Genomic DNA, 566,294 nt, shown 5'->3' on the forward strand with positions numbered 1-566,294 from the left:
GTTTTCAGCCAAGAGTTTTACCCACAGAGCCCCAGCAGTACTGTCTCTTTAAGTGCATGTGGTTTTAAGGACTGGTTTGGCCATAACCCCTAAGCAATATACTTTTTCCTGTAGACTTCAAGATACCATTCCCAAATCTCCAAGAGAAAGAGAGTAATGCTTGCGATTCAATAAGTAAAGTCAGAAATTGGAATCAGAATAGAAAATTGCTTTAGTTCTTTTGTTCTGTAATACATCACTCAAAAATAGCTTCTAAAATTAATAGCTGAGAAACCTATTGCATATGTTTGCCACAAAAAAGTAGGCAACTTTCGGAAGCAATTTGAATGAGAGCCACAAGATTGCTTGATACGATGTGGATGTTAATTATTAATCTGAATTTATTGCCCTCTGTTAGCACCTCGGTGTCACAGTGCAAAGAATGGTCTTTATTGTACTGGAAACTGTATTAAAGATGAAGTAATGCCCCCCTCTCGCTTCCCCTGGGTCTTCTCCACCACCACCACCCCCCACCACCCCCAAAGAAAAATAAAAAGTAGGAGGAAAGCAAACATCTTCCTTTTAAAACTGAGAAATTAAGCCACAATAAAAGTGCTGTGTGTGAGAGCATACAGGGAGTGTGTGCATGAGCCGAGGAGCTTTTTATTTTCATCAGTTTGTAGCGAACTTGGAAAAAAATAATGAATTGCATTGCTGGGAAAAGTCAAGCAGTAAAATTAAGTATGAAATAAGCAGAGTTGATATTTTTTTCCATGGGAAAGGAGCCTGCTTTGTAGCTGAGAAGGGAGTAGCATACGACCAAGAATAAGCAATTGGTTTAGCCTAAGAAAATAGACATTCATAAACACAAACTGGGGAGTGTGAGATGTTCTGGTTTGCTGCGGGTTTCCAGTTGAATGCTTGAGCTTTCGAATAATTTGAAGTCAGAGGATGCAGGTTTACCTGGGCTGTTCAGCCAGTGCTGTCCTCAGAGGACTTCCCTGTGATCTATTTTCTGCTGTGGCTGCATCTACGCTTTGGGTTAGTCACAGCCACTCTCTGTCCCCACCTCTAGCTGCTGCCTTTTCTTTCCTTTATCTCCCTTCTTGTCTCTTCCCCTGGAGCACTGCAGCCTGAATTGCAACTGAGATCCAGCAAACGACTGGTGGCCATTCAACACTGTGAAGTATCTCAGCCTTTCCAGCCTGGGATCATGCATGTTTGATAAGCCATACAGGCACCAAAACATCTGAGGTCTGTAGGTACCACCAGAGATTAAAGGGATTTGTAGCTGTTATTCCATACATCATATATTTTTTGTGTAGCATTGATAGCAACTTCTTCATCTAGATCACGTTGTGTTAAAAAATAAAGCTGTTATTTAATTTATCCAGCAGGAATAGGTGATGGGTTTTATACAGCGTGTTCCTTCTGGCATCTGTAATTCCCTAGGCTCTTGCAAACACAAGCTTAAAAGTTCTGCTGCCTTGGAAACTAGGTGCCATCATTTTTCAAAAAAGTCTTTTATTACGAGCTTAGGAGGCGACTAGTGAGCTTACAAGGGGATAACATATAAAACTGGAGGGCCTTGTTCCTCTAAACACAGGTCCCTGGCAAAGAGCTTAGTGCACCTGTCTCTTATTGAGTAGGAGCTTAAGTAAAGCAAGGAACATAATAGGAAAAATGTTCTGCCTTTGCAACTCGTATTTCAAAGCACTTACAAAGGTCTGGGTTGTCCCTGGAGGCGCAGGATGGAAGATGTAGTGAGCTGGGGTTTTTTTGGCGTGTTGCTAGCCCAAGGAGCATGCAAAGGGAAAGGCTGTGGGTCAGGGTTTTCTCCATCACGTGAGGTGGGTGAACCGAGACTTTGGGCAACCGCTTGGGAGTCAAGGATCCTGCTGCTTGCTTGGCCATGGAGACAGGCGTGATATATCTGTGCTGCACCTCCCTGGGGTGTAGGACATGATGTGCTCTCAGAGGTGTCTCTTGCTGACATGAGGGATCGTTGAAGGGGCCAGTTTGCATTCTGCCAGCGAGCTTGATGATGCTGGGGTTGTGAAGAAGGGCCAGGAGAGTGGATTTTTCTGGATGTCTCACACTGAAAAACCACCTGGTTCCGTAGCCATACCCCAGAGCGCCAGTGTTCCTCTCATCCTGGAGGGCTCGGTGGAGGAGCTTTCCTGCAAGGGACAGTGGCTGTGACAGCACTTAGAGCTGGACAACTGTTCCCAAACAGGGACCTGGTTGCAACTGAGTTGCACCACAGACCTATGAGTCCAGGAAAGCGAGACACAGGACCTCTGCTGGGCAAGCCTGGGGAGATGTTGCACAGGGCTTCCTTGCCAATGGGTGTTCGGTTTTCCTCGGATTAAAACATGTGAAAGAGCTCTGGGTGGCTCTTCGTGGCAAGCCCAGGGACTTAGGTTTGCCTTGTGGCTCCGGTGCTGGCTTCCAGCTCACGCTGACCCCCAGGAGGGATGGCTGCACCAGCTGGGCTGTGCTGACCAGTCTGTTTAGCCTTGTGGTCCGTTGCTGAGCTATTTTGCCAGTTAATGTTAACTACCGGATCTATGGGAGGTTTGCTGCCTACTTCAAGGCTAAGTGAAGGGGATTTGTCGGCAGTCGGGTCTGTTAGACTTTGATATACCACCAGCACGTTCATCAAGCCCAAGCGTGGTACATGGAGGAGGAGGAGCAGAGCAGAATTAGAAGGTATAAAGTTCAAATCTAATTTGAAGAATTTTCCCTCTATCACTTAAATGTGGGAAATGTTCCTGTGGTTTCAGGTATAAAATGTCATACTTCATAAGGAGCGTGCGTTTTAAATCTCAGCCAGATATTAAATGCCATACCACACTCCACTTCTCTTTGTTAAAAAGTAAAACCCCAAATCATCTCTCCTGAAATAATGTTGTTCAATAAATCTAGAGCTTTCAAAAGAAGCTGGTTCAAATAGTGTCAGCTCTCTATCATTAGAAAACATCAGGGAGTATATTGATTTTATTCTGTATTGACAATTGTTCGTCGGCATTCAGCTATTTAATTATCTAGGATGCTGTTCTTGAAGATGCCTACCAGCATAAATTAGCAGTCAATACAGATTGATAATTAACATAGACCAGATGTTATTTTTTTTGGTGAGAAAGAAACAGAAAGGGATCAGATTCTGGCAATTATCCAAGTAATTTGTTAGCAGAGGTTTTAGAAAACTGGTTGGCTTGAAGACTGGGCTTCAGCTAGCAAGTTTTTAATAAATTAACAGAAACACTGTGTCAAGCTTTAGTCACTTAGGGGTGCAAAGGTCACTTCTATTTTGTGCTGCAAAACAAATATTGGAAAGAAGTAGCATTTCTTTTGGTTGTGTAATGTGAAGATGTATGCAGTCTCCTGTGTGAAATGGCACTGCTGGACACACCCGTTTCAGTTCTTTTAGGATATACAGATCCTCTAGCCATGTTGTCACTTTATAGGCTCCCCAGTCAGCAATTTGAAATGCTGTATATGCTTCTCTCATAATTATGATGGAAAAATGACAAAAAGTTTAACTGTTAATATTGGCTGTGGGTGCACATCAATCCCGGAAAGCTTTAAAAATCCTCATGTTTTCAAGCAAATGAGCAAACACTGCACAACTTAAGCTTCTATCTGCTTCTTCCAGTTGCAGTGGGATTTGAACTGACCTGGACCCCCATGTCTCATGCTGTGGTAAACAGGCAGGAGGTCTGGTGGGACCAACCTGTGGGGAGGCTCTGGGATGGTAAGAACTTGGAACAGCAACGTGCCGCTTGCTTTCCATAGCAGGAGGGGCATGAAGATACTGGTCTCCGATGTGGTCAGTTTATATGTGCACTGTTTGGTCTTCCTGTTTGTGGAAAAAAGTAGCTGTGAAACATTGTCATCAAAGTATGGGGTAGCCTGGCTTCAGCTGTCCTACTCAATGTGTAAGACATAGAGGCTTTTGGAAAGTCCTTTGCGGTCCAGCTGGAAAGCTGCTGTTTCAGAGGATGCCCAGGGTAGAGAAGACCATGAGTAAGAGGCAGGGGAGACAGCTTAACCCTTCAGGCATCAAGCATGGATCAGGAAAATCCCCTTCTAGACCCACTGTCTGATTAAAGGGAAGTGTTTGAGCTCTGGGACTTGATATCTTTAAAGCCAGCAACGGGGAGTGACTTGGGTCTAACGGAGAAGGGGTTGTTAGCAAACTGTTTTAGCAGTCCCTTGCCCAGAAGAGGAGGAATTCATCTGCTATTTGTGCACGTAGGCTGTTGTTTCATTGTGTTTTGTTTTGTTTTCCCTCCCACTCTCCAGTGAAGCACCTGTTGAGTTAATCTGCTTTCGTTCAACTCAAAAGCAAGAAAGTCAAACTCCTTGAGAGGCTGAGAAGCTCAGCGCTCACTTCCCCAGGTTTCTGGGGCAGGGGGGAGGCTGTAGCTGGCATGTTTTGAAGGCTTCCAGAAGCAAAACTATTAAAGCAGGGGAGGGAGGATATGAAGGGAGGGAATACTTAATTTTCCTGGATATAAGGATGACCCAAGCCGTGAAACATTAGTCTGGAAGGGGGAGATTACTTGGAGCTTCCCAAGATGTTCTTGAGGATGGTAATGTTCTAAACACTCCGTTTTTGTGCATCTTCAGTGAAAACTAATTTGGTTTAAGCAAACAAGCAAAGTCTCTTACTAAATTGGATGCATCCTGCTTCATTTGTGCTGAAAAGTTAAAAGGAAGCAGAACAAAACGTCAGCAGAAAGTAACCCCAGAATACAGTGATTTTGTGGGGAGCCAGAAGCCATCAGCAGCTGAAATTTGGTGGCAACTTTTGGTTCTGCAGATGTGCTTTTGATGCATTGTGCAGGGAAAGAGGTTCCTCTAGAGGATGTCTTGGGAGGGGACCCTCTGTGTCCTCTCTGAGCTCTGGAAGAGCCTGTCTTACTCTGTTGGCCATCAGGATCCAGCCTTAAGTGCTGAAGGCTGAGACAGATGAGCAGTTTCCATGATCCCTCCCCCATAATTGCTCATCCTTGTGTTTAGGCTCTAGGAACATTACGTCCAGTATGTGGTGACTCAGTTTCCATCTGGAGTGTCCCAGAATGAGTTAGGTTTAATTGACGGGGTTGCATCAATGAAGCAACAACTTATGCACAACGAATTAATTTAGTTACAGCAAGAGCTCAGGGGTTAATCGTGGCCCACCTAGAGCTGAAGGAACAATACAAGCCAAGCGCCTGCTTGTCCATGCCTTCCACATTGCATGTGCGTCACTTCTGCGTGGAAGTGAGTGTGAAACTTCTTTTTTTTTTTTTTCTCTCCTCCTGGTTCAGCTTCTCGTGCTATAAATAGACCGGTGAAGTGTGAGAGAAAAATGAATAACAAGAGGCTGTAGTTTTTTAGGTGCCTGTGGCAGGATGTTTTCTTGATTATCCTGTTTCTTGTAAACACGGAGATGGCTTTTGTAGCCCAGATGTAGAGGCAGCCTGGGTTCATTGTTCGAACACCTGCTGCCCTTTCAAATGGACCTAATGCAGCCCATTGATAAAATTCAGACTCAGTAAACCTGCAGCACCAGGCTGAGCTCCTGTAGATAGCTCAAAAAAAAAAAAAAATCCTTGAGGATCTGACATCCGCCCTGTTTTTTATTTTTTTTCTCTCCTCTATTATATTTGATTGGGAGGGGAAGGGAAGCTTAGGATTATTTTTTTCCCCTGCTCTTGTTCTCACAATAGCAATAAAAACAATACTCCCTGGCTTCAAGGTGGTGAATGGTGAGAAATAACAACAAATCGCTTTGCAAACATGCAGCCAAATTTATGAATGAAACTGGTGGCTGCAATTTAATTTCCAGGCCTGCCTCTGCTTTTGGTATGGTGAAATGAAGTAAAAAGGCCAGAGGAGAAGTAGCTCAGAATTATTGTGGGGTTGTAGCTGGGAGTGAGCACAGGGAAAAATTTTGTCTGAGTTGGAGAGGGGTCGTGTGGGGGTTTTCTGCTTCCTGCATCAAGATTAAAGCGGGAAGCAGGTGAATTTGCTCAGTTAAACAGGCTTTGCAGAATTTCCTTTATCTGACACTAGTGTATGGTGGTGTAGCACCTTTGAGACTGCAGTTACAGCTCTTCCCAAGTTGGCTATGTGGGGTAAATGAAGTCAGGTAGACCCTTGCTGGAACAAAACTGCTTTACAAAGTGTACAATAATGCCACCGGCCCTTGGAGGAAAGGAGTAAGATTTAGACCAAAGGCACTGAGTACACTTGTTTCTGCAAGCACAGGCCAGTTATGCGCTTTCTATGCACCTGAGTGTTTCTTTGGTTGGAACTTGAGGTCTAAACCCTGCTTTTTGGGGAAAGGAGACCTCCCAGGCTCTGGAGCAAGACATCAGATTGTTGAGGTAGTCAGTCAGGGCAATGGGTGATTTAGCAGCCTCTTCTCAGGTAGGAGAATTGTTTTCCATGGTGTTGTTCAGAGCAGGAGAGATTTTTTTTTGTGTTGAGGTCTCTTGCATACTTCCCTGCCCCTCACGCGTCCCCCACCTGTGCCGTTGGCTGCATGAGCAGAGGAGACATGCTGTGATTTATTTACTGCTGCTTTGAGCAGGACCAAGTGGCCTCCAAAGGTCCCTTCCAACCTAAACGACTGTATATTTATCTTGCCGAGAGAGTCAGATGCCAACAGCGAGTCCTTTACAAAGACACTTAATAGATCGAAGGCTTTCTCCCCCCGCCTCTGAAAATGAGATCTGCGACTATAAAGGAAGCAGTCCAGCCCCAATATAATCGTTTTGTCTGAGACAGGTGAAATCGGGTGGCCTGCGTATGCCGTGGCTTCAGCCTGCTTGCCCAGATGTGAACAGCCCCTTGGCAGCCCCAGATGTTGTGCAGAGCAGAGGGCAGGGTTTGAAGGACTCCTTGCTCCAAGCTGCCTACATGTCCTCCTGCACACCCCACGAGTGGGTACCAGGGAGGGAAGCACCTAAGGATAAACATTCATGCAAACCGTCCTCTGCATCTGCCTTTAATTAAGCCACACGCACAAATTGCAGAGCAGGGTGTTGGCGTGTGTCGATGTCTGCCTGCGAGAGGAGCATGCGCTGTCTCTGGACTGCAGAGTGAGCAGCACGTGGCGTGTGTGCCGTTATCTGGCTGCAGGAGGGTGCCACCAAGTAGGCACCGTGGGCAGGAGAGCTGGCAGAAGCCAGCCTTTGCTGGAGCACAGGATGCACGGGGACACTCCAGGGCTGAAGGTGGGAGGAATTTGGCTCTTAAATCCGATTATATTTGCACACTGAAGTCTTTTGTACTCGCTTCAGAACATGTCTTGGTCAGTGCAAAGCCCTGCGTGTGCAGCCTTTCCTTTTTATCCAGTGTTTTCAACTTTCTGTTTAATGGCTGTGTTTAAGAGCAAGATAGCAAGGAATTGGAAAGTAGTTAATGTCCTCAGCTTTCTTATGCATGTGCTTTCTGAGAAAGATGCCTGTTTGCTGATATCATCTCATATGGCTCAATGTCAGAGCTTTGCTACGTTTACCAAAAAAGCTGAACTAGCCACGTGAAATGCTTACAGGAACTTTTCTAGCTTGCATAGGGAGGTGTCCTTGATGACCTTTCACAGTAATTACAGCAGTTAGGAGATGTTTGCCTCAGGCTAAACCTCTCTCTAGGTCTTCAGCATTGTGTTCGTAGTAGTTTTGGATTTTCCCTTCCACATTATTCTGCAAAACAGCATTGTGGCCACGAATACTTTCCTTTTCCCCCGAAATCTATCAGTTGCTGTTGGGAGACAGTGAAAGCTGCTGATAATTTCACAAACAAACAATATGCTTTTGAGGAAGTGTTTATATTTTCTATTTATGTTTTGCTTTTAGACCCTGCCTTCTAGAAACTCTTTTTGCCTAAGAAAAACAAGACATAATCAGACTAGTATTTCTTTTAAAACGGGTCAAAGATGAAGGATGAACATGCGTGAGCGGCAAGTTTCCTTTCAAGCTATTCTGAGCAAAACTGAAGCCTTTTTGAAGTGGTTGACTGCAATTGTAGTTTGCCTTGCTTCCTGCTCATGCTTTCGGCAGTTCATTTCTTGGGCCCACCTCCTGGCATGTTGTGTGTGGTTACAAGCAGTGGGGGAAGTCGGAGGACCAACAAAATGTGAGGGGGCTTTAAAATCTTACTTCTGTATTTTTCTGTTTAGAATGCGCTTAATGAGACATTGCATTTTGTTCTGTCCTATCATCAAGGCACAAAAAATCCCCCAGCATCAGCACCGATGGAGGCAGGGAGGGGTGTGAAAGAATTGCAGATAGGAGATTTCATGCTGGATGAGTGTCCAGTTAGGGGTCCAGGCTGCAGGCAGTGTAAAAATAGCTTTGTTTAGTCTGCAGATGGTAGCTGGTGGTTGCTTTTAGCATGGGCCCTGGGCGCTGAGCTGGGAAGCAGGGTGTCCTCCTTCTCAAACTGGTGTGATTTACAGTGTTGGGATATAGCTTTAGCACAGTTACAGGATCAATGGAGCCAAAGCAGAGGGAAACGTGTACTGGAGAACTTGTCTCAGTGCCAGAGGGTGACATGCAGAGCTGCTCCTTCCCCTCACCCATGCTTGCAGGGACGTTTCTCTTGACGTCCTTCCTTCCTGCCAGGTCCTTCCTTCCTGCCACCCTCTGTGATACCTGGACCGTTTGCCACCCCATGGTTGTGTTGATGGAGCTGTCTGCAGGACATTGGGTGAGGATGAAGGAAAATTAAGATGGCTTTGAAGCCACCGGGGCACTGCTGGATGGTTAGAACGTAGTGAGTGATGAAGGCTGAAGACATAGCTGCCCCACCAGCTGTTTGGCTGCATCTGTGAGAGCAGGAAGCACCTATGGAGCCCCTCCTGGCATAATTTCTTTAATAAATAAGATGTGTTGTCAGAGCAGGACTCTGCCAGCTCAGTGAAAAGCTGTGACTTGCAGCAAGGCTGTGGCTTTGTGTCACCACGGTCAGTCACCTCTTCCGGTGGTGCAGACTAATTCGTTGCCTTTGGTGCCATCAGTTTACACCAGCAAAGGAGATGAATGCCTGAATTTTGCTTGGTGACTGTTTTGGAGCGAGATGCCATTGTCTCTGCTCAGTCAGTGTGCGTGTTAACGTATCTGTTAATTATGTTACTGTAATCTGGCACTAGGCTCTTGCAAAGGCCACCTCCTGCTGTTGAAGGTGGTGATGGACCATGCAAAACTCACTGGATGGTGAAGATCTATCAGCTCTCTGATGTCCTCATGTGTGTGCGTAGTCACGTTTGTGCTGGTGGTCTCATACTAGGCTCACATTGCCTTGCTGCATGGCTGCAGCTGGGAAATGTACCTTCTGACAAGGCTCCTTGTGCAGGTCCTCACCCTCCCACAGCAGAGTGCCTTGGTCCTTGGCTTGTGTAGCATGTGGACAGGCTGTGGACCATCTCATTCCTGCACTGCTGGGGAGGAGGCCCCATAACAAGAGAAGAGGATACCACAAATGGCAAATGTGTAAATCTTGGGTGCTGCATCACAGAGAAGGGAGACTGGGCTGAGGTGGTTGTGCCTCCCTCTTGATGTGTGAAATGCGGGTTTGTCTCAGCAGCATGGGTTTCTGGCTCTTTTGAGCTATAGCTCGGTTAGATGTGGTTCCTTCACTGAATCACCTGTCTTCTGAGCAAGGTCCTGGGTTTAGTTAGAGCCTTAGTTCAGCTTTGAACCATTTAAACGCACTGATAAAGAGCAGCCTTGATGCTAGTTTTCCCATTGGTTTGTGGTGTTGTGTGCTGTTTCCATGCGGATGGTACCTCCAGGCTCCAGTGTTGGTGTGAGGGTCTCTCCCATCCCAGCACGAAAGGACCACTTGTGTCCTGAAAGCCTCACGCATTAAGCGAACAGGCTTTGGCTCCAAAGTCGCAGGTAAATGAAGAGCATACGGTCCCTAAGGGGTGCAGCTTGTATTGCTAAAAATGCCTGGAAAACTGGATAGCAGTCTTTCACTTTTACTAGTGCCTGGCCTGAGGAGGAGCAGGATTTAAGCACGTACTTAAATTTCAGCGTGTGTTTGAGTGTTGTCCTGAATGGAGACCCTCTCGAGCTTTTGCTGAAGTGCTGTTCTGAACAGTGGCCAGCAAGCTATGAAAGTCGCCTCTTGGTTGTTTCTACCCCATGAGCATATATGCTCATTGTGTATGCTGGCTGTTTACCGCAAGGAGAAAACCACTTTATTTAGTTGTAGCTGAGTAACTGAGAGCAGGCAGGTTAGGAGAGCTGCACATGAGCTGGGAGCGAGACATCTGACCTTGTCTCTTGTCCGCCTGGTTTCTATGATCCTGATTCTGCTCTAAATTAATTCTTTTGTTTAGCTGCTGGTTTTTTTTTTTTTTTCTTCCTTTTTGTTTTCGCATGAATGCTTGTCTCTATATTTAGGTCTGCTGGGGCGGGATGTTATGAATAATTGTTGATTGATATTATTAAACACTAACACGCTTGGCTGTGTTGCACTAATGATGGGGCTTTGGGGATATGCAAATCAATTAATTGCAGTGATTGCTGTAATAGCTGTTTTGGAGGATGCTGTTGAAGAACTCTCGAGAGGGCGGACAAAGAGGGAGACATTTGGAAGCGGGAAGGAAAAAGGGTGCTTGAGAGCCACTGGAGGTGGCTCATTGAAGCTGTTGATTTGTAAAGTTGGGTTTGTTTTGCTCTCCAAAAACCACTCAAGCCAAATCCTCTCTTGCTTTGTTTCAGAGTTACCCCAGGGTGGCTACTCCTGGACTTTTCCCAGGTCCCTTTCTGCTGAGATGGACCTGAAGAAGCTCACAAATGAGATAGAGCCTTTTCCAGGTAACCTTTTGGCTGAGAAATCTGGGAGACCTCTTTGGAAAACACCTGGGGAAAAAAAGGTATTTCCAATACCAGACCTCTGTATCACCTCGCACTGAACGGTTTTGGTTTGCCAGCTGATTCTCACTCATGAAAAAGCACTTTTTTCCCCTTCTGCAGCAACATTGTGGGGCCTCACAGTGGGCACAGAGGTGACGTGAGATGTCTCAGGAACCATTGTGGGGAGGTTGTGAAGGGAATGGGTTTTCGGCTATTGTGAGGATGGGGAGGAAAAAGGCTCTTCTGGCTTCTTCCCCATCCTATACGTGCTCTCCCTGCCTTTGTGTATGATTGTGTATTCTTTTGTCTGGGTTTCCATATGCAATGTGCTTTAGTCTCCACGCTCTGGGCTGAGTGTTCAATGTGGTGCACAGATGGTGCTCCCAGAAATCCCGTTATTTGCTAATGGGATTTCGTGCAAAGCGTTTCCACTGTTCTTTTCAAAAGTCTGCATGTTTGTGTAAACATACCCAGACCCTCATCTTGCTGAGACTCCCTCTCCTGTGCAGCGAAGAACGTGGCTTTATTTTTTATTTATCTGGTTTTTTAATCCCCGAGAAGGATGTCAGGCCAACTTCTGTGGGATGTAGCCGTTGCAGGATCCAGGCAGTGCCGAGGTTGGTACCTTCGCGTTGCATGGTGAAAGAGGGTCAGTCCCTGCCGGCTCTGCCAGATGTCACAGCCCTGCTAGATGGCCTGGCCAGATCGGTTGGGGCACTCCGCTCTCATGTCCTTGCCTCCTTGCTGGTGGTCTTGTCCTTACGTTTTGCACTGAGGTATGGCTGAGATCTGCTTATCTATTTGGCAGCTTCCCCTCAGGTGCTGCAACATTTCTGTAATGAAATGTTCAGCTATTATGCAGCTATTCCCCTCTGTGCCCTCCATTCTCCAAGTACTGCTCAAAATCACGACATATATAGCAAAAGCCTAGAATATGCTGCTTTTATTACCGGAGGCCTTTCAGAATAGGTTAGACGTGCGCCTGATGGGGATCATACAGCGCTGACTTTTCCATGTTGTGCAGAGCTGGACTAGGTGACCTCCCGAGGTCTTTTCCAACCCTTATTTTTCCATTGCTTGGTGACGTTTTGCTGCTGGTGTTGAAATCTGTAAGTGGAGCTTTGTTTTGCGTCATGCTCACTGGAGGGAGGTCAGGGCTCAGCAGCCACCGTGACTAACAGACAGTTACAGGCTGTGTGTCAGGAAGTTCCCTGGTCGTCTGCGTGCTTGTGTGCTCCTCATCCTGCAAAATGCGCTTCTCCTAAATGCTTCTCAGGCTCTCCTGCGATGGGAAGGTGAGTCATATGAGGGCAGAGGTTCTCCTTTAGCTGGCCAAGGGCTCCAGGTGGTTCCTCTGGAGCTGACCTTAACTAGAAAAATCTTATCGCAACTGCGGTTCAGAGAGTACAGGCAGCCCGAGGCAGGCAACCTGCCAAGGGCTGTTCCCGTTGTGGTGCGGTGCCGCTGAGCTGGCTGGTTCAGGACTGGGGCTGGCGATGGCTTGCTGGCCAGGCAAAGGAGAACCAGCTGCGGGATACCGCTACACGCAGATAGAGGGTTGACACTTCCAGCCCTATTGTGCTTCTCTGAACATCCAAGACTGTATTGTCCTCTAGAGTGGGGTCCCAGCCTCAGAAAACCCTCACCTCCAGCTGAACGCCTGTGCCAGGGTCCTGGGGGAGGTGTGCAAGCAAAATAAGACTTGCGGTCACCTCCCCAGCACCAGCATCTGTCTCTGTTTTTTAATCTGGACATCACTGCACCTGTTAAGCATGGCCGGCTTGGTATCAGTCTATCTGTAGTCGGTTTGTGACCACTTTGCCCAAAATGTAGGAGCCACAGGGCATTCTGGAACACAGCCCTCTGTGTCTTGTACCCCTCTTCCAGCAGCAGAGTATGGGAAATAACATTTTTTTAGAACCGCAAAAGACGGCAGAGAACCTGCACAGATGCTTGATTTTCAGCAGTGCCCCACTGTGATCTGATGCTCTCTGTGGGGCAAGATCGCTATGGGAAAACAGCTCTTCAGAGGTGTTGACTTTCTGTACCTATGGTGAAATACCTCCCTGGTGGCTTGTGTTTTTGTAGCCCCTCAGTGTTGCTGATTTTATCGCCCTTGTGATAAGGGTGATTAGATCTGATTTGTTTGAATTGCAGCCTGACGGCTTTCAGCTCTACAGACACAACACCGCGCAGTGCAGCGCTGGGTCCGCACCTTGGGGGAAGTGAGGAGGGGAGAGCCTTTCTCCTCCTCTGATAATAGTTAGCAGATGTGATACGGTTACCAGGTCAAGGATCTGAAAGCATCAAGCAGCGGGAAAAAAGCTGTGCTCGAATGGCTCTTTAAAGCTGTAAAGGGGAGGATGTGGCAGAGGCTGAATCATCCCGCGCTCAGCAGCAGGTCTGAGCGCTGCTCGGTGAGGTTTCACAAGCTCTGGCATAGTTAAGTAGTCCTGGTTTGGTGGTTTGGCCCCAGGAGCTATTTCTTTAGGTCTGCATTACCCATTTCTTCCTAAAAATCAAGTCTGCCCATGGCTTGTTTATGTTTTGGGAGCCGTGTGCAGTCACTTTGCTAATGTGCCTTGTTTTTCTGGAGGTGTGGTGGGCCCCCCCCCTTTTTTTTTTCCTTTCCCTTTTTAGAGGCTCCTGGGCCACTACAAAGACTTTCCCCCTCTAACCAGGTTTTGTCCGAGGTTGGTGACCTGCTGTGAGCCAGACCATGATGCACGCAATATTAAAACCTGGCTCTTCAATGTTATTGGGAGTGTTGTTTTTTTTCCCTAAAGCCCTTGCAGTAGCTTTCCAGGGTAGTTAAAAAAATCTGGGGCAGGTCAGGCTGCAGGTTATTACTGTATCCTTGTGCCTTCGTCCTTTGATCTAGTGGCTGAAAATCTGAAATAAGACACGATTCAGCTGTGGGTTTGGTGCCGTTTCAGGCTCTGGGAGGAGGCTGAGTTCTGCCTGTAGGTGCATCTTTTCTGCAGGGCCTGACCAGGTGCATCCCCGGGTCTTGCCCTCCTCATTCCCCCAGTGCCCTCTGCCAGGTGATTTAGATCACAGTAGCAGATCCTTGTAGGATTGCTATTTAGCAAACAGACTGCTTTAACTTTGGCTAGTGGTCTCAGGGAAAGCAGTATGCTTTAAAAGCTGTGTTGCAGTCCTGATCTCTATACAGCCCTTGGAAAAAGAGCTTCTCAGGTTTTGGCCAAACGTGGTTGTCAGAAGGTAAGTGGTCACTCCTAGCATGAGGCTGGAGAGCTGCAGGAGTTTTAAGGAGAGAACTGAGTGTGCCTACAGCATCCCAACAAAGAACAAAATATTTAAAAGTGGAGGGAAGGGTCTTGAGGAGCTGCTGTGGGTAAGAGAGGGCTGAGCTTTACCTGAAGGTGGATGGGTTGCATCTTTGAGGGTTTCTGTGGAGAGGAGGTATGGGACTGCAAGGGAGGATGTGGCAGCTTCATCTTAGGATGGAGGTGTGTGTTGGGGAGGAGCAGCTCAACCTAGGCTGTCTTTTCATTACTGCAGTGAGTGGCTCTTGCATGCTCTAGTGGTAGCTTCATTGCAAAAATTTTGTTCCTTTCTCATTCCTCTCCTTCCCCCACCTACTCCTCTCACCTTCAACAAGGTGTCCTCCAAGTTAACTTTAGGACAAGAGAAGGAAATTCTGTGTGTTTAACTTAATGGCTGGTTTCAGTACATGCTGTGTGAATGCAAAACCAGGGGTTGCAAGTGCAGCCAAGAAAATACCGTGGGGACACAAGTGTGTGTATGCGTGGGAGAGGCTATAAATAGCATATAGATATCCATTATATTACGTTGTAGTTTGCTTTTCTCTTATGCTGGTGGATATTTTCTGGAAGTGTGGATGGCAAGCCCTTCTGTGTGATATTTGCCAATATTGAGAGCACTTGTGAACTTTTATGCCACTGCTATTTGCTGCCCAATGGACATGGGAAGAAAACTGCAACGCTTCCAGTGCGCTTGCTCTCTCCCACCTCCCCCTACATCTTCTTCCCCAGCTGATTTGACCAGGTCACTCCCTATCTTTGATTCTTTCCTCTTATTTAAAGACCTCCTGTGGCTGCATTGTCTGGAAAAGCTCTAGTAGAGGCTTCAGAGCCGTACTTCCACCTAACTAGAGAACACGCTCTCATTAACAGCCCTCGAGGAGGGTGAATATCACTGCTACCTTCAAAGGAGAGCCGGAGGTGCAGAGCAAACTCCTGGCCCTCAGACGGATGGAGCTCTGCTGAAGACATCAGCAAGATCAAAACGTCAGCTGGTGAGAACAGAAGTGATGCAGGTATTCCTCTATGATGCAGGAGCTGCGGTGGCTTTGTGGTTCGTGGAGACATGAGGTGAACTGGCTTTAACTAGCTTTGGTACCGATAAAAGTGCAGCAGCCACCTGGGCAAATGGCCCAACTACTTGCTTAGCCTCTCGGGAGGGTTTCAACGCACGTTCTGAACTCTGCTGCCGCTGTCAGCAGTGACTGCTAGTTATCTCAAAGTCAGCTTAGGACTGCCTGCACCATCTGCAGAAGAGATGTACCCTCAGTTGCTGTCGAGTGAAACTGCACTGAAGCTCGGGAGCCAAAACCCTCTTCCCAGCTGCTCTCTGAACACCTTTGCCAGGCGCTCAGTCTCCTTCCTCAAAGTTGCACCTTGATGGATGAGCTCCAGATGGTTGAGTGGGAACCTTGCCAGGCATGGAGGGCTATCAGCAGCGTCATGGATGACTGTAGGCTTCCTGCTGGGAAGAATGTAAAGTTCTGTTGGCTTCTTATTTTAGTTCCCTAAAAGAGCACTCTCATAACTACTTTTGGCTTTCATTTTAGCCTAATGAGTTCTTCTCCCTTTTCCAGAAAGTCTGAGGCGAGTCAGTCCTAAGCTATCCACAGCATCTATTTGTCTGGTTCCCCCTGCTCTGGAAGCATATCAGATGAGTGGGGTGGGGTGGAGGTAGGTTGGACTTCAGCCATCCTTTGGCTCCTGCCATGAGCACGTAGACTTTTATCTTTTCAATGTTACCATTAAGGAGGAGGAAAAAAAAAAAAAAAAAAGGAAACAAACCGCAAACAACTGGATTAAAATAATAATCAAAGCCTCATGAAAGCACACAAAACCCCAGTAAATGCTCTGTTCTTTGAAACCTGAATCTTATCTCCCCCTGTCAAGGTTAATTGTTGCTGGGTTCAAACCATGGACAAGCTTTCATTATGACGGAAGATCTGAGCCATGGCTGGGCCAGGTTCATCTGCCGGGTGGTTTGTAAGCAGGGTTGATTTTGGTCCAGTCTGTTAAGGAGGGAGTTTCATCAGTAACTGTGCATTTCATTATATTTGTGGATTTAAATCTGACCGTTAATGTTTTTTGAATGTTTTCTCCCAGGGTTATAATCTGTGGAGCTATTTTAAAGGTGGTCAATTTTCTTTCCATATTGTGTTGAAGGCTACAACACGGCAGCGTGGTCAGATCTGGAGAGCTTAGGAACAACAGATAGAAAGTTCCCTAACATAAAAGACCCCTTATAGTTTGTGTGATGGGGAGCAGTCAGTCTGCTCTTGGACAGAAGTCCTCCTTATTTCTCAGTCAATTAATCTAGTAGGAGCCAAAGAGTGCTTTTATTTAGTTTTTTTTTTTTCCTTTTGGACCATTGCAGAGTTGCTGTTGCAGCCTAACCTGTGTGTTCAGAATCCCAGCTCTTCTAGTCATGTGTTTTGCTCCTGCAGCTCATGTGCTTTTGAAGGGGTGCTTGGAGAAGGGCTATTTAGTATTTTTTCATTGTTAATGCTCTTAACTACATCACAGTATTAAAAATGCATTAATGAAATGGGCTTAATGAGTATTGGAAATAGTTTTATACCCCCTTGAGCCAGGAAATATAAATATATGTATACTAAATGACAGTACCCTCCTGCCCCTCCCCAGAGTCATATTTTCAACTGGCAAAGTTAATTTGGGAGACAGTATTTCACATGCAAATAAGTTGGGATTATGGTTCTGCTTGGGTAAATCACAGAAACTATTCAATGCCTCATTTGACTCAACCTTAAAAGGGGGTTATCGATGTTCTCGTCACCTCTGTGCTGTCTCCTGAGATCCTCAAGCACAAAAGGAGGCTGAGGAGATATAAGAAGAAAAGAAAATGAACTTATTTTCTCATTTTCAGCCATTTTTATGAGGTGGGTAAGAGAATTGCTGGAATCTTTCCTGGTGTTTGTTAATGGGGAAAAGCTTGTTTTGGAAACAACAGGTGGTGTTTTCTTTTTTTTTTTTTTTTTTTTTTGGTTTTTTGTTTGTTTGTTTGTTTAGGAATTTTCATGACTTTCATTAAACTTCGCAAGTCTTTAATTCCAGACAAAAGTCACTAATTCCTATCTGAACTCCTTTCCCAGAATTGCATAGTAACTTTGCAAAGCATCTTCGAAAGCACTGAGTTTACAGAGCCAAGCCTTTGGTGGTTCATGGGTTCGGCTAGTGCAAAGCAATGGAGCCACGGAGCTATGGGACGTGTAGCTGCCGATGCTGATGCCTCAAAGAAGCCTGTGTGGGGCAAAAGAGCCCAGGGTGATGCAGGACTGGGCAGGCAGGATTCTTCCTTTGCTACAGAGGTGTTGTTTTGACACAAGGAACCCTCAAACATGGCTAATGTGGCCAGTTGTGACTTGACACGGTTGCTCAGCATTACATCTCTGTCTTTTCCTCCAGCCCACTTCTTCCCTGGGGCCTGTTTTCATTTCTTTGCTAATTCAAGCATGTCTAATGTTAGCATGAGGAATTTTTGTAGGGTGCAAATAGGTCAGGGAGATCTGACTGAGACTGTATTTTACAGGTGACATTCATATATACAGGTGAGTGAGTAGGACAACCGAAAGGTCATGGAGATGGGACCTGTGAGAAATGTTGTATACGATGGGGAGGTCTGGGAAAGCAAAATGCCTAAGAATAACTTGCAGCAGTGGGTGAAATGAGGTTAAACCGCTTGCAGATGGGTGCAGTCCATGGGAATTTGTATTACTTTTTGCTGTCAGAGAACTAGAAGCGCCGGCTCCCTGTCTGCAGGCACCAGCCTTTGGCACCAGGCACCATCACCTGCTGTCCTTGACCAGGACAGAAGTGCTTGCGATAAGCAGGCATCCCTCACTGGCATGTGGAAAGAAGAGTGAACTTGCCTTGCAAATGCTTTCCTCAAAGACAACTTCAGTCGGTGCAATGGGGCTTAGCCTATTTGCTCTTGGTGTGAATTACAGAAACCAGACCTCTTGTTTTCATATGGACTATATCCACTAGCAACCAGCTGGTGCTGGTATGTGATATCAGCTGGGAACTTGGTCAGGAAGCTTTGATTTATTTTTTTATTTTTATTTTTAAAATTTCCACCACCTTCTCAGGCTTGCTCCCCACACCCTGCTTCGTCTGTCTGGTTCACCCACTTACATGTGCCCCAGCAGTATGCTGTGGGTAGGTGTGAGCTTGCTTGGCACGGGTACCTATGCAGTGCCAAGCTATAGGAACTTCCCTGATGTGTCTCACTTTGGGCAGTTTGAACTCAGCATCATTTCTATGAAGCTGAAGAAAAAGGCTGCATATCTCTGGAACAGCTGTTTTTTTGTTTTTCCTTTTTTTTTTTTTTTTTTTCTTTTTCCCCCCAGTCCAATGCATTTGCATGGCTGAAAACGGATAGATGTACAATTTATTAAAAATGATGCTTAGAAAGTTAAGTGCTGTAGCTTTTAAGTTTCTAGTGTGTGTATGAAAACATAAATGCCATGTTACCTCCGTTAATGGATAGTATTTACTTTAGGTACAGCAGAAATCTGATGTTGACCTTCAAATTAAGTAAACCTCCATTTATGCAAACCCTAAGGGCCTTTGTTTCTAGGTCTCTTCACGGTACGTTTAGACTCCGTGTCTGTGTTGGAGACTTAAAGCTCAGCAGCCTGAGCCTGGATCTAGCAGGAAGGGATCTAAACGCTAGTTTGACTTTTAGGATGTATTGAAGGCTGGTGCCATAGAGGGGTGTGAAAAGCCTTTCATGTGGCCAGAGGAGGACCCTCCAGAGACAGTCAGAGGCCAGCCTTGGTGAAGGAAACTGCAGGAGCGAGGTGAAGACAGGAATCCAGACCGTTAGAGGCACAAGATAAGGTTTCACTTCTGGGGGCTGGTTCCTTTGCTCTAAAGCAAACAAAAACTTGGTTTTGACTTTGCTCATTTGTTTTTTCATTTTGTGGAAATGCACTGCTTTATCAAGTGGTGCAAGAAGCCTCCAAAAACTTGGTTTGCAATAGGACACTCGAGCAATTTCTTCTCTTTTCAAAAGATTTCGGATCTGTCAGCTGAGGATGGACGGCTGGATCCTCTTACAGCTTGAGTGTCACCAACGGCATCACCCTTGCAATATGTTTTGCATGGTGCTATCACTTTACCCAGCAGCGGTGGCATGAGAAAGCTGTTTCACATGTATGTTTGCTGGATCAAAACCACAGTACTTGGCATTTTGCAGGATGGGGATGCTGCTCTCCCTGGTCTTTAGTTTATTAGCAGTCTCCGAGTAATGCAGTTTAAAGGAGAGGTGGCACCTATCTCTGGCACCAGGACCGTTTTGCTTTCTAAGCTTTGTATCCAGCTCAGTGTGACTGCCTTACAGCAAGGATCATTAGCAGATAATTGCCCCCTTCCGAAATCAGGTGAAGCCTTTGGACTTGCCTTTGATTTCTCCAGTGTCAAATGAGTACTGTAAGGCTCTCCCTCCTGTCCAGAGGTGATTAGTTCCCAAGGATCTCTAGATGAGATAATTTTCACAGTTGCTTTTAACCTGTCTTTTTTTTTTTTTTTTTTCTTTTTCCCCCTAGCACTTGATGCTGTATTAGGGTGGATGCACCATTTTCAGAAGAGAGGAAAGCAATTGCTCTCTACTTGCACAAGCAGATCTGCTCTGTCTTACCCTTTTGCAGTATTCTAGTGCTGGTATTTGCTGGTATTATATTAACTATTAAATTACATTAACTAGAACTGGTAATAATAAAACCAAATAAACAGCCAAAAGCTAGCCCAGCCCAAGAAAAGAGGAAAAAAAACCCAACCCGAACCAAAAGTTCCAGAAGACATTCACATCTCCCCACCCCTCCCAGTGTTCAAAACGTCACAAAAACCTTCTGTGTATTGTGAGCTCTGGAAAAGCACGTTAGCAAATAAGCACTGCTGCTGTCAGAACATGCCTGGACTTGCATCCAGATGCCACAGGTGATGGTCCCGAGGAGTCTGCCGTCGGTTCTCCTGTGTGGAAGCCTCCCTGCAGCCATCTTCCCTTCCTGGAATCAAGAGGCACATTCCTGCCTAAGCACATCGCATTAATACCACACCTCATCCCCATCTTCTCTGCCAGGCAAAACCCACCCCGAAGTGATAGGCATTAGCATAAGCAAAGCTAAATCACTAACTTATCTCCAGCATAGGTATAATTGATTTCATCAAATAAAATTTGTGTAATGTAGCTTTCCCTGAACTTCCAGAGCTTTAACTTAATTATAGTTCAGCCAAGAATCAGTTTCTTATTTTCTTTCTTGTTTTATGACAATTTCTGCTTGTTTGTGAGGGCCAGAAAGAATGGAGATTTTATTAATGTTGATATCCTCTGGCATTTCATAACCAGACTAAAAACGAAAGGAGAAATTTGCAGATATTTTTTGGATCAGCTACAGTAGGGAAATGTCTGGGTCAAAATAGTTGTACAGTAATGAAGAGCTTTACCCCTGCATAAAGCTAAATACAGTTTTTATCTGTAAATGTTTGTTTTAGTTCTTTATGTAGTTTCCCCTGAACACAGTTAGGGAAGAAATGGGTTAAGACTAGCTTTTTTTATGATGTCTCCATTTCAGAGACACAATAAAAATTTAAAGCACAGTAAGAAGTTAAAACCTCAGCCCTCTTTTGCTGAGTGAAGATGTTTAGGAAATGTTTTGGATAAAACCTCTGCAGTATTTGAAGCTGAAAGATATTTAGCTTTTCTTTGTTTTCAGTTTAGAATAAATGCTGTATCCAAGAGGAAAAAAGAAGGATTGGACCACATTTTCTGGGATGCCTGGGTAGCTGGAGCAGTGATGGATGGATGGTCCAGGTGAACAGCTGTTGCATAGGCATATTCCCCGTGAAAATATATGCTGTAGGACTCCAGCCCATCTAAAATGCAACGTCTAACTTTTTCTCTAGGTGGAACTGTTCTCTTTCTGGGTGTTTTTTTTAGGAGCGGCTTGGATCTGTCCAGTGGGTATGTCAGCTGCAACTTTGGAAAGCTTTATGAGGCTGATTCTCTCAGAAAACCTCTATTCTACTCCATCTCTCAATTTGTTGCTGCTTTTCATGACTGGAGCAAATACAAGATATGTTTTGGCCAGATAATAAATCTTAGGCTTTTCAGAGGAAGATGCTAAGGGGAGTGGTGAAATGAGAACTAGCATCTCCTCTCCCTAATCTTGTCAGCCTTGGGATTTTGGCACTGGCTGAGTAAGTGGTGGCTGCTTAAATGGAAGCATTATCTCCATTCAGATGGTAAGTCTTGCTGGGGCACCAGTTCCTATCCAGGTAGGCTGGACATGCTAGGTGCAGCAGCCTGGGCTCAGTAGGGTTTATTTAAAGCAGTCGTAGCATTGCAGGCTTTTTATTTTGGGGATGTCTGATGCTTGTACTGCAAGCTGAAAGATTGCACAGATCAGGGATGGTCAAAAACAGAAGGAGCAGGAAAATTGAGGGCACTATCCAGAGCCTCAGATTTTCCTTATACACCATCCACCTTGTTCTTGAGCTGACCTCCAGCCTGCATGCTGCAGAACTTTACCAGAGATGCTTCTCCTTACCCACTTTGCTTACACAGCTGTTTTTTAAGTATGCTCTTGAAAAACATACATTCAGTACAAATATTATCCCTATACATCCTCCCCTTGTTATTTCTTGCACGCAGTATCAGCAGTTTGCAGTGTGTGCCTCGAATCCCATAAGACACTAGAGCTACCCTGAGAAATATTGCCTACACACACACACACACACACACAAAAAAAAATTATATATATATATATATATATAAAAATATCCTTCACCAGGCCAGCTCCGAGGAAAAAGCACATGTTGACTGAAAGGTACGGTGTCCCTGGGATGGGCTGTGTTTAGCTGGGTTGTAAAAAGGCGATGGATCCTGAGAGACGTGTTGGACTGTGGGGAGAAATGGCGAGGTGTGAGCTGCTGGCTTTGTGCAGCTCGTTACGCTCCTGGTGCCGATTTCTAAACGGAGTCCTGTCGCTGAGAGAGACCAGGTTTGCTTTTACTAAAAACATAGGGGTGGGTTTTTTATTTTTCTTGTGCTGAGGCATGTAACTTTAGATGGCCATCTCTGTGCCTGGTCACCTCTGAGATTTTTTTTCCACTGACATTCACCTTGGCGAGCTACAAAGAGGTAAAAACTACAGTGGCTTGCCGTGTCTTGACTAGCGTCTTGCTTTGATATAAATCCTCAGGGTAAAAAAATCCCACCTTGTGCAGTGAAAGCAAAGGTTGAAATAGCTTTCATGAGGCAGGCTTAGTTCCTCTGGAGGACTGACATCCCCATTTTTGAGGCCTAATTGCACGAAGTCTCCTGTGATAATTTCTTAGACAGGGATGAAAAGTGGCTTGAGCCAGCCTCCAGCATTGAGGGGTACAAGCCCAGCAGGGTGGCATAGCGTCTTGATGGGGCAACAAAGAGATCCAAAGACCTGGACAAGAGTGATCCTGTCGGATGTGGTTAAAGCCTTTTTTTTGTCCATTGCTAACGCAGATTCCTCAGGTTGATCAATGTTAAAATGCTTCACTTAAAGGTGCATTTCCCTTGCAACTTGTAATGATGTTTTCATGATAAAGCAATGCTCTTCTATTGAGTTGTGGGGTCTGAGTGGAGGCAGTGCTTGTAAGAGTCATCAGTCTGACACCAGGCTGATGTTGTCAGCTCAGCCACGCAGGGCTATTGCAAATACCCATCAGCAGCACCTGCCTTTGTGCTAGCCTGGAGGGACGGGAGTCCAGGCTCCCTGATGCTACCCAGATCTGCAGCAGTAACCTGGAGGAGATGTGCTGTTGGCTCCCCTCCTTCGCTCCATATTGCAGCATCAACCGGTGCTGTGCTTCCTGACCTGCACGTTATCCCATGCCGAGGGAGAACCATCTATGCCCGGGGCTGCTGACGTATCCCTTCATTCTTCGCTTTGCTGGTGATATAATGTCACGACCCCCTGGCTCAGCTTGTGGCAGTGTGTGGGGTATTGATTTCTGTTTCACAAAACGATAGCCTTCAAAGGATGGCTGGGCATAATGAGTTGGGCAGCTGCCAATAGCTCCGTGTGACCAAAAGCCTGTAACTCTCCATGTGTTAAAGCTTTCCTGTTCCTCAGTAGTTCAGATGGCTTTGTGTCTGTAAGAGCAGGCACGATTTCTCAGGTTCTTGGGGTGTGCCTACATCTTCTGAACCTTTTTTGAAGCTATTTCTGCATTTGATTTGACAGCCTAAAGCCTGCAGAAGGGAAGAACGTAGCTGGTTTGTAGGCTTGCAACCCCCACGTTTAACTTGGACATCATAGCCTGCTTATAAACCTTAAGTAAAAGCACTTTTGAAAGCCCTCTGCAGTATTGATTTATATTTTTCTGTAGCATCAGCATCACTGTAAAGGACAAGGGATTTTATAATGCAGTTGTAAATTATTCCTATAAGTATCTTAACTGCCTCATGGGAGTGCATGATCACTCAAGATGCTTCATAATTTGTTTCTTTTCATGGTTTTCAGCTGTGCAATAAAACATTTGTAAATACCCAGGAATTAGGGTCCTTACAGATGGCACTGATGTGCACCAGGCTCACATGAAAACCCTTGTATCATCTACAGGAGGGAGAAAAGGAAGATGGGAATGAGTCTGAAAGTTTCCTGAACCTATGTGCCAAATGTGTGCCACTGAAGCTCCTGAAAAGGTTATAAAGGTGGTAATTTTGTTTCAGGGACCCTCACTGGAATGTCCTCTTGCTGTGTTGTGGCTCATGCTCTGAAGCTAGCTGCTACCGTGGCTGGGTGAAAGTCTAGGCAAGTGCAAGCCAAGCTGTTAAGATTGCAAGCGTCAGTGCTCACATCCCCCAATTTGTGCTAATACGTGTCCTGGTGATGTGGTACAGCTGAAAGATTTGATGGCCCTGCTGTCCTTCTGAAAAGCAGAGGGCTTTGTGGAGAAGACTGTCTTTGCTGAGTCCAACTGCTGCTGGTGGGACTCCTAGCTGGGGAAGCAAAGAGCAGCTCTGGTTTTACTGTGCAAGGCTCAGTGAGCAATTCCTTGTCTCTGTGGGTGCGATCAGTTGTATTTTCAAACTATAGAGCTTTACAGCTGGTGATGAGTGTGTTTGTCCAAGTCTAACCTTGGGTGGCTTGGACAGACATAACTTGTATTCTCTTCAGCAGAGCCATGTTTTGACCCTTAGTAGTGTTTTGCCCTCTTTCTGATGGAGTATTTGATAGGCTGTCTCATGTTGAGCTGGTAGCATCAGATCCTAAGGATGTCAAAGGCAACTGTCCCAAAATGCGAGGTGTCAGGTGTAACTCAGAGAGGACCTCAATGACCAAGTGTATGCAGGGGATGAAAAGCCTCAGTTGCCTCTTGCTAGTCAGAGCAGGCATATGTCATCCCAAATAATTTTTGAGAGTGAGTAGATGGCTTTGTTTTACATTATTTGGGAGAAGCCCAGCAGGAAATTTGCTGGAAGAGTGCTCTGTTGACTTCTAAAATGACAGGTGCCTGAAGCAACTTTACTGTGCAAGAGCCTCAAAGCTCAACAGCTCTGTGTAACAGCTCCCCAAGATATGACCATCTGAGGCTTTGAATGAGAGCATCTGATGTGCTGTTTTGTCTTCAGTTGTTTTTCTGGATTCCTACTTTGCTTTCCCAGTGTTCCTTATCATCTGTGTTGTGTAACTTGTAACCATAATGACCTTGAAAACACTTGTAGCCACTTAATGTGGCTGCATTCCCCTGCTAAAGTACTGTGTTAATCTGTGTGGATTTGTTATGGGGATGTAAATGCTGGTCGAAATCTTACAAGGGTGTGTTTTTCTTGAGTGGAAAGGCCAAGAGATTCCTGTTTAGTAAGTAAACACAGGGAAATAGTCTTTAGTTCTGCCTTGGTGTCAGGATGTCTAGCTAACTGTTCCTTCAGGCGCACTTAATGAACGCCAGCAAATTCTTGTAGGTAAGGCAGGGCATGGTGGTCCTTTGACAAAACAAATCTTGAGGGGTTGAGATATCATCAGCGTACCCCGTCTGCTTATATTAGCTGGTGCAGAACTAGTAGTGGTTGTATCGCTCAGGGCATAAAGTAAATACCAGTCACGGCAGAACATTGATCTCTGTAGCAAAGGAATTGTTCATGGCATGTTGACCTGCCCTGAACTCCTGGGCAATCACAAAGCGTTATTGATAGTTACAGCACAAAATGCAGCGAGCGGTACCTTTTGCTCTGTGCAAACATATTGTGCACACTTGGGAGACCAATTATGAGTCCCAATGACTGCCCTAAATTCATTCTTGTTTTGCTTATGACCTCCCAGCACATCCTCGCTCGCACCAGAAGTTGTTCTGAAGTGACTGGTCATGGGCTCCAGATGTTTGACCCACTGTGGCTGGCTGTCCCAGCTACCCAAACACGTGCCTGTGCTAATAAATACTTCGTGCTCAAATCTTGAAGAATAAAACGTCTGTCTTGAAAAACCAGGAAAGCTCCCAAAGTGCATGTAATGCCTGCTTTGTAAGACCGATCATCCTTGATGTGTGGGCCTCTTGCCTTGAACAGTTAACGGCTCGGTGAAGATCTTGCAGACCTATTGGAAGTGCCTTTTGACCTTGCTTTCATCCATCTGACCATTAATAGCTCATTCGGGGATGCAGGGGATTTAGGCCAACGGGCAGAAATTGCAGCTGGCCTGGTGGCAGTCCTGCTGCTCTCAGCTTGGTCTCTTGGTGTCACGTAGTAATTCCTAAGGAACCCTCCCTTGCTGCTGGAGCCAGCTGTGGGTGTATGCTGATTACACCGCTGCGGTTGACATCAGCATCTTGACTCTCATCACTGCAGCCTGGCTCAAAAAAACAAATGTATCTTTGCTTTTTCGTGTCAAGAACATGATTAACTCCTCCTGTTTCTGTGAAAGAAACACGACGGGTCTGTGCAAGAAAAAAGCAATCTGCCTGGAGCAGCTGCCTCCGTTCTCCTCTGGCCGGACTGTGTTTCTCAAGATACAGGAGAGATGCCAACGAAGCAATGTCTCTCCTGGGAGAGAGCTGGATGAATCATGTTAACAGAGCTCCAGCAGAAAACTTCACCCACAAAGGGTGGGGAGTAATCGTTGATCTAGACCAAATGATCATTTAACCTTGCCTGAAAATGAAGACGTCCTTCCTTCAATTTTTTGGCCTTCTGAAAAACGGAAATATTTCCATGAAACCCAACTTTTTTTTTTTTTTTTTTTCTGCAGAAAACTTCTTTTCCTATCCAGGGCCTGCCCGCTGGAAAGCTTCCCTCCATCTCTATTGGTGGGCCAGGGAATTTTCCAGGGCTACCCTGAAGTTTCCGTAAGGCAGCACAAGGCATTGTTGGGGTTTTTGTTTGTTTATTTGTTTGCTTTTTTAAGAAAGCCAAGCAAAACAACTGTTGGCAATAACTTTGGTACCTGATTCATCCTTGTAAAATGCTCTATAAAGTGAGAAGGCATTTTCCAGAGCTATCTGCAACTTGCTTTTAAAACTGAATTTCCTCTTATACCACAAGCAGGAGTTAATAAATGGCTTCAGTCTTTGCTTCATTTTGGGTGCCTAATCAGTTCTCAATTTGTTTCAGATGAGACATTAAACTTATCCCATGACCCTGTAAATACAATCTGTCTTTCCATCCCTTAAATAGCCACCTTCTCCTTTCAAATGTGTTTTTTTTTTTTTGTTCACCTTCCTGGCATCCAGTTTGAAGTAAGTATTTCAAACCTGGAGGAGCATGGTTCTCTGCTTTCCGCTCTCCTGGCTTCCATGAGGACAGTGAGAGCTCCACTGATTTATGCTGATAGACTTGAGATGAGTTCCAAATTTCTTTCTGGATTTTCACTTGGAAGCTGTTCCGGTGAACATCTTTTTGCCTGTTTAGAGAATGGAAAGGAGCGTTAGCAATCTGCTTTTTCTCTTTAACAAATGCCAGTAACGTCATGCTTGGGAAATAATTTTCTTTTTCTTTTCCACCTTGTGAACTCGGTGCAGCTGAAAGGTGATGGAGCAGACCCTGGAAATGAAAGATCCGGCAGAGGAGGACAGGATGGGCCGTGCTGCTTCAAAGGGTGGAGCAGGGTGGCCTCTGGCTCCCCAGTAAATCACATGAAACACCACCCATCAAGTTCTGTCGATGACTTCACACTGGCTTGGGGATGGAACACCCTGCAAGGCATGATATTTTACTTGCATTTTTAAAGTTCTAGACAGAGTCTCTGCTCCAGATCTGGTTGGTAGCATGTCAGCATGTACTGGGAAGGCTTGTAACCGAGCTCATAACTTTTTATGTTTTTGAGAAGGAATGCTTGGCTTTCACTGCTTCACTAGGGGTTTCTTTGTATGCTTTGAAATGTGACTATCTATGAGGCAGTACTGGGGTTTTTTCCACCCCTTTCTCCTTAGTGACTTCCCTTCCTTGTATTTCTTGTCCTGCTTCAGGTTTAATTGCACCACTGGTCAGGGGAGATGGAGTTGAAATGGCCACAACTTTAAGCTGAAGACTGTTTGCTGTATTAAAAGAACTGCTTAACTTCTCCGTCAGGGTTATGATATTAAACCAAATAATTCTCCCCCTCTTCCAATTAGTTTTATTGGTGCTAGCTGCCACACTGTGCAGAAAGGGCTTGGATACTTTGACCACAATGCACTGGATATCTGAGCAGAGAAGGGGCAGGAAAATGGATAAAAGACACCGCAGGTTTCATCATCACGGAGACCTTGGCTGATCAGTGGAAAATCTCCAGAACTGGTTTTCCTCATGTTTTTGTTGTTCTAGGTGGAACTGACTTTTAAAAAGAAGGGTTAAGTTGATCCTTACAATATGTGTCCCAAGGAGGACGGGGGTTGAGAAATACAGCTACTGTGATGATGGGTACTTTTTGTGAAGGGAAAATGTGTCCATTAAAAAATACTTGCACTTCCACCTGTATAACCCCTAGATCTGTCCTCTGCAGAGCATCCCCACTGTGCTGCAGGTTAGATGAGATGTGGTTGTCCCAGAGCTCTCTGAGATAAACGGTGCTTGGACACCTACCACTGCAGGGAGACTGATCTATGTCTGTCTTCTCTCATTCCTGATCTGGAGGAGAGACATGGGCTGGGGATGTCTTTACTAGAAAGTTCCTGTTAGATGGCATTGGTTGGCTGTAAATATTCATGTGTGACTTGTTTTTTGAGCAAAAGTGTGAGCAGGGCTGTGGTACTGCTAATTGCAATTGAAAGTGTTAATTTTCACACGGTGGTGAAAGAAATCCCAATTTACGAAGATTTCACTTGAGCCAGGGGTGACGTTCCTGACAGTTTTAAAGGGTGCAGATGTGAAATGCTGAGTTTGAATATTGAGTCCCTCTTAAAATACTTTATTTCGTCTGAAAGATTCCCAGGCTCTCCTCAGCATGTTACTTTGTCAAACTCACCTTTTTTTTTCTTGGAGAGGTTGGAGTCTTGACTTATTATTCAACTTTCTATTGCAGCTTTGTTTAGTGGAGTTTATACATTCTTAGATCAAACATCCTACAATCTGACCAGGAATCATGCAACCACAGCGGGAAATGGGAAGAAGCAGCATAATTTATTCTATAAACAAAGGGACTATCTACATTAGAGCGCAAGTTGGTTAATAAAATGGGTTTTAGTGAAATAAAAAAAAATAAATATGCAGCTTTCCCTGAGCTGTGTTTAGAAATAGTTGCACTCATATGGGGAATGTGGCACTTATGTCTTATGGCAGAGACTTCTTTCATCTCCTGAAAGCAGCTACCCTGGTCAGTCATGTCTGGGTTGATGTGTCCGTGGTGAAGCTCCCACACTGTCCATGTTGTCGGGGCTCCAGGGTACAGCCCCATGCATCTCTGTGCTGCAATGAGCTGAGCTGCTCTGCTTCATCCCTGGCAAAGTGTAGAAGGTGTCTGTCCCTTTGCATGTTTGGGAGAAGGGGATGGTGGAAAGACTAGAGGGATTTGACCAGATACTTACTGCAAAATGGGGAGATAATGAATGCAAGCTGAAGGACTGAACTACATTTAATATTTATCGTGAGACAAACCAGCTGTTTCAGGCTGGAAACACGGGCAGGCTTGAGCTGAGGGTAGCCCTGAGGACACTTACAGGCATCTTAAAAGCTGATGTTCAAGGATCATGAGATCTTGTTATTATCCACAGCTTGTTCTGGGGGTGCGTGCATTAGATCCTTGTAGGACAGTTTTGCACTCTTAAAGTTTTAACTTTGGTAGAATTATCAAATTACTGTGATTTGGCCACTGGGTGGACAGAGGATCCTCCTGAGCATTTGCTGGACAACCAGCAGCTCCAGCCACGTTGAGAAGCTGGAAAATTTATTAAAATGGGTATGTTATGGGTCTGGGCAAAGGGCTGGTGAGTCAAACTGCTGCTTCTGGATCTGAGGTCTGGGAAAGAGGATAGTTGGGGGAGAGCGATTTTCTACTTTTTTCTGAGGATATATTGCAGCATGGGTAGGGAGCATCTCTCAGCCCCCCTGCAGTACAGACCTGGGAAGTTTCAGCTGGTTGAAAAATTGCTTTATTCAGCAAACATTTTTTTTTCTTTTTTAAAAAAAAAGCTCCTGGAAGAAGAGAAAGGCTAGCTTCAGTGAAGTTAATCATACAACTCCCCTTAGCACAAGCCAGGAGCAGGGTTTCATCTTGGAGCTGCAGCAAGTACAATGAGCATTTCTCCTGGACCATAAACTGAAAGTTGCTGAGAGTTACTACGTACACGTGCACACAATAGCGCTCAGAGCCCGTCCACTGAGATCTTTCCTTGGGGATCCATATAAAATACTTCTCACAAAAGCTTCCCTGTGTGCGAGCAGAGGAACTCCATCTAGTGACGTTAAAAAAGAAAAAAAAAAAAAGAAAAGCCCACAAAACCTTTTTCACACACATATACGGTCGCGTACCTCTTATCTTACTGCCAGTCTGCTGAAGATATCAGCACAGCTAAACAGCACACACTTACCATATGGGATGCTAAAAATGCTGCCTGGGAAGCGCTTTCAAGCTCTGAATTCTGCCAATGCAAAAAATGTCCCCTTTGTCATGGTGGTGAATGAATTTTCTTGTTCCCCTTTCTCCTTGGATTTATGTTAACCCTGGGTTTCAGCTGAGTTTGATCTCCTCGCTTTATTGTATTGCAAACAGTAGTCAATAGCTCTTCAGCTTGAGATCGCCTGGATTTATTTTCAGGTCAAGTCAACTCTCCTTGACCTAAGTTTGAACCAAAATACATTCCCAGAAGATTCCCCCACAGGATATCGGATCCAAAGACAGAGTGACATTGTAATGAGTTCAAGGTTTCAACTCAGTACAACGGGATCCCTGTTGGTGTGGAGAAGGCAACCAAGCCATCCTTTTTATTTCTCAGCTGGGTCCTCTCCTGGGGCAACTCACAGCAGATTTTGTCATCCACCAGTCACTTCTTTTCATGAACAATGTCGTACCATAATTATAGAATGGCTTGGGTTGGAAGGGACCTTAAAAATCATCTAATTCCAACCCCTCTGCCATGGGCTGGGACATTTTTCACTCAATTTAGGTTGCTCAAAGCCCACTGCATTCCTGGTGTTTGTGGTCTGAAGGGAAGCCGCTCCTAGCTTCTTGTACATGCGTTTGCATGGCTGTAATGTGCGTGCATGGAATTTGGTGTGCAGGCTTTAAGCAACTGATGAGATGATCCGCATTTGTGCATGCACTCTTTGTCTCCCCTGCCCCTCTCTCTGGATCTCTTGAGGACTGCCTGGCACAGAGGCAGAACCAACTGATATTGCATCACGAAGTAAAAGCTGCGCTTTGAAGACTTGGGACAAAAATGGAATGAACTCATTAATTTATCCTGGATGATAAATCTTCTTTCAAAAGAAGGCAGCCTTATGTTTAGTACAAAAGACTGTTTATTTCTTCTATGGAAAAAAAAGAAGTAGTGTAATCGGATAGGATTAACTTTCCAGGGGCCCTGGACAGAAGCTAAAGCACAAGCTGCCTCCTTCTTGTGCTCGCATTGGATAATTTGAGTAGTCCAAGACCTCTCTTGCTTCATACAGTATTGAGCTGTGAGCTGCCGCCAATGTGCCTTGCACCTAAAGCCAATATTAAGGACCCCAGCAACAGAGGTTTCTACAGAAACAAAAATTGTCCAAGTGTTTGGCTAGCATAAACTGCTTGTCTCGACTGGGAACCTGGCCCAGGTATGGAGAAAAATACAGCCTTATTAGTGTTTTTCACCTTAAGCAGGTAGTTGAATACACATATGACAAACACATAAATAACGTACGATTGACTTAATGTTGCAATAAGAGTCTTTGTGGTTTGTGTGCACTGACTTTGTTGTTTTGGCTGTTTGTGGCTGATGTTTCATCAGCCCTTTTTTATTTTACCTGGTTATTTCATTATCTAGGAACAATCCTGTCTGCAGTTTTGCCAGTGGGAGCAACGATGCCTCAGATTTAATGCCTCATTGGGATGGATGGGAAGGTTTTCAGCGAGATAGCTGGGTTGGCAAAAAGAAGGAGGAAAGTGAGAAGTCTGGCAGGAGTTTGCATGCATGTGCTCTCTTGTGCAGTGTCCTGCAATTCAGGTGATAAGTGAATCCTGTCTTCTTTGATGGGCCCAGTAGAGTTACTTGTGCCTGAGTTTGTTCAGAGTGCGACGTGGTCAAACTGGCACGAAGTGTATTATGGTGCAAGAGCTGCCCAGCAGCCACTGTTACTTGGTGTGGCAAACTTAAGCTGTCTTCTTCCCTTGTTCCTCTGCAGTAAGCTACTTTGGATGGTGAGTTATCACAGAGGAAAGACACAGCCGTGAACAGTAACTTGTATGTTTGCTGAAGACCTTCCCGTAGCTATTAGAAGAGCAGCCATATGGCAGAACAACACTGCTTGGGATGACTGGGATTGGGATTGTGGTGCGGTGTGAAGCTGGGCTGAGCTCAGGTCTGCACGTGTTTTTGTCTGTGATCCGCAGCTTTCTCACGAGGGGAGATCTGCTACAGGAGGCAGTGGGGCTCGATGGGTACTTGTGCACGGGGTGGGTGTCTGGAGAATCTGCACAGTGGGCAGGAGTCCGTCCCAGTGTCCTCCATGCATGGAGCCAAGCTGGAGGAGATTCGAACACTCACCTCCCGTGGGGCTGCGCTGACTGCTATGCTACAGGTATGGATGGAGAAAGCGGGGAGGGATGCTCTCATTTCAAAGGAATACGAAGCTTGTGGGGTCGGGAGAGAGGTGGGAAGCCAAGGGTGACGTGTGACCACAGCTGTGAAAGGGGGCCGTGAGACCAGTGCCACCCCAGCATTGTGCCGAAGCTGTCTGTGTGCAGAGACCTCCCTCACCTGTGCGCTGTGGCTGGCTGTGTGCAGGGTGCTCCTCAAACGCCAGTCAGATATGGTCCCTCACCGGAGTGAGGAATGCATTGGCCTCGCTCTGATTGAATTTGGGCAGGAGATAGATGTCGATCTGCTGCAGACGCTTCTGGGTGTGTGCCACAGTAGGGCTGGAGCCTCCTGGAGAACGGAGACCAGGCACGCACGGAGTCCAGATTGGGCAGTGGCCAAGGGAGGGTGCGGGTGAGCCCATGTTTTGCAGCTGGCCATCTAGTTCTGCCCAAATCCTGAGCGTCTGGCTGGACTGAGAGCCAGGAGAGCTTGGCAATTTCCACCGCTGAGCCAGAAGCAATCCAGAAGGAGATGGACAAATAGCTCCCAACTAATGAACATCAAACTGAATGCAGCTATGATGTCTTTGTCTTCTCACCTTTTGCCTGCTAGCACACAGTGACTGTTCACAATGGGCCTGGTAAAAAATTACCCTTTCTGTTCATTTACTTAACATTTTCAAGGAGCTGTGGCTAAGTGGAGGTGACCTTCGTTCTCAGCTCCCATGCATGGGCTTAGCTCCAACAACTCTAGTCAAGCTACGCTGACTTTCGGCAGCTGGGTCTTGGGCCTTGCTTTTAATGTCCCTTACTCAGTGCTCATGCAGTTGGTTTTCCTTGCCAAGATTATATTTGCTTTCCTTCCTAAAGGACTGCTCTAAATATCATACTTTAAAACAATATGTCTTTTTCCCCCGCAGAGAACAATATGATATGCCACCGTTGAATTAATATGTCCATGAAAAGCGAATATAATCTCCCCAGTAGATCCCCTTTCCAAAAGATTTATGATTTAATGAATTTTTTATTTCTTACCGGCATGTAGTATTCAGTCTATTACACCTAGCAGGACTCTTTCCCATGGAAGCAAGTGAAGGCGGGGGGGATCCCATCATCCTAATTCAAACTCCTTTCTTTCCTCTCTGTCCTCGGCATGCCACTTGCCAAGTTAGAGTCCAGCTTTCTGCAGCATGGCTTCTGTCAAAGCCTACCCCCGACACGTTAATGTCACCTTGCTAGTTTGAGACAGCAGTGTGCGGAGGGGAGAAGTTTATGGATAGTGTTTATGTAAAAATCAATGTCTCTGAAAAATCCTCGCTGCTGGCTGCTTAGCTGCTTCAGGCAGGATTTCTGGCTCAGGGTCCTATTTTATCTTCCTCGTGGTCACGCTCCAGCACTCTCTCAAATAAATGGCAATAATGCCTATGACAGTAGATTATGAAGCCGCAAATAACATCCATAAGTAACACCTTTATTTAGTGGAAGGGTAAGATGGAAATGAACTGTGAAGGAGAGAGCCATCTTTGATAATTATTAGCTACATGGGTAATATTCCTAATTACACCACCAATTGATTTCTCCTAAAAGCTCTCATCGCCTTGAAAATAGTAAATTGATTGCTCTGCCAGCCCTTTCTTCAGCAGATCCTGCTGGGATGCACGCAGTACTGGCGCTTGGCTTTTGGGCAGCTCGCTGGTATTGACGGAGAGTGCCCTGCCACATGGCTGATGGGAGCATTAACTTCTCTCCTGCTGCATCTTGCGGGGGAAAAAGACAAAAGAACAGTTAAAATCCTGGGTGGCCCAGCTGATCGAGACCCATGTAAAGTGCTGCGTGCTTTGTGTTGTCTCTCTGAATCAGTGCTGCTCACCATCACTTGTCAAGAGGTCAACACTGATGGCAGCATCCCCAGGCTGGACAGTCAGCCTGGAAAACAGATTTCTACCAGCCAGTTTTTACAAGGCTTGCAGCGCGTGGCGCTTCAGACTGCAGATGCTGGAGGCCTGTGATATCCCAAGGAGCTCAGCTTTCATGCTCTAAAATCTTCCTCCTAAATGTGGTCCTTAATTGTTATGGTGGTGAAGTTGAAAATACAGCTTTGGAGCTACAGCATAGATGGAAACCGGCCCATAAGGGGCTTTCTGCAAAAAATAAAAATATAAATCTCGTGAACCTTTAAACTAACGGGTGGGTGGTATGGAGTGGAAAGGGAAGTCCTGTACTGCAATTTCTCTTCTATTGCTTGATGTAGTGGTTTAGGTTAGGCTAGGGGAAGCAGGAGCCTTGCCCTAGGATGGGTTGTGGTCACTCTGGTAGCCTCTGCCTGCGCATGTCTTCCTTTTCTCTGTAGTTCTAAGAAGTCAACTTCTTTCTGCCAATTTTCCTAGCTGTAAAATAGGGTAACACCGTGTGTTTGCAAGTGTGAGCACAGCATGCCGGGTCATGCTGAGTGTCCCACCCAGCATCGCCACCATGCCCTGTGCCTCGGCTTTCCCACCATCTCCTCCTTCAGTTTGGGGCAGCTCTGGCTCGCTCCATCTTTCCGCAGGGGAGGACATGGGTCTCCTTGGAGCTGCCTATGAGTATGAGTGCCTTTCCTGTGCTGCGGCAAATGCAAGTAGTGCTTTTCTGCAGTGCAGCAGTGAGGAGGGTACTTCTGCTCTCTTCCCCTTGGTTTCCTCATCTTGCATCTCTTCCAAACTGGACAGGATGGAGCTGGACAGGAGACCAGCCCTGTGGCTTTCCTGACGGCTGCTGGGGGCTGCTGACGCTGCTTTAGGCATGGTTTGGCGTTACATGACTTGATTGTTTTCTGTTGGTAGGGGAAGTGAAGCTGGGCAGTACCACAGTTGCTGCCTGCTGGAAATTCGCTGCTTGTTTCCTTTCTGCCTGAGATTTCAGAGGTGACTCCTGATGTAGTCATCTATTTATTCCTTTTGTTAGTCCAGTGGCTTGTTCCTCCATCCATCATCCAACCAATGCAGCGAGGAACGTGACCGAGAGAGGACAGAGAACTAGCTGTCTTGGAAGAGGGAGGAAATGAGAGCTGTGTTTTCATCCAGCAGCCGGCTGGCGCTGGCTCCCAGGACTCCAGGAAGCTCTTTTTTACCTTTGTACACTTCACGGATCACAGCCTGATTTCCTCCAGGGCTCTGCCTGGCTTTATCGACTCAATGTGGGTGTTTGCACCCCTGGCCAGCACGTTGTTCTCTGCCTGCGCGTGAGGTTGCTGCTTTTGGACACCCGCTTGGTGATGCTGCTCCTGCCTTGCTCTTGCTACACGCCAATCCTCTCTTGTGCAATGCAGAAATGTTTCCCTTTGTCCCTTTTTGATATTTGTTATGCTATTGAAATGCTCCCCCACCCAACACATATATGCACTTTGCCTTATTGGCTTTCTCTCTCACCCCTCAAAAAATCTTTCCAGCACTTGAAGCTGCCAACTCACTTTTTTTTTTTTTTTTTTCCTTTTAGATTTCTCTGTTGACTTGAGTAGGCAGGGCTGGGTGTTAGCTTCCATCTGCCTCTCAGCTGGAAAGGGAAGCCTTAAGAGAAAATGAGGATGCTTTCAGTTCACATTCCCAATGCCAGCAAGGAGACGCTGTGGGGACTGTGAGAAATTTCTGATTTTTCTTTTCCCCCTATGTTAGTAATAACTTGTGCTTTGGAAGAAAAAAAAAAAAGAAATACTGTTGTAGTTCAGGCAGTTAAACAAAATGTAAGTGCAAAACAATTGGATAAGTAGTTAAAACAATAATCTGACTTCCAGTGCTGCATTTTGCCCAACACCCTGTGCCTGCCCCTCCTGCTGTACCTATCTCCATGGGTCAGAGCTCACCCTTAGGTGTGTTTATCTGCAGCGCTGAGCACAGTGGAGTGAGCCTTGATCTCGTGCAGAGCCCCCCGCGGTCTGGGGAAAGCAGAGACTCATTGCAGAAGCACCCCAAGAAAAACCCTTCAAGAAAAAAGCGTATCTGCTGCCCTGTGAAGGTGACCGGTCCCTCCCTGGCACGTTGCTACAGACTCACCTGTAGCAGGGTGAATAGCTGTGGAGCTTTGCTTTCCCCCTTTCCTGAATTACAGAATGCTTTGGGCTGGAAGGAACCTTAAAGATGACCTAGTTCCACCCCCATGCCACGGGCAGGGCCACCTTCCACCAGCCCAGGCTGCTCACAGCCCCATCCAGCCTGGCCTTGAACACTGCCAGGGATGGGGCAGCCACAGCTGCTCTGGGCAACTTGTTCCAGTGCCTTCACAGGAAAGAATTCCTCCCTAATACCTATATCTAAATCTACCCTCTGTCAGTTTAAAGCCATTGTCCCTTGCCCTATCCCCACACGTCCTTGTAAAAAGCCCCCTCCAGCTTCCTTGCGGCCCCTTCAGGCCCTGGCAGGCTGCCGTAAGGTCTCCCCGGAGCCGTCTCATCCCCAGGCTGAACAACCTCAACACTTTCAGCCTGTCTCGTTTCAATGCGCAATGGATCACCTTGCCTGGATAGCTGCATCTACAAGGAGTTTCTGGTCACAGGACTATCAGAGATCACATCTCTTGGGACAGCTGCTTGGACCAGCAGCAGATACCAATTAATCATGGCAAACAGGTAGCATCTCAACCCTCTCCTGAACTTATCTGGGGTGCCCAGCTCTGCTTGCTGTGCTTTAGGGAAGTGGTTTCTTATCATGTGGGTTTTCCATCTCTGAATGCTGAGCAAAATCTGGCTTTCATAACAAGGGGAATGGGCTCTGTCTGTCCTGCGTGAGGAACGTGCTTGCTCTAAAAAGATAGCAGCAGGGAGGAACCTGGAAAGGGCGACGGGGGCTCTGCTCTCGGCAAATGCCGTAAAGGGGAGGTTGCCTACAACTCCTGGACAATCAGCAGCTTTGCAGTTGCAGATACTGGCCGGTATTTTTGGAGAGCTGTGGAAGACATCGTACTACTTGATGTTATTTTCTGGCATACCGAGTAAGGAAAAACTGCTCTGCTTGCTTTTTTTGTGAAGTGACTCTGGAGTTCTGCTAGAGTGCCCCCCTTTTTTTTTTTTAATTTTATTTTTATTTCTCTAGGATTTTCAGACCCCGATTTAGCCAAGTGCTTCAGTACATGCTTATTTTTAAACCTAACCCTGTCGTTGTCTGAACTCATCGTGCTTCAATTCCACTGACGTCCACAGACTTGGGTGAGCACTCAGAATTTAAGCGGATGCCGAAACGCTTTGCTCACCAACAGCTGTGAAGCTTGGAGGACCTCCTCCAGGGAGAGCGGGGCTCAGGGCAAGGTACTTTACATCTCAACCTCTTTATTCGTGGGATGGACAGAGAATCCTGTTCCTCTGTTCTCCTCTTTCCCTGGCACCTAAACCCCCAGCAGTGTTGTGAGCATGGTGGTGGATGGGATAGTCCAGGTGGCCTGCTTGGTGGCCTCTTGTGCTCTTCCTGCAGGGTGGCACTTGGAGCTGGTGGCAGCCCAGATCTCGGTGAGGACAGAGGCACCACCGCATGCCCGACAGGTCGGGCCTTTCTCCAGCACGTTTTTTTGCCACGTGCTCCCCAGGACACCCCAGTGTGATGTCAAGCTGGGAGATGCTGGAGATCTCTGGGGATGCACAGGGGCCCAGCTGGGAGGCAATACAGGGTGAGCACCGGGCAAGCTTCACTGCGGGCTTGGAGCTGTGTGAGGTGTAGCATCTGCAGCTTCATCTTCTCTTTGCTGGCAGCAGAGCTGTGGCTAATTGTGCCTTTACTTGCAGGGGTGTAAATTTGACTCTGCTCCTTGATGGGGGGCAGAATTAAGGGCTGAGAAACAGAGCAGTTAAAATAGCAATCTCTTCACCCCCTCCAAGAATTAAGACTTCTCTGCTGGCAGCTAGGAGTCCTTTTAACCCCGCACCCTTGCTCTGCCACGGAATAAAATGTCTTGTTTTGCCACGTCCCTGACTTGTTTTAAGCTTGAGAACTTGCGCTAGGCACTTTTGTGGGAAAACATGTTGTCTTTTTAAGCATGCGTTTGCCAGCAGGTTTTAATGCAAGCTTTTAATTGCCTGTTGAAATAGGATTAAGCATCCTTGGGAAAACAAAATATGTGCTTTCCAGGGGTGTTGAAGCCCTCAGGTTGCTAGTGCTGAAATGCTGCGTATCTTTGAAAAAGTGCTGGATAAAACGTGTTAGCTAACCGGTTCCTCCTGGCTGGACACTGGCTTGGTAATGACAAGGTGATTTAGGCTCTTGGAGCCGTACACGTGGGTGTGTGTTCAGCGGCTGGGTTTGGGTGGGGGGAGCCAGGCCCCCGCCCCGGGTTATCTGGTGTTTCCGGAGCAACCCGATGGTATGTGTGTCAGATCCCTCAGAGCTGTCAGCACCGTTGTCAGGCTTCAGCAAATTATACTACTGGCAGGTAGATTATAATCTAATCCCAGCATTTTCCCGAGGACAGGCTGACCCTGCTGGAGCTGAACGCAGACCTGCCCCTCTCCACCGGCCGGTTTCCTCACCTGCCCCTCCTGTGCGGAGCCGCGGTGTGAAGCAGTGGATTTTCAGCTTTAGTTAGTGAGTTTCTGGCTTCTTGTCACTTTTCCTTGCCGTTAATTGTTCTCGCCCTGGCTGAGGGAGTAGAGGTGAGAATCTGCTGCCTCCCCTTGCCTTGTCTTCTCAATATTTTACAGTGGTGGGGGGAAAAAATCAAAACAGAAAACAGCTAGAAACCTGCTTGTATTTTGTAATCCCCTCCCCCCTTTTCTTCCCCCTGCCTTTTCTTCCCCCCGCCTTTTCTCCCCCCCCTTTTTCTTCTCCCCCCTTTTTCTCCCACCCCTTTTCTCCCCCGCTTTTTCTTCCTCTCTCTTCCCCCCCCTCCTTTTCTTCCTTTTTCTTTTTTTTCTCTCTCTATCCCCCTCCTTTTTTTTCTTCCTTTTCCTTTTTTCTGCCCACCTTCCCCCCCCCAAACCCTCGGCTGCGTGACGCTCCCGTACCCCCCAGCCCTGCAGCCGCCCCCCCGTGAGCGCTCAGAGCCGCCCCGGGGCCGTGCCGTGCCGTGCCGGGCGGGGCCGTGCCCGCCCCCGAGAGGCGGTCCCCCGCCGCGGATATAGGGGCCGGCGGCGGCGGGCAGCGCTCAGTCGCTCCGCCAGCGCCCGGCGCCCAGGCTGCGGGAGGTAAGGGCGGGGGAAGCCGAGCGGCAGCCGGGCCGGGGGCTGCGGGGCGGGGGTGCGCGGCGCCCCCCGGGCCGGGCGGGACGCAGCAGCGGAGGGGCCGGAGCGGCACGGCCGCCGCAGCTCGGGCCACGCTGCCCCGCCTCGCCTCGCAGCCCCCCTCGGCTGCTTCCCACCCGCTGCGGGGGTCGCGCCCGGGGAGGGGGGGCTCCTCTGGTCGCCCGCCGGCCGTGTTTCCCGAGGCCGCGGTAGGGGCTGGCACAGGCCGCCGTGGCGGGGGTTGTGCCGCGCCGGGGCCGGGAGCCACCTGCTGCGGGGCGCCGAGCGCGGCGGGCCGGGGAGCCCTGCCGCACGCCCTTTCCCGCAGCTGCTGCTTTTTATTTCTCCGCTCAGAACTGCGGGAGAGAGTTTAAATGTGCCCCCTGAGGGCACGGGGTCCTGCGGCGGCCAAACAGCCTGCCAGGGGCCGTGCTGCCCACTGCCCCGTGCTGGAGAACTGGGCTGCTCCTTTTGCCACGGGAAGGGCGAAGGTGTGTAGGTGACAACCCGACCAGCTGTCCCAGCTTCTCCTGGTGTAGCTTGTTTCTTTCCCCACTCGGGAAAGGCAGCGCCCCGTTTGCCCGCACCCCTGAGCTGCCCCAAGGCAGGCCTGAGTGCAGGCAGGATCTGGCTGCAAGATGCTGTGGGTGGAAGAGGGGGTGCTGAGAAGTTCCCCAAAGTGTCAAGGGCTTGAACGCTGTCGTGCGGTACTGGGCTGGCCTCCTAGGCTGGGATGCTCATGCCTATTTACCTTTTCACAGCCTGCAGCGGGTCCTTGGCGGGAGGTGGGATGGGGAGGGTGCAGTCCTGAAGGCTGCCTTGGCGGCAGGGCCATCTCGGGGTGTCCCGGAGCAGGATTTCGGGTGCATCTCCTTTCCTTCACACGGTAACTCCTGCGAACTAGCAGGGACTGGCTGCAGTACGCGTGCCTGCTGGGTGAAGAGGTGATGGCCTGGAAGAGTTTTGCAGTGTAGCGAACACAAAATGCAGTTGCAGCTGCCTTCCAGCTGCCTTCGCAAGTTTTAAGGATATTGTGCTGTCTGCAGAGAGCGCTAAAGGTATTTTTTTTAGGAGCGCAGAGTGGCTTTATTGAGTTTGTCTGGTGGGTTCCCCCTATACCTCCCAGCTAATCTGGCTGGGGATCGGAGCTCGGGTTACAGCAGCTAATCCCAGACTATGGAGAGCCTGGTTTCCTAAAGCTGTAATCTCTGAATGTAGCCACCCTCCCCAGCAGGGCTTTGAGTGGGGGTGGGGGTGGGCTGGGGGGGTTGGTTTCAGATTTTTATTGTGCTGCTGGGGATGCAAAAGTGCACGGGCGTGTGGGCGGCCCCAGATAGATGGATGGATGCACGTGCATGCAGCGGACCTGTTCTTGGAGCGGAGGCAGGCTGAGGTTCAGGCTGTGTTCGATAACATCCCCAGGGTGGTTGAGGGAGCAGCTGGCATGGTGGTGCCCTCTCTTAGCTGCTGTCCTAGGCTAGTGACAGTGGTGTCCCCAGCACTGGTGTAAGCCCCTGCTTCAAGGGCTTCTTATTGCCCTGTTGCTGCCTTTCTGTCAGCACTGGTGATCTGACACCCCACAGCCAGGTCTGAGTTTTTTTTCTCCGACTCTGCTGGAGGCTTGGTGCTGGGTGGTCACCAAGGGTGAGCAACAGGGGTTGGCTTGAGTTGGGGTCTTGAGATGTGGAATGAGCCCACTCTCCTTGGTGGACCGTGTGCCTTCCCAGAAGATGCCCAGGCCCACCCATAGTACTTTTGTGTGGTGGTGTGGGGTAGCCTGATGTTCTTCCTGCTCTGCTTGCCTTGCTGTCCACAAATACCAGCAGGAGACGGTGGCCCCTGCCAAGGGGCTGGGAGTTTTGTGGCTTTTAGGGAGTTTGCTTTAGTTGCTGTGGGGTTTTGAGATACAGAGACTTGGGGATGGTGCTGCTTCTCCCCACGCTTGAGAGACCTTGAAATGCATTTGTGCTGGGGATGCAGCAGTAGTGGTGGGACTCTGGGTGAGGCCTAGCAGGAGAGCCATACCTCTGTGCCACTTGCAGCCCTGGGCTGAAGCAAGCGTCCTGGGGAGCTGCACCTGGGCAGTGTGCATCCCTGCCGCCTGCACCAGCCAGGTGGTACAGGCAGCTTGCGGGTGGCCCACATCCCTGCAAGGGAGCAGGATCAGCCCTTCTGCCCTGTACATACATAGGTAAATCACCCTCTGCTGTCCTGAGCTGGAGGCGGGGGACCGTCTATCCCAGGACAGAAAGCTGCCACTGTCTCTGCTCCCTTAACCAGCGTTATAACAAAATCCATGCTTAATTTGGTTTGAATCTGAACTCTGTCTTTCAGCAGGCCAGCAAGATGAAAGCCTGGAAGGCTCTATAGGTTTGAGGTGGTAGGCTAGATCTCTTTGCAGGGCCAGTTTAGGCCCTGTTTGTGGAGAGATTTGATCTCCCCTGGATGTGTGTATGGCCCCCCTCATTGTTAGTGCCACCAGCTTCCCCTCAGCTGGGACAATAGTGCCTTGAGTCCTTCCTGGTAATCTCCCCTCTTATCTCCCTTCTCTTCAGTAGCCTGTATCCCTGGCAGGCAAGGAGGGTGGGAGGTTTGGGAAGAGCCAATTATGCAGATGAAGGGGTGAGAGGTGCTGTGTCAACCAACATCCCCTTTCGGGGGAGCTGGGACGAGAGAAGGATGCTCAGCACAGGAGTGTGTCCGAGCTCTTCCCTGCTAGCTGTCCCCTCTGTGCTTCCGTAAGCCCCACCAAGAGGTCCTGTGGTGGGTTCAAGGACGTTTAGAGATACAGGTGGTCACAGGAGTTGTTTCCCCCTGTTGCTCTCTCTGGCTGCTTGCTTGTGCTGGCATTGCCCCCAGTGCTGGAGCAGCGTCAGGTGCTACCTCTCACTGTGGGGGCTGCGAGTGTGGGGGAGAATAAGCTGGCCACCGTTCAGGATACTAGAAGTGTCCACAGTGGGGAGTACGGGTGGGCTGGCTGACCCAATGCTCCAGCTCCAGTGAAGCCTTGTGGGAACAAGATGGGGTCCATCCCTTGGAAACCCACCTCTCCATCTTTATTTTCATGTGCCCCAAGCCAGAGCTTGCGGACACAGGGCTCCAAAAGTTGCTTGGCTGAAGTGTGGTGGTCATGGGCCAAGGTGGCCGGCTGCTGCTGTGGGTGGTAGTTGGCCCTGTGGGGTGGGAGAGCCCCAGCAGGAGAGGCAGCGTAAAAATGCTGCCCCAAAAGCAAAAGGGTAATTAGCAGCCCAGCTTTGGATTTTGAGTAAGCCATGTGGGTCTACTGGGGCCTTTCCTTCTGCTGGCGAGGAAGTTAACAAGCAAGGAGCCCCTTGCTTTGCCTGCTGCTTGTGGATAGAAGGCAGCACTGGAGAGGCAAGGAAAGTAGATGTAGAAAAGCAAAAGGGTGGGAGGAAGCATGTGTTGTGGAGCCAGCTGTGATGGGGGAGTGTTTTGTAAGTCAAAGTGCTCTCCTAAAAAGAAAACTTAAACCCAGCAAAACTACTCGGTGGTCAAGCTCTGACTTTTTTTTTTTTTTTTCTTTTGTCAAAGCTACGTGATAATCGTTAAACACAGGGGATGATTTGTAAAATAGAATTCAAGGGAAGGGGGGGAGGATGAAGCCAGATTTAAGTTTGAGATTGGATGAGGGCACAAAGCCCCTTAGTTCCCCATTTCTGCTTAATGCAGCTGGAGCTGGGCTTGACAAGATGCTGACCAGAGCTTGTGGTAAATGTTTTACGGTACCGTGTATCAGCCAGATCAATTCTACTACGCTTGAGGGAATGCAGATAAAATGGCTTAAAGATTCCCCTGCTGAAAGTGATAGTATCATCATTTATGCTGGAGAAGACAGATTTAGTTGCCTGACATTTATTTGGCCACGGTGTACTTTGCGGATTTCACACCCGGGGATGATAGCCAACCTGATGATGTCAGATGTGAGCTAAAAGAAAAAAAAAAATCCCACAAAAAGCTAGTGCTGTTCCTCTTTTGTCGACCAGATGAGTTTGGCTATGTGTCTGTTTTGGTTGGTTTACTCTATGGATCTCTTTCATGGAAAGTGCCTTACGAGAGCAGGGCACTACTAAGGCAACGCATCCTGCACGTGCTTTGTGGTGCAAAGACGAAAGCAGAAATACCTCTGTTAACTTAGGTCATTTCTTTTGATCCTATTTTGCCTGTAGGTCACTCAAACTCCAAACTGAGCGAACATGAGTGCGCTTGATTTTACTTCCATCCTTGATTTTCTGGAGACAGCCAACTTGACAGAGATCAACTGGACGTGCAACAACGGTGACTGCATCACAGTTGATGCGACAACATGCCCTGGCACGCTCAACAAAAGCGCCCTGCTATACACCCTGTCCTTCTTCTACATTTTCATCTTTGTCATAGGGCTGGTGGCCAACTCGGTTGTAGTGTGGGTCAACCTCCAAGCCAAAATGACTGGCTATGAAACCCACCTCTACATCTTCAATTTGGCTATCGCTGATCTGTGCGTCGTCATCACCCTTCCAGTGTGGGTCGTCTCCCTCGTCCAGCATAACCAGTGGCACATGGGAGAAATCACGTGCAAGATAACTCACCTTATATTTTCCATCAACTTGTACAGCAGCATCTTCTTCCTGGCTTGCATGAGTGTGGACCGCTACCTCTCAGTTGCCTATTTCACCAATTCCAGCAATCGCAAGAAGAAGATAATACGTCGCTGCATCTGCATCTTAGTGTGGCTGCTTGCCTTCTCCGCATCTCTCCCAGACACCTATTATCTCAAGACTGTTTCTTCCAACAACGAAACCTATTGCCGTCCTGTCTATCCAGAGGAGAGCTTCAAAGAGTGGTTGATTGGCATGGAGCTCATCTCCGTCGTGCTGGGCTTTCTTATCCCTTTTCCCATCATTGCTCTCTTTTATTTCCTTCTTGCGAAGACCATCTCCACCTCCAGTGACCAAGAGAGGAAGAGCAATGGGAAGATCATTTTCTCCTACGTTGTTGTGTTTCTTGTCTGCTGGCTACCCTACCATGTCGCTGTCCTGCTTGACATCTTCTACAGCCTTCATTTCATACCTTTCAGTTGTCAGATGGAGAACTTCTTGTACGCCACTCTGCACATCACTCAGTGTTTCTCTCTAGTCCATTGTTGCGTCAACCCCATCCTGTACAGCTTCATTAACCGCAACTACAGATACGAGCTCATGAAAGCCTTTATTTTCAAGTACTCTGCCAAAACTGGTCTCACTAAACTTATCGATGCTTCCAGAGTGTCAGAAGCAGAATACTCTGCTCTGGAGCAAAATGCCAAATGACTGCAACTCTGTAAAGAAACCTCCTTGACTCTCCGACCTTTGTTTTTTGTGTGTTGTGTTTCATTTTTTGTTTTTAGTTTGTTTTGGTTTTGTTTTTTTACCATCTCCCCTTCCCCCTACCCTTTCCCAGTGCTTTTTATGAACGGGGCATGAATTCCAGCCTACAAAAGAGAAATAGCAAACTGTAATTTAAGAGTAGAATCAGGTGCAGAATGGATGTGGTACCAAAATTAAGCCTTTTCTCCTCCTAGCCCAATCTGGATTTCTTGACAATGCTATGCAAATGGAAATTACTTTCTAGCAGACAAAGCCATTGTGTACCATAGATAAGATGCATTTGCAGGATAAGCTTTTTCTTCCACATGTAGAATCCCTCTTGTCTCTGTATATATGTTATAAATATAGTGTGTTGTATTTAAAAGCTCAAGACTTTATTTTCTGGCTCTTGGTGTACCTTATACAATTGTATTTGAAAGTGAAATATATTTTTATCATGTATTTGAAGTATATTGCTGATGAGTGTATCCAGAGTGCTGTAGTCTGAGTGTTAGATTGCCGTTTGGTTTCAACTGTCATAGGTGAGAGGATGCCGATAAATAGCAGAATGAAAATGATCTCCTAGGTGCATCCTCCCTGGCTGGCACGCTTTTTTTTGGACCGTAGCTTTATGTGGTGGTCATACCCACATGTCTGGAGCATGAAATGTATGTAGTGTAATATAGATACCATCATGTTAAAATTAACAGTGTTGTAAGAGTTGTTAACTCCTACACCCATACTTCACAAAGCTGTATCCTTATGCACAGAATGAATGATCTTACTTCTGAGAGTTGTCTGTATTTGTAAGTTATTTTTGTAAAATAAAGACCTGGGGAAAAAATTTCCATGCCTACCAGTGGTTTGATTTGCCATCTTCCTCCTCCTCGGGGTGGGGGGAAGGAGAGGAAAAAAAAAGCCCCAAAGAAGAAATCCCAAAGCCACCTTCTCTGGTGCAGGAGCAAACAGGTCAGTCCCTGTTTTCCTGATGTTTGTTGGGTGGGCAAAAAACATTGACCGGAGGAATGTGAGGCCGAAGGAGTTGGTGGGAGGGGAAGGGGTGGGAGGAGTGAGCCTGCGGAAGGCTGCGCTGTTTGGGAAGGTAAAGCTGATGGATTTATAAAGTGAAGGCTGCTGGGAGTGATGAAAGGCTGTGTTTGTAGCTTAGAAATAAACACACGGAATAAAAATATGGAAGTACACAGATGGAGCGGATATTTGGACTAATCCAGGTTCAGTCCTCTGTGTTTTTTTGCCTGTGATGGAATTTGGGGGTTAGTAGTCCTGACAGCATTAAATCCTTTTTTATCTCTTCTTCTCTTTGTTATGGTTTGCATTGAATTTGCAATGCTGTATCGTCAGAGTGTGAGGAGAGATTCAGCCATGGCGGGATGTATGAAGTGAATCTTTAAGCCGGTGAAGCACCTGAATTGTGGTTGTCTTTGTCTCAGAACAAGGTAACTAATGTTAAATCAGTGATGCCTCACAGCCATCCCTGACTTGCTGTTGTTGGTTCTTGTGTTTCGCAACTCCGGTGTTGTGTTAACACAGCTTTTCTGTGAAGGCTGCACTTCAATTCTTGTTAAATCAAAGCATGCCCTCATTCCTTTGAGAGCCCAACTGCTAAATAATTTTATAACCACTGTAGTTTGTTTCTAGGTGTTACGTTACTGCCTTTTCAAAGCTGGTCCTACAAAAATAGATGTTTGCCAGCTCTGCGAAGTCTTACCATCCCTTTTTTGTGCTTGGTGTTTCTAAAGAAGCACTGATTTCTCCCTAAATGGAGGAGCTGGTTGCAGAGAAGGGCTGCCGGTGTAATTGTCACAACATCGCTGCGCAGGTACAGCCTTTTGTGCTGCCATCTCACAAGAGATGGGTGTTTTGAGCTTCCCATAAGCCTTGTCTAGGGTACTGTACTGCTGAACTGCAAGGAGAGTGCTCCCCCATGCCGATAGTTAAAATTGGAGGTGATGGTTTAGTATTGAGAAATTCAAGTTCCTCATTTAGCTGGGCATTGCTTCCCCAGCCCTAGCATCTGTACCGCACGTATGTTCTTGCCAAAGGTGCTGGGTGCAGCTCCGGCATCCCGCTCCTGTGTGCCTGCAGCGTGTTCTCAGTTTGTAGCAGCGTAACTATTCCAGTTCAGGTTGTGCCTTGGGCAGTATGTTGTTTTCATGATGCTGTAGCTGGTTTGGAGGTTTGAGTTGGCAGAAGCTCACAAATGTGTTTTTCTTCTCTCTCTGCAGTTCAGTACTTGCAGTGTGGCGTCAGCCCTGGAGATACTGTGGGTGGTGCTGAGTGTCGGGGAGGTCCTGTGGACCCGCTGCGTAGATCAAATGGATAAAAGCCTCCAGGCCTCTCTTCCTTGGGGAGGTGAATCGTGACAGGATGATGCCTGTTCCAATAGCAGGGTCAGACTGAGGGAGCAGGTAAAGGTCAGGACCCTGACCCTCACTGTCAACAGCTGTAGCATCACATGTGCGGGTCCTTTCCAGCTCCTCGGATGGGAAGACCTGTGGCTGAGCACCCACCTTGTCTCCTTGGTCCCTGGAAGGACGGGTGGGGCTGGGGAGGCAGCACCCCCCTCGCCAGCAGCTCTGGGGCTTGGGAAGGGTGCACGAAGTGCTGTGCGGGGATCAGCACTGTCTGTCTGGAGGCAGGTGGCCCCAAGGTGGCCGTGACTGTGCGAAAGGTGGTGGTGGACAGACGATTGGAAATCAGTGTAGGGCAGAACAGTACAGAGAGACAGGAGGATAGAGTTTGTCTCTTGGTGTTGCATATTTCTCATTAGGGCTTTTTTTTTTTTTTTGTGCAGAAGATTCTCAAAAATCAAACTTTGGCAGAGGTATAATAAGAAAAAATCTGTATGTATTATGTTCTAGGAGGCTTTCCTCATGGCTTTCCATGACACAGTACCCCAGCTGGTATTTTCACTGAGACCAAAGAAGCAGATTTGGACCCCTCGGAGTGTGACATGAAGGAATTTGTCAGCAGATAACAAGTGAGTGAAAATAGGTGTCTTCAGGTAGATGTGGCTGTGACTTACAGTGATGGATGCGATGGCTGGTGTCCCCTTGTTTGGCCAAAGGTCCTGACCCTGGAGATGAGGGTGTTATGAAGGGTCCCTGCTTCTTCCCGCTGCAGGGCTGTAGCTTGGGGCAGGGCTGGTGGCCTGGCTGCCCGTGCCCAGGGATCTCCCTGGCTCCTCTGACAGCTATGGGTGTACACAGGGTTCAGGTCTTGCCTTTGCAAGGAGGTTGAATTCACTATGTTAAGGCTAAGGTGGAAACATGAGTGAAAATCAAGCATAATCCATGCTAGAGCAAGTCTTCTTGCTTAACTCTTGGGCTTTACAGCTGAAAGCATCCCAGCACTGTCAGACTCCACGTGCCTCGGAGGCAGACACTGAGCAAATAAAAATACATCTGCTCTGTGAGAAAGGAATTATTTATTTATTTATTTTATATATAGGAAGTGCAGTCCTGCTTTATTGTTACTTAAACACAGATTTCCTTTTACGAGTCATAAACGACATTCAGGTGTAGCACGGTGACTTTAAATCGGCTCCTCTGGCAACCATCTAGGTAATGCATTGCAAGAAACATCTAACTGGCCTGTTTCTCCTTTGGCTAATTCATCGTTTCAGTGCTGCTGACTTTAGACACTAGCCTTTCCTGAGTTCGCTGAGCATAAAAGCCATTTAAAGTTCCTAAGAAGCAAGAAATAACTCGGCTGTGAGCAATATCCAAGCACGTGGTGGTGGCAGTGCTGCCAAGGCTTGCTCTTAATCTGTTTCATAGAGCCTCTGGATGAGAAGAGTTGGGCCAGCACTGTGAGAAGTGGGGTTCTGTGTTGGGTTCTGGTGCTGAGCAGGGCATGCTGCAGCGGGGATGGGTTTGGGGGGAACTGGTGTGTATGGAGCCCAGGGTTTGCTTTTACCTTTCCTGCTCCATTATGATGTGTGGCTGAAGAGCATCTGAGCCAGAGTCTGCTCTGATTTACACCCCGGATTTACAGTAGGATAATGCTGCTGATTTAAAGGGGGCTATCCAGGATTTACAGGGCTTTTTGTAAGTAGGATCAGGAATTTTAGCCATAATCCTGTGCAAATGTATGGGTGTGAGTGCAGACGTGTGCATCTGCATCACTAATGCAATGTAGTACCCACGTACGGCCATAATGCAAAGATGTAATAACAGCAACACAACAGATAATAACAATGTGAGTTTGCTTTTGCAAAAGTACTTGCTTTATAAGGTTATAATGTGATTCAAACCAGGCTCACAAACATCCTGTGATGGATAATCCAGCTGTAACCCTAAAGCACGTGGCTGACTTTTCTAACACCCGCTGTCATGAGAAAAATCAGTCTCTTTCCATTTTGGTAGTCACTGTCTGAAAGCAATTTAGTTTTTGCATGTAAGTTTTGATCTATTTGGTTTTCTGGGTTTATGTAGAATATAAGCAAGGCCTTAGATAAAGGTCTGTGTCCTGGAAATGTTATAACTTCATAGCACCAAAGAGATACCAACATGCCAGTGATGCTGTAAATCCAGGGAGACCACTCAATCCTGAAATATTGAGTCGGATGCTCTTTAGCACTGGTGTGAGAACATAAGAATACGACCTTTCTGGTTATTTACCTTACCAAGCAGGTATAGAGCTTTACGAGAAAGTGCTGGGAAACCAGCTGGAGCCTCTGCAGATGCTGGTGGGCTTAGCTCTGATGTGAAGTATGAAATCAGTGCAACTCAACACGTCCACTTCAACAGAGGTTCTGGGCTGCTGCGCGTCGTACGCTTTTTGACATCATCTGGTTTTAAGCCAGCTCTGATGATGGATGTTTTTGCCTCTCGCCTCTAGGTTAGTGGGGGGAAAACCCAAACCCCTCTCGTGTTTGCTGCCTGTACAGTGCTATTTCCAGACTAAAGAAAAAGAATTAAATTACATTTTAACAGAACAATACCGGCAACAGCAAGGGTCAGGAAACTTTTAAGTAAGGTCACCCTATCAATTGCAGCAGTGAAAGGATAGACATCAAATAGTTTGCTGTGAAAGGCTGAAAAGAAGTAAATTCAGCATGATATATTGAAACCCAAGTCTCTTTCATATGTTGCAGAGCCTCTGACGTAGCAGGTTTACTGTTCAAGCTGAGATAAGTTGCCTTGCCAACATATATTCTGAGTTACCCAAGCAGATTTAATGTTTTTGCAGTAGTGACTTTTCCCTTTTTTGGGGGACACTTTTCTTTTTCTTTTCAAAAAATTGTTGCAGAAGATTTCAGACCTACCTAGGAAATGACCATAATCAATTTAGTTCCACCGATGAGTATGAAAACTCAGATCTTTTTTTTTCCTTTTTCTAAACATTGTCTTCCTTGCATTGAGTAGGGTGACCGAGTCACAGCTTGATAGAAAAGTGCGTTTTGTTTGTTGTTGTTTTTTTTTTTATTCCATCCAAGTGGCAGCTCTGTTTTGTCCAGAAGGATTGACGTGACTGACAAGCGTTTTGAATTTCTAGGCTCTGAGGGCTCAAAATGCATGAAAAGCGAATGACATGCACACAAAAATGTAAATCTTTGGAAAACAAGCACCAACTACACACACACACACAAACAACCCCACCCCCCACCCCCCACTCCCCCCAGTTCTGCAAAGGAGTGACAGACGCTGCATTCATTCTTTTCTTCCCTTCCTTTTTCATTTTAGTAAGTCAGTGTTTCTGGGCCACCGACAGGCACATTTATGTCTTCTGCAGCAGGGAATCAGGATGCACAATAAGCCAAAGTCACCGCTGTCCTGCGTCAGGGTGGGTCTATAAGCATCTCAGGGTTACAGCTCGCCATCGCCACCAGCTTGTGAGGATCTGTTCCCATCAGCTCCATATCCATCCGGGTGACACTGTGGGTCTTAGTCTGGTGGACGCACGACACTTGAATATCATCGTTATTTAGGGCTTGGGTTGCAGGAGTCCCAGGAGAGTGAAACAGTCGAGCTGGGCTGTGCAAAGACGGCCGGAGGCGCTGCCTGACTCACGGAGCTCACATCCCAACCCTGTTGAAGGTGGGTAAGGTGGGCTTGGAAATGAGGCAGCCCTACTGCTCCCAGCACTTGCCTGATGTGGTTGGGTTGGTGGGGCATCCCAGACTGGGGCTAAGACGTGCCCTGGGCTGTGTCCAAAAAGGCTTTGCTGGAGGCTGCTTTGTTTTAGGTCTGTGAGATGCTGTTTCCAGAGAGCAGAAGGTGTGAGAGGGAAGGCAAGTCAGATTTCTGGTCTCTGCGAGCTGGCATCTTCCTTCCTCCAGGCACCCCATTGCAACCTTGTTGTCGCGCGCTGTCCTGGGTAATGACTGGTGCAAAGTGGATTTTCTCAGTTTGGGATTATCCACGAGAGCCACATGAACCTCCTCTGGAGGACGTTTTAATCATTTTTGCCTCCTTTCATCTGAGACTGGTAAAATATCTGAGACCACACCACCTGCATGCAGTGCGTGACTTCACAGAGCAGCCCGTGAGCCCTCTGCGGCACGGCCATGCTCCCTCCTGGCTCGTTTTCCACGTGGCCTCACTCTAAAACCGGTGCAGGATGAAAGGTATGGGAATCCCGCGCTGTGCAGAGGATGCTGAGCCCTTGAAGATGTGGTCCGATGCTCTTGTCTCTAACCCAGCCGACTTGTTCCAATGGCTGGCTTGAATTTCAGAGTCGCCCTGTTGCTTTGGGTGGGAGGCGGGGGTGGCAGTTTTATAAAGAAGAGTGGTGATGGAGAGAAAGTTTTTCTTCCCATTTCCCGTCCTGTCTGGCCCGGTGAATGCGGTGTTTTTGGTTGAGGGGTTCGAAGGAGCGAGGGAGGCAGTCAGTTGGAAATGCCGATTCTGCAGGCTCCCGAGAGCCACTGGCTGCTGCTTCCTCTTGGTTCAGCTCGACCGGTTCATCATGGGCCCGAGGTGGCCGCTTTAATGGGAAGTTGGCCAGCGGAGGAGAATCTATACTTTCCCTTTGCAGTGAATCAATAAAAAGCTGGAGTGTTTTGGATTCCTCCTTCCAGGAGAGAATAGCCCTTATTGTAAGCCTGGAGAATGAAATAGCAAAGAGAAAGAGAGGAGGCTCTTCCCCCTGCACGCTCCAACTCTCTTGGCCGAGAGGCAGCTTTGCTCGCTCTGCATATCTCGGCCACGTTTGATTTTGGCATGACTTGAGGCTGTCTAAACCTAGCTTGAGAGTTATGTCTGTGGAGGCGAATGCCAGGCATTGTTTGTTCAATCTAATTATGGGATGAGGGTGATGGAGCGAGCCTAGGAGATCCCTGGGAAAGGATGAAAAGTGGCTGTTTAGCGAGGAAAGCATCAGCAGCCCCCATTGCTTGCTATCATGAGCTGTTCTCTGGGCACCATCTCAGCTCTGCCTGTCAGCTCCATCACTCCTTTGCACCCGGTGATATGTTGGTCCTGCTTCTGCAAAAGATGCTTCAGGATGAAAGCCTGTATTTCAGGTTGGAAACTCTGACAGGTGAACATCCTGAGTGTCTGAGAGGGGTGGCTGCTTGGCTCAGCCCCTGAAAGTCTGGATGCAAACCTGAAGTGCATTAAACCTTCTCTAGGGAGTCCGGGTATGTGTGTGTGTGTTTCACACTTGGAAAGCTTTGTGAGGTTTCCAGCGTTTTCTGCTTCCAGTCAGGCTGAAATCCAAAAGTGCAAAGGCCCATGAAAATGATTAATAAAGAACAAAAACCAGACCCTGAGACAGGTTCAACTCCGCAGCTCCTCTGAAATTGTCGGCTTGCAGAAGTCTCATGTTTTACTCTGGTAGATTTGCTCTTGTGTAGCCAAAATCCCATTCTTCAAACTGGATTCCTCCCCGAGTGCTGTTTGTATAAAGGTTAAGAGCATCTCTAGGTATTAACTGCCAGTCTCCATCAGCATCGGTAGTTTATGCTCCTTTATGTAGCTGGAAAGTCTGGTCCAGGTAGTTTGGTAGAAGTAAATGGGATTTACTTGCATGGGTAATGCTTCTGTACGTGTAGCCTTCTCCCCACAATTTGTTGTTGTTCTTGATGGCAACCTCTTTTATCTTATGTCAGCAAGAAAGTCCCAGATACCTTTTGGCCTGGATTGCTTTATACAAGACTTCTTGATTTCTCACTGCAAGACCAGCTGCTTGTTCCCTGTGGTGTGTGTTGGACCTGGAAGGTGTCTGGGAGAAAGACAGACTGTTTGCCATTTGGGCCATGTGTGTTGCGTGTAAGAAAATTCTACACAGGCAAAGACACCTTTGGAGATGATACAGCCCCAAAAATGAGTTATTGTCATGCGGAATGTAAAAAGAAGCAAATGCTTGGGATGAGTTAAGCTTTGGTAATGATTTAGCATTGGCTGGAAAGCAGCCTTGGCTTGAAGGGTCCTTCTCTTTGGCCATGCATCTTCTGATCCGCTTCCATGTGTTAAGTATTATTCCAAAGCAGAAATGGCTTGTGTGAATAACGGGACGTCCCGTACATCAGCGGCTCATCTTCTCTGCCAAGGAATGCCCACTCCAGGGTTGCAGGTGGTACTCCTGCGCTCATGGCTGATATTCAGGGCAAGAATTCTTGCCCCGGCTGAAGCCAGCAGGATGTCAATGTGATCTGATCTCTGCTCTGCTAATTCTGACTTGTAAGAGCAGACCCTGGGGCCTTCAGGAGGCTCCCTCTCATAATCTTCAGCTGTTCAGAAAGTTGGGGCGTCCAGCAAAGGTACAGTGAGCTCTCTTGAGGTTTGTTGTGTGGTTGGCGTAATGAGGTCTCAGTCTGGTGTACTAGGGTAGCAGCAATCATGAATAAGAATTGTATGGTCATCCATAAAGGACACTGCTGGCACTTACGGAAATTGGCTTCATACTGTTTGTACTATATATATATACACACACATACATATTATGCTATATATTTATCTTAATATTGAGCTAGTCCTGGGGGTGGAGAACATGGCAACATGAAATACTACTTGGGATCTCATAAATCCCTTCTTTCCTTAGGTGAGTGACCAGCTGCTTCACTTCACAAGGCACTGGATCACATCCGTGTCGCTTAAGAGCTAAAACTGTTTCAGCTTGCATGGTGATGGAAAAGGGAACTTTCAATGAACTGCAAGTTGTCAGATATGTGTTAGACAAATAGTTTCTCCCTGCATCAAGTCATCGTTAGCTGATTTAGTTGCTTTCCTCCCCTTCCATTGACAGCTGAGGTTAGGCATTGGAGGGAGACAGGTTCAAAACAAGACTCTGAAGTAACCCATCATCCCATGCCTCATAGGAGAAGGCGGCTGGAGACAGCTGATGGGGGAAGAGCAAGGCCATTGCCTGTTGTGGGGACCTGTGGTGCACAGGTGAGGAAAGGTTGGTTTTGTCCTTTGCTGCTGTATGATGTAAGTTAAGCTGCCATCTTAACCAGAAACACCTTCAGTTCTGATTTTGAGTCAGCTGAGGTGGTGTTTGAAGTTTTCCACAGTGCACAGCCTCTCTGTTTTGTTGCTCTTGTTGTTTATTTGCAGGGGGTGAAGATGAGAGTGTGGGTTTGGGAGAACCAACTTGAAGTGGCAGCATTTTGCACCATTTTTAGCAGCAGCATCTGCTCGATAACCAGCACTGTGTTTGTCAGGATAGATAAAACTCATCCAGGTTGTTTTGTTGGGTTGGCTTGATGGTATATTTCCTCTGCCTCATGTGGTTGTCTTCTTCTTCTGCAAACCTGGAGCTGATTCCTGTGTTTCCTTCGGTCCCAGCTCCCTGTCTTACAGCCAGGAGCAGGACTCTGTCCTATCTCTAGCGCTGCAGGCACAGCTCCACACAAGCCGGCATGTGAAATCCTTACAGCAGGGCTGGTAGCGAGCACCAGGTTCTCCAGTCATCTCTGGCCTTACCCTTGCAGGTCCCTTCCTGTTGAGGTCATTTCTCTGGGCCCCTTCAAAAACATGCACAAGTGATGATGCTGTGTCAAAGCTGTTTTGTAGCCATGTGGCTGCGGAAGCAAAAGCGATGTGTGTTTCAAGCCAAGCTCCCTCCCTTATGCACTTGATGGTCTTGCTGCCTGCAGCGCTCTCACAGCCGAGGCTAGGAAGTAATATCTCTTGTTAAATTAATGGATACACTTGGGAAAAAACAGACAAAAGCCGTTCTTCTGTTTTCCTCCAGTTGTATCAGTGCTGTTTTTTCCAATGGTATCTGTGCATCACATGTAGCCAGCTGATGAAAGACATGTGCCGTGGTCCCCGTGCTATCAAACGCTGCGAGACATTGCAGGAGTTGTATGCCTGCTGTTGGCAGCAACCTGCGGTGTGGTGAAGTCCAATTCTTTGCACACCTCTGTCTGAAAGCCCCTTGGTAGATGATCCCTGCTCGGATGAGGTTCCGTACTCTGTAATTCAGTTGCTTACAAAGATGCGAGGATCTCTTCTCTTGGTAGAAAGCATCCCTGGAAGCACATTCCCCAGGCAGCTTGTGAGAGCCGGGATTGCAGGCAGCCCCCTTCCAATCCACATTTTACAGAACTGTCTTGTTATGAAACTCTTCCAAGATAATACCACAGCTATTTGAAGTCTCTTTTACTTTATAGTGTAATCCACTTACTTCCCCCCGCCTCCCCAGCTGCAACAGCAGCCAGTTTCTTCTATACAAGTCTAATATGGGTTGGTAATATATCATGGGGTAAAATTATGGGTTCTTCTCTAGTGCCAGACATTTGGAAGCATCTGGTTAGTTAGAGAAGTACCCAGCATGGATAAATCATGTTTAAAAAGCTTGTAATTTTTTTTTTTTACTGCTTTTATTTTTTTTTTTGTGTGTGCTTCCACCTCCTGGGGCATCTCCCCAGCTGGCTGTGAAGGAGTGACTGTCAGTGAAAGCCCAGCCCAGTGGATGTTCTGCTGGAAAGACAAGAAAGTAGTGGAAATGCTCTGAATTCAGTTTCATACCTCATTAATAGGGATTGCCTTTAAAAGTTAATTCTTCAGCTAAAGCGGGTTTCCTTTTACTCTCTTGGCAAAGGAAACATTTCGCACAGGGCTCTTGTCAGAGCATCTGTTCCTCTCATTTAAAACCTGGCTTTTTAAGCTATGCTTTGTAAGTGTGTAGTATAGCAGTATTTATATAGTAATTCCCTGCTCCTCCTTACGACAGAATGCCCTTCTCAGTTGCACATACCTTTGCCTGTTGGGACTGGAGTTTTCCAGCTGAGGTGTCTGCCTTGGACTGAGTTCAGGGGTAATACCAGCTCAGAGTGAAACAGTCACTTCTGAGAATAAGACTCTGGAAAACCAAATAATTTGGTCCACGTTGAAGCAAGCCTGGCTCTCCATTGTGGAAAAGGCAAGGGGAGAAGAACAGAAGACATATTAGAGCTTTTTAGTTAATTCCCTCCGTATACCTATGCATGGGGCGTGGTTTATCTTCCCGATGTCTTCCTCTGCACCCAGGCATACAGGGCAGAACCATCCTTATATTTGTGTGAGCCTGAGGGCTTTGACCTGAAAGAGATGGATGACTTGTTGGGGGAACTTGGTCTCCATTTGGTGGTTTCCAGTAGCATGGAAAGCAGCAGTGAACTGGCTGGAAGCATGATCAGTTTGCAGTTTCTGCTTTTATCATGTTTGAGACATTTTTGGTTTTGTGTTTTGTTTTGTGTGTGTGTGTGTTTTAAAAAAAAAAAACACAAAACAACCAACAAAACAACAGAACATATAAAAAAATGGAAGGAGTTATATGTTTCCCAGAACACATAAAAATCTGGGACAGTCCATCATCCTAAAACCACTGGGGATGTAAAGTTGCCTACTAGAAGGATGGAGCTGGTTTCATTGAGTCAGCAGTGATCCAGCAGCTCATTACTGGCAAGGAGCAGCACCAGTGAGGAACTAGTGTGGCTGCTGGGGAAGGAGCATCCAAGAGTAATAGATGATGGGCAGCTTGGACTGCTGGGCCACCTCCAGCCTGGGACTTGCAGTTTAGGAAGGAGAGGATGGTTCTTCTGTCCATGTCCCCTTTGCTAGTTGCTGCTGAGCCAGGCCATCCAGCGTTTGCGGGAAGAAGATCCTCTCTGTCAGCGTCTGTGTTTTGGGTGCATTTTCCTTGGTATTGTAGAAGGAGGGGTCCAACAGCTGATTGTGAGAGACACCATCTCAAACTTCAGTGATCCCGCAGCACACATGTGTCTTTGCATGCAAAATGACCATGGATTGGTCAAACGCAAGGTCAGAGATGAATGTGGTGAGACTCAGAGTATATTTCCTGGTTTAATGTGTTTGGCCAGAGTGGAGTCCAGATGCAAACCACAAGCTTGCCCAGCAGTAAACTTGTCTCTGAATTGTAGGTGAGCAGCCAGGCAGAACCCAGCCATGCTTCTCTCCTTTTGCATTTGGAGAAGATGCAAAAGGGCAAGTGGCCATGGGAATAGTCCCTCAAGGACCCATGTCACCCTGCAAATGGGTGCAAGCTAGAATCATGTGCCACGTTTTCCAGCCTCTGATAGCAGCGACAAGGTGGGGCCAACAGCCTGCGGTGCAGTGAGCTGGCTGGCTGCTATCCCAAAAAAGAGACTGTGGCATTTTTCTCTCCAGGGTAGCCCTGAAAGTGAAGATATTCAAAGCTAAAAAAAAAACCCCAAAACCAAAAAAACCACCAAAAAAGTCAGTCATGTTTACATGAGCTAGAGCCCTGGACCGTTGTCTGTCGGCTGACGGGCAATTAAACTCTCCCAACAGGTGGTCTGCCTGTATGTGATAAGATAGGAGTGTGCGAGCGGGTATTAGCGATAGTTTCTGGATGCACTGTCCTGGGGATTTAGGCTGGGGAGTGATGCAAGGGGACATCTCCCCTGGAACACCCTTTATGTTCAATTCACAACCGATTTGCTTTGAACAAATGAAGACGTGTGTAATCTGCATGAGAAAAGCTTGCAGAGGGGCAGGGGCTCGTCTGGCTTCAGCTGTAAGATCCGATTCGATACCCTATGTGTGCATAGGGTAACTGGGTGGGCTCGCAAAGGCCACCTTGGCAGCAGCCCAGCTTCCAGGGAGAGTGTGAGAGGCAGCTGACTCCCAGAGTAGGTTTGGTAGCTGAGGGTTGAAAAGCAGAGGGTTAGTGGGTCCTGCAAGCCTGACTCGCTAGGCAAAATTTGTCTGAGCTGATTTCTGCAGGGCTTGATCTCAGAGTTTATATATCTTGGTAGAAAGAATGGCCAAAGCCTGCAAAAGCCATCATTGTCACTAGTCATACAGAGCAAAAATGAGGTTCTGCAATGCTGCCCTTCCTGGAACAAAGGCAGGGGTGCTGTTTTGGTGATGCAGAGGATGCCGGGGCAAGGAGGAGATTCCTAAAGTTTATAGGCATATCTGTAGAAAGGCAAAGAAAATGCCAGAGCTTGTAGAGGCCCTATAGTGAGAGATGTTTTTTGAGCAGTGATGTGATGTATGCACCTGGGCCATGAGGACACGGCCATCTCTTTGTTGTGCACTTCGCTTTGGTGGGACGAGTTTGTGTGCTGAGCTGCCCACAGTGCTTCACGGATTGAGTCAGTCTTAGGGAGAGAGGTTTGGCCTTTCTTGCCTTGGAAACAGTGATGGAGAGGAGCAAGCCAGGGAGGAGGATGAGGGAAGGTTGCGGAGGGTCTTTTGAAAGGAGACAGACAGAGGATGGGGGCCTTGGCCACTCTCCCCAGATTTTGCTGTTCTGTCCCTTTCCATCACAGTGCCAGATGGGTGCTGATGCTGGCAGGAGAGGCTGGTACCCCAGCTGCCGTTGCCTATGGCAACCCATTGCCCTTGACAACATCCTCTCCTGCCTGTAGGCTTGTGCCCTTCTGAACAAAGTTTGGTGTGATAGCAGAGCAAAAGAAAGGTGTTCCGCTGGGGTTACTTCACTTCTGTTTCAGCTGACCTTTCCCGGTTCACTCATCTGTTAATTAATCCATTCCCTGCTTCTTTTCAGTCCTGGAAATCTTTGTGTTCAAGGGCGTTACTCAGCAGAGTGTTTAGCCCAAGTAGATTAGGGAAAGGCAGGAAGAGCTTCTGATTGTGCTGTATCTGTATCATAGGTGTTAAAGATGTATTTGTGAGCCAGTCAGAGAAGAATGCTGAGGAAATCCTGTTTGGGTTAATCTTGTTTAATTTTATAATAAAAAACAGATGGCTGGCCATCTGGTGCTTCTTGCAATCAAATATCTCACAATTAACAGTAATTTACTTGCCCTGAGACTTCCAGATCTTCATGTGCTTTTTTTTCCCCCTTCACCCTGAGTATGTGTGGTCCCTTCCTAGAGCAGTGCTGAGCATCAGCCCAGCCCTGGAGCTGCCTGTAGAAAGTCATGATGGAGAGCGGTGTGGGGCTCCCGGGAGGCATCTGCTTTCCTGCTGGTCTTCCACTTACGCCCCCGAAAATAGAGGTAGGCAACATATCTTCTGCTTTTCTAACCCTGTAGGACCCATGTTCAGGTTAAGCTAAGTGAATGACTGTACGTACTGACATATTCATCGTTGTAGGGCGTGGAAGGCGACACTTAAGGGGAATATACAAATTAGATCTACATTTTCCACCAGGCTATGGGATTTCTTCAGAGCTCAAAATGATTACGGCTAAAGCAGGTTTTCTCCAACAGTTTAAGTTACTGAATGTAATTGAACGAGATACAGGCGATTCTCTGCGCTAGGAAAGCTTTCCGAGGGGATTAGCAGTAAAATGGGATGCAGAATAAAACCCACAGGGCAAATATGCTGTTCTTCTGTGCAGTCTTTCCTCCAGGAAGTTGAGACACCCCCAGGATTCATCCCACATAAGCTGTTTAGTGGTAATGCCAAGTGTGATGGGCAATTCCCAGCTGCAGAACCAGACACCGCCTTGCTAGCTCATCTTGGTCGATCCCAAGGATGAATTTGGACCTTTGTGACTTGCGGTGTAATAGAGGTGCCTTCTATTTCTGATAACACTAATGAATTTGTAGACAGGAGGCAGAAGTATCCTGTCTTTCAGGCTGATGGGAGCCATATCTGTTTGATAAACCTGGATTTTTAAGTGGTGCTGGTTTGGTTACATTATTTCCAGAGATGTCATTGGCAGTGGAGACTGGCCCCTTCAGTAACTTCAGGTCTCGTTTGAATATGTACTTCCCCACCACCTCTGTAGTTTAATAGCATCAACAGTGAACATGAATAAATGAATTCCAGATGAGAGATCTGCATGCCAGTAGGTAAGAGCTCTCCCAGGCATTCCTATGTGATTGCTAGCTGTTTACTATCCTAATATTATTTTTTTTTTTTGCTAGCAGATGAAGAAAAATAATTGAGCTCTTCCCTTCCTCCTCCACAAAATCACTGGCTCTGTATGCACTCAGTGTGCTGTTGCTAGCTTCATCGGGGAATCAGGTCATGGAGCTAAAAGATATATTCAGATACCAGGGTACGTTAGGAGTGCTGCTATGCTCCATCCTCCAAGTTGATTATTTAAATTGTAGAAAGGAATCATAGAATTGTTTAGGTTGGAATAGACTTAAGTTCCAGTCCAGCCATCAACCCAGCAATGCCAAGTCTGCTACTAAACCCTGTCCGTAAGTGCCGCATCTACACGTCTTTTAAATACCTCCAGGGATGGGGACTCAGCTACTTCCCTGGGCAGCCTGTTCCAATGCTTGACAACCCTTTTGCTGAAGAAATGTTTCCTAATACCCAATCTAAACCTCCCCTGGTGCAGCTTGAGGCTGTTTCCTCTTCTCCTGTCACTGGTTCCTTGGGAGAAGAGACAATCCCCTTGCAGGCAGTTGTAGAGAGTGAAAAGGTCCCCCCTCAGCCTCTGCTTCTCCAGGCTAAACACCCCCAGTTCCCTCAGCCGCTCCCCATCAGACTTGTGCTCCAGACCCTTCCCCAGCTCCGTTGCCCATCTCTGGACACGCTCCAGCACTTCAATGTCTGTCTTGTAGTCAGGGGCACAAAACCAAACACAGTATTTGAAGTGGAGCTATCTGAAGGGCAAGAGCTCATTTTAACAGAGCTCCCAAAGGGGGCTTCAGGCCCCGTTGGTGGGATCTGCAGAGCTAGCAGCTATAGGGTTTCGTGCTGCCCCAGTTGCCAAATGATCTGATCTCAGAGCTGCAGCCTGGGAATGGATCTGACATCCATCTGACATCCATCCAGAGCAGCTCACCATCCAGTCTAGATAACGGCGGTTAGAAAAACAAAGCCATTAGTGGAACAGCATGAACACACAGGTCAATAAAATGGTTGTTATTATTAGAGCAGTGGAAAAATGCTGCGTATGACGATCCAGGACCTGTGTGCATGAACGCTTCTAGACGAGTGCTGCTCAGCTCAGCCCAGAACACATTTTGGAACCTCTCCACCATGGTTCCCCACTTCTCTTTCTCCCTTTTTCCTGGTGGGACCAGAGCAGATTCTTTTGTCCTTCAATGCTTATTTCCCCCCACCTAGTGCAGCCTGTGTCTACAATGTCTTTTCCAGAAGAAGGATAAGAATGGATGATTCAACGATTAGGACCTGTATCTGGCAGGTAATCCCACAGAAGGTACTTTCTTTTTTTCTAGTGTATGTACCACTTTGAGATGTCACTAAGGATGCAATTACTTTGGTAATTTTTTTTTGCCAAAAAAACTTTGGTCCAAACTCTGCTTCAGTTCAGGTTTTCCCACCCTCCTGATTATTTATGTTGAATGGATGGAGGCCTTGGGGCTCTCTGGGTGGGATTGCTCCCACCTCAACATCCTCCATCCTTGCTGCTGCCGCTGGCATGGCACGGTCCCACAGCGCTGGTGGAGCTTGGCTCCGTCTCCTCGGTGTGCATGCTGCCCCCAGGGGTGTGCAGGCCATGGGGCTTGGTCATGCCTGCCTCTTCACCCTACCCCTTGGACTCCTGGAGTCATTGACCCTGCAGGGCTCATCGCCCCATTGCTGCTGCTCCCCAGGCTGGGAGAAAGCCTGAACGTCCAGCGGACCCCGATGCTGCTTTGAAGGGTCTGCGCTATCCCAGCTAGGCAGGGGAAACTCGAGAGGCACTGGGGACAAATAAAGGATGATGAATCGGCCATGCCAGGAAGAAAACCTTGTTCTTTATGAAAGCTGGATCTTGCCAGCACAATAGCTAGATTACAGAGCCATTTCCTCTAATTACCTTCTCTGTCAAATCTCTGTGTTGTCTGGCGCTAGGAAAGCTTGGATCCAAATTCATTGTGAATTGGGGCAACGACACCAGAGATTTCTACATTAATATCCTGCCAAAAGGAGTTGAGCTTGTTTTTTCCAATCATGTCAGTTCTGATTCCTTTGCTTGTCAAAGAAAACTTTGGCTTGCCATCTGGTTTCAAGGGCACGAGTTAGGGAAATCGTAGGTTGCTCAGCCTGGCATGTTGAGCTTGCTGTGCAGCAGCTGCAAGGAGCTTTGGGGGGTGGGGACGGGGAAGAGAAAAAGAAAGTAAAGGAAAAACAAAGCTTTTGTGAGCCCTTCTTGGCACCTGGCAAAGAGCAGAAGGGGAGACCAGAGGCACAGGGTGTTGGTGAGAAGGAAAGAGAGAGCACAACCTCTTCCTTGAAACAGCGGGAATGTGCACAGGTTGTGCACAGCAGAGTGGACTGGGATGAACTGCTTCCCTCTTCACATCTTCCCAGTAGAAAACCATCAGCCATTCTGGATGCATTTAAAGACCATGGTGTGTTTGCTCCACATGCTGGATTAGAGATATTCAACTGAACATCAAAGGACTCCTTTGCACTGCAAAACCCATGGACCTTAGAATTGGCTATTGGCCAGCCACTGTGCCACCTAACTGGGGTCTGGTAGCTGCATTATGCATTATCTGAAACGCATGCTTTTACAGGCTGGGATGGCTCTGGAACAGAGGTCTCCACAGGTAATGATGGGAATGCTGTGGACCCAGAATGTGAGCTGTGGTGGAGTGGGAGGGAACTGGGAGGGTCTGCGTGTCCTTGCCCCATTGCGGACAGACTGGGACAGCCTTCAGAAAGGGGAGGCACAGGTCACTGGTGGGGACCATGCAGTGGCAAGGGACAGCTCTGTGCCTGGCACACTTCTTTCTCTAGGAACGGATCTGGGGTGCTGGTGAGCCAGCTGGCTCCGTTGTCAGAGTGTGCTGGGAAGGGTCAGAGCTGGGGACACAGACCCCAAGTGCCAGCTGCGCTGCTGTGAAGGGGACTGGTGTGTGTGGCTGGGGGAGAGAAGTCCCCAGAGAAGAAATCCTGTAGGAGCCACTAACTTGAGCAACATGTGAAGGGCTTTATAGGGTTGTGAAGCTGATTGCCGTGTAGGTGATGGTTTATGTCCCTTCTGTTAGCTTTCTTAATGGGTGAAGGAGCCTCGTGGGATGCACCGGAGCTGAGCCCCCCTTGGCCAGTGCTGCTGGGGATGCACGGCTCCTTTGTCAGGGCATCAGACGTTGGCTGTGGGCACCCAGCCAGCGGGTCGCATCTCTGCAAAGGCACCGTCAGCCCTGGGTGCCAGTTCCTGCCCAGCCGTTGGGAAGGGGGCACCTGCTTCCCCTGGGCATCCCTGCTGTCAGCTGCAGCTGCCAGCATGGGGACCGTCCCCATGCCCGGGGCTGTGTCCCTCCCCTCCCAGCCCCTTGCAGCTGCAGGCAAAAGCTCTCAGTGCATGCACCGTCTCAGGGCACACGACACTGTCGGTGCCAATTGCCAGCCGGGCGGGGGGAGGCTGCTGCTGTGCTGGCGGGGGATTTGGAGAGATTTCCAGACCTCTCCCCCATGAGCTATTTGTACAAAGCCATCTGCCTGCCCTGGGTACCGAGCTGGGGTCCAGCACAGCCGTGGTGGAGCTGGAAAAAGGCAGCAGTAGCCAATATCCCTCTTCCCTTGATATTAAACCCACGTCCTGCCTGTGGCTGCCTGCACTGCTTGGCTCCTTGCAAAAGGACGAAAAGATGGGCAGCCTCACGCTCTCCAGATGAGCCAGCAGCTGCAGAGGTGTTGGTGGTCAGTACTGGGAGCGCGGGGGCTGCGTGACCCAGCAGCCCATTTATCACCTCCTGCACAGCCAGCAGCACGGCTCCTTATCTCTCTTCCCAGCACTGGCAGGGTCCGTGGCGAAGGCTGGAGCGGAAGAAATTGGTCTCTGTGTCAGCTCCGCAGCCCTCTGAGCTGGTGGATCACGCTCTGCGTGCCTGCCATGCCGTGCTGTGGGGTGCTGGTGCCTCCCATGCTGTGCCTGGGTGCTGGGTGGGTTTGGATGCTGTGCTGGGAAATGCTGCTCACGGCGCCTTCAGCAAGGGACTGCTGGGGGCTTTCTCAACCCCGGCTTTATAAATTTGAACGGATGTGTTTTTGAAAACTTTGACTTCGAGGCATGCTCTCTTTTTAAATGGTTTAGGGGAAAATCTGCACTTCAGTGGATGTGTGGAAAAACGGTGTTTTCAAAGTGAAAATGAAATGAAAACACCAGTCTTACCCCCTCCTCCACTGAAACATTATTTGGAAAGTGAGGCCTCTGTTCTGAAATATTTGAAGCACTGAGGCGTCCTTCTTTTTACTTCCGCCACTTTGCTGTTGCTTTCTTTGCTTCTATTTCCCTTATTTTCTTTATGTCTCAAGTGCATTCCCAGCCAGCTCACAGCTCCCCTCGCCCCCCTCGTCACTCACAGGGTGTACGGTGCCTCGAAAGCTCTGCTGAAGGGTTGTCTAGTGCATTAAGTCCCTATTTCTTCCTTTTTTTTTTTGGTGGGGGGGAGGGTAAAATATGCTCAGAACTGAAACTCTCTGTCGAAACTTTGTACCTTTCACAGAAATCAGGCTTTATAATTTATGCCTGCTTCCCTGGGATGGTGTCTGTGAGCCAGCTGCCTCTGGTCCTGCCTGTGCATGGGAAGGAAAGCGGATGGTTTCCCAGGAGCTGCTGGTTTACCTGTGGATGGGGAGCCTCTTTGCACTGGCAGTTTGCTAAAATCCTCGCGTTCCTGCTGCACGTCCTTCCCTCTCTGGCTGGGGAGATGATGCCGTGTGCTGCGGTCCCCTGTCCGCAGGGCAGCTTTACCACAGAGGGGCCGTGCTGCATAAGCTTGTGAGTGTGTCAGCTTGGATGTGGTGTCCTGAGCATCATGTCTGAGAAACCCTTCGTATTCAGAGGTTGTCCCCTTTGCTGGGGCAAGTCTGTGAATGGAAACAGCTGGTACCGGTGTCTAGTTCTTCCAGCTCACTGCTGCGTGGCCGTGCAAGAGGAACAGGCAAGACCTCCAAGGAGGGATGCAGTTGGGGTGATGGAGGCTGCGGTGGATGATGCAGTGTCAGCGCTTTCATAGCCATCTAGACAGAGAGGTGTGAAGGGCACGCGGACACTGGCTGCACATCATGGAGCTGGGCTGGCGGGGCTGAGATCAGAGGGATGCTGCGGGGGAGGATGGACCCGGCGCTGCGGATCGGTGGTGATGAGACGCTGCGGCTGTGCATTGTACAAGGAGCTGCTCACGTGGTTTCAGGCGAGCCAAAATATTCTTTCAGAAAGAGAACGGACCAGATGTCTTATTATTGCTGCTCACAATGCTGTCCTCCAAGTACAACGATCCATCAGGGGGCTCGGCACAGCCCTACAGAAAAGTCCCTGACACATTTTTACAGCAGGGCCAGGTTCTCACCACTTGTGTGCATTTGTACCCCTTGACAAATAGCTGTTTGACTTCGGTTTTGTTCAAAGTCACGGCAGTGTCAAGCACAGGGCTCCTATTCAAGTGCCCACCAACGGTGGTCCACAACTTGCTGTTTCCTCTTCTTTTCTTGCTTTGTTTTCCTATGACAGTCACTTGGGAACTTTTTCTTTTTTTATCTCATAGGAGTTTTGAAAGACAATTTTAAAGGATTTATCCACAGCAAACAGCCCTCTAATAAGGACTGTAAAAATGGCTTGGGAGTATATGGTGTGAGGAATTCCCATTTGCTGACATGACACTTAATTGCCTTTTTTTTTTTTTTTTTTTTTTTTTTTTGTAATTTTTCCAGCAAGTTGATTTATAGGATTGGCTGGCAAAGCTTTGCATACAGCTTTTTCTACAGTGGACCAACCAGCTCATCCTTAATGAATGGTTGCTCTTAAAGCTGAGAGATGTGTTCCCAACTGCTCTGAGCACCTTGGGCACGGATGAGAATTAGTACCAGGTAATGAACTGCAGTTCTTATCCTGCTGTATAAACTGGTATAGGTAGGGTGTTGACTTTAAACTGCTTTCTAAGTCATGTGTGTGCCCAGAGTTGTCTGTAAAGAACAGACTCCAGGTGTGTCATGGGCTGTAAAACCACGTAGTGCAAGGATGTCCCAGGCTGCAGCAGCTGGCAGTGCGAGCTCCCTGGGTGCTGGTAAAACCCGTGCAGATCAGTCCACACAACTCCAGCTGCACAGTGCCGATATGACGTTTCTGTCTACATCCCCTAGTTATTAAAACCTTGGTTTTATAAATGAGGAGTCCTGTGTATTCTCCAGACTATGACTTTCTCCTGTACTTCTCTAGCTGAAGTTCCCCTTTGACTTCAGTGAGTATTTTGTGTGCTCAGAGAGCATTTTCCATCACTTGAGCCTGAAAGGGAAGAGGATTTATGGAATGGGGAGCATGAGGCACCAGCTCAGCAAATACCAAAGAGTGTATGTAAGTGTTTGTAGGTTGGAGATGTAAGTGCGCAGTGGTCTTGATCTTCTTAAGCCACGCCGTATTGCTGGGTCCAAAGGGTGAGCTGAGAATGTACATCAGTTTGCATATTAGTGTTTTCAGATGTCTTGCCGAAGCAGAGCTTTCCCTCTGCTGTGACCTTGCATCTTCTTCCAATTGCTCCCAGTCTCAGCCTGGTTGATAGACTTAACAGCTACTCAGCACATGCTGAATGTCATGTTGTCAGTGTAGTAGATTCATTATTTTCTTACGGTCTTAGTCTCCATTCTCTTTAGAGTTTGGTAAGTACGTTATGATGTATCTGACCTATTATTTTTTCTCTCTGCTTCTGACCTGTTGATAATACCCAGCTATGGGTCATCGTTGTGGAGGTCCTTGGTGGCCCTTCCTATGCTCTTTGCCTAGAGATTCAGCTTTCATTCCAGTCTTTGGGGCCATGTCTCAGCACATGGCAAGTTTCTTTCTAGCCAGGTAAAGCCTGGGGAGGTCTTATGGCAGATAATGTGAGCATCTCAACTGGTAATTGTAAAGTCAGGATCTGTAATTAATTTTTCTATAGAACTCTCAACCTTAAGGTAAGCCTTTATCCATCTATTAATTAGCACAGGGAAGAGATGCTCTTGTCTAGAGGCAGAAGACAAAAATGGGAGCAGGGAGGAAAGAGAACTGGCTCCTTTGTTGGAGTGATAAATATTGTTCCCTTCATGCCTTGAATAAAATGAGAGTTTGGCTAAAACCAGTGAGGTTTTAACTTTCGGAAACAAAGACTTACAAAGGACTGGAGAAAATAGCACTGGAATAGGCACCAGAGACCCCATCCAGCAGATTCCTCTCATTCCAAGGCAAGCTCAGTGATACCTGTGTGATGCTTCATCAATGTTTGTTTAACCTGTTTCTGGGACCGTTGAAATATTCTTTTTTGCAAATGCAAGGCTCAGGAGCACACACAATTACTTGAGTTCTGCTGTTTACCCCCATGAGCTGTGGCTTTGGGAAAAGCACCAAATATTGCAAGAGCTGTTAACACTTCATCATTTGCATAAATTATTTTTTGCCCTTTTTTTTTAATAGCAACTTGGAGGCAGTTTAAAAAAATCCTTCTGTGGAAGGCTCTGTCGGAGAATAGATTTTTTTCACAGATCTTCATGTGGAAGTGATTATACAGTCCTATGTACTGGAACCCTTCATGGAAGGAGAACTTGATGTACCTCCATATAAATCTATGGGCAGTAGGACTTGTTCTGCTGGATTCAAAGGGAAGAGAGAAGTCCCCTAGGGATGAGAGTAATAGCTAACAAAAGCAGATAGTGTCTGACAGATTTTATTAACATTGAGGATGCAAAGTCTACTGAGCTGGAGAACATGGCAATACGCCCCTATACTAATTAGTAAGGATACCTGCTTGAGGACTGTGCAGCTTTGCCAAAGAAGAAATGTGGATTAAAGAAATGTTGAAGCAGATAGTTGAAGTGTTTGTTGGTTGGCTGGACTAACTGAACAAACACAGCAATCAATAACCAAAAGCTATTTCAGTTGACCCTGTTGAAGGCTTTTGGGAGACTCTTAGCAGAAAAGTTTTAAATGCTTTTGATTCAATAGCTTTCATTTGCCCTGGAGTGAAGAACTGTATTTTTTTAAGACTAACATGTAAAAAAACCCCTCACAACGGGTGTTGTTTTGGGTTTTTTTTTAGGCAGAAAGTAGCCCATAGCTGTATTTGGGGTGACATCTATTGCTAAGCACTGCCTGGGGTGGTAGGCTGCCAGCAGCCCCTAGAAATGCCATCTCTAGAAGTGATGGCAAGCTGACTTTTCACCTTCTGATGTGGGTGGATGGCTACCTTTTGAAGACCCTTGGGGCAACTAAGGGATGCACTGTGATTACATTTCCAAGCCTCAGATACTCATGTATCCTATTAGAAAGCCAAGGGGAGAGTGCCGTGTTGTAATACCATGAACTGCTTTGGAGACATTTCAGTGTAAGTGCCTTAAGACATGATTTATATTCACCACTGAGCCTTGAAATTTCTTCCAGGAGATCCCAACATGCTTGTATGTCTTGAATCTGTAGGTTACAGGGACGTCGAGAGATAGCTGAGCTATCGTGGGCAGTTGTGATTTGTGGGGTACCTCCAGGCAGGCAGCTTCCCCGGTGGGTATGATTCTTTTTGTTTGTTTGTTTTGCTCATTACACAGTTCCTTGGCACATCGCCTTTTACCTTGTCTCCAAATGACTGTTTTTTCCTCTGCATCCCACTCGGTGACTCAGATTGAGGCCGTCTTATTCAGTACGGTCTGTTTCTTGGTTTGGGGTTTTTTGTTTTTTTTTTTTCCTTCTTCTTCTTTTCCAGATGTATGTGAGCTCTAGGATGATAACTTGAATAGAAACAAGTATTACAAGTGGCTTTGGTGCTGTGCTCAGCTCTAGTTCTCCCAGAAGATGAAAGGGGACAAGGCTTCAACGCACTACAGAGGACCCTCACTTTCCATCCAGCGACAGTGGATGACTGTACCCTTTGGAGCAGGTAATCATTAAGATATTTTATTCTCTAGCAGTGCCAGCGAGCACTTCAGATGAAACCACCACCAAAGCAGCGGCTTCGGTGTATGTTCTGCAAGACACAGTGATTCAGCACAGACCCTCTCTAGAGACAGCCTTATGAAATGAGGGTCTAAAGTCCAAAACTGGAAACTGCCCAGGCCTCCCTACTTATCTCCCAGCTGATGCTGTGAGTACCTCTACTCATCCTGGTTCGTCTTGGAGTCTCTAGGGTGGCTTAAGGTCCTACCTCTGCATTGGTCTTAACATCCTGGAGTCTATCTGCTGACCGAGGCTGAACAGGACAGAGAAATCAGGCTCCTGCATGTCTCCGTTTGAAGGCTAAGCTTCCCCAGTATAAACTCATAGGATGAGACCTCCTTGTAAATCCAGCTGTGGCTCCATCCATAGGCCGTGGAGCTGCAGGACGTGATGTGCCCTCACTCTCCCCGCTCTTGCCCAAGGGAACAGGCAACATAGGCTGCTTGCCTTTTGTTCCCCAGCCTGAAAGATCCCCACCACAACACCTCTGAAACTAGGCTACTGTGGAAAAAAAAATAGTATGTGGTGAGACTGATGGGCAAGAAAAGCAACCAGCACCTCCTCCTCATCCCACCACCTGGAGCACTTGCCTCTCCCAGGGCATTACAAGGGGGCTGCCCGCTGGGTCATGATTCCCCTTTGGAGAGCCCAGCACCATTCATGAACCCCTAGAAGGAGTGTCCAGAATCAAGCCACAGAGATTTCTGGCTTGGACTCTCCACATCCAAAGCAAACCAAACTCTTAAATGCTATTGAACCCATGAAAGACCCTCAAAAATCATCAGCTCCTCTGATGATGAGCCCGGGAATACTTGGCTTACTAGCTGCTAATAACCGTGGAGGTGTGCCAGTGGGGGGAACGGCTCCTGCTGTCATCACAGTGTGGGGAAAAAGGCTGGCTGAGCAGCCCATGTGGGTGCTTCTGAGGAGCTATTCTGCTCAAAACGGGGCTTTGGCCACATGGCTTTTGTGCAGATCCTACTAATTTCTGATCCAGCTCTTGAAACCCTGGCCCATATGCAAGTCAAGCTGGCTTTATTTGCTTTACTCTTTCCTATATGGCTGGCAATGCCTTACTCTGAAGTGGGAAGGAATGTGCCTCTGGTATGCCGAGACTATGGATTTCTGATGATATCTTGTGAAAATGTTTCTGACTGGGGTTCTGGCCTCTTGCTTCCTGGGATACGTTTCACTTTGCAGCGAGAAATATGCGATAGCAGTGTGAAGAATTGTGCTTTCCACCCTGCTACCAAACCAGATGCTTTTTCCCTAGGCAGATCTTTCTTTTTGTATTTTTCGCTCCAAGCTAAGGTTTTTAGCTGCATTCCTACTGGTAGAGTTTCCTCCCTTTCATGTTGTGGAAAGACCTGGCAGCGGGGTCAGGACTTGTAATCTGCAGCTGGCCTGAGGTCTTGTGATCCAAAGCACCATCAAAGAAGCTGGAAACGGGCAGGGGGAATTTCTGTGTGTTTCAGAGGGAGCAGTGTCTGATGTGGAAGCACATATGCTTTTGTCTAAACTGAATTCCATGCAGCCAACCCCCTTCATATTGGAATTATAATGTTAACTAGACCTGAGCAGGGATTTTCTGATGTTGATATATATTGATTTTTTCAGATTGAAATTTCCAGCTGACAATGCATTGCAAAACTGGAGAGCTTTTGCCAAAGTATGTCTTAAACAAACAAACCCCAAACCCCCTTTTAGCACACATCTGACTTGGCCACATTCTCCTTTTAGTGACGTGCCCAAGGTCCCACAAGAAGTCTGTGGCAGAGCAAGGAGCGGGAGTAATGCTTTTCTTTTCCTCATACGTGCACCTGGTGTTACAGGATCACTTGTTCCAGCTGGGAATGACCTCAGCCAGAGCCTGGCTTCACTGAAGCAGGGTTAGTGGTGTCCTCACCAGCAGGGCTTCCACCAGCAGAAACAGAGGGGGGGAAACGGAGCTGAGATCGTGCAAAGTGATCACTGCAGGAAAAAGAGACTGAAACCACATCCATTTCTGTCCCTTGTCTGTGACTTTTCAGCTGTTGGTGAGTAACTGGATGGCTGTTGGGAACAGCAGGAACCCGACTGTCATCTCTGCTGCTCTCTATCAAGACAAGGCAGCTCTGAAAGGAATTAGAAGTATATTTTTTTTATCTTGTTGCTGTAAGAACTTATACAAGGGCTTCTTCTGCGTTCTGACTCCTGACTGTTGGTGAGGAGGTCACCATCTCACTGCTCGTCTGGCATATCATTATGGTACAGCTTCGCATGGGTGAGAAGAAACATCCTGGTGACACCTCTTATGGAGGTGAGCCTTAAGGGAACCAAAACATTAAGAAGCCTGAAGGGCTTCCTCAGCTGATCAGCATTTCTAGCTCATTTTACCAAACACCCTGCACCATCTCCCCTCATCCGAGCGTAGACAAGGCTTAATGGGCCTTGCAAATAGCAAGGTGTTATTTGTGTGCTGCAGCATATCTTTAGTGCCAGACACTGGTACTGATGGGTGCTATAAATTGTGTATAACACCGTTGCTGTAGTTCTTGCTTGTTTCTTAACCATAAGGAGAGCTTTAGATGTTGCATGCAGTTTGATTATAACTGCTGCAGATGTTCATAACCTACAAAACTGACATTTTTGCAACTCTCTGACCTTTAACACATGAATATCAAAGCAATCTTGGCAGCACCTTGCTTTTCTTAGCACTTTGGATGTAATAAAATCACAGAGCAGCCCAGGCATCTCAAGAAAATCTATGTCTTAATTTATTCCATCCTTGAGAGTATTCTTGGGCTGTTTTGCTAATCAGCCCTTCAAAGGACGTCCATGAACCCTCATCCACCCCCTCCCACCGTCTCTAAACCTTGGCTTGGTGAAGGGTGCTTGTCCAATATTCAGCTGTCCTGAGCCTTGAGTTGAATCAATGTTCCTTATCCTCTGTGGATGATGATAATATCTTTGCAGACCATGTCCTCCTAATGTTTCTCACATAGAAAAAAAAAAAAAAGTCACTGAAGTCTGGAAAGAGTCTCCTTAATGTTTCTATTTATAAGCCCAAATGAATAAGGGCTTTGCAGGGATCATTGCCTCCTGCTGCTTCTCCCAGCTCCAGCCTGTGTGTTCCTCGTCTGTCTTTGGCTTTCCTTCCACTTTCTAGAGCAGTTGTCATGCTTCCCTGAAAGTCCTCAGGATCCTGTGTTCAGCCCAACGCAGGTTCTCCTTGAAAGTGTTTGTGCACTTGTGCATTGTTGGTGTTTGTCTTCCCAAGTACCCATAAAGTGTGATGGAGCCCGGCTTTCCTGGGGTTGGCTGGACACCTGCCTGCCGGTGGGAAGTGGTGAGGGGATGCTGCCTTTGGCTTTGCTTGTGTGCGTGGCTTTTGCTTTGCCTGTTAAACTGTCTTTACCTCGACCCTCGAATTATCTCTTTTACTCTTCTGATTCTCCTGCCATCCCACCAGGGGGGTAGTGAGAGAGCGGCTGTCTTGATTAAATTAAGCTAAGCATTGTGCATGATGAGCAAATGCAAAATTCATGCTGTCAACTTCCCTCAGTGCCTTTTTAGGTCTTTTAATTGTTTTTCACCCTTTTCTGCATGTTGTGTTAAGTGTGCCTAACATCAGGAACTTTGTCTTCCTTTGTACAATAGCTGGTGGTGGGTTTTGGCCGGCGGAGTCTCAGCACCAGTCTTCTGCTTGGGGAAATATATCAGACCATCTCCATGAATGAGCCAGAAGAAGTTGGTGATACTGCTTTGCCCAGAGGCTGCTGCAGCAGACGAAGTCTAGGCACAGACTGCAACAGGCTTTGGATCAAGTCTACAACAAAGCTGTTCTAAGACGACAGTGTCAGCATACTGCTGTTTCCTGCAAAGTCAGCCTAGCCTGGAGCAGGAATCACAAGATTTCTCATTCAGAGGGCTCTAACCAGCCCTTCTTCTGGCCTGGTAAGTGGGATGCAACCCAGAAGCTCTATGATTTCAGCCCTTACATGGGTCTTTGATATCTGCTGTGTAACTCCTTTAATTTATTTTAAGCATTGTTTCAAGTACAAGGTTGGTCAAAGTACTGCTGGTGGTGGAAGAGCAAAGAACTTATGCCTTTCCACATGGAATGTTGCTTCAGTTTCCAGCTGCTTCCTACTCAGGGAAATATTGTTTGCAGCTGGTGCAGTCACAACACAGTTGTATGCTGCTCCTTTACTAGCAAGATGGATTTATAACTGCAGAGAAGACTTTCTGCTATGTTTTTTCCCTTCATCCCTCTTCTGAGGTTCACTTTCCCCACCAACATGTGGAATGGTTCTGCTCAAAATCCATCCAGTGGCAAGACATGAAAACTCAACATCTATAAACCCGAAAGACTGGTTTGCTGCTGTTTAAATCCCAGCCTAGGCTTGGCATGCTGGACAGAAATGCCTGAAGCTCTTTAGTCCTTTTGAGGCCAGATATGGAGATTTCATTCCTTGCAGGAATAGCAGTTGCCATGGTAGATAGCAACCTTGATGTGAGGTGTGTCGACCTTTGTCACACCACACCTCTCGGAGGAGATGGAAAAGGAAAAATGCTCAGCTTTTTGGAAGGAAGGGAGGTTGAGCTGCAGCAGGTCCCTGACTCTGATTTCTTTGCTCACCTGCTGGCATGAGTTGGTTCATCTGCTTGCCCAGACCTGCTGGTAGAGGACAATACCAGAGGTAATTGAGGAATTTTTGAGAAATAATAAAGTATATGGATGTTATGGCATGAGGTAGACCAGAGCCAGCAAGAGCTACCTGGAAATCCTAGGGAAGGGCCCTTTCCATCTCATAGTGTGGCCATGCCCAAATGGTGTAAACATCTGGCTATGGTTTCCCTTGAGGCCACCTATGAGGACACCCAGTTTTAGGCTCCTATCAGCCTGCCTTTGAAAGCTGGGGCAGGTCCAAAAGACTGTTCTACATTCAAGCCAGCTGGGACGTCTCACAGGTGAGGTGAATTTCTTTTTGGCCACCGTAGTGGGGAAAAGCAAAATTATCCCAGAATGCCATGACCCTGAAAGAGCAGTTCTCTTCTTTTTCGCCCAAAGCAGAGATCAGACAAGCAACAGTTACGTAGGGTTAGAGCTCCAGGCTGGGTCATGTAACTCCAGCAGGTTATTTCTGAGCGTGTGCAGGTCTCCATGCCCTGGTTACGCTCTCTTATGTTTCCAAACTTTCTTGGCTAGCAGCAGTATTTTTGAAACAGCATCCACGGAAATTAGGTTCTTGCTTCACTGCACACACTTGGATGATAGCTGGTTACGGCTCTTTCTTAGCTGTAGCTCTTTAAATCTATTAGCCTGCAATTAAGTAAGTTTCATTTATTAAAATTAGTTGAAACATAACTCTTTCCATAAACAATCACTGTTTCTCTTAAGACCTGCTCAGTGATTTCATCTTTTTCTTTAATTTAACATTTCAATTCATTTTTTTTTTTTTTTAAAAAAAGGGGAATATGTACTAGTTATTTATATGTGTACAGACCATATTTGTGTGGGTTTGGTGCTGATTGGCAGCATGTGTGTTTACAATAGCCCTTGTATTATCCCAGCCGGCAGCCTAAAAACACTTCCAAATTATTCCACATCAGAAGCAAAGAGGGTTTGGATAGACTCCTAGGGGAAAGTCTTGAAGTGGTGCCCAAACCTCAGTCCCAGTGCTGTAAGTCAGGCACGTGGCTGATACTTTATCCACCCCAACTTGGACTTTCACAAGCTGTTCTGTTTGTGGAGGAAACGGGAACTTGGGAGCAATTTTAATCAGTGATTTCTTGGAGATGGGCTTCCTCCATGCCTTTGTCCTCTTTTCCTCTCTTGACACATGTGTGTGTGCTCTGCGCATGTTTTCTAAGAAATAATGGGGAAAATGCACACATAAGTGCAAGGGCTAGGCTGTGGTAAAAGAAACCCCTTGGTGGATAGGGACTGACCTGGTTATAATTTGTGCCTTTGGAGTGACACCAATTTTATGTGTAAAGAACTGGAATGACTGTATGTGGATGAGCACTAGGGATTTCAAGTCCAGCCCTGTCACCAAGGTTTGGTGTTTGCTGCTAACCTCAGAGTAGGCTGGGAAGTTCATACCTAAACGGTGCTGTAATAAAAAACTGGAAATGCTCTGGTAAATGTTCCAGGCTTTGTCCTCGTTAAGTGTCATGAAGGTAATGATCAAAGTTTTTAGACTGCAACTTGTGTGAAGGAGAAATCGGAGAACTGCTGGTCTTCAGCTGTCAGGTGGCTTTGTTGCATGGCTACCCTGGGATGGAGCACTGATGGACTTCATAGGTCTGAACTTCCCAGGCAATGTCCTAGGATGTGGCGGCCTAGGTCAGGCGTCTCCCAGCCAAGCTGAGCTCTGCAGCCTGGAAAAACAGCTGCCTTTGGGACCAGACAGCCCCGGAAATCAGCTAACCTGAAAACTTTGAAGCCGCCTTCCAGTAGGACAGGTTGTAAGGTAGGAATGTAGGACTGCCTTGATGTTTAGGACCTTAAACTGTAATCCCCAAAGTGCAATGCATGGACTAGCCACAGCCAGTGAGGCTTTGGATGCAGCCTTATGCTCTCCTACCATGCAGCTATTTCACTGCAAATGCATTAGTCCCCCTGAACCAGGAACAACCCAAAATCTGCAGTGGCCATTCACGAGAACATGAGGCATCAGTTTCGTAGCTGTTTCTTAGGCTGGGTCAGCAATGGGCAAGGATGTTGAGGGGGGAAGATCCTACATCATCTGGAAAAAAGCAGTTTTGTCTCAAAACCAAACTTCTACAGTATGATTTCAGTGCTAGAGTTCATTACTTTTGAGCTGGACTAAGGATGACATTGTTTTCCAAAAATGTTGGCATTACTGTGGTTTGGAATCTCGGTAACTGAGCCAGCTCTGGTCGTGGACCTTCAGTTACTAATATAATAGCCCACTTTAATATTGGAGTAAAGATCACTTTTAAAAAATGTAATTTAAAACCAGCACATGCATTGGTTTGGGAATGCAAAATGATTTTATTACTATCTCATCTCAAAACCTTTTCCTTTACTGTCTGCAATTCTGAATTGCAAAATGTATTACAGAAACACATCTGTCATACTTTATAATGTGAGGTAAGGCATTCTATGGTTGTTTGTCTCAATTTTTTTTTTAAATCCAAAGCAATGCAAGAATAATATATGCAGTATGAAAGCTAAAATCAGATGCATAACATTTTGCCCATCTGAGTGTTGGCTAAAAGCTTGGGAGGAGGATGAGCTTTGGATGGAATGGACGAAGAGGTGTCTTTCTTACTGAAATTATTAAGTCCTTCAGTTGAATTGCCTTACATAGGTCATGCTCCGAGGCCAAAAGACCTAAACTCCTCCTTCCTAGGTGGTGCAGCAGTTCAGAAGAGTATGCATGATGCATGCGATCACTTGCCTCCAGGATCTGGAACTTTCAAACTCTCATCTTTTCCTCGGCAACTTTATAAGAGAAATTCAGTAATCTGGCGACACTGAATGACCTTACAGAGAAAAGCATTAACCACTCTGGAACTTGGGCCAATCCTTTTCCTCATTAGGGCAATGAAGCTTTTATCGCTCCTGCAGTAATGATGCATTTTTAAAGCATTTCACACCTACTTTAAATCTCAGTAAAGACCATGAAACTTCTTTGGTCATGGCCACATGGTATCTATTGTTAAGCAGACTGTTAAAATGAATCAATCCAGATTAAGCAGCCAAAATTACCACTTGCTATTGCTCGTCTGAATCTGTTCCCTCAGAGACAGCCCCGTAAAGAGGCTGAATGCTGATTAAACACTTCTCCGCCAAGTGGAGTCCGAAAAATTCTGGCAAGAATTGCCTGTAGGAAGCATGGGGAAAAAAAATGTATGAGACGTAAAAGGCTCAATCCATCGGTCTGCTTGAATCCAAACCGTCCCCTGCTGCAAAGCTCTTCGTTAGTGAGCCTTCCATCTGCCTGATGAGAGCTTCTGTATCCTGGCCCTGCATTTCCTTGCGCTCTCCCCAGGGGCGTTATCTTGTGAGTTCATTATTGCTGCTGGCTGTAATTCACAGTGCTATTAGCAAAAAAGATTTTAAAAAAATAAAATTGGTAAATGGCCTTGATTTGCCTTGGAGCTCAGACAGGAGGCTTAAACTCTTCCTTGGAGGCACCCATCCAGGGCCGGACTATGAGAAGGAAGCTCAGCCTATGTACCTTCAAATACATTTGTTGGCAGTGGAGGACAGGAGGATAAGGAGCAACTTGCTTGTGACCTTTCCCACCGAGCTGCTTAAACAAAAGCATCTGCTCCACTTCCAAAAGGTCTGTTTGACCCCCGGGCAGGCTGGATCCTTGAGTGAAAGGGCACTGCTTTGTGCTAGCTGAGTATGTGGCTCCACAGCCTCCAAATAAAGCTTGTCTCTTGTGGAAAGCTGAATGGAGAGTAGCTGTCTTGCTTGCTGGAGAACATGGCTTTAATTTCACCTTCCACCACTGGGCTGGTTGATCTTGAGCCAAGGGATATACCAAATTCCGACAGTCTGCTGGGTTACTGCAACCCAGTTCCAAAAAGAAAATCAATGCTTTGTTTAGATTTTCCTTTTCAACCTCTTTCCTTCTCTCCTTTCCCCTGGTCTTCCCTCTCTGAAAGCATGCGCATCAGTGCGTCTTAAAGGAGCAATCATGCTTGTTCACAATGAAGGAATTTAATCTCCTGGTAATTATAGGTGGAAAATCACAACACTGAGAATGTTTTGACTTGAGCAGAAGGGCATTCCTGCCCAGGCTTGGATTGTCTTGGGAGAAGCAGAGCGCTGTAAGGATCACAGGATGCTGAGCTGGAAGATTTCGGGGCCAGATCCTGTGACTGGAGAAGGTGGGTGCAGTGCCACCGACTTCAGCAGAGCTCTGGTTTGTGTCAGCTGGGGATGCAGCTCCTGTGCAGCTGTGCTGGGATCCTGAGAAACGCTGCTGGGTGAAGGAGGCCTGCCTTTCAAAACACAGCAGACGATGTCTGAAACCTAGTGGTCTGTTTAATATCCCGTACAGTTCCTCTCCACCAGCTCTGTGTAGTCTGGCCCTTCAGCTGAAATGACAGCTAGTGTCAATAGCCGCCTTTGACTTTTTTGTAGTTTAGTTAAATGCAAATAACTGTCATGCAGGGCTAGTGGAGGAGCTGCCATCTCAGCGGATGGATGTGTCACGCAGCCCGAAGCTGAAGAAATTGAGTGAAACACAAAAGTGATCACGGACTATAGATCTGCACCTCTAACAAGACCTGCCATATTGCAACTCTCAGTAATGTTCTTTTTTTATTTATTATTATTATTATTTTATTTCCTCTCCCTAGCAAAAACTCATCCAGAAGCTGCCTTGGGATGGTTGTAAAACCATCTGGTGCCCAGTATGTCGGTCCATGAGATCCACGCTGGCTGCTTCTACCCAGGTGGCTGCCACCAGCTCTGCCCAGCTGCAGCACTTGCACCAGCTTGCCCAGCGGCAGGGACTGGACGGCCCTGATGCCAAAGTCTGTGGTAGTTCTTTGCTTGTGCTTATGCCGGAGTCATTTATTTCGGTGGGTTATGCTTTTTACTGAAAACACGCTCTATTGAAATAGGGACTGCAAGCAACCGTGCCATGGGGGCTGCTGTAGCAGATGTGCAACTGCATGGGTTGCTGTGGGTAAGGTTGTACCTCCTCATGTAGCCGAAGCGGTGCAGTTTGTGTGCTGAGGTGTGCCCGAGCTGAGAATTTATCTGTTTGCCTGGCTTCGTCTGTCCACTCCAGTAACCGCCGGGAAGGCAACAGCGGGTGAAGGGCACTGCAGCTGTGCAGTGGCTCTCCCCTCCCCGATGAGCCAGCAGCGCTCCTCTCCAGCCTTTGATTGGGATTGCTTAGCTTTCCAAATGAAGTTGAAAAAGCAATTTGAGTGTCTCTTTGGGAGCCATCTCAAATAAAATTGGGATGACTTGGCATGAAAGTGGGTGATGGGTTTCACATGGGGCTTTGCCTCCTTTCAGCTGCTCTGGTACTGCTGCCCTTTCAGTAAAGCTGCTGTGGTTGTGGGGGGAAGGCTTAAAGGAAAAGGGGAAGAAAACCAAAAAAAGGAAAAGAAAAGGATGGAAACTGCTCTTCTCTAGCATGTTACCCAGCAGAGGAGGACTGAAAAGCTCTGCTCCTGGCAGCCAGTACAGGCCCTGGCTAATAGGTGGGAGCAGGACACCTATCTGAAGACAGAAGGCTTGAGGAGCTTGGTAGTGTTTGAGATATTTTTAATTCCTTTCAACAATTTGCCTCTCCTTTGTTGGCAAAAGCAAGTTGGAGTCTGGAAAGAAAAATATCTCACCACTTGGCAAATTCCCTGAGAGAGCCAGTCCTAGCTTTTTGTCCAAGAACATCTGAAGGCTCCCTTCTTGCTTGCCATCATCTTTTGGCAGGAAAAAGCAGCGATGGAGCCCCAGGAGACAGTGTATTAGCTCCATCGGCGGGGCCAGCAGCAGGTCCCTGCAGCTGGAAGCCAGGGCAGCGCTCGGGTCTGTGCCTGCTTTGCATTGCCCTCCCCGAACCTCGGGCTCATTGTTGGCCCTGCAGGGGGGCTGGGGGGCTTCCCCAGCCTGCACGCCAATCCGGAGCGCCTGGTGAGCCATTTCTGGCACTCTCTAGGGCTAATTTGCATTTCTTTTTGTTGCACCAGCCCACCTTAATGAGCAGTTCTGCCTTGCATTTGACTTTTTTCCAGGATGCCAGATTTTGGAGGTTGCAAAGAGGCAGAATATCTGCAAACTTTAATAAAGAGGAAAACATTCAATAAGACCCTAAACCAGCGCATGTTCTGTGGTGCTCTGGGAATGCTCCTGGGATGTCCCGGTGTGATCAAGCGAGGATGGGCTAGCGAACTCTGCTGCACCTGCCAGATGCCATGTTGTCTTCTAACTCCAGATTTTACTAACACAACTTTGCTCCAGGCTGAATATCCCATCAGAGCTATTACCTTATAAATAGAGAGGTAATTCGTATGTTCCAGCTCTCTGCAGCTGAGCTTAGGGAATTATTCAGGGGTGACTCTGGTCTGCGGTCCCACGACATGGCAGTGACCTGTAGTGAGGAAAACCAGAGCAACACTGCAGTTGGGTAACTCTCCCTAAAAGAGGAAAACAGAGATAAACAGGTGCCCGGTAACAGATATCATTATTTTCCAGATAAATGCCAGTTCTGGCTTTGTTTCTTCCAAGCTCTGCCTCGGTATTTTATAACCTTTGGAACTCACTCTGCTGGTTGTGTGTCATTACATCTTTTTTGTAGTGTTGTTTTTATCTGGTAAAAATAGATTTTTTTAAAAGCAGATTCTTCTTTGCCTGTGCTTCGCCGCATAAAAGGCTCATTGCAAAATGTTTGAAACTCTGTGTCAATCACCAGGATTTTCTACATATGGAAAGGAGGATAATTTGAATTCAAACGTGACTTCGAAACTTAGAGGTTTGGGTTTTTCCCCCAGGGAAATAGGTATAATTTTAGGAGTATTTCTTATATGTATAAATGTCAAAGTGAATTGTAACTACCATTTTTTTTTTTAAGTAGAAAGTTGAAATTATTGGTAGTGACACTTTTGAACAACTTCACTTGAAATGTTGATACTTTGAAAGATGTGAAAAATCTGAGAAATGCTGTCAACTATTTTTAGATGCTTAGTTAAAAAATAATCGTGATTCTGAAAGGGCTTACTTATCCCTGCTTCGCATCAGTTCTCTCCTCTAATGCCCTGTATTGTCACTGATGATGAAAACCCATCCCAGGCTCTTCTCCTGGACCTTGCTCAGGACAGGACTTGCTTCTAGAAGTGCTGTCACACGTAACTGAAGCTTGTGGCTCTTATGACTTAGATGGAGCGAGCCAGCCTTGCATTTTTGTCAGCAGGCTAATGCCATACTAGTTATAAAAGCTGCAATGCTGAAAGGCAAACAAAGAAGAGGATTAGATCAAACTAGTTGCAGAGCACACATTGTACATACTAATGTCTTGTTGAAACAGGAGAAGGCTGAAAAAAATACTGCCCATGCTTTAATGGGAATGCAAGCTCGCTTTCTGGAACCTGCCTCCTTTTGCCAATCAGATAGGGGGTGTTCTGCATCACTAAAGGAGCCAAGCTAATGAGATTATGATTTATCACTTTGCAAAATAAAGCTGTATCCCTGGAAGAGTACAATTTATATAGGAATTGTGCTAAACTCTCAGTCTGATCGCTGGAATCTCCTCCTGAGGTTGCTTAGAGGAAAGCACTGAGCTTTGCAAATGTTTCCACATAGATGGCTCTGCATCTCCAAGCAAAAAACCTTGAGCTGCTTTACGTCCTGAGTTTCATCTCAGCTAAGCAATGGCCCGAGCAAAGCTGGGCTTGGTGAGAAACAAGTGTGCAGATACGGTATTTCAAATGTGGCATGTCACAGGTCATCTTGTATTGACCTAGCTGCATACACTGTGCCTGCTGCATGACAGAAAATGTACAGTCCTCAGGATTTTCCCCAAATGCTGCCACCTAATTGCACCGCCAGATGTGGGGCAGCAGGAGCAGACTGTCTGCAAGCAGAAGAGGAAAACCGCTGCAGCAGTCATCTTTAGGAAGAAAACCTCTGCAGCAGTCATCTTGACTGATGCTATGCGCATCTGTAAGAAGAGCTGTAGCATCCACTCGTGTTTCTCCACCTCTGTAGCTCTGTGGTCTCCCTCCTTCCTCCGGGCAGTGACTGCCCTGCCATGCGGCAGCAGCACTGGGACCCCAAAAGGTGTTAAGGGATAGGAAGCTTTTCCCAGCTCCGTGCCTGTTTCTGGCAGGTTTTAAAAGTAGTTTTACAGTTGTATTTCTGTATCTTTGTTCCCTGCAAAATCCCCTGCTATGCAGAGCAGACAGTGGTGCCGGAGAGAGCTATCTCTGGAAAGAAAGAGTATTCACCCACTGCAGTCGCTGCAAGGTAGTAGAGGGGCTATCTCAGCAACCCTTAAACTACTACTAGCTCAGTAGCAGTTCAAGTGGGAAGAGCAGCTGTCAGCCTAACGCATCTCTGTGGTGGGCTTGATGGGTGAGGATTTAACGCTCTCCGCTTGGTTTCCCCATTGGTATGCTAAAGGTCTGGCTTACAGGGTCAGGGGATACAGCAGCAAGCTGAACTTAGCCTTTAGCTCCTTTCAACCCTTCTCCCTCCTGTTTTGCTTTTCACCAGCAGGAAAATATTTGCAAGAGGGCATCGGGCAAAAGGTGGCTTGCTTTAGCTGTGACACAGGCCACGTAAACATCTCCTTGGGGCTGGCTTCCAGGACCACCAGAGTCAGTGGCACAAGTCCCACCATCACTTCGGGCTTTGCCAGGGTTGCTCCTAGCTGGTTGTTGGAGAACACGTGGGCTGTAGTTTCTGTGCTAGAAATTCCTTACGTTTATGGACTTCTGACTTAGTTATTTTTGGAAAATGTTAGTGATGGCTTGGCATCCTGCCTAATCACTCCTCCTGGAGTATCGGTAATTTGCTCTGTTTGGGGAATTCAGAGGCTTCCCCCTCCTGTATCCGATTTTTATTTACAGAACCTTGTACCGATCTAAAAGCTAACTGCGGTGCCAGTTTTCCATTAGAAAGCTAATGGTAATCCCCCCTTCTCACTTTATCCAAACAAACCTGGTGTGCCACATTCCTCCTGTCTGCTGTTACAGTGGAGAAGCAGCCCCAGGAAAGCCTAAGTGTGATGTGAAAAGAAGCGAGATATGAGAGAGGGGGAAAAGATGGAGGTCTTCTGCTTGGGGAAAAGCTGGTGTTCTGGTACAAATACCTGGCGGTGTTTGGTCCTGCTGCTCCCTTGGGTGGCAGTTTGAGTGCAAATCCTCCAGTGAAGCTCTTGGAAATTCCGTTTGGGGTTCAGGGTTATTTCAAATCAGTTTTGCTTGTTGGTTTGTGGTTGTTTTTTTTTTTTATTTGCGGTGTGCTAAAGCTGAGCCATGAAGCCCTGGGAGTCAGCTTCCCCTTGAGGACTCTCCCCACTTTTAGCTCAGGACCAGTGTTTAAATATCCCAGAGTTTTAAATACAAATACATGTGGGTTCTTCATTTTCAGTTCACAGCTTTCAAAGAGGCAGTTTAGAAAGATTCTCCGCTGCCACTTTAACAGAGAAAGCCAGGCTTCTCACCTGCAAGTCAAGAACAGAAAATTTTAATATACAAGTATTGAAGCAGAGTTTGGGATTTAAAGGCTCGGTGCTCTGCTCTTAGCTTTTCTCCCCCTAACCCCCATCCTCACTAGGTCTCAGACAAGGCACTTGGGATTTCTCAGTGTCTTCCTAAAGTCTGATGCTCTCAGTGGTTTATCCTTGCCAACCTCACTACAAGCACCACTGTCCTGCTTGAGCTCTCCTGGTGCTTGAATCCCCGGGATCTATGAGGTGGGGATGGGATTGGAGGTGATTAAGTAGTGGGTAGCTGCTAAAACTGAATTTCAGCTAGCAGGAAGCAGATAGGGCTGAGGCATCTTCCCATGTGACCCACAGGCGCCTGCATCAGTTGGACCTGCCATCAGTGAAACCTGCGTCCCGAGGGCTGGTGTTCGCCTTGACATGCACCCCTTCCATCTCCCCCCTAATGAATGGGAGGTTGCAGGGTGCCTGTCAGGGCAGGATTTTCCCTTGAAAGTCAATAACTTTTCTGACGGCCTATTTATGCTTTCATCTCCCGGCTATTAGTGCTGATTTATGCAATTTGTGACACTGAGCGATGCGGCAGCTGCAGGGAGGAGGAGATGAGAACCAGAAACCCCGTTGGCTTCCTAGGAGACATCTTCTCCAGTAATAAATCTGGGATGGAGGAAAGCCTGCTTTGATCCTCTGTGTGTGCTCCAGTGTGTCAGGAAAGGACCGAGCACCCGGATGATGCTCTCCAAAAGGAGATGTTGCCTCTTTGTTTCTTTCATCTGCAGCTTTTTGGGATGCTGGAGTCTTACAGCCACGTTGGCTGGAAGATGCCATTGACTCAATGATCTCCTAACGCATTCAGCTGTCAGCGGCTCGCAACATTCTCCCTCCGTCACGCATGAGCACTTGCATGTAGAGCTCCCCAGGCACGGGCTGGAGCCCATGGGGATTACAAAAGGAACGGGGATTATAAAGAAATGTAATATCTGTCAAGCTGGAGACCGTGTGGCTCTGATCAGTGATTAGAGCCACACAGTGCAAGGGGCCGTACAAATTGCTACTGATGGAGATGTTCTTTGCCCTACAGATCTCGTGGTGCTCGGCTATTAATCTCACCGTGGGGGCTCCGGGTCGTTTCTGCTGCCGTTGTTGAATGCAAGAGATGTTTACTGACTTATTCCTTGTGTTGCAGGAGTGAGGGTGATGGAAATGGTGGGCAGGATGAATTTAGGGTTGATTGCCTGGTGCCTCCTGACGCAGTGCCTAATAAAGGTGAGCTGCTGTCACTTGAGGTGCACCCCAGGTAGATTGACAAGGTGGTGGGACGGTGACCACCTCGCGTTCTCCTCCTACAGCATGGAAGGGGATGAGGTGCTGTGCCACACAGGCCTTGACAGCTCATCTGTTTTCATTATGTAAATGAAACAGGAGGACAGCAATAATGTCCTTTAATGGAGAAGCACACTGACAGGGCACAGCAGAACTGACACCAAACAAATCAATTGTCACTGTGACAATTCCCTTTCCCATTTTATCTGAAATACCTACTGAGAACTCACTAAATTTGCTTGCATGCTGAAATAACCGAGTAATGAACCTTTTTTTTTGCAAGGAAATGTTCTTTTTCACTAAATTGGAAGGCCTTCTTCCATTTGTGGCTTTCTCTATCAGATTACCAATTTACTTTCCCAAAGGAATTACAAGCTATATAGCAAAACCTCTACTTAGTGCAGCAAATAAACAAATGAAACAGGCAAGTTATGTGAATTTTCTATGGGTTATAATATGCTGTAGTCAAAAAAAAAAAAAAGGAAAAAAAAAGGAAGGTAGTTTTTTTCAGGTTTTTGGTTTTGGGTTTTTTTTTTTGCAAGCTTCTTACTGAGGTCACAATCTGGTTTCTGGCATGTGAACAGTTAATGTGAAAGGTAAAACCTGCAGCTGTTAGCCCACAGCCTGGCGAAGGGCTTGCTTTCTCTGCTTTCCAGTGTTGTAGGTCTCTAATCTCCCAGGGTGAGAGGCTCAGCTCCTCACCCTGTCTCTTCCCCATGGCATTCTCCAATTCTTTCATACAAATGATGAGATTTTTCTCTGAGTGAAAAAGCAGCTTTTTCCAGATGCCAGGTGGACATTTAGATGTTTTAAGCAGGACCGCTCTGGTGAGGTTCGTGGGGAGGGTTTGCTTTCCTCCGACAAGGAACAGCCAAGAGGTTTGACTTCATCTGAAACTGCCTGAAACCATCCAGTGAAGTATGCTGGATTTGGAGTGTGTCTTTGGCAGTTCTGGTGATGGTTTTGTGTTGCACGGTGGTCCCAAGGAGACTAGGATAAAACCTGCATCCTAGCCACAAACTGCCTACCTGCAGCTGAACCAGGCAGGGCATTGGTACGCATGTCTGTGGATGGGGTGGAGATAGGCGGCGTGGTGCCCTCGCCTGCTGTCTGGTGAAAACCAGAAGACATTCATTGGGACTGAGACTGAACACCTGCCTTTTGCTCAGGATTGCTCAACCCATGAGCTTTAGACATGGTTACTTGTGGTCTGTCCCCCAGCAAACCGTTCCTGTGCACAAGATGTAGACCTCTGTCAGAGCAAGTCTGAAGACCTTGAGGACGCCCTGCTGAGGCGTAGGGCATCCTTCAGGGCGAAAAACCTTCTGCTTGGGCAAAGGCAGGGAAATACATCTTCTGACCCCTGCACGGGTGCTTTGGAGGTTTGGCAGTAAGTTGATAACGTGTTCAACTATAGTCTGTCTCTGCTTTTTGTGAGAAAACCGCTGGCGTGGCTTCAGCGCGTGAGTTGAAGTTTAGAGTGAAGCAACCAAGAGGAGTTAGTGCCCTGCTGACTGCTGGTTCCTGAATGCCTGCGGTCCATTAATTTCTGAGGGCGGGAGGGGCAGGAAGAGAAGTGAATTGAAATGAAGAAAGCTGGCGCAATCCTGCCTGAGCCCCATGCCTGGAGAGCCATGTCCCATCTCTTCATGCGATGCCATGAGGCAGATACAGCTCATCCATCACTCTGAGGCATGCGTCCAAGCCTTCTAATTAGTGAATATAACCGGAGGTTTGGAGCTTAAACTAGTTCTGACCTGTATTTTTTAATTAAGGCATTTTTTAATACAACCCCTGCTTCAGGTCATCTGATAATACTAATCTGAATGTAATGCCTAACTTCTTAACCCTGGATGGTTACCTCTGCGCTTTAATGCCAGTCTTAAAGAAACATTGTCCCATAAATTAGACGCCAGGTACTAAACAGGAACAGAACCGGCTGCGAATTAAAAGCTCTCAAGGAATAATTAGATGGACCCTGAAGACTGGCTCCCAGCTGACATTCTTTGGCCTCTCATAAAAACACAACATGCTTATGTTCCCCTTGTTAATGCTGCCTTGCTCTCCTTTGGTCTGCTTCTCTGTAGGATCCAAGGGGGTGTCCCATATTCCTATTGCCAACACCACGCCTGATAGTGACTCAGACCAAGCCGGGATCGTGTCTCCCGATACTTTTTGGGATCGTTGTTTTTAGCCGGCTGATGGCCACCTATTCCCCTTGTCTCTTGGAGAGCAGAGATTTTTGGTAAGTGCACGAGCACTGTGGAGGAGACCCTTGTTCCCATCAGTAGATGGAACAACTGATGAAGTCAAGAGATTAAGGAAAGAAACCCAAGCACTGCGCAGTTTTATGAGAGCCTTTTTTATGGGTTTTTACTTATCCTGTATTGTTCTGCACACAGCAATATTACACTGAGAATCACAGGGAGAAATGCTAATTCAGTGTTTTTATATAGGGGAAACAGCATGGTAAGTGCATTCCTTCAGGCAGTCCAGAAACCGCCTTCTGCAAAAATTCATGAAAAGCACATGTAATGCCTTGTCAAGCTTGGCTCCTTTATCTAGGATAGTTAAAATATTTTCACTAGGGGAAGAAAGGTTGCTGAGTCGTTTGTTTGTTTGCCTGTTTATGGATAAAGATCTTCCAAAGGTGGGAAAACACCCGTCTTCCATCTGACAGGCAGAAAGGTGCTCTCCAGGGGAGCCCCTGGGCATGTTCAGGCCGGGATTTCCTAGGGGAGCCATTGTAGAGCCGATGACAAAATAGGTATAGCCACAATTTTTTTCTTGCTTACTGATTGTGGTAGCCACCTTGTGAGTAACCACTACAGCATACCAGGAGAGTAAGGCAGAGGAAAAGCTCACTCGTCATCTGAAATACAACAAAAAGAAATTGAGGAACGGAAAGAACAAACAATTTGACTGAAGAGCCTCAGAACTCCAAGTCATTCCCACCAGTTCTCCAAAGTACAGTGTTTCAAACATTCATGGCTCAATTTACCACCTATTTGATGGGGGGAGTGTTTACAACACATTCTCTGCATTCCTTCACCAGAAGTGCTGTAAAATTGGACTTTTCCCCCCATATGTGATGCAGAGAATGACTCACATCTGGAAAACTTACCATACAGCTCAGCACTGAGCTCTTCCAACAGCAGCTTACCTAAAAGGAAAATCAGACATGACCCTGTGCTATTGCTGCCCTGCAAGCATGAGCGTGCAAATGTACCTTTGTATGCTTAGGGTTCAGTCGAGTCACGGTAATAGCAGAAAAGGAGAGATACGGGCTTATGGGGAGGATCTATAGGCTCTAAGGGGGACAACTGGTTAAATCAACAGTAGGTCATGCTGAAGGGCATGTTTCCCATGGTCATGGTTATCTATACTCAGCGTGACAAGAGTGGGAAGGAGAAACTGAATGTTACAGTTGATGAGTTTATCTGGAGGCACGGAAAAAGTTGGAAATGTGGTGATAAGACAAGGAAAGACCACCAAACATGAAATGTTTGGTACCTGGGCTCTGAAGGCATCCAGGGGAAGAGCAGGAAAGCGTGGTTGGTGGCAGTCCTTGAACTACCACTTGGAGGTGGAAAGATCTCAGAGGAGGATGTTGTAGGAGGGAACGGTGCTACTTCTATATTCACGGGGCACTTAGAAAGTATCTCTGGATGTCCCTGCACTCATGGCCCCACAAATCTGCTGCCTGGATCAGCGACTTGCATGTCACCGAGTTTTGGCTGTGGTGTCCTCAACCAAGCAGTGGACGTGGCCAGGTACACCGACTGCAAGGTGAAGTCAGAAAACTGGCATTAGGTTAATGCTTTCTAAAGATGAGAGGGGTTTAACCATTGGAATACATGCCCAAAGGATCTTGTGCCTTTTTTTCTCAGCTTTGTCTTGAGCTTCTATCTGTCATGCAGTGGCAGATTCCTCCTCAGCCCTGGGTTATTGGACTTGACGAGGAATTTCTGTGTGAAAAGTACAACCTGCTCTAACACAGGAGGCCAGGCTGGGTGTTTCTAATGATTTCTTCCTGCTTTCAAAGCTTCTGATTAAATCTGTGTCTTTTCCCACAAGTTGGGAGCTGAGCCCAGAGGGTGAAATTCCATACGATTCACCGATTAATTCCACCTCCTTCGTTCCTGCATGATGCTTGATTGCAAGGTCTTAATTGCTACAGAAAGGAGAATCTCTCCTTTCCCAAATACCTTCACGACAGTAGCCCCAGCTTCCCATCAAACCTGCTGCTACGACACGACAGTGCTATAGCTGCTCTTCTCAGCTCTGGCGGAGTTGCTACCATCTCTCCTGATGATATACGAGGGTGTCATGACTCGTTATGTCACGTCAGACGATGCAGTGGGATAATAAGAGCTGATCGGATGTGGCAGTAGTCATTTTGAAATTGAAGAAAAAAGGTTCTCTGTGCACCAAAGAACACATCTGTTTTGTGGCATAATTCAAATTAACTTGGGGGAATTCACTACATCTCGTGTGTCTTCCATGGTGACACGCAACATAGAAATGCAGTCTTGGAAAGCTTTTATGAAAGCTCAGCAGCCAAAGCGGTTTTAAATTGCCTTTCTTTTTTTAAATGAAAAAAAAAAAAAAAACCCTAAAAACTTCTGACGGCCATTTCCTACTCTTGACTGATTCTACCTAATTTGCGCTTGCACTGATTGCAGTTTTATAAACAGGAATTCCAGGGCTATGTATCTCTATACATGGGGAGATGTTTAGCTTTTCACCTTTCTCCCAGATGAGATGTGAATCGCCAGTGTTAAACCTCTGCATAGAGCGATGCTGGGAGACCAGGGAGCAGCCATGCCTGCTGTGCCCAGCTCACATGGAAGCACTCTGGTCCTTTCGCAGGGACCTCCTAGAAAATCCCATCTGTTCACTCCCCGTGCTCAGCTCGCGCCCAGGGGAATGTGATCCAGGGGCCAATGTGCGCAAATGGACCTCAGGACCCTCCGGAGGGAGGTGAGCATGCTCTGGTGCAAACTGAACTACATGAACCGGCAGCCAGGCAAGAGTCATCTCCTGGGTGATTAAAACTTTACTCCCTAAGGATGCAGCAAAGAGAGTATTTCCAGGGTGAGGAAACATGAGGTGGCTGCCATTTGGGCTGCAGTGGTATCTTCAAGCCCGGTCCAGATGACACCCATGCTTGCAAAGCTCAGCATCTTCCTCTCAAAGACAAAGACGGATGGAATAAGGTTTCAGTGGGGACCTAAAGGAGAGGGTGTTGCTCTCCAAAAATATGTCCCTCTGCTTGCTGAATACGTGGTTGCCCTACCTGTCAGTGGGTACTTTGCTGTTGGGAGCCAAAATTGTTCTGATACATCCCCTATGTCAAGTGTTGATAAAGAGCTCTCTAAGTACTAACCCACCCACTCCCACCTCCCAGTCTTAACTGAAATATCTGACTTCTGGATATAATCTGGAATAAAAGTTTTGAGCTCTCTGAGCTTTGTAGATTGCAAAATCCGACCAATCTTCCTTGCAGGAACATTTGGCAAAGAGGAATCCTCATGGCTTGATCAGGGGCAGTCTGCTCAGAGTGGGTCTCCACCATGGGCTGTTCACTACAGGGAGCTGCAGAAAATGATGTTTTTTTTGTCTTGTGGATCTCAGGTTGGACCGTAACTCTGGGAAGATGGATTCTCTGCCATGGGTCAGCTGGATGAGCAGGAATGGTCACATCACCTCCCTGCCTCAGTTTCCCCCGTTGCTGAAACGGCAACAGTGATGTTCTTGCTTATGCGGCACTTCAAGACCCCTGAGGAAAGGCTGGGAGTTACAACCGTACTCTGCCTCTAGGCTTTCAAGGGGCCTTGCAATTCAATTAAGCGCTGAATCTTGCTAACAGCAGTACAAAACGTGTGACTTCTTGTTGCAATTAATCTCAGACTTTGGTACTACCCAGGGGACTGTGTGGGCATTACTTACTGGAAACTTACCCCGTCTTAACTCAAAACACATGTGGCTGACAGAGCTGACCCAAGGGAAGGGACATTGCCTGTGCTTTTACCTGGCCTGCACACTAGCTGCGTGGGGCTGGGGGAGCCCCATAGTGACCACCCAGAGCTGCCCCTTCAAGGGGAGTGACGGGGCTGAGCAAGGTGGGACTTCATCCTGACGATGGGGTGGAGCTGCCTCGGGAGAGGATATAGGGCAGGAGCTGAGCCAGCAGTAAGTCTGGGAATGGGGGTAGCAAAGGAGGATTTTTATGGCTGTTTGCATTAGCATGGGGCTACTGAGGACATCAGCTGAGCTTGCTTCTTGCTCCTCCTATCTCTGCCTGTGCTGTCTCAGCTAGGCTATGCCTTGTTTTTTCCTGTCTAGCTTAACAAGCCTAGAGTTGGGAAAGATAGCAGTAATCTTCAATAGAAGTGAAGCTATGCTAATTAGCTATGGAAAGCAAACCTCCACGGCTCAGGAGGCAGGCAGAAATCCCTGGCACAGTGGGGACCACCCCATTTATTGCCCAGCCCACCGTGTGTCTGATTGCTTGCGTTTAGGAAGGCCCTGTGTATGCATGCAAGGGAAGCCTGAGCTTGGTGTAGGGGCCCTGGGGATCTATATCACTGCGTTAGAAACCAGGGATCTTTTAGAAATGAGAGGAACCTGTACAGTCCTACACCCACAAGAAAAGGTAACTTTATGGATTGAGTCCTGGTGATATCCAAGCTCCAAGTCAGGAGGTGTTGGTCCAAGAGATGCTCAGTAGTAGCAAATGCAATGGGGCCCCAGGTGCTGGGAGCAGGTGCTTTAAGACCTTTAGCCTGCAGGAGGAGGGTGATGAGAACAAGGCAGGGTGCCTTTTGCCAATAAATAAAGCTTTGGTGCTCCTTGGTCTTGAGCACTGGGGGCACTTCTTGCCTCTGCAGCTGAGGAGGAGCATGGTGAAGGTAGGTACAGGTGAAATGGTGGGAGGCAGGGAGTTAGAGACTGGAAATGTTGGATTTTCTTGCTCTGGAGAAGGGAAGAGGGGGTTTTACAAAATCACAAAGTTGTAAGGAAAAGCAGTTACGGGCCTGTCCTTCACCAGCCCCTGTGTGTGTTAAGTGGGTAGACATGGTGAAACCAGAGGGAGCCAGGTAAGAGACACAGCTTGCTCCATCTGCTCCAAGAACATTTTTCTTCTGCTTCTCCTACTTAATTTTTCAAGTTATTTCACCATTTCTCAATCATTTTTATTTTGTTCTCTCCTGCTTTACCCATTTCAAATGTCACAGCGAATGCTGTGAATACAGCCCAGCAATTTTTGCTCACAGGAAGAAGCGCTACGTGAGAGCATCTTGTCGATGCTCCCCCTGGGAAGACTTATCTATGCAGGTGCCAGCACCTGGAAGAGGAGTAACTGTTGGATTCCTCATTCCCTCCTTGTTCCGGGAGCCTGTGCAAGACCATCTCCATCATGATCATCGGATACCAGCTCTCTGTAACATGTGAGTAGGTGCCTGAGGATGTTTCAAGAAGGTTATTTTAGGGTTTCCTATGTTCTGTCTTTGAGGATCAACCTGAGAAGTGGAAAGAGCCTTGCACCTTCTGCTTCTGAGTGGCTGCTTTCTTCCTCTCCCATGCAGAGTCTAGGCTGGAATTTGGACCTTGATGACAAATGCAATGGTTCCAGATAGCCCCTTTTTTTTTGTGAATGCATCTGCATGGGCAATCTCTTCTGGCTGGCTTTATCAAGCTCTTAGGCTGCCCAACCCAGAACTTGACTCTTGGGCAGGTTGTGTTTTGCTTCCTTCCCTTTCTTTCTTAAATCTCTGCATTTACTGGCTGGTGGTTTTGGTAGCAGCTGGCTGTCTTTTGCTATCCTGGCTCCTTCTTGCCATCCTAGCTCCCAGGGTTTGAGTTTAGGAAGGCAGGTGGAGGCAATCTTACCATCTAAAAAAAGAAGTGAGGTTTCCCTTTTTTATCATCTTTGCTCTAGTCCTGCACGTTTACTCTTTACATTGTGCTGGCTTCAGTGCTTGTTGGGCCCTGATTTAAGTCAGTAACCTGGCAAAAAAAGGGATCCAACAAAAACAAACACTGAATTATTTCTTTTTTTTTTTTTTTTTTCCCTTCTGATGGGTTTGTGACTTAAAACACCTCTGAGTGTCTGGATGAGAAGCCCATTCTGGAGCCTGCTGCATTGTTGGCAAATGTCTTGCTGGCTTCAAGAGGGCCAGGACCCAGGGCAGGACCTGCTGTGCGTGTCCTTTGGCTGCCCCGAATTTACGGTGGGTGGCACTGAGCAAAATGATGCTTGAGCAGAGTCCTAGTGCGTTTGCTGTGTAGGAGCTTCAGTGTGGTGAACCCTTCTGGGTTCATGGCAGTCCCTGCTCCTTTCCCTTGCTCTGTTCCCTCCCTCACATTGCACCCGCTCTTCTCTTCCTGGTTTTTGTGGATTAGGGGGTGAGAGGTCTGACTGCCTTGGATGCCTGTTTAGCCCTAGGGCATTTGCCATGTGCAGACAAGAGATTTATGTTAACAGCATCTGTGTGGTGCTCAGCTTCACACAAAAGCTGGGCTTTTCTGCAACATCCTTTGCCTCAACTGGGAGAGAAATGTCTTCAGCTTCACCTTGAGCTGGTCTGGAAAGAGATTTCTGTTGACTTATTTATTTTTAACTAACATGTATCTGAGTGGTGCTCTTTGTTTTGTACCATGGAAAAATATCCCTTAATCTTGCACCTATTTCTCAAAATGTGGGCATGTCTCCAGTGGCTGGGTATCTCAATGGTCTGCAGCTCCTGACCCCCACCAAGGGCTTTTCTCAAGCACAAGGAATTTAGTCAAGTTTTTCCAGCTCTTTTCCCCTTTCTGCTGTTACTGCAGCATGGTCAGAGGGATTGAATGAGGGGGGTTAATTAAACTGGGAAAGGTTGCCTTGCAAGGCTTGAGGTCTCCACTGGGCAGCTGGACTTGGAGGCAAGGAAAGGGGTGTGGATGGGTGCAGCTCATGTCTGCAGGGAAAGGATTTTGTGTGTGGGTGTGTAAACTGGTGGCATGTGGAGCAGAGTGAAGAAAGGACTCTGATCCTTATGTGGATGACTGTGTAGAGGGCCCCCTCCTCTCAATAAAGAAAGAGGAGGAAAATCTGCAACAAATAGGTTTTATTTTCTTGAGGGCCTTTCCTGGATGGAGTACTTCATAGGACGGGTTGGGTTGGAAAGGATCTAGTTCCTATTGCCCTGCCACGGGCAGGGCCACCTTCCACCAGCCCAGGCTGCTCACAGCCCCATCCAGCCTGGCCTTGAACGCTGCCAGGGATGGGGCAGCCACAGCTTCCCTGGGCAGCCTGGGCCAGACCCTCACAGAAAAGAATTCCTTCCTAATATCTATATCTAGACCTACCCTCTGTCAGTTTAAAGCCATTGCCCCTTGCCCTATCCCCACACGTCCTTGTAAAAAGCCCCCTCCAGCTTCCTTGCGGCCCCTTCAGGCCCTGGCAGGCTGCCGTAAGGTCTCCCCGGAGCCGTCTCATCCCCAGGCTGAACAACCCCAGCTCCCAGCCCGCCCTCACAGGAGAGCGGCTCCAGCCCTCTGATCATCACTTCAGATTCACCTTCCTCCTGATGGCTGTGAAAAGTGAAGTCAACAGTCTCCCAAGGCTTGGCCATTCAAGTCTTCCCAAAGAAAAACTTTGCTTTTTCAGGACTACTTTCCCCGTTAAACAAAAGGGATGTTGTCCAGGGAAGGATTTTGATTTTATGCTTTATAAGTCAGAAAACTTATTCTGCAGAAGCTTTCTAGCTGTCTTTCACAGCAAGTTTGCTCTTGCCACCTCACTAGGGGTGCTTGGCAGTGCACCAAGCACAGCTCACTGCAGCGAGCTATACCCCTGATCCTTCACATTAGTCTAGCTAGCTTGTGAGAGCAAACTGACTGCAAAATAATCCTCAGACTGTAGCATCCACCCTGTCCCTGGTGCATATATCTGATGCCAAGGACTCATGGCACATCCCAGCGTATTGTGGGATAATTTGTCTGCCCTTTCTGGGCCTTTGTGAAGAGCTATCCAAAGGCACGGAAGAAGAACCAGCCTTGTAGACAAAACGACTATAACAGCATCTGTCATGTTTGTTCAGCTCATCTTCAGGTCTGTGCTCTTAATAGACCACCCAATATGACTTCATTGTGATGGTTACTTTAGTCCAAAGGAAGAGGGGCGTTGGGCCAGAATCAAGAGTCAGCTGCAAAGAATGAGTATCCTAAGTAGAGGTAGTGTTTTGTGGGTGTTTTTTTTTTTTTTTTTATCCCCACATTTTTGCCCCATCATATGCCTCTAGGCAGCCTGAAAAGAAAGCCCAAACTTCCCTCAAACGGATAACAGAAGAAAGGAGATCCTGCTTTGTTTTATTCCTAGGAAAATGGCACACATTTTTCATTCTGCAGAAGCCCAGTATAAGTTAAGCTGCCAGACATTTATGATGGGAACTTGCAAAGCATGTATGATTCATGGTTTGGAATGCCACTTAGCCCCGGCAGGGATTTCTGAGCATGGCTTGATGCGAAGGAAGGGTGTGCTTCTATGTGGCTTGGCACCACCTCCAGAGCAAGAGAAGATGTATGGTATCAATCTTTTCCTGCCATCATGAGAATCTGATCTCCCAAACGAAGTGGTTAGGCTTGAAGTCAAGCTGTGATAGCTCTCCCCTTCTTTGGGTGCAGCACGTACTTGCCTTTGCTAATGTAAGCTCTGTTTCTGGTGGTAGCCCTCTCCCTGGGGCTGATGGCCATCCACTTAACCTGTCATGCAGCACTGGATGCTGAGATGTTTTCTGAACATATTGAGCTTTATTAAGCTTGATGATCTCCAACTCCCTCCGTAGGAGTATTAAAAAAACAGATTAAAAGAGTGAGGTGTCTCCACCTATATTCAGATACAGTCAGGAAATGGTGAGGATGGGGGGAGAGAGATCCAGTGTTGGTGATGAAGCTTACCTTTGGCCAGTTTTGGCCGAGGGGTGTCCCCAACCCTTTAAATCAACATGGCAAAGGAGCAGCACCCTGCCAGACCTTTGCAGCCCTGGCAGACAGAAGCTGCAGGGGATGAGCACAGTTAGCTCTCCTCATCCATCCAAAATCAAGTGAGCACCCTACCAAAGCTCAGCCTTTCTGTGTGGTGCCTGTTTGTACTCGTGAGCCCTTTAGCTTTGCTGGAAGGTCATGGGTGACAGATGTTAGAGATCTTGTCTTGGAGGGAGAAAGGGGGAAACTGTACTCTAAACAAAATCCTCCCTTGTGTCCTGCAGTTTCCTAAAACTGCTCGTTTGTGAACTACAGATATTTATCTATCCCCTCCTGTGTGTCTGAGTGTACATCTATAAATATGAGTGTGTGTAAACATATGTATGTATAGAATGCTTTATTCCGTTACCAGTACATTCATGTTATTTCAACAATAACAGCAGTGCTGGGGCCAGAAAATGCATCATTATCAGAGCTCAGCCTCACAAGTATCATAAATTTCTTGATGTCAAAACATTAGTGACTTCTCTAGTGTCTTGTAAGGACACTTGATGCTAACCATCCTTCTTACATCATCCATATGCTTGCCAGCTATCAAATCATTTTACTTTGATTTCGTGCTTTTTAGCCCACGAACAGAAACCACATGCCTACGTCCATTAGAATCACAGGGTGATGTTGCAGGTACTGAAGGCTGGGCCAGCAGGCGGGTGGGAGAAGGTAGACCCAGCCTAGCAGTCTGTCTCCAGTGACTCTTGGGACTAGCCTGTGGTCCTGTGGGGCAGCAAACATGGGATGGGGCACAGAAAGGCAGGAGAAGAGTCAAGGGAAGGAAGCTTGGAATATGGATGAGCAACAACGAGCTGGAGAGAAACCAGAAAAACCTTTGTAGACCTGTGGGCTTATGGTTTGTGACACTCTGGCCCTCCTCTTTTAGCAAAGAAAATTTGAGGGTTGGCTCAGGGATGTCAAAGCAGATGTCAAATCAAGGTGTTGCCAAGGGCATTTTTCATGTCTGAGCAGCCTCCCTTCTGCTGGGGAAGATGAGAGTATTTTTCCCTGACTTTCCCTCTGGATCTGAGGTTTGTTCTTGTGGATATTGAGGCCAGTTTGTTTATTGCAAGTAATCTAAATATTGTGTTGTATGTGTATTCAAATCTATATGCAAAGTGACAATTGCTTGCCTAGTCTATTTTTTTTCCTGCAGACAATTTGCTTGCTCACTTCAGTGTAAATCAGGAGTACGTTCTCGAACATAGATAAATTCTGGTCTCGTATAACCCCAGTGGGGGAAGAACTGGGCTCTGTGTTTATAAACAGCGAAAGAAAATATATATCTCTGCGTACAGCGTTTACATTCCACATGGGCTTTCTTGCCAGAGTGTCCAATAAAAGAAAAGATGCATTTCTTTCCAATGTTGGAAACATCTGGCTGGGTGGCACCATCACTGAGTCCCCTGCATGGAATCCAAAGGAAATCAAGCATGATGCAGCAGCCCCATTAATGTGGGTGCTTGCTAGGGACTAACAAGCTCTGTGATTAAGTAAAAATCAATCAAAAGCAGGAAAACTGGGCCCTGGGGCTCTCAGGAGAAGGCTTGGTGGTGGAGGAACTTTATTAATTAATTCAGAAGGTGTTGAGAGACCTTTTTTGTCATGGTTGCCTATACACAGTTGTCACCCTATGCAACTCTTAGCTCACTTGGAATAATTTTTGGCAGGTTCCTAATAGTCTGAGATTCAAAGAAATTACTTTAATCATTAAATATTACCACTGTCTGCTTTCCCATCCCAACATTTTACTGTTCCTTCAGAAGGTGTCAAGGCTGCTGCTTAGCAGTGGTCAGAAACTGACTGGAGATGGGGAAAGGGAGCTATTATGTATGAGAATAACAAAACAAACAAAAACCATAATTGGTGCATGCATTAGCTTCTGCATCTTAGGCTAAAGGTTCTGCAAGATCTTGCTGTGTTTCTGATGTGACAAGTCGTTGTTTTGTTGTTTTTTTTAATGTAGCATAAAGGTGGTGTCCACATTCCACTGTAAAATTAGCCAAGTAACCTCTGATTAGATTTGAAGGGCGAAAGGCAGCCAAAAAATCCAATTCTGTGCATAAAGTACCAAGTCCTCTGTAGTCCAGTGTTGAAATGCTCTTTCCAGCAAAAACAGGTATAAGGCCATATAACAGACTTTCCTGAATTATTTTGAGAAAGGGTTGGAAAGGGTTGGAAAATGGACATAATATTTAAGCCCCACAAGGAATTTTAAACAGTTGATGATCGGCCGTCTAGAGTACAAACCTCTTGGTGCTCACCCCGAATCATTCCTCTGGCAGGATCATTAAAGCCACAAACATCAGAACAACTGACTCTTTTGAATACTTTCTCTAAACAGGCTGGAATCCACTGTCCTTGATTTTGAGATACCTGAGGAACAGAAGCATTGTTAACAGATTTCTAAATATTCAAAGCTAGCAAGCGTATTGGGTCTTTCACTCAGCTTTTTAGGCAATGGGTGAGAGAACCTCTCTGGGTCCTACAGCACTCTCTCTCCATCAGCACAGTGACAGGTTAATTCACTTGTACCTAACAAGTCTCAAGTCTGTTATTCCTTTCTTTACATTTCCGCAAAATAAAAATAACTGAAGGGGGTGGGTGTACATGTCAGTATTCATCTTTCACCTCTGGGGAATCTTGTTCTCCGTACTCCATCATTTGGCTCGTGCCTCTTCTTGGTTCTTCATTCTACGATGATGTGTGGCAAGTTGGGGTGGCTAGTGATGGACCCATCCCTGGAGGTGCTCAGTGGAAGTCTGTTTGACAAACAAATTAGGTGATTGTTCCTCCTTCTCTAATATCCTTGGTTTGGTTTGGTTTTAACAACAAACGGACAGGAGGCAAAGATGATGCTTCGGCTGGTACACCCTTCCTGCCACCAGCTCCCCCTATAATATCTTTGATAAACGAGCCTCAGGGCCGGCTGCCTACTGTTTTGCCGGGATTGCTGACCTGACCATGCTCTCCCTTTTAGGAATGAGGACAAAAGCAAGATTTAGGGGAAGTCACCAGTCTTGTAATTCTTCCCACGTTTTCCCCATAGCTGTTAAACGTACGTGGGGCATGCTGTCGGTCATGAACCCTACAGGCCAGTCCTTGGCTGCAAAGCTCCCTAAAGGAGGAGTTTTCCCACTGCTAATCTTTTTGGCAAGGAGCATAGCCTCACTTAATGCAATTGTTATTTTTATCCATCACTGAATGCTCTGCAGCTCAAGCTGGGTGGTCTTTAAAATGTTATGCACAATTAGCGTGGGCCGAGTCAGGGAGTGGAGAGGTATTCTCAGGGGGAAACGTGTGAGTGTGGGACCAGCCAAATTCCTCTGACGCTGCTGGGACGGTGGTGATGGCTGACAGTGAACTGAAGCTGCTCCTCACATGGTTCAGCAGAGGTGAACTGGAAGGGGCTGTCTTGTTCAGAGGTCTGCATCTACCCGCTGCTCACGTCTTTGAGGAAGAGCTATGTGGATCTCAGTCCTGGCACGACTGCATCAGGGCAGCATGTCTCATTGGACCGATCTTGTCAGAAATGGGGCTGATGGATTTGTCCCCAAAAAGCCCATCCAAGGAGTGCTGACTAAACCCATCTGTCATGGGCGGAGCTGACCAGAGAGAACTTCTGAACCTGTGGGGAACCAAGGGAAGGCTGAAAGGACTGACTGAAGTCAGGGCACGGTCTCTGATGCAAATAACACCATGTCTGGCTGAGAGCCCACCACAGCTCATGCTTCGCTGCTGGGCAAAGCCAAAGGGAGATCTTCTGGTCCTCAAGGGTGGCTCTTTTGCCTGCAGTGGGGTTGTATGTGGCCGGAAGAACAGTGATCCCATAGTCTGGTGACCAGTGGGAAGGGCCAGCAGCAATGGCATTGCTGGAAGGAGTTTGGGAGCCTTCTCTAGCAGAAAACCTAAAGCTGTCATCCATGGGACACACTTTGAGGACTTCCACTTCCCCAGGCATTTCTTCAAAAGATAATTGAGAGGGAGATGGGGTGGAAATTATCTTCAGCAAGGGATTGCTTTTTTCCCAGCTTTTTTCCCCTGCTAGTGAAGGTATTTTACAAACAACTGATTAAGTTTTGCATCATCCCGTGGCAGCTGTAAATGGTAATAGATTATTGCTTTATTTCCCTCTTCATTAATTCAGTCTGGAAACCTCAGCTAGCCATCAGCAAATCGGGAGGTGCAGACAGTTAATGAAACATGTAATTGAAAAAGAAGGGAAAAATAAAATCTCCATATGCATGAAAAGTTACGGAAATCCCCATACACTGAGAAATAGATTTGTGGCAGGTAGGAAAAATCACTCTGTTTGTTTGGTGGTGCCTTGTGGATGGGTGCATTTGCTGCCACCGACCTGGCCCAAGAGCCGTAGGTAGCACTAACTTGTCTGCTGGTGGTGTGGTCTTGGGAGTGTTGCCTTGCCTGAGGTGGGACAGCCCACCCCACTGATGTGCTGGGGTTCAGCTTGATTGAGTTGCGCATCCCATTTTAGGATGAAGGCCTAATTGGATGTGACATAGGAATTTAAGCTGGGCTGATTAGATCTTGCCTGGTCTTGGACTCAGTCCTTCATTTCTTTTGCATGGTCTTCTTTTGGGAAGCTCCCTTACTCTTTAAGGAAAACAAGGGAACATCTGGCACGCACCCAGGGCACTGTCTTCACCATGCTGTGGGCTACCGTGCATTGCAAAAGAGGGCTGGCCACCTCTGCCCTTCCTCAGGGATGGTGAGGGCTTGTGCATGTGTCCCATCTCTGGATGCTCTCTCTGCCCAGCAGATGCTGCTAGGACATTCAACAGCTGCCAGCATTTTGGAACAGAGGGTCTGAAGGTTGGATGTTTGCCCATCGTTGGGTGGAGACCACCAGCTCATTTGCTCTGGAGCAATGAGCTGCAAGAGGCTTACAGCCATCCCAGTTTCCAGGAGACAGTATTTATCTTTGGAGGGATCCGATTTGCTCTTTCCTCCCCTTCTTCTGTCTGCAATCTCTGCCTTTTCGGTTTAAATTGTCATACTGCAGGAAAGCCCAAAGGCTGCAGCATAAGCAGGCGTGCAAATATCTGGATCACTGCAGGGTGAGAGGCTTAGAGGGATGAGGTGACCCCAGGAGAAGCATGGCAATTCAGCTCTTTTTGATTAATTTTTTTTTTTTTTTTTTTTAGTTTTTCATGCAGAAAAGTATTCTAAATAACACTTTCTCCTTATTTTTCTTCTGCCTCCCATATAATTTTCCATCTCCTCACCAGGGAAAGGGGAAGGGGGGTTTGTGAGAAAAGCAAAATAATTTTGCTTTTGGTTTCATTTCATTCTTTAAAAACTGGTTTGTTTTCTTAGTAGAAAACCAGAGAAAATTAGCATGGAAGAGGAAAATATTCTTCTCCCTCAGCTACAGGGATGCTGCATGGCAAAATACTTTTCTCAGAGCAGCCACCGGAGACTGGAGGGTTGCCAAATCCATCCTTTTTGTGAAAATGAAGTCCCTAAACATCCCCATGTGCCAGGAGCTGCCAGGACTGCCCAGAGGCTGCCAAGTGCGTTGGTGCTGTGCTGTTGACCTTCCAGAGGTGACATTTCAATTCCAGCTGTAGGGCTGTGATGAGTGCCGTTAACATGTCCTAAGGACACCCAAAATGGGGGAAACTGGGATCCTTGGTATCTGTGTCTGAGGGCTTGAGGGAGATGGTCATTTCCTTGTCAACCTTTAACTCTAAACCTGAAAATGCTGATCCTGGAGGCAAGTTTTAACTTTTTCACCTCTTCCTCCCATGGCAGAAATGTCCAGCTTTACACTCTAAGTAGAACTGGTTATTCCCAGATGCTGCACTGGGCGGTGGTGCCTGGCTACTGTTGCAGGATGTATTTGACTGCATTAAGTGCTGGAGAGAAATCCTGAGGGTATCTGAATGACATCCTATAAACTGACAGGAGCATTGTCACCTTGGGGAGCTCTGCTGTGCCCAAGCCAGAGGGTAATGTGATTGGAGTGGGGCTGGCAAAGGCAGGCAGAAATGATGAGGAGCTTGGAAAGTCTTCCACAGGTAGAGGAGGAGGTTAAAAAGATTAGGGCTGTTCAATTTACTGAGGAGCAGAGTAAGAGGTGCCTTGATGGTGTTTATGAAATAGAGATCAGTGCAGAAAAGGTCAAGAAATCACTGTTATCTGCCAGCTTGTATGTTTTATGGGATACCTCATGCTGCTTGAAGGGAGGGGTGGAATATTAAATAATACTTATATTAACACATAACATTAAATCAAGTGTTTAAAGTAAAAAAAAAAAAAAAAAAAAAGCAATGTTTTACAAGTATATGTCAGTGCTCTAGCTGTTCTTGAGTGATGATGTTTAGGTGATGGTTGCCAGACTTTGGTAGGAGCACTTCTCTGGTCCACAAGAGGCTGCAGGATAGCCTCCTGCCTGCTCCGTGAGGCAGCTGGAATTATTTCTGGTGGATATGGGAAGTCAGCCTCTACTTGGCAAGAGTTTTAGGATTTAAGCCTGTCCAAAGGCTGATCCTTGAAAAGATGGTTTAGATGTTTTTTTTTTTATGCCAACCTGGTAGTGTCGGGACAGGGTGAATGACATATTGAAAAAATGGGGCTCGGGAGTGAGCACCAAGGGTGGCTGGGCACTGAGGGGCTGCTCCCAGGGGACCTGTCCTGGCTGGGGGTTGCCCAAGGGCTCTGGCAGATGAGCCCCCAGGTCAAAGGCAGCAGGTGTCTGCTGCTGTAAAACTGTCATCGTCTTCTGGCCATCGGGAGCTGAAGCAGTGGTTTGCTCTGTAGGCTAAGTAGCATGATTTGCTGTGTGATGCTGATGTTTCAAAGAGACAAATGAGGTTAGGACAAGCTGTGTCACCAGATCAGAAGCAAAAAAGTGTGGTTTCACTCACACTTACAAGCTGCACTTATTTACCCCACTGAAGAGCTAGCCACAAGTATTTGCTGCTTTGGGATGTTTCATGAAAGTGTTTCTGTTGCTGCAGAGTGGTGACTGGGATGTTGCAGATGGTGTAGGGGCTGCTGGCATTGTGAGGATCCTGCAGCTCTGGGGTGGAGCTCAGACCTCTGCGGACTCCTCTTGGAGGGGATGGATGGAGGCTTCTTGGAGAGGGAAGATGGAAGGAGAGGGGCTTCTTGGGCTGGGCTCCTTTGCTTCAGATGTGGGAGCCAGCGTGTGGCGCGTTGCTTTGCTAATGATGCTGCTTTGACCTCTTCCATTTCCCTGCTGACACCGGCGACCCTCTGCCGTTCTCCTGGCTTTGTCTTGATCTTCAGTAATAACAAAAGAAAACAAACTGATGCTTCGCGTTCACCCCGGTCCAAAGATGCTTGTTAGATTGGGGATGAGGGACAGATTTTCTCCAGCCTGTCTCAAATGCCCACGTGCCAAAACTTGTGAAGACTTTGCTGGGTGTTGCTCTAAGATTCGTATCTAATGAGTGCTCCCTGGGGAGGGTTGTTTAAAGTGAATAACCAGGAGCTTCTTGAAAGAGGTTGTTCAGGCAATGAGTTGGAGCAGCAGGGCTAGGAGAGGAGCACGGGGAAGAGGGATGAGATGGAGGTGGTGGGAACTGCTTGGGAAGGGCAAGCCACCGTGCCATGCCATCCCGTGTCTCTTCCATGCAGCCACCATGCCATCACTGCCTGTCACAGCACCGTGCTGGCATCACTGCGTTTTCCCCCTCTGGGAAATCACCATCTCAGCTGAACCGGGTGTTTTACAGATTACCGAGGCTTAGTGCGAAGCTGTGTAAAACCAGGATGGGATCAGAGGGCTGGGGCTGCTCTCTGAAAGGGTGGAGGTTGCCATGCTTGGGGGCCTGAAGACCCCAGGGAGGGTCTGGCTGGTACGGCCCTTGAGCTGTAGAGGGAAACTTTACCCCACAAGGTGGGACTTCACATTGCTCCCCTCTGCCTTGCTGTTTCGAGGGGTCACTCTCCATTCAGTCATTCTCATGCCAGGGCAAATATTAAAAAAAGGGATAGATAAGATTTAGTGGCTTCTCTGCAGCCCCTGACATTGAAATCTCTCCCTCTTGCTCCTTCCTTCCACAGTATGGCTGGCATCTGCTGGCCTGGCAAGAAGGGATTTCCTTGTGGTCACTGTGCTGCTGTCATTCTCCCAAATACAAGTGACAACAAGGCATCCCGCTGGAGCCCCAAATGTGCAGGAACTTTTTTGTAGAGGAGCCAGCTGTGGAGAGCACCTCAGCCACGAGCCAGCCTACTCCGGGTAGCTGCACCCCCCATCAACCCTGGCCATCCTGCACAGCATGGGCCTTAATACCGTGATAAACACGGAACTGAGTTTTTGTTTTATAGAGGAACACTAAAGGACCATTACCAATGCCACAGCGTTGGTTAAGCTGTGAGATGGGGGATCTTCTCCCACAGGACTGGGATGCTCAGACCACATTCCTCTCCTTAGAAAGGACAAGGCAGCAGCAGTGTCAAAGGTTTTGGGTGTATATATTCAACATAGGACAGCTGCAAAAGCTTAAGCCAGGGAAGTTGATCAGAAAGTTGGAGAGGTACTCTCTCCTGTTCTGCTGGGCCAGCCAGGAGCTGGCAGAGCTGGCTGTGCCCCAGCAGCTCGCAGTGAGAGTGGTACCTTGCTTTTAAAGGGAGTCATGGTATGTGACAGAGAATTTCGTGCCCTATGCATGGAAAAGTGATCATGTCGCCAGGAATTTCAGGTAATTTAATGTTTTTTCACCAGTGTTGTGCCCAGCCTCCGTAAGAGAGGTTTCCATTTTGGGGGGTAAAAGCATCCTCTTTGCCAGCTGCGCATCAGGAGTTAAGTCCTGTGATGTGACGGTGCATGTACAGCCCTGGATGTAAACAGGGCTATGGTATTCAAACCATTAGTGCTGGGAGGGAAGGGTCGGAAGGCAAACATCATAGTTTTTTGTTATTGAATTGAACAGAATTATATTGAGCTCTGATCCCCTGCTGAATACGAGGGGGTGCTGTGTGTGCGCCTCGCTGTGTTGCCAGCTCCGGCAGGTCCCCTCATCTGCAGCCAGCCTCGCGTGTGCCCCCCTTGACTGCGTGTTGTCAGACGAGACTGATCTGATTATCTCTGTAAGGAAGACTTATTCCAGTGCCAGCTCAGTGCTGACGGCTTGCCCTCATTTCACTTTCTGCAGGGCACTTCTCCTGCCTCTCTGTGATTTCAGCCCCAAAACCTGGGGCCAGGCTTGCCTCTGCCGCAAGAATTTGGGTGGCATGGGCCTGTGGGGGCAATGGCTTGCAAATCATTGCAGCTGGGTGATGGAGAGCTGAAAGATCCTCTTTGCAAAAGCACACAGTTAACTTGCTTTTTCACCACATTGGTCCAAGAGAAAAATCACATATACGTGTAAGCTGCAGGGAATCGGCAGTGCTAAGACCATTCGGGTTGAGTTAAACTGAGCATGGCATAGCCTGTCATATAATATCTTCTTACAAAAGCCAGACATAAATCATTTTGATGAACGTATTTTAACCACCTGGCCCTGTTGTTCCCATAGTGCGGTTAATCTAACACTGGAAGTAAATAATTCAGCTGTGTTTCATCTCCATCCCTCGGAAAGCTCTGCTCTTTCCCTCTTCCCCATGGAGTTTTGTCAGGAGCAGAGGTGAAACAACAGGTTTGTCCATAGTAACTGACCAATGATTGATTGATTGTAGAATCATAGATCCTGTGTTTAGGCACAATGTGTTCCATGGCAATGTCTCTTTTTCCTACTTTATTACCCAGAAGGGCTTACCTTTGCTCAGAGGATGCTCAGCCTGCTTGCCTTTCAGCTTAGAAAAACCAAAGGTCACACACTACAGTGGCAAATGTGTGTTTCTGTAGGTCAGTTGTTCATCAAAAAGCATTAGGGATAAACTTCTGCTCTAAAAGTAAAAAAATTCTTCCCTTTGGTCATAAATACACAGAGCCAGGTTAGTCCTCTCAATAGTACTCAAGATCTACTGTAGATCGTGGGGCAGATGTTGGCTTTTGGTGGCTCCGTCGTCAGTATCCATCTGTCTTCAATAGTAAAACTTAAAGTTGGAAGAAAAGATGCACGTTCTTATAGCGACCCATGTTTTGTTTAAAAACAAGAAGCATGTGCAAAGTGCTATTTGTTACGTTAAAACTTAAAAAAAAAAAAAAAAATGTAACTGAGCCTTTGAAACCTCGAAAAAGTTTTGGGATTGTTTTTGGCAGGAATTTAAAAAATTTCCTTTTCCTTGATATTCTTGTCTTGTCTTTAATTTTTTTTGTGTTTTTCCAAAGACGATGTAATTTCCTGACTACCCCTAATCTGAGCTGTATAACCAAAAGGAGGGGAAGACAAACTGGGATAGCTCCTTCCTTTAAGGAAATGATTTTCAGTCTTTATTTGAATGTGCTATAGCTTTGTATGCCTTATCCTTCAGATATAGCTAGAAGTAGTATTTGGCAGAGGCCCTTGTTGCAGAGATAGGGGCTGGGGATGGACGATAGGGAGGTAACGGGGTTATATGCAGGCAGCCTTGAGGGTATGTAAGACCCAAAGTTAGAGGGAAGGCTCCAAAGTCAATTTTCCTTTGTTTTATGACACGTTTGTATAATCCAAACAGTGCTTTAGGTTTATTTTTTGAGATCATACCCTGGTTTGTGTATCGGAGCAACTGCTCTCATTATCTGATTAATACGGTTGGCTTTTCCCTTCTAGGCAAAATTATGGGAGTAATTAAAACTTGCTCAGTTTGCAAATGGAAAACGTTTTGTAGCTTGCAAAACAGACTGGAACATTTACAGCAGTTACTGGAAGGAAAGCCAAGTATACGAAGAAAATGTTTGCCTCCAAAACCATCTTTCCAAAAGGATACAAAACTTTGGGCTTGAGCTAGCCTCCAAGAAAGCTATGGAAAGCTGTCGTGGGGCAGTTTGGTTGGGAATTAGGTTTCAGAAAGGCTTGTAACCTCATTGAAAATGTGGTCCTAGACTTGACGCTGACAGATTTTGCTAGCAATGCTCATGCTCCTTGGCTCAAACTAGGACTTGCAGCCATTTTGCAAGCAGGAAAACATTGGAAGCTCCGTTGCTCACATGAATTTTTCAGCCACATCTGAAGCAGTATTATGAAACCAATCTGGTTTGGGTTCTCACATCAAAATGGGAGTCAACTGATCCAGATTCAGGGTGTCTCATCCAAACCGCAGCTCAGTTTTTAAAAGGGTTGAATTTGCAGCTCTAGTTCTGGTTTGCTTGTAATAGGAAAATTACTTTTTATTTTGGATGATCCCCAGGAATTTCTCTATCTTGCAAACTGCCGATTTCCAGATTTGTGCATAGCATAGACCTGGGGCGAGGGAAACCTGACAACTTTTCAATTCCTATATATGTTCTGCATAATCCAATTGCTTCTGATTTCGGCAGAGTCAAGTTTACTGCTAGAGAAAATCAGGAAAAGTTGCATGTGTTGTTTGGAAATACAAAGAATTTTGCATATGAACAAAGCCCATCTCTTATGAACTCCCCAAACAGCCCTCCATTCCCAAGCAGAGGGTCCACAGCATCTATCCAAGGTGTAAGGACCATTTCTTCAAACCCTGGTTCTCATAATCACTTTTAGCCACAGAAATTTCCCCCTGCTGCAAGAGTTATGGCCTGATCTAAAGGAAAGAAAATGTAATGCTTACTCAACTTCTTAACAACATGGTTTTTTGGTCATTTACTTGGTGTTCTGTAGGATAAAAATGAGCAAACACTCGGGAAATGTTTGCTTTAATGCCCTTGTGGAACCGTGTTCCTGTCCCTGGAAAAAGCCAGCAGCAATTAATACGTGTTGCTTACTTATGAGCATGGGCAGGCTTATTTGAACAGCATGTTCCATATCGGTAGATGCTGTAGAAATATTGTATTTCAGACTAGAATGATTTGACTTGTAAAACTTCAAGAAAATGCTGAAAACCATTCTGAGGTTTGCTTGAGGGGAAAATGGAGTCTTTGAGCAGGTATTGGGATTTTTTTTTTCTTTGTTTTTACAACAAATGGCAGCTTCTAATGCAAATATTCATGATTCCTTGGTACTTATCACTGCCTATTGAAAGATCATTTTCAGGTCCTTCGAAAAAGCAGAGAAAAAAACTCCACCAACAGTTTCTGGTTTAAATCAGGGCCTCGGAGTGGCAGCTTTGCACAGGAAGATGTGACGATCTTTTTCCAGCAGAGAAAAGCAGGTCAGTTATCAGTCCTGGGCCCTTTTGCTCCAATGTGGCACAAAGAGGTACTGTGAGCAGGATTCTCCTGAAAAAAAGCAGATGATGGATAAGCCTGCATCCTTGCTGATGTGAATTCCTGACCTAGTTTCCGTAGCAGACTAGCTCAGGAGCATAAAAGAGCTGCTGGGGATGGAGAAAATGCCTTGCAGGCAAGCTGGCCCTTTGGTGCCTGTGAGCGTAAGGCAAGCATTGCCATGTTGGAAGGAGCTGCTGGGCACATCACATTGCAGACTAGCCGGCTCAGACCCAGTCCGCCGTGGATCCTGCCCCAAGGCATTGCCACACGGTTTGAGGATGAGTCGATGAAGAAAAACACCAGCTAATGGGATAGATGGCAAAGGAAGTCTTATAGTCACTGGCTGTGGAAGGAAGTGGGGTGGTGTTTTGTAATACTTTCCACCAATTCCACTTTGTTGTTGTTGTTTTGGTGTTTGTTTTCTTTTGTTTTCCCACTATTTTCTAACTGCCAGCCTATCTTCTGCTCTCTCCCTGGCCTCTTTCCCTTGTGACAGTCTCCGTATACACCCGTTTGTCCCCACGGCTTGCAAAGAGCTGGCACATCCTTCCGCCCATCCCATTTTGGGTTCAGAAAACAGGAGATTGGTGAGATCCCTGCCCTTGCAAAAGGCAGCATATGGCTGCTGGCATCCCCATCCCACCAAAAAAATATCTTGCAGGGTATCAGGCTCCCAGTGTATTCTGTTGCACAGCAGTGGGGAAAAGTGAGCTTGTGTGGATGCCTTAGCTATCCCTGAAGGCTGGGGTGAGGATTCATGGCATCCATAGGAGCTACTACCTCCACAGGAGGGCTGACAGTCTGCTCCAAGCCATGGCATGTGGTGAACTAGGGGATGAGATGAAATGTTTGTGATAGTGTGAGTGTAAATAGCTCCTGAGTCAGCTGCCCTGGGGGCTCAAGGCTGCTCTATCACTTGAGATCACTTGGCTCGATGCTTGATGTGCTCTTCCAAACCTAATTGCTAGCTCAGGGCTGGGTTGTTGGGTTTTGCTGTGTGTGTTTGCGTGGCAGGGAGGATTAATTTTCTCTGCCGCAGGGGTCACTGGATGGGGCCATGCAGAAGGTCTTCTGAGGATGGGGGTTCAGAAAGATGCAGGGGCATCAGACACCTATCTCAAACATGAAAGCAAAAAGGGAAATAAGTGTTTAACGCCCCCCCCCCCCCCCCCCCCGAGCTGCCACAGAAATTCTGATTTACAGTAACATGTGGATGCCTTTTGGATCTGCAGTGAAAAAATCTATGGTCTCACCAAGGGGAAATACTCCTTCAAGTGCCTGTTTCGTGCTTCGGTTTATCCCATCCAAGTGTATTTCAGTCCCAGCAGCAATCTCTCCCCTGACAAGGATTTAATATTAGGAGGCAGTTGGCCCTAATTCAGCAAAGCACCAGGTCATCGGCAGTGCTCGCACAGTTGTGGCTTGCTCCCTTCTTAGTACTGTATTTAGCCTGGGTTCCTTGGGAGACAAATGTTTGGAGCAAGGACACAAGTTGTTTTTTTTCCTGTTTGTTTGCTGTCCAAATTAATAATAGGTTAAAGATGCCCTGCTGATTAGCCGTAACATCCCAGCGGTGTTATTTGTACTGTCACAGTTGAGGTCGGGGTCCTGGGGTGCTAAGGGAAGAAGACACCAACTCTGCCGTGGAGATGGAGAAAGGGGAGGCTTCTGGTCTTAAGGAAAGAAGTGTCGGTGTTCAAGTGGCCTTAAAAAAATGGATTCACAGCTGGTGGTGTGGATTTCCCTGGCTGATGAGAGCGAGATGGCTGAAAAGCAAATATGGGGAAAATTGTGAGTGAATTAGAGGTCTGGAGTTAAAGAAGGAGGTGCGTAAATGCTAATGGTGTTTTTGAAACTAAGCAGAGGCATCCCCAGGCACCCCCTTTCCATCCAAGTGGAGCAGGACAGACTTTGCTGGCCAGAGAGCAGCACTGGCTCTGCTTTGTGGGCATCGGGGCATGGGCTGGTGGATCTGGCTGCATGGCAAAGCGTTTGTCTCGCCCATCCCCAGGACCTGCGCTCTGCGTGCAGCTTAGAAAGTTCACATAAACTTATTCAACACTTCACACCAGTCCTTCTGCTTTCTGTCCCAGGTCCTTCCCTGCCAGACTCAGGGGTATCTGGGGTTCCCCTCTGCTCCCCAGCCTCTCGCCATCCAGCAGCATGCAAGGAATAGCACTCCACAATAAATCACTGCTGCCCAGTGGGGCCAAATGAGCTTTGCAAGCTTCAGAAAAGAAAATATTGAAAGCTTTCTTGCTCAATGTCTATCTGCGTGTATATATTTACACATATCTATAAAATGGATGTGTGTGTGTATATATATAACATATCTATAAAAGAAGGTTGTCTAGAACCACAGCATGCAGCTTTTCTCTGTCAGCAGGCTTTCCGCGAGGCTGGGCTTACACATGGGGACCAGATGTGACCATCCAAAAAGGTCTGTTCACTTCTATACCCACTCTTATTTTTCCATCCTACTTAAGTACAGCATGAGACATATGGGCCAACCATCCATCTGAGGTTAAGCGGAAACCAAGAGTGATCTCTTACAATGCCATAAATAGCTAAATAGCCGTTTTCAATAGTAAATAGGGATATGTGAATTAAGAACGAACTCTGAGCAGTTTAGGCATTCCAGTTTCTTGTTTTAATATCTTCATGTGGCTTTTTCCCCCCCTCCCTTCTTCGCTTCTCTTGGTGGGAGGTGACACGTTTAACAATGCTTCCCATGAGCAAGAGGCCCACTCTGGTTATCTAAAGCAGAATAAAAAAAAAAAATAAAAATAAAAAAAGGCTAGGACTCTTCAAAAGGAGCCTAGCAAAACTGGAGACCTCAGGCGCCTTGGGAACCATATATTCAGTTCTTTGAGGGGACCCTGAAAAATCCCATCCACACGCTATTGGCAGTCAGTGCAAGGGTTGGGGGACACATTGCCAGCTTAGAGCCTTTGTATGAACTTTCAAAGCTTTCATGAGCTGTCTCAGCCAGCCACCCTTCTTGACAGCAACAAAAGCTGTCCAGAAAGTCTAATTTCTGTCACATGGAATGAAATTTTCTGATGGTTTTCTATTTGCTTTTGTTCCAGAACAGGAAGAAAAGTTGAATTTTTTCCAGTGAGCGGAAGTTCTTGTGAAACATAGTCAGAAACACGGGGTGACCTTATTGAAGTGGACCATTGAGTTTCAGTCTAAATGCTAGGTAAAATGATATCAGAATGAACGGAAAGGGTAGAGTAACCAGCGTGAAAAAGATGAAATAAAGCTTTTGGTTTCAAACTTAAATGTTTCTGAGGTTTTGCTGTCCAACTCCTTCAAAATCAAAATTTTCCCACAAGTCAAATTATTTTGGATGAATCAGGACTTACTGTTGAAAAGCTGCTCTGGGAATTTCAGTGGTCTGCCCAGAACACAGCCTGCTGTCACATCTGTGCTCATCTTTATAGCACACGGTTCATATCCACATGCAAAACTTGGGATCCAGCTTTGAGGTGGCCCTGCTTTGAGCAGGAGGTTGGGCTAGAGACCTCCCGAGGTCCCTTCTGACCTTGGTGATGCCCAAGGTCTTTGTCATGGAAAGTAGTAACCTTGCTAAGAGGTAATGGGGCAGGAAGAAGTGGGGAGGAAAGCAAAACAGAAGAAAAACAGAGGTACAGGAATGTGCTTTTCAAAGCCATTCCTAGAAGGGAAAAAACTGGAGGAATATTTGTATGTTTCCAGGCTGCAAATTTTAAATTTCTTCCCTACTTTTCTTCCAGAACATCCCCGAAGTAATCTCCTCCAGCCACTCTACAGACCTGATCTCAGTTCAGTGGTGGAGAAGGGAATTTCCTAGATGTGTGAAGCGTCTTTGGGAAGGTAACATCTCCCAACTGCAGGGAGCAGCCATGAATGGGGAAGGCACAGGAGAGCTGGCTACTTAAGCGATAAACAAGTGTCTTTAACTTTACCCACTTTTCTTTATAGACAGGGGAGAAAATGACAAGCAGAAATATAAAATCATACAGCAGGAGCCATTGCACGAATCAAGAGAGAGGAGTGGTCCTGGTGGCTGAGGCTCAGCACCCTGTGGCAGGGGAAGCACTTGCAGACCAAGAGGTTTAGTAAGGTAAGGAGCACTTTGTTTATCTGGTACTGATGTTCTCTGCAAACCTAGGAACTGCATGAAGTCACTTGGTAATTCTTGCTCGTGCTGCTAGCTGTACTGGTCTTCCTGGAACCTGGTCTGCTAAGGAAATTAGAGCCTACAGCCACCCCTGACCCGGTGGGACAGTGGTACAGGAGGGATAGAGTGACTAGTTCAGCCACTGCACCTGAACACCTGGTGTAGTTAGGCTAAGTAATTTTGGTACTAACACGGTGCGAGGTTGACAGCAGAAGTCCTGCTGCAGAGAGCTGCCCCCGAGCCCCGCAGTGGGCTCAATAAATAGGTTGGATATTTGGTGTCGTAATTCCAACAGTGCATGGTATTGGCTCAGCTCCGCTGTATTCAAAGTCAGTGGGAAGCGCTGACGGCGAGCCAGCATGGCTCTTACAATCCCTTTCTCTCACTAATTACTTCTGGCTGCCGTGGAAGCCCTGAGGACTTCAAAGGGATGACACTGGATTTGCACGAGGCTGTCTCTCTGGATCTTCCATCCCAGTTTCTCAGCCCATGGTGGTCCATAAGGCTTCAGAAGGGGACTCACTAAACAACTGCAGAAAACATTAAAATATATTGTGCGTTCCCACAGATGCACATTCCCACACAGACAAAGGCAAGTTAAATGGAGAGAAATCAAAGTGCTAAATGAACAATTGAAATGCAGCTTTTTTTTTTCTCTCTTTGGCTGTAAATGAAAAAGTATGCACACAAGATGGAGTTGGCTTCTCCAAAAGGTGAAATGGTTCTTAAATAAAACGTGCAGAAGTGAGTACTCTGCCCCACATCAAGAGCACCATGGGATGCTGCAGAGGTGGTCCAAGGCCCTGGACACCATCCTTCGGGGCAAGTCCAAGCTTGAGGCCTTGGTGCTTTAGACATTGTTCTTAACTAGCTGCACATCTTCCCTTATGCCAAACACTGCGTACACCCTTCTGGTTGTGTCTTAGGACCTTGTAGCCTTCCTACCTCTCTGTTAATACAAGTCCAGGGATAGACTGCTCCAAGGAGATTTGTTTCTCAAAATTATTAATGAGTCTCCAAGGAGCTTCATGCACCTCCTACCTAAGCAACTGCATCCCTGTCATTTTGCTACTCCATTCTCAGGGACCAGGTTTTGAAGCACAGCACTGATGCATCAACTTTGCTGCAGTAATTCTGCCTTGCCTTGGGTGGGCATGTGCTCTGCTTCTCTGTGAGGGAGCAGAGAAACGCTGAAGCAATCTGTAACATCCACAGCCGTGCCAGGACACCCACCAAATCAGTGCAGTCCTTCTCCCTCTCTCAGAGGCTGCATCAAAGAGGAGAAACTTTGGTCCAGGCTGAGCAGAAAAGGCATTTTTGGTCTTGGTGGAGGTTTGAAGGAGGTGCTTGTGCCAGGGACGGTGATGCCAGCTCAGGGGGACAGGGGAAAGTAGGTGGGGAAGTGATGGTCTCTGTGCCTTATGAAGGGGCAGCAGAACATGGCACTGAAACCGCAGCAGTGAGTGTGTCTTTTCTCTTCTAGAGAGCACTGCCCACCTTCTCAGGCTCTTTTGGGAAAAGTGGTATAATAATAAGGGCTTCTGTAACAAAGGTTGTTGGAGCTATCTCCAGCACCACTGCATATCCTAAAAGAAAAGGAGAAATTGATTATTTCCCCCACACACACACTAGAAACAATCAACCCACAGCTCTTCTGGGCAGTTTCCTGCAGGGGGGGAGCAAAGGGAGTGCGGGGCTATTTTTCCCCAGAACCTCCATCAGCCCTACTCCCAGGAGGCACCCCCCCTTGCCACAAGGAGATTCAGCCCTTGGGACACAGGGCTTTTTCCACCCAACAAGGGGGCCCCAAGCCCTGGAGGGTTTTCCAGTCACAACACTTAAAAAACACATCCCAGGGCTGGATTAACCCTGTCCAACGTGGAGATGAAATATAAGCAGTTTTCATAACACAGGGAAGTTTTATAACTAGTCAGTGAGCTGATGGGACAGCTCTGGACGAAGCAAATAAATAGAATCATCAGACAAACTTAAGTGATTTTGGCCAGGCTCTTCTCCTGGATGAAACCATGTTGGCTCCATTTGCTCCACTCCTGATTTTCGCCCGTTTCAATGAGTGGAGAAACAGAGGTTTCCACTAAACCGTTAAGAAAGAGGTGATTTCAAAATAGCCAGGCAGATCTGACCATACTTATTTGAACGGGCTTTTAGTAACCTTCAGAGACTGGCAATTCGGGTGGTAAACCCACTTTATGATCTGTTATTACCTGTGCTCTGCTCAGAGGCAGCAAAACTCATTACAGGCGTAAATGGCTGGAGCGCTCCTGCATACCCGTGCAGGCAACCTTTAATGCTCTCCCTTTTCCGGCTTCTCAGCGATAAAAATTCATTACTGGTAAAAAACAAAAGCCACGTAGTTAGCTGCCGGCTTGCTTAGTGGTCAGGCTTCTGTGCTTGGGGTTTTATTTCGCTGCTGACGTCCCATGGATGACTGTAGAAAATGCACTTCGTTTTTAGGAAGTTGGCCAGTACGGTATGCTTTCTGTTTTTTATTTAACTGCACATTAAATGTTCCCCTTTGCCCCAAGTTTTATTAAGGAGAAATTAAAGAGAGCCTTGTTAAGCCAGAAACACGGAAGGAAAACAGTCCATCCTGCTGGGCCAAAGAAACAGCCTCAGGATCAACCCTACATTAGCCCAGTTCTCCAGACATGATATAATTATGAACATCGCAGTCTGCAAAGGGCATGGGAACTGCAGACATTCCTCTTATAGAAAACTGGGGAGAAATGAAGGCTGAAAGGAACCTCAGAGTTCAGAAAAAATCACAGCTGGTGGATGTCGGTGCAAGCTGACCATGTTGGGGGTGATGGAGATTCCTCAACAGCTCTGCACAACCTCTCCCTGCTATTACAGCATTTGCCCTAAAGTAGAAAATGTTTCATATCTCTAGCAAGCAGAAATTGCAAAGTCCACTGGTATCCCAGCCAGTTCTCTTGGTTGTGGGGAAATAAATAAAGTTCAAGAAACTGGTCTGTGGAGAAGGTGTTCAAGAAATGATGCACCAGAGGGTTTCCAATGAGCTCACAGGTCCATTGGCATGTGGAATCATGTCCTGAGTGGTGGGGCATGCTCACGTTCCCCACCACCTTTGCTTCCCTCATCTTTCCCAGTGCTTTGGCTCAACATTGTGCTACTGGTAAAGGCCCATATATTGCATTTGGGCTTGAAGGCACGTTCTAGTGCTCTTAACCCACCATCGCCTCCAGATGCTTCAAAAACATGTTTCTGGTTTTTGAACCATGTTCTACCTGGGATGAAGCTATGCATTCTGGCTGGTGCTCTAGGAAAGTGCAGGAATCTGTTGCTTTTGGTGGTGTTTCTCCACACCCCACCTGTGCTGGAGTTTCTCAGTGGAAGGCAAAGGTGTGGATTAACTCGGTATTAACTAATACCGAGAGCACCATCTGGTGGGCTGCGGGGCTGGATAATGCAGGCAGTAGGAGCCGGGGATGGGCTTGGGGCTTGAAAGCAACCCAGAAATGCATCTGGTCGGGGCTGTCAAATGGTTGTGGTCCACCTGGTCTGGCTTCCCACAGCCACCAACTGGAAGCTTGAAGGAGATGGAAATAATCCCCATGGCGGTGATGAACAAATGACATTTCTTATTGCCTTTGGATGGATGGAGCTTGACGTGCTCCTTGAAGAGTGGAGAAATCCCTAGCTGGGATGACTAAGTTCCTACCATAAATATCCATAATTTCTTCGAATATGGATAAAATCTTTAAATTGGTTATATTATGGCAATGAGTTCCGCAGGTCTGTGATCTTTAAATTTACATATGAGTACATATATATTTCTGTTTTGTGCATATATATAAATATATATCTGTTGTAAGTTGGGTGATATTCGATGTTACCATCTGCAGCTTTTGCTTCTCTGAGCTGAACTCCTATCCCCAGGCTCAGGCCATGTGATTTCCCTTAAAATATCCTCTGAGCAAAGGTGAAAGCCGTTTTAGCCCAGCCTCAGCTTTCTGCTTCCCTTGCCTGTGGGGTGCCTTGTTGGGCTGGCAGTCATGGCTGGGTGATGTTAGGTAGTTTGTTTTTTGTTTTTTTGGTGTTTTTTTTTGTTTGCTATAGTCTGCTCTGCTCCTGCACCTGCAAGAAGTGAAGGAAATGTTGACAGAAGTCTGACTGGAGATGTGACTATAACCCACAAATTTGTTGCTTCTTAATGTGATGGCATTGCTGAGCATGTGCTGTGACTGTCTCTGGGGCTCTGCAGGACAAGTTGGTTGATGTTCTGTAACATGCTTACAGTGAATTTTATTCTCATTACTTATGTTTCTATACAGCCATCAGATACCTCATAGAATCATAATTAATGTGAATTATTTAATAATGAGGGTAGCTCATGGTATTTTATCCTCAGCATCGGCACTGGTTTTTGTTGTGATGAGATTAGATCAAACATATAGAGAAAAATTAGTACCAGGGGAGTTTGAGTTTGCAGCTGCAGCTCTCTGGGATGCTTTTCTGTTGGTTCTTGGTGCTGGTTGGTTCCCAGGGCTTGCTGCTTCATGGTCTGTTTGTCCTCCTCGTTGCTTACCCTCCATACACTCTTCTTTCATCTGAAGCAGCAGATGAGGACCGGTTCCCACGTTTTCTCAGAAGGAAAAATCTCATAAGAAAACACATGAGATTTTCCTCTAAGTTTTCATGTTGTAGCAGGTGGAAACATGCAAACAATGTGGAAAAAAGGCCAGCTGGGTGGACCCAACTCTGTTGTCAAAGTGTCAAAAGGTAGTTAATAGAAACTCCTACTGTTGCTCTTTTTGAGTAAATACTCCCAAAGGCTCTGCTGCCAATAGCAAACAAGTCCCGCTTGAGAAACACTTGCTAGTGTGAGCCTTGGGCAGGTTTCCCAACCAGGAGGTAGATGTGGGCTTTCCCCTTAGGGCTGAGAGTCATGGGAAGCACTAAAAGTGCCTCGTGGAGATTTTCATGTCTTTCCCCTCTTGCAAGTGAGAACTTGGTGGAGTTCCAACCACTTGCACAACACGCCCCTCCCTGGGTTTGCTTTTTCAAGTGTGAGCCAGTATGTAAACTTTTTCTTGGAGGTATGCCAAGGTCCTCCTTAGGACAGGGGCAAATCTCCTCCTTTTCCCCAAACCCATGCTGGTGTTCTTGGGCTGGCATCGCTGTCATTGTCATTCTGGCCTCAACAGCCATGCAAAAGCTCCATGTGCATAGAGCGCCAGCACCATATTTTCCCAGGATTATGACCCTGTTAAGGTGAACCACCCCTATGCAGCCCTGCTGCTGCAGGTGCTGCTCACCAGCAATCAGGTTTGCTTGCTGCAGCAGGGTGTTGACCCTGCTGTGTTTTGCAACAAATGGAAAAAATCAGAGTTGTGCCCCACACCAGTAATCTCGGCCACAACCCCTTATTTTCTTCCACGCCAACAGTTTGGTATCATCGGCGATGTACGTGGGAAAATGGATGCCTTGGTTAAACCCACTGGCTGTTGATGCCAGCCTGTTGCAGTTGAAACGGGCATTGATTTCTGGTGGTGTGCCCATGCAGTGCTTCCCCAGCAGCTACTTCCCATCGTCACGGAGGAAACTAGGAGCGTGGGCACAGCACTGCTGTGCTGCAATTTAACAAACCAAAATAGTAAAAATCCCTCATGCAGATGAGTTTTTCCTCATGACATTTCCCTTCCCCCTCATCTCCTGCCCTTTTCTGTGGGCTCTGAATTGCAGCACCTGCTTGCTTCAGCTGCTGTGACTAAAACTGGAAAATAAAATGATCAGTGAGGCTTGCTTTCTTCTCCCCAAACAATACCCAAAATCTCCCAAAACTGGCATGCTCTGTGCAAAAACCTCTGCATTAATAAGTGCGCCTTTGGACTCTAAGAAATATCTTTTGTGTGGGGTTCCCCCTGCATTTTAATAAGCCTGGCTTTTTACAAAGATGCCCCCACAAAAAGAAAAGAGACAAACAGACACATACACAAAGACAAATTTCATTAGGCTCTAATCTCCTTTCTGACAAATACACTCCTGCCGATCTCTAAGCCCTTTCAGGCCAGCAATGCTTTTTTTTTTTTTTTTTTTTTTTTAAATCTTGTTGTTGTTTTGTTCCCCACCAAAATAAAACTCCTCTCAGGAGGGGACCCTGGTGCAAAACACCGGGTACTAGCATTAAGCTCAGCAATGCTGAAATGGATAACACCACTTTTTTTCTTCTTAAAGGTGTGAAGTTGTTAATGAGGTGCCCCACACGGTAGAAACCCAGCAAATCCTTTGATTAAAACCAGTCCAAGTGGTAGAGGCTGAATTATTTGTACTTGGTCCCTTTGAGGGATGGTAGTGGCAGTGGTTGGGGGGAGACGAGAAAAAGATGAGAAATAACATATGCTGGGCAGTGGGGTTTGCTTAATTTGGCAGTGCAGCTTAAGATAATGTCAGGAAAAGGGAGGGGGTTGTTAAATGGCATCGGTACTTGATACTGTATAAATAGAGATGCTGGCAGGAGGATTTGCTTTGAATTGCAGCATTTTTGGCTGTGGGGGAACTTTTAGCAGAAGATCTCGTGTCTGTGTTACAGCAGCAGGACTGTGCTGCTCTCTAGCAGGTCAGTTTTTCTATTGGGATGGAGGGAGATCAGTGTGTTAATCCTCACATCTGTACATTTTCTTGAAGTGCTATCTCCTCCCTCGCTGCGGGGTGAGATGTACAGCAAGGGCTCAGTCGTACGCGGTGCCGTGATGGGGCTGACGTGAATTCCCTCAGATTTCTCCCGGTGGCACTCAGGCACTCCCACCTTTGAGCTTGGATCCTCAGAGCTAAGGGTTTGGGGTTCTACTGTCATCTTCTATTTCAGTTGGGTCCCCAAATCCTGTGTTTTCCCAGGCTCTCAAGACTTTGGCTGTAAGGTGCTGTACCTATAGTCATGCCGAGGAGCAAAAGAGGGCTGAGCTTTCCCTTGCTCTCTGCTTCGCATCTACTCACCTGCACAATACAAGCTCTTTAACTCTGTTTTATTCCACTTTGATGACTGAAAATATGGCTCCATCATGTGCATATGGGAAGTGCAAAGAAGGGGTAAGCACGCTTGGATTACTGAGGTGCAGAACCAAGGCAAAACCAGCACAAAAATAGAGAAATTGCAACGGAAGGAGCAAAACACCCAATGCAAACTACCTAGCGCTGCATTGCAGGAGGAGTTGACGTTTTTGGCTGGTGGCCCAGCAGAGCATTCCTGGCATAGCTGCTCTGGTCCCGCGGGTATTTAGTTGCTTTGGGGTCCAGGCATATTGGCTGGCTGTGCCAGAGTCCCCGGCTTGCAGCACCAGGGCATGGTAAGAAGCCAGGTTGTGGGTGTCTGAGCACTTTCGTGGGAGGCAAGATGCTGTGGCTTTGGGATATTGAAGTCTGACGAAGAGTCAGTACCCTGTCTTTAAAGAAATGCCACGCAGGCACCCCGGAACAGGCAGGGCACTGCCTGCCCTGTGGCAGCTGCCAGCCTGAGGCCATCCATGGGGATGGAGTGAGGGGAAAGACTAGCAATGACCGGCTGTCCAACGGGAGCAGCTAGGAAAGAAAAACATCTCCTATTTTTCTCGCGTTGGGCTGTTGAGGCTCAAACACACTTAGCAAGTTTCCTAGCCTGCCTGGAGCCGTGGCGGGTGCCAGCAGCTGCCTGCGCTCGTGTGTGTCGTCCCATTCCCCCCCTGCTACATGTCAGGCTGACAAAAGCTTTTGCAGGGAGCAGCAAAGGGCACGCAGGCAGACGGCTGGCAGGCGGCAACTCATCCGGCTGCCGCAGCTCCGTCATCCCCGTGGGCTCTTGGGTGTAGCACCGCGATCCCCCTGGCTTGATCCCCAGCAGCTCAGCACCATGTAGTTAATGTGGTATGTAAAGGCTTTCCCATCAGCCCTCTCTGGAGCCCAGCCATCAAAACAAGCAGCCCCCCCCCCCCCCCCCCCCCCCCCCCCCCGGCCAGGGGAGGACAGGAAACATTGCAACTTCAGCCCCCCCGGCAGGGCTGGCGTCTGTGGTCCCCAGGGTTTGACAGAAAATGGTCTTTGTGCCCTGCAAAAATGTTGTAATTGCAGACAGTCTGTCCAGCCCGCAAGGAATTCACGGTCTGAAAAATACCCTCTCCCACCCAAAACGTGAGGAAAGGCATGTCGGGGATGCATGCTCCAGCAGCTGCATTGGTGCCAAGGCTGCGCGCTGGTACGGCTGTGAAGAGCCTGAGTGATGCCAGGGATGGTAACAGGTTGCTTGAAAAGCCAGGCAGCTGGGATGGGTGCTCAGTGCCTTCACTGTGGAGGTTAAAGCACATCCACGGCCCCACAGGACCTTTCAGTAGAGCCAAGAGCTGTGCAGAGGCAGTTGCAGGTCACTCCTCACTCTGACAGTGTTGTTCTGATCAGAGAGCTGGGGGGCATAAAAACAACCGGCTTTTTTCAACATTTGAGAAAACAACCCTCATCAGTTCACATGCTGAAAAGAAACCCCATGCACGGGGGGAGCAGATGGCCAGGCTCCCCACCAACGCTGCTCTGCACTGCTGCTTTGCACTCCCTCCAGCCCCGATGAAAAGCTGCAACAAGGCTCTGACTCTGAGTTACTTTTAGAATTGATTTATTTACAGTTTTTAAAAATAAAAATTTAAAACCCCAGCTAGGGCTGTGAGATTTCCCTTTTCTCAGGGGACAGGTTCAGAGCAGAAGCATGGGGTCCTGCTCCCGGTCCATGTCCAGAGGATGCTCCCGGCTGTTCAGCAGAAGGGGAACACAGCTGCAGCTCTGCGCTCTGCGAGGTCTTCCCAGAGGAAACTTCTTGACTACTCACACAGAGAAACATTAGGAAGAAGTCTGATAATTTCAAGTATTTGTGAGTGGGAACTTTTTTTGGGAGAGTTTCATCGGTGCAGTAAATATTTGGTCACCTAAGAGATTTCCTGCACATCATTTGTCTTCTGATTGAATGCTCTGGCTTCATTCCGTAGCTGTTAGTGCACGCAGCCAGTTTTCCCTTCTGGGTCAAAAAGGAGTAAAACCAGCCATGCAACTTAATCTTTCTGTGCCACTTTAGGGGTGGGCTTCTGTACAAATCAAATAAATCAGGGGATGCAGCAAGTGGGGAGGTCTTAAAATTTGCCACATTCGCCATAACAGTGACTCCTTCAAACGTGACAACTGACTGCTAAGCAAAAATCTCGGCTGAAATCACTTAATCACTGCAAGCAGCTTAAAGCTTGAAGCCGGGGAAAAACCCCAAGCAAATAATCCTGTGGTCTTTGGGCAAACAGTCAGATACAAGACTTGCAGCAGCACTGTTGCACTTGGAAGTGCATCTGCTTATTTTACCCAGTGTTATCATTTGGGCTAGTGAAAGCTGTACCCAGCTCTGTAAGCGCTCAGTGCTCAGCTATTCAGACTACTATAATGCTGCTTTAAATGTAGAAGATAGCAAAGACTTCCAAGGAGATCATAGTGAATGCATTTGAAAAATTGCCTACTGCTTACAAAAACAAAAACTCCTCTTGATTCATCTTTAAAAAGAGGAGGAAAGCTGCTGGCTACCTTCTTCACCTCCCTGCAACCCAATAGCATGCTCTCCTTCATACAGGGAAACAGCAAGTCTGTAAAATGTGAATTAAACATCAGAGATATTTTGGGAGAAAAATCCCAACACCAAACATCTGTTCCTGGGTTTCCCGTGGCCAGAAGGGATAGGTCAAGCTTAGTTGGAGTCGAAGTGCCTTTTGCATCCTGGTCCTCCACGCGGCTCTGCACAAGCTCAGCTCTGAGCGGGCGGATAGCCTGTGCTCTTCAAACTAGACACACGCAGGAGCTCTGCCAGGATCCGTGCACAGGGTTTTGAGCTAAAGCAAATGATGGGTTCTGGACCAGACCTCAAAAACTGAATAAGTAAGCTTCTGCTGCAGTGGCTGCCTTTATATTTAAGGTGAAGACAACGTGCAGAAATGGCACATTACTGTGCACAACCATTGCCATCATGAGAAAATAACTACCTGTCCTTACCCAGCTACCAGGCTCACTTTTAATGGAGCCTGTGTGGGGAGGTCAAAGGCTCCCCGTCAGAGAGATTATTACGGAATAAATCAGAGCAGCTCCAAGCGAGCAGCTTTTTTTCATTAGCCAGGGCACAGCAGAGAGATCAGGTATCAGGCGCTCCATCCTGGCTCATCCGCAAGGGAGGGTGGAGGAAGAGCACACCAAAACATGTATCTGCTCTGGAAAACTGTAGTGGACACAGTTAAAAAAAAATATAGATTTTTTCAGCTAGATAGAATGGAATGATTTACTGAAAGTGGACATTGGATGTAGACTTCTCTCCCGTCTGCCCTGCCTGTAAAGTGATCTTTCACACGCTTGTCTTTGGGAAGGTTTTATGAGAGTATGTTGCAGCCTGGGCTTTGCTTGCAAGTCCTTTACTGCCGGGATCATCAGCTTCCCTTCCTCCCCAGGAGGTGTGGTGCAAGGAAGAGAAACAATAATTCCATGGTCCCTGGAGAAGCCAGGGCTGTGCTGTGCCTTGGTCCCTGCCCTGCAACATCACGGGCATTGGGACCCCCTTTTTGGGGGGGAGCGAGGGCAGGCTGGGGGCTCCTAGACAAAGTACCATCCTCAAGTGGATAGATGCCTTTATCGTGGGGTGAATTATCCACTTTAAGGTCTCATTTGGGCTGTGATTCAGGAAAGAGTGATTTGTACTGTCTCTGCCTGGCTGATCCCTGGCAATACAACTTCTGCTGCAAGGATGCACGTTGCTTTAGGCAGGACCGAGGTGGTCTGGATGGAGCCGCAGAACCAGTCGCTGCTGCTGAGAGGTGCTGGTTTCCCTGGGAAATCTGAGGTTATGCTGTGGTCCTCGGGAAACTTAACCTAAATTGGAAAAGGAATAAACTGGAAGAACAATAAAAGCGAGGGAATGGAGCAAAGGGTAAACAGAGCAAGAATCATGCGTAATGTTTCCCTAAATCTGGGTCTGAAAGGCATCTAAATATAACAAATATTGAAAACTTTAATTCTGTCCAGTATAAACAACAACAAAGTGTTGTGTTTTCTTTTTTCCCCCTGCCTGGCAGAGAAATAGGAAAAAATTCCTTTCCAATCCCACAGGCAAATCGAGGACAGGATGAAACCCTGCCCCACGCTGTGGCATAGCCTTTCTTAACCTTTCAGGATGCTCGGGGCAGCGTCTGGACATGGCCCCATTGAGCCCAGCTTCCCAGTTCACACTGGTTGGGCTGGGAATATCTGAGCATCTGCAGACTGCTCTCGCCAGCACAGCCTTGAAGGAGCACAGAACCAAACCCACCCTATATCATTAGCAGACCCTTTTACGGCTGCAGCTCAAGCCAGAGTTTTCCCCTTAGTGAAGGAGCACAGGGCTGAGGAAATTTGCGGCAATAACATCTGGCTGCTCTGACCAGCTGTGAGATTTTTAACTGTGTGTGGTTGTCCAAGAGAGCTGGAAAGACCCTGTCCCAAACTGTGTCAGCTCAGAGTTGTAATAAGGGTGGGGGTTTTTTTCATTATCTTGAGGAGGGCAGTGGAGGTAGAGCAGATATCAGGAAGGGCAGCCAAAACCACGGAGAGGACAGAGCCCTTCCAGGATGGACTGGAAATGCTGGGGCTACTCAGGCTGGAGGTGGATGATGGAGATCTGCAAAATCGTAATGGCAGTGGGAAAAGCAAATCGGGGAATATTGCTTCCTCGGTGGATGCAGGCAGGAGCTGGAGCTGCTGGAGGCATCTGAGGGGGAGGGCAGCAGTGCTCATGGATCACCCAAACAAGCATCCCCTATTGCTGTAGAAGACCGAGTGCTGGGCTAGGTGGGCCCTCGGGCTGTCAGGGGCTGGCAGGGTATTTCCCATATTGTTAAGTCCTCAGGCTTGAGATGGCATCTATCTTTTTGAATACTGAAGGTCAGAGATCTTTGCACTCGTTTTCCAAACCTTGCTGGTTCTTCTTGTTTTAAAAGCTCACCACGAACCCCTGCAATGTATTCATAGTGCCGTGCTGTGGCCAGTTAATCTCCCTGTATTGTATATGGGGGGACAGAGGTAGCGGCTTCCCCAGGCACTCATTCCCCTGAACAAAGCCCTTCTCTGCATATCTCCACTGAGCCAGCTCACTCATTTTAGTAGGTCATCGGCTGGCAAAATGCCTTCCAACCTTCGTAGAATATTTCAGGTTGGAAGGGACCATAAGGATCGCCAAGTCCAACTCCATTAAAGGAAAACAAACCTACCTTCTCTTTAACCTCAACCCTTTGTTCTAAAACCATTTGGTTTTGTCTTAGCTCATCCTCTTCCTCATCCCACCACCCCTGAGGCATTGAACTGAACTCTCTGCGCTGGGGCTGGGCTCTGTGACCCCAGTCGATGACTGGGTGTAGGTCCTCTTCACACTGCCGATGACTTCGGGTACTGATGGGTGACACGCTGCCCACCTGCAGAGGGTCCTGCTGGGCAGATCCCCGGGGCTGAGCCTGGCTGACTCGTGGTGAATGCAGAGGAGAGGGGCTGATTTGCAGGGTGGAATTCAGCGTACAGCTAACCCACAGCAAATGTTAAACTCCTCATGCTGTGTGGTTAATACAAACTCCCCTGACAGAGGCAGTGCTTAAAACTGTATCGGATTAGGTTGCAAAGACCAAGAGCTAATGCGATACAGCAGAAAAGTGGGGGTGCAGAAGGAGATCCTTAACTGGTAAAAATGGGGGTGGAGTAGTAAGAGTTTACACCCGAAATCTTTTTCTCCTCTCAGCTCAGAAGTTTTGGCTTTTGCAATAGCCTTCCTCCTCTAAGGCCAAGGGTATGCGAAAAAAGGAGATGCCAGCAGAAGCTGGTGACCGGCTGTGGACTCAGCTGGGTAAAGAAATCCCTCAAACACGAAAGCCGGAATTTGAGGGTCTTTTCGTGTCATCTATTTCTGATGTCCCAGAGCTGATGGTGGGAACGCTACCTTGATGTTTCCAGCATATCTGGAGGCAGGAAGAAAGTTTTTAGGAGCAGATGAATTGCTGCTGTAAAATACAGAATGTTGTGAATGAATCATGTTTACAGTAGTGCAGATGTTGGCGTGTTAATAACATTGGAAGAAACTTAGAATGCGTGCAAACTCCTCATTTTGGTAGATTTAATTCAGGCTTAGAATAAACTGCCAGGTAGAGATAAACAGCCAACAACCAAACATAAGCTGGTCTTTGCTGTGCTATGTAGAGTTAGGCTGCAGATTTGTCCCGCGGTGGGCTGCATCGCAGCAGGTTTGGTGCTTAAAATAGATGTGGCTTCTTGGTAGGAGAGAAATTCCCACCTGCAGGTAAAAGCTAATAGCAAGCTCCTAGGCATCAGAAAGAAACCTTCCTGGAAGGGCGGAGTAAGTGGGTTTGTACCCCAGGAATGCACATCGCCCTTAGGTTTGGGTTTGAAGGAGCTTATACTGCTGATGGTTAGAGGCAAGGGACTCGCTGTCGCATGGTTTTGGGGGGACAGGAGTGGTTGACGGGTGGTGAAGTGAGAGTTTTTCCAAATATGTGGCCAAGACACTGAAGATAAACAGTGTTAACAAAGCAGTGAATAAACAAAGGATGTCAATATGACCTGATTTCTATCAGTATTCACCAGTATTGAGTCAGTTCCCTGCCATGTGGCCATGGTTTCCTGTTTATACACCGCTTGCAGAGGAGATAGTCACAACAAAAACTGTACCAATCGGTGTCTGTAATTTTCTTATTTCTAGAGCTAAAACCAGCCCCCATTTCTGCAGACATGATGGAGTGGTGAAACTCTTGCTGCCTGCTGTGATCAAGCATGGGTGACTGGGCATCAGTTCTGATTCCCAGGTCCTGTAATCTAGCCACATCTTGTTAAAATCTGAAATAATTCAGTTAATTTAAATAGGGGAGAAAGTGTCATATGCTTGCAAGAAAAAAGACAATAAATTAATTCTCTGTAATTTTTGTTGTTTCTTGTTTGACATCTGATGACAGGCGTCTCTGGAGTCAATCTTAGGAACATATGTACAAAGCTGTTTAAGGGAAAATTCTGCCTTATCATCTGTAATAATTTATACTCCCAAGGCTGCTTATCTTGTGCTGACTGGTGGGACCTCTGTGTGCAAGCTGAGCTTCTGTAATTAACCTTATTCCAGAAGATGGATACTTCTGGTACCTCCTTTGGTGCTCTTGATGGGAGAAACCTAGATCGATCAGTCATCGCTTCCCTCTCCCGCACGGCATGAGGGAATCTGCACAGGTCTTCAAATTTCCCTGCCAAAAGAAAGTGAAAACCTCACGCAGTTTTGACAGAGGATACTTGAAAGAAAGAAAGAAGAGAGTCTTTGTGGGATTATGGTAATGCAAGGTCTCTCAGAAACACCCAGCCCCAGTCTACACTACCCATGCCAGGCTTGATAGGACTTGTGGGGATGACTGTGAAGGGGTGATGTTACTTTTAAGGCATTATCCCACAGAAACATCTGCTCTGGGTCTGGTAGTTGCTCTGTATTTACTAACCCTCGGTGGAGCCCTCATTGCATGAACCTGTGCAGACCTCACAGCATGACCACCATGGGCTGGAACTGTTTAGTGCTGAGAGACGTAATGGGACATGTGGAGTTAGATGCTCCCCAGGCTCCTCCCAGCTCTGCAGCTGATCCGTCTCCTCCATCTGCTCACGAGCTGTTGTGCAGTCCCTCCCAGTCACACCTTCCCAGGGCAGGAATCGCCAGAAGAGAGTTATGTGCTTACAGCTCCTCTTTTTGGCTTCTGCTGTCTTGGAAACTGAATGACATAGGTGATGAACCAAAGATGTTACAGAAAGGGAGTGATCACAGAGCTTGCTTTTTCAAAAAATAAGAGATTGTCATATGGGTCCCTTTCTTGGAGATCAGAACTGCCACAAAGTTTGGCAAAGCTTTCATTGGAGCAACGAAGGGCAAAATAAGGAAAGATGAATCTATTTTACTTTTTAAAAAAATAAAAAATTGAGTTACTTGGTGAGGTCTGCAGTAATTTTATTTTTTTTTTTTACATTGTCCAAGTTTTGTTTACCTTTGTGTCAATCTTGTGAGGATTTTGACTCTATTTTAGTGGCATATGAAGAATTTCCTGTTTGTTTGTATTTTAAGGAACTTGATGAGTATTTCCATATAAAGAAGCAGGTCTGAAAGAGAGGGTTTGTCTCAGGGAGGAGAATATTTTCCATTTTCCAGGATACCCTGAGACGATGCTACATACTCAGCCACAGAGATGCTGGCTTGCAGAAGCACTGGTGGCCAGATATGGAGGCAGGCTAAGTGATGCTCTCTTTCTGCTCAAGCATCCATGCTGCTGTTCATCTGCACACAGAAAGTCAAGCCTTATCCTTGCCAAGTGGCTTTAATACGATATCATCAATCCATACCGCAAACAATTAGCACTGTGGCAGTGCGAGGCACAGCTTTGACAGGGTCATTTATGAAAGTCTAAATACAGGGAGAGGAAAGCAGCAAAACTGTCAAGCCACCCCATTTCCTCTTTGTTCCACAACAAGAGCCAAGGTTATGGCTTGAACAATGGATTAACTAAAAAATTACAGGCACAGAAAACCCTGGAAAAATGAGGGAGGAAGAAGTTTCACTCCCACCTTAAGAACATCTGATGTGGGGCTGCTGGGCGAGGCAGAAGATAGGCAGAAGCCACCTTCACCAAGGAAGGCTTTAAAAAATTGAGGAGTTCTTGTTGGAAGGCTCAAGGAGAGAAAAGAAGAGCCAGAAGAATGCTCATCCTCCGCCTTGGTGGCTTTAGGAGCCACCGGTCCGTGCAGCCAGTAGGTCAGGCCAAGTTCAGCAGTTAATGCCTGAACTCTCCCCAAAGTGACTCCTTTCTCTTGCATATGCGTTGGCTTACGATAATCATTTCAGTTTGTTTTTATACACCATAATTACTTTGCTCTGCGGAAACACGCCTGAAACAACTGCAAAAATGCTGGAGTTAAGGCATTTCTGGAGTGGGGGTTTCCTAATCCCTGAATCCCAAGAGATGCGCTTAGTTTTTGAGGCTCACTCTGCTTTTGGCCCCAGGTGAGGATAACACTCAAATCCATCCCTGCTCCTCGCCTCTCAGCCAGCGTTGCTGCTGCATTTCACCTCGCTGAGACCAGATGCAGTGGGGAGGACAAGTCAAAAAGCCAGAGCACCGCTATGAGTTAAGCTGGGGCTCAGCATCCTTGCAGCCACACGGTTGAATTCCAAAGATCCCTTTTCTTTCTTCGGCGTATGCTGTGTTAATTTGTCAAGTTTTATCTATTTCTGCTACCCTAGCAGCTGCAGCGTGTGTAAAATACTCCCGGCTCCACCAGCCTTGGGCTGGAAAAGCAACAAAAGCGGAGGCCTTCAGCCTTTTTCATGTAAATGGTTTTTTCAGGGTGTAATTGTCTCGCAAACCCAACTGAAGGCACTTAAATTGGTTTAAAGGTTTGCAGTTACATGATTTTGACAGCTCCAGCCATACCCAGCTTGTTCTGGTATTCGTGGGCTCGTCACATGGATTTTTACTGTCAAACGGAGCTTTTTTTTCTATCGCCTAACATCAGTTAATAGGCACTTAAGATGAAGTAATTTCCTTTTTATTTTCTTACTCGGTCTCTGCTGATCAATGTGGGATGAGATCACCTGAATTTTATTTGAGGGGTCAAAGGAAAAATTGGCAACATCTACCTAGGGCTTTCCCGCTCCCCACACCACCACCAACCCCCCCCCCCCCCCTTCTCTTTGAACAGGGTGGGATTTCTGCAGAACAATTAACATTCATTTGCTAAGTGGTTTTGCAAGCATATTTACAAGAAATGCAAAACTTCCAGGACTATGGTGGCTTTGTTTTCTACCCTTCACCTAACTTTAGCCCCTTGATTCTGCAGTTTTTATGTACGTGCCTAAGTCTCAGCTCATGCCAAGGCAACTGAGAGATTGCATGCCTAAAGCGGAACATATCTGCAAACCTCCCTAAGGTGGAAGTGCTAAGATAAAAGAGATCTTAAGCTTTTTGAAAATGCTGATGTATCACAGCTTAAAAGTAGAGGCTGTTTAGACCTCTCAAGGTGTTGTGCAAGGGAATTTCAGTTGGAGGTGAGGAGCTTGAGAATACCACTGCCCCAGCGGATAAAGTGGGTCTCTGATGTTAGCCTTCCACTAAGATAACCCAAGGAAGCTGACGCCTCCAGGACTGTATTGTTTCACATCAACCCGTCTGCTGGCAGAGCAAAGGCGATAGCAGGGGTGTTGATTTATGAAGTGGTGGCTGAGTTCCCAACCAGAAGCAGCAGAGATGTTTCGTGTGTGAAATATGATGGCTCGGAGGCGTGCGGTCTGCCTTGAGTCCAGATGCGTGTTGAGTTTCTCCAGCCCGGTGAAAGTCACTCACTGATTTGGGAACATCAAAAAAAAAAAAAAAAAAGCCTCTTCCCAGCTGCCTGTTTTTCATGTAACTCATAGGCACAGAGTGACAACAAGATCTCTTTCTTTCTGTTGGGTTTTGCATGAAGTTGGCCAATACATTCAGTAATGATTAAGGGAGCACAGGCAAATACACGTATACTCTCCCTAGGAAATGAATAAAAATGGAATTACTCCTTCCCAACCAATTCATGGACTTCAAAGAAGAAACCCAGCTGAGGGTTGTGGCTGTGGAAAAGATTGGCAAGGGATGGTGAGAAGGGATAAATTTAGCAGGATGGGACAAGCCAACCTGAAGACCCCCTCCCACATCATGAATATAGCCCCTTGAGAGCATTCACTGGGAGAGTCTCCACTTAATTACAGCCTAATTGCTGCTCTGGGTGCAGTTCTCATGCCTTTTGAAGATGTCTTGAGACTGGCCAGTGGAAAACTGCTCTAAAACATGTTTTTTTTAAGATATCAGGCCAAGTTAAAGGAAATGTGCCAAGGAGTCATGGGTAGGATTGGAGCCTATCAAGATGCAGAGATGAGAAAACGTATTATCTTGCTCCCTCAAGTGGGAATAATTAACTGCATTTGAACACGGGTATTGTGAGTCCTGGAAATAGTCATAGGGACAGAAGTAGCAGAAGCAAACTCAGGTATAATTTAACGCTTCTTCTCCTTTTATCCATCATACTTCAGAGCAAAGGGATTTCTGCTGCAGGAGTAACCAAGTCATAGGCGTAATACTAGGGTGGTTTAGGAATGACCTTTCATAATATTAAAAAAAAACATGTTTGAAAATTAAATATCAGAAGAATTATGATGCAGAAATTAGAATTTAATGCAGAGTTTTAAACCTGATAGAAATAAAGAACTCATCCAAAGGACCTGGAAGAAATGATAGCTAATAAGAATTATGGTGGATAACTGCTTTAGTAAATCAGCGTGTTCAAGGAGAACATACAGGAGGTGGGCAAAAGCTTCTTTAGTCTGTAGCTGACCACCTAGCGTGTGGAGAAAGAGATCCAAAGGGGAGGAATGGTCAGGGCTGCCCAAGGTCAGGGGCAAGAGGATCCTACCATGACCACCCAAAGCACCACGTGGCCCCGACCAGGGCTGAGGATACTGCAGGTGCCACCCGCGAGGCAGCGGCTTGGGCTCCAGAGTTGGTGCATTAATAAAATCACCCTTGTTCAAGGTTACGGCATGAGTTGATTGCTTCTGATTAGGGATTTGTATTCAGTTGTGACATCCTGCAATTTTTATTACCTTTATGGTAATAATTGCAAATAATAAAATGACAAACTATTGTAATTAAACTTTAATTAATTACAAATCCATTACTTTTAAGTTTATTCATGGTAAGGACAATGATACTGAAAACAATTCATTAAAGCACTTGATATGTAAATTGTGAAGTAAGGCATTAATATCAGGCAGCTCATGTATTCACTTTCTGCATAGCAGTAGAGGATTTGTTTAAGGAAAGACAGCTCCCCTGGCTGATTTTAAGTGCTTGCTTTAGGGAGCAGAGAAATAACCGGATACTCACGAGCTGAAATTATTCCCAAAGTCAGGGTCTGCATCCTCTAAAGCAAAACGCTAAGCAAGCAGAAAAGATATCCCTGCCCAGGCTTGCTACTGTGCATGGCTAATCACTTTAACAGCCGCAGGGAGACGTGGCAATGCTCTAGTGAGGTGGGATGGAGGGCAGTTCTCTCAGTCTGCATGCTTCAGTCCCAACGGGTAACCCTACGTAGGCAGTGCTCAGGGAGAGGGTCAGCATTGCTCTTGTAACACCAGGCAAGCAAAGCACCCTTTGCTTCAGCTATAAACACCTCCCCACCTCCCCCCAAACCACTACATTTTTATCCTACAGAACTGGTGCTTTTCTGGCAGGGCAGCAAACCTTTTATCCTGGCACTCTAAACTGAAATAATCTCATTTGTGATGGTCTATTTGTCTTCAGCTTTTGCTGACTTAATTCAGTGTAACAAGCTGAGCTGGACTCTGCTTCCCCCAGATAAGCTGAGCACAGACCGCTGTGTGTCACCACAGTAAGTGGTCCGTGTCAGGTACAGGATGCTAATGGTATGATGCAAGTCCGTATCATACTATTCACATTCAGAAAGTCTCGTCCTTGGCCCTAAAGGAGTATCTTCTGCAGCAGAAGTGCCCTGTGTACCATCTCCACTGTGGTTCCTTCTCCCCAGGCAGCAGAGACGAGTCATTGCTGCTGGGTCAGGCCATGTGCTGCAGGTAAACGGCACATGGGTATTTTATTTGCCTCCTCTACTCCGTGGGAATGGGCTGCAGTCTTCACACAGAAAAGCAAAAGGATTGAGAAATGCACAGCAAAATGCTCAGGGATGCTCAGCCCTGGAAGGCGCAGGCTGCACGATACAAAGAGTGCTGGAGGGATGCGCTGCTGCTGAGCACAGCCTTCCTCGGAAAAGCTGGTTCGGCACCATCTCTCACAGTTAGCAGCTTTGTCCACCTCCTTCCAACAGCCTGTGGCACGCTGGCCTGGTGGAGGTCACTGTAAAGCTCTTTTCTTTCCTCTATTGCTATTTTCAGGTGGAGGCATCAGCACCGTGCTGGGAAGCACAAGATAATATTAGAATTCTGCTAAAGGGGTCTGGCATTTTACAGCAGCACCCTCTGTGCTCCTAGTTGTCTGCAGCCCATGTGTAATTCTATCGAACTTTTGCAAGCTAGTGGAAGAAGAAGCTTTTCTGTCAAGGGGGAAGGCAGGAATAAAGGGGAGACGCGATCAGACAGAAAGGCACCTCCAGCTCGGACAAGGAGAGCCTAAAGCAGGGAGGCACACCCAAGGTTAATAACATGTTGCTCCACCAGCTTCTATCTAATCTTGGAAAACGTCCTCTGCTGCAAAGAAAAATGGGAAAGTGATTATGTGACTTGAAATAAGGTCCTGCTCTACTGTCTAGACAGCTTTAAAAAACATCAAGCTAGGGTGTTCCTATTTATGAAAAATGCAGCTGTATTTCTGCCTTCCTCGAGCGAGAGAAGAAAGTGGTGCACTTGAGGTCATTTGGCTGCAGTGCGCTTGCTGAGCCTGTCCATGGGAATTTATTCCTCTCTCTTTCTTTATTTGTTTTATTCCTTGTGCTGCACAGCTTGTGCTTCCAACCTGCCATCTCCAGCCCTCTCGGCCGCTGAGCTCGGTCCTCAGGGAGGCAGAGGGGGGGGCTGCCTGCACCCCGCTGCCAGCCCAGTGGGGCTGCCTGCACGGGGACAACCTGTCAGACCAGCGTCCCTGCGAGGGTCCACAAGCCAGGGTGGCTGCTGGGTGCTAACCCAGGCTTTTTCCTTGTTGTACTATTGCAGTAGGGATGGCTGCCCAGAGCAAAATTGAAGGCAGCCTCCAGGTCCTTAATAGAGTCTCTTACAGACTCTCTCTTAAATTGGAAGGATTTCATTTGCCCTAAATGCAACCTCGGCAATTCCCTTCTGCTTTTTTTTTTTTTTTTTTCCTTTTTTTCCCCCTAGTAAATTATGTGCATAGGGTTTGACCTTTTCTTTTTCTGATGGGATCTAGGCAGGTGGAATCTGATGCCCAAATTGGCTGGGCAGGATTTTCAGCAGTGCCCAGCACCAGCAGGAGGCCTGCTGCTCAGCATCCTCTGTTAATGGGACTCAGCACCACATCACTGCTAAGGCTCAACCTTGGATGGTCTGAAAAAAACCTCTATTGATCATGGGGCTGTGTCCTACAAAAGGGGGAAATGGGTCAGCAGATATGTTAATCCCAGCTTGATCTAAAGTCTTCGGGACAGGTGGCAACCTTCATTTAATGGAACAATGAGATCATTAGGAATTTGTAATGAACTGTACCCGCAGCCATGAAAGTAGGTCACCCTTACCCCAGGAACACTTCAAAATGAGTCTGTCCCCATTCATGTGCAGCAGCAGAGATGGCCGGGGGCAGACTGACAGCTCTATCTTGGGATTTGCTAACCAGACAATTTTAGGAACAAAACGGGGCAAATGCTAGAGCTGTAAAATGAGTTATAAGATGACTTAAAAAGTGGGCTGATTCAGTTTTAGGCGTCAAGTCTCACTGGTCACAGGCTGTAGCCCTGCTGCCCTGGAGGGTGGCCAGTTTGGGAAGAGCCAGAGTCCCAGGTCAGGGACGGTAATCACCCAGGAAGAAAAGGGAAGAGATCCTTCCTTGGTCCCCAGGCGAAGCTTCATTCACCTCTGGGCATCATGTAGGTAACCCTATTTCCATGCCCCGAGAGCCTCCCAAAAGGTGCCTCCTCCCTGCAGCACTCTTCAGCTAGAGGTGATGCCTTCACTGGTGAGCTTGAGGCTTTTGGATACTTTCTCCGCTGCCTTCAGGGCTGAAGTTTGGATGCTTCTGGGATTGATGTGGTACTGCTCCCATGTCAGGACACCTGAGTAGCTAGCTGAGACCCAAAGAAAAGAAGAAATGACCCCTTGACCCTTCTGTTATGACGTCCAGCCCATTCCCAACACAGAACTGGCTGGTAACTGACAGTTACAAACAATGGAGGTCTCCTGTGCCCAGGACTCTTGGAGCAGCCCTTCAGCCCTGCCCAAGGTCACGAGACTTGCAAGTCAAATATGCTGCATGTCAGTAAACCATCTATGAACTTTTCCCTTCTCTTACTGACACTTGTGGATGTAAAACCAAGTGCTTGTGATAGGACTACCAATCTAAAAAGCTTCTTTTCTTCCCTCCACCTTCTTTTGCCCCCAGATCTTGACATTCCTACAGTCCTATGTAACTCATTAACCACCAAGCAAGCAGCCTGCTGCCCTGCAGGAGAACAGGCAGGCTGGGGTACGGGGAGGAGAGAAGTTTGCTCAGCTAGCAGAAGTCCCAAGGCTGAAGGTAGGAAAGGTTAAGAAAATATTTTGCTAAAGATGCAATAAGCAGTAGTGGGGTTTGGAGGGTTATTTCATTTTATTTTTTTTTTTTTAAGAAAGGTATTTAAAGCAAGCATTTTACAAATATTTATACACAAGAAACTGTGCTAGAATAATATTTTGAGGCTGGTTTGAGCTCCTCCAGGAAATTGAGGTGGAGCACAGACACCACATGGACCTTGTGTGTTGCTACCAAGGATCCTTATCTTGCACCAAGTTTCCAGGAACAGGGTTCAGCTGTTGCCCATATTAACTACAGCTTTTGCCATTGCACCACCATGGCTGTGTGATGCCAGGTGGTGGTGGGTGCTTGAGTCACCAGCCTCTCCCAGCGCTGCTTAATGTGCCCTGGGCACCCAGTAGGCTGCTCGCCCCACCCACCCCACCAGTGCTTCCCAGCACAGACCTTTAGGCCGGGCTCTGTGCAATGTGCTGGGACACCCTGAAAATGCAACAAAGCTCCCTCTTTTCATGCACACCAGCACTGCCAGCTCACACCAAAGCCACAGAGCAGAGCAGGGAGGGGAGCTGGCAAGCGCCTGTGTTAGTAAGCATTGCTTCCATGGGAGAGGGGAGCTAATGATCCTCACACTCCCCCTAATTAAGGAAAGAGCAGCCCATTTCCCTTCCTAATTGTTTTTTCAGATTCACCGTTTCCACTCCAGCTTGTCTGCATCTGAGATGTTAGTCCCATAAATTTAGCAGAAGGCCCTGTAGTCTTGACTCACAGCCCCATAAGAGGCTATTTAAAACCCAGACCCTACCACTGAGACTGTCATCACTCCCTGTGAGCACATCAGAGGACCAGGTGTGCCATCTCCTTTTGTCCTCCTTTGCTGGGAAATGCTCTACAAACCCTCCCTTCCCTCTGCAGCTGGAGGCAGTTGTTCGTGTCCTTTCCTTCTGGACACAGGTGTCCATAGTCTTTACCAATGCACAGAGCTTCAGCAGTCAGGAGGGGAGGGCTCCTTCACCTCCCCTCCTGGTTTTCTATTTTCACTTACATTTTCCATGCCTCTTCTGCACACAGCTCCAGGCCTCCTTTCCATACGTGCTCCAGCGCTGTCTGAGTTGCTTCACAAGGACTTTCTGCTCACGCTCTGCCAGACAGTCTGGAGACAGTTTGCTGGAGGAGTGGGAAAGAAACCAGGAAACACTTCAGGTCATCTCCTTCCTCTGCCACCTCCCTGCAAAAAGCTAGAGGATGACCTTGCGGAGAACTGCAAAGATCTGTGGTCCTGGTGGAGCTTGATGAGAAGGTAAGCAGAGGGGTTGAACCAGTCCACTGGTGGCCCACTCAGCACAGTGAGCCAGGGTCCCCCATCTCAAGCATCTGGCTTTGGAGGCAAAAGGGGCACTAGCTGGGGAAATATTTGGGGGAGACACATAGGGATGAAAAGGAAAATAAGTTTGGGAATTCTTGAAGAGAAAAGGATATGATTCCCCTTGTTAGAATGGCAGATTTCTTTGTATTATTTGGGAAAAGGCAGCCTCCTGAATCGGTACCCAGTACAGCCGTGGTTCCTTCGTGGCTGAGGTAGTTTTGGGGAAGACTGGAGAAGCTCCTGTGTGTGTGTCCTTGGCTGTGACCAACGCAGGAAGACTGCCCTGTGATAATGCAAGTCCGTGGACCCAGCCCTTCCTCTCCACTCTTAAAGTTTTGAGGACTTACATAAAATATAATAACCCTCTTGCTATGTAATGCAAACATTACACCATGCCAGGCAGCTGATAAGAAATATGAGGAAACTTGACATAGCTTTAAAGAGTGTGCAGGAAAAAGGAAAACATTTCAAAGGGTGTCTGCAATGGAACATTTCTGGTACTTGAAAAGGCACAAAGCAAGTATGGTTCATGTCAGTAAACATTTTCAGCTTCCTTTTAATGAAAATGTAATGACTGTAAAACTTAAATCAAAAGATAAAGGCTTTCTGTAAATGTACAATGACTTAAAGAGCAATTTGGTCTGGAAAAGGAAAACAGTTTTCACCTGCTTTGCCATGTAGGCTGCAAGAGTAAGCAAGCCCTTGGTGGTGTTTCACCTGTTCCAAGGAGAGCCAGTGACATTACCATGGTTCTTCAAGCTCCAGCCAGAAATGCAGGTCCTGATGTTTGTCAGCTGGACACTAGCCATGCTTCAAGGCAACCATTGTATTGTTGGGTTCCTTCCCACTGTTCTTAACAAACTGTGTGCCCAGCTGGCAGGATGGTATTGTTGGATTACTTAGAGATGTCCTTTTGAAATTCTAATGCCTAAATGGAGGTTTTTATTGAGATAATTAAAATGCCAGCTCGAGCACTGGGGTGCCATGGTTTTGTGGGAGCTCTCCAAGGTCTGTCTGGAACAATGGGGTCCAAACTTCGATCAGCTCTTGACCATGAAGCCCAAGACCCTCACTGGTGCCCCTCATACGCATGAAGAGCTTATACCTAAAAGCAGTAGAATGATGTCAGTCTGCTATTAGCTTTAATTTTTTTTTAATTAGAAAAGGAAATAAAACTGAAGGATATTTTCACAAATACGATAAATACGCAGCATTGATTCCTTGTGCGTTTCTGCTAGAGTCTTCGGTAGCATCTGATTTTTGTCCTATCCTGGTAAAATAGTTACTCATGGGTAACATAGCTAAGTAATAAAGCTTACACCTTCAGGAGGCAAACAATTTGTGATGGCCTTGTTGGTGGGTCAGGTCTGGATTTGAATCACACCCTGCTAGAAACCTCCTGTGTGGTCCTCAGGAGAAATCTCTTACTTTTCTCTTGATTTTCCACTTGGACAGCCAAATTCTTGTTGCTTCATTTTCAGTGGGGATCCTTGGGACACACAGTGGAGACAAGCTGTTGTTCCACAGCTTTGTCACTCATGGTGGTTGGAAAGATGATAAAACCCCAGTCATACAAAGCTTGAGCAAGATGGGAAGAGTTCTGTAACAGGCAATGCAGTTGCTGTATGTATGTACCACCACTGTATATAGTGCTAAAGCTACTTCCAGAACACACACGTACGGGAGAGTAACTCTAGTTATTTATCTCATGTGAAATTGCCAGGTTCTTAATATTCTTGCTAAAGTGTGTTTCCTCTTTGCATGCACACAGAAATTTTGAGCGATGCTATCTTACCTTCTTTTGCATTCTGGCAGGCCTCTTGCTAAGTCAGCCCCTTTATAAAGATAAAAATTGGCAGCAGACTCCAACAGCTAGTGTGGTGGGAGTGGGGGTTCAGGGCTGTGTTTTCTCATTTCTGTTTGGTTGCCTCAAAGAGTCTAATCTCCTGCAATCACTTAGACTCTCCTCTGACTCGAGAGGGTGTTGGGTTATGCCCATTTTCCTTCATCTAAATGGCTTTCTATCGTTCATCTCGGTCATTTATTCTAATGTTAATCATGAGTAAAAAACCCTTCTTGATGGGTAAAACTGTAGGAGGTGTTGGCAGAGCTGGAGTTACCATTCACTGGGAAGATGGATGTAGTGGACTACCTCGGTAGGTGGCCAAGCCAAACTGGAAATTCCTTAGTTTCTTTGCAAGAAAAGGAGAAAGACAAAACCCTTTCCTTTAAGTAAGTCACTCCAGATTTTCTGTGCAACCTGGAAAAAACCCTTTTCTTTTGATGTTAAGATTAGTCAGTCATCTTCAGTTTTATTTTAATAGGATGTTGGTTTGGGCAGAAAAATGTCCTTTAGAAAAAAACAACCAACAAAAAAACCCAGCAGTGTTTCCACTTCCTCAAGAATGTCTTTCCCTTTATAACAAACAACTGGTTGACAATTTCAACTCAAATTCATAAACAGATTCCATCTCCAAAGCAGACTTTTCCAGCAAAGTTACCATTTTCTGAAAATAGCTTGCCTTATGCCTTGTATTTTGCATATGCTATACATTTCAGAAGCTAGCTTCTCCAATAGCCTCTAGATTTCATCAGATATTGAACAGTGTACTATACACTCTGGCAGTAGAGCCTGGTTGTATTTCCACAGATAGTGGTAACATTTTCTATAAATTAATAATTTATAGGACTGACAAATAGGACATTTTGTGGTTCTGTTCAATGCTTTTTATGTCAATGGGATTTCTTCCTCCTTGGGCATACTGGTTGAAAGCCTTAAAGCATTAAAAAGAAATATATTTTTAAATGTTTACATCTGGGGATGTGTAGTCAAATCTTAGATGTGCGTTTTATTAACCAGATGGTAATGTCTTATTTACATTTCCCATATAAAACCATCTGTGATTGAACTGGGGAGATGCTGTCTCTTGCTACAGTTGGGAGTCTGGCTGCAGGGGGTGTAGTGTTGCTTTTGTTAGCATCCAATTTTCCTCTCTCAGAACAGAATATGTAACACTAGTTTTATTTAACCTTGTTTTAATTAAAGGGTTACAAAACTGCAGTTGGCTCTTTCTGCCTCAGTTAGCTGGCACTCTGGATTTTGCTGCCTTTAAACAAAGCTGAAATTTCTTGCCTGTTTTCCCTTGATACTGAACTTGCAGTTTGCCTCCTCTGTTTTCATCCCATGGTTCCTGCATCTAGACTTTTCCACCACTAAAAAATTCCACTTCCTCCTCAGTGTGAAATCCTGGCTCTGCTGAAGTCAATGAAAGACTTGACATTGGCTTCAAAAAGGTCAGGATTTCTCCCTGGGTGTTTATTTTCTTTAAACACTCACAGCCTGTTACTCTGTCTAACCTTTCCTTGAGCCAAGTTCAACAGCTCCATCTCCACCATCTCTGTCGCTCTTCTATGAATTCCCTCGAAATTATAGTGTTGGGTGCCCAGAAGGGACCATGCTATTTCAGGTGTTGTCTAACCTTATGGAAATACTACATTTTTGTGATCTTCCTCACTAGGTTTTGGGGTTTTTGCTCTTTTTTTTTTCCCCCTTGTTTTACTGGCATATCATGTTGCATTTTCATGTCATTAGTAAAGATGTTAAAAAAAAAAAAAAGTCAGACCTAACACTGACCTCCCAATGGAATCCACCAGCTCTGCCAACAGTATACTCTCTTGGTTGCCTTTTTGCTTTTTCTCCCATCTAGCTCTGAGCCTTCATGGACTGTTCCAATCCAAGCCAATTTGAGTTAATCTTGTGTGATGTGAAGAGACACCATACCGAAGGCTTCATCATGGTAAAAATCAGATACATGTGGGAACCAGATGTTGTCTTCTATGAAAAATTTCATAATTTGAAAAGGAATTTGAAGGAAAATTTGTTTCCCTTCCATGTCAAAGTGGACTGTGAAATTTGCCCACAAAGCAATCTTTTTATCAATGAGGAAAAATAATTCACTGATAAAAATTGTCTAAATTACATTTTTATGTTAATTCGGATTATCTAAGCTTATGCAAAACGTAAATGAGAAAGGCAAAATACTTGGATAAAATTAAGCCTGTAAACTCTGGTAAAATCAAGCTGTATTGACACAGTGATCTCAAAAAGCAAGGTAACTCCACAGAACATCATTTCCCAGTAGAAAACTTTCTAACAAGGACAGTATTGACTAGCATCGGTAGCCTACCTTACGTAATTTCTTCCCCCAACCCAGCGAGTACCTCTCATTTCCTGGAAAAAAACACATTTGCAGAATTGTGTGGCGTTTTGCATACTAAGGATCTTTTCTACTACAGAAAATATGAGTGTCTTCAGGAAGGAGGGGGTACAAGCCAGGCTGTGGTTGTCCAGTGTTCAGCACGGAGCACAGTTTCTTGGGGCTTTCCCATCTCATTGACTTTATTTGTATTTCAGGATGATTCAAGTTTCGCTGCGGCTTGCTTGTAGAGGGTTGTGCTGAGAATCTCAGCTAGGGTCAAAGCAGCCCGTTTGCTTTGGCAAGCGTGGCGTGAGTGTAGTTAGACAAGCAGCTGAACACCGCCTTCACACCACGTATGGATGGTCCTGGCCATTTACCTTGGGTGATGGCCAGCAGTTCCTGCTAGACTCGTGTTACAGGGCTGTGTTTGAACTCATCTCTGTCATCCCAGGTATCCAGATGTATGACAGACACACACACCATGCTACAGATGCTGTATATTGGCTGCAGCTGAGATAAATATTGTTTCTATATCATGATAAGGATGAAATTCTATCTCTGGAGGATTTGGAAGACAGGCAGAGGAGACTCCATTTGTCGTGGTCTGCCCTTGGGCTCCTTTTTTCTTTCCTGAAAACCAGAGGAGAAAACCCAGCCTGCTAATGAAAGGGATTTCAACTCTTGCTCGGACCCCAGTCAGGAAGACACAGCACATTGTTTGTGATGGCAGTCTCCACCAAAATGGCTCAGGGGCCAAGTCAAGGCTGAGGAGGAAATTCAGCCTCGCAAAAGATAAAAGGTCTGCACACTTTCTTCCCTTGCCTCTGCTTGTTCCCATGCATGCCTTGCTCAGCTTGCTGTGGCCACATTTTCTGCGAAGCAAGGAGAGGCTCCAGGGCTGGTCGCCATCAGTGGTTCAGTGCCAAGCTGTTCATTACCAATGGCAAAATGTCCTTTAGTGGGCATACAGGCTGGGTGCATGTTTGGGTGAGCGCTCCTGAGGAGAGAGCCCAGCACTGGGTGTGACAAGGTTGGGTGGGATGTGAGCCCAGAGAGATGCAATGAAGCCGGTCAGTTGTGCTGGTGAACACAGGGCTGCTCCTCAGAATGTTTTCCCAGGCTGGGTGGCATGGGGCAGATGGATGGAGAATGAGGAGATGAATTGGAGCCACCACAGTGGACCTTGGGCAAGCTGGGCAGGACTGGCATTGCAGCCCAGGCATCTTTGCAGATCTTGAGCCTTATTCAACACAGCAAAGTGACAGCGGCACAGCTGTGATGCTGTAATTCAGCCAACACGGCAAAGCCCTGCTGTAGTGACCAAAAAGCCCATGAGGTACACGATGCAAACAGTTATTCTCTGTCTCTCTCTGCTGTGGTGGGCCCTTCGGGACAGCATGGTTTCCAATCAGCTAAAGCTGTGGGGAAGAGGGAGGGAAGCAGGCAGGGATGATGTTTCTCAGCAGCCAGTTTAAGACACTCCTCCAGCACTTGAAGCCTGCATAGCCCTGTATCAGCTCAGGCCAATGGCCCTGTGTGTTACTGGAATTACTTGTCTCCCTAGCCTGCAAGCTTTGAAGAGCACCCCAGCATTATCCCCTTGGGAGGACATGGGACTGTAGACACGCCAGGCGCTTACAGGACAGGCAAGTAGCTTCTTGCGCACCGAAGCTTGTTCTTGAATCCCACCAAGCTGCTACCCCCCCCAGTTCCAAACCAGGATAACATTTCTCTTCTCTCACCCTTTACTTGTCTTTGCCATTAGACAGCTGCCTTCCCCCTCCAAAGAGTTTACAGCTGCTCAGCCGTGGTTTACAGAGAGCCTGACACAGGAGGTCCTCAGCCTTGAGGGAAGAGCAGGAAAATACAGACTAATTTAATTGGTAAAAAGCTTTCCATGAATTAAAAGTTCAGGCACCCAGCTCAAGTTTTTAAACTCCAAGCACATCTGGTTTCTCTGCTAAAGATTCTCACTCTAGTAGGAGATCTATAATATGTCAAAATCCCATTTAATAGGGAAAAAGAGAACACATGGTGAGAGCATGAGGTTGGTTTTGGTCCTGTTTCTTTCCCCATACCTGGTACTGCTCCCCATCACTGCTGTGGGATTGCCTGTCACCACCCGGGCTCCGTGTACCCCCAGCTCTGCTCCGTGCATGGTGTGCACAGCCTGAGGCATCCCAGCCCTGTGCACGTGGGCAAGATGGTGTGTTGTAGCACAGATGGTGAGGGCTTGATACCCGCTGCAATGACAATGTGCCGGCAGGTCCCTTTCCACTGTCCTTCCTTTGTGTAAACATAATAAATTACGTGTGACATCCCACACTAGGTTTGTAAATAAGGTTTTCTGAAAAAGAGAGGGAGGCTTACTGTGCAGGAATGGCAGCCAGGGTAGACGGGTGGGTGTTTTGTTGTTCCCCCAGCCAGATGCGCTCTTCTCCTCTTTCCAGTGCATCCCTTCTGTGTTAAGTTACCCAGGGTGAGTAATACTACTCCTCACCCACATCTTTCCAAAAAAACCCCCCACAAACCCAAAAAACCTGAAACCTTCCTAGGCTGCTTTAGACATGCTTGTCCTTTAAATAAAGCAGGAGTAAGTCAACTTGCTGTGCTTTCACTCCGTGCTCCTATTTGCATCCATGCTACTGGAGCTGGGACTTTTAGTGCCAAAGGTCTCTCCCAATCCAGGCTGTAAAGCATCCTTGTTTGCACCCTCTCTTTCCTGCTTCCCTGAACCTCTAACGCACAAGACAGGCATTTCCACACCATTTCCCAGGAGTGACATCTTTGTGCTGTGGGGAGGAAGCATTTCTTTAGAGACTTTCCCTTCCAGCGAGATGTTTTTGTGATGAGCTGGCAAGACTCAACAAGCTGTGTGCTTGCGCAGGTGGGCAAGCAATGCTCGACGGGACCCTCTCCTAGCTCCTCTCATTTGATGGCTTGATGTACATTGTTTTATTTGAAAATATTGCATTTTGGGGAAGTTTTCAATTCTTTTATTTGAAAGCTTGCACAGATTGTGGAAGAGCTCAAACATCGGTTTCAAAACTGAGCTGGAAATCCTGCTTTGGGGCAGATCTGGTTCCCACCTTGTTTACTACAGTTAATCTGTCCTTTGTTAACCTTAATCTTAAAGTCTCGGGCAATTTGAGATACCACATTTCTGCATGAACCCAAACTGGAAATAGAAGTAGCCAGACACTTCCCATCATAATGATTGCTGCTGGACTAAATTCACTGTCAAAATTTTCTGCCTGTAAATTTTGTTTTTCCCTTTTTAGGTCCCATAGCCCCTTCTGTTTCAAAGGGGTTGGTAGTGCAGTCTGATCCTCAAAGAGCTCAAGAACTCAGGAGCTGGAAGGCTGAAAATTTCTTCCCTGATCTGTGAGAGCATCTTATCCAGCTTAGGAATTGCTCACAGGCAAAGTGATTTTCACCATGCCCATCAGATGACATTGAAAATCAAGCGCAGAAAAGACATAAGACAGCAACAGGCAGAAATCAGTGTCCCAAAATCCAGCGCCCTCCAGTCTGTGTTTGATCCTGTTACTCACGTGGCTCTTGTGACTGTGGGTTTTATGTCCCTGGAAGCCGTGGCCACAGCTTTGGTGGGCAGGGTCCTGGGCAGCTGCCACGACATCCCGCCCCGGAGAAACCAGCAGAGCCACCCCCATGAGGTCCCCTCCAGCTCTGAGATCATTTGTTTTGCTGGCGTCCAAAGCTGACTCAGTGCTAACACGTGCTGCTTCTTGGCCTTATTTATTACTATTACATGACATCCAAAATAAACAACGCCTGAGGTCCTTCTACCCCTTACCCTGCACGGGGCTTCACAGGAGAGTTGTGCTTGTTCTGGAAGGACCCGTATTCCCTGGGCTCCATAGATGACCATAAATCACCTGGCACAGCAATGTCTTTCAGCTGAGCCCTAACCTATTTAGTCTAATGGGCAAAGCGAGCCGAAACGAAAGGCTGGTTGGCAGCTCTGGTTTAAGCACCACGACTGAGGCATCCCCCATTCTCCTCCACAAATAAATCACAGTTCAAAGCAGATGGTGTTGTGGCATCTGGGATATTTGACTAAATGACGACATGTGTTTCCAACCTATCCCTCACCACTCTTAAAACGCAGAGGGAGAGCACAGAAGCCACTAGAAATGGGTCTCAGCTCTGGGTGGATGTAAGGGCAGGGCTGAGCTGGCAGTGGTGGGTGCAGGGGGGTGGAGGGGAGGCAGGAATAAGGGAAGAGTGGTACCACGACTCCAGTTTGCTGTTCTTTAAGTTGCAAATCCATCCCAAAGGGCAGCTTGATAGGTTTCATTTACAGCTATTCCTGCACTACATAATCTCTGAGAAGTGCCACTTTCAGTTTGTATATCTTTCACTGACATGTATATTTAGCACTTATTAACCACTTACCTTGGGCTAATAATTCAACTGTTGTTCCAAACTCCAAATGTCTTCGTTTGCCTAAGTTCTTGGAGCCAAAGAGACCATTTCTGAAGGATTCATTTCAACTTTGTTTGAAGGTTTGCTGTAGTCTTTTAGTTTATTTGAACAACATTTTTCATGGTATTTTTTAGATTAGTCATAGTGAAACCATCTCATTGCTTTAAACCTGTAAATGATTCTTATCCATTTCAGGTAAAAGCAAATTCAGAACACTGGTTGCTTTTTACAAGGAAAAAATAGTAATTTGTCATGTCTAGGTGCTTTAGCCAAGCTGATTGCAATTAACAGTGCTGTTTCTGTCCAGATTTTCTCCTGCTCCAGTTTCTGGGTGCTTTCATTATTTTGTTCTAGATTCAATGGCCCCATGGTTTATTTTCCATCTATTGACCCTTTGTCAGCCCATAAACTCCTAAATGACAGGACCTGGAGTCCATAGTTCTTGCACAGTATTTTTTTTCTGCTCATTTTAACTCAAGTACACCTAAGCACGTACTTAAACCTGACTTCAGTGTGATCTAAGCCTCTGTGTCAAATAAATGCAAGCAGGATTACAGCTGTTCCCTGCAAAAGCACCTGAGGCAGGAGGGGTTATGACCGTGGTGCAGTCGTGGTGGGGAATACCCAAGCATCCATGTTCAACTCTGCATCACCGTGATTTCCTGCCTATGCAGAAAGTAAAATCGATGCAGTGAGTCAAAGCAAATGCAGACTGCAACGCTGGGTTTTCCCCCCCGTAAGTGGAAACTGAACCCAGAGAGGATCACAGCCAAACGACCCAGTCTGCAGCTGAACCCAAACCAGAACCAACCTTTGAAGCACAGTAGTTAAGAGTTTAAGTTGCCTGGTGGTACCCAGATTGGGTGCAGTCCACAGATCTCTTCAGATGGGGAGCTGCAGAGCTCTTGAACATGCAGGGTCCCCAGCGGGGGAGCTGGCATCTCCCCTTCCTGGCTGCTGGGCACGTGCCACCAGACCATTTGGCCAGGAACCTGCCTGGGCTCTCTCAAAATTCCTTCATCCCACCTTGGAGGACTCTTTATTTCAGCAGATCAGCAAATTTCTGCAAGAAGTGCTTTGCTGTTGGGTTTAGTGTTTGTTTGTTTTTTACTATTATTATTATTATCTCCACTGCTTAGCTGTAGGATGAGGCATGTTGCACATGCACAAGAAATCCTCCACGGGCTGCAGGAAAACATTAAGCAGCCCAGGCTGAGTAGGAAGCGGATGGAAAACCAACCCAGAAAAATGAGAAATGAAGCATTCAACTTTGGCTTGACTCTGCACCCAGTGATGCTGACAGCTAGGCTGCCACTGATTGCAGCAGGCTTAGACTAGTCCTGGGGGCTTCTGAAAAACCCAGTCCTAGAGCAATGTAGGGCTTATTCAAGCCCTTTCCAAGCTTCCCCCCCCCCCCCAGTTTTTTTTTCCATTACCCCCCCCCCCCTTTTTTTTTCCAGGCAAATTCCATATGTCTCCTTTCACATAATTCCCATTGTAAATAGCTGTGCCAGTGCCTCCAACGAAGGACTTCTAATTCAGGTCGAAGGTTTTGTCCTCCTTTCCCAGGAGCTCAGTGGCAGGCACTAACATCCTAAAGGCACAGGATGAAGATCTTTTCAAAGTCCTCAGATACAATACAAACAACAAAAATATTGATTTCACTTTTTTGACTTGTCTATCCGACGGTGGAACAAAACAGAGCACCAGAGCAAGTGAAGGAGGAGGGAAGATTTCTCCCTCTGGTTCAGGTTACGCCTTGGGCAGAGCTGGCACAGGGGAGGAGAAAAGCTGGAAGCAAAACTCCCTGAGCTCTGAGGGTGGAGACACTAAAAATCAGCCTGCTGGGCTGCTCCACTCCAGCTTCTAGTGAAGATCTCGCCCCCAGGCTCCACAAACACGAGTACCAGTGGGATCCTGTCTGTGGAGCGTGTTTTCAAGCAATGTGCTAATTTGTGTTTTTCAGGAGAAACTGTTGGATAAGAGAGTAACAGCATGAATCAAAGCCAAACTTGCTAATTTTAGCTGGTCTTCCTTTTTCTGGATTCCAGTTGCTGTTACATTTTTTGTATTTTTGCTTAAAACCATGGAAACTTGGGAATAAGAAAAAACTGAATTAGTTTATGAAGATTTCCATTCACTACTATGACTACATATAACTCAGTTTTGTGTAGCTCTGCAAGGACAGGATATCCCCCTACTCCTTGCTTTTTTTCTGATACTGAATGATGTTCCGTAGTGATGCTGGATTGTAGGGTAAAAATCAAACCTGAGTATTGGACACCTCAAAATATGAGTTTAGTCACATTAAGCCTAAGACGAGTTTCATATTTTGCATGTTTAAAACCAACCTCTACCTCAGGTCAGCTGCCTCTTTATAGGAGAAACCCCAGCATTTTTAAACTCACTTTACATTGACAGGGGGCAGGAAAATATTATTTGTGATTTTAGATGCTGACAAAAGCCCCTATTAAATATAATAATGGCAATCCTCGTAAGTTTTGAGGTGTTTATGGGAGCTGGGGAACTCATGCTCGATGCATCCTTATTTTGGCTATAAGTTACTGATTCTGGTGCAGACTCAGATGCAAAGCTTCCCTTGCCTGAAGCATGGGCTGCTGGATGGATGGTCTAGGCAGTGGGCACCTCAGCCGAGCTGTGGTGGGTAGAGGTCCATGGTGTGGTGCCTGGCAGTGTGGTGCAGCCACTGAGACACAAATTCCACTGCAAAAACACAGCAGCTGAGCATGGCGTTTGTTGGACTGAGGTTAAGGCTGCATCTGCTCATTGAAAACAGATTTAAGAAGCAGACGAAGGATGCAGTGAGATGGCAGGAATATCAAATCTGTTTGCTCAGGGAAGGGTCATTTTCCATAACACCTGCTTGTTATTGTCTTCTGCTCAGTGTGGAGTCCTTTTACAACCTTGCGTTTAGGGAGCTTGGCTAGGCTGCCAAAAAAAACAGAGGGAATCACTCTTTTATGAGCCATCCCTTCCTCCCTTTTATGTTGTTAGGAATTTCCCCGTGTGTCTCTCTTTCACAAATTCCTTTTAATTATGTTGCATCCAAGCGAAAGTAATCCATCCCGGTTTGGCTTCTCTAACACTAGCAAATGAAGCTCTTGGTCTCTTCTCTGTCATCTTTTTTTAAGGTTTCCGATACATCAGCCCAATGGCCTGCAGAAGAAAAATTATCTCAGGTGAGAACAAATTATCACCGCTGCCCATTCTGGCTGGAAGGTGATGTTCACCCTGAATTCCACTTAGCTGTGAGGTTTCAGTTAGGAAGCAGCAGCACATCTGTTGAACATACACACATGAAAACGTGGGTGAAGTGTTATTGCACCCAGCCTAGGTTAGAGCCTGTCTTCACAGCTAGGAAAGCAGAGACATGGCTTTATGGATGACATAAGGAGTTGACACAGCAGTGATTTGGCAGTATAATCCTGGCATCTCAGCACTGTGTTGCTGCCGCATCTGAGATTGCAGTAAACACAGAGCTGAGGAAACAAGAAGCGGTTGAATGCTTTCCAAGGGAATGATTATTTTTGGGTTTTCCGCCCTGTGGTAACCTCCTCTTTGTTAAAATGAAAACTTTCCAGGAGAAAAATCAGCTTACAAAGATTTTGTCAAGTCTTTCATTTGTTTGTTTCTAAATGTCTTTTTAACAAAGTCAAAGAGCCATATCAGATTTTATAAAAGTCAGAATGAAAACAAGATGTATCCATTTCACCATTAAAAACAGAACTGGAAAGGAAGATTATACAGCCCATTCCCCTGCCCCTTCATGAGTTTGAATATTTTCAGGATACAGGTAAAATCCCAAGAAATGTTGGCAGAATGTTCCTTTCACTTTCATCCCTTTCCCCAAACTGCAGTCTTCCTTTTCACATCATTTCGCTACTGCACATTAAACACCCTCTGCTCCCTCTGGATTGTAGCTGACCTGAATTAGAAACTCACAATTATAAATCTGCATTAGAGTATCCCCTCCCGGAGCACAGCCCCTTGCACAAGATGCTGTCCGGCAGTGTTGCCCTGGTCCCTGTCCCAGGCTCTGGTCCTGACACCACACAAGATCCTGCCATGACCTTTCCGTGGCATCTTTATCACCCCCTTTCTCACCAGATTTTTACCAGTCGATCTGAGAAGTGATTTATAGCGATGCTAGAGAAACACTTTTATATCTATTAGACATTTAAAACAAGCCCACACTGCTGCTACTATTGGACCTGGCCATTTAATGAAATCCAAACATTTGGGGAAAATGTATCAATTTCACCTACAGTTTCAACAGGAAATTATGGAAATGTTTCCATCCCGTATAGTCAAAATGTTTCCGTTTGACCACCACATCGGCTGTTTTTGTATCACAACTATAACATGCAGAGCACTTGATGTTCATATTTCTATCTGACTTTTTTTAGTGTAAAAGACAAACTAAACCAAACATTTCAGCTTCATTGGTAACTTGCTGTCATTTGTATTTGGAAAAAAAAGAAAGTCACATATTCGTACGCTTGCTTCCCTCAAGACAAATGCTTTTGAGAGTGCTCTTTTCTAACTTTATTGCTCAAAAGTGTCAAGGAAATCTGAGTCACTTGCCTGCTTTGAATTGTAAAGAATAAATGGGCTTCTCAACCCCTTGGGCTGTTTCGAAATCTCAGCCAGAGGCCTCTATTAATAACCCAGTGAGTTCTTGTATGACACTTTCTTATCCACATCTTGCAGATGGGAACGCAGCATGGTAGTGCTTCTCCAAGGTCACTCAGCAGCAGTCACGGCCAGAGCCCAGTCTTTCTCCTGCTGCCCGCTGACCTACTTGAACTGGATAAAATGCATCATCACCTTACACAACAGCTTTTCCCTTAATGCACACCAGAAAACTAGGGATTTTCTCTTGGAAATTTCCAGGGGAAACTCTTACTTTCCTGGTCAGAAATGTCTGTCTGAGGAAATTCAGCTTTTTCTGTAAGGAAGCTTGAAAATGCAGGGAAGTGGGGGTTACCTTCCAGTCTCCCCCACATTTCCCAGTTAGAGAGGAAATCTGTACAACCGTGCAGCTGCCGGAATTTGATAATAGATGGTTTCTGCAAATACATGATCCAAGGCTACAAGACTTACTCGCAAGCCAGCAGCACTGACTAATGCTAGCTGTGCCAAATGAGTGCTAGTAAAACCTTCAGGCTACACCCAGTTGTCATGTGTTGTTGCAAATGCTGTGGCATGTCCTGCAAATCTTCATGGTTTGAGAATCACAGAAAGCACAGTGAAGTCACCCTTTCAAACTCCCTTGCCCAAGAAGTCTGCTTGTTATTGTCTTCTGCTCAGCAAGTTTGCTGGTGATACAAAACTGGGAGGAGTGGCCGATACACCAGAAGGCTGCAGTGCTGTTCAGCGAGACGTGGACAGGCTGGAGAGTTGTGTGGAGAGGAACCTAATAAAGTTCAACCAAGGCAACTGTAAGGTCCTGCACCTGGGGAGGAACAACCCCGGGCGCCAGCACAGACGAGGGCTTGACCTGCTGGAGGGCAGCTCTGCGGAGAAGGACCTGGGGGTGCTGGTGCCCAGCACATGGTGCAGTGCCCGGGGGGCCAGCAGTGTGCCCTGTGGCCAAGAAGGCCGATGGCATCCCGGGGGGCATGAGGAGGAGCGCGGCCAGCAGGGGAGGGAGGTGATCTCCCCCTCTGCTCTGCCCTGGTGAGGCTCATCTGGAGCGCTGTGCCCGGTGCTGGGCTCCCCGGTTCGGGAGAGACAGGGAACTGCTGCAGAGGGGCCGGCGGAGGCTACAGAGATGGTGGGGGGAGTGGGGCATCTCCCTGGTGAGGAAAGGCTGAGGGAGCCGGGCCTGTTCAGCCTGGAGAAGAGAAGGCTGAGAGGGATCTTATCAGTGCACACAAATCCCTTAAGGGCAGTGGCAGGAGGATGGGGACAGGCTCTTTTCAGCGGTGCCCAGCGGCAGGACAAGGGGCAACTGGCACAAACTGCAACACAAGAAGTTCCATCTGAACGTGAGGAAGAACTTCTTTACCCTGAGGGTGACAGCACACTGGCACAGGCTGCCCTGAGAGGCTGTGGGGTCTCCTTCTCTGGAGACGTTCAAAACCTGCCTGGATGCAACTCTGTGCAACGCACTATAGGACAACCTGCTTTAGCAGGGGGTTGAACTGAATGGTTTCCAGAGGTCCCTTCCAACTCTGACCATCCTGTGGTTCTGCGATTGCTCCAGTGTGTGCATTTCACAGTGACAGTAGATAAAACCAATCTACTGTGGGTCATCAACACTGGTGTGACTGTGACCTCTGAGCATGGTGGGTCTCTCTTATGAACGGGAACATCCTTGCTTCATGTCTCCAGCTGACCAGTCTCTTGGTGGCCACGAAGAGACTTTGTTTCACAGAGCAGAATGCAGTGTCAAAAGCCCCAAAAGGACCATTGTGAGTGTGTTCAAACATAAGATTGCCAAACAAGCCCCTGGGACACCGGCAATGGTAGCCCTATAGAAACTGTGGAATGAGCAGGGCTCTGAGATAGCGGTTTGACTCAGAAAACCTTAATACAGCAGCAAGGGAAGAGGTGGCTACACCTCACCAGGTGTTCTGCATGAGGGCAGGGCTGGGCAGAGCCAATTCGGCAGCTGCAGCTGCCTATGAAAGCCTGGCTGGGCAGGTAGGCTGGCTGTTTGGATGGGTGGGTGGGCAAGCAAGCAAGCATGCATGCATGTATGTATGTATGCATACATGAACAGACAGACGGACGCGCAGATGGACGGATGGAAGTAGGTGGGTAAAGTGAGCTTGGAGCAGTAATTTTCTACTCTATTTTCTCCCATTTGCTTTAGCAAAAAATGCTAGGCAGAATGTGGCCTGATCTGGGGCTTGACCAGCTAAGGGTAATTCTCCACTGGCAGAGCTTTTAGGGAACTTGTAACATGTGCTAAAGGTGATGGGACTGCTGGGGGCAGGTGGTGGCTATTTAATGTATAGACTGCTTACTGCTAGTTAGTACTGAGCAGGCAGTGCTGTGGGCTAGTAGCTGATGAGATTTCTTTTGGCGTGGATAGAAAAAGCTGCTCTTGATGCAGAAGTGCTCTCTGATCACTTCTTCAGCAAATGCTGTTAATGGAGCAGTTTTTTCCAGAGAGCCTGCAGGACTTCTGCCTCTTGGATTAGGAATATAAACTAGAAGAGAGGGCACTTTTTCTGTGTTGTAGAAAGTTAAACCTGAGTGACTGATGGGTCAGGTGCTGACCCGCTCCTTGTTTCACAGAGGGTAATAGGGAAACAAGTGGCAATTAGAATAGCCGTGTAACCTTATATTGGTACTGGGCACCCAGGGATGCCCCCTGGGCTATAAATCAGCGTAACATATATTCCTCACCAAAAGCAGACCTCTCTTCTCTGTTATGCTGGTACCTCGTGTGAGTGGAGTCCCAGGATAGGAATAGAGATTTATTTTAAATAATCTCTATTCTGAGATCAAACTGAGATCATCTGCATGGAAATAGTTATTTGTATGCCAGGATAAAAGTGTCCGTGTGGGAAGTTACACCACTACATCCAGATCACAAAGAACCATATCCACTGAGCTAACCCAACATAAAACTCCTGTCCTATATCCAGTGAGCTAATAGACAAGTACACAGCGATGACATCCCATGCACTCTGTTGTACACTGAACAAGGCTACCCATACCTGAACAAGCGTCTTATGACTCTTCTTCTTGTTCTTGTTTTTTATATCTTTTAAAACAACGGTTGTTTCCTACTTGGTAGCCAGTGGTCCTGTTGGACTAGTGTGTGATTCCTACAGTGTTGCCATCAACTGATCTAGATAGCCTTTGCAAGGCTGTGGGTCTGGTTAAATACAACAAAATAAGTAAAAACTACCACCAGTCCCATGGGTTGTAGCTTTTTACATCACATCTTCTCATTCTATATCATTTAGCAATTAGGAAATTGGGAGCCTCAGTTTTAAGGGCTCTTTGTATCCCCAGGCTGTAGCAGACAAAGGCTTCCAAACCTGACTAAATATCCCCTATACCTCAGATCAGTGGGATATGCTATGTTTGTCATATTTCACAAGGGCCCCAGAGCTGTGGAAATTATCATGGGAAATGAACCCAGCCTGAATAACAGCTCATGAATGGCACCACAGCAAAATTTTTGCAGATTCTGGTTAATGCCAAACGGGTGAAAGTTAGCATCTCTGTTCTTTACTAACTGCAGGGCATTCATCCCAAGGAAACTGAACTGAAATTAAATATTGCTTGGCTTGTGGAGTTGTTGTTTGTTCCCAAGGGAAAATGAATTCTCCAGAATGCTTTCCTACAGAAAACTCAAAGCTTGCAGAATTTGCATTTGCCTACCCAAAAGAGTTATTTCAGTGAAGAACTCTCAGCCGGCTCTGAAGCTTGGTTATTTAGGGCTGAGCCTATGTAGGGATGTCAGCGATGCAGCCAACTATTAGCTAAGTTAGCTGTAGAATTTGATCTCTTACATATTTCTCTTTAATAGAAACAGAGCCATCGACAGACTTCATGGTGATTTATGTTTCAGATAGCTCCCTGCCCTTGGTTTGGGGAAACTTTTGTTGTTACCTTATGCCCACGGAATGATTTCTTTAATATAATAGTCTCTCCATCTGATAACTACTGTGAAATAGTATGCTGAGGTGGCAGGGACCATATCCATGTCTTAGAAGCCCTCTCCTTGCTGTGCTGTGGGACAGCGTGTGGGCAGCCACCCACCTACCCATCCGTGTGGTCCAGGCTGCTTTCCTGCCCCAGTGCTGCCTCTCCTCAAATTCCCCAGTGATGACCTTACTGCAGCTATTTCCATGCCTGTAAATCACCTTGCCCATGGGCGGCTATGCTGTTAATTATGTCATGTGAAGACAAATTTACAATGTGGACCAACAGTAAGAAATACTCCTACTTGAAATGATGCAAGATCTATACTCAGCAGGCTCTCTGTAAATCACAGCCAGCTCCACGCACCAGGCGGATGGGCTTTTCCCACCCACTGGCAAAGGTTGTCATTATTGGTTCTGATGGGCCAAAAGAAGGGAGTGCTCCATGACTGTGAGCCAGAGCCTGAAAACTAACCTACGTCACTCCAAGTGGATGGAAAAAGCCTGTTTGTAGATGCCCATGTTCTGAGCGACCTGATTTTCTGTGTGGTTCTGGTGAAAAAAAGAATAATCTTCTATTAGCACCTGAAAACATTACTTATCTGGGAAGAAATTTGCCCCAGATGTGCTGGCTGGGGATGGAGCAATGACTTAAGTGCTTGGTGGTCTCTGGTGCACTGTCCATGTCCCTCTGCACCTCCAGTTACTCATCTGCCTTCAGTCACCCCTTGTCTGGAGAGGACCAGGACAAGTGATGGTGCTGTGGTTTGGACACTGGAGGACCACCTCATAGCCTGGGGACAGAGCTCTCACCTTTTGCAGGTGACCTAGAAAGTTCAGAGGGGAGATAAGAGACATGGAGTGACACTGGCATTTGCTTAAAGAAGCCAGTAGCTATGCTCAGACCTTTAACTTCCTGAAGATCAAATGTGCAGGTGAAAGCAGCTGTTTAACACAGAGCTGGAGTATTTCAGCATGCATTTCCCATACCAATCTCATTTCTTTCCATAGAAAAGGCAAACTGACCTGAGAGATCTCCTAGGACATCACCAGAGCTGGGCTGGGTTATCCCTGTCCCCGACTGGTGGCTTTCCCCTCCCAGTTCCTGCCTCTGTTGACCTTTGCAGTTCAGCTAGAAGAAAAGCCAAAGCAAAGTTTCCAGCTGACGGGATGTCAGCCAGATGCAGGGGCATCCTGGTGGGACGTGCCCAATAGTTGGGCTACTCTTGCCAAGAGGAGGGAAGTCCAAGTTCAGCTGTCTAGGAGCAGCTGTTTATGTCTAAGAGACACTCAGTGTGGGCTCCAAAATTTGGGAACATCTTCCATCCTTTCTGTAAAACTCTTTTGCAATTAATGTTCTCAGTAAGCACTAAGTCTGGGTTGGGTGCCAGGGAAGTGCTGCTAAAGGAAAAACCAACAGTTCATGAATGATCAGTTTAAACAACAAAAATGAAATGCCCACCTTGGCATATAGTCATTTTTCCATTTCCTGGCTTTCCAGTAATTTCCAAGGCCGTTGCCATGTAAATCCACTGAACAAACATCTCACATTACCGCCCACTTGCTCCCTGCATGGCGTCCCAGAGTCTGGACATCCATCCAGGCACCCCCGTCTTCCTTTCAGGTCCAGCTTTGCTGGCTAACCACCCTATGTGGGTTTTCAGTGCAAACTAAGCATCCCTCACAAAAAAAAAAAAAAATTATGGCAATTAATCTCTCTGCTGTATCCAGTGTAGTCCTAGGCTTTTCTCACAACAGGAAAGGGCATCTGTGACACTCGCAGGCAGCACACCAGTGGGCAAAAAGCATGCCAGAGTGGGGTGATCCTTTTTCTCTCCTTCGTCTCACTGAGAAATGGTGGCAGTCCAAAGTAACGTGGGCCTCCTTCCACCTCTCTTGCTAAAACTGTGTTTCTATAGCTGACCCTGACTTTTAGCACAATAATTTCACTGCTTTTTCCAGGTGACAAAAAAAAGCTGGGTCTGCTTCAGCGGGGCTGTCTGCCTTACTGTTCAGTGCTGCTGAGTGGGCGCTCTCTTGGCAAAATGCTGTGTCCCTGACGCAGAGCAAGGGTGGGTTTCAGGGCCTTGAGGTGGTGGGGACAGGTGGGTCACTGCCACTTCCAGGTCAGAGGAGCCCAGAGGACCTGCGTGGATGCAGCAGTTGCTCCTGGAACCACGTTTTAGGTGGAAGCCTTCAGCTTTGCAGGGCTCCCATGGCTTCTCCAAGGAAGGGCAAGTCCAGAGAGTGGTTGCAACTCTCTGCTTGTCATCATGGTAAAACTTGCCTTGACAGCTCCAGGGCAGCCAGCAAACACCTGCAAGTGTGGTCCCACAGGTGGTGGGAGGACCTGGCATGTCCTGAGTCCTCCTGTGCACCCCATCTCACTGCTTTGCCAGGGCATGGCATCCCCAAAACCAGAGCTGTCTTGCATCATATTGGCTGTGGTGGGCTCATGTGACTGTCTCCCTTCTCGTGCTCCTCCGCATGCCTGACAAGACAGCCCCGGTTAAAATTACGCTGGTGTAATGCCTCAGGGCTTTTATTTTTTGACAGTGCATATGGAAGGCAGCTGTCAATTAGCAGCTGAAAAAATAGCCTGCAGGGCTAATGAGAGCAAACCTAATAGAGACCTCTTCCAAATTGTTTCCATCCATTTTTCAGGGCTTTTAATTGCTGTCATATTAGAAGGATGCCAGAAGGAAAACACAGGAGGGAAAGCCCCGTTTGGAGGTAGATTTCTCTGTGCCAGGACTGACTCAGAGGTAACCGCCTTCCCTGAACTTCATTTACAGGAGTTTCTCAAGTTGTTTCCAAAGCTACGTTTGGAGCTGGGCCCCAGCCAGCTCCTGCAATCCCTTTTTCCCTGCAGTGAGGATGGAACCAGGATGTGATACCATCCGCCACAGCCGGATCGAAGGCTGGGGACAGATGCTGTCTCCCATGCACCTGCAGCACTTGATTATTTTTTTAAAGGAATATAGTCAAGAAGGGAATAATATGTACTAAAACAGCAATGGTAAAATATTTCATATTTCTAAATTCTTACCAAATAAAAGGCTTCCTATTTATTGTTGGTGAGGGCTGTGATGGAGCCCCACTGCATTAGGTGCTGCAGCAGAAAGTGAGGGGGAAACAAGGCAATGAATGAAACATGGAGAGGGCAGCAAGGACAAGAAAACAAAGTGATTTATGAAACTATTATATATAGACAGAAAGACTTACCTTTAATCCCTACATGGATTTAGATGAATTCATTTCTGACAGTGGATATATTCACCTGAGGGGCTTTTCTTAGGCTCAGCCTTTGAAATGAGGGGTGAATGGCTGCTGTCTCATGGTTACAGATACATGTTTTTTTTTGTGGTGAGATCAGCCCTCCATGCATGATGTGGGTATCCTAAGAGGTGTTATGTTGCCCAGCATTCATTCTTTTCCTCTCAACAGCTTGTTGCTCTGTAAATACTATCTATCTGCTTGTCTGCCTGGACCGCATCCTGGTTCAAAGGTATCCATCATCCAAGGATCTGCTGCTGCACTGTCTGGTGTTGTACAGCTGTTTGCTTCTGGATCCCAGCTGTGGTGGATGTGCTTTGTCCAGCCCTTAGCTAGTACAAAAGCTGCAGAATCGTGGAGGGCAGGAGAACACATGCACTTGAAGATAATTGAGAAATAAGGATTGAAAGCGTGTGCTAAATGGAAATAAGGGGTTGTACTTACTTGTGGTGTTACCCAAGAGCAGGCTGTAGGAGGTGCTTGACTTGGTAAATAGGCTGATGAAAACACAGATAATACAGGGGTCATCAGAGAAGGCATGTGGCTGGCCTTTTGGATTGATACCTGCTCTTTGTTATTAATCTTTTTCACAGTTAATAAGGTACCCAAGGGTTTGTACAAGCATGTTTGAAGAGAGAACCAAGGGTTCCTCTGGATGAAGGCACTATCAGCCCTATGCACAGGGTTTATAAATTAATATATGCCAGTACCAAAATCTTGAATCAAACCGGTAGATTTTGCAAAAGGTTGGGCTAAGGGTGAGCCAGTCCAGCATGTCCTAACGCGGCCATTAAAAGCACATAAAAAATGAGCTGGGAGGCTTGTGACGGCAGCCACAAGACCATGCGCTGCAGGGCGGCCCCACCATCGGAGCTTCCTGCTGCCTGCAGCAGATAAGGAAGCCCCAAGCAAACAAATTCATCTCCTTGCCAGTGCCACGAGTGCAACGCCTCTGCGAGGCCTCAGCCACTGCCAGGGTCAGCTGCGAGCCCTAAGGGATGCTGCAGTCCGTAAAGGGGTTTCCCAGGGTGGATTGTGTTTTGCTCAGCCCCACTCACTGTAAATCACTCGGCAGGAAAGGGACTGGAAGGGAGGGGATGCCATTTCCTGATGTGCCGGAGCCTGCTGGGATCGAGTTACATTAATTAAAGCCTGATGCATGATTTCAACCCGTGGGCCAGTGCACGCTGGTGTCAAAGGGCTGAAGTCCCACCCGGGGAGGCTGCTGCCATGAATTTCCCGGTGCAGCGCTTGTGGTGCTGCCCCTTCCTGGGGACGGGGGCCCAAGCCATCCACACAGCGGGGCACAGCCCCTGCGGGCAGCTGCTCAGGATGCTGGGATGGGGGCCAGCTGCAAGGCTGTGGGTGATGGGTCAGAGATGCAGCCCTTGTGGCAATGGGGCAGTGCAACTTTTTTGAGGCTTACTAGGCAAAAAAAAAAAAAAAAAAAAAAAAGCAAGCATTTCTTCCTGGCTTTGCCGTGATGTTTGACCCATCCTGTGTTTCACCAGCATGGCTTAAATAGGGGCTAATGCACCAAGTGTGCCTCTAATAACCCTGGGACAGTAGCAGCTTAGCAAAATAAACTTTCCCCAGCTGCACTGGTCTGGAAACAAGCCCACTCAGCTGCTTCCCATGCTGGCTCTTCTTTCTGGACCCGCCTTGCAAATCTGGGCCAGACCGGGACAAACCAGGGATGAGCCTGACCCAGGGAACATGCTGTTTGGGGAACACAGTGTCCTGCCTGGGGGCACTGCAGGGACAGTGTAGGATCAGTGGTTTTGTTCTAGCTCACCTGCCCCGGAGCCAGCACGGGGAGTTGCTCGGCACAGCCAAGTGTCAGGCTGGGAAGCCCTGGACATCTGGCCTAAGGATGGATCTTTGCCCAGCTGCAGTTGGATATGCTTGTTACGGGAGAACAAGCTCAACAGTAAAGGCAGAAGGGAGGAGAAAAGCGGAGAAGGTGCCATCCATGACCCTGATGCTCTCCAGGACCACCGTAAGTACCTTCACCACCTCCTCTTCCCTCTTTGGAGACTCTTCCTGTGTTCGGACACTGACAACTTTCAGTGCGGGTGTGAAACATACTGGCTAAAACTCTTGCCTTCACATAAAATAAAGATGCAGCATGATGGCTGGTTGCTCACCTATAAGTCCTAGTGAGATGAAGCCCTTTTTGCCCCTCAGATTCATGGAGTGCTGAATGCCTGGCTACCACGTGCAAGGCAGGAAGGACCTGGAGCATCTACCCCATCTATCTATCCATCCATCCTGCTTCCCCAGACCATCTGTGAGGTCATGAACCCCCAGCACTGCTGCAAGCTCATGTGTGGCGGGGTACAGCAGGGACGCAGTGGTCCGAGCACCGAGCCAGCCATCTGTTTCGTTAAATGCCACGTGTGCACTGTGTTTTTAAAAGGGAACAAGGCAAAACAACCCCTCATGAGATAATGGATTGCAAAGTCCTACAGGGTCAGCTCCTTCTCTGCAGTGTGTCTGATGGCTGGGTCTGAAAGTCAGCTCTGAAGAGAGCTGGGCACACAAAAAGGGGCTCTGTTTGTCTTTCCAGGACAGGCAAGGCCCTGCACTAGAAGGGAAACAGCAGGAGGAGGCTCCAGGCTTTATTTATGTTCAATAAGTGCTGAGAAGCAGGGAACAGAAACCCAGGGATGGGGGCAGTTCAGGTAGGCAGCGCTTAGGGACAGGGAACCTTAGGAGACAGCTGGGAGCAGAGAAAGGCTTCAGGTATGTGCTGATGTTTTGGGTTTTTTTTTTGCATATGATTGTGAAGGTGTTTTTGTAATTGTATTTCCAGTTTTATACTCAGCTGTCTTCTTTCTGAGGTTTTACACCTATGTGTGGTTGGTGTTTAATGTGGTCTTAGGTGGTACCAATGAGCTAGAGGAGGGGAGACATTGTCCCTTAGTGCCAGTAAGCAACAGGACAGGTCCTGGTGCAAAAAGGGGTTGCCCAGGACATTGCATCCCAAAGGGCATTCCTTACCAGGACTTGAGCACTACGTGGGTATGGCCAGTTGCCCGCATTTGCAGGGAGAACCAAAACTAGCAGGAGGATGCATAGTAGATGGTTAAGGTCCATCCATCCATCCCCAAAAGGAGCTGGTGTGTCAGCCCTGTTAAGGACTCACCATGGGACTATGTTTCCTCTCTCTTCCCTGATGAAGAAGCTGCTGGATTTAGGTGTGAGGTGAGGGCTTCTCACTCCTATTGAGCACAGAGTCTAAATCCCTTGTTTTCTCAAACTGAAAGGAAACGTTTTCTTCAGCCAAGCTCTTGGCGGCTTTCCTGGGGGCAGGTGGTCAGAAGCATGGTGTCAGCTCTCACAGTCCTCCTTTGCACGCAGTCTCCTTGCCTGCAGAGATCGAAAACAAGGCAATTATTTCCCTCAGTTGGCTGCCTCACCTTCAGTTGACAGGATGCAAGCGAGCTCATCCCCCTGGCCACGCTCTGCCTCGACACCAGGGACTGACATCAGGGTCGAAACATCTCAGGCTCTGTGCAAGCTAAGGCATTCCTGTGATGCCTGGGGCCTGATGCAGTCCGGAGGGGACTGAGACTCACAACAACACAGAGAAGCAGCATCAACTACCCTTTTTCATTGATATGTAAATGCAAACCCATCTTCTCACTTTCCCTCCTGGGGATTTCTGACCTGTGTCTAAATCAGCCTTGGGCTTGGACTAAGCCTAACCCAGCACTCATCTGCAGGCTGAGCTCCCGAGGACTTAGTAAACCCTTAACCTTCCTGGCAAACACGGAGGAATGGGCTACCGTGCCAACCCTATGGAGGAGTCAACAGGAGCACTGCTGGTCCCCTGCAGAAACAACCACCTTGGTGGGCTTGTTTGAAGCAAATGAGGTTTTAGTACATAAAGAACCTGGGCTAGGTGAGCTGCCCCTCAAATTTATATCAGGACTGTCACTGGTCCCATTGGAATAGGTTTGGGGCTTCCATGATTGCCACCACCCACAAAAGCAGACTCCTCTAGAAGTGCTGGAGGGGGCATCTGCCCAGCTTTTTTTCTTCTTTTTTTTTTTTTTTTTTTTTGGACAGGCATTATCCAGCAGGTGATGATCTCCCATCATCTGAGAGACCTTTCTCTGCCTTTTAAGATTATTCTTGAAAGAGGACTGCTCAATATCAGTCACAGGTAGTTTCAGAGGTGATGGAGAAGACTGTAAAAAGACCTGCCCATGGCTTAAGCCCATGGCAAAAATTATGATGTGATGGAGAGACACCTGCATGGGGAGCAGGACTTGTTGGGAGATGGCTGTGCTGTGATCTCAGGTACGCTCCGTCCTCCCCTCTGCCCGGCAATGGTGCAAGGTGTTCATCCCTCCACCCACCCTCCAGACTGAAGCCTCTGCAGGTGTTAAAGACATCAAGTGACCACCCTCCTGCTGGCGTTTTTCCATCTGCCTGTGCTCAACAGCTCATAATTTTTGAGCTGTAGGCTGGGTGCAAAGAGTAACGGGGCATTTCTGGGGCACCTGGAGATGAGAATAACCCACAGGTGAGATAGAGCTGGGTCTGGGACTGCACAGCGCTGGGATCTTCCAAGGCATGGGCTTGGAAGTGACAACTCCAATAATGTTAAGTGGGGGGGAAAAAACACAGCAAGCCCTCTAGGCTTATGTCAGCTGAGCAGCAGGAGAAAAAGTGATTTCTTCCAAGAAACATCCCTTAAACCTCCAGTCCAAAATACTTTCCGTGCTTTTGTTGCTCAACAGCACACCAGCGCTCTCCTGGGGAATGGTTTTCTTTAAAAGAAATGCAGTGGTTTCGCAGGGAAGGGAGAGGCATGGGTGACAGCCAGGTTCACTGAGGGGTGGGGGTCTCTGTCCAACCTGAAATCTAGAAACCTCTTTACCTCATCCCACACAAAATAGCCTCCCTTCAATTACCCAGGTGCCCTCAAGCTTGTCAGGCCACTGATGAAATAAAGTCAGGGAGACGACAGTTTCTTCCACCATCTCCAGGCTCCTGGGCACCGTCACCTCAACCCTACCCATGCAGCAACAGTGCCTCTGCAACCCTTCTGAGCCTGGGTCCAGGCTTGCATGAGTGCCCCTGCATTCAAAAGCACATGGGCAGAGGTCTAAACCCCTGCACTTCATTAAGGGTCAGGCTCATGCTTAAAACTAAGTGATTCTGGATGTTGTCCACCTCCTGCTGTGCCCTTTCACGGCAGGAGAAGGCTCCTTGCATCAACAAGTCCTTCTGGAAACACGTTGGGGTTATGTCATCTCCCTTGCCTCCTCTGCGGGTGTAAACTGGCATGACCTCATCGACTTCGAGAGAGCCCTTGGCTCTGGATGCGCTTCTATAATCAGCTCTGTAAATAAAAGAAGAGGGAAAATGATGAATGACACCCAAAGTTATCCAGCCAGCCAGGGCAGATTACTCACAGGCACTGCGTGTAAGTGACCTTGAAAATAAATTCCAGCTAAATTCTTTAAAAAACTTCAAGGGGAGGGTGGGGAGGTGAAGTAAACTGAACTTAAAATTCACACTTTCTGACTTTTTAAGTCCTATCCAGCAGAAAAAGGAGAGATTAGTTCTGTGTGTGTCCTGGGAAAGAGCAGGACATGATGTCAATCAATATACATCACCTGTGAGGGCTTCCAAAGGTGATGGGTGCTAGCCAGCCCTCTGAGGGTGTCTTCCAGCCATTTGGGGAGGGATGCTGCAGCAGACGTAAGGGCTTTGAAAATCCAGCTCTAGAAATGTGCTTCATCAGGACAAAGCAGAACTTAATTAGGGCTGGCTGGAAGGTTTTTTTCTTTGTGAGGCTGCTCTCCTGCAAAACAGATCTTTTGTCAGAATGGGAATATTATTAGGAATTTTAGAAACAAGGCGGATGCTGTCATCTAAAATGCATTCTTCAAAAAAAAAAATGCTCCTTCGAGGGCTTTGATGTGATTCAGTTATTTGTTCATTTGACTGTCAATGACACATTTTATAACAGAAAACTGCTCTAGAAATGGAGCCTTTCCAGGTGGGGTGATGTATGAATATTTTGGATGAAAACAATTTAAAATTTTTGCAGTCTCCCATTTGAATGGGAAACTTCAATTGCTGGCACAGCAGCTGATCAATTCACCCTTGTGCTCTAAACTCAACAACCTCCAGTAACCTAATAAAGATAAATTTTAAATATAAGTTGCTGGTTAAATGTCAGTAACAAATATATTCCTCCTGGTCCTTTCCCTTACTTCCCACAGAAGACATTTTAACAGCTTGAGTGATGCTGCTTTTATGATGCACAAGTCATTTTGCTAAACAGCATGATAAAAGTTTGTTCAGGCAGGAATTTCATTAACTTCAGGGTGCTTGTTGCACTTAGCGGCATTGGGCTTGGCACACAGGAATAATGGGTTCCAGGGCCTGAAATTTCCATTATTTCCCATCCAGATTATTTAAAAATCATTGGATGGATTATAAAAGGCTGCTGAACAATGAATGTACTGTTGTTTCTTATTATTCGTTGCTGTGCCCAGATGTTTGGTGTTTCAGGGTTCCCTAAGAGCACTTCAGGATGCCATAGAGGGAAATACATCCTGTAAAACAATTCCTAAATCTTAGTTTTGTCCTCATAAAGCAAAATTATGAGTGTTTGCGAGTGGGGTGAAGCAGCAGTAAGTTCCTGCCAGAGCCAATGGTGCTGCTGAGTGTTTCCATCGCATCTTTTCCTCTATGAGGCTCTGTGCAAAGCAGGACCATCCTGCTTCACAGAGGGGGAAACTGAGGCACGGCAAGGAAAACTGGCATCCTGCAGTGCCATACAAACCTGAACACGGGATCGACCCTTCTTTTCCACCCCAAGCCAGGGTTTCCCATGTGCCTATGACCAGATCCCTCCTGAGTGATACCCATCATGGAGATGTGCCTGCATCTTTTCTCCCCCAGGTTTGCACACCCTGTGGGAAGAAGGTGATGGGGACCGGCGGTACGCAGTTACTGGCTTTATGCCTCCCAGCTAGCTCCCACTTGTGGGATGTACATTGAAAAAAGACCCACCTAAATCCAATTTGCTCCCAGGCCACATCTGTCTGGGCCATCCGGAGCACAGGTTTATGGGTGAGGGATGCACAGGACCTTATAATGGCCATTGTCAGAGCCCATGGGCTGGCTCTGCTCCGCTCACCAGCCGTTTTATGGGTGCCAGCTCCGTGATTAATGCAAATTGGACAAGGCTCCAAAATAAATATCCTGCCTCTGTGCTCACGAGCAGGTTGTGTGCATGGGGAATGCCACTACTGTAACTAAATTGCTAATAAAAACACCGTGTTCTCACAGAATAAATAGCCCTGTGGCTTAAATTAAATAGTTAAGTGAAATATGGAGATGCTGGGTGCATCCCAAAATATCCCCTCTGAGAAGAATTCCTGGAGGGTCCCATCCTGAGCAGTGGTGGGCCTGGTCCTCCCTGCCATGTGAGGTTCCCCCCTGCTCTCCGCCCCTGCAGCCATTTGGAAAGGATGGATGAGCTCATAGGGCAGTTTCAGCCGAGTTTTGCATAGTTTTGCGAAAGAAATTCCCGGTTCAGAGCATTTAAGTGTCAGTAACTGTGACGGGAAGGGTGTGAAGAGGGAGGAGAGTGGGATGGGAGGTGCAGAAAGCAATCCCCATCAGGGGAGTACTCACATCTTTCATGGTGGCAGCTTCATTGCCATCTCCACAGGCTTGGTCAGAATTAAGGTGTGATGGGTATGACGTTACTAGGCTAAACCACGTCAGTGGCAAAACACAGGCTAAGAGAAGCCTTTCCCAGCACTAGTGACATTCAAAGAAGCTGAGGATGTGAGGATTTAACAATAATTTGCAAAGCTTATACAAAGGAAGGGAAACAGAACAACTTTCAGTTTCATTTTGAGTGGCTATTTTTCCGCTGGCATTGCTCTCCGGAAGATCTTACAAGTCAAAAAAAAACCCCCACACCCCAAGGCCTCAGTAGAAATGCTTGCATCAAAAGGTAATTCTGTTTGCAATGTTTGGCAGGTGAAGAAAGGTTTTCATGTCTCAGTTGTCTCTGCTGACGACTGGGAGATGTCTCCTGTGACAACTCAGAGGCTCGGATGGAGTTAGCTGGTTTTTCCAAGGGCAGATGGACTTTTGCATTGAGCTTTTCTGGAGGTTAGGCCTCTCTACAGGGCTCCTGTGGTGTTATGTGCCAGTCCAGAGGTAGAAATGAAAGCTGAATTTAGGGATCTCTTTACTGGTGTCCTGCCTCAGCCATTAGTCTGGAAACCATGTGAGGAAAATGGACTAAATTATATTCTTGATGCTGTTATTGTCATACAGTCTTCCAGTTCTTAATTTATGGAGTGTGGACGTCTCTTTTTTTTAGAAAATTATTTCAAAGCTGGCTTCAGTCTTTTAAACAGCCAACTTTCCTTTACTGTTTATTGTTATATTCCTTTTAAATTTTATGGCCCAGTCTGTGCTAAAAGCCATTCTCCCTATGCTGATGTCACATTGCTGATGTAAAAAGGGCTGTTTCCAGCAAGAAGCGGAGAGCAGGACTGTGGTCTGTATTCCCCAAATCCTGTACACATGTTCTCCCATCAGGCCAATTAGGAAATTATTAAGAAAAGCAAATTCCTGACTTTGGACCAAGGTGAGCCAGCGGCCGTGCCTCAGTTTCCCCTCTGTCAAAGGGCAGTGATGGCAGCAGCCTATTTCACCCCGAGGCAGTGCCATGCACCCAGACTGGGCTGTGTCAGTGTGGGTGATGTGTATGAGTGATGCTAATTGCATGGTGAGCTTTTACTCAGTGCTCTGGGGATTTTTTCCAGCTGGCTATTTCCAGCCTTACTCTTTCCAACACAGAGGCAGATTTACAAGGGGAATTACACCGGCTGCGGCTCACTGCTTCCCTTGCCAGCTCTCTCCTAAAAGCTCCTGTGGGGTATCTCACAGCACTAGCGGGCTCACGTCTGTCTAGTGATGGAAACCCACCCTTAAAGACCTATGTTTAACCTCCTTTTTAATGCCTTTGCTTCTCACCCGCATCTAATGGTGCTTAGTCCATAGATGCATCTGATGATGCTTAGTCCACGTATGAATTGCACTTTTTCCAGCTCAGCCTCCTCTTTAAGGCTCAGGTTTTACTCTCCTCAGGTGACTCGTTTTAGAGATTGTTTTTTGCCTGCTTCAGAGCCCTGTGCCATGATGGCCAGCAGCAGGGAGCTGCTGTAGCGGATGGCAGCAGTTGCCTCCCCACTGCACAGACGGCAGGTGAGATCCTCTGCACCCTTGAACATCCCTCCCACATCCCACTGCACCCTGGACAGGTCCTCAGTGTTGGCCACCTTGGCAGCAGCACTGTTATTTTGGGACATGGGGAATTTGCTCAGACTGGTGCTCACTGGCACAGCAGTGCAAAATGGAGTGGCTGTGGAGACTACCCAGCTTGGTCAGGGTTCCTTTGATTATTTCTTTTTGGCACATTCAATGTCACAATGAAAATCCTGCAAAAGCCTAAGAGAAAATGTCAGGAGGAATTGGAAGGAAGGTCCCGCATTGCCAGCATCAAGGATGCTCCTGCATCAAGGGATGCTCCCATGGTGCTGGCAGTGACTTGTAGAGGCACATCTCCAGCCCTGCTGAGGTGGCTTTGGTTCTCGTGCACATCCGCCAGTGCAGGGTCTGCCCAGCTTGTGGTCTCTGTGTCTGCACCTTTTCCTTTCACTCTCCTTCATCTTTTATTCCCTGAGAAAACATCATTTTACATAAAAGTTTGATCTTACCCAGGACCAACTGGCCAGCCTGTCCTTCCCAAGAGAAATGAATAAAGAATAAAACCTGACTGTGTGGCAGATAAAGGTACATCCACAACGTTTTCAGCTTTGAGGGGGAGATTTGCACTTGCCTGGGATATTGCAGAGAGCAAGGAAAAATGCCCAGCTCAGCACACAAAACACGACCCCGAAGAGCAGGGCAGCTCGGGGAGATTTCTGGCTCACACCTCCATCCCTCGTAACGGGCAAAGATCCCTGTGGTTTATGGAAGACTTGCTTTTCAGCTAAACAGAATGTCTCCCAGGGCGTATTTGCCCTCCTTGAGATCCAAAATATTTATAAAAACGTATGAAGTTTGTTATACATCCCAAACTTCTGTAATGAAAAACTTTTGCTCTCCTCCTGCAGCCAGTGAGGAGCATCACTCCGGGTTAAGGGTGGGCTGCTGGGATGTGTGGGGAGGAGATCCCACCCTTCCTCTGTCCGGGTGCCCAGTGAAAATCATGTTTGATCATGGTAAGAAACATGTTTTTTCCCATGAGTGGAAGGTGTCTTTGTCTTTTCTTCTTGGATTCCCTTTCTTCTGCGTTTTTACATGAAAATAAAAGGGGGAAAAAAGAGAACGGGGTTTGGGTTTTTACCCAGGAAGCAAACTTTAGGGACAATCTGAGCAAACCATGAGCCTTGTGAAAGGGTGCTGGGGAGCTGCGAGGGTCTGGTGGCCACAACCTTTCCCCTGACACTTATCCCTTTGGAGATGTGCAGCATATCAGGTCTGATCCCCATCCCCACACCCCCATGGAGGTGACAGACTCCCAGTAGCAAGGAAATGGGGCAGGACCCTCTCCAGACCAACACAGGCGCTGAGGAACAGAAGGAGGACCTCCCACCACATATGTCCAGGCTTAAAGCAAAGATGCTGCAAAATTGTGGTCTTCAAAGTGTGTGGGCTCTTCAGGACCTTGCCTTTGGAGGCAAGAGGGGTCACTGAGGACATCCTCTCCTCCCAGCACAGGAAGCCACCGAGTGATGGGAAGCAACCTCTTCACAGGGGCTCAGACTGAAAGCCTGGGGCGTGCCTGCCTGCACCGTGAAATATTTATTCCGTGTGGCATGCTCGATTTCTTTTCCAAGTTCCCCCCCTCCCCCCCTTGTTTTTTATCCATCTCTCTTCCTTTTCAGACATGCCTTATTCCAGTATTTATGGGCAATACATGGCAAAAGACCAGAAGGGGTTTTTTTCCCCTGGACCCTGTTTTAAGAATTACTTCCCCTCGCCATCCTGCCCAGAAAGACCCATGGAAATTAGGAATGGAAAGGACCTGCAACGTTGGGTTTTGTGCTGCTGCCAAGGCGAGACTTCCCAGAGCGATGCAATCTCTAGAGCTTCGGTTATTTGATGTTTAACAGACCCAGGTGTATTGCTGATGCAGAGATGAAAGCTCACACTTTCCAGGACAGGCACAGGGCAGTCTGGTGGCCTGGGCTTGGCTTTGGGCTGCCGTTCCCTGGTTCCTCAGGGAACACAGTGGCCACCAAAGGGGTTGGCTCAGGCTGAAAGCCACCACGGGAAGCCACAACCTTCCCCCAAAGCGAAATTCTGCTTTACTGATGCTGACATAAAGCCAGAGAAAGTCTCTTTGGATGAAAAATCAAACGTCTTGTCCCGCCATATCCCTCTCTGGCTCTCAGCTTGCAAAACAGAAGTTGGCCACCAGTACCCCAACTCTACTGCTAAACGTGCTAAATATGACTTTAATTTCTGCTCTGCTTTCTTGCCACAGGTTTTGAAAGAGCAACTGCTTGCAGCCCAGGCCAGTGCATTCTTGGATGCAAAGTTGGTATAGTTAATAGGGGAACAAGAAGTCTTTGGCATGACGCACTGTCCCCATGGTAGCCCAGCTGCAAGGCAGGGTTTGCCTCTGGGCCCTGTGATGAAAGCCTGGGGTGCTTGGGGGAGCTAAGAGCCCAGGGGGCTGTGATATAACTATATAACCTTGGAAAGGCTTAGAGGGAAAAGCTAGTATCGAAAATGGACAGCAAACTGCTGGTTGCAACAAGGTGTCAGCATCTCACTCTTGCTCCTTCCATACCCAGAGATACCCAGGCTTTGATCTAATCATTTCTACAGCCCCTGGAAGTCAAGGTACCATTTTCTGGCTTTTTGGTCCTGCTCATAGGACACAGATTTCAGCTGATCCTTGGAAATCAAAGAGCAAACAAGCATTTCCTCTTTCAGTCTCACAAAAGCATCTCTCATCAGAAGCTTTAATACTCAATTTCTTCTAGGTCACCACTTTTGCTGACAGGATCCTTGTGCAGGATGCAGATCAAATGGAGAGGGGCTCTTCTGCCCAAGCAGAATGGGAAGCACCCCTCCCTCAGGGTCCCCAGAGATGCATATAGGGGGTCCTGTGTGGCGACCCACATCCCGGCTGCCTCCCCGCTCCCTCGCCTGCATCCCAGCACAGCTGGATGGAGAACCCAGCTGTTGGCAGGCGAGGCTGCGGGAACAAAGAGGCCATTGCAACACGGGCTTTGAGTAATCGAGAGCAAAGCCCGGCAGCTCTCAGCAAGCGTCGGGGCCGTGAAATCCGATTCGCGCCCCTCCACTAGCAGCGGTGGGGAAGGGACCCCGAAGGCAGCGCGCTTGGGCGGTGGGGAAGGACAGGTGGCCGCGCACTGGGAAGAAGGACTGTAATGAGGCGTCACGGACACAAGATCTTCTTTGTTAGGATGTTACCAAAGTAGAAGAGTGACTGCGGGAGAGGTTTCGGCACAGCTGCCTGAACTCCTTACCTCCTGGAGATCAAAGCCTGCCTTTCTAATTGCATCTTTTATTACAGTCACCCAAACACTCACCCGGTATCCCGGTGGCTTTGCAGGGGGAACAGGTGTTTTTTAACACGCGTGCGATTACGGGAGATTAACAGATTTAAAAGCGTGCCCCGGGAGACACAGCCATGCATCATGTTCCTGTTAAGATGGGGGATGCTGAGCCGGGCAGGGAGGTTTCTGCAGGAGCACCTCCCTGCCTGGCACCTCGCAGGCAGCCGATGCCATGGAGCAGATTGGGGCAGAGGTGTGTCCCCAGCCAGCCCCAGCACAAGCTGGGAGGCCAAAGGAGGATGGAGGACAGGGTGCCTGAGGAAACCCCCAGGCTCACAGTGCATGCAGCCCCCCTGGGATACCTTGTGCATCCCATCGTGCTGACAGGGGCATCGGTTGGAGATGGGCTGCAGCCTGCTGAGGGCTCCTGCACAGGGATGCTTCATCCCTCAAATGTCCCAGCTGGACCAGGGACCCCCTATTTTGTTCCCCAAATGCTTCCTACTGCACCAGGGATCACTCGCCCCGCAATTCATACCCTCCAACACCCTGTGTTGGACCAGAGACCCCCCTTCTCCATCCTCCAAATGCTCCATATTAGACCTAGGACCCTCAATTCTATCCCCCACCCACCCTGTGCTTGACCTGGGATCCTCCCACTCCATCCTCCGAAATGTTCCACAATGGATGCTCGAATCCCCCAAACACCCTACACTAGACCAGGGATCCCCTGCCTTTGTTGCCCTAAATCTGGGGGATTTCAGGGATTTTCAAGCAAGGGAGCAGTGCGGTAAAAGACACAGTGAGGAGAAGAGCTGTTACATTGCTCAAAGGTACCAAAGGTCTTTGCTCTAGAGGATTAAAAATTGCAGAGACCAAGAACTGCTGGCCCAGGAGCCAGGGAGGGGACAGAAACTTGGCTGAGGATCCTGTAGAACAAAGCAAAAACAGGAAAATGCACAGACATGCCTAGAAAGCCATAAAAACAACGTTTAGGTTAAATACACACAGGGTCTCTTTTTCCCCTTGGCCAGTTAAGAAAGGGCAATCTTTGCCTTCAGAGCTGCTGGCAGAAGCCATCGCTCTTGCTTGCTCCCGGGGAGGTGGGTAGAGGTGTTCAGGGTGGGCAGGAAGGGGCTCAGTCAACCCCCAAATCTCAGCACGGGGGGGGGGGTTGGGGATTTCCTCTGGAGCAGCAGCAGAAGGACACACAGCCCGATGGGCAAGGACAGCTGGGTGAACAACCCTCAGCACCTCATACCACAGCGGTCACTTTGCCATGGCCCCTGTGGTCTCCTACGCATCCTCCAAGCTCCCCAGCCTCCCTGATTTCAGGATTTTTCCTTTGATTATACCACCATGCTGTAGTAAAATCCTGTATAACCAAGACCTCAGGTTTGAGTTGATAAAACAAGGATGAGGAAGACGAAATAAAAAGCAATATCTCAGAGAGCTTCTTGTTTATTGGAGTTTAAACCAACGCCCCTAACAAAGTGAAATGATTATTAAAAAAAAAATTGTTTGGGATAAAGATATGATGATTTCCCATCATCTGCTCACGTTTCCTTTCCGCTGGGCACAGCTCCTGAAAACGAGGCATTTGCCCCCTTTGATGGCTGGTGTAAAACGAGCTTTGATGTCATGGAAGGAAATAATGTATTTAGAAATGGCCTTTGCTCATATCAGGCACAGCTAATATAAATCAGGGCACTGAGGGGATCGGGAAGGGTGTGGAGAGCTTCAACTTGACCCTGTAGCACCGTTTTCTTTAACTTTCACATTAAATTAACTTTCCTGTTGTTCCGTATCACCACTTAACATCTTATTTTCCCCAACATGATTCTTTTGTTCCCCTGCAAAGCTTTTGAAGCAGATGACAAAGGGAAACTTCTTGCAATCATCTTTCCAGAGGGTACCTCCAGATCACAGGCAGCGCATGGAAACAACTGGGAAAATAAAGCCCTGCCACAACAGCTTTGCTAATCTTTCTTGGAAATGCCTTGGTATTGCTTTGAAAACTACTTTGAAAACAACCGATGGCTCCTTGGGACTGTCCAGGATGGCAGAACTGGAATCCATTTCCATCACTGCATTAAAATTCATGGAAGGCACAAACGAGTTGCTGAGATTTTCATGCCACTGCCACCAGGAGCTGAATAAAAATCATATTAAATTTACTTTACATTCTGCAACAGCTGGCAGCCATGTCTTGAAGTGTTTTTCAAGCCAGTGGGCTAAAGAATAATCAGGATCCTTTCAAGTCAAGGCGTTTTCCTGTTAATTTCATGTGGTTGGCTTTGCCAGTGGGACAGATTTTCCAACATGCTCAGCTGTTTTCTGAGTCTGGCCTCTTCTTTTGGTGCCTGAGCTGAAGAGAAGTTCCTTAATAAAATAAATGACCCCATGATTTCCTGGGATGCCATCTCAGGCAGTCTCAGTCACTGTCTGGAGGTGCTGGATGATGCCACCATACAAGGACCAAGCTCATCCTGCACCAGCCCAGCACAACCCCAGGAACAGCACCCAAAACTCCCAGATTTGTAATAATCCTGGAAATATGACAGATTTGCTGTATTTTATTTTGGTGATGCAAAAAGTGTAAAGCATGCAAAAAGAAGAGTATTCCTCTCTCTCTGTTTTTCCCCTTTCTTTCCTCCCTGAAAATGTTATCACAGCCTAAAAAAGCTTTGGAAAAGGGGGAAAAGAGAGAGGGAGGATGCAGCACATGCATGCAAAAGGGCAGGTTTGGGCTGAATTAATCATTTTTTCAAGAAACGTTTCACTTCAACAGAAGCCACGGGGTAAGAACAGTGCCGACAGGGCAATGAGACATCAGCCTGAGCCATGTGATTTGACAAATTCTGCTTGCAGAGGGCTGTTGCTCTTATCTGCAGGAAAACTGTTCAGCAGGGGGTGATGCAATGATGTCAGGGTGCTGGTGTAGTGTTTTAATGTATGCTTTCTGGTCCTGAAGCCTGCCATGCTCTGGGCTTTGCAAATCCACACAAGGGTGACCACAGGGATGGATGGAGCCACTCTGTGCCATCTTTGGGATGGGACGGGAGCTGGTCTCTGTGGGAACAAGCAGCCACAGTTTGCCCATGTACCCAGGAGTTTCCTTGTTTGCAAAGGGCTGGTTTTGTTGTAGGTTGGCTGTTTACTATTTTAATCTGTCAGAATTAAAATATACTCAGACTTCTTGGCCCATGACCAGAACAGAAATCTCCACAGTGAAATTTGTCTCTATGAAATTAGGTCCTCATGCTGAAACCAACCCGCCGGTGACAGCTCTCCAGGTACAGCTGTGCTGCCTCGCTTTCTGCTGCCTGGGGACCCAGGTCTGGGCTTCCTTATTAACCAGACCCAGCCCCTCTCAAAGTAAATATTTGGGCTCTTTGAACATCCCTGGCAGATGACATCTCCTGGCCCACGAGACACTGGTTAAAGCCCTTTGCAACCAGCCTCTGCCCCAGGACTGAGCGAAACCCTATTGGTGGTGGTGTGGAAATTGCTCTTGCTCAAGACAGGAAGGCAAGAGAGGCTGTTACAGCACCTTGCTCAAAGGGTTGACCTCCCAGCCGTGATGCCAGGTTTCCTCTTTGCTTATGGGGCAAGGAAGGGTCCTAAAGACCCTGCCGAGCTGCTCTGGCAGCATCCCCAGCTCTTGCAATAGGGTTTGCAGCTGATGCACATGGAGGAAACAATATACCAATAAGCCAACACGGAGCACTGAAATTGGTGACACAGAGGAAGTTTCCACCAGTGGAGGAGTTTTTCAGTAGGAAACCCCACAGGGAAGCACATGCCTCTCAGCAGCTGAAGTGTGCAGCTCAGCTCGGTGCATTGCTCTGGCTGAGCCAGGGCAGGCGCGGAGCATGATGAGGACAGCACCTGGGGCTTGCAGGGAGATGGCCTCTGGGGCATTGCAGAAAGGCGAGCGGAGAGGGATGGAGGGAAGAATAAAAAAAGAGAGAGGAAACAACTTTTCCGGCTGCCCCCATGCCGAGGCGTTGCTTCCAGAGACGTCCTGGTGGCTTTGGGAGGCTCAGCTAACCAAACTGGAAAGCAACACTTCCTTTGTTGTCCCCAAAGTTTAATGAAATCCTGCAAAAAGAAATATAAAAAAGAGCCTGACTGCCCCAAAATGGAAAGAGTTTCTTGCACAAAAGGGATAGTGGGATGTTTGGAGGTGGCCACAGACCCGCTCCAGTTGCCTTGGCCTTTTAAGGTTGTTTCTCTTGCAGCTAGTGCCCTCTCGCGGAAAGCTCTCATCCGCTCCATTTTTACTGGGTTTTTTTCCCCAAAAAATGAAATTGCGTCCCTGCAGAGAGCAGGAGCACACACAGAGGCACTGGCTCTGTGCCCATGGCCAGCAGTGCCAGCGACCCGCTTGTGCCTTCCCACCTGGCACCGGGAAGGAGGATCACATCGGGGTGGAGGATTGCCACCCCATGACATCCCACCACGGTGAAGCTGTCCCGAATCAACGTGCTCCATGGTGGCAATCCAGGATGCTCTGACCCCAGCCCTGCCAGTGCGAAGGGAAGGTCTCCCACTGGCACCATCACAAGCTGCCACCCGCTTTGCTCCTTTCCTTGCCTCCCGAAAAGCACGGGATAATTGGGAATGGGAGCAAAAGGTGAGGCCAGTGTTCCTCTCAGATGTCCGAACGTCAAAGTGACACCAGCGTGGAGCTGGGGGCAACGAAGAGCCGTCGGGATTGCTGCGGCTGGTGGGGACGGGAGCGGGATGCGAGGTCAGTGGCTGGGAAAAGCGATGCCTGAGCCGGCGGAGCAGCAGTGCCATCACCTGGAGCCCTCTGCCAACGTGCTCTTCCCCGGGAAAATCTCAAAGTGAACACAAACACACATTATTTTTGTTTTTCCATAGCCAAGACCTCTCCTGGAGCACAAAGCCTCCCCAGCAAAGGGGTCAGGCTTTATGCCAGCCTTCCTTTATGCCACAGCGTCAAGAGGCTAAGCATCCATATGCTTTTCGTTTTTCAACCCGAAAGCATGGGTGTTGTGGGGAACACCTCCAGTGGGGTCAGGCTGGCATAGGGCACCCTAATTTTGCATCGGGGTGGTGCAGCTCTTGAGCAGAGTTTGGGGAAACTCTCTTGTAAAGGGCTGGAGGGGTCCCTGGCTGAATGTGAAGAATAAATGGTTTGGGGGATGGTGTTTGGGGCAGTGCTGGGGTCAGGCTTTGTTCAAGGGATATGGGGCTGTGGGGGGTGGTGGTGGAAAGCAAATTAGTTGTATAAGAAGCCTGGCCGGCAGGTGGAGGGAGGGGATTCTGCCCCTCTGCTCCACTCTGGTGAGACCCCCCCAGCAGCGCTGCGTTCAGCCCTGGGGCCCCCAGCATAAGAAGGTCCATGGACCTGTTGGAGCGGGTCCAGAGGAGGCCACGACGACCATCAGAGGGCTGGAGCCGCTCTCCTGTGAGGGCGGGCTGGGAGCTGGGGTTGTTCAGCCTGGGGATGAGACGGCTCCGGGGAGACCTTACGGCAGCCTGCCAGGGCCTGAAGGGGCCGCAAGGAAGCTGGAGGGGGCTTTTTACAAGGACGTGTGGGGATAGGGCAAGGGGCAATGGCTTTAAACTGAGAGAAGGTGGGTTTGGATTAGGTATTAGGGAGGAATTCTTTCCTGTGAAGGCACTGGAACAAGTTGCCCAGAGCAGCTGTGGCTGCCCCATCCCTGGCAGTGTTCAAGGCCAGGCTGGATGGGGCTGTGAGCAGCCTGGGCTGGTGGAAGGTGGCCCTGCCCGTGGCGGGGGGGTGGAACTAGGTCATCTTCAAGGCCCCTTCCAGCCCAAACTGTTCCATCAGTCTGTGATTCCATGCAGGGTATGTCCCTTACGCGTCACACAGCACAAGCACGCAGAAATTTTATTACACACAAGCACGCAGAAATAATGCGGAAAAGCGGCATAACCGACCTGTTCCCTAAAAGACGCGGGTGCCGCACGTGCTGGCCAGCCACGCCCCCACCGCCGGCCCGGCGCGCCGCGGTCTTGGCCACGCCCTCCGCCCGCCCTGGAACCCGGCCCCGCAGTCCTCCAGAGCATCAAAAAGGTGGTGCTAGATCGGCTTAGCGTGCTCTATGCTGCGGGCGGAAGTGCGTCATGCTCGCGACGGAAGTGATGTCAAGGCGCGGCCGCCTCCTAAGGGGAGGCGGTTCTGGCTGGCGGTGGGGTGCCGTGAGGGGAAGATGCCCGTGGCGGTGATGGCAGAGAACTCCTTCAGCTTCAAGAAGCTCCTGGAGCAGTGCGAGACCCAGGAGCTTGAGGTACTGTGGTGCGGGGGGGCGCAGCACTGGGAGGGGCCCGGGGGCGCCGGGGCCTGGCTGAGGCCCCGAGTGCCCCGGCGGAGCTTCGGGGCTCGGTGTCGCTCCGCCGCGCTGGTGGCTGCGGGCCCGAGGGTTTCTGGCGGCGTGGGTCAGGGTTAGTAGTAATTCTGGTCGCGGTAAATGCGGGCTTTTGTCTGAAAGCGCTGTTTTGAGAGGCTAACGTGATCCTGCAAGGACAGGTATTCATGACTCTGTCTTTGTGAGGTTGATAAGAGTTCAGTGTTTGAACTGGCTGCTCGTGTGAAAGCCCGCCAGAAAGCTTTTTAGAAACTTGCAAGTTGCAGACAAAACGAGTCCGTCTTAGTACAATTACGAGGGTATTTTTGGAGGGTGTGTGTGAGAGAGAAGTTCATGGGTCTCTGTATCTCACGTTGTTAAGAAAAAGAAGATATTGAACAGGTAAGTGGAGCACTGACCCAGGCTTGGAGAATTGCTATTAGATTGATGGTGCGTTTATTATGGGAGCTCACACCAGAGGCTTCCTCTGCGCTGTTTTGAATTTTATCACTTGATGAGTTTTTAAGTCAGACTGCATGCAACGTTAGTGTACCAGACTGCACCCTGGAGTAAATCCAAGTGGCACCATGTTAATGCTAAAAGCTCTTCCCAAGTGATACCCAAAGAGCCTTTCTCATCTTGCAGCGTTTCCAGGGCTTTTCTAAAGGAAAAATTTAGGGCTCATGCGTCCTACTGTAGTGATTTGAAAGAAGGGAAAACTTTGGAGTTTTCCTCTTTCAAGCGCTCTTTAATGATTCTGGCTTTTAGATCTTGCCGCCCTAGCAATTGAAGGGAGACAGTTGATCCTGTACGTGATCACTGGCACAGCAGAACTTTGGTGTTAACAAACCACACAGCTTTGCAGTGAAAAATCCAATCCCTAAATGGAAGGGGTCCCTACACATATGAGTGTGCATCATCAAGCATCAGCTGGTGTTTCTCTGCCCTGTTTCTATGCTGAGCCCACATGCCTCTCATATTCTCAGCATGGTGCTGTAGCTTCTTGTTATGCCCTGAGTTCTGTAGAAGAACATTAAGGAAGCTGGAGGGAGATCGTTGCGCTGAAAATGAGCTATGTGCTTCCTCAAGTAATGGGCACATAAGCATAGAGAAGCAGAGGAGTGCCCTTGTACCATGTGCGAGAGTTGAGTGTGTCTACCCCTTCCTGGTGGGAATGGTTCAGTACTCCCTTTGGAGGAGCATGTGCACAGCACTTACTGCTAAGGCATGTATTAGATAAGTGTGGGTAGAGGGATACGTAGGGTTATGAGATGCTGTGGTCAGAGGACTAACACCATGTATTAACAGTCACTGAATGGCTTGCTGTGAGGAAATGTTGGTTCTTATACATTGTATTTCTGTAAATGGAGTTACCTTTTTGCTCCCCTTCACATGCTAAAAGCTTCAAAACATGGGTTGATACTTGATTTGGGTAATGGTTTGAACCTACCTTGCAGTGGCTTTGCCTGGCCTTTTGGCCTCTGGAGTGGTGGGAGAGTTGTGTCAGGGTGAGTTCTGAATGGTGTGGGTAGAGCTTAGTAGGCTTTGGACTTTGTTTCTGCAGCCACCCGAGGAAGTGTAACATATCCTTCTCACCTCCCTGCTGCAGAGCGTGTGGCGTTGGACCTCGATGGGTCACTGGACTTCAGCTGTGCTCTGCTCAAAGTTTCTGCTGTGTGTGCGAGCAGAGTCTTAGAGTAAATGGTAACAGATACACCCCTGGAAAACTGTTCCCAAATGCTTTGTAAAGGCTGATAACTGATTTGCTGTGCATGTCTGCATCCATATGAAGATTCTTATTGGCACAATAATATATGCTGACAGGCTTCATGTTTTAGATCATGAGTTGATACATAAACAGTGTTTTTTGTTGCAGGATAGGTGGAGCCACAGAGCTTCCTTCAGTAAGACTAGATTATAAGTCTAGTTGCTTTGGTGGTAGTTAACTTTCCCTTCTGTTCTGCTAGTCTTCTGGCAGAGAAAATAACGAGTTTTCTCTTTAGTGTGGAGACACTAAAGGTGAACTTACACAGTTAAAACAGGTGGTGTGAATTAATTTGCTTTGTTTCACTGGGCATAATCCAAGGAACAGCTGCAGAAACCGTTGTATTTTTATGTAGGTGATGAGCCCTGGGAAGTGTGAGAATGGCTGGGGACAATGATATCTGCTCCATGACATGGCTAATCACCTGCTTTTGGCTTAGATGAGCCTATAAATCACACATGTAATAAAATCAAATAGCTGCATAACTGGCTTCCTGTAAGTGCTTGCTACACTATCCTTTGATAAATGAGTAAAATCTTACTGGAAATCTTTTTAGCTTTTAAATGATTATAGACTTTCAAAATTTTATAATTTTATTATAACTCAATTTTTTCTGCTTGTATGATTTGTGAGGTCTGAAGTGTGTCAAGTGTCAAAGCTTAGTTTTGACTTTTAAGAAGGGCAGCTCAAGTGAGTAGAGAAGCTGTGCTCTGGTGGAGCATCCTGAATTGAAATGAAGTTTAACTCAAATGAAATCATGAGTGCCTAAAAACAGCTGTTTGTGAGGAACTGTAAAGTGAGATGGTTACTGCTTTCATGAGCATAAGCTAGAACGTTAGAGTAATGAAAGATACAAGCTTACTTTATTCATTCAAAAGAACAAACTTAAGTTTTCTAAGTAAAACTTCTAGCATGTGCAAGTTAACTCTTCATTGTAAGATAAACTGCATTGATACAACATAGCAACTGTGACAATTTGTCCAGACTTATTATGGGTGGTTGTGGGTGTGGAAATTGTCTTGAAGTGTTCAGTTTTCATTAAACTTGGCTTCCGGCTGTATTTTGTGAGATACTTCTCTTAAAATATGTAACCATATTATTTGTACTTGTTTTTTAGGCCCCTGGAGGAATTGCAACACCCCTTGTTTATGGCCAACTTCTAGCTTTATACCTGTTGCATAATGACATGTAAGTGGCTTGTCTTAATCTTTAGCTTCAGATACTGAATTTGTCATTGTCAGCTTGAGCTGCAGTTGCCAGAATATTAGCAATTGGTTGTGTGACTGACAAAATAGGCATTATCAATCCTAGGCAGTACTGTGGTTTGGTTTGTGGTTTATTGTTTTGGGGTTTTTTTTAATATTAATGAAATTAAGTCTTTCACCCCTTGCTCTGTTGGGAAAGTTATTCTCTGCTGTTTGCTGTTGCCCACTCTTTTGAGCTGTAGGAAAACAGATCTGCTTTAGGGAGAAAGTTCCTTAAATAGTGAAGTTGGCTCTTTAGAAAGTGTTGAACATGTCAGTGTTTTGATTTGTAGCTTTTCAAGACCGCATTTGCTTTGAATAGGATTGCGAGATGCTCCTTGTGTTTACATTACAGCAGGATAACTCTGAACTGTATGTGTTAGAAATGAGGGGTGCTCTTGGCTTGAATGAGCTAAAGCTGCATTAAACTGTAATCCTTTGAATGCAATCTGATGGGTTATTACAGTGTCCCTGTGTGAACTTGATTCACTGTGTTTAGGGTTTTATGTAGTAATTGCCAATTACTTATTCAGGCAGAATATTGAGCCATGTTTGATTATCAAGCCAAAGTAAGCATTGGTGTGGGGATTTGAAGTTCGGAGTGTGTTATTGCATTGTAGATGTATATTCTTCCAGGGCAAGTTCCCTGAATGCTGATACAGAGTATTAAGTTTAATGCAGATAGCCTTGGTTCAAATGATGGTGAAGTTTTAAATTGTGCTTTAGTGAAAAGCAGTGAGTCTTTTTCTCTATTTTGCATTTTAAACCTTTTGGGGAATTTGTAACCATTTCAGTTTGACTGCTATGCTCTGAAGATCAATGAGTAAATATTTCAATATGTCCACATCTCTAGAATGTATGTGACAAAGCTGGGTTGGGAGGAACATGCACAAAACAGTTTAAATCTTCGGTATGCAAAGTGAGGTGTGGGCACATGAAGAAAGTATTCTTGTACTGTTAATAAGTTAAATTAAAATATCTTTAAATGGTGTTTATTTAATTCTTTTTAATTTCTGTATTTGTTTGCTTTATAATGTGCATAATATATTAACACAGTTGTACATGTATGTAACTTATAAATGTACGGGGGGGTGCATGCTCAAAAATGTTTTTCTGCTGGAAGTGCATGATTGAGATTTGGAGACCACTGATCTAAATGACAATTGATGCTATGAAAAGTTACTGTTTGTATGTGTGTTCATCAGAGGCAGCTATTCCAAAGATAAAACTGCAAAACTAACTTTTGTGAAATGCTGCCTAGGGTAGATAAATGAAAAACCTTTTCTAAACTTGGGTTAAATGAGGCAGTTAATGAATTATTTGTTGTTTTGTGGCAGTCGTGTTATCTACTCTAAGAGTAACTTTGGTTTTTTACTTCAGTAGATGAAGAATGAATCTTTTAAAGCACTGAGATGAGACTGTGTTAATTACAGCATCTGAACAAATCTTTTGGTGTCTGTGTAGCAAACATTTGGTTATTGAGAAGTATTTTTAACTTAAATTTTTTTAGGAATAACGCACGGTATCTTTGGAAAAGAATCCCTCCTGCTATCAAATCTGTAAGTACTTCATGAAATGCTGTTTCATACTAAAAAAAAGTTTCATAAAGCTCACAAATAATGACTTTTCCCCCAAGGACTCTGTTGGGTGAGTAGCCTCGGGTTTGGTTCTGTGCTGTGAACTACATGCTCAGCAGATGTGACCTGTCATCAAGATTGCAAGACTTTCAAATTGAAAATTTGCTTCACTGTGCAAACCGCCTCTACTTTATAAAGCCTCTACTGAAGAGGGAAGTATCTTTAAGCAGAAAATAAGTTGTGCCTGTCTCTTTGCAATTCCAGTCAGTAGCCTAAGTGTGGATTATCCTACATGATTGGTTTAGCTGGTATGTGAGCCTGGATTGGTATAACTGATGGGAGCAGGCTTTGCTGATGTGGGCGATAAAATTTTGGTAGAGGATGGACCAGGGAGCTTGCAGCAGTGATACCTGCTAGAACAAGATTTGCCAGTGCTTGTCTGTTCATCTTTACAGGTGTTGTAGTGTTACTTTTGCAATGGGAAAGGGAAGGGAACAGAAGTAGGTTTATACAGTATGGTCACTATAGAGAATATGCTGTTCTGGATTAATTGGTGGGTTGTTTTTTTTTGTCACAACAGGCAAATGCTGAACTTGGTGCAGTTTGGTCAGTAGGACAAAGGATCTGGCAGAGAGACTTTCCAGGAATCTATACAACAATCAGTGCACATCAGTGGTCCGAGACTATTCAACCAATCATGGAAGCACTTAGAGGTACAGAGTGAACTTCTGTAGGTAGCATGGAATTACATGTTACCATAAATTATTTCTCTGTGCTCAAACACAAATAGGCAACTAGACAAATGACTGTTATGAAAAATCGAAGTGCTGAGGAAGATTGTTGCCAAGTTTTCATAGGTTTTACTTAAAGGATTTTAGGTATTGGGTGTAAATAAAAAGCTCATTACAAAACCTTGTAGAAACGAACTGAATTGTTTTTATTAAGATTGTGTATGTGATTGTATATGTTCTTTCATAGTGGAATTTTGTACACTATACATTTTGTTCTATAATAGCAAAAGAGACCATTAGTTTACCCAGTTTTAACCAGTAATCTAGGGGACTTGGCTTGGCAGTCCAGCACTTTGCAACACTTACGGAAAGATTTCTCTTTAAATGTGGCTGTAGACAAATGTTTTGTAGACTATGTAACAGTAATATGCAAAGTCTTGCTACCAGAGGGCAGTACAGACTGCTGAAAAGCCTTCCAAGTTACTTTGCAATAACAAATCCTCTGTAACTTCAGAAACAACTGATTTTTAGAGGCCTTGTTATCAAAGTAGATGTGGAAAAAAAGACGTGAATAGTTTAGTTGTTTTCTCTTTTTTTCTGATTCTGAATTGTCTGATGCAAGTTTACTGCAAATGGAGAATGCCATCAGAAGCAGTTTCCTTAACTGGTTTACATACTGGTGGTTGTACCCAAGATGCTGCAAACTGCATTTGGAAGTTAAATGTGCTCTCTGAGGGGTTTTGTCCTGGCATAGAGCAAGCTGTTGTCTCTGGCTACTGACTATAGTATTTCAGTGCGTTATGGGAAGGGAGGGGGAACTTTTAAAGTGCTAGCTTTAAGGGTGCTAGTGGTTTTACAAATGTGTTAAATGTTTTCAGATCTCCTAGTTATGGAGATTAGTCTACTGTCTGCTCACAGTGTTCATCTCTTCTTAGATGCAACTAGGAGACGAGCCTTTGGACTGGTTTCTCAGGCATATACCTCAATAGTTGCAGATGATTTTGCAGCCTTTGTTGGGCTTCCTGTAGAAGAAGCTGTGAAAGGTACTTTGTATTTATTTACTCAGTAGTTTTTCTACAGATGATTGAGATCAGAGGGCTGTAAGTGATGGTAAATAGAAACGTGTAGAAATTCTGAAACTGCTGTAAAGAGAAGTGATGGGGCAGTGAATAGAGACAAATGTCGTCTTTTGTTCTGGATAAGTGTTCATTTTTATTGCCACTAGTTGCCATTGGTTATCCTCCCCTTTCTCTGTGTGGAAATGTTAAGGCAATTCAATGGTGAAGGAAGAGTGAAGGTAGTGGATTAAGCTAGTCCCATGTGCTATTACTTTCATGATGTTATTTGTTGAACTACATGTTTAAATAAAAGCATTTTTATATGAAATACATGTCTTGGAGTTGTGGTGTACAGGCAGTGAACTGAGATACTTTTCTACTGGTCTTAATGTGCATCTTTATTGTGCAATTCTAGCAGTCATTAAGGTGTTTGTTCTTACAAATGTAAAAATGCCTTTTCAGGTGTGTTAGAGCAGGGCTGGCAAGCAGACTTTTCAACTCGTATGGTAATGCCTAAAAAAACAGGTAGGTGGAGCTGTTATTTCATTAGACATAGAGTTTAGCATTATCTAGTAATTAGGTGTTAGTTTTTAATTAAGAGGTTTTGCACAATACTTCAGATATTTTTTGTGGAGGCTTATGGCACTTATCAACATAGAATATTTAGAAAATGTAGGAAGTACAAAGTAGTGAGTTTGGTTTGGGGTTACAAGTAGTTTGGATAAACTACATCCTCAAATTAACTGTTTTTTAAACAAAAGCAGACAGGATATGCTATGATTTCTCCTTCTCCTCCTCTGCTGCTGGCTCTGACTCAGTGGAACATAAGTTGGATGACCTCAAATGACATGTCTTAATCTAATAAAGATGAGTTAAAATATACCATTTTGAACTTGAGGATTTTTTCAGGAGAAGTAGAAGGTCTTTTGGCAGGGATCTAGTGAATCTTTGTGTTTTGAGGAGCTCCAGTTGTTGGTATAATTTCCTTTGCTTTCTGAAATTTATTCTACTCAATCTTTTCTTTGTCATGGTGTTGATAACAGAATATCTGTTCCTGCAGAGCTCAGCCTGCAGAAATACTTGGCTTTTTTTTTGCTGAAGGTATGGCTGTGGCAAAAATAAATGTTAAGCTGTGAAGACAAGATGAAATGATTGCTCTTAAACTGCACAGTGCAGCTCTAGAAGAAGGAGCCAAATTATGGCATATCCAAAAGGGCAGCATCTAATAGGCTAAGAAAATACACTGTTTGTATGGGCAGAATTTTTAGGCGTTCAGAGCCCAGAACATCATAATAAACATGTGCCAGGCAAGGTGTTGAAATTTATCCCTGAGGGCACATAACCAACCGGAGCCCTGAGCTTTTTATGTGATTGGGTTTTTTTATTAACTGGTTGCAAAATACGCAGTGCTTATGAGTACTGGAAACTAGATACGTGTGGGTTTTTTCCAAAAGTGTGTGCAAGAACTACTATTGAGGCAAAAGAAAGAGGCAGGAGTCTGTGATCTGTTTGAAGCTGCATGTCTAACCGCCTAAACCTTGGGTATTGTGCTTTTTAGCTATGAAGTAAAACATGATGGCTGAACAGGTTTAACCTTTTCATCCAGTTTTGGCTTGCTGTATAGAACTGTTTAAAATTGATCTATTGGTCTAAATTCTATGTGTTTTTCTTCAGGTGTGCTGGAAGCTTCCTTTAACAGATTTATTCCTTCATCAGGTACTTTCTGTTTATATATAATCTACTTGCATATGTCTAAATATGATTAATTAAATATGTCTAAATGTTATTAATAGAAACACAATTTTACCAGCATCGCAAAATGGGAATTGGGTCCTAGAGTCTAAATGTCCTTAATAGGAACACAATTTTACCAGCATGGCAAAATGGGAATTGGGTCCTAGAGTCTAAATGTCCTTAATAGGAACACAATTTTACCAGCATGGCAAAATGGGAATAGGGTCCTAGAGTCTAAATGTCCTTAATAGGAACACAATTTTACCAGCATGGCAAAATGGGAATAGGGTCCTAGAGTCTAAATGTCCTTAACAGGAACACAATTTTACCAGCATGGCAAAATGGGAATAGGGTCCTAGAGTCTAAATGTCCTTAACAGGAACACAATTTTACCAGCATGGCAAAATGGGAATTGGGTCCTAGAGTCTAAATGTCCTTAATAGGAACACAATTTTACCAGCATGGCAAAATGGGAATTGGGTCCTAGAGTCTAAATGTCCTTAATAGGAACACAATTTTACCAGCATGGCAAAATGGGAATTGGGTCCTAGAGTCTAAATGTCCTTAATAGGAACACAATTTTACCAGCATGGCAAAATGGGAATAGGGTCCTAGAGTCTAAATGTCCTTAATAGGAACACAATTTTACCAGCATGGCAAAATGGGAATAGGGTCCTAGAGTCTAAATGTCCTTAATAGGAACACAATTTTACCAGCATGGCAAAATGGGAATTGGGTCCTAGAGTCTAAATGTCCTTAATAGGAACACAATTTTACCAGCATGGCAAAATGGGAATAGGGTCCTAGAGTCTAAATGTCCTTAACAGGAACACAATTTTACCAGCATGGCAAAATGGGAATAGGGTCCTAGAGTCTAAATGTCCTTAACAGGAACACAATTTTACCAGCATGGCAAAATGGGAATTGGGTCCTAGAGTCTAAATGTCCTTAATAGGAACACAATTTTACCAGCATGGCAAAATGGGAATAGGGTCCTAGAGTCTAAATGTCCTTAATAGGAACACAATTTTACCAGCATGGCAAAATGGGAATAGGGTCCTAGAGTCTAAATGTCCTTAGCAGGAACACAATTTTACCAGCATGGCAAAATGGGAATAGGGTCCTAGAGAAGTGAATATTGTTACTCCCCACCTCAAAAAAAAAAAAAAAAAAAACAAAAAAAAACAAAGAAAAAAACAAACAAAAAAACCCCCCAACCAACCAAAACTGCACCCCACATGTGAACATGTTTCTTACTCTGTCTTCTCTGTCCCTCACATCTTAATGAGTGCCTGAGATTCCCCCTCCTATAGCTGAAGTAGGGAGCAGATTCCAAGAAGGGGTAGATGGCACCTGTAAAACAGTAAGATTATGGCTAAAACATCTGACTCTAGAGGCAATTATTTCACAAAGCAACTCTTAAGTAGGTTTCATTGCTTTTGTGTGATGTGGGAGTTCTGAAGTCTCCCATGCAGAAGAAAGCAATCCTCTGGTTTTACTCAGAGCTCAACTATAGATTGAGGTGTAGTATGTTGTGTCATGCTGACTCTCAAAATGCTGTTGTCTCTGTCATTCACAACATGGTGACCGCAGATCTGAATTGGTGACTTGCTGTGTCTTAACAGTTTTCAAAAGTGTCTTAAATTGAGAGGTTTAATTCTAAGCCAATTTCAAGAGCTGGGGTCTTGGTTTTTGAAAATATTCTCTTGATTGTCAGCCTCTTCTGTCACATACTTGCAGCCCAAAGCAGTATGTCTACTTTAACTGTATTGTGAATGCTACTGTTAACCCCTTCAGGAAGGGTAAATGCCAATTTCCCTGCTACTTTTTATTTCTGATTTTTAAATCCTAACTTATCTCCCTGGCTTCAGTCACTTGTGTTCCAACCTATTGTTAAAATGTAGTCTCAGATTAGCTGGCATTTATAGAAGGGTCTGCATGTGCACTGTGTTCTCCTGCAACCCGTGCAGCACTTTGCTGCGCTTTGTCAGATGACCCAGTAGATTTATTTGGCATCTTCTGTATGGCAACTTGTAAGGAAAGGAGCAACTGAAGAGCTCCAGGAGCATTCTTGTCAAGAAGTCTTTGTTATCCAGACTCCAATGTATGCATAAAAAATTCTGGAGACTGCTGACAACTGGAACTTAATACAGATATCTCTGCTGTTACTGACTTTTGGACTACTTAATGTTGCAGATAACAAAAGTAATGTCAGCTAAAGCTGTGTAGGTAGGAGGTACAGTTAAAGATATAGCCCCCGTAAGACTGTTTAACAGTCTGATGCATTTAATTTTTTTCCTTACTGTTGTGATGGGTGGTATTGCAGATGGATTTACTTTATTTTCGTTAATGATGCATTTGTTTTATCTTTGTAGAACCTGCTCCGGTTCCACCAATTCCAAATGAACAGCAGTTGGCCAGATTGACTGACTATGTGGCTTTCCTTGAAAATTGATTACCCTGCTCCTGTATTCAGAACAACTTGGGAATCCTGTGTACTGACAGTTTTAGAAATCTAAGATTTACTTCATTTTATATCTGTTAAACGTTGCAGCATCCCTGACTCAAATGTGTGAAGTATACAGTGTATGTTAGCCCAATTCATGTTTTGCCAAAGCCAAGCTAGCAATTGAAACAGTCCTTAACTCTTGTAATATTTATTCAGTAGGTACACAGCAGTATTATATAGTAAGGTTTTTTTATTATTGACTCATAGCAGAGAGACAGAACATTTTTCAGGTATGTTAGGAATGGAGAAGAAAAAGTGAATAATGAAGCAGGTTGGGTGTGTTGAGAAATTTAGGCTAGTAGGTTGTGTGCTTCTATGGGGAGTACTGGTTTGCTTATCACAGATCAGTTGCCTATTGAACTGAAGTACAAAGCGTGGAAGACTGCCCCACCCCTATCTGCATAGAGAAAATATTCTGATGAAATAGTAACTTAAAGAAGAAAACAATTCACAGTAACTCTTTTGCAAGTATATTTGTGGCATATTTACAATGTTTTCTCATTGGTCTTCCTAGACTGTTAAATCTTCTGTTTTGATGGGAGAGATTTCACATTGGGCATATTTTTATAACAGAATAATTGGAGCATTTAAAAAAGGCAAATCTTCACTTTGAGGAAAAATTTCTACTTTTGGAAGGTTTTATTTGAGCTATGTAGAACACCAGATAATTTGCTGGGTAACCATACACCTTCTTGAGGTCTGTCATGTCTTGGTTCTGTAGTACAGTGTGCCAGGATCTACAAGAAACAACAGCTCTTCCCTGTCTTTAAGCTTTCTGGATTACACCTGCAGTTATTGGAGAGGAATTTAAAAAGTAAGAGGTGTCCCTGAGTAGAGACCAATTGAGATGGGGATGATATGTTATCCTGCAATGTCAGTTTGAGATATACATTTTCTATATCGGAGCACTGCTGTGTGAATCTTTGAGTTAAGAGTGGATTTTTAGAAGCAGAAAGATGACTTGTATTCCCAGGCTTCTTATTTCTATTATGCTGGTAAAAAGACTATGGGAAAATAGTGGTGCTTTAAAAGGCAGTACATGCCTTCATTTGCTTCTCCCTCCTTTTCAGCGTCATATTCAGTGGTATCATCAAAGATGGCAAGTGTGCCCTGTGTTGTGATTGTTTTTGTTCCAGTGTGCACTACCTACTGTACATTCTCTTGTTGGAGGGATGTGTTAGCAGGGAGGAATTATAAACTGTGCACTGCTGCTTTGAGAGCTCCCTTTATATGTAAACACTTACTCAAAATGATTATTTATTTGAAACCCACCTGACTTGGATTTCTAAATTTATCTTCAGTGATATTAAAGAACATGTTTACACTGACCTTGTGTACTTGATTTTTCTTAATTTTCCTTGGGCTACAGTTGTTCTCGTTTGGCTGTTTTTTTAATGAATTCTTATGGGGCTTATTTGGGTAGGGCTAGTTAAAGATTAGTTCAACACATTACGCTTAGACAGGTATTTTGAACAGCTTTGTGTGCAGTATTTGTATCATTTTATATCTTAAAAAAGGTACCCTTCAGATGTCTTCCAATATTCAAAGGTGTAAGGTACTTGAAGAGCTAAGTGAAAATTTCCCCTTGTGTGTATGTATTGTGCAGCTTTGCAGTTGTTTGTAGCACACAAGGGCACCCCTGCTTGCAGCCATGAAAATTAGACATGATTAAAGGATTACTAACCACTTGTACTTAATAAATGGTAGTAGGAGAGGAGCAACATGGACACTGGTAGTTGTGGCTGTCTCAAATCTGGTATCGACTCTATATCAAATATAGTAAGTTTGACTCCTCTCTGCTCAGTTCTAACAAGCTCATAATTTTGAGTTCTCTGGTCTGCTGTAAAATTTAAGCTGGCTTTTAGCTTTGGGTATGGCATTAACTTGTAACTTGTCTTGAGTACCGTGCTCCTAGCCACATTTCTTTGTTTGTACTTGTTTGGAATCCAAACGATCTCAGATCTTTCATCCTCATTGCCCTTTATCATGGTTTCTGGTTCACAAATACCCTTTTTCAGATGGGCTGCTTGTTGCCACTCTTACTAGTCATGTTGTAGCTATAGCATGGCTCATAACAGCAGCAGAATATTTTCTGTTTGTTTCTGATCCTTTCCATGATTGGCACTTTTCTAACATCTCTTGAGTGCCTGTGTTCTCGGTGTTGTAATGACTGTGACTTGAGTATCTTTCGTCAGCAGTGGTAACTGGGTTGGTGTGCATTGTTGAACATTCTTATTCAGGGTTTTTCTCTCTGGTTAGTGCAGTGCATGCATGGAAAACAAATGGGCAGTGAACAGTAGGTGAAATTTCAGCATTGTACGACACTTCCAGTCTTTGTCACCAGACTTGCTTTTGACTTCTTGAATAACTTTATAATCTTGGCTTTGTTGCTTTGCTAACCTGAAGAACTTTATCAATGTTGAACATAACAGGTATTACAGTAATTTATGGTAGCTTCCTCCACTCAGAAAACAGACTACCAACTACTTACCCTTAGCCAGTCCTTTTCCTTCTAGTCTACTAGTTTGTGTAGTTTTGTAAAAATCTGTTGTGTATGAAGTAGATCACTTAATCCATATTTGTTGATTTTTTTGTAGAAAAAAATCAGTAAGATTTGAAGCTGCCTACAAAACCAAACCACACTTCCTCAAATACTCTTCGATGTATTTATAGTATTTCTCCTTTCTACTAAGGAAAACACTGCCTGATTCCCCTGTGTAGATACTATTCTTGGGGTTTTTTATGGGCATTTTTTAAATGGGCAGGTGAAGAGCAGGCTGAATTTAAGACTTTGTAAAGTAGCTAGAAGTATTAAGTGTTGGAGAAGTAGGGATATTACAGCCAAATGGAATGCTGTGCTTTGTGTCTGGGAAAGACAAATGGGACAAGGTGCTTTGTATAGGTCTTAATCTACTGCCAGATACAGCTTAATACAAACGGTTGAGGGATGTTTTTGTTGACTGTCAAGAGATCTTTAATGGACTTGCTTGGCATGTATTAAACTAATAAAGACAAATTTTAGTTTTCCAACATGTTTTTAAAATTAGTGAATGATTTGATCTGGCAGCAGCTGGTTCACAGCACCTATAAATAGGAAACATACCTAGTGGCAAGTTTGTTGTAGTTCTTTGTGGAGGTTGTTTGATAGGTTGTCAGGATTGATTTGGTTACGGAACTGCACTGTGCCATGGATTCTCAAAATGGGGATGAGGGCCATCTCAAAGTGTTATGAAATGATGTGCTTTGTTTTAAAAATACTGGATCAGTTACAGTAGGTCAGTAACGGAATTTCCAATTGGATTTAACGGTTACATACAAATGTAGCTTTTCCATATCAGCAGAGGGTCACTAGGTAGAAAGGCAGATGTTATCGTAAAGCATAGTTTAGTTAGATGAAGAAGACTTAATCAGTCTCTGAAACGTAGGTAGAGGTGTTCATAGAGGTGTAGTTAACTTAGTAAGCAAAGATGCAAGATAAGCTTGATAGAAAAGCTAGGAGAGTTCAGTTATCTTGCAGGCAGTGAGTAGTTTCAGTGCAGTAGCAATTTTTAGGCTTGCTCTAACTCATATTATAGTCTTCAGTTAAGTGTACTTTGATACTGTGGAGAGGTGTAAACAGCTTTGTGACACATGGCATTAAAAAGCCAAAATCAGCCATATTTGTAGAAAAGTTTTTCTCTTTTGGCTTGAGCCTGTCTTGTGCTAAAATATTGCTGTCTCAAAGGGGACAATAACAAAAATTCTGCTGAGCGGAAATGTTAGTCCATTTGTTAGACATGATCTGTGCTAAAGGATTTCAGTTTACACTTTACTGCTCTGGCAAGCCTAGCATAGCTTTGTGTTTCCCTGTCCAGAGCCCTGTCTTGGTAAACAGGCTGTGTAAATTGGCTCCTAAAGCAAGATCTTTCAACATTTGAATACTTACCTGGGCTGCTTTAACTCTGTGCTTTCAACTCAACAAAGGGGAAGTATTTTTGTGGTCATATTTGCTTTTTTAATTGAAGTAACTGGTGTGGGTTTTGGAGTTCTTCCAAATGCTTTTCCATCCACGGTGCTGGAACAGTGCTGGAGTGGGAGGAACTTCGAGTTAAGAAACCATTAAGAATACAGTTGGGAGCAGAGGTTTATGAAGGATTTGGAAAAAAAAAATCCATTTCAATTTTGTGTGTTCCATTTTCATCTGCATCCCACATGTAGTTGGACATTGTTTCTTTGTGGTTTATTAGCTTCTCCTATATAGGTCAGTGATGCTCATTTACCTGCAGTTCCAGTCTCTGTAGAGAAAGCTGTTTCACCACCTCAAAGGTGATTAAAAAAGGAGTAACTGGGTATGGCAGCAAAACGGTAGAGTATGCCTTCCCTGCTGAAGATCCTCATGGAAACCTTCCATAGGCTTTAATAACAAAGCCTAGCAGATTTTCCAGAAGCTGACCAGAGCTGTTAGTAACTCAGTTAAGAAAACGAAAGCAGAATGCACATGTAGAAAAACATCTTTTATTGGGCATTGCAGGAGGACAGTAACTGACGTTGCCATAATGCATTTTGATCAATCCTGCTGCAGATACCATGCTTAGGTAACTTTCTTTGCTGTTTTAGTGATCTGTATTCACTCTGAAACCCAGCGGAGGTTTTTCTGCATTACTGAAGTACGTGGAGAAACTGGCCAGTCCAGTTTCTCAGCATTTGAGAAGCTCCTTTTAAGGGTGAAAAGGGCATCAGCTCAGTCTGGTAATTATTCTTCTGGTGGCTTGAGTTTATTCAGGTGACTGACTACAGTAGTAGCAGGCAGGAGATAAAAACCTCTGTGCTTTGTACATCTCATTAGCTTCTTTCCTCTCACCATAAATATCCTGTGGGGCTTCCAAAACGAATGCTGCAGATCAGTTATTCAAGTTAGTCATAGAGCTCTGCCTAGGCAAGGAGAGAGCTAATAGTGCTGTCATTAAGTCTGTATTTCAGCAACCTGGTGTATGTGTAATAAAACCCTGTGTAAGACAGCATGGGAAATCTGGAAAAAGATCTTGGGTGGGTGGTTTGTTCTGCTTGTGTCCTCTCCTACCCTGCTGGAGCTGGCTGGGCCATCATCCAGTGTGTTGGTGGTTTTTTACTTCTAGGAAGCACTATCTGGGCGGGCTGGCTTGGCCCTTCAAGTTCCAGAGCCACAAGCATTTTGAAGCATCAGCTGCCCAGAGCCTGGCTTCCTTAATTGAGAGGAGCAATCCTGAAGCCTTTGTAAGGTGTCTGAAAGTACTTATTAATGTGTTGATGAAGTCCAAGAGTCACTAAAATATAAGAATAAAAAGAAAGCATTAATAAGATTATACTCTAAATAGGCTTAGCCTTGTGAAGACTAGGGCTTGTAAGTCACTGTGGAAGTCCACCGTGAAGCTTTCCTCTTCAGGTCACAGCTGACATCACTAATCTGTTCCAATGCACTTAAATGCTTATCTTCTCATATGTAATCTATTGGAACTTTTTTGTAATGTAGTAAATGATTGGCAAGCTTCCTGCAGTCCGCTTGGAAAAGCTAAAATCAAAGCCTAGTTTTATTTGTTATAATTAAGAATATTTTTCTGTTGGAAGTAATGGAAACAAAGTAAATGGTTATGCTACCAAGATACCTTGAAGTACCTAAATATTGAATTAATAGTCTACTGTACTTTGACTGCAGCTGTTTTAAATCTGAGAAATACTACCGAATGGTGGTGGTGGGCCTTGTGATTTTGTATTTTGGAGCAGCTGCACTGGGAAATGATGTGAGTTGCTGGCCACCTTTGGCAATTCAGTGCATTGAGGTTTTGTAATTTCACCTGGCTAGCTGTGAACACTTATTTAAAACAAAAAAACCAAACAACTCAAACCCACCCAGAACTCCACAAACCTTTGCCTCTGTCTAGTGTCACAGTCAAACAGGGTTTTGCAATTGACTCTCAATGGACTGTGACAAGTGAAAGACAAATGTGTTGCTGGTTTGCCATGGGAAGCAAACTTAAAAATATTTTACATTCTCAGATCGTACCACTTAACTTGGCAAGCTTGCAACTTTTTTAAACTAGTTGTGTTGAGCAGCACAATATAATGTGCATTCCTGGTTTCCTAAACTTAGAATGGATTATTAAATGCTAGATTCTTTCGTGCTTTCACAAAGAACTTCAGGTGGGATGCTAGGGCTGGCACTCACAGGTGGCACAACTCGATGTAAGTAAAGTCAGAGAACATGTTAAGCATTAGGAATTAGGATGCTTACAATCAGTTCTGAAGCATTGCAGTAAATGTGGATATCTTTCTTTTGAACAGGTTCTTATGTAGTAAAAGTACGAGACTGAGAAGGAATGAAGATTTCACAAGTAGCAGCCCAATTTGTTTCTTCCACGTGAGCCTTCTGTTATGCTAGGATAAGCGATAGAACCAAGTGCTGCATCATGACTAGCATCTTGCTTTTTGTATTGTAACAGCCCATCAAAGCTGTGATTGGTGTAAAAGTATGTGATGAGAATCCATCTGAGGTGATGAGACTTGTAGATCACTGACTTCACTTGGAACAGGACTTGGCCTCTGGTTCACAGGGTAGGGCACACTCTTGTAGGCATTCAAAATCTTGGGTTTGAGGTATGAAACCAGTTTTATTGCTCTGCCTTTTTATGTGGACTTGAGCCTGTCTGAGGTAGAGCATATCAGCTCTGACCAGTCCTGATCTTTACAGACTCAGGATGGGAAGAAGAGGCTGTGCTTTCCTATGCTAATTGAGATCTGCTTTTAGGCTGAGTTTATGAGTAGACATGTGGGATATGTACTATACGCAATGGAAGTCTCACTGTAGAAGTTAATCATAAAGCAAAGGGAACTGTATTTAATTCCAACACTTTACTTCCAACTTGTGTGTTGCATTATTCAGCCTGTCAGTATGGTGCAGCTGGTAGAAGGTAAATAGTATTCAGCTTACCTTGCCCTTAAAAGACCTACTATTTGGAAATAACTGATACCTTTGGTATTTATTGTTTTTTACCAACTGCGTAATTACTAACTGCTCCCAGGTATCTAATGCTTAATGTTGTTTCTGTGGTAAATCACAAAAGCAAATGGGTTCAGCATTGATCTGATGCATCAAGAGTGCTTAATCTTTCAGAGATGGGCTCTTGGGACTTAGCTGACTGGGATCCTAAGTTGCTGCTTACATATTTGGCCTCCCAGGCTGGTATGTGCTAAACTTTGGGAATGTGGAAAACACTGGAGATTGACTTCTCTCCTAATGTGTGGAAAAGCACCTGCTTGTGAGTAACGGTCCACACAAAGCAGTATGTGTGGATGGGATAAAGTGTAACAGTGTACAAACACTGGGTGTGTTTTGGGGTTGGACTTGCTATGAAATCTCCATAGCTGGAAGTCCTGTACTGCATTTTTATTACTGGGGCATTACAATTGTGTCCTTCTCGAGATCAGAAAGGTAAGTGATTGGAACATGTAATAACAGTGGTAGACTTTAGATACCTTATGTAGACAGACCCAAAACCCTGACTGGGGTGAGATGCAGGGAGAACTGAAATGCAGTGGTGGTGACTGACTAGAACAACAAATAACTGACAAGAGAAGACTCTTGATTTATTTTTTCAGTGCTGCTTGGGAGAAATGTTGGCTGGAGAAGTACTCTGGCTGTCACAATATGATTAGATTTCAAATGTGAGAGACCAGGCTAAATAAATTCTCTACATGGACATTTTATTTTAGGAAAGGGACCCATGCAAAAAATGAAGCAGTTACTTTAAAAACAAAAAACTGCAAAAGGAACAAGCAAATCTAGATTCCTACATTGCCTGTGTACAAGCTGGAGACTTACACCTACTGTTGTAGAATTCTGGGTAAAACATGCCTCACTGCAAGTAAAAGCTAACACCCCTGCAGTGGCTCCATGCGAGAACTGAGGAGGTGTTTGGGGGAAAAGATTGGCATTTAAAGCAGAAAGCTTGTGCAAGCAAGGGGAACAGAAAAGCCTGTAAAACATGGGAGATGAAACAAAAAGGGGCAAAACCAGAATCAAGCAGTATTTTGCCAAAGGATGCTCAAACTGTTGGGTTGTAGTTTCTTAAATGTATGGCAAATGGGAAGTCAGGAAGAGAATTGGTAGGATTTGTTCTTGACAATGGGGGAAATGGCAGATGCACAATGATTTTTGCATCAGTCTTTGCTGTTGCAGATGCTGGGTGGATTCCCACCCCAACATGTTCTTTTCAATGGATAGACCAGGATACATACGTCAGTAAATACTCAGGAAACATTTGTATGTGCAAGTAAGAAATCAGGAAGCTACCAAGACAACAGTATTTATCAGAGTCCTGAAAAGCTCTGATATTAAACTGGAAAGTTGCAGGCAAATGGTGTCTAACTTTCTATTGCAAGGAGTTACTGTGCCAGAGCCCTGGTGGGTTGTCAATGTAGTTCTTTCACATAAAGGTCTCTAGGGAAAGCCTGGGAACTAGAAACTGTTGGACATCTTGCTAGGAAAAAATATTAGTGGTAAAGATGATGAACCACTGAACATATAGATAAAAGAGTCTTTTTGGTAAGAACCACTATGGTTTCTGGGGAAAAAACCCAACAACACAAAACCCCCAAAAAACTTGCTTTGGCTGGAACTTTTACCAGTGTGTGTTCAGACGGGTGGACAGAGGTGATCTAGTGAACATAATGCTTTGTGATGCCCCGCACCAGACACTGAGAAAATAATATTACTGCAGGATCAGTAAGTTTGCCATTTCAGTGAAGTCTTTGAGGTGTGCTACTCCAGCAGATGTGCTCTGGAGTGGACGATCACACTAAGGGACTGTGGGAAGCTTTTTGTGAACTGGCATTTTGTGAACAGCTCTAGAAGGAGACTGGTGAGTATCAATAGCTTTCCAAAATCATTATCAATGTGTGAGTGAAAAAAACCAACAGTGCTAAGCATCCTCAGGGAGGGTACTGAGCTCAAGAGGGAGTCATTTTCTTGTTATATAAAACTTCGGTGCACTTGCACAAAAATTTCCTTTGAGTGTTACTGTTCTGACTTCCACCTCACAAGAAAGAGAGTGGAGTTGGAGAAGATGCAGAAAAGGATCTGTAAAATGAGGAAAGGGATAGAGCAACTGCCTTCTACGCAGAGAATGGAAATTCTGGGACCCTCCAGTTTAGAGAGAGTGTATAGCAGAGGTATGTCTAAGGCTTGTGAAATTATGAAGGCAGTGGATAAGCTGAATGTGAAGATTATATGGTAAATGCCACAATTCTAGAGGTAGCGGATGCTTGGACATTGGTTTAAAGCAGATGAAGGAGCGTAATTCTGCATATAGTACAGTGAGCTTCTGGAACTTGCTGTTGCAGAATGAGACAGAGGCAGAGTATATCTGTATACTCACCAAGGGATTGCAAATTCACAGGTAACAGGTCTGTAAATAGATAATAAAAAAATATAAGTGAAGATGTGCCTTCTGCCATCCTTGTTCTAGTGGATGCTGGAGGGGTCTCGAGGAAAGAAAGGATTATTGAGAAGAGCCAGGCCTAAATAACGTCTCCAGTTGCCACCATGCTGGGCAGGCTGTTGGGCTACGCTGACGGGCTACGCTGACTTTTCTGACCCAGTGTAGTACTTTGTATGTTCCTAACTTTGAGTCCCTTTCTCATGAGGTAGTATGTTTGTTTTCTCATCTTTTACTATGCTCCAAGTGTTGGTTGACACTTTACTTGGGCAGCATGGGTAAGGGTTTTTTCAGTGTAATTATGAAATAAGTGATGGTGAAATGAGAGTTGTGAATTTCTGATGTCCTTGGGAATGTTTTAGGTATTGAAGTATGCACTTATATCCTGCTAGATCTGAGAAGCTCCTTTGTCTGCTATTAAGAATGGGGTTTTTTTCTATATTTTAGGCAAAAAGCATCATCTTGCTTTATGTCCAAGCAGTCAGTGGATGAAAACTTGGTTTAGAACATTCAGACCCAAAGGGCACAAATGCTTCCTGATTTGCATGGTGCATCTTAGCTCAGCATTTTGTTTGCCTCCCACGGCCCTTACATGTTCATAGCTGTTTAACATCTGGTGAGTAAGCTCAGGATTAGTAAATGCTCCCATGAGGTCCTGGAGATCAAATCCTGCTTTCATGTTAAAATACTAGCTGATTTGATTACAAGAAAAATGTCTAATTATGAGGGAAAATCCTACGTCTATTAATGGGTTGGATCCATGCTGAAGGTCTTGTCTTGGTATACATTTCCAGCCCAGTCTCGTTAGTGCTGACTACTTTGTGCAACTTTTAAGTACAATCAGTGTGAGAACCTTTTGTATGCTCCTTTGGATGTTTGGAGAGGAAAATTTAGGTTAAAGGGAACTGATTGGATACTATCCAAAGGTTTGGAGCATCTCTGTTAAGTCCAAGCATAGGGGAAAACTCTGACCACAGGAAAGTATTTAACCTTTTAACACACAAGTTTTATAGGCTGTTTGTCAGGGGTTACCAGTTCCTTCTTTCTCTTGCTTTTCCTCACTCATTTTTTTTTTTTTTTAACCATATCTCTCCTGGGAACGGGCCATCTTAAATGTACAGCATCTAGCATGATGTAGTTGACTCCTGGGCTGCTTAGGTTCCAGTTAACGTTTTGTAAAAAGTGAGAAAGCACGTGGGAGTAGAATTGAGAGTGGGAAGAACTGTCTGATACGCCAAAAATTTTGGTCATCCATTCCCCCCATGCCCCCCCCTGTGGCTTAGTGACTCATCAAAACCATGTGTTGCATATCCAGTTGTTGCTTGATTTTGCAATAGTTCCACGGGACAGCTTTAAATGCTATTTATCTGAGGGGGGGGGGGGGGGGGGTTATCTAGACTCATTCTTTGATGCTTTTTGGCTGCCTGTCCAGGTCTCAGCTGGTTTAAGGATTTAAGAGAGCACAGCTGAACTGTTAAATTGATTGTAATGAGATTTCTTTGGATGCTGGAGGTGAGCACACCTCTGGGAACACAAGAGTTTTACTTTTTTAATGTACAAAGGCTAGCTTGGAGATTGCAGTAGGAATGACCTGAAAGCCAGGTAGATGATGCATAATTTTGAGACTAAACTATCAACTAGTTGATGGACTGAGGTTGCATAAATTAGGATGAAGTGGGGAGGTGATTTTCTGTTCTTCAGAACTCTGAGGGAAAACTTGTTTCTCATTCAAGAAGAATGGGATTTATCTTACTGCCTTTAGGTATGTGCCAGACAGCTGCTAAGACCACCAGCAGTACTAGAACTGAGTGAAAGTTTTAGGAGTCTCATTTGGAGAATAAATCTTGTGGGGTTATTAACATGGATAAGCCTGTTTGCAGGTACTTTTGATCTGTCTCTCGGTTCAGATAAATCCTTACTAGAGAGGGAGGGATGCATTTACCTTATGTGATTAGTGGATGGTTTAATTTTCCCCAAAGTTTAGTCACAGTGATGTTTGTCTACCTTAAGGCATATCCATCATTATCGTAGTATCTCTTAACTAGCACCTTGGCCCCAACTTAAGTTGAGTGTCTTTTAAGACACTGAAATCAGCCACCAGCAGGGAAGAAGAGGCTGACAGTAGAGATAATTTGCTACTGTCAGCTCTTGAGCAGTTTGTAGGAAGTCTGTGACCTGGGGAAGCAGATGTGCTTTACCGGTCTCTGGGAGGTGAGAGGCATAGACTGAAATTTGATTCAGCTGAAAGTTTTGCACAGCTTTGGTTATGGAGTGCCAAAAGAGTATTTATGACTTTCCTTCGGTTAACTGTATCGATTCTCAGCCAGGGAAGAAGAGGGGGGGAGCTGTACTTTATTGGCCAGTCAGATATCTTTGTACCAGAGGGAGAATTATTGTTTTTGCAATATACTTATTTCAGTTTGGGATGCTTTTGTAACACTAAGTGAACTTTGATCCCTTGAGAGCTTTTTCCCTTAATAGAATTTGTGATTGAAAACAGTTTGCAAACCAAACACTGCCAAGTTGCGCCTGATTTGGGTGATAAAATAATGCAAAGCAGGTAGCTCTTCCTATCTTCGTGACCTGCCCAAGTACCATAATTCAGCCAAGGCATAATTGAGCCAAAGCTCAGCAAACTTCAGTCTGAATTTGTGATTCTGAAAGACAGATGAGCTTCAGTGCTTGTTGCAAAAGACTGAGAAAGCTGAAGTTCTTGGCTAACAAGTAAACCTGGTAGTGTTACACTAAGTGGTATCCTTTCAGTTGCCCCGTGGAAGGGTCAGTGCCTGTGACGGCAAAGCCAGGGGAAGGGAAAAAATTAGCACTCTTCTAGTAGCCTGTGAGCCTGTATGGTCTGCAAATAAATACACAGGCCCCAGAGAAGTTACAGGTAATGTTACCAACAGCTTTCTGAGTATACCCTCTTGAGATTTTCACCCTTGCCTATTTTTTTAGATGGTGAGAACATGTGTTTCCCCTTCAAAAAAGGGCTAACTGTAGAGTGAGTGGTTAACCACTTTTCTTGATGGATCACTCCCAGTTGGCCTTGGAGAGGGTGGCTGTGTCCATGAAGCAAATGGACAATGAGTTATGTGCCTTAACTGCTCTCCTGTGCCTTTCTGTGGCACGCTACCCCTTGTGCAGAGGATTTTCCCTTCCTTGATCTGTGGGAGGTTGTAGATGTGCCAGCTAAGCACTATAAGTAATATCAACTAGTCTGCTGCTCTTTCAAGGGAACTTTAGGATTTCTCTTGAATCACCTTTAAACAGCATTGCCTTGAATTTGCAGAGTACATATGCAGACATCTCAGGGTGGGGACGGGTTATTTTTAAGCTATGATGAGGCAAGACGTGCGCAGCATGGTGTGGTGGAGTGATGCAAACCATGGCTTGCAAAGTTTATTTATTACTGCCCGCTTCCTTTTCAAAGGAGTAAGAGCTGAAGGGTGGGGAAAGGAGAGGTGGAATAAGTTTAGGCTTTCTGCAGCTGATGATACAACAGAAGGTCCTACCCTCCTGAGTGTTACAGAGATGCTGTTGTATGTTCTTCCTGGGAGGCAACAGAATAAAGGAAGCGGAACTTGGCCAACAGCACTATTTCTGTTGGAAGGCATCTAGTAACCTGAAGATGTGAGATCTACAGTCACACCAAGTTTGGTGTAGGTAGTTGATTCATGAGTAAGGTGCCCTTTAAAACAAAAAAACATGATGTTTTCAGTGCTTACCTGAAGATGACGATGGTGAATGTTTGGCTTAGCCTAGTAGCCAAGGGAACAACCAGATCTAATTGCTGGAGGCAGGCTTGAGATCAAATGTGGCTTATGGGGCTTTTTCCCCTTAGGCAGTGAAGTCTACTGAGATCTTATTTTAGTGGTAGAGCTGTAAGTGTGTGTTGTTCTGTAGATGTGCTGTGACACAGCCAGTGTTGCTGGACTTGGTGTGGAAAATGGTGCGTGCCAGAAACAGAGAGGCTTTTAGCTGTGTGTTGTTTGGTTTTTGGGTTTTAGGGGGTGGGGGGTGGGGGTGGGGGGGTGTGTGTGGCTCTGGAGCAGTTTATACCTCCTCAGGATACAGCATAACTCTTTTCTTACCTTTGAGATCTGAGTGAGTATAGGTGTTTGCATAATCAGAAACCACAAATGACTGGCAAGAGCCACAGTATCACCTCTGTAAATGAATATTGCTCCAATATAAAGAAAAATATTTTTGGATGGTAATGTGATCACACCACTGTATCACTAAAACTATTCATAGAATCATAGAATGCTTTGGGTTGGAAGGGACCTTAAAGATCACTTGGTTCCAACCCTCCTTCCACAGGCAGGGACACCTTCCACCAGGTTGCTCAGGTCACACTAAATTTGGTTTCCTCAAGTACTGGCTTATACTGAACGTTTCTGAGTGTAGTCTTAGCAGATGTTTGTCCATGTGTTTGTGGAAATGAGAACATACGCTCACTGTTCATTTTCCCCTTCCTGGTAATATCAAAGTTGTTTTGTTGTTGTTTTTTTTTACTGTTGCTGTCAGTACTTTTATAGTTAAGGCTCTGGTTTTTGCCATCAAGTCTAGTACTTATTCCTGCTTGATGCACTAGCAGGACATAAGAGTAAGTTCTGTGGTGGCTCTGTCACATAATCAATGATTTTAGTGTGGACTGAGAGGATTGCTATCAGCAGCCAAATTCTCTCTTGCTAGATATCTGTGAAGACAAGCTGTCAGGGAGCATTGTTCTCCCTTTTTGGACTCTTTCTTTCCTGACAGAACACGCTGGGTGATCATAATGAGAAAGTAAGCACCACAGCAGACCCTTTTGTAATCTCGTTAGTTCCTAGATGTGCAGACATGGATGGAAAGGATGTGCAGAAAAGGCAGGGGTAGGAGTTGCAAGCTGACAAGACTTTTTCTGGAGCAGCTCCGATGTAAAAGAGCCAAGACAGCAAGATTAGAATCTGAAGGCATTTCATAGTGGTAAAGAGTTCATTGTTTCCATCTGGATGCTACTAAAGGAGAAAAGTCATGGTACAGTTGATGAACCTGAAAAGGAAAAAAACATGACAAGAGAGTCTGTATGTGTAGTCATGAACAGGGAGGGAGTGAATTGAATCTATTGTCTTCAAAATTCTGCCTGTTCCACCAAGCAGCCCTTTTTGGAGTAGTTGTATTCAGCTCGGCAGAGAACAGGTACCCAGATATTTGTCTAGCCAAGAAGTCGGTTCTGAACTCCTTGTTGGACAATCGTGACTTTACTGCAAGGACCTGATTTATTCTTCCCTGTGAGAAATCTTAAGGGCAGCCAGATCTTTGAGTCCTCATCCATCCTGCAGCCTGTGCAGTCACACTGCAAAAAGAGAATGGTGCAAAAGAAAACCATGCCCAGCTTGAGGAAACAGAGGGAGATTTGGCCTTGAATGAGAAGTGAAAACACGTACTTGAACAGAAAAAGACTGAAGAGCAAATCAGTGGATTATAGTGTGGTTCTGGGGAGGCAGTTAACTTACAGAAACAAGACCTAGCTTGGCTCTATTCAGAGTGACCTAGTTCTATGTAGAGTTTTTTTCCCTCTGTGTTAGAACAGGGAAATGCCATTTGCTCAGATTCTCCCTGTTCCTGTGCAGATAGGAAGGCAGGGTCCTGTGAGAATTTATTATATGCTTTGTGATATTCAGATCTGTAGAGTTAGTGTGCAGTCTTTCTGGACTGCTTTGGAGAGCAGCTTCACATGTTTGTCTTTTCAGAGTTAGTATGTTGAACATGTGTTTTTCTTGAGAAATGGGGAGGATTTGTGTTCTCAGATCTGCCTGCTCGCGTGGCTTTTACTTCCATTTTGAAAGATCCCTTAATATTTCCTTGGAGATTTTTGTTGTCACTGTGTTGATGGAAGCCCTCCTCCTTCTTATAAACTTAGATATCTTTCAATTTTTCTGAAGTGAAGATAATCCCCCACAATGTAACACAAGTGCTGAGTGGCTGTTTGAGACGTTTGAAACCTTTTTTTTTTGTGAAGAACTGACTCACATAGAGCATTAGGGATTTCCATTCCCAGGCATGCTGCAAAATAAAAATTTTCATTTCTTCTGTACTTCTAGCTAAAGCTGGAAATACTCTGCAGTGATAGCAAAAAGTCAGTAGTATGTTTCAACTGAGCTAATGTCTGGGGGAGGAATGGAAGTCTTTTCCTTGCTGTCTTAGATCCATGTTTGTTTTAAATCTTTTGGCCTCGCAAAGGCTGAAAAAGAACAATGTGTTTCTGTAGTTTCCTAGGACTGTCTCGCCTTGGGGGCAAGAGGTCTCTCTTTAAAAACCATTTCCCATTCATTTTATCTCTTAATAGTTTCATCCAGTTCCCACTGTAGTCATACAAGTCTTCTGACTTCAGTGCAAGTTGATTTGGGTCAAGATATGCAATTGTAACAATGTGGAGGAGGTTAGTAGAACTGATTAATTAACACTTCAAGGGCCCTGTGGGCTCTGCTGTGGCAACTAAAATGGATTTTAATTTTTTTTTTTCATTCCAGCTGCAGCAAAGATGGGCAGTATTACTGACTCTGAAAGCTTCACTCTTGGTGTGATTCTCATTAGAAGTGACAGATGATCAGATTCTCAATACTTGGTATAGTCCACTGGAAAATTATTAAATTTCCCTGTTTTTTCCATAGAAGGGTATAAGTTGTTACCACAGTGCTGCACTTTTTTTTTTTTTTTTTTTTTTTAAATAAGCTATTTCACTGTCTTTCATTAGGAAAAACACATTTCAGGGTGAGTTGACAGAGCTGACAAGCTAGGAAGAATGTGAGACTCTGGTCAAGCTGAGAAGGATTTTCCATCTTAGAAGATTCTTACTGGAAGTTGTACTTACCCAATTTTCAGGTCTTTGTTGGTATCTGAGGAGCTTTTAAAGAAGATGTATCTGGTTCTTCACTAGAACGTGACTCTCAGTGCAGTATTTTCAACATTTTCTTACAGTCTCAAGAAAAAGTAGTTTAGAAAGGATTTCCAGTTTATTTTAAATCTGTCCATCTTCCGTACTTAGTACTCAGAATACCAGACTGTAGAAAGGTCACTGCAGTAGCTGATCTGTCTGAAGAAGGTGGAAAAGCCTTAGGAAGTGTTGTAGGATGTCTGGTGAATTCCTTTGAGGGCAAGGTGTTTCCCTCTTAACATTATCCCCAAAGAAGGTCTTGAAGACCAGCTGTTCCACAGTTGCTGTGCCTGTGTCTTGAGGCCAGAAAGACAAACTTACGGTGGGAGTACACTGCATCTAGCAAGGTGTTATGTTTAAAAGAGTCTGGGGAAGGCCTCCTTGTAAGCTGGACCCCAAGTGCACCCTAGTGCCTTTCCTGGAAGGCACTGAGGTACCTTGGTTGCAATGCTTGTACCAGATGGGTGGGCATTCCTCACCTCACAGAGTGACCCAAGGCTGCTTCGATTTCACAGTACCACCCTGGTAAAGAAAAGGAATGACAGTGGCACTGGTCTTGGCAATGCAGCATGTCTGCAAGCAGAGAAGTGCGCTTACGTGTATGCTGAGGTCTACACAAAGTGAGATAGAGCAGATGGGAATCTACGAAAGAGAAGGAAAATACATTGAAGTGATTAGTTTCTGTTACCCAGTTTCTTCCAACAACCTTGCAAATACTGACAATGAGTCATTCTGAAGCCTTGTCATTTTTCCTGTGGTTAAGGGTTCCCAGACTTTTATAAGATGCGTCCTGTTAGAAGCATGGATCTACTCCAGACTTGTACAGTGATCTAGGCTATTATAAACACAAGTCAAGAAACCTTAGTGCAAAGCTTTTTTTTTTTTTTTTTTTTTAAAAAAAAAAAAGGCAGTGTAAGTGTAAGGGGCTCTGTCCTGATTTAGGCATGGGTATAAACCAAATTCTGTTCTTCCTAGGCAGGAATTAAGGGATATATATTTAGCTATTGGGATACCCAGCATTAACGCTTCAGAGAAACAATCCAATGTTTACTTATGCTAAGTTTGTAACATATGTGCTTTGTTGTGTCCCTCTTTTTAAGAAAAGAATAGAAACTGGGAGTTGGCTTCACCATTTATTTTTCAAGACCTAATCAGATAGTAGACACAATATATCTTTGAGAGCATGTGAGACAAAATATGGGGTCCTGTTTCCACTGAAGCCCATGTGAGATCACCCACTGACTTCAGAGGACAAGGGTCCCACCTTGATTTTAGCACAACATCTAGAGAACAGATCCAGCCAAATGGCAAGAGGAGAACTGTGGTAGGGAACTTTGCAGGCTCTGCCTAGAAGCCACTGAGAACAAGACTGCCTAAAGCATAGAAAACAGCAGAGAGGGGAAGGAAAAATAAACATATGGATGTGTTTAACCTTTGAGTCGAATGTATTTTTCTATTTTTCGGTATCTTTTGTATGAGGACAAGGTAGTCCTGCTTTCCCCTGTGCCTCTAAATTTCATGCTGTTTTTAGGCACCTAGTACAGAGCTTGTATTCTACTAAATAAGTAAATTTCCCAGATATAGGCACCAAAAATACTGGCATATCTAGAGTCTGATCAATTTAACAGTACACCACAAGACCACTTTCTTTCCTGTTGTATGGTATCCAACACAGTGGTAAATGTTTTTCCCAGTAATAGCCTTCCTGGGCAGCAGTCATGCAGTGGGAGGGATGACTTAAAAAAAAAAAAAAAAAAGCTCCTGACTCCAAGAAAAGTCTTTGTACTCAGTTACTGGGGGACTCTCCTTGTATGTCACAGATGCAGTTGGCAAACCTAAACAACTCTTAGTTTCTCATCCCTGTAGCATTTGTAATGGAATCGGACATGCTGCTCTGACATCATCAACATGGATGTTTGAAATCTCACGGTTTTTTAGCTGCTTGTATTCTACATTTGTTGGTGGAGCTGATATCAGCCCATGCCAGTGCGTCGCTTGTGTTGTCATGTGTGATCAGCTCTAGTAGCAGAATCAGTCAGTAGGAATAACAGGGGAAATCCAAGTAATCACGTTTAAAGCATTATAGGTTTAGTATTTTTGCCTGGCAAACTGTTTATTCAGGTAGACCAAATTAATTAAAATTCATAAAATGTAGTAATAGTTGCAGACAAAGCAAAGAGATTGGGACTTTGAGGGTGAGCTATGATATTTATTAGTGTATTCACAACATAAATATGCCATTGGGGGAAAGAAGAGGTGTAGAAGGAAATGTTAAGAAGTCCTATAGTTTGCAGCACCTCCCTCATATTTCCCTGCACGCTCCCCTCCTCCCCATCCACTTTTTTAAATGATACATCACATTTTTGTGTGCCTATTTGCTCTGGGACCCTATGGAAGAATACACCTGAGATGACAGTAAGATGGATTTAGCCAAAAGATCCTGGGAAAGGAGCTTAGAATTGAAAAGAAGATAAGATGGTATGGACCAAGAATTCCCTTAGCAAGTTGAACTCCTCAGCAAAGGAGGTTGAAATTTAGTCTAGAACTGGTTCCTTTGATTGATTTATTGAAATTAGGTCATGAGCATTTTTGGAGTTTTGCAGCCCTCTGAGATGCGCACTGGGGACCAAATAGAAGGCCTCCGTTTGGTAGCTCAACGATACTTTCCTATGTTTGCAACTATGTAGAAACATGAAAGGCAATGTTTTGTTTAAAACTCTAGAGGTGCTTGTGTTCAGGTGGAGAGAGAAGCGTGCTGAGTGAGTTTGATTAGCTGTAGCATCTTTCTGTCTGCGTACCATGCTGGGGAGTGAATCAGTGGGGCGAAAAGCTGTAACAGTTAGTGATGATGATTTTTACCCAGTGCAAAAGGGAATAGCTCTTTCATCTGTTTTGGAGCTGTGTTGACTCATGCCAGGAGGAGACCCTTCTTTGTGGTTTCCCTTGACTGCCTCTTGGGCTCATTTGTTTTTCTTACAGTAGTGGTTTATGCTGCAGGGACTGCAGTCTTCCTCTGACACATCTCTGCCTTGCACCCGTCCTGCTCCTGGAGACCGCCACTGGCACAAACCCCTCCTTGAAGAGATTAATGAAATGGCTGTATTGGATTCATTGCAGGATGGGGCTGGTAGGAAATTGAGTGGTGTGCAGTGCCAAACCCATGATGTGTGTGCTCTTTCCATTGGGAACACTGAGTCATAAAACGAAATAAAGCTGTTACATTTCTGCATGATGAAAAAAACGGGCCCCAGTCTAGCATCTTGTGCACTCACACAGTCTCTGTCCAGTGAACGCTTTCCCTGTGATAGGTTATGAAACCTGGCTCCCCCTGGTAGAAATTCAATTTATTTCAGCTGAAAAGAATTGGGTGTCACCTTGGATGGGTCTTTTCCCTCACCCCCAGTCAGGGCCAAGCATTAGTCTTGTGACTTTCTAAATAAAATCCACGTTACTAATTTGCTGCTGTTTTAACTCAGCTGAGAAGAGCTTGGCAATGTCTGCATTTGGTTGTGCTGTCAGCTGGTTGCATGGCTGATCAGTTGTCCAAGGTATGCTCGTTAGAAAATAGAGAAGGAAGCGCTTCTAATAGCCATGGTTTCCACTTCTGATTCCTCTTTCAAGTGCAGAGTAAGGATGTTAGTTATCGACAGGAGAAATAGCTCAGATAATTAGAGGCAAAGCAGCTTAGGAGAGGATGTGAGAATTCTCCCTGTGTCTGGTGTAAGGTGCAATAACACCAGGTTTGTTGCATCATCAGTTACAAAGTGACTGTGATGAGAGGTTAATCTGAGCGGTTTTCTTCATAAGTAGGTAAAGCTTAGGGAAAAAAAAAAACCAACCACAAACAAACCAATTATTGCAATTAAGAACTGAGATGCACAGTTATGTTACAGTTTATATTACTGTGACCATTGATGAGCCATGGTATCAAACTGAGTTTTCTGCAAATGCCTCTTTATATTGCCTGGGATATGAAATTGCCTGGAATATGAACAAATCAGTATAATTCGAGTTGTGTGACAGAGCTTGAACTGCCTTTGTTAGAAGCATCATAGTTATGATTAAAAGGTAAGTAGAATCTGACAAGAGTAAGGAATATTTTGCTTTGTTAGGGCTCAGACGCAGCTTAAGGAACGGCTGCTGTGCCTGCACACTGTAACAGTTGAGAATTGTGTGAGTTGTCCTGTGCCTTAGCTGAAACTTGTTTCTTGTGTTTTGTGCAGTCTGGGCATGGATGCTTCTTGGCCACTGTGGTTTTGCTAGTGGGGAGGTAAGTTGTTGAGACAGTGTAACTTGATTGTTTGATCACTGGATAGTAGGATAACCCAAGTTATGCCATTTTGATGAGGTGGAAGCGTGGCCTAGTCATGCAGTAACTAACCAGCTGGAATACTTAATTGCAGCTACTGTCTGTCAGGAGTTTTCATGTTGGGAACAACTTCACAGATGCAGACTTGCAAAGGCTTTCATGCTTCACAGGTTGCTGGTTCTGCTTAGGCCAACCTGATGAAGCTTGTGGGTGAGCAGGAGTGCCCACTTCACAACCCTGTCTCCTTGGCCCATGCAGAAAGTCAAAAGAACAGCCAGCTGCAGAGCTGAGAAAATCATCTGGGGAGCCTGGGTGGTAGCACTGTACTCTGGCTACTGGCTCATAGGTAGGTATTATGCTTGCACATTTGCGATCTACTTGTAATAGCCACGTGATATGGATGAGAGGCATGGCAAAGTCCTTTCTCGTCTGAAACCAAAGTATCTGTGGCAGTCGGATGCTTCATTTTGTGCAGTTGGCTCTCATCATAAGGCACAACTGCCTGCGTGCATTTTGGATATATTTGAGTTAATGGGAATGAAATCTAGGTGATGTAAAGACGCATTGCTTTTTGGCAAGGCTGATTCTTTCAAGCAATGTTTCCTGTGATGTGTATGCTGAAGGGGATTTCTGCTGTTCTCCCCTCCAGTGGGATGTATAAGCAAGAGTACAGTTCCCTGGTGACCACTGGATTTTTCTCCAATGTCCTGCTTGGGCTACTAAATTCAATTCTAGCTAGCTTAAGTTGCACTTGTGAAAAAATTCTTGTTGCTTTGTTTGGACTTGATGCACTTTAACCAGCGTGTTTTTCATGTGCTCTGGAAAAGCATCCTCGCTTTTCAATTCAGTGCTCTGGATAAAACACTGAAGTTATCAGTGCATGTGAATTTCTGGAGGCAGAGTGTTTTTCTGCTCACAATGGGAACAGAGTTAAGAGCCAGGGACTCTGTTTAAATCCCTTTGTTATTAGCAGAGTGCACAGTGCCCTTTGGCATGCCCTAATTGTGCTTCTCTGCCTGCAAACCGAAGGTAATTATGGTACCTACCATTTGCAGGAATGTGGAGGATTAGTTGAGTCGTATGCAGCCTCTTTAAAAATGTGAAGCAATAAATCTGTTTAATATTAATAGTTTGTTAAATTTATTGAGCACTTTGGGACTGTTGAATGAAAGACCTTACATAAATGGCACTTAATTATTGTTATTACTAGAGAAGGACTAGCACAAAAGCAGCAGTTATCTGGGAATCCATGAAACAAAGGTCTGGTGCATACTGCCAACATCTGCTACCACTTAAAACTTCAACCCACTTACAACATGAGGCACTCTTAACTTGGAGACACACACGGAAGAGTAGTTTTGCAACCACTGAGCTGTGGCAATCCTTCTGTCAGGCTATTCATATGATGAATATATTCTGTACACCTTACCCCGTGGGAAGTACTCTGCCCTGGTAAGGTTGTGACAGGGATCGTGTGATACTGTTATCACAAACCTGCTTTAAACATTGCTGTTTTTTCCTCACAGAATCAAACAGAAATGTGCACTGATGTTTTTCATTCATGACCTTAAGTGTCCTACAGTCGTGGGCAGGACTGTACTGCAGAGCACAGAGCAAAGTTTTCCAATGCAGGTAATGGAGCTTCTTATTTCTAGGAGTCCTAACAGCCCTTTCAAACTGTCTTGGATTTCAGCACGTGGAAAAATCCATTAGTGTGTGGTGTTTGGCTCTAGGTGCACAATCTGCTTTGCTTCTGGAGCACTGGGAAGCTCTAGCCCTCAGACTGAAGAGAAACTGATAACCTTGCAACACCAGCCTACTGTGAGATACCTGCCTCGCGGCTTCAGAAGAAAGAATGAAACCACCTACCCCTAATCTTGATTGCCAATTATTATGGCAGTCTTATTAGGCCCATTTCCTAACAATTTCACTGATACTATGATGAATGCACTGACAAGCTTGCTTTTTTCTAGCCCTTTCTGTGGGCTAAGAACAGCAGAGGAAATAATTGGGGCAGGGCGAAGAGTTTTATTTTAATGGTCCTATGTATGTTCATATTGGGAACCAATAAACCATCAACTGGCTTATGACTATGAGTAAAGCTGTTGGTCATGAGGAACAGGTAGTGTAAATGACTGGTGGAGAAGTTTTGTCTGGTGACTGAACTGAAATAAATTCTTCCTGTAACAGCTAAAACGAATAGATCACTTAGACATTTTGAGACTATAGACTTTGGTTTTAGCTGAATATAATTATGAAAGAAGGTGCTGCTGCTCTTTTTAACCTACTAGTTAAATATAATCCTGGGGTATGGGAGCTTCCAAATCTTTTTCTGATAGCTACTTACGGATTTTTATATTGTATAGGACCAGGAGCTGTAGAAAGAGGCCTAGACCAGACTATCAGGTGTGTGAGCAGCCCTTCTGGGACACAAAAGATCCAGCTTGAAGTTTAGTTTTATCTTAGGTGAAGGAGGAGTTTGCGTTTCAGAGGTCTCCCATGTCACATGGACTTCCTAATCACAAGATAAGGAGAAGGGAGGACTCCACCTCCATCCCCTCTCTGGTCTGTCAACCAGCCACAGATTCCCTAGGATGCTTCATTTAGATCAGTCTGCTGTACTTTTTCTGGCAATGGTTATAATGGCATTTTAACTATTTTATACATAAATGCTTTGTTATTCTTCTGGTTTTAGCAGCTTGACTATGAATGGAAGGAAAAAATAGAAGCAATGAATAATCCAAATACTTTTACTCCTGTTTGATCTTCCCTGCTTTTACATCATTTTTATTGCTCTTTCCACCCTGCATAGATGTAGACAAATGTTTCCTCCAGCATCTGCCCACCCAGGAACCGATACCAACAAAGGCTTGTGGTTGCTCCACACACTTGTATTAGTAATATTTTGGCTAAGAGTAGTGCCAGTCGCAGGAGCGTCTTGTGCTCAGGACACATCTGTGATTGCTCTTGCACTTGCTTTGCCAGAATGCTAGGAAGGAAGATTGCCTCAATAGTTCATAGCTTCATGGCTTAGGAAAGCGTGCTACCGCTCCTTTTTTTAGACCCATCTTTTGTGCACCAGAGCTGAGCAGCCTCATTCACTCTGTATAAGAGAGAGTCCTGCAGGAGTACAGTATGCCAAAGATTAATTGGCTCCCAGATAATTTCATGGTGACGGCACATGGAATTTCCACGGATAAATCTGTGGGTTCTGGTTTTGACCGTGAGTCTGTGGCTTTCCCATTTGTGTACTGGACTGTAAGAGTGCACAGTAGGGGAAATGTTAATTTGGGCATGGAAGGTTATTCCTTTTGCCAGTGGCTCAGAAGAATGGAACTTAGTATTTGTGCATCAATGTAAACTCTCGTTTTGCAAAAGTCTTGTTTCTTTATATAGAGCAGTGGATACGCCTTTCCTTCCAAAAGGCAAGTGAGAGAACATTGCACTTATGACTTGTCTGTTTTTGACTAGACTTTGAGAATTCGGTACATTTCAAACTGTGCCAAGTAGTGTGTGTCATGTATCATTCCCAATTCAAACTGCTTGGTTTCACAGCTTCATCATTTGCTCTATACAGTTATTGATGTTTAGTGGGTTGATTCCCTCGGGATAAGGGAGCAAATTTTTTTGCTTCCTAGTCTTAAAGTTTCCTCTTAGGAACGATAAAAGCTGACTCCTGATACTTTGACATTGCCTTTGATACTTTTCAAATCAGACAAGGTCTTAAGTAAGTATTGTTTGTCCCTAGTGGTTTAGAAACCCTAAGTCAGAACCTCAAAGACTAAAACATTAAAACAAAATTCCTTTTTCTACATCATCTCTTTCTAAATCTTTTAGGGCTTGTTCGTTCTCTTTCCCAAGGCCTTACTGAACTGTAACTTCTAAACTGTTCTTTCTCACAAGATCACTGCCAGAGCAGTATCTTGAATAAAATATTAGATATTGCAAAAGTTGACAATGTTGATTGTGTGGGGTGTTGTTATTGTTCCCTGTGCTGATTCTAAACATAAGTGGTGTTGAACATTGCTCAGAGTCTGATTAAAATATGGATATGCTCATCCTCAAGGTGTCTATGCAAGAGGAAACTGCCTAGGCTGAAGTTCAGGCAGATGGGATGGCCTTGCTGTGAGTTTTCCAGCTATCAAGATCTAGGCTGTACGTAGAGCACGTTGAGCTTCTCCCTTGCATACGCATTCTCTAGCAGGGGTAAGGTCAGGACAAGCATCAGCATGCTTGAGAAAGATCGTTTCCAGTCTTATGCTGAAGGTATGTACAGTTACGGTAGCCCATGATGTCAGGGAAAAATAAATCCTGTGCTGCTGTAGCTCAGTTTGCACTTTAGTTTTCTAATGGTTGCGATCTCTCAGGCCCAGCTGCTGCTGGATTTGTTCCTCTGGACCATTCAATGTATCTATATTGGGGATTTTATTTGGAACTGGAGAGAAAACGTGATCCCTGCATTTTCACCCCCTTGGATCGAGGGCTGGATGAATTTTCTATATTCCTTTGCAGTAGTTTCAGGAAACTGTTTTGTTCCTGGTATCGCTCCATCAGAGTTGCTCTGAAAAGGCGCTCTGGCTGACACGCAGCTCGAGTCTTGGCACTTGCGCCATAAACCCTCCTGCCAAATGCCTGGCCACTGAGTTACTGCTCCTGAGTGCCAGCTGTTTGCTCTTTGCAAGGTGGGGAACTTCTGGGGAAGGGAAGCACTTCATGAATCAACTCCCACGGCTCTGCATACCCACTAAGTCCTAGCCAAAATACTTTCACCCTTACTCACACCAGATACCACCTTTACTCCAGAATCTTTTCCAGCCATCCTGTAGGCTGTTGTGCATAAAGGAGATGAGACTCCAGGGCTTCTCTGAAAAGACAGATGGCTGACCTGAAGCGATAGATGCGTGTGTCTGCATCAGACACTTGAGTTACCTTAGTGACTTCTGTTCTCTTCTGTTCCTGCTGTCAGCTGCCATCCCCGACACAGGGGTGACAGCAGAAAGAGGACTGAGTTACCCATCAGTTTGACTGCAGGACTGTCTTGCAGCTTGACAAGAAACGGCAGCAATTCTCTAAGTGGGTGCTTGGAAAAGCTTTCTCAGCTCTGCTAGCTTTCAGTGGGACCATGCTAATCTTTCATCAGATGTATATTTGGTAGTAAACCAGAAAGGGTATTTCCTTTGGGTCTTTAGGTAGTGGTGGGGATTTGTTGCAGTATGGCCTATTTTAAACACCTTAAAGCATGTATTAACCGGTGTAGGACACTCTAAAATGGCTTGATTTTAAGATTCATGTGTGATGCTGGACAGGACCCATTCAATCATTTGTCTGAACACTTAGACACTAGAAAAATCATACTCAGTGGAACAGGCTGTGTTGTGTTTGTGCTACTGGCATGAGTGGTTAAAATCTGGGTTTCTTAAAGATAGGACAGGTCTGAGAGGAAAGCGATTCCTCGGTCTGCACAGAACTGACTATCAGAAATGAGACTGTATAGCATGCGGTAAGCACATGAGCTTCTGCTGTGGCCCCTGGGCAAGTGAAGGGAGTGAGGTGGGTGCTGTTTGTACCACTGAGATTTGAGGGAGCAGTACAAGATCCCAGGTGGAGTGAACACGTGTGGAGACCCACAATCCGGAAACACCAAGCCTGAAGCTATGAAGATTGATCTGAACCTTTCTGCTGGGCCAGACATGAAACATGTTCTGGCACACGGTCAATGCCAGAACATGGCACCAGTCTGAATCCATGATATTTCATGGGCTGGAAGCTCAGCCTCAGACAATAGGGAGCACAGAGTCAGATCAGATATTCTCTTCTCTCCATAACTATTGATGAGAAACATCAGGTAATGGTGGTCTTACTTGCACAGAGCATTTGAAGGACCTGGCTGTGAGTGTCAGGCAATCCTTGAAGTTCTTGTGCTCTTAGGACATAAGCAGTTTAAGCGGTGCCTGGAAAGGAAAAGATTGTGGTTTTCTTGCTGGTGTGAAGTGCTGAGAACTAACCACCCTATTGTTGCAACACTAATTGTGAAGGTGTAGGTATCGATAGCCCTTTCTACCATATGTCCCGATAGTAAGAGTGGTGTTCTTGCCACAGTCCTTTTCTTTCTTTTCTCATCTCCATGAAATAAGAGTGGTCTGCTTGCTTGTTAATTTTCCTAGATGTATTGGAAGGATATTTGTCCTGTCCTTTGAGTTGGTATTTGGATACCCAGTGAAAGGGATGGGCATTAACGAGCCAAATCCCACTAGGCATATCTTGTCTTCAAAGAGAATCCCAGGGCTGCATCTGCTAGCTAAAAGAAGTATTGCTCAAATATGAATAGGGACGCTTCAGTTGGTTGGTGATGTTGAAGGCTGGTAGGAGTGACTGCAGCTGGCTCATGCTTTGAGGAGGCAATGCCAGGCAGGAATTTGTCACTAAATAAGTGACTGATACTATTACCTCCACCCTGCTCCCCTCCCTCAAGCTAAAGCTTTCCATGGAAACTTTAGCTGCGTTGGCTCTGGCTGAGGCTTCAGGCATAGAAATATCCTTGCACTTCGGCTTATATTCAGGTCTTTAATAAAACGCAGCAGTGAGCCAACCCCTGTGAGCTTACTGTCTGCTTAGCATGGCCTTCCAGTGATTGATGGAAAAAAAAGTTGGCCTTGGCCCCTAAGATCGTGGTAATTATTTTCTTTATGGTCATGCTTAGTAGTCTCCAGGGTGTTCAGGTTACAGAAAGGGGGTGACTCAGCTATATCAACATCTGAACTGCCTTACAATGTTGTCTGTCTCCTTCGTTAACCATGTAAAGAGCTTGAGCAAACTGGGAGTGGAGCTTAGTGCCTGTGGTTAGCTGGGTTAAATCTTGGCCATGGTGAGAGGCAGCTTCTTCTCCCTAACTCTATGATAAAGCATTCACAAGTTTGAGTGGTACGAAGGGTTAGGAACCTTTGTTTTGGAAGGAAATTTGGCATTAGAAAACAGAAAGAGACAAGATGCTTGTTTTGTTCAGGACTGAGATACAGATAATTTCGGGATGTGGTTCTGACTTTCTCTCAACCACAGAGTAGCATTGTATTTTACTCACAGCTTTAATGTGATGGCTACTTGGACTTTAAAGAGTTGATTCAGACAGAGACAGATCTTCAAGAATCTGCAGAAATTCACACTGGGTATCTGTGTCAGAGCTAGAAATAAAACCCATGTCTCCAGGGACTTGGTTGTCATCACTGCAAGGCAGTTCTAGAGGTGCTTGCTTATCCTTGTGTTACAAAAAGAAAGCTAGACTAGAGTGTCTGCCTTGACAGTTTTTCCTTTCCCAGGGAATGAAGGGAGATTCAGTCCTTCCAGTGGCGATGAGAATCGCCTCTGTGTTAAAGTCCATAAACTGCCAGAGATTAAGCTGAACATTATGTACAGATTAGAAATGTCACTTTGCCCAAGAACTGAAGATGCAGGAAAAACTGAGTCGTGGCCTTGGCAGCAGCCTGGAACATACAGCAAGTACTTAATGCTGGGTGTGGGATGCAATGCCATTACTTATTACCATTGCAGGAAAAGCTTCAAGTCTGTCTTGCAAGAATTGGTGGAGGCTTCCTGGGAGCAAAGAACTCAACAAGGCCGTGGGGAATGCTACGGCATTTGTCTAAACCAAACTAGCCACTTGCTAGCCATCACCTTAAATCTCTAAACTTGCTTTGCTCCCCAAGCCAAACATGCTCCACTGCTCCAGGTGAAGTCATGCAGCTTAGGCACTTGAATTAGAAAGTAGGAGACACTCTGTTTTCTGTTTGGGAGATAGAGGTAGAACACACCTAGTAAAAACTTTTTTCATTTCACTGTGTCTGGGTAGGGAAGAATTTTTTTAATAGGCATGACAAAAGATGAGCTGTAATTCTTTTCCCACTTGGAATCTGAGGGGGTAGAAATCACACCTCAGATAAAAAAGGAAAAAAGTGTGTTATTGGACCTGTTGAGGACGTGAAATACTTCTTTCATTTCAGTTCAGCTTCAATGGCTGAGCTTGGAAAAAAAAAAAAAATCTGTAGAAGAAAGAAACATTGTTTTAAATGAAGCCATTCGGGCTCTAAATTTGGAACTTTTCCCTTGAAAAATGTTACAGCGAAACATCTTGAGAAATATGAAACTTAAGACTCATCTGGAATAACTCTTTCCTATGATTTTTTTCATTTTTAATGAGGTCTCTATGTGCTCTGATGGTTTAGTGAAATATTCCTAAACTCTTACGCACCTAAAAAGGTGTCTCTTCCCTGCATTCAAACCAACTTATTCAAAGAATGTTTTTGATGAGGAGAGAAGATATGTGGAGGTATATTTGCATCAGGGAGCACTTAAAGTACAAAGCCCCATCCAGTCATTCTGATCAGCTGGGTGATACAATATAATTTGGCTGAAGAGACCAGCGTGCTGAAGGCTCAGTGCTTTGTGTTTTTCCTTCTGTTTTCAGATTTCTAGCTATGAACATCCCAGAAATTGCTGCCATACTTTGAATGCTCCTGTATCAGAACCTGATCAAACTTTCCCATCACTTATATCCAGGTACCCAAAGTACTTCAGGCCTGTGTGGGGAAAGGTTCTTGGCCAGGGCAATTTGGAGCATCTAGAGTAGGTTTCTGCTGTGCCTTGCCCTCTGCAGCGATCTTCTCTGTCGAGTGATTGGAGAGAGATTCTGACTGGCTGCATTAGATCTCTAGATGAGTGTGATGTGATAACATCCCTGTGAAATCCAGGCTTGAAGAAGTGAAGCTGACATCCGTGCACCCAGGGTTTCACCTCCAGTGAATGAGCATGACATATATATTTTTTTTTTTCTATCCAGTTGTTTTGAGGCCTCTATTTGTTAAAAGCACAGCCACAAGGAGGACATCTGGCACCATGCCTCCAGGGTGACATCATGGACTGTGATTCTTAAAAGGCTGCTACGTGCATGGCAAGGAATTTTATCATGTACAAACGAGACAGTCACACACAGTTACGGTCAACTTATGTGTTCTGTTTCCCAGTGAATATATGCTGTTCAGCTGAGATGCATCCCTCTTGGTTTCATTTGCCAGCAGTTTTCAGCTGACATCACGGTCGCACGAAGGCAACACCAAATAGGAACTGTATTAACCAGTTCATTTTTTTCCCCCTGTGATCCTCAATTGTATCCTCTTCTGTTCCTCTCTGTGTGCTGTTTTATATAAAAAACACCTTAGGCAGAAGCATACTGGGGGTTTGGTTTTACTTTCCATTGGTTGAAGATGGTGTAAGACTGTAAGCATGCAGGCAGAGAGAATGGACTCAAAGGTGGTGCAGGGGATGACGCGACTTGTCATGATTCTTGTAAGGTTTTAGGCCAACCAGGTTGCCATTGTATGTCTAACTTCTCCCAAGATTGCCATCGGGCAAGAGTTAGAAGCAGGACCCTGTGTAACACTTGATGTATATATGAAACCAATCTGATCACACAGTTAAGAAAGTGACTGAAAAGTCCCTGATGAAATGCCTCTGCTGCAGAAGGGCCTGTGTGTGTCCCAGCAGCCAGAGAGGAGCAGTGCTCCAACAGCCAGGAATACTTGGTGTCCCCTGGTTTCCTGGTGAGCTGGTAACACAGTCCTGTCTGGGTACCAGCAGCGGAATATTGATGGAAGCTTTGCGGATCACAGCCTGGGCAGGGCTAGACTGAAGTATTAACTTGCAAAGGCTGTGTATGAATTCCATTAGTCAGACTCAGCAAAGCAAAATTAGCGTGAAACAATAACGGGAGAAAGCAGAAACGCTTCTACATTAAAGAACATAAGAATGGCTCTGCTGGGTCAGATCGCAGATCAACCTGACTTGGCATCTTGTTCCTACCATGGTCCAGGAATAGAGGTCTGGAGAGGGCATGAAAGTAAAGCTTGTACATAGCAACACTTTTCCCAGATACTCTCCAAATCTCCAGCAGTTGTGGCTGGGAGGCTTCCTGAGCTAGAGGTGGTGTCTTTGTGCCAGAGGTGGTTCTGTGGGGGTGGTGAGACACTGGAACAGGTTTCTGGGGGAAGCTGTGGATGCCCCATCCCTGGAAGTGTTCAAGGCTAGGTTGAATGGAGCTTTGAGTAACCTGGTTTAGTGGAAGATATCCCTGCCCATGGCAGGGGGGATGATCTTTAAGGTCACTTCCAACTCAAACCATTCTATGATTCTGTGACTAATTCTCATTTGTATTTCAGAAAACATTTATGCTCTCCTCTAGCACAGGGAACTGTGGAGGACTTTGGTTGTGGAAGGAGTGTGGTGTAAGTAGCCTTCCTGGTGAAGTTGTCATTTGCCAGGCAGCTTGTGATCATGGAGTGCAGGAGGTGCCAGGCTGCTTTCAGTTCCTGCCTGTGGTGCCAGTGCAGGTCTGAAGGGTCAGCGAGTGGGCTGGAGAGGAGATGCTTCAGCCTTATTCAGGATTATCAGGCAGGGAGAGGGCAGCACTCAACCCTTAAACTGGTAAGTAAGGAAACCCAGGCTGTGGTGTATCTATTACCGCAATTGAAAAGACTGCTCTTTGCAGAGGCTGAATTAGCCCTTGAATTAAGAAATCCAGTTTACTGCTGCCACAAGCAGCCTTGTGTGTGCTGTCTTGTCATGAAGTTACCTCGGATGCCCTGGCTTTCCATGTCTGTAAGATGGAACATAACTAGGCTTTGGCTTTCACCAGGACAGCGATGTCCCCAGGGCTTTTACAGGTACTTTGCTGTTCAGACCAAGTCTTGCATTAGGCATCACAGGCTGATGAAGTCAAACACATGTAGGGATAATGCCAAGCAATAACTCTTGCCATATCCCTGAACTGCGCTAGAAGTCACTCTTGTTCTGTGTGGAGGTTTTTCCAGTAACTAACTGGCAGTTAGTAAAGAAATATGTCACCACTAAAGATGCCATTAAACCTAGCCCATTTGTCTGCTGATGGAGACATTCCTTGTCTGGCTTCCTTGTGAATCGCAGCGAGAGTGAAAACTTACTTGCCAGACCTCCTACTCATTTTTTTTCCTGAGAATATTACTCTGTGGTCCTGATGCTGTTCTCCAGAAGCCTCCGAGATGGCCAAGCCAAGAGATCACGAGGGACTTCAGGAGCTGATCCAAAGTCCTACAGTGTCCAGCCTTGTCTGCACCATGAAACTTCCACTGTGGTTTTGGAAGTCCAGAGAGAGTCCAAGCACCAAAGTGACTAGTGTGTAAGGTGCAGTTCACTAGTTTCAGTGGATCACAGTGAGGTCAACGGGATCCAGCTAGAAAGGCACACGTTGCCCCTCTATGAAAATAGTGATATGATGCAAAGAGCTTCAGATATGATTCCCAGAAGCACTGCATACTTCTCTTTTCCATTTTAATCACCGTGAAATCAGCTCTATTTATTACCCTGTTTATCTGCCTCTTTTAGAGGTACTGTAATATTTACTTCCCAGCATGAATTTAGTTGTTTCAGTGCTTAGGACTCTTTGATGGAAGAGTGGATAAGGCAGCAGATCTGAACGGACAGAAAGGTCTTGGGATCAGAGTTTGATTCCAGTATTCAAGAGGGTGACATGCATTTTCCAGGGTGGTTCCAGGAAGATTAGAGTAAGTACTTTGCAAAATAGGTGACTTAATCTTTTAGGATTTTTCTGTGTCTTGGTGAGCTACCATGCTAATAGCAATACTCTTATTTGAAGATTGATGCCCTGCTTTCCTTTTTGTACACTGAACTAAATGCTAGAGCCTCAACCACAAGTCTTGCTTTAATTAGGTCTGCTTCAAGCAGCAGACATAACACACATGCTATGAAGAATTATGGGCTGTCACTGCCAAGGATGCCATCAAATGACTGAGTGAAAGGGAACATTTACAAACAAATAAAACCTGTAATTAAGGGGATTATTAATGAAAAGCCTTCAAACAAAATAACTCACTCCCCCTCAACGTTTGAAGTTATTTTTTTGTAAGCTACTCTTATTATTATTTTTTTTTCAGTAAGCTTCATGGGAAGATAAATATCATGCAGTTCCTCTAAAAAGTGGCTGAAGAAGTCAGCTTCATATGGGTCAGTTCTTTGGGACCTGGAGGTTTCACAACAGCTCATGTCATGTGTCTGTCCACTCCTGCCATTTTGCACAGATGTAGTGAAACTTCAGTCTGCTCTAATTAGCACCAGGCCTGATGAGGAGCTGTGGAGTGGGCCTTCAGGAGTAAGGGGGTGGAGAAAAATAATTCATACAGTTATTTGGTTTTGGTTAGCTAGGGAAAATGTTTGCAGGGCTGGAAAATATGACTTGGCATTTAGTTTCATCTAGCAAACGAGGGTGAATAGCTGGGAGAAAGGGGAACTGGTCTGTTTTCCTGGGTTTTGGATCACGCAGGCAAGAGTTTGCCTGTCATGTCGTCTTTGCTTGCCTTGTTAGGTATTAAGGCCTTGCTGTCCTGAGCACTGAGCTGACAAGGTGAGAACAGTGGTTGCTTACTTTGTTTTGCTGCTGGGAGGTCACTACTTCCTAGCAGAGCTGCAGCAGCGTGTGCCCTTCCCGAGCAGCTCCAGTTCCTTATCCAAAGTAATTGGTGCTATTTCCTAGAGAATCTAGGAACCTAACATCACCAGGCTGTGGACACCTAGTCTGTGTGCCAGAGAGAGCTCTACGTATGCTGGGTTGCATATATCGGTGCCTGAGGAGCAGATGTTTTCTCTTTTGTGCCATCTTGTTGTGGAAAGTGCTGGGCAGACAGCACTCTGCAGTCACTGGAGATCTTCCTTCCTGTGAGAACCAGGTCCTGGCTCAAGGATGGCTAAACAGGTGAGAAATGCCAACAAAAGAGAGGAGGAAAGAGAAGCCCTGAGAAAGGAGCTGATTTCTCTGTAAGCCCTTTCATTGGGCAAGTGGCAATGTTGAGAAAAGAGCCCCCACCTCCTGAGGGTCTGTCTACCCTTACGTTTGCTCTGCCAGCTGCTTGTAGCCCAAGTTACAAGGTGACTACATCCCTTGTCCCTGTTATACAGACCAGGAATGTATTGCTGTCATCTATGTTGAAACCAAGCAGGGCTGAGGGACCCAGTTCAAAGACAATTTTGCTTGTGATAGCACCTGGTTTACCCAAGTGCCTACAGTAGCGTATGTTGCTGCTGAGGAAAAGGGCAGGTCCTGCTGTGCAATTCTGACTGTTCGAGGGTGAGGTGATGCTCCCCTGTGCTGGTGTGCTTATAGGCAGGGCAAGGGAAGCGTATTTCTGAGCTGGAGACAGGCTGGGGCTTTGCTGGGAAACTCAGAGCAGTTTGGCAGATGCTTGGGGGCTGGAAGAGGTACCCAAGAGAGAAAGGCAGAAGTTGATCAGTGTGGAGAAGAGGGAGGGCAAGGCCAAAGTACCTGAGATGGTGGAGGTAGCCTGTGCTCCATCAAGGGACCTAACCTTGCTTTGCGGCAAAGGGAGTCAGGGTCCTGCAGCTCTCCAGTATTGCTCCTGGTCTGATTCTGGTCATGAGCTCAAACAGCTGGTAGAAAATGGATGATGCAGAGGAAGCATCTTTGGCGTTGGAAACAGCAAAAGGCTTGGCTTTTTCCACAGCAAATATTTCCGGGAATCAGGATGGAAAATTTCAGCTGGATTAGGTATGTGCAGCTGGGAGCAGGGACCCTGCCAGTTCCTCCCTCCTTTCTGTCAATGCAAAGGAAAGCAAGGGAATGTGTTTAATGGGATTTCACATGATGCAATTGCATCTTTCTTGAGGTTTGGGAGGCAGAGACCTTGCTGATGACTGTCTTGCATCCAATGCAGATTGCCCCTGAGGGCCACATGCTGCTTCCTCTCTGCCTATGCACTCCAGCTGCAGTTTGCTCCAGATGAAAACCTCTGGCCTAAGGAAACCAGGAAGCTGGGCTGCTGCTTTGATTAGTGAAGCACCTATCTCATGTGTGGCACTGGACAGCTTAGAGGGAACCTGTGAAAGGGAATAAATGGGATTTGCTCTCAGTTAGGGCTCACCGCTCTCTTCCTGCCATCTCTGTAACCTGGTAGTGCCCCCATAAGGTCTAACTCAATGCATAGTCCTCTCAGTACTTCTGAGTACAGATGTCCTGTGTTACCTACCCTGTGCAGCTCCCAAAATGCCTGGAAAACGCACCTCCCGAGTGTGGCTGAGCTGGCCTTCGTAGGAGCGCTGTGTTCACCATTGAGCAGCTTGCAGTATTTAGACCACGGTCTTCAGTGAGTGAATACAAAACTGAGATCCTCATCAAGTCCTCCTGGTCAGGAGCTGTCTCACGTCAGAAGCATGGGCTGATTGTGATACCTTCCATGTTGTACTGTTATAACTCTTGCTTCTGGTGTGGCGTGTGCCCAGCATGGCTGCTGCTAGGAAAGGAGGTCAGTGTTTAAGAGTTTGGATGAAGCTGTGGCAGAAGAGGTCCCAAACCTCTGCAGCCTGGCTCCATCCCTCACTGTACCCAATAAGGCAAGCCCAGAGCACAGGATTTACCTTACGGCTGAGGTCCACCACCAAGTCTGCTTAAGAGAAGGCAGCATCCTCCCACTATTAGGTGGTTAGCTTATTCGGAGATGGAGACAGGCCTTTTGCCTTTGCTGTTCAAACACTTCCATTGCTGGGAGTGTGCCCAGACAGACTGCAGACCAGCTTTAGCTTTTCCAGCCCAACATTTGTGTGGGAGGCAGGGAGAGCTCGGCCTTGCACCTTGAACACCTGCCTGGTCTGAAGGAGGGTTCAGTCCCAGCTTCTGCTCCAGCAAATGGACTTTGTATAAAGTCTGTACGTTTGAATGAGTGCTCCTACCATGTGTTTAAACCCCTTCTAGTGAACAAGAGGATCTTAAGGAAGATAGCAAAGCAAGCACTACGTAAGCATCTTCACCTGGTAGGGCTTTTGACTTGCACAGGAAGTAGGGAGTAGGTGTATCAGGGGTATGATCAGTGGAAAATGTGGACAGAAAGATCTGTGAGTAGCTAGCTTCTTGTTTGGAAATGGTTTCCTGGTTGCTTGCTCTTGACTGTTGGCTTAACTGGAGGGGTTGCTGTCTTCTGTGCTGAGTAGGAGGGGAGGATCGTCAGCGCAGCCTGCTTCCTCTGAGTGATGAGAAGGAGCAATACTCCAACAGACATCTTTCCTTTTTCTCTTAATAGTGTAAGATGATCAGGGCAGCTGTGCTTTATAGTTTCTGGTCTAAACCCATGCCACATTAATTTTGAAAGCTTTCCTATGTCAAATGCTTGTGGTCCCGCCTGTAAAACTCTTGCTTCCTGAGATCCTTGCTTCTAATAGTCCTCTGCACTTTTTTCCTTGGTGGTTGATACTCTCCAGTTTTGCTTCTAGGTTTGCTTTCGCTCTTTCCCCCTGCTTTCTGCATACCCTCTTTGATAGCCTTATGTTTGCTTGAACCTTTCCCACCTGTTAGTATGACCGATGTCCGAGCAGCATGCAGTTTCACGTGTGACTTTGACATACAGTCAACTGAGGTCCATATGCCTACAGCACCGTGTGATTGAGGCTCCTTGTAATTCCACTACTGAGTACTCCATAGCAGGCTGTAAAAGAAAGCAAGCCTTAATGAGAGGCCATAGAGAAAACACTGCAATTAGATACTATTTTTTTTTTCCACCCCCGCCTCAAGTTCAGCCTGTCCACTATTTCTTCTAGTCTGCATGTGCAGGAAAGCTCTCCGTGGCAGCGGGTGCATACAGCAGCTCTCTCAAACAGATTTAAGTTAGTACACGGGAGGTCTGTGGGTTCCCCTTACTTCTGGGCTTGGTTCTGCCACCTCGGAGGACATCACGGTGGGTGCATAGCTGAGCAGTATCCATGGACTTATCTGTGTAAGGGTGGCAGAAGGATGGAGGCATAGTAGGCAGTAACTGTGCTATTAAAGGCTGTGATAGACATATCCGTAGGAATACACAGCTTTGTATTGTAGTCAGATGCGTGAAGAGGGAAAGTACTGAGACAGAATGTAGGATTTGGGTGATTCCCCCCTCCCCACCCCCCAATATGGTTTCTTAAGAACTGTTATTTAAAACCTTTTGGATTTAACAAATCAAAACACAAAAAGAAAGGAAATAGATTTTTTTTTAATTGCATCTAAGCATCTAATAATCTGGCTGCTTTGGAGAAAAATAAGTCTTAATGTGAAAATATCTATTTTGCTCAGAATAAACATTTTCCAGTGCAGTAAAGACAGATGGAATGTTTTGACCCATTCCTGCAGCAATGTCTCGCTCCTGACTACATGGAGTTAGGTTGAAAGAATAAGCTTATTTAAGGGTTCAGACTATTAAAAACATCTGCTTTCCCATGTAGCCTGAAACACTGCAGTATTTGAAAATGGAGAACATGTATCATGCTTGTCCTAGCCACCATAAAACATCGGCTCCACCGTTTAAATTGTGGGATTTTAATTATGGTTTGGATATATTATTCAGTCCTATGTAACGCACTTTTGGTTATGGTGCTGTGATCTCTTTTCCTTGATTGGAACTGGGCCAGCTGACCATATTTGCAGTGTGTGGCCAAACATCAAATGCATCCGAATAAGCAAAGTAATCACTTCCAGACTAAACACGTTTCAAATTTGTTTAAAATACTGAACAGTCTTCATCACTGGGAGATGTCTCTTCTGTGAGATCAAGCAACGCTGATGTGTAATTGCTGATGCCAATCTTTTTCTCATGTTTAGGTCTAAAAACACTGAATCCTCTGAAATCTTACTTTGAATGTGGTGACTCTTGGCTGAGGGCCAATCTCTGTCTTGCGTTTGAGCATCTCAAGTATTAATAGCTACGTCTTCAGTGGCCCCTGTGGAGCAAAAAGTTGTAGCAGTTATCCTCTTTCAGATGGGAAAAGTGGATCACGAACAGACAGTAATCCTCATCTGTTTAGCTTGGAATGACTTGGGGGAAGCTGGTGACAGTGCTAGAGGAAAGCAGAGATTTGGCATTGGTTGAGTTCACTACAAGACCTTTACTTTTTTAGCAAAACTGGCGGTTATGGAGAAAGGGAAGCAAAGATGCTTCAGAACTCAGCTACCCTGGAAGAGCAAGTAGGGCCCATACACATGTGACTTCTATCCGTTTCTACTGGTACACAATTTCATGGTTATGATTTATTTATTTTTTAGGCTTCTTTCTGTTTTGATGTTTAGTCCTGGTGTTATCCTGACAGCATGCTCTTCACTGCTTACTTTCTTTGCCTTTGTATTTAATTCCTCAAAGCACTGAGGTAGGATTTTCTATGTTTATATTGTGTTTTGCAACAGAGCAGTGAGCAGCGAGAGCTTCAGCCGAACAGCACATATTCTACATCCTTTCAGGTGCTGCCCTGGTCACGTCTTATATTGGTATGTCTGGCACCGAAGGCAGTGAGGGTGTCCAGTGCTCACAGGGTCTTGTAAGTGGTCCCAAGGGAGAGGGCATCAGTGCCACTGTAGATGCTGGCTGGGAGATGTGATGCTTGGCTAAAGGCGTGCTTACTTTACAGAACAGGGGTACAATAGCATGGCCCTCCTGCCTGCATATATGCTTTTTTGCTAATTCGGCTGTCATCTTGCTGGGTACATTTCTGTAGTTGTGGGAAGAGTTTATAATGCATCTGTGGTCTTTAAAAATTCTCTGGCTCCCTGTTTCTCTGAAGCGAAGGGTGCTATTAAATATAGCCTCCCACCAAATTCCATCCAGTGATTAATCACACGCAGACCATAGTTCCAAACCAGCCATGACTCAGACACCAACGACCCTCTGAGTAATGCTGCAGAAAGATCTAACACGCTTCTTCCCTGGCCTAGAACAGGCAATGGGAATGCTGAATAAGAGCAGACCAAACAACAAGGCTGGTTCCTGAGCCGGGGAAAAAAAAAAAAAAAAAAAAAAAGGTGCCTGTAGCCACTAGGCATTGTCCAGTGTTAAGGCTGAGCTTTCGCATGGCCACAGCTGAAGCACAGTGGAGGGGCTGAACATGGATGCTGTAAAGGTCTGGGGCAGAGTCAAGAGTCAGCTGGCTGGCAGTGCGATAGAAGAAGTTTCCCATCGTGAAGCTTTTATTTAACAAGACATTTAAGCACATATCTCAGGGCAAAGTGGAGTGGCTCAGTGATACTGTGCTTAAGGTTAGGTGTAAGTTTGAGCATCCTACTGGAATAGTGCTTTGAATGAAAGTTAAAGGATGAATTCCTGATTGAGCTTTTTTCCAGCCAGAGATAAATTTTTTATCTTAGACTTCTTAAGTTCTTAACAAGTGAACCCTGCCTTCCCCTTTTAAAGTAATTTATCTTGAACAGCAGTGTAAGTTGGTCATTTCATCCTGCTTCTGTAATATTTGTGCTTGCTGCAGTTATTCTTGTGCACTCAAAAGAGTGATTATTTTTTCCCTCTGGTAGTATCTAAATAGTGAAGGACACATTGAAAAGGATAGCATACAGGGTTTTCGTCAAAGTTATTTGAATACAAGAATGAGGATGGAGAGTTCATGGCAAGTTGCTGTGTTTAAGAACAGATGGGCTTAAAGGAATTAGCTTCCCAAAGCAACTAAAGCTGTTAAAAACTCTTTCTAAATGTTTCTGGCTTTTCTGAGCACATTCTTATCAGTATGTTTAGTTAGAAAAATACTTTTTAATCTACTAAGAAATGTCTATTCTGTCTTTTCAGAACCTGAAGTTTTGAAACTTAAAACAAGAGAAAGCCTCCGTTTAGATTCCGAAAAGAATCAGGATGTTCTTTAAGATGGTTTCGTCAAGGTTTTTAGTTTAAGAACAGGGCATTCGGAGATGAGGCTGGATGTATAGTTCTGCTATGTTTATGAAGTCATGAAAGCATCTGGATACAGTATGGAAACCCTCAACCAAAAACTTTTTGAAGTCTCTTTTTAATATAATCATCCGGGCTTACTCCACTTCAATATGTACTTAATGGATTTTGATGGAAGAGGAGATAAGAAACAAATATTGTTGAATTTAAGTGTAATGTTAAGATTGCATCTCTTTAGGGATATTAAATTGTGAATGTTAATTGTATGCACTTTTCAATCCCAATTGCTGCTTCTACGGTTGATTCACAACCGTCATGCGCATCAAACAAATTAACTAGAGAGCCATGTCTATTCAATGTGCACTTAAAGCAACATTGTGGCACGCCCTTTTCGTTAAGGCAAGCAAAGAAACAGGGTAAACTCTGCATGGCTCTGAATCTGCAACACATCGCTCAAGCTTGACTTCATTGAAATCGGTTCCTTAATTACAAAGTGGGCATATGTTTGTAAAATAAAATACAAAGTTCTTGTTTCTGTTGGAAATTTAAAAGATTGCTACTTTTCTCACATACCCTCATCTTTTTAACACCCTCCTTTATCTCATTATAGTCTTCAACTATAAAAATTGTAATCCCTTGAGAGTTAATTTAAAGAAGAGCTCCCCCTCTGCTTTCACAGACATCAGAATATTTGGAAAGACACTGGACAGCACATCTGTACAGGCCTGACTGATTAATTTGTCGCTAACTCTTCAGTGTTTTGAATTGCTTCTGAATAGCACTACAAGTATTTCCAGAGAAGCCCCTTGAAGTAAACTACTTGAAATGATAGAACAAGAAAGGATTGTGATGGCTATAACATTTATTTCTTCTTGTTTGCAAGGCCTAAAGGAGGAATGTGAGCATAAATATACAGGAGTGTGACCATTGGTGATAGTGACTTTGTTCTTCACGTCGGGAAGTTTTCTGCTGTCAGCACTCTCCAGGATACCTGGCAACACCTCATGTTCCCTGCATACGTAAGCCCTTCACTGGATGCAACACAGGGTGAGACCCTCGGTAACCATTAGAGAAATGCTGATGGCAATGAAATGGTGCCGGTTTGCACCAACTCACCTTTGGTTCTAGGGTTAGTCTCTGCTTTTGTTTCTTTTGAGCCAGTGCTGAAACTGTCAATCAGTGAAGGAGCTAAATAGTAGGATGGGACACTTCGGAGCTATTATTTCCCCTCTTTACAACACTGTTGATAGTGAGAACACCCCTGTTTTCTGTGTTACACAAGCAGTGCACAGGTCTGGAGTGTCTGAAGTGTTTCAGTTTCTTGCAGTCCAGATATACAATGGCGTAACTTTCTTCATTGGTGCTCTGCAGGGAAAAGAGATGGTCAAAGAGTAGAAATGCATTCCTTACTACAAGATGGGAAGTAACCTGGGATGCTTTCCAACGATCTGTGACTGAAACTGAAGCCAGCCAATGATTAGAGGAGAGTTCCCTGTCTTACTCTTGAAATCCCTCATCTTACTCTAGGTTTGGGGAAGTGCCGAACTGTAACAGGTAAAAGAGACCAGAGCAAAGGTAACGGCTACCTGCAAAGCTGCTGTGGGAGAATGGCTTGTTTCTGAGCTGAGAACTGGCAGATCAGTGCTCAGCAGCAGCCATGCAGATGGCCTGGAGAAAGCAGTTGAAAGCAAACAAACATTTCCAAGAGCTGGCTACATCATCTCCTTATCTGTGGTTTATATATCTTGTGAATAGGCTGCTCAGCTATCTGGATGAGAGGACTCATCACCTTGGAATTAAAGCTGGGAAATGCTTTTGGAAAAACAGGAGATGTGCTGGATGAGGATGCTGTTGTCCCTCTAGCCTGGCGGGTTCGTATAGGGTTTTTTTTCCATTAAGAGGAGAAACTGATTGTATTATTTGGAGAGAGGTATTCCTTGGAAAAATCATTATTCACTTACATGCCATGTATGTGATGTCCTGTTGCTATGATCTCAAAAGAAACAGTTTTCTTGTAAGAAATCGCTAACTCTCCTCAGCAGGCTGTGTGCCCCAAAAGTTCTCTCTGTCTTCCTCCTGGTACAGGCGTGCCTCCTGCTTCTTCCTTTAGGCTTTCTCCTTTGCTTAGGTACCTGAAAGACGCATTACCTCACCTTTATTCAGGTCTGTGATTGTCTGTGGATCTCAAAGTCAGTCGTTACCAGCTTCCAAAGTAATTGTGTGTTCATAATATTCTGGAAGGACAGAGATTTGGCTCTGGAGTAAAGCAAAATGACATTTCTGCTGAGTTTTGTGTTTTAGCTTTTTGGACAGTGTATAGCTTTTTTTACTTTTCACTAAATGGCAGATTCTCTACCCCTTGTGGACTCAAGACGATCAAAAGATAGGCATGATGAAGGATAATTGGATTAAAACTGGTGTTTGGTTGAGGTAATGTGATGCTTCCTTCTGGATTTGGTCTCTGAATTTATAACTGAAGGACATGCAGTGCCTAGAGTCACAGCGGCAAGTAGCGAAGTGTGGAGGGCAACAAGAATGTAGCACTGAATTGGAGAGGAAAGACTATGCTGTAGCCCGGTGGGATGATCTGGTCCAGGTGGGAGCACATGTGCTATCAGCAGTGTCTCAGAGCACTGTTACTGCATGAATGACATTCCATTAATTATTGCATGAGCAAACCATGCTCATTCATTTCACCTCTTGTTTTTAGCTGACAGCAGGGAGAAATTTTGTGCCAGCTGCACCTCCCTGGGGATTTCTTGGCTGTTAGTGTGATCCCTTATGTTTTGGATCAGAGGATCTCCAGCAAGGTGAGGCCTCCCCTTCCTGGGGCATCTGTTGTTTGCGCTGGGTATTTCCTAGCATATTCAGTTAGCAGTGAGTCTACTGCCTGCATGGAAGGCTCAGACCTACTCTGGATGCACAAACTGATTGTACGGCGTATGCACAGCCCTCAGAGCTGGATTTCATTGAGCTGCCGTTCACTATTGTTCAGGTCTGTCAGATACTTGCTGAAATCCTTGACGAATGGAGAAGAACCTTAAATACCTTTTGCACTCAGTCTGTGGCCAGGAAAAAAGCACAAATGCAAGGCAATGTGACCACATCTGTCAGAATGCAAAATGTGACTGATTTCTGTTCCGTAGCGCAACCTGGCCCTGCCTGAGCTGCAACAGAAGGGAACCTGCCTCTCAATCAGAGAGTTGTTGTATGTGTATCTATTCGTGTCAAACCAAGTGGGAAAACCTTTTGGATCCTATTCAACAGGTTGAGAGAGAAAGAGATGGCTCAGTTACCAAAATTTGACTCCCAGCTGAGTCGGTCGCCCTGCCCCAGTACATACAGCATTTGACACAAAGATTGATTTCTGGTGGCTCACTTACTGGCAATTTTTTTGTTGCATGTTGCAAAATCGTGTCCTCTTAATGCCCTCACAGCTTCTAGTCTCTGCTGTTCACTGTGATTGCAAGTTAGACCTTCATTACTCTCAATCTGTGATGAGGAATGGACAGTTTCTGACCTAATTGTGTGGTCTCAGTCGTCTTGTTATTATCATTGCCAGGTTCCATGGGACATTTTTCAAAATGTCTCATCTCTGATGCATGACCTGCAATGGGAGACAAGATTTTCATAAACCCTTAGCAGATGTGAGATATAAAATGAGATTTTCCCAAAGGACTTGCCCTATGAACTCCACTTCTCCTGACATAAGTGGTCAATGATCTTGATTTCCGCTGTCAGGGTTAGAGCAACAATAGGAAATTTTTAAAATCCCACAGATGAAGCCAAGATTTCAGCATTCACCATCCTGAATTCTCTTTAAAGACAAGAAAGAAGATCCCAACAAGAGACCCTAAATGAAAGTAAAAGTTCCCCCATTCATTTTGGCCCACAACATGGGAGCAGAGAGCTCTTGTGAACTTGCCTGAATGTTCCTGCCTCTGTTTATCCTGTAAAACAGATATAAAAGAAATGATCTGAACAAAAGATAATGGACTTTTCAGATATGTGCATGTGTCGTCTTGAGTTAAATGAAACTTGGCCTTGAAGTATCAAGACTTTTTGTGAATGGCCTCTGCTCTCAAGTAGAGAAAGTGACGTTGGTCTTAGGGGAAACAGGCATCTGCTAAAATTATCATCAGTAACAATCCTGGCCCTGAAATCTCTGTCATTAGGCTGTAGATTTAACACCCAATCAAAATGAACTGGGTGGATTGTATTTCTCTTCTTTTAATCAAGAGATTGGGATTTTTCATGTGAGACTGAGACTTGCTGTAATAAGCCCTGAACAGGCAGATAAAGGGAGTGATTCCTGCCCGGAGAGTTCGTAATGCAAATACATCAAGCGGATGGTGGTGAGGAGGGAGGCATAAAACGATGTGGTTGTTTGAAAGGTAAGACTGCAAATGGTTACTGGGTTAGAATTCCCACCAGAATTCACCCCAGGCTGACTTGTCTGCCTATGGTTGTCTTCTCCACTGGCTTGAGGAGTGACAGACAGCACGGTATGATGCTACATCACTTCCTTGCTGCTAGCTAGCCCAGAAGGCCAACAAGCGTGTATAACTGGGCCCAGTTCTTGGAGAAAGACTGAACTTCCATTCCACTGCTCCTGGGGCCCATTCCTCAAGTCCCAACTAGAAAATGTGTCCCCTCTAAAAGAGGTAATACAACTTTTTCCTGTAGCTGATTAAAATACTTCGGTATCCTAAATATCACCTGGCTTGGCAAAACAGTGAAGTTAGAGTGAAAACTCCATTAAAGCCATTTTTTAAGTTCTCCATCTCCCAGATGTACCACTGTAAAGACTCCAGCTGTCTAAGTACACAGAATAGAGCTGCCGCTCCCTGTCTGTGTTCAGTGTGTGTTCCTGGCTCTGCATGTTGGTGTGGTAAAAATAGCCATATTTTAAATCTATTGGAAATATTAAAGGCTTAATTATCATCTGCTTTGGAGCTTTTTTCAGCCGAGACTGAGATATGAAGAATTTGGCTGCTGTTCGCTGCTCCTGCACCACCCAGCCATAACAAGAGCTAAAGCAACTGGGTGGCTACTGTATTTTTAGTGGCCCCTCTGGCAGGAGGAGATTAGAGGGAATGCAACTGCTTCAATACCCCCTTGTTCCCGGCATGTATGTTTGTCCCCAACAGACCTCTTGGCTGTGTAGTTGCTGAGGGAGCTAGCTTTATGTGAAAGAGGGAGAGTAAAATCTATTTATAGGCAGTCTGAGCGGCACATTATTCAAGGCAAGGTTGTTGACTCATGCCCATCTGATATCATTTAAAGGGTTAGATATTGCCAGCAAACAAAAATAAGTGCTATTCCTCCCTTCTAGTCAATAGAGTTAACTGCTCTTAAGCTGACATTTGCTTTTACACCAGAAGAAGCAATGTGTCTCAAGGGTCCTGTTACAAATGTGTATGTTGCTGGAAAGGTGCTAATCTGGATTTCCTTGAGATTATGGTGATGGGAACAGAAATACGAGGGCAGCAAAATTGGCAGTGCGCCTTCACCTCTGTTGTCTGTTGCTTATGTTCATCTCTATTTAAAGGACTTGTGGAAATTAAGACAAAAGGCAGCCCTGTTAACACCGAGGTTTCCTCCTTTTCCACGGTAGAGTCTTGGAAAGGCTCTTCCCTCCTCCTCCTCATCCCAGCCTGTCTCGGGAGTATTTTCTTTGTTAAACAGAAACCGTTCTGTTTCCTGTCTGTCTTGCGCTATTGGCTTTTGGCGTCAGTTTTCAAGCCCTGAATTACCCTCCTGGGATGTGCGCTGGAAAGCTGATGGGAACTGATTGCCTATCAGCAGCTGAGATGCAATTCTTGGCTTTGCTCTTCTTGGGAATCACAGTGTGCAGACCTGGAGAGCATCGTGCGTATAGTGTAAGAGACCAAGCACCTCTCGTGGGCTGACTGCATGGAATCCTGAGGCAAGTGCTTATTGCAAACTTCAGGGCACGAGGGAGGTGGGAAGGGAAAATATCAGCTCATAAAGCTTTGCCTGCTGGCCCGGGAGTGGAGTAAGCAATACAAAAAGAATGAATGTAGTTCCTCTTCTTTTTTAGGTCACAGCTGAAATTAACCATGAGATATTTAACACTGAAGTGGAGGAGAAAGCTGAAAAATCAAAGTAACTGCTTGAAAACTGGTGAGCTAAATCTGTCTTTCCAAAGAGAAAGTGCAGAATTTGCTTGGTGTAAGGTCCCGGTTATCAACAAGATCCCTTTTTCCCACAGCTGGGATAAAGAAACCGAGGCCAAGGCTCCAAGATCCCACTTGAAACGTGACATAAAAGGGATGTGCAAGAGGCAAGTGGGGAAACCTGGCTGTGGAACAGGCCTCCCAAATATACCTTACACTGCTTCTACTGTGGCTGCTCTGGGCCGGGCTGACCCTGTGAAACCAGAGTAGCAGCCATAGATGATGGAATGAGGAGACAGAGCTGAACTACTCCTTGCAGCTATTTTAATTCCCTTTGCTGCCCAAGTCCCAGCAGGATGGCCATCTTCTGCCATTGAAGGAATGCGAGTAGCTGCTCTGCAGGGTGGGTGCACCCTTTGGCTCAGAGCAGTGGCAATGGTAACTTGATTGCACTGTTATAATCAAGGCCAATCAATGCCAAATGGTGTTTTGCCTGTAGAACAGTTTTTCTGTATCATGACAATAATAGCCATTTCAGAAATATTCCTGGAAAGGTCTTGGTTTTCTCCCAAATGAGAACAGGGGCAGAGAATGTCACTCATAAGAGCCAATAGGCTAGTCATTGGTCAATCCCAACCCTTCCTGGGGTCTGGAAAGCCTTCTTTAAAGGGCTGTTCTGTCTCATTGTATGCATAAAGCAAAATTCAGGCTGCTGCTTTCCAGGTTAGCGCTGCATATGCTGGGCTGTTCTTCTGTCTAACTAGGGAACTTATCCTGGACCTGAAAAAACAACAACCCTTCCCTGATACAGATAAACTCCCTTCTAATAAAAACGCGTTCTTTTTTTCCTGACAAAACAAGATCTTTCATGAAGTGAGTGGAAGAAAACTGCATCCAAAAACATGCAGCAAGAAAGCACATCACAAGAATGTAGGCAAAGTAGTCATCAGCAATTAGAACAGCCTCTTGGAGAGGGACCTGAAACAGCAAAGAAGCTGCTGTATTTGTGATGTGTTGATTAATAATGTGGAATAGCTGAGATGTGTCTGTAATAACTAATTGGTTTTAAAAAAACCTAAGCAGAGCCAGGTTCCTCTTTGGGCTGAAAGGGCATTTACAGTTTGCCAGCAAGACAGACATTAGGACTGTACCCAGCAGATCCAGGAAATCACAGCCATGTTCAGCAAAGCCCAGAAAGTACTTGCCTAACCCTACCCTTCCTCCAAAAAACTTGTGGTATATATTGACAAGACAAAGCAAAAGAAATATTGCTGCCATTGGAGAAAGGGGGAAAGTCTGAGTCATCCAAGTCAGGCAGGAGGCCCATGTCAGAGCCAGGAGCTGAAATCACCTCTCCTGAGGACGGTCTTTAATGTCATTGCCAAAGGCAGGCTCCTCTCTAATCGACAGCTGACCTCCCCGCGGCTCCTTGTCAGAGATCCCATGCTCCACAAGACCTGCCACTTGGAGCCAGCTTCTTACTTTTATCTTTTTCGCTCGTCTGCCCTTGGTTGGCTTTCTGAGGGGACCACTCTAGAGTAAGCATCACTACTGCAAGGCTGTGAGAGGGCTCTTCTTATTGGAGAAGAACAAACAACCCGCCCCAACACACACACGTACACACACAAACCCCAAACATGCAAACAAAAGGATCAAACTGCTACCAAAAACCTTCTCTGAGGTTCTTTTTAACCCAAATTCCCAGAGAAGTTTAGTACCCCGATGGAGGACTAGGTTGTGTAGTGTTGTCCGAAAGGTGGGGGGGGAGAAGGAAAACCTGAATTAACCCTGTGGCATGTGGTGGGCAAAGACCCCAGTGTGAGGCAGGGACTGCCAGGATCTGCTCTGCAAAGCCTGGGAGAAGCAGACAAAAGCTCAGCCCTGGCTGCAGGCAGGAGGCATGGAGTTACTCAAACCCAGAATTTTATCTCTTTGCTCTTCTGCTCCTCCTTGGTGTTGAAGAAGCGAGCCGGTTCACAGAAACAGAGGTGACCCTAGGAGTTGGGGGGACTACTGGAACAGTCTGCCTGCTGCAGCAGAAGCTGCTCCCTGGAGTAAAGTTGGTGAGTGAGCAAGTTGAGTCAACACTGCTGTATCTGATGGTGGTGAGGAGCATGTCAGCTGCAGATGGGGTGACCACTCCTGCCAGCTCAGCTGTGTTCAATAGGAGGGGTGGGTTCAGGCCACTGGTGGTGAAACATGTGCAGGTCTGCACCCTGTACAAGCAAGCAGGTTTTGGTGCGTTGGTAACAGACTATTCACAGACCACTTGGCAAGAACAAGAAGCAGAAGGAGCAGCGTGAGAGGAACTAATTTAAAAGGGAACATTTTCAGAGGAGCTAGCCCAGTCCACCCTGCCCCAAGATGTTCACCTTGAAGACTGATGCTTTTCAGCAGTGAGCGGGGATGCAGTCCCTGCCTAGTTGTGTTTGCCCAATCCCCGACCTTTTAGGTCAGTAGGAAGAGTCCCAGGCAGTCAGCAGGCTTGGGAAAAAGCCCCAAATGACAGAGAAAATTAGACTTTGGGTTCTTTGAATTGTTATTGCTGTTTGACTCATGGCTGTGGGTATTTTCTTCTCTGTGCAGCTGTTGGGAGAACTGGGGGTGGCTACTGGGAGATGATTGAATACATGTGACATCCCTGAGGTAAAAGAGCTCTGTGGTGAAGCCTTAAAATGGTAATGGCAATCCTAACCACCAGCAACTCTGACAGGCACTGCTCTCTTGCAGGACTATCTGGGGGAGTAGGCATTGGCTCTGTTGTGAAATTCCTTGAGTTATTTGCACAGTGATAGCATTCACTGCCCCCAGTGTTATATGAGCAAGGTCAAAGGGATGGTCTGTTGCCCCCAAGAAAACTACTGCTTACAAAAGAAATGAGAAACAGAAATAGAGGGTCTGTTGCAAATCTGAAGTCCTAACAGAAACAGGAGGATTGGTCAAATGTGGGTGCTGAAGGCCAGGCTCCTCTAGCTGCTTTTAGGCGCCTTCTCAAATGGAGCTGGCCCTCTGAGGAGGGTTTTAATGAGATCAAAAGGAGCTCATCTGCTCCAGAAGATAGGAGTCAGGGTTACTTGTCAGTCAGGTCCTTTATCCGTCATACAGAGAGAGAGGCACCTAGCCTCTGACTGCTGTCGGGCTGCAGCGAAGGAAGCTGCATGGCCATGCTGCTCGTAGCTGCTAGCTCCTCTCTCTTCCCAATTCTGCTTCTGAGAGGGGTCAGAGTCAGGGCAACAGTCAAAGTGCCAGGGAAAATGTTCAGTTGTGATAGCTAGAGTTTCTCCTCCATCTGCAAAGCTGAAAATGGAGAGAAACCAAAAAAAAGTCTGAAACACCACAATGATAATAATAATCCCCAATTCCCTCATCGTCAGTCTCATCTTACCCCACCCTTTACTTTCTTCTCCAGCAGGAAAATGTTTCCCCGGCATTGCTGGCACCCTTAGCGGGACAGATCCGGTGCAGGAGTTATGCTGGGGGTCAGGCAGAGAGATAACGTGAAGGGCTGGGCTGGGATGCTGGGTTTCTTTCAGGACAGTGAATTCAAATCATTGCTCTGCCAGAGGTTTTTCCATGTGACCTTAAGCCTGCCTTTTAAGCCCCTCTGTGCCTCAATTTTCCAGCAATTAAATGGGATAGTTCTTTTCTCTTTACTGTTTGGATTGAGAGTTCTCTAAAGCAGAGAGGCTGTTCCCTTTTATCCTTCTGTGCATCAACTAGTATGCCTGCTCCTGGCTGTAGGTGCTCCTGTGATATTGCTTTTAATGAGAGAGAATAAGCGTGTCCCCCTCTCTCTGCTCAGGATCAGCCAGATCTTCCCCTTTAGGTTTCCTACAACAGCAGTTGTGTGCATGTCAAGAAGACAGGATTGGACTCTAAATTGTCCAAGTGTGAAAGCACAGCGTGTGTTGTACCAAGGTGTGAGGGAACCCTGAACTTCATGCAAACCCATTGCCTGAGCCAGAGAGGAACACAGCAGCTTCTCCAACATATATCTAAATAGCATCGCTGCGCAGCACAAATGAGCCAGGCCCCTTTGCAAAAAACATGGGGCAGCCTCTGCTCAGAGGCGGAGGTCCCTGAAGGTTGCATGTCAGCCCACAGCATGCCTTGGGACAGGCTGTGCGTATGCTGAGCAGCTGGGTCCCTCTGGACTGCTGGGCTCTCACTAGCAGAGCTGGCCATAGGACCCTGAACAGGTGTTGCAAATTTTGCTTTTTTTTTTTAACAAGCAGGGCAAGACCATCTGTTATGCTCTGAGGTCATTAATGATTTCCAGGATTGCCAGGAAATAGAAAATACTTCTGCAGCTTACGATGTGTAGGGCAAACAAATTATATGCATCCATATGCAAGAAAACAGACCAGGGTGTAGTATTTTATGAAATATTACTGTGGAGTGGCTTCCAGCAGTTTTGCCTTAGGAAGCTGCACAGCTGTTTCAAGCTGTTGAGCACTTGGGGAGATGAACTCTATTTGCATGACAAAGGCAAAAACAACATAGTTGTCTATATTACCTCTTTCTTGGTGTGCCACGCTGGGGTGCCTTCCAGCTCCTTGCTCAGGTAGGGGATAGGACTGCCTCCGCCTGCAGCCGAAGATCTCCAAGGCGTTATCTTGTCACTCAAACCTACCTCTTATCTGGAGACCTTGGCGTTTTGGGCTGTAGCCCAAAATTTCAAATGAAAGCCTGCTGAAGCCAATAGGAATCTTTCCATAAAATGCTCCAGGGTTCGCCTTGGATTTCATTTGCTTTCTGCAAGTCTGACCCAAAGCCAGTGGAATGACTCCGTTTTGGAATACTCATGCTGTCAGTTTCAGGAGTGTTTCAGAGGTTAGGAAGAGCTCGCCTCCAGGCGCGAAGCAGGGCCCCACCAGGAGTGCGTGGGGTCCCATGGACCTAATCACCCCTGAAGCCTTAATGAAGTGTTTCTATGGGGCAAGGCCACTTTGTGCTGGTGTCGGTGCTTGTCTCCAAATCATCTGGTGCCCTCGAGGCAGCTGTGCGTGCTCAGAGGCCGACTGTGATGTGCTCTGCTTGCACGGTTTTGCAACTGGCCGTCAACATCTGTCTCGAGAAAGCCATTGACTTCTCTGGGACAGGCAGGATCAGGCTGTACTCCTGAATCCGTTATCAGGAGTCTGACTCAAGTGGGAGGCAAAAAGACTTGTGATAAAAACATCTAGATGTTTTACTAGCAGCCAGGAAAGGGAACTTGGTTTTCCTAGGCTGGCGTAGGTTTCCTACGCTTTGACAGCACAGTTTTTGTTTTGATACTATCAAAAGCATTTTTATGTGCCGCTTTGCCTTTTTGATGGAGAGCCTTTTATTAGAATATGACATCAGTATGCTATATACTGTGTTACTTTTATAGTATATTGGTAGTCTGTTGTATTTTTTTACTGTTATTGCCACAAACTATTTCCACATCATTGAAAAGGGAAGAGGTTTTATGTGATCAGAAAAAAACATCAGCATTACTTAAGCAAACTATACTGATATTTCGGGGGGTACTGGGGTGGTTAAGCAATTCATTGATGAATCTCTACAATAGAATTTTTATTTGATTTGCCCTATTCTATCTAGGAGGTTATACAAAAATATTGGGGCTTTCCAGAGAACAAAAATTCACCTGCCAGCCCACCTAATTGTGATTCTTTCTGCAGAGGTAAGGTTGCATTCATTTCGCTAGTATGCAAGAGTCCCTTTATAAACTTCTTCCATGATCCATGTGGTCTGGCAATAAGAACCTGCCGTAATTTAACATTACCGCTTTTGTATCAGTTTTTAAATGTGCATGAATTACAACAGCACCCAGGGGCTTTAACTGACCCTGAGGCTGGATACCATACAGGCAGAATCAGAGAGTCACTGCCTAGTGTAATGGTATGAAATAGCCAAGAGAGATATTGTTAATCCTCCTGTTTTATGTCTGGGGAATTTGTGAACAAAGAAGGGAATTATTTTCCAAAGGTTGTTCAGGGAATCAGAGGGAGATGAAATCATGAATACTGGTCCCAGCACTCCTACACAGCAACAGGACCTTCAGCAGGTGCTACCTGTGTTTTCCATTCTGTCTTGCCGATGGTTTCTCCAGATCCCAACCTTCTGTAGTGAGAAACTTTGTGAAGCTCTTTCAGGAGCAACCATTCTGTCCTGTTGTTTAAAATTTTGCAGTATCCTGGAAGAAACAGGGGTTTTCCTCCCTCTCTTGAAACTTGTGGTATCTTCAGCTCTAGCATCACAGGAAATCAATAACATCCCGCATAAAATTGTTTTCTCAACAGCATCATTCCATGCAAAATTCTTATCTTGTGAAGGTTAACCGAGGAATGATGGCTAATATATGCATCTCTTTGAATTTGCCTAGAGTTAGTGGCTTACCAAGATTGTTCCAAACTTAAAAGCCAGACTTAGGAGTAATAAAGTGCTTAAACAGGTTATTGTGGTTTGATGGTCCTACTCAGGTAGGTAGGTGCATCTTTGCACTGTACGTATGGCTTCTACTCCTGTTTATCGAAAGAATAGCCTGATTTCACTGCCAACAAATGTTTTACTCCATCTGGGTAAAACTGGATGAAATAGTGAGGACTGGCCAGTCAGATTGCAACATGAGGGTGGGGGTTGCGATATTCATGGTATGCCAAAGTAGAAATCTGGTTCGGTGTAGCCTGGCTTGAAGCAGAGGCTGCAACTCCTGCCTGCTCTGGAGATGTGCCTGCAGTCCATGCAAGGAATTAAAGCGTGCGTTACCCAGTAGATGCACAACACTGCTGGTGCTTTAGGACAGACCTACACATAGGGTGACCGGAGACAGACTACTCTGCAGCATGATTTGTTTGGGTTTACAGATTTCAAAGTGTTCTAATTGCCTATTAAACAACTATTCCTTTATTCAAGGAAACCTGCCTCAGGCTTTCCCAGTTAAAATTCCAGATTCCCATGGAAATGCAGGAGTCTGGGAACATTTCAGACTGACATTTATGCTTTGTGATGTCTTGCCTTTGTTCAGAAGCGTCATATGCTACATGTAGAGCAAATAAAGATCCTAGCAAAGGGTTTGCATTTAATTTTGTTTACAAAATGTGAAATACAGTCCAGCCAGCCATCCTGTTGCAGTTACCCAGGCTTAGAATAAACAGTCTGTTAAGATAACGTGATGGCATGCAGCTTGCCAGGGGTCTGGTTCAATCAAGTCTCACCTACGAAAAGTTTGGGGCAGGACAGCTCCATTCTTCATGTGCCTTTTTTTTTTTTTTTTTTTTTTTTTTTTTTAAGCATTCCGGGAGCTTTCTAGGAAAAAAAAGTTTCCTGTTACAAGGTCCTGCAACTAAATATAGTTCTAACTCCTACACTAACAACACTTTTGATGTGCTGTTCAAAGCAAATCCATTGAAGCAGGATACTGTTAATAAAACTTGGGAGATACAAGAGGTCAAGTGACATGAGTAAATAGATCTTTCAGTCTCTCTGGAGCTCCTATTCAAAGCCAAGAAGAATTTATCCTGACAAAAACACTAGTTTTAACTTTGGAGATTGCTCTTTGAACCAGAAAGGACTACTTCATGCTAGTGGATTGCATGAAGACACTTATCCACATCTTTTCAGTGTTCCCGAATGTATCCAGGGACAACTCCTGTCTTTTTTTATATACTCTTCCGTCAAAAAAAAAAACAAAAAACCCAACACCCAAACCCACATATTTAAACCTTTGGTGTCCTCTAGACTTGTGACAGCATTTTAGTGGGTCGGTAGCAGAATTATCTGTAACATGAGCTCAATTATCATTGTTTATATTTATCACATAATAAAAACTTACACTGGAGAGTTCTTGCAGTAATACAAGCTCTATTATTTGGGCAGTGGGAAAATTCAGTGAATTTAAAAGAACTTCAGCGGGTAAAAGCTGATTCTTCCTGAAGTCTGTCCAGTTTCACCTGGCAGCCTTTTGAGAGAGTATGCAGATATCTTATGTGGACTTGTGGCTTCATACAGAGGTGAGTGTCAGTTGATACCCAAGTCCTAGACCTTTTTTGTTTTTTCTTAGATTCATGTGTCACTTCTGAATGTTGTCTGAAGTATTTAATCTGAGGAAGAGGTGCTGGTGATATGCAAGTGTTTACATGGGATGGCAGCTGGCCAGGGCAATCTTTACTGAAGGAACCTCTACTTCTGAAGTCTGCTAGGGTTTTTGGTTTTTTCCCTCCCCAGAGAGAAATCCATGATCTCACTTTCTTTTGCACATGGCCCAGTGCTTTTAGCTGACTTTCCACCCTCCCCTGCACAGAACTGAGATAATGCCAACGTCTCAAAATACTGCATGTCTTGCAGAAAACCTATGCCCCAGACATTTTATATGGGAGTTACACATGTGAGGTTCTGATCTGGAGCAGCTGCTGCCTGCCTTTGGAATGTCTGCCCTGTATATTTGGCAGCGGGTAGGACTTGACCCACTGGGCTGGCTTCTCCTTTTCTGCAAGGTTTTCACCAGCTGTGTCTCTGTCCTGGTTTCAGATCGGTGCCACCAAGATACACATCTTCCTTAGCTGATGAGGAGAGCTGCACACAAGGGAACCTGACTGTACCCAACAGCAACGACCCGTCCCACTCCCTCTTAATGTAACGTGTTGGGAAACAGTTTACTGATGCTGTTACACCTCTTTTTTCACCAGGATGGGAACCCAGAGGTAAGGAAGATGACTGTGGCTAAAAATTTCATTTCACATGGCCCACCCGGCCCTGTGGTTTGTCTCTCCACCTCTTGTCATTCAGTAGCCTTGTCCTGCTCATCAGTGTGGGGGCCACCAGCGGTGACGGAAAGTTGTGCTCATCTCTTGGCAAAGATGTTTTCACATAACCACAAACGCAGAGCACTCCCGTAATGCTCGCTGCTCCCTGCCGCTTCCTGCCTGATCCCAATGTCCAGAAGTGACCTTGCAGAGGCCACTCACAGATTTTTCAGGCCTCTGGTAAGGTTATCCAGAAATAGGAGCACTTTAGCAAAAAAAAAAAAAAAGCATGCCTCACCAAATTTGACTTTCTCTCAGAGTCTTCTATCTAATTGAAATACCTCGTTACAGGCACTGTGTCAGCTTTGTGGGCTGTCATCCTGGCAAAATACGTATTGTGTGCAAGCCTCTGCGTGCCCTGAAACCTCAGCCCCACTATTTCCATGTAACCTGAACTTTTAATTTCTGCCAAGGGAGATTTGAATTAAGAGAAACCTGTGGTATTCTTCAGGAATGAAAAGGAGCATATCGGAAAACCTGAGCTGGACCCAGCCTGTTGAATGTCCAGTGAGTACTTGCTGGCGGGAAGATAGTATGTGGAATATACTCTGTGGGGACCGTCTCCCTTCACTTCTTTGGCTCTGTGCCTTTTTCTAGCAATTTCCATGGCCCTCATCCTGGTGACATTCTTGTCAAATTTCTCCCTCAGCTAATGGACATGGTCATCAGACTCACTGAGTAAAAATCTTCTCCTGGTTTGGCTCCAGACCTAACTGGTCACTGTTCCCAGCCCTCCCCCAGCTCCTGCGTGGATTTCTGTGCCCATGGACGCCTACAGCTTTTTCAGACTTACGAGCAGCCCTGTGAACCAGTTACATCCTCAGGTCCAAGGGGCTTCCCTTTCCTCCAAATGACTCATGGTGTATGTGGATAGAGGCCCTTTCTTCCAGAAGACTCCCAAAGACATTGGACATGTTGCAAAAAAGGGAAAAAGTCATTTGGAAATTACTATGTTGTTGGGATAAAATGTAAAAAAAAATAAATTACAAAGTGGGGTTTGCCTTCCCAAGGGAATGGCAAACTGGCTCCAACATGCATCCCTCCCACCTATCTTTGGACAGACTAACTCACCCTGTGTGACTGCTTCTTTCTTTCCATCAGCTACGGAGTCCTGCATGCCTAGCTTAGATGGACATTTAACTTACAGCATCCTGCAAAGAGCCTAGATTAATTTGTCTTTTCAAACGAGTTTGCACTCAGTAAGTCACTAGACAGCGTGTCAAATGAGTGTTCAGAAATACTGCTGAACCGTAGACTGAGCTGAGTCTAACACAATGCACAGAGAAGTAAAGAGCATTAAAAGCTTGCCCAGGCTCTTTTTACACTCCTGATCATAGTGAGTGAGGATGGAAAGAAAACAGCTGCTGCAGGGGTGGATGCATGAAAAATAGACATCTAGGTAGGGACGCTGGACATCCCCAGTCCCATTCTGGGGGGGAGGCACAGGTAGAGGCTCCCGTGGTTTGTGAAACTCCAGGCTTAGTAGTCTTCAGTTACACTGAAAAAGCTGTTATATCTGTGAGAAGTCCCAGAAGCGCAAATATATTCTCATTTTGTGGGTCTGGTCACTGTCAAGGCAGGCTAAAGTGACACTGCTTCCCTGGTACCTCTGTGGGTTGGTAGTAGCTACCCCAGCTGCTGAGCAGCTGGCTCCTGCTTTAATGCAGTACAAGAATAGAGTAAAACATGTAAAACTTACTGTTTTAAGCCAGCACAATTTTCTGGGCACCTTCAACTGATGCTTGCAAATTTTGGTTAATGTGTGTACCTGAAGGCAGAGTTTGGTTTTAAAGATCAATTCTCTACAATTCTGAGTGAGAGGAGGCTAATTTTAACAACAATACTTTTCCCATAATGTTTTCATATTTCTGTGCCTGCACATCCCTATTTACTTAAAAGTACAGTCCTCACCGCAGTTATTACATCATGAACTTAGGATCTCTCCCTGGGAAAAGAAACACTTTTTAGGAATTAAAAAAAAAGGGAGTTTATAAAAAAAGAAGGAAGTGTTCAAAGAAGTTCAGAAAGCCTCAGATTCCTCTAGGGTCCCCAGCTGTGCTGTATGTTGTCCCAGCTGAACGCCAGATATTTCCGTTCTGCACATTAATGCATTCAAGAAGAGATCAAAGCGGCTGTCTTGAGCGTGCTTTGGGCCAAGTGTGTATGTCCTACCTCAAAACAGCCTGGATCCCTAAGGTTACAGCCCTTTATACTTCCCTTCTTATAGGCCTGGGGCTGAACATAAGCTCTCTGGAGCTCGTTATGGCTACCTGCCCGTCAGCGTGTAAAGTGATAGTCAAGTCTTCAGATGCTTTGTGGTCCCCATGGCCTGGAAGCCACATCCTCTGCTGGACTATTTCTTGTGATGCGCAGTCTTTCCTTCCCCGCTGAGGGGGAAGAAGGGAAGTACTTCTCTAATGGTCTTATTGCATCAGGTGTCCTGTTGTTACCATTCTTCACAAGAAGTGTCTCCTTTGAGGGATGTGCTGGTGGGTGGCCAAGCGCTGATGATGTTGGGACATCCCTGGGTGGCAGTTAATCCAGTGTGGTAGGATAGCTCTGCCAGAAATGTTGCCCCATGGGGTTGGTTTATTGGTCTTATAACAGGTGGGCCCAGCTGTTAGCATAAAGCCAAGCTTTGGTGAGACATACCTGCAAGAAGAAACCCTTGTCACATTCCCCTTTCCTCATGCCCCCGATGAAACTCTGTGTGGGGTTGTGAGCATGGAGCAGAGCAGAGCTATGTGCTGCAGCATCCTTGGTCAGGAAAGGTGGCAGGAGGCTCTGCAAGGCGGCAAGTTCTGTCCAGCCCCATGGTAGCATCGCTGCAGAAGTGTTGCAAAGCAAAACAGAAGTGCAACAAACTCAATAGCTGACAAAAACTATCTGGTTGCCTCCTTGGTGAAGTGGAGATGCTGGGGGCTGGGCTGACCTGGACTGATCATGCACATGCTTTACCTGGTTCACAGATCTTTGAGTTCAGAGCTGCTGTGGCTGTCATTCGTTCAAACACACCCCTGCCATTGTGTTATTTACTGTCCCTCAGCCTTCAGTGGGTTGGGGGGGAGTTTTTGTGTCTTTGTTGAGGGACCATTTCTCTGTACGCTGTGTCTTGCGATTGCTCGCTTAGATGGCATGTTACGCAGCTCAGATGAAAGCCATGTCACCACCTAGTAAATGATTCAAAGCAGTACTTTGTACCTTCACAGTAATAGTTCACTCTATAAGAAGATTGCTCTGAAGTCAGTCCTTGCATCTGCCTTTCTGTTTTTAACTCCTCTAAGCAACCATCATGGAGTGTAAAGGAGCCAGGGAGATCTGCGGAAAATTGAAAGTACTGTAGACAGCAGAGTGTGTTGTGCAAGGGCTCTGTCCCTCACCAGTGCCAAATTGCATAAATCAGCGTTGGCCAGAAGTTAAGTAACAGCTCACTTCCTAAAATGGAAATATCCCCATGTCGGTCCTGGCCAAGGACTGCTCTTGGGGGCAAGATCAGCAAGCAGACGGTAGTGACTGCAGCGTGCCCCTCGCTGCTGCTGGCCCCCATGGTGCTTGAGAGGAGAAACAGCACTATTTGCCATCAATCTGATAAGCACTGGGGGACTTTGCACCCTGTACAATCCTCTTAATGTAACTGTAACTCCCAATAAGTCAACTTTAACCTAAATGATGTATGTTTCTTGAAAAGAAGCTACTGTTTTCTGGGATCTAACCTCCACTGGTTAGTCTGTTACTGCTCATGTTGCTTCAGTATTTCCTAGGGCTTAAACGTTGTGGGCATGTTGTTAGCACAAAAAATTAAAATAGGAACATGGAAAATCCTGTACTGGGAGTTTATTTGCACAGTTTAGCAGCAAAAGACTATTCTTCAATGGCGGAGAGAAGTCAAGGGCCCATCTCTGCAGTGTGGGGAAAACGACTGGTAGGTGGCAGTGAAGGAAACTCAAGCGTACCATGGGACTCCTCACCCTGAGGATGATCCATCAAGGCCAGAGGAATTCATTAGCTGTGGACTGGGATTCTCTCTGCATGGCATCCCAAGATTGCAAGGGTTTCTTGATTTTGGTTGTAACTACTCTCACCATTTTTAGTCCTACCCCGAAGCTTTGGGCAATCTGACCTACCGGAAGGCTAAGATGCTGGTCATCTTCTGCTGTCACAATTTTTACATCTTGTTTTTTCCTTGGAAATGGCTGCAGAGGTATTGACAGGTAAGTTATTTAGCCAGATAACGTATTTGTTTAGCAGTAGCTCTAGACTAGTTCCTTCCAAATGTCCTTGAAGCTGGCAGAGTGTCTTGTCCACAGCTGTCTATCAATTGTGCAGTCTCTGCTTTGCCAGAGCTTGTGAATGCCGTTTATCCTGATGTTGCTTCCGATGTATCTGAGCATTTGCATCCATTGAACGAGGGGATTGAATTGCTTGTCCTTCCATGATTTAATATGTCCTTCCCCATAATTTAGCCATTTGACTAATGCAAGCTCTTTTGTAGTAAACTTCTCTCCACATCCATTCCCCCGTTGCGATTTTTCCCAGCTCCTCACCTCTCCGGAATTTTCTCTCCCCCATGCATCTTCTTCCCAAAAGCTCTTTGAGTATCTGCAGACCTGTTGTCTTGGCTTTCTGGAGCCCTTTGGCAAAACTTATCTCTTGCTCGTGTGGAGTTTCACTGGGTACCCCTGCAGTCTAGCTCAGCTTGGCATTTCATGTGTGTTTGTCACCCCAGCTCTCAGCCCTGCCCTGCCTGCTTTGTATCACCTACCTCTTACATCTCCTGGAGTCTGACCCTCCACAGAACTCAATGGAGATTTTCAGGGCCTTCAAAGAAGGTCTTCAAAAATCAGTTTTTCTACAGAATCAATGAAAATTGCATCCAGTCCCATAGCTTCCTTCCATAGCTTAGTTTCAGAACCAAACCTGGCACCAGCACAACCAAGGTTATGTGTCACATATGTGTGGGAACATCGCTTCCATGCAGATGTTCCCACTGGCGTGTCAGGCGTGGCTGTGCAATTACACCAGAGCTAGTTAGCAAGTCACCAAGCTTCATTGTTCTCTTACATGGTGCACAGTCCTCATTTGCTCCTGTCCTGAATGCGTAAGCAAAATACAATTAAATCAGAAGAGATGCATATCTCATCCAGGTTGGGCTGCTGCTAGCAGGGTGCAGGCAAGCAGCAGCAGCAGGGATGTCAGGATCAAATAGGCTGCTTTCACATTATTGTTCCACTTATTTTAAGATCAGGAGCAGGAATATTTATTCCAGAAAAAAAATTAGTGGAGTCATTCATGCACATCCGACCCTGCTTACTGAAGTTGGTCTATGAATTAATATATTATGTGTCTCTAAGTGTAGATATGTACACATGCATTATATAAAGTCAGAGTGGGTCTTCAGCAGAAAAAAGGGCCAAAGTTTTGCCCTGGTTTATGCAATGGATGTTTGCAGCCGTGTCTTCCAGCACAGTGACCTGGCCAAGCTGGGCATGGAGCCAGAGGGTGGAGGAGTGACGTTACTGTTGGGAGACCTGAATTTCGGCTGCCCTTGCTCCATGGCAGACTTCAACACCCTCCGAGTACTGCAGCAGAGACTAGTTTGGCTGGTGTCAGCAGTCAAACTAGGAATTTCGGTTTTAAAATCAAGGGAAGCATTTAATGGGTTTTTCTTTCAGACATAAGAAAACTGAGAGTGAAAGCTGTAGCCGCCACTGGGATTGTGGAGCTGTCCGCTTCTAATATACAGCTCACAGGACTGGGGTCTGCTCTCAAATCCTAGCTCATGGGGAGTCTCCAGTCTTCCTGGGAAAGGATTCACGGGTAAGCTTCAGTGTGAACCCCCTAAAACCCACAGGAGTAAGTGAAACAAAGATGGCACCAATTTTTCTTTAAGAACCCTGATTTTGAAGGTAACATCAGGGTTTTCCTGAGGTTTGACTCAGTTTGGAAGGGCTGCAGCCAGAGATGGAAGCGCACCTTCCTGAGGGGCGGTTGCAAGGCTGAGGTGGGAGAGCAGAGGGAAACGAGGTCTCCAGCATCAGCTGCTGCAGGGAGGGAGGATGATTTCTGTGTCCTTGAGGCAGAGCTCAGCTCTCTCGTGCTTGGGAAATACTCGATAACACGTACTTCTTTTCAAAGTCCTCACCTTATGGGTTTTTCCTGTTCTCTCATTGGCCTGAAGGAGGTTAAGTTTTTTTGGAATTGGAGGCTTCTTTTACATAACTGTGGCTGTGTGGCTAATGCTCTCGTGCCTAGGGTAAATGTCTCTCTAGCTCATTAGCTCTGGGCTAGGGTTAGTCTATCAGCTGGCTTCAAATGTGGTTGTTTTCTGTCTTCCTTGGCACAGGGGGGACAATAGGCCATGACTAAAAATTTTCTGGCTTTGGTGCCAGTGCAGTCATGTAAGAGGTTTAGGGGCTGAAAAAAATGCTGAAGAATCACATCTGAAATAGGAGAGCTTTTTGCATGTCAGGCTGCAGATGGAAATGAGTAACCTTGGGCAAAATACAGTCAAAAGCTGTTTCTCTTCGGCAGGCCAAAACCCATCCAGTGCTTTCCAGTACTGGTCAGGAGTAGCAGCAAGAACAAAGGGCAAATGCAAAAGCCATTTGCAGCCTTTCTCCTGGGCTAGCCCAGAAACCTCTACCCTGATTCACCAGCCCGACTGGCCCATCACTGGAGGGTGGGAGCCCCGAGAGATGCAGGTGGGTGGGTGTTTAAGGACTGAGGAAAGGTCTGTTGTTCTCAAGCTGCCCAGGTCAGCTGGGTGTTATCTCAGAGCCACTTGGTCAACAAACTCTGTGAGCTGGGTCCAACAGGAACTGCTAGTCCAGGAACTCCCAGCTGGTGTTTAGCACAGTGCAGGCTTGGGAGGCTTCAGCAGCAACTTGAAAATTAAGAAAAGGCTGATATTGGTAGTGAAATCACAGAGATAAGAGTGGACACCTCACTTCTGCATTACTTAGCTAAAATAGTTAACCAAGACACTTGTGCATGGGTGTGTATGTGTATATATATATTAAAAATACAGCACTTATACACACGCTTTTCAGAAACCACGGTGCCTGCTAGAGCCAGTGGCAGTAGTCACTCACTCTCCCTTATAGTAATTAGCAAAGGCATGTCTCAAAGCTGTCATTGAAGCTGGTTTCTTCGTTGTGCTTCTGTTAATGAGGCTGGTTTTGATCTTGGAGGGAAATGGGGAGTTGCTGTTTCATGTGCGGTACGGGAGCACCCCAAAGCCAGTGCAGAAACCCACCTGCAGGACGAAGAAACAGTCCTGCTCCAAAACCCTGCAGTCGTAAGTCAGTGATTGCACCCTCGTGATAGACTTAGCCTAGCTGCAAAATAACAATTTAAAATGCCCTGCTGTCTTTCCTCCCTGGTGATGCAGGTTAGGTTTGCCTGAGAGAAGCAGAACTGTTGTCCTTTCTGTGCCCTGAGAGGCATGCTGAGGATTGCCAAAGCATTAAGACAAGCGTGTCCTCACTTTAGTGTACTACCCTGACAGCCTCCCTAGGGCTGACTTCCCCTGAGCTCCCTTAGTCCTTTTGGATGTGGCTGGAGGAACGTGTGGTGCATGCTAGCAGTCCTCCACGCTGGCCCAGGACCTGCTGTAACTCCTCTCTTTTGTTCATGTTTTCCTAATAACCGGGAAGGCTTGTAAAAACACTGTCCTGAGACTTTCATATTAAACCAGGTCACACCTCTGCTTCTTCCAGTGGCTTGGCTCCAGCTGAGCTCAGCTCAGGCCACTGCAAACACTGTAGAAAGCACCCCAGCTTTGCCAAAAGAAAAGGCAAAACTGGCTGGTGAGGGGCCAAGCATCACCTCTTCACGTCTTAGTCCAGCAAGCTGGTCCTGAACAGGGACCCAGAAAATCCATGTCACTCCAGCGCTAGCTCATGCCCTGCCTCACTGGACAGCTTACTCTCTGCTACCAATTGATTAGACTGTGGAAGCTGACCTGGGGGAAGGTTTCTTGCCTTGCTTAGATGGTCATTGCACCAGCAGCAGCACCATGCTCCTGCTCTGGATGCAGGCACATCGTGCCTTGCACCTTCCACCTCCTACACTTTGGTTTCCCCTTTTGGTATCTACCTGGCTGTCCTTCATCTGAAGGAGTTATGTAGCTGTCTGATATTTCCTTGTCCTCACCGTGGTCAAGCCATGTCACCTCTGCCACCTCGCTGACCGAGCTCAGGCTTGCTCCTGTGGCTCTGCCAGTCACTGGGCAGGATGTCCCTGTGCGTGCTCGGGATATAACAGCAAGTAGTCCCCACCCAAGTTGTCTCAAACTGTTATTTTGCAAGACTAGAAGTACCTGGCCAAAAAGTTAATGTATAAATGGAAGAATTGTTTTTCTTTTGGGTTTTGGGTTTTTTTGCATGTGTGTGAATATTTTGTACTACTCAATAATATGAAGAGAAAATGAAGTGGAAAATGCTACAAGGTGCTATAAAAGCAGCTATTACATAAGGTACTAGTGCTTTAAAGCAAGGACCTGGCATTGCTACACCGCACTGGGACAGTGGAGGGTGGCAAAGCATGAGGCGGGGATTTTTGCACCTCTCCAAAAATCTCAGGATAGACAAGGAGAGAAGAGCATCGTGTTCTGCTGAGGGTGCAGAGGCTGCTTGTGGAGGTACTGAGCCGTGTGGAGGAGATGCCATATGCTTAGATCACCGTGGACTTAGAAATCTTGCCTTTTTGCTCTTTTCCTTCTCTTTTTGTTCCCTGTTTAAGCACGAGAGACTGATCTTTCACCATCAGTGCGAACAAGGTCTGTGGTGTCCTGTGATAGGGGGAAGGAGAAGGGAAACACAAACCCCCCAACATGTAAGCACTATTGTTGCCTTCCCTTGGTGAGACAAACTGTTAAAAGCCCTAAATGAAAGGCATCTCTAGGGAGAGGCTTTCAGCCAGCATATAAATCAAAAAGTTCACCTAACTTTTCCCCTCCCGTTTGTGCCAGCGTTTTAATTCTGTTTGATTTGGCAGCCCATGTTCATTTTCAGAATATTAAAGACCTGAATTAAATAATTGAATCTTTTCCTTTGCAAGCTTAATTCCCTGGCTCATCACCAGGTTTCTACCAGATGGGGACCAGCTACTTCTTTCAGCAACAAAAATACACAGCAAACAGCAGGCTGGCTTCTCAGTGATCTGCCTGGCCAGCCAGCACGTTTCCCTGTTGTTAGTGTGCCTGAGGGGAATGTAACCTGGGTTTGGAGGTTCCAGATCCTGGTGGAGGGGTGTGTGGACAACCAAGCAAGCTTTGGCATCGCTGGGGCAGTGTGTGTGGGCTGGTTGCAGGGTGCATGCATGTACAAGGAGTAAACTCCCCAGAGCATCTAGCAACCTGACATTTATTTAATTGTAACTTTTTTTTTTTTAATGGACCACTTACCCCCTGGTGTATTTCTGCCCCATAATGGAGCTGTTCTTGGGCATCAAGGAGATTCCTCTGTGCTTTGTTCAAAGGCTTCTCTGACAGGTAGGTGGGTGCTCCATACCACATTGCTGTCCCCTCCGCCGGCACGGGGAGTCCACACACCATGCCCATGCCCACCCCCTGCTCGGGCAGCACACACAGTCCGCTCCAGCTGTCCACCTCGGTGACCATCACCACCTCTTTGTTAGTCTTTATTTTTTATCCTAGTGATTTTCCTCTTGCCAAAATAACATCAGGCTCTTGCCCACAGAAATATTTCTTCATATTGTTGCTGCTGTTTGATGATCATGTAAGTGAAGATGAAAGGGCAGCTGCTGGATATATAGGAAAGCAGGATGGTAAAAAGAGGAGTCAGGAGAGAGACTTCAGTTCTCACACAGGATTTTGGGTCAAAGACCCATATGTTCCAGCCACACTTACCAGCCCTGGTTTAGTAAGTGCCCAGTGAGTGTGGAACTGAGCAGTGCCCACATGGCTCCGAGGAGGATTTTAATGGATTTGAAAGAGCTTTGCAGGACTGTGGTGCTCTGTTGCACACCTGATAACATTGAAGCTGGGCTCAGCAAGCTTAAGTCTATCCCAGAAAACAGAGAATGCAAACGCAGTTTTGCAGCGGTATGAAACAGGATCTTCTGTATTGGTGGAAAGGGAGGTCTGTAGTGATATTTAGACCTACAGCGATGGTTTCCAAACCGTGCTTTCTGAAGTCCTCCCGCCATCCCCCAGCACCGCACGTTATTGTAGATGCTCTTTCTTGAAGAAGCTGCTTCTCCCCACCAGCTATGTAAGCTGTAGGAAACCCAGCTGCTCCAAGGGGTACAGATCTCTCCGCTTCCCAACCACGCTTATTTTATTGCCCTTTACCCACATGCCAGCTCTCAGCTTTTTTCTCCCTCCTTGGGAGACAGGAGAGTCAGCCTGAGGTCGAGTTTTCACATTGTAAAAACATGTTCCTTCACCCATCAGCCGGGCCTCGGTGCCACATCCTTGCACGCTGTGTACTGGGGTTTACCTGCTGCTTATCTGTGGCCATGGAGGGGAAGGGACTTGGAAACCTTGCTGCCAGCCAGCTCGGCATCGTGCCTCTCTCCTCAGGGTTTGGGCTTTTTCCTCCCCCTGTGAGAACTAAGTCGGGTATTTAGGATTATTTTTTTTTTTCTTTTAAGCTGTTTCATAGAAAACCTTGTTTTCTCCTATCTGGAGGGTTAGGGGAGGGAGGATGAAGTTTTTCAGCTTTGAATCGGTTCAGAACTAAGTGGGACAGGGACATTTTTTCCAGTGCAGCCCAGCAGTGTGTGATTACCTGCCAGCTTCACGCCCCAAGTGGCTGCCAGGAAAGTCAAGCTCTCACGCCTGGCTTTTATTTGCTGTGAAATATCGCCTGGATGTTTCTTGTGAAAAATGACAGGGAAAAGAGCCAAACAGCAAAGCTTTTGAGGACACGTTTTCAGCCCAGCAGTCAACCCTGTGCCGCTGGGAGGTGGTGGAGGGATTTTGGACAAGCAAAGGGCTCTGCCGTGTCTTTTCATACAGCAGAGTCCCCAGGAAATCAGAGAGGGCAAAGTTAAAGCTCAAAGTTTTTCCTGTATTAAGGTATTACTAGTTTAAGGTATTACTAGAAAGTGCTGAGTTTCTTTAAGTCCAGTTTGGGCAGTCGGTTGCTGTTTCACAAAGGTGTTTTGGCTGTCCCCGTAAAACATGAGAAACTGCACCCTGTGGTAAAGCTTTCTGCAGAAAATTGTGTAAATGAAGTAAAGGAAAAAGATACTAATTGGAGGAAATTACTAGAAATTCTGCCTTGGATCAGCTGTTAGCAACCCCTGAGTTTCTGGAAAATGTGAAAGCCAAGGTCTCAGCGTGCTGGATGGGTTATTGGCTAATTTTTACCCTTTCCTGAGGATTAGCCACGTTGGTAAGGCTTTAACGGACATCCAGTGTCGGACTGTATCAAAGCTAATTTAGTGGCTTGGTTAAGGACTGGGATAGTATGAGCACACTAGGTTAAAAATATATAAAAAAAAGACTTTACATCGTTTTTGCATATAGCTTCCCAAAAGTAGCTTGTGGCCAGGAAAATGAGACTAGTAGGTAAAGTAAGTGGTAGCCATCTGAATTTCTCAGATTCCAACTGAGTATGTTTTTCATTTTTCAGCTTGGGACTGCCCTGGAAAAGGTGCATCTCCAGGGTGTCCTTGGGGTGCTGGGCAGGGAGGGTCTTGCCACTCATGATTTATGGGGATCCAAATTCATCTCGGGCTGCATCGGCTGCACTTGGGCTGTGAGGAGGTTTCCTCCCTCTTGAGCACTCTCCCTTCACCAGCAGCGGACACCTGAAAGCTTCCTCAGGTGCCAAGAGCCCTACAAGGACCAGACCATGACTGGGGTAGAAATGGGCTGGGGCATTGTTGCTGTCCTCGCCTTGTGAAAAGTCAGTCTGTAAAAGCTGTAAGGTCACAGCAGGGGGTTGCGTAGTGGGCCTCCAGCAGGACCGGGCCTGAAAGAGTCATAACCTATTTTCCATTTTGAACCTAGAGTTCCTTCTCTTGCTCCCATCCTACCAAGGCTTCACTCTCCCCACTCTGTGGGGCAATGCTGATAGAGTTTCAGCTCTGCCTTGTGAGCCCTAGAACCTCTCCAGAGAGTCACTCAGCCTCTCTGTATCAAAAAAAAAAATAATACAAAGGTACCACCAGCTACAAATAAAAGCCCTTAAAATGTTCTACCACCAGCCAGGCCTATTGGCCAGAGGTGGTTGTGGCACGGTGGTTCTGCTCCAAAACACCTTACCCCCCCCCTCCATTTTACAGCTCTTCTTTTTTTTCCCTTGTGGATGGGTCCAAAATCAGAGCAGCCACTGTCGTCTTCTCCTGCCAGGAGCTTGAGGACCACCATCACCAAGTGGTGTTACCTTAAGGCAGATGCTGGCTGGACACAATGGATGGCTTTGCCTTGGACGTAGATGAGGTGAGCTCAGCAGAGGTGGGATTAATGTATAGATGATGCTACATAATCTCCAGTGTCAGCAGGTGGCACTCCTACTACTTGCTCTCTGCACGTATATGACTGCATGAGAGCTGAAACCGACAGGATTTCTGGCCCCAGAGCAGGGCAGGTATCTGGGGGTGGGAAGATCTCAGTCCCTGAAGCTGCAGCACTCACTGGAACCTGAACTGCTGAACTCTTTTTGCCTTCTGTTTCCTAGCAAGGTTGTTAAATAAGTCCAAAAATAAAAAAAGGTATTCATCCTAGGTCGAGGATAGTGTCAGCAAGAGTTGGATGAATTTTGCCCTCCAACTTTTCAACACCAATTTATAACCCTAAACAGTAACATACTTCTTTTCCAAAGCTCTCCCAACCCCAGGACAGAAATAAACCAGCAGCAGAAGGGAAGCTGAGAAAGGGCAGCCGGCCCCATCAGCGAAGCGGTGCAGCTGGCATGGCAACTTGCAGTGCAAATGTCCTGCCACTGGCCTGAAGCCTGCTAATTACAGCTAATTGCATTACATGGTGGCTGGTTCATAAGGGAAAGGGCCCTTCACCAAGGGAAGGAGGTTCCCTGTCCATCACAGCCCTGTGGGCTGTGTGAGACGTTGCTCTTCTGCTTCCTATCAAATAGAGAAACATTATTTTAGGCTCACAGGCTGATTTTGTTCTGATGGACTTTGAAGCTGGATGCATAAAACTCTGGCCGACTCGCACACCCTTGACTGCAGCCGGAGCCTGAGGGATGTGCCTGCCCTTACACTTCATCCTGCTGCAGGCTGCGAAAGGTTTAGGAGATGCTAATGCAGCCCTCAGCATCTCCCAGACATCTGGTTTGGCTGGCTCCTTATTTCCAGCAAGCTGGTAAGAGGCCTGGTCCTGGTCTATGAACACAGCCCAACCGACAGCCAAGCCCTGAGTTTCTTCAGTAGATCTATGTAGTCCTGAGGAGGGAAACACCGCATTCGTGGAGCCCAACGGGGTAATGCGGGACCACCTGCTCATACCTAAAACTCCCCCACTGTAATTTAATTGCAGTCTAGTTAATCTCCACTCCTATGCAGAGAGTAATTTACTGGTTTTACATGTGGACTGGGAATACACAGGAGGAAAAGTATCAGGGTTTGTCCTTGATTTGGAGGCAGAAGAAGCATTTTTTAAAATCCAGTGAGCTTAAGGTGAGTGCAGGAGTGAACATGATGCTTCCCTGGGTCACGGTACCTGCTGCTCATCATTTGGAGGATTAGGTTCACCTTTTTAATAGGAAATGTGTGCTGGTGCCACAAAACCTTGAGGTGATCACATCTTTTTCTGTATCAGCATGAGGCTTTCCCTGCAGCCCTTTTCCAGCAGGCTTCCAGCTCGCTGTGCGTGTCCATGGCAGCTGGGCTGCTACCACCTCTCAGCTGATTGCAAACAGGCCGATGCACTCAGTCATGCGTCTCCCTTCCTCAGTAGCTGGCCTATGCTCTCACATCATGCTTCTCATTCCTCCTTTTTACTCTTCCAAAACATCTCTGCTCCACTCCCTTCTCTGTGTTCCCACCCTCCCATCTCTTCTCATGGGTGTCCTGCCCTGACCCTTTGCCACACACAGGGTTTGTCTCTGGCACATCACAGGGGCTTCAAACAGCGATGACAAGCTGCCTATGAACCTGGTTTTTTACCTCCAGCCCTGGGTGACGAGGTGTGAGATAGGGCTGTCCCTGCTGGACCCTCAGGCCTGGGGAGAGAGCTGCAATGAGAAGAGTTGCTATTGCAGAAGGATGGAAAAGCCCTGTGCCAGCAGGGCTTGGTGTGCCATCACCCCGTTTTAGGGTAGGGTAGCATCCCTGCAGCTGATGCACAGAGAAGCAGCCCCCCTGCTCCACTCCCCATGGCACACCTCTGGTTCCCACGCTAATGACAAACAGCTTAAAACATGCTCGAACCTCACTTGCTTTTGGCACATTTTCAAGAGATTGGTGGGGCTGGGTTCACCGTCAAGAGGAAAGTCTCCTTATCTGCCTTGCCTCGCTTATAAAATCACTTCCAGGAGATCACAGCACAGCTGGGGCAGCCGTAGCTACGCAAGGGCTGGGTTTTTCTCCGTTGCTCTGTGTTGGCAGCATCAATTTTGTTTGCATGGTTTGCTGGGTCTGGGGGTACAAGCCATCTCCATCACCATGCTCTGCCTGAGGACAAGCCAGCCCATGGATGTCCTCTGAGTTGGCTCCCACAGGGACAGTACAAATAAAATCTGGTCTTGCAGATGCTTTTGCAATTCCCGGAGGGTGGTTAAGAGGCTTTATCAGTGGCTTATTGCAAGCGAGGTGAGGAGTACTGGGGTACCCAAGGTACAGGTGAGGTACCAAAATAGATGATGCTTCAGGCCATGTTGTAGCTGACCTGGGGAAGCAGGTCATGAATGGGGGCACAAAACATGGCCATCGTACAAAGCAACGAGAGGAACAGCTGTTTTGCACAAATAGAGCAATGAGGCATATGTGGGGTTTTGGTAACAGGGTTCATCTGTGACTGAAGCACGTTTCTGTACAATTTGTGCAGTTTTTCTGGCAAAACGTGACGGTATTTTTCACTGGATGGACCAGATGTGATGTGGAGAGGTAGGGGACAAGCCACCCCACAGGCTTTCCCATGGGACTCCATCCCCGCAGTATGGTCCTGGTCATGTTGCAACCAGAGCAGACAATAGCTATGGCACAAGTATTAAAGCTGTTGGGCTATTAACCAAATTCTCCTTTCTTTTTTTTTCCACCAGCCTGGAGAGCCCTTAAAGTAAGAGACAGCAGCTGTAATATCAGCAAGGGACCTTTTCCAAATCTCACATGGGGATTCATGGCTGCAAATCATCCTTCTGCCTTAAGCAGCTCCGAGAGCAGACTGGCCAAGCAAGGTCTTTCAACCATTTGCATCTTCAAACGGTGGGTTATTTACTTGCATCCATCATTGTCTGAGTACATGCTGCTGTTGTTCCCCACCACGAGCCGCACAGTTAGCAGAGGCAGAGTTACCTGCTCGTACTTGTATTATTTACATGCAGGGTTCAAAAGATGTTTAAATTAATATGATTTTCCCCCTCATTTCTGGGTTTGGCAGGGAGGCTGTTTTCAGCAAAGGGGCTCCCTTGGCTCCGTGGCCTGCCCTGGTCCCCAGCCCACCCCTTGTCCCTTCTGTGAGTTGTTGTAGACCCATGGGCACTTGGCCTCAAAAGGTTTTCTTTCTTTTTGCTTTTTTCTTTCTTTTCCCTTTTTTTTTCTGTTTTCTTTTTCCTTTTTCCTTTCTTTTTCCTTTTTCCTTTCTTTTTCTTTCTTTTCTTTGCTCTTTTCTCTTTTCCTGTTTATTTATTTATATATTTTTTTTCTTTTTCCCCTTTTCCTTTTATCTTTTTTGTTCTTCCTTTTTCTTTTTAGCCCTCCTTTTTCTTGTGCTGCCTTTTCTCCCTTCCCTCCTCAGTCAGGCTGGCAGCACCCCAGTGATGAGCTAATGCAGCTCGCCGCTGGGTCCCGGATCTGTGTGGGAGGCAGTGAGACGATGCTTAGCTGTGGCTCAGCCGCGGTCAGGGTCCAGCCCCAGCCCGGCGAGCGTGGGGCTACCGTGTGCCGTCAGAGCCGGGGCAGCCGAGGAGCAGATCCAGGCAGCCAAGTGCTGGTTTTACTGGTGGGGCTAGGAAGGGATTGCAAAAGTCAGACAGTATCTGAGCTTGGGGTTGGTCCCAGCTGCTGGATGAAGGAGAGCAAGGGAAAAGCGTCACTGTGCCCTGCAGAGGGGAGAGGGGTGGAGTGGGTTGACTGGCCACCCTGAGGCTGGGGTGGTGGGTCCTGAAGTCTGGCTCAAACCCACCCCATTGCAAGGAGGTAGAGCCTGGGGGAGGGTGTTGAGGTGATTGTGTTCTCCTCCATTTCCATCCTATTGCTCATATCCATCATCCTCCAGCTGCTCAGCAGGCTGGACAAACATAATGTACATTTTAATGTTAGATTTCTTTTTTCCTGTTTTCAGCCTCCAAAATAGCACAGTTGGATGTTATTCCTAGGGGATGCCATCAGTAACAAGTTTGGGACCGTACTATCTCCCTTGCAATAACCATATTAATCAATTTACAAGTGGCTTTCCAACATATCCATAAATTTTCAGCAACAATTCTTGGAATAAGTGTGTGCTTGCTTTAAAAAATGCAAATATGTATCTTCTTAAACCAGCTTTATGCCTTGCCTGAAATCAGGTGTCCAGCAGTGCCGGCTGTATCATACAGCAAAAGCTTCTGCCGGGGCTCTCCGCTGAGGCCTAAGCTGGGTGAAATTGCGGTGGCCTGTGCTCGGAATGGTGGCGGTCACCAGATTTCCCTGCCAAGGCATTTTATTGCAACATATATCCCCGTTGTGCTCCTTTGAGCAAGAGAGGCATTGCATTACATTGGGCATAGATGTGGCGATGCACAGAAATGTACATAGAAAAGGTAAAGAAAGTACCTCCTCAGCCCCTTTTCCACTAGACCATCTCTCTCCTGCATCTCTTGCTCCACATCTGCATGACCTCCCCGCCACCCGCATCTCTGTGCAATACAAACCGGCTCTGGTTTTATTTCAAAACACCTTAAGAAATATAATTCTAATTCCCTGTTGTCCCCAGGCACTGGGAGCAATTTGAAGCAAAGAAATGATCAGGAGTCCTGTAAGATGCCTTCTCCTCTGTCCAGCCTGTGCATGTTCAACTTCCAGGTGTTGATGTTCAGGGCAAGCTGATGACTGATGAAGAATTATTTTGTGCTCTGCAATACTGAGCTGCCAGAGTCTTGCAATGGCATTCAATGGGAAGTATGCTGCAAGATGCAGCTTGGGCACTGTAGCGTCATCTTTCCAGCTCTTCCAAAGTCCACCACGGGCCGCTAGTGATGTTCCCAGGGCTTTGCAGCTGGGAAATAGCAGCGGCCTCCTGAGAGGGCCTGATGTCACAAGATTTTTCAGCTTGATTTCCAGAGTAGTGGTCTGGATGTGCTTCAAACTTCTGACTGCTTTTTCCGAGTGTGGAGTTGTTGCTCAGGGTTTTAATCCTTTTTTTTTTTTTTTTTTTTTCCTTCTGGACTCTCCCCAGTGCTCAGACCATCTTGTGCAATTGGTGTCCCTTTCTAGACACATCTGTGAAAAATGCAGAGAACTGAGAGTGGTGCAGTGGAAATTCCTGAGATTTCCGGTGCGACAGACACATAAGGAGCTGGGACTGGGGCAGAGGAGAAGGCAGGAGTTTGGGAGATACCTCTTCTGCAGAAACAAATCCTTTCTACTCATCCTCTCCAGCCTGCACCTGCAAGAGGGTTATTCAACCCATGGTAAACCAGAACTGCAGGTAGACTCACACACTATTTGTAGCTACACTGAGTTTTTGTAACTACTTTTGTGCCTCTGGCAGGCTGGGGGCTTGCAAATGGATCTTGGACCTCTCCCTGCCATGCACAGCACAGTCAGCTGGAGCCAACCCTGCCCATGCATGCAACTCCCTGCCATGCAGGAGATGCTCTCCCCTGCTTCCAAACATCCAGGTAATTTCCATGCGTGGCTGGAAAATGCCAAGGGAGCAAAGACGTGATGAAAGCTCATTGGGAGGCAGTGGATTTTGGCGATGCCCAGGAGGCACAGCTGCCACCCCCACCCCTTGTGCCAGCTACTCCCATGCTGCTGCTGAGGCAAGGAAACTCATCACATGCAGCCTGTCTCATGGCTGGAGGAGCTCGGTGGGATGCGCGGTTGTGGGGCATGCAGCACCCCAGGGTAGCGAGGGAGGTTTTGCAAACCAGGTCAGGATGAAGCCCTGACCCAGGAGCTGCCCCTGCACAGGGAAACCCATCTGAGAAAATGTTTGAGCCCACGCCTGCAAGGAGGGGAGCCAGGGGCATGGGTGCCCGGGGATCAGCACGGCACTGGTTTGCTAAATCCTCAAGCCCTCATGGAAGAGGGCTGAGCTTACCACTTACAGGCACAGGCTATCAAAGAAAATTTGCAAGGGGGATGTTCTCCTCCCCATCTTTACGTGACCACCAGCATTAGATGGCCCTGCGATGGAACACAGCTGCAGGGACAATGCACAGGGCTGACCAGAGTACAGCCTGCTCTTTTGCAATGAGTTTGGCTCCGGACCACAAACAAAAATGCCTTTTTAGTCCCAAAAATAAAATTAAAAAAAGAAAGAACGGAGGCAGCATTCCAGCAGCTGCCTGTTGCAGCGGCAGAAGAAAAGGCGTGGAAACGAGGTGCCGTTTTCAGTGTGCTGCTTCCTAATAGAACTGGGATCTCAGACTGGGGGCTTTGAATGAAAGGGGGGGGGGGTCAGATGGAGGAGGGATTGAAAAAGCTATTGAATGGCACCTAAGGGGGGGGGGGGGGGGGGGGAGGGGGGTGGCGCAGATGTGCAGGTGATGGCTGCTGGTTCCCGAAGCCGTGGGGTGCTGCAAGCCCAGCATGGGAAGGGTCACTATCCAGTTCCCCATGCTCACACCCCTTCCCAAGGCAGCTGGAGCTGGCCTGTGTGGGAGGCAGAAAAACTGGTCAGATTGGGGAAAAAGTACAAAAAATGAGAGGTAATCTCCAGTCAAGCTCTTTAATCTGGGGTTAACCCCATTCCCTGAATCCACACAGGCACGGTGCCTGGCTTCCTTGCTTGCCTCCCACTTTCAGGATTAAGCTGGCTTTAGTACCAAATACTTCAGAGCTCATTAAGCTCTTCCAAACAGCAGATATTTTTCTAACACTAACAAGGCTTTTGCACTTGGCTGCTGAACCTGGCTAATCTGCCCTGTCCTGCTGGGAAGTGGGTGAAAAGGGGCTGTTCGGGCTGTGTTGTGAGGGTGCTGTGACTGGGCCTGTTTCAAGAAATAGACTCCCTTGGGAGGAGGATTATAATTCTTGCTATGAGAATTAGCGCATTTCCTAAGATTAGAAGCAATATGCAGATATCACCTAACGCAGCTACCATGAGCTCTGAGGTTCCCAAGCTGCATTTAGTCTGTTGTACCGCTGTGTAATGAGCTGTTACTGTTCTCAGAGGCCTGTGGGCTTCTCCGCTGAAGTTTTTTCAGGATAACATTTGCATTTTTATGTTTCCTGTTGGACAGCTTGCTGCTTTAAGTCCCAGATTGGCACCTACAACCTGCTTTGCATCTGCAGGCTTTTAGGTATGAAGATGGAGTGCAGCTTCCAGGCTGCTCTGGAGGTGCCACTCTGCCTTTCTCCCATGACTGATCCATCCTAGGGGAGAAACAGAATTAAATAAAATATCTAAGCTTAGTAAGCAGCCAGCCTGGGACCACCTGCATCCATTGCTGAGGTGGCATAGAGGGTGATGCAGAGCTGCTGTGCTTTTGCCCATGGTCTGCATCCCAAGGGAAAGGCCTGGGGGATGAGAAAGCATGGAGGAAACGAAGGAATCTTACAACGCAACCAAGGTCGGTGGGGATTTTGAGTAATTCTTTTGGAAACAGCTACAGAATCTGGCAACTTTTTGCTGTGTGTCAAACTGTCAGCCAGTCTGTTCAAAATCCACCCCTGCATTTCTCCGAGCACCGCCAGCCCAGGAGTCCAGGGAGCTGGATGTTTCACCCAGCGAGCCGTGCAGGGACCCCAGCACCCAGGGCAGGAGCAGGTGCTGGAGCTCGTTGGTTTTTCCAAAATAATTTCTTGTTTCTAGCAGCCTTAAAAAAATGGACTGAGTCAAAATGCAATGCCCTGAGAGCAGCAGAGGTGGGGGTTAATGGGAAATGTCAGGCTCACTGTATTTAATCTTCCTGCTGCAAAACATCTCTTGTAAACCATTGATCACCATTCGCTTAGAAAACCATTCTTGCCACAAAAAACTGCCAGATTTCCGGGGGGAAAAGTGTGAGCAGTGTGTGAGCGTATTTAGCTTTCCTTTCCAAATGGCATTTGTTTAAACTTTTAGTTGCTAGACAGTAAGTGGTAATGCTTCCATCTGAGATTCATGTGTGCTGTAGTTAATCCATCAGTAAATACAAGGATGCTCTAAGGGCTGGAGTAGGGAAGCAGCGGCGAGCTGGGCAGGGGAGACTGAAACACGTATGCTGTAGAAAAGTGGCCACAGCGGGCCAGTTATTTCCAAAGCAGGCTGTGTCATGCCCTTTGCAATATTCCCGTCAATCTAAGGTTCATTTTTTTTCATTAACCTCCAACACAATCTTCCCGTCTGCAGAATTAATCACTGCTGGAAAGCTAGACAAGTATTTTAGAAATAACAAACTACTTCTTTCATCCGTAGCAACTTTTTTGCGGGCCTTTCAGTTCCATTTCAGTTTATTGACCATGCTCCCACTCTTGCAGATCCCATTTATAAGCTTTATATAGTGCTTACACTCTTAAATAGTTTCTGCCTTTTATTAAGAGTGACAGCTTATTTGGCCTTTGCCCACCAGGATATCCTAAAATTGAGACACTCGCATCTCAGGTGAGATTCCCAGCAGCACACTGGGGTGCTTTCATCCCAGGTTTGGAAACTAATTTTTGGTAGGTTCAAGAGGTGGATGTTATTCCTAGGGTATTTCCCTGCTTGTCTAGGCACTGAGCTAGAAGGGTGAGCTAGGTCTGGAAATCCCCACTGCTCACAGTGGGCTTTTGAAGCCGTGCTGTGTGGTCCCCTCTTGCCAGAGCCTTCCCAAAAGCTTTTCGTCACAGGTGGAAGAAGTTGCCCCATCCCTGGGAACACAAGGCAGCACCCGCCTCCCTCTCCCATGTCTCTCTCCCAATGCGTCTTACTTGCTCTCTGGGTGGGAAAAATCCCAAAAGATGGGTGCCTTGACCTGCCGCTCTCATTCCCCCTATACCTGCCCTTCCCAGCCCCGCTTTCCTGAAGACCACTGCAAAAGCTGTGCCTATGTGCAAATCTTCAATCACCCGCCTGGGTTATAGCTTTATAATATCAGATTTTAATAGAGTAATGCGGTGAGGTCATCGCAGCCGGCTGCACTTTTATTTCGGTGTGGTCGCTATAGCAGCGAAGGTCAAAACAAAACATATAGTTCACCAAAGCAAAGTTTCCTGGCTGATGGTGTTCATTTTTCTTTATGAGCAGACTTTGGAAGACAGTGGAGTGGCAGCTAATGGAAACTCGAACGTCTTTCTCCTGTCGGCTCCTCCGTCTCCGCAGCAATCGAGATAAAGGTTAGACATCTGGTTCGGATCTGCTCTGTTTAACAAGAAACAACAAAAAAAACCCACTCCTGCCGTCTTGTAAATCATCCTGCAGCTGGAGGGCAGGCCCAGCTATTCGCTGGGGCTGTTTACCCCGCCATGTCCAATTTAGCCCTGGGTTTTGCTTTTGGAAAGGCTGCGCTTCCAGCGAGCTGCCTGCTGCCATTTTGTGAGCGGTCCCCGGCTGCTGGGCTGGGGCTCCTTGTGGGTGGCAAGGGCTGAGGAACTACCATGGGTTTAGGATTATCTCAGGATTTAAACCATCTGGGAAGCTGGTGCCAGTGGCAGGCACGCAGCGGCTGAGCGGTCACCTCAGCTTCTGGGAATGGTGCTTGCTTGCGGGGAGCTCCCTGCGAGATGCTGCTCCCCAGGAGCGACCAGCCCGCCCCAAAGAGCTTGTGGGCACCCAGGGACTGTGACACGTAGGCAGAAAGCAGATAAGCACCTACAAAATCTGGCATCTTCCAGATCCCTTTATCTCATTTTATAATCTCCCTGTGACTCAGAGGTTTAATGATTTTAAGGTTGAGTGATGTATTATTTCCATCTCACAAGCAGGAGGCTGAAGCAAGACAGGACGAAGGGTAGGGTGATGGCCACACAGAAGCCCTGTGGCCAAGGAAATGCCCACACTTATGTCTCAGCTATCTGAGGATCCTTTTCTCCAGGCTCAGCTGCTTCAAGTTTATCTGCATCTGTGCTGAGGTACTTGGATACACTCCTAATTTCCAGGAATGCCCGGCATGGAAGACAGCCTTAAACTCTTGACCTTGCAATGTCAACACTCGTGGTGTAGGGCATTGCTTTGGTGTGGCGGCTGGAAAACCCGCTTTAACTGAAAGGAGTGAGGCAGGTACATGTGTACATCTATATACTTTTAGATTGGCTTCTTTTACTGATGTAATAAATTTAATACTGGCCAGTAAAACGTGTCAGAGCCACTTTGCCTCTCCTTGTAAAGATTTCCGAAGAAGGCTATGCAAAGCTACAGCATTAAGAGAACCTAACCGAGCATTAAATGCTGGTGCTATCCTAAATTTAAGGGTCTTGCTACAATGCTTAACTCTGCTCCATGTTCTACACTTAATTTTTATTATACCGTCAGTATTATAAGAGGTTATGTCTCTGCTCTGGTGTTAAACCCTGTGGTTTTCACCAGTGGACTCGTAGCTCGCTTGCATCCAAGGGCAGCATGTTTATCCAAAACCCCTGGATTTCAATAAGAGCAAGTGAGATTTGGGACTGGCTATTGCAAAAGCGGTGCTTGTTTGTCCTAGGGACTGTCCACTCACACTTTAGGGCAATTATAGAATTGTTGTGAATTTCTGGAGTTTTCTGGGAACTTTTGCAGGGCTGACATAGGTTGGGCTGACCCTGCCTTGGAGATCCCCATGAAGTACAAGTGAGTGTTGGCTTTAATGCTTTGTCTTCAAGTCCTAATGCTAATTCTGTCCCTGTCAGCAGAGCCACCGGCCCTTGTTTTACTAGGGACCCTTCTCATGGAGTATTTCACAGTGGGGTTGCCCAGGGGAAGGCACAAAGTCCTACGTCGCCTCCTACATCCACACCTCCATTTAGGAGCGCATCCTGGTTGCCTAAAATGCATGCCCTTACTGCAAGCGGAGACGCTCATTGGTGGCTGACATTATCTGCGTGGGGTTGGAAGGTGCAGTAAAGGTTAAGGTGATCCCACGTACATCGTGTAACTGGTGCCCAAGCGTTTCTGAAATGACACATCATGCCTAGATGCAGGCAACCATATCCCACCCATACTGTCTACATCAATGGTCAGACCTGCCTAGCGTCACTTCAGGGTGCCTCAGGGTGTTAGTCTCACAGGCAAGTTTTGCTAAAACGTGTGGCCAAGCCTATCCAAAAGAAGATGCAAGTAGGTCAGAGTAGGAGGCGGCTGCCAGGTTACCATCTCCACCGACACTGAACCTTTTCACAAGATATCTTGGCCATTAGTAGAAGTGGTGTAGCTGTGGTGGTCTGGCAATGAAAGATGCAGTTTATAGGCAGTGATAGTATCTGGTATTAGCTGATGTGCCTCAAGAAAGCAGACTTCCAGGCACACAAGCCCTTTTTGGGCCACAGGCCAAGGATTTGAGAGTATCAGCCAGACCATGGGACATGTCCTCCAGCAGCTCACTCAGGACTCATAATGAAAGATGGAGAAACTTTCAAAACAGCATTAAACCACAGAACCGGTCTTCACCAGGAGACTTTTTGCTTCCAGTAAAGTTTTTTTTTTGTTTCACAGCGTGCCTTCAGCTTATAGGAAATCGTTGTTCTTGAGTCCAGCTTTTATATCTTTGCTGTCTCACTTTCAGGCAGGGGTGGAAGACTGATGCTGTACTTTTTAAAGCAAAGTTGTGGGCATTTTTGATGCAGCAGATTCAGATGGGAATTCTGCTTAAAAGACTGTGTCCTCTAGACTACAGCAGATACCTCCATCACATCTGCCTTGAGTTCACCAACACTGTCTTTATTTCTTCTAGGATGCTGCAAAGAAATAGTTTCACAAAGGGATGCAAACTGTTTAGCCAGAAGTAATTTGTCTGCAGAAAAAAAACACCTCAGGGGAGCATCCCCCTCTCCTAACATGGGGGGACTTGGTGACTGGTGGGATGGCAGCCAGATCCACAGCACAGGGATGCTAACAAATGGTGAAGGCCACCCCAAAAGCAGCAGGGCACAGCTGTCGGGGCTAACCATCAGCAGCCAGGAGTGAAGCACGCTGCTTGGGGCTCTGCTGGGCAAGGCTGAGCTATTTTTACTCCTGGCCTGATCCCGCAGCCACGCTGGCAGATGCGCTCCCAGCTGCAGATGACTTCCATGTGTAACCCCGCGCAGCCGCTGGCTGGGGGCCCGGGGTGTAACGTGCTTCCTTTTCCTTAAAAGGCTTGGGAGAGGCAACTGCAACACCCCGCAGCCCCGGGATGGAAGGGGATGTGGTGAGCCTTCCCAAGCTGCCTGCTCCCCCCAGCAAGCTGTGGAAGGCTGCACCTTTGCATCCCAGAGCACTGCCCGGTCCATTGAAAGCAGCTTTCCTGGGAAATGGGGGCGGCACTGGTGTTGGGAAAACCTTTCCCATGGTGCAGAGGGAGAGGTGGGAGGCTGGAGGGAAGGATTTGTGAGTCACTTTGACCTAGCTGCAACTTTCATACCCTGTGAGAGCAAAAAAACGGGGGCCTTGGCCATGCCCCCGTGCACTGGGAAATGCAGGGCAGGCTGCTCTGTCCTCTGGTGCAGCCACAGCTGGCTGCAGCCATTGCAAAAGGCAATTATAATAATAATTTTTTAAAAAATTACCCATTCCCCTCTTTTTTAATGAAGCCCTTGTGATAGGCTTGGAGAGGGTGCCAAATAAACAGCGCAGCTTCCCTAGCACGGCTGTCAGGGCTGGGCTTACCCTGAGTCAAGCAGCGTCCCTGCTGTCCCCTAACCCTGTGCAAGTGGCTTGGTATTGACGGGAAATTTTGGGATCTGGGCTGCTCTGCATGCCAAGAATGGTATAAAAGCTGGGACACCCAAAAATGTAGATCCCCACGGGGACAAAGGCCAGAGCAGCCCTATGCACTTCCTTGCCATGATGAATCCACAGCCTCGCCTGCTTGGGCAAGTCACAGTGGGGCTCTCGGGCCCCTGCGAATTGTCTCCAGCATCGATCGTGGAACCTGAGGTGTCTGGCCAGCTTAATTTAGTCTCATAAATGGTGTAATGGAAGGCCAGTTGTCCTGCTGGGAGGACTGCTTTCAAAGAGATCGTGTACAACACATGCAGCTTGTCTTGTGGCACGGTCCTTGAAGATCTGCCTAAAGTGCTTCAGAAAGGAGCACCTCAAAGTTTGGGGCACCAGGTTGCCTTCTCCTTGTGGCAGTCCCACCCTGACCCATGGAAGATGACACTGGGTAAGTCCTAAATTGTAGCCTTGGTCTGCTTTTTAGGATTTAGCCAGTGCCCTCTCCCTTGTGGACCTGCTCTGGCTGTGGCATTTGGCCGCCCTGTTGGTGGGGTGTGCCTGCAAGGCTCACTTCTTCCTTCTGAGCATCCCCACCGGGCTGTGGGCAGCGTCATCAACCCCTGCCTGCAGAGCACGGCTGAGGCTCGGGGAAATCTAGGACACCAGCCCCACAGCCCAGAGCTGCCCTGTGCCCAGGGGTCGAGTTCAGCTGCCTCTTGCTTTTGGGAGGGATTTCTGGAGGGGCGGGGGAATGTGCGTTGTTGCTATGAATGCAGCTGCCTTGGGTGAGCTCAGAGGACAGGCATAGCCTCGGGTAAAATAGTCATGGCTACGGGCAGCAAAGGAGACACCTGAAAATGCCCATAGGGTCATTGAGTCACGCAGGTTGGAAGGGACATCCAGGATGGCTCTGATCAACACCTTGCTGGAAGCAGGGCCAGCTGAGGCTGGGTTACTCAGAGCTATATTCAGTTGAGCTTAAAATTCCTCCAGGATGGAGATTTCACAACCAAGACATCTTGGTTTCCAATTTTTTCCAAGATGGAAAACTCTGGGTTACCAGCAGCATCTCAGTGATGTCTCCCTGAATATCCACACTACAGACATCCTCCCTTTAAGGGTCGGTGGGATTTCTCTCCAGATACATGCTTTCCAGGCCCTGGAAAATTACTCCACTGATGCCCAACATGGCTTTTACAAAGACAAAAACATGAGTTTCTCAAAACCTCCATTTAGACTTTATTTAAAAGTTCTTTGTATAGACTTCCTGACACAGAATTCACAATAAAAATAAAATCCCCCTCCCACCCACTGCTCCCTCTCCCCAAATTGCTTTGCTTTGTATTTTATAAAACATACAACATCAGAAGAATGCCAGAGGCATCCTACACCACAATTTAAAAATTTGTTAACTGAGGCCTTGGTCCCAGCAGTGCATTTGCATTTGGAAACTTTGCTTCCTTTTCCTTGCTAGTTCGGTTGGCCACATATGTTACAAATGCATACAAGAGATCTAGTTTAAAATCTAATCCAGCAAAGGGTGAAAACAAAAAAATAAAAAAAAGGAAGAATGAAAAATTGAACCGCTTGTTTGTCAGAATTAGCTACTCTCTTACATGAAGGCTTCCCCTGTAAAGTTATGCTCAGTTACGAAAACAATGAAAGCAAGCATGTAACAGTTGCAGTGAAGTTATTATGATTTTTTTTTTGGTCTCATTTTTATGGTGCCTTAGATAGGCAGACTGCCGGAATCAGAAAGAAAGGGTAATTTAGAGACATGTTGAGAGACAGTAACAATCTGCAATTAGGTAAATATTTGGTAATGTTGAAGCTATACAATATAACCCGGACACATGTAGCACTCAGTCCACAAACAGTTTAGCACCATATTGATAGGTCATGCAGCAAAACTCTTTCTTCAAGGTTTGCTTGGAAGTTAAAAGCATGAAATAGTACAGTGCAAGGTAGTCTATACCCTTAGCTTCTATAGGGGTAAGGTGGCAATGGCTGATGCTCCTGGCTGTCTCAGAGGTATGTGTTGACAGGTCGCTGGCTCTATGTTCCTATCGTTGTCAACACGCCAGGGTTGATGTTACCTGAAAAGGTTTGATGGAGAAAGAGAAAATAAATGAAGTTATTCTGTGCATGGGAAGCCATGCAGGATATTGAGGGAAGGTAAATGACTTAATTGCCAGGACTTGCTGTGGAGTCCAGAGGGCCACAAGCAAGCTCATAAAGCCATGCACCAGACTGGAAATGACAGGGACCTGGCTGCCCCCCCCCACCCCCACCCCCCCCACCTGCACATACGCTGCTTACCAGACACGCAAACTTTTTCACATTCTTTCTGCGTGTTAAATCTGTTCTCGTTGCCTCCACAGCCACCATACCAGAACCGGGCACAGCTCTTGGTCTCAGGGTCGTAGTACCATTTTAGCACAAAGTTCCTGCAGGTCCCCTCATCTTTTTGCAGCTGGCAGATATCCATGACTGCAGATAAAAGCAGGAGCAAAAAGAGTCAGCAGCCGCATTCCTGGGTGAAACACAACTTCTCTGAATGTATTTGCATGGCAGAGAAGTGCCCGCAAGCAGGGCTGGCATGCAAGCTCAGAAAGGGCGACCGCAGCATAGACATTGCACAACTGTGACTAAATCCCCCTGTTTGCAAAGAGAAGATCTTTCTTTGGAGATCACCAGCCCTGATCCACAAGCCCTGGGCCATGTTGCTGTAAGACATCCACAGAGCGATGCTGAGATGAGGGATAAGTGCTGCATGGCAGCAATTGCCTGCAAATCCCCTGGATTTGGCAGATTCTCAGTGCCAACCTGAGTTGGCAGGTCTCAGAACTGGGACGGGACAGGCTGAGCTGCAAGGGAAAAAGTATTTGCACCATCATTTTCCCATCAAAAACACTGGCTTCCTCTGAAAAGAGAAATCTATGTGAAGATGCTCCTGGACCTACCACACACTGCACCCTGGCACCCTGCATCCCTTGCTCGGTGAGTGGGGAACAAATAAACAAAGTACAATGTGTTAAAATGAAATTGCCAAATAAATTTTGGAAAAAAAAAAAAAAAAGAAACAAAATCCTGTATTAGCCACTAATTTACCATGAAGTCATCAAGAAACAAGGCATCCCTTGTACACAGGGATGTGAAAGCACCTCTGCTCAGCACGGCGTAACCATCAGCCATCACAGTTTGTCCTGCAAAAGCCTTGTTACCATAGCCCTGAGTCAGGCAGATCCCAAAAATTTCTGGTATCTCGCTCATCAGTGCCACTTATCTGTACAGCTCCTTGGGCATGAATGAAAAACGTAAGTCATCAATCAAACAAGTAAATCAGCCAGCACTGAAAAATGAATGGGGGCGAGAGGGAATCAGACAGGCAAAGTGTGGAGTTTCTCTTACTAGAGGAGTATTTGCAACCAGGACCCCTTTTTTAATTAAGGGGGGGAAAAGTCCTTTACCTTCCTTTTTTTTCCAAAAGCAAAGGTAAATCAATGTATTCAGAGTACACCAGCAATGACTGCTGAGGAAATTCAGAGCTTGATGTTATCGTCTGATAATTGTGTCTTAGAATCATGCCTTTTGTAAACTAGGTGCCCGAAATCAAGCTACTTCTAAAGGACTTGTCTGCAATGGTGGTTAACAGCCCCAAGTTTTCTGCAGTCCCCTTGTAATCACATAGGGCCCCCAGAAATAGCCCTTGGTAACAGCAAAGGTGCCTGAACTAATTGAATCCTTGGACCACTCGTGTGAAGGCAGGAGTTTGTGAGATCAAGAGCTCAATGCTGGTAAAAAAAAACCCTAATATTATATTCACGTTTTAATGATTCTGCTTCTCCCAAGCATTAAGAAAAGGCAATCAGCCAGTATTTGTAAGAAGCCGAGAGAGAACTTACCAGGTCTCCGTCCTACCAGAAATAGAGCCCCAACATACCCATGAATTATTACAGGAAAGAATATATAGAGATAGGGTGAGTATATAAAAAGGTGCATTTGCCAGCAGTTTTCTTTGGAGCCTGATGAAAGTAAATGTATGCTAAACCCTTCTAAAGTTTTCATGAGAATAAGGGCGCAGAAGATTATCCCTGAAATCCCAACTAGAAAGCAGGTCTGGCAATGGACCCTAGGCAATACAAAAGCCCTGGCAGTGGGTTTACTTTGAAGCAAATTGCAGCTGGTGCTGGTGGCTGCCCAGAGCCCAGGAATGCTGCAGCAAGGCTGGGATGCTCCCAGGATGGACATCCTGCGGCACTCTCCTGTGTGCAGGAGTCCCTCTGTGCTGTGAGCAGCTGAAGAGCTCTCTGCCAGAACAGCATTGTGGCCAAAGGGGTCAGGCTCAAGTGGTCCGTGCTGCAGCCGTGATGGACACTGCGTGGTTGGTTTGAGCAGTGGGTTTACTCTTTAGATAGGAGAAGCTGGGAATACGTTCTTTCTGAGAGAGGAGATATATGTGAAGGGACGCTGCTGCCCATCGTCCCATTCTAAATGCAGCTTTTTGAATCAGGATTTCTTTTTTAATCTCCATTTTTCCTTGGAATTTGAAATCAATATTGATATTCCAATTCAGCTTTGCTTTTGGCTGTAGGAGGCCTCCTACAGCCAAAAGCTTCCCCATGCCTTTGGCAGGCTTTTTCCCATTTTATATTTGGATATTTTTTTTCAGAGTCCATCTCCCTTCTTCCCTGCCTTCCAAAACACTGAAAGCCAGCAGATGTGAATACAAGAATGACTCTACCCCAAACCGTGTGCACCCTTTCAGGATTCCAACCAGTAATCAAAACATTCAGCTGATGGGAGGTATGATACATTTTTCCTCTGCTGCACAGGGTCCAGACAGCCCAGCTTTCCCTCCCTCCATCCCCTTTGGCAGTGGAAGCAGCCTTCAGGATCAGCAGGCACAGGGAAATTCAACCACCGCTTTAGAGGCAGATCTGATAGAGGCAGATCTGACTTCAGGAAAGCTGCTGAAATTTCACTTGAGCTGTAATCCTCAGTTTGCCTGCCCTGATAGTCACACTGCATGGGCTTGTGCCGCCCTTCGCTTTCAGACCACCGTCAAACACCACCGAGTAACCCCTCTGGGTGAACCATTGCCTGGCATTTTAACTGAAACCTCCTCCCCCACCAGAAACCTCAAGCCCAAAACACAATAAATAAACCAAAAGCTTATCCACACATTTCAAAGAATTGATGGAGAGCAAGAGCTAGGGAGCTGAAGTGTGCTTTAAGCTGTGGCTGCCTCTGGCAGGTTCAAAAGAGGGGACAGATACTGTAAGCCAGAATTTTAATTCATCCCATGGAGAAAATGTGCCTGGGCTCCTCAGTTGCACTTACAGTTAATTTTGCCATGGTAAAAATTATTAATAATAATATATTAAAAAATTCAATAAGTAAAGGTTATAAAAAAATATAAAAGGCTTCAAAGGGGTGGTGGGTTGGGTCTGGTGCACATTTTTGCACCCAAAGAGCCCTTAGGTTTGAGAGACTAATTCATTCCTCAGCGCTGCACCTGGCTGCGGTACCTGGTACGGGCTGAACCAAGAGCCCGACCCAATGCCCAGAGTTTTAAAAGCTGATCTGCACACGAACCTCCCATGTCTCTTTTTCCATGGTGGAGTCAAGCTCTGGTTTTGCAGAAAATGAAAAGAGAATAAAGTGGTGAATAAAGCAGGGCGGGCAGAGACGTGAGCGTCCTTCCAGGGCCCCTCAGTTGCTTTTCTTGACTATCTGCCCAGGGCAGAACGGCGCCAAGTTCATGAAATATCACTTTAGCCTGAACCACAGTTGCTGGAAACATCATCAAGGCATGTGACGATGATCAGAAGGGGCTGGTCTATGGGATGGGGCTAGCAGAAACACGCACCCTCAAGAAAAGCACATCAGGGAGGCTTTCTTGCTCTGTGAGGATGAAACCCTGCTCTAGATTGAAGCTACAGGTTTCTGCACAAGCCACAGGCTGCTTCCCCTGGCTGAAAAGTCCTCAAACTGCAACCAGTGGGTCTTTGTCCATGATGCCAGTTTGCAGCCCAGAAGCACCTTGCAATCTCCTTTTGCAAGCAACTGCCACCCCAGGCTGGTGGTGACCTCCTCCTCGCTTGCCTGCAGGGGCACCCACAGCTGGACTTGGGCTGCACCACCACCAGTGACAAAAATTCCCAAGTCTGATTTAAGGAGCCTAAAACAGACCTGAGGAAATCAAATGGGTGGGAGGCATCCTTAATTTGCCTTTTCAAACCCTGTTAAGACCCTGTGAGAATTAAAGCCCTGCAATTAGGTACCACAGCTCACTCCTAAGTTTCCCTCCCATCTCTGCAAAGTGCCCTGAAACACCACGAGGAGGGGCAGGCTGCTATGGTAGCACGGCTTTGCTGCAGCCAGGTTCTCATCTCAACCCCTTGCTGAACTAACACAGGTGATTGCAAGGCTCTACTTCCTTTCCCGGTCTCGAAGAGGTTTGCAAACACAACCCATTAATCACAGAAAGTCCTTGAGAAGAGGACGTCATTGCCATTTTCCTGTGGGCTCCTCCCTCAACTTTGATTTTTATCTTCTGGTGCAAAACGAAAACACCTGCACGCAAGACCTGAGCCTCGTGGAGTTATTTTCCATCAAGTGTTTTGGTTACAGGCAATGAAACATTTGCAATTCGTTGCATCTCATAAAAGGCACACCACTGAGCGGTGGCATTGGTTAGTCATGCAATGATAAGAGAAACTGCTTTGGGACCGTGCCACGCTCCCGTTCAGCACCCCACACCTCTTATGAAATCCAGTGCGTGGCTTTGCCATATAGCTGTGGTTTGCACTCAGGTTGTGCAAACACAGTGTGTCCTGATGTGACAACATGCATGCAAGGTGACTTGCTCATGCAAAGCAGATGGTAGGGCATGGTCATGTCAAGGAGTAAATGAAAACCAAGTCTATACTACTGGTGATCTTGTATTGGACAAGCTTGGATGCATGCTATGAAATGGTCAAGGTGAAATAATGGATTTGCTTTGATTTGTGATTATTATTGGGTTTGGGTGTTACCTGATGATAATTTTTTCTCAAGGGGTGGCTGCTGCATGGCTTTCTCAGCTGCTGCTGGAGGAAAAAGTGCGTGGGTTTGGATTTTAAATGATGCATTCTCAGCAATCCAAACATTGTTTGACAATATGACAAAATACAAAAGGATTAATCCCCATGTGGTACTTACATGGTTTTAAGCATTTGCTAATGCACTCAGCTTCGGCCTCAAATCTATTGGCATTACCACCGCAGCCACCATACCAACCCTGGCTGCAGATCTTGTTTTTGTAGTCAAAGAACCACACAATCTGATAGTCCTTGCACTGCATGCCCATGTCAAAGTCCAGCAAGCAAGGGTCTGGCCAATCTGCATGTCAAAAGGTGCAAAGGTTAAGTGAATCTGAAAGCGTTAAAAGCTGAAAAAGCACAGAGATTGAAAAGAAAAAAAAAAAAAGCCCGGTACAGGACTGGTGGCATTTCTTTATGGTGTGATTTCTCTTGCTGAATGCAAATCTTCCCCAGCCTCCAGCTTGCCTCTTCCCACTCTTGATTACATCATGCATCCAAGCTCCAAGTCCCTGGACCATGGTGGTGGGAGCCCCTTACTCCCTGCTGGTGCACACCGGATCAGGCCCTCACACAGCTTCCCCAGTCTATTTTCAAAGCCATTTGTGTTGGCAGCAACTTTTAGTCCTTAAGTGTATTTATTCTATCTCTAAAGGCAAGCCACACCTGGTAGACTTTAAGGCTCGATGAGAATTTAAACATATGTTCCTTTCCTGCCCAGAAATGATAATTTAGGTCCAAATCCCAGAGCTTTTATTAGCAAGGATAGGCCATCCCTGCTAGCAGCTGCTTTGCCTATATAAGGAGGGCAAAATCTGGGGCTTCCTTGGAGGTCTGTCCGAAGATTTACAGATGGGTCTCTCCCGCTGCACAGAGAACCAGAGAAGACTCAGCTAAACAACCCATCCCAAATCCCCTGCCCTGTTTAACCTCTTTAGTCCTGTTGAAAAACTTCAGATTAGCATCCTTGGGGAATGTTTCCCCCAAATTGCTGGCTGCCATGAATCCTCGGGCAGAAACATTTGCTACAAGTGGGTCAACAAGAGTAGCTGAGATTGCGAGGTCTGCGTTGAAGCGCAGAGTGAGCACACAGCACATCCATTTTCCTTCGGGCAGACCTACGCAAGCCTGCACACCTTGTTTCCAAAGGGGTGGCATACAAGGGGTTAAACAAAGCCATAGGGGATGCATGTCACCTGGTGGGGACAAGCCAGGTGAAGGCTTCAGAGGGGATGTCAGTGTCAGGGAGAGGGAACAAATGAGTGGGAACACATAGGAAGTGTGGGATGATGGGACATGCAGCAAGGCAGCAATGAGATGGTCCTGCACGGCCAGGGTGGTACCACCAGCCAGGCATGAGGTCTGTGCTCATCCCTTTCAACGTGAGCAGCCAGACCCCAGCAGTAGCTTTGCAACTCTTGTTGGCTGAATGCACTGAGCAGCAGCATCTCCCCATGCTCTTACATCACCTCAGGAAGAAAATGAGCCACAGTGCAAGTGAAATGCTTAAAGCAAAACATGGGAGTGATGATAGAGGGATGAGCTCTGGATGCCAGATCCATAGCTGGTGCCTGTGAGGGTGTTGTGCTGCTTTATGAAGGTTGAAAGCCCTTGCAGACCCTTGGAGAAAGGGTTGCCACCTGGCCTTTACAGTACAACTGAGTCTAATGGCACTGATATAATGAGCTTGATGTCAACAAAAGCAATGAGATGGCATATTAACAGCTACAGTGATTATGGATTATTAACAGAGGTTAATGAGATTAACAACAACGTAGGGGCTGACAGCTTGCTCATTGAGAGGTTTACTACATACACCACTGGTGGCAGAGAAATAGGGGGTGGGCAGATGGGTGAAACTGGAGGGAGGCAACCAATTAGCCACATCTATGGAAATGTTTGACACTAACTCCCCTGCAGTCCTTGGCTTTTGGTCAAGCCCTTGTTGACAGTTGTGCCTTTGCCCCAGATGGGGAGAGAGGGAGCAAGCAAGTATCAGGCAAAGTTCTGCATCCACACCTGCATCTATGCCTGCCAGGGAGGCCATGGGGCACAGCGTGTCCCTAGAGAGCAACCAGCGCCTGGGCCCTGGCTCATCTCCCATCCTTGCAATGGAAACAGGACCTGTTTTGAATCCCCCATGAAGATCACAGCAACTTCAGGGGACTCTGGATCCAGCATGGGGCAGAGACCCCAATACAGGGCTGAGACCCACATGGCCAAGGATGTCATCAGGGTCATGATCTGTTGGCTCTGCAAAGGAAATGACTCGCAGATCTTTCGGTCCCAGCACAGTTCAGAGAAGGAATGGGTTTAGGAACAGGCAAAGTGAAGCTCAGTGCAAATGGCCAGGCTCTTGATGGGGGTCTAGGCAGAGCCCCCAGCTCAGCACTCTCACCGTCACCCATACTCACCACTGTTGGGCCCTTCCAGCGGCTCGGTGTTGAGCATCATGTTGGCCAGGGACACCTTGGGCTGAGCCACGGTCTCTGGGGAGAAGAAAGAGGGGGTCAGCCAAGGGGAAGGGGATCTGCGGCAGCAGTCATAAACAAACTCACTGGCCCCATCACCAGCATGAGGGAGACACACAAGTTGCAGGAGTCAGGTCTGGGTCTGTTTACCCTAGCACATACATTTCAGAAATGTTTATTGAAGGCAGCTGACAGGATGAGTAATCCACAACCACCCAGCTGTGCTGGGATGGGTTTGCCTGGCTCTCCCCAGCCGCCGGCAGCTCTGCTGCGCGGTCAGGCTCATCCTTGGGGGTGACTGCAAAGGAGCATCCTCAGGGCCCCATGTGACTGCTTTGGGTGGCCCCCACTCACCCCACAGCATGCGACTGGGCAGGGATGGATCATCCTTTGTTCCCCTGCAGCCTTTAAGGCCTGTCTGTACATCGCATGCCTCTCTTCGACCGCACTCCTCCCATCTCAGCCTCACATCACTCTAGGAACTGTGTTGTTGAGGACTGTCACTGGGGGAGGCAATCCCTTGTGATGGAGAGGAGAACATGGTGCATACTGCATCACGCTCTGCATGACTGCACCCTATTGCATCAAGCCCTTTCTCAGGGCAACCCATGGCTCATTTTCCATGGGGCTGGAGGGGGCTGCAGCCACAGGAAGGGTTGGATTTGCTTTTCTCTGGTGGAGGGTATGGGTGTGGGTAGGGGAGACAGGGAGCAGTCCTACACAGTGTCCAGGTCACAGCTTGTGGATAAACATGGTGTCACCAGTGCCTACCCGGTTTGTTCCCATTCAGGATTTACTCTGTGGGAAATGCAGCTTCCGTGGGCATCGAGAGCTCCAACTCGGCGCATGCAAATATTACTTCTACACATTGATGTCTTTTCTCAACATTTTTGTGGGCATGTTTATTGCTTCTGAAGGTAAGAGACTTCAGACCTGATCCAAACCCGCTGAAGCCAATGGGAAGGCTCTCCATGGGCACTGAAATTGGCTCCAAAGTGCCAGAAGCAGCCAAATGCGGCACTGGCAGGACCAGCACAAACTTCTTCTACACACTGCCAAGCCAAGTCACCTCTACGCCAAACTATATTTAAAAAATTGGCTCTCTTACACAGCAACTCTTGGCTATGCCAAAGGGTTTGGTGAGGTTTACATGTGATCTGTACACATGGAGCTTGGATCTCCAAAGGACTAAACCCTTTGTTTAATCTCTTATTTGTGGGGTTTTTTTGGATAATATAATATGCAAACCAGATAGGTGCTATGGAAATGGCCATCGGAGAAGCTTGTCTTACTTATTTTGCCACCAGGCTGGACTCAATTTACTCTGTTAATCCAGTTTGACTCTTACCATTAATTACAGCAATGCTGGCTGGACCCCACCACGATCCACTGTGCAAAGGCTCCTGCATGCACAATAAAATAACCCCCCCTCTGGGACTGCTCTAATTCTCCCGCAATCTGTGTCAATTTAACACCACTGAGGTGTCAACTTGCTTTTTTCAAAGAAACACATTTCAGTGTTTCATAACCGGGTCCTGCTGCTGGTCTGGAGGATGCCAGACATGCAGTGACACAGCTGAGCATTGCCAAGGCTGGTGCTGTTGACACCAACTGATGATCTGTCCCTTACACATGTTTTTTTTCCCCAGTTCTTTGTGTCTGCTTTATGAAGAAATAAATGTTTATGTATTTTCATCAAGAGGTACTTACTTGTGGTGAATGTCCCTGTGTAGGTTACTTTGGGTTGGGATTTCTGGTAGCCGGTAATGACGACAACGTATTTCTGCCCACTTCTGAGTCCTCGGATGGTGTGCTCAGTGCCAGTCATGTTCTGCTTCTGCACGAGAGACTGGTCATGTGCTAAGGTGACGGTGATATCAAAAGTGTAGGTGTTGTGTGGCTCGGGGCTGGCCCAGCGCAGCCTGGCACTGTTCTCAGTGACATCTGCAATCTGGATGTCGTGGGTCTTTGCTGCAACACAAAATTGGAAGAAACATTAAGCAAGGACTGGAAGAGGAAAGGTCTCAAGGAAAAAATGTCTCGGTGCTGCAGGATGTCCCTCGCAGTCCACAGCAAATAAATTTGCCTCCAGCCAGCTGTGGCATGTACAAACCAGGTTATGACTTTGCTATTTTAGACACCCAACCCAGCACATTGCAGGGAGGCTTTTTTTTTTTCCAGAGTCTAGATGATTTACCAAGTGGTTTATTTATTTTTAATAATCTGCTGCAATTTAGCAAAGCAAAGCAATTTTTTTAATGAGGTTTACTCAGCCTGAAATGTGATTCCCAACACAACCTTCCCAACTACTGCAAACATCTCCGGTCAGATCCTTCTCTAGGGTGCAATGGATTCATTGAACTGCTGAAGATCTTCAAGCAAAACCTGCTTAATATCGAACATAATCTTAGAAAGGTCAAAGAAGCTATTAGGGAAAGGTTTTCTGGCTATGGCAGAGTATTGGATGAGACCTTTATAAATGCTGCTTGGAAGAAACAGTGGAGCAAGAAACACCAAGAAATGTTTGTTCCCCACAAGCTGATTAAAGCATTAACCTTGCAAAATCTGACTGCTTCTATTTATCGCTTTTTATTTATTATTTACAAAGGGTCATGCATTCATTCACTGGTTAAGCGTCCCTGTGCTTTGACACATGTTCTTTATTACTTGTTCACCTAGTGCAGATCTGCCTGCACCCCCTTGTAAGAACATGTGGGAAAACTCCTTTACATGAGCTGTGCTCACATGAAAGAGCTTTAGCATTCCCAGATAGGTCTCCACACTGATTCAGTGATGAACTAACTGAACTATTTATATTAGTTGATGGAGAATTCAGACAATGCCATTGTATGAATCACCATAAGTAGCAAAACTTAGCCAAGGGGTAACCATGCTACAAGGAAAACATAGAAAGCAAATGGGCCACGCTAGAAAGAGAAGTGCTCTGTCACTGTGCTACTGGCAGTAGATGATGAATTGTCCCATGTTACATCCTGCTTGTATTTTTGTATTTTATATACAGGTGTCCCCCACCCGGTTTTACGCATCGTTGTCCACACAAGTCAACAAAGCTTTAAACCCTCCGTGCAGACTTCCAGTTTTGCACCTAAAAACTTGTTTTGTGCCAGCAAGAAATTTGGCCTCTTAGTGACATTTCCCATAGGAATAGTCCTCTCAGGGAGGAAGAAAAGCCACAACCCACTGTGGTACAGACAAGCATGGGGAAAGCATGGCAAACATGGCACTGCCTACATGGGGAAAGCCTTTCACGTACTACCTTGTCTCCTCCTGCCGCCTGCCCCGCTAGCCGTGGTGTTCGCGGTGGTGCGGCTGGTGGCTTTGGCATGGGCAGTGATGCTTGCTGTGCTCTGCGTGGTGGTGTTCAGCTGGACCACGGTGCTGGATGTGGTCTGGTTGGTGGCTCTGGTCTGGGCTGTGGTGCTGGCAGTGGTGGTCCTGGCTTGGGCACTAGTGCTTGCAACAGGCTTGATGCTCGCAGTGACTGTGGTGCTGGCACTGAGGGTCTGGCTTATGGTCACATTGGGTGCCACATACCTGTCAAAGGAAAAGCAGCTGTTATGGCTTTTTTCCCCCTATATAAGCAGAATTTTGGAAGTGGAGGGGAGTTGATATAGAAGCCATTGGCAAGAACCCCCCAGAGGTCAATGTTCTTTGTCAGCTTTAGATATGCCCACAGCCAAGCAGTGAGAAGTGCTGCAGAGCATTGCCTGTCCCTTGGGGCACAAATCTGTCTATACATCAGCTTTACACACTTAAAGAGTGAATTCAGCAGACAGGTTTGTAGCATGCCTGATTTCATGGGGCTCAATATTCTAAAGCTAGGACAGCTCCATGCCAGCAACGCATGAGTCCTGGTGACACAACTTTACCTTCTGTTCAGAAAATATTAGGATATATTCTATGATGGGATTCTGATTATCAGATAGTCCAGGGCAGCCCAGCCTCTGAAAAGTCTGTTGAGTGGAAAACCCAAAATTAACAGTAATTTCTGGATTTTCTGACCCGCATGATGACAGTAGCATGTATCTCCTTCATATTCTTTATACACACATACATATGAAATTGAACCCAAATTTAAAATTACATGTGAACTTTTCTACCCCTCTCTAGCAGATATATCCGTTGCTCTTTTGACACAGCACTAAAGGAGCTAGTGAAATACTGATAACCCTGGTTGTTAGCATCGAAGTTGCTTTTTCTTTCTCTTTCGAAAAAGGAAGTGAAGGCTTCTTTCCCAGACAGGCTGTTAGCAAAGCTCATTCTGCTGCAGACAAACTGCTACTTACACTGCTTTGTGTCCGGTGTGCCCGGGGCTCTGATTCTTGGCTTGCTGGTTGCTCTGGAACCACTCGCACTGTCTCTTTATCTCTGGAGACAGGTGGAAAGCAAAGTCGCCTAGAGAGAGAGAGACCCTGGCATTAAACACGTGCTGAGGATGGTGATTACCTACCAACAGTACATTACATATATTTCTTTTTGATTAAAAAAAAACCACCACCACCTCTCATCTTCTTGTTTGCTCTAAAAAAAGCTACAGAATATCTCTTGACGTTTGCTGTGGTTACTGCAGCATCCCGGGCTGGGAGACTTCTTATTCCAATTTACAAACATGAGAGCAGTAACTACAAGATACCAGAGGGCTGTATGTCTTACTCTGTCACATGTAAACAGCTTGCTTATAACAAGGCACTTCCAAACACATGGTTAATATCTTTTCAAGAGTTAGAAGTTTCCAGGACCCCTGTAAGTGGTAAATGGAAAAAGCAAACTGAGAAAACCTAAACATTTATTTCCAGGGAAAGATGTACTCATGTTAGCTTCCTACTTAGCGCAAGACATTCCTGAATCAGTGGTTTATTAGCCCAGTAGACTGATTTTCAACACTTTTTTTATAAAGCAAGCTTTCCTAGAAAAAGCCCGTTTCTTGTCCTTGCTGGCCAGGTCCGTTTAGGATCTCTGGCATCTGGCTCTAGCTAGATGGAGATCCAGCCTGAGGTCTTGCTAAACTGAGATGCAAATTTTCTAGGCACAACCTGCACATCCCAAATGCAACAGTATTATTTATCCCTGAGCAAAGAATCCTCTTCATCTGGTCCTTAAATCTGCATACAGCAACTCCAGAGCTCAGCCTGAGCCATCCAAATGCCTGCTAGATGCTGAAACTGGGAAGAAAGGTTGCTGGGTGTTAAGGGAGCTTATGGGGGTGCTAGCAGGCTGTTGGGCTGCAGAGGACCAAGAGTCCCAGCAAGAGCCCTTATGGGAGACGTTGCTGATGTGACCAGTAAGCCAGGCAGGATTAAGTCAGATCCCACAGGTGAATCCATGGAGACCAAGTCAAACCAGACAGAAGTGAAAACTCTACTTGGCAGATCAGCAGACTGCATGGGATGGGATGGAGAGACTGAAGTGAACATAGCACAGATATATTCAACTAGGTGGACCTACAAGCAGCAACAAACAGACCAAAATGTACAGAATGTATAAAAAGAGCCTGACTTCAGGGTGCTCCGCTACCCAAAGAGGTGGTCAAGTTGCAGCCCACCCAGCCAACAGGCAGGTAGACCAAACCTGGCAGATTAACCCCTCTGAGGTCAAATGTTGTCCCTTCCATAACGCTTTGGCTGCAGGATGTTATACTTACTTCTGATAAAGGATGGCAGCAGTCTCCCAAAGCGTAGCAAGGGCTCTTCATGAAGCTCTCCTGGTTTATCAACCAATTTGAAGAACACATCATTTGGCTCACTAGCTAAGCTATAGATATTCTTGGCATTCACCTTCCTACCAATGCCCAAAACAACAAAGAAGTACCCTTTGCATTTTGCATTGGTAACAACCTTCTGCAAGTTCTCAAGTTCTTGTTTATTCACTTTTCCAGTTATCATCAAAACTATGACTTTTAGATCCCGAGGGTTTGGTGCACTTTCAAAAATATGAGCTATTGTGTGTTCAATGGCACTTCCCGTAGCCCTTGTGCCGTGGAGCTGGGTCATTTGGTTGTGAAGGTAATTAATGATCTTCTGTTTGGATCCATAATCAGTTAGTGAAAACTCAGTTTTTACTGGTGGGAAGCTTGAGTTGGTTTCGTATTCGTAAGGAGCTTGCTGAAGAACTGCCACTCTCGCGTGGTGCTGAGATACTTTTGGCTCAGAGCTGATTTCCAGGTTACTGACGAGGTAGGAAATGTACTTCTTCATCTCACTGAACTGCAGAGGGGTGGTGGACTCTGAGCTGTCCATGATGAAGGCTATGTCAGTGTCTACATCTGTTGGGGCTGCCCTTCTGTCTCTGAATACAGGTCTCTGACTACCAAGACCACAGGTGAGATCAGGGTCACACACATCTAGGGAAGAAATACATTAGGTTTCACCTAATCTTGTGTCATATGAAATAGTATCACGCCATGGACGTTCACTGCTCCATTACATGATACCAAATTCATTTCATCCCACAACACATTTAGTTATGCACTTAGTATTTTTACACACTCCTTTGTTGAAAGGGATCCCTGAAGCGCTCTGTCATAAATGGCAGAAGGCCATATTTCAGAGTGTTTAGTTACCGGTATTTGGGCTGTAAAAGTGGGAACCAGCCAAGAAAGCAGCTTCTCTTTACGAAGAGGAGAACGCCCAGCAAGCCTCATTCACAATGTCAGTGTTTTCTGCTCAACCCAAGAACATGAATCCCTTGTCTTTAGCAGCAAAAGGGCTGACTCCCAACTGGCCTCCCCTTCTGCACCACTGACAACTGACTGCTGCGTGACCAGAAGGATTTGGCACTGTTTAGAGTAGAAATTGGATGCTTTACCCAGACAAATGTGACAAGTCAAGAGCCTCCGGATAGTTTCGTTCAGCTGACTGCCGCTGGTTGGAAGAACAATTGCGTGTCCAACCGCTGTGTTGTTGATCTGGTTAGAGGCAAACAGAAAAATATGGTGTTAGTAATGCTGTTATTTTCAGCTCAGAGTAGGGGGGGGGCAATCCACAACTCTAAGGGAGTCTCTACTCAGCACGCTGCTTTTGGTGGATCCTATTTGGAGGAGCCTAATGCCCCCAACATTCGTTAGTGGGACTAGTTTAGAGACATAAACTCCAAGAAAAGGGTCAAGAGCTTGAACCAGTGCTCAGCATACTCGTCAGGGGCTTTTTTTTATTGCTATGAATCTTTGTACATCCACTCTCCCTCTGCCAACAAAGCTAATGCACTTCCACCTTCCCACCCTTAACCTTTCTGTCAGACCTTTCTCACGATGGGACCTGTCTTGTCTTCTGTTTTGTACCACACCTGGCACCCTGAAGCCATTGTCTGGGAAACAAATGACTCGTCATAACCTCACTAGCATTTCACAGCATCCACTGCTTTCCTAGTGGATATGCTGGATGAGTTTGGCCAGCAACGTTTTCTCAGCGTTAAGCATTTGAAAGGCATGTGGAAGCCAACTACTGCCTGTGGGAGCAGCTGCCATCCATCTCCCCAGCAAACCAGGCTGAGGCCACAAGCAGAAAATGAAAGGGTGAACGACCCCAACCTCCAGAGCTCTGGTGAGAACCGGGTCTGGCCTGCTGGTGAGGAACACGGGCATGACCCCAGCGTCGTAGAGTTTCAGCACGGCATCGTTGAGCTGCGAGGAGGCTCTCGTGTCCCCGTTGCTGAAAAAGACAGCCACCTTCCTCATAAGGAAACCGCTTCGGGCACGCTTGAAGGTATTCCTGGCCACAAAGGACATGGCAGTCTCCAGGCTGCGTGGCTTCGTGGTCAGGGTTGCCTGGAAGTTTTGGATCTGCTGGAGAAGGCTCGATTTCTTCCTGGCATCAGCAAAGCGGATCTCTGTGGTGACCTCGTTGTTGTAGGTGACCAGAGCCACCCGGGCACCCCGAGGACAGTTGCTCTCAGCGATGGTTAAGTTGTTGACCACTCTGAGCACAGTTTGCTTCATCCTGTTGAAAACATCCCTCACGACGCCTGAGGAGGTGTCAATAGCGAAGGCCAGCTCAGTCGGAAAGACAGGGCACTCCTTGGGACCTGCCAGAAATGTGTGTTGGGAACAAATCGTACCCCAGATAGTTGTCAGGGAGCCAGGACCATGTCCTTGGCAGGGGTAAATAGTTCCTACCCACATATGTGGGGAGAGCAACAATTCTTGCACACAGTCACACTGGGGTTTAAAGGACTGAAGGTGACTTACCGTAGCAGCAAGCTGGGGAAAAAATGGGGGAAAAAAGGCATTTTGGTTAGTGCCATTTGTAACATGATGGGCATATAAGGGTAGAGACAGGGAATTAGCAAAGCACTGATGTACTCACGGCATTTGTCTTTGATGTTCCGCACAAGCGCACATTGCTTTAAAAAAATAAAAGAGAAAGTGAAAAAAGAGATATGTGACATAGCTAACAAAAGAGTATTTGAAAACAAGAGACAAATCATGCCACACTTACATCTCTGGATTCTCCTTTATCACCTTTAAGTCCCTGTTTAAAAAATAAAGACAAATTGAGTGCAGTATGTATTTTCAGGGTGCCCCATGAACCCACCTGGAATAATTATTTAACCACAGGTCATGCAGAAGCCAAGGGAAAACCTGCCTGGTTTCAGTTGTGTTTCCAACAACAGGAGGAAATGTTTTTCCATGGGAGGAGTAAACCTAGCTGAAGCCAGACCCAGAAGGGACAGTTAGGATGCTCTAGGTTCATGTGCAACGCAAACCGAGTCTCCTTGGCCTTTCTAGGGTGTTCTGTGCCAGTCAGATTTGGTCATGGACCAAATTCTGTGTGGGATGATAAAGAGCTGAGAACTTCCTAGAAGGAGCTTTAAGTGTCATATTGCTGTGGGGAAATTCTAGTGCCTGATAAGAGCCTGTCTCTTGATTTTTTCCTTCTGCTGTACATTGCAGTTTGATGACAGGTAAATATTTATCAGTGATAAACAGCTAGTTAGGAATTTATAGAGACACGTTCAAGGCAAATAAAAAGGAATTTTCCCAACTTTAAATCAGCAGGAGATGGTGATGGGCCCATTTTTCAACCCCGGCACTAACAGGGACCACCACATTTCTCAGAGAAGCAATCAGGAGTCTCTCAAGGTGAGAAGCCAGTAATACAATGAACACTTACAGATGGTCCGGGGTATCCAACCTCTCCTTTCTGACCAGGTGTCCCAGGACCTCCTGCATTTCCCTAGAGAGAGAGAGAGAGCTCAGAGAAGTCCTCTCCATGAACATGTGTAGGAGGACTCTAAAGAGCATGGGTCAACACTTGGGGGGAAAAGATGTGTACATCTTTCAGGCCATTCATGCAGCAGGGAAAAATTGTGTCATGGTCCAACTTACTCTGCGGCCTCTGTTTCCTTTAGGGCCAGGACCTCCAGCACCACCGCGGTCACCAGGTCCACCCTGGTGGGGGAAAACATAAACATTAGCTCTATATCTGCACAGGACCATAGGTAACACCTACGCTGTTTGGAAAATGAATGCATAGCTCATGGGCTGCACCATACCTTGGGCCCGGGGTAGCCTATGAAGCCACGTTCTCCCTGAAACAATATAGAAGTTTATTTCAGTATGTTTTAGAAAGTGAACCTGATTTTGCAGGCAGATCTGTCACAACTGAAGGAATGAGACAATGGAAGGAGAAGAGAGAGAGGCTGTAAATTAATTTTGTAATTTTGTTCCTTATATGATTAATAAAAAGCAAATAGCCACTCTTTTTCAGGTCTGGTTTCTCCTTTAAGGCTAATTTCAACTGCAGAGGAGATGTCAGAGATGCTGGTGCATCCTTTTCCAAGTCCCACAGACACTGATGGGGCTCTCTGGCTAAATGGTACAAAAACGTCCTGCTTCCTCCTTGAAGAGGCTGATTTACGTAGCCAAAACCAAGACAAAGGCAGAGGGGAAAGGTCTGAAGAGTCTTGCCTGATTTTCTCACCAGAGTACACATTGGGCTGATTTTTGTCCGTGTACGTATCTGACTTCACCTAGGCTCTGCCCTTGCCATCTGCACTGGAGACCTTGGCTACTTCCTTGCCCTCGGTACCTCATGTCGGTCGATGGGCATGCTGCGCATACACCTACCTTTCTGCCTTTAGGACCTGGGCCACCAATTCCATCTCGTCCATCATCACCCTAAAATTGGAAAGCCAAAGTCATTAGTATGCGGTCATATGTGAACAACTTAAACCTCACTAGAGCCGGTGGCATCCGTAGAACCCACTGATGCCACAGGCCTGTGAGAATTCCTTTTATGGATGAAATTATTGCAAGAAATTAAAGCACAAAAAAGCGGTGCCAAAACTACAAATCTGAATTAAAACCTGCTCAGTATACACATATAATGTGTAAAACCCAGGTGGGAGTTAGCAACAGGGAGCAGGTTAGGAGGTCAGTCAATGCTAGGCGTGTACTTATAGCTTTGTCTGACCCAAGCTTGTTCTCCCTTGCTTTGTGCAACCCATTTTTTCCTCATTTGGCTCCTCATTTTACAGAGTAATGAGAATCAGGCCCCACAGAAGTGCTCACTTAGTCCATACATCCTTTTTATAGGTTACTTTGGACTCACACATGGGGTCAGCTGAGGGCGTCTACTCATGCCTCGTGAAATGAGTCACTTTTCAAGTGAGTATGATTCATCTTATTGAAGGAATTACCGTTACCAACTATGCTCGTACCAGCTGAATACATAAAACTGATTTCCCTCTCTCATATTGTACTACAGAGGATGCAAAATCCATAGGGGAGCTAAACAGTCTGCTGCAAAGGGCTGTGGCCCGTTTGCCACAGGAGAAGGTTCAGCCCAGTGTCCTTAAAGGTGTGAGCACATGGCCACGCTTACCATCTCTCCTCGTGGGCCCTGCTGTCCATTTGGCCCTTTGGATCCGGGGTTTCCAGGCTCACCCTGCAAACAGGAGCATCTGTTAAAGCGTGTGCTGAAACCCCAGGCAACTCTGAGCCGTTCCCACCCCATCAGCACTGGTTTCTTTATATAAACCAGCCTGCAGCGGTCCTTGCAGCAGAAAGGTCTCATGACTGGACCTACACAACCAGCAATGCTACAAAATGCTTGTTCTTTAGCGGGACCTTTAGTGGTTTCAGGAAAGCTGAGCAATGGGACATGGGAAACCAGCCAGCTCCTACCACAGGATGGTGCTTGCTTTTTATAATTGCCGGAAAAATAAAAGTTCCCAAGCTGTGAGGATTTTGCCAGTGCAAACGGATGGTGGAGGAGCCATGGAAATGAACCAGCATGTGTGAATCTGGAGAGAGAAAACCATACAGAGGGCATGGAGAGATCCAGCACAACCACCTTCCCATGTGGACAGTGGCTGAGCATCTGCCCTGGAAAATCACTTGGGAATCTCGGTTACTCAATTAATTTTGCCTCTCTGTCCAATGAAATGGGAGCCTAATAAAACCACCAGAGCACAGACCTTGCTCTACTCCACACCATGCAAGCCAGTGAAAACAAGCTGACTTTGCTCCAAGAGATTCATCTCGAGTATTTTTTTAAGCTCACTCCTATCCAGAAGCTTTTCATGGCTCTTTTTGTTGCTGATGCCCAATGCTTGTTGAAGACATACCTTTCGCCCCATGGGACCAATCCTGCCCCGCTCTCCTGGGGTTCCTGGTGATCCACTACCAGCCTGGAATAGAAACAGGAGAGGCATGTTTGCAATGTGTCAAGAAAACTAGGTGCCAGAAACTAGAGGATTGGGTTGCCTAGAAATCGGGCTGGTCTTCTCGAAGCACCTTAGGAAATTCAGAAGTCTAATTCATGGTCAGGAAGAGCTGAAGGACCAGGTCAGTTCAATGCACATGTCAACAGCAACTTAAATTGTCCCTGGAGACCCCCCCAGGACAGGGGTAAGCAGGAAGGGCAAAGTCCTTCTCAGGATGGGGAAATGGAAGATGTGTCTGGCTTTATGGCCACAAATCTGGCTGGGGTGTAAAGCAGGAGGGAGAAATAACTGCACGGGGAGGGGCCCAGCAAGCATGTAACATGGTCATGCTCAGGCTTCAGAGGTTGAAACATCTTGGAGGATGCCCTGCCAGTCTCTCAGGGCTGTTCTTTAATTAAGATTGCAAACCATGATGGGCCAAAAGCCCTTTGCGGCTGCTTTTAACTCTTTCTTTTCTGTAACTCTTGATCAAGAAATCTTTAGCATAAGTTGAGAGGAGAATCATACTGGAAGACTGTGTTGTAAGAGAATGAAACAGAGTTGGAGCCCTAGAGGGGCAGAATGGAAAGACACATCGGCTACATCTTATTAACTCAGTGAGATGCTCTTGCTGAGCATAGTTGGGGCAGTGGCTGAGAAGCAGCAGAGGTTTTACCCTGGGTCCAGGAATGCCCTGCTCTCCTCTTATGCCTGGTGTGCCAATCTGGCCGGGTGGACCCTGTGCAGGGGGAAAAGAGAGACTGTGTCAACACACATGAGCAGAAACACACCAGTGCTACACAAGAAGGCAAGAGAAAGCAAATGCTACAGTGCCTGAACGGTGAGTTTCAAACACATCACACCTTGGGTGGTGTGAATCCAGTGGCAAGCTTGATGTCCCAGGGCAGGACAGCCAAGCCACAGCACACCCAAAAATACCCAAATCCCAACAGTCCTCACTGCTGGGACTCTGAAGAAGTGGCTGTGATGAAATAAAACGACAGCATCATGAGGTAAGACACTGACTTTGCTGTAAGCTCACTGACCTGTGGCCCTCTCATGCCTTGTTCTCCAGCTGGCCCTGGCTGACCGACCGAGCCCTTGGTGCCCTTGAAGTGCAAAACAAGACAATGCAGGTTAGCATGGGGGGACATGGTCAACACTATGGGGAGGGAAAAGAGATCTCAGGGCATTTACAACTGCATAAAGAGCAGGAGAACAGTTGTTTGGGTGTTGGTGGTTTGGTTTTTTTCCCCAGAATATGGTTATAGCAGAGAATAAGCACAGAAGTGACGGTAATTTTCTTTCTCCAGTCAATGGGCATCAAGCTCCTTTATGCTTTGGCCCTGTTACACTGCCCCAGCGGCACACGGAGATGAAGCATCTGACCAGGGAATGCTGCAGAGGATGGGAAGCTCCAGGCATGTGGACGGCTGATTTTGCACAGAGTCCAGAAAGGAGCATACAGGGAGATGAGCCTGAGGAGAAGGAAGGAAATTCGGAGGAAAGAAGAAGAAGAGAGGAAGAAGCAAAGCCTGCATGTCTCTCCTCTTGGCACATCCCTCTGGATGCTGTGGCTGCCTGGCCGGTGGCGTGGCAGGAGCCCCAGGGGTTGTTCCCCTCACCACTTACCTTAATTCCTATCTGTCCCCTTCGTCCTGTCATACCCTGTGAATAGAGAAATTATGAGACTTGTTACTCAAATATGTAAGGACACGTTTTCTGTTGCTGTTAGATCCATGTATCACCACTTCTTTTAGTCCAAAATTAGGCTTGAATAGCTTAAACTACTGAGGAGAGAGGGAGAGAGAAATCCGTATGGCCAGCTCTCTCAAATAAAATTTTGGCATGTTTCCTCCTTCCTCACTTCTCCCAACCCTCTACCGCATAGGTGAGTTGCTCCCTCCCATGTGCAGGAGCATGCCACAAACCCTGGGCCACGTGCCCCGAGGGACAGACAGCAGCAGAGCAGCAGGGAGTGTATCCCCAGGCATCCCAGCTACTCCAGCTCCAGTTTGGTTTTTGCCTTTCAAAAACCAGCAGCCAAATGCAGATGCATATACCAGAGTGAATCAGGTGTAACTCCACTGATCCAAGCACCAAGTTACTTGCATGTGAATAATTTGGGGATTAGACCTTTAAAGTCTATACAGCAAGCCAGGAAACCACCAGGTATTGTCCTTTTGAGTTTTTTGAGGGGGTTGGTTGGAGTTTTTTAGGTTGAACTCCTGGCACTTATGAAACAAGATACATGGGAAGGCAAGAGGGGAAAAGTCATTGTCAATCTAAGCTCAGCCCCTGCTGACTGCAGGTCTGGCAGCTCACCTTCCTTCCAACTCCACCGTCTTGGCCATCCAGCCCCACCAGTCCTGGCTCTCCCTGAGGGAAAAGCAAAATTCAAGTGAGAACCCTGACATGAGCAGGCTCTGGGAAAATAGGTTCCGTTCTCAAGAAAGGGGTCCTGCCATGCTCTCACACGAGTTCCTTGATATTCCTGCATCGGTGGAAACTCTTCTAACAACTCACGGAGACTTTCCATCAAGTTTCTGAGCTAGCACAAGCTGACATTCCCATTCTTTGGGAAATGCCATCAGACATTTTAAGACACATATTTATTCTGAGCTGATATGAAAACAAATGGGGTTTTAAATTTTCCAAAATGTGTGGGGGTTTTTTTTCCAAAGGTTTTCAGGTTAATCGGGAAACTCAGACTTGATATAATCTAAACAGTCCTCTGCTTTTGTATACGACCCCCAAGAACATATGATGTTAATTTCCAAGTACAAAGTTATTTTCAGTGACAGTATCCCAAAAGGCACTATAAAATAGTACATTTTTTAAAAAGCACTTTTTACACAAAACATTAAACTCACTTCTTCCCAGAGAAGGTTTTGGGTGCAAACCAACAACATTTTCTAGTGGAAAAATACTCCAGCTGACAAGGCACAATGAGTTTAAGAAACCTGCACCTTTTTGGCAGCATCCTTTTTTCTTACTTTCTCTGTCTCATCTTATTGTAAAAAAACAAAAAAACAACAGAAGACAGCACAGAAACTTTACCATTGGTCCAATTTCACCCTTTGGGCCTCTGGATCCCCGTTGAGTATTATCAGCTCCTGAATCTCCCTGAAAGCAATAGAGCAATGAGAAACATCTGTGCAAGTGGGACATGAAAGTCAGACATCATAAACTGCTTTGCTAGAGTGCAGAACCAAGTTTGGGTTTTTTTCTGGGTTTTTTTTTTTGACTGAATTAGATAACGTATTATTGGTGTTTTCAGACAGACACAGCTTTTCAACTGAAAAATAATACTATTGACGAAAAAGAGGAAGGGGAATTTTAATATAATGAAGCAGTGATTGACAGGTTGGTATCAAGAGGCGTGTGTTTCTCACACGTCATCTCCGAGTTGCTGGACCTGCCACTACCAAGCAGCATTTAGTAAGCCTGAGTGCATGCTAATGACATCCAGGACTGGTGGAAAGTGAGTGGGAAATCAAGAAGATGCCTTAGCAATATTTACCGGGTCTCCGCGGAGCCCACGGTCGCCTCGTTCTCCTCGTTCACCTTTAATTCCCTTATCACCCTGCAGGAAGAGACGGAGAGTTAGTGAGAGCAGCCCTTGCCTGCCGAAAGCACCTTTGCTGCCACCCAGCTCTGCCTGGCCCCTCAGCCCCAAGGGGAGTGTGGTGGCTTCTCACCCTCCCCTGGATCAAATCCACCTTTTCACCATCCTTTAGCCCCATCATAAATCAGATAAAAGCCTACCCTCCTGCCAGAGTATCCCTTCTCTCCAGAGGAGCCAGGCAAGCCCTTGTCTCCCTAAGAAAGAAAAATATTTTAGAATATTTGCTGCTTTCAAGGTGTTTCGCAGGTGCTTCACTGAAGCATCTCATTATAATAACAATTAAAATGACTGACCTCTTCTCCATCAATGCCATCCAGACCCATTTCTCCCAGTTCACCCTGTGGAAGAGAGGCGAAGGGCAAATGCTCACCAAGGGAAAGGGGAACAAGGAGGGGGGATACCACATATAGATGTGTCTGTATGCTCACGCTCAGCACCGTGACATGAGGAAATAGTTCCATACCTTTTCTCCTGGGAATCCCCGAGAACCCTAAAGAGATCAGAAAAGGGAGTTACTCTTCTTTTGCCCAGTTCATCACCGTGGGAAGCGGGGCGGGGGGGCGGGGGGGTGTCTGTGCTTGGTGGCAGACCCAGAGCCAGGACTGGGGAAGGACAGCCAGGGCTTGCTGCACCAGGGTTCGACAGTCCATTGTTTGCCTTACGCCAACCTTCTTCAGCTGCCTCCTCAACACTCATGCCAAGATAAAATATGTGCATCATGGGGTTTATCCAGCTGATCCAAAAAAATAGCTTACTTCTTAACCACAACTCTTTCTCCATTGACTTCCTTCTCTCCCTGCACCCTCTTTTATATGAACCCAGAGGAAGTTTCGGTGCCTTTGTCCAAAGCTGGACAGCTTTTTAAAGAGGTTCAGTAACTCAGCTGCAGCTAAGGGGCTTGGTTCATGCACTGCTGTGCTCCCTGCCAGAGGATTCAGTTGGTCAGAGCAAATGGTAGGAAATATCCCCTGAATATCGCTGAATATTTCCCATAAATATCATACATTTCATCACCTTTTCTGGCTTGTGGCGTGGCTCCTATTTTGAACCATTTGCTCAAGGTTCTTTAAAACAGCAGCCATGGCTCACTTTTCAGCCTTGTCCCCACAGACTTCCATCCACACACTGTCCCAGCCCTGGGGCCAAGACACGCACATGCCGCTGCTTGGTGTTAAGAACAAATTCAACTCTTCTCACATCTTGCCCCTAGAGCAAGGCTGCAGAAAATAAATCAGCCTTGTCTGCAGATTGAGCCTGGGTCACTGGGCTGCCCTTTTGCTCTTCATAGCAACACTAAAGCCATGACACCTGCTGAAAGCCTTGGTGCTTGGCCAAGTGGACGTCACCACCCGAGTGGACTTGGTGGCTGTTGCATGACATCCTAAAGCAGCAGGGGTTGCCCCCAGTGGACTCCCAGCAACTGGACTCTAGGTCTGCTCTGTGCAGGCTCCTTCCACACGTACCTTGGTTCCTCTGTGCCCAGGGCATCCCTGGAAACCCTGTGTCCCGTTCACACCCGGTGGTCCACGTTCGCCCTGTTGCATGGAGGGGAAAATGCAATGGTCAGGGTTTGCCTGCTAAGCATGTTTCTTCAGCTAACTGTATGCATCTGTAAGTGCAGGAGGTGGTTTGGAAGCACAGGAGCAAAGAGAGTATCAAGTTTTGAAAGGTCAACACCCTGCTACCCCATCTCCCTACAACCTTCCTCACGCAGAGACCGACTTCAAGTCTTCATCACTGAGAAACATCCTTCCCAAACTCTCAGCTATGAAAGAGCTTTATAAAACTTCTTCAAAAATAAAATGACAAGATGAAACCCTCAGAGCTCTGCAGAGATGGGTAATCCCATCTTGACCTTAACGCTCCAGGAAAACATTGCATCGCGTGCGATAACTGACAGCAGCATTTGGCCCCTGCCTGTGCTATTGGAAAAGCGATGAGCACCACCAGCCCCTTGGCCTCGGCTTCACCTCCTGGGCGTGATGTGTGGGGAGTTGTTTATTCCAGGGGTGACGTGGGATTCATGAAGTAAGAGTTTGGATGAAACAGTGCTAGTAAGAAGTCATGGGATTCATGTTGTCTGTCACTGTGATGGATAGAAACACCCCTTCTGGGTCCCATTCTTGGACTAATTCAAACCTTTCAGCTGCATTTTGTATGGATAACTTTGGCATAGGCTGCACCTTTAATGAAGTTGGAGCTTTTAGTGTGTTCATAATCACCCTATGCTGCTCACAGGTGTTTGGAACCAGCTGCAAACATTCCCACCTGCCTTACAGGAATTGCACAGAGCTGGGTCGTATCAAAGAATGTGAGTTATTCCACCCATCATGCCTTCTTCAGGTCTCAAGGAGCTTCCTACTGACCTTCTCCCAGGAGCAGCTGGGCCTCATGACTCGGGCCTTCACACGGGGGAAACACAAAGTTCTGCTTGCTCTCTCATCTGATTCACACCCAAATACCCAGCAGAAAATATTTAGTGAAAAAGCCTCCAAGTACTTCACTGTAGTGAGATCCCTTATCTAAGCATTACCATGCAGAGCAGGGGCAATCACTCACCGGTCCTCCTTCATCACCAGGATAACCTCCATAGCCAAGATCACCTGTGGCACCCTAGAAGACAGAGAGGATTTTGCATTTCTTGCATAGTTCTGTGATCTCCCTCTAAATTGATGTTCAAGATTTCCCTCGATTTGCACAAAGCAGCTCGGTCATCTGTGTAAACAAGTCAATGAGAAAAAAAGCCTCCCTTTGACATCCCTAAATCGTTTCACAAGACACTTCACCTCCTCCTTCCAGCCACTCATCCCTGCCCTCTTGGTTGTTTTACACAGAGGCTGTGAGGAAAGGGAAGAAAAGCAGCTCTAACTGCTGCGTGTGGCCCAGGGCCAGTTTTAAAATGGGGATAAGTGGGGATGACCTCCCCGTTAGCATGACCCATTGCAGTGTGAACAGCCTGCACATCACCTCCCATCACCACCATGGTGGACACTGACCTTGCACAGGGACCCTTCATCCACAGGCGAAGGGACCTACCTTTGGTCCTATGGGGCCCGGCACACCTCTGTCCCCTCTCTGCCCCGAGCACTTGCATGGCACCTTGCAGCATGTCCTCTCTGCGATGTTGTCCTGCAGCAAGACACACGTGGCACAACGGGAAGGTGTTAGAGAGCTGGCAGAGCCCCAGCGCCATAACTCCTGCAAGCCCTCACGTCTGTGCAATCGCTCCTGTGCCAGGCATAACGTCGGGCCGGCAGCTCTTTAGGGTCTCTCTGCCTTGAAACACCCACGGGAGCAGGTGGAGGAGGTGTGTGTTGGCAGACTGGTTAGGTTGCATAGTTAAGAAGCAGCAGGCAATGTTATCTTTTGGGCATCAGAGGCAAGGGTTTAAATGGGAACTGCATGGGGCAGAATTCAGAGGGCATTTAATAGATCTGTCCCCAGAGCGCTGTCACTGAGGAGGGCAATCTCATCTCTAAAGAAACACATCCAGGATGTGGAGTAGGCCATGAGAAAGTCATTGCAACGAGTAGCTCACAGCCCGCAGGCTGAGAACAATTTGTGAGCACACAGCAAAAGAAGGAAAAGAAAAAGAAAAAAAAAGGTATGGATTCAGAGAAATCACAGCTTGGTTTTGCATCATCCAACAGAAAGAATAAAAAAATCACTTTCTTTGAAAAAAACTATAAATCATCTTCTTTGCCAAGTACATTCAAGTACATTGCTGGCTGCAAACGTTTCCTGCGAGCTTTGCACATTTACATTTTGAAAGGATTTTCCTAGGCAACCCAATTACTTGGGGATGGGCTGTAGACTAGCCCTTATCCCAAAACCCAAGGTTTGCTCCCAAGCGGTTGCCCTTTGATTTGTGGAGAATGGCCCAGTGAGGTTACGACAGGGATCAGTGGTTAAGCCCAATCTTATTAAATATACTGGAAAAGGAGCTCAGCAATGTTGGTAGCAGATGTGAAGTCGGGAGGATGTGGACATGCCGAGGCTGATAGCAAATTATCTGAATGAACTTGAGAGGAAAGTAAATCTATGAAGAAGAAAGGATAACTCCTCCATCTGTTAAAAGCATGTCTGAAATACAGGCAGTGTGTCAACTCGGGGAAAGAAACCTAGAAAGCAGTGCTTCTGCAAGAGATTTAGCACTGACAAGGCATGACAGTGCATTACCCATAAGGTTAAAAAAACCAGCAGTATAAATATGGGCAGAGAGCAGGCTTTTTAGCACGGCAGCTTTTGATGGCATCTTATCCCATCCCATTCGACCTAATCCCCTGCACTGTCGCCTCAGCTGGAGTAGGACTTCTCCAGAAGTGGTACGAGACCAGACAGCACCATCATCTGCTCTTAACCTTATTTGCTGTGGCATATGTAAAAAGAGCTGACGTGAGGTAGGGAGGGGAGAGAACCAGAGCCAAGAGGGTGTAATTCAGCCGCGGTTCAGCCCCGCAGGAGATCCAGCTGTCGGCTTTCCTCCAGCATTACAAGGCAGTGCTGCCTGTGCCAAGTTACTTACGAGCTGCTCTGCCAGCTCGAAATCCAAGTCCAGCAGATTAACTCTGAGTGGTCTGTTGTAGGTGAACCCACGACCAAACTCCAGCTTCATCACTCTGTCAAAATTGCTCACTCGGTCCAGCCCAATGAAGATGAGCGCGTTGACACCTGAGATATGGGGGGGAAGCAGAAGGGGCTGTGTGATGGGGTGAGATGCTCTGCAGAACCTGTACACCCTCCCCTGTAAGGATGGGTCATTATCCATCTCTTTGATTGCAAACAGAGATTATTCAATCAAGAACAAGCAACTTCAAGCACATTCAGTGCAAGCTACCCGCAGCTCAGGTGCCAGCAGGCGACTAATTATCACAGGAAGGCCACGAAGGACAGCAAGTGCATGTGAAATCATGAAATCCAAATTCATTACTATCAAAAGCTGGTGGCTTGGTGAGAAATGGAGGTAAAATGTGCCACATGTTAACATGGGCTGTAATCACTGCCTTGAAGAGTAAAAAAGTTACCTTCTGTATGCAAAGCAGATGAAGCAGCCTCCAGCTGATCTATTGAGTCATCTGCACCATCAGTAAAATGGATTATGACCTGGAAGAGAAACGAATTTCTGTCAGGACCCAAGTTTCAAGTATGAAACACAATCAATGTGCAACCTGAAGGGACACTCGGTCTGGGAGGAGATGGGCAGTTGCTGAATCCTCTCCAGGATGTGAAGCTTTGCGTTTTTGTGCCAGGTGTTTGTTGCTAAAGCCCAAACAGGGAAGTACCTGGGAAGCAGTAGTTTGCAGCCAAGCAGTGCTCATGGATACTGGCTGCAGCGATGCTCACCACTTGTCAGGACAGGACCCTGACAATGCAGGGAGAGCACAGGAAACATGTTGGGTTTAAGTGACCACATTTATAGTGAATAAATGTATTTTATGGGTTTTTAAATTATTATTGATTTACAGTTGCTTTACCACCTAAAATACATCAGAAATCAGCTTGCCTGGCCAACACCATCCCAGTGGCCTTGGTTTTGACTTACCTTGGTGCTGCTGGGGGACGCAGATCTGAATTTTTTCAAGTAGGACCTCAGAGTATCTGCCGTGAGGAAATAGGGCCCTCGGGAGCGCATGCCCTGAAACTTCTCAAAGAGCTCAGGCTGGTACTCTGAGAAGTCCAGTCCCTCCACAGGTCCCCCCCGAGCCTGGGCCATGATGGCTACCCTGACGTTGGGTGCCTGGTTGCCAGTGCAGCTGATCTTCTGCATCTGTGTTATTCTGTTCAGCACGGACTCGACTCTGGACTCCAGACCTCTCTGGGAACTGAATATATTTTGGCCGGGCCCAACATCGGTGACATCAAAGCCAAGTATCACATCTAAGTCACAATCTGAAAAGGAAATGCAGAAAGAGAGGAGAGTGTCACTGCTGAACAGTACAACTGCTTTTCAAGTAATGACTTTCCTAATTATTCTGTTAGTCATTAGAGAAGGCACTCTCTATGTCAAGAACTGCCACCATTTGATACACAAATGCCTTCTACTTCTTTTCATCATAGCAATGATAACCTTGGAAAACCTGCATTCTATTAATTTTAGATTTTTCTCCTGTGCAATTGTTGCTTAGCGCTGGGAGGAGTTGACTAAATCAAGTCCAACAGACATTTGCATTTTTCTTAGGCAGCCAAGACTGCTCCATTCCCTCCACTGTGTGAAAACCCATCAGTGCTTGCACAGCCTGCATGAACCTTCTGCCTGTGCTTGAAGTGACCATCCTCCAGTCATGGGGATTTTGAGGGAGGTGACAACCAGGTGACAGATCTCAAGTCCCTGAAAGAGGTAGCTAGGATTATACGGGATAGCTGGGAATTAGGGCAGAAAGAGGCACTGAAGTTCTCAGCCTGAGCTAACAAAGTGATGCACGGTCTGCATTTCTGCAGGAATATTTAGCATGGGCTTGGAGCCACCCTGCAGCCATCGAGCTGGTCTGGAGCACAGGGAAATCAGGATGCTGGGGGCCTTTTGTCTGGATTTAACATCTCCTGTGCCTACACAGGCTTTCTTAGAGGGAGATGTTTGAGTTTTCTTTGATGTTAATCACACTGGTGCTGAACTCGGGAATCACTCACACTTACCACCAGCAGTAGTTCAGGTTCACTTTTCCCTTCATTCAGTTTTTTATCTCGGGTGGAGCTGCTGCTCAGCTCAGGGCTGCTGTGGCTCTCCTTCAGCTTCTCCAGAGGTTTGGGAGACGCCTCCGCTCAAAAGCCAGAGAGCTGAGCTGCAGTTAATTGTGCTGGGAGTAGGACTGGCTGTGCTGTAGTAAGTTAAACCAGCTGCTGGGAGTCTGGTCCGACAGCAATACCAGCTCGCTTACTCACCCCAATTCCCCGCGCTTGGCTTCTGAAGTAGCCAAAGCATGGGATTCCTTCTTAAGGCAATTTTACCTTAAACTACAGCCACTCATGCCCTAGCTTTTTCTTATATACTTGTCATGAGGTCAAGTGGGCACCCTGGATGATCCGGCAAGAGAAATACTGATTTCCAGCATGCCAGGGACTGAACAGCCAAGAAGTTCAATTGGCTTGTTATAAACACAGTGGGCAAAACAAGGACCATCGCTTTTGGCTTTAGCACTAAATCAGTTGGTGTGCCAACATGAAACTGGCATCATGTCCCTGTGCACCTGGGGAGGAAGGCAGTGAGACTTAGTCCAAAGGCAGCTAAATAAGGGAGCCACTCCAGTGTGGTGGTAGGAGGCCAATGACTCAGTGCCTAATTGTCATATCAGAAATCATTCCACCATGATGGTACCTCTGCAGTGATGGTACACCAGCCATACATGTGCTGAAGCACACCAACAGGCACGTCTTGTACCAAAGGTTTTCAGCCTACCACCACACTCATAGAGGAGGTCTGAGCCCATGCTGCGCCTCAGGCTATAGGCAATACAGTCTGCCAAAACACATCGGATATTAAAAGCCACCTTCAGGAATGACCTGAGCACATTATGAAATGATCACTCTTACCTCTCATAACATCTGTTGGTCCCAGGCACAATTTCTCCTCCATAGCAGCCTCCAGCGTAACCAGGACCTGCTCATTCAGCTCAGACAGCTCCTGGGCTGTGGACACTCTGAAACTCGTAGCACTCTCGCTGGCCAGCCTGCTGACTTCCTTCAGGTCGATGTTCTTCACGCCAACTGCGAATACCTTGACGCCTTTCTGGGCGATTTCTGAGGAGGCGCTCGGCCCGTCATCTGAGGACTTCCCACCCGTGACGATGAAGGCGATCTGGGGCACCCTCTGGTCGATTCGGCTGCCGGCCTCTTTCACAAAGTGCTTTGCCTGGATATGCCTAATAGCTGTGCCAGTGTTTGCCACGCGGCCGCCTTTGTAGATGACTTTGTTGATGGCATCTAAAATCTGAGGTTTGGTGGAGTAGTCCTTGAGGAAAAACTCATCGGTGACATCTGAGTTGTACTGGGCCAGTCCTACCTGGATAGAGTCACCATCTCTATAAATGGCATCCACCACAGAGTAGACAAACTGAAGAACTTCTTGGAAGTTATCTCGCCCCAGATTGATGGAGCCATCCAGCAAAAACACAATGTCAGCCTGCTTTTTACCTCCTGAAAAGATTACAGAGAAAAGACAGTTGTTAATTGCTTGTGGCATCTATAATATTTAAGATACTTAGTGCTTTGTGAAGTAGCGTTGTGCTTCCCTCTGCTTCCTACCTTTATAGTTTCCTCGGTCTTTGGCATGATTTTACATCCGTACAAGAAGAAAGGGTTTGTGCAACGCTTACTACACTTCATACAACATTACTTCCTTTTGTGATAGACACTCTCATCTCATTTCAAGTCTAATTCTATTCTTTCCTACGCTCAACAAAACCTTCTTCAAAGTGTTAAATCGATGTGACCAAAGGGCTGGACATCAGAAGGTGTTATTACCGAATCATTTTCACATTATACAAATTCTATCTGTGTTCTGTCCAGAAAAGTCTACAGGATGAATAGCAGCCTTACCAGGTCCTGGGTATACAGGGGCTTCTGTTGTTGGTATCGGAAGCTCTTCAAGAATACTCTGCACCTTCTTTTCTAAAGTCGGGAGTCCTGTGAAGTCTTGTACCACAAGCACACGTTCGGGATCATTGGTGATGACCTGCAGCTGGTCCCTGTCCACGTTTCTGGCTCCGACACCCAGGGGTTTAATGCTTGTTGAAGTGATCACATTAGCAGGCCTGTTCACATCATCCTGGGAGCGGTCTCCAAGAATGACGACTAGGTGTTGGGGCACTCCATCTTCTATCCTGCTCCCTGCAGACTTGATGAAGTAGTTCTTCACCACGTAGTCTAGGGCTTTGCCAGCATTCACGGGGGAACCCCCTCTAAGCCTCAAGCGGCGGATGGCTTGCAGGACAGCGTTTTTGGACTTGTGGGTCTTCAGGTAGAACTCAGGGAAGACGTTATTGCTGAACTGCACCACGCCAATTCGCACTTTGTTTGGCCCAACATCCAGCTGCTGGACAATTCTGCTGATGAAATCCCGAATGTGAGCAAGCCCATCGGGTCTAACGCTGTCGGAGCTGTCAATGAGGAAGACTACATCCTTTTCATCACCAGAAGTATCTGCAGGGAAGCAAGAAGAGAGGATATTTTGTGCCAAGCCTTTGCTTAAGCTTTGCTGGAGGATTTCTGTGCTATCTCCTCTCGTGTGATGTAAAACTGTGTGGCATATTTTATCCAACTTCAGGCATGGTGCTGCAGGGAGCCTCTCAAAAGGGCTTGTGTGTAAGTGTGCATCTGCGTGTTAACAGCCTGCCTAATATCTGAAGCATGCATTACTCAGAGCCTTATCGGTTTCATTCATTACCACTCTACTCTGGATTTGTCAATGTTTCCAGCTTCATTTTGCCCCAGATTTATGTCTCTCCTAGAAAGCTGCTAAATTTGGAATAGGTAATTATACACATTGCAGTATTTGACTTGAAAATCAAAATAGGTAATGTATTTAGGTACTTGACCTGAAAATCATGTTATAATGTATTTAGGTACATAAGTAGAAATTCCACATACCTAAAAGTTTCCTTCTAAAACTGTACATGCGCTACATCTTTGCTTTTAACTAAGGAAAACCTTGGTTTACAAAGGTGGGATGGAAAGTTATTTACACATTTGGGCAACATTTACTTGAACAGCAAACCAAAGACAGCTGGTATTGACAGAGTCTTACCTACGGGGGGTTGCACATCTCCCAGCAGCCGTCTGATTTGGTCCCCAGTCAGGGTTTCAATAGGAGTCAGCAGCTTCTGCTCGAGGCTGGGCAGTTCCTGGAAGCTGGAGACTTGGAATACATAATCAGGACTAAGAGCAATCTGCACCATCTCCTCAGGCTCCACATTCTTTGCTACCACCATAGGTGCCACCCCCACTTGTTTGACTTGGAGTGATGGATACTCTAAGTCATCATCGGACTTGCGGGAGGAAAGGATGACCAAAAACTGAGGGACACCTTCCTCTATGCGGCTCCCAGAGGGTCGGGTGAAGATGGTCTTTGCCACAAACTCAAGGGCCTCCCCCACGTTCACCTGCTGGCCACCCTGTGGCCGCAGCCGTCTCACGGCACTCTGCACCTCATCCTTGGTGGAGTGGGCATTGAGCAGGAACTCCACATGGGGATGCTCACTGAATTGGATCACCGAAATCCTGGTGGTGTCAAAGCCCACATCCAAGTTGTTCACTATCCTCTCAATGAGATCACGGATGAGGTAGAACTCCTGGGCGGCATAGCGGGAGCCATCAACCATGAACACGACGTCCCTCTTCACACCCGCTGCAGGAAAGAAGGCAGCGGTCAGAAGATGCATTGGGCATTGCTTATGGAGAGCAGCTAAGCTCATCATCTACATCACTGGCCCATGCCTTTAGCCATGGGGAGGATGCTCGTCATTTTGTTCCCTGTGATACCTATTGGGAGCTCCAGCAGGCAGCTCTGGGTTCAACCCAGAGACAGGACCACTCTGCTAGGCACTTCGCCAGGCAGTGCAAGAAGAGCAACTTCCAGAGCGAAGGAAGGAAGAGGGAGAAGGAGAAACCTGAAACAATAATTCCTTGTGGGATCTCTACCCAAGGAAACGTAGCCTGGTGATGCTCCTTACTCAGGGCAGGTTGCCAGGCAGCCTGGGGTTATTTTACACTCAGAACCACCCCTCTTTCTTTGGCTTTGTCCTCTAGAAAAGCTTCTGTTCTATTATTCTCTCAGCTTCTGCCTTTCCAGGATGACTTTTTGCTTCCTAATAAAATGTTTTCTGCAGTGGTAATTCAGGCCAGAGCCTGAATTATCGCTGAGTATCACGCTGATAAATGAGGATAGAGGAAAGCAGTCTGGCTCTGAAGGGAATTAATAGATTAGGATGGTGGACTTCAAAGATCTGGGGTGGGTACCCTTCATCCCAGACATACACTGGCTGGATTTCATTTCAAGTGAGACCGATCCTTTTCCCGATGCCCACTTCCAGTTTCCCTTCCCCCAGCGAATAAGCGTGGCAAATGTAAGATGCATCAGCAGGTCTTACATTTAGCAGAAAGCTGACCTTGATTTATAATGGTGTGAAGGCATCCCTGTAGCATCTAAATGACGCAAGTTCCATTCCAGGAGGAATAGCACGGACTTAAAATCCTTCAACTTAAAATAAGATTAAGGACATAGCATTCAGTTTGTGGGTCTTCCATGTGGATACAACATGGACCACCTTGAGGGACTGGGCTTAAAGGTGGCTCAGCTTGATTACACAGCTCTTACCAACCCTAAGTACATCAACAATGAGACCAAGACAGACTTGGAGTCTTAGCCATGACCATCTTTGCTTTTCTTAGTTTGTGTTGCAACCATGATGTTACTAAACATCATATTTTGCCGCTGGCTCTGGGTGCAGACACAAACTTCTTCTCACCTGGGCTGGGTGATGTAAAAACCAGATCAGGGGCAAGTGACTCTATCTCTTTCTTGGTCAGCCGGATGACTCTGTTCGAGACGACCTGCTGCACTGTATCCAGCTGGCTGAAGTCAGGCACAGAGATAGCAAAATCTGGGAGGAAGGAGATCGTCTGCAGCTCTGTGAGGTCGGCATTCCCAATCCCAATGCCAAAGGGCACCGTGCCACTCGTCTTCAGGACCACTGAGGGCCTCCTCACATCATCCTGGGACCGGTCAGCGGTCAGCAGAATCAGGAACTGCGGGACACCCTCCGCTATCCTGCTGCCGCTAGACACCGTGAACACATTCTTGATGAGATAGTCGAGGGCTGCTCCAGTGTTCAGAGGAGATCCTCCCATAACCTTCAGCTCCTGGATGGCGCTGATGAGATCTGCTTTGTCTTCATGGGTGTCGAGTAAGAACTCGGGTTGTATGACATTGCTGTACTGTGCGACGGCGACACGGACCTTGTCACGACCGATATCCAGGCTTTCAACAACTCTTTGGACAAAGGTCTTCAGTAGTGGGAAGCCTCTTCTGACACCATCCGAGCCATCGATTAGAAACACCACATCCTTCTTCTCACCTCTCTCAACTACTGTTTGAGACAAGTAAGGGAAGGGGGGAATAAGTGAGATTCTCTTTTGCAGTGATTATTAGGCTCCGCATACATTGAACCGAAGGAGTACAAAAGCTCGGGGAGGGGAAAGCGAGGTGTCAGGATGGGTGGCTCGGCTCCTTTGCCATCAGATGCAATCCCTGGCGAAGAGGCAGATGGGTGGAAGTCGGTGGAAACCGCAGTGCAACGTGTGCCGTGCCTTACCCACCAAGTCATAGAATCATAGACCCATAGGAAATAGGGTGCCAAGCACTCCAGGTGCCATCTCCTACCTGAGGCTGGGAGAAGCCATGTGCTCCCAAGGTGGCTGGGAGCTGGCACATGGCTTTGCAATATGAACAGGAGTCTGGGGCATCAGGGATCTTTTTCTCCCAGAGAAAACTGAGTTTCTGAATGAAATAGCATACTGCAGAGAGGGTGCTTAGAAGGAGTTGGTGAAGAGAGAGAAAAACTTCTCTGAGGCATCACTGAACTTAGAAATAAATAATCCTGCACACGCTCATACAAAATAAGAATTTATTAGAAAGGTCATCCCACTGAAAACTCTGAAATGCTTTTCTAAGATGCTAGACATTGATTATTTTTTTTACTAACTTCAAGCACAAAAAAATGCTAATTGTGACCAAACATTCTTTTTTAAAAAGAACAAGACCATGAAATGTCAAAGATCAGCGAACTGTTGACGTGTTCTGCTTTTGACTAACAGAATTGCAAAGGTTTGGCTCAGCTAAGCAGAAAACATCACTGCCTCTCAAACACAGAAACTGATGGACAACATCCTCAAAAGTGCTGTTGGCTTGTTTATAGCAGGGTCAAGTGTGACAAGCAACAATATGATCGGTCCCTCTGAAAAAAAATCTTAAATACCTGCTTATGAATGCTAGACATATAAAGAGTTAACAAGGGCAGTTGAAGTCTTAACGCAGACTTCAGATCAAGTTTATTATTTAAGAGGAATGTTGGAAACTTGGTGGGTTAATGCACAGGACTGGAATATTAATATAGTTTGTGTTGAGCAATACGGGTAGGAAGAGGGAGCGGACATTGCCTGGTGTATCCCAGTTTCATACACCTCCTCTTAAGTGAAGAAGCAGGGGAACAGTCCTGTCAAAAGTTTCTGGGTAGCAGATAAAGAGGAAATAAATAGGACACTGTTATGAGGAGGTTCTCTTTTAGCCAAGAATTTCTTGAAAAGTAGGTGGATGCAGCTATTTGTGAGCAATTAGCACAATTATTCACAGTGCTCGATGGTCAAAGGGATTGAAAATGGTCTTGACAAGACAGAAATGGTTTGAAAAGGGAGGATGCAGTTCAAGAGCACTAGTTGCACTAGTCTATGTTGAGGTAGAAGCTGCACAAATATGGGAAGGGCAATGACTCCACGTGAAAATGATGGAGTAAAAGATGATCGGGTGACACCATTGTTACACTCTGGTCATTTGGAGCAGGCTGATGTCAGAGAGACAAGGGTGAAAAGGTAGAAAATCTACAAGACCTACAAGGAAAAATGGGAATGAGCTGCATAGGCAGCTGGTGGCAAGAGGAACGAGACAAGACATACATAGCAAACAAAGAAAATGAAAGGGTGTCACACAAAACATGGGAATGAACTGACATCTGTGTCCTTGAGTTAAAGGAGATGTGAAAGGCATAAACTATGACTAGGAAGGCAGAGGTCTGACATTCAGGAAAAATATCTATTGATACAGGTAAAAGCAACTGAACAGATTGATTATGGAGGCTGGGAAATCTCCTCCATCAGAGGGTTTTCAGAACAGAGTAGACAAATTTCAGCTGTTCTAGACAAGAAGATCCTGTTGGGGACAAAGGTATGTAGTAGATGGCACCCTGAGATCCCTTCCAGCCCTATTTCTTTTTTATGTTTCTATGATTCTAAGTCCATCTGCCCAGGACTTTTACAAAGAGATGGCACGGATGTTATTATACTTTTCCTAGCCCCCACCTGCTGTTGGGAGACACATTAATTCTCAGATTAGGTCTGCCTCAGGAAATCACACAGCTGGACAAATATCATTTCCAGTATCGCAGTGTGAATTTGTAATTGTGGTTGTGTGATTCTTTTTATGATTTTTTTATTATTCTTCAATTAATCCGTACACATCTACTGAGCTTGTAACTGTAACCGAGTCAAAAGCATCTAATTTGTTGGTGCACAGGTACAAAATGTATAAACTGCCATCATATCCTGTAAGAAATAATGGAGCAAAAGCGAATCCAGTGCGCTGCAGTTCTCCTTACTCCCTACCACTCCTCCAGAAAAAGGAGGATGGAAAGAGAAATCAAGACAAGCTTTGATTTTCTTCTAGCCCTTGCCCAGCATTGCACATCAATTTATGCAAGATCTCTGGGGCAACGACTCTCTGTTATTTCAGGTTTGTACCATGTTTTACACACTGGTAACAGCACCTACTGCAGCCCTTGCAGCTGAACAAAAGGCTTTTTCCTTACTCATCTTTAAAATTCAGTTTGGACCTTAATGCTTTGCTGGATCAGGGTCTGATCAGAGGAAAATCCAAGTACAATAGCAATTTCTACATAATCACTTTAAACATCACCAGACCCAATTGCCCCAGTTACCAAATGGAGGGGGGCATGTAAGTGATGTCTTTCAGCCTCTTGGAAACCCCAGGGGTCCCTGTACCTGTTGGCTGAAGCTGGATAGTTTTCAACAGGTTGACTATGTTTGGCTGAAGCTCTGAAATCCGAGGGAGGGAGTCGACGTTCAGAATGAATTGTGGGGCGTAAACGATCCTTTCCAGCTCTGCAGAGTCGGCATTTTTTGCTTTGATAGCAAAGGTCACAACTCCAGCTTGCTTCAGAGCATCTGAGGGTTGCTCCGCATCATCCGTTGATCTCCCAGCAACAAGGAGGACCAAAAACTGAGGAACCCCTTCTTCGATCCTGCTTCCAGCTTCCTTCACAAACAACCTCCTTATAGCTTCATCTAGTGCAGCTCCAATGTTCAGTTGCTTCCCGGTTTTTATCTTCATCCTTTTCACTTTGAGAAGCATGTCTTGCTTAGACTGCAGTTCAGCAAAGTCAAATTCAACTTGGATGGTGTCACTGAACTGAGCTACAGCTACTCGTGTGGCATCGGGACCCACGTTCAGGTCAGAAATGACTTTGTGTACAAAGTCCCGGACAGCAGGAAAGCTACCCAAGAGGTTAGCTGAGCCATCAATCAGGAATAAAATATCTTTCTTGCTTTCTAGAATAAATTCACAAATGAAAAGAGGGGAAAAAAAAGATATGAAGACATTTTTCTTCTTAAACATCATCCTAGAAACTTCTTTGCAAATTAGCTGGGTTTCAATATGCAAAGCAAGTGATTTTCATTTACCAAAGTATTCAAAGGCTACAGGACTAAACAGTACCTTTGACTTATTTATCTGAGGAAGAAGGGGAAGCAAGGACACTTTTATCCTAAGAGTCAATGAATTCAGGCACCAGGTAGTCGTGTCATATACTGCACAGCATTATCAGTCAAATCATAACTTGGTTCTTTCAGATTAGGACGGTGATGGCCTAGCAATATGCCAGATAATACAGGCATGAAGTACAAAAGCATTGGAGGGTTGGGTTGTTGTGGGTTTTTTTCCTATTCAAAGGCTCAGCAGATACCAAATAGACATTAGTTTATATATACATACACACATAAAGCATTTTCTGTATTCTTTTAAAATACTTCTCCCAGCTGCATCACAAGGAACATTTAAATCCATAGGCAAGTTACAACTTTGGGAGGAGAAAAAGCCTTTTACCTGTTTCCATTTGATGCCCTTTCAATCTCATTGAATATCCAAGGCAAAACCAAGCATCTCATGTCTGTGTGTCTTAACACCTTTCACATTAATCTTAACGGTCTCCTTTCCACACTAAGCAATCCTGGTTATTCTTACGTCTTCATATGCACATAGCCACAATAAGGAAATTAGTGAGCAAATACCTGTTTAAAAGGGGTTAACCGTGCCAACGGCTTTTGGGTTTAATGTTGGTAGATAACTTTGAATATCTGGAGTCAAACTCAGCACCTGTGACAGCCTGGTAACAGCACTTCGACAAAGTGGCTCGGAGGAAGGATCCAGCCACCTGTACTTGCCTAGATCTCTGCTCCTCTGTGCTCTTGGGCATGACTTTAACCTTTCCACACCATTCCTTGTGGTCAAAGGTGCACGCTACCATTGCCTGAGCTAGCGCAGACAATGCATTTGCAGGTTGCGACATTAGAGCAACAGAAAGGGAACACCTGAGTAAGTGACTGGTGGGCACAGACTCACTGGGAGCCTCCTTTGGTCCTGACCTGCCAAAAGACTTCAAATGGGGCTGTCTTTGACGTGTGCTAGCAATGACTTGAAATTCAGAGCTGCCAGTGTCAAGCCACGTGTTGATGGTTAAGCATAGCCCTAACCGTTTTGATGACTTGGGGCCATAGGCAGATGTGAAGGTATACATTTGGAACAAACAGTCAAAAGAAACAAGATTAACTTAATGCAGTCAACATGAAGGAAGTATATATTACCTGTTGGGGCGAGTGGAACCTCTTCCACACCTCCACTAACATATGTGGTTATAGGCTTATTTAACTCCTGGGGTAAAGCTGTCAGAGCACTGAAATCATCCATAAAATATACCATTCTTGGATTAAAGGCAATCTGTTCAAGTTCTGCCTTATCCGCACTCCTAACTCCAACAGCAAAAGTCAGCACTCCAGCCCGAGCTAATTCATTGGAAACTTGCAAGAAGGGATCGGCAGACCTCCCTGCCGTCACCAGGACTAGGACCTGCGGCACTTGTTCATTTATTCTGCTCCCACCAGCTTCCGTGAAGTGATTTGAAAGCACAAAGTTCAGTGCAGAGCCAGTGTTCAGCACTGATCCCCCCTTGGGCCTCAGCTGCCCCAAACGTTGAATTATGTCTGATTTGGTTTGGTACGAGTACAGATAGAACTCTGTTTTAGGAGTGTCACTAAATTGCACTAAGCCAACTCGGATTTTGTCACTGCCGACATCAAGGTAGTTAACTAGGGTGGCAACAAAGTCACGGACAAAGGGGAAGTTGGCATTTCCGACGTTGAGTGATCCATCCAAAAGAAAGATGATATCCCTTTTGGTTACTTGAACTGCAGTAGAGCACAGAAAATAACATGAGACATCACAGAAAACAAAAATGGAATTTTTTTTTCATGTGTGCATACAGCATACGCTGTACACGCATGTAAACCTTGTTAGAAGGAAGAAGGGAGAAAAAGAGACAGAGTGTGATCAGCACAGAAGTAACAAGGACCTTGCTGGAAATTACTAAATTTGGCAGGGGAGGTTCCTGACTTGCACTGAAAAGTCTTTTAAAAGAAGTCAGGCTTACCAATGGGGCTCAGCCTCTGCCATGGCAGATGCTTTCAATGGCTGCCAAATAGAGTTGCATGCTCTGGGCCTGATCCTTAGCCAGAAAAAGGCGGCTTCATTGATTCTGGTGGAGCAACACAATTACGCCTACAGCCACCTGGCTTATCTGCAAGTCACCACACATTTACTTGGGACTTTCCATCAAAGCAATAGGGAAAGTTTCTGCTTTCTGGCACCTAAAGTGTGCTTTGACACCCAGCACGATCAGCCCCTTATTAAGCAGTCCCCTATTCCATGGGGATGCTCCCATGCATCCCTAGATGCAGAGAACCACGTCCTGCCCTGCAGTGACTTCCACGCTCACGCTGTGCAGCCAGCTACAGCTCTGCCCACAGTGCAGACTTCGGCTCCACTTGCATGGGAAAACACTTCTGCCAAGTAACCAATTTGGTCGGTATTTTCTGTGGGTATTGGAAACAACTTTTACTAATAGGCTTCGAAAAGCTGGTCCAGACGAGGCTGCAACGGCTGCCTACGACACCTGCCTTTTTGGCACCTGCATTTGATTCAGAAAACTGCATTTTGATATCTGCAGTTATAGACATCAGTTTTGTGGGCTTTTGAAGGGAGGGAAATTTCCCACTTCTGGCAGTAACCAGGCAGTTCTCAGCTCCTTTTATAAGGATAAATCCTTCGTGGGCGGTCTCCCAGCATTTGAGCCCCAAGGCACAGAGCTGCAATGTCACTCCAAAGACACCACAGGAGCACCCCCCCGTGCTTTTTTCTCTAGCTGTGTCATGTCCAGATGGCAGACAAAAATGCCAAAACTTAAAATAAGATCTCAGAGAACTGATGAGTGGGTTCATCTAATGCATCCCACCTGGACGCCTTCTTCCAAATAAGTTATTTGAGAATATATTTATGCCCATTGCTAATTCTGTTCATTATCTTTCCGTCTGAGGCATTTACCTATGGGTATATGGCTATATTCATCCATCTGTCTAGCTTGCCTTGTCCCTGTAAGCTTGCTGTCCGATATATGAAATACATAAATACTGAGATATCAAAAGCAAAAGGGAGAAAAGGGCTCTTTGGAGTACAGGCATTGCTCTCAGATTTTACAGATTGTCTTGGCTTTCTGCATTTTTAATTTTTCCCAGAGAAGTGCCATTCAAGGCCCAAGGTGAGACAATACCTAGCTGAAATGTAACAGACTGCTCAGTGTCAAAATCAGTTATATTACTACTAATACTTATTTTACAGAGTAGGATATGATTATTTGATTCTTGCCTATGTGAATAGCTGTGAGTACAGTAAAGCAAAAGGACTGGAAAAAAATAGAAGCTGCATGAATGAGCTTTAAAGAACATGGAAGTATAAGAACATTTTTAATTTACATTGAAAAATAAAAATGTCAAGTTTTGGTGTATAGCCATGCAAAACTGTATTAGCAAGAAACACATTATGAAAAAAAGCTTTTTAAATGATAAGCCCCGTGATATTCATCTTAATTAAGGACAAGTATTGGCAAACTGATTTCAAAATGTCTGCTCTTCATGTAAATCAGCTATCGGCTTTAATTCTTTAAGGACCCTTTCCAAAATCTCAGTTTCTTTTGCACTGTGATTTATAATTTTAAATTACTAAAAGGAACAAGAAAAAATACGGACATGGTTGGACACCCACTTAAGCCAATGGGAACCTCACTACTGGCCTTACTGGGAGCTGGAACAAGTCCTGTTTTTCTAATGTTTATATACCATGAGACAGAAATGCAAGGTTCAAATACAGTCTAGTGCACCATTAATTCAACCTCAAGCATCTCTATTGGGAAGAAATCCTGAGAAATCTGGTATAAACTCTCTGTGCAGCTAGAACACCTCTTGAAATGCAGGGGAAACTGCCTCAAAAGACATGACTCTAGCAGCTGGATTACTTCCAAAGTCTACTGATGTCAATGGCAAGACCAAATAAAAAGAATCCACTGGCTTCATGGGGCTTTGGATCATCTCCTAAAAAGATTAAATTAAAATCAACAATTTGCAATAGTCTTGTACGCCTCTTAGGGCCTGAGCTGAATAAATGATATTAAAACTGTAAATATGTTCTTAAAGGGTGAGTTTCAGTCCAACAGTGTCAGGCTAGCTTTCCCTGAATGTCTCCATGAACAAACTTGCTTATTTTCTTCACACTCAGAAGAAACTTCTAAGCTTTCTTGAGCAAATATCCACTACAGATAATTTTCAAACTGGGAAAGAGATTGTAACGCTCACAGTGTGCCCTGTTCATAGGTTACACAAATCCTAAGGGAGTGAAAAAGCCTCCACTGAATGATTTCAGTACCTACTAGTAAAGCACATCTTCCACATCCAGGCCTTTAAGTGTTGGTGACAAATATGGAATGGGACAAAAATCTCCAGGAAGGAATAGCAAAGCTGTAACAACCACCATGCTACCAGATTCACCGATCTGTTCATGCACATTTTGCAAATCCTTGAGACAACATTTAGCTATGCTGAAACAGGTGCTTGATGCCTTTTTGCCCCCTTATCTCTACATGTCGTAGAATAAGAGTTAACAAATATATAAACCACATGTCCTTAACTAGGAAAAGGTAATTAATTACCTGATGGTGGTTCTTGGACAATCAGTCCTCCAGAGAGTGTCCGGATAGGTGACAGCACTTCAGGAAGAATGGCTTGCATGAACTGGACACGGAAGTCATTTGGGTTGAACACAAAATCTCTCTCATGGGCTATTTCTTGAAGTTCTGCCAGGTCGGCATTTCTCGACCCAATGGCAAGGATCACTATCCGGTTCCTTTTCATCTCTGCCGCAGCTTGGTCAACAGCATCCCTGGACTTACCACCAGTGATGAGCACCAGCATGGGGAGCACCCCTTCCTCCATCCTGCACCCAGCAGCACTGGTGAAGAAGTTGCTCCTCACAAAGTCCAGTGCCGAGCCAGTGTTGAGCGCCGTACCACCCATGAGCTTCATTCTCTTCACGTTAGCCATCACATCCCTTCTGCTCTGGTGGGTGTTAAAATAAAACTCTGGCTTCACAGTGTCTGCGTACTGTGCCACCGCGACTTGAATCAGGTCAGGTCCAACCTCCAGCCTTTGGACAATTTTGGCAACAAAATCACGAATCGAGTTAAAGGGGCCAGTCCCCAAAGCAGTTGAGCCATCTATCAGGAAGACTATATCCTTCTTGTTCACTTCAATAACTGCAAGTAACACATGAACATAATGTTAGCAGAAACCTTCATCACACTCTGCCTGTCAATTCTACGTCAACAGTTCAGCAATGTTCAGGACTTCTTATTTGCTTGAAGCGCTGTTACTCTCAACAGCTTTAAAGGGTCTCACTTTCAAAACAGAATTATTTTTTAGCAGGGGGATAATAAGATATCTGGTTGAATGTTCCCCCTTTCTAAAACACAGAAGAGTTGAAGAGTTCCAAGAATTGCATTTTTTATAAAACTTAATATTAAAATGCATAAACATATCAAAACAAGAAAGGCCAACAGTCAGGAGAAATCTTGGCACTCAGCCGGCACATGAGATAAAACAAGCAGGTGATGCTCCCTCTGTCTGCAGCGGAGCCATCTGAATCATGCCAGAGCATGGCTTGGTCTCAGAAGGATTAGGTTCCCAAGAGCAATGACACAAGTAAAAGGACAGTTCTCCACTTACTCGACGTACCTGGACTCTTGGTCTTCCCATCCTACATCTTATTCCTGATTAACAAAAATAAGTTATGATTTTTGCGGCACAGCTAGACCAATCATGGAAGAGCTTAATTATATTCCAGTTGCCATGTCTTTAACAAATGGCCCCCCTAGGTTGTCATCTCTGAAACTTTATTATTGATGATGGCATAGGACACAGAAGGAGCACAGTGAGCTTTCCAGTTCCCTGGCTAAGTTTGAAGGAAGATAGTTAGGGAGGGGAAAAAATGGTTGTGCAGCATTGGAACCAAAGCACCATCATATTTAATACAGCAAATGTATGTGAATAAAACAGTAACTATTAACAAGACCAATACCATTATGATAAAAGCATTACACATGATCATCATGGAAGATAATTCTAATGCCACCTTTGAGACCACCCCACTCCCACTCCCACCTCCCTGATTTCATGTCATTGAAGTGAAAAAGGAAACCTTGTGTTGCTGCCAAGTTATGCTGGAGCATTATGCATCATTGCATTATGTTGGACTTGGGGTGTCTTTAAATCGCCTACCCATCAAGGAGCTCCTGACATGGGGTTCATACTCGAGATGGCAGGTCCATCACCTCCCTAGCTCACCGCTATGCCCAGAACACAGCCTGGGGGAAGAGGAGATCCAGAATCGCTGGGATCCCACACCCCTCAGGGCAAGTGGTAGCAAAGAATCTCCTGTCCTGCCTGGATGGAAAAGGGCAGCCCCTCGGCCCATCAAGGCTCCTCTGCATGGAGGCTATTTACTTTGGATCTGGACAAAGAACAAAGCTTTGGCTACAGTCCTCCTTGGCTGGACAGCAGCTGGCCATGGAAAACAGTGCTCCCAAAGGCTGGGCTCCGTCAGGCTCCTCAGTATGGGTGGGTGCCATGAGACCAGGCTACCCAAGGAGTGATTTAGAGCTGGAGGTGACATCCACGACTCAGCTGCTCTCCCTGCCCTCAGACCCTGAGAGACCTGCCTCTGCCAACAAGTGCAAGCCTTTGCAAAAGCATCTTGCAGAGTCTTGCTGGAAATTGCTTGAGGACTGTCAAATCTGAAGCTTAAAATAGCCCGCCATGGTGCTGTCACACAAAATGTTGAGAACCTCCATAAAGTAAATGTGGTGGTACCCTATACCCTACCTGAGCCACAGCCTCACACTTTTTGCAAGGATGTGTAGTGACAGGACAAAGTGGAAGAGTTTTAAGCCAAGAGGGTAGATCTAGATTAGATATTAGGAAGAATTTCTTTGCTGTGAGGGTGCCAAGACACTGGAGCATGTTGCCCAGAGAAGTTGTGAATGTCCCATCCCTGGAAGTGTTCAAGGCCAGTTGGGATGGGGCTTTGAGAAACCTGGTCTGGTGGAAGGTGCCATCCATGACAGGGCAATAGGAACTAGGTGATCTTCAAGGTCCCTTCCAGCCCAAACCATTCCATGATTCCATGAGCTGCCAGTAGCTTGCAGTTGATTGCCCAGGCTGTCAGAACAGAGCCTCACAAAGCAACAAGGATTTGTTTAAATGATCCCTTTCCCAGAGCCATGATTTCCAGCATTCATCCCCCCGGACAGGTTTTTTTTCCCATCAGTTGCTCCAAGGAGGAGAGGGCTGAAAACAGGAAACTTTCTAAATGGATAACAAGGGCAAAATCTCTGCTTTGTATCACCCAGGAGAGATGCCTTAAGTGCTTCCTTAGCTTGTCAGCAGCTAGATACCCAAAAATGGAGATCCTGGAAACTTATATGACTTTATATAGAAGTTTGAGGGAAACATCAAAGGGGCTTTGCAAAAATGAGGGAGGCTGGAAAGGAATAGCTCCCTCCACAACTCATTCCTCTTGCAGCTCTCAGATCCTGCAGTGTGTTTCCTTAGAGAAGAGGAATGCAAGAACCAAAAAAAAAAAAAACCACTAGAAGAAACAACTCAAAGTGCTAATTTCAATGGACACAATTAAACCAAAGACATTTAAGCAAGGCCATACGTATCTCATAGGGTCTCATTCAGAGCCAAATAAAAGCTGGCGGCAAGCCTCCAGGTATTTCAAATGATTTGGGATCAAAGCATTATATCTTCAACTCTAAAAATTGGGAATGTTGGAGGGTGTCAATGCTGAACCCAGCCTTGCATAGTTCCCTCCTCATTGCCATCTCAGCTGTCTTTGGTGAAGAACCTCACCTAACTCAATCATTCAGGCTCTCCCAGTAGCTAAAGCAGAGGGGAAAAGAAAGGCAGAAAGGCACTTTGAGACATCCATTCGTCCCAGGAGTGCCAGCATACAGGCAGCGAGCTAAAGTGAAGCAAGGTGACTTCAGTATTTTGCAGGAATGCTTGGCACCTCCCTGGGCTTGGCATCCCTTTCAGGCTGCAGCGTGTCTCCCGAACCAGTGCTTTATGCTGCAGACTTCCAAGGAACTGATATGAATCAAGCAGACCAGTCAAAATTAATTTCCATGGATGCTAGGGAAAGGAAATTCCCTAAAGTTCCTTTGAAAACACCCGCTTCTCCATTTAGCATATCCATCTACATGCAATTACATAGCTGATGCTACTGTAGTACCTTCTACAAATGAGCTGGCATTTTAAGTGAAAAATATGCAAGTGCAGATGAAACCAAATGTACCAATATTTTAAACCTTGCCATTCAAACTGTTAAAAATCAGAGGGGCAGGAAGAGAGGTTTTCCATTGGCTTGCATGGGTCCTGGCATGCACATTTTAGCTAGACATGCAGACTTCAACTTATTTAGCTAAATATGGTTCTCATGGGGTGCTACAAGCAAAAGTTCTTTATGTTCTTTCCTGGAATAATCATAAAATGATCTTTTAGGCGAATTCCTCCCTTTGATTTGCTATCCACAGGATAGCAACCATGTTTAGACATAGATCAGCGAAGACATCTGCAATGCAGTTTTATATGTCAACATACATCATGAGTTGAACAGTGCATACAGAACTCCAGATTGGCACTTGGATCTCAGAAGTGTTGTTTGCATTAAGTGTGCTGGTAATCCAGTGCAGCAACTCCAGGCTGGCCCTTTCCAGGGGCCTCTGAAATGCAACATGTTGTGTCTTTCACAAAGCCTCTCTATCAGTAAATTTAGTCATAAAACCATAGGGTGAGAAATTCTTAATCATCTACTTGCTCCATAAATCCAGATGTTCATTATTCTACTGCACCCAAGCTAACGCTAGTCCAGAAATACTGTCAATGGAGACTTAAGAGTAAGAAAGTGACCTGAGTGGGATATTGACACATTTTCATTTCCCATGGCCTCATGGAAAGCTGTTAACTTTCTCAGCTTACGAATTGAAGGGAAATATATGTTAGCAACGTAGGGATTTAATTTTAGGGAACTAAGTTGTTTTGCTTTTAAGTTAAGTTTAAGTCACCCTTTTCTCAAGGATAGTGCACAGTTTCAATGAGGTATGGAATGTTACAGTTCTAGCAAGATGACAGCTTCAACTCTGTGAAACAGGGATCCCTGTAACATCCCTGTTAGCTTCCCCAGTCACATTGCTTTCTCATGACGCTTTCAACTGGCATACAATTTAAGATTACATGACACAGATGTTTTCAGAACTGACAATGCTGCAGTATTTACTCCCAGGGGGCTTAGATACACCAGTAAGGATTATATAAACTTTTTTTATAGTCTGCTTGTGGCCTTTAAAACCCCATGCCATGCCAGTTATTGACACAAAACCTCATGGTTTCCAGAAGATAACCCACTGGGCAAATGAGTTTCTGCACATTAGCTGCAGGACTATTTGTCTTTCCCATTGTTTCTCCATAAGTAGCCCAGAGAGATGCATTGAAAAAATATTATAAAAATTAAATTAAAAAAAATAAATACGTTTTTAAAGCGTGCAAAAGCTCATTCATTCATTGATTCATTGAAATGCAACAGTCTAGAAAGGCATACATACCTTCAGTCACAATGGTTGGGGCCTCTAACAAAATGAGTCTTTGGGCCACTCCAACAATGTTGGGCAGTATTAATTCTCGAAGAGCATCGAGGTTACGGATATCCAGGGCAGTAAATGCGAAGCTTCCATCAGTAGCAATCTGCTGCAGCTCTGCACTGTCAGCATTCTGGACCCCAATGCTAAATGAAAATATACTAGCTTGCTTCACCGCTAACAAGCCCTCTCGGATATCATCACTAGACTCTCCACCACTTATCAGCACTAAAATCTGAGGCACCGCTTCCTCTATCCTGCTGCCTCCCGCCTGGGTGAAGAGGTTCTCCACCACAAACTCCAGTGCTGCACCAGTGTTCGCTTCCTCGCCCCCGCGGAAGCTAAGTGCCTTCACGGCATCCAGAACATCCACTTTTGTGGAGTAGCTGTTCAAAGCGAACTCGGTTCTGGGTTCATCACTATACTGCACCACCCCAATATGTATTTGCTGAGCTCCAACTCTGAGGCTTTCAATCAAATTTACAAGGAAATCACGTATGGCTGGAAAATTGACACTTCCGATGTTGTTTGATCCGTCAATAAGGAAAATAAGGTCAGCAGACTCTTGAGCTTTAAAAAAAGAAATGCAAAAGGTGAAAGCATTAAAATGAGTGATTACATGCGGTTGGTTGTACAGTGTTCTGACATGTTTCTTGGAAAACCAGTAAGAAACACGAAAATGAGAAACAAAACACATGTTCACTGAGGTGGTGATGTTTGCCTCTTAGTTCTGCATTCTGATTGAATACCAGCGCCCAGCCCCAGCCCAGCAGCATCCGCTACCCATCAAGAGACGCTCGGGCAGACACAGCCTGAACCGATAGCTGCAGTTACACAGGGGTCGACATTATTGGCATGTGAGGAGAAAACGTGGCAAAATATGATTTTTGGAAATATCTATATCCATTCCATCAGTGGTCAGTACTGCCCAAATATTTAGAGAGAGCCAAAAGAAAAAGGTGGATTTTGATGGTAATTCACCCTGAAGGTAGCAGGTGAGGATGGTAAAGTTCGTAGGAGATTTTCCCCATTGCAGACTCTCTTGAGTTGGTTTTTTTTTTTTCCCCTGAAGAAAAAAAGCCACTGTTTACTGGATGCATGGAAAGTTTCAGCCTCTCTGTTGCGATTCCGCTTTTTTTTTTTTCTGCTTAAAAACAGAGGCTGAACATATCGGCTTCTCCCACCATGAAGGATTATTAATTGAAATGTATTTGTTAGAAACAATTGAAAAGGCTTTGGTTATTATTTTTGCACTGTAACTCTTTTACCAGCTGCCAACATACACACAATGGTATTTGTCCAGCAAGCTGACCCTCACAACTGTCAACCCATGCCGTACAAAAAATTGTCTTGCTTTAGTTATTTTGCACAAAGATGCATTGATTATCAATAAACGGGTCTGGTCTGAATTTTTCATACAGACTCTGAATATTCAATCAAGGAATGCAGAATCAGGTTAAAACAGGGCGATGAAATCAGTCATGACACAATTATCCAACTCTATTTGTTGTGACCATACCCAAATGGTCACAAGCATCTGCTGAGAATATGCACACATCCAACAAAACTTTTATCTGGCATGAACATGGTTGTTGAGGGGGAAGCATTTTTGCTGTGAGACTTACCAAAGCAGACCCAAAATGCCCTGGTGTCTGCTCTCACTCCTTTTGCTCAAGTAATTTTACCATCAATGTCACCAAGAGCTGTATGCATGCAAAAGGAGGGTGGGGGTAAGAAGACCTCAAAACATGCTCAGATGTTTCCAAGCTATTACTCCCCAATCTTGTTAAGGAATCAAATTTCAGACTATGGATGACAAGCAACATTTGGAAATCCCACCCAGCTCTCAACTTTTGAAAGCCGAAGGTGAAACCAGTAGCAAAACTGTCATGCAGTTTAGGAAGGGCAGGAATAAACCTGAGGCTTTTGCTATTAACCAGCAGGGTCACTTCTTTTTCCCCCTGCCTATTTAGTTGTTCTTCTAGTAGATGTTTTCATACATCGCGATGCCACCAAGACAGTCAAATAGCACCACAATTCCAATGACAAAGGAGAAGGTCTCCAGGGCATCATCGCTTCCCTGGGCCAACTCAATTGCCAGTGTTGGCTTGGAGAACATCAGCATGGTTCAGAATTGCAAAAGGCTCCAGGATTTATTTTTCCATCATTGAGTTGAAATTTAGGGGTCCTTAGGGTTGTCTTTACTGCGTCATTTTCACTTGAGATATACATGTTCTACTTCATCATATAAATGAAAGGGAAATCTCAAAGTGGTTGTACCCAGCGCTGCTTTAGAAACCCTGGACATCTTTTTGAGGAACAATATTTCAGACGCCAATTGGTGTTATCACGGCAGCACAGGTCACTCCCTCAGGAGAGAAAATAGATATGAAACAGATGCGTTGGATAATTTGTCATCACTGCAAAAAAAAAACCCCTTGTACTTCAGTGCACATTTATGGAACAAGCTGGTGCTGGAGAACAAATAAAAGCATGCTTGTTACACAACTAAGCAAGGGCGGTCAGATGAGACAGACAGCTAAGGTTTAATGAATACATCAGGGCAAACTTGGGGCTGACTTTCATACTTACACTAGTCAGCTCTGGGGACTGCCACAGACCAGCAGCTTTGGTACTCTACACTGCAGTATATATACACACTATATACTCTATACTGTGGGACTGGGTTGTTGGTTTGGGGTTTTTTTTACATTTCTCTCTCATATTAGGGCTCATTTCTAGGATAAACATCCATGGCATTTTTATACATTTCAATGCTACGTGGAGTTATCAGCTGAACAAATGACGACTTAAACTCCTGTGCAAACAGTTATTTGTACCAGGCTTTGTACACTATTGTCATCCAACATTTAGGACCTGTAACATCTTTTCCCATGTTTAATGATACTCCGTAGATTGCCCATGCAAGTCACACAGGGACAAAACTACAATAGTAGCATTAGCTTATATTTGTGTTATGGGGGGGGGAAGGAAATGTTTGCAAAGAACATCTTTGAGCAGAAATTAACTTGGAGATGCATTATATACATGAAGTAGGAATTTACCTTTAAAGCTTTTAAAGAAACGTCTGTGACTTCAGATATTTGCGTACTATGAGGTTACCTGCTGGCGTGCCCCAGGGGAGTCCAGCCAGCTGACAAAGGCCAGTTTCCCTATGGATTCCAATAGCGAAGCACTGGGGTCCTTTATGACGCTGCAGTGCTGTCAGCAGACTCGGTACAACATTCATTTTCCGCACATATTGACATGATTTTCTTAGAACTGGCAAACCTTATGTCATCTTTCTGGGGCAGCTGCTTTCCTTCCCCTGTGGCTTTCACATGATCTGGATATTTGCCCTGTCAAGCACTTTGCACAATAAAAACACAAGTGAGCACGGCCTTTTGGTGTTGCTCGGTGTCATGCAGTGATGGAGAGCACCCAGTGGGGCTGGCGTGAGGGTTAATCAGGCAAGACAACACAGGGGGATTAATGTTACACTGCCTCATCACACTGCCGTTGCCTTACATCACCCCACAAGCTATTGACCTTCAGATGGAGTCTCAGGAATAAAAAGAAAGGTTTGATCTCTGGGACTTCTGTTTTGAAACACAACAAAGTTGCTCAGAAGGCCCTTTCCACGCTGAAATTTCATAAACAGAGAAGGGATGGAGGAAGATGTTTTATTTTTTTCAGGCAGATTGGGCCCCCGGCTTGTGGTCAGCACAGATCCATTTGAAGCCGACAGTTTGCAGAGGGCTTTCGGTTACAGGAAGGGTCCGGCGCTCTGGCAGGTGGAAGCCATTGGCTTGTAAAGAAGGCATTTGGGTGGCAGCACAAAAAAAGTCTCTCCAACCACACATCTCCAAGCAGATGAGGAGAGAGGCTAAGGCCCAGCTCGGGGATGGGGTTTCAGCAGAGACGTTCTCTGCTGAACTGCTTTTGCTGTCTTCAGCCCAGAATATGACTTTCTGGAGTAACACATTGCCTATCTCCTCCGCTAGCTGCAAGGAGACATCCCACACGGTGTCCCCACAGCCAGCAGTGACCTTCTCAGTCTTCAGAGGGGTTTTGGCCTCAAAGAGTCACCGTCACGGCTGGCATGTTCATCCCTTATTTTCCCTGCCTTGGGAGTGGATAGGATGGGGCAATTTAACAGCTCTGCAGAGCTCCCTATGTTTGTATTTCTGTGCCATGGGTGCAAAGTGATGGCCACAGTGGGCTGCTGCCCATCCAAGGGCTCCTGTACTACCTCCTGGCAGCTCTGGTAGGGCTTCCAGCTTGGTCTGCAAACAATGGCATGCTCGGTAGCTACAAACACGGGGCCACACACTTCAAACCTTTGTTTTTAAACCTCTGAACGTCCATCTCAGTCTTGCCCCTACAAAGGCTTTAAACAGCACAACGCCAGCAGATACCATGCCGATGGGAGCCATCAGCATTCAGCCATTACCTGTGATGTCTTTAACCAGTCCTTTGGCCCCAGCCTTTTCTGGAGTCATGGATGAACGGACACTTGCCACTAAATCTCCAACTATGCCGTGGAGAGCAGTAAAATTCTCTAGGTTGAAAAGGTGCATATCGAAGGGTTCGCTCGCTATTTCCTTTAACTCCCCTTCCACTGCATCCTGCACGCCGACCGCAAACATGTTTACATGGGCCGATTTAAGGACAGATGATGGCAGAGCCACATCATCCTGGGATCGTCCGTCCGTTAACACTATAATAACCTGGGGGACGCCTTCACTGGCTCTGCTTCCAGCAGCTTTAGTGAGATGGTTCTCGATTAGGTACTCTAATCCTTTTCCAGTCTTGGTGCCTCCCCCCATGTAAGGCATGTTGGCAATATGGGACAGGACGTCTCGGGTAGAGGGGTAGGTATTTAACTGGAACTCTGTGTGGGGGTTTCCGCTGAACTGGACCAGGGCAAAGCGAAAATCATTTCCTCCCACATCTAAAGCTTTTACAACATCATACAGAAACTCTCGAACGAGTTGGAAATGTTCCTTCCCAATGCTCCAAGAGGAATCCACTAGAAATATTATATCAGCCACAGCAACGGTTTTGACAGCTTTAAAAAAACAGATGGGGGTTTAGGATTTTCTATCGGTCAGCACAAGCATGCCTCCTCCTCCTCCTCCTCGCCCAAATGACCGACAGCCTCTTTCGCACAGTGGAAGTGAAGCTTAGCTTCCCCTTATCGCCCACAGCAAAACAAGAAGCACTGGAGAAACGCCAGGCAGCCATCAGTGCCCTGTCACCGCAGGTGCTGGGGTACAGGACAGGACAGCATGCGACCTACCCTTCCCAGGGAGGGGGAGGTGAGATGCTTCTCCCCTCCCAGACCCTCGCCACACCAGTTTGGACACCAGCCCTGAGCCAAAGACTCCTGCAGCTCCATGTGTGAATTTAGGTTTGCTCAGCTTCTAACTGCCAGTGGTCTCCTGAGGATTTTTTTGCTGATTCAGGGTTATGCTGGCTCCGTGGCGGTGCTCAAGGAAGGAAGGGCTGCTCAGTTTAAGCAGCCTGGGTGCTATTATGAGTTTTCCATATTTTTTTCTGCTACTAACAACCCGCCTCAAGACACCAGCTCTGGTCTCAAAGGCACCAGTGCCCCCCCCCCCCCCCCCCCTTAAAAAAACCAAACAGTCTTTCTGCAGGTCAATGGCAGTGCTATTCTCACTGCAAAAAGCCCTCCTACACATGCAAGGAGAGCAAAACAGCTCTGCCCGGGAGAAAACCTGCTCATGGCCACCCTGGGTGCACATCACGCACCCCCATCCCTGGCAGAGCATCCTCAAGGGCACACCACCGACAGTGACATGCTTGGGAAGGCACCGTGCATTGGCTAAGGTCTGGGTTCAAAAGGACCCTCACCAAGTGGGAGCTGAGGAGCAGAAGGTAAACCACAACGTACCATTGACATGCATTTTTGAAACCAAACGGTGCAAACTAGCAACACGTTTGTATGGGGGCGAAGTCGGGTCTAGCGTTCCGGTCTTACCTGCTTGCTGCTGGGCGCGAACCAAGCAAAAGCCTGAGAGTAGGAGGCAAAACATTGCCACAAAAGGCAAATGTCGGTGTTTCCTCATTTTGGTCTTTTCTCTGAGTTCTCCTTTTAGTGTCTTTGTTCCAAAGCACCCAATGTGAGACCTATGGGACAAAAACAGTGAGACTGAGCAACAGCGGCAGTGCTGGCCAGGCACAGGTCAGGCGTGAGATAGAAAAGCCAAACCATGTGGTTTTGCAATGCTGTTGTGGCATTCTGGCACAATTTAATGCTGGACAGTGTCTGCTTTGTAGCAGGGATTTCATTGGGAGAGGAATCATAGCTCATATAATTGGCATTTAATCACCCCTGTGGGCTTAGATGGCTTTCTTCTTGCCTATGCTGCCCCAGGTAAAACCTAATATATAGGAAAATGGTCAGCCTAGGTTTCTAACACCAACCCTTAAAATATATGATGGCCTCTCACCTGTCCTCCTCACCCACAGATGACCAGCTGAAATATCTTAGCCAATGCATGCCCTCTTGCTGTTGCCCCCCCTTTTTTTTCTTTAACAAATGCCATAATACTAATTGCCCTGAACATCCCTCTTTGCCTCAGCTCACCTTTTCAGCTGTCCCAAACGTACAAATGGAAATTTAATTACTCCAGACCCAAGTGAGCCACATGATCTGGCTGTACAGCAAAAAGCCCTTGGACTCCCCCAGGCTCACAGCCCCAGCATTGGAATAGCCTGGGCTGGCTGATCACATTTGGGAAAGGCACCAAGAATAATATTTTATATGTTGGAGCCAAAAATATAATTTATGCAAGTTTCTTATCTGTAATCCACCTGGCAAGCCTTCTGAAACAATGTCTCCTTCAGGAAAGCTGTGTTCTTGTTGTCATAGAGATGACCAATTTATTATTTAATCTCCATTCCCAAGCCTACAGAGCAGAAACCAGGCAAGGCTTGCTTAACCGATAAAGTATCCTCCCAAAGATGAATGCAGTGATTTAATAGTTCTCATTCCCCAAAAGGAGATCAATTACTCAAATGAGCCAAAAGCGACTCAAATACATCAAGCTATTAACCAAGTCATTAAAAAAAAAATAATCTCAATTTTCTTATTACCATCTTTGCCAACTCCATCAATCCGGAGAGTTAGGACCAACACAAGAGCCTAAAAGGGCTAGAGGGAAGACTAACCTCCCCTCTAAGGAAAGCCATGCTTGTTACACAGATGGCCACCATTAGCACAGCCAAAACCAGAACTGAGTGCTGGGAATTAGGGATAAGTTGGAAATAAACATTTGAACAGCTGATTCCTGAATTAAGGAAAAATTGGAAATAAACATCTGAACAGCTGATCCCTCTTCCATTGACACCTCAGGACTATCAGAGCCGGGGCTTGAGAAAAAGAGGGGACAACATCCACCTTGTTTCCCAAAACCCGATGCAATCCTGACACCCCCAATGGCTCCCTGCGTGTCAAAGCTGGGTTGGGGTCTGGTCCCTCTTGGGAGAAGGGGTTTGCAGCGTTCAGTCTTCCATGTGCTTCAGATGACATTCATGAATGCCATATAGCATGAGTCAGGCAAAAGCTATCTTCCACCTTTCCCCCCACATTTACATATAATAATAATGGCAATAATGCCAGGTGGAGAGACATTTAATAGGCACCCAGCTCCAGCAGCTAGCACGCAGCATTAATTAAGGCATGACAAGACTTCCCAGTTATTGGCAACGCCTCAATTCATAGAGGCGGCTGCTATCATTCACAAAAAGACTAAAAAGTCATCCTTGTTAGCTGGCACCCATCCACCCCCCTGGCTGTTTCAGTCCAAGCCAAACCTCCCAGTGCCTCCAGTGGGAGCGAGCCTGCTCTGTTGGACTGTGTCCCTGGCTTACAGCTTGCTCCTAGAAAACCTAGTTTCACCCAATGGACACATCGGCAGGGGAAAGCTGGGCTCTGCTTCCCCATGGGTGCAGAATTAGACATAGATGTCATTGCAGGGTTTGCCCCCAGAACAAACACAGAAAGGTCTGTAGGTCCCAGAGCTGAGGTTTGCAAAAAAACATTGAGCTTGTGACAACCACCCTCTGACCCCACCAGAGCATCTCCCTTCTGGGCAGAAGAGGCTTATGGAAGAGCTGCAAGTTTGCTTTGCCGCATCCATTGGGAGTAAAAATGCTGCTAGCAATGAACAAAAAATACAAAATAAAATGCATGCTATGGAAAAACAGCCTATTAAAACAATGAATGCCATAGAAAAGCTAGTATTTCTTTCTTGAAATGCAGGAAGTTATGTTATCATTCTGTTTATTAGCTGCTGGCATCCTATCCCTCTGCAGTCACAACAGCTGGGGCAAACAGAGCATCAAGATAAACCAGTGAAAATTAATGTCTTGCTAGCTAATACATGACAGGACTGAAGCAATCATTTGTGGTGGTTTTTTTTTTTTGTTTTAACATTGAACAGCTGCAGAAAGCCTTACAGGGCTGTTTACAGTCATGAAGTACAGCAGAAGGGAAAAGCAAGTCTCCCTGGTGCTACAAGATCTCCCCTGCCCGCAACCCTCCCTGCAGTGGTGGGCAACCAAGGTTCACATTGAATGGGATTTCCAAACTCAACAGTGGGCTTCTATCCACATCCTTACAGCTGCTTCAGCTTGAAACCCTTGAAGAACTGCCTTACCCGGGTTCAAACAAGGAGCCTGGGGGAAAGCCAGGGTTGAGCCTACCTCCAAGATGTCCTGTGGCATCATGGTTCAACCCCAGAGCCTTGTAGCAGAGAAACCACCAGCTATGATTTACATGCCTCCATCCTGGTGAACCCAAACAGCTGGAAATCATAATCCAGCCCTTGGGGCACCATGAGATAAGCCTGGATATCACAGTGTATTAAAACAATACTCAATCTCAGCTTTGGTGTGTTTTTTTTTCCCCTGGCTAGCTGGAAAATACAATACATTTTCCAAGCAATAACAAGTTGGCTGATCTTTTTAGTCACCTTGTTTTCTATTTTAGCCTCTAAAGACCTCCAGCTTTATTTACAGCTTTCCCTGTGACCCTCACAACAGCATTTTTAGCTGCACAAAAGGAAAGCTCACCAACAAGAGACAAACCTTAGCATCACACTTCCTCAAAACCATCCTAAAATTGCAGCAACAAAGCAACAGCACTCCCCCCCAGAAAGACATCTTAGAGACTGACTTTTATGGAGAAGTGCCTTTAAGAACAGGTGTTCCTAATAGGGGTTTTCCTTTATATCCACCACCACAACACCTCTTACTGCTTTTGTTAGCAAAGGAGTAACAGCTGGGTGCTGCAGAGGTGGGTGAGGAAGCAGCCTCTCTGTAGGTGATGGCCCTCAAGAAGGAGCAGCAGCAACAGCAGCAAGGACAGCAGTCTCTTTTATAGAGGTACTATATTCCTCAGTAGGGTTTTGGGGGAGGTTGAACAAAAACTTTGTTTAGATCTGGTTTGACAATGACAACAATAAGTCTCTGGCTCAGCAAGTAATGTGGGTTTAAGGTAAATTATGTGATTTTTATTGCTTGGAGGTAAGTCTTACTTGGCTTGCTTTGCTGAGGCACAAGAAGAAATGTGCTTTGTTCAATGTGCTCTTGCTTTGCATCCTGAGTCACCACCAGCCAAAGAAGATGGAAGTGGCACTAGGTTGCAGGGGGTGGAGGGTAAAGCCAGGAATGTGAACTTGTGCCAATTCATTTTAATTCTTGATTACAGTGAGTATCTGTTCTGCAGATTTGTTCTCCTGGATTGCTGTTACTTTAAATAATGCATTTTCAATAAGGCAATTTCATCCTGGATTATTTAAATTTTTTTAAAATTAAAAGTTCCATGCAGTCCTGGGGGATGGGTGGAGCTTTTGATATAACCACTGCAAGCTGGAAAAAAAACCTCTGAAAACACTGACTACTGAGTGCCTTTAGAAAAGTAAAGCTTTTTCCTGAACTGTTATGGATTAGCACCAAAACCTGGGGAGCCAGTCCCTTAATCATTCATGTGCTAAAAGATTAACTCATGTATTCTTCAATAATCTGAAGGTTTTATGTCTGTCTGGAGTTTATATAGTGTGTGGTGACCTTTTAATATTACAGTATGTACTCCATTTCATCAGAAGATATACATCTGTTACTAATAATGCTTTCAAAAGGCAATCATTTCTACCACTAACACAATGAAGTGATTTCCTTAAATATTTTCCCCAGCAGCTATTTTTTACTTATGGCATACTTCTCTGTGCATGAAGTTTGACATTTTACATAATTTTTTTTATTTGAGTGGATGTTTCAAATTCACTTTCTAAGCAACCATTTGCTTGTGTGTTTTTTTCACTAGTGTAGTTAAAAACTGTATAAAGTGCAAAGCAGATGAGTAGACTTAAAAAGCAAAACATAAAAGACAGGAAAAAAGCTACTGCAGCTGTTATATATCACTTTGCTTCATTGTATATGCCTCTCAGCTGAGCTGGCTGCCTTTGAGAGGGAGGGAAAGTATCTATGGCTTTGGTGGGACTAGAAATGTGATGTGTGTCATGTGGATGGGTGCAGTGGCAGGTAGAGGGAATAATGTCGCAAAATACTTAAATCTGAATTCCCAGCTGGGCAGTGCTTCAGGCACTGATGCAGCTGTTGCGCTGGACTGTAAAAGGCAGCAGTCCGTGCAGCTCAAGCTGCCAGAGGGGGGTTCTGTACTAGTGTGTTGTACTTGCTTGATGTTGTTCTTCAAGGCTAAAGGACTGAGCTGGGCTGAACTGACTCTTGGGGTATGATAACGGGAGATCTAAAGTTAGTCATTTATTTGTGAAATCTGTTACCATCAGCTCTCCCTCCCCATGATCTGTTGCTGCGGTGGGGAGGAGAGCAGCCTCTGGGAAAGGACAGAAGACCCAAAGCGAGTGCAGCAGGCAGAGCCATGGCTTGCATGCCCTTTTGATTTTTTTGTCAGGACAAATGGCTTGGCCTTGGGCAGCCTGTGCAGCTTTGTTAGCTGGCATATCCAAGGACCTTTGAGATGCCTCACTGCCCCAGTGAGCGGTCCAATTTTTCTGCCCAGCCCTGGGGCATCCCCCCAAAATACTTTGAATAAGAACCTGAAAAGCAATTGCAGCCTTTGAATTCCCATGTGCATGTGGGGTAGGTCATCTTGTACTGGAAGAAAGAGGTGGAGTTGCACCTAAGTCCCAACAGCTGTTCTGAAAGGCAGGATGTGAGACAGGGCAAAGCATCATCCCACAGATTGTGCAGGAGATGAGATGTGGTGAGCATCTTCCAGACCTCTCTGTCTGCCCCATGGCGATGCTGGGGTCAAAATCAAGGGGCCTTTGCCTTCATCTGCATCTGCTTTGTGGGCATTGCCCTGTGCCTCACCACCACACTGTTCCCCAACAAAACTGCTCAGCCTGAAATCCCCTTGACTTTGCTGTTCTCTGCTATATGCACATCCCTGGGAGGCAGCAGTGAAGCTGAGGCTGCTGTAAGCCTTGCCAGTGGCTTGAAAGTGAGTTCTGCCTGCCCAGAACAACTACTTGCAGACCCAGCAGTGGGATATACATCCAGTCGTGGTTATGGAGCAAACAGGGAGGAGAAACAGCTCTTGAAATCCTGATGTGAAGTGATGGTGGCACAGATTGTGTTCTGGAGGTGATGCATGCTCCTCTCTTGGCTGGATGAATCTCCCTTAAATTTCTCTGCACTGTTCAGAGCTCTGAGTTGGGAAAAATCCTAGCCAAAATCTACTTCCAGAAGTTATTTGGGCATCTATGAGGCTAAATGCCATGATTTCTCTATGTGAAATAGCTCAGCCACCTTTGAAAAGGATCATAAGTGTCCCAAGCCTCTACCTTGGCCACCTCTTCATCGTGGAGCACTAAATCTCACTTGACCCCACAGCCTCCAGGAGAAGCAAGACTATTTTTAGAGACTCAAGATCATCTGTATAGGACAGATTCTGAATTTATTTATGGCTCCAGATGGAGCCATTTCAATTTGTACCAGCTCCTTTGAAGGGTTTCTGTTAATAAATATATATATGTTTATATGTTACATATATACAAATAAATGTTCTGCTGCCACCTAGCATTGATGGCACTGGGAAGATGCGGGTTGCTCCTGAAAACATTTCTTTCTACAGAGGTAGGCCTGAGCATTAAAAGCAAACAAGGCTAAAAGGGTGGAAAATCTTCCAGCTTTTTGCAAATGACTTGAGCTTTGACTTTTTGAAAACCAGCATTCAGCAAAGCAATAGTTATGTTGCATTTATATCCTACCTGGGCAAGTTCCCTGGGTGTTAGCATTTAATATGAATCACATACCCATTTCTGTTCTTATAAGCATGCTGTTGGCTTAAAATCTGGTTGTTTTCCTCATGTGGCTGAGACTAAAATAGAGTAGTTAATAAGAGGAAAGGGAGTATTTGCTTAAAAAAAAAGGAAACTCCCTCAAAGATCAATGACTCTTTATGTATAGTAACATAAGCCTCCCAGAACCTCCCCACCCAAACAAATCGGGTCCTTAATGTGGAACACAGGTCACTTAAAAAAGGTGGAAAAAGTGATGGGCATGCAGAGTGGTAAGGCTGGCTGTGATTCACAGCGGGGAGCAGGCATGCAATGCCACCCATGGCCAGCCCTGCTGCCATGCACGCCCAGCACGGGGGCAGGTTCATCCCTTTGCTGCAAAAAGCATCCAGGCTGGGAGAATACAGTCCAAGGCTGGCAAGGCTGTGCAGTTACTAGAGCTTGCACTGATGGAAGGAATAAGATGTTCCCTTCCCTCCTGTTCCCAGACAGTCACGTAGCAAAAGTTAGGAGAGGAACAACTTTTTTTTTTTTTTCCCTTCTTGGACATATGGGAATACAGCAGGGGCTGGTTTAGCTAACCCTGAAATTTGGGAAAGTTAATGCATGCAAACGGAAACTTGTAAAAATTCTTGAAAAAAACAGAAAGGGAACTGGAGAAACTGCTGAAAAATGGCAAGGGAATGAATGAAGGTGCAGCAGCAGCAAACATGCAGCCCTGCATCCTGCCTTAGAAATGCCATTGCACCCCTGGTCATGGCCAATGTCTCTGCAAAGACCAGGGTGGAATGAGGGTATAATTGTTTGGGGATGGAAAGCCTGTTTCCCTTAGCTCTGGTACTGGTGAGTCAAGGGATAGTGCTGGGGAGAGGCAGTTAGGTCTTTTGCTCTGCCACCGCATTCCTATGTGACTTTGGAGGAGTCCCCCCAGTTCTCTGCAACAACCTCTGTCTGGAGACATCTCTCTGACCTCCACAAAGTTCCTAAACTAGGTGGTTGTGCCCCAGAAACAGCACTATATAAACACAGTAATTACCCAATCATAAAAATACTTCTCTTGGAAAAAAAAAAACAACCACAGTAAGTAATGGGGTAAAGCCAGAAGCTTGAAAAATGCAGCATTCCTCCCCCGAGAGCACACATGAATCATTGCAGCAACCAGAAATGAGCTGAGAGTTTCCCATTGCACCCGCTGGAACTGGAGTGGCTTTGGCCACCTCCGCTCCAGCCAGTTTTGGCCCCTGTGCCTGGTCAGGAAACCAATTTGGCTGCAACCGTTTCTCGCCCCAGGCTCCAGTTGGGAAGGGAGGGCTTTGCTGAGCCAAAAGGGATGGTGACTGGGTGTCTCCATGATTAGTCATAGCTGCCCCCTCAGCAAAAGCATTGCTGTGTGCAAAGCCCCAGGGAGCAGAGGGTGACTGGGGCTACGGGACGAAAGGCAGGAGGGAGGGTGGAGGGGAAGTAGCTCCATGCAAGGCCAGAGAGCCCTTTGGGGAAAAATCTGATGTTTAGCTGATTTCTGCTGTGGGTGACTGCAAGAGGATGAGGATTGTCCCTGAAGCCACGACAGTGCTGGCCTGCCCCGGAGCAGGGGGGACATGCCTGGCAGCAGGACCTGCGTGGGGTGGAGGGACTGACAAGCATCTCTGGCCAGTTCATCCTACCCTGCTTGGGGCAGGAGGGGTGAGGGCTGCTATAAAATAACCCCCAGCCCTTGGGGGTGTCTATCGGGAGCAGGAAAGGGGCAGAGAGACACCCCCTTAGCCAGCCACTTTGCAGGGTCCCATTCATGCACCCACCTCCTTGTGCCCGAGCAGCTTCCCAAACACCTACATGCCTTTCTCGAGGCACCCACCCTGCTGCTTCCCAGGGCATCGTGCTCCCATCCCACCAAGCTGCTGCTGCTGTGATTTCAAGGCATTAAAGACAAACACTGTCCTGCGGCAGCAGGGGAAACTACTGGGGGGTTTTGCATGAATTTAATTCCCCTGCATTGGTGGGGCCAGGAGTGTCCCTGTGCACCTGTGGTGCATCGGCTTGGGGAGGAGGCTCCTGGTGTGAGCAAGCCAGCTACACTGCTTTGCTTTTCCAAGCACAAAGCAAGCCTGGGGGTAGCTTTCCTCTGAGGACACCGTTCTGCACATGGGATGAGTTTTGTGCAAAATTCCTTTAAAACTCCCCAAAGACTAACACCCTGCCAAGGAAGGGAAATGCAACAGAGCAGCTGCTGAGCCCAAGCGAAGGACTCCTGCACGGAAAGCGACACTTACCCCTGAGTGAACCCCCAAAAAAGTTGCTTATTCCAGGATTTTCCACTCCGAAGCACCTCTCACCCTTGCTTCATGGTGTGCCGGTGGTGCTCAGCCTCCCTGGTCCCCGCTTGCCTTGCACAGTGGGGTGTGAGCACCGGTGGGGCGAGGGAAATGGGGGCGCGCTGGTCCCCGGGAGACGGCTGCCTCGCATCTGAGCGAGGTCGGAGGAGGCAGCTGGCGCAGGAGGGCCGGGGGGCCGGGCGATCCGCCGTCGCAAATGGGATCCAGATGGGTTGGTGCTGGTGTTCCTGGGGCTGAGGTCAGAGCTGCTCATCACACACAGTTCCCCCCCCGCCACGGGGGACGCCTCCATGCTGTGTGGCTTCCCCTTCCCGCACTGGCCCCGCCATCTCCAAAATGTTTCTCCCTGTTATCAGCGAGAAGAAATATATTATAAAAAAAAAATAAATAAAAAGGCCCTGCAGAGTTGCAGGAGCCGATTTAACTATGCCTTTTGGTTAGGAAGGGCTGGGCTTGGATGTTTGCAGGAGTCAGGATGTGCCAAGGACCATACCAAGTTACGCAGAGCTCTGGCAAAGCACCGTTTGGAGATGCTCGAGGCTGCAGAAATCTCAGCCTTTCCCCCAGAACAGTTACAAGCGTCAGTGCAGGGGGAGAGAGCTGCCTCTTAATGCAGTTTCCTATTTATGTGTAACAGCTGGGGTTTTTATCTGCCCAAATGGGGAGGAAAATCTGGGGGGGGGGTTAATGTTATAGCATAACTCATACATAAAAGTTAGCACCTTAGCAAAAGGATAAATATTTTAAAATACGTATAGCCTGCTGAAAGACTTAAAGTAAAAGTTTGAAAGGCAACAAATCAACTCAGCAAGCTCCTGACCAGCAATTTATTTAAAAAAAAAAAAAAAACAACTATGCTGTGAAAAAATGCCTTTAACCTTTTATCAGGCAGGCTTAGGGACTAGTTTTATTCCTCTGCCTCAACCAACAGCATGGCACTGGTCAAAGTTAAACATTTCAGTCTGGACTGGGTTGTGTTTTGCAAGAAACGGTGGTATGGAAACATTAATTCTTATCTCTTGCCCAATTTGGTTCCATATAAGGCTGGAACTGAGATGGTGTCTCTGGAATCAAATGGTCGGATTCTCTCCATTTCAAATGGGGATTTATTATGTTTGCTCTAGGGTTTGTGCTGTTTGAAAGACTAGCCACATAAAGAAATAGCTGGAATGCTTCAGGAAAGTGCTGAGCCCTTCAACTGATGCAATAGCTCATTTTAGAAAGGGTACTTGGCTTGACGCTTCAGACTGAATGCCAGCCTCGCAGAGGGATCCAGCACAAACGTCCCTAGCCACGTGCCGACAGCAAGCAGGGTGCCGTGTCCCCCCTAGATAAGGCAAGCTGGAGCTCAAAGGCAGGGTGTTCCCAAATAATAAACGTGCCTGGCAAGAGGGAGCTGCAGCTCCTCGCTGGGTGTCAGCGGGCAGGGGATGGAGGAAATGGGGTCTGATGGAAAGCAATGACCAACATGTAACAGCAGCCAGGATGGGTGAGGTACAGCTGTTAAAGGATAAAATATGTATGATGGAGGTGCGCTATGTCGGCAGAAGCATCCAAACCAAAGGATTTTTCTTCTGAATTCAGTTGTCAGGGAGAGAGCCCAACTGCGATGCTGTGGTGGCACCAGCATCCCAGTAAAGCAGCAGCTTGTGGCCATATGGGTGCCCTTGCCCCGTTGCCAGCCTCCTACTGAACAGGCAGGTGACGTGCTATCCTGCATCATCTCCTGCCTTTGGGCTTTCAGGCTATCGCCCCTCTTATGAATCTCAGCCCTGCTGTTACTTGTATGATGCATCCAGCAAGAATTACATCCACTGAGTGGAGTCCAGTGGTTCTAGTTTGCTGCCACCAGTGGAAACCAGTGTGGTCTCATATGAATTCAACAGCCGCTGGGATCTCTATTGCCTTTACTTCAGATATGCCTTTGAAAAACAGTTTTCTGTGTGGCAAGGAGAAGCGCAGGAAGTCATTTTTAATTGACTAGCAAAACCAGAAGAACAAAACAGAGGAAAGCTCCAGGCACCCCCAGAACAGTAGTGAAAAACAGCCAAGATAGAGGATTGTAGATAAATAATGTAACAATACTGGCAAAATGCGTATGACCTGCATTGTATGCCTATCACAGCTTGATTGAGAACATATTTAACTTGGAAGTCAGAATTTATTCTTTTTGCGATGTTAGAATTTTTTTGTCTTAATAAGGTTTGAATGCTACAGTGACTTTTACCGAGTGCTCCAATAATTAAATGAGACTACAGGAGGTTTTAAATTCCCATCTGATTGCCTTTATAACTGTAACAATCAAGCTGAAATGTTTTCCCTTTCCAAAAACAAGCTTTGTAACTGGTGCACGGGGGAGAGCAGCCAGCCGGGATGCTGAGGGTGTTTCAGGGTGTGGTTATATTTTTTTTTTGTTCTTTTTTTCCCCCTTCTACTTAGGGGAGTCCTTTCCAATCCTGCCTTTAGCTGTTTGTGTTAGTGACCCCCTGCAACGTGGTCCCCATCTACCACAGCAACAACAGGGAACCTAGGCAGGTCCTGCCGTGGCTGCTGTGATGTTCCAGGGGTGACATCTGCAGGGACAAACTTTTTTCTATCCCCAGACTGAACAAACCCTCTCTGATAATTAGCAAAAGACCGAATCACATTGCATTGGTAACTTCTAGAGGCAGCTGGGACTCAGTTTAGCAAGATTTCCTCCCTGGTGTATTAATAACTAATGTGATTAAAGCTATGAGTCAGGAAAAGGGTTTTGAGGAATTCTCTTTCCACCCCCGACAAAAAGCCCTGTGTGCTACATCCTCACCTGAATGCAAAAGGGATGTTGATGTCCTCCCATCCCCAGAAAAAGGGTCTCAGCTTAGGACCCTTAAAAAGCAATTCAGTGAAACAGGCAGAGGGGTGACATTTTGCAGTTCTTTTCTGTGCGCGAATGTGTTTCAGCTGGGCCAAGTCTACCCTCAAGTTAAGAAATGCTCTGTGGGTTTTCCCCGTGTCATTCGCACAAGCACAGGGTGGCTGGCTCTGGGGTCACGTCTGCGGGGACACTCGGAGGCATCCTGCCATGGCTCCATCCTTGAGCACCATCTGCTGGCTTCTCCTCCAGGGACTCCTCGGGCATCCACCAAACCCCCAAGATCACCTTCTTTCCCCCTAATAAAACCTGCTTCTGCAAGATGGGGCTGCTGCTTACTCTGAAATCAGTGAGTACTGCCGAAACCAAGGGTTGTACCACTATTTTTTCCATCACCTGCCTGAGCATCTGCACAGCGGACTGGAGGTGTGGGGTCTGGCCATGGCCTTTGCACCCCTATTGCAAAGCAAAGCCAAGAGCTGCTCTGCTTGAACAAGGGCAGAGTTGCCGACTGCATTTTCATTTTGCTTGCAGTAGATTGTTTTCAAGCTGCCCCTTTTGCCCAGATAGTTCCCCTGCCATCAGCAGCCTGCTTAGGAAGTGGTCCAGGAGTTATTTTCTGAAGCTTTTCTTGGTTCTGCTTTTCTCCTATGCTTTCTGTTTACCTGTCTGGCTCTGTACAAATTTGTCATGTATTTATATACATTTATTGATGTATTTGTCATGTTCGATACCACCCTTGACTGAAACAGCTGGGGGAAAGGGCAGGATCATCTCTAGAGCAAGGAGAGAAAGTAGAGAGAAAGCAAACTGGGTGGGTCAGGGTGGGAATTAAGGCAAGAGAAGAGCCACTGGGCTCTACACTTCTCATCCCACAGCCCTAAAAAAGACATTAAAACACTGCTGAAAAATCTCCCTCCCCTCCTGAAGGATTAAATTGTGATAGCAGATTCAAGGCAGACTGCACTAGGAAGGGAGCCTTGGGGGTGCTATGGCCACCCCAACAGCCTGGGTCCAAATTGTGCTTAATCGCGATCAAGGGCACATTCCCTAATTGGCATCAGGGGAGGGAGGTTTGTGCCCCAGCACAGGTTGGTGGCATGGATATTAGTGTGTTCCCAGGGCTCCTTGGGGTGGTGCTGAGGAAACCGTAGTCTTGGGATCTCTCTGCCACCAGCTGTGTGCTTACAGGTAATTTGCCTGCTCTGTCTCACCTTCATGTCTGTAAGACAGCAGGGATTGCCTCCCTAGCTTATGTCGAGGGCAAAAAACAGGGATCAGTGCGACTGCTGCAGAGGAAGGAGTAGTCTTATGAAGCTGAGCATGGATTGGAGTCTTTTGATCTTGATTTCCAGAACTTTTATTCCCCCAAATCAAAGCTCTTAAAAATCTCTGCATATGCTAGAAGATACTGTGCTTTTGATAAATCAGTGATTTCTTAAAACGGTGCCTGTTTTGTTGGGAGATTTTTGAGGCTAATGCTACTAATAAATCATGGCAACAGGCTAATCCCAGAGAGAAGCAATAAAAGCAAACCTACACCAGGGCTGCGCATATTATCTGAGTGTATATATACACTTAATCCATGGTCTATTGGAGAGAGCGTAATTCAAAAGAAGCAGCTTGGAGCCCTGACCAACAGCATCCATCCTGCAGAAAGCCCTTCTGCTGGAAGAGCTTTTCAGCTTCTGAGATGACAAGGAACAAACTACTCTCAAATATGTAAATAATGTGAATATTTTCCCCTCTAGCACAATGTGCAGCTTGTCAGTCCACAAACTGTAATGTGAACCATGATGCTCGGCTTCTGGGAAAGATGGTAGCTGAGCTCTTTCAGAACAAAAGATAACTAGAGAGGCATGTGTGAGATGCATTTTGGCCAACACAGACCTTGCCAGCTGTTGCTTTGGGTTGCTCCTGTTTTCTTGCATTAGGTACTTCCAAGTGATGCCTTGCACAAGAGGATCAAAAATACCTTCCAGAGTTTTCTCTCCATGTCCTGTGCCACTTCAAAGTCCTGCTGCATAAAAAGCCATTTGAAATGAGCTGAATTTCAGTGGTTCAATGAAACTTCCTATTGTGTGATGGAAACAACCGTTACTAAACACTGGGGAGAGCAGTGAGGTGCCTTGAAAGGAGCTGGAGGAGAAGCCAGAAATAGTCACTGCCCACACGGACAGGATGATGTAGTGACAGACGAGCCAAAGAGGAATTGTAGGGAGTTAATCATAGCCATGAATGAATGTTATGTTAGTTGGGAAGATACAGGGAAGGAAGACCTGAGGGTTTGCTGTAGCCAGTTCATTGGAAACCTGTTGTCATTGTGCACAGTGGTGAAGGGAAAAAAATGGTGGGTTATGGTAAAAGGGAGAGGACAGCACTGGAAAAGTAAAGCTCTGTATTGCTGTACAATACATCCCAGTCCCCAGCCGGTATGTTCTTGTTAGGGTTCCCTATTAAAGGACTAAGAAAATGTCTTTTTATTTTGCCCGTGTGGGTTTTTCCCCAATAAATGGAGTTTTCCATGAGCAGCCGTTGCTTGCAGTTAAGATAAGAAGAAAGCTAAGGGAGCAGCAATGCTGGAGTCTGAAACAGCCCGTGAGGATCGTGACCCACACCCCAACCTCGCCAGGGCTGCTGCTTCTCCCCTGGGGCACCAGGTGCTCAGCCAGCCCTTGCCGTGCTTTCCTGCCAGGTGATCAGCCTGAAATTTCTGCTTTTTAATGTTTGGAGCCCATACCAAGTTGAACAGGCTTAATTCAGCTGTGAAAATTGGGCCACTTTCCTGAATTGAAAAGAGCTGTGAATTAAAGGGAGAAAGCTAAAGGCAGATTTTGCTCAAGGCGATCACGTGGATTTGAGCAGGGTTGGATGCCCCCTCACCTCTCCATCTCTCCCATCATGCAGCTTCTTGCTTTCCCCTCTGGGCTTAATTGCTTTGGCTTCATCCAACACCTAATTGTCCCTTTCTAGTCTCTTGGGCCTTAATACAGGGCATGAATTTTCTTTCCTGAGGGTGTAAGTGACCACAGGAGCTGGCAGGGTGCTGGCAGCAAAGCTTAGGGAGGGTCGTGGTGGGCAGAGGTGGCTGCTGCTCCCCAGGGCACCACAAATCTGCAATGCAGAGGGTGATGCCATGTTTTGCAGTGACAGCAGAAAGTAGCATTAGTTACTGAGCATCCTCGTGTTGTATTGCATCCTGAAATTGCTGTTGCTAAAGGTAACCCAGGGTGGGATGCACTTGTTTCTCCTCTGGGGAGGGGTCCTTGCTGTCCCCAGCTGGGTGTACGGGGCACCTTATGCCAGGGGGTCCTGCTGGGTGGGCACAGGTGTCCAGGCTGTGTAATCTTGTGCTCTCCCTTATAAACATCCCATCATTTGATGGGGAGCTGATATAAACATCATCTACACACTGTAGCTGTTTTGTTTGGAGTTAGCATTAAAAAAAATAATAATAAATCCACCAGGAAAGATCATGTACACAGGCAGTACGTATTTATTGCTCAGAGGCTTGTCTGTGATTTTCACTGATCCTGTGGAATGACTCCTGCTTGAGGTACTTGTGTCTGAGGCATCTGGAGATGCTGAGTTTCTAACAGGGAGGTAGAACTGATTTCCACTGTGTCATTTTCTGTTTTGGATAGAGCTGATGAGGCATCATTTGGGAGGTGATGAATTTTCCCATGTAAATGGCTGGAGCTCCTTTGGAAACCAAAAAAGCTGAGGCTTTTTCCCAAATCCACCTAGAAACTCACTCAAAGCCCGGGTACATTTCCGGCTGGTCTAGGCAATTTTCAGAGCAATGTATTTTTCTGTGTGAGGGCAGAAGAGAGGTTGTGGAGAGTTTTTCTTTAAAGAAATACCAGTTCCTCAACACTGCCAGGTTATTCACACAATCAAATGCAAACTAGTAAGAAAGTGAAATCAACTTCAATACCAAATTAAGGTCTTGCAGTTAGGTGTGGAAAAAACAAAATTAATCTGGGAAAGCTGCACAAATGACCAGATGTAAGCTCTTACTTAAAATCTGGGTACAAAGGGGAAAAAGAAAAGGGCATTATTAAGTTATTTGCCTGGGGAAAAGAATGCTGTTTTGCTGAAGCTTGTACGTTTGGCAAGTGGATTTGTTGTTTGTTGGTTTTGTAGGAGTTGTGGGGTTTTTTGGTGTGTGTTTTTGGTGTTTTTTTTTTTCTGAGGAAGCCAGCCTGCTTTTACCAAGCCAAAGGAGAAGTTGAGGGTTTTTTGTCCTGTAGCTCAATTTTGGGGAGCAAATATGGGCTGCAGAGGCTCAGGGGGGTATTATCCTCCTTGCTGCAGCTGGAAACATCTCCCAATTACTGGGAAACCTCTGTGGCAATGAACCTTTCCCCAAATTTAAGCATCAATTTGGGCAATGGCATCTTCCCACTGGCACCTGCAGTCCCGGGGCCCTACTTCAGCCCCTGGCCTGGGAACGTTCCTGGATGTGAAAGATCAACCTATGTTGGGGCAGGAAGAGGTGGAGACGGCTTTGCATGGTTACCGTTGCTGTTTATCGCCCTTTCCGACCGCTCATGGCAGAAACAAGTGGAAAAAAAGCTTTCAGTGCTCTTTATAAAACCCGGAGCCAGCAGGCTTGCCAACCTTACAAATGTGTCCTCTGTCAAATGCTTCATTCATTCATTCTGCACGGGGACACGTGAAAATCGCATCATTTCCCCAAGGCAGAACAACAGCGCACTTGTCCCTAAAAAAAATCCCTGTGCTACCTAGCAGCACCTGTCAACTGCAATCAAGCTGGAACAGGAGTGATCTGTATGGGACTGAGCACCTATGCCAGTAAAACTCAGGAGGAGCGAGCCTGAGTGCCAGCAAAGCCTGATGGAGTTGTTCTGGCTCCCTGCGGTCCGTAAGTAATGTGGACAGGTGTGCTGTCCCCTTCCCTCTGGGATGGCACATCACTGCTTCTAGGGAGGAGGCACACGGAGGGGGCAAGTCCATGGTGGATGATGCTCTGTCCTAATTTCTTGCTCCTGAACCCGCTGCGAACAGGCACTCTACACCACCACCTTTCACCTGAACCTGCTCTCCAGAGCTCAGACACCAGGGCTTTTGAGTGTATCAAGCCTGACCCGCGTTCACAAGGGCTATTCATCTTCTTGTGAGCAAGTACATCTAAAGCATGCCTAATTCAACCACCCTCAAATATATGTAACCTCCACCAGTCTGTCCCAGTTTCAGGCTGTCTGGAGGCTGAAATGGTTTTAGTGTGAATTTTGCAAGTGGGGATGATTTGGAGCTGGATTAAAGGTGAATATGCTAGCAGCTATCCACCATTCCACCAGGTAAGGAGTTTTTTCAGCAAAAAGATGGAGCAGTTAAAACTGCTTTTTCAGTCTGATAAACGAGGTGGGTTAGCAAATGTTCCTAATCTTAAATACCCATTCTCCATCAAACCTTCTTGTAAATGCTGGATCATCAGAGGCTTGCTGGGCACAAAAAGCCACTATTTCAGTTAGTTTCTGAGCTTTGTAAAGGTGCAAAAAACTGCAGCGGAGCAGCCTTGACAGATTGCTTGTGGCTCAGCCAGGCAGCCACGTGCCAGGACAAGGTCTTGTATCAGAGATGGCTGGTGCTCCAGCTCAAAGCCCAGCTTTACCTCCATGGGATGCACCAGTGTGCATCAGCTCTCATGAGACTGGAGGCTGCCTACCATCCAGCTTCTCTTCCTCTCTGGGGGTGTGTCCCAAAGCTTGGATTTCCTTGCTTTATTCTCTGTGTGCTCCTGCTTTATTTGACAGTCAGGGGTCTCTGGTCCTCCAAGCAGAGAGGAGGCAGATGCCAAGTGGCCAACGAGCACCATCCACAAACACCAGCATTTCTTTCATTGGTTTCCTTTCCCAAATTGCAGTTAACCTGCATTAGGCTTCCTCCCTGCCTTTGGAGAAATCTAATACTTTGAATATTTATTTTCTTTTGTCCTCTGGCACTGGCAGCTTTGATTCCTCAGTCCATTGAACTTACTGTTCTTGAATTAGGAGGACTCACATCCAGCCTGGCCGCTGTTGACATGTGGTTTTGCTTTTTGTTGCTTCATGCCAGCAGCGTCTCGCACGGAGGATGGGTTTTCTCCTGCTGCCTGCTATCAGCACCGGAGCAGCTTTGGCAGTGATGCAGTGGCAGGAACCACAGGGAGATGCACCCCCCCAGCTTTCACTTCATTTGCAAGGAAAAGGTAGAGGTATTGGCAATGAGGGCTAGTGTTTGGTGAGTTACTGTTTTGCTCAGTCCTCCCAGGAAAATTAAATACTGGTAGGTTGCCAGCTGTCCCAAAATCACTCCTAATGTGAGCCAGATATGAAGGTAAAAGCTAAATAAGTTCATTGCCCTCAAATGCACAGCTCCAGAGGTGCATTACCCTCCCTGGGATGGAAACCCAGAAATACAAGAGGAAAGTGCCTCTTACAGCAGCACAGACTTGCCCCTAGCTCCAAGAAGCTCTCTCTGTGGCACTGTTGGCTGTGACCTCGTCCTCTGGTGAACGTTGTCCCAGCCTATGCCCTCAGAAATGGCTTTGGAGATGAGCAGAGCTTGTCCTTATGCCCAGCTCTGAGGAAGCCTCATGGTAGGGTCACCTGTGGTACTCACTCAAGGTGCTTATTTTCAGTGCCTACCCCAAAGCTTTCTGGCTGTGCTGATTGGAGGTGAAGGTATCACCAGCCAGAAAATAATCATGCTATATATTGGGTGATTCTGGTCCTTTTTTGCTTGCAAGGAAAGTATTATCCACTGTGAACAAAATGCTGCTGGGAGGCTGGGGCTTAAGCCTTAATGCATGACCCTTTCTAACCCAAAATCACATTGAGCACAAACATGGAGAAGACAAAAGCAACTTGCAGTCCTCTCTGGGAGGAGGTGGGACAAGCACCCTGCCACTGGGCTGCCAGGGTAGGGGGGTAAATTCCCCCGCACACCCCATCTGCTCCAGCTCATGGTGATGGTCTCGGTGCAACCCCCACCAGGCTGCCCCTAAACATCTGCCTCAGCGTGGGCACCTTCGCTGGGGACAGCAGCATTTTGGGTGCTGAGGATGTAAGGACTGACCTAGTGATGGCTGGCCATGCCAGCACCCTCCCGGGATGGATATATTTATGAGATTGCAGCTCAAACCTGTCTCCTGCTGGAGACACTTCCAGTGCAGGGCACGCACCTTGACAGCTTGAGCATGGTGGGAAAGGTCATCTCCTGCAAAGGCACAGCCCAGGCTGCAGCATCAGGGGCCAAGGCAGTCCCTCAGCTCTTCCAAACTGCCATTGCAGGTAGCACGCACTGGAAGAGGAGCTCTGGCAGGGCGTTTACATGATGTCCAGACCAAGAAGGGGATGCTGCTACGTGGCAGCTCACGGTCCAGTCTTCGGGCCATGGTGAACCAGGGTGCTGCAATAGCCTTGCAGAGCACCCTGCTCCCTCTTCATCTCCCAGGCCTGGCACCTGCTGCGCATAGAAATACCAGCTGGTACTCCCGGTTCAAGGGAAACTGCTTGGGTAGAGAACAACCTGCTGCAGGGTTAAGTCTGAAGGATCTTTTTTTTTTTTTTTTTTTTGTGGAACCAAAGCACCCGTTCAGTAATTTGACCTCTCCGCTGCTCTGCAGCAGGGAGGCTTTGGCGGAATGGGAACGTGCAGCGATGTACAGAGTACAGCATGTACATCGCTCATGCTGACAGCAGCATGTTCTCACTAATTTCTCCGTTGATCTATATTCTTGAGCAAGACTGCCACTGACATCCTCCTTGCTATGCCACAGAGGAGTGCAAACCTTCTCAGAAAACATCTGGTCATCTAGTTTCGCCAGCTCTCTTCTCTGCAAGTCCCTGGATCAAATTAGGCACTCGTGGGCTGAATGAACAAGCATTGTACGTGAAGCAATCCCCCACAGAGCCTCACGTCTCGCAGCTGGCAGCAGGGATGTCTGCAGGGCACTGACACTTCACTTCGTTTCCTGGAAGGGATGATCTGGCTGGTGCCTGAACAGGGGGAGGACAGTTTCAAGCAAGACAGTGCAGTAACTGGATACCTGGGGGGGCGGTGGTGGTGGTGGGTGCTTTCCCTATGGCATCCTGGCAGCTGGATAAATCCCCCACTGAAGGGATCAAGTTCAGCTGGTGTTCAGGGACCACTTCTGTGTCTAACATCTCCCAAGGGCTGCTGACTGTCGTGATGGTTTGGGGGCTTGGGGTGCATTATGTGGCTTTAAGCTGACCTATATGACGACACAGATGAGGTCTGGTATCGAGGAGTGCATCAGGGACAATGGTTTCTTCCAGTTGTGCTTTGGTGGAACCCAAGAATACTGTATTGGGTCAAGGCTGAGCAAGGTGTTGTACAAACATAGGGTGGGAAATGTCCCCTGGTCCCCTGCAAAGGACAACACCAGAGGTCAATGGCATAAACAGAAAGGGAAAACACTCCTTCCCTGCCGCCCCCTCCCGCCCCCCCCCCCCAACTCAGTGCTTCCGTATCACAAACTGGTGACTCAAATGTGACTCACAGGCATCACAAAGCTGGCCATCAGCTTTTTAACTGGGGTGGGTATGGGGTATTTGAAGGAGGATGCTGCAGGGGGGGTCTAGGTGTACAGCAAACAAGGGTCAAATCTTCTTTAGTATTTAACAGCAGAAGCAATTTTTATGTAAATGATCTGAAACTCTTCACAGAAATGCCAATTTGGCCTTTATTCAACTAGGATGAGGAATACCAGAGAGAGGAAGAGATTTGTTTTTTTTCCCCCTGTAAGAGGCCAGCCCTGGCTGGACTTCACTGGTCATGGGATAACAGTTGGGATTTTCCTTTTCTACCAAGAGAAGGAACAGGGAGGAGAAAAAGGCAATTGTAAGTGCTCCCCAGACACCGGCAGAGCTTTCCAAAGGTTAAAAATATGAGGGACTCTTAGAAATGATGTTTGTTTCTTTTCCATGGTTTAAGCTTTTGGGAGGGTGGGAAGGACACATCTCCCTTGAGAGTACCTGGCAAGAGAGCTGTGAAAAACTTATTTAAGAAAGAGAAGTACGCAGTGTCTTCAGCTATGGACAAAAATCCCAGTGTTTTGTCTCCATGCCCAGCCCCAAGCCAGGGTGATGGAGTATACAGAATGTGCCCAAGCTCAGCAGGCTGGGCTGAGCTCCCCTGAACGTCATGTTGCCAGAGGTCATGGTTGCCTGAAGTTGCAAAGTGAGTTTTCTAGAAAGATCCTCTAGAAAGGAGGTCCTGGGTCTGGTTGATAAGAAGGCAGCGGGCAGAACTGTTTGGTGGTGTCTGGTTTGGGGCATGGATGCTGTGCTCATGGCCCACAGCTTGTTTGAGTGATGCTTTGGATGCTTCCACCTATGGGTCATGGCCCAGATTTGCTTTCTCTGAACAAAGTAAGGCGGGTGGCTTCAGCATCCGGAGCTGAGGTACATACCTCTGGCCTTGAGAGGTATCGTTTGAGGTGATGGGGGTTAATATCCTTGACAGGTAGCTGTTCTTGCTGCTGGGCTGGCAACCAGGAGAGAGTGAATGGGAAGGCATCAAGATGTGCCTTAGGGATGGAGATTTCTCTCGAGGTTAACTGGCAGATTAGAAATCAGAGTGCTTGGCTTGGGAGCAGCAAAAAGAGAGCTGCTTCTGCAAAGCAACAACTCTTTCTATATTAAGAAGGTCCTTTTCATGTGCTGGCTTCCCATGCTTGCTGCCTGTATTTTTTGCTTGACTCCACGAGGTGGCACAAGGAAACTGCTCTCTCCAGAAGAGCATCTCTGGGCTGCTCGGGCTCTCCAAACTGCATCTTTTGGCACTGGGTCTGCACCAGCACAGGCTGGGAGGCTTCAGCTCTAGCCTCCAGGCGAACTGGAAAAATCCTACGTGGGGATTATTTTTTTTCTTAACTCAAGCAATGCTTTGCTGGGCGCCTAGAAAGGAGATGCTGAGTAGAGCAATGTGCAGCACGATGCTTTTGTTGTTGAGAGCTTGCAAAACAAGCAAGGACAGGAGGCTGGTCATATTTTGACTGGTGCACCCATGTGGGGTTACCTCCCTTTATCCAGAGCTGGTCAGAGGGGCCCTTCTGACCCTGGGTACCCGTGATGCCCCTGGACCTGGGTGCACCCCAGGGTGAAATCTGAATTACACCGGAAAAAGTTGCAAGGAAGTGAGCATGGCTCTGGCTGGGGCTTTATCAGAAATGCCAGCTAGGGGAAGCCACAGCTACAGATGCACGGAAAGTGATTTTTCTTTTATGAAGTGGAACACACTTTCTGGCTGGGGTAAGCTAAAAAGTTTCCCTTTTCCTACCACTCCAAGGACCCTGGCAAGACAGCTTTGCCTCTCCTGCTGCTCACTGCCTTAGTAGTGCTTCTCAAGTCCGGAGTTATCCGTGTTGTAGTCTGCCAACTCCATCGTGTCCCACAGACCATCCTTTACCTCTCCAGCCAAAGTACTTCTCAAAGTATAAAAGCTGCCCTCTTCAGACAGAACAAGTCACGCCTGTTTCAAGCCACCAGAAGTTAGATACTTCAGTTTTGCCACCTCTCTCTGAAAGAAAATCCCCAGGCTGCCATTTCGAACCATGCCACAAACGCCTTTCCCGCGCCAGCCCGCTTTCATCATCACTGTTATTCCCAGGGCAAAGTGGCCTTGGCAGCTCAGATGCAGAGGGACAGGACTCATATGACTTGCCCAAAACCACACAAAAACACAGCCAGGCTTCTGGTTTCCCCTCCAGCTTGCTCGCCTAGCCTGCCTCAACAGCTGGAGGAAAAGAAAAGCAGCTTATGTGCATTTATTACTGGGTGTAACAAGAGGATATTGATAAGCAGATGACTTATCCGAGCATCTCCAGTGGCCAAGAGAGATGAGCTGTATCCTGCAGAGCCAGTGTGTCACGGGTAGTTTGTGTGGTTTAGAGAGCTTTGCTGCGGGGGTGTTTCATACCAGCTCACTTCCATCGGCTGCCTGGTGCTGTGCAGGTCACCAGCTCTGTCATACCTCTGCCGAGCTGGGGATGGGGAAGGGGTGGGGAATGCGGAAGGGTAGCCGGTGGTTAGGCAGGGAGAGGTGACAAACCTTGCAGAGGCTTTGGAGATGTGGCTGGCATTTCACAGGCTAGGAGGCACCTAAAATGTGGCAGAAACAAAAGCATCTTGTCCTGCCCACCTGGCTGGGATGGTAGAGGTGCTAAGAGGATCTAAGCTGGGATCTGAGCTTGGGGACCTAGGTGCAAAGCTGCTGCTGAGCTTCACGGGCAATGCTTAGATGAAGGATTTCATCCCTCAACATTTCCACTACCAAGCCTGTGCTGCAGCAGGCTGGCAATCTCGAGTGCAAGCTTGCAGATACAGGAGGGGCAGGCAGAACCCAGCGTTGCCTCTCAGCATCGCTTGCATCCCCCTGTGCCCCAGGGAGGTCTGTTCAAGCACAGCCACCCCTGCCCCAGCCAAAAAGCCCTGCCCCAGCCAAAAAGCCCTGCCCCATAGCGTGGAGCCTCAGGGGTGGGTAAATCTCCAAGGACACTAAGTTGTACTACTACTGCATCATACATATATATATGTGTGCATCCCACGGTGACACCAGTGGCTCTGGCGCTCCACCCGGACAAGCAGTACCCCAGCATGGTTGCCCACAGCGATAGGCTGTGAGCGATGGAAAAAGGACAAGGGCTGGTGTTGGCTCCGTGGCCTGGAGCAGCAGACGAGCAGGAACTGTGACGAGAAGCACAGCAGGCCAGATCCTAGCTTGAACCTGCTCATCAGACGCTTGTTAGATCAGCAGGGAGCAGCCCTCCCGGCTGTCGCATCCCCAGGGATGGCGGGTGCCTGGGCTGTGAAATGCACCCTGCCTTCCCCCCACCACCCCAGGCAATGGTGCCAAACCCAGGTAATGCAAGGAGCTTTCTGGATTCAGGGAACAGATAATTGCAAGAAGGATTCTATCCTCGCCCTTCCCTTCTGCAGCCTCTTTGTATTTGGAAGCACAACTCTGCCTTCCCTCCCCCTGCCTGCTCCAAACCCCGGCGAGTGGCCCCCCTGTCCCAGCAAGGCGATGGGAGCCAGCAGCCAGCATGTTCAAAAGAGGATGGGAATAATGGTGCTCCCTGGCAGTACGGGGCAGGGATGGATGCGTGGAAACTCATTAGAGAGCGGATCGACCAGCGAGGCTCTCCTCAGGCGACCTTGCTGGGAGCGCTTGCACGGTGCTGAGGCTGCTGGCTGCCTCCCACCAGTCCTTCCCACCCCTCCAGGGTCATGTCTGGTGGGGAGAAAAGCAACATGCTCTGTCTTTTCCAGCTGGAAGGCGTCTCGCATTTTGAACGAGGGCAATGAAGCACTGGGACAACTTCAGCAGGGACTAGGAAGCCCCCTGGAAGCTGGAGCTTCAAAATAGACCCTAGGGCAGGTCAGTGGGCTAGAAGCAAGCTGCAGCTCAAAGTAAAACCCGTGTCTCGTGTTCAAGCCACTAAGCTTGAGAGCAAAGAAGGGTGCTGCCTAAGAGCAGGGGAAGACCAGCGTGGGTATGGCTGCCAGGGCACCTGCGGCCAGGAGGTGCCCAGGGCTGGATGGCAAGCATTGAGCAGGTCTCCTGTGAGGGCAAACCATCACAGGGAGCTTCTTCAGGGTCTCTGCTGGTCAGTCCAAACCCAAGCCACAGCAGGTCACATGGACAGTGGTAAAAAAAGCCACGGTATCATGGAGAGGATGGGTTTTGGCTGGACATCCATGAAGCTGCAGGCCATGGAGCTAAGCCAAAAGCATTGCCCATCTGTTTGTCCTTAGCCTTGGTGTCCATCTCCTGGGATCTGCACCTTCATTTCCATGCCTGCATCTGCCTAGTTGTATGCCTACCCAAACTTTCTGCAGCCCGAGATGTGCCTTCCTGCTTCGCACCCTTGCTCGGAGTGAAGGCAGAGGCACCCCCAAGCAGGGCACACCTGGGCAGGTCTGGAAGTGCTGAAGTGCTGCCTCACATTGCAGCAGGTTACTGGGAGCTAACAGAGGAAAAGATAATTGTTTCAGTGTTTATTGAAATTAAAGATAGCAATAGTCTGGAAACATCCCACAACATGGGCATATACCTGCAGCCAATGACTTAGGCACGATGAGCCTGCACAGGCTTAACGAATTAGCTCAGAACAACTTGCAGCTGCTACAAAGAAAAAAGAAAACAACAAAAAAAAAAAAACCAAAAAAACCAAAAAAACCACACCAAGGCTAATAGGGTGAGGGAAGGAGAGTTTTTTATTGGAGCATCTCGAGATGGTTGGCAGAGGGGTGCTAAGCTGCTCTTCGGCAGCAGTGATGGGCCCTCTGCCTTCTCTGGGGGTGTCATGAGTAGCCAAGCTCTGGCCCCACTCCCCAGCACTGGCTTTAGGGGTAAAATACATTTATTTTCTGCTTAATAGTTCAGAAAGTCATGTCTTCCTCCTGGTCAGGTGCCAAAGATAGCTTATCTCTACCCCTCTGCCACATGACATGATGCTCCTCAAGGGGCTGAAAAATGCATAGCGTACAAGGTTTTAGGGTAAAAAGGATTTAGACTTTTAGGATTTTCATGTTAGATAGCTCTTTCTGTGGACTTGAAACCGCTTGGTTACTGTTTCCAGTGTTTAAATATTGAAGGCAAAAGGAGATCAACTCCTGGTGCCCAGGAGCAACCCTTGGGAAGCAGAACCCAAGCCAGCTGCAGTCCTGGGTCCTGTGCACCCCAAACCCCCGTTCTGTGAGGTAAGGGCACTCTGGGTACATGGGTATTTCCAGAGTGGAAACCATCCCACCTAGCCTTGGGGAGGCTGTGATCTAGTCTGTGGGGTCTGCGTTGGGGTCCTCTACCTTGGGGGCTTTCATCGCAGAAGTTGTTGAGCCTTTTCCTGGTTCTTTGTCCTGATCGCTGTCTTGGGTGAGTTAAAAAGCAAAAGCCAGCTGTGATTGCTTGTGTGGGCAGTCAACAAGACCTCGAGGAGAGTTTCTGGTTTGGCGTTTCCCTCGGGTGGGAATGGCCTGCTTTCCCTATTCCCAGCTATGAAGCCTTTTCCAAACTTCTTTTATGCTCAATTTTTCCTCTTTTTGATACCTGTGGATCTCTGCTGATCTCTGGGATCTTGCCTTCGGTGGCCTTTAGACACGTTGAGTCTTCAGTTATCATCTGTTTCGTTACACTGTCCCCCGAAAATCATCTCTCAGCAGACAGACAGTAGCAAAGGACAGATTTTTGGGGTCTGTTTCCTCTTTGCAGTGATATCAGTTTCTTACCAGGATAGAGACCCCTCTGGGCTTTAGCAAAGCAGGAATGAGTTCAGCAATGACAGCCTGTGCCTTCAGACAGCCTGGAGCAAGTACCCTAGACATGCACAAGCTGCTTCATTTCTCAGGCAGTTAGCTCTCTAAAACTGTGTGTGTCTCATTTTTGACCCTGCTAATTGTCTGAACAGGAACAGCCAGTTAGTGCCTTTACCCAATAACTCTGATCTTCACATCTTCGTAGATGCTGTTTCCAGTGTAACTGGTGAAGCCTCCAGCCCCTTTCACAGCATTGTTTTCCATATGGATAGTGTTAATCCAAGTCCTGCCTGCAGGCTGAAATCCCAGGCACAGCGTAATTAAAGATTTAAAGGGGGGAGGAAAAATTAAATTGTCAGGATGACCCTCTTGGACATTTGCTAGGATTGCTTGAGTTTGTTGTCTGCAGCAAAACTTCCACTTCATTGTCAGAACGGTGTGAAAAGCTCTACGTTTTACTGCAAACTAGATGGGACTATCCCAGAATGGTGCAGCTGGTTCATCCTCTGCCTTGAGAGAAGATTACTGTGGCTTACGCTGTGTTTAAGCTGTTTGCAAACACCTCCACCTCTGCCAGTGACAACCGAGGAGTCCTCAAGCTACTCTAGGTTATTGCAATGGGGGGTGTTTGAACAGTGGGTTACAGCCCAGCCCTCCGAGATTGACTAGGACGTAGCCTCCAGAGGGAAGGAAGGGGCAGAAACCTGACCTTCGTGATCTGGTCTGGCCTTCTTGTGGAGCACTGGGAAGGACAGGGGATCACTGTTCTCACCATCAGCTGCAGAGAAGCGGGAATGGCCTGGCCTCTCTAATGATCACTTTCCTCTACCCTAGATCTCAATCTTTGAAGTGTCAAAGTACTCTTGACCCGATCCATCAGCATTTTGTATTTAAGATGCATTGAACTGTTGGTCTCTGACATAACTCCTACATCGGTGTTCAAGTCAGTGATGAACTTTAGCGGGAGCCAGGTGCTGACCCTGAAAGTGTTTTTCAAATCTCATTTCCCACAGACTGTTAGTAGGATTTGCGTGGTCTCCGCAGTCATTGTAGCCCAAAATGGTCTTTCTTTTCATCCATTGCTGCTGGGTTGCAATAGGACATAATCCATTAAGACGCCTGTATCAGAAGTGACCTTGAATTCATGTTGGCTCTGTAAGAATTTACTTGCGTTCAGCTACTGTTTACCTTGGTAATTCCTGCAAGCTGTAGAGGGTGATGGCCTTTGCCAAGTGTTTTACCACCTGCCCAAAGGCAGATGCTTTAATTATATTTTTGATAACTGCAAATTATGTATTCCCATAGGACCAAGCTCACCTAGCTTGCTAGGGAAAACGCAGTTCCTGTGAAAAACCTTAATTTCTGGTGAAAACTCTCCCCGTTAGCTTTTTGTTAGGCAGGTGTCTGGGTTTCTCCTCACATGAAGGCACTAATCAGTGAATAGAGGTGGTGGCATTCACTCCTTTGCGAAAGCAAGCTGGAAACAGGATAGGAATGGTTCAGTCTCGCTTGTGTTGGGAAAACAGGTTGGGAAAGTGGAAATAATACCTGATACATGGGAATATAGGGCTGTGAGCAATATGAGGGCAGTACAGTGAACTTGGATCAGGTTTTGGTGTATAGTCCTCTGTAAACAATGCAAAGATGCATGCTTCTCATTTCAGATTGACAGTAGGCCTGTGGCATAATCCATCAAAACTGTGATTAGATCCATATTAGAAAAACTGGGGTAGATAAGAGAAGGGAGAGATCACATACCCTACCGCATCATCATCCAGACTAAAGCTCCATGATGTCCACATGGTAGGAAAAATGTCCTTACAGCTTCCACCCTGCAACTGATACTCCACAAACTTTATTTTCAAGTCTTCCATGACGGTAGTTTCCTAATTGCAACAGATGTCAGAGCATTGTTGTCCATGATAATTAATGTTGAATGGCCATTTTCTTTAAAAGAGGCCATTGGGGTGATTCCAAATGAGATGTGGTCATGCCGTAACATAATTAAACAGTCATATTAATAGATAAACCCCCTAACAATCCCTTGTGAGTCACATACAGAAATAGCAGTAGCATTGTACACCCCTTCCCTGTCCTGCTTGTTCTGCTTCGGCATGATGGGGATGATAAAAGGTCTTTGTAAAACTGCCATGAAGCTGAAGGGAGAAGGAATGCCATCCCAGTCCTAAGACATCTCATGACTCAGATATGACTGCAAGGGGATGGTGGGAGAGGCAGAGGCACCCGTGAAATCACCTCTGCCAGCAGCAAAGGCTTCTTTAGGGTCAGCAGCAGTATGTTTGCTGCCGCCTTGTTTGTTTGGAGCTGCCCTGCTTTTGCTATGCTCCTGTGAATAAGGCTCTTGTGTCTTCTCTGCCTGTGGCTAGAGATGGGCTGGAGCTGTTAGTGGATGTTCCTCGTCTGACTCCATCTGGCTTTGGGAAACTCCCCTAGCTCGGCTGGGTGCTTGGGATGACCCTATGCTGATGGGAGCCAAAATACCCATCAGAGTCATCCATGGAGTGAGGAGCAAAGCTGGAGCTGGTGCCATTGTAAACCAACCCACCCCCCCAGGCATCATTTCAGCAGCTTATCCCAACGAGCCTGCTGGTTCTTGCCTGCAAAGCCCTATTTCCCACCTCTGATGCTGTGGGTGCACCCACTGTGTCATGCTGCAGTCACCCCAGCATGACAATCCACCAGCACAAAGCACCGCTTGTGCAAGGTAGAAGCAGTACAGCATGTCCTTCTCCTGCATCCCCAAGTGCCATTTGACCGTCTGTTTCAGTTGCAGCTGCCTGCATGCACCAGCACTGGCTTTACATGCAGGGTGATGGGAATCACGTTAAGGCACGTCTTCCCTCTGCAGCACTGGGAACAGCTGTTTGGAAAATCAGGTATAGTTGTAAGTTATCAGAAAAAACACTGTAAAATGAATGACTGGAGAACGTCCAGGCCACTTGTTATGTATATCAGTTCAGTTTGACAAAAGATTATCAAGAACTGCAAAGATAACAGCTTATGTGAGTATTATTTTAAAAGAGAGGCCCTGCATCTAGAAGGGTGTGTTTCTCTTAAACAAGATTCCCCAGAAATTCCTCTTAAAGGAGATACCCTGCAGCCCATTCTTTTATCATCTGGCAAGGCAGAAAATCAGAAATCCAGCCCGAGCTCCATCCATACCTGGTTTCCCAGGAGAGGCTTAGCTTGTAACACTTCTCTCACATTTTGGCACCCAGGTGCCTGGACCCCCAACTCAACTGGGCTTGAGGTCCAGCTGAGCCTCCAGCTAGTAGGAAACACATAACTCACCTTGTCCTTTGAGTCCCTGCTCCTAACTTCCACTTCACACACGCACACGTGGTCAGCACAGGAGAACTTCACGTGCTGAACTTCATATAGCATCATCTGGCCCTACAACACGCGACAGTGTCTGTGTGAGTGGCTCTGAGTTGGGCTTTTTTTCTTCTGCATGAGTTCATAAGATCTGGAGGCCTTTATTCGTGGTTGGATGATGGGGGGAAATGCTGAGGGCAGGCAGGTGTAACTGTCCTTATCAAAGCAGAGGACTGCTGGAAGCTGGTGGGTGCTGGTTCTGAACTGCTACAGAATTCAATAAACTGCTTTGAAAGAGAAGTGGGGAGAAAGTTTGTCTTTGCTGGTGCATGCACCACCAAGCTGGGGGGGGGGGGGGGGGGGGCGGGGGGAGGAGAGTTTCTCTAAAGAGACACAGTTCCCAGGCCAACATAATACTTCATATTTATTCTGTGGACCTGCGCTGGGCTGTTTCCCAGGTGGTGGATCTCTGGCTAAGCCAGCGCTTTTTGGGGGTGTCGGCACTGCTGAGCACTTGCACGCTTCATGTTTTCCTTGCATAGCAGGCCATATGTCCCCGGTGTTATTCAACCTCCTTATCCTTTCAGGGAAGAAAGTATTCGGATCTGGGCAGCACAAACCCCAGCGTTAGCGCTCCTGGCAATGGTTGTACCCACAGGCCCTGGAACAGGCTCTCGTTGTGATGTTAATCAGTATCTATTGACCCGCTCTGCTGTTCAGATGCAGTGGGGCGCTCTCAAATACACTTACGTAAGGGTCAGCCCAACTGATGTCTGGCTCCTGCCAATAAATTAATTGCTTTTGCCAGGACCACATCTCCACTGGAAGAGGAGTTAGAAATCAATTTCTGGCTGCCGGTGAAGATCATGCGTTCCTGATATCCCGGCTCAGCCTTGCATCTGTAATCATCACCTTTTCTGCACAAAATTAATCCAAGTTTGGATTCAAAATCCTTTTCTGGCTTTGTTCATAGACTTTGATCTGATCTTTGTTTCTAGTGTGTTACTGGGGTGGATAATTCCCTGCACCTGTGGGCAAGCACAGTGTCTGAGCAGCAGAGATGCTAGTCCCACCAGGCAGAATAGTTTTTCTCTCCGGTCTTGTCTCCCTGTTTAGATACCTCTCAGGGGAAAAAAAATGTGGTTAGCATTCATATTTGCTCTGATGAAGATGAGAAACAGGTTTCTTTTAATATCCAAGGTCTGGGGAATTCCTGCTTAGACACACAGGGAGTGTTTTACTGAGCAAGAGAAGAGCTTTGGTAGTTGGATTATTGCAATATAAATCCCTTTGGGTATGTGATGTTTTTAGCATTTTTCTTGAAATTCTGTCAAACCATCTTTTCTTGCTAACTGTAAATGAGGGGAGCACTGAGTCCTAATTAAGCTGTTTGCTATGAGCAAAGCTGAGCTTCCCGAATTGCTGTGAGAGTGGTTAGCAAATGCGGGAGGCCGGTCTCTGGTGTGGTTGTACCGGTGAGGGGAAGCCAGACGCTATTGATTTTTTTCCTTACAAAGCTGTTAGCGGGGAGGGGGGGAAGAGGTTTAACAAGATCAGACACAGAGGAGAGTGGGGGAGCGAGCAGCAGGGGAGCAGGGGGTCACGGTGGGACGGGACCCACCGCGATGGAGCCGGTTGCCCTGGGTGTGCAGGCACAGCTCCGCCCGGGGATGCTCAGCCCCCTCCCAAACCCGTGGCCTGCCTTCCCCGGGGAGACGCTCGAAGGTTTCATTTGATCCACACACCCTGCATAAAGCAGGCAGCTCCGCCGAGGGTAAAGATCTCCTTTAAGCCCAGCCGGGCGGAGGAGGTCTGGAGCTGCCTGCAGCCCTGGGCAGGACCCCGGGGGAAGGCAGGGCTGCCCGCCCGCATGGCGGGGTGTCCCGGCAGCCGATAGGCACCGCGCCAGCCCTGCTCGCCGGCCGCCTCGGCGGGCAAGCTCTCCCGGCAGACCGGCTGCGGTGCTGCCAGGAGCCGGCTGGCCTGCCCGCAGCTCTGCCTCTGCCCGGTTACATGGGCAGCACGGAGGTGGGGCTGAGCTCTTCCCCCTCCGTCAGCATCCCAGGGTACGGGAGAGCGAGCGTGCGGGGTGGCGAGTAACGGGATCGGCTCCAGCCCTCGCCAGGACAAGATGGGGAGGAAGCTGGACCTCTCCAAGCTAACCGATGAAGAGGCCAAGCATGTTTGGGAAGTCGTTCAACGGGACTTTGATCTGCGGAAAAAAGAGGAGGAACGGCTGGAGTGAGTATCTACTCTCTGCTCCGTGGGGCTGGGAGCAAGCAAGCCACAGCTGCAGGTCCCCGTACGCCCTGCTGCGTATGGGTTTGAGCAATAAAGCAACGCATCGAGTCTGTGGGTGAGGAGGAACAGCCGGGATCTGGCTGTGAAAATCAAATGCAGTAGTTAATAGATTACGTTATCGGTGGCAAGGTGACGTGTCCGGGCTGCAAAGGTACAAACCGGCACTGTGCCATCAGCGGTGATGCGGATCAGTGTCACTAGGGAGGTTTATGGGGACAAATACCTGGCCCCCACTCAGGAAATGCCTTTGTGGGGCTTGACGCTGGCGTGGCTCTCACAGGGAGACCTTGCCTGGGAGCAAAGGATGGAATTTGGCTGCCTTGCTTTTGTTTCATGTGATAGTTCTTGTGCGTTTAGGACAGGAGAGGTATTCAGTGAGTCCTAGGAGACTACAGACTCCTGAAGGATCCTGGAAAAACAACTGAGAGGAGTAGTAAACTTACTGTAGTAGCCTTACATATGCTTTACCAGGGGGTTGTGCCGTGCTGGGAAAGTTTTAGGGGGCCACAGATTGGGAAAAGATTGAAAATCACTGGAGCAGCAAATGACTGTGTCTTCTAGGCTCGTATAAACAGGTCATTTGACAAAAGTGCAGTTTAAAAAATGTTCGGTCAGATAAGATTAAGTTCTGAGCATGATAAATTGTGGGGAGTTAGGCCTTGGTTGCTAACTATGTCAGGTGCTGAGCTAAGTATTTTCTTAACTTTATTTCAAAAAGCTGCAGTGTCCCTGTTCAGGGTCTGGCCAAGTTCTCAGTATTATCCCAGTGGGATGGCCTGTGCACCCAGGCTGAGTCTGGGCTGTGCTGCACTCCCACCGAGGCCTCGTACCCTCGTAGTTCTGAATTTTGGAGCCAGGGCTGGTGCTGATGGCATGGCAATGCCTGGGGACCAGGAGCTCATTGGTTCTGCTATCAGACCCAAAGAGAAGGGTGAGGGGTGAGAGTCATCCTTCTTCATGTGGGATTATCTGCATCTGAGCTGTTGAAGCATCCCCCAAAAGCTTGCCATTGTGGATTTCCACAGAAGGCTGTGTGGGAGCATCTCCATTTACACCACCAGCCATGAGAAGCTCTCAGTCATATATTTTTTTAAACCTCCTGATTGCTTTTTTTGCCTAAGAAAACCCAGCCTGTGTAGGAGGCAGAGATAATTCAGTATCATCATCTACTGCCTTCCTCTGCTGGTAGCTCTGAAGTACAGGACAGAGATCAGACAAGGGTGTTTAAAAAAATTATCACCCTGGAAAGGGTGAATGTCTGCCTTGTGATGGATCTGAGCTCTGCCTGGAGGAAGGAGGTGGGGATCCACATTGCTGTGCCCTGCAGAAAAGAAGTGGGCGAGGTGAATTCCTTACCTACAAGACCTTGGCGCCAGACTGGCTTATCTGGGTCCGCTCTGATGCCCAGGAGGCTCCCAGATCAAGTGCCATGGTATGGGAGGTGTAAGACAGGCGGAAGGTCTTAGGTTGCTTGGACCCTGCTGCTGTCTCTTCTCCTAAGTAGCATTCCCTCTGTCCCAGCAGCCATGGGTTTTCTATTTTTCCCCCCATTTTATCATTGATTCCTACCCCACAGAGGGCTGGCATTTAACAAGAAACACCTGGCACTGCCCAGGTCTCTGGGGTAGAGCAAGTTACCCAGTCCAAGGCTTGGTTGCCTCTCTCCACAGGCTCAGCTAGGGCCATACATCAGATATTTCTGCAATACCTGGCACAGACCAGACCACCGATCTGGGAAAGTCTGCCACACTCCTGCACGCTGGACACAGAGCTATGTGAGCATTTTCCGCCTGTAACAAGCTGGGACTTGATGTGAAGTTACGGGAGACCCTGCAGCCATTCACCCTGCTCCTTGTGCCCTGACCATCCCCATTTGTTTGGCTATTCATTTGCTTTCCTATTCACTGGGCTTGTCTCAACCTGCAGGCCTTGAAGAAATGTTCCCCTCCAGCTTGGTCTTTTTCTTCCTTTTCTGCTGCTTCTCTGCATTTTCTTTTTGGCAGAAGCTATTCACCGACAACGGACAAAGGCTTTAGCTGGCCAGAAACTGCACAACCATGCAAGGGTAATGCTTTGCCCAAGAAATTAAATAATGGCCACTTTGTGGGGGCTCTCCCTGCTTCACTCCATAAACATCCCTGCCAGCAACCTTGTTTGGGGGGGATGGTTCCCTGCATCTCTCCTGGAGCTCAGCTGGACCAACCCTGCTGCAGTTTGGCATCCCACCGCTGCTCATTTATTCTGCAATGAGCAGGGCAGGGAAAGGGCTGGCCTGTGCTCCTGCCAGCAAGAGGAGACGAGAGGCATGCGGTTCCTGTGGGTTTTAAACTGGTTTGGCCGAGACTCGTCCTTCCTTTGGTAGGTCTTGTGGGTGAGGGAAGGGAGGTGAAGGGATCCGACCGGTCTCTGAGAACCAGAAAAAGCAGTCCAGTGAAAGATTGGATCCTGCTGGAAACAGCCTTAGCATGGGAGTAGAAAAGGAGCAACCCAAGGGTTTTCAGCTTGGGGGTTTTTTTGTTCTTTTTTTAGTAGCCATGTATAGATTTGCTGCTGCATATTTGCACTAGGTCATTCAAAACAGCTCTAGGATGGTGAACAGCTGAATATAAAAGCTAGGTGCCTGGTCCAGTCTTCATGCTGATTTTCACATGTCCCAGATCCTTAGTTAATGCCAGTCAGTAACACTTCTGTGTAACAGCGAACACAGGTGTGCTGGCAGCGAGCTGGTGAGAAAAGTCACCCCCGGAAAAAAAACATGAGAGCTTATCCCTAATGTACAAACTGATTTGGTTAAATAGAGATTAGCTTGATTTACGTTCATGTCATTCCCATGGACACCCCGGCACCACACTGCCATGCCAATAAGGCTCCTGCTGCGGCCACCCTGGCATCAGCCCATCTCCCTGGCAGCTGGGGGGCACTGGGAGCATCACCAGAAGCCTTGTGGTCCACGCTGCGCTTCTGAATCAGCCTCCAGACCCAACTGCTTGAGGTTTTTGGCCCAGGCTGACTTCTGCTCTGAAAAATGCAGCTTCCTTACCCTGCCTAGATAGAAAACAGTCTTCTAGGACCTTCCCTACAAGTCAAACATTGCTTCTCAGCCATAGCCCCAAAGGCAAACATACCTGAGGTGGTGCGTGGTGCTGGGAGCAAACAGAAAGCCTTTGGGTAACGCACTGGGCCCCCACCAGCTCAGCAGGCATCATAGCTGGCCCTGGCTGTCGCTGGGGTTCAGCCTTACCTGGGCACCTTCTTGCACGGGGACCTGCTTTAGCAGCCAGGACTGGATAGCAGAGGAAGCCTGCAGTGACTGACTCCCAGCAGAAGGTGGTCTTGGAAAGCGTTCATGTTGGTCGGGCTTTCATGGGACAGTCACGAGCATCTCCTCCTGCTGGTGTCCTCTGAAGAGTCAGAACCTCGTTGCACATCACTTCTGCTCTAAATAAAAGGCTCTGCCGAGTTTAGCATTGAAAGACTAGATTAAAACCCCTTTTAACCCTTTTTCATCTCAGATTGCTTTTTTTTGTTGGTGATTTTTGTTTTTTTTTTTTTAACTGAGAACTCCAGAAAGCTTTTCATTCCCAGCTGGACTTCAGGCTCAAAGATTGGGTTTGGTTGGGATGCAGCCAGGGACTTTGGGAAAACCCGTTCTCCTGAGATTCATGATCAATACCCTGTGAAAAAAACTGGACAGGTTTTGGCACAGCTGGATCTGATCTTTCATTTAACAGTGGCAGATCTTAATGTACAGTAACCTGCCCTGAATCTGGAGCCCAATTCTTTTTTCAGCTTATTTAACTCGTGATATGTTGTTTGTTAGATTTGCCCTACAGCTGTTTCCACAAGCTGCAGGACTTGGGATGTTCCCTGGAAAATCATTCCTGAAATGATTGAGGCGTGACGGGTTTGCCATATGAGAGTTCACAGTGAAATGATAACAAAAACAAGTTCCTGTGTTTTGGGATGTTTTCTGCAGGGAGCTGAAATGTAAGATCAATCAGGAGAGCAGCAAGAGAGAGTTCCTGACGAATCAGTCCCACCTCAACGAAACCCACTGCGTCCACTGCCTCCAGCCCTTCAAGTTCCTGCTGAACAGCAAGCGGCAGTGCCTGGACTGCAGCTTCTACATCTGCAAGAACTGCAGCCGCTACAACAAGAAGGAGCAAGGCTGGGTCTGCGATCCCTGCCGCCTCTCCAGGTACCGCTCCTGCCATGGAGGGCAAGGGGAAAGGCCAGCCTCGGGGCTGAGGCTCAAGAAGAGTCACCTGAACTCAGCTTACCTTTACTTTACTTTACCTCTTTAGAAAAGAGGCTGTGTTTTTGTTAAGAGAAGGTTTCTGGGTGAGGGTCTGGTCACCATGAGCATGGCTAGACTGGCTCACCTGTGTGTGCATCCTCTCTTTGGGCAGGATTGTGAAGATCGGTTCCCTGGAGTGGTACTACGAGCACGTGCGATCCCGTTTCAAGAGGTTTGGAAGTGCCAAGGTGCTGCAGTCCCTGTACGGCAGGCTGCAGCCAGGGCAGGGGGTGAACTCCACATTTCTAGGTGAGGAGGAACACCAGGGTTTCTGCTGCCCTGCTGCACACGGGGCATCCATGTGGCACGGTGCTGGGATGCACCACAGGAGGAACATCAGCATTGATGCTGCTCTGAGTGCCATGTGGTTTCGAGACCGTTCAAAACATCTTTGGGAGGGAGCGGAGGCTGAGAGTCATGTGTTCATACTGACAGCAGCAGAGCAGATGTTCTCGGTGGATTTTTTTGTCGTCTGCAAAGGTTCAAGTTTTTACCACAGACTTGAGAATATCTTGCACTTAGTTTTAAAAGTCTCATGTCCTGCGCTTTGTAACTTATATCTCTTTTTTTTTTTTTTTTTTTCTTTTAGTGCTTTTCATCACAGGGGAGATCTTGTGAAATTAACCCAAATTTAACCTGCAGGTCCAAAACATCCAGCTGGCTGGATAAAGCCAGTGCTGTTTTTTCCCCCATGATTTTCACAGCTAATCTGATGATGCTCTGGCACTGACAAAACTGTACCAAAATTAGCAAGTTACCTGTCACCATAGCTGTTTTCTTCAGAGCCTTATGGATCTTCAGTATTTCTGATATTGGCCCAACAGTGCATAAACATATGCTGAAAGCTGTTGTTGGTACTGAGTAGCTCCTAGCTGCCATTCATTCAGGTCCTGCACTGCTTTGCCTACTGCCTTTGAAAACCAACATGGTTTTTATTTCCATCTTGAGGAAACACAGAAAAATTTACACAAATACTATAGACATGTGCTGATTCAACTGGTCCAATCACTCTTTTATCTAGACCACTCATGGCGGAAATATCAGAAAGTGGAGGGTAGCAGCATCGAATATAAAATTAATGGACTGAGAGGCAATTTATGCAGCATTCAGTCTGGAAATGCAGCAGACCCCACAGAAAGGACAATCCAAGAGGAAACCAAGCCAAGCATGAGGATAACTGTGCTTTAGGCTTCTTCAAATTGAGATTCTGATGGCTTTTTAAAAAAGAAATTATTTTGTTGTTATTACTTCATTAACACTAGCGGATTGGCTTGACCTTTGAGCAAGCAAGAATCTCCTCCTGGATTGTGTCCCTGGTTGCGGGAGGTACAGCAGAATGACATGAAACCATTGCATTTTGTGCAGCCATCTGCTGTTGGCTCTGCCTTCCCCTGCTGCTGCACTCCCATGCATGTTGCATGAGGACTGTGGAAGTGGTGGCAATAAGCTCTTTGACTTTTAAAAGTCAAGTCCTGCCTCCAAGTGCTTGTTTTGTTCTCCCTAAAGAGCTTTTTTGATGATAGTGCTTTGTGATGTCTAGAGATTGAGAACTCCAGTTAACCATAGCTCTGAGGCTTGTTCTCTGCAAGGTACCTGGAGAAAATGTGCTTATTCATTTTTCCCACCATTTTTCTTTTCATTTAGGTCTTCATGACAGAGTTTACAGCCTGCCAGACATTAACAGTAAGTAACAAAAGAGAACTGCAGCATGTGTCTTGCAGTTCAGGAGAGGTTTCCAACGTCTTTTTCTCTTCACACCCTCTGGCTATGGGCACTCCAGCGCAGTTTGGTGTTGCTGGGCCAGGGAGGACATCTCTCCGCTGCGGTGGAGGTGGACTGTAATGCTCACCTCTTGCACTGCAGTACACCTGGGGTCTCCAAGGGCGGACTCAGATACAACGGGGCTTTTAGTTACATGCCAAACTTGAAGCTTCCCAATACTAATCATCTCAATGCACCTAAGTTGTATGCTCGTAAAGCTGGCCGTGTTCTTAAGGAAGCCACTGAATTTAGGACTTGGGTTGTGTTCCTTAGGAGCCCTTGCAGGAAAGATTTGCTGCACCTTGGCATTTGATATAGGAAAGAGCATTTTGCCTACCTTGACTTTGGATTTGATCAGGCATTTGTGCTGTTCCCAACGTACTGCTGGGCTTGGCAGTGATCTGGCTACAGAGATGGGGACCCAGAAAGGGACAGGTCACTAACAGATAGTGGAGCTGGCTGATGGGAACCAGCAGAAGCAGAGCTGTGCTGGGCTGAGCCATAGTGCCTTCAAACACTGGAGTCACACTGGGGAACTTCAGGGTGCTCTCTGTGGTGCAGATGCCCCTCATTTTCCTGCAGTGGTCACTTCCACGTCTGTGATGGTGCACAGCTGGAAGGGGAAGCTATGAGAGGCCAGCCAAGCTTTTGCAAGATCAAGTGCTAAGACTGGGTATCTGCAGTGCTGCCTGGGAACTGCACCCCAAAAAGCCTCTACCCTACAGACTTTAGACAGTGGTCACTGCATGCCAGCTGCAGCGCTGGGGCTACCTTAAAATGTTCCTGTCCTTTTCCCATCCTTTGTCCTCTTCCTTTTACTTGTGCAACCCACTGGCCATGGTGTAGTATGTAAAAAAATCAAAAAAGAAAAAAAAATATGTTGGAAGTTATTTCTAATATGGACCTTTTCATCCCATAGAAGAAGCTTGGGCTCACCTACGTGCATTGGTGAGACCACCACAGTGGGGACTCACCTCCTGCAGGAACGGGGTGCAGGAGCTGCCCATACACAGTGTGCCATTGTCTCCCCTCCAGGTGAATGCCAGCTCCTCACCAGTGGTGACGTTGGGGACGACAGTGATGACGAAGACAATGTCCTTCGTGGAGCTGAAGCAGAGTGCTACAGCAGAGTAAGCGTTTTGTTCTGGGGCCTCTTCTGCTTCTGTGCCCTCAGCTGCTGATGACCTGCCTTGGGCGGCGGTGGTGGTGGTGTTCTATGCTGCGTTCCAAACTGGGCCTTTCTCTTTGTTCTCCTCTCAGATATGCCCCTCTCCCAGTTTGTGTAGAAACAACCAAGTCAGTAAAATCACAAATACTCGGTCCTCTGGACAAAAGACCCACTCCTGACATTAAGGGTGTCCCCAGTTAGTATAAAAGTTCCAGCTCCTACCCGTAGAACGAGAACACACCTGTTTTTTTCACTAGAATAAGAGATACCTGGTAGAGTAGCAAAGCACAGCTGGGTTCATGAGTATATCACATTATCTCCTGAGTTTTTCTGGGACTATACGAGCAGTGTAAGAAGGGTGATGTGAAGTGTATTTGTCCCTGCAGCATGTGTGAAATCTGCTGGTGTGTTTGAAATGCTGGTACAGTTACATACGTGCTGTTACGTACACACCATTTGAACCTGTGGCTACGGGTATGTGCTGCATTTCACGTACTTGATACTTCATTTTGATCTGCTTCTGAAGCCTTGGAAGTTTGCCCAAGCTGTTCCTGACCCAAGGAAGCCAATGACCTCCCAAATATCTGGAGATCTGCCCACAGCTTCCTTTCTCTGAAGAAAACAGGGAGATGCTTCAGGACTTGAAAGCATCTCCTGGATCTCTCTCTGAGCTGTAACCTGGCTCAGATTTCCCTTAGTGACTTTATAAACCAGGAGAGAGCTTCTCACTGTCTGCTCATGGCCACAGTCCTGAGCCAGAGTGTGGGAATCAGGAACCCACTTTTCTTTCGGTGCAGCATAAGCACACACTGCCTTCTATATATTTCACCTGGCTCCCTGCAAGCAGGGCAATGTCTGACCCAAATGTTCTCTGCAAAAAGCAGGAGCCTTGTTTTGGGCTGTGCAAACTCAGGCAAACTAAGGAGACAAGGGCCCTTCCTCCCCTTTTCTTCAAGGTCAACTGGGTTTTATGCTGAATTTTCCTTTCTTGCACTTCCTATGCTAAGATGTGCAAGACAAAGCGCCTGCTGTCTGTCCATCCCTTTGACTTTGAACTGGACTCGGAGTACTCTGCTCAGTCTCGCCGCCAGTCTGTGCAGCTCTCTCCAGCAGCCAGCAGCCCGGATGCTTTCCAGGTACTGGGCGGGGGGGGGGGGGTCCTTTCCTCTCTTCTGCCTCCTTGCTACCTCTGCTATCTCTTCCTTCAGCTATGAAAACCCTTCAGCTGGTGTTGAGAGGCAATGGTGCCAATCCCTCCTCCCCACAGCCCCGCTTGCTATCTCTCCTTCCATTTGAAGTTCTTTGCCTCAGGCTGAGTCAGTAGGACATGTGACTGAAGCAAGGATGAGTGGTAAGATGAGATAGCAGGAGATTCTCTGGCCTTCTCCCTGCAGATTTCTTTGCTCTCTGCAGACAACAGATTTTTTCGTGTTGTCCCAAGACTATGGGGCACCCTAGTTTCCAGTGAGCTTGTGAGGTTCAGTACTCAAGGGATAAAATGAAACTAGACTCTTCTCCCATCATCCCATCCAGTCTGGGGATGGTTTTGCCATGTGCTGGTGGCAGGGACGTAGCTGGCCAGCAGCTTCATGGGGCACACAACCTTTGTAAAGTTGAGAAGATGAATCCCACAGAGCCAGTGTGATTGCAGCAATGGCACCTGCATGGTGAGGGCCCCCAAAAGTTAGAAGGGAGAACACAGGGACATCAAAAACTGCATGAACACTGGTTATTTCTATATAGGAGACTGTATGTGCCTTAGTGTCAGGAGGTCCTGAGCAGAAGTGGGACCCACAGACAGCTACAGCACAAGCAACAGCAGTGAGCTGCACCCCGTGATCCCACCAAGGGCTGGGGCTCAGTCATCGCCACCTTCCAGCTCCGGGGAGGAACACAAACCAGGCTGCCCTGGATGTGGCAAAAGGTCTTCCAGCCTGATATGCTTCAAATCAACGTTTTTTGGGGCTGCTCCTCTTTGCCTTTCCTGTTGAAATTTCACTTTTAAAACATTAAACAGCTCCTTCTTCCTTCTAATGATACTGTGACACTTTCCTCCTGGGTGGGAGCGGGATGTGGTAAGATGTGCAACAAAGGCTTTAAAAAAAAAATCTGCTGAAGGCCACGCAAATTGCTAAGAAGCTGGGGCAAACAAGTAGGTTTGTTCTTCCTTCATATAAGCCCGTCTTTATGCAACAGAATTCAACGTGAGTCTAGGGAGGGCTGGCCTCTGTCGAGATCATTTGAATCAGATATATCGGTTGCAGATTTTCGGAGGGGCAGAAGGTGGCTGGTGGTTGACTAAGTGGGAGGGCACAGCCTCTTAAAAGCCCAGAGCTTTTTGCAGCCTAGAACTCTTAGCCTAGCTCGTGAAAAAATTAACAGTGCCCCCTGGCAGTGACGAGAAGAACGTTGCTCAAGGTTTGCCAGCAAGGTAAAGTCTTTAAAGTGTGTGTTATTAGGAACTGGCATCATAAAAGGTCACTCGATGCACGTATTGGAGGATCAGGCTAGGAGCTGTTAGCGAAGGTCAGGAGAGGCAAGGAGTCCTCACGGGCAGCTGCTCAGCAGCAATCCTCCTTTCTCAGTCCTTCCCAGATTTCCCCAACTCAGCTGAAGATGCCTCCCAGAAGGAGTCCAGGATCGCGGATGCAGATCTGGTCTTCCACCACATCTTGCAGGAGCAGGGACGGGGCGTGAGCCCGCCGGAGCAGCACTTCAGCACAGAGGTTCGGCTCACCGTCAATTCACGGAGAAGGAGCCTGGAAAGAAACACAAAAGCTGGTAGGTGCCTCTGGCCAGGCTCTCTTCTATCCTTTCGAGGACAAGTGGCTGCAAGTGTTGGACCAAAATGAAAATGTCTTTGAATTTTCTGAACAGTCTTAAAACCGCTAAAAGGCCTGAGGGTCAAGACAAAATATCCATCTGCAGAAGTGATTTTTCTCATGAAAGAATCGGCTGAAGTTATCTAGTGATGGGCAGGTCCTGCTCCCCACAAGCGCGTTTCTCAAAGCCAGAGGGGTGGTTCTTAAGGTGCCCGTCCCTTTCATACCTAAAAGTCCTGTCCAGGGTAGAAACCAGATACAATGAAATGGATGCTGCTAGAAACAGGAGGACGTGTTTCCTCCTGCAGGCAGCGGTACATGAGTTCAACTCCTTGCCAAAGGGTGTTGTGGGTGCACAAAGTTTACTTTCAAGGGGACTTGGAGTAAGACTGAACAAGAACAGGAGGCAAGCACTGGGGGTTGCTAAGTAGCATCCTTGTAGCTGGGCAGGACACACTGGCAGGCTACAGGATCCCTGGTTTCTATAAAGCCCCTCACAAATGATGGTGCAGAATTTGCCTTTTCCTACAACTGCCTTTTCCTGCTGGGATAGCAGAGCCAGGAGGGCTGGAAACTGGTTTGTGTACGTGCAGCTGTAGGATATATCCTTCTGGGTGTCCAGCTGCTTGGTTGTATTTTCAGGGCACTAGGAAACACTGGGTAAACCTTACTGCACATTGTTTAAATTCCCACTCTGAGCCCTGCTGGGGTGACACTCTGGCTTGTTAATTCCATTTTGTCTCATTGGTTTTGTCTCATTTGTAATTCTCCTTTAAAAGGGAGACTTTCCACTCTTCAGTGGTCCATCCTGGTACCTCTCTAGCCTGATCTAAACAACTTCCATCACCTGGACAATGCAGGAAGGGCAGCGTCCAAACCTGGGCTCTGACAAAATTGGGAAGGCAGTAGCAGTTTTCAGTGAGGGTCCTGGCTGCTTGGGGCAGGACAGCGCCAGGCTGGGACTGTGCTGGGCCTGGTGCTGTGTGGCCACAGCGGGTGGAGCTGCAGCCTGGTCCAGCGTAGCCATCCTTAACCTTGGTCTCTCTTGCAGAAGCATCTTCAGCCAAAGGATAGAAAGTGTGATCTGGAGAAGTGTCTTATTATTTGCTTGTCTTAAGGATGGGGCCAATGTCCAGCAAGGACCTCAGGGGTGTGAATCTCTTGTACCTTTGTGCTGAAACCTTCTCTCTCCAAAGGCAGCCCCTGGAACGAGCAGCCCCAGTCCCGGTACTCTGCAGATATGGACACCTCTGATGAGGATGTGAAGGGAGCCCAGTTCCCTGCCTACCCACCCCATCACATGAAACGCCGGAACAGAGCCTCCTCCCAGGAGAACATCAGTCACTCTGGGAATCAGGTACCAAACAGCTGTTGAAACTCTTGTGAGATCAATTCTGTGGCCAAGCCTCTCTTGCTATAAATAGCAGTTGTTATCTGTGAGGTACAGGATGGTTCAGAGAAGAGAAGCAGTGATGGCAAACTAGGGTGCGACCACGATAGTCTCCTGGCATGGATGGATGTGGAGCACAAGCAGAAAAGGTGGTGTGCCCTAGGTATCCACACAAGCACTGCCCCTTCTGTGCACTGGTGGTTTGGTGCCTGTTCTCCCCATGTGCAGGTCCAAGAGGGAGCAGAGTGGGTCCCAGATCTCTGCAGACTTGAGATCCGTCATCCTCTTCAGCTCAGGAACTGAAGAAACTGGGGGTGTAGCCACTTTGCATTGCCAGAGCAATACAGTGGGCCTGTGGGATGACCTAAAACCTGGCTCACCTAGATGCCACCACCAAAATGAATGCCCAGGCCATGTCCTGTGCACTGTGTTGTGAGGAACCTGCCAAGGTGCTCATGAAATGGGAACAGGACATGAGACCTGAGAAGGTGCATTTAGGGCTCCTTCATTCATCAAGATGAGGGAGAGTAGATATTTCTCTGCCCTTTTAGGATGATGCAGAAATACGCTGGAGCTCTGTGCTTCCTCTCCCAGGTTCTCCTTCCAGCCCTTCTACTTTTGCAGTCATGGAAAAGAGAAAATCAGGCGCTGGTTGGTGCTGCGCTCCACCCACGCTGCTGCCACAATAACCAACCTGCCTTCTTTGCTGTTAATTTTCCAGCTTGTCCTTATCAATCTGTGAAATACCTTGGTTTTCTGTGTCCCCAAAAAGGCTTTTTTCAATTGAATGTGCAGAGTGTGCAATTGAATGATTAGGCAGAGGTTTGGAGAGAGATGTTTAATAAGCATCAAGATCCTTTTCTTCCTCTGCAGCATGTAGTGTTCCTGCCCCAGTAGGACTGGGTCAGGACAACCTGTCACATATCACTCCTGAATGATGATAATAGGGGGAGCACTCTGGAGAAAGGTGTCAGAAAGGCTGCAAGCTTGTGTTTTAATTGTCAAGGAAGAACTTGCCGTTCCTGATGCCACCTTTGTGAAGGGTGGGTGGTGAGAATGGTAAAGCATTCCTCAGACCTCTTGAGCAGCAAAATGCAGGGTGATGTTTGGCTACAGATACACAGGGAGAGGCAGCTGCCAGCCTCTGCTCACAGCTTGTAATTTTACATGTCCTGAACCCCATCCAATACCCTTGGGTTTGGGTAATCAATGCAGGGATCTATAACCACGACCATCCCTCAGCACCACACTTCATGTGTCTGTGTAGGGAAACTTTTCCTATGCCTTTTCCTTCTCTCGGCACATATTTTAATTAGTAAATGCCATTCCTTTTTGAGTTGGCAGTAAATGGAAGAACCCTGGACTGGGTGTTCTTAATGAGGCCACAGTACATTAGGCATGAAATGTGCACCATGCTTTGCAGTCGGGAAATGGGGCCAAATTCCTACCAACCCTTCAGATGACTTCCTCCATCAGCTGGGCAAGCTCTCGCTTCAGGGCGGTCCAGCAAGCTTTGTGGTTTGCTGCATCACACCAGTGCCAAGGCTGCTGTGGAGCCTTGTAAATCTCTAATGGTTACGAGACATCTTCTTACTCACAATTTAACCCCATTTGCTCTTATGCCAACATTGTTCATTAGCTTAAATGGCTCTTTATCCTTCCTGCCCTTTGTGCTGCTGATGTGTTTACAGCTAGCAACCGTATTCCCACCAAGCCTTCTCCTCACCCAGCAGGAAAAGACCCAGCTCTGTGCTGGACCATTAACTTCAGAACAATGCACATGTGCGTTGTAGTCACCATTGGCCAAGGAGAGGCCAGGTACAAGCCCAAGGAAGAGAGAAGGCAAGAACATCCAGGTTTCAGTGCTATTCAGCTCTGTTGTATCGGCAGAGCTGGAAGAGGTTCAGAAGAGGCTGGTGTCCATCCTCTTGTCCTGAGATTGGAGGAGATAGAGGGGCTGAGGCTGGCAGGAAGGCAGAGACAGGCCAGGAGGGATCTGGGACAGTGAGCAGTGGACTGCATTCTCCTGAGCAGTGAAGCGACGGCTCTTGAGTTGCTTGCTTACAGGCACTTCCAAGGTATGTCATGTAGCCATTCATCAGGGCTTCTGGGGTATCCCAGTCCCTGATGAGACATCCCAGAGAACAGCGAGCTTGGCTGAGTACAACTGGTCACCCTGGCACTGCACTTCTCAGAGGCTGTGCCTTCTGGTGGTTCAGGATGTTGGCCTGTGAGGTGTAGGGTCCAGAAGCACGTTTGCTAATTCCCATTAACTCTGTATGGAATCCCACAGCCTGGCTTCAAAAGCAATGCTTTCCTGGTTAGACACCTTGTTGGAATCTGAAGGTTTCAAGAGGTGGAGAGCTCAGCTCTCTGCCCAGCGTCACTTTGACATCACCCTCTTCCCTAAAGGTGCCTTAGGTGCAGGTTTGTCAAAATATGTTTGATCTGAAAATTGGTTTTGCTTTAGTTCTGGAAGGAATCCACTGTTTGGTCCCAAACACAAGAAACACTAACAAAAACAGCTGCTGTCCCTTAGCCCTGTGACTCCAGGTGTTAGAGCAAAATTTAAAAAGAAAACCCAAAACACGATTAGAAAAAAGCTCTCAAACCTGATGAGACATAAAAAGAAGCCCTGAACCGGTAACTGTGCAGGTCTTTGCCTTTAGGTCTTTAGAAGCCAGGCAGGAACAGGACCAAGCCATAAGGAATAGTGCCAATTTACCAAGTTTCTCCCCAAAAGACGTTCTGCTGTATCTCAGGGGAGCTCAGTGGTTCTGGATTCCCAAAGCTGTGATGATGTCTGGCTCCTCTTCTTTACATAAAGGTTCTCTTAGAGGTCTTGAGCATTTGAGAGACTGAAGGCAGCGCCTCTGCTAGAGTAACCTGTCTTCCCTCCCCAGCAGCAAGTGATAGTTTGCCCTAACTGATGTCCTCCTTATGTGCTGTGTTTAAGTCTCTTCACTTTAAATGTTGTAACACAGAGCGCTGTTTGCCAGCCTTTGTCAGGCAGAGAGCAGCGCAGGGCGGTCCAGCCCCTCATGTGGATGCACCCTAATGGTGACCAACATGAATTAAAACCAGCCTTGCTTGGCAAGGAGAGTGAAAGCGAGCTCTTCAGCTTCTATCCTTGTAGCCCATCAACAGCAGACTGTGCATTATGCTCTGACCTCTCCCAGCTTCTGCTTTATGGAGACAGGGAAGTACCAGTGCTCAGTTCGTCACCATCTCTTCCTCTGAAGCTGATGGCCCATCACAGACTTCTCATTGTCACCAGGAGCGATGCAAGACTCAGGCCTTAAACAGTGCTGAGAAACCACTTAGAGATGGATTGGAGAGGGACTGGATTGCTTCCTGCCTGTGGGTTTAATGTTGCTTAAAGATACATTCAGTTTGAGATGGTAATTACAGAGCTCTGCTCTCCAGTGTCAGGTTTTTACATTCATCTTCCCTTACAAAGGTGCAATCTGTTGTGAGGAACTAATGAATCAAACACTAGCAAGCACAAAAACTAAGTGAGAGGATGGAAATGTTACAGAAACAAAGCCAAGCCCTCACATATCTCTTTGTTACTGGATTTACTTACTGCATTTGCTGCTTGTTCCCCTTTGAATGGGAGGCAGCCACTCAGAAGAGCAGTGATGTGGGAGGCAGTGTTATAAAATGGGCAATATTTCTCATCATTTGTGTTTTATTTGTTTGGATCAAAGGAGAAAGATTTTTTTTTTTTTTAAGAAAACAGAACTTCAATTTCTAAAAGGAAAAAAAAAAAGCTTCCTTTAATGTTTTCAGTGATTTAACCACAAAAGTTTGTCTTGGTTCTTGAGCATAAATTAACTTATCTTTGATTTTCGGATTTTGTCTGTCTTTCTCTTCTCTACTCTTCTCTCCATGCCCCTTTATTCAGCTGGAAGAGTGAGGGAGAAAAAAGGGGCAAGCATCTTGGTAAATCAATGCATGGAGAAGTCAGAGAATTTCCAATTGTGTTGGGGAAAACTTTAAGTTTTTCTATCTGGAATTTTTCAAGGGAAATTCTTACCTTCTTCTCTTCCAGCACTGTATTGGAAGTGGGGTGATGGGGTAGTAGCTGCTTGAGAAACATGTTACTAGGAAGTGAAAACTGATGTTGACTTGAATTAGAGGCAGCATGAAAATGATGGCAAGATAGATGGCTTTGTGACAGCCTGATGCTTTTGTCTGGACAAGGTATGCAGCAGGGCCGGGATGCGGGTTTATGTTCGCTACATCAAAGCTACCAATGTTTTGTTGGGAATTGCAGTGTGCTGGGTACTCAGCATCACTTTGAGTTTTCCACATTCGAGGTGAGGCTGTGCACCTCCTGGAGCTCATCAGCATATCCAGGGCAATTTTTAAAAGACATTATTTTTTAACATCTTTTAACTTGGCACACGGTGGCGGTGTCTTGCTGCTTGCTTGCTTCTTCTGTTGGTTGCACTGTTTTCTTACTGTCTTGGTAGTGGTGGCTGGTCTGTTCTCTACTTGTTTTCTCTCTCTCTCTCTCTCTCCCCTTTCCTTTAGATTCATGAGCTCAACAAACGCATGTCTGCAATTGAACGCATGCTGAACCGTTTGGAGGAAAAAATCCTGGTGCGCTCTGACGAGGTAACCGGGCAAAGCCGGGGCACTCTGCAGGGATGGAGCGTGGGCTGTGCTGGTCCCTTCCCTTGCTCTTTGGAGGGGCTACTCTGAAACAGCCAGCACTGCAGGGAGAAAGCCAGGCAGACAAAAAGACTCAGGTTGGTTGAGTTTAATCCCCTGCTTTCGCCTTGGAAACTCTTCCAGGTGGTGGAATGCCTTAGAAAACACTGCATGGCAGAACAGAAACAGAAGCGAATTAAACTCGTGGCTTTTAGGCCCCCATGCAAGCCAGTGCCTTCCTTGGCCCTTCTGCACAAGGAAAATTTGGTTTCAGGTTGATACTCTATGAAATGCTAATTTCAGGAGTAGGGTTAAGTGGATGTCACTACATCCGCAGAGCTGTGACAGCTCATTTGAAATCATGGGAAACTCAATTAGTACATATGAGGAAGTCACCTGGTTATTGTGAATATGAGATCTGAGTCAAGAAGGATTTCTGTCTCTCTTCTGAGCTGCCCTTGTCTTACCATGCCATCAAGCTTGGAACAAAACAGTTAAATTAAGTTAGAGCTGGGCAGGGATCTAGAATCTGTGAATACTTAGGTCGCTTAACATTGATTTTGGGTTTCTAATTTTAAACTATGTACTCTTCTTTTCCTTTGTGTGAACCCATCACCATGAGCTGCTCTGGTGGCTGATGGCTCAGTAGAATGGACAGTGATAATTATGGAGAAGTCCCCTAGGCATAAATGAAACAATGCAATGTCTTCTTTTTTCTAAAATCTGTAATGGGGATGGCCGTGTTTGTAATCATTCAGTGTTTCTGTCAAGGGAGTAGGAGATGGGCACATCTGCAGGTTCCTGTGCTTTAGTCCCGTGTCTAGGGCAGATCAGAGTAGAGGCAACGGGTTTAAACTGCTATGGGACAGGTTGAGGTCAACTTCTAAGCAAAGCTTTCTAGCAGAAAGGATAGCAGAGCCTGGGAACAGGCCACCTGGCAGAAAGATTGCCTGCTGCGGATGCCGCACCGCTGTTCAAGGTCATTAAGAACAGCTTAGACAAAACCCCACCAAGTATGACACAGATCATTGTCATCCCATCTTAACGCAAGGGACAATGAGTTCAGAAACTTCTGGAGATCCCTTCCAGTGCCTGGGAGCTTAATAGCATTATTGTCCAGGTACCATGAATTGTACATAAGAACAGGGCGAGGTGGAAATATGCCATCTATCCTACAGGAAAACTTGCTATGTGTTTTCTCATTGCAAAGATTAGCTAGAGGCTCTGAAAGCTACCTCGAGGAGTGGTATTTCATGTGGCTGCTTCCTTTACCCTCGTGGACCATGTCTTTGTGTCGTTGTGATCTCTGTGCTCGGAGCCACCAGCCAGGCTGTGGTTCCTAATGAAAACGCAGTATTTTTTGGCCCCCAATCCCCCGTGCACATCTTTTTAAGAGGGGGGAAAGGCAATTTTCCAAAGGAAAATCAAGCATGTTCTTGGGGAAGCAGAAAATGGGAATGGAGGTTCATTAGATGAAGGGTTTGCACTCCTCAGCATGGAGTTAGAGTGTAGCTCGCTGGGTTCTGCTGCACCCCTGGGCAGTCTGACCACCCCTCGGAAAAATGGGTGCAGCGAGGGGGGCTTGAAGTCCCCTTTGCAAAGTCCATCTGTGGTCACACTCATCGAGCTCCTCTGCTGGCCAGTCTTGGTGAGTGTGTCTGGACCTGGGCATGCCCTGTTGTCCGTCACAGGAGACACTTACACAGCTCCCTTCTGCTCCTTCAGTCTCCAGCTGCAGACTCCCAACTTGATCCTGATGCCGAGGAGGAGGAGCTGAAGAGGAAGCTGGAGGAGTTAGCGAGGAACATCAGTGACAAAGAAGTCTCTTCTGAAGAAGAAGAGCGTGAAGAAAAGAAGAGAGCAAAGAAACCAGAGATTAGTTCCTCCAGTGATGACGTGGCCAGAGATGCTCAAAAGGTAATCTGTGTCCCCCCACCCATACCATGCTAGGCTCCATCTGTGGTTCCTTCTGCTCTCAGTGGTTTATGGCTTACACCATAGTGCAACTCTTCTTCTGTCCCACACCTCCCCCTTGATGCCTTCCAGGGCTGTGGTGTGTCTGACTTAGCTGCCTGCTTTAACACAGTGTCAAAGGATAGGGAAGTCCCGGAGTGTTGGATCTGGACTTTTTTCCTTGTAGGCTCTCCCAGTCTCATCCAAGAGTCAAAAGTAAAGTCTCTTATCTTAAAGGTCTTTTCCAACCTAAATGATCCTATGAGTGGAGGTCTTGCAGGCTACTGCCTGTTATGGAGAGGCACACAACCTCCACATCTATTTAGAAGACTTGTCTCAGGATCTGAATGTCACTGTGGAGAAGAGAGTACTGGGGTTAGAGAACGGTTCGGTGATGACTGAATACTGGCAGCCTTTGTCAGGCACCTGCCTGAAAATGTGTCTTCCAGACCTGTCAGTGCTCCAAAATCCCTGGTCCTGCTTCCACTCTGCTAGGTCAGCATCTCCTGTACTTACAGCACTGTGTTGGCTCCTGTCCCCTACCCAGGTGTGGCTGATCTGTGGGGACATGGGTCAGGGAGAGGAGGAGGGATCACAGCATCTATACAGCCCTCTTCCCAATCACCCCAGAGAGTCCCTCACCCCCATGGCCCAGTGCAGCTCTGATTTATCCCCCTGCCTGCTGGGTGCATTTCAAAGATGTCCTCTCTCCCACTGTATCCCTCCAGCAGGGCTGGAGAGGCGTTCGTTGGGGTGCAGCCTTGCAGGGGAGAACTGCTTCCCTGGCAGGAGAGCAAGGGCAGAGGTAGGCACCGGACCCCTTCCCCCTCACCTCACCCGGCAGGCACTAGGGCTGGGTGACAGCGCTGGGGACGAGCAGCCGATGACAGCCCAAGTGACTCAGAAAGAAAAGGAGATCTTGTGTGTCTCCAGTTGCACAGAGCCTCCTGAGATGGTCCGTTAGCGCGAAATGGAGAGGTCAACATTCCTTGTTGGGTGTCGAATGGCTTGTTCATCCCTTCCCTTCTGCCATGGCCATGGATGGGGTACGTGTGTGTTTTGCTCAGACTCATCCACCACTGGTGAGCACGAGGAAGCGAGCAGGGCCCAAGCTGTACCCCTCCTTTCCTGCAAAGCTCCTTTCATCCGAGGTTGCAGAGTGTCTCATGGTGCCACGAGGCCTCTCCTTAATGTGGTTTCGTTTCTCAGCCTCGCAAGGCAAAGCCCGGCTGCTGCTGGGCTTGGACAGTGCAGCTGCGCGTGCACATGGTGCTTTTAGCAAGTCTGTGTCAGGTATCAGTCTCTGCATGGTTCTATGTAAAATCTCAGGATGAGAGCAAGCAACTATTCCTAGGACAGCTTCCCTCATGGTTTTTGGAACCATTTGCTGCCCTCTTACTGCCACTGGATCAGCAGTACACTGCATCCTTACTAAAAGCCTCCTTTTCTGCCTCCTTTTTCCTGAAAGCTGCTTTTAGATCATCGCTGCAGCCAGACTTTACTACTACTCATGGGTTGAACAATGTGCGTCTTCTGAGTAACCATTTCCAGTTAGTTGCCACACAGAGGTGGTAACTCACCAAGCCAAGGGGGGTTAATTCCTGTGTGAGCTGCTGATCTGTGGCAGACAGAGGATCAAACCCTGACCTATGCTGAGGAATAAGGAGACGTCAGTAGGATATCAGTGTAAGCTTCTTGATTCTCATAAAATGAAGCCTGGATTCACCAGATATGCTACTTTCTTTGACCAAAACCCAGCTATGAAGCAGGGAGGACACAGGCACAGTTGTCTCTCAGTGGGGTCCTGCAGGCAGGTGACACTCTTAGCAAAGAGAGACCCAGCTGGGTTGCAACAGCACAAGCGGAACCAAATGTGAGAAGTGAAACCAAATTCATCTTTTTGCTTTACGGTAACACTCAAATTAATTTGGGCAGTATTGAGTTAGAAATGCCCTTATATACCAGATCCAGGCTTGGGTTTTGCATGATTCTGAGTTCAGTTTTATGTGAGTCCCCTCTCCAGTCAGGAGGAAGTCTTCTAACTGGGGAACACTGCGATGAAAGCACATAGTCCTAATGGAAAGTGTGGAAAAAATCTGCTGTACCATGAAGGTACCATAAAATGATTAAAATGTCAGCTGGACTGAGTTAGCTGGTTCTCTGCAGGACGGCTTGCCTGGAAATACGTGCAGTCGTAAACACGACTGTTTGTTGCCAGTGCATATATCACCCCCCATCTCCTTGGTTTCTAGGGAATTATCAGTTGAGAGAGAGATGATGATTTCTTCAGTCTATTTTTACATGTGGTTAGTGCCTTATCAAGCGAAAGGCAGCAATTAGGAGTATTATTGCCATCAGTGCTCCTTGGCATGGGAAGAGAGGACTTTAGTCCCAAGTTCTGGCAGTGTGGCAATACAATAGTTTTATGGGTTTGTTTTGTGGTTGGTTTTTTTTTTTTTTTTCTTTTGCCACAAACTTAAGGAGTTATTTGCATCTGTGCTGGGGCCTGCTGAAGTGTAAAGCAATATGCTGCAATTAGATCTTAACTGCAATTAGATCTTAACTGCTGAGTAACTGGGTGGCCTTCAGGTGGCCAGGTGCTGCTGCTGTCAGACAGCTCCTGTTGGCACCACTTCCAGCGAGTGACACATCCCTGGATAACCTCCTTTACAAGCCTTTTGAGATGACTTCTTTTGTCACAGCCATCCTCCAGAAAGCACGGGCTGAGATCAAAGCTCTGCTTTAGCCACGCATCCGTCTCTGGTGGAGAGCCCTTCAGGAACAGCGTAAGCCCTTTAATTATCGCTGCTTCATCTTTCTACAGCTCCTGAAGGTCCAATGCCCGTCTCACCCCCGACTTGCGCTGTTTTGTACACCACGTTAAAATAACGTCCTTTTTTTTTTCCCCCTCCCACCCTCCACTTTGGCTGTGACGGGCGTTTGCAGAGGTCATCGGCTCAGGCTTTGAGCGAAATCACGGCCAAAGTGCTGAGAGCCATAAATGCCACGGAGAAAGCGGTATGTGAGTCGTTGCACGGAGAAACCCAGTGCAATGATAGCTGTGCCCTCCTCGCGGGGCAGCTTCCCAGCCTGGGAGACGGCAGAGAGGTGGCCGAAGTGTACCGTGAGCTTGAAGAAAACGTAAGGTTCATGAAAGCTTTCATCAAGCAGGGAGGGCACCGGGGCGGGGTGGGAATACGGAAGAAACTGCCCCAAAATTCTTGTTAGTGGGTAGGTCAGCATTACAAGGATGGGCACCACAGAGGGATTAGAGTCCAGTCTTGTCCGATGGTGGCCAGGGCTGTCTTACAAGGGAGGTGGCACAACAGCAGGTGGCAATGCCCTGCCTTGTGTTTTTCCTTGCCTCGGTTCCTGGTTCCCCCAGGTGAGGGCCAGGGAGAGAGGACAAGTGCAGTCCCCAGCTTGCTGTAGCATTGTCTTGCTGGACTTCAGCAGTCCTGTGCTTCAGCTGCAGCAAAAGCTTTTGTCCCGCTTCTCTTTGGTTCCTGCCCAGCACTGCGTTTCATCAAGGCTTTCACGACTGAGGATAGCATGACCTATCTGTTCACTAAGGCTGACTTCTGCCTGGGGCTGATGGGCTCATGCAGGTGATAAGTTTACACCTAGACCATAATCCCCTGCTAGGTTTGCATGACACTGTAAAGCACAATAAACAATTTTTTTAGCTACTGCAAACCCGAATGAATCGATTGATTCCCCATGGGAAATGAATTGCATCCACAGTGTCATTTACCAAGCACCAAAGAAACAGTTCAAAGATGGGGCGAACAGTCGCATCTCCATCTGTATGGTCAGGTTTCACTGTCACAAACACACTGCAATGGGGAGCAGGGTTTTATAATGCACTCTGTGCCTCGTCTCTCGTTGGAGAAAGCTTATACATAAAAGCAGGGAGCTGCTGGGAGAATGTGCTCAGAAACTGCACCACCCAGTTGGTTGCTGGCCAAATGCAGTGTCCTAGGGGACAAGGGGTGCCTGCGTGAAGGTTTTGATGTTCCCCCTGTCTCAGGAGAGGGGATAGGGCTGGGAAGGATGTGAACTTTGGGTTTAGTGCTGCCGCGGTCAGCAGCAGGGCAGGGGCAAGGTGATGGTAGGCGATGGGGTGCGTGCTCATCCTGCGGTTCCCTCGGGGGCCCGGCTGAGTCACGGCTGGCTCCCCGCTCTGCTCTCCCAGGCATTCCACCCGCCTCCGAGGGTGCCAGGAGACTGATGGCCCAACACAAATTGTGTCCCTGTGACTCATAGTTTGAGCAGCTTCAGGGATAGCACCCGCAAACAATTGCAATTTGTTATGTCTTCAGGGTTTGCGCTGGGGTGAGTGGGACCTGTGGGATGTGGGGCATGTTGCTGTGATTTGGGTGGACGCTCTGTACTTTGGTGCGTGCAGGGGCTCATGCCAGGCAGTTTTGCACAATACCCAGCCAGGAAAAGCAGAGAGGTTTAGAGGAGCAGGAACTGTATTAGCAGTGCCAAGATTTTGGGACCAGTCAGCAAAACAGTGGCCACAACCCTTCTGATCATCTTGTGTGATTGTACACCAACATATCAGTGTTTCCTAAATTGCCTTGCTTGGACTTGCATCCTTGTAGTAGCCCAGGAGAAGGCAAGTGATGGTAAAACCAGTGGGTTTATTGGGATAGGTCCCTCTACCCTTCTTACCTAGACAGCAAAGGCAGCATGCTGCTTCCAGTAGCCACTGTGCACCCCAGGCTTCCTATAGCCGCTGTGCACCCCCAGTCAGCACCCCCATGTTCACTCCACTGCTGCACTGGGCTCCATTTGCACGCATGTTTGTTGGGGCTCTTTGCCAGGACTGTTCCTGGGCATTCAGAGCAGTTCCTGGGCAAAGCTGCCTTCTGCACGGGTTAGGTTGTTTAACTGCCCAGAGCCAAACTCCCAAATTCTGACCCTACTCCCAGGAAACCCAGCAGCACAGACACCCTTAAAACAGACTGAGTGGATCTGAAAAGTCAGTCTGTCTCCTTCCCAGCTCACTGCCACCGCAGGACGTGGCAGCCTGCACTTATTTGCCGGTACCTGCTTCTCCTCTGAGCAGACAGTGTAATGATGCTGATGCTTCTTGAGCAGATGACTGACTTTTGGTCCTTCCTGTGTTCTCACTGAGCTTTTTACCACTTCAGCTGGTTGGTAATTGCTCTCAAAAAGCCTGGGGAAGGGAGGAAATGAGATGAAAAGCCCTGCCAGAGCTGACTGGTACTGTCTGTGCTGCAAGGCAAGAAGGTAGTCGTAAAATAGGGGCAGGAGCTGTCACGTCTGGGGCTGCAGCCACATCAGGAGAGGAGGACTCCAGGGAGGTTAATTCTGCAGTGTGGGTTTTTTCCTTGTATTTCAGGTGTACCTGACTGCTGGGAAGACCTACCGGCTTGAGAAGACCCTGAAGGAACTTGAGGAAGGGGCTCAGCACAGCGGCACTACCGACTCAGAGCTGTCGGAGCTGGAGGACAAAGTGGCTTCAGCAGCCGTGCAGGTGCAGCAGGCAGAGAGCGAGGTGAGGGCTCGGTTCTGAGAGCTGCTTTGCCCAGCCAGTGACGACAAACAAAGCCAGTGATGGACCCTCTGGCCACCATCTGTATGGTTTTTCTTTTCCTTCTCTAAAGATATCGGATATCGAATCTCGAATTGCTGCTCTGTCCGCTGCAGGGCTGACAGTGAAGTCAATGGAAAAGGCGAAGAAGAAGTCCATCGGTCAGGTGAGAATGGAGGACGGTGGGTATGAGAGGTGCCAGCCCCGAGATGTGTGTGCTCCCCTGGGTTGTTGCTGCTGCCCCTGGGTGCTGTGACGGGCTGCCTGGCTTGCTGAGCTGTGCCCAGCTCCCTCCCTGCTGCCTGGTACTCTGCCCCAAGGCTCTGAGAGTGGATGTCTCACTGAGGACGGGGGACAATGCTGATCCCTTACAGGATTTTGTATCTGGGGACCAGTGCTCTTCCCAGGGCTGCAGGTAGGGCGTGCAGGGCTGCTGCGTCCTCCACAGCCTGGACTCAGCTCTTGTATTTCCATCCTGATTTTTATAATCACAATTCCTCAGGCAGAGTTACTGCCGTGGCAGTGCGCTGCCTCTTTTGCTCACCTTAGGATCAGTCCAGGCTAAACAAGAGCTGAAAAGGCAAAGAAAGGCAGACCGGGTTGTCTGCCTCTTCTGCACCCCCAAGAGAAACCTCTGTCCTTCCTCTGCCTACAGGCTGCCTGCCTCCACTCTCCCGACCCCACCAGCAGCAGTCCTGGGGAGTCTTCGGATGACATTAAAGTGAGTATGTGTTTAATCTGTGCCAGCTAGTGCATATGGTATGGCACTAAGCCTGGAGACAATCAAAGTCTCCAGGCATCTGCTTTCAAAGAGGTGGCCTTGTAGGGGACCTCTGTCCTCCAATCCCCTTCCCCACAGCAGGCTGCTCCTCTTCTCTTGCAGGGGATGCCCGGACTGCAGGGGTTCAGGAGGAAGTTCAACAGTCCCCTCGAAATCACCAGTAAGGACCGCAGCTCTGCCCGTGGGAGGTGGGGACGTGTGGGTGGATGGGCTCGCTTTGAGGATGCTTGGTCCTCTCTCTCTGCATCCAGCTGTTTATCTGCACTGGGGGTTCCCTCGCCCGTGCTCGTGGCCTCCTGTTAGAACAGCCACAGGGGAAACCTGTGGTGGCTAACTTAGAAAGGAGGAGACAACTGGCAGGATCAGGGACAGTGACAGGTCAGGCTGAGCTGGCTCACTCCTCCAAGAACCAGGACTTTCTCTTTAGCCTGGACTCCTGCCGCCTCCGAGTCCAGGGAGACACCTGCCTTACTGCATTTGTGGCATCCCGTTGGTTGTTAGACCCCAAAGCCTCGTCCAAACCCATCATCTCTTCTGACAGCAATTTCTTCCTTGCTTGGCCACCTTGGGAAGGTATCCTCCACCCTGTTGCCCACCTGCCTCAGTCACTGATCTCTGGTGGGGGGCAAGAGGCCCTCCACCGCCCAGCTATGCAGCTATGACAAACAGCAACTTGGGAGTGCTTTAAAGTAGATGATGACCTGAAACTTGGCACAGCACCTTGTGTGGTAGGGGGGCAAACGCTGGAAATATTTCACCCTGACCGATATAAGCAAGCCATTAGGAAATGACTTTTCTATTTCTCTCTTATCTCACCTCTTAAGCTTACAGGCAGAAAGAATGGCTCTCCTTCCAGATAATGGAAGATGAAGGGAGGGAACAGGAGAGAGATCATTTAATGCAGAGAAGGAATTGCATTTCCCCCACGCCTGCAGATAATTAACAGTGCCGTTTCCCAAGCTGAGGCTGCTAGGTAGAAAGGTCTCTTCTCCTCATGCTGAGGAGGAGTCATCTGCTCTCCTTCCTGCAAAGGGCAGCCAGATAAAGGCAGCCTGGGGAACATGTCAGCCCCACGAGCAGATAGAGGGATGTGCAGTCAGCACAGATGTCACCAGGCAAGCCTAATCCGCTATGCCTGGCCTGGGCGATGGGGCGACTCAGTCTCCTGACCACCCTCCCTGCAGGGTAGACTTACAAAGTTGGGCCTGCAAAGGTGCAGCTGGCAGAAGCTGGTGGCAGAGGAGAGGAGATGACTTAGTAGGTCAAGACAGTGTTGTAGGCTTGGGTGGTGAGAGCTCCTCGGCTTTTGCTGTACCGTGGAAGTTTCTAGAGCAGAGATCTCGACTGTTGACCGCTGGCAGGCTGACACAACTCTCACAGCACTCTGGAAACCCGAGTAGCAACAGCTTTTTCCTCCCTGTTGTCAAAGGGTTTCCCACCACCCTCCTGGAGAGGGAAGTGCAGGGATGCGTCCAAAACCCATAGCCGGCAGGGGATAGTAAAACCCAAGTGACTTGGTGGGTAACTGAAACCTCCAGTGTGGTGGGTGAGGGATGAGGCTCACCTCCCTTCTTTCACTACAGGTCTCGATGATTCCTTTGACCGCAACTCTGTTTACCGTGGCTCCCTGACACAGAGAAACCCCAACGGGAAAAACAGGAGAGTGGAGAGGCTTTTTGCGGTATGAACACAGCCACTCAGGAGGGTTGCTGGCCTGGGCTCCCCACGGGACCTGCCTCCCTGGGCTTGCACAGAGGAACCTGTCCCTGCCTGTGCTCTCCTCGAGTCAGTGGAGCCCTCAGCTCTAGGCATTGGTCTCTCCATGCTGGCCATTGAGGGCAGGCATGCCTGGGCATCACCCACTGAGGCCTGGGATGTCATAAGTGCCAGGGTGGGGGGACCAAACAAGATGTACATCTTTGAATTCCTGCTGCCTGCATGGTCCATGGGATGGGGCAAGTCCTCCTGCCATGCAATGGCAGCTGGAGGGGACAAGGAGCGCACTGGCCTCCTCACCTGGGGTGATGCGGGCCCAGCGGTGACCTGAGGTTTCTCCTTCTGGTGCCTTACAGAAGCCTGTGATGACCCACCTGTCCTGAGGAGAGGGGGGACTCTCCTGCCACTGCATTTCACTGACCAAGACAAGACCTCAGCACAAAGCTTCACCGCCTTCCCCCCAACACTTGCTCTTCCTTCTCCCATGCCGCCTCTCCCTGAAACGCCGGACAGGAGGGAAGCCGGAGGCCATGGGCAGAAGGTCTTGCCAAGAGCTGCCAAGGAGAAGAGTGAGGCACTGGCATGCCAACAGCTGGCCAGGGGCTCTCATGGGAGAATGCAGGCATGAGACCTTGGCCTTGGGCAGCTCTTTGGTACCAGATCAGCTAAGGGGACCAGAGAGGTGCAGAGCAGGAGTGACCTCCTCAGAGGGACCTAGATGTCAGCATGACTTCTCAGTATGGGGACTGGGGGTGGTGACATGGTCATCACTTGGTAAAAGCTGTCAATGCCTGTCCCTGCTTTCTCCCAAGCTGGTGCTGAGCAGGGATAGGAGCTGACAGTGGGTGAAGGATGCCCTTAGGGTACCCCAGGTAGAGCAGGAACCCGGGCATCCCAGGCTGGGAATCACATCCCAGTGCTGGTCCAACTCCCTGCGATGTCCCTTGGAGCATCACCTCCCTTCCCTGAGCAGCAAAGCAGGGTGAAAGCAGTGCCAGCTCACTCCCAGCAAGCACTTGGCCAACAGATCTCTGCACAAAGTCATGCTAACACCTGCTGAGGCTTCTTGCCACCATGCATGAAGCAGCTGTGACCATCTGAGGACGTGAGTGAGGCAAGGCTTGCAGGAAGCAGTGGTAAGAAAGGTGGAAGAAAGGCTGGAGGCTTGCTGGGGATTGGTTGTTCCCAGCTCTCAAAGATATCCTCTCTCCATGTCAGGCTATACCAGCAAGTTTAGAAGGACTCCAGCAAGCAGAACATAGGTGCTTCTCTGGAGGCTTTCCCTGACTCTACAGAGGGGTCAGCCTGTGCCAAGAGGTGCTTTGTGGACAAGCATGTCCCCTGTCCCTGATGATGGGATTGTAGAACCCCTCTGGTCCTTGGAGAGGGGCTGTGATGGCCTTTGGGGGCTGCGGTGGCCCTGGGCTCCTGCCAGGTGACAGGAGCATTGGTAACACCCTCCCCCAGACACCCCAAATGTTTTCCCTCCAAAATTTATTTCTTCACATCCACTAACCCTGGTGGATCAGTTCCCAGGACATCAGGATAGGGAGAGGATTGCTTTCTCTTACAGGTCACCCTGGAGGAGATTCATGTTAAAAAATTTTGCTCAGTACCTGCTTGTCCCTGTCCTTTATAGCCCCCACCTTCCTCCTTCCGCAGTGGGTGACATGGGGAGGATCGCTTGCAGCCGGAGCAGGGATGTCAGGCTGATACTGGCAGTTTCCCATCAATGACCACTTAGGCTGGACCATTCCTGTGCATCTGAACTAAAACCACTTTAATTATGAGCGATAGTATGCATTCTCATGCAAGTAACACGTATGTTTAGCTTTGGTAGTAGTAGAGACTGCTAACTGCCTAGAAATTGGTCCTGCCGTCATCTCACAGCAGTCTTGTAAGTCCTAAGTCTGGGCTTCCCAGCTGGAAAAAAAACCAAAACACTTTCTTCTTTTAAAATGAAATCCTTCTGGCCTGAAGTTCAAAAGGGTAAGTGCAAACCACTGGTGGTGTAGAAACTCGCCCAGACACCACGGCATTGCTGGGTGCATCTCTTGCCACTCAGCTGGCCTCAAGGCTAGGATGGCAGCTCCTTGGCTGGCAGAAAGGAGCTCCACCAGGATCTGGGCAATGCTATGGGTTTGCACCCACCCCTCTGGTACAAGGCTTCAGCCTTCACCCCAACCACATCTCTTGCGGTATCTGGTTTCAGCCATAACTCAAGTCCTTCCTCGCAACCGCTCAGATGCTTGATTCTGCAAGGGAGTCCTTGCAGCGAGCCTCAGCAGTACAAACTAAGGCATCGTCCCAGCTGTAGTCAGCCACATTGTTATTTGCTGGTTTCCTACCCCATCTGCCTGTGTAGAGATTATATATATGTACACTAAATCATGCAATAAAGCCAATTTTAAGTCCAGATCCTAGAACCCGTTTTGCAGTGTCTGTTCTTCCAGCTCACTCGAGCAAAGGCTCCTTTCTCTTCCCATCCTCTCCTTTAACCAGCTGGTGCACCCCTTACTTTAAAAGTAGGCAGGCAAAAGTAGACAGGAGCTGGATCAGTGGCGTCGAAGCAGAGCAGGGGGAGGTGGTGATGAACAGGACCGCAATATGACTTGCCAGATGCTGGTCACAGAGCCGGAGGTGTGATGAGCGCTGGTCAGTGGTACCCAGTGGGGAGGCCAGGTGGGCAAAGGGGATGCACGGTGTGGGAGTAAGTAGGGGATGATCCTGAAATGCACTGCTCTGACTTGCATGGAACACAAGCCCAAAACATCAAGGGGTTGCTTTAAATCTGCATTAAATAATAGCAACAACCCTGGGGTGGAGAAAGCTCTGCTGAGCTCACGGTCCAGCTTTCCTTGGCTAATGTGGGGGTTTTTTCTCCTCTCTTCACCCCTTTCCCTGCCTTTGATGCCCCTCTGCAGCAGCCACCCTGGGTCCCACCCTGGGTCCCACCCCACTTCCTTGACTGTCCCTCAACACACTGTGCTCAGGCATCAGAGCTGACCATGGCATGAGATGGAGATTTGTCCCAGGGCAATGCCAGACCCCTGCCCACACCCCACCAGTGCTGCTGTCTTTGCCATCCTGCCAACAGAGATGTCCCTGTTTCAGGGTGTCTCAAGTCCCAGTCTCTCCAGTTTAGCCTGGGGGTGCACCTGTGCTTGCATACCTACTGGCCCTGAGCTGGCTCCTCCAGCATCACATCCAGCAGGACAAACATCATCAGGAATCTTTCCCTGGGTGCGGTTTAACCCATTTAAAACGGGAGATATGAAGCCCTCCTGCAGTGGGGACAAGCCCATTCCTACCAGCCCACATGCCCCAGCAAGTTGCCTTCCCCTCTTCTCTGTATGGTTTCTTTAAAGCAGCAGGGGGGTTTTGGCAAGGGGGTGTTGAAGGAGAAAGGGTGGTGGCATCCAGCATAACTCTCGCGGTGGAGCAGGTTTGTGGCAGCAGGACCCCAGCATTTAGGGCAGCATCACCCACCAACCCCCCCAGTGGGCGGTGGGTGAGGAGCTCCCCACGGGCAGGGTGATGGAGCAGAAAATTCCCCCTTGTCTGAAATAACAGTGGGTCAAGGACAGGGACTAACATATTCCCAAGCTATCCGCCTCAGCTAGCGCAAAACGCTGGTCTCTTCTGAGTCACGAAAATCCCTGTGCTGATTTGATGAGAGGGGACAGCGGGGAGGGGAGATGCCCTGGCTTGGTCCCTGCTGGGGCTCGCCTCTGACATCAGCACGAAACTGGCCATAAAAACGGCACCCAGAGGGGACTCTGGCTCAGACGGTGGCCGCTTGGCTCAGCGGGACGGCAGCTGGGCACCTCGCCTCACCACGCCACGGTAAGTGCAACCCTGGCAGAGGGGAAATGCTGCTTTTCTCTCCCTCTCATGACGCTTTTGTTGCTGGATAATTTCCTGAGCGCTGCTTTGCCTCTGTGTCTGTGTCCTTGTGTCTGTCCAGCCGGCTGGGAGGTTTCCAAAAGGGGACTGTAAAAAGTCGGTGGCCGCAGTAAACCTGAGCTGTCAGAAGCCCAGTCCAGCTCCTGCCTGGCATGCTGCAAACTTCTCCTTTGCAAAAGTCCCTGGAAATAAAGCTGCTGCTGGGTCCCCACCGCATCTTGCTTAACCAGCTCTCCTGCTTCTCCCCCTTGCCCTGCTCCCTCATTGCATGTGGCTGCAGAAATCAAGCCCATTGCTCAGCCCACCCTGCAATGTCCCGCTCATTGCCTCGGTGCCCTAAAGCATGTTACAGGGTGCTGCCGGGTTATCATTATCAGCAGCTGGGTCCAGGGGTGGGTGCCAGGGCTGCAGAGGTGGCCACAGTCCATCCATCACCCAGCATCTGGCAACAAAACCCATTTGTGCCGCTGCAGCCTTTGCTTGGTGCTGCCAGCCGTGCATTTTGGTGGTGGCCCCTCTCCCCATCTCCTGGACTGTGGGATCTCATGGGCACACTGGGGGTCCTAGAGAGAAAGAAGAACGCCAGGCCTGGCCTAAGGTGCTAGGCTAGGACAAACACCTGTTTTAATGAACATGAGGTTTGTACAACTCGTGTTTGCAGGGGATATTTACCCCAGAGGTGCCAGCCCCATCAAAACGCCCAGGTTTTGATCAAGCTGCCCCAAGCCTGGGGATGCTGTGACGGTGACAGTAACCCTGCGGCAGCAGTGATACAGTCACCCCGTCCCCTCCATTGCAGCCTTTCCCTCCCAATGGGGGACTCACCCTGCCAGAGTTTAAACCAAGCAGAGTGTCTCTGCAATAGCCAAACCTTTCTGCTCTCACAGCCACATTGGAGGCCACCGTTTTTGCGGCACCAGTGGGAAGCACCGGGAGGCTTTGGGATCAAGCCACGCAGCCAGAGAGTGCTGGGGATGAAGCTGGGGGCCGCCTGCCTCCTGTGCCTACTGCTCACCTGCCTGACCCTGCCTGTCACCCACGGCCGCATCCGCGAGCGCTCCATGGAGAACAGGAGTAAGGGACTCTTCCCACCACCCCCCTGCCTCCAGACCCCTCTGCATCCCCAGATTCAGCTGCACTAGTGGGGGGTGAGGGGAGCCACTATGCAGAAGCAAAGCTTGCTTTGAAACAGCCTTTGCAATAGCTTTTATCCCCCTCAAGCCCCTTTTCTGCTCCCTTGGGGTGTCCTCACCCCAGTCTATGGGTGCAATGCCCTGTTCCCCCCTCCATGTCCTCCCCCATCACCCCCTGATGGTTCCTCTGCTTTTGCCTTGCAGACCCAGACATTGACCCATCCTGGTACACAGGACGCGGGATCAGGCCAGTGGGGCGGTTTGGGCGGCGGCAAGCCCTGGGTGAGGGCACCCATCCTCGGGGGGCTGGCCGGCAGCAAGTCTGCGCCCCCCCCCAGCACCCCCTGGAGGAGCGGAGCCCCTGAGCTGAAGCCAACAATAAAAGCCCTTCTCCCTCTCATCCCTATGTTCCAGCCTCTCTGCTCTGAAACACAGCGGGGGGGTGGGGAGGGGTGCGTGTGCAGGTGGGCATGAGTTGGGGATGTGACCCCAAAAATTGCTGATGCTCACCGTGGCTTTGCAGTCTGCCCTGGCAGTGCATGCAGTGTGGCAGCACTTCCCTCTGCGCAACACAGTATGCTTATAAGCCCACAACCCAAAAAACACCCTAAAAATAAGCCCCAGAGGGTTCCCCTTCCCAGGTGCATCCCATGGGATCCCTGCATCATGCTGGCACCCATGAGTGCCCCCGACACCTTCATTTCAGCAGCGGCGGGCTCACAAAAAGCCAACCCATTTCCATGGCTTGGGTCAAAAATTTTCAGGGAGAATACACGGCCCTTTCCATGGCACTGCATGTCCCCAAATGTCCCCTCATAAGCTGTATTCCCAAGCCAGACCATTTTACTCCATCTCCAGTCTGAAGGCGAGAGGGGCCACAGAGAAGGGTGACCTTCAGCATCCCTGTCTGCAGCTCCTGGTGCAGCATTGAGGGGCTAGGACTATTTGGGGAGGGAAGGGTTAATCTTGGGAGGGAGGGGGCAGGTGAGGGGATAAGTGGCAATTAGCACCTAGCTGCCCTAAAGCAGGGGATTCAGGTAAGAGGAGGCAGCAAATCTGCCTTCTTGCTGAGATAGAGACCTGGTCCTGCTTCAGGGTGGCTCAGCCCTGGGGAAGTGTTGCAGGTCAGTGTCCCCAGCTGGTGTAGGGTGCTGGGTGGTCCTCAGCGGGGAGCTGACCTCGCAAAGCCTGACAAAGGGAACTGTAGTCCCGCTCTTCTCCATGGGGAGCATCTTCAAGGGTGTCTGCTGCCTTATGGCTGAGCTCAGCCTAGCCAGGCCTCGTCCCATGGGCTGGCATCACCATCAGGGCATGCTCCAAAAACTGAGTGGTTGCGTTGTGCTGCAGGCAGGGCATTTGCTTTGGCCCTGCTCTACCACCAGACAAGGCTCTTACATTAGTAATAAACTGGTGATTTCTCCAGAGTATGGGCTGTGATCCCTGTAACAGGTTGGGTGGGGGCTGGTGGGGTGAGGGGAGCCCCAGGTCTGGTCTCTGCCATCTCTAGGCTTCCTGTGGCCCCTTCCTGCCCTGCAGGCTAACATCCAGGTCAGGAAAAATTAAAATAACGCCTTCAGGGCAATAGTCTCTTTATTTGCAGCCTGGGTTTAAAGCCACTGGGATGCACCTGCTTTGCTCTGGAAAGAAACCCCTCCCTTTTTAGACAGGAAGGGAGATGGAGGAGGTGACATGCAGCTGGGGTGGGGGGATGTTGCCAGTCAGGGCTGGTGGCAGTGGTGCTGGTAGATCATGCTCCTCTCTGGAAGCAGAAAGTTGATGGAAGAAACCCTGTGCTTTACCTCTTGGATGAAGCCAGTGCTAGAGGGTTGAAGAGGCCCCTGTGCCCCCAGAATGGGCTCTGATGTTGCTCTGAGGGGGAGGGTGGTTGGTCTGAGCTGCTTCTGTGTCCCCCCTGTTTTGTCATTGCTTCTGTTGGAGACCTCATCCAGCCACTGCTGAGGTCAGAACTGCCCATCTTCAGAGTCAGCAGCACCCTGTCCTTGCCCTGCTCTCCCCAAGGTCAACTGTTGACCTCCCGTGTAGGGATGGGGCTGATGCCTTCTGTCGTTCCCGCTGCAGGAGCTCTTGGGCTAGGAAGAAACACAAGGTGAGAACTGTTCATTTCTCTTGCTAGTGGGGTAGGATGTGATGGCTGTCCCACCTCAGGGGAGCCACTGGTGGCCACTGGTACCATCCCACAGTAAACATGTTAGACCTCTACTGAACAGCTATTCTGGGGACACCATTGCACCTAGACTGGATGGTAATGCAAACCAAAATTGTGGCTTTGGGAGAGGGCCTCAAATCCATCTCTGATGTTGGAGCATCCTGGGGTGGATCCATCCATCTTTCTGCCCCAAGCGGTGTGGCACACTTCACAGAAACCATGGACTGTTCTGGCTGTGACCCAGGCAGCTGCCAGGTGTGGTGCAGGCTGGAATGGCTGGGATGAAGATCTCAGTGGCAAGTATGGGCAATGAAGGGGGTCAGCTTTGAGGGTGAAGGCATTTACAGCCTTAAAGCAGAGGTTTGGGGCCTGTGGTTCACCTGCCTGTGCTCTCACCTACAGCCATCACACTACTCACCTATGGCCATAAAGATATCATTTACTTGGTGGTTGGATTTTGCAGATGTCTCCATGAAGAGGAGGCCTTTGGTCCTTGCAAACTCTTCTCCCTCCTAGATGGAGACAAGCAAAGTTATTCCCCCAGCCTCCTCTGAGGCTGCTTAGTTTTTGTTACTGTGGCGTTTCATGGCAGGTCAATAATTGCACGGGGACTCTGGAGGTATTTGAAAGCCTTTTAAATTCTCATCTTTTCTAGGCCATATCCCAGTGCTTGCTGGCAAGGGGGTGATGAGGGGGTCTGGGAGCTCACCACAGGCGCTCACCTCGGTGGCAACTTCTCGCTCAGCAGCAAGGTCCATCTTGTTGCCCACCAAAGCAATGACTATTTCATCAGGAAGGAATTCCTTCTCCAGGTCCCTCAGCCACAGCTTTGCTCTGTTGAGTGTTTCCTGGAGACATGGAGACAAAACTATCCAGTGATCTGGTTTTGATTCAATCCCTTTGTCTTGAGCATAGCAAAGCTGGATGGGTGGCTCCAAACCAACAGGGGTGGAAGAAATGTGTTTAGGAGGCTTTGATTACTCTCTCATTGAAACAGGTCATTGGACCTCAAACTGATTCCTTTAGGGATAAATCAGCCTTGGATGGTATGTACCCTTTCTGAGTGGCAGCAGAAATCACCCCTGGGGTGGTGGCATGGTTCTGCATGGGCAGGGAAAGCCCCTGGCATGTCCCAGATGGGACATTCATCTTCTCAAATGGTTGCTTGCATACTGCGTTCTGCTCTACCAAGGACAAACACCATCACCTGGACACCTCTTCCCTACCAGTGCTGCTGCAGCACGGCACAGTTCTGGCAGGGACAGGATCAGCACCTCCTGCCTTACCTTGTTAGCGATGTCGTAAACAAGGAGAGCAGCATGGGCACCCCGGTAGTAGAGGTGGCAGACACTGTGGTACTTCTCCTGGCCTGCTGTGTCCCAGATCTCAAACTTGACAGTGGCTACCTCCAGATTGAGTGTCTGTGTGAAGAAGGAGCCTGCAAGCAAGATGCAGGGTGCACGTTTGCTTGCAAAAGCAGAGAGCTCAAATCCATGGCCATGAGGTCAAATGCATCCCAAGGGCCAGTAACAATGCTCTAATACAAAAATTGGGATGGGTTTCTCACAAGCGCTGACACCACTGATGAGGCGGTGTGCCGCAAGGCAGGGCAGCCTGTGGCAGTCTGGGAGCCCTCCCTGACAGCAGACTTGGGTGGATGCACACCAGTTTTGATGTCAGATAACTCTGAGCTTTGCAGAATAGCCCCCAGCTAGAGCCATCTCCACCTTGCTGGTGGCTCAGATCTGAGAGCTGTGAATAGGAATATCCACTGAAAACGGGCTCACACTGGAGGGGGTCCTCCATCACTTCTCCCAGGGAGCAGATGGCTGCTTGTGGACCAGCCAGAGCCATGGCAGAGGTACGAGGGAGCAGCCCCGCAGCACCTCGCTCTCCTCTACCAGCTAGCTCTTCAGGCTCCCTGTGGGACTACAGCCTCTGTGCTTGCTGTGCCACCTTAGGGCAAAATGCAGGTACAACGTGTAAAACAAACATCTATAATGTCTGGGTGCTGTAGGAAGCTGTGCTGATGCAAATGCATAGGGGAGGCAGCTTGACCGCAGCAGGTATGCTAGCCCGAGGGAGGTTATAGAGGGAGCAGGACTCTCGCAGCTCTCCAGATAGTTTCCATCAAAAGACAAGCAGGCATGTGGCCTGCCTTTGGATGTGGGCTGTTCAGCATGGCTTGTCAGGGCAGGATGCACAGCGGCAGATGCTTTCCCCTGTGCCAGTGGGGCAGAGCGTGGGGCTTGCAGCCTGGCCAGGGTGTGGGGAGATATGCACTCTCAGCTCTGCTGGCAGGCTGGGGGAATGAACCTACCCGCTGGGCAGTGCTGAGGGGTCCTCTGCAGCTGGCATCTGCCTCCTGGGCTGTCCTGCCTGCTTTGGAGGCCCAAACCTCCCTTTTCCAGCAGGACACTGAGGCTGGAGCAGCTCATGGCTCATGTGCAGGGGAGACTCTCCTGGGGGCGTCTGCATAGCTGCAAGGGCAGCACAGGACCAAGCATGCAAAGTGCACATGAACTGTACCATTTGGACTCCAGGTTTCACTCAGTTTGCTGATTATCTGCCTCCAAGAAGCAGAGCTAAGCCAAACCTGTGCAACTTGGTTGTGGCTTTGCTTACAGCCTGGCACTGAGGAAAATGGTCTGCAGAGACCTGAAGATGACAGCACAGAGGAAGGTCTGGCTCTGGGGCAAGTCCATATCATGTTCAAAAGTGTGTCTGTGCTGCTGCAAGATGTACCAACTGGTTCTCCCGCATCCCATCCCACTGCAAGTAAGAGCATCAGGCCTGGTCTCTTGTCCAGAGCCATCAAGCTATTGAAGCTACTCACTCACATCCCACGGTTGGCAGTGACTCTTTGAAGTCATTTTTCACGTATCGGTAGGCTAGGCTTGACTTTCCCACTGATGTGCTCCCCAGAAGAACCACCTTGTAGATGTAGGTGGGGCGAATCCCCTCCAGGAATGTGCCTGGCATTGCTTCCTGTGCCATGCCCTGCAAGGATACCAACTCTGTTAAACATACATCTGCAGTGATCCCAGGTCCATCAGCTGAGCCTCCTGCATCAGCTCCTGACTGGTGGCAGTAAGGCAGGTGGGGTTTAACCTCAAAATAGGCTAGAATAAAATCATTAATATCCTGAATCAAATTCAATACATCAAACCATCTGCCACTGTCTGTTATGACCAGAGGGTGGGGATCTTTAGGAAGAAACTTGATGCAAAAGGCCACCTTGGATGTAGACAAGGAGACTAGATTGGATGCATCTCCTTTAGAGAGGACATGCTGGAGAAAGTTAATGGCAGAGTGACATCACTTATGAGTGTGCCTTGCTCTCGAGCACGCGCCCTTTACCAAAGTCCTGGTGAAGAGCTTAGGCTGATGTTCCATTTTTATTGTGGGTCCCGGTTAGAAGTTATACTGGGGAGCTTAACTCACACCTGAGCTCACCTCCAGCCTGGAGATGATGCTGCTACCAGCTTGCTAAGGACACTGCCCGGGGATCGGGCTTTGAGGCAGCACCGCTTCAAGTCAGCATGTCGCCCACCAGGGTGAAAAAGCAGCGGTGAGAGGACCTGACTCAAGCATCCTTGGGGTCAGCAGCACATGTAGCAGACGGCATATGCTCCTGCACCACAGATTAAGAAAGCCCAGGCAGACCTAGCCCATGAAGTCTCATGCCCTCATGACCATTGCACCACCAAGTGTGACTGTGCATCACTCGGGGTGGAGCTACGCTGCGCAGTGACCAGGGATGGTGGGGGAGCATGGCCCAAAATAATGGTGGTTGCCTCAAACCTGACTAAGAAGAGAGATGCTGCAGAGCACTGGACATACCCTGGGAAGAGGATGGTCGGTGTGAGCCCTCCTGGGTGGCACGTGTCCCCTTCTCCCAGCCTTCAGCTCAAGGAAGTGACGCTGCCCTGCTGTCTGTGGGAACTGTCAGCGCAGGGTGGTGAATAACACCGCCTTGCAGCTAGCCAAAGCTTTGCCCTGGCTCCTCCTCACAGAGCTCCTCCTCCAAAAATACTCTGCTCATATGGAGAGGTATGTAGGAGAGAGGGAGGTTCATGCAGAGCTTGAAGATGAAGGGTCACAGAGTGTTGAACTGAGCAGGAGAGGGCATGAGATGATGCACTTGCATGCGTTTATCCCACATGCAGTGGCAAAGGGGAAATATGCCACCAGCAAGCCCATAACTGCTGCGTGCAGAGATGAGGTGTACCTCCTATAAAGATCTAATCTTCTAACACCCAAAGGCAGCAGAGGAGCCTTGTGAAGGATGCTGAAATGTTTGCGTCCTGCTGCTGGTCCCTGCCTGTGTGTCCTGATCCTCTCACCACTATTCCATGCGAGATGAAGAGCCTCCCGTGCTGGTGCGAACAGTGCCTGCCTGGGGTGCTTCCCTCCACGTGTTTTTGAAGAAAGCTCTAGTCAGCCAGAGAGCAGGGACCTGCAAGACTTATAATGAAGATCTGGTGCAATTACTCCAACTTCTACCTGGGGCTCACAGGAGTTTGGCATGCAGAACTTGCAGGTGAGCAAGAAGTACCTTTATAAGGGCATGTAAGAGCGGCACTTAGCAATGTCCTGGCCAGGAAAGTGTCTGCAGCTCCCTTGTTGTCTGACAAAAGCCTCTTGTCCTGCACACTGCTCATGCCACATGTCTCCTTTATTTTGCCTGTCTTCCCCCTGCAATCTGGCAAACTCCAGACCTTTAATTCTTCTCCCTTCCCTGAGCTGTTATCAAAGCAGGTTGTCATTAAGAGCATTCCTTGGTGCTGGCTGAACCCAGCTCTGTATCTTTAGATGCAGGTGGCTTTTCTGCTTAGTGAGATGGGCTTTCATCCCCTTAAAAACCAGAGTTAAGAATCTTCTCCCCTAGCTCACACAGCCCACCAACGAAAAGTGGGATTGCAGTTTGTGCAGAACAGCTAGTTAGGGGTGGGTTATGTGGGGTTTTTTAAGCAGGAAAAAGATAAACCCTGCGGTACAGCATAAGGGTGCTCCTTGTGGTATTAATTACATATATTTGCTTCTTTCTAGGCCTGGAAATAAGACTTCTATCCTTTCTGAGCAGTTACGTTAGCTACCGTAGGTGATAAACTATAAAACTCTGTAGGGAAGCAAGAAGCTGCAGGAAAAACACCCAAGATTGCCTATATTAAACTCAGTTTCTCATTATTTCACCCTGCTCCTCTCTGTTTAACATTAAAAGGCTGTATTGGTGCTGGAACAAAGCTCACCTGAGAATTACTGCAATGACAGAAATTTCCTTGCAAACTTTTCATGCTAGCAAGCACCTATTAGAGATGGGGAGTTTTTCCAAAGCTCATTTGAAACAATTTATGTGTTGAGGCAGAAAGTGAGTCTTTCTCTCAATCTGAGGAGAACAGCAAAGAAGCAAAACAAGTGGCTTATTTCTGATTCAATGGAAAATAGGATTTAGGGGAAACTGTTTTCTTTGTCCTTTTTTTGTTGAAAATGGAGTGTACAGAGTAAAACCCCATGCTCACTGGCTAAGGGACTGGCAAAAGTCCTGCAGACTTCTCACGTGGCTGGTAGTCACCCTTCTGTGGTTGTTCCCTGCCTTGGGGAAGAGCCTGTTGGCAAGACTCTGCTTAGGGTTACAGTCAGCTCCACAAATCCAGGATGCTGCGCCAGCAGGGTCACCAATCTCTGCTCTAGGTGCAGATAATGGTGCTGCTGCCTCGCAGCAAACAGCTTCCCTGTCCTTCCAGCTAGCACCTGTGCTGCCAATGAAGCAGAAGCTCCTTCTTCAAATGAAAACCCCGACTTCCCTGGGATGACTGAGCATATCCAGGAGGAACATTTAAAGCAACTTTCCTACTGATTTCTGTGAGTTAAGATCCAGCAAAGTGCACCTGAATGTCAGGAAGCTTCTCTCAGTCTGACTGGAATAAGTTTTATTTATCTCACTACAGACTCAAAACTCAGAAGTCACTGATACTTCTGTGCAAAATGGCTTTGGCAAATGTTCCTGCACAGGCTTTCAAAGGTTGAGGTGTTACCTGAACTGTGACTGCTTAGATGCTGGATTTTGGGACTTTTTAGTCTGATCCTGGTAAAGAATAACTTGGCAATTTAGGGTGCAGCCTGGGCAACAGCTGTGGTGTTACAAGTCCTGTCCTCGTGCCTGAAGGCCACACTGAAGGGGCAGGGAAAGCTGAACCTACTCAGATTCAGTATAAAGAGCCAGAGATTAGCCTAGACTAACGTCTCTTCAACTGTAAAAATCATGTTGGTGGATTTAGTCTCCAGACGCAGCTTAATATTCTGTGACCACTGTGTCTAGCAGTAGATATTCGGGGCAGGCTTGACTGATCTTACACTTACCTAGAACATGAGTACCAAAATGGCCATGACGCAGATCATTTCTCTCTTCCTAATGGAGGAAATCGTGTTCTCAGCCATACACCCCCATTCCCCTGTCTCGATGTCTCTTTTCCTTCCCGTGGGCAATGGGGTGGGTATGTGGAAGCAGTTCCAACCAGCGTTAACCAGCTTCCTCTATAGAGCCCATTGGTTTAGTGTAAATCAACTTAAAGGTAATCTGTTTGCTGGGTACAGCTGCAGCACCAGATCAGTGATACTGCACTTGAACTGCCTGCTCTCACTGTTTCCAAGAAGGAACCTGACAAATCTGTTTATGAGGGTGACTCAGTTGTTTATAATTAGCAGGAAAGTGGACTTTATCTAAGGGGCATCCTTTCAAACTCATGTTTTATGGGCATAAATACAGCAACATGAGGTGGCAAAGTAGATATTTGCACTGGAATGCAACAGCAAGGGCTTGGCTTTTGCCAGTCAACCAGTAGGTATCTCTGCAGTATTTTTAACCAGGAAAGGGGTAGGTGGGGATGGGGGTCTGGACCTGGTATATTTATTGTTGGGGCATAAGCTTTTTATTTCCAAAGAAAACAGTAAAAAAAGAAAAGAAATGCTACTGTGAAGTGTTATTTAAGACTATTTAACTTCCTGGCAAATTAATGATATTTAAGTCAAATGTTTAACTGATGTCTAAGCTTTTCTAAACCACAAGCTCTAAGAAAATCCTAAAACCATTAAAGACATTTGCTGAGTTTCTGCAGGGGTGCAGCAGTGAACAAGAACCACAGTTAATGAGTTCCTTCGGTGTGGGGTGAAACAGGACTGCAATGCTACCTATGTAAGTCTGCAGTATCTATCCTTGTAATTTTTGGACACAATGCTTTAGGTTTGTTCAGATTTAGGTGTCCCACCCCATTCTGTTCCCTGCCCCCCAACACCCCCACCCCACCCCAAGAGTGATCATGCACCTACCTCCCCAATTAACTTCTAGCATTCAGCTCAAAGCATTCCTCTGCTTTTGGGAGCCTCCTCCTACCCACTAAAGCTCTCGCACCGCTAGCATAGCAGCACGGCCATTTAGAAAATTCGCTTAAGCCAAGGTTACCAGGGGATACAAAAATCCCAACTGCAAAGACTTAATGTGTAAACACTGTCAGATTTACATAGTGCTGATTTCTCAATGCAATAAGCTCTCCTCAAAGCTAAGGGGAAGAGAATAAGGGTCATTAACTGTGCAGCCAGAGCGGGTTGGGGAAGTAACGCAGCAATAAACAGAGACTGTGCTGGGCTGCGGGTGAGACCAAGTGCTCTAAGACCTTCGCAGCAGCTCTTCGGCTGCTGGAGAGGGTGGGGTAAGGACAAAGGGCTTCCTAAGTCTTCCTAAAATCTCTTCTTTTGGGCAGGGAGCCACTGAGGACAGTGCTGCCCTCGCTGCTGGAATCCCCTTTGCAGCTGGGATGCAGGGCTGCTTCCCCGTGGGAGGAGGACAGTTCTGGGAACTTGTCTGGGAAAGGCACCTTGGAGATGGTGGGTCGGGGCTGGGCCTGCCCTGATGGAGTTCCCCGGCAGAGGATGCCTTTACCTTCTGAAGCCTTGCTCTCCTCCCAGTGCTCCAGTCCGTGGTGTCAGGGGTGGTGGGGCGATGGCCCCCTCCAGCTGCCCAACCCTCTCTGTGCCAGGGGTGGATAAAAGCGAAACCAGCCAGCCCAGCGGCTCCTGGGGAGTGGTGTCAAAGGGAAGAGACGACCGACCGACCGGAGATCAGTGAACCTTAGACCTGCTGGCAAGCCAGGCAAGCTGGGACCACAAGGCTGCTGTCACACTGAGCGGGGTTGCTGGCCATGCCCCCTATACTCCCTCCTTCCCGCCCCCCCGCCCCCGATTCGCATACTGGGGTTTGAAGGTGGGTGGGTGGATGGATAGATGGATGAATGAGTGGGTGGGTTTTTCCCGGTGCCTCAGGATCTCATGGGGAGTAAAAGCAGCCCACAGCCTACCACTGGGGTTTGAGACAGGGGAGGGCTGGTATTGGGCTGGCTGGAGCCACGGCGTGCCAGGGATCTGGCCTTCTCTGGGTTTTTATAGTACGGCAGTTTCTGCTGACGCACGTTAGACCTGGCTTTGGTCTGGTGCCAGGGTACAGGCTCGGATAACTTGGACCCAGGATTGCCGAGGCAATTTGTTTTCAGTAGCTGGCTGGTTTACCAGCTGGTAGGTGACAGCCTACCCGCTTCTTTTGCAAAGCACTTCAGCAGACGAGCTGGGGAAGTGCAAAGAGAGCAAAACCTGAGCTTTTAGGCTTTTACTGCCTTTAATTAAAGGAACGGCTTGTTACAATAGGCAGCTGGGGCTTGGTGCTTTGGAGAAGGTTGCTCTTGTTAAAGCTCTAATAGCTTGAGAATGAAATCACAGCAAGTTAATGCATTGGGATAACAGGTCTGGAGTAAGAAGAGGAAGATCTGAGAATTAAAAATCTAAATGAAGATAGTTTTTGTATTTCTGTCACTCATCTTGTCATAGGCAATGTTTTTCCTTCAAGTAACAGCTCCTAAAGTTTTCTGGAAGTGAAACAGACTTTACAAAATCTAGTCCTAATAGCTACAGGGAGCAGGGTGAAAAGCAGGAGCCCTACAAGCAAGCTTAAAAGAGCACATCCTAGTTTTGAAAAGAAGAGCATGTCTTGTGACTTCCAAGGCCTGACTGCTCCAGCTCAATTACTTCCCATTTCTATGATGAAATGTCATGTACAGATGCCTGAGAGTTGCACAGGCTTCATGCAGGAGTGGTTCCCGCACCAAGTGGTATCACTATGAAAGGTTTTGGTCTGCAAGCCAAATGAGTGTTTCCCTTTGCTCGGGAGTGTGTCCATGCATGGATTTGCACTGTCACAGCAAACCTGGCTTGAGTATACCCACGTACACCTCCAGCCTGAGAGCAGATCTTACCCTGCACACAGCTTTTTTTCCCAGAAGGAAAGTGTTTACCTTCCCAGGTCTATTCCCATCAGCTCTGCAGAAGCTAGAACGGGATTTGGGGATCTTTTGAAGACTATTCCTACCAACCCTATGAAAGCCCAAACCATGTGAGGCTGGTATTGCTTTTTCAGCACAGAAACAGTTTATGTGCTCCCATCCTCTCCCATAACTTTTTTCACATGGTTGTGCTGTAAAATGAGCTGACTTAAAACTTTATTTTTTTCTCCAGTGCTTCGGATAGATCAGTTCTTCAGCAGGAGTCTCAGCATGACCCTGTGAACAGTCACACAGGCACAGTAGAGAGATAGAAAGGTGTTTCAGGGTTTGGGAAGAGCTGGAGGCATGGATACCTTAGGCTAGGATTGCTGCAGCCACAGATTCCTTGCCCACGGTGAGGAGTGATGCTCAAAGGCAGTCTGTTCCCATTTACCTGCTGGCTTGGACCTACAAACTGCGGTAACATCATGCACCTAAATTAAGCCTCTAATTCTTAACAGAAAATTAAGCTCTCAGTCTCGGCTGGAAGGCTTTGAAGCCTTATGAAAGGGTTGCCTTGTAGCTGCTAAGGGAAACTTCATTTCTAATTTGTGCTGCTGCAGTAAGCACCAGTCTCATGCTCTGTTCTTTTCATACCAGTCTTATCTGCCCAAGCAGATGTTACGTCTTGAATGCCTTTGTTAAGGTCTTTTATAAAAGGAAGTGGTGTAAAGGAGTTGCCTGCACAAAGTGCTATGGCCTGGCTGGTATAGATGCCCCTGAGTCCTCTGGACCCCAGGGGAGCGTGCCCCTTGCATGGGCTGGGGCATCTGCCTCCTGGACGAGCCCTTCTCCGGCTCCCGGTGAGCCAGACCCCACTAGAGGGCACAGCTCATCTACAATTTCAAACAACGGCGATGCGGGCTCCTCGTTGTCGTTTCTGAACGGGACAACCAAGTAGACACAAATCGGGGAGGGTGACGAGAGAGATGGCCTGGGGTCTCCTTCTGGAATTACATCTGGACAGCCAGCTTTTCTCTGGGCGGCTCTGCTCTGCCAACAACTGGGATGTGAACCTCTGTGGTAAACACTGTTGCAGTGTTGGGGAGCCAGAGCTTTTTTGCACAGTATCTTGGTCTGCCTGCCCGCTTCATGAGCACGCAAATATCTTGCTGTCCCGGATGCTCAGGATCAGACCTCCTTCAGCAGTGAGTGGCTTGCAAGTAAAGATTGTAGCTGCATCAAGACTGGATTGGTAGAGCACGTGGAGTGACCTGCACAAAGCTAGGGGATCCACCTTGCTCAGCTGCGCTTGTGCAATGAAGGGTTCCTTACCTGAAACAAAGTTTATTGGTAAAAGCTGGGCATAGGTTGTTTTTTCAGGGTTAGGAGTTGCATTTAATTTTATGCTTGCCTGGTGTAATTATGCACAAGAATTTGCAGGAGAGGTCTGGCCATGTGGGTGGTAGGGATCAAATATTCTAGCTTAGCAATGTGTGATCTGAGCATCTGGAACGCCCTTGTAGACCTTCTCCCACTGTTCCACCTCAGCCTTTTCTTTGACTTTTTTAACAGTGAAGGAAATCGTGATGTTTCAGTAGTGCACAGGAATGCCAGAACAGGTCAAACTAAAACTCCTAGAGAAAATGTGTGAGAATACTTCAAATAATCCTGTATTTCTGGCTCTGCCTGCTGTGTAACTTCAGGAGGGTTGCCTCTCCTTCCCCCTGAGTAAAAGGAGGCACAGGGACACAGAACTTTCTGGAGCAGTTTGGGAGCTCCTGGACTCTTTTTTCAGTGATTATGTTGCACTTGGTTCCTCCTGACTAATTGCTGTGAGAAAGCATTAGCTCATCGATATGAGCACTGTAAATCATCCCTTGCTTAGGGAAGAGCAGTTGGGTGGAAATGGCAGCAGGGTTTGGTAATAAGGGCACTACCATAGGCTGAAAACAGACTAAAACGTCAGCTTTGCCACTGCTCTGCCCAGGGGAAGATTATTTTTTCTCCCCTGATTTGTTTCTCCTGCTCTCCTTGGCTTGTCCATTTGGTTTGTGTGTGCTCCCTAGCGTGGTCTGTGCCGGCAGCACAGCACAGCAGGTCTGATCTCCGTCAAGGCTCACATAATGCTGAAACAACATGAAGACCTTGTACTGCTTCCAAACTGTTAACTGCTTAGCCTCAGCTTTAGCATTTTTGGACCCCTGAGATCCCTGAATACCCCAAAGTTGTTTCTGATGGGCCTGTTTTCATCCAAAATGCTCCTGTTGTGTTTTTTATTATTATTATTATTTGCGTGTTTCAAGAGTACAGCCGTGGTCTCAGCAGCCCTGCTCAGCTGAGCACTTTGTGCCATTAGCTTGGGCATCTCCAGGCTCTTTTCTGCTCACATTGCTGCACCATTTTGCACAGGGACAGGGGCTGCAACCTCACTCCTGAGTTTGGCTGGTCTAACAAAGAACAGCCACAGATACCTGAGCATGTTTCAGCTGCTCAAATTATACCATGAGCACCGCTGTCCGCCTTGCCTTTTGCTCTCCAAAGAAAATGTCTGAAAGCAAAAGTGGCTTTTCAGGTTTTTTTCCCGCTGGTGGATGTGGAGGAGCAGAAAAAGTGTGCTTTTTACACTAGAAGGGCTTTGTAAAACTTCTCTGGCCTAAACCACAGAGATGGGGTTTGCTAGAGCTGCTTTAGAGTTACACCTGTAAAAACTGAAGCTGCCACAACAGGGATAGAGCAGTATGAGCTTATTGGATATGGTAGCCTGGAAATCCTTATTTGCTTTTTCAGAGACCCATATATCTATAATATATGTGTATACGTACGCAGGCATTTTAGAAAGTATGGGGGGTGTATTTGATAGTGCCTGAATCCTGCTGCTGTTCTGTGCCATGGCCTGGTGGCTTTTGGGCTCCGGGCTGTGCTGAAAGTCCACAGTGGCCATGGGCTACTGCTGACCTGATATAAAGCCGCTGCTGCTGCAGACTGCTATATTTATAGGCTCTGATGGGCTGCTTCTGTATTGCCAGGCTTTCTGAGAGTGTCACCCGTGGTCTTGGTGCTGTTGCAAAGCCAGCACTTTGTCTATTGTGAGCTCTGGCTAGCTGGAAAGAGGTGAGGTTATGGTCAGATTTAGACAGTTGGCAATGGGCATGCAGAGCCCAGAATTAACGGTCATAGGAATGTGGGTTTTGTTATGACCTTGCCTAAGAGATTTTGGCTCCTGGACCAGCTGTAGGGCAGGCAATTTGTCTCTCTTCACAGCCAGCTTCAAAGGAACCAGTCACTTGTGTGCAAGTATATATAGCATGCCTTGTTTTGGGGATGTAATTATTTTGGTTTAACTGGAATTGCTATAAATGAGCTTACCAAGCAGAGTGCACCTGTGGTCCTCACCCTGCTCTTGCAGAGCAGCTCTCCTCACTGTGCTCCTTTGAGCAGGGCTCCAAAACACTGAGTGTTGGTCTGGGGAGCCCCTGGCCAGCTTTGGTAAAGGTGGGCATGCCACCTCTTGCTGAGCAAGCCAGCCTGGCCCTTGTCAGTGGCCAGCAGATATGAAGCCTCGGAAATAGGATGGGGGTCTTCTATTTTTAAAAGCCTATTTGTGTCAAGAAGAAACATCTGGAACCGTGGTAAACAAAATTAATTCAAAACAATTGGTTCGTCCAGTGGTCCCAACATATTATGTTCTCAAAACTGTTTGCCATATCTGTGCTGTTAAATAATGTGTAATCCCTTGTTTGCATGATGGTTCTTATAGAAAACATGGATAAGAATTTAATCACATAGGCCTAGCTTGGAATGGAAATGCTTTTTCTAAGTACCCTGGCCTTGCTGTTTCTCCTTTTCTGTGCCTGCAGTAATGTCATGAACTGATGCAATAAGATGAACCCCTGAAGTTCAACTCAGCAAGTTCAACTCCTGAAGCCTGAAGATCCATGGTAGCCTGAAGGCCCAGGGTAGCCCACTAGTGATCATACAGGCAAGGTTTGTTTTGTTTGATACTGCAACAGAGAATCACGAGATCATTTTGTCAGTTTGTCAGTTTTGAGAAGAGGAAGGGATGTGGCTTTGTTAATGAAAAAAAAGATAGGGCTCCTCACTGTTGCACTGATAAGAGAGTTAAGAAGTATTTTGAGGATTGGTGGAGTTGTAACGATGAACAGATCATTTACACTGAAGCTCAAAACTGAGCCTGTCATGAACTGCTTCAGGCTTCTAAAATGCTAGTCTTCCTGTATTAATTATTAACATTGCTAAAACACTCCAGAGATTGGCTTGGAAACATTAAACAAGCTTAATATTAATGACTCCCAGATGATAAGTGACAGTGAACATTAGCATGTGTTAAAGACCGAGGAGGGAAAATAACTACTGACTACAATAAACATTTTAAGTATAGTGGGATTAAATTACAAAAAGAATACAAGTGTGAACCACAAGAAAGGCTTTCCTATAGCATTGTCTGCTACATTTGAAGAGACAGTTAATATTGTTTCCACCTTTGAAATTACACTTAACAGGTCACAATAATTAGACTTGAAAAATAGGGATGCACTGAGGTGGAAAATGTCTGCCACCAACTTCTTTACTCTTGAGAGGAGCCATGCTTTGGCTAGAGACTGTTGCAGGCAGCTGCCTACCCACACTGGTTACCTGCTAGCTACAGTCCCTTGTGATTTATAGGGGATTTCTCAAAACATTTTTTTAATTATTTGCTATGAACATCCCCTGCTGAGGGTGGTGGAGGTGGGGTGGAAAGAGATATAACGAAAAGTAGTCAGTGTTCCCTCTCAGTGCATGGAGAGGTTCTTGCCATATGTCTAGTAAGTAAATTGCAACTTTTGCGAAAGGAATATGTGGCTTCCCCTAGCAAGAATGTCTCCATCGAACATTTTGCTTATTTTAGACTTCATGTTCTTTTATATTAAGGGGACCTTGGCCAGCAGGACCACCCCCAACAAGTCCAGCCCACCTTGTCAAAACAGCTGCTATGCAGAGACCTCTGGCTCTAGCTTGGGTACCTGACTTCAAAGGGACAGCCAGCTCCTCAAGGGTATGGAAATGAAGGAAGCAGTGCTGTGAAATAAGAGACATTGTTACCTAACAAGGTTCTGGTTTTGCAGCATTTTACATGATTAAAGCACTTAAGCGCTCTCTTCCACATGCATGGTCTGGTGCCTACCACAAGCTTCACGTACTGCATTTTTGCCAGTGGGGATATCACATTTGGGATGGACCTTGAGCTCTTCGATAAACTTGGTGACAACAGGCCAGCTGGCTTATGCTACTAGTCTGGGAACTGTGAAGACTTACAGAGTGATCACACATGTTCCCTTAGGAAACTAGGTTAAAAATGGCTGTAGGCGGTACCTTTCTATATGAAGGGCTATGGAGGAGCTCACTGTCAGCCAAAAGTTGCTCCCAGCTTAGTAATCTATCCAGAAGTGTTTCATCTGTCTATGTGAGACAGTTGTAATGAATGCAACTGAAAATGGTTTGCTGGTGCTTGGAAAGAGAAATATTTAAGTAATGCTGTCTAGCACAGAGTTGGAAAGTTCATGTGGGTGTGAGTATAATTTTATTTCCCCTGAAATCCCCACCCAGCTTTTGGATGTATAGTACAGACACGTTCATAGGGCATTTGATGATGCGTTTTGCCTCTTCATGCTTTGCAGCAGACTGGTGGCCACATCGCAGTCCTGCTTTCTTGGGGTCATGTCTAAATATTTGGCTGGTTTTCAGTCTCACACACTGGGTGTTATAGGCATGGTCTCTAAAGGCACAAGAATAGAAATTATTTCATCAGTATGAGCCTGAGCAACCTCGTTTAACACCAGCCACTAGTAGTAAAGCAGTCAGCCTTACACAGAGGTGAAATGAGTCATCTGTTGCCAATAAACTAGGAAGGAACAAGGATGCCTCTGGGGTGAACCATTATCTGCTGTTACCTAGAGCAACTCTTTCTATAATTGAAAAATATATTAAATATTATTTTGGGAATTTCTAATTAGTTGAGTTGAGCCACTAATGTGCTCAGGATGTTTCAGAAACTTAAACTAGTAACTGCCCCAAAAGAGGCCACTGCAGAGAAGTATTTTTCCACAGCTGCCACCACAGCTACAAGGCTAGGGAAGATGAAAACTTCTGTAGAAACTGAGGTTGGGCAACAAAGGCGGTATCTGTCAATCCCTGGGGAGATGCCCCCTTCTAACAGTGCCCAGCCTTACACGGATTAAAGCTGGAAACCCTGTAGTAAGTAGCGATATATTGAGTAGCTGTTCTTGGGGAAATGCATAGCTAGGAAAGGCAGAAGGCAAAAGAAAGGAAAGGCAGAGTCTTGTGGCTGAGGCCATTCTGTTCCTGCCTCTGGCATCTGTTTCCAGCCCGGTCCTTGACATGCCATTCAGCTGGCTATGGAAGTTGGTGGTTTCTAGATGCAAGCACACATTTTGGTTTCCGTGTCCATTTGGGGTATTGAATGATTTATTTATTTATTTATTTTTACATGCAGCTGAAACAAAAGGGTTCTGCAACAAGCCCTCATGTCTGGGGGGCGGGGCGGGGAACCTTTTGTTTATACAGTCAGAGGGAAAACTAAACACTGGAGAATTTGACAACATTTGCCTGACTGTTTTAGCTCTTTGTTAATGGAGAACAGAGGAGCTAATTTCTTCACATTCCTGTAGGAAAGGATCAGAAGGGGTTTAGTTCCATAATAATTAATGTTGCAGAAAAGCCTTACATGAAAATTGCAGAGCATGGTAACTGCTGCAGGGCTGGGAACGGGTGCAGTAACTAAGAGATGAATTGGCTTGGGGGTGCACAGTGAGGCAGAGGGCAGGTAAAGTGCACTGGGCAGAAGAGTCAATCCCATGTGTCACTGTGCAGAGCAAAACCCAAATGCTAGGGATGCCAGAAAAATGTGTTATGACTTAAAATTAGATGCACCGGCTCTAACACACAGTAACATCTGAAGAGTTCTGTCTCTGTTTCCTCTAATGTTTTGTTACCGGTATCTTCTTTCACTTCCCAGTTTAAGCAAACTTCTTTATTTCAGGAAACTATAATGACCTGCCTTCCTGCCCTACTAGTGATTATCACAGCTGGAATCTGAAATCCTTTAGCACCAGCATGGCTTACTTTAGGCAAGCCAGGAATTGTTAGCTGACACCGCTGGTTTGCTACTGTTCTGTGTAGGTGGATGACTGGAGATGGGGTAGCAGCGATGCACAGCTTCAGTTCATAACATAGAACCATGAGAGATCAGACCCAGGTGCTCTTCTGCCTGATGTTAAGTGCTTGGAACCATTCCCTGAGAATAAACGTGGCAATTTTTCATTTTGCTATAAAATACATCAGTGGAAAATACCTCTTTCCTGACAAGCATGAAAGACGGTTAGAAGCACAGCACGGTTAAGTTCTGCTGTGCTTGAGAAAAGGGATGGTTTTGCCTCTGATTTGCGCTTTGGATGAATCTGGATAGATTTCCACAGGGACAACAAACGGCACCTCCTTCCCTCTCTTCCGCTCCAGCTGAGGGAGTTAAACTCTGATGTGGTTTCACATAAGCTTTTCCAAAATGATGTTCATATGCCATTTTATGGAACAGTATGACTAATTAGCACAAGCACTTGGTCTGCTACAAACAATTGGTTGTTTTTAGACCATGTGTTGTGGCTATGTTTTACTGCTCTCCAAAACAACTGGAGTTTAAGAAAACCTGGAGGGCCAGATTGGAAAATGTGGCTCAGCTTAACTCTGCAGCATTTGGGATGGGCGTGGATGAGGCCACACAGCATGGAGCAGAAAAACCACGGAGAAAAATCAAATAAGTAGGCAGCATCAAGCCCTACTTGACTCTGTAGCAAGGCCACATGATTGCTCGCTCTCGTGTCTATGCACTGTCAGTGGGGCAAGGACACTGGCACAATGGCAGGAGGAATGCTTTCATATATTAATCCCAAAGTGATGCAAAGCCAGTTCCTCAGCTGCTTCAGCTGATGTAATGCTCTGTTTTCGCCAAAGCCATCCTGATTTCATCCGGCTGAAGGACTACCTAGTTCAGACTATTGTTTTGGACAGATGTAGGGGCTGTATTCCCAAATTAAATATGTATATTGACCTCTTGCCTGCCTTCTGCCCAGGATCTGGAAAGAAAAGGCAGGGGGTATGCAGGTCTTGTCACTGTAATACCCATGTGTCCTGCAGTCTGGAATGGGTTTTATCTCCATAGCACTTGAGGTAGGAAACGAGGAGTGTTTTTAGGCTAGGTGGAAGAGATGCATGATATATTTTCTTCTGAAAATAGCCTGGATCTCTCTTGAAACTTAGCTTTTTTTACACAGCAAGAGGGGAAGCCAAAGTAGAAGAAAGAGCCAGATTTTGCAGCTTGCTGCGGTGCTGTGGCAGGCTGGGAACAGCAGATAGGAGCGCAGATAGCAAACAGCAGACCATAACAAGCTGCCTTTGTGATCCAGGCGTGGCCATCGGTTGCTATTCAGCAGCCTAGGATAGGTTTGGCTCCCTGCAACTACAGCTGCTGTGGAGCTGGCTTCACTTTGCTTTGCGCTGAAACACTCTGAGCCGCATGTCTGCTGCTAATTAGATTAGGTCCATAGAGGCTGCCTTGAGCAAGTTCCCATTTTTAGCCCAGGATGGGCAGTTTTCAGCAAGCTCGGTGACAGCTTGCAAATTGCAGGTAAGTTGCCTCTCTGGCACAGTAATGGAGAGCTTGCATGTGTTGGTCTGGCTGAAAGCTGGCTTATGTCCTCCAAACAGGAGCATCAGTAGGGCCAGAACAACGTCTCTGGGGCTGTTGCAGTGTCATCCGTGATGGATATTCATGTCCCAAATTTAGTAGCAGGGTAGAGAGCCCACGGTGTTTGGGCTAGCACTCGTTAAGACATAGACTCTCAGTATAGTGCTTATCACAGACTGAACGTACTTCACCCCAGCTACCCAAAACCTGCTTTAGGATGCATGTCCAGAACTTTGGCAAGAAACTTCTGATTTCCAGACAACAATTATATATGGCCTGTTTAGCTGCTTTTGTGTTAACTTGGCTCTAAGCGTTACATAGCATCATCCCTGCCCCTTTTCCCCAAAGTAGTTTATAGAAAAGACACACAGTTCTGCCTTAACCTCTTCTTATTCTTGTATGACTTTATCCTCCTTTATTGGTGATGCTTCATAACACTCTCATCAGCTTATTTCATTAGTGCTGTCGTACTTGTGTCAGGGTGCTAATGAAAATACTAAGTGAACTCAACCCCAAGGTTAACCTTTGAAAAACTCCCTCCAAAGGAAGATTTTTTTCTCCACCTGGGAAGCAATCTAAGTCTGAGACCCCAAGATCCCCAAAGTGGCATCTTCAGTGACCTGTGAAAAATTTACAGATAAAAACTATCTCTTGTGACATGCCACAGTGACTACAGAAGGCCACTAGGTCATTGAGGAGTTTTGGCAAGATGAAGACAATGAATAAGCCCTCTTTGGAAAAAAACACACTTTAGTGTAGCAAGTAAGTTGCTGTAGATAAAACGGAACAAGGTCATAATCTGCTGCTGTTGTGGGATTCTTCCCCACCCCCCTACCCCCAGCCCCGAGTCCTCCTAAAGCTTGTCTTGGAAGCCTACAACTTTATGGGCTGTATTCTCCTTGGTCAACCCAAGCTCATGGATTTCTTTTCTGGACCACCTGAGAAGACAGTCATCAGTTACTGCTGTGCCGTGATGAGTGGCTGTGTAACTACAAGCCCCAGCTAGACAGAATGAAGCTAAGCGAGGTTCCTAGCATGCCAGAGCTCCACTGATGCAAATAGCGACTCTGCTGGCTTGAAGAGATGAAGCAACAGTAACGAATCTCATCCGGACAAAATTTGCATAGGCACTAGCAGTCTCCTAAACCCTGTTTTGACACTGCTCAAATGTGGCAACATCATCTGAAAGTTTTTCCCAGGAGGTCTGATTTGCTGAAGAGGATCTTGGGCTCCTTAGGAGGTCTAAAATAAAGTACAAGCCCTTTAGTTGCACCAGTGGTTGTTTTTTTCTGCAGTATTTCAGTGCCAGCACATACTTCTCTGTGATGTAATTTTTTCCCATTAATAAATCCACAGACCCTGCTGGATACCACTGCTGTTATGTTTGTAAAATGTTACAATGCTAATGGAGCTCTGCTCGTTTCACATATCTTGACAATATGAAATATTGGCCTCCTAAGCGTAGATTTCCCAATGTATTTAAGCAAAGCATTGCACTCTCCTTGGACTAATGGACATCTTGTTAAAGCCGTCAGACTTCATTTCTGGTTTGGCAGATGCCGTGATCTTACGGTGGAGTGGAGAGGTGCCCTGGTGTTTTCTTTAACGCTGTCGGCTAGCCACTGGATTCCCCTGCACCAGGGCTTGCCGCTAATAGAGATGTAATCATATTTTGCTGCACAGAACATAAAACGATTCATTTTATTATGTAAAAGCGATCTGTTGAGTACATCAACAGCAGCAGTTTTAACAGCCAATTGCTTGTTCTGATTTTCAAGAGCGAGGTGTTCCAAGATGGTTTGGTTTAAAAGCAGCACAGAGGGAAAATTGTGTCTTTGGGGTGGGCTCAGCATAAAATGGCCTCCTTGCACACAGGATATTGGAGAATGAGGTACGTATTATGTACTTAAAATAGAGCCCTTTAAACTGGCACAGGATACTCAGTCTCGTCCAAGTATCATCAATCACAGTTATGACTCTCAGACAAAACGAGCCTCGACTTCACGTTGCTTGTTAAAATAAGAAATGTACATTTCAGTATTTCATTTTCAAGCTGCACTCACTGTGCTTCATAGTGTAGCCAAAACTAACGTGTTTGAATCATTGTTGTACATTTATTTGGATAAATTCTGTATGTGTAGTATTTTTATAACAAGGTGGCTTATTTTGACTGTATTAAAAGAAAAAAATTACTATACATGTCTGGAATGCAAGAAAAAAGAAGGATTTCTTACACTGCAGCGCATGTTCAATGTGTGATTTAAAATCTGACTGCAGTCACGCAATAGCTGCTTCTCTTCCAATTTCTCTGCTTTATTTTTAAAATTTATTTATTTTTCTTACTTTCTGTCTGCCTTTCTTACTAAGCCCTCTCAATAGTAGGTTTTCGGGCATAAACTTGTCTAGACCAAGCCTCAGTTTGGCTGTAAGGCCAAGCCTCTGTAAGGCTTTCAGCCAGTAAGGCAAACGGCACCAGTGCAAATCTTACTGCACCACTGAACTGGAAATTCCTTGCAGGGATATGGTGATGCAGCTGCACAGGTGGCTGAGATCCCTGGGTAACACAGGCCTAAAAATAAGGCACTGCCCCTCCTCTTTAGCCAGAATTCCTCAAAGGGCAGGGGCAAATGCAAGGGTAAGAGCTCAGAGAACAAGTTATGCAGAACCTGAAAGGGTGATAGTGCTAAGCCAGGTCTTGGGGAGGTGAGGCTGGAGCTGAGGTGGCTGAAGAAGGGAAGCCTGAAGGATACCTAGGAAAGCCAGGCACTGCAAGGCTTTGCCTCTGTAGCAGGGTCAGAGCTCACTTTTAAGGCCCCTGCGCTGCAAGGTGCTTTTTTTTCCCCACTTGTGTGGGGTCAGAGTAAGCTTGATGCCAAATCTTAGGATGTGACACACTTGCTTTTAATACCCAAGTAGGGTGGGGAACTCATCTATCTGCTTCTACTAACAAAATAATAATTTGGGGTTTTTTTAAAGATAAATAGTCCCAGGTGTAAGAAGCAGTTATCAGTGCAATAACACTACCCAGTAATCAGAAGAGCCACAGTTCCCAATACAGCTGGAACATGAGTGGTGAGAGCATGCACAGCCGAAACACTGTCTGTAAAAAAGAGTGTTTCAGTGTTCTGAGAAGGTCCTAAACTTTGAACGAGAGCTGGAGTGATGGCAGGGTAAAGGAGAGGGTGGGCTTCGAGTTCTCTCTTGAAAGCCATGCTAAACAGGAGAAAACTGTCAAAAATGGAAAGATTCCTGTTTAGGCTACCCATCCCAGGGCTAAGAAGAGGGGACCTGCCTGGTGAGGTGGCTGACCAGGAGGACTTTGTTAGGAGCTCTTAATTACTCATCTCTGAAGCCAATAGCTGCCTCTCAAAGTTCTGTGCAACCCCCTGCCGAGGTCAGACCCCAGTGTTTCCAGTGGTGGTGCTGGGAGCTCGTGGGTACCACGCTGCAGAGGAGCGGAGGGCAATCTCATGGAGACAATCGCTTCAGCACAGGCACCAGCTATAAATGGGCACCTTGATGTCACTCATATAAAAAGCGACATGTGAGAATTAAATACTTTCTGAAGAACAAGTACCAGCCTGGGACTGACAGAGGGCATCTGCACGCTCTTGGGGAAAGGGATTCTGCTAAAACTAGTTGGTTTTTTTTCTTTTCCTAATGCAGCCACCAGTTGCTTTATGCTCTGACACACGCCCTCGTGAGAAGAGATGATATATTAAGCTGCTTGACACAGTTTTGAATTTGAGGATGACCCAAATCTCACTTTTTCTACATGAAAACTGCCAGATAAACATTGGGCTGACCAGAGCAGGCAGGCATTGCCTTTTACCTTTATCACGCTTGAATCCATGGTAAAATTAAGTAGTCAAGACTAAACACAGCTTGCTGGCCTTAGTCACTAAGGGGGTGGGTAAGTTTTGCAGCCCTTTTTTCCTGTCACACATCTGCATAATGCATCTGGTGTCCTGAGCTTGAGAGAGTTATAATTCATATTTCAGGAATTATTGTGGAAATTGAGGTAGAAGGGCTGTGACAGGATTCCCAGATTATACATGCTCCTTGTCAATGTGAATTAATTAAGCACTGACATATCTGACACAGGAATTAATCACGTCCACTTATACTTAATAGGAAAATTAATCGCTGAAGCGATCCCACAGGGCTACGAGGCTGGGCGAGGGTTCAGGGCGTGAGGGGACGGGTTTCTGTCCCAATCACCCCGAACTGGTGGCACAGAACCTCCCCCAGGTTTATGTCTAGTGAGATCCTGACGTCTGTTTCCCCGTTTTCAGGGAAATTTTCTTCGGCTTTACAGGCAAGAGGCCTCGGGAGGGCCGGTCCCCGGAGGGCTGGGAATGCCGGGCAGCGCGGGGCTGTGCCCGGCCGGGGGCGCGGGGACGGCGGCCCCCCGCGGTGCGGCCCACGGCTGCGGGACCTGCCGCTGAGGTCGGGCAGCGGGCGGGCCGCCCCCCCTCATCCCGCATCCCGCACCCCGCCGCCGGCAGCGCGGCCGAGGGGCGTGAGGCAGCGGCCGGCCCGTCTCCTCAGGGCGGGGGGCGGCGGCGCATGCGCACGGCGGGGGGCGGTGACGGCCGCGCTCTTCACGCCGGCGCCGGCGAGCGGCAGAGGCGGCGGCAGCGGCGGGAGGGCCGGGGCCGGCGGGGAAGAGCGAGGTCCGCCATGGGGACGCAGGGGACCGGGCGAAAGCGGCTGCCGAACCGGGAGCGCCTGACGGCGGAGGACGATGCGCTCAACCAGATCGCCCGTGAGGTGAGCGGCGGGCGGCAGCCCCAGCCCCCCTCTCCCCCCCGGGCTCCCCCCGCCGCCGCGCACGCGCCCCCGGGCAGTGGGCGCAACGGCCGGCCAAGGGCAGGTTGATGAAGCGCCAGATAAAATTCGCATTAAATGGCATTTGTCCCGGCGGTGTCGGCCCGCTTTATGGTCCGGGGGCACCGCTTCGGTCTGAGCCGCTTGGAGCGGTTATCGGTGAGGGAAGGGGCTGCGGTGCCCGCCCGGGCACAAACCCCTCCCTGCTCCAGCCCCTCCTGAGGGAAATTAATTGTCTGCCGCCGCCGGGCTCGGCGTTAATGACTGAGGGCCAGAAAATAGGCCACTCGGGGGGTTTGTGGATACGTATAAATGGAAAAAAAGCATAAGCCAGAAGACTGGGAGATGATGCTGGGTGTAGGCATAAGTGTACAGTCTAACTTGGAAACTGGCTTATATTTATTTTAATGAGTTAGGCTTGCTGCTGGCGAGACGCGGCATTGTGCTTGGTCTGACTTTAAAGGGTTTAAACCAGCCGATGGCTGTTTTCTCTCTGCCTCTTTATTCTTACTTCTTGTGTACAGTTGCATTGGTTCAGTGGCAAACTGGATGACACGGATTCGTTTTTTGCATTTACTGGATCTGACACAGGTTGTTCAGCATCTTGGCTCTCACAATCTTCCAGTGGGGGGACATGGGCAGCCCCCAGCTGTGGTGGGGATAAGCGGCTGTGGGGTTGTTCTTCACCATGTCTAAGCCGATCTGGTGTGGACTGCTGCTGGTGGTGGCCATCCTCTTCCTCCAGCTGGGGCTGTGTGTGTCTCCTCCCTGCCTTGTGTTGGTCTGACCCTAAGATGGGTTACCTGATAAGTTGCTCTTCTAGAAGAGATTTAAGTCTCCCTTGGTTTCCTTTCCTGAATCACAGTTGCATCAGGGTCAGATGAATGCTACTGTGCCATTTATTTTTGGTAGCAACTGGCTGATAGATGGAGTTAGTTGTAACATTGTGCACCTCGGGTATTATCACTAAAGGCAGCCCTGACATGGGAAGCCTTTACTATTATTGTATACCATTTTGAAGGGGTTTGTAGCATCTTCGGAATATGCACAGTAGACTAATTCCTGCGTGAGTGATTCGGATAGTGTGTTTCCTGAAGTCATGTTTTCGTGGCAGTATCATGAGAAGATGAGAAAGTTCCTAGGGATGGCGTTTGAGGTAGGAGGACAAGAATGTTTCATGTCCTGGACGTAAGATAGCAAGTAAGAGTGATTGTGCTGTGCCTTAAAAGTTTGAGTCACGATAATGGCCTAGGAATTGCTTTGGGATGAGAGTTAAAATTCCCTGACTGTGTCCTGGCTGTGCTGTTACTTGAGCAAGGAAAATGACAGCCTACAATGCGGCATAGGTTGTCCTTCTCCGTTGCAGTTCTCCTGCTTTCAGTTTTTTTTTTAGCTTATATACTGCTTTCCCCTGTATTGTGCAGTGGTTTGAGGCCTCAAATATTGTACTGTTTTCTGGGTTTGGGTTGGTGGTGTGTTGGTGGGTTTTTTCATCTTCTTTTCTTCTGGGGATTGTTTAAAGGACAACTCCACTTGGTCAAAAAGTCCAACACAAGCATGTCTTTTATCTTTTTCCCTTGAGTGCTAAAACTGTGAACTGCCAAGTTCAAGGTTCAGCATTTTCCCATATTATTTTAACTCTTTGCATTACTCTGTCTTGGGTTTTATGCACTTACAGTAGTTTTCTCGTTTAACTGCCTGTTCCCTGCACAAAGGATCTTGGATGAATCTTTCCATATGATATTAAGAATCCTTAAAAAGATAAACCAAGCCTTGTGTCTCCTCCTAATAAGGATGTTGAGAGTCTTCATGTTAAGAAGAGTACAAGGGTAACTGTTGTTTTGGCTCTTCCAGCCTTCCTTGCAGGTTGGTTAGGCAAAGCTGAGACATAGATGTATTGTGTTTGTGCGTAGGTTTTCACCCTTCTTTTTCCTTTGGTCTTTGGTCGTCTTTGTTATCCAGAAGCCACAGGTAGTGACTTGCAAGTCATTACCAGATTCTAGAATATCATTTTGCTGTGTTCAGGTGGGAGCCTGAAAACATCCAAACCAGGTGTATTCATAGAGGTACTTTTACCTTGGGGTCTCTGGGAGTGAGTTGAAATGTGTGCATCTACTCTTCTTCTGGCTTTCCTTCAAAAGGATTGTGCTGCTTTGACACATTGTGATTTTATTTTGTAATTGTCAGAATATCTTGAAAAATCAACAGTTCTCGCTATACCATGTGCTTCTATAAGGGCACATTAAGACTTAAAACTCTTAAAACACATAAAAACTCAAACTCCGGCCATTTGAAGCATAAATTTTTCTGAACTTGCAACCAGGATGTCTTGCTGTGTATGCGTGGTCTTGCGTAGACTGAAAGAGAGCCTTATGTGGTGAAGAAGGCAGTCCTTGCCCCCACGGGATGTGAGACCAGTCTTAAGAGGAAGCAACTAAGCAAGCAGAAGGAAATTGTAAAAGTGAAGCATATTGTAGTGACAAGATTTTAGTAGCAGTATTAGTCATGTTAATCAGTAGTAGTAAGCTTTAACGTTTGAGGCAATTTCTGAACTAGATCAGCTGCAAGTAGTTTATCACTTTGTCTAGACCCGTTTAGAGTAGAGATAGAAGGTACAGTTACTGTTAAGTCAACCACCTTGCCCATCAGAGAAGAGTAGTACTGTACCACTAGATCTGACTGTTGAATTTCTGACTTACATGGTAATTAAATGGATGGTAAATACATAAATATAGTTATCATAAGAACATGGTGTCCTGAGTTTCTAACGGACGCAGATGACTGCCACTCGGGATTTGCTGTATGCACACCTACCTTGTATCGCTAAGGTTGTTTTTTTCTGGGTGTCAGCTCTTGCAGATGAGAGCAAAGCTGATCAATGATGGTTTTGTCTGCTTTCAGACCCGTGTTGACGCCAGTAGATTATTCTGTGTTTAGGTCAATGGAAACTTTTGGGCTATTTTATTCCTCTCCATGAATACATGCCAGCAGTGTTTGCAAAATCTAGCAGTTTGATACTCCTCGAGGTCTGTGCCAGCACAGCCATTGGGTATGCGTACTGTGCAGTCAGTCATCTGTCCGTTCACTTGGGCCAGTGTACGTGTGGTTCGGGAAGACAGAGTCCTGGACCTTGCAGGGACTGGTTTCCTGCTTTTATCCTGCTTGGGTTAGATGAGTTAAATGTGATAACTTGAGACGTTGTTTCTAGGGCATTTTTTTTTCCTTCTTGTTTCTAGGGGATTTTTTTTTTTTTCTTGATCCTCTGCTATGTTCTTTGCTAGCTACAGTAATAATGTGTTAAAAGAACAGAATGAACTTTGCAAATCCAATGAAGGACTGCTATCTTTATAAACAAGATATTTCTCTTATAGGCAGATAATATTAGATACTGGGTTTTGTTTTGAATGATGAACAACAAGGTAAAGGTAAATTTCTTGGTCTTACTAGGAAGGTCACTTACACCTTGTTTTGCTAGTGTTTTGGAAACCAATATGAGTTATACTGCTCAGAAAAACAATCCTGCCTTGTGATATCCATGCTAGGAATCTTCTCTTTTTCATCCAGGAATTTACACAGTAGAACTCTTTAGCTAGTAATTAATTCAAAGTTAATAATTCAAGCAACATTAGCTTTATTTTTACTGTTAAGGAAAGTAATGTTACAAGCGTTGCTGCTTCACTGTTTTTGTGCTGTGTGTCATTTCCAAAATTTCAAGAACTGTCACCTACATACTTAATAATTACTTTTTAAATAAATGGCATGATCAATTTATGGACTGTAAATTTGATTGTTTCATTGGAGTTTTTACTTTGGGCATTGACATGCTGTCTTAGCGATCCAAAAATTGGCCTGTTACACTCCTGTGAAGGAACAGAAAGTGTAGCTGATAAGAAATAGTTCAAAATGCAGGTGAAACCAGCTAGCCAGCTTTATTGGTTATGGTGAGAAGGCACTAAGTAACTTTGAAAGCCTACATTGGAGTTTCAGGACCAGTGAAGAGATGCCATGATCACTGTATGTGGAATCTAAAGGCCTGGCTTTTGAACTGAGGGGATAATTTGAGGGAGGATTCTCTGGTTTATACAACAACTGGGGTGACTTTGATAAATAGAGATGGAAACAATTTGGTACAAGTTGAAGCTAAAGCAGAATGGATATTTATATATGGGAATGCAATTTTTAATGAACTGTTAATGCAAGCCAGAGCATTTAAAGCAGTGTATTCCCTAAGGATGTACTAGGTAATGCCCGTGTAAGGTGTGTGCCTGGTTACTATAGTTGAACTTTTTTGAGCAGTATTTGGCATTAGAGATGTGTGAAGACTTTTATAAGCCAGATAAATACACCAAAAGAAGCCTTTAGAAAGTTTGTTTTATGTAGCATCAGTTGCTTGTACTTGACTTACATTCTTCGCTTCATTACTTTCTGCCTTTGAGTGTTAACATATCAGCGCAAGAGAACAAATGATGTGGAAAAGCATACCTGCCTCGAGATCTCTCTTCTAGAATAGAAAGTTATGAAAGCAAGGGATGCTTATGGAAGGCTTGACTTGGCCCTGTTGATCTAAGTACAGGAAGGAAGGAGGACTTCTGTAGGCAATGCTTGCAGTGGGGTGTGGAGTACTGTTCCAACATTGAGATGATTTTATGTAGCAAATGTGCTCCTCTTTATTGAATGCTCCTTTTTCCTGATGTTTTATGTCTATATAGCCAACAAATGGCATTGGCGTCACTTATAATCTTTCCCAAAGCAAATGTGTGAAGGAGCAGCTTTGGATGACTTAGGTAAGATGAAAACCTTAAGACCCATCTCATTTTAGTTAAATGGGTGATTGTAGCCTGTCTCCTAATGCAGTCTGCCTAACAGTATGCCTATTGCAACTTTAAATAATTAGTTGCCTGTTTCTGTGCCCACGCCTGGCCTGAGTCCTCTTCAGCTGTTCTCTTGCTCTCCGAGGAAACAGCTGTTTAGGAACTGTGATTCCTATTTCAGTCAAGCAAGACACTACTGTTAGGATTAACAACATGGGAAGCCCAGCTTTTTTCTTTGCAAGCCCAGATGCTGAGCTTGTCTGCAGGATGTAAAACTAATCATTACCTCATCTAGAAGGATGTTTTTCCAGGCCTGTTGCTGAAGAAAGTTGGAGCTCAAGTGTACTTGCAAGGCTTTCAACACTGTCCAGTTGGCTTTTTTTTTTTTTGATCCTTTGATTGCAAGACGCATCATCCACATAGCATTTTGGGCTTGTGAAACAAGGTATTTGTCCCTTCTGTCAAGTCAGCAGGTTGCCAGGAGCAGTGAATCTGTCTAGCTAGACATAAGCGCTCACAGGCAAACCTTAAAATAGCAGCTCTGAAGTATCAGCTGTTGTCTCACTTGTGTTGAAATACTTTTTGGGGGAGAAGTTGCCCATGGGAATGGGGGGAGGAGGGAAGGGAAAGGAAACTGCAATAAGCCAAACTTTCCTTCAGATAGTGGTAGGGTGGCTTTGAGAGTTTTGGTTTGTTTGTTTGTTTGTTTTTTTAATACCAGAGATGCTTCTGAGGAGGATAAGTGCATGGTCTTTTCATTGTGGAGCTTACTCTGCTTCTGGTGTTACCTGGTGCTCTTGCTCATCACCCTGAATCTACTAGAGATGAATAGCTGGCCTTGCACATCCTAGGAAAAACAGCTGATGTTTGGGCTTTCATAAGACAGTAAAGATGAGGGAAGTGCTTAAGGGCTTCTTATGGGAAGACCCTGTAACCATCTACTCCCAAGACACTCTCCTTTTCTTTCACCTTATTCAGTTAGGGAGCAAGGAGTAGGCTGTAAAACTCTCCCAGCTAAAGCTGGAAAAATAACTTGCATGTGCATTGAAATGAGACTATTACATTGGTTAAAAATATATTTAAACAGCAGCCGTATGAGTGGACTTGGTCTTCAGTCTTGCAAATTAGTGTTGGCCGGTTCCTGGTGAACACGTTTTTTATACCAGGGGTAGGTGAGATGAGTTGCTGTGGCGCACATCACTGTGGTTCAAGGTTACTGTGACCGCTAGATTCCAGCCTGGCATCTTTGACCGTAAGTCTGTTAAAACGTAAAAATAATGTGCTGTAAGGTAAATTGCTGCTGGTGAAGAGTGCTGTATGCTTCTTCATCCGCTGCCTTGTGAGGAGTATAACCTTGTACAGGAGAATGAGACTAGTGACTGGAGACAGTGATCTCTTAAACGAAGTAGTCTGATGTGCTGGAGCTCATTTGCAGGCGCTCTTTGGTGGTTCTCCATCCTCAGAATTTGCTGGCAGTGTTGCTGGTAGGTAGCAAGAAATGTAAGGTAACTCTTAAAGGCCTGGTTGTGGAAGCTTTGACTGTTGAAATTAAAGCTTGCTGTGGCATGGTAAATATTAAATAAGGCAATACCTCACTGGTAGGAATCTGAAGGTTTTTGTTGGCCAGTTGTGTGAAGTTCAACAAGGTTCAGAGCCGGATCCTGCTCTTGGGTCACAGCAACCCAACACAATGCTACAGGCTTGGGGAAGAGTGGCTGGAAAGCTGCCTGGCAGGGCATTCAAAAAACGTTTGGCTTTATTGTTAGATATAAAAAAATTTGAAAGTTTTAACAAAACCAGCTATTTCTGGGTTAAGGGAAGGTTGGATGTTTTGGGTATTGAGAATAATTTCACGTAAAGGGCACAACCCTGGTCTTAAACTTTGGAGTGACTAATTCAGATTTGGAAGCTCCACTGAATAGATTGAAATAAGTTTGTTTGTTTGTTTTTTTAGTTTAGGGACTAAAGATACTGTTTGGTGCCAACAAAAATGAGTGTCTGAGCTAATTGCTCATTCCAGTTTTAGGTCAGAAATTTTTAAAGTTGATTGTTTCATGATGTACTCTCAGTAAAATATCCTGAGTGATCTGAGAAGAGGTGGATTTGTTCAGTCGCATCTGCTTTGCCCTTCTGCATGCCTGCAGCCTGTGAGCCAGCAACTTGGCATGGGCTGCGGTTTTATCCACCTAAATACTGCTGCAGTGCTTAAGTGTTCAGCTGGAGACAGCGGACAGGGAAAGTGATCTGATAGTGCCAAATCTGAGCTGTGTTCCAGTCTCAGATGTGGTGAGGAAGCCTTTTCATTTCCGATTGCTTCTAGCTCCTTGCTGGTTTGTCACTGCTCTCTTTCACTGCTCTTTTCTCCTTCCTGCATGCTGCTTTTGTGTGCAAGATGAGAGTTTCCTTTGTGATACAGCTTACTCATGACATTATACATGCAAAATCACTGGATGCCTTCTAGTTCTTCAATGCTTTGTGAGTGTCTGTGCTACGAGAAAATATTTAGATTTTATTTTTGTATTATATGTTGCTGTACAAGAAATCAGAGCCTCTGGTAAACCATAATTGCCAGGTGCATCACTGCTGCTGTGTTCCTATTTTTAATACCTGCTAATTAGGTGGGGTAGTGCTTGTTATTTTTGGCATGTGAAGAAATGCAAAAACAACAGTTAAATTTCAGAGCAACAACTTTCTTTCCTCTTAGCTGTCAGAAGGTTTATGTGGATGCGAGTGGATTATTCAATTTTTGTATTCAAACTTCTATTAAAGAAACAAGGAAGATGGTATCTGCAACTGCTTCTGGCTTCCTCAAAAATAGATTCTCAGAGTTGGGGATTTCCTACCATAACATCATTATTTGCAGTTTTTATATGTAATTAGTCAAATTGATTTATTTTTCCCAGAACAGAAGAGCTTACAGGAAGAGATTCCACAAAAGCTGTTTATTTGTGTGTTTACTGGTTTAGCTGGTTGTTCAGTGACTTCATGTTTTAATATTGCCTGCAATGAAGTGATGATGCCTCTGTCCCAAGTGGTCCCACTGGTGACTCTTTGCAGACTGTTCTCACAATCCCACAGATCTCTCAAGTGCAGAGATCTGCACAGACAGCAAATAGAAAGGAATAATCTTTCTTCCCTCTTGGTCTCTGCTGTTGCATATCTTGTGACCTTTCCCTTCGCCAGTTTCTGATTTGTGGTTTGGTTTTTTTGGTTTTTTTTTCCCCTCTTTGCCTTCCTCCTTTAAGTACTTCCTACATCCCAAAATATCCTTTCTCTAATCCCACATTTGAATACCAAATTTAGTTGAGTCAGTCTACTTTTGCCAGCCTCTTCCAGTAGACAGAGATGGAATACAGGAGTATCTGGCATGCTAAAAGACTGGGACAGGTTTTTAAACTCGTTCCCTCAGGTCAGATAGATTTCAGGCATCCCCACTTGGGTTTTCTAATTATGGAGCACTTATCAGCTAACGTACTAGGATGACAGGAGAGCAAGGGGAGGCTCTTGGTATGCTTCACGTGCAGAAAAATCCCTGGGCTCCTGTCTGCTATAGGACTCTTGTACCCTAATTTTTTCCCTGTTAAAACACACATAACTTTATATGCAGGTACTTCAGATATGGCTGTTTATACTGGTGCCAATGTATTACAGTCTTCACATACTAACATAAATCATATTTGCTTTTGCTGACTATGGACAGTAAAAGATAGCAACCTACTGTTTGGGGTTTTTTGTGGTTTTTTGGTTTTAATCTGTGTATCGTTTCTTGTTTCTGGTTGCTAACTTGAAGCTCTTTCAGTTGAGTTGCTATGAAAATAGTAGATATAACTTCACATACCTTTAGAAAATAAGTCAGTTTAAATTGTAATGGTCTACAACCCTATTGCTTTGCTCTGCAGCTGTGCATTTCACATAAGCCATTTTCTTTAAAATGTCTGTTCTCCCACATGAAACGTGTGTGTGCTGGTCTTGATTTTCTTCCTTCGCTGAATGTGTTGCTGAGCTCTGACAGGATTTACATTGACAAATATGTTGAATCAACATCTGTTGAAAATTGAAGTGGGCTTTTGGGACATTTTTTGTGATACCCAAAGGTCATGCTATTCCATTGTCTATTAAATATGAAATTTAAATCTGCCCTGATGTGAAATGAGTACATTGAAACAGTGATGTGACCTAACCTTTACATGAACTGTGGAGGAATCTAGGGGCTCTGGGAAATAGTGTGCTTGTGTGTGGATACAAGGGATAATGTTGGTATATGTAGAGAATGTTTTATTTATAGAGGGTTAAACTCTTTTAGTAATATTTGTACATTCTTATCTAATTACCCCGGTGGAAAAAAAAAAATCATTATTTGGTGAACTAGAGCAAGCAGAGAAGGGTTCACTGTATGTCCTGGTAAAATGTTTTTGTATCAGTGATGGAATAAATACATACTGTCAGACTTCACAATTTTCAGGCTAGCAGAGAGGCATCTGGTAACACAGAATTTGTTGTCTAACCAAGCAATCTACAAATTTAGCCTCAGAAGGCAAAGAGCAGCATGTTTGTAGTGAGTTTTGCTCTCAGCAATCCTTTTTTTTTTTTTTTTTTTTTTTTTTTTTTTTTGTGTGTGTGTGTGTGTGGGGGGGGGGGGGGGGGGGGGGGAGTTCAACCTGTTAATACAGAAGCAAGCTTCTTACAGAGATCTGCATTACCTAGAGTTGCTTCTCTGAGGTCTGCTACCTGTGCTGCTGGCATGGCAAGGCTTCTGTTTCAGTCTTTCCACTATAAGATTAATACAGTGTGTCAAAAAATGAGTCTAATGTCTTAGAAACGAGATCGGTGAATACAGCAATTGGGTATAAACACCTTACGTCTAAGTGCATCTCAGGAGCTGGTAGTAAACCTTCAGGGAATTGGGTTTTCATTGTGATTTCCTCTAACAGAATGTGATTCTTGAAGGGCTGAGCTTTTGCTGCTGTTTTATCCTGTTCTCTCACCACTTGTGTTATGTACTGTTTTTTGAACACAGCTGTTCCTGACATGAAATTAATCGATCAACACAAAAAATAGACTGAGGATAAAGTTATAATTGTATCTGCTGGGTGGTAATTGCTGTTAGGGAAAAAAGCAAGCAAAGGAAGGACCTGACTGGAGAGGGCTGCCCATCTTACACAGTTAATGTGTTCTGAGTGGCATTCTTTGATTTCAAGAACTCCAAGAAATAGCTGTGAAGGTCATTTTTGTTGCACGACTAAACAGGCCTGGTAGTGTATTTCAAATTGAACTCATTCATTAGTAAGGGTTAGGACACAGATTCTCCAGGTAATCCATTACAGCTCAGACCCAGTTTGGATACAGTAATCCTGTCCCACCCCCACACAAAAGCTGTCCAATCATTTCTTCAACAATGCTGGTTTTTTAGCTTTAATCCAAGCTGATGGGTTATTCAGTTCTATTTCACTCTGGGCAAGCTGTCGTGACGTGTCCTGGCTCTCTCGGGGAACTCCGCTTCCCATGAAGTTGTGGAACAATAGCAAACATGAGAGGGTAGCTGCTGGCCAGGTAAGTATCTTGTTTGTAGTGATGATGTTTTTTTGATGATGAATTGATTGTAGTGGTGAGGTATGGTGAATAGTGTGATATTTTTTTTAAAATTGTTTTATTAAAAAAATTAAATTGTTTTTTGACCAGTTGCTTGAAATTGCTTGAAAAGTATGATTTTTTTAAAATACTTCCTCTGTGAAATTTCCTCTCTGTGCTTTTTCTGCAAACAGAATGTAGAATGTGTCTCCTCTCCTGAAGAGACATGGTTAGAGTACTATTACTAGATGTTTGAAGTTTGGTATTTGTGCTTAAAGGACAGAAAATCTGGTAAAGCACAATGTAGTAGAAGCTGTTACCCATACAGCTGCAGTGTACAGCTGTACTAACAAGAAAAGACATTTTCACCAGGCTTTTTTAAGGTGGATTGTCTGGATAGACATCAAGTTTGCTTACATCGGATTTGCTCAAGCAGGTTCTGGCATTTCTTTGGTGGATGAATTTCAGCCTGTATTTGAAGTGTCCTGACTCTTCAGTGGCAACATAGGTAGCCTTGAGAGATTACTGCAGGCAACATCTTACAGCAGAATATCTTAAGTTAACCAGAAGCACAGTCTTTCTGCATGAAGGTGGTGTGTTTTGAAGAATTACATGTAACTTTTTTCCACCTAACTGTCCCTAAACACTTTTTACACGCGGGAGTGATCCAGTGTTTAACAGAAGTATAAAGTAGTGGGGGACATGAAAATCACAATTTTTGTAATAGTTCTCTTGTATATGGTAAATGTGTGTATATGTTTTACATATAAAACAAAAACAGTCTTCTCTGGTGATGCCCCTTGTAGGTTCCTTCATGCAATTTATATACTAGACTTCTGACCTTCTCCAGTACTTAACGCTGACTTTATATGAAATTTAAAAGAAGGACCTACAGTCGTCGTAGTTGAAGAGGTAGTGAAATATGGTGCCTTGAAACATGTAACCGTTACACTGTAGTGCAACAAAACATCATATTGTAAACACAATAAAGTGGTCTATTACCAGATTGCTTTATTAACTCTAATCAGTCTAAAGAGCTAAAGTTAATTAAACCTGCTTGCGGATGAGAACATTCCACCAATGGAAAGGTGCACTAAAGGTCATCTCCAGTTCTGAATCTTAACATTGCCTGTAAAAACCTGTTTTGTCTTTCATTTGCTTGAAGCCACGTGGGTATGTAGCTTTAAGGATTTTTTTTTTATCATTATTATTTGAAGTGGTTTGATGTCCCTGACTTTTTGTGATAGAAAATAGAAGTGTACCTATAAGCTGTGAGGAAATACTTTTGTGTATTCGATATATTAGTTGTAAGTATTTCTTGCTGAAAGTGCTATGCCAGCAAAGTTGAAACACTGTTCTGGCTTTATACTTGAATGTTTGTGTTTTGAGCTCCCACTTACTAAAGTACTTAACTGTAAATAGTAATTTGTTTTTTAAATACCTTGAATTTTAGGTTTGCCTTTTCCAGGGAGAAATGAGGAAGAAAGAGAATGGCTAGGAGGTAACTTGCTGTGTAGTTTTTCTACGAGATGAAACTACTCCTGAAGTAGTTTGTTTACTTCTATGCTCAAATCTTTATTTCTGCCACTTTGAGTGAATGCTCTGTGAAAGGCTTTCACTAACTTAAAGAAATTGAATAATCAGGTAGAAGTAGTAGGTGTGACAAGTCTTTCCAAAGGCTGGATAACACTTTTATTTCTCCTCTATATCCATTCTTGTTCCTTGAGAACATTATGGGGTGCTTTGGTCATTTGAAAGTAACTCCAAAGGGAGACTTTGTTTTTTCTTCACCCAGGAGAACTTGTATTTAGTGTCAGGCAGGCCATATTTTTGAGACATACTGTGCACCAGATAGACAGTTTATATATAGAAGCAACACGCTTGTAGTACTCTTTAACGTGCTAAGCTTGACAGAATTCCATCTGAGTAAGTGGTTACTCTGTCTGGATTTGCTGGTTGGTGAACACTGGGAGGAAAGAGGGAAAGTATGGTATGGCAAATAAAGACAATCTAGATATTTAAGATCATATGTTGAACTGTTTCCTTCAAAATATTATACTTGCTTTAGGAACAGCTAGTATAGTAGTGATGTGATCTATTTGTTTGTTTATTGTCAGACTATCTTCGCTTTGCTTTTGCTTCAGTTCTACAACAGGAATGTAGGCAGGCTAGGTGCAATGAGGTGTGCTACTCATCCTAATACTGCCAAACCAGGCCAATTGTATAAATGGATTTAACTCCCAATTCTGTAGCATTGCCGTGAGTTCTTTCTGAAGTGTGACCTGATTGTACAGGGAATGCCTCGACAAGTACAAAAAAGAAATTTGTTTTTATATAGCATTATGGGTCTTGTTGACAGTATTGTGCGCTTAATTATTAATTTGAAATAACTTTTCTTGCACAATAGTTTTTAAACCAGGCCTATTTTTATAGTGCATGAAAATACTTAGGCTGGGTGGGAGTTGGCAATAAATACTTTTATTCCCTAAAGTGATGGCTCTTGGCCAACTTCTGTGCTCTGACTCATCAGTTGCTTGTCTTAATTCTGCTGAAATAAAACTTTTTTTTTTTTCTCTGAAGAGCAGGAATGATTTTTTTTATGCATGATTCTTACTCCTGAGTGTTGGTTCATTAATAAGATGCTGAGATTCCTTGGTTCTTGAGGGCGGTTTGTTCAGGAGCCTGGCTATGCCACTGCCATCTATGACATTGTGCAACTCAATACAGATATTGGCTTCAAGGTGTCCTTGTTTCTTTTCAAATAGTATTGGAGACCCTTGAAAGATGATATGGTTGGCAATGCTCAGTATAATTTTTTTCTCCATTAAAAAAATAAAATCAGACTTTCAGCATAAAGGTCTCTCTTGGTGAACAATCTCCAAACGGAAGGCTGAGTCTGAGCACAGCAATGAAATTTCACAGTGTTGGTTTATCCGCTCATCCTGTTTGGTTGCTTATGCTGTGAGATTACACTACATGAAAATGAAATCCCAAGTCAAAACCCCCCCAACACTCTACAGCTTCCTAGAAGCCTTTTTAGTTTGTTAAGCAGTGCTTATTTTAGAAATGGGCTAGTTCAAGGGCATGAGAGAAAATCATGGTAATGCCATCAAATGCTTCAGTAGTCAGATGTCAAAGTACACTGCGTTTGTTTTACTTGAATGCTTTTTAATGTTACTGCTTTTAGAAGATAATCAATGTTCTGTGCAACTGCTTTCTCATTTTCATTTATCTCATGTTCATGTCAGCTGTCTTCATTATGGAATATTCCAAGCTAATCAAATCAAAAAGTTTTAGTTGTTTTTTTTGTGCATGGTAGTTTTTGGGGTTTTTTTATCATGCTTCACTCAAGTGCGGAAAATAAAAGCCTGTTTTATTCTGTTGTCTGCTGGCTTTTTCTACCATAGCGTTGTTGGAAATTCCAGGGGAAAGGGTTATGGCTGAAATGGAAATGGAGAGTGAGCTTTCCTCGCTTTGACATTGAGTCAAACCAAGAACAGAGTGATTCTGGCAGACTACCATGAGAAAATCTATGCTTCTGGGGCATTCAAATACTATGTTGTACAACTGCAGTGCTTACTCGGAAGGGGAAAAAAGGAAAAATAAGATGATCATGCAAAAAGAGGAGGAAAAAAGGAGGGAGGAGCCTTATACCTTAAAGTAACTTTGAAAGCAAAGAACTGGTGTTGATTTTAACAGCTCCTTGGAGTTGTGGCGTTAAGGGAAGGGGCATGGTACTGAAGGTCCATCCAATATACCAGTAAAGCAGTTGCCCTTCTGTGAGAGATGAGGGGGGGGGTGGGGAAAGCGGTGCTTGAGTCTTGCCTGACTAGCATAGACGTGAGAGAAGAACCCTGTTAATGGTGCATCTTTATTCCCTGTTTCTTAACTCCCAAGCTCGATTTCCTCACCTTGGTGTTTGCTCTTGTTTGAGAGGTGAAGCAGTGCCAGCACTGGCAAGGCTTTGGGGTGATGCCTGTGGTTTAGCTAAGTAGGGTGTCAGAGGAATGAGCTTCCTGCCCTAACTGTTCTGTCTTCCCCTCCCTCTGATGACTCATGTTTGCAATCAAATGACAAAGTTAACCCCTTAGAAGCACACACACCGCTTTTCTGTGAATGCAGAAAAAGTAATGCTTTTTTTTTTTTTTTTCTTTTTGAGGTTTGTGTTTTGCCTCAGTACTGGAAATGTACTGACTGGCTCTTCAGGATGAATTGGGTCAAAATGTGAAGTGGCTCAGTCTGTAACAGTTCGGGCACCACAGGCAGGCGGCAGAGGTTTTCTGCATGTGTATGTTGCTGGCTAATTTGCAGTTCCATTCTGAAACAGATTAGAGGTCTGCAGCAGCTGTTTTGGGTTCAGCATCTTGACCGTTAGTGAAAGCAGTATGAGAGAGGCCTTTTTCTTTGTAGAAGGTCTGTCCTTTCTTGCCTGGATTTGGCAAGCTAGGAAGCCAAAATTTGAAGGATTATTATTGAGATAAATTGACTGGAAGGTTAAGCTTGATGCAGCCAGTCCTTCACCTATCTCTTGTCAGGATGTTTTTAATCTAGTGTTGGTCTTTAGCATCTGAAATCTATTATAAAGTGATTACATTAGATGGAATTGCACTTTATAAACTACAGCCTAAGTTCAGCAAAAATTGCACTGGGCCTACTTGCTGTGAGTATAAGCTCCCTAGTGCAATGGATGTTGTATTGTGATACCTCTAGAAGACAGGGATATATTTAGAAGCAATACTGATTTATTAATAAAATCTAGAGAAAATGAGCTTTTGTGCTTAACAGGGCTTTTTATTCCTCTAATGCATCTATTTTCCAGTACACATTGGAGGGCGCATGTGTATGCGTGTCCCCAGGTTTGGCAAGTTCAAACTATGTAATTTTTAAATATTTATCTCTTGAGAAAAGAATCAGTAGGGTTTATGAGTTAATGGGTGATGTGAAAGAATAGACAAGACAAGAGACTCTTAGTAGTTCTAGCTGCTTTTGGATGTTGTGTACCTTTTATTACTGTGTTTGGAGTGGTGTCATTTCCTTGCATCCAAGATTTTTGGCATCCTGGCTCTTCTCTTTATCTAGTTGTAGAGGCTTTAGACCGTGGTTGCTTAGCAGTAGTCTCAAAGAACTTTTTGAAAAGAGCTAAAAAAGCATCCTGGTAAAGGTCAGGAGCAGAACTATCAGCTTCATCTGTCCTCCAGCTCTGAGTGACAGAGCTAGATGTGTGAAGTGTGCGCAGGCAAAGGGAGCAAGCATAGCTCAGTTGCTGGCAACAAATGTCATACAACTGTGAGCAGGTTCTGTAAGTTTGTGTACGTCTACTTCTGGTAAAAAGGCTGAATGACAGTGGAAAAACTAGTTTAGAGCTTTGCACTGTGATTGCAGGGTTTAGGTTTTGTGAGGGATTTTTTGTTCCCTCCCATATAGGAAGGCTGAAAGCTTAGCTGATTTCTTTTATAAGATTATGTTGTAACCATGTGCCATATGAAGCTACAGCTTTGTCATTTTCAGTGTCTTTTTTTGACAGGTGAGAGCTCAAAGAACTTCCACACCTGGAAGTGGGGGGATTTGTCATGCTTGTTGCTGTTGGCATGCTTTTAAGGGCTTAATGCAGGATTCTCTGAAGACTTCTCCCCGCTTTACAGGTGCGATAATAATGTTACCATATGGTGAAACCAGACAGTAGTTTTGCAAATGTGGTCTGCAAGAGTGAAGTCTGCATTACAGTAAATCTGTGCATAACTACAACTGAATCATCCTCTCCTCTGTACCACCAGTTTGAGATGTCCCTGCGGCCTCCCACCTTTACAGCTGCAAGTCCCCCTATTTCTCCTCCTCTTCAAAGATGGCAGCATCTACTTTTCCTGTTACGACAGTCTTCCTCTGGGCCCGGATGCTTGCAGTCAATCAGGTGTCAGTTGAGGCTGGCTTCTTACCTAAAAACTATATTTCCAAATAGCTACAAAATGTCATCTGAGGTCCAATGACGTTTTGTAGCTATTTGGAAACATAGTTTTTAAGTAAGAAGCTAGCCTCAACTGACTCACGCGGAAGTAACATGATTTATCTAAAGGCTTAAGAGCAGCATCTATTCTTTCTGACACTTTCTCTAAAGTCCATTTCGTATCTCCAAGTGAGTTTTGGGATTTGCTGAAATGGGAGGGGAAAGACTCATATTTAGATGATAATGCTTGTCTACAAAGATGCTTGTGTCTACCAGTTTCAGCTGCTCATTGTATTGTGTGAAGTAGTTCCTGAGCAATTCAGTGTGATAGTTTATCAAACTGATTCTTTAAAAAACCCAAAACAACCAACCTCAAAAAAGTTACTCCGAACGCTGATTTGTACGGTAATTGCTACTAAAGACCTCTCTGAATATTATCGTTAATGTTAATAGCCTTATAAATATAATCCTCCAAATTTAATTGAAGGAATTTACATGTTATAGCAACTTCGTTATTACCTCTCAGTTGGTAAGGACTAATAGGCCCTAGCAGAGCTGTGATTTTAAAAACAAGACCTCACAGAGAAAGTTGTAACTTTCTGGCAAAGATTTTATTGATACTTCTAATTTGAGGAAATAATATTATTTACATAAGTTATGCATCAAAATTATTGTATTGAATAATTTCATAATAGTAAATATGCTAGGTATGCATACTCATGTAAATAGTGTTGAATTTCTGGAGTGTAAAAAGTAATATTCAGATAAACTCTCCTAATCTTTGTAAGCAGCTTTGTAGTGTCCTAGTGTGTCCAAGTCCTTAAAGCTGCTTTTTCAGATGGTGTCTGGATTCTCAACACTGAACTTCTAATGGCACTAAGTTGAAAGTGGCTTTACCTTTCATGAAAGTGAAGACTGTGTGCTTGACAAATAGAAGGGGCTTTAAGATCCCACATCTTTGGCGAGGCTGCTTGTGATTCACTGGCTGGGGAGTTGAAGTTGAATTATATAAAACATTCACATAACTTTTTTTTTCCTCTCTCCCAGTGTTGCATAGTCTTCTAAGAGTCTCCCATTAAAGAATTTTCATGCCAGGACTGGTCAACGCTAGTATCTCCCATCTCTGCTTGGATTTTTGAAGAGTTGAAGGATAAGTTACTTACGTCCTCTTGAACCTGATCTCTCTTCGCCCTTGCCCTGTTGGATGGGAAGGGTGAGAATGTTTCCTGCAGTCATTCCCTTGCAGGGAGGTGAACAAATAAGGAAGGATTGTGTTACATGCTGTAATTATGAGAGTTATTTGGAGATGGCAGAGTTGGTCAACAGCTGCAGCCCTCTGCTGTAGTGTGAATGGTTTGCTTTTTGCCACACTGCTTATTTTAATGAACTCCATCTGTATATAGTGTAGTCTATAATAGAAAGCAGATTGCTGGGCTGACAGTGTCTACAGTGCAGTATAGTTGCTAAGAGTTGTCCAGTTTACTGGGTTGCAGATGAAGGTTGAATGAAGGAAATGAGGCGGATAACATTTTGGAAACTACTTCTGCACTAAACAAAAAGGTGAAACTTTGCCTGAAAAGGAGAGAGATTGTGGGGGGAGGCAGCAAAGGAGCTAACATTTTTCTGAAAGTGGGAGCTCATAATCTCTGAAAATTGTTTTGTAGTTCAGTCCCTGCGGATTTTTGTTGTGTTTTTGTTGTTTCCACACCCCTGCCAGTCAGTTGCACACTGGCTAACCATCTGGGATTTCCCCACTACTGAAAGTGATTTTTTTTCTTTCACAGAATCACAGAATGGTCAGGGTTGGAAGGGACCTCTGGAGACCATTCAGTCCAACCCATGCTAGAGCAGGTTATCCTAGAGCAGGTTGCACAGAGTCATGTCCAGGTGGGTTTTGAACGTCTCCCGACAAGGAGAGCCCACAGCCCCTCTGGGCAGCCTGTCCCAGCGCTCTGTCACCCTCAGGGTAAAGAAGTGCTTCCTCACATTCAGATGGAACTTCTTGTGTTGCAGTTTGTGCCCGTTGCCCCCTGTCCTGCCGCTGGGCACCGCTGAAAAGAGCCTGTCCCCATCCTCCTGCCACTGTCCTTAAGGGATTTGTGTGCACTGATAAGATCCCTCTCAGCCTTCTCTCCTCCAGGCTGAACAGGCCCGGCTCCCTCAGCCTTTCCTCACCAGGGAGGTGCCCCACTCCCCCCACCATCTCTGTAGCCTCCGCCGGCCCCTCTGCAGCAGTTCCCTGTCTCTTGAATTGGGCTTTCCTCTGGTCCTCAGGCATGTCTTCTGTCCACCATGACCTTTCAAAGTTGATGGAGAGGGGCCCATGGATCTGTGGGTGTCACGTTCACTTAAGTGTTCTCTCACATGGTCCTCTGGGAGAGTCTTCCTTTCTCCAGATTTTCTATCCGGTCCCCGGGGTCTGGGAAACCAGAGTGCGGGCCTTGCAGTGAAAACTGAAGCAAAGATGGCATTCAGTAACCCTGCTTTCTCTGTGTCCTTCGTCACCAGGGCACCTGCCTCATTCAGCAGTGGGCCCACCACATTGTCCCTTGTCATCCTTTTCCTGCTGGTGTGCTTGAAGAAGCCCTTCTTGTTGTCCTTGACCTCCCTTGCCAGATCTAATTCCAAATGGACCTTAGTCTTCCTCATCATCTCCCTGCATGTTCTGACCACATCCCTGTATTCCCTCCCAAGTGGCCTGTCCCCTTTTCCACATCCTGTACACTTCCTTCTTCTGTTTGAGGTTTGCCAGAAGCTCCTTGCTCATCCATGCAGGCCTCCTGCCCCCTTTGCTTGATTTCTTACTTATGGGGAGTCTCTGGTTTTATTCAGATAGTATTTTGGTGTAGAAGTTTGACATCCTGTCCCTTAAGCTCTTGCTAAGACAGATACAACAAAGGAAACAGAATAGGTTCATTTTAAGGTAAATTCCAACCAAAATCAAAGCACTCTTCTTAATCAAAACAGAAATAAGAAAAATATCTTTGAGGTTAGACTTCATTAATAAGACTTAAATGACACTATTTTTTAGCTGCAGCTTGTTCAGGTAAAATTGCTTCTGCCTGAGTCTAAATATATGAAGTATGGCATCCAAAGCCATAGTTGGCTTACTGGGAATGTGTGGTGTAACATATTTTCCTTTTCCTCTGCCATAGGTTGAATATAAATCCTCAGACAGCTTACCATACCAAAAATAAGGCTGTATAAATAGTAAAGTTATTTTTCCATGCACTTAGCAATTACTACCACATTAGAAATTAGAAGAATTACTCAAATTCAGGCACTCAGTGGGGACTTCTTAAATTAGTAACAATTCTGTGAACCCAAACATCCAGATTTTAGGCAGACTTCTGGAAATGAGCAAGACAGTGCTGGCACATCTGCTGAGATGACCATTACTGAGTTGTATTTCAGAGGAAGTGTTTGACAGCTTGTAACAACTTCCAACAGCAGTCATTTTTCAACAAAAGGTGTATGCCAAATTAGGTAACTTTATGTTGCTTCTTTTCCTCTTTATATTCCACTTGCTTCTCCTTAGATTGCAGCATTGTCATAAAGAATGCATAACTTACTCTGTGACTGTCTCAATCAATCATGTGAGCCCTTTTAATAAACTTAAAAGTGGTACTGTGGAAGGGTATTAATGCCTTAGACTGTCGTTAGTGGGATCTGTAAACTCTCATCTCTAGCTGTCAGGTCTGTTTTGATACTAAGGAAGATGCTATTGCGGTTGGATGTCTGTAAAAGCAATTAGGATGGAAGAGATGCAGAAAAAACTCGCCTGTGAATCTTGGGATAGTTCATTGATGGAGATTTCTTGGTGAGAGGAATTAATGCTCCATCTTTCCAGGTGGTGTTTATAAGGACTTTAGGATTGTGGTCTGTTGCAGTACTCTTGCTTACGTTGGAAGAATCTCAGTCTTCCAGGCAGATTTGTGAGTAGGCTGTTTGCTAGCACTTTTCCTGTTAACAGAAAGTTATCACCACCTACTCGCTACAAAGGCTGTGTAAGGAAGGAAGGGAGAGTATTTTACAACTTCTTCTGATTGACATAGTTGAGAAGGTGCTAAAATTCTAGATCATATAGTTGTCTTGGTCCTGTTCCTTAGGTATTTCTTCAGTTTAGTTAAAGGTTAAACATGAGTTTAATGTCTTAACAAAATACAGGATGTTCATTCCTAGATTTTAACCACAGAAAACCCTATTGTTGCTGTGCTAGACTAAATCTGAGATTCCTTTGTCTGCACTATGGAAATGCTTAAGTGTCACTGCACCTAAAGTCACTTGACCTAGATTTCTGTCTTTGTTGCATGAGGGACCAGGAAACAGTCATTCCATTTCTTGGACTGATAAATTCCAGTATTTTCATAATCCCTTTTGTCTTAAATAAAACTAGCTTCAACTCTTTGCTTACACTTTATACTTTTATTTTAAGACTGACACCTCTTGGATTTCAAGATGAATTCATATGTCATTTGCAAAGGTTATAAGTCATCAAGATAAACTGTCGTCTTAGTTCTGATCTTCCCTTTCCACCTCTGCCTGGGAGTGTGGTGCAGTCATCCCCAAAAAGGTATGTAGGTTCACATGGCATCGAGGAGGAAGGGCTTAGAGTAACTGCTCGTTAATCCTTTGAGTTGACCAAATCTTCTCGTGGGTCTGTGTAAGTCCTGTACTTACTCCCACAAGAGCTGGTGAGAATTATGCAAAATATGGTAAGGCCTGTGGTGTTGGCAAGTCTATAATACATCTACAGAAGGGATCAGGAAGACGTTGCAAAATATGTTCAAACCCTCGTGTTCAGTTGAGGTGTCTGTGTCTGGCATGGTTGAGTCTTATTTCTGTTAGAAGAAAGGGAAGCTTAGGTGGATGCTGTTACTCTTCTGATGGAATACATTGAATACTGAAGCAAGAATACATTGTTGTGTCTCTGTAAAGCTTTTTACAGCAGACGTGCTTTCATCACTTCCAGCCCTGAAGCTGAGAATAAAAACATTCTTTCAGGTGAAATCAAGTGTTCAAGAAGAACTTAGCCTGTTTAGATTTTGCTTTGTAGGACAGAACTTCTTCCATTGCTCCCAGAGCTACCCATCTTACCCACTGCTTAGTGTGAGAGAGACTGGCTTTATTTAGCGTATTGGTTGGTTTTGTAAGCCTGTTCTTTTTATGTTTGTAATAAACAAATACTTAAGTATGTGAACAAACTAGCAGTGTCAGTTGACAAATGTAAAACCTAATTCTAAACATGGGATGAGAATAAAAGGCTTTTGACTGGATTAACCAGGATTTTGCTGGAGAACTGGGTTAGAAATTCACTGTATTGTGTACCAAGGTTCCTGTCTTGGTGAATTCGCTGAAATGGTCCATTTTTATAAGTTGTTGCAAAACTAAAACATTATTAGACCCTGCTTTACTAATGATATACCTGATGGATATTTCAAATTTTAACATAGGCTGTTGTTGATGTTAATTTAAATTTAGATTTGGAAAGATCAAGACGCTGCCCATTTTAAAATATAATGTTCTGTAAATACCTCTGCGTTAACAGAGCTTAATAACACTGTTACTTAAGACCGCTTTGTCCATAAGGTCTTTTGGAGCAGCATGAATGCCTTGAAACCTATCAACTACCAGTGAATTGGAAATCAAAAACCTAAGGCTCAGATCCATGAAAATATTCTCCTGGCTATCTAGGTCTCAGTGACTTCAAAACCACCTCGCACTTGCCTCATTGCTGTCTACATTTTTTTTCTCATGGGTATGCAGTTAAGGCTTAGCTTGGAGACCTTGGAGCAGGGTGCTTAGGCTGATTACCTCTCTCCAGTGTGACTTCATTGCACTGGGGCTTGCCTAAGCTTAGCAGCCTGACACCCTGTTTCTTCCTTTCAGTAGCCAAAGGTTTAATGAGAACACTGCACAGATCCTGATCTTGCGCTCTCTGGCTGCTTTAGATAAATGACTCTTGCAGGTTTGCATCTGTGAGACTGAAAACCTGTTCAGAAGTATGCAAATCCAATGAAAAAGGTTCACATTTAAAAGGCTGAATTCTCATAATTTCCAGTCTGAGCAATTGCTGGTGACAGTGGTGATAAGAAGAGAATCAGTGCTTATATTTTAAAATAATAAAAGTAAGAACTTCTCAACAATTTTGTTTTTCTACGCAGCTGTTTCAGTTTCTTTGAAACAGTTTCCTAGAAAGCCTGGTATGTGTATATAGACCATGGCTTAAGGAGCTGGGACTGAGGATGCCTGGGGGCAGCGTAGTATGAGTCTAATGGAATGGTCTTTTGAGTGTTTTAGTGAACACATTGGAAGGATAAAAAGCACAAGAACTGTGCTAAATTCAGGATGCCCCTGTAGTGTGAAAGGTTTAAATGTCACTGTGAGGAATGAAAAGCTGATTTAAGGAGTAAAGACTTATTTTTATATACAGCTAGTGCATTAGAAAAAAATGCTCCTGCATACTGTCAGTTCTGATGCTTCTTTAAGATCAGGAATATAATATTCTAATTATGTAGCAGGACTCTTCCTGTGTATGGACACTTGAACATTTGTTTTTATTGCCCAGGCTATGGGCAATTCTGTTGGATTCAGAACTGTTCTGGTGCCTCATGTTGCTGAGGGATGATGAGGGTTGGGGGCTTTGGTACTGTTTATCCTGTGGTAACATAGAAGAACCCATAGAAAACCCCTAATAATTATGTTTATGAAAAGCATTGATACCTATTAGACATGAAGAAATCTATTTTTGGAGGGTGATATATGCTGTGAGGAACACACAGCTTTCTAATGTCCTCTTTTGGCTTTCATGTCATCTGAATGGCATTTGCTAGTAGTAAATGCATTTAACGAAACTAATTTTAGAACTATAGGTCAGTATTTGATTTTTTTTTTTCTCGTGTTAGTCTCGCAGCTAGATCACGTCTTAGTTTTTATAATAAACAGGGCTTGGAAGCCTCATTTCTTCCCCCTTTGCCAGATGCTGTCACACCAGTGAGCGAGTGTGTTGTTACCAGTTGTGTAGCTGGTACTCTTTGTAAGTCAGACTCCATTTCTTAACACTTGGGTCATATTTCCAGCAGTAGGGTGGGTTTGTTTTTTCTTTCCTTCCCTTTCTTACTCAATTTTCTTTTTTTTCCCTGATCTTTTCTTTTATTAATGACAGAAATAACTGTTGCACAAATCAGCTGTGTTGTCATGGGGAAACTTCACAGCATGAATGTAATGAAAAATGGCCAATTTTAATTTTTTTTTTCTTTCTTTTCATACTGAGATACCACGGGAGAAATAACAAAGAAATTGTTTCCTTACTGCCCTATGGGGGAGTCTGTGGATGGACAAGAAGTGATGGGCAGTCTTGGTTCAGCTGTGCCACTGCTACTGGATTTGAAAGCTGAACAAAGGAAAAGGGAATTGTAATCTGTTGTCATATAGAAGTATCCCTTAGCATCTGTCAGCAGTCCAAGTCAGGCTTTTTTCTTAGTGCAATAGACTTGTGAAGCCGTGTATCTCCCGCAGAAGGGAGCACATGGTGAGTACACTTTTGCCATCTGTCCCTTGTCGCTTGTATCCATCTAGTTAAGACCGGAGCTGTCATTGCTCTGGAGGACAGAGCAGGACGGGTGGCAGCTGCTGTGCTAACAGTGTGTATTAATGCCCTAAGGAGATTGAATCAAGCAGTGGCTGCCCACGAGCTGTGAAAGGGGAATAGTGCAGGAGGTACGGATTCAGCACAGGACAAATGTGTGAATTCCTCTTGTAAACACCAAAGCTTTCACCATGTGAATATTCAGGTTCTGCAGCTGCCTCTGTGGGCTGGTCTGTGTGTACCTACCTCATCGATCCTCTGGATAGAGGTTTTTATGGGACTGATAATAATCAGCCTATTTAGAGTTCTTTCTGTTACAGTGAAATTGATGTAAGGACATGGCAGAAGCTCAATCCTGAATATCATTAAGGGAAAATAAACGCTTCGTCTGGCTTGGTGGTGGTGAGGGATGGCTGTTATTTCAAGTGATACAATATCATAGCAAAATTTAAAAGGTTGAATAGATACAGTTTCTTATATGGGAAGAATGATCAATACTCCCAACAGTATACTTATGGGAAATCTACAGGACTAACAAAAACTATGCAAGGAGGGAAAGATGATAAATAGTTTCTATATACTTTAGTTTTTTGCATAGAAGAGATGGCTAGAATGAAAGCTGTATGGTGGGATATTTTTTTTTTTTCTGAGGAGGTGGGAGTATACAACTCTGCAGTGACTGTGGCAGAAAGCTTTTTTCCTTTTCCAGAGTATTTAAGACACACGGGTCTCCATGAAAGTGGGGAGTAGATTCTAGTAGTAGCATACTAAAGCTGTCACCTAGTTTGCTATCTGTGTGTCATTCTGAGAACAAAAGCTGAACAGCTTGAAACATCTAATATAGACCAACTATCATGTTTAATCTTGGTCAGCCAAGTAGTTTATGTTGACCTGGTAATGGTATCAGTGTTATACTTGGTCGGCATTGTCCATCACAACTATAGTACTTACATAGTGTAAATATTTAGACAGGTGAGTTGTGATCTCAGTTGGACTCTGAATGCCACCAAAACATGAATGGTTAAAAGGATATTTTACAAATAAGGGTACAGAAGTAGATACTTACTTGTGAAGTGTAAATACTGCAACAGAGCTGTAATGATATTCCGTTACGCTTGATCTGGATGATTCATCTTCAGAAGTGTTAAACCTGAGCCTGGTGAACAAACTAAGGGCAATTTTGTATCAGAAATCAGTATCCAAAATTAGTCAGCCTGCTTGTGTTTCTAGTAGGAAAATCCTCTGTCAGATGAGGGCAGATAATGACAAATAATTTCTGGTTCAGAAGTGGCTGCTGGAGAGTTGGACTTGTAAGCATGAGCGTAGTATGCTTGCAGTGTGTGCGTTGCACCCTTTACAGCGAGCATTTGAGTGGCTAGGCTTTCCTTTTAACTTGTATTTAAAAGTGGCATCTTCTGAGTCAAGCTTGGACATGATTCTTCAAAGCATGTGGTTTGGATTTTTTTTGTTTTACCATCTGTGATAAGCTTAGTAGTGCCCTGTATCTGATGCAGAAAGTAAAATGACATCAGTGTGTAACAGGGAGACACAGGGCTTATTGGACTTAGTGTCCAAGTGTAGTCCCTGCCTGATAGTCTGTACATGACTGGCTTCAGTCTCTGCCGGGAAGTGGGACAGCAGGACATCAGCAGAGTGCTGCTGGGCTGCCTGCCAGGGGCCCTGGAGAGAAGCTGCAGTGTGCCCAACGGGAAGGCATGCAGCCCCAAGGCATTTCTTAAGGATCGGTGTTTTGTGGATGTTCTCTACTGAAACCACTGTGTATCTCTGCTGCTGTTTGGAAATGTTGGAGAACAGAGGGGTATCCCTCCCTCCCACCCCTCAAAGCAGTATTTGGGGTGAGGATGCCTTATTCCGAAGTTGAAGTGGAAGAACTGGCCAGTGAGTAGGGGTTGGCCTGAGGAGCTCTGTGGCCTCTGGCTGCTGCTTACCAGTGTTCGGTATCAGTGCTTAGCATTTAGCCTGCTGTAAAGCACATTCTGATATGCGCTTAGTATGAAGTGACCTGTTACTCCTGAATTAGACATTGCCTAAATTCTTAAAAAACAGGCTGTCTCTTGCATAGCTAAAGAGCTATTTCCACGGGCATATCTTTGTATGTAGTTTCCTTAAGATGCTGTTGTGCACTAACTTGTTTCTTAATTAGCGAATGGATTGCCTTCCTGCTGTTCAGATAAAAAATAATACGGGGTATTTGACACACTTAGAAATATTATCTGACTTCTTAATTTCTAGCTACTATGATACTTTGATACTGATTGCTCTGTGACCTGTTCTTGTGTATAATGTTTCCTTGTGTCCAGGTAATTGCCAGGATATTGGCTGTAGTGTCTTTGCAGGTGTAGTGTGTCGCATTATGGTGACCTGATGGAAATTCTTTTAGCATGCGAGTATCTCCAAGCAGTTTTTTGCAGCAGAATGGTTATAATGACATTTTTTGTCAAAACCTGGATTGTTTATCATGCTTATTTCTAGTATATAGCTGGGTTTATGGCAGAGCTTCTTCCATTTGAAGAGATTTACCCTTGCTTTTCCCAGACCTGCTATGGATGTTGTACTGGATTTGTATAAACTGTAGTTACATAGTTCAATGGCTTTTCCAGTCTTGGTAATGTAAGCTTTGAGTAAAGCAGACTTTGCTGACTGTGGCTCTTGTCAGGCCATTAACGTAACTGGGGAGTGTCCTCTGAGCATTCAAGGTTGTTTCCAGATACCCTTGACATTTCCAGAATTTCAAAAGCTCCAAGTTAATAATGATGTAATTCTGCAGTCTCCTTATGAATGGAGCAGTGACGTGATTTTGTGGTACCGCTACCCACTGTGAAGTGGTAGTTTCATTAAGTGCGTCATGGTGCAAAACCCTGCAGCTCCACATGTTTTATTTGGAGGAAATCTTAAACCTGCTGTTAACACATGCCCAGTGTACTAAGCTGACTGCATTAATCTGTTGGCCAAATACTGAATGTTTCTAGCTTCTGCATTCACTTGTTTAAATGTGTTTTTCAGAGCAGCAGTGCATTGCTCCCCTGTTTTACTTTGTTCTGCTTGTCCTCTGCTGGGAACTATATGAAGAAGTGGCTATATAGCAGGAACACTACATCTCCTAGATAAACTGAGACTTGATGACCTCGAGGTTTTTAAAAAACTTTTTTGGCACCTTTATCTCTGTGTATAAATAGCTCACAAGTCTGTTCCTCAGTGTTGGCTGCACCTATAGCGTTAACTGCTTTTGCAAGGTGAAAGTAGGCTTTCTCAGTTACTTGTAGATGGAGCATATCCAAGCTGTGTGCTATATTTACACACTTTCATTCCCTAACAAGTTTTACTCCATAAGTTGCATGCAATATCTGGAGATTCAGTAGAGTGTATTTAAAATGCACTCCTAACTAAAGATTTATGCTGGACTTAGACAGGTAAGTCTTTCCATAATTCAATTTGTATCTAGTTACTGTCAGAAGCTCTATCTTAAACTTATTCATGCAGTATTTTAGGTAATATTTTAATCTGCAGCAGCTCTTGGATCTTTTGAAGAGCCATTTAAAATGGTCAGGTAGTGCTGCTTACTTCACTGGTGTTTGCTGTGAGTAGCTGAGTAAGTTTGGCATTTGTGCCCTTGAGTTGCAACTGATTGAATTTTTTTTCCTGTTTTAATTGGCTTGGCAAGTGTACATTTTTATCAGTGCACTGCTTGTAATGCAGGAGACAGGAGTGCTTCACAACTGTATAAAGTACACTGGCGCAATATCCTCATGTGGCGGCCAGGGAAGAACAGCTGGACATTTGGAGTCCAACAGACTAACGGATTTATCTGCATTTGCAAAAGGTCACGAGGAATTCTTAGTGACCTCAAGGATATGTTTTTCCTTTCAGGCAACATCTTGGGTTTACAAGGAGCTCCATTACTCCCCTGGTTAATTGGTGCTCTTGAGCCACAGAGATTTGCTACCTATTAAAAGCATCGTTGCTTCTGGCGACGTGAAAGGCTTTGAGGTCTTCTCTCCAAATTTTATTTGGTTTAAACACTTGTGCTGTCTGACTGTGTGAGATGATACAGCTGTAAGCATCACTAAAGCTTTGGAGATGCTGCTGTGAATCTTCTCTGAAATGTTACTCTCCGTGAAACATGAAATGTAATCAAGAGCTAAGAAAATAAATGGAAGATATTCTGGTATATAACTTCCTTTTATGTATTGCTTTTTTTTTTTCATAAAACCTAGAAGCCTACTCTAGCTTTAGTAAGTAGACTGTATTGTGACTATTAATATTTGACATCAACATTTTTGAGTGGTTACTAGCAAGTCCTTTATTCTCTGGCAGCCATGTCTCTCAAACCCATTATGTTTTGTATATCTGTGGCTTAAAGTAATTTTGCATCCATAACAGATGGTTTAAAAGAGTCAGGGAAGTATGAGGGGTGGTCAGAGCTTTTACTGAAGTCTCTGTTGGAGCAACTGACGTGTGTAAGGTCTGTTCCCAAAGGAACCCAGAACATGGAAAACTGGGTTGGGTTTTGGGTTTGCTTTGTGTTGGGTTTGTTTGGTTTTTTTGTCTGTGATACTGACTTTTTAGCCACTGCACTGGATTTTGCAGATGAATGTGAAATGCTCACTTGTTTTTTATGACCCAAGGCATAGTTTCAATTAAATTTAGATTCCTACTTTTTCCCCTTTTTCCGGTGAGTAGGGTGTGCATATAATGAAATACCTATTGAGGACTGTGAATAAATCCCTGAGGGAGAAACCTGGGAAGGGAGAGCAGTAACAAAAAGTGCAGGGGGGATGAGAAGTTGCCCAAACTCACCCTTCAGGAGCTGCTAGAAAAACTGATGATGGGAGACTCTGCCACCTTGGCCTTGCTGTATGGGGCTGGTGGGATGCCACACTGGCAGGCTCAAAGCCCGAGGGAGCTGTTCCCCAAGCAGAGGCTGTATGGGGCTGGCTCCCTGGCACTGGGTGGGTTGTAGCTGGCTGGTGCTGCAGCTCCTACAACAGCAGCCCACTCGTCTGCACTTTGTTGGCCCTCCTGGGACTGCCTTAGAGCATGTAGATAAATTCTATCTCAAAGTATTCTTCTGCCAAGAATTTTCCATCAGTCTCCCCTCTCTATTGCAATTTATACTTGAATGTGCTCTCTTTAAAATTCCTGTTCTTAGCTAGGAAAAGGCAATAAATTAATAATAGGTCCTGAAATACTGGGCTGGGAGGTAGGAGACAAAGTGATGTGAGGTGTTCTGCCTCTAAGCATTTAGCTGAGTCTTCAGCTGCTGCTTTGAGCTCTGAGGAGCTCCTATTTAAAAAAAAAAATAATCTTAACTGTCAGCAAAGCATGTTGCTGTCTTATTTGTTTCTATTCTTTCATTTAAACAAGGCTGTCATCTGGTTGCAGGAGCCTGCAAGAAACAATATTGTGAACCTTTTCAAACCTCTTAATATGTTTTTTTCTGCTCTGTTGAAGCGATGCTGAACACGGAAGCTGTTGCCTTTTGAAAGGCTGGTAGTTAAAGGAAAAAGTGTGAGTTTTGTTGAGGTTCTTCAAAAGCATTGATGAAGGAGAGAGTGAGGATATAAAACCTAAATTACTGGCAAAATAAAATTAGCTAGGATTTGTGGTTTTTGGGGGGTCTGGGGGGATCTGGAAATTTAACACAAATTCTAAATATCCCCAGCCCCCCGCCACCTTTGTTTGTTTGCTTCTTTGCACAGGTGGTCGAAATGCACTTCGGAATAATTAAAGGAGAAATTACCATGTCCTCAGTAGGAATACAGAGGAGTATGCCTTCTGCTGTGGTCTCTTAACCTCTTTGTTATCCCAAGGTCAGATTAAAAAGTTGCAAATAATTTTCATCCACATCCTCAATGACTGAATAGTCAGGTAGTTAAACATTTATACTGAAAACTCAGGGATCCAGCTTTGTGTGATGGAAGTGCTGTCTCTTTAGAAACACAAAAAAATGTTTGCTTTGCTTGATTGCTGCTCCCTCTTGTGGGTTTCAGGCCAGTTTAAGTAAGCTTGAAGTTCATTCTCTTGTCTTTTTAGATAGAATAATTAATCAGTAGTACTCCTCTGATACACTGTATGGGAGATTGATCCTTAATACTTGCTTCACCACATACCTCTACAAATTAGAGCATTCTTTTGTATAAAGAGGACTAAATCTGTAAAAGCATTTAATTCAATTTTAAAATTTAATTAATTTTTTTTTTCAAGAACTTACCCTGCTGTGCTATTAGTATATAGTCTGATTTACTTTTTCATAGAAGCAGAGAGAAATCTCTGTCATAATGGTACCAGACTCGGCAAGGGCTTGCTATACTGAGAGTGTTAAGATCTCTCTTGTATTTCCTCTCCTGTAGTCAGGGCTTCTGAGTTGCAATTCACAGGCTACTGCACTTGTCTGCAGAGAGCTGCTATGTTGCAGAAGTCACTCCTGAAAACTAAATTCCCCAAAAGAGCTCTGTTTGCTTCCTATGTGCTGTCCTGTATACCCAATAGATACAAACATTGTAGCTATGTGAAAGATTAATTTTTCTTGTAGTTTCTCAATTGCTCTGCTGGCATAACATTGCCATATGTAATGTGTTGTGTCTGAAGATTTTACTTGTATTTGTTTTCCGTCAGAGGGACGTATAGTCTCTAGAGAAGAAACTAAAGCACAGTGGAATTCTGAATTGCTCCGAATTGACGGCAAAGACCCGTGCAACTTCACTGACTCGTTCTTGGCACAAAGCTCTTTAAAAATTTCCCACTGAAACTTTAAGAGACAAATTGTTCTGACCTGTTGCGAAATGGAAGGGTCCCACATTAGCATGACACTGAAATAACAGCAGTTCACATACTAATTTCAGTCTTACACCATTTCAAAATAATGATACAATTTGTCTTAGCATTGGAAGTTGTTCAGTTGATGTTGAACTGTTTTTGTACAGGAACTGGAAATGGCTATGAAGTCTTGACTCCCCCAGGCTTTGGTGCTTATATCCTATGCTTTTATTAGGCCTTCTTTTTTTCTCCCCCTTCCTGATTTCTCATTTTCACTAGTATCTTATTTCCCTTCCCTCTTGTGGTCTCATGTTTGGTATTCATCATGTATTTAATCACTGATGTTTTCTGCATACCCCCGCTGCATGCTTTGTTTGCTCTGCAGTATTTTCAGCAGGTTTTTTTTCCTTTATCTCTTATCATCTTTACTTCACACTACCTGTTTGCATAATTTTTCAATACTATATAACTTTCATGGCCAAGAACTGGACATTTCATTAGTGTCTGACCAGCTATTGGGTATTTGATAACATTTGAAATCTATTACTGCCCCTGTACCTCTTCAAGAGCACATAATACGGGACAGCATTCAGGATTACCTGAAACTTCTGATCTTTATTTTACTTGGCTTTAAAAGAATAAATCAGTCTGAAACTTGTCTGGATACAAAGACTGTGCTTCTGTGGAGACCCAGTGGTGTTGGTGGACACATAAAAAATACATTTACAGTGAATTATTACTGTAATGCAAGTAAAGATGGGGTTTTGGTTGCCTTTTTGTTTTTCTTTAAGGTAATTGAACCAAAAAGTAGGTGCAGTTGATTTGAGAAACAAAATAGAACTGAATCTTGTATTTATGCCCTTTCTTAAAGCTTTATATCACTTATTGTCACAGACTGGGTAATCTCTAGAACAGTATCAGTAATGTTTACTTCAAAATTTGTGTTTTCTTTTCTCTGGATTGATAGTTTGAACATAGTTTTAAAGAGTTGCTGAGGTTTGTATCTACATTTTAATGTGCTGTAAGTGCAGAGCTGTGATCAAGATTTGCCAACTTTTATTCAGATGAAATTTGCAGTTCAGTGGAGACAAGAATGAGGCACCCACAGATTACATTGCTTGTAGCAGTCCCTGAATTTCAGTTCTTATTTATACTCTTATATTTTTACCAGTCAGGAACAAAGCCTTTGTTTATGTCCATGCTCAAAAAGATGTTGGCATTCGCCCAGCCCCAGAGCCCTCCCTAACCTGTGTTTATGTTGTGAAGAAGCCAGATGAAATATTGCTGTTTATTGCAGGCTCCAAATTTGATTATTGTGCTTACTTTCTCTGTGACCATGGTCAAGATAAATGCTTTTGCTCTTCAGTAATACGTACAAATGGATGAATTAACTTTGTGTGCTTCTTTACCAAGAGTCTTTCTGCTGACCTCCCTGTGTGCTGGATGCCTGTGGACTGGTCCTGGTGGGGAACACTGGTTGTAGCTTTTCTCCCTTGCTGGAAAGAAATGGCATTCAAGCACCAAGAGTCTGAAACATACTTCAACTTATTTACTTAATTGTGATATCACATGAAGATATCTATCTAGCAAGAATGCAGGGTCATTAAAGTGGTAACTTATCCTTCATCTTTCACTTTATATTTGGTTTAAACAAAAGTTATCCGGTTCTGTATGTTACAGATTCATTTGTGCTACCCGGATAACACCAGTGTCTGTATTACAAGCAGCGTGCTGTTTTTTATCTCCAAAGAAAGAAATTCAGAATGCCAAACGTAAACATTTTGTAATGAAGAAAGACTTAAAGCCTTTTGAGTTGTACATAATATAGACTTACTATGGGATGGTTTTACAAGCTTTTATCTACCTTAGGTACCCCCTCTTTGCATAGTGCCCTTCTTTCAGTCAGATTGCTTTAAGCCCTCTAAAGTCTGCAGTGAACTCTGTGTGACTCTAATCACAAAGGCTGTTCTACAATCACAGAAATACAGTATTTAAAAAGTGTTCAGGAATACAACCATTCTACTTGTGTGTTTTGACGTTTGGTTTTATCTACATTTTAAACAAAGAAAACGGTCACTGCAAAACACTGCTGATCTAAGAGGGAGAACTGAAAGGATCTGTGTGGTCACTGTAAAAGAGAAATTTCTTCTTTGTAAAGAAGAAGTTGGGTAAAGCAAGTGGAAGAAACCACTGAATGTAGTTTCATGCATATAAGTATTTCAGGAGACAACAGTGCGAAGCTTTGTATGCTTTTCTTGTGAAATTCTGGTTCATATTTGCCAATACTGTCAGTTAGCAGTTTTTGTTTATTTTTATCCTTCTAGGTATCATCGTAGCCTCAACAGTTCTGATTTATTTACTTGAATGAGCGATCCAGCTGTTTCCAAGTTCAATGTTGACTCCCTCAAAACTATTTTACATGAGTAATAGTCTTGATCTAAAGCATATGAGTGTAGTATTGTACAGGGTGTATAAAACGTGTGGTTTTGTTCTTCGAGATAACAGCTGCAGAGTGGTATCCAAATTCTTCTCTAGTGGGAGAAACCACTTACTGATTAGAGCTATTTTGAGAGAAAAAGCCAGTTGAAGTGACGTAAATGTGGTTAGTTGGCACTCCATTATTCCTCTGCCAAATACACTACCTATAGAAAATTGGTCAGGATTTAAAGCTGTAGCATGCTTCTGCAGAGCTGTCAGCCAACAGCCTGTACTGGAATTGTTCCTTCATCCCTATTCTGCTTTTTCACAGAAACAAGTTACTTCTTGCTAAATATCAGTTGAAGTGGTATGCTCTATGTATACAGTAATCTTCCCATCTCCAGGCTCTGGAATCATAGATTCATAGAATCATTTTGGTTGGAAAAGACCTTTAAGGTCATCAAGTGCAACTGTTAACCCAGCACTGCCAAGTCCATCACTAAACCCTGTCCCTAAGCACCACAGCTGCACATCTTTTAAATACCTCTAGGGATGGTGATTCCACCACTTCCCTGGGCAGCCTGTCCCAGTGCTTGACCACCCTTTTGGTGAAGAAATGTTTCCTAATTCCCAATCTGAACCTCCTCTGGCATAACTTGAGGCCATCTCCTCTTGTCTTATCACTTGTTCCTTGGGAGAAGAGATTGACCCCCATCTGCCTGCAACCTCCTTGCAGGCAGTTGTAGAGAGTGATCATGTCCGTCCCCCCCCGCGCCACCTCCTCTCCAGGCTCAACACCCCCTGTTCCCTCAGCCGCTCCCCATCAGACTTGTGCTCCAGACACTTCCCCAGCTCCGTTTGCCCTTCTCTGGACATGCTCCAGAGGGGGCCCAAAACTGAACACAGTGTTCAAGGTGCAGCCTCACCGGTGCTGAGTAGAGGGGGATGATCACTGCCCTGGCCCTGCTGGCCACACCGTTTCACACACAAGCCAGGATGCTGTTGGCTGCCTTGGCCACCTGGGCACACGGTTGGACACACGGCTGGCCCATGTTCAGCTGGCTGGTCCACCAGCACCCCCAGGTCCTTTCCCTCCAGGCAGCTTCCCAGCCGCTCTGCCCCAAGCCTGTAGCGCTGTGTGGGGCTGGTGTGACCCAGGTGCAGGACCCAGCACTGAGCCTGGTTGAACCTCATACAGCTGGCCTCGGCCCGTGGGTCCAGCCTCTCCAGATCCCTCTGCAGAGCTTTCCTAAAGCTGCAGTGGAGCTACAGTGCTTATGGAAATCTATTATGGAAATCCAGAACTACTTTTCTGTAGAATTTTGTAATTTTCTTCTGAATTTTGCCTCTGAAGCCACTTTGAACTCTCTAGCATTTTCTCATGGAGAGGGTTTGTTTGAATTGAAGGACACTTCTAGGATCTATGGAAATGATTACAGGATATGTCACTTTTAACAGGTGTTTTAAGATCAGTTCCTTGTGGCAGGATAAACTTTTGGTAATCCATGCAGGCTCGTGGTGGAGTTCAGTTTTTGTATAGACTATATTTTTAGCAGTGTCCCCTTGTGACTGCATGGCAATATAATTTATGAAGTAGGGCACAACTCCCTAATTGTCTCTTGCGTTGTAGAGCTGTACATGCTGTTCACTGCAGTGTTCTGCAGAATAAACATTATCTTTCTTTATGGGGGGAAAAAGGTCTGTGTCAACAAGACTTTCCAGGCTCTGGTCACGTGCTTAAATTATATCTGTGAGATGAGTTTTCTGGCAAACATACAAGCAAATGTTTCTCTGAAGTGGACAACGTTCATGTGTAAATTCCTCATTAGTTGTGGATCTCTTCCCATCTTCCTCTTCCCAGCCTTTGGCTCAAAATATTGAGCAAGAAGACCAAGAATGCTGACCCCTTAAACACAGATAATTCGCAGCAGCACCATCAGCATCTCAGAGGGCAGCGTCTGCCTGTTCGTACGTACACCCTGCTCCTGGCACTTGGGAATTAATGAAAAGAGAAAAACAAAGCTCTGGCATTCTGAGAAACTTTAAAAAAAGCAAAATAAGAAATGAGTCTTGGAATGCCCTTGCAAGAAAAACTTTCCATGAAAAAACTTCTCATTTAGTCTCCTACCAAACTTCAGTCTTGTAGGATTTCATCATGTGAACGAGCCCGATGCGGGGGAGAAATAATTTTAGGTTGCAGCTAGGGTGTTCATGGGAAATGCCATAACAGTTCTTTTGGTCAGTCTTCTTTTGTAGATGTCCTTATCATCCCCTTTGAGAAGTGTCCAATTTTCCTGTACAAAGTGAACCGTTGATTTTTTTGGTAAGATGTTTAATAAGGAGATTCATCAGTTTTTTTCAGAGGATCTTCAAGGTAAAGACATGATCGTTGTACATTTAAGATGTCATACTAGCTTATTCTCTGTAGTGAATATAAGCAAATATTTGGGTTGAAATCGTAATTATAATTAGCTGTAAGTCTTAATTTTTGGACTTGGCAACTAATATCCAGTTCACACAGTAAAAGCCTATTTTTGTGTGTGTGTGTTGAGTTGGAGAGCTTCATGAGGTACCTGTGTCACTTCCAGTTTTCGAATTCAAACACTGCTTGTGTTTCCCCACCTAATGTCCCTGATGGAGTCTAGGTCTGAAGTGCAGAACCTCTGCCCTTCTGTGTGGTATTCTTTGAAACTGCTGTTGGTTTTCTAACTTGCAAAATTTTTAGTCACGGTGGAAATGTTTAATGCAGCTTCCAACCCTTGAAAGCTGATTAGGTTTGAGGTAGAGCCTGGGAAATGGCAAAGCCTAATATTGTGGATACCCCAGCAGAGGAGCACTTTTCTACAAGTCTCTTACTGGATCATTTTTGTGTGTGTATATTTTAGACAGATGTCTGTATACTTGAGTCCTGTAAGATGCTTCTAACCAAAACTTGGGGTTTTGTGGTCTGATCTTTTTAAAATTCTGTAGATTTTTTTTTTCATTGTTAGGCAAAGGAATAGAAAAGTTTAAGACTAGATAAGGAATTTATTGGCTTATGGCAACTATTTTAAAATCTGTCTCTTCTGAAATGGAAAGATCATATAACTTTTCATATACCCATATTTCAAATTTCTGAAGCTTTCTGATAGTAGCTGGGCATTAATATATTTGATATCCAAATGTTCATGACGACATTGCTTTTGAGTTTGAAACTGAATGGATTCCCTGAGCTGAATGCTAAACATGCCACGTATAGGCTACCCAAAAATCTCCTAGCTTCCCCGCTAGCATGATTTGGTTTGTCTGACTTAAGTGTGGTGAGAAACGCTTGTGCCTGGTTCAGCAGTTTCCTTCCTCCTTGCTGTGTCGCATTCTAGCCTCAGTAGAAAATAATCTGTTGATACTGGCAGTACATTTTGGTGATGAAAACCGGACATTGTTTTCCTAAGAAGCACTCGGTTGTGTATACTTGAGTTCATTGCCTTGGTTACGGTTTACAAGGAGGTTTTGTTAACTTTGCCAGCTGAGCTGCAAGGGTGCCAGGATGCCCACAGCAGACAGGGATGATGAAGTGAGATACATGCATGGTTTTTTTCTGTCTCTGTGACTTCAGATGGGTGTTACTCCATGGATTTTTTTATAGACTTCCTTGAACATCAGAAGAACAAGACTAGGGGCGGAAGGGCTAGACTAACCAATTTTTTCTTCTAATATTAAGTACTTTCCAGCAACTTGCTCCACAAAACGAGACTTTCTTTGTCTGTTCCCACTGTTTGGAAAGCCAGTTGTAAATCTGGTATGTAGGGATGCTGCCGAAATTCTAAGAATCATGGAATTGTTTAGGTTTGAAAAGACCTTTAAGATCATGGAGTCTATCCATTAACCTAATGCTGCCAAGTCCACCAAAAAAGTTACTAACTGAAGAAAATAAAGGAAACGCACAAATGTTTTAAGCTGAGTTACATAATGGATAGCGCTGGGAGGTGGCTGCTGGTATTGTTTAAGTATTAATTCTGGGGTGTGCCGAGCTGGAGCCAATATGCTCTGTGTTGCAGGTTTTTTCGGTGTTTAAACCTGTCTGTAAAAGTTTTGTCTACTTTATTGCTACTTGGATCCCTGCTTCTATGTCTTTTAAACTACCTCTGGCACAACACATCCTGAAGTCAGAAATAATCAATTGAGTGTGACCTGTGTTAGGGGCCAGGCGTCCTTGGAATTTGCTCGCATTGTCAGTGATCTTAATATTAACTCGAAGATGACTGTACAGTCTTTTCCTCTTCCTTTTGATGCAGCTCCTTGGTAGTTATAGGTAAGGGGTTGTGCTTCTGTGAAACTGATTTTTAGGGTTTAGGTCTATTTGTGGAGGAATGCATTCTGTTGTGTGCAAGCATGCTTTTTTTTTTTTTTTTCTTTTTCTTTTTTTCTTGTGGTACGTGTATATATGTTTGCAAAGGTGCAGTGTGTTCCCTATGGAGAAATAAGGAGTCTGTGTAATCAGAAACTTAGCTGCTGTCCTAAGTGCAGTAATTTTATTTTTTTTTTTTTTGGGGGGGGGGGGGCGTTCTGCTTAGGCATACCTAAGATGAACTCACAGTTAATCTACCAGGTTTCTGAAAAATGTCAGCTGATTCTCCACCCCCTGCCAAATCTCCCCTGTTGCCTGCTTTTCTTATGCTCAACTTAGCATTGTAGTACTTGTAATGCATATTTCCATCGTGAACATTCTTCCTGCTTATATAGCTCCCTGAATTAACATCCCTCTTATTTCAAATGGGAAATGCACAGACACAAGAATTGTGCGCTGAATTCACAATATTTAGCAGAACTTGAGGTACTTCGGCTATCTTTCTGAATATGATGGAAGTATGACTAGATAGACCCTTCATTTCTGAGGAGGTAAAAAAAAGAAAAGATAGACTAGTACCCACTTTCAGTCAGTGTTCTGTAGGTGCTGTCTGTACCCCCCTGCTCCCCCAAGTGACATAGCAGCAGCTGGAAGGGCAAGGGCTAACCGCTGTCAGCTTAACAGTGCTAAGTAGCTTTAGCAAGCAAACAAGTAAAATGCATCACCAGCTTCCTAGATTGTGGCTCAGCTCCTGTAGTTACAGAACTGTTACACTTGCTTTCTATTTAGCCTTGTCTGAAGGGTTTGGTGGAGTGTCGAGCGCCAGGAGGGATGAGGAAGACTGTATGTGGGTGTGCAGAGAATTCCTGTTCTTGGGAAATCTGTCAGGACCTGCCTAGCAGAATGGGCCTCGTTTCATAAAAGATCAATTCAAACATGCTAAAGTGTGTGTTTTGAATGCTGTCAGCTCTGTGTTGCTGAGAAATGGAAGTTTGCTAGTATGAAAAAGACCTCCTGGCCCTTCTTCAGCTCCTGCCCAGCAGATCAACAGTACACTTGTGTGTTTGAATTTATCCTGAGGTATGGATGAAGTGCTTTCTCAAGTAAAACCAAATAAAAACAAACATCTTGGTTTCTACATGGACTTAGAAAGTAATTAGAAGGTGTGTGGGTGTATGCGGGTCCTCAGTAATTTATGCCTTCTGTAGGAATTACTCACATCTCTAGTGTATCTTCCAAGTGACAGTACAAAAACTGTACAGATTTCTCAGTGAATGTAAAGGGAGGTTAATTCTCATTAACCAAGCAAACCAGAACAAATTGTCTATTTTCAGCTAAAATGAAAATATGCATACTTTGTCATGCTGCGTTGTTAACGATGCTTCAGATTTACACGGTTAACGTCACTCTCCTTCCTTTCCCTTCTCTGTTAAAACTTCTACATATAAGGCAACACATGCTTTTCCTGAAGAATTAAGTTCAGTGTCTGGCCCCTGGCTACCTTGGGGTGAGTTGCCATAGCCCAGAAGTGCCTTATTCACAACTGGTGGCGATTTCTGGATTTCTGCAATGCTTGATACTGTTTACTGCACCACAATTAAATGCTGAACAATCTCTGGGAATTAGGGTGTAACTTGTCTTGGGCTCGAGGCTGTTCGCAAAAGACAGACTTGCTCAGCATCGCAGGGCAGAGCGGAGAGGTTGCCGGCACTCGGGGTGGGTCTCCAGGCAAGTCAGCCAACTGTCTGGGGCAGAAAGCACCACTACAGGGCATGCCAGGGTCTTCCTTCAATTATTCTAGATTTCTGTTGCTCTTTGCAGTTGCTGACAGAGGATAAGGGAAACATAGCAGACCAGGAACTTCATTAGCCTTAAATAATGGGTTTAGGATTGTGGGTTATACCACCTGAACAGGAAAGTGTTTCCTGATCATGTTACTTTGGCCTGGTTCCTGATTTCAGTATAAACTGTACTGGGGGATAAAATGGGTGTCTGTTAAAGACAGATTTAAATTGCAGGTGTTTTCTCGTATTGCATGTTGAGTGCCTGTGAAGCACGCTGGGCTGACTGGCTTCCCTTTCCCCTTTCATTTCACGCATTTGGTTACACAGGCATACCTGTCATACCCTCCAGCTAGCGGGCTGACCAAGAAGAAATTTAACACAAGGCTATAGTGTATCACTGAATCTCCATTATCATCTTCCAGAGTAGCTTAAGCCTGTCTTTTTTCTAATTAAAAAAAACCAAAACCAACAATACCTTTGAGGCATGTGAATACGTTCCAGCTTCACAGGAACAGGTATTATTTCTGTATACATTCGTTTCTTTATTTTCATACACATACTGAAGTGGATTTAAGACAGTTTGGATTTCCTTTTAAAAGCAAAGTTGGGTCCTTTTTTCTGTAGTGAAGGGAAAAAAAATAACTTGTAGACTCAACAGGTGATTTTGGAGTTTAATGAAAGATGGAGACTTCAAAGACTTTATTGCAGAGAGAGAGAGAGACTTTTTACCAGGGCCTGTAGTGATAGAACAAGGGGCAACGGCTTTAAACTGAGAGGGTAGGTCTAGATTAGCTATTAGGAAGGAATTCTTTGCTGTGAGAGTGGTGAGACGCTGGCCCAGGCTGCCCAGAGCAGCTGTGGCTGCCCCATCCCTGGCAGTGTTCAAGGCCAGGCTGGATGGGGCTGTGAGGAACCTGGTCTGGTGGAAGGTGGTGGCCCTGTCCCTGGCAGGGCAATAGGAACTTTGTCATCTTTAACATCTCCCTTCCAACCCAAACCATTCTATGATTCCATGACTTTTGTAAAACCACAGTCTATTTTACAAACACAAAGCTTCCCCTCACGTAAGCAGGGTTTCTCCTAGGGCCAGGGTACAAGTTAGACATCTGTAATGCCTTTTATTTAAAGGAAGCATGTCTGGCCTTTCCAGGGGCAGTGGGAGATGGCTGGGGTCCAGGGTCTGTCAATGAATCCGGTTGAAGTATTACCACCAAGATGTAAAATAGTACCAGTGCTTGAAAATTAGCTAAAATATTGCCAGCAGCATGGCAGCATGTGCTCTGCCCAGTGTGAAAGAACAGATTCTCAGTACTGGGCTGGCAGCTCATGGAAAGAATGAGCTCGGTGGGGTGGAGGCGTCGCAGGGCTCCCCAACCTGCCCGGGCTGACCGGGAAAGAGGGTGCAGGGTTTGTTGCTAAGGAATGACCTGTTGTGCCTCTCTGCAACCGGAGAGAATCCGCTGCCAGGAAGAGATGACTCTCCGATGTTCTATTGTTGCCGTCGCAAAGTTGCAATGGATAAAATGAGCTGCGTAACCTTCAGTAATTCTCCCTGCCCTTTTGTTGATGCCACGGGTGTGTGTGCTTCGGATGAAATTGAGGGGAATCAGGGGGTGGTTTGGATGAAATCAGGGGAATTGAGAGATGGCATTAATTTCCGTGGAGCCAAGATTTTTGATTTGACTGTGCCTTGAATTTTCCTTGGGCATTATGCCATTTCAAAACACTTGTGTTCTCTAATCCTTAACACTTTGTGTTCTCAAATCCTTCTGCTTTTTCCCTTCGTGTGTTGTAGGCTCATCCAGGTCATCACAAGACACCTTTCGAAATGCAGAATATATTTTTTTTTTCCCCAGCCACTATTCCTGATTACTTTTCTGCAGTACTTTCAGACCTCGATTATATGCTTTTTTTTTTTTTCTACCTCCGGCCTTTCCTTTTGCCCCATTTTTTTTTTTTTAATTGCTTGGAGTTTACACGCTAAACTCTTACACATTACTGCTGTTTCTTAACGAATAAACCAACGCCAGCATATCTGCATCAGTCACCCCTTTTACGCACAGCTCTGCACAACCCAACGCACCATACCGATGCAGTCGCAGCAGTTTAACAACAGTTAACATGGTTTATTTCAGTGATGCAAATGGTAGTTGGTGTGAATATGTATTTATAAGTGTATGTTCGAGTGCTTCTGAACGTTATCTCTGGCATGCCGGGAGAAGCAGGTTGGATGTGCAGCCCGGGGGGCAGATGTACACGGAGCAGGGAGTTGCTGGGTTATTGCTGGAGGGTTTTATCTTCCAAAAAGGAGGTGATGAGCTTTGAAACCGTTTGCAGAAGCGCAGCGCCTGATGCAGCCGGCCGCCGGGAAGCCTGTCGCACGGCTGCGGGGGGGATTTCCGACTGGTGGCCGCTGGCGCAGAGGCAGGCGGGCTGGCGGCTGGGGGAGGGATCCGCGCTGCCTTGGCCACCCCGCAGCTGGGGCCCGGGGCGGCCGGGAGCGGCCCCCCGCAGCCCGCCGGTGCCCCGGCAGGGCCGGCCCCGCGGCCCCGCCCCGGAGGGCCGGGCCGCTTCCTGCAGCGCGGGGCGGCGGCGGCGGGAAGCGGGGCTGCGGGAGCCATGGAGGCGGCGGCCGACTGCCTCAGCCCGGCCGCCCGGCAGCAGGTAAGGCCAGGCGGCGGGGCCGCTCGCCCGCCCCCCGACCCGCTTCGGGGGGCCCTGGGGGCCGGGACCGGCGGCGTGTGCGCCCGTGCGGGGCTGCGCTCCGCCGGCGCGGCCGGGGATGGGCTGCGCGCCCCGCGCTGTGCGCGCTCCTCGGGCGCGGTGCGCACCTGGCAGCCCTGCGGAGGGGGGTGCTGGCGGCTGCTGACAGCTGCGTGAGGCAGCTCACCGCAACGCGCGGGGCGTGCGGTACGGCTGGCCTTTAAAAATCAGACGGAACCGCACGCCGCTTACCGCTCAGCTTGGTACGGGAGCAGTGACGGCAGCCCAACCTGTTAAATGTTTTCTAAACAAAGTTTCCAAACACCCCTGTGGACCGTAAAATGTTAGTGGGGAATTAATCATCCTTCGACATAAACTGTCACTCTGGGGTTCGCCACTGTCACTGTACAAAGGGGAGAGGAGCTGTTAGGCAAACCTGTCATGGGCCCGTCTGTCTAACCAGCGACACCGGTACGTGGGCATTAGAAGGGAATCCTTATGCTGATGTGTAGGCAAAGGTTCATGAATATGCTGCCTTTAAATACTAATTTGCATTTAAGAGAAAGGTGGGGGATTAGGCAGGATGTGGATTGACCGAGCCCTATGTGATTCATAGGGTCATTGTCATATGAGTAAGTGGTGCAAAGTGTGTTTATATTTATAACTCAGATGCAAAAAATGTCAGGTAAATATGCTGGTTTGACCTCTAAACATAGAAGTCATTTATAGATGCTCTTGTTACAACGTAAAGGAGTGCATGATGACTTGCAGTAAGCTCCTGAAACTTGCTGGTTTAAGTCACTTGTTACTCAAGTGGAGATGAGAAAAACTTTGCCGTGGGTTAGGGCTAATTTTACCTGATAGCAATGCTGGTCAGCTGTGTCACAGGAGTATTGCAGATCAGGTGTTGCTTGCCTACATAGGCTTTAAATTCTGTAGAAGTACAACAAAGCATATTAGATTTGTTTTGTCTGATGAGGTATGACTTACATAAATACAGTGCATATTTGAGGAAAAACCTTTACATGCAGAATACTGGAACAGGAAGGCATCAATTATGAAAAATTACGCTTGCCCCCAAAATGACTTGCTGCCTGTATCTCAAGCGTGTTGGCAAGAAGTTTAAATCAGCCTGGTAATTGTTATTGCAGAAATACATAGTAGCACTTGCATACAGGGAGCAGGTAGGTGTAGTTTAGTCAGCGACTTGTCTTTCAAAGCTCCTCTTGACAGTGGGATCAGAGAAGCTTTTTGAGTACGATTTGCTGCTGGCAAACTAACACTTCAGTCCTCCACAAAAAATATGATACTAACTTTGATTGCTAGTCTTTGAAGCAGATCATTTTTGAGTACATTAGAATTAAGGGGTTCTTTGTATAGATCGAAAACTCTTACGCATGTAGCTGCGTGGCAAGTCAACATAGTCATTTTTCACTGCTCAAAAAAGCAGCATAATTTCCTGTCTTTGTTGGCCGTTTCTTGGGGCTTCCAGTTGAACAATGAACTCTTGGACATTTCATAAGGAAAAAGCTGTGAGAATGCACACCTTCAGGATGTATGTCATTAGCCTCTACCTAACCAAGTCACCTAAATAATTCTGTCATCAAAATGATAATGAATGTGCAGCTTCCCCGACGCTGCGCTCGGGGCCAGGAAGCCGTCGCTTCCGTAAACATTGTGTGTTACACGCTGGCCCCAGCAGCGCTGGCTGTGGGTACAGCCAGACCTCGCCTCATCTTGATGAGTGGTATTTAAAAAGGGGGTGTGTGGGGGTAACTCCTCTGCAGTTGCAGATCTCATACTCCCACTTCCCAGTGCCTCGTGCTGCAGATGGCAGAAGGTGCTCCTCACCCTTTCCCGCTGGTATCACATACCTGCTTTGGCTTTTTTTCAGATGCAGTTGTATTTCAGTAGTGAACCAGGTTACAACCTGCTTTAGTTTTTCCCTGTTCGGAGCTAAATGTACTGAACTCCTTAAGGCAGGGTAAAGATCTGCTGCTGCACAGGACTGGATTTTTATTTTAAAACTGAAGTGACCCTTAAGCAGGGGCGTCAAGTGCTGAGCAAGTGGACCAACAAAAGCAATGAGCGTTTTGCAACAGCATACTTGTTTCAGGGCTTAGTGGGTATAAACCATTCCAGGCGACTACAATAAAAAGACAAAAATGCAGGCTGTATGATTGTAGTATTTGAGCAAGTCACGTAAATTAAGGCGATTATCCTTCAGCTGGTGTGCATTTCCATGTTCATCTTGGCAGTGTGGTTGCCATCTCCTCTGGTTTTGTTCTCGGGGCTTTACAGAAGCCCCTTGGGAAGATATTTTTTTTTTTTTTATGACATGCACAGTGTGGCTGAATCTGCCAGTTCTCCTTGTCAGATGAGCAATACTTCATAAAAGGGAAGTTACAAAAGCTTTGTAATGAGTGTAATTAGGCTTCATATTTTTATTCTTCTGTTTTTGCCAGTGATCTGTCACTTTTGATCGAGGCCTGTATTGCTCTCTGAGTCACTCGTGAATTTTAGATGATTTTAAGATTACTTCCTTCAATCTTACTGATTATTTTTTTTCCTCTTTTGAATCTGTTGAATAGATATTTATGCTGGCAACCTTGAGACTTTCATTTTAGCTTTTGTAGTCTGAATTTCCTGAGTCTGTATGAATTTGCTGGTGGTTTCATGATGTTCAGTTGTGTCTCTTGCAGGCTGTGTTGTCTGTTCCTGCTGCTGCCCTTAGAGGTGACTTGGGTCTGGGCTCTGACAAGTGCTTGAGCTGGATGAAGGCCAAAGTCATCCAGGCAAAGCTTGTTTTGGTTTAGGCAGCGCAGAGAGAGAAATGTGAAGTTAAACTTGCTGTTTGCAGGGTGTGCAAGAAATCAAGGTATTTATAGCACAGAAATATTAATGTGCTTATTGTACTGATCACATCATTGCACTGAAAAATTTTTCTCCTTGTGTATTTCTTGTCGTCCGTAGTCTCATTTTGTTGTGCATTCAAAAACGCGTTAAGAGTTTGTTTCTTACACGTCACCTTTGTCAGGCACAAATGAACTCAGACCTCCAGCCGGAATGATTCTGTAATTCTTTGTTTTGATGTGATAGAGTTGCTTTAAAATACTGGTGTTCTGGGTGGAATAACAATTTGTTGATTTCTTGCACAGGTACTAGTATGTAGCAATGGCAGATTTTTAACTTTAAAAACTTAAAAAGTCATTTTAAAGGATCCAGGAAATATTGCTTGTCTTGTTTGTATTGAAGGATCCTTCATGCTAGTAAGCTGTGTGGTTATGGAAAGAAAAAGTTCATAAATAAAAATTATGCTTATTCCAAGATGTAAGCCATTGTTATTCAAAGATACTAAGTGAAAATGTGTTTTTTACTCTTGCATGATGTCTTAGAGGTTTGCAGATTGGCTTTGCTTGAGCAGGTAGAAGACAGCAAAGCTGAAACAGAATAGAGACACCCCATGGATTACCACTTAAAAGTGAAATGTATCCTAATAAATGAGAGGTTACGTGTATGAAGTTGCACAAAGTAAAATGAATTTAACTTAACTGTAGTTGATGTTGGTATCTAGGGAACTGGTGAGCCTTGCTTTCAAGAAGGCCTGAGAAAAACTTGCTAAACTCCCGTATCCCCTCCCCCTGTCCATTTTTCAAGTTGCTTTATTTCATTGTATGTTGTGCTCACTTCTGGAGGATACATAATTCTGTAACATAGCTAGCAAGCATATAAATCCTTTGGTCCTTCTCCTACAAGGAAAAGGGAAGGGGATGTGTGTACACGTGAAGTGCAATGCCTGAATTTTACATTCACATTAGAAAAACTAGATGCCTGTAAGTTCAGCTGGCTATTGAAATTCATAAAGATGACATCTACAATAATGTTAATATCAAAATAATCTTGTGTCTTTTTCTGGCAGGAGAGGAAAACTGGACACAGTTCTGTACTGTTTGGTATATTTTGCTTATGGAGGCTTTAGGGCCCTTTTATTTTCATAAGGGAAAAATATAGCTAATTGCTTGCACTGATGTTGTTCTTCACCTAAATTAGGTGCAATTTGCAAATGTTTGTACAGATTTGAGTTTGTTTACTTTTTGTTTTTGTGCTGTTCCTTGAGACTACTTACAGTTCACATTTCAGGATGAGGGAGTATTTCTCTAAACTGTAAGGAGGGAAAGGCATTATCTCCTGTTCCCTCTCTGCCAAAAAATCATTAATGAGCTGGAGATCTCAGGGCAAGATTCCCCTTCCTTGGGGTAAATGCATGCTGTGTTTGAATGGCTACTGGCAAAAGATGGTGGTCGTTACCCTTACGCAGCATCATATGAGTCACCTGGCAGCCTCTTGTGATGCTTAGCCCGGAGCAGTCCTCATCTCTGACTCCATCCTGCATTCACAGCGGTACTGACTGTGGGATAGACTCACAGTAGCGTTTCTTGAGGGTACTGCAATGGATCACGTCAAGTCAATATCATACTTGTTCCAGCGCTGTGATTTTTTACCTTTAGCATATGTCCTAGAGCATGTTTATATAGTGGGTGTCATAAACCATTGCAAACACGGCAGGTAAATCATAACACTGCCTGGCAGGGATTCCATCTTGTGTTTGCCCAGCAGCAGGGATGTGGGTTCGTTGTTGTTTTTTTTTTTTCTAGACAAACTGCTTCGGGTTGGCAAGTCATGGTCCCTTGAAAACACTTGTGGTAATAGTATGTCCCTGCACCCTGGAGCCTGCCAGCGTTTGGCTCTGATGGCACCCTGCAGTGATGAGAGTGGGACAATTTTTGGGTGCAATGTGGAGGTGTCCTCTAAATATGAGACTGTGAGTGTGTTTTGCAATTTCTGTCCGTAGCAGAGCCAGTTACCTCGAAATTCAAGCAATGAACTGAAAAGAGAAAGGGCTCTGTGCAAAACCAACCCTTTGTTCTTTCTGCCATGGGTGTGTTTTATCCTCTGAGAAGGTTTTTCCGTTGCTACAAGTAATTTTTCAGGCTGAAGTCTGTGTTGCAAGAATTAAAAACTCTGTTCATTTAAATAGAATGTATTTGCACAACAGGGAGCTGCAATAGTCATCAAAAGGAATCTGCCTGCCTACCAGTTTGAGTTTAGGGGCAGTGCAGTAAAGTGGGGGGAGTACTGATAACTGAACACCACTTTTTTTTTTTTTTTTTTTAATTCTGGCTTTTCTTCTGTTTAGATGTCAGTAAAGATGCTGGCATTTTGATTTTCTATGTGCTTGACATTGATAATATTGCAGTTTTTCCTGATAAATGGGATGCTGTACTTACAGTAAAGGTTTCGGAAGCAGAGGAGCTGGGTGTAACACCAGGGTGACTAGCTGAGCCATGCCTTTTGTTCCCTGCTGAGCTATTCTGAATTCCGCTGGGTGAACTGCTCGTGGTCGTGCTGTACCAAGCCTGAGCTAATCTTGCATTTTTCTCTATAAGACTGGCTGGCTTTGCCTGGGATTAAAAGCAGAATATTAAAAATGTTACTGGATAGCATGTTCCAGCACTTCCAGTGGGCCTGAAATGAGGAAGCACTGCAGATCTCCCGAGAGGCCCGTTCTTGGCAGATTTCCACTCCAGAGAGGTTTGGACTTGAATGTGGACGTCTGGGGACTTTAGTTGAGTTAGTGCATTTTCTCAGGTTCCCTACTCCCTAACCTCCATCATTTCAGTCTTAGTTGTATGTGGTCATGCTGAACAGCAGTGTTTACCTAACTCCTGTGCCCGTGTGTGTGTGTGCAATGTCAGCGGTTAGGAAAAATGGCACGTAATGTGTTTGCTCTTGGTCAAATTAATTCATCAATAAAAAATAATCTGCACCACGGGGTGGGGGGAGGGTAGACCTCACCTTTCTTAAATAAATCTCGCTGTTCCCTCTCTATCCACACAAATAGTAATTAAGGAAACACAGAGTGTACTTTTAATCACAAGTGCTAACCGATGGTAGTGCCTACACAAGGGTGTATTACCTGACTGCGAAGCATAACAAGTTATGGAAGGCAGGGCCATTACTTGCAGTAGGGAATTAACTCCTACAGATGTGTTTACAGTCTTGCCGAGTCAAGTCTCCTTATTTCATGCCTTGCTTGACAAGTGTGTTTCACACTGAATTGCCCAGCTTTTATTTCATTGCTGTGTTCCCACTTGCAGGCTGAAGCAAGACTTGCAGCAAAGCGAGCGGCACGGGCAGAGGCACGGGAGATCCGAATGAAAGAACTGGAGAGACAGCAGAAAGAGGTATGGTCGAGTCTTTGGGGGGTGTTTTGATCAGCTTTCCTGAATGTAAGCAGAGATCCTGGAACGCAACATTAATCTGTCTTTTATTGAAACATTAATAGTCTGTGTAGAGATAATGTTGATCACAGAACAACAAATAGCGTGGAAAAAATGGGTTTTGGCAAGAATTTTATCTCGGTGAAGCAAGTATAATTATTCACAGAAAATACTGATGATTAGTAATCATTGTTTAATATTAAACTTTGAAGTATGCAGCTTTTTTGTGTGCGCATTGGAGGGAGTGGATTCTCACTTTGTTAAAGTCTATGAACATAGAAATCTACATATACATTATACAAGACAAGGCCCTTGTATAACTCTACTTGTAAGTCATTTTCCTTTGTTGCTATGAAACTGGCATTGTGGTCTCTCCTGTTTTGTAAAACTGATGGTCTGCTGTTGGCAGGAGTAATGATAGAAACTGAACCTGGCAAAACGTTACCTTCTCCAGAGTGTTTAGATTAAATGCTTGGTATAGTCTCTCCCAAATTCTGGAAGAGGTAGTTGTTTCGTACCATCAGCAAGTGACATGCAGAGGCATAGTAAGAGTGTGGAATATCATGGGCTTCCACCGTAGGAATGATCTTGAAAACCAAAAAGTCTTGTTCTTCTCCTGCTGTGTTTGACAAGTGGGAGCTGTACTAAATGTCACCCCGCTACAAGAAACCGAGAGCAGTATTTGTTTTCAAGCTCTAGAAGCTGAACTATTAGAATGGGGCTACAAGCATGGGTTGGCATGTGTGGACTGAACCAGAAGGGCTTAAAAATTGTATTTGTTGATGTGCAGTTAATGAAATAGCACAGTTGATGTAACAGGCCCAACAGTAATCATAATTTAATCTTTTTCAGATTTTGAAGGAAAGGGAAAAAGTAAGGCATTTTGGGGCAGCGTGTAGGTATACGTAGTAAGTATAAATGTACACGTATGCTCTAGGGTGCAGAGGAGGGTTCAGTTTCATTTTTTAAACGGTGGCTCGGGGTGTGCTAGCAGGCTGGTGTTGGTGCAGGCTGCAGTCATCAGCCTGTAAAAGAAGCTCTCGGGCAGCTTGCCCGTGCTCAGCTTTGTGCTGGAGTGTCTTGCCTAGCTGAGGCATGTCTGGATGTGTCTCAGCACCCCGTAGCCACAGCAGGGTTAGATATACTTGCAAACACACCGGGAGTAAGAGTTGTGGGGGAGCACTGCTGTAAGCACAGCGCTTGTGGAAGAGAGGAGCCTTTTTCTGCTACAGTTGCTGCTTTTTGAAGGATGTTTCTTGCAACCTGGATCACAGTCAGAAAGCCTGGACTGCAGATAAGCATTGGTACTGTCAAGCTGCCTGCTGTGCCTCAGCCTGAGTGATGGGACTTGCCGAGCAGCCTGTAGAAGATCCGTGGTAAACAACCACTAAGTGTTTTGTTTGGGCAGCAAAGTAAATATGGGTGTCATGGCAGCTGACAATGGTGTTGCCATATAATTTGCAGATAACCTTAATGGAACTGATGACCCCTTTGAAGATTAAAAGCTGATGCTGTAAAGAGTGTCTTAGTAAATTGAAGTTTTGGTATGAAAACTAAAGCCTGCGTGCATGTTCCTGCAGTAATACCTGAAGAGCTAGTGATCTGAAAATCTGTGAAAACTTCGTTGTATATATAGAAATTGAGTAGCGCAGGTTATCGCTCTGAAATACTAACAGTGAAAGCTAAGCCAGATATCCACTACAACCTGTTTTGTAGTTCACTGGCATAAATGACATAATGCAACTATACATCTAGTTAATATTTTATAACTGTTTCAGATAGTTTAATCTCAGCCCCCCTGGTGCAAGGTAGAGCTAGTAAGGATGTCTGCAGGAAGCTTTTTTGTTGCCACAAGTATCTTGCAGGTATAATAAAAAACCCCATAAATACAGAAAATGCCAAGCAGTGAGCAACACGGGACTTGGCACCTACTCCTTTCTTGGAGGAGAACGTACTGTGATACCGGTGTCTGTACAGCTTGTTGTCTGCCGTCTTCAGTTTCCATCATGAACTTGTCAGAGAAATAAATAACACATTCCCACTACTGCTGTGTTTAATAACCAGAACTTTAAGCACTTGCTTTACTACTTCAGAGGCTTTTTAGAGCCAGTTATGGGAGTTAAAAAGCAATAAATAGATTTATTGCGTGTGTGTGTGTACTTGTTCATGCTTAAAGAAGTATACATGCCCTGACAGGCTTGTTGTGGAGCACGGAATACTTGGGAATATTTTTACATTGTTGATCTGGGTTAAAAGATTCCAGATGCTACCATTACAAGCTAGAATCGTGGCAGTATAGCTCTCACTGGCTGCAAAGCAGGGTATGTTGAAGATTTGGGCTGGAAGTTGGCTCTTCTCCTGCCTACCATCTAGTATTAATGCCTTTTTAAATCTTGTGCTTTATTTTCTGCATTTTTAAATACTTGGGTGACTTACATCATGAGCCCACTTTATGTGATTTAGCTAATGTTCTGCTTGCCATTACAAAAGAAATACCAATGCAAAAGCACCTGGTGCCTGAGATTTTAGTTGTCTTATGAATGTTTCTGTAGGTAGAATGAGCAGCCATCTCATCACAAAGCTATTAAAACGCCCTGTGCTGGTTCCGTTCGCTAGCCACATGTGAAGAGTGCACCAAAGTCTAGTCACAGCTGTGTAGTAAAGCTCATATAGGTAAATGGTGAAGACTAAACAATATCACACCGAGCTCTTCTTTTTGGCAGAAATTATTTCAGGTAAAACACAACTGACAGCAGAAATTGCTGCATAGTCTATTATTTTGGAAATGTAAAATTGTATTCGCAATCAGCGACGCTGTTGATGAGTTCCTTTCAAAAGGAGCGTACCCTGAGAAGCTTGTGGCAGACAGCTTGGCCTTAGATGGTGGTGAGCACGCTTGGTGCAGGTGTGGGCTCAGCCCTTGCACAGGCAGCCGTACCTCTTGCCAGTGGTTGCTGCTATTCATCTTGTGCTCTGTGTGCTTGGAGGCATAGCTTCAGTAAACTTGGTTTGGAACACAAGGTGACCCCAAGAATTCTTCTGCAAACTTAATGTGAAGTTACATACTGCTGTAGTAGAGCAGTACTTGGAGACGTTATATAGCAGAGATAGGTGGGCTTTTGGAAGAAAACAGTCTGCGCTGCAGTGCGAGGTGTGGGAAAGTCACTGTGGAAAGCTGCTGCCATTTGCTGTGGTGGGGCGGGATTGCAGGTGTGTTGCAGAGGCAGTATCATCTCATCACCTGGCATCGTCACCTCATGCCAGGCAGCAGAAAGAAGGGTAAGTGTGCCAGTGTTTTGGGGTGGGGTGGGTTTTTTGGGGTTGGTTTGTGGGGTTTTTTTCCCCAGGGGGTGGAAGGTAAAGAGGAGAGCACAAGTACAAGTTTAGTAGGGAAATATAAACTAGGTAAATGAAAAGTGTTTGTTGAAGCTGAAGAAAGAAATTGAGCACAAAAATCGTGATCTGATGTATGCTGACTTGGAAGATACAGCAGTGATCATGCTTAAATCGCATATGTGTGTGTGTATTTATATGTTTAGTAGAGAATGGGTTCCTGGTTGTGAGGCTACAAGAAAGGCACAGATCTAACAAACATTAACGCTTGAATGTTTCTGACTTATTCTGTGCTGTGTTGTTGTTATCCACTACAGGTGTAAATAATTAATCTGGAGGTCAGGGTAGGTTTTCTGGTATGCTTCCGCACATAGTAAGTCAGCGCAGGAGAGCGCTCCTGTGAGGCAATGCCAATGCATGTTCTAAGCTGAAAGGACAACTGTAATAGACGGTACTTGCTCCTTGGTGAGTACCAGCGCTATGGAAACACACTAGCTGGTGGGATTCAGAGCAGTGATGGGTCCTGTGTGCTGTTCGTTTTCTTGTTTGTTTGGCTTTTGTCGGTGTTTTTACCATACCATGCTGCCATGGTCTTCAAACATTTTGCTTCCAGTTGCAGAGTCTAAGGCCGGTCCATTTGGCTCATACCCTAGAGTTGTGTTTGCTACTGAGACAAATGCTTGGGTGCAGTCAGATCCTTGTTTTCAATGCACGTAGAAGAGCAAGTCAGGAGCTGTTGGCTCAGTTTTTCTGAGTAACAAATTGTTAATTCTCGTGGGGCTGCTAGATAAAGTGGAGTGTGTGTGGTTTGGTTTTTTTTCTTAGAAGCTTGGTGTAAGATACATTAAAGCCTTTTTCCCCCAGAAATATTTAACATTAATGTTACGAGACGCATACAAGCTGTAGCATTAGGGCTAATTGTAGAGAATGTTTTATGTAGGAGTACCTTCTGTGTGTTCTGCTGGCAAGACTTAAAAATGTCTCTTTGAGGACTGACACTTGGAGACCACAACTTAAGCTGATATTAAGAGTCTGAAGTGAAAAGAGAACGATCTCCCACTCCTTAAGCTGCAGGATAAGAGTCTTCCTTGCCAGTTTGCCACTTCTAGTTCAAGGCAAGTGCATTGTGCTTGTCTCCTAGATTCATTTACAGCTCTTGCTTTAAGGGCATAGAACAAAACTTGCCTCTGCTATTTTGTAAATTTGTTCTTTACACACAAATAAATATGTTGGTACTTTTCCTCGTTTGGATTCATATTTCTTTGGAATAAAATGTGTTATCAGTACTTTGTCGTGGGTTTCTCTTTTTCCATGCCAGTTCCCTGAGCATGTACTGAAGTTAGTAAACATACTAAAGCCAAGTTAATGTGGGCAAAAGACTTGCAAACAATCCTGATCTTCTCACCCATCCTGTTGACTGTGACTTAGGCCTCTTCCCTTGCTAGGATTTGGTACCCACAAGTCTGATCCAAGTCAGCAGGTCTCATGGTGCAGCTGGCATTTGGGATTGGTTGAAGCCATTTGAAATCACAGGCAGTGCGGGAAAAACTAGAGGAAAGCAGAATTCTTGTGGCTTGAACAGAAGGGGTGAAACTATGAAACTTGGTGCTTGCATATGCAGGGCAGAAATTAAGGAGTTTTGTGATGTAGTTAATCTCTGTCTTTCTTACACAGCCAGTGTGAAGATGCACAGGAAAATTTGGAGAGGGACCATGCTGAAGGTGTCTTTAGTACACTCTACATTTCTGCCTTCTGCTGCCATTTAACCATGCTTCACTGGCTTGTTCTGTCCCATTCTACAGTTACTGTACGCAAAACTTTATTTTTGTGGGAAAGCTGCTGCAATGAGGAAACCAGGAAAGCAGGCTGCCACTAATACTGTGGACAAAATGCTTTGCACTTTTTTTTTTTTTTTTTTTTTAATACCATAATACAGGAAAGTGCCATTTAGGGTATTTGACTGCTTAGATGTCTATTGACTCTGTTAAGCTCTTTGTGGGGGACATACCTGCAACAGAGGTTGTTTTTTAAAAGTGTTTTCTCCTATAACATACTATTGAAGGAGGACAGTGTGCTGATGACGGATCAGTCACTTTGGAACAGAGCTCTTGTAATGCCTGTTAGCTAATGGATGACCAAAAAAAAATCCAGGTTTTATAAAATGCTGGAGCAGTTATAATGATGCACGTGGCTTCATTCCTGTGCCCCTCTCCGTTGCCCTCCGCAGTGTCTAGCCCTGAACAAGGACCTCGTTATCTTATCCATTGGCAACCTGCGTCCTGGGCCCAAGACTTGTTGCGTGTCTCGCTTAGCAGGTATTCCCATTGAGTGCAATGCCAAGCCTGAAGCATTGGGGTTTGAAAAACAAGACATCTGTAGTGTTGCCTCAAAGTGTGGGTGAAACAACAGCATTGGAAAGTTAAAGCTTAAAGGTTAAACCAGCTCCATGGTAATTGCCATTTAAAGTGGCGGCATTTGGCTTCTGTGTATGGATGAAAGGTGTTCTGCATGTGCAACAGAGAAGCAAATGATCCGGGTTGGTATGCAGTCGTGGGAACTGTGGGAGGGTTTAGTTAATTTTCTTCTTCAGAGTTTTCTTAGTAAAAGGTAAGTGAGGTGGTTAGTTGTGTGGGAATGCTGGTTTTAAGTGTGGGTCCTCATTATCCTCCATGCACTTGTAGGAATAGGAATTAATGCTCCTAAGGTATCAAGCTGGGTTCGGCTGTTGTCCTTCTTGGTTATGAAGGGCAACCTGATCGGGGGGCAGGGACTGAAGGAAGCACGATTTCCTTCCTAGCACAGGGATCCGGGTTCGGCTGAGATGGCCCTGAAGAACAACGGACAGTAGGGATTCCCTGAATATTCCAAACTACGGGAGACTGTCTACCCTGCTGCCTGCTGACCAGCTGCAGGGTTGGGGTCAGAGCAAGACACTGTTCCCCTGGGTTGCACTCTAGGAGCAGAGGGCTGGTGGTGGTGCTTATTCAGCATCAGTTCTTATCTAAGAAGATCAGCAGCAAGGCAGCTTGGGCTTTCGGACCAGAGCTGTGATACGTTTCCCACAGATAAATGCTAGGTGTTCAGCAGAGAAGTGGGGAGGATGAAACTGCAATTTCCTTCTGGATTTGTGTATCAGTTAGGTGGTTTGGAACGTGAAGGGTTTCTTGCTTTAGAAGTGCTGCGAGACATGCAAGAATAAACATGTTTTCTGTTTTCACGTGAATTTACAAAGCTGATCAGTCAAGGGCCATTCTCCACTTAAAATTCAGATATATTAGAGTGGCTGTAATGTTTTTGTGTATTATTAAAATTGTTCAAGACTATGGAAGAACTTTGTAGAGTCAGCAGTGCATTTATTAGGGCCTGCAAATGGTGTGAGGCTCTGTGGAAACATTAAAAATTGAAAAATCAACCTGCAGAGATCCTCCAATGCTGGCAGTATATGTGCAAGATATTTTGAGGGAGTTTTAACAAGCTGACGCTGTGCTGTACAGGGGTGAGAGATGTATAGCATTGATGCTTTTGTAACTATGCTTCAACAGTTAAGGACAAAATTTGTCTTTAGAAGAACAACAGTTTTTCTGTAGTGAATGTTGTTTGCTTTTGTTGTGATGGTAGATGCACAACTGTCATCCCAGGTGAATATTTGGGCATCCATTACTTTGAAGGAGGGAGGATGGAAAAGCCAGAGGTCCTAACTCACAGCTGGGTTAGGCTCTGGTCTGGCACACAGTCTAGGGAGAAAATGTTGCATGTGCCTCCCAGAGCCTAGCAGGTATGAGAGCAAGAATGCTCTATTTCAGCTGGGCACATGGAGGGAGCCTGGAATGTAAATGCTGCTTTCGTTCTACCGAACTATAGGGCTTCAATGTGCACATTTTTGTATTCGTGTTTTGCTGCATATTTTGTATAAATGATTCCTGCCCCCCCCCCCCCCCCCCATTGGAACGAGCTATGGAACATTGCATTGCTATTTATTCATTCACACTGGCTTTTGTTTCCTTGTTTCTTTCCTTTCCCTTTCCCCCTAGATCTATCAAGTTCAGAAGGTAGGGATTGCTCTCTTTCATTCTTGTTTGCATGTGTTCCCACATTGTGAGTGTTGCTAGCACTTGAAAAAACCTCTAAAGAACAGAAGATGCACAGCAGGCTTTGTATTTCCAAGCAATTCCCCCCTTTCCTCCCATAGTCTTGTGGGGTGGATAATAAAGGGGAGTGGGGGAAGATGACCTGTATAAATTGTGTCTGGTTAGGCACTTAATATAACTTTTGTTACAGACTGTTTGGCAAGGAATAAGCAGTAAGTGGAATGGTAATTTGACAGACCAGCAGTCATAGGAGAGTATGGTGGCTCCACATGTCGCCAAGAGCCATACAGGCATTTGGGTGTGGAAGGCCAAGAGTATTGCTGGAAATATTTCAGGCTGGGCAAGCTTTTAACAGGTGCCAGCAGGAAGAATGACTTTCAGATGACTTTGCAGAAAGTTACTGAAGTCATTCAGGTATGCTGTGTTTGAATTGATATCTTTTGGTAAACAAACTGTACGGCCTTTCTTCCAATGTGACCTAAGCATTATAAATGCTTTTGTGTTCTTTAATCCTCTCTCACCTGAGTTTAATGTCCTGATCTCTTCCCTCCTCCCAATTTCCTTTTCATAGTTCTAAATAATGGCAAAGATGATGATGATAATCGCTCCAGCTGAGCTCACTTGCTATGTAACAGAGTTTTTGGGTTTGTGTTACGGTGTTTGGCTGTTCTATACTTCCACTATGTGAACCACGTGGTACCTAGAAAGTGAAATAACTGTAAACACGCCTTGCAGGGAGGAAAAAAGCATATATTTCTTCAAGCTTGCCATGTTCTACCTTACTGAATATTTGTGTTTTCCTGAGATATTTTTATTGCTTGCTGAATGTTAAATGTCTCATAAACCCACAGCCTGTTTGTTTTTGTTCTGCTATTCCAGCTGCCTTAACTGCATGTTTCACTTCTTGACCTAGCAGTGCATGTGCTTCTTGGAAAAGCTGTTCTCCTCTTTAAGTGTGTATGTATATGAAGACAGCTACTCAAATCATGTGCTCTGGTATTTAATCCTGACCCCATCAATTTGGCAACAAATACATCTTACTCTTGTTTTCATTTGTGGAGTTGACTGTGTACAGAGTGACTGAAATTAACATCTGCCCGTGGATCAACAGGCTTGTTATCAATCTCCTTTATAGGAACTAATTTAATCCTCTGGTACAAACACAGTCCCATGGGAGACACGGAGGTTGTTTACTGTTGGTGTCCTGACATGGATGAGAAGATAAGTGGGTTATCCTGACAACATCCCATAGCAAGTTTGCAAGTCTAGCAGTTTCGCTGCCACTTAGCAAATCTGATCTGGAATTCTCTCTCAATGGTATTAACGTCATTAGTTATTTAATTGTAGTATCACTTTTTAGGGTAGAAGGGAACATGAGTCTGGCAAAGGCTTCTAACTAAAACCCAAATGACTGGATAAGTACCACTTCTTCCTTTAACCCATGTGGCCATTGAAACCAGGCCCCTGTGGCAAGACAGAGGAGTGGACAGGAGAAAGGAATGGGAAGTGGCTGAAGGGGCAAAATACTCCAGACTTCAAATGCTGCCAGTTCGGTCCAGTGTGAAATGTGCCGTTAAAACGATCATGAATTAAAAATAGTTTCAAGGCAATTGCATTCGTTAACGTTTTTGTTTGGGGTATTAAGCGTGTAGATGTGTAACTTTAAATGGTGGAGGAAAGGACTGTGAGTGGAATTTGTGATGTAAGACTTTTAAGAGGTATCTCCTTATCTCCCTTTTGCAAAAGTGAATTCAGAAGCCTATGTCAGAAAGTAAGGAGAACAGAGGGCAGGAAAAGGAAGCAGCAGACCTTACATAAATATTATTGGCACGTTTCTGGATCCTTCCTATGTGTGAGAAAGGATTCTCCATTTTCAGTGTGTTTTGTAAAATCGATTTCTAGTGTTGGAAAAAGTTATACATCTCTTGGGGGAAGGGGAAGCCTCTAATAAGGCTCTACCCGACCTAATTTATTATAAAGCATATAATCTGTAGGTTCTGATCACGTACACAATCCTGACCAACTGGGGTTCATACAGTTTTCGGGGGTCATTTTCAGGATGTGATGTGCGTAAAACTGAGTTTTGTAAGAGGCTGTTGTATGCGTTATGCTTCTGCCTGGAAGTAACTAGTCTGAGCGCTGCTGAGGAGGTGTGTAATGCCTGAAGAAACAGCGTTCCTGTCATGCACTCTCATGTAGTTTAAGGGAGAAATTTCACTTGTGTGCAATTTGGCGAGGCATTGTATAGGGGTAGTAGATGTATTTGAGCACAGACTAGGATGCTTTGCAGGGAAGGCAGAGGCGAATACTTACTTTCCTGTTCTCATAGGAATGTGGTTAAAGAGCTTGTTGAATCATCATCTCTTTTTCTTGTCTGAGAGAGATGTTTGCATAGTATTTAAATCTGCAATGCAGTAGATTTATTTCCTGTTTTCAAATCACTGGCCTAAAACTTAGTCTAATGTTTTTTCCTAATAAATGGGATTGCTGTGAGCTCCTGCGTTTTCCCTATTTGACCCCAAAGCTGACAGTGTTTAAAGGTACAGTTTGGGCTATCCCGGATGTGTAAATGAGCATCATGCTGCCTATTCTATTTCATAACAGACTTTCCTCTCTCCAGAGCTGTTAAGATGAGTAAGGCTATGACCTTAATGAAAATAATTTTGTTGTTTGAGGAAGAACACTGAAGTGGGAATAAACTGACACAGTATCAAAGAGCACACAGTTGTTTTTTCTAGCTTATTAATAAACGGTGAATGAGGTTTTAAATGGTGAAAGTAAAATTACGTTAATACCATTGAGCAAGTTCTAAATACACAGTACAATACAGGTTTCTGATTATTTTATTGTTACCTAAGGTTTTGACTTGATTCTCCTACCTCCTCAAGTCTCTAGGAAAGCTGGCAAGTACAGGCTTGTTTTCCCACAAATACATGAATCTCAAAGCACATAATCTCAATTTTTCTTATATACGTATTATGCTTCTTTAAGCAGGATTTCCATTTGGTGATTGACTGTACTTTAAGCTGGTGATTGTCCTTCACACAGAAATGTTATGGTCACTATTATAAATGCAGACTTCCTGAGACTAGATTTGAAGCATGTCCTTGGGGAGGAAGAAGTTCTTGTGGATCTTTGAACAGTTTTCTGTCTGGTGGAAATTCAGGTCCATTGGGAAGTTTCTGATGTTGTGCAAAGAAACTGTGAACTGAAAAATGGTTCAGAAGACACAGCGTACTAAGAAAATGCATGGCATTTGGTATTAAAATGCAGTTTTCCAGTCTTGCCTGCATTGGTGAAGCATGTCCTCTTCCATCCTTGTTGGTGATACCACCACTGTCAAGATGCCTGAACTGTAGGCAAAAAGCCTCATGCCCTGCAAAAGAGCTCTGGGGCATTCTGAATACAGTGAATAAGAATGCACAGAGGTTAGTTGTATTGTATTCACATTGTCTTCCCCGTTTGACAAATCTGTACAGTAAACATGATTTGACAGCATTTTTCGTCCTGAAAGTGTTCTGCGTTCAGATCCCTTGTAATGAGTCTTGACTTAAATGGGTCAGGAATTCGAGACTCATTATGCTCCTTGCTCCTGTCCCCACAGCACTGGTTGTTTGGTTTGCTGGTTTTTTCTTGCACTGCTGAGAAAGAAGCTGTTGAGTACCCCGGCTGTACCCCAAAGGCCCCTCTTCCTTTGCTGGGCAGCTTTTCCTGGGCACATGCTGTGGTGGGCTCTGGTGGCACTTGGCATGGCTTTTCCCTGGCATGTTTGTGTGTGTGGAGCTGTGTGGCTCAGCCAGAACCCAGCAATGCATGTCTAAATGTTCTGTGTTTGCCTTTCTCATCTAAATGCTGTTTTTTTCCCTTTTCTGTCTGTAGAAATATTATGGTCTGGATACTAAATGGGGAGACATCGAGCAATGGATGGTAGGCCTTCATCAACGTAGCTAAACAGCTTTTACGTGTTGAAGTTTCATATAGTTCATAGAGTTTGAAATCCCACGAAGTAGGTATTTTCATGTTTTGGAAATGTGAATTCCACTGTCATTGCAAGCACTCTTGCAGTCTGCATCAATACCTGAAACGTGGCTTTTGATCAGCTTAAAACTGGTAGGGATTTGGATAGAGCCATCTTTTTTTACAGGCCTCTGTCTTCACTTGAACATTAGATTAGCAATAGACTCTCGTTAAAACTACTTGTGGTACAAGGAATGTATGTACTCATTTTACTATTTGTGTTTTTTGTTACAATTTGAGTTTTCTCAAATCTGCCTTCAGGTGAATTTGGGGCAAGTTTTATCCTTGCGTCTTCAGCTACCTTTGTACTTAACTGGCCCAAGGGTACTCCTCAGTATGTTATTACTGCTCTTGTGGCAGTGCTCGCTTTTTCTGGTAATACGATGTCCTGGATTTCATGATTTGCTAAGCCAGTTGATACCAGATACGGACTTGGCCGTTAGCAACATCTGACTGTTTTAACACCCGTGATACAAGTGCAAGATGTTGCTAAAGAGCTCGAAGACAGTGGCTCCAAATGTTTTTCAAACATAAGTTTATGAAATTGCTTATCAGTGATGACACATGAAAAGTGTTGTTTGTGGCCTTGCCCTCCAAGCTGAGTGGTGCACACTGAAAAAGGCAAAACTGAACAGTTGGCTTCCAGTGTGGAAGATAACTTCTCATACTCCCTGACTTCCTTGACCTTTCGTAATTAATTGGAATAAATGCTAGTTTGCTCTATGCCTTCTTGAAAGCCTGCTGCCATATGGTCCAGCCATCCTCCAGGATGCTCTGATCTCACCAATAAGCCATGAAGTCTCTTCAAGTCCTTGTTTGGTGAGCTTAGCTCTACCTTGCTAGAAATTCCCTTGCTTAGAAATAAATTCAACCCGTGGAATCTTTTAACTACAATGTTGAGCCCCCACCCCTCGGGTTTTATTGTTGTTTCTAAATTCCATGTAAAATGAGTTCGTTAAAATCAGTTTGTTGAAACACAACGCATCCTACAGCATTTCCAGCATTAACACAGCCTTTGGGTGGCACAAAGCAGCGGTGCTGTGTGTCACAGAGGCTGTAAGCAGGGCACAGATGCTTTTGGTCTGGAAGAAGGGGCCGGGCTTTGTCCCTCTGGGATACGCTAGAGAGACACTGTTGTCCTGCCACGTTATTTCAAGCAGAAGATTTTTGAGATTTATTTGGAAGGACTGCAAACTGGAAAGCGCAATTACAAAAGCACTGTAAGTATGCTGATACCCAGATGCAGAGAGATGCACTTGAAACATTTTTTGAGATAGAAATAAAGGTGTCACTGCATACGGTTTTCTACAAAAGTAATGAAAGTGTGTAGCAGCATAAAATGGAGGAGAAGCAAGCTGGGATCACAAATGAGGGGAAAAATGCGTTTTCTGACCTGACAAGGTGTCACCTTCCATTATTTGGTTTAATCTTTCTGACTCCTAAACATTGCTGAAGTTCACTGTGTGTTTCTGAAAGCACTGTGGTGTGTCTGTCCTTTCAACATTTCACTCTGGTTTTTTTCTCTGCTGCCTTGGTAGGAAGACAGTGAGCGTTATTCCCGTAGAGCCCGAAGGAATGCCTCGGTTAGTATATATTTTTGCTTTTTCTTTTTAGCTAGACATTTCAAATTAAGAAAACAGACGCATATAAGGCAGTTGCTTTTTAAAAGAAAGAACAAAACAAGTTCTCCCCACCCCAGGCAAGTGAAAACCCCAAAGCCACTTCCTGACTTCTCTGCCCTATCCCCAGTCACTCTGGCCAGGGAGTTTTTGCAAATGTGCTAGAATTAAGGGGGGGCAGGGAGTGGAAGGTGGGGAAATAACCTCCTTGGAGTGTTTAATGTTTGTTTATTCAGACAGTGGGCCAAGAGCATAGAGCAGGGAGCTCCCAAGCAAGCTTGTCATTCATCCTGTAGTAAAATGCTTGACAGTTTATTGGGCAGGGTATGATTTCATTTACTATCTGCTTACGGTTTTAATGTGATTCTTTTTAAAGACGTTTATTTTGTATGTCTCTTCTTTCCTTCTGTCACATCAAAGTCATCAGCATTTACTTCACTGCCTGTTACTTGTGTTCTTTTCATTGTTTTCTTGTCTTTATACTTTCTTTTGGTAGGCTTCGGATGAAGATGAGCGCATGTCAGTGGGTAGCCGTGGAAGCCTGAGGGTTGGTAAATTATACAATTTAAGTGTGCATGTGTGTATACTGATGTTGCTGTCCCCCTGTACCACCAGACTGGTTATAATACTCTGATATTATCATTCTTCCAAGGTCTTGACATATTCTATGTTCAAGGCATACGGGGTTTTGTTGAGCACATGTAGGTCAGTAATTCTTCCAACCAGGGGAATTGTCAGATTGCTGTGCACTTGTGCAGGAACAGCAGCAGAGCATGTGACTCTCTAGAAACCTTTCTGGTAAAGGCTGTTCGCTGTTACTGTTGCAGGAAGTACTTAGCCAAAACCTTGGTAGATGTAGCTACTTTTTGTACGCACACTGTAAGCTCTCACACATTTTATTACTGATACTGAGAATTTGGGAAGAGGAAGTGCTAGCTTACTCCATGAACAATGTTTATTAGCTCAGGAAAGCAAAAAGAAATTATCAGTGAGAATAAGTGCTTTTGAATGGCAGGGGAAGGCTCTCCTGAAAACTGCTTTAGAGATACTTGAAGTTCATCTGCAGACTTGAGTTTTGTGGAAGGAGGGGTTAGTAGGGCACAGACTGCTGTAGTAGTGCACCAGTACTCATCTGTAGGAAAAGTTCAAACAGTTTTTTTCTTCAAAATATCCATACGGTATTTTTCCAGATAATACATGTGTACAAATCTCCACTCCATTCTAGCATAGATACAGTCAGCTGTTGTAACTGTGAAGACAGTTTAAGTGATTTAATAGTTGTGAATGGTTAATGCTATTGTCTCGGCATGTGTTGATAGTCTTCAGGAGACATCAGCTCTCATGGCTTCTGAGACCTATGGAGAAGCACTCAGCTAACCACAAAACCAGAACAATCTGTAACAGCACTATGGAGGAAGCTCTCACAGTCCTGAATGTGAATCAGCTGCAACTAGTTTTTGTTACGGAGTCATTGTGCCTAAAACTGTTGTATTTGAGAATAATCTGTTCTTCTACTAATTTGTTCTTCTACTGATGTTGTCCCTAACTTATTAGTAGCACTAGTTATGTGGGTTAAGCTGGATGATCAGCTCTATTTTTATAGAACAAGCAAGACCTATATCATTCATAGCAAGACCTTTATTTGTAATCCTTAGTTTCTGGCTTCTATGGAGACTTCGTGCCATAAATTTGGGGATTTTTTCCTCTTTAAAAATTTGCTAATAGTTACCTAGGCTAGAACAACTACTTCTTTTTGTTTGTTTGTTTTCCTGAAAAAGTATCCCCAAAAGAACAGGATTGAGTGGAACACCTGATATACCTCTGAAAGAATCTGGAAGATGAAGAAAAGTAGGGGAAAAAAAACAACAACAAAAACACCCCAAAAACCCACTACTGCAGAGCCTGCTCAGTGATCCTAATAGAGTTCACTGTAAGACAGCACAAGATGCACTTTTTTAAGTGTTGCATTGTTCCCTTTTTTTAGTGGAATCTTTATTGCTACTTATGAAGTGCTGTTAAAATTTTTATTCTTTAAGGTTACAAACTTATTTGAGTGCCTTTCAAAGACAGAAGGTGCCTTAAAGCTCCAAAGATTTGATGAGGAGAAGCTTATCTTCACGGATGAATGCAAAACCTGATGTTTATTTTACTTGGATTTGGGCGTGTTTATGAAAGTGTATTTGGAGAGGGAAAAAATATCTCTAAATCAGTTGAAATTTCAATTCTTTCTGTTTAGAAGGTGATTATGATACAAATGGGTTGTTCAACCGTGGCCTTAACTGTGTGCCCCTTGATGTGGCAAGATGCAGGCACACTGGCAACAGTACTCTACAGCGGGAGCTCTGTTCGTCTGAAACACCTTTTGTTCATGGAAAACCACTACTGATTCCTTTTGATGTGTTTTTGTAATATTTAACAATGAAACAAAGGATCATATATTTTAACAGCAGAAGCTTTGTGTTCTGCTTCCCCACCATCCCTTGAGAAGAAGGCTTCTCTGACCTTTTTTTTGTGGAGCAGCCAGCCTGGGCTGCCAGCATGCCTTCAGGCTGCAATAACCACTGGTGGTCTGGTCAACAGCAGCCTCCAGCTGTTCATGGGATGGGCCATAAATACCTAATACTTTTGCAAAGAATGTCCTTTTCTGACAGGAGGATCTGGTTGAAACTTTTTATGCTGGTATTTCTAGTGATGTTGCACAGACTCCCACTTGTCCTCATAAAGTAGCATTCGGTGAGTATCTTATGCAAGCTGACACTTAGGCATGCACAGGAAAAGAGTTTTGACAGAGCTTCCTTCCCTGATCCAAGTGTCACTGGGATTGTAGAAGAAACTAAATATTTGCTAGTCTGAACTGAAATTTGCCCTTCTACATATTTTAGTAGTTTTATTCATGATGAATTGATAGTATGTGCATTGGTCATTTTACCTAGTGTGGGTTTATAGCAAATGCTTTTAATAGTTTGACCACATCTCTGTCTGGCTATTTGTGAAGGTTTGGCTCTTGCTGTGTGTGTTTTCAAAACAACAAAGTAAAAAAAAAAAAAAAAAACCAACAACAACAAAAAAAAAAAAAAAAAAAACCACAATGACCAACCTAAACAATTTTATCTCTGAGGAGTAGGGTTCAGTTTGGCTTCTGAGCTATTTTAGCATGAAGAAAGCACCAAAAGCTATTGCCTTGTGTCCACAAAGGGTTTATAAAACTAGTCAGAGAATTCTGAATGCTCTTCTTGTTCTGGATATTTGAAAGCTCTCCCTCCATCGCTGCAGGATGCCGTTGTAACTGGTCTACAAGACTTAGAATTTCTGAAAATCGATCTTGCATCTTTGGCACTTGGGCTCATAGCACTGAGAGGCTGGTGGTGTTAAGGGTTGCTGCTTTTCTGTACAAGAAGTTTTCAATTAAATGAGCCTATTTCAGAAATCCTTTTCTCCCTAAAACTTTACCACCCTCCTAATCTGGGTGGGTTTTATACTCTGGATTTTCTCCTAGAGTATTGTCTAAGTGGTTGTCTGTACTGCAGGCACCGGAGATCTGCTGAGCTAGCTTTTGGGGAGCTGGCCCGGATGCATCTGGCAGAGCAACCATCAATATGGACTGCAAAACCACCTGAGATGTTGATTAGACCAGGCTAGCAAATTGATTTGAGCTGCATAGCTGTGACTGTACTGTAAACTGTGGCCTAGTGTGTTGATATAATGCTAGCTTGAGTGTATCTCTGACTCCTGCCAGCAGATCTTCAGCTGTGATGAAAGAGCGTCTTTAATAGTTTTTCTGTGGCTCATCCTGAACCCATCAAAAGTGTTCCCTCTCTTCAGAAGTTCTGCCAGCTTGATTCTTTATCGTGCAGTTTTTCTTAGCGAAGCTCAGTAACATCGTTCTGTGTTTGTTGAGACACTCGAGACTCTTTAGTCTCTTTTATACTGCAGGTGTCCTTGTTCTCCCACTTCTCAGCTGGCTGTCTCTATTCTGACACCATCCAGCATGAAATATTCTTGTGTTATTAATCACTCATGATGAAATTTGTGCATTTTCCTTCCTGTGTTTGCTTCAAGGTTCCTGATTTCTGGCTTTGTGCAAGAAGTCCTGCATTATCAAAGTTCTTTAGTTGTGATTTATATTGCTGTTGCCTGGTTGTTGGGGTTTTTTTGTTTGTTTTGGAGGTTTGTGTTTATTTGTTTTGTTTTGGGGGATTCTGTTGATTTCTGTAACTTGCTTCAGTGTTTTCCTTTGTATTCTGATTTTTCTTTCCTCTCATGCCTTTACAGTCTCATTTGGAATATGCCAGCACCTACCCAGTGGTGAGAATAGTCTGCAAGTTGCAGTGTGTGTTAAAAACTAATCATGAAGAAGAAACTAACATGAATTGTGATAGTTGGACTGAGATAAGGGATGATCTAAAATAATCCTGGGGCAGTTTGTGGTCTGTGATGTGAAAATACTGCTTCCCTCGCCTGCTGTTCTGACGCAGTTCAGATGAAAATCGCTGAATGATTAGAGGGACTTAAGCTAGGTCTAGTTCAGTAGCTACCATTATGACAGAGCAGAATGGCTTTTATTTCCCCTAACAGACTTTCTCTGTTACAGTCTGTCTGTCCACTGTTTGACCAGGTATGTCTGGTTTTATTTCAGCATAAATCTGAAAAAGAATAAAACTCACACAAACTCGCTCTGAATAGATCTAGCAAAAGTGACAGGACAAATACTCTGCCTACTAAAGCTGCAGCTTGTGTATTGAGCTGTCAGCTTTGCTTTGGAGGACAAAATCAAACTCTGTAAGTAATAATAGGAGGAGAGCAACTACTTGCATTGAACACGTTGGAGATGAAGCCGACTCTAGGAAAAACAAAAAGGACGTGGAAGGGGGAATGAGGATTGGGACTTCAAACTTAATTTTAAAGAAAATTTCCTTGTACCATCAGCAGGGATGTCTTGTGGCAACACTGTGTTGAAATAGGGGTGTCTCAGATCTGCAGAAAGCAAACTGGGGAGAGCAGTTTTTTACAGACTCTAGTTTTTTCACTCTCCTTCATTCCCTGTGCTATTTCACATTAGGAATGCAGTGTATCTATTTGTGAGCGACCTATATACAGAAATAGTTCAAACACATTTGGATTTTGCATGGATGTATTGATGTAGTAAGTGTAGACAGCTGGTAGCTCTTTTAATTGACTTAACCCAGCAAGCGTGAATGATTTTAACTGTGGCTACTAAATTTAACGGCACTATCATCACTGTTAACAATATTCTTTAATAAATGGTCAGTTGACTTTGAGATTTGATTTTTTTTTCATTTGTGCTCACTGAGCCGTGTTGTGTAGAGCTGGAGGAAAACTGGACTGATGTTTTTGCATGTTGATATGCATGCTTGGCTATGGATGGGTGCACATAAACTCATTGATCTTTTCATCCTGCATTCTTAATCTCACTGCAGGCTGGATTAGAGAATGAGAGGACCAAAAAGAAGAACTACTCCAAAGCAGTATGTATCTTGACTGACTGTCTCAGCGGTTTTTGCATACAAAACTGCTGTGATAGGACAAAGAATATGTGAAATTTGTTGGCTGTAAGAGCTCACCAGCCTAATGTCAAGGATACGGTGTAACTATTGGGACTATGTCTGTGAGAATACTGAGCATCACTTCATCTGCAAAATGTGATATAATTCAAAGATGTCAGTGTTGTACATGAAGAGCATCTTGAAAAACTCAAAACCTAACCTAAGCTTTAACATTACGCAGAAACATGATACCAATAGAACAGGTATGTAGTAAAGACTGCATCTTTCATGAAGGTAGTTAGAATATATATGTAGTATAGCAAATTTTCTTAAAGGTAGTCCTAGGTAGTATCAGTGCCTTACTAGCATCTGTACAAGTAGGGCACTACTTAAAGCACCACAAAGCCAGAAATGGATGGAAAGTAAAAGAGAATGTGCTTTTACGCAGTCAGGATTTTAGGTGAATCTCATGGGGAACAATTCCAGGGAGGGAAAGAGCGGACAAGATGGGGCAAATTGGTGTACCGCTACTGCAGAGGGAGGGCTACTCATAGCAGGAGGTTGCTGGGCTGGGTTGGGGTTCTTCAGTACATTGGAAATGAGCAGAGAATTTTCTGAGAAATGGAAGTTGGATGCGTGATTGAGGAAGCCTGAAGAAGAAGCGTTAGCCACAGTCTAAAGTAAAAGATGTTACAAGTATAAATGGAGATAATGGCAATGAGAAAATTTTCTGCATCTGTTAAAAGCAAGAAGAAAATACGGAAAAGAATAGGGTCAGTTACACATGAAGGGACAAGTAAAATCTGTATGTATTGGCCTCCCCAGGATGCAACTGTCTTTGTTCTAGTTGTCATAAAGGTTATGATCAGATACTTAACATGTTAATGTAGCGTAGAACAAAGGTCAGCAAGGTCCGATAAAATTGACCCTGTTCTTTTAGAGTGTCTGGAGCATTTGGATTCAAAAATGCATGCTGGAGAGGATGGGTCATAGAGACAAGGGAAATGACCTGAGCTATGGGGCTTCAGTTTAAAATCTGAAGGATACAGGGCAAATACATTTAGAAGTGCCTGAAATCAAGTGATAAACAGTTAACCTGGATTTGTGGAAAATTAATTGCATCAACTCAACTTAATTTCCCTAAGCAGGGTAATTATTTAAGGGCATAAAGGAAAAGCATTAGATGTGACTTCATGGCTCTTGGTTGTGTCTCTACATTGCATTAAGTGAAGCCTTGGGCAAGATGTTCTTGTAAAAGAAATGCACTGTTAGTTGAAACATAACTGTTAGAAAACGAGACAGCTGGAAAGGATCTCTGGTCTCTTGCATCTAAGGCAGCATCATCTGTTTTTAAAGGAGAAAAAGAGTTCTACAGGAGTCTGTATTGCCTAGCTGTCTAAATACAGGGAGTGAAGGTGGGTTTCATGTGGGGTTAGAATAAAAATACTGATGAGACCTCCATTAAATAAATTCATTATTTAATGGAGAAGTAAAAATAAATGAAGAATGCCACATTTGGGAAAAAGTAAATACACTATTACAGAGTAAGGAATTCTGCATAGGAGTGGCTCAGATAATGATCCAAGGTTACTTTTAGTCAATATTACATAGCTGAAAAAAAGGCAAACAATTCCTCAGTGTCGTAATGAAAGGTAATTGGTCTGCATGGTGCTGTTGGGCTGCAGCTGGAGTGTTGCTTTCAGTTGCTGAAGATTTTTCAACCATTCTTCAAGAAAGTATTAAAGAAATTCAAAGAGCTGGAAAAAAAATGGAAAGAAGCCAAGGCGCATAGCCTGAGAAGGCTATAGCAGTATTTCAAACCAGTTCTTCCTGAAAAAAGAAACTGGATGTTGGCCTTCCATTTGCAGTGATAATATTGCACTTCAGTAGAAAATCTTTAGTTTTCCCAGACGTTGCTTTACCAGCTTGTGTCTAAACTGGTTTCTAAGATAATTTGTTTAATTTTTCCGTGGAAGCTCCGGTGTAGTATATGATGAATATTTTGTTTGAAAATTGATTCAGATTGGGTTTAGAGGATTTTCATTTTGGGAATGCATTAAAACTTGGACTTCAAAACTTAATAGAAATGCTAATTAAATTTCCACTAAAAATACCACCCCAAATACAGAGTGCTTCCTCATTTTCAATGCTAAAGCAGGCCTTGTTGTGTAGTGATACCAGAATAGTGAATTACTTGAGAAATCTGAGCTTTTAATGGTATTGATTGAGGTGACTTCTGCGTCTATCCTCTTTTTCTTGAACACCATGTTTCCAGACTAAAAACTGCATTGTAGTGATAATTTTCTTTTATTCCTGACCGTGCTTGTGAAACGCTCCTTCTGAGCCTGGTTTTTTGCCTCCTTTTAAGAGAAAACATCTTAATGACAAGGAGGCAGGCTATTGAGTGTGATGGAGGACAGCTGAACTGACTGAAATTTCTTAAGTCTTTGGACTGCCACACAAAATACCGGGATATGGCAGATGGTCACTGTCTGGGTTTAATGTTGATGTAATTGGGGAAAGCTAAAAAGAAGAGATTTCATACAGCGTTGCATGTTTACTAAACTGAATGTCTCAAATATAAACGTAGAATTTATTCTTCTGCTACGTTTTGTTGCTTTTTAATGCCTTAGCTGCCAGAGGTAAAAGTAACTACAGTGATAAATTTCTTTTATCATAGTCCATCACACTTGTTGCCCGCTTTTTGTTCTGTATTCCCTTCACAGTGTTTGAAGAGACAGGTGCTCTAGTGCAGTAATAATAGGGGAAGCAAAGGCGTTTCTTAACAAGAAAAAAAGGGGTCAGAAAAGGCAAGCAGGAGTATCCTTGACATTTTTGGCTGGTATACAGGTACTGACAGGCACACAAACGTTCATGTCCTCATGTTTGAAATCATGACCTAATCCTGCACTTCTCCTGTACCTGGTGTATCTTTGAAAAGTTCTCTCTCTGCCTTTGCTTTTCATAAGTAATGACTTTTGCTATAAATTTCCTTTTGGGTCTGCATCAATTTTTTACTCTCCTTTTTTTCCCTTTTCCTTGCCTTCCATAACAGACCAATGGTTATGAGGAAGATGTGTATGGATCATCCCAGAGTAGAAAATCTAGCAGGGTTAGTAGATGATTTATATTGCTATAAAATCTATTGCTCTATTTAATGGGATTAAAGCTAATTAGCAGATTCGTTTCTGTGGTAAAGCAGGTTTTTCCTGTCTTGCATGTTGTGGGTTTTGCAGTTTGTCAGATGTGGAGCTGCAGCAATAAGCCATCTAAAAAAAAATTAAAAATTAGGCCATGAGTGGGAAGAGAAGTCTCTGAATTTGGTACAAGTAGAACTTGGAAGCCAGAAATGCTTCACTCTTAACTTTTACCCAGTTTTGTTTACATTTTGACAAGAACTGGTTTGGCAGCACCTGGCATGGAGGTTTCCCATGTGCTGGTCAACAGAATGATTGTTTTCCAGCCAGTGTAACGTGTTCATGTTGTGATCCAACACTGAAACTCCCAAGCTTCACCAAAAATTTAGTCCATGTCTTGGGATTTGCATTTGTAAAGTGGACTTTGGATTTTGAATTTTCCCCAAATGTCTGCTGCTTATTTGAAGTTTGCTTAACTAAATACCTTTTTTTTTCTTTTTTTTCTTTCCTATTGTATAAACTGTATCCTAAGATTTCTTGAAACTCCCAAAGAGGTGAACAAGTGTTGCTGCTTAGCTACTTACCATTGATGTACTTCTATTTCTAGAAATATTCTTGTCAAAAAAAAGCTTAATTATTAACTGACTCCATAGTGTGTATGTGGGTCACAATGTTCCTTTCTGTTCCAGCACAGTGTTTTGTGTCAATTACAGGAATTAATTGTCCTGGTTTGTTAAATATTGGGGTTTGCAAATTATTTAAAGGTATTGTCTCAAGTGGAGCCTGAGTGAGGAGGCAGGGAAGGGAACAGTTTTTTCCTTGCCTTTTATTTTATCAAAGGCAGACAAAAGCTCAGAGCCTGTTGATATTTATGCTATTAAGCTTCTAAAGCAATTTAGTGGCATGCAGACTAAAGCTCTGTGTTTAGGGGAAAAGTAAATTACTTCTAAGACTCCATTTAGCTATGTGTTTGAGCAATACATGCTAAACATGAGATAGACTTAAATGAGCTATTTGTAAGCATGAAATTAAGTAGGCGCTTGTATAAATAGTGAAATGGGACCTTATATTTCATGTCCATTTAAAATTGTTTCTTCCATAGGGTTTTATGCATTTAGTTTGCATATATGGATAAGAGACAATGAAATACTGTTTTCTTATCGGTTTAAGCAACAGTATGTCCTGTTGTTGGCACTCTTGCTGAACTGCTTAACAAGTTCAAGGAACTTTATTATGTAGTACTTCTGACAAATGATGTTCTTAGTCTTTAATGACATACTCCAGAGCTGCAGGAAGAGCAAAATATCTGTAAGAAAGTCATCCAGGGAAAATAAGTTGTTTGGTTTCCATTTAAATGATTTTAAATCATCTTGGTTTTAGGGTTTGCAGCATGGAAGTTTAGTCTGTGTAGAGCATAATTATGGCAACATCTTTAGTTCCTTGTGGCTTTCATTACTAAGTGTAATTTAGAGTAATCGTTGCTTAGAAGGGGGAAGAACGTTTAGGGAAACAGAGTAGCTGAAACTCCAAAACCAGTTGATGCCAGTCTTGCATTCACCTGCAGCAACACTCTCTCCAAAACCTCCAAACCTAAACGTAAAGATTGTCAGAGTGACAATAAAAAACTAAGAGGAGGAAAATTCTTCAGTGCAGCAAGGAAGTGATGAGTCTGCTGATAATAGCCGTTTCCAAAATAGGTGTCCAATTTTAAGTCACAAAATGGAGCCATGTCTACATGGAGATCAGCCTTCACACACTGTACTTGCAGTATCACAGGTTGATTCCTTAAATATGAATCAGGAAAAAAGAAGCAGAAAGATGATTTTTTTTTTTTTTGGAGGTTGGGTTTGTCCTCAGCATATACCTGTGGTATTGTGTCTTATCCACAGATCTGTTTGCTTGCAGTGACAGAAGTCCAGTGTGAAAAGCAAACAAGTTACTTGTAAGTTGCCACAGATATCCCTCATTTTTAAATGGAGTTAACACCTACATAGTTTATAGCGATGATGTAAGGATTAGTTAGGGTTTGTAAGAAGGCTGAGTAATTGCTGACTACTGGAAGCAGAGTATCTTGGTTGTCTGGACCCCCACAAAAAATGTCGGGAGAAGTACAGTGTTAGAGAACAGCTGTAAAAGGAGAGCTCTGCAGTGTAGCACAGAAGGTAGAGGCATGCAGATCTTCCCGAACAACCATTCCCACCAGCATGCACGCACCCATGGGGAAATAAGGAATCTAAACAGTGCCTGGGAGGCTTTGAAAATACCTTTGCAACTTGCGTGTTATCGCAGGGCTAGTTATAGGAGACTGCGTGAGCACAGAAGTCATTCCACAAGGGTGGGGATGCAGGGAGGTAACGTCTCCTCCCTTGGCCCTGCATGCTGGCTGTGGCAGCCTGGGCTCGCTCCTAAGCACGCCTTCCTGGTGTGGCTTTATACCCTGCCCGTTTGGCTCAGGGCTGCATCCGTTCCTGGCATGGCAAAGTAACTATTGTATCACATTTAAAATGTGCTTTTAGGCTGCCATTTCTCTGAGAATAAGGAAAATACCAAGGCTTCCTAGTATGTATTTTCTTTGGCTCCAAAAGATGCATAATTGCTTACATGGATTTCCAATCTGCATTGAAAAGACCTTGATTTGTACATCTAATATTTCTGCACATTAAAACCAGCTGATTATAACAATTTAAGTTGTTCATAATGTGTTGTTGCAGCCTTTCTTTAGACATGTAGCACATCTACGGGTGCTTTTTCTAAAGCTCTTAGAAGCTGAAATACTGAGTTCCACTCAATATTATAAATATCCTACTGCTGTCAGCCTTCCTGCACCCTGGGAAGCCCTACGTGTCTGCTTTGTGTTGAAGCGTTTGTGCAGCAGAAATTCTCACAGCTAATACACGACAGCAGAAAAGCTGAGCTGGCATCCTGCACTCCAGTACAGGTGCTGAGGCGGGTGAATGGAGATATTGTGTACCAGGCTAGGTAAATAAGGTAGTATTTCAGAGGCTAAAGGTGATTTTAAGTCCACTGAAGTTGTCAGTCAGTCACTATTGATTCTTTTGGTATTTAACTTGAAGTTGAATTAAGATCTCCCCATTCTCGGGGAGACCAAATAGGTGGACTGGAAGTACAAGGTTGGCTAGATGCTAGGTAAGAAGCTGCATAAAAGAAGGTGTTTAATGTAGACAGTCTCACTTCTTACAGAAAAGTTTTCTTTGCATTCAGTCTTGCCACACCTGGCAGTGGCAATTAGCTCTATCATCTGCTGCAGCGGGACTGCACATGAAAATAAATAAATCCTTTAAGGCAGGAGCCTGGGTTTTTAAGGTATGAAGCTGTGATGCAGCCATTTATTCTGAACTTAAGTCTGGAAAATAAGGTTTCCAGCATCTTGTAAATAAAATGTTGTCTATTCTGTTTTGCAGAAGCTGGAAATATGCTGGTTAATACAGCTTCACTTACCTAGAGTTAGGATGAAACATAGGTGCACAAATTGCATATGTGCTACTGAAAGTATGGTCCATTGTCTTCCAAGTCCCATACAAACCATGTCCCAACAGCGTACTGTCTCATTGGGCCATAAGCAACAAGAGAGGAGGAGGGAATGTGAGGATTTGAAACCTTTTCAGTGGAAAATAAACCAAATGGGGGTATTGTGTATAAGATGCTGTAGGGATAGAGGAAAGGTCTTTTGTATATTTAAGTAAACTTCTACCTTACAAATAGAAAGGGCACACGATTTTCACACATCCTTGTACCTTTAATGCAGTTACCTCTTCTTTTTGCATCTGTGACCACTTTAATCCCTTGCAGTTTGTAATCACCTAATTTACTTTTTGCTTCCCATTTAGAGGAATTCAGAAGGTTCTTATGTTGCGCAGCCAAGTTCTTAAGGGTTTTTTTTTGTCTGTTATTGATGCAGGCTTCATACTATTCAGATCTGGGTCTCCACAACAGCAGCAGCTACGCTTCCACATCTCAACCTTCTTCCCAAAATGGAAATTGGGTCTGTTGCCCTCTGGCTTTACCTGGCCTGGACTTGTTCTAACTTCATTTGGATAATACAACCTCTTGTCCTTAGGAATGAATTTGGACCAATTGTCAAGAGCCTCTGTAGCTCTTTTTACTTAAAAGATCCCCCAAACCAACAACAAAACCAGTAAACCCAAAACCAGAAACCCAAACCAAACAAAAAAAGCCAACCCAAACCAGACCTTTTAAGATGGTAATGAGTAATGGAAAGCTGTTTTAAAATGAGCACAATTAATTTCCCTTTGCTGCTTCTCCCTTTCCTACGGTTACTTTGTTTGCTTTTGGCCTCAGTTGGTCTGGCAAAACAAGGGAAATCACTCTCTTCCATTTGAGGCAACTTCTTTGCTCACTGTGTCAGTGTAGCAAGCTTAAGACAATCTAATCTGCATAAAATGAAATTGCAAGCAAAGAATTCACAGGCTGCAAGAAGAAAAACCCCTGAAGCTTCAAGATCACCTGGGAGGTTGGATTGTCCTCTGTGTGTGGGCCAGTCAGATAGCCAGTCAGGTGCTATCAGAGCAGTGCTGGAGCAGTGGTCCGCAGCCTGTTCCCGATGGGCAGCTGCACGAGGACGTCGCCTGGTGTTTGTGGTGGCCGGCGATGGGGCACTGCAGATGTGGAGGAGGAGGGTGACTTGCAGCAGGTTGTTGCCTGCAAGCTGTGGGCTGGGGACCACTGCTGGAGCATCTCTTGCACCTAATGATGCCAGATAACAGCTTGCGCTCTGTGAACTTGATTGCTGCGTATTATGAACGATGATTACTAACAGCAAAGTAATTTGTTTTATGGTGCTCTGACTTAAGTACTCATAATTTTGTCCTGAATTATGTAGGTTTTCTCTGCATTTTTGTTTAATAATGAAATACACAAGAGATGATCTTGCACTTGTGTGAAACACTTAAAACGTGTATCTTAAAACACTTCTGTCTTTGTATGTAGCTGCTCTTCTGCCTTTGGTTGAAGTGAGAAACACCCTTTCTGGCTGCTACACATGAATGTGTGTGCGACAATAACAACTTAACAACCTAAAATTAAATAATGCTGTTTTGCTTTATGCATACTGTCGTGTCCTCCCTTCCTGTAGGAAATGCATGTGTCTGCTTGGTATTCTTAGTCTTTAGGAGTTGAGATCTAACGTTTTTATGGTGCAGATGACTAATATTCTCTATGCTGGGTTTCCTTCTGTTGTAGTTTAATAATCCTAACCTCTTATCAAGATGGCTAATTCTGCTGTAGGCGCTTTTTTTTGTTTCATTTTCTATGCAAAAAAGTTTTGTGCTTGTTTTCCTCAGCCCTCCTTGCTGTACAGCGATGCCCTGCCAGCCAGAAGTTACAGGGTTTGTTGTACTAATGCTCTAAACACAAATGCCAAAGCCACTCACCTTCAGCCATGCATATGTTGTCTCCTACCTCTGTAGCTCCCGTTGGGTCCATTTGTTTCACACTCTGGTGTCTGATGCATCTGAATGCACGTGTGCAATGGTGTTTGTACAGACCTGGATTTGCTGATGATCCTTCTGTTTATTCCTGTTGGAACTGTGCAACCACTGCTTGTGGGGTTGTGATGCTGCCACAGGCTTCTCTCTGGATGGAGACGATTGTTTTGGTGTGTTAGCTACAATGTGCAGGAGTGGGCCAGAGAGAGGCAACATCAATTCTTGCTGGTTGTGTAACAACTAACAAAAAATCTGTTTAAAATTTTTTGTAGCCAAATTCCACCGTTTGTGTTTAAACTTCAAAGTGAGCTCAGATTTTTTTTCTCAAAGTTTAAAGGTAGTTTCCTACTCCCTCGGTGTTTCCTGAGCCACACATTTATATGCTAAAGTGGAGCCAGTCTTAAAATGTGCATCTTCCTTCTCTCTTTTATTAAGTTAGTAAACTGGCTAGTAAGTGAAGTTCATCAGGTGTGGTTTTTTTCCCCATATTGCCAGCATCAGAAATGAAGGTTAAACAGATTTGAACAATTTAAGAATTGATGTAACCATTTTGTTGGTAGGCAGTATGAACTGTTGAATTGATGATTGGGAGAACGGTTAGAAATGCATGACTATGTGATGGACTGAGGGGGGGTGTGTGTGTCAGATTTTGCACGTGCCTCATGGCATTTCCTAGCTCACTGACTTCAGGTTGTGTTAGATCTTCACTTGCATGTTGCTTGTGGTTGCATACGGATGTCCCTGTCCTTGCACATACTGCTTATTCTCCAATGTCCTTCGTGCTGCACCTTGCGAGTTTGTAATTCACTGGACTGAAACCAGAAACTAGGTCTGCCAGTCCTGTTCTGACTCTGTCTTTTAATTGTAGGCGTCTGTGTATGACGAGAGCGTTTACAGTGGGAGTCGTCGGTATAGTGCCTCTAGTTCTCGTGCTGTAAGATGTTTTCTGCATTTCCCTGTTGTCTTGTCTCTGTCCTCCAGTAACCTGTGTGTACTAGAACGCAGCCTTTTCTGGGCTGAGGAACATGTAAGATGGACCATGGGAGGTTTATAGCCTGCTGTTGTAGGCAAAAGTATGAGCACCATTTCCGCGAGCTTCCATGAAATAACGAGTCATGACTTATCTACTGCTGTAGTGCCTGGCCTCGCGCAGACCAGCTCTGGCTGGCACTGACAGAGCCCAGCCCTGCGGCGAGGGGAATTCAGCTCTGCCTCGCTCTTGGTTTGCAGATAAAACACTTTGGAGAGGCAGTACATAAAGTCCCTTCCCTTACCAAGATGTAATTCTTTTTTTGAAAACTGAGAATACAATTAAAACAAACAAAAAATAATTCACATCTACATTAGCACTTACCTGCTAGTATGAAGTAAAGGATTTTTGTGAATGTATGGCTTGCTTTGTTTTGTTTCTTGGGTTTATATTCTGTAGTGAGGTCTGGGTGACTGGTGATGATGTTTTCAAAACACATGCTCCTGTGAGTGGAGGGCTCTGTTATTTATGGGGAGCAACAGTATGAGGAATGACAATATAAATTGTTTTCTTTCAAAAAAAGAGCAGCTGCAGGACTCTATTTACAGATCAGAAGGCAGAAAATCCTCTCAGATGGGGCCTCTGCGTTGTGGTGAGCATTTGGGCCAGGCAGTACATCTGCTGCTGTTGTAACGGCCTGGAGAGGAGGAGAAAAAAAACAAAACAAAACACCACAGTCGTCTTCGATTTTTAGATTCTGCTCTGTGGGCCCACTGCTGATTCTGTCTGAGATCTTCCCTGATTATCAAAAAAAAAACCCCAGTCAAACAAAAAAACCCCAAACAGCCTGACAAATAAACCACCACCACCTAAGACCTAACAGAAAAAAGTGTCAAGACAAAGCATTGATACTGATTTAACCTTAAAAGTTACATTTTACTAGCTTGGAGAAGGAAACACTTTCAAGAATGCTTACTAAGCACTTGTTAGTCTTTAAAGGGCTATGCTATTCTCTTGCAATCACACTGATTTCACTAATTGGGCTGTGCATCTTACTGCTACTGACATTAAGCTTCAGATCACTCTGTTTCACAATTGTGCCTTGTTTTCGTTTGGCTACTGTGGAAAATGCATTGATACTTATCCTGTTGTGGCAGCCTGCAATTCGGTGATTTTGTCACTGAGGCTGTGCTGAACTGGTTGCAGCCCTTTGTTTGTACGGGATGTCATCTTTTTCTTGAGATAAGTCTCTTGGAGGTCCCGACCATACACTTCTCTTGAGAGAAATCATTTACAGTGGGCTCCGAGCCCAAACACTGTTTACAAGTCTATCAGCCACTGTTAATGGCTTGAGCAGGGAACACTGAATATAAGGTTGCTGCTCATTCCCCTTCCTCCATCCCACCCGGTGCCACAGGTATTTGGAAGCCCGTGCATAATGCAGCCTTTCCAGTTTCTGTTGCATGATTGCCTGTAATAACGAGAGAGTTGGAGTACGAGGTTTTTGCCTCAACGGGAATGGCCTTGTCACAATTACTAGGCTAGCTGTGGTTATTTTCATGTCTCTGAGCCTCCTAGCACTTTTAACCTGTAGAAGGTTTGCCATTTGGGTAGTTGTCCCCAAAGAATGTTTTTGGATGATCAGATGACAGGTGAACGCACAGGATGAGGCTGAAACTGGCCTTGCTTGGTCTCAGCCAACCGAACAAATGACACTTACTTCCATATTCTGCCCTGCAATACACAGGGAACAACTATAGAACAAATAGATCCTCTGAAACGTTAATATGGGACTCATCAGCAGTTAATACTTTTTCCCTGTCACGTGTTTCAAACTTATTTTACATCCTTGTTACATTAAACATAAAACAGCAGTGATGGTGCAAGGCTTCTGTGCTAGAACTACTTAATAAGAAAACAAAATCTAAATATTTACTTCAGTGCTTTTTGTTTTTAATTTAGGAATTGGCGTGTCTGTGACTGAAAATACTTGTAGACTTTGTGCAACAGTTCTAAACTGTGCATATTCTCATCTCTGGAATGAAGCTTAGTAGTTCAGGTGCATGAAGCCAGTGTCACTTCATATAGGACATCTGAGGACATGGCTTGGTCATGTTCTGCCCTGCTTGAGGAGCTTGCTAAGGGCTGAATACCTTGGAACGTAATGCTTTGTGGCTAGTAGCTAAGCTTATGGTTGTACTGTAGCTGATGTTATTTCCAGCTTACCCTGTTATCCTCTATTAGTACTGTAAGCTTAATTTTCATTTAATACTGTGCCGCTTTGTTAGCGTGACTAATGATGCTGAAACAGTCTTCCAGTAGCTTGGGGAAGACCTGGCTGTCAGTGAAACTGGGGAGTCCAGGGAGTTCCTGTAATGGCCAGGTAACAATAGAAGAAACCTTAAAAAAAGACAGAGTACATGCATCTCAAAAGTGGGGTAATTCTTTAGATTTCAGTGGGTTTGTATCTGAGTAATAATCTTAAGTGCCTATAAAATAAATTAATAAAGGTTATTGGCAGCATAGTCTGAGCTGTTGAGCAGAGCAGTTCCTCATGCTTGTCCCTGTCCCTGAGCTGCCCCTGCCCATACAGCGGTACGAGCTTTTGCCCGTGAAATGTGATGGATTGACATGCCTCTTCACAAAGGCTGCGTTCAGAGTTGCCTTGAGGCAGCAGCAATACAGAAATTGTCTGATAAACCTCAAAAACTTCTTTAATTCCTTTTTTTCCTGAATGTATCTAAAACTTCCTTTTACATATGCTTATGCATCTTTCTAAGTACAAGATTGAGTGTGAAGCTGCTACTCTGAAATCTGTGAAGATAGAGGGAATAATTCTAAAATGCATTTCCAAAATAAGTTTTAGTTCAGTTTCCCTGACGCTTTAAACTTTCATTTCCCTTCTCTACTTCCACTGAGTTATAACCTCTGGAAACAAAACAGTGTAGGCACATCCTTTGTCCTTGTCAGCAACAAGTCAGCCCTGTCTGTTCTGCATCACTGCTTAGATGTTTGCTTTTTAAGAAAGACTGAAATACTTTCTTTGGCAGGAGATGAGGACTGCAGGTGCTGGAAAAGCAGGAGAGGTGCTTAGTCTCTGAGCTGATCTCAGTTTTCACTTTAATTACCACATAGATGGATGTTTCTTGCTTTGGCCTGTGGAGCACAAATTCATTTTATATGTGCAGTGTTGGAAATGTGGGAAGGTGGCTCACCAGAGAACCTCAGAGCGCTTGAAGAGTAGTAGGATTGAGCCCTTTGTGTAAAGACTGAGTTCTTTACTTGTGACTGGTGTCTTAAGATATATAAATAAATCATTAGTATCCTGTCATTCTAAGAATTGAATCAAGATGCTGCTTGGTATGTCAACTGGAATTGCTACTTGCCTTGCCTTAATATTTAAATTAACAGTTGAGGTGTCTGTTCTCTGACTTTCACTGCTATTCTTTTGTCTAGCTGCATGTAACCATTTTTGTAACTAACTTCAGATGTAATGCTCTAAATCTTCTTTCACTTCCCTTTCCAATTCTAATGCTTTTCTCTTTTCTCCGCTTGCTATTCTTGGTTTACCTGCAACAGCCTTCCGAGTACAGCTGCTACCTTGGTTCAGGATCTCGGGCATCTTCAAGAGCCAGCTCTGCTCGGGCCAGTCCAGTGGTGAGCTCCTCTATTTTTCTTTGTCCTTAAACTGCTTGATTTCTCTGTTCTTCAAGGTCTTTTTTGTACAAAGAGGGCACTGTCCCTTCTGAGATGGTTTATTATGTATGGTGTTAATTGGACCTTCCGGGAAATGCTGAGGACGAAGAAGTGGTGAACCAGCCAAGAAATTACAAAAGTAATTTCTATGCAGATGAACATGCTTTTACAATAGAAAGTACACTTTGGATTCAAGTGACAATGTTAATTTTTTTCTAAGTTGGGCATAAAGCAGGCTGGCAAGGTTATTGTGAAAAAGCTTGGATGATGCTAGTTTGGTTATTAAAATCAGGAAACCCTAAACCTCACTGCATCATTCAAGTAGTTTAGTATCTCCACAGTGAGCAGTATTTTGGTGTTGTGTTGCTGCAAAGCTGCAGGGCTATCCAGAGATTGGATTTGAACATATTTGTTGGGCTGTAGATTGCCAGGCACTGCTGAGTCTTTAGCATGGTGAAGCACTAGAAGGATTACGTGTACTCAGCATGCCTAGCATCATGAATTCCTAAGCAGTCATGGCTGAACAAGGCTCAAATGCTAAAAAGCTTATCCAGCCCCTGTGACTGTAGTTGACCAAGTTATGTTTTTCCACTGCTTTTTACAGATATAAAGTAATTGCTTTCTATTTTTTCAATAGCATATTGCTGCTTTCTCTTTTTAATTGTTCCGTATAGCTGTTTACAACTCTGAATATCTTTCCTGATTAATTTCAGAGCAAAGCCTGATAGTGTGGTGATAGCAGAGTGTGGTAGCACGTCTCTCAGAGGAAATGTGCAGCTTACAGTAAACTGTTCTGTAACAAAATTAATCTTCCGTGGAGAGTGAGTTTTGAAGTGTTGCACTGAGTTTCGGTAAACTGGCTTTGCTTCATGGAAGCGTTCCTCCTGGTGAAGTCTTAATATGCTCATTCTCCTGGGACCTGTCACATACTGCCTACTGCATCCCCGAGATACAAAGTGATGAGGAGGGTTATACTGTAAATTACCACACACGATGTACTTCTCTAGTCATAACATCCTGTTGCCTTTGTTGCTTTGCTGAGGAGCTGAAACTTAAATACTGTAAGGACTAATGAAAAAAGAGTATCTGGATAGTCAGAGAAGCTACAGTAAGCTGTAACACAAACAATTGGAGTGTTCCTCTTCAGTAAACACACATGGTCTGCACTAAGGAATTGCTTTGTATCTCATGTCCCCTGGCATGCTGGTTCCCCCTTCAAACATAGCCTGTGATTCAAAAACCTGGGCGCTATGGGGATTTTTCTCCCATGATTAGAACCGTGCAGTAGGTCTGCATCCCATGGTGAAGGGTGCCTGAACGCGCCACGCGGGGTTACTTCTTGTCTTCAGGCAGGGAACTGGTGAGCCTCTGGATCATCAAGCCAGCACTGTCCTCCTAACTGAGAAAGAGCCGAATATACTGGCTGGAGCAAAAGAAAATGGAACTGATAGAACAGAGCCATATGCTCTGAAGTTTTGGTGTTTATCTTAAAGGCAAGGGTACATCCACCTTTTAAAATTATTTATTTTTTTAAATGGTTTTAATTTTTTTAAAGGGTTTTCATCAGATAATATATGGCAGCTGGTGAGCTATAAATAAATTAGTATTTTAATTAGTCCCTCAGCCCGAGTCCCTGAGCTGTAAGTTCTTGCAGTATGTATCTTACATTAGTAATACTTCTTAAATAGCTTTGCAAACTGAATTTCAATTATCCCCAAAGCAAAAAGTAATCAGAATAGCCAGGGATTCCACGAAAGTTTTAAGTGTAAGAATTGGGTTATGCATACATTGATGTTGGTTTTGTATGCAGTTTGAGTCATTCATGCAAGTTCCTTACGGTAATCACAAAATGCAGCTTGCCCCTCCTGGGGAGCTATAGGGGATTTTTTGGCTTCTAATTCTCTGCTCACGCTTTGGACTGTTTGTGTGCAAGTGGCTGGAGATGGTCAGCTGTGTCAGCGCCAGGCTGAATCTGCTCTGCAAGAAGGCTATAGGCACTACTTTTTTTTTTTTTTTTTTTTTTTAATTAGTGGTTTATTGCAGAGTGTGAAGAGCTTCTGTTATTTCCATGGCCTTGAAGAGCTGAGAGTTAACACCATAGTGGATCTCTAACCACTGCAGGCAGGGGTTTTGCTTTTCTGAGTGTGAGGTAGTATATAGGCCTTGTTAACGGCGTGGCATTGCTTCTTAAAAGTTCTAATTACTACACGGGGTCAATGCAGCAGCACCCTGTGATTTTATTTTTGTAATTTTTTTTCCTTCCCTGTATTAAACGGACAGTGCCTTTTCCTGTAACTTACATTAAGGAATCACTTGCCTTGTTTTTTACTAACAAAGGTTCCAAGGCGTTTTGGTAACATTTTCAGTTCTGTATTTGATTTTGGCAGTAAAGATGCTGAGAGCGCCCTGTCTTCTCAGTGGGTTTAGCAGTGTATTGCTTCTGCTTCTACAGACCTGAAATGTCATCTACTTGGATAGAAGAATGAAGAACTCCTTGGATGATGGTGATAACTTAAAAGAGGAAAAAAGTGGCTGGTTTTATCTATATTGAGTCTACAGTAGAACTGTTGCTAACCCCAAAAACGGAGTTGTTCCATGCCTGAATGTATTGAGCCATATGCTTTCTTGATTCTGCTTTATATATATATATTCTGGCATTTACACACATAAAGATTTGGTTCCAAGTTTATTTTTTAAATGGCTGGTAGAGGAGGAAGGAAAGGGGAAGTATCTGTTGGGTTGAAAAGCTGGGTTTCCAGCATGCTTATGTCACTTGAGTGTATGATAGTTTACGAAATCCATGTACTGTAATCATGAGTGCTTAACACTGAAGTTAAATATGATTTTCATGTGTTTTCTGTGTAATAATACCCATAAACCAAAATTGAAATGTTCCCAACTCTGGCTAACTCATGAAAAATTACATATTGAGAATGGAGAATGATTCAATTTAACTTTCTAAATTAAAGCGTACAGTATCTTGTCACTGCCTGCAGCCCTTAATTTTTTTAAAGAATTTTGTTTACTCCTTCCATCACTGTTTAATGAACAGTGTGCAAAAAGCGACAGTAGTTTTCCTGCTGCGCACAGCTTTGCTGGCGTTTGTTCCATTTGTGTTGTCATGCTTGTGACACAGTAAAAGCTAAGAAGATACTTAAATGCAACGTGCGCATATTTGTTTATCTTTGTATGTATTTTTAAGAATTCACTATATCTGCATGAACTTTGCTGTTTGATTATTTTTCTTCAACATCTTTCCCATTATCCCTAATAGTAATTATTGTCTGCTGTCCTTGCAGTTACTGCAGATACACAAGTTTAATATTAAAGCCTATATACTTGATATAAAATACAGATCTTAAGACTACTGAGAGCAAACATTGGGCCCATCTGTATAAATGGAGCTAAATCTTGTGCCTGGGCTAGTGGCATGTTTTAGCTGAGATGGGCTGTTTAGTATAAATTGCTGGAATTATTTTCTTAAATTAAACTACTAGTGAAAAACAATTATCTATAAATTTGAAATGGATTCAGAATACAATAGTATTTATTTGAAGACTTTCTGAGCAAAGGCAGGCAAAATAATAGGAGAGGACATGTTTTGCTACCCTGAGAAGATGATCTCTCATATTAACTCTCTCTCTGCTGACTCTTAACGGCAAGCACAAGCAGTTGGCCTGTAGCCCATCCAGACGGGCTGGTAGAGACAGCAGCGTGATCATACAAAGTGCAAGACTGAAAATGCAAGTGCCACTTGGCAAGTGTGCAGTCCTCAGGTTGTACGTTAAGGCACAGTTGTAAATAGCTTTTTTCATTTGAAGAAGCTTATCATGTTCTCACCAGTAATAAAATGAAGACAGTAACAGATGGAACTTTCATGGGAGCGGTTATCAGCATGCTCAGGTTTTGCCTTCTCTCCTCTACACTTAAAGGATTTATGGCAGGCTTGTATCCTGGCCCAGCCACTGGCAGTCTGGGTGTGTTTTCGGCCCCTCCAGAGTGAGGATTAGCTGCAGTGCTAACTTGCATTTCAGAGAGTGATAAGTTTGTTTAAGCAATGACGTTTGGCGTAACACTCATTCCTGAGTGAGGATACTTCTGACAAATCTACTTTAGACCTGACAAATTTCAGCAGTGGTTTTCTCCTGCTGACTTTTAAAGGCTTGATTGCTAATTGCTAGTGTTAAGGTGGCTCTCACTGGAAAAACACGAAGGAACTCTGTGTTACCGCCTGCCCCAGCCCAGCTGATCAGACTGGTAAGATGGGGATTGTAGGAGGGGTTATACTGACTGCAATACTTCTTTTTTTTTAATTCTAGTTTTAATATAGGCACCATCCTGCATTCAGCACTACCTACTGCGAGAATTTTATTTTGGTATGGGCTGTAATTCCATTTCAAACTGTGCTGTACTACTTTAAGAGCAGGAAATTATCTTAATTTGATTTGTCACTGAAAAAAAAAGGACCCTTGCTTTTATGAGAAAGTTGATCTAAGTATGAGATCTTCGATGGAGCAGAGCAGTGAGAGCCACGTACTGAACATGCTGAAGTTACTGTTCTCGTACATGAGCACAGGACGTGGCGCTATCGAACAGCAAGTGTTTCAGATTTCCTTTCTTCTCTAGCCTTCTTTAGGAGGCTGGAAACTGAAATTGTGCTTTAGTCTTGATTCTTCCATTAATTTAAAGATCTCTTTACTTGCAGCTGGAGCATAATGCTTAACTGTCCCAGGCTGTCTGTTCTTTTCAGTAGGTTCAGTTTGGGAGTCATCTCGTTGGATGCACTGTGATAGTGCTGAGGGGGCTCTCTTTTGGCCAGTACACTCACCGGTGGTAAAGAGCTTCAAGGGTTAACCTGCTAGCTGACTGCAGAGTAGAGAGAAATGCTTTTTCAAGCATTATGCTGAAATGTTTTTATTATCTATGAAAAATAGGCAATATATCCATATATAGACTCGTAGGGTGATTTTGCTCTTGTTAAGTTTCCAGCTGTGGTAAGCCCCTGATATTGCTGACATTTTTGTAACATGGCTCTGGACTTATTCCGAAATCACTATCAGAAGAGGCTGAACTCTGATCCCATTGTACTTTTTTCGCAGAGAGCAACCTATTCCTCTTGCCAAAAAAAAAAAGTTGTGCATGCTGGAGTTCCTTGGAAAATTACTTCCTTTTCCTGCTTTTTTATGCACTAAAGTACAAATTGCCCATACTGTTGGTGAAGAGGAAGGTAATTTGTGATTAGAGACAGACCCATACCCTTGTGGAAAAGAAAAATGGTATAATGTTCTATAAATTAAAGGTCTATGAATTGCTTTATTGATCCCCTCTTCTAGCAGGAATTCTGTTAGTCCTTCATATTTGTATGTGGAAAAGTCCCAAAGCCGCTGTATTTGTGTGAAGGGATTTGCTGACTATGGTAGTGTGTAGGTGGAGAGGTTGTTTTCAGTCCGTTTAATCGTTACAGTATTCTTTATTGACTGATAATATGGAAGGTGAGTCTTTTGGGCAAGATTTTTGCGCAACTTCAAATACATATAAATATCTTTCCTGAGCTTTCTTTGTTTGATTTCGTACTGGATCGAATGCCAAAGGGCTTGTCAGGGACCAGGTGAAGGCTGGAAACCTGGAGTTCCCTCTGGTGGCTGACTGCTGTTGGGGAGAGCACAATTCATTATTTTTTTTTAAAGGAGTGATACTGTGAATACGAGTGGACTGAAAACTGTGTAAAATACTAATCTAAAATAGACTTCTGTCTTTCTGCAAGGCGGTCTTTACAGCTTTTGGTGTATCGCTGCCATGTTACCATAAAATTAAATGCTGCTTCTTTCAGACTGACTTTTTGCATAGAAAAGTGTTGTGGAGCAGGAAGCATCTTTGTAATGAAAGGATGCTATGTTAGAATGAGGAACTGGCTTTTCTCAAAACAGATTAAATTTTAAAATGTTAATAGTTGAAGAAATTGGTAGTGGTAATTATTGTGTCTGAAGAGAAAGTGCCCTGAGTATTCCATTCACAGCACCAGACGGATGTATGTATGAGAGCATCGCTAGGGAAAATGAATTTCCTAAGGGTTTTTTGGTTTGGTGTTTTGTTGTTGTGGGTTTTTTAACCACTTCAAGTTTAGAAGTCACTTAATAGCTTTAATTACTAAAGGTGACACTGATGTAGAGAATTATTAAAGACTGTTTTGCAATAAATGTGTTGCAAGCTTCACAGGTGTGGTTATGAGTGCTTGGAGTAAAAACGTCCGCCGTATGTGTGTGTCACCACGTTGTCTTCAGCAATTTACCCTTTGTAAATGGAAGCTTTTATTTGACATATGTGCATCATTAAAACAATCTCAATATTTGCTTCCTTCTTTATCTTACTAAAAGCTGAGATTGCACATTTTTTCAGAAAATAGAGGACATTCTGCAAATGGCTTAAGGAAAATAATATTTTGAGATGTGCCCTGAAACCCATAAGGTAGACTTCACAAAAGGATGTATGTCAATTTCTGGATGTAGATTTGTGCATGTGTGTGTATACACTAATCTGTGGTAACATGCCAATATTTACACTGCCACAACACAGTGTTTGGTCAGACTAGGAGGCTGCCAAATCCACCACTTGGAGTTGTCTGGCATGAAAATAATAAGCTGTTTGCAAAAGTCACTCCGTCTTGTTTATTGGGTCTGAACTGATTCTCTGCCTTCATTAGTGACCTTCTCTCTTATTGCATCCAAAGTCAGAGACATCCATCCTGTCCCCCCCTAAGTACTTTGTATATTCAGTGTCCTTGCAAAGTTTGTCTAGTGCTTTAAGTCTGGCTTATTTTACTTTAAAGCCTAAGTTTTATATTTTCTTAATGCTACTCATAGGGAATTTACGATATAAGATGAGTTGTCATGTAAAAAGCTGATTCGTAGTAGGTACCTTTCAGTCCTGGGATTATTTTTTTTTAATAGGGTACCATGGGTAATATGAAAAATAACACATATTACTCTGTGTGATTCAAAGAAAAAAAAAAAAAAAAAAAAAAAAAAGCCTGTGCCAAATGTGAACTGGTTGGAAAGAGATGTAGTTTTTGAGTATGTTTTCAATGTCTCAGTGAAGCTCACCAACTCAACCTCAACTGTCCTGTGTCTTCCCCAGAATCAGTTCTCTCTTGATTTTTTACTTTTCTTTTTTTTTCTTTTCCATCCAATTCAAAAACACTGTTCCCTTTGTCTCTTGTCTCTTTATCTGGGGAAGCTGTTAATTTTCCAGAAGTCTTTTGGGAAACCATCTTGACCGTGGTGCTGAATGTTTCCAGAAGAGGTTGACATCTGGACTTCTGAGTTCTGTTGAACTTTTTGTTTCATTCAGTCCTTTTTACACTTAGTTCCATTTTAGATGGAGGTACTTATAAAAAGAATCTGTGGTGAAACATACTTCCTTACCCCCCCGATCTCAACAGCAAAATGAATAATGACAAAACACTTGATTTTAAATTTTTGCTTTTGGGAACTTGTGTATTTGGTTTCAGAGCAGGAAAAAGTTGAAGAGATGGTTCCCATCAAGGAGAAAGAAATCTGCTCAGGTTGTTTGTGGGTTTTGCCCGGTAATTTCCTTTTAAGTATTTAAGCTGTCTGTATCCATGGTAATTTTCTGTACTCCTAAATGCTACTTTGGCGCTGTTTTGTTTCTTCTAGACTAGTTTTAGTGCAGGATCTCTCTTCTGAATCAGTAAATTCCAGTTAACTACTGAAACAATAAAAGAGCTGTTTATTTAGACTTTGAACTGGTCCCCGATATTTGTCTTAAGGGTTTTTGTAGTCTCAGCCTTACTTGGATCTTTGCTTGAAGTCACAGTCACCATTTGTCGCAAGGAGAGAATACTAACCAGAAGATTTAAGCTTTAGATTTTTTTTATTTTTTTTCTCTTTATTTTTTTTTCCCCTGTTCTTTTGGGAGTGGTGCAGACACAGTACAGACCTTCAAGTCTAACTTGGTACCTTGCTTTTGGAAACAGGGGGGAATGTACTAGCAGGCTTCAGAGGTAGCCCTTTCTTTTAAATTAAGAGCCATAAAAAATGTAATTTCAAGAAGCTGACTTGGTCTGGAAATCTCTTGATCTTTCAGTTAAAAAAACTTAACCTCTCTACTTAAGTAAATTGCTATTTGGGGTTCATTTGAGGCATGTTTTTAAATTGTTCTAAAGTAAACAAGGGTAGCTGCATATGTCAGCACAGCAGTTGCCTGCAGCTGGCTTTATGTCCAGGGAAAGATATCTGTGGCTTTGAGTTCATGCCTGTGTAAGTCTCTGTATTCTTGCACTGTTAACTCATAGAATGCTTGCCATCTTCATGTTTGAAACACTGTGATGTAGAATACCAGGGGGAAAAAAGTATTCCTCTGTCTTACTTAATAGACCAAATTGTTTTTTATCAATACGTATATTCTACTTAATTACCTACTGCTTAGACATTTGGGGTGAATTATCCAGCCTTGCGCCCTGAGAGAACAGCCAGGACACTGCTGTTCTGAGCAAGCTGGCTGTTTTTGAGGGGCTAGAAATTGCTAATGAGAAGTTTTTTGCAGGTTTAAGAATTCCCTTTGTGATATCTTACTGCCGTCTTTTGTCCTTTATTGATTATATTAATGATTCCCTCTAAATGTTTGTTTTACAGATTGAGGAAAGGCCAGAAAAAGACTTTGAGAAGGTAAGAAGGATCTTAAGAATTATTCTCGCAGTAGTTCTTTCTTCACGTTCTTTTTCGTAGATAGAACTCGCAGTAAACGTACAGAAATCTTCTATAAAATCCATTGTGGATTTGAATTGTAGGAGCCTTCTACTACTGCTGCGTTTTTGAGGACAAACTTTTCAACCTCTGGTCATTCAGATGTTAAGTAGTTGACCGTCAACAGCAGTTGGCTGAAATTACTTTAGGCTAAGCCACATGAATACTGTGTTTGTTTATTAATTGTAGTTATGGTATTATGCAAAAAAAAAATGATAAAAAAAGATACTGCAGTAGTGAGAAGTTGGCTTAATGCAAACCCTCAGTACAGTAAAACAGTTCATGTGGCTACTGCTGCAGAGTAGCTACATGTCCATGAAAGGAGAGGAGCTTGAGAGGTAGGCAAAAGCATCTAAAAAATGTATTATTACAAGTTTTGAAAATATCTGGCAAGATGATACTGGCCCCCAAAGAAAGATTTTGTCTAATTAAGCATTAATTATTAGAAGCTGAGTCGTGCAAACTCCTCTTACAATAGTGCTTAAATACATCTGATCTGCCTTTACTCATTAGTTTCCCTTGTTAAATCTTGATCTTTTGATTTTTCTTGGTAGACAGCTACATTTTAATAGAATCTTTAGAAGTGCAAGTGCTAGTGTAATGTGTGTAATTAAAAAAAAAAACAAAACCAAAACCAAAAAACAACCTTCCCCTCAAATAAAAAAAAAAAATCACGCACCCCCCACCCCTCGAAAAACATACAAAAAAACAATGTATCTAGAAAAAAAAAGTTATAACCATTTTTGACTGTGTGTAATTGTAGGGAGCGCGTACTGTCTCAAGTTTATCAGCAGCTACCTTAGCTTCTCTGGGTGGGACTTCTTCACGAAGAGGCAGTGGAGATACATCCATCTCAGCTGATACAGAAGCATCTATTAGAGAAATAAAGGTGAGAAATACTTCAGACTAGCATAAATTATTAAATATCCTTTAGACTTCTTTCCAAAAAAGAAACTGGCTTGTCTCCCACTCCTGCTAGTTCTGACAAAATGAATCGTATGCTGTAAATGGCAAGTGAATAGCTTTATTAGAGAGATGCTGCTGGAAGCTAGTGTGTATCACGGGATTATTTGGGTAAAGTCCTACAGCGTGTGATAGCAGAACAGGCTGATAATAACAGACACATCTTATCCTAATGTAATGAAATAGGAAGTGGACTCAATATAGCACACTGATAGGACTGAAATAATGCAAGAAACACTGCACTTACTGGATGCTAATTTGAGGAGGGGGCTGTATTTTGTAATCTAATTCATGATTCCGTGGAGTTAGACACATTTGAATAGCCTATAACTATGTGATCCAGTGTTCATATCAGGTGCTATTCTGAGTAGTCCACAGCTAAATTGTTTTTGTAATCTGTTTTTAAATGCTCCATCCTGAAGACTATTTTAAATGGGGAATCTCAATTTGGTTAACTTTCATGCATGTGACTTGCAACTCTTCTGAAATGGCAGCCGGTTAAAACACCTGGAATTTGTATTAGGACTTCAGATACAAGCAGGTCTGTTCCAGTTTCAGCATTGTGAAACAGCTGAGAGAGAGCCATTTGCTGGTGACCAAGGACAAAAGAGAAGAGACAGTGTGAAATAGGGCTTACAATTAAATTTTGTGTGACATACAGTTTTCATAGTCTTTCCTGTATCTCTAGTACAGATGTTTCGGGCTTGCTTTGGCAGCCCTCACCCTTAATACCAGAATTCCTCAAAGAGGGTGATAATCAGTGAAAGGGGTTGAGAAGGGCTGTATGGCTGGAGTAGGTAATTGTTGGAGGCTTTGAAGCTGGGTCTGCGTGTTGTCCTTAACATTGAAGATTTCATGTTTTCCAGTCAAGAAGAGCAGAATTAGCATAAACTTCTAAGCAAGAAATGTCAATGTCTGGCAAGGCTTCAGGTTAGGATCAGACCCCTTAATCTGTGTGGTAGAAATACTTAAATGAGAATTTTGCATACTTGCTGTTCCCTCTCAGCTGCACTTCTGCCCCTTAGTTTCAGTGGCATCATTCATGTTTCTCGCCGTTTCTCTCAGGATATCTATGAGTTAAAGGACCAGATTCAGGATGTAGAAGGCAAATACATGCAGGGACTGAAAGAAATGAAGGTACTGGTTTACTGCAGACTGGGAATGTGATCATTAACACTAGCTAAACATTGAGAGTCAGTGTGGGACCTAGAACTGACCTTGCATGCTGTGCTTCTGGGAGGGGTTGTAAATTGTGTGAAAAGCATCTCATTAACTGGAAAATTATCTGTTATGACCTGGACTGATTGTGGTGAGAAATGCTTCCAAATGTTAACTGAAAGGCTGCTGATTACTATTTGTTGCATGCCATTTTTATTGTTTTGAGAAGGTGATAATTTTGTTAGCAAATTGAAATTATTGGGTTTTTTTAATAGTTTCCTAATCCAGGAAACTTCCCAATTATTGGAAGATGAACTAGAAGTCATGTCCTGCAGTGCTATAAAAAATCGGAGTTTAAAAGCTTGTATGTTTTTGTTTTGATAAGGTCTAGCATGCCTTTCAAAAGTTGTGCATGTGAGGTGGCAACTGTCATTCTGTTTTCATATTTAGATCACAGAAGACACCCTTAAACAATTATTGTAAAAAAACCCCTCAATATAACAAAGCTTGTTACGTGAAGAATGCACACTCTTCTATCTCAGTTGGCACTAAAGGAGTGCTTACTACTTCCGTGAAGCTGTAAAGGGGTTTTGGTGCAACAACTAACTTGTGCATCTGTGTACCACCGCTTCATAAGTGAGCAGCAACATCAGCTGCGTTTTTTGGAAAAGGCAGTCTTACAAATATGTGTGTAGAAATCCAAGTGTGTAATGCAGCGTTTATCAGCATTAATTGCAGACTGTGTCATCTGCTCGGTGCTGTGACAGGTGAAGATGCTGCCATCTTGAGTTGTCAATGGAAAAAGAGGAGTTTGGCCCTTTTCCTGTAAAATCTGTTTTTTCCACTGATCACTGTGTAGCAGGTGCAGCAAAATAATCACACTACATAAAACTTGCAGGGCGCTTTTCAGTTCATGTCTGTTAGGCTGCCTTTTGTGGTGATTTGTACCTAGGCTGCATCGCTTGATGCCAAGGCAACACAACAGCATGCTGGAGGAGTGGTGCAGCAACTGCCTTAACTTCTAACTTGCATATACTTCCTTTTCAGCAAATTTCTGAGGCTGGATTATACGGCCGTTTCCAAATCCTGGTGGCTTTCCTGTGCTTGGTGTTTCTCATCCTTGGGCTGGAAAATGCACCAAAACACAGTTTGTGTTTGGAACTGTACAAATTCATGTCCTTAAAGACAAATTATCTTATTTGTTAATAGAAATGTGAACTAAACTGATTCAGACTTAATTTTCTCATAACTGTCACCCGTGTTAAAGGAAGTATATGAAACTCACCTCTGCTTTTAGATGGAATTATTAGAATTACTTAAGTTCCAAGAGAAGTTGCTTGACCTCTAAACTAAAATGTTGATGTGAGTGTCCTCCTTGTTTGTGTATTGGCACTGTTTATGTAACACTTTTATTTCTGTATTAAAATAGTGCAAAATTTGACCACACGATATGGAAAATCATCTTGATCTTTATTTTACCATCATTTGTTTTTATAAATATCTCCGTATCTTATATTCAGGTCAAGTTGATAGGAGGGGTTTTCAAGACACTGGGTATTGTATCTTACAGAGTAAATTTGTGAAGAAGGGTTGTGAGATAGGAAACCTAATGAAAAATGATGCATCAGGTCACAAAAGCTGCAGCTTTTTCACAGCAAATTCTAATTCCTGAGTCAGTGTATTTACTGGTTCTCACACTGCAGGGATCCCTGAAATTTCTGTGAAATGCGTTAATTTCAGGCCTAAGGCATCTAAAATGATCTTATATCAAGGCCAGTTTACCTTTAAAAAAAAATAAATTCCAATTTGTCATCTCGAGCAGCTGCTTTGAGCTGCCAGTATGCAGGGGCGGGGGGAGGAGGAAGGAAGAAAACCCTGAGAAGGCAGAAGCTGAAGCAGCAGAGAACAGGAAACATTTTATCCATCCTGAGGTAAGGTTCCTTGCTTGTAGACAGAAGTCTGGTGGGAACAGAGGGGAGGCCATCCTCACCTTGAGAAAGTGGGTAAGCCTCTCTAGCACATGATTGGCGTTGGTTTCCATAGGAGTAATTAACATTCTTGTGGTTTAGTATTTAATTTTCTTGTTGAAGGTCTTGACTGGCAAAGTGTCCTTTATAAATGACTCTGTGGCTGCTTATTCTTTGCAGGACTCTCTAGCCGAAGTTGAAGAGAAGTATAAAAAGGCTATGGTGTCAAATGCTCAACTAGACAATGAAAAAACAAATTTCATGTACCAAGTAGATACCCTGAAGGATGCACTCTTAGAGTTAGAAGAACAGCTGGCAGAATCCAGGCGGCAATATGAAGAAAAAAGTAAAGTATGTATATACCTATGGCATGTTATTTAACAGAGGGGTGTTGGGGGGGGAGCAGAGACCTTTGGGAGGAGACAACTTAATTACTATTCAAGATTTTAAATAAGTTTTATTTAAACTGTTTTAGTTATTGTTAAAGCAAGTGGAATAGCAGCACATCGTGTGTTTTGTGATCGTAAATATGGGAATCATCCCTAAGTTCCTGTGTTATAAAGCAATTGCTGAAGAAGTGAAGAAATGTTTTATATAGTAAAGCTACATTGATATTATCACATGTCCTTTTATATTCCATTTTTAAAATAAATACAAAAGATTTGTTCATAGTGACTTCTGGAGCATTTTTAGAGAGTCTCTTCCAAAGCCCTCTGAGTTGTGCAGTTTATATAGTTAAGGCAGCTATGTGGTTGAGTGTTGTTAAGTTTTACGTGCAGCATCTGACAGTGAGTTGGTGTTAAATAATAAAGCTGTGGCTTATGTTAGCTGTTCAGAACTGGCATTTTAGCTTGGGGCATTTGACCTAGTGCACTTCAAAACACATAGTTCCTAGAAGATAGTGTGGGGGGTTATTTTGGTTTTTTGATTTTTTAGAGTCCACAATGTCTAGGTAACTTTTAGGACACAGCTGTGTAGAAAGATTGGGTTAAATTCCCATCCATTCATCTCTGAAGTCTGTAGGACTTAAGTGTAAGAGCTATTGATGGCCAGCCTGCTGCCTAGCTTATGAAACTGGCTAAACTATGTCTGTCATTTCTATATTTCATGGAATAATACTTTCTTGAAAAAAGGACAAATAAGATAAAAAATGTACTCTTGTGGGACTGTGATTAGAGGAATATTCAAGAATTGCATTGTAGTAAACATTTTCATTGTGTTTAGGCTTATTTTCTCTTTTTTCCTGTGGGATTCTATTTTTGATCAATAAAAATGTAATTAATATTTCATTATTCATAGGAATTTGAGAGGGAGAAGCATGCTCATAGCATATTGCAGTTTCAGTTCACAGAAATCAAAGAGGCTTTGAAGCAAAGAGAAGAAATGCTTGCAGTAAGTAACTTTTTTTTTTATGACTTCTTTGATTGGTGTGTTGCTGGTTAGCAGTAGGAGTGTAGAAGGTGAAGCATGGAGAATTTTATTCCCTACTCAAATATCTCACCTGAAGAAATCTTAGTATGTCAGGCTGAACAGGTTCAGAGCTGGCTAATGGAAATAATACTTTCGTAAGTATTATCTGAAGTTGGACTGTTTTGCCTTGTCCGTAAGATGATACAAGCTGTGTTTTGAACAGCTGTTTGTGGAGATGCAGGGGAAACTGCTGGAATGGTCTAACTTGTTTTAAGTCATTTCATGGACAGTAAGATTATTTTCAGGAGCATAGGCTTAGCTGAGATGTCAGAAACTGTGAACCTGTGCATGCAGATACTCTTTAGCACCTGACTTTTTTCATTCTTTGGCATCACTGCAATCTTGACCTTCTTTGTTAATCTGTTACCTGCTTTCTGTCTTCTTGTTTTGCTCCCGTCTCTCAGGAAATCCAACAGCTGCAACAGAAACAGCAGAGCTATGTCAGGGAAATTTCTGATCTTCAGGAGACAATAGAGTGGAAAGACAAAAAAATAGGGGTAGGACTGTCAGCTTCTGAAATGCATTCAGAGTGGCACTGTCATTCTCCAGCTGATCCCGCTTTTGCAAAACCTCATGAATAAAATCCTCCTCAGTGACCTTGCTTGGTGTGGCTGTCTTACTAAATTACCCGTGAACTAGCAAATAGCAAATTTTGTCTTTGGCCAGTATCATAAAATCCAAGAAGAATTTAGCAGCTGGTCTGATTTCAAAACCTAGGGTAATTTATTTGCTGTGGTGCATAATTTCTATTTGCCATATTGAGAAAGGAAGTGCTATTTATAACGCAATTCCATCAGCACTGAATTTTCGCTTATTCAGATGTAATCTGCAGACTGAGCAGAAACTGGAGTGGGATGAAGACGCAACAGAGCTATTTATGGGCTATTGGGATGAAAGCCTCCATGTCTCCCTTGCTTCTCATCCCTTCCCACACTCTATCAAAGCCAAATGGAAACCCACTCTTAAAGAAAAGCATGGCTTTCTTTTCTAACCATGGGCACTGAAAGACTTTCTGAATATAAGAGAAAGAAATCTGGTAACTTGCCCGTGCTTACGATGTCCAGCAACTTGCAACTCAAAATTGTCTAATTTCTGTTTCTGTTCCGTTTGTACTTACATAGACCTATTGGGGGGGATTCAGTAGCAAAATATGCATTTGCACATGGTACATCCCAGTCTAAAGATGACTTAATGGCAGCTTGCAAATTAATTGAGATCTACTGCACCCATGGTGGTAGCCCATGGAATAAAAGGGCTATTAAAATCCACTTTCATTCCCTTCTATTGACACTTGGGAATGGCACTGGGTTTTCAATGTGTGTGTTGAAGTAATAAGGACATGAATTAACTTGTCTAGCAGAGAAGAATGAAAAGTGGATCCTCATTTGAAGGATCCCTAATGAAAGATTGGACTCTGGATGTCTTTAGCAGGAATTCCTGGTTATTGAATAAGCTGTGCATTTCTTGGATTTGAAGCTTATCTGTGTGTTTGTAAACTTGGTCCTTTAACCTGTAAACTTTACCTTTTTCATACATGCTGATTCCATCAGTCTGCGAATATCTTAAATCTACTCATGCTTGTTTACACTTGCTTTTCATGGTCTTTACTTGTTTCCCTTCCTTTCTTCGTATCTCCTCGCCCTCTGTCTGTGTTGGGAACTCAGGCGTTAGAGAGGCAGAAAGATTTCTTTGATTCCATAAGGAGTGAGCGGGATGACCTTAGAGATGAAGTGGTTGTGCTGAAGGAGCAACTGAAGGTATGCAAGAGGAATAAAATAAACTTATATTCCACTGTTGACCTTTTCCTCCTGTGTGTTTTTGCAGAAAACGTAAATCTAGCTCACTAGCAGCGATTCCATGTTTCCTGTAAGTTGCTATTTCAGGGATTTTCAGTATGAAGTCCTTCCCTCTAATATTGACTGTGAGCTTTTAGTATAGACTATAGTATTAAGTAGTTGCTTTTGTGGGAGATGCTTCTCTGAGGGACACTTTATGCAGCAGATTTACATTTACAAAAAACCTGGGATCACATGCTTTCTATCGTAAAGGCTAAACTGAGAACTGTAATATTCTGTGCTCTTTTCTGACTTCCAGCCATGTTTAATGGAGCAATTAAAGCAATTGTTTATTCAGAATATCAAGAACACTTGAACAATCCTCCCCTTTCTGAGCAGCAGGCTCTAAAGCATTGCTTTTGCTTCTCCACAGAAACATGGAATAATCCCAGACTCTGACATAGCCACCAACGGGGAGACGTCAGACATTCCTGATAATGAAGGACACTTGGATTCTTCCAAGACTGTTCCAGGCACAACTCAGGCATTAAAGGCAGGAGGAGATGGGACGCTAGGTAAGTGCTGTATTGTCCCTTCATGTCTTCCTGTCTGTCCATCCATCCATTCATTCATCTTTGCTTGGAGTTTGGGCGTTTCTTAGTGGGACAATTAACGCATCACGCAGCATGCTACTTGTTGAATCACTTCCTGTGCATTTTTCTGCTTAATATCGATTACCACTTCAAGTATGTTGTGCAGTTTCCTGCAAAGGCAGGGTTCATTTCCCATTCAAGGCAACAAAGGACGAAAATACAAATATTCCATTACAGATAAGTAGCCATCATTGAGATTACTATTTAAACCCTGAATCTGAAAATTGTCCCAGAATAATCCTACTGTTGTGCAATATTTTTCAGCACATACCTTAAAGAATCAGGAAAAAAAGCTTTTTAGTTTCCTATAAAGAACTTGTACGTTGGTTCATTGATATACAGGAGAACTGCAAGTGTCTGCTGAACAACAGTGCTGTACTATTAAGCAGTTAATCATAATACTTACACATTTTTTACTTGTTGGTTTAACACTTAAATTCAAAGAACAGGAACAAGATGGATAGCATTAGGAAGGAGAAATCTGGTTGGCAAAAACATTCTTTTTGCACAGTTGTGGTGAATGGCCACTCTGAAACTTTTATACTAGTGTAAGGAAAGGAAATAATACATTTGGTTATGGGGGGGGGGGGTTGTTTGTTTTTCTAAATGAACATGCTAATAAATAGCAACAGGCAGCCAACTGTTGTAAATGCAAGTTACCTTGCTTCGAGCTGTTTTTTCTTAATCAGTTTTTGTGTGGAAACAATACAGAACACGAAAACCAAGGTAAGGGTGTATTTTTAAGTGTAATATGTTTTCTAACTCTCCTTATCCTGTTTTTTTTTGAAATAGCTACAACATAGACCCAAAAGCTAACTGCTGAAACCACAAACATTTGTTTTTATATCCGTTGCTTCTAAATCTAAGTTGAAGAAAAGCTGTTACCTAAAATAAAAAAAAAAAAAAGGTAAAGTTTATATCCAAAAAACCCCACAGAATTTCCCATCACTTTGTGTGGATGAAGTGGCTGTAAGGGCCACTAAGTACCTGAGCTTTGATTGGTGTTGGTAATGCTAAACAGCTGAACCATTTGCTTGCCAATCAGATTTTATGTTCAGTTTGTCATGATGCATCACTGATGATGCCTGTTTATGATACTTAGGAGCAAAATATTACAGAATAATCTTTCATTGCTTCATTATAATGGCATCAGACATTCCTGCATGCATAAAGTGGTGTCAGGGTTAAAGCTGTAGAGAGCAGTGCTGAGGGAAAAATCATCTTTACTTCTAGTGTTACATCTGCAGGTATTACTGTTAAATTGCACTGCTTGAAACAGTTGTTCTCATCTACAAAAGCTGTAATTCACACAGCCAAGAGCATACATTTTTTACTTTATGAAGATACAAGCCAGCACCAGAGACTTCTTGCTTTGAGGGTGGTGGTGAATTTCACTGATCAAAAACCCCAGACCCTTACTAATTCAATCGCTGCTTTGCCTCACGTAATTGGCAAAAGCTGATCTCTTATTAACCTATTCTTTGATTCATTCTCTTTCGGGTTTTAAAGGGGGCGGTAAGTGCAGTGGTCTGGTCCCTTCAACTTTCTCAATGGTCTTTTAGGCAAAGCCAATGAAGTGGACATGAAAAATGAGATTTTGGAGGATGTGGGGAAAAGAGAAATCTTGCAGAATACTGAGCATGAGGAACACAGAGAGGAGTCTGAGGAGCAGGAAGTACAGACATTGCATGCTGATGAAAATGCAAAGGCAGAAAAAATGGTTGAAGAATGTGATGCCTTGTCAACAGTGATGTTATCAGACAGTAGGTGTACAGAACAAATTGTAAGCCTTACTGAACGTGTATCAGGGAACACTTCTTCAAATGATGATAGTGACGCAGATGATTTGAGAAAGGTGACAGAGTCTGCAGGCACAGCAGTCCAGCAGCCTGTTAGTATGGAGGCTGAACACTGTGACTTAAATGCAAGGATAAATCAGAACTCTGATCTGGGTGCTCTGCAAGTTCATCGGATTTTTGAGACTCCTCAGGAAATGCATGGTGACTTCAGTACAGAGCATGAACTGGAATACGCTGCACCCAAACAGGAAGAACAAGAGGATCTTAAAACTAGGTATGCCTTGAGTGATAATGAAATGGATCAAGAAGCTGACATTACAAGTGAGAGCTGTGAGCTGGTTTCTGACCAGGCAGGGATACCAGAGATTACACTAGCAGGCGTGCTTAGCAAAGAGGTAAATGTGGAGAGTCACACTGAAGAACTCCAGCATTCAGAAGAAAGTGCTGAAAACAAGGTTACAAATGTCTTGGAAGAAAAACTTGCTGAAAGCAAAGGCTGCACTGATGCAAGAACTGATGAAATGGCAGGTTATAGAGCTGAAGAAGAAAATGAGGTTGGAAACGCAGCTCAGATTCAGACAAGGGAAACGGAGTCTGTGGGTTTGGAGGAGACACGACGATGTGAAAGTGGTGTCCCAGCAGATACAATTGAAAAGGAAGGTGGAGGACATCAGGCACATATCCAACCAGTTTTTTCAGAGAACAGTTCTTCAGCATCATCAGAGGAACAAAACATGCAAAATAAAACTGAGCTTGAAAATGCTACAGCTCAGATGGACAGACAGAAGGCAGTAAAAGAGTTAGAGAAGTGTTCAGATTCTGCAGGAACAGGTAGGCAAGATAAGGCATCTGTGGAGGCTGTAGGCTGTATTACTGAGGGAAAAGAAAGTGTGCTGCAGCAGGCAGAGCCAGACACAGACGTGAAGGAGGTGATGGCTCAGGAAACCAGTTTAGACCCAAGTCTTTTAGATGACAAAATTAAGAAGTCAGAATTGGAAACAGGAGATGAGTCTGGGAAGGAAAAGGGAAGTAGGAGAGAATGGGTAGAAGATTTAAAGCCAGAGGTAGAAGTTCAAACAGTTCAGTGTAATGAAGAAACAATGGGGGATACAGTGGGAGAGAAAAATACCCCTTTAGACCACGAAGTGCAGAATGTAGTTAAACAAGAGGAAGGTGAATCCAAAGAGGAGTCAGCTGTAGTTGTTAGTGTAACTGCTGAAAACAAAGTTGATAAAGAAACACTGGAAGAAAATGAGCAAGACTTAAAGCTTGCAGGCCACCATGGTGGTGGATTTGTTTCTGAGGAAGGTGCAGATAATTCCCTGGCACAGAAAGCAGAGCAGGATGAAAATGTTAGTGAAAAAGTTGAACTGGAGGGTCAAGCAGAGGAAGGACTGGAAGATGATGGTGATGCATTTGATTTTGATGAGGAGTCAAAACAGATACTAGAAACTGGTGAAAAATGTAATGGAGAGAAAGCTGATACACAGAAAGAAGAGGGTGGTGGAGCAAATGGTGCTGTTGGAAAAATTGCCCAAACAGGTGAAGCTGGAGAAGGAACAGACAAAATAGAAACTGAAGACACCTTGACTGAAGATGACAGCTTGCAGCATAAAGAAGGAGATGAGCTTGAAGAAACAGGGCTCTTGCAAGGGGAATCATCATGGAAAACTGATGAGAAGACTGATGTGATGGAAGATGAAATCAAATCATCAAACTCTACTAAAGTGGGAAAAATACCAGATGAAAAAGTTTTGGAACAGGATTTGGAAAGTGCTGACAATAACAAGGATGAAAGCAAGGAGGATTTGCAGGGTGGTAGAAGGGGTAAGGGTAAATCCAGAGATGACTGTACAATATCGTAAGTTCAAAGTCTCAAGACTACATGAATTATATGCCATTTGATCAGCCCCAGTACAGAAGCATGCACTTTGCACAATACATCAGACCTTAGGAATACGCTTAAAGTTTTTTCTTTATAGGTAACTCTCATCATAATACAACGTTATATGAAGTGGTAATTATGCAAGTATTAAATTATTCACTGACATACCTAGCCATAAGTAAACGTGCGTGGGTTTGGTTTGCTGTTTCTCAGGTTAAAAGTTTTATCACCAAAAGAGCAAGCTTTGCAAATCAACTATTCAGACTGTCTTGCAATTAAAGTACTTTTAGTGTGGATAACTGCTGCTGAGGAATTTCTATAGGAAATGATATTTTTGTCTAGCCTAGATGATAGGTGTCTTGAATGTACTTATATGCATACTTCTGCGTACTTACATGCATTAGGTCTACAGGAAGCACATTAACACTTCATGAAGGAACTCGGTAGATCAGCAACACTGATCTGATGTTGAAACTTCTTTCTGCATTATTAAAGCCTTGGAACCAATTTATTTTTTACTGTGGAAAAGATACTCTTATTCCACTTGGTGTGTATTTCTAATATGGTCACATTCCAAAGTATCGTTAGATCACTGTGAATCTGCATAGTCTAAACACTTTGGAAGAACAGTTTGAGGAAAATGTAACATACAGGTCTTAGTTTGCTGAAAGGAATGAATATATACATGTTTACTTCTTCTAGGCACTTTGTACCACAATAAGCCTTTTGCACCATGTCTCACATGGGTTTATTTTTTCTGAAGAAAGTGTCAATATACACTTTAATGTGTACTTCAACTTGCTATCAAGTACTGCCTAGCTATGAATATATTAAATATCTATTTTTCCAAGTATATTTTTGTTTAAAGTTGCATTTCCTTACTGCATTGTATTTTTTTTTGAAAACTATGATTCTGAAAGAATGTTTTTGTCTCTGAAAAATTCTTACCTCTTCCTTTCTGGAAAGAAGATGACTTTGCATGTCTTAATTCTTGTTGGATATTGGACCAAAGACGATTGTTGTGTATACTAGCCCCCATGCCTTTTTGAAAAGCTGGATTGCTTTGAATTGCTGGTATTGATTAGACCCTCTGATTCCATTGGTATATTTTTTCTTGCATCATTGATAGTGTTTGGGGTGCGTATTTTAAGTATGCATATTTTGCATACTTAAAACAAGGTTAAATTAATTTTTTAAGCAATGAATGTCCCAGGGAAATGGGGATTGAGGAGCTGGGGAGGGGGCTATGGAAGGCTGTACTTTGTGTTGATGTTACACAGTTGATGAAGCACAGACTGCAAAATTTCAAGATGTATATCAAAATGTACTGAGCTGTATATAATTGAAATAAACATATTTTATACTTTCAATTGCCTGTCTAGAGCACTGTTTATAAATCTGCATAAATATTTATTTAAATCTGTATCGTGTCAAATACATTTTTCTGCAGCTTTGTTAAATTTACGGTGTTGTGCTACATAACTAGAAGAGCTGTTTTACTGGGAACAGGCAGGCTGTTCTGAATAGCTGCTTGGGGCTGCTGGTGTGACTTCATGGGACATCTTCTCACTCTCCCAAGTACAGCTTACCCCTTTTATTTGCACCAGGACCAATTACTTGCTGGGCCACACATTATGCAAGTCATACAGATTAAAAACAGCTGCTTCTCACCCCATGCTCCCCTCCAAGCAGGAAGAGACATTCAGGATCTGTGGCTGATTAGGGGATGTTAGGTCAACTGTACCACTGAAGCAGCACCCTAGTTAGCAATACCTCAAGTCAACCACAATGCCAAGGTAACACAAGTAGTTTTTTACTTACAAACAGGCCTGTGCAATAGCGCTGGTAACCACTACCACCCCCTCTCTGTGTCCTGCTTTCCCAGGCCTTCCCAGGGCCCAGCTCCACGCATCAGCCCTCTATTAAGCTCCTTTGCTTAGGAAAACCATGAATTGGTGCAGTGAGTAGCCTGGGAATCGTTATCAAAGTGAAATTTAAGTGAGATGAATGTCACACTCCAATTATTCATTGTAGTATCTTTGTACAGCCATTATCCTTATTTCACATACAGATGAGAATTTTAATTAGCTGTCCTAATTCAGTAGATTGCTTTTTTTCTGCTCACCCCTTCTCAAGGTCCTCAGATCCTTGATATGTTGGAAAAATGTCTCCTAAATGCAAAATTAAGGTGACTCTGCAGAGATACCTATTAAAGTTAGTGTTCTGTGTTAGTGTGGTTTCAAGATAAGTGAAACCTAAGAGACTTTCATCTATACATGCAGAAAACTTTTCTACATGAATGGCCATTTTAGCAAACTGATTTTTGATGTGGTCTTGTGAATCCTGCTGCCAGCATGTCATCTGTCACAGTGGGGTGCATAGATGTCTATAATGAGGGGAGAGAGAACTGATGGTGAGGTGAGATTTGAAGGTTCATCCCAAAATGCTGACATCCGTTTTGCAGGGAAGGAGGTTGTGAGGAGCTGATCACTGGAAGCTGCAGGAGGTGTCCTTTCTTCCGGCAGGCGTTTCACCCCACAGTGGTGGTTGTTAATGAAAGTTACTTAGCGGTGTGCACAACTAAGTTATTTTCAGGAACAAGGTGGATTATTTGGCCCTTTTGGAGTCAGTAAGTTCAGGCTAATTTTGTAGTGGCCTAGAGGTTTCCTTCTGCATCAGTCCTTGTTCTCTTTCTGAAACTTAGAACTTAATGTTTTGGTCTCTGCTGACTTGTGACTCCTAACTCTCTGTCCAAGTCTGAATATCTCAGACCTTTCTTTTACGATTTGCTCTCCTTGCTCTCTTCGTTGACCTTTATTTTTCTTCTCAATCTTTCATCTTTTACAGAATTTGTCTTAAACTTCCTTTCCTTCCCATATAGATATGTGAAATTGTTTTATTATTTTGAAGGGGGTTGTACTTGTAAATTTCTTACTCGTGATAGTTTACAAAAATGTGGTTTGTTTGTTGTTTTTGTTCATTTTGTTTTTCCATAGCAATGCTCAGGTGTAACAATGTTGGGAGTGTTACAAATGGCTAAAAAAAAAAAAAATAATAAAAAAAATAGGACTTGAGGAGGTTCAAAATGAATGCATAGAACTGCGGAACTGGGATGTCACTTTAAGATCTGTATTTGGGTATTGCATCAGAAGCCAAGGTAAAGGTTTTATTTGGTTCTTTAGAATGACTGCTGGTGTATGGCAACTTGTATACCCAGAAGGGGAATAACATACCCCATTATTACTAGCTAACAAGACCGTACATGTCTGCAGTATAGAGGGGCAATCTTGAGAACAGTTTTCCCTATGATTTTATTCAGTACAGACTCTTTACTCCTTTTACTGCTGTGTTAACAAGAAAAAAGGGGGAACCACAAGACTTTGACCTGTTCAGGATTTAACAACAAATGAGAACTGGTATTTTTAAAGCTTTTCAGAAATAGTTAAGTCTACCAGCAGAATTTATATAGTAAAAGTCCACCAGCCTCTTACCTGTAATTTGTCAATTGCTTTCCTTAAGTTTACAAAAAGACCTTTTCCTTGAGTGATGTTTGGATTGTAACCATTTCATTAACAGGGAAGGCCTTAGATGTGCAGCTGAGCTCTGAACACCCCGGGTTCTGCGCAGGTGGATGCTTGCTGGCAGGGAAGGCAAGCTAAATAAACCTGCAATAAACATACACATCAGACTTACGGAGTGAGACCTGTCTGAGGGCAATATATCCTCTTCTGATAAGTGTATTTGAATGCTATGTTCCAGTGTACTTCCGTTGAGGTGTACCTGAACAAATTAAGGTTATTAATTAATGAGGTAAAGCAATTTTAGTGATAAGGAAACTTGTGAGTACCTGCTAAAATGCTTTCACGTTTTGCGCCCCTTAGTAGGGAAGAAAAAACCCAAGTGATTTTGTTACTTACTTTCTAGGGGTTTTTTTCTCCAGTTGTCTCATTCTGTAGTGTGCACTTTATTAATTAATGCCACACATATCCATGTGCTGATCTGTAGTACTTGCAAGTTCAAATGTAGCACAACATTTGGTCCAGATTGCCCATCGCCTGCTTGATGTTTGACCAGGTGAACTATGAAGGATTAAAGAGAAAAGAATGTTTTCCCAGACAGCTGAGTTTGAAACGAAAATAATTTAACGGGCAAATGTTTTTCTGGTCATAATACTGGAGATAACAAAAGTGCCATTGCCATGCTGTTTAGTAAAAGAAGTGAAGATTTAAAGGGCTGAGAATGTGCTTAGCTGTGATTATAGGTGTTTACAGTATTTTCATTATGTTAAACTATAAAGATTTGTGAGATTTTGTGTTGCAGTTGTGTTTGACCCTAGAGTTCTTGCATGCTAACCTAACGTAGAAGATTAGCCTCTTTGCATGCAGCTCGGTGCTGCTACTGCCGTGACAAGCATGTTCTGTGAGAATGACATAACCTCCCCTGGCTGCAGCCCCTTCCCAGCCCTGTCTGTGGCCTCATTTCCTGTGGTACGTGCATAACTACCTTCATCATTAGTTTCACTAATCTTAACTGTTCGGTCTTATATCAGATGCACTCTGAAATGTGTGGCTTGATCAAATCAGCACTGAACTTTCAGTTTTCTCTTTCAGACAGGCTGAAAAAACTCATTGATGAACGAGAATCCTTGCTAGACCAGGTAATCACAGGAAAACTGAAATGCCGTGTGTTTGCTAAATTTATGATAAAGAATAGTATAGATTAAGAAAATTAAAAAAAAAAAAAACAGCCCTAATGTAAGGTATAGAACAGCAGTGCCATTTTGCCTTTCAGAACGTGTGCTGGGTTGCTCTTGCTGAGGACTTGCTGCATTGCTTGCCACTTTTATTCTTCCTCTGCAACGTTTCTCCTGCACGTTAACTCAGGATACAGGGGAAGAAAGATACGACCCAGTGTGCCTGTTCCATATTGCTAACCAGTCGCATTCAGTGTCCTTAGTCACCTACAACTCCTTTTCCAGGACTGTTCCTGAAAAATAATGCTTCAGATTGGCCACGCACAAGGGAAAAATAAATATGGTACAGAAATTGTAGAAGCAAATTTTATCTCAAAGAGTAAGCCTTCCTGATTGGTGGGTCTGTGGGTAACGGGCTGTTTGGAAGAAATGCTGGAGGAGTTATAGTAATTGGATAAATGGCAATGAAAGTAATTATTGCTGCTACCATGGTATTCCATAGCAGATTATAAAGCTTATTCAAAAAACTTCAGCTGATCTGTTTCTCTGCAAGACACTGTGCTTTCGTATATGGGCTATATCCTTGGCCTTGAGACTTCACATACAACCAAACACAGTTTGGGGATTTTAAGAATGTTTTAAGCGAATGTGCCTACAGAACTTTTACGGCTTTTTAATAAAAGTGTCATCTTCTACTCATCATGTTTGGTCCTGAATTTATACATAAGCACTGATACTTAAAATATGATGAGTCATTTGTCCAAAGAATTTCTAGGAAATGATCTTGTAACAAAAATTTTGTTTGAATTTACATTTTAAAAAATAATTTGTTTTATAATACTTGAGTGAATGAGTACTGAGCTACAGTTTTCCTTACTGATTTTAATAACTGATTATTTTGTGTCCTTCAGGTTAAAAAACTAAAGGGACAACTGGAAGAAAAGCAAAAGAATGGCAAGATGGAAAACACACAGTCAGAAAATGAAGTTCTGGAAAATGGGACAGACATGCACATGATTGACCTCCAAAGTGAGCTGCATTTTGATTTTAAGGGAACTTTTGTGTTCTGCATGTGAGTGAGAAAATGTATGTGTATGATAACCACGTGGCTCAAAGTGAAAATGAGCCTTTGGTTCATGGGAGCCAGCCATGCACCTCTGCTAGAGGTGAGGGAACAATTATCCTTGGCTTGAGCAAGATTGCAATTGGCAATCTCCTTCATGCTCCCCAGGAGAGCTGGGCTGCGTTCCTGGTTAATTCTGCTTTCGGGGTGGTCAGAAGGGAATTGGGCAAGACTGGGAATAGCGCCTAATCCACTGGGCACTTTCTGGACATAGAGCACTTGCTGCTCTGCTGCTGCCCCAAGTAGATTCCGGTAGCATGGAAATTTTATGACAGACTTACTAGACACTGTTAACGCTTGTTCTGACATCTGTGATAAATCTGCAATTCTTGTAGGAGATGCCAACAGACAGATCAGTGATCTCAAATTTAAACTAGCAAAGTCTGAGCAAGAGATAACAGCATTGGAGCAGAATGTAAGTTTTTAGCTTGTTCTGTTTGTTTAGGCATGGTGAGAACACAAAGAGAAATTTTATTTTATTACATGAGAAATGAAATAATGATTCATGTGACTTTCCCTTAAAATAAGAAGCAGGAGTGTTGGCGCATCAGGGCTACTAAGAGTAAAATACTTTCATTTATGTATGCGGAAGAGTGAATATATGATTCATCTTCACTGGAGGAAAAATATTCAAAGTCAAAGGTATATTGAGAGCATGTACTGAACTCTTCAGAACACTTTCTTATGCCTAGCTATCGACAATTTTTAAATGGCTCCTGGCATGTGGTGTCCTGTATATGGATTTTATACAATACTGTTCCATTTTGACTGTTTGCTATTGTCCAGAGTATCTCAGTGATACTCTTGCTAAGATAAATTTAGTCAATAGACTGTATTTTTTGTTTCTGGATGCATATTAAATATGGGTATGTATAAAAGGTCTGGAGTAAGTTACCATGGCCAGGCTTCCTTGGTGTACATATATATTTCTTTCTATTTTCCTCAAAATATGCCTTAATTTTGTTAAAGAAAAAGTGAGCATCTCTCTGGTTATTGCTTAACTACTAGCGGAAGAGTAAAGCTTTAGAGTAACTTCATGGTACAGCCTTTTATTCAAAAAATTTGCCTTCACCTTAGGTAATACGATTGGAAGGTCAGGTAGCCCGGTACAAAACTGCTGCTGAAAATGCTGAAAGAGTAGAAGATGAACTGAAAGCAGAGAAACGCAAACTGCAGAGAGAGGTAAGTCTAAATGCAAACTGCCATAGGCTAGCAGTCAGCCTGCACCGCACAGGGGGAGACCCTTCTGTCTGGTGCATTTTAGAGGAGGAACTACCCTTCCTGGTAGAGCAAAGAATAAACATCTTTTTAGTTATTATTTAGTGCTTTAGTTACTCATTCTAAATGTGTAACCAAACTTTCTGTACTCAAACTGGAGTAACAGTCACAACTATGAGCTCCCACTGCCATTTCACCATCCCTTCCTAAACTGATTTCCAGTGCCTTGCTTTGTACCAGAGCTGGTTCTCTGGAGCAAACTCAGGTTTTGCTTGTGCAGCTTGAATCTAGAAGCAGCCTTCAGATGCTCAGATCTGCACGCTGCTTTGCAGCTGTGAATGTTCCCATGCTTCGACATCCATCAAGCTGAATTGCTGTACTTGTCCTTTATTGTACCTGAAGGCTCATTACTTTGGGTGGTATAAATACTGAGTTTGTAAATACAAATCACTGATCTTTTTAGAATATGTGATTCAGAAGTTACAGCAGTAGAAAGCTGGAAATCCTGCTGTAAAGTTAATTTGGACACTTCATTATTTAAGTACAGTGCCATGCCTTACCTGGAATGACAGTCTAAACTGTCAAGCTTCAGAGTCTAAACTTGAGTGCTAAATGGATGTGAATTGTTCTTATTGAGCCTGTTTTCCTTCTTCTGACAATCTGTTCATGCCTGTTTGCTGTAGTGTTTCTGTCCACAGACTGTCCATGTTTCTCTCTCAAAAAATGCATCTTCAAGCTGTCTGTAATTTTGACCTTATTTGTCTTGCCAGACTTCATGTTCTCTCCAAGTGGCTGCTACAGTCAGCTTAAATATGTTTGTCAGCTTCTTTCACACTCACCTCCTGAGGGTTTTGGGATTTTTTTTCAGTGTGACTCTGCTTTTTCCAAATACTCCTTCTGCTGTGCTGCCTATAAATACTGCTCTGTACAGTCCACCTCTCTCTCCCTACCCGCATCCCGTGGTGGGTTTTATACCAAAGTCACAGCTGTGGCTGTAGTTCTGGGAACCAGAAACATAAAAGCCAGGCAGCGAGACAAGTGTATGTCACCCAGCAGGTATTTCTGAGCATGCGTGCCTCTGAAGTTGAGGCAAACTCTGAGCCATTTCCAACGTTCTGTAAATACCTTGGATTCCTGGCACCATGCTTAGAAAATATCTCTCTGTGTGGCCTTCAGAGTAGTTACACAACATCTACTTTTAACCCTGCTAATAAGAATTTTCAGCTGCTTTATCTTGTAAGGAAATTCTAGCAATATAATCGGTTAGTGTTGGTAACTACAAACATTGCTTTATCTTTAGAAAGGGAAAACGCTGTGGAAGTTACAGGCTTTTTTTCTGCTTCCTTCCTTCAGCTTCGTTCAGCATTAGATAAAACTGAAGAGCTTGAAGTCAGCAATGGCCATCTAGTAAAACGCCTGGAGAAGATGAAAGCCAACCGGAGTGCTTTACTGTCTCAGCAATAACCACCACCTTTCGATGGAAACTACTACTACTTGATAGAATCAGAACAACGTCGCCGATGCTTCTGTCTCTTGCTGTCTGGGATGCTTTGTGTCATACCTTCTGAGAACAGACAACCCCAACATTTGCTACGTGCCACCCAGCTGCGGTTCTCTCTACGCAGACTCAAACCTACTGCACTATATACATAGGAGTAGCTGATCCAAATGGCTGTGCCTGCGGGAGCCCTTCCACACCGATCATTGGGTACCTTCAAAGTACAATTTCCATCTACGGTATAAGAAGCACATCGGGCATCGCGTTAAGTTCTCCATCCAGAAGGCACAGCAGCCATTTATTGCCATTTAAAATGGCATTCAAAGAAAACATTTAACTGGACTGGAATTTTGTGTCTTGCTGAAAATAAAAAACAAAAACAAAAAACAACAAAACACTAAGTTTTGGACTTTCTCATGACAGTATCTGTAATGTAGTGACTACAGTAGAGTTATTCATAGTAGGTTTTTTCATTTACAAATCACTGTGGAACCACAAGCCATTACAAAGCAAAACTCCTTCAGTGGAAACCATGGAAGAAAATGGTCTTGGAAGCAAAAGTGACCTTAAATGACTTTGCCAATAAAACAAAGGTGTTTGGAGAGATTTTTGCACCAGTGAAATCATAAGACTATTTTATTTCAGGGTAAATAGGCAATAGCTTCATTGAATTTTCAACTTTTATTTGTATTATTTAATCTCTGCTCTTGGAGTTGAAGTAAACTACTTTTAAAGGATGTAAAATTGCATTAATAAACCAGCATAAGGCCATGTTTTAAGAAATGGGGGGGTTTGCACTTAGATCACTCACTCTGGTGCATTTGTCAAAGGAAGTGTCATTTGCCTAAACAAAACATGTAATGGGTTTTTTACATCAGAAACTATCTACTGGTCCATGAACTACTAGGAAACTATGCCGCTGCAAAATGCAAGTCTAATTTTTAAAAAAGTAACTGATACGTAAAGAAGCACTTTAGAAAATGTTACTGCCTATGGTTTTTCTACAAGTTCAGAAGTAGCAAATTATTTCCTTCTAAGGCCGTTACAAAGGTTTTCCACTTTTCATTAAAAATAGTGTAATAAATTAAGATGTTGCAGGCAATTTATTATACGCAACTAGCACTACAGCTCTGGTTTATTGGAAATTACTCTGAATGTACTACTCAATGGAGAACATCAGTTACCTGAAGAATAAAGCTGTCCTTTCCCCTTCAGCCCTAACAGAAAAGCTTGTGAGTAAGGTAGGCAACCAGTCGCTTAGGAATCTGCTCATGCAATGAAGCAGCATCTCCTGTTTGACAGGAGCAACCTTCTGTCGGTGCTCACTGCCTCAATAGATACAGTTCTATCAAGCCAAATCCAAACTCGGGAGACCATTTCTTCTTAACTTGGTCTTCAGACTCTCCGGTCCATATCTTTTCCTAGCCTCTTCCTTGTGGTCTGGAGGTTAGAGTATAAACCGCTGCTATTTTCAACGTAAGGGGATCGCTGGTATCTTCTTAGAGCACCTTCACAAATGAAATAAACCAAAACCAGTATCTGAATGTGTTTCTCTGGTTTGGCTAGAAAATAACACCTTTCTCTTCATCTCTTCTGAGTGCACCCGGAAATTTAGGAATGAAGTACTGAAATTAATATTCCAGGACAAGGATGAAGAAGGCTTTTTTTGTGCCCCTGGGGAAGTAAGTATGTCCTTGTTGATCAAGTGTGGTGAAACACAGGGATGAAAGGAATCTTATAAATGAAATTTCCACTCTAGCTAGGGCTTTGGGTTATTTTTCTTTTTTTTTTTTCTTTCTTTTTTTTTTTTTGTTTTTGAGAGGAACATTCAGGTGAAGAGCCAGGTTTCTTGTGGAATACCTCAAAATTGCTGTGGATACCAATTTACAATTTTCTGTGGTTGACTTGTGTAATTTCTGGTGTACAAAGCCTCTGGGGCCTAAAAACTGAACTAAGGGTTTATCAGAATGCAAACAAATTTACTAAATACAGCATCTTCCTAACTGATGTTGAGGTGTGTGATTGCCACCAGTCATGTTTTTATTTGTGATAGTGGTGAAAACGGTCTCTTCTGGCAAGATTCAGGAGAAACTACCTAGCAACTAAGCATTGGTCCAAAAGGCTAAAAGATAATACTTTGCTCATCAAGAAGTGATGTGTTTTATCATTTCAAAGTAGGTTGCATCTCAAACCCCATAAGCATGAAACTTCATGACAGAAATCAGATGTGTATTTCAACCTGGGTATGCTCTTAGTAGAAGTCTTTGTGTGTGATAAAGTAGCAGAATGTTGAAGCCACATTTCCCAGCCCCCACCCCACCCCACCCACCCCCCCCAAATTTCCAGTATGACTTAGCTTTAGAATAAGGGAAGAAAAAATAGTGGTTGGTTTCCTGCAAACTGTTTTATGTTTTCCTGTGAAGAATGTACAACAACAGGGCTTTGAATGGTCATAATAGCACATGCCCCAGTTCTTTTAATTGATCTCCAAACAAGAGAGCCTCAGTACCCATCCCGCTGACTCACAGCGGAGCCGAGGTGGTGGCAGCCTGGCGAGGAATGGCTCCTGGGGGAACCAGGACGGGTTTTCCTACAATTTCTATTTTAAATTGTTATCCTTCGGATTATTTTTAAATGTTAAATATTTTTTATTGTTTGCAAAAGGAATGTTGCCCAAAATGTTTTTTCATTTTGTTTTGTTTTTCCAACCAAACTGTTACGAGATACGAGCGTGGAAAAGGAAATTCGTTAGCAGCACTTGCCAATAAAAATGTGACTTGTTTGGGTAGTTTTTATGGAGTGGTCTGTCATGATGATGTTACTGGTAAAAGTTCTCTTGGAAAATACAGACTTTTTGGATGATACTGCTATAAGAGCTCGTTTTCCTTTTTGACATACTTCTGCAGACACAAATGTGAGCAAAGCTGCTTGTAAAATGTACAGAGGGGCTTGTGTGCCTGAGGGCACTGGTGTGAGACATACCTCCAAATACTAACGTTTTTAATGGCAGGGTGCACTTGGGGAGGGGGGTGGGGCGGGGGACGGACGGATGGACAAGGGACAGTGTCCCATCAGGAAAAAAATGTAATGGTATTGCTTATTGGGTTCATTCTCCACTTAAGAGTATTTATGGTGAACATATAGCTAAACCCACATGGCAACTTTCCTTGGAAGAGTCCTTTAATGAGGCAACTTGCTTCATCAAAAACGTGTCAGTTCTAGTATGAAACTTGATGTTGCATTGGCGGTATGGGTGTTTCCCATCGAGGATCTCTTACAGTAAGTGTTCTGAGGAGGTTAGTGCTTCTCTCTGCTTTAAACGCTCTAAACAATTGATTATACAGGTTTGGGGGTTCGTTTGTTTTAGGCAGCTAAGTGATGTTTGACACACTTTATTAGGAACTTTACCCTTATGTGTTTAAAGGAAGAAGCAGGGAAACTGTAAAAACAACGTGTACATGTACAATTGCTAACCTGTGTAGCAGGTATTTGCCAGGCAAGATTCCCCAGCTCGCTGCATTAGTCTCCACTGCCTGTAATACGCTCCTTCAGACTGAAAGCCTTCTAGCAGCTAGGTTTTAAGAGCAGGTTTTAATCACGGCACGAGAGGCCGGGCTGCCGCTCCGGGGGAGCCCCGCCGCTGTGCGGGACGCGCGGCCGCCTCTGAGGAGACGAGGGGCGGGGTGGTGGCAGCACGCGCTTGGCGCTGGCGCCTCGCCGGCCAATCAGGGGCCGGAGCGCTCCCCGCCGCGGCCAATGGGCTGGAGGCGCGGGCGGGGAGCGGCGGGTGGCGGCCGTTGAGCGCGTGCTGGGCGCGGCGGTTGGCGGCTGGGCGCGGCGGGGAGCGGGTAAGCGGCGGGGGCGTTACGGGACGCGGGGGGCTGCGTGTGGGCAGCGGGGCTCCCTGGAGCCGCGGTGAGGGCTGTGGGCCGCGTTCTCTGCCCGGGGAGTTCTCCTTGGGTGCTCTGGGGCGCCCCCCTGCCTCCCCCGGGGCTCTCCGCCATATGGAAGCTGCGCGCTAACATCGGTGCCACTTTCTAACCGGCGCGGCTACGTCGGTAGTAGGAGCAACAAGGTTGTTACGTGCCTGGGGCACAGGTAGAGCTATTTTGATTCTTGTTCCCCTTAACCTGGCCTTAAGAGGTGTGGGGGGAAGTCACTTCTCTGTGATAACACGTTGAGATTTATGTATGGGTATCTGAGCTCTGCTTCGGTAGTGTTACAGCAAGATTTTTTTAAATTTAATATTATATATAATTAATTAATTAAAATTTTAAAAGTTTCCTAATGCTTCAGTGAGAGATGAAGTTAAAGTTAACCATCATAAGAAAGCTCACGTTTTTGAAACAAAAATAACGTTAGAAGCACATAATGAAATCATAGTAAGGTGTGTGGGGTTTTTTGGAGGGTGACTTCTATTGATGACTTCTGGTAAATGATTAAAATTGCTTTCATTAAGTGATTTTAAACGGTGTCACTTTAATGACGATGCTCAGCGGATGCGGGTGCAAGAAACAAGCCGTGTTTGCCTGTGAGGAGGGGCTGACATGAAATTATCCCTTAGGGGGGTCCATTTGCAAACCTTCCCGTGCAGGCAGGAGGCCTGGATCACGCTGTTGGTATCGAGTGGGCAGAGCTGGTGTAACCTGTATGTTAATCCCAGAAACAGGGGTAATGTTAATTAATTAAAATTGTTAAGCCAAGAAACAGGTCTGAGCTTCCAGTCTCCCCTCATGCTCCACCTGCAGCTTGTGTTGTGCTCCAGTACGTCACTTGGTTCCTTATGAACTATGTTTCACCGCTCTGGAAACTTCCTCTAGAGTTTGAGTCGGTGACTTGCGTCTTTAGAAGCATGTGAAACCCAGTTTATGGGCCTGTTGGTTGGTCTGCATGCCCTCGCAGGGGGAAGAGTTACAGACAGGACTGTAATTTGCTGCGCTGTACGTAAGATTATAGTTGGGTTGGAGACCAGTGACTATAACAGAAAACTTTTGTGTTTTATGTAAATAGTTCAGAAAGCATATGTAACAGGAATACGTCTTAACATTTGTATATAACCTTCTCTTCGCTACAAGCTTCTGGGGAAGATGGAGAGGAATGGACGAGTATGAGAAAAAAGCTTCACAGAGAACATCTTCCATCTCTAAGTGCTTTTTCTCTTGTTTTTTGTTCATGTTTGCTATGAAACTAGGTTTGTTGCCGGTGCAGAGCAGGTGTATTGCTTTGCTTTGCTGTATTGTCCAGATTTCTTCTTTTGCTAAAATAAATGCTCTGATCCAAGAAGCCATCTTCCTGTACTCCTTTATGACTTACGCTTTCTGGTTGTAAAGATTCTCAGGATTTCTTACGGTTTTGTGCTTGATAAACATTTCTTCTTGTTTCCCCAGAATTAAAAGTAATGTGCTTCCGTTACCCCCTTGTCCAACACCTGAAGAGTTTTTAGTTCTCAAGGTACACAGAGCTCTTAAGTTCACCTCCTGACTCATTTAAAATTTTTATAGCTCCTGGACTGAAATATAGTCCCTACAGTAAATATACTGGTCGTGGATCCAGAAAGCGTAAGCTTTTTGTGGCAAGGAGTGCTTAGAGGCCAGTATACAGTCAGGAATGGTGTGAGCTCTGTTTGCAGTCACTGAGTCCATTACCATCAGCATCTTGACTTTCAGAGTCAGTATGTGCGTCTAAACACCTCTTGTGCTGTCATGGAGTTAGCGTATGATGTAAATAGTTTACTGTGTATCAACAAGGAGTCTGATGATTCACCAGCCAAGAAATGCTTCAGCGGTAAGAGGATGGAAACTTCACCCAAGAGTGTAAGGAAATAGGATTAATTGGTCTCTGAGGATGCTTTTATTTAATTGAAATCAAACAACAAGAACAGCAAATTCGTATTACAACCTTCCATGAGCTCTTAGAATTTCTTTGGGAACACATCATGTAATTCGTAGCTTCTATACTAGTGTGCAGTAGGTAAAAATAAGATGGTTAATTTAATGTATTTTTTAAACAGTAATGTCCTGTATACTATGGAGTATCTCAAACTTCTCTTGATTTTTATTAAGGTGAGAAGCTGCTAGGAAGAGACAAGCTCATGACTTTGAGAGGTTGAAGTAGAAGTGAGTTGTGTGGATTACTTCTGAGGAGGAGGGCTTAAGTGTTTGTACCATGGAATTAGAAAATAGCAGCGATGTTAACAGCAAAAGGAAATGCATCAGTCAGACCTCCCATCTTTTTCCTTACTGTGAGGAAGCTGAATGCACGCTCGTCAGAGGTGTTGAAGCAGGAGCTAACCACTCAGGTTTTGGCCAGGAACATTCTGCCAATGTTTCAGAATTAAAGTTGGCAGAGGAAAGCTTACCTTATTTAAGTTCATCTTTAGATGCAGATATTGATATGTATAATACAAAGATAATGAGAATTTGCTGTGCACAGGTAGATGTTAGCAAGAAAGAAGCTGATGTGTTGGAAGGGGCATGTGACAATGAAGGGTGTCATGACAGCAGACAAAGCCATTTAAGTGAAGATTCGGACTATCTTAGTGTTCATGAGCAAGATTTTGATGATAGGAATAGCTCAGTTGAGTTTTCTGAGCCAAGAGAAACTATAGGAATTGAAACCTTAAAGCTGATCGATCCAGTTCGTGAAGTTCCAGGGGATGGAGTCACACAGGAACAAAATCTTGTTGATGGGTCACAAGGTTGTTCTCCTGGTTCTGAGTATGGCGTAGGTGACCAGACCTGCCCAGAAGCAGCTGTACCAGCACTTCCCCACCTGTTTCGGGACTCTCTGTCTCTGCCAGATTGCAATGGCATGACTTGTGATCATCAAGAAGAGCAAACTGAGTATCATAGTGGTGTTTGTGGAAGTATGCTTGGAAGGCATTCTTGTGGGAATGAAGGTAGGGTCTGTCCAAATCTGCTGGTACGTGACAGTATACAAAATGGCAAGGTGAAAGACACAGCACTGATTGATGGCACGCTGCCACCCCAAATCTTTACAAGTGAAGAAGTGTCTGAAAAGAATGATGGACGCATTCACAGCATCTCGGTGAAGCAGGACAATCCTTTACTGTCACCAAGGGAAGAGGCCCCTGCAGAAGCTATGCAATTTTGTGAATGTGCACGGGACTCTGATTTCTACAGTTGTGAAGAATCTGGTGCATGCGCACATGGTACCAGCTGCACTGACTGCACTACAAAGGATGCTGAAACCCAATTTGCAGTCTCTGAAATTCTCACTAGCAAGAATATCTTTTTTGGGGTGGAAGTTGCAGAAGAATCCTCCCACGGAAAAACCAGCTGCCTGAACTCCGAGTTGGAGCATCATGAAACCTTGAAAAGTGTTGCCAGTGACTCTATGATTAACCAGGCTGTTGATGCGAGTTCTGATTTTAGAGCTTGCTTTACAACAAGCAGAAGTACCAGTGCTCAGGTTTGTGTCTCATCAATGGCTATTAATACAGAAATAACAATGATGAACAAATCTCGACCAGTGGGAAGGCGTCCTGAAACCTGTGTAGACGTTGCTTGCAATACAGACTGGTCATGTGGAGAGGGTAGCACAGAGGAAATTCAGTCACAGCTTACTGACAGGCTGAAAAAGCACGCCGTTGGCAATACTGCAACAGCTGAAAGTTCACAAACTCAGGTAATTAAAAAAAAAAAAACCCACAAGCAAACAATTTTGGTATCTAGAACTTTTTAAAGTTCCTCAGAACTTGTCTATACAAATGTTAATCTGTAACTTGAAAATTTTTGTTTGTTTGTTTAGGAACATCAGGAGTCAAAAAATGAGCTGCGTAGCAGTGGTGTAAAGATAAGCACTGACAGGTGGGTTGTGGGTTGGTCTTGGTTTGAACTTCTAGATTGAGGATAAGACTTTCATCATGATTGAAAGGTGGGCCCTGACTTAGCAAAACTGATGGTATTAAAAGATCGTTGGGCAGCAGTTCCTATGCTGTAGGGTAGGCAGGGACCTGGACAAGCGAGAAGAATGAGCTGAAGACCTCCTGAAGGTGAACCAAGACTGAAGCAGCCTTGCTCCATGGTTGCAGACTGGCCAAGAACAAGTCAAGTGTAAGTCAGCAGTGCTCCCATATGGCAAGGAAGGGAAACAGCATCCTGGGGGTGCATTAGAGCTCAGCCAGCGGGTGGAAGAAGTGTTGATTCTTCTCAGTTTGGTGCTCGTGAGATTGCATCTGGAAAGGTGTCTCCAGCTGTGGGCCTTGTAGTGCAGGAGATTGGTGGACTAGGGAAAGCCCACAGAGATGGCGAGGGGAGCACCTGATGTGTGGGGAGAGCTGGGGGCACTGGGGTTGGTCAGCCTGGAGAAGGAAAGGCTGTGGAGGTGGGGAACCTCCTTGTAGTTCTTGGCAATCTGGTGGTGGGCTGCAGAGAAGTAGGAGTCAAATTCTTTGCAGAGGTGTGTTTTGAAAGGGCAAGAGCCAACAGTTACAGTGGGGGGAATTCTAAGTGGGTGTAAGAAAAAGGTTCATACAGTGAGAGTCATATTGGCTACAATACCTTGGAGGTCTAAAACAAACAAAAAAAAAACCCAAACCCAACAACAAAGCTGAACTGGCTAAAACCCTGAGCTAATTTTGAAGTTAGCTCTGCTTTGAACAGGGGTTTGTACTGCAGACCTTCAGAGATACTTTCCAACCTAAATTATTTTGTGACTCTGGAAAAAAATAGGTGTGTCTGTAGATGAACAGAGTTGCCACGTTTATGTTCATACAACTGCAGGTTTTGGATAGAAATTCTGGTGCTCGTGCAGTTCCCACCTCTCAGTTAAGGTTGATTATAATGTGAAAGCTACTGTAAGACAAAAGTTTTTCCCGTATAGTGAATAGGAGGAACTGGTTTAATTTTTCTTTTCCTTTTTTCCTTAAATTATATCAGAAATAGCTTCTGGAAAGCTACATGTTTTAAAATAAAACATAATTAACTTAATTGATTCAAGAGCTTCAAGATTTTGTTTGTTATTACTATTTTAAAGCCTGGTACACCTTGACAAAAAATCTGTGAAGAATTCTGCATCAAGCTACTGTCAAAAAATACTGCAGAGAGCAATTGAAGCAGAATTGCAGGTTCTGAACACTCATTATCAGATGTGCTATCAACATTGCTTGAAGATTTACAAACTGGCTTTGGAGGAAAACACAGATTTTAGCAGGCACGTGCTTTAATGTATTTTTAGATTAAATGGATAACTTGGTTAAAAAGCATTAATTGCTAAATGTTATTGATGTATTCCATCTGTAGCTTGTAATAGTATTTAAAGGTAGTGGTGTTGTCCAAAAGAGTTTATGTCCTTGTGACTGCCAAGCCTTTATTTTCAGCCTAAGAATTTCATGGCATTCACAGACCTAGCAAAATACAGTTTGTTTCCAGGAATGCCTTTCTGTACAGAAGGAATAGTACAGAGAATCTGCTCAGGAGTGGGCAAGATGCCCTGGTAAAGGAGAAAGAGAGAGGAGGTGCAAAACTGTTAGGAGGTGAGGCAGACAGGGGGTAGTGATTGCAGTCTCCAGCTGATAAAGCATATGACCTGTAACGCACCTGGAATTCAACCAAGAAGTCCTGCCTCCAAAGGCTTTACTGGGCCATGGGTAAGCTACAAAACCTTACTGCCATCTGTAGTGTCTGCTCTGTGGCGTGCGGGAGGGTTCAGGAGAGCAGGTGGTAATGCTGTGAAACAGAGTACAGCTCCTGAGAACGGCTGTGTGCATTAGCAGTGAGCTTATTGTGTGTCATGTGGGGGAATATTTAAACTCTATAAAATGTTTGGGCAGTTCTGGAAGCAGTAAAATGAGTGAAATGTCTAAGTTGATCTTGTTTTCTTATGCATATTTTAACAGATGTAATGGAAATACTAAATTATATTCATCTCTCATGTTGGTTTTGGAAGAGCTAAGAAAGAATTACAACAGTATGAGAACGAAAATAAAAATGGGCATATCTTTAAATGCACTTCCACCGCTATCGGTTGAGATTAAGTTGTTCCCAATCTCATCTTCTTATGTCCCCTGCAAGGTAATTTCTTACTTGCTTTTTGGTTTTAATATAAATTGTTTCCTTTAGAAAATTAAGACAAACCTTTTTATTTTTGACAGTTGATCGGAAAGGATCTTTGCTATGAGTAAGTAGTTCTCATCTGTGATATTTATTAAACTTCAAAATACAAGAGAAGTGAGTTTAAAAGGTGTTAAGCTTAGAATTTCTTTATTTCAGGATGTATCTTGTTGTTTCAACCTGTTCAGCTGAAAGACTAGCATAGCACTTTGGGTACAGGGATTTTATTTTAAAGAGATTTTTACTCTGTAGCGTTTTAGTATGCAAACTATGGAGCTGTATTTTTACTGTCTTTATAGAAAATGTTTTCAATTTACATGTAATTTTCCCAGGTCCCTAATTTCACTATTAACATCATTGTCTCTAATCTTAATGCTGTCTGTCTTAAAAAAAAAAAAAAAAAAAAGACTCTGTTGCCAACAAAGATAATATTAGGCATGTAAGAAGCTGTTCTGGATGGGGAAAATAACTTCATATTTCGGGCACGCACATGGTATTGCATGTTCAAGATCCACATCCTGTTACTTTGTGTAAGTGGAGATTAAACCAGATTTGGCAGTAAGTTTTTACTGTGTCAGGTAAACAGCTAGACATCTTTCTCAACTTTCTTGTTAAGCATTAGTAAAATTAATCAAAAATTTGACTGAGATATCAAATTGTAAAGACGTGCATAGACACATCACACAGAAAGCCATCTAGTTATAAAGGAAAAAGAGCCTAATATATACCTAGAACATAGCTTTATATTTCAGATTGCAACCAATGCTTTTATAAAACACAGGTTTCAAAAACCTTTGGTTCTCATTTTAAGCTAAGATTTATTAAGCACATGTATTTTACTGTGAGCTTTTGGAAGTATTTAATACTTCACAGTACTTGATATCATTGTAGAATTTAAAATTGTTGTGCCATATTTTCTATGGAATTTTTGGATCTGTTTTAGTTCTGTTTCGGAAAGAAAAGCTGTCTTTGAAGCACCAAAACTGCAAGAAAAGATGATCTCTGTCGACATGGTAGGGACTTCTTTGTTACTGAGTTTCAGAGACATTAACGTGGTGAAGCATAGTCTCCTTTTAGGTATATGCAAATAAAATCACAGTCTTCAGGGCTGAAGCTGGGATTCTCTGCCAGTAATTGTACATGCAGCTTACGTGACTAGAATTTTTATTGTCCTTTCAAATAAAATAACTTGGAGGGTTCTTGAAGACGATCAGTAGGTTAACTTTTGAAAATTCACCTGTTCAATCAATTAATATTCTGAAACATATAAAAATAACACATAATTAAATGCAAGTGCCATGACATAACTGAAACATCGTTGTAGGACTATCCACAGACTGTATGTTCAACTGCTGGTGGTCAGCCAAGTGACTCTTCTTCATCCAAGACATTTGAGAAACGTAAAGGTCAGGACACGGAACGTGGTAAGCAGTCGACTTCTAGTATAAACACTACTTTTTGTTAGCTGCATTGTTGGGGAAAAAACCAAACCCTGTGTAAAACATATACGGATACTCAACTGTCCTTTCTGTGGTGGAATGCTTAATGTTTTATCAGCTCTATGTTATACTTCACAATTTGAAAAAAAAACTTTGCCACTTAAATCACAAGTGAAGAGTAGTATGTGTCACCTCTGTGTAATGTAGTACCAGGTCATAGAGGTAGGTGGAATCCTCTTAAACACAAATATTTTGTATTCATTCATATGACATACCACACTCTGAATTTTAACACACTGAAATTTTTTTCAACTGTCAAGACTCTATCAAAAAAGAAGAAGGGAATGAATATTGGTTTGATGCTAAAGAGGACGTGACAATAGCAGATTCTTCAGTAGCAGCTGAAGAAAAGAAAAAGCAAAAAGGAGAACAAGATATGATTGATTTAAGAGGTAAGGTTGTGTGCTTTAAGCTGCTATACTGAATAATGATTTTTATGTATTATTTGAGTATTTTCTGTTCCTTCTACAAGCATAAATAAACTTGGAAAAAATGCTAGCTGGATTTCAGACTTACTTTTTCGTTGACTTGCAGTGAATCCTTGTACAGATGTTCAGCTATTTTCATCCATGTTTTTCCTTGAAAACTTTACCTACAGTGGTTAAACTCAATTTAGTAAATGTCCAGCCAGTTGTGTAGCTGGAAATCTTTCTTTCTTTTCCTCCTCTTTCTGCTTCCTTCCCCATACTTCCTTCTTAAGAGTTAGCTGGGAGTGGTCTGTGTTTGGGGACTTGGGTCCCAGAGACAGGCATGGTTTGAAGTCCCAGTGTGTTGCAAGCGGAGAGCTTGTGTGCTCCGTGGTGGGGACTCACCGTATACTGCCTATGCTTTAGCACTGATACCTGTTAGTTCATACCAGTGATTTCTCTGGTTGTATCTTTTCTGCCTCTTCAACCTCAGGAAATACTCACAGAGAAGAGATTTCACAAACTAAACTGTTCCACTTCTCAGGATGCCCATTTTCTGGTAGAAGATATTCTTTATTCTTTTAGATTTCTAAAAGGTTTTCTATCTACGCTTTCCAAAACCGACAGAGATGATGTTAGCTTGAACTGGAACAATAATAGTTAGTAATGCTTTACTTTCTTACATTTATTATTAGCCGCGAAGACAATGGAGAGTGGAAATGAGTATTCTTTTATTCGTGTTGGTGGCCTTTGTTCCTCAGTGTCAGAGGTATGCCTCTTCTTATCTACATAACAGTGGTAATGTCTTGCCTCCTTTCTGAATCCTTTCATACTCTACATTTGCAACCAAATATGCTTCTATTTTGTAGGGTGATTTAAGATCACATTTCCAGAAGTACGGGATTTCTGACACTCTTATCTCTGTGGATTCTGGTAACTGCAGGTATATTAATACAAATTTTACTTGTTTCAGACTTCTTATCTGTTGAAGTGAATCATAGGAGATAGGAGGGAGTTGTTCATTAATTTGTTTCAGTAATTAATGTAGATACAGATAGGCTGACAAAACCTTGTCGTTCCAGACAGCTTCTCATCTTATGAGAAGGTAAGGAGTCTTGAAATTTTCTGTTGAGTTTAATGGAGATACAGTTAATATTGAAAAGATGAGAACTGTCATGTGTTCTTACTGATAATAATTTAATGTGCTTTAATTAGTTTCTTTTTTTTTTTTTTATTTTATGCCTTAGATACGCATTTCTTTCCCTTAAAGACACTAATAAAGCAAAGTTAGCTGTAGAGGAAATGAACCAGAAAAAAATAAAAGGAAAACCAGTAAGCGTTGAACTTGTAAATACTTCATCACAGACTAAATATTCAGTTTCCCAAGTACTCACAAATAAGCTTTGGCAGGAAATTCAACCTGTTGATAACGGTCAAAGAAACAGTCAAGATAAAACACTCACTTCAGCCTCCAATTCTGTGAAGGCAATTGACACCACCTCTGCTTCTGAGAATATGCTTCTCCTTCCCATGACTTCTTCAAAAGTTTTTTACTCTGCACAAGTACCTTCAGAAACAAAGTGCCCTGCTTTGAAATCATCTCCTGAAATTTTGGCGCATTATTTGCTTGGAGTTAATAAAAAGGTAAATATTACTGAGGCTCCTTTATGTGGCATGTTAAAAGCAATAAAGCTTGTTGTCCCATAGTACATTAGATTTACTACACGTAGAGTGATATTAGGATATGAAAACACATTATGTGTCAGTAATAAATTTCTGGCATGCTGCAGAAGGGTGAGAGCACTATTCATTTGCCCCTGTATCAAATTGTGATACTCACATCTGTTTTTTCTTAATCCTAAGCCAGTTGGGAACCTGGCCATTTGCACTAGATGTTTTTCATCTTGCTTTTCTTCTCTTTTGAGCTTCCACTTATAACACTTTTTTTTTTTTTTTTTTTTTTTTTTTATATATATATGACATCTGGTGATTTTACACAAGGAGGATTTTGGGATACTGGAGGGGAAACTCTTGGGTTTTTCAATATAAATCTAAAACATCTATGTGTAAATACAGTACTTTATATTTCCTTATATTGGTTGTTGGAGGATAAGGCAAAGTTGGTGACTGCTGGATTGCTGGTGTTGCTCTCTCAAATGATAGATACAGTACTACTGGGGATTTAACTTTAAGCATGCTAGTCCTCTGGAAAATGCAAATTGATCTAATTTAAAGTAGCAGAAATGTCAGTTACACATAAATGCATATAGTCATTTTATTTGTGATTTACAGATTGGATAATATGACTGGTTGTATTAGAATAACTTACTGATCTAAATCTGTATTTGTCATTTTTTCTGTTTCTGTAGCAGGAATATTTATTTAGTGGCAAAGATATGTTGTATTCATTGTACAATACTTAACCCATTCACTTTTTGCTTATTTTGATGCGATTCTAGGATACTGGAGAAAAATTCCTGCAGAAAACATCTGCTCCTTTCTCCACCAATGCATACAATGATTTCATTTCTCCTGATGCAGTGAACTCAAGCAGCTTTACCAAATTATTGAGGAGGCTTCAAGAAATTCATCCAGAGGCTAGCAGGTGAGAGTATTTGGTTTTAATTTCTGCCCTGATTTGTAATGGATCCAATATCCATAGTAACTAAGTGCTAAATGTGTTGCACAAAATGTGATGTAGACAGTTACTTCTTTTACTTATACAGAGCCAAAATCGTGAGTGCTCTGCTGGAGGTGAGGAAGAACAACAAAGGTATCCTAAGTGGCTTGTCCATCAGTTCTATTGTGGAAAGGACCTCTGTCATTCTAAGGAAATCGACACCCACTTGTGGGTGGGAAAAACAATGTAAATAAGTGAGTATTCTAGCCTACAGAAATGTGTTGAACTAAAACTACTTGAAAGTGTGTAGCTGTATAGCCTGACTAGATTAGTAAGTAACTTGGTATAAAGCTCTGAACAGATCCACTTAAACAATGGTTTCTAAGGATTGTTCGCTGTTTTGTGGAACATCTGTAAACAGACTGGCTTGCTGGCCATGCACTGCTGGACTCATTAACTTAGTGGAGACAGTGTCTTGCATCTTCTGTACAACGGTGACATCTAATGGCCAGTCCTTGCGTATCATGTCATAGAGAAATCCCAGCATAGGCTCATTTTTGGTTTAAAAATTGATGATTTTTATTTGATGCATGAAATGCAATTCTGGACTAGACGTCTAACAGAGCAGGGCTGTATGTCTTTTAGGTTTTTTGCGTTAAAGGACATCTTGTGTGGTGACACGGCACTGGACACTGCAACAAACTGAACATGCTAAAAATGCTAATACCACAGCCCAGAATTCCAGGGGTGTGAATATATATATATTCTCCTGTAGGAGACTTCCTTGAGTTGGTGTTTATTTCAATCTCCTGCTAAGCTTGGTATTCTGTTTGCTTTGCTGTTAGCAGTGTGACTACTCTGTTTCCCGCACTGTTCTTAGTATGTTCTTAGCAAAGCAATGCTCCAGCTTTGCTTTTGCCCACAAACAATCTGTATGGTATTTATTCTTCTGTAGTGTTTCTTCCCAAAACTGCACCAAATTCTTAATGCTCTGATTTTGCCCTCAGAGCTTCAGTTTCAAGGTTGTCCAGAAGTCAGTTTGGCTTTAACTGAAGCCACCTCTTCCAAGATGAGTAGTATTTGTGCCGATAGTTTTACCTATCCAGGTGTCTTTCCCACCCATTGAGTGTTGGTTATCAGACTAAACTCTCCCGGTCAGATGCCAAGGCAGATGTTACCATCTTGCACGAGTAAACCGTAACACAGCCTTACCCTGGACAGAACTGCTGTGCGTTACGTACTCGGACTGTCATAGAAGCAGAGTGATTCTGCCCAGAAAGGCAAAGCAGAAGCCTGGGCTAGAAAAGCTTCCATGGGTACATGAAACATACAAATAGATGCTTATAGGTCATCCGTCTCAGTCCTGCTCTGGGAAGGAACATCAGTGACCAGGAAAGTCCTTCAGAAAGAGTTGACTGTAGATGGCATTAAATACGTGGAGACATAGGACGGGACTTCACATACAGTGTGAGACTATACCTCCCATAGGAATGAAGAGCACGAGCGAGTCTCGAGCGATATGCATGTTTGACCGAGTTCCTTTTGAAAGGATTAGTGTAGTTTGGCATTTCACTGCCCTCTGAGCTTTTACAGATGCCTTTATGAGTCAATATACAATTTAATAAAGAAAAGTCTTTGTATTAATCTACTGACTGATTTCCTCAGGACTGCAGATATGGACGTATACTCATTTAAAAAAAAAAAAAAAAACAACCTTACACTTAAAAGTAGTTTCAATTAGTAAGGTTTTTAGCAGCCTCAAACATGTTATGCTTTCCCTGTCAATTGATTTTTATTTTTTTTCAATGGTGCATGGGCTTTACAGTTCTAACTGTTCCTATGATAGTATTTTTTTTTCTGTTGCTTTGCTAAAGAGATGATGACCTATAAAAATTTTTACTTTCATCATAAGGGAGCTGTGAAATAGCCAAGTTGTTACTAAGTAATGGGGAAAAAGAACTCTCATCTTTCCATAGTAAGAAATAAGTACGTGATATATTTAAGAAAAGATGATTCTGCTAAAAGCTTATCTGTACTCCTGCTGGTATGTGTATAGCTTTAGACTTCCCTGAAGGGTAAGTGTCCAAGGAGAAATACCACCTTGGAGCCTTGTGTTCTTGCAAGCTGATGAAATGTCCACAGTTGTACAGATAACCCTTTTACATCAAACTATATTACATAGTATTTAACGTATAACGAGTTAAATTCAGCTTTGAAGTACAGCACGATATAATCTTGCTTTTTTCTTTGGCTGACTTAGCCTGGAGTTGGACGTCTGAATGTTTATAGATCTTGTATATTTGTTAGTTTCGAAGGAGTAAATTCATTAGAAATGGGAAGTTAGATTTTGGACTGAAGTCCTTTTATTCTCATTAGTGAGCAGTTGTCATACAAACAGTGTGCTTAACCTTTTTCTCTTTTCTAAGCCTAACGGTAGGCAGCAGTTAACGGGAATTGTGATGCTATAAAAGTTATTCAGTGCAGCATTAAAAACGGCTGTTTCCTTAGATTTTATTAGTACCAAATGTCCATGCTTGGAAGCTTTCTGTGAAATTAATAATCTGCATAGTAACAATTTAAAAACAGGCCAGTGGAGATGGGTCTTACCAAAGCATAACTAACCGGGCTTTGAGAAACATACAGAAATGCATAGACCCTATGTACTCCTAAATGAGGATTTGATAACTTAATTTTGAATTAATTGAATTAATCAGCAAATCATATCTGGTGATCCTTTTTTTTTTTCCCCACAAAGTTTATGTGTTTTGTTTTATTGTAGTAATTTCTTTCATGTGGTTCTTGAAGATAGGAAACCTCCGTCTTCTGTGTACTCCTGCAGTACAGAACAAAATTGTTATAGCTTCTGGAGTGGTTTTCTGGGGTACTAAAACTGCTGATGTTCCTTTTGTTTCAGCTTGAGCATGTACACGTAAAATTTACCTACTGCTTTTTTTTGTGTGTGTGTGTATGTGTTTGTTTTTAAGTAGATGGCTTCCTAAATTTTGAGGAATTGATCATCTCCTTTTGGAAGACTTTTGAAAATTCTGCTTGTTCCGGGATCATACTGTGTTTCTTGTTGGAATTATTTCTGCGGATCTTAATGAAAACTCAGGTAGTGTCGCTGTATGATAGGCAGTCTTATCCAAAAGAATATAACCTGAAGGTCAGTTTGAGATGTTCTTCTGTTTAGGTAGGTATTATATGATTTTTCCCAGTTTTGTTGTTCCTCATAGTTGGTTCAAGCATGTCAGTGGTTTTCTCTAAGGTAGAAAGATCACGCTTCAGCCAAGCAAGACTTCTGTAATACGGGCAGGGTTTTCTAGGCTGAAGTACACAACCGTTGGTTCTTGCGTGCCACTTGATTTTAGGCATGGCGGTAACCGCTAAGATGTTCATAAACAGCCAGCAAGCTTCTGCTTTTCCAGAAAATCTGATTCTGAATAGTCTGTAGAAATTTCATGTATCCCTTGAATACCAGGGAGGCAGCAAGGGCTTCATTTTAGAAAACCAGGCTTCAGAGCTGGCAGCGCTGGTGGACACGGTTACACAATCCATGCTACAGCAGAGTTCTCTCATGTCCATTTTTGACTCGGAATTGTGTTGCATGCTGCAGAGCAGCGATGCAGCCAGTGGTTCCTTCAGGTTGAAGCCTGGGTTTGAATTTATTAATTTTTTTCAGTGCATGGCATTTTCTTTTGTCATATTCCACTTCTGTTGGTGCAAGCAGAGGATGGGCTTCTGAATCCTTTTTTTTATTATTATTTTTATTTTTTTGTGTCCCAGTGCCTGGTATAGTGGGAAGCACACATTCCCCAAGACTTTTGGTTTGCGTTGATACAGGGGGAGCAGGAGGAAAGCTGCAAGTATCCAGTCTTTCACATTTGCCTGTGTCATTACCATACAGAAGAGGTCTAGATTTTAAATCCTCTTCTGGTAAACAAAGGGAAGGCAGCTTAGGTGTACATGTCTGGTCAGGGGGTGAGGAGAATTATCCTTGATTGATGTGGACAGGCTTATGCTCCGGTATTGCACAACAAGACAGTATATTGTTGTTGTCCATCTTTGTATTTTTGTTGTACTTTGTTCTACATCCTGGCTGCATTTGCTGCTGAAAATAGCAGCCTTACTTGTGAATAAAGGTTAAAATTCCTTCTTCAGAAAGTTGTGCCCGTGTGTTGTGCTGTTTTCTGATCTCATCTGTTCCCGCTCCTCTTAGCAGAACTGCCACAGGTCACGCTCTCAGAGCACCAGCCTTGCCTCCGACAGCCAGTGCTTGAGCTTGGACCTGAAGCTGCACATGGGGCCTCCTATCAAGATGAAACCAGGGGCAGGCCTTGCTGTACCACATTATTAGTGGCAAACACCGCAGTTTCCATTCCCCAGACTCTGTAATTAGGCGGGTGTTATTAATAGTTTAGGATAGAACTGGCTTTCTGGCATGCAAGCTGTTCTGTTTCTGTTGGGAAGGCAGAAACGTGTATGATGTGAAACACTCAAGTTGGCACCTGTGGTGTTCGTTCGGGTGTTCTTGTGCCTTGTGAGCTCACCCCTTCACAGGGAGACCAGCTTTCGGGGCAGTGCCCACCGTGCAGCTGGAGCCCTCACCTGCTCCCGGGGGCCTGTCCGTCCCGCTCCCGGGGGGCTGTCCCGCTCCCGAGCAGCCCAAGCGGGCGCTCGCCCGTGCATCGGGCACACTCGGTGACCAGCTGCAGGTGGAGCTGTGCTCGCTCCGCAATGATTTTGCTCTCGGTGAAAAAAACCCAAACAAATACACCCACAAAACACTTGTTTTCCCCCCTAAAATCGCATTGCATCCTCTGTAGAAAGACGGCAGGCGGGATCTTTAGCCTCAGGCTGGAGCCAAGTGTCTGCGGCGGGAGGAGGCTGCGGGGTGCGTGCGGCCCCGCTGCCCGCCGGCCCCGGGGCGAGGAGCCGGCAGCCGCGCGGGGCGGGGCGGCCGGGGCCGGGGCAGGTGCGGCCGGGGCCGGGGCCGGGGCGGTGTGTGCCGGTGGGCCCGCCCCCGCGCCGAGCACCCGCCTCCGGCGGCCCCGGGAGCGCAGCGGGGCGCGGGGGAGGATCCGGCCCGCTGGGCCGCTCCGTGCCGCTCCGTGCCGTGGGGCGGCCGGGCTGGGGGCGCGGCGTGGCGGCGGCCATGGCCCTGCTCCCGCGGCGCTTCCTCTGCTTCGTGCTGGGTAAGTGCCGGACCCGGCGGCCGCTGCCCCCCGCCGGTGCCGGGCGCGGCAGGCGCGCTGGTGCAGGGAGAAGCCCCCCGGGCAGCCCCGGGGCGGTTGCGGGGGGTCCTGCGCCTTCCCGGCGGGAGCGGGGAACGGGCTTGCGGCAGCGCCGGCTGCCTGCCGGGGCCGGTCAGGGGCCGCTCCGAGCGCCGGGGCGCGATACAGCATCTGCCGCGGGCTGCGAAGGGCTCCGGCAGCGCTGCTGCTGCACGCAGCCTGCTCGCCGTGGGGTTTCCTACTTGGCAGGTGAGATTTATCGAGGCGTGCGGGCGCCGGGAGACGTCCTCTGCCACTTGCTTCAAAAGTAGAAATTAATTACGAAGAGATTGCTTTAGGAGTCTCTCTTTTCCTATTTCTGAGCCACAGGGAGAGGCAGCCAGAAGCGCTCGTTCAAGCAGGCATTTCTAAGCTGAGGTCAGATGTCCTGGGTTTTGCGGATGCTTGACTTAAAATCAGGTTAGAAATGCTCGTGTTGCCTGATGATTTTCACAGGCTGCAGCGTGCTGTGGTTTCTTGGATGCGCCTGGCATTTCACATGCAACAGGTAGGGACTTGCGCAGGCTTGTAACCCGTGTGCCGGCAGCAGCAAGCTCGGGAGGCTCACGGATGGGTACTCTGGAACAAGTGTGCTATTTAAGGTTGCTTAAAAGGGAAACCGCGCACCCCCATCCTAAAGCTGATCTTCCGTGAAATCAAAGTGCTCTCTGAGGAAGCGTAGATTTCTTTTCCCTTCTTTCTCCTGTGCCGGTTTTCTCCTCCAAAACCTGGTGAATAATACATTGAGCTCTGCTGCACGTAACGGTCTTATCTGTACCGTGTCATTAACTATTTACTACTCTTTCGCTGGCGGTTCTTCACGGGGAGGAGAGGGCTGTGCCGTTACACAAGGAGCACTCTCCGTGCTGGTTGCAGGCAAGGCTGCGGGTCCCGGGCTGAGGTGGGAGCAGTCTCGCACAGAAACCCCAGGCGGATTTTGCTGCCAGTGAGCACTGATTCCTGCCTGGTTAGGATTTCTTTCAGCTCTTGTTTTTCCAGTCCCTTTGCCCTTTTCCTGCCCCTTCCTTCTCTTGGTTTGGACACTGCAACTTCAGAAAGCAAAGGGGATAGGAGCTGGGGATACTCCAGGCTGCTTTTCTTCATCTCCAGTAGGCTTGGTCACAGCAGGACATCTGCCTCTGTGCAAGCCACTTAACCGGTGACAGCTAATCATGATGTTGAGTGGTAGATGTATTTGTTTTTTGCTGCATCCTCCTCCTGTGATTTTCTTTTTTGAGCACGTTCTGCACTACTTTTTTTAAAAAAAAACGAAAAACACTAAAACGACCAACCCCCTCCCCTGTTTGCGTCTTCCTGCTCTGCGGCCCCGCACATAACCAGGGCTGCACTGAAACTGCGAGTGACGACTGAGAGAGCCCAGCAGTCACAGTGGAGCCATGAATTTTGAGGTTGCTGATGCTTCTGAGGAAGTAGGTATTTTAAAATGAAAATACTTATTTTTTTTAAAGGGTAAGATAAAAGGAGGGGGAAAGCTTTGCTAATAGGTGTGCCAGGATCTTGCTAACGTGAACACTGAGGCAGCAGACAAACCCCGAGTGCCTCTGCTCAGCACCAGGTCTTAACGCTCACAGGGGACGCATCGCCTCTGTTCCTGTAAATCGTGCCACGCACCGTTGCAGAACATCTTTGGCCAGGCAGCAGGCAGTGAGGGCGAGTTTTATGGCCACATGTTGGTATTTTTACTGCTAGCTCATGAGCCCTGCCACTGCCTTGGGACATGCTATCAGACAGCTTCCTTTGTCGCTAAAGCTCCTTCCCTTGCAAATTGTTGAGAGCTTTATGAACGATGAGTCCTGAGCGGTGCTTTCTGGTGCTCTCCTCCCCAGAGCTGTGTTGTGGAGATGTGTCTGTCTCTGTAGGCAGCTCACCCTGAGCTCGGGGGCTCAGCGCCTGGTACCATCCCAGCTCCTTCTCACTGCATTTAGCTGCGGTCTGCTGCTGCAGCCCCCAACAGGATGCAGAAGTGGTCTGGGGAGGCCATCTTTCTGTTTCAGAAGACAGAGATACCGTGCGAGATGCCTGGATGGCATCTAAAATAGAACAGGGGGAGCAAAGTTAAGGCTGGTACTGCTTTGTCATGCCTTTGTTGAGTTGGTCATTTCTGCATCAAGTCAGAGTGCAGCAACTTCTGCTGCCCGTTGGGAGCACCCTCCCTGCCTTGTGACCACCCCTCTGCAAGTGGGGGGGGCCTGAGCCCCTGGCCTAAAGCTGTGCGAGTGTCCTGCCTGACTGGAGAGCTTTCCCTGGCAGCTCAAGGCTGTTGACTCGCAGATTTGAGTGTGGTCCAGGCCACGAGAGGATGACACAGACCCTCTCCTTGTCATCATAACCCTCCGGCTGTACTGAGGTCGGGGTCCGGATCTTGGCCTGAGCAGCTGAGCTCTCTTCCTATGCAGGAAAAGCCTTTCTCATAAAGCTCAAGCTTCAAGTAACCTTGCAACTGGCTGCAGAGTCAATGTGCAGTGATGGTCAGGGTATCAGCTGCCTAAAAATTATCCCAGTCTTACTCAGCAAGCCTGAGATCCAGCAGTATCCCAAGGTAACCACTTCCATTAGAGGTAAAACTAGGCTTTTTCTGGTTTTCGGCTGTGGTTCCCTGCAGAGGCTGCTCAGAGAGGAGGGAACAAGCCACGCTTCTGCTGGCTCTAACTGCGAGTAGCGATGGTTAGAACCACACTCTGCGCTGCAGCCTTATTTTGGTGTTTAAGGGGTTACCTGAGGGCTGCATTTCACAAGGAGACTCATTATTGCTGGTGAGGATGGATGAAGTGGAACTGTGGCTCGGGAGCCAGGTCAAGGTCGTGCAGCTGAGAGTTAACAGGCAAACCCTGTTATTTGTGCTAAAAGCCACGCAGGTTTGCAAGGAAGTGGGCTCACATTGATGGCACTTCTGCTGCACAGCTTGACGGAGGTGGTGCAGGGATGTGCCAGTAGCATCCCTCCCGTGCCCCTGCGTGCGTACCCATGGATGCTGGCTGGCACGAGAAGGGCTGGGTGATGCCCGGTGCTGCTGCTTTCGGAGCTGTGCTGCCTCTCTGAAACATGCTAGCAAGGTGGCTGGAGATCCCACAGGGATGGATTTTCCTCTCACTGGTGTCTGCTGTCGGTTCCTGTGCCTGTTTCTGGTTGCATGCAGTGCTGTGCTATGCTGCTTTGATTTCTTTGGGGTTAGGTAGCTCTATTATTGAAAGAGATTAGAGAGAATTGTAAATAAGGCCAGTAAAACATTAGTATCATATTGATTCCTTGCATCTTCTGCCTGTGTTGTATAGCATGGCATTTGCATATTCTACAGAAAATGATGCTTTCTTCAAAAGCACAACAGTTATTGGCACTGTTTATGATCTGTCCTGGAAAGTAGGAAATTCCAAGTGCCATTGTATCTTCTCTTCAGCTGCTGGGACCGCCGGAGTTGGGAGAAAAGGTAGCAACTTGAAACCTTTGGAGTTGTTCAGAGCGCCTTAAATTTGACTTAACTGTATGTATGAACAATGTGATTTGGTCCAAGATGCCTCTGGGAAACGAGGTGGCAGAGAGAGGAGATGCTTTGGGTTTTCTGTATGTGCTTGGGTGCCTGTATGTTCCCTTTGCCCTGTAACCTATCCTAAAACCACTATACCCTATACCACGGTACCATCAATCAGTGCATTGCAGGCTCATCACCTGAATTTCCTGGGCTCAAAAATAATAGTAATAAGAAAAGATTAACACTAAAAGTAACGAGAAAGGGAACCCTCTGCCTGTCAGCAGGAGCAGCTCTGTGAGATTGGCAGCTGCACCTCTACCGCAAAATTTTGCAGAGCGTTAGGGTGATTTGTGCCTTCCCTCACCCCAAAGCACGCTCAGTAATGCCTGCGTGTGATTTGAGCTCGGGCGCCTCTTTTAGAAAAATACTTAGTCTTGCTTTAAAGACTAATTGAAGGCTACTGCTTCTTTGGGGAAATCCTCCTAAATATTTAGAGTATGTCATGTTATAAATCCCTGACAATAAAGTCAAACGTTCCTCCTCCCTTTCAGAGCATCTCTGAGATGGAGAGGACTTGAGGCTTCCTCTACATTAAAAGAAAACATGTGAGTAGTGAAAAATAAATTACTTCCACTGTGTAATTTCATGTACCACTCCCATACATGCCAGCTCCATTCCTATAGAAACCGGTGGCGTATGGGTTTGGTAGGCTGCACGCAGGCTGTGTTATCCAGTCAGGAAACCACTTGGCTTTGAGAAATTGAATTGCATTTATTAACTCTGAAATGCTGTTGAATTAAGCAGCCGTTAAGCACCAACACTGTAATCTCATATTTATAATGACCCTGGAGGTTGCGTGTAATGAAAATACAAATGCCATGTCCTGGAATGAAATTAGAGACTTCATAATTGCTAAAAATGGGGTTGGCATCCTTCGTGTTTTCATAGGGCTGGAAATCGATATGAGGTCATTACAGAGTTGAGGGAGGTCTTGGAAACCTGCGGGTGGAAATCCAGAGTTACTACTCTGCACTCGCACGTCCCTTCTGCCTCCCTACCAGGCTGTAAAGTCTGGCTCTGTCGGTATTAGTGGGCACACTGGGGGGAGGGTTTGGCCCCAAGGTGACGGCTGTGGTCGCAGCCCTTGCTGGCACACGCCATGCACTGAGCAAGGACTGAAAACACCACGGGGCAGCATGGGGGTCGAGGGAGAGAAGCATTAAAAGCTGCTTTGTAGAGGGATATGTAGGGTGTTCCGACTTGGTCAAATAGCTAAATACCTCTTTGTCTCCTAAAGCAAAAACATGGCCAGGGTTGCTGGGCAAATTCCTGCTGTGGCTAGGGGAGTACAAGGGCATCTTGAGCCCAGGGTGCCGTTGCTCTGCCGCTGCATTGCTGTGGATGTTGCCTACGAGCTTGCTGCCTTTAGTCAGCAAATCCAGTAATGAACCTGCTTCACGGTTTCACTCCTTTTGTCTCTGCGCTTCTACAACTTGAGCTTTTGAGGATTTAAAACCACAGCCCGACACCTCAGGAAAGCATCCCGGTGGGGCTCTGCACTGGGAAATGGGCAGCAGCCTGGGTGAAACCCTCCGGCAGCACCGGATTTCAGCCAAGGGCGGGATACAATCCCTCTGGGCTTCCCCGTATCATTTAGGTAACGTTTGTTGGGAAAACAGCAGCACTCTGTGTGGGTGAGTTGCAAAGAAGTGCTATCTCTGTGTGTTATTCAGCTGGAAGGAAAGAAAACCACATGGATAAAACTCTCTTAAAAAAGAAAATATATTATTCCCGGGTTGCTCACGTGGCTCAGCAACAGATTTTAATCTGGAAACTGTATATCAAAAGTATTTCGTCAAGCTACCACTGTTCTTTGCAGCCTGTGAGGAACACCAACAAGAGTGTGCAGCTGTTTGTTTTGGTTTTCTCCCTAATTAGTTTTTATGTTTATTATGTGCTTTTTTTATAGGCAGTCTGTTTGGGTAAATAACATTTGCCTGGGAGCTGACTTTTTTATCTTGTAGGTAGTTGAGTAAAATGGTCCGTAGTCCCATGCGCCAGACCAGAATAATCCGCGTTTGAAACCTGAACCAGCAGGATCGAAGCGTGTTGTCTCCAGGCTGATGCCTGGCACTTTTAACCTTGGTGTTAGTTTCCCTGTTCTTATTATAGTCTCAGTCAACTGAAATAGCTGAAGGAAAAAAATAGTCTCGGGGGTGGGAGAAGAGCGCATTTGCCTTTAGCACATTCTTGAGATCTTGAGCATGGTGGCCACTCGTTTCTCCCTGACTTTCTGCAGCGAGACCAGCTTTGGGACCGAGCCGACATGTGGCCTCTTTTGGCATCCCGTGCTTTGTTGGTGTTTTAAAAATAACTCGGAATCACGGGTCTAATGCTGGGTTAAGGTGTTGGGATGACGATGCTGGAAACCACTGTCCTCCCCTGGTAGGCAGGAGAGATGCAGCTGGTTCTGGGGAGCAGCATCCCTTCAGCCCTTGGCAGCCGCTGCCAGCTGTGCGGGCTGTTTGTAAAATACTGATGTGCAGAATTAAACGGGGATCCCTGGTTCAGCTCTTTTAGGTCAGCGAGTGGGTATTTGGTGGTGGTAATAGCCAGACTGATTTAAACTAGGGATGGGTCAGGCCAGTGAAGTCAGGGCTGTACTGCCCCGCATCTCCAGTGCATGTCTAAAACCTGCGGTTTTGCTTCATTAGTTTAATCAAGGCAAATTATTTTTAAAAAGACCCTGCTATTCACTAAGGATGTAATTATCTTTATAACTAACTGCTCATGGCAGATTTTTCCCTCTCCTGATTTGCAGTCAGCCAGCAGTTGGTTTTCAGCATGTCTGGGTTTTGATTTCCTTTCTCCCTCCTCCCTTCTCAGCTGGTTTTGATTTTATTTTACTTACTAAATGAATTTTTTTGGGGAAAGAAAAGTATTTGTCATTCTGCCCTGTGCAGAATCAAGCCTAGGGACGTGTAAGGTAAGTCCTGTTCCTGGAAGTGTGCTTGGCAGCTGCTAGTGGGTAACAAGGACTTGCTGTAACACATGCTAATATGTTTGGGAAACTGAGGCGAAGAGAGAAACTGGACCAGGGTCCTGGCTTTTTGAACAGCCTATTTCAGTGTATTTAGTAGCTAATATTATTTAACAGCAATACTAGATGGCAAAAAGCAAACCCCTTGTGAACCAACTAAGCAGGACTGTCCTGTACTGGGCTGTGGGTTGCAAAGTACTGGCATTTATTTTGCATTATAATTTCGGTCAAATATCCTGCATCTTCCGGGAGCCAATTTGTAGAAACCTGTATCAGAATGATGTTAAATTAGCCTTCGGTGGGGAGGGGTTGGCTGTTGCGTTGTAGGTGCTCCAGAAAATACTGAACTTGGAAAAGGTATGACATAGTGCAGCAGTATCTCTGCTACCCGAGCATCTGAGCATGGCCGAGGGGCTGAGGAACCTGTTTTCTGTGGGCTTCTTGAGGCAATCACCTGATAACGTTTGTGAGTTGCTGTATCGTGTAGTGATTTAGTACTTTGGAAGCCTTACAGTATCCCAAAGTATTTCCATGTTTCTTAAAATCCTCAAATCCTCAGAAAACTAATCACTTTCCTGTTTAGAACTGGACTTGTCCTTTCCATGCAGAACTTAAATGCCTTTAATCTGATTTATTAACTCAATGTAGAAAAGGGGGACTTCCACCAGTGGGACCCTGCTCCTGGAACAGTTACTCGCCTTCGTTTTATTACACAAAACAAAATAAATAGATAGGGTTGGGTTTTTTTTCCCAGCCAGTGCTAATGAGATGTAATGAGATACTTTGTATACAGCTGAACATAATCGTGATACCCAAAAGGATTTCTGAGCTTTTAATTTTGGCATCCTGTTGTGCCTGCGAAGGAAGGGATTTATCCATCGAGCTGATACTTTGATGATTTGTAGTCATTTAGGTTTTTGCTGGGCTGGGGGCGTTTGAGTTTTTGCTGTCATTTTATAGTTATCCCAAGCATTACAAGACAGCACAAAATAAACTGTGTAAAAATAACTGTCAGTGAATTATTGGTTGAAGTTGAGGTAGGAGCCAGCTGCCTGAAAGCAGTGCTTATTTGGGGGCTTTTTTCTTTCTTTTTTTTTTTTTTTTATTATATTTTTAAAGAAGTACCATATTAAGCTGATGAGGCAGGACAATTTCAACCAGTGGATTTGATGATATTTTTGTTAACTGGTGGTCGGGGTTCCCACTCAGGCCAGGCTGTGAGCTGCGGGGAGCAGGGGCAGGGCGGCACAGGTCACCCATGGGTGGGGGGATGGCAAGGCAGGAGCTGTGCCGTGCAGATGCTGGGCAGGAGGGTTATCAGCAGAGGCCGGCAGGTGAAATCCCACGTGAACAGGCTGAAGGCCCTGGTGGTTTTCATCTCAGTCTTCCAAATTATTTCCTCCCTACAGAGCTGCCATCCCGGGCGCAGGGGGCCCCGTCTCTGGCAGCAGCACCCCCCAGTGCCTGGGGAGAAGGGCGGGCATCTCCAAATGATGCTTCAGGCTGGGTCCCTTGGCCTGAAGCTGGTGCAGCAGGCAGGGCTGGTGTAGGTCCCCGGGGGGACGGGCAGGGAAATCTCTGTTATTATGTGGCCCCTTTGGCAGGCAGCGAGAGCCAGGACTTGTGAGGAGGTGTCACGCTGGGCAGTGACATTGAAGGCAAAGGACTCCCCTGTGTACCAGCCAGCTTCGTTAGCCTGCTGCTCACAAAGCGGCCATAATTAGGGACCTAGCTATGGAGCTGATGGGCACAGCAGAGCGTACCACAGCCCCGCTCCCTGTGGGGCCGTGGAGCTGCGGGGGGTGGCAGGGTCCCCTGCGGGGGGTGGCAGGGTCTGGGTGCTGGCTCCAGCATGCGGGGACAGGGGCTGCTCTGCTCACCTCTTGCCACGGCCAAGGGAAAGCAATTGGAGTGCTCGAGTGCAATGTGCTTTGGTAAAACTGTGGTGCCTGTACTGCTTCAGAGTGAGTCGTAGATGGTGTGTTTATTGAAAGGTCATCAGGCTGCCGAAAAATAGGTGGGGATGGAGCCAGTGGCAGCGCTTTGGTGCTGCGTGCCCTGTTTGCAGGTTTGGCGAGGGGACTGGGAAACGCAGCGTGCTGGGACAGGGCTGCTGCGGTCACTGGGCTGGTGCCCGTGCCCAGAGCTGTGTCCGGCTGCTGGTGTGCAGCTGAGCTGGAGCCGATGCTTATTTGCGATCCGCTTGTTTCCGTTTGACCTTCTCCTGTTACTGCCTTTTACCGTAAGTAAATCTTCATGTCTGGTGATGTTTATCCCTGGAAGTGTTTCTGGAGCATCATCACACTCCTGCCTGGCTTGTGCAAGACACACTGGTTCTGCCCCTGCGCTCATCCGGGCCACATACCCCCAGAAATGGGACTTCTGGGGATGCTTCCCTGGAAGCGGCGGTGGGATGGCACTGGCAGGACTGCAGCATGCTCTTCAGACCCTCCACATGTTGCACTTTGTTCCTGATGATGTGGAAGCCTTTGGCTTCTTTAGAGGGCATCTGCCGCCTGAGCTTCCCATGTGGCCAGGTCCCCAAGAGGGGACTGTCCCCAGCCTGGCCGAGCAGGGACCCATTTTCTCTACTGATTCTGCACTCGGGTATCTGCTGTCTCCCGGGCCAGCAGGGTTTTACACTGCCCCTTGCTGCTGCTTATGCCCTGCCATGGCACTTATGCCACGGCACCTCTTGCCGCAGTGTGTATTTGGCATAGAGGTCTGATTTTGCTGGGGTTTAATGGAATTGGCTGGGAATTATTTATTCGAGGTTGGGGGAGGCTGTTTCCTGAGCAAGCCAGGACGGAGGGAGATGCAACGCAGAGACCTGGGGAGCCTGCGGGGGGGCCTGCTCGGCCCTGGGCCTGCAGTGCCTGCAGCTCATTCCCCAAAGCAGCGTGAGCAAAGCCACAACCACATGCATGTTTTTCAGGGGAGTACCTGATTTCCTATAACAGAGGTTTCCCAGCTCTCTTTCTTTTCATTTCACGGTTTTTCCCTGCTGTGAGGCTTTTTTTCTCCCCCCAGCCTGAGCGACTTACCTCCCATTCAAGCTTCCCGAGTCCTCAAGTCCTTTGAAAGCTTTTGCGGCTTCATGGCAGTGAAGCTGTCGAACAGGTAAAACACGGGGCAAGCCCTCCACCTGCAGACCTCGCTGGGGAGCTCCGGCCATGCTTTGTAACCACATCCATGCTGTGCTTACAGACCACTCTGTTCAAGTAAGAGCTGGGTAGTTTCCTTCTGCTGCTCCATCTGCAGCCCCGTGGGGTGGAGGGGAGGCAGGGAGGGGGGATGATGCTCCTTCTGTTCTTCAAAAGGAGTGGTGGCAGCATGTTCAAGACATTCTGGGATCAGCCTTCACGGGTGCTGAGAGATGGGCAAATGTTCCCCCCACCTCCCAGCATCTGCTCTGCCTCCAAAATCCTCCCTGCGCAGTTGACCTGGGGGAATGCTGAAAAATCCCCACTCCCTTTCAGCACGTGAAAAGCCCTGAATCCCTTGAATTCCTTCTTAATTTATATCCTGAATGGTTACAGGTTGGGGTGGGAAATCCTGCGGATTAAGGCACAATGTCATAACAAGCCAAGTGAATGAGCGTGCAGCAGGCAGGGGAGGCAGAGGGTGCCTGGCTTTGGGACCTGAGGATGCTCCAGAAGCATCAGGGAGCACGTTTGGGACAGAGCAGCTCTCTGAATTAATGCTGCCAGGATGAGAAATGCCCTTCTCACATTAAACAAGATGGTGGGTGACTGCTTTGGGTGACCAGTGAGTCCCTCCTTGTACTGACTGTCCTTGAGCCTGACAGCAGCTGCCTGCCAGTGGGTTGTCAGCGTGGGGGACAAGCTCTCCCCATGGGCTTGCCCTTTGCCTGCCAAGCACCTGCATCCCTATGGGAAATAGGAGCATCTCTGCGAGAGCTTTGAACAATCACCACATATTTTTGAGGTCTCCAAACTGGATCTGGGGAGCCTGGTGCTTTGCTGTGGTGAGAGCTGTAGCAGCTTATCCAATCGTACATTAATAGATAGTTTTTGAGATGCTTTAAGTGCTACATATCACCCATTTTCCTTGGCCAAATTTATTTTGTCAGAGGTGGTCGCAGGGTAGTTCTGGAAGCTGCAGGCCTGGTGGGTAGGTGGCTGTGGGTTTCTTTTCTGTCTGTTAAATAACAATAATGGCTTTTCTGCATCTCCAGCTGCTTTACAGAAAAGGCCAAGATGCTAGTTCTTGCCTGCAGTTGAGGCAAGGGAGCTGCCTTGAGTTAAAAGCTGGCACTTAGGGCAGGAGAGTGCCATGGGCAGGGAGCTATGCCCAGGGAGAGCACTGTGCCCCACACTCTCCTCCCACCGTGTGTGCTGGGCTTGGGAGGAAGAGGTGTCCTGAGCTGTAACACAATGCTTCTCTAACCAGGGCTTGGAAACCACCAGGAAGGAAATACTGAAAGCCTCCACAGATGTTCCTCTGCCGGGGGCTGGTAGCGAGAGGGAAAGATGCTGGAGATGAAATACTGACAAGCTGGGAAGGGAAGAGGGGACCAGAGGAGCTGTCTGGGGAGAAGTTAGGCTCAGCCTTCACAGGAGGTGATAGGGATGGGATGGGATGATCCTGCGCTGGTGGTGGAGCTTGGGCAGGCTGCTTGAGAAGGGGATGGGTCTCTGTCTCCCCAAAGATCACCTCCACCCATCTGGCCATTCCCAAGCTGTGGCACAGCCCTGACAGCCCCAGGAGCCGCTGCTGGATCCCAGCAGCTCGGGGTGGTTGCCAGTGCCCCCAGCCTGACGCAGCTGGGCAGAGAGGAGAGGCTTTAAAAACACATTCCCATGCAAAACCAGGATAGAAATAGCCCTGCCAGGGCTCGGAGGTTTCATTTGACTGCAGGGGTCCATCCCAGGCTGTCAGCAAGCAGAGGGTTGGCAGATGGCTGCCTCTTTTCTCATAGAGACATAAATAGTATTGAGCCAGCCACCCTGTCCTACACCAACATCTGCATTTGCCTGTTCCCCAGCTCCAGCCGAAGGGGGTCACGTTTTTGCTAAGTGCCAGCGTTGTTTTTTTGTGGTGAACCAAGGGAGTGTTTGGAAGCTTTGAAGTCTTCGCTGAGCTGGCAGCTGCCTGAAGCGGGCCCAGTGGGAGGCGTATATTTTTAAGCAGACGGTGCTGGACCGTTCCCGGTGGTTATGGGGCCACAGATGCTGGAAGGGACAGTTCTGCCTTTCCTCCTGCTTCTCCCCGGCTGGCATGGGTGACTTCCCCTCTCTCACATGTTTCTTGGCGTGAGGTTTCTTGTGCAAGATCTGAGCTTCCTGTTACACAGCGGTTTGGTTTTTAAGCTACTGTCTGGAGCTGTACTCCATAGGGGTCTTCAGAGCCTGGTGCGGAAGGTGCTCCTTGGATGGTGAGCCCAGCCCAGCCCTTTATGTGTGAGCACTGCGGGGAGTGGTGGGTTTATTTTTCAGTCCTGAAGCACTTGCTCTGTCCCCGACAAAACCATCTGCTGTCTCCAGCGGGACTCGTTTGTTGGCTTTAAGTCAACAAAGCAAACCTTCCCCCCAAGTTTTCAATTTTTTGGCTGCAAACCAGGATGTTTTTCACACTCATCTTCTGCCCCTGTGTTCTTTCCCCGCCCTCCCACAGGTGTTCTGGGTGAGAGGTTTTGGGCTGGGTCTGATCCTACGCTTGGCTTTGTGCTTCAATCAGCACAGAGCACCGGGTTGCTGCGAGGTGACTCGCTCTGACATGACCCAGAGATGCTCCCAAGGGTGCCTGAGCCCTTTTGGGGGAGGTACCAGATGCTCACCAGGCTTAGGATGAAAACTGGATCTTAATTATCTTGAGTTACTAATCAGCAATGGTTCTACTGAGTGAAAGCAAATGTGCTGAGAAATGCACTTGGTGAGGACCGGCTTAGTTTGTAAATGTGTGTCCCAACATGAAGGGAAGGGTTGAAAAGCAAAATGAGGCAGCCCAAAGCTAATGAAGAAGTGCTCCCCATGTACAGAGCAGCTTTCAAGGCTTCCCAGGGCTGTGCCTGCAAAATCTCGCTGCTCAAAACTTGCTCTCCCTGAGCCATTCAGTACCTCCAGTGGGCTTGCAGGGCCGTGGTTCCCACTGGAGTTATTTGTCACCAGGGCGAGTGGCCGGGCTGGGATGGCTGTGTGTCGGAGGCGGCCAGGGGATTGGCCATGAGAGAATGGGACAAAATCAGGTTTGGGGTTAGCTACAAGTGACCTTCGACTTCCCAGCATGGTTCATGGGTGGCGAGTACCTGGTTTGCAGCATGCAGCACATCTGCCTGGTTGGGCTTTGTCTGGTCTAATCTCACAGGTCTGTACCTCCTGGGGCAGGATTCATCCCGCTGGATGGGGACAATGCAAAGGCAGGGCTCAAAGCACGCTCGATAAATGAGCTCCAGATTTCCAGCTCTTGTTGGGTTTTATTTTGCAACCAGGTCCAAACCATGAGGCTCGTTCTCAATAAAACAGAGCAAACCACCACACCAAAAGGGAGAAGAAAACAGACTGTTTTCATCTTGGGCTTGTTGAGAGAGCTAATCATTTCACACAAGGGGTCACAGCATTTGGGAGAAGATACTGGGATAAAGCTCTCCGAGCCCAGAGCTTTGCTGGTGCTCGGGTTTAGCTGTGTGTGGCTTGTTCATTGCCAGCCCTGCTGTGAGCGTCACTTTGTGATTATCTGCAGTCTTTTGGGGTTTAATGTGACCTCTAAGCTTTTAGATGAATAACTGGCTATTTTCTGCTCTTTTCTATGAAGCCCTGAATGGTTTCCACCAAAAAAAAACCCCTGCTGGTCCAGCCATCACCAGGATGGTCTGGTGAATACTTTGCATGCATAGTCAAATAGTTTCATCCTTCACCCAGCACCATCAAGGCTTGCTGAGGGCTTGGGGGAGTCGGGCTCCCCTGTTTGCTGAACAGCAGTGAGCTACAGCCGTGCTGCACGGCTCTGGCAGCCCCTCCGCTGTGAAAGGTTCACAGATTTGGGTGCCTTCAGTTCCCATCCTATGTAAGAGCCTCCATCAAGGGCTTCTTTCTTGGATGAGAGTGCAAATGGAGGGTGCAGTCCAGGCACTGGGTGAGAAGCCTTCATCTGCTGGAGCCACGTAGCTGATGGCTTGGGGCTGTTCTGGCTGCATCTGGAGAAACCCAGCAGGCCCAGAAGGACACGGCATGTTAGTCCATCTTAATGGGATCTCCCCAGAAATGAGACTGACTTGGGACTTGCTGCCCTGAACTCTCCATGTATTTATTCCCAACAGACGTGTGTCATGGGCAGTGCGCAGAGGTTGAATGGCGGAGGGCTGGGGCAATAAGGCTTGAAAAAAAGGCTCTGTCATGATGCCTGGGAACGGCGTCCATCAGCGTGGGCACGGCTTTGACCTTCTGTACCAGGCCAGCTTGAAGTACTCACCTGTTCTCAGGCTGCGGTCCTCCCTGCCTCCGCCTCCCCCATAGGGCTGGCTGCAAGACAAGCCCAAGAAGTCCCAGAAAACTGAGGAGAAAATGGCCAGAGACCAAAAAATTATGCAGAGGGGACAGTGATGTGAAATGCAAAACTTTTCTTGCAGAGAAAGCTCACAGCTTTCCTGGTGGTGAACTGTCACTGTGGCAAGTGTGCAGGCTCTGCAGCAGTGGCAAGAGGAGGAGGAAGAGGAGGTGATGTCCACCAGGTTGTTCTCTGGAGCTGTGAGCCCGGAGCTTTTGGCCCAGACTCCAGCTGTAAGAAATGCAACAGAAGAAAGTCCATTTTCCTATAGTTTTTGCAACAATTCAGGGCCAACACATTTTTTCTGCTGAAAGACATGACAATTTGGGGTTTTTGCAGCTAACCCACAGTAAGCTGAACCCTAGTAGACGTTTGCTGAGACGCTCCAGGACACCAATCCCAGGGCAATCAAGAGGATGTGGGATGCCTGAAGAAGCCTTCCTTCCAATCATTTCCTCACTGCCGCTCTCCGGATGTTCCCTGTGAGGAGGCAAATTAAGGATCCTTCAAGTTACATGTTTTAAGAGGCAATCAGTGCTCCTCTCAGCAGGGAAGGGTGTTCATCAGCAGTCACGGAGGTCCTCGTGCTGAGATAAACACCCCATCGGATGGTTCCTCCTTCTAGCAGAAGGTGTCTTTGCATGCAGGAGGCAGCATGCACACACACTGCAAGGATGAATTATGGATGGCTTGCAGTGGCATCAGCTATACGGGTGCACAGGCTGGGGAGGCATGGGAGGACAGACATAACTGCTGCTCCATGTCTAGGTGGCACCTAAAGACCAAGTGGGGCTTCGGAAGTACCGCATGGCTCCAGTGCAATGTTCCCAGAAGACCACTGCATTCCTGCAGCTCCCAATGCCATTTTTCCCAAGGGAATGGGAGCGCCGGGGGCATGCAAGAAGAGAGCTCTTGGAAGCAGGTCAGCCTTGGTATAGTCAGGTTTTGGAGATGATTTATTCAGCAGCTCTGTATAGCCTTCACAAATGGATGCTGCTAAGCACAGAGACGTGACTGCTCTGGAGCTCAGTTATTTACAGCTCACTGCAGCTGACTTATGCCGCCTCCGTCAGCCAGGCTGAGGTGCGGAGGAAAACCTTCTGAAATGAGAGCCAGGAGATAAAAAAAATATCCCTCCCTGCTTTTTTTCTCCTGTTGTTACAAACCCTGAGCCTGTCATGTTGATGAATGTGGCTTTGGGGGAAATCTGGGAAGAAGCAGGGAAGTATCTGTGGGTTTACATGGGCACCATTTGGAAACACGTCCAGAGCTTCTCCTCGCTTTGACCTTAAAATGTGCATTTAAAGCTAAATCCAGTTCTCGCCGGTCAGCTGAAAACAAAAGAGCTTTTTGGCCTCGCTATGCCCTGCTCCATCCTCACAACATTTACACAACAGGCTCTGCTGAGCCTTGCTCCTCTTGGATGCTCTCTGCCTCTGATGTATAAAACAAAAGAGTCCTTCATGATGCTAAAAGTCAAATGACCTTGTAAAGTATCTTGATCACTGGCTGATGGGTCTGGTTTCCCCAGTCCCCTGGGGAAAAGGATTTTCAGACAAGACCCCACGTGTAGGTATGGGAGGAAATGTGGTGGGAGAGATGTCCTCCAGGAGCACGGTCTGTGCACCGCTCCTTGGGGTTACCAAGCCAAGCCTTGGCTGTTGGCACCTGCAGTGTTCACTGCTGCTGAAGGCAAGTCCTCACAGGGAAGACAGAACTCCTGGAGAACGTCATGCAGAGCTGCTGGGTGGGAAAGAAAGGTGGTAACATTCCTGTGAAGGACCTTCAGAGCTGAGACAAGAGGTAGGAACAAAGTCCAAATGCATGAGTCATGTGCTCAGGGATGATGAAGCCCATGAGCTGGCTCTCTCCTGGCTGCCCACACCTGTACTCAGCCCACGGCCAGCTCCAGTCCAGCAGTGTCTTCTGAGCTGCTTTGATTGGCAAGTGCCTGAAGCTCCCCAGAGTTTTGGTTTCACTTGGTTTCGGTTGGTTCTTTAATTTTTCTTTTAATAGGAGGGTTCATTTTCATGCTGATTACCAGATATACGTGACTTGCAGCTACTCAGGCAAGCGTTGCAGCCAGTTTGCAGTTCTCAGTTGCTTCAACCCCATGATTTATTTATTGTTTCACCTTTCTCCACCAAAGGTGGAGCTGCCTGTTAAGGTGTTTTCCTCTAGGTCCGTTCTGCAGAAGCAGCTGCATGGTTGTCAGGAAGCATTTGGGCATCTGTAAGGATGTTGTGGTACAAGTGATGACTTGTCTTTAGGGTTATCTGTGCTAACTGGGGGCGGGGGGAGGGCAAAACCAAGTTAAGGGCAGCCTGGCCATGCTCAGTTAACTTCTGCTTCTCTTTCTTCTTGTGCTGTATTGCTGTTGCATTTCTTAAAGTGGCTTTGTCTTCCTGAATTTTTCACCACACTTTGCGTGTCTCGCTCATTTCTGCCTGGCTCCATTTCCTCCTTTGCTCCTCAATTCCCTCAGCCACTTGTCTGGCTGCTTTTTAATCTGTTCACCTCCCCTGCTCTCCTTTCTCCCCTTCACACAGCTCTGTCCTGCTCTGTACTTGATGTGTTTGCTGGCGGCGTTTTCTCTGCAAGTTGGTTATCCGGCTGCGTGATGGGTGTAGTGTTTGCAGGGTGCTTGTTCTTTGCAGTCCGGTGCACGAGCTTCACTGAGGGGTGGCCCCTCAGGGTGGCCTGAACCTCCCTTGGATGCTGGTGCTCACTTAGTTGTGTCGGTTCACTGGATTCATCCAGATTTGAAAGGATGGGAAGCAGGGAAAAGCCTCCCAGCCACCAGTCATCCCTGAGTCTGCCCAGACTGAGATTTGCAGTCCAGCTCTCATGTAAAATTATTGCACCTTCCCTCCGCCTCCTCCTGCTTCCCTCTCAGTGCTTTGCTTCAGCATCCCAAACTTTTTCATTTTAGAGCAGGGCTTGTTTCTGGCTGAGGTTGTGTTGTGCAGGTGCTGTTGGGTGAACTCCTGGGTGGTACCATTTAGGGAGAGCTTTAGATTGTGATAAACTGGGTTTTATTATCAGAACAGTGAGGATTTAATGGTCCTTAACTCCTTTCTCTTGGCTTGGTAACTCATATCTTATCTCAAGCTGGTCTGCAGCAGCTGCCACAGTGGGAGGCAGTGTGGGAGCCCTGCACCCATCCAGAAACCTCACCCAAGGGTCTGGGGGTCTCTCGCCACCCAGATCCCCCCACGGGTCCTGAGTTCCCACCCATTGCCATAGGATGCAGGTACCTAAGGTGTAGCATTTGGGGTCTGCAGAGGAACTGCTCAAGGAGGGCATCCCCTGGGCAGGAGCTGCTGGCGATGTCCCATGGCTTTCATATGCAGACCACCAGATAAGTAGCTAAATTCTGTTAAAAAAGAAGATAAAAATAAAAATAAAGCCCCACTCTTTCGCACAGTTATTCACACGTACCAGAAAATATAGCTGGTATTCGATGCCTGCCTGCAGTGTACTCCAGGAGCTGCAAAGGCACTAGCTGGCACTCTGGGACCGAGGGAAAGAGATTATTTATAGCCAGGCTCAGTAAATCATTCCTCTGAAGGTTTTTTTTTCCTTTGAGCCTGTTCCCTTTTCCCTTCATAGCATTACTGGCCTTTTCCCTTTCTCACTAATTGTGCACAGACTTGCAGGGAAGTAAGCAGCATCCCTTCCTCCTCTGGTCCCAAACCAGAAGGCACCATGTATCAGGGTTGCGTACCCAGAGGTGAATTATATCAGTGCCATGAAGCCAGAGATGAATTTCACCACGCTTGGCCCTGAACTTCAATGGAGACTGATACTTGTTTCCAAGTGTGTCATTGTGCAGATGATTTTTAAGGGGTCCTTTGCTCAGCAGCAGCAGAATCTGGCTGGGAGCCGTGGGGTTATTCCCCAACTTCCCCCACACCCATACTCTTTCTGTAAACTGAAAAACTGGCAATTTAAAGTCCAGAGACGTGTGTCAAGGGATCAGCAGAGAATATATCTGCATCCTTACTTATTTATGACTTGCCTGGCACATTTCGAATAATTAATTATCTAGCATCAAGCAGTTGGGAGGGTAATGGAGGAGGATGCTGCAGGTTAGAGGGATGTGCAGAGGGAAATAAAACCATGAGAAGGAGGGTTTGAAGAAGCGGATTGAGAGTGGGGTTGCTTTTATGTCCAGCTTTGCTTTGGCAGATGCTGTCTGTGTGAAGACTGAGGGGGACCGCACGGTGCGGGGCAAGGGGCTGTCGTTGCACCATGCCCCACCGCAGCAAAGCCTAACCCTACTTGCCCCTCGCCTGTCTTCCAGCCCATCACTTCATCGCGGTGACAGCGTGCCAGGAGGCAGACTATGGCTGGATGATCCGGCACTACTGCCTGAAGCAGTTCCAGCTCAGCATGGAGGGCATCGGGCAGCGGCTCTGGTGTGACTGGGATGAGACCGTGGGGTAAGTGAGATTCTTGTGCTTGCCCTTCCCTCCCTGGCATCCTGGGACTGCCTGCACCCGTCTTTAATTCTGGGATGTGGGGACATCAGCGGTGGGGTTTATTTCTTGGGCAGGGGGAAACAAATGTGCCATTTCACTCTGCTTTACTGCTGATGCTACCTGGCTCCATCGCTTCTGGGTCCAGCTGAAGGGGCTTCTCCATCCTTGTTGCTCATGGAGGGGCTGCAAGGTGGGCTTGCAGGGGAGAGCAGGGGAGTCAGTGAGGCTTTTGACACTGTCTCCCATAAGAATTTCACAGACAAGCCGCTCAAGTGTGGACTGGATGAGCAGACAGTGAGGTGGGTTGAAAACTGGCTGAACAGCCAGGCCCAGAGGGTGGTGTTGTTGGGAAAGGACTAGTTGGAGGCCAGCAACTAGTGGTATACCCCAGGGGTCAGTGCTGGGTTCGGTCTTGCTTAACTTTTTCATTAATGATCTGGGTAATGGGGCAGAGCATACCCCCAGCAAGTTTGCAGATGACACCAGACTGGGAGGAGCAAGTAACACACCAGAGGGTCCTGCAGGGGCGTTTGGACAAGATGAGGTGGCTCTCCAGAGGTCCTCTCCAACCTCAGCCATTCTGTGATTAAATGGGCTTTCAAGGAGACCAACCTAAGCAGTGTTTGGAAATCAGGATGGTGGTCTTGCTCAGTACAGTTATGTGTGCATGAAGAAACCACATGCCCCAGTGATGGAGCTTCAATAGGAGAAAACCATTGGTGTCTGCTACATGTTGGCATCGATGTGTTAATAAGGCAGTAGATCGGGATCCCTGTCACAGCTCCATGGCCTCTTCTGGTGACTCACTGCTTGGACATACTTTCCATGAGATTTTCCTTTTTTCTCAGCACTCGGGTTCTCTGGACTGTCCAAAGTGCCCTGACTCAGCTTCAAAACTCCATAACCCACTGAGATGCCCTCAGACCCTCTCTATGATTAAATCCCAGGCTGTCCCACTGGACCTGCTGGCTTGCCTGCTGCTTCCGAAAGTTGCGTATTGATTTTTCTTAGTGACTATAGGTAGAGGCTGGCATGGTACGGCATGGCACTTTTCTGTTAAGCCTCCTGTTTGTAATCAGTGTTAGGGAATCTGTGGTGATTTATGACTTAGGAGAAGCAGAGATGTGGTCTGCTTTCCTGCTGGAGCACTCAGCAGCATCCTTGGGGGGATAATGAGGGCGATAAGGGAACCCTATTTAATGCAGCAGGAAGGAAAGGGATGCTGCATATGGGTAACATGCTGTTCTGTGGGACACTTTCTGGCTTTTATTTGGCATTTCTTTCATTGTGTTTTGGGTTTTTTTTTTATTTTTTATTGCAAACCATTGCAAATCCATTTCTTTGGATTAGCTCTTTCCCATTTATTATCAGCAGAGCTGAATTTTCCAGTACAGCCATGGTGTAACCCACTGTCCTGGTGAGATGGTTTTGATTAAAGTTGCAAAAACTGGTCAGGGGTGTCTGTGCATCGGTGTGACGGCCTGAAAAGAGAAAATAAAAACCTGTTCTCCACTATGAGCTGGCTTTCCACATCATATAGTGCTGTTGTGCCATGGCCTTTCTCTAAGAAAATGAAGTGGTGGACAAAAATGAGCTTTGGTGACACAAGTGGGGATTGAGGTCAGTTGGAAATGGTGAGCAGATGTTGTTAGTGTTTTGCACAAAAATTGGAGTTTTTTGTAAATTTTGGTTGAATTCCTGCTTCATGCCCCTCTGTACCATACTAAAAACTATATATATGTGAGTATGTAAACATACACACATATATAGACAGCTTTTGAAAAGGACAGCTTGAGTTTTCCTTCCCCTTTCAGTAACAAAATGGAGGTGAAGAAAAGAGTGGAAAGACTGTGGGAGGTTTTCTGGTTCTGAGAAAGGTCAATTGGTCCTCAAAAATGTCCAGGGCTGCTGAAGTTCTCCAGCCCCTGGATGCCTTGGGGGGCTCTCCAGGACTTGTCCCCCTCCGTCGACACCTTTGGAGGCAGCATCCAGATGTGGTGAGTGGCAGGAGAAGGGGATAGCTACCTCCCTGGGTCTTCTGGCTGGACTGGGGGTGAGCTGTCACCCCTGGGGCCATCCCACCAGAGCTGTCCCCAACCCAGGCTGTCCTCGTGCAGGGGCTGAGTGTGTCCCAGGAGCAGGACTTTGCTTTTGGTCCTGGTTCAGTGCTAACTGCAAGCTTTATGAGATGCAATCCATCTCTTCCTCCAGACCTTTGGCAAAGCCATTTGCACAGGAAGCAGAGGTGTATTAGAGTTTGTTCTTTATCTCCGACATCCTGTTTCTCTTCTAAATAGCTTCTACTAAACTTGTTATCCTTGAGGCACTTGGAGGAAATGTTGATAAACTTGCAGTGTTTAATTTGATTGCGTGGGTCCACTGGGGTTATTTAAGAGATGACATTCCTCTGATCCTCCTGTGCCCTCAGGACACTGGGAAAATCAGGTAGAAATAGCTCAGCTACTGCTGTAAATAAGCTATTCTGCAAAGATATGCATTTCAGGTGGCCATCTCACTCAACACCCCTGATCCCTGGGTGTGCCATGAGCTGGCTGGTTGCCCCTCTGGCTTTAAGGGGAAGGACTTGGCTTCTACCAGGCTTGAGATGAAGAAATGGGAAAAAACACCTGCCTACAGCCTGTTTCCTCTCCATATCTTCCCCCAAACCAAGGAATGTTGATGCTTGAAGCCTGTTTGAAATGAGGAGAAAGCATTTGAAGGGTTTGCCTCTGACAGGACCCGTACCATCAGCTGCATTGGGTTTGGAGCTGTGATTTCTCGTATGTAGCATTTAACAGGGAAATGCGCATCGTTTACTGCTCAACTGAGAATGACATGATGGGAACATCTGGATAAATGAGCTGCCTCAGCAGAGTTTGTAATTGCTTTATTTGTTCTAGTGATAGGTTGTAGATTATCCTTCCATCTTAGCCTCAGAGGTATTAACCGAGCTCTTGCATCACTGGTACTGCTGTGTTCAGATGTAGCGGAGGGGCTTCTCTGGAGTGGGAGCGTTTGGTGAAGTTGGGCTTGGACCACATAGACAAGCACCAACTCTCTTGAGAACGTTTATCCAACTGTGGTTAGGCTCTGCTGGCTTTCTGTACCATGCTTATCTGGGGAAAGTGATGGGTTTTGATGTACAAGTCTTTATCATGTACCGGCGAACTTGTGTGAGCTGTTACACGCTTTGGGAATGGGATGGCAGGTGCTTTTATTAAAATAATTAGTTCCAGAAGTTGGCCAGAAACACTGTTTCCTGGGAAGGGAGAAGGACTGAGAGGTGTCTTCCCTTGGGTCATCTGGTTTCCTTCTCTCTTTTCCTCCCCAAAGGACAAGCAACTCAGTGTGGCCCTGGATGCTCCTGCTGGAGCTGTGCCCACCGGTGCCTGCTGGGTCCAGCTGTCTGGGGCTGCTCACCTACCCTCTGGAGTTGATCTCTCTGGCCCCTCTGTGGCATTGTCCCATGGATCTCTGGCCTGAGAGCAATTCAGACCAAGCACCCTTGTGTTTTGTTTTCCAGGGCTTGCAGGTGCCCTGTTATTTAAAAGCCAGATGATCATTTAGCTGGAGCGGCATCGTGGGCTCCTCTGCTTTACGGTGGCAGCAGAGCTGCTTTGACCAGGAGCTCAGCTGTGCATGACTAATGATCGCAAAGATCAACTTGGCTATTTTGATTCCAGGTCCAGATTCATCGGTGGGGTGATTGAGCTGGGGGATCAGCTGTAGTCCCCCTGGGGGCAGCTCTTTTGGGGACATGGAGCACTGCTGGCAGAGCTGGGGCTGCTGGAGGGGTTAGGCTGCCAGCCACTCACCCACAAATGCATCAGCAGGAGCTGGAGACTTGTAGATATTTTTCCTGCACAGTTTTGGCTTGCTGGCAGGCTGTGGCCAGGGAATGGCTTTGCACGACAGTTTTCACACAGCATTGGTGCATTGGGCAGCAGTGAGCGGGATGGGGGGATGCTCGCTGCACTGGGGAGTGCTGCAGCTGTGGGTGTCACTCCAGCCCAGCCAGGCGCCTTCATCCCAAATATATCTGCCCCAAGGCAGGCCTAAAAATCTCCAGGGAATGCTTTCCCCTCACTGCGTGCATCCTGCAGGGAAGGAGCTCCCCAGTGTGAGCATGCCGGTCTGACAGCTGCAGCCGGGTCCAGTAATGAGGGATGCTGCTGCCAGCTTCCAGCATGCCTGGTACTCTGCCTTGCTCCTGCCCCCTGGCTGAGGGCTGCTCGCACAGTTGTCAGTATGCTTACAGCGTGTCTTCAGGTTATTTATCCATTATCTCATTATCTATTTATTTATCTTTGGGTTGCCAGGTTCCTTCTGGATACGCCCTTTAGCATGTCTCCAAGCTCGCCTTGCAGAGGAAGAAATCAATTTTTTTTCTTTTAATTTACAAGGCAAAAGGAAAATCTTGTGTTGTTTTTTGGATTTCCTGGGTTTTTTTTTTTTCCCCTCATGTAAAGCAAGGCATTTGGGGAAGATAGGAAAAATCTTAATAATCATGGCAAAAGGGAGAGCTTGTGATCCTGTGAACCCCAACTAGTATCTGCAGTGTTAACACTGTCTGCACTCAGGCACTGGCGAGGAATAAATGGGAGATCAAATTCCAGTCTTGGTTGCAGTGATAAAAAACCAGAGGCATTGCTTAGGATTTACAGCAGTGTAAGCATTCGGATCCCACCAAACCATAAATCAGTCCTTGATTGCTTCCCACCAGCAGCCCAGGCCCGTCCCAGTTCTGCCTGTGGGTGTTCATCTCCATGTGGTCCCCACTGCTTGGCCTCCTGCAGCATCCTTTAAACTCAAACTATTTCCATGGTGATGAGGAAAACAGTTTTAATTGCAGTTCGCATTGAGTAAATATTTAGAACTAAGCAAAGCTGTACTTTCCAGTGCAGGCTGCCCATCTCCCTGCCCCACAGCCTGTGGTTGTGGGGTGGCTTGGGAAAACCTGTCCTGTTCCCAGTGCTATCCTAACATCAGCTCAATAATCACAATGTTTTAATATTTTTTTAGTAATTAAAGCTAGACTTTTAAGGCATTTTAAAGGAGGATTTTAAATTAAGATGGTGCCATTTAAGGCAAAACCAAGGGAGAGGAGGGGCAGAACAAGAGGGAGGTGCCATGGGGGCAGAGGTGCCTGATGGAAAGGCTTTTGTTGCATCCTCTAATTCCAAATATCATCTTAATGAACTCCTCTCTTGCCTGTCTTCTCTCAAAGAGAGTTTTCACTCTGCACTGAGGATTACACCTCTTTCTGGACTCCAGAAATAGCGTGATCATCCTTGCAGCTCCTGGAGCTCAGCTCAGCTGTGCCTGGCTGAGTGTGACAGGGGGACCTCACTCTCCCAGGGTGGCAAGTGGGCTGTGGGGGGCCAAGGGGAAGGCAGAGCAGCCATGCTGGGCAGCATCATTAGCACAGCCTGAATTCCTTGATGGGACCATGCTGGAGTGGTGTGAGTATAATAATGCAGCTCTGCATGTGGGGAAAGAGAGAAAGAATTAGATGCCACTTTGGAAATACAATGGGATGAATATTTGCCATGGCTGTGGCATGGCCCCAGGCATCAACATTGCTGCTCTCCAGAGGGATCTTGACTCCCTTCTGACAAGGCAGCCTGGGTCTGACTGGTCTGTTTTATCCATATCCCAGCAAATGGATCCCTCTGGTATCCCTCTACAGTAGCTAGTGGTGTACCTGTTATGAGAAGGTCCTCCATGCCATGTCTTGGTGTTCTGCATGTGAGGATAGATGGGCAGCGTTTCGCAGGACTGGTCTCCAAACACCGCGAGACAGGGCAGCTCAGGACCCACACAGCTGGCAGGGATGGACTCAGCTGGTGGTTGGCAGCTTGGGTCTATGGATGGCCAAGGGTCTATGAGATAAAGTGGAAAACATTAAAGCACTTGGCTACTGTTGAGAGCTTGGCTTTGCTTTTAGTTGGCTGGTCATAAAATTATCATTGTCAAGTGGTGCTTTGTGTAAGCAAAGGGCAGAAAAAAAACATCTCTTGAAGAGCATCCAGACTTGCTTTCCCTTGGCCAAAAGCTCAGCAGCCCTCGCTGTCACTTCTACATTTCCAGCTGTTGCTTAAAATGTCTTTTCCCTCGAGGCCTCTCCTGCTCGCTCCCCACTGGGCTGCAAGGGTGTGTACAGGTGGCCTCCTGCTGAGGATGCGATCCTATCCAAAGCCAGGGTGGCTTGAATGAAGATGGGGAATGTGAGAATAAAAGGGACGAGAGCTTTAGGGTATCTTAAGCCGCAGCTGCAGATGGCCCATCAGCATGGAAGGACCTCCTTCCATGCCTGGACAAGACAGTTATAGCCCCATGGCCACCCCCTTGCCCCACTACACTGTAGCTGCCCAGCTCCTCTCCTCAGATCTGTGCTCCCCACGGCCGGTGCACACAGAGCCATCTGAGCACTGACATATGGATGCTGCCTAAGTGCAAAGTGTCATTACAATCTATCCTTTCATTTGCTGACACCATTTTGCTTTGGCTACTTGCATGTCTTCATGTATAGTGACAGAGGCAGCTATTTATCAACACCAAAGTGCTGTCTGAGCCAGGGAAGGGCTAAGCCAGCTGCTGTATGGCCCTTCAGTTTTAAAAATAACTTTTATTCACTGCTCTTAACTCTTTCCCTCTGGTTCCCGAAGATGCTTCAACTCCTGAGATCTCCTAAGGGTGCTGATAAACGGGAAATGGTAATTTTGCACATTGGCATGCTGAGCAGAAGCTGCTTTTAGTAGCTCCAGGCACTCTCTTAATTAAATCATCGGGCACCACAGGGGCTCCCTCCGGCACTGCCCGATGCAGTGTGCCTGTAGGCACAGCAAATGCCGCCTGCCCGAAAAGCCAGCTGATGAGATTCAGAGAAGCTGCATCGAGTAGCTAGGAAGCTGCTTATAAAATATTTCTTCCCCCAGGCAGGTTTTTAATTGGCTAGCTGGGTTTTGGGTTGCTCTGCTTCTCTAAGAGATGTAATTGGGACAGGGGAAAAAAATAATGTATATATACTATTTTTTTATGCATAGCCAATTTTAAAGCAGGTAAGATTTGAAACCCATGGTAATACCTGTCCTTCCAGAGGATGGCTGGTTCAACCAGCACAGGGGCAGTCCTCTCCCTGCAGTGCCTCTTGCTCAGGGCTGCTCCTTGTTTTTCAAATATTTGGGGGGAAAAAAAAAGAAAAAGACCCCAAACCCCTCAAAAAACAGACTTGCTGGCCATTGCAAAGTGGGATGAATTGTGGTCCTGCAGATCTGCAAAGCAGGATAGTGCAGAGAGACGAGCTTCAAAAGCATGCTCTTGGGTCATATGTAATCCTCCATTTTTAGGCAATTAAAAGGAGAATTTTAAGTAGATTCAGTGTACTTACTTCTGTCCCCTTCTGGCTGAACCTGCGCAAGCTAAAGGATTGTGCCTCGAAAGCCGGCAGCCAGGTGAGCTGCTCCATGGCTCTGGATGGGTTTCCTGAAGGTCTTTGCCTAAAAGCGCCAGAGGGTTATGTGGGTCCGACTGGTATTTTCTAATACACCAGATCAGCCACGAAATGCTGCAAAAATTAACACAAACCAAATCAAAAAAGACTTGCTTCTAGTTATTTCTATAAATATTATTTCTGTTTTCATTTACTTCTGTAAATGAAATAAATGAAAACTCCTTGTGCTTTTAGCTGTGGGTGAGCACTAAAAAGTATGATCAAAGTGGCAAAACCTGATGGGAATTAAAAACCCCACATATATTTTTACACCTATCTACCTACAATCTCAAAAAAGAAAATGCTTAAAAAATTCAAACGGGCTCAAATACAATCTCAAATAACAAATATATACACCTATCATAGGAAGTACGTAATATTTTATGTTATATGGGTGGGGGGAGGTGGCGTGCTCGTGGCTGGACGCTGGTCCCTGGTGCTACCCTGGTGCCCTTGTCTGTGTTGCAGTACCTACGGGGAGCTGACGAACTGCACAGCGCTGATTGCCGAGAGGCTCGACTGCTACTGGCCCAACCGCCTGGTGGATGAGTTCTTCGTGGCCGTCCACAAACAGTACTTCAGGAACTGCTCTCCCTCCGGCCGGGCGCTGCATGACCCCCCCAACAGCGTCCTATGCCCCTTCATCCTGCTGCCCGTCCTCGTCACCCTGCTGATGACGGCACTGGTGGTGTGGAGGAGCAAACGCAGTGAGGGTATCGTGTAAGGACACCCGGCTGGCAGCGTAGGGGGGGACTGGGGGACCATACACACCCCAGCACGTGCCTGTTTTCTGGGAGGATTCTGGCAGAGGAACAGTCGGTGGGGGTACCAAGCCCCGGAGGCAGAGGCAGCAACACCACCACTCCTCCCTCACTGGTACCCTCCGCACCACACATGTGGCGTTTGCCCAGTGGTTTCCAAATAAACACATCATTTAAGACGCAGTTGTTTGGCAATATGGGATGCCAGTGGCTGGCGAGGCCACCATGAGCTACCCCGGTGGCAAGGAGCCCTCTTGGGGTACTGGGGAGCACGGCTCACCCTGGGCATCGGCACTGCTGCAGCTCTGCTCGGCCTTTCCCAGCTGCTTCCCTCTCAGCATCCCCCAGCATTGTGTGCCAAAAGAGGAAATTTTTTTTAAAGAAAAAAACCCACCCAAAACCAGGTCTGGGGTGGAGGGGTTGAAGTGCTGCCGGCCCTACAGTGCCATCATGGCATCATGAGGTGCTGGCAGGCCTGGGTACAACCCTGGGTATCAAAACTACCAGCTTCCTCTTTTTGTCCTTTTTTGTTTCCACAGCAGGAAAGGCATCTTCTCCCCTGGTCCCCAGGACCCTTGCAGGGGGTGGGGTTTGCCTAGGAGATGGGGAGCAATAGGTGACAGCTGGTGGCACTGGTGGTGGCCTTGGTGGTGCCCTGGGGCTAACAGGCAACAGGAATAACGTGCTTTTCCTACGTAAATAAACACATAAATAAACCAGCTGCCCTTTCTCTGGTGCAAATCCTCAGCGCTCGCCCCCTCCGTGAAGGCTGGGCTCTGGTCTGAGTGGATCAAGAGGCCATCTGGACACCCCCTTGGTGCCCCAAAGGAGCTTCTGTGATGTTTGAGACCTGCGCCCCACCCCACAGGCACCCTTTGGGGCAGCACTGGAGGTCCCATGGATAGGGTGGGGAGGGGGCGGTGAGGAATGATGGAGTGGGGTCTCCTCTGAGACAGTAGGGTCTCTAGGGAGTTTCCCTGGGTGTGGGTGGGCAGGTCAGGGGTCTGTCCCTTCAGCGGGGGCCAGGAGTGGGGTCAGCTCCCTTGGTGGGAGACTGGGCAACATCTGGGATTTGGGGGTGGGGAGGTGGGGGGTGGGATATAGCACCCCAACCTTGCCACTGGTCTCTGCCATCCCCAGCAGCTCCAGACCCCCTTCAGCCTTGCTAGCTGAGGATGGGCTCCCCTGGGGAGACCCAGCCACCATTCCCCCTGGCCCTCACACTTCCCAAAAATTCCAAATTGCAGGTGCCAGGCAGTGGGATGCCCAGCCATCTGCCTCACTCAACCTGGCCTACCTAGTCCCAACTCCTGTTCCTCTTCTGGGATGCTGCAGCATTTTATTTTCTTTGCCATTTGTTATTTGGGGCTTTTTTTCAGGGGCAGTTGAACAATGAAGAAACAATCGGCACTATTTGATGGGGAGCACTCAGGGCTCTGGAGAACATGATCCCTGCAGCCAGGAAGAGCTGAAGAGGCTTTCTGGAAGGTGGTTTACCTACCTAAGACAAAAATAATTTAAAAAAAAAAAAAGAAAAAAGAAAAAAAGCAGCAAAAGCTGCAGGGGAGTTAGAGAAGCCAATTCCTGTACAAGAACTATTTGCTTATGAGCCTCCACCCACTGACAGGCCACAAGGGAAGGTGACACTTTGGGGACTTATGGGATAATTTCCTTTTGCCATTGCAGGGGGTCCATCGGGGTGCAGGATGGAGACAAGTTCCCCTTCAGATTTCTGTAGGAGTTATTTTGGCCACATGCGGTGAACTGTGCCCTTGGCAGCACCCTAGCTTAGTGCTTCAGTGACAGGTGGAAATTGAGGACGTGTAGAAGGAGTATACA

At 45.7% G+C, this 566,294-nt stretch overlaps 10 protein-coding genes and 2 long non-coding RNA genes across 72 annotated transcripts; 8 read left to right on the forward strand and 4 right to left on the reverse strand.

Annotated features, from left to right (window-relative positions):
* Window positions 1-12,012: 12,012 nt before the first annotated feature.
* On the forward strand, window positions 12,013-45,684 carry ACKR3 (atypical chemokine receptor 3). Of its 4 annotated transcripts, none has more exons than XM_080399866.1 (2): window positions 12,013-12,136; window positions 43,681-45,684. In XM_080399866.1, the coding sequence occupies exon 2, from the start codon at window positions 43,708-43,710 to the stop codon at window positions 44,800-44,802; it is 1,095 nt and encodes a 364-aa protein (XP_080255992.1). In that variant the 5' UTR covers window positions 12,013-12,136; window positions 43,681-43,707; the 3' UTR covers window positions 44,803-45,684. The 4 variants fall into 4 exon arrangements, with proteins under 4 accessions (XP_080255992.1, XP_080255991.1, XP_080255990.1 ...); XM_080399865.1 differs by lacking the exon at window positions 12,013-12,136 and adding an exon at window positions 34,808-37,591; XM_080399864.1 differs by lacking the exon at window positions 12,013-12,136 and adding an exon at window positions 38,615-38,858.
* A 4,634-nt stretch (window positions 45,685-50,318) lies between these two features.
* On the reverse strand, window positions 50,319-56,495 carry LOC308068749. Its single transcript, XR_013930116.1, has 2 exons — window positions 56,011-56,495; window positions 50,319-55,730 (listed from the first exon to the last, which is right to left on the reverse strand). It is a non-coding gene; the product is annotated as an uncharacterized lncRNA (long non-coding RNA).
* On the forward strand, window positions 56,495-168,369 carry LOC308068744. Of its 20 annotated transcripts, XR_013930089.1 has the most exons (8): window positions 56,496-65,305; window positions 65,823-91,990; window positions 110,904-111,016; window positions 111,573-111,672; window positions 111,781-111,922; window positions 120,668-166,061; window positions 166,385-166,492; window positions 168,266-168,369. It is a non-coding gene; the product is annotated as an uncharacterized lncRNA (long non-coding RNA). The 20 variants fall into 20 exon arrangements; XR_013930088.1 differs by lacking the exons at window positions 166,385-166,492; window positions 168,266-168,369 and having other exon boundaries at window positions 56,495-65,305; window positions 120,668-135,592; window positions 137,140-139,061; XR_013930091.1 differs by lacking the exons at window positions 166,385-166,492; window positions 168,266-168,369 and having other exon boundaries at window positions 56,498-65,305; window positions 65,823-78,618; window positions 79,783-91,990; window positions 120,668-139,061.
* LOC308068741 (uncharacterized protein) lies at window positions 139,195-164,009 on the reverse strand. Of its 2 annotated transcripts, none has more exons than XM_080399892.1 (4): window positions 163,881-164,009; window positions 161,846-162,033; window positions 161,440-161,568; window positions 139,195-159,584 (listed from the first exon to the last, which is right to left on the reverse strand). In XM_080399892.1, the coding sequence occupies exons 1-4, from the start codon at window positions 163,887-163,889 to the stop codon at window positions 159,494-159,496; spliced, it is 417 nt and encodes a 138-aa protein (XP_080256018.1). In that variant the 5' UTR covers window positions 163,890-164,009; the 3' UTR covers window positions 139,195-159,493. The 2 variants fall into 2 exon arrangements, with proteins under 2 accessions (XP_080256018.1, XP_080256019.1); XM_080399893.1 differs by having other exon boundaries at window positions 161,400-161,568.
* Window positions 168,370-174,934: 6,565 nt separating the features above from the next.
* COPS8 (COP9 signalosome subunit 8) lies at window positions 174,935-187,095 on the forward strand. The gene is made up of 8 exons (XM_080399869.1): window positions 174,935-175,092; window positions 178,032-178,102; window positions 179,669-179,717; window positions 180,316-180,448; window positions 181,402-181,509; window positions 181,987-182,049; window positions 183,199-183,240; window positions 185,634-187,095. Exons 1-8 carry the CDS (start codon window positions 175,015-175,017, stop codon window positions 185,711-185,713), a joined length of 624 nt encoding a protein of 207 aa, XP_080255995.1. The 5' UTR covers window positions 174,935-175,014; the 3' UTR covers window positions 185,714-187,095.
* Window positions 187,096-187,195: 100 nt separating this feature from the next.
* On the forward strand, window positions 187,196-266,783 carry LOC308068733 (uncharacterized protein). Its single transcript, XM_080399872.1, has 7 exons — window positions 187,196-205,683; window positions 206,359-206,405; window positions 207,971-208,076; window positions 223,696-223,776; window positions 225,080-257,520; window positions 257,635-261,704; window positions 262,293-266,783. Exons 1-5 carry the CDS (start codon window positions 205,663-205,665, stop codon window positions 225,092-225,094), a joined length of 270 nt encoding a protein of 89 aa, XP_080255998.1. The 5' UTR covers window positions 187,196-205,662; the 3' UTR covers window positions 225,095-257,520; window positions 257,635-261,704; window positions 262,293-266,783.
* Window positions 266,784-267,157: 374 nt separating this feature from the next.
* COL6A3 (collagen type VI alpha 3 chain) lies at window positions 267,158-330,130 on the reverse strand. Of its 13 annotated transcripts, none has more exons than XM_080399802.1 (46): window positions 329,766-330,130; window positions 321,186-321,334; window positions 319,635-320,252; window positions 315,149-315,751; window positions 310,139-310,741; window positions 306,690-307,289; window positions 304,812-305,378; window positions 301,508-302,125; window positions 299,788-300,387; window positions 298,581-299,183; window positions 297,576-298,178; window positions 295,591-295,937; window positions 295,073-295,151; window positions 294,574-294,719; window positions 293,085-293,177; window positions 292,608-292,661; window positions 291,512-291,583; window positions 290,512-290,538; window positions 290,342-290,386; window positions 290,189-290,242; window positions 289,944-290,006; window positions 289,481-289,546; window positions 288,746-288,799; window positions 288,053-288,088; window positions 287,467-287,529; window positions 287,097-287,159; window positions 286,343-286,405; window positions 285,598-285,660; window positions 284,841-284,891; window positions 284,267-284,302; window positions 284,100-284,162; window positions 283,885-283,947; window positions 283,210-283,242; window positions 283,078-283,114; window positions 282,960-282,971; window positions 282,303-282,796; window positions 281,582-281,681; window positions 280,419-281,117; window positions 279,064-279,172; window positions 278,034-278,311; window positions 276,467-276,727; window positions 274,700-274,774; window positions 272,407-272,586; window positions 272,241-272,291; window positions 267,520-267,690; window positions 267,158-267,296 (listed from the first exon to the last, which is right to left on the reverse strand). In XM_080399802.1, the coding sequence occupies exons 2-46, from the start codon at window positions 321,271-321,273 to the stop codon at window positions 267,256-267,258; spliced, it is 9,645 nt and encodes a 3,214-aa protein (XP_080255928.1). In that variant the 5' UTR covers window positions 321,274-321,334; window positions 329,766-330,130; the 3' UTR covers window positions 267,158-267,255. The 13 variants fall into 13 exon arrangements, with proteins under 13 accessions (XP_080255928.1, XP_080255930.1, XP_080255929.1 ...); XM_080399804.1 differs by having other exon boundaries at window positions 272,241-272,294; window positions 329,766-330,129; XM_080399803.1 differs by having other exon boundaries at window positions 301,508-302,128; window positions 329,766-330,129.
* Window positions 330,131-350,688: 20,558 nt separating this feature from the next.
* MLPH (melanophilin) lies at window positions 350,689-381,146 on the forward strand. 4 transcript variants are annotated; one of them, XM_080399851.1, is made up of 17 exons: window positions 350,692-352,547; window positions 356,584-356,805; window positions 357,017-357,153; window positions 358,549-358,587; window positions 359,701-359,795; window positions 360,841-360,969; window positions 362,419-362,614; window positions 363,852-364,012; window positions 368,585-368,668; window positions 370,430-370,621; window positions 373,604-373,798; window positions 376,032-376,187; window positions 376,297-376,389; window positions 376,879-376,944; window positions 377,107-377,164; window positions 378,588-378,685; window positions 379,077-381,146. In XM_080399851.1, the coding sequence occupies exons 1-17, from the start codon at window positions 352,438-352,440 to the stop codon at window positions 379,101-379,103; spliced, it is 2,058 nt and encodes a 685-aa protein (XP_080255977.1). In that variant the 5' UTR covers window positions 350,692-352,437; the 3' UTR covers window positions 379,104-381,146. The 4 variants fall into 4 exon arrangements, with proteins under 4 accessions (XP_080255978.1, XP_080255977.1, XP_080255979.1 ...); XM_080399853.1 differs by having other exon boundaries at window positions 373,604-373,675; XM_080399852.1 differs by lacking the exon at window positions 368,585-368,668 and having other exon boundaries at window positions 350,689-352,547.
* A 73-nt stretch (window positions 381,147-381,219) lies between these two features.
* Window positions 381,220-385,233, forward strand: PRLH (prolactin releasing hormone). The gene is made up of 3 exons (XM_080399894.1): window positions 381,220-382,566; window positions 383,514-383,700; window positions 383,964-385,233. The coding sequence occupies exons 2-3, from the start codon at window positions 383,601-383,603 to the stop codon at window positions 384,122-384,124; spliced, it is 261 nt and encodes an 86-aa protein (XP_080256020.1). The 5' UTR covers window positions 381,220-382,566; window positions 383,514-383,600; the 3' UTR covers window positions 384,125-385,233.
* A 98-nt stretch (window positions 385,234-385,331) lies between these two features.
* RAB17 (RAB17, member RAS oncogene family) lies at window positions 385,332-394,075 on the reverse strand. 4 transcript variants are annotated; one of them, XM_080399885.1, is made up of 6 exons: window positions 393,866-394,075; window positions 388,767-388,926; window positions 387,213-387,364; window positions 386,649-386,774; window positions 386,345-386,438; window positions 385,332-385,849 (listed from the first exon to the last, which is right to left on the reverse strand). In XM_080399885.1, the coding sequence occupies exons 2-6, from the start codon at window positions 388,921-388,923 to the stop codon at window positions 385,743-385,745; spliced, it is 636 nt and encodes a 211-aa protein (XP_080256011.1). In that variant the 5' UTR covers window positions 388,924-388,926; window positions 393,866-394,075; the 3' UTR covers window positions 385,332-385,742. The 4 variants fall into 4 exon arrangements, with proteins under 4 accessions (XP_080256011.1, XP_080256012.1, XP_080256010.1 ...); XM_080399886.1 differs by lacking the exon at window positions 393,866-394,075 and adding an exon at window positions 393,256-393,383; XM_080399884.1 differs by lacking the exon at window positions 393,866-394,075 and adding an exon at window positions 389,770-389,893.
* A 14,510-nt stretch (window positions 394,076-408,585) lies between these two features.
* LRRFIP1 (LRR binding FLII interacting protein 1) lies at window positions 408,586-518,211 on the forward strand. 20 transcript variants are annotated; one of them, XM_080399818.1, is made up of 20 exons: window positions 408,587-408,768; window positions 456,901-456,987; window positions 464,388-464,405; window positions 468,324-468,371; window positions 470,000-470,044; window positions 470,577-470,627; window positions 474,353-474,385; window positions 475,519-475,566; window positions 478,640-478,696; window positions 482,641-482,724; window positions 485,055-485,120; window positions 488,736-488,813; window positions 497,504-497,536; window positions 498,378-498,503; window positions 501,883-502,053; window positions 503,002-503,094; window positions 503,577-503,669; window positions 504,837-504,929; window positions 505,381-505,522; window positions 507,163-510,654. In XM_080399818.1, exons 1-20 carry the CDS (start codon window positions 408,679-408,681, stop codon window positions 509,262-509,264), a joined length of 3,558 nt encoding a protein of 1,185 aa, XP_080255944.1. In that variant the 5' UTR covers window positions 408,587-408,678; the 3' UTR covers window positions 509,265-510,654. The 20 variants fall into 20 exon arrangements, with proteins under 20 accessions (XP_080255957.1, XP_080255944.1, XP_080255955.1 ...); XM_080399833.1 differs by lacking the exon at window positions 408,587-408,768 and adding an exon at window positions 449,883-450,703; XM_080399831.1 differs by lacking the exon at window positions 498,378-498,503 and having other exon boundaries at window positions 408,586-408,768.
* Window positions 518,212-520,724: 2,513 nt separating this feature from the next.
* LOC308068481 (RNA-binding protein 44-like) lies at window positions 520,725-565,176 on the forward strand. Its single transcript, XM_080399188.1, has 17 exons — window positions 520,725-525,463; window positions 525,587-525,645; window positions 526,814-526,998; window positions 527,519-527,850; window positions 527,931-527,956; window positions 528,833-528,902; window positions 529,214-529,313; window positions 529,649-529,780; window positions 530,491-530,564; window positions 530,665-530,738; window positions 531,043-531,439; window positions 532,255-532,400; window positions 532,522-532,666; window positions 536,632-536,754; window positions 537,217-537,607; window positions 556,025-556,163; window positions 564,163-565,176. The coding sequence occupies exons 1-17, from the start codon at window positions 523,982-523,984 to the stop codon at window positions 564,416-564,418; spliced, it is 4,131 nt and encodes a 1,376-aa protein (XP_080255314.1). The 5' UTR covers window positions 520,725-523,981; the 3' UTR covers window positions 564,419-565,176.
* The last annotated feature ends 1,118 nt before the right edge of the window (window positions 565,177-566,294 follow it).

The sequence above is a fragment of the Falco punctatus genome, assembly GCF_963210335.1.
Source record: "Falco punctatus genome assembly, chromosome: 8".
In the NCBI taxonomy this organism is placed as follows: domain Eukaryota; kingdom Metazoa; phylum Chordata; class Aves; order Falconiformes; family Falconidae; genus Falco; species Falco punctatus.

Bases quoted from the DNA above. Each gene is read 5' to 3' on its own strand.
- LOC308068733 (XM_080399872.1), top strand. From the start codon at position 205,663: ATGGCTGATCAGTTGTCCAAG. The intron at 205,684-206,358 runs GTATGCTCGTTA...TGTTTTGTGCAG, and splicing joins TGGCTGATCAGTTGTCCAAG to TCTGGGCATGGATGCTTCTT. The intron at 206,406-207,970 runs GTAAGTTGTTGA...TTTTCCTCACAG, and splicing joins GTGGTTTTGCTAGTGGGGAG to AATCAAACAGAAATGTGCAC.
- RAB17 (XM_080399885.1), bottom strand. From the start codon at position 388,923: ATGGCACAGGAAGCAATGCCAGGCACATTCCTGGAGGGGATTCGCCCC. The intron at 386,439-386,648 runs GTGAGCGCCTGT...GTCTCCATCTAG, and splicing joins AGCGAGAAGTTGCCACCGAG to GAGGGAGAAGAGTTTGCAAG. The intron at 385,850-386,344 runs GTGAGTAGTGTG...GTTTCTTCCTAG, and splicing joins TGATATCTTTATGGCCATAG to CCCAAGAGCTCCTGCAGCGG.
- ACKR3 (XM_080399866.1), top strand. From the start codon at position 43,708: ATGAGTGCGCTTGATTTTACTTCCATCCTTGATTTTCTGGAGACAGCC.
- LOC308068741 (XM_080399892.1), bottom strand. The intron at 161,569-161,845 runs GTGATGTATATT...TTTTATTTACAG, and splicing joins ACCTTTGGAAGCCCTCACAG to AGCTGATTATAGAAGCGCAT. The intron at 159,585-161,439 runs GCAAGGAGCCTT...CGATCTCTGCAG, and splicing joins TTCCAGAAGGACTTGTTGAT to GCAAGGAGACTGCGTGCAAA.
- COPS8 (XM_080399869.1), top strand. From the start codon at position 175,015: ATGCCCGTGGCGGTGATGGCAGAGAACTCCTTCAGCTTCAAGAAGCTC. The intron at 178,103-179,668 runs GTAAGTGGCTTG...AAATTTTTTTAG, and splicing joins TACCTGTTGCATAATGACAT to GAATAACGCACGGTATCTTT. The intron at 181,510-181,986 runs GTACTTTGTATT...ATGCCTTTTCAG, and splicing joins TGTAGAAGAAGCTGTGAAAG to GTGTGTTAGAGCAGGGCTGG.
- COL6A3 (XM_080399798.1), bottom strand. From the start codon at position 321,273: ATGAGGAAACACCGACATTTGCCTTTTGTGGCAATGTTTTGCCTCCTA. The intron at 272,587-274,699 runs GTGAGTATGGGT...TTTGACATGCAG, and splicing joins GCTGGAAGGGCCCAACAGTG to ATTGGCCAGACCCTTGCTTG. The intron at 267,691-272,240 runs GTAACACCCAAA...TTTTATCTGCAG, and splicing joins TGAGAAAAAATTATCATCAG to TCATGGATATCTGCCAGCTG.
- PRLH (XM_080399894.1), top strand. From the start codon at position 383,601: ATGAAGCTGGGGGCCGCCTGCCTCCTGTGCCTACTGCTCACCTGCCTG. The intron at 383,701-383,963 runs GTAAGGGACTCT...TTTGCCTTGCAG, and splicing joins GCGCTCCATGGAGAACAGGA to ACCCAGACATTGACCCATCC.
- LOC308068481 (XM_080399188.1), top strand. From the start codon at position 523,982: ATGGAATTAGAAAATAGCAGCGATGTTAACAGCAAAAGGAAATGCATC. The intron at 527,851-527,930 runs GTAATTTCTTAC...TATTTTTGACAG, and splicing joins CTTCTTATGTCCCCTGCAAG to TTGATCGGAAAGGATCTTTG. The intron at 529,314-529,648 runs GTAAGCAGTCGA...TCAACTGTCAAG, and splicing joins AGGTCAGGACACGGAACGTG to ACTCTATCAAAAAAGAAGAA.
- MLPH (XM_080399851.1), top strand. From the start codon at position 352,438: ATGGGGAGGAAGCTGGACCTCTCCAAGCTAACCGATGAAGAGGCCAAG. The intron at 364,013-368,584 runs GTACCAAACAGC...CCTTTCCTTTAG, and splicing joins TCAGTCACTCTGGGAATCAG to ATTCATGAGCTCAACAAACG. The intron at 370,622-373,603 runs GTAATCTGTGTC...GGGCGTTTGCAG, and splicing joins TGGCCAGAGATGCTCAAAAG to AGGTCATCGGCTCAGGCTTT.
- LRRFIP1 (XM_080399818.1), top strand. From the start codon at position 408,679: ATGGGGACGCAGGGGACCGGGCGAAAGCGGCTGCCGAACCGGGAGCGC. The intron at 485,121-488,735 runs GTAAGATGTTTT...TACCTGCAACAG, and splicing joins GTGCCTCTAGTTCTCGTGCT to CCTTCCGAGTACAGCTGCTA. The intron at 505,523-507,162 runs GTAAGTGCTGTA...ATGGTCTTTTAG, and splicing joins AGGAGGAGATGGGACGCTAG to GCAAAGCCAATGAAGTGGAC.